Raw genomic sequence first — 576,716 nt, forward strand, 5'->3', positions numbered from 1 at the left:
TTATTTGGAGGGATCCAGACCTTGGTCAAGCCAGGTTGAGACAACTCCAGATTGCTATGGGATGGGTTGGGAGGCTCAGAGCAATCCGGGGCTGTCAATTGATAAGAGGTCAAGAGGGAAGGAGAGGCAGGCATGAGCAGGAACTTGGAGAAACCAGGAAAAGGAAGCATTTACCTGTCAGTGGCATCTTCACAGAAGAAGGTAGGGATGCCTTTCCTGCCTGACCTCTCCTCCTTTCCACCAGGCCTCCCTTTCTTCCTGCCCCTTAAAGCAACACCATGTAGGATCAAATCCTCCTGCTTACCAGCTGCATGCAGAGAAGCCACTCAAGAAGGTGCAGCACCCTACAGGGTGGAATTCTGCTTATCACCTGGTAAATGGGAGTATTCCATGCTGCATGGTCCTGGTCACTTCTCGTTCATGGGCAGCTTCCAAACTAGCAGCATTTACAAGCTGATAAGCAGGAAGATTCCATCCAGTGCAGTCCTGGTTACATACACACACACTGCTGTCAGTCAGGAGGGGTAATGAAGAAGATGCTTCCCCCATCCCCCTTCTGAGCATATTTTTAAACCCTATTTTAAAAACCATTAGCCCTGCCCCAAATTGCTTTGGGGACAGATCCAGGGTAGGGTGGGTGGTCCCAGGGTTGGAACAAGGTGGATCAGCCCTTTCCAGGACCCATAGAGTGGATGGGGGAGGAACTGAGCATAGCTCTGAAAGAAACCTTTCAGTTTAACTCAGTATGTCCATGTTTTTCCATGTTCACTTAAGCTCCCAAATGCAACAAAATTGCAGCTGTTAAAGGCCATAGTCTTAACAGACATGTAATTAAACAGCCACAAGAGTGGTTGTATAGTATAGCCAGCATGGATTTTTCACATTCTGCAATGTTAAATTGAAAATACCCCCATTCCATTCTGATGCTTCCTATAAGCTCATTTCAAAACAAACCCTTACAAAACTTACAGTCCTTAACAGCCCTCTAAATTTTCATGGTGATACACAAAACAGTCAGAAAGAATCGAGAGTTCAAAGTGTAAAAAGAGGGGGGAAACCCAGTGCCCTTTTGGACTTTTTCCTGTCAGAATTCACATAATTTGTTGAAATTAATTAAAAATCAGCCATGTTCACTGAGTACCTGTAATCCTATTACTGACCTTGCCCCATACGCTGACCTTCATCTCCTGCAGTTTAAAAGTTAAAAAAACACCTGGCTGATTTTTAATTAAAGAAATTTTGGCTGGAACACAATGATAACGTCGGGCATGCTTGCTAAGAACCAACTGTCAGTGTTCTAAAAGCCAGATTCACGGCTGCCTGGCTTGGCTAATTGGGGCCACACCCACACCAGACCTTTATTTCACTTGAAACAGTCAGGGCTTCTCCCAAACAATCCTGGGAAGTGTAGTTTGTGAAGAGTGCTGAGAGGAGACTCTATTCCCCTGACAGAGCTCCAGTGGCCAGAGTGGTTTAACAGCCGCTCCAATTGAAGTTCTGTGAGGGGAACAGGGCCTCTCCTAGCAGCTCTCAGCACCCTTTACTAACTACATTTACCAGGATTGTTTGGGAGATGCCATGACTGTCTAAACTGAAATAAAGGTCTGCTGTGGAAGTGGCCAGGAACAGCTTTGATTTAAATTGGGTGGAAGGCTTATGATTTACTATAGGAAACTTCACTAAAATTGCAAAGTAAATCAAATATATTTAACCTATCTGAGCTATATCAACTGTATCTTAATATTGTTGTTTCCTCCCTGATAAAACAAGATCAGCACAACATATGTCTTGTTTCTATTATTTGGGCTGATTGCAGATGTTGCCGCCACTCACCATATGCTCAGAGGCACGTTACCTATTTCTTCCAAACTACACAGGAAGTGGATTGGACTGTGAAAGATCAATCCAAACCGTGCTGGCATTTTTATAAATTTGTAGGGCAGTACAATATCTCAGAAAGGAGATCAGGTTTCCTGCTCCCCTGGTGCATTCACTATAGCTGCCCAATTTCCCTGCTTTTTAAAGTTTGATAGAAATATCTGTGGGCTATAGGTACTTCTTAAACTGCAAGGGTTTTTGCCTCTTAGTGAATTTAGGCAATATGGGTGTGGTATGGTATCCGATGTTATGGCTGTTTTTAGCTTAATCACTACCTTCCAGATGGATGGCTGTCAGCAGCAGAGTGGTGGACCTAAGTCCCAGGTGTGTCTGTTCACTTGAAGAGAATCTGTGTAACTGAACCTATCATTCCACATTACAAGTACCCAATTGGCAACCTATACCATACACATAGAATGACAAAGTAGCAAGGGACCTTGAAAGTCATCCAGTCCATCTCTCTGCCACAGGCAATGCCTTTAAAAGCATATTTCCTTTTAGCTAATTAAGTGAAAGAATGAACAGGACAGAGACAAAGACTGTGCTCATGCCAGCTCGAAGTCACGGATGAAGGTAGTATGATGTTTGCACTCAAGATTTTGAGCAGTATTGTAGCAATCATATTCTGTGCCAGGGCCCAGGTCTGTAATATTCAACCCATGAAAAAAATTACTTTTGAACATCGGCAGAGTGGAATTGTCTGCTAAACTAGAACACTGAGTAGGTTTTCAGATTGAAGAGTGTCTTCCTTGCAAGGTTATGAGCCCCCAAACACTTATGTGGCAGAAATAACATTTAAGAATAGAATACCAATTCTCATATACTGCTGCAGCTGTTGTTTTAACTTTTTGCCCCTATACTGCAATCTTCATGAAAACTGTCTCCCCAAAGCTGTTATGTGACATGAGAAAGCAGAGGAAGCTTTTCATTGGGAAAGGGGAGTGCTGGTAAAAATTTGTTTTCTCCATATCACTCATAATTTTATAAACTTCTTTTTATACACTCATTGTTACTTTCCAGTAAGTGGCTTTAAGGAAAGCAACAGAATCCCTCTGCTTGTTCTTAATTAAACTAAAGAAGGTCCCATTTTCTCACCCTGGCAAACCAATATCCAAGGAAAGTATCCATACGAACAGGGCTGGCGCCAAATGGTGGCCTGGTCGGACCCTGTCCAAGGGCCCCTGAAGGGCCCCTCCTTAGGGTGTAGGGGTAGTGCTTCCCTTCCACAATCCTCAGCAGGATCAACTCCCAACCCTGCTGCAGATCACAGAGACAGAGCTCCCAGCTCCCCTTACAGACCTTTGCGGGCCTGCAGCACCCGCCCACTCCACTTCTCTCTTCTCTTTTTCTGTGAATGCCCTGCACACTGGGCACACAGGTCACTGCCATCAACCAAGATGGCAGCAGGGGCTTCTCTAAGGGGCTGACACCCCTACTGTCATCTTGATTGATGGCAGGCATGTGAGCGCACACAGCGTAGCACGTATGTGTGCCATCAACGAAGATGGCGACGGAGGTATCAGCCCCTTAGAGAAGCCTCTGCCAACATCGTGGTTGATGGCAGTGACCTGAGTGCCCAGCGCGCAGGGCATTCACAGAAAGAGAGAAGAGGTAGGTGGAGAGGTCCTGCATGGTCTGTGGGGAGGGGCTGGGAGCAGGGGTCCTGGGGCAGGCTAGTGCCCAAGGGCCCAGTCATGCCTAGCACCAGCCTTGTATACAAAAAAAAAATTTCATGTGGACAGTTACTGTATAAAGCATAAATAAAATCATGCTACTAGTGAAAGACTAATTAGTCTTAAAGGAGGAGGCCCATGACAATCTCTCAGTCACATAGGCATTTTTGATTTTGCAGAATGAAAAGGGGGGGGGGAAGAAAGGTAACATAAAATTCAGAAATGACTCCAAGCAGATAAACACTAAGAATTTGTGAATACTAGAAAAACTTAGAAAAGGAACACCTGTTAGCAAAGAATTTGGGCTTGAATTAGTTAAGATCAACATTTGCAGAAAAGCAGAAAAATGCTTTGGAATTAAACAGATGCTTTCTAAATAAAGATAATTGGAAAAAAACCCTGTAATATAAAGAACTGCTAAAACAGAACAAAGCAAAAGACAGAAAACAAAAAACATGCTAACACACCTGTTAAAACAGCTCTAGGAGTGAAAGAGAAAAGCAAGATCCCCATTTTCACCTGCTCTTATAGGTCATACTACGTCATATCTATGTATTCAGTAAACTGAAGCTTAGAACTATGTGAAGTACCTTTGGTCACACCTCCTCCCCAGCCACCCCCTTTACCAGCACTACTTTATACTACCCAGCACTACTTTATACTCTCCTTGTGTGTTTTTGCCTGGATGGAATATATCCTTGAATTCTGCTACTGCTTCTTGCTTGCCTGCATGGAGGATAGAGGGGTCTTGTGAATGTGCATAGAAAGTAATTTACTGTACACAGGCAAAATTCACATTTTTGTGTTCTGCCCATTTTTGCCTCTGACCTCACCCATCATTGCCATTTGGCTCCTGGAAGGTTGTCCAGAAGTTAATGTGGACCTTCAGCTGAAAATATTCCCTTCCCCTGCCTATGTATACACAACCTTGTCATTGTGTATTACAAAATTAGGTTAGGCTGTACAAGTACTAAAACAGTAACTGGATAATGGTTTGGATAGGGGTCAATAAATTGAAGCTGAATCCCAAGAAGATGGGTGGTTCTCAGATCCAAGAAGTTGGTGTTCGTCCTGCTCTAGACAGTGTTGCACTGTTCCTAAAAGAGCCGGTATGCAGTATGAGTGTACTCCTTATTCCAGCATTTTCACTTGAGGTCTCAGTGGCCTAGACTGCCTTTTACCATAAGTTTCCATCTTCATCTAGTATGCCAGCTATGACCATCATGAACAGGGATAGCCTAGCCATGCTGATCCATTCTCTGGCAACTTCCCAGCTGGATTATTGTAATGTAAGAATGGGGAATGTGGGGACCTCCAGATGTTGTTGGACTATAACTCCCATCATCCCTGACAATTGGCCATGCTGCTGGAACTGACATGAGGTATAATCCAACAACATCTGGGAAGCCACAGGATCCCCATCCCTGGGTAATGCATTATATATAGGACTACCTTAATGATTATCCAGAAGCTCCAGTTAATGCAGAGCTCCTAGAATGCTGAAGGATACAACCAGAGTTGATTATGATAGACCAATTTTGAAATATCTGCATTGGCTATCTGTTTCCAAGCCTGGTTCAAAATGTTGGTGCTTGCCTTTAAAGCTCTAACAGCTTGAAACCCAAATACCTAAAGGAGAACTTTTTTCCATGCCACTCTGTATTTTAAGATCTTCTGCAAAGGTCCTCCTCTAAGTACCCTCTTTTAGTAAAGATACATTATATTTTCACACCTGAACCTTGGAATGCTCCTCGTAAAGAGGCACATCTGCTGCAACCATTATAAGCTTTGTGGCACCGGTTAAAGACTTTCCTGTCTTTCTAGAAATTTTAGATGGAATTGTGCTGTATTCTGTTTTTTAGGGTTTCTTGGCGAAGGGGTTATTTTGTCTTCTCTTTTGTTATGTTTATTTGTTTTTAAATTGTATTTATATGATGTATTCATTCATTTTATTCACACTTTTGTACACTGTCCTGGAATCTCTTGATGAAGGTTAGTTAAGAAATATTTTAAATAAATAAATAAACCTTGACAATTCAACAATGCTATCTACAGAGTTTTGACGCAATCTTGTTTTTTGTAGAGATTTGATTTTAAAAGCTTGCTGTAATTACTGTGTGCAGATTAAAACTGTGGAACCATTTTTTATTTTTCAATGAAAATATTATTTATCTATGTATGTATTTAAATAATGTATATACCCACTAACATTTTTAGAAAAAAATCTTTAAGTAGTTTACAAGTATTATAAAATACTATAGATAAAAATCAGAAAATGACAATAGGTTTGTGAATTTGAAAGTGTTTGTTGTGTAACAATTATTAACATTGCAATTAAGAAACAATGAATGATGATGGTGACATTCAATTTTAGTCATACACAGAGTAACGTAAGTCCATTAATATCACTGGGTCTACTGTGAGTATGACTTTGTTGGATATCACCCAAAAACTAGTATTTGTTTTCTAGAGAATGGATTTGTTGCATCTGTTTAAATTTGAAGGAAATCAGTTCAGCAGGATTCACACATGCTTATTCAAACCAAGAAGCTCACGAACTGTAAAAAGCTTATGACCAGTTTACTTCTCATTTCACTGGAGATGAAGGTGTTGCAAGTTACCCTTCTTTGAGTAATGTTTTGCCTGGTTGGCTTGTTTAATTGTTTCTTGTTTTAAGCAATTCTAGCTCTTTTCTCTTGAACTGTTTATCACACCTTATAAGGCTGGGCTGTTTTTCTTTTTCCCATGTGGAATATAATTAACAGGGTATAACTAAAGTACATATGTTGCCACTTCTGCAAGTGAAAAGCAATTAAAACAACAATAATAGGCAGAGTTTTGACCTAAGAAGGCTAGGTCACAGTGTAACAGCCTTATATTCTGTAGCATAGTCAAATGGCTAGACAGGAAGAGCTGAGTGCTTCAGGGAAACTAAGTGCACACAGAGAGATTTCTGTAATGCACGAGCAGCAAACTTACCAGATGATGTTGGACCCCCATATCCCTGACCATTGACTATTGGTGATGGGAATTGTGAATCCAGCAACATCTGGAGGACTGCAGGATCCCCATCCTGGCTGTAAAGGAACAAAAGAGCATGTTTACACATGACAAGGCTAGACAGGAAGAGCTGAGTGCTTCAGGGATGTAGTAGCAAGGATGAAGCTTATCATCAGGAAATGGTTATGGGCTGCTGGGGCAAAATGGTGGTTGTGGTGAATCCCTTTGCTTTTCACTGAGACTGGACCAGATGGCCCTTCTTCCAGTTCTTGTTCACAAAAGAAAGTTAAGAAAGCTTTAAGTGAGACTTTCTCCCAGATCAGTGAACACAGGTTTACAGCATTAGCTTCACTTGTGAAAATGCTCTTAGTCTGATATTTAAGTGAAAAAGGCAGGAAATGCAAATGAATGAAAATAAATATAAAATATAATCATAATTTGTGAAAACAGCAGGTGCATCTTTATGTTTGTATGCATTGGCAGGTACCAGAAGATTGTGTTTTGTTGCTGTTGTTTATTGCACGTATTTGTCACTTACTAAAAATGTCTCAAAGTGACTTACAATTATAAAATCATACATGATACAAATTTAAAATGCATCAAAAAGATAAAAGAACATTAATTGACTAAAAGTGTTCATCCTGTAATAACAGAAAAAGGGCAAATCTTTTTGCATCATACCCTATGACCCCAATTAAGAGCCAAATGCCCTGGTAAACAGGATCATTATTATTATTATTATTATTATTATTATTATTATTATTATTATTATTGCATTTATACCAAAGCTCTCTGAGCGGTTTACAACAATTAAAAACATTAAAAACAAATATACTAATTTAAAAAACACATTTTAAAAAAGCAATTTAAAAACACATGTTAAAAGAATATCTCTGCCTGGTGCTGAAATGCTGATAATAATGGTGTCTCTAGGGACAGCATTCAACAGAACCACCACTGCAAAGGTCAGAGCCACCACTGAAAAGATCCACTCTTGTATTGCCACCTCCACACCACCCTCAGAGGGGAAGAAAGGCCTCAGAGTGTCTGGGTAGATTCATGCTGGGAGAGGTGGTCAGATTATGTCACAGTAATGTCACAATATGCTCTTTCATATAATTACTTTAAGTAGGTGATACACATGGTTGTGGGAAGACACTTTCCTGTGGTAAATATAAAAGAGTTAATTTTGCAAAAAGAAATAAAGGTGGGACTGAACCAAGAAGCTAAACCCTGAACCCTTGCTACCTAAACTCACACCTGCAAGGCAGCAGGCTGCATTGCCCAAGAGTGAGGGAAATGCACTCTGAACATGCATTCCAGCAGGTTTTTTAATCATGTTCCAAAATCGAACCCTAATACTGCTTCTGCTGCAAATTAAAGGGATCCTGTGAAGACGCTGTGTAATATTCTGCAATGACAATCAGGCTTCAGGGTCAACTCCACGCATCAGGGCTCAGTGTGGCTGGAGATGCAACAACGTGACAAAAGATTTGAAGATGAACCTAATAAACCACATTATGCAAGGGCGCGGGGTTTTTCCCTGTGTACCGAATTAAGCTCTGAGCGCCAGCCCCGCGTTCCCCATCTCCTTGCACCTGCCCAAGTTAAGGCATCTCAAAGACAAGGGGGCTCTTTCCCAAGGTGCAGGAATCTGTTCTTTCGTGCTTCGCCTGCCCGCCCAAGAACGATGTGCCTGGCAAAGGAAGAACTAATCCTGTTTTTGTCAGCCGAGCTGTTGGTCTGGCTTGTCCTAACCGACATCATCATGCTAACGCGCCTTCCTCCAATCCCTAGCAAATGGCTTCGGGCGGGGATTGTTCACTGGGCTTTGTGGAAGAGGAGATAAGGACTTCCAGCTACAGGCAGCGCCAGGAAAGTCTCCCCTTCGTCTCCAGCACAGGCCGTTTGATCCCAGCGCGCGCGACGCCCCGCTGTCACTCATCCCCCCCAGGTCCCTACCAGCGCCCAGCTGGATTGGCGCTCACACAAGAAAGGTTTTCCAGAACTGACCCGCCCCCTCCTTCCCCTCCCTCGTGGCACACATGCATCCGTGTCACCGAAGCCGGTCTCTCCTATGGCATCGCCCGTCGCACGCGAGCCGCCTCCGCGTCCCCTCCCTCAACCTTCCTGTACCACCTGCTGCGAAAGACTCCCCTCCTCCTCCTCACAGCCACGCGGCCTGAGGTGACAAAGCGGTACGAATGAGGCAACCGCCTCTTGCTTTCTCTGGTCCCAAGAAGGCGGGAAACCAGTAACGATTCCGGACTTCGGAAAGGAGACGCCTCTCCACCCCCAGGCGCCTGTTCTCTCTTCTGGAGGGACAAACACACACACACACACACCGTCCAAAGCAAGCGCGCGCTTTTGCGCCGGTGGGCAGCTGCAACTTCTCCCATAGTACTCCCGCTGCCCGCCCACCTCAGCAGCCCCACGGTCGTCTCTTCACGCCCGCCCAGCTTGCAGTCTGACTAGACTCCGACCACACCAGCCGCGGCCGTCTGGGACCCATTTATCAGTTGCATCAAAGAGCGTAAAAGAGCAACCGCAGCCGGACTGTGGAACTCAAAGCGTCCATAGGCGGGAGCTGCCCCCCCCATACCACAGGCGACGACCTACTTCTCGCTCTCAAATACCCCCCACAGGTCTCTTCCCGCCAAACAAATGCATACATTTCTTGAAAACCCACCACCACCCGCCCCTCTTAAAAGGTAAGCTTGGCAACCAGCACCAGCTCCCATAACCCCTCGGCACAAGCAGCCACCCTTTCCCCATCCGCGCTGCAAAGCAAGGCAGGCACCGTCTCTCGTCTTTCCTTGAACGTTTACTGCAGACCACTCCCCAGCAAAATCGTCTAGGAGATTCTCTCACCCCCCCTCCAGCCCCCTTATCCTGTTGCCCCTCCTTTTCCACAGTATCCCCTCCCCAGTGCCATCGCCTTCTTTTCTCCCTCCCTTCTGGGCGCCACAGCGCTCTGTGTGTGTGTGTTGTGTGTGTGTGTGTGTGTGTACGGGGGGGAGAGGGATGAGGTCATCCTCTTTCCCGGCGTCAGTCAGCTGGGTGGCGGCGGCGGCAAAGCGGCGGGGCGGGCCAGGTCGAGAACAGGATGCGCTGGTTCGGAGACCGCTCCCCAGGCTGCTCCAGCCTGGGGCTGGGCGGGTGAGCGGGTCTCCCTGCAGGCAGGCGGCGCTCCAGCAGCGACCGCAGGCGCCGGTGGCCCAGCCCCGTCAGCGCCGCGAGAAGCAAAGCGAAGGGAGAGGATTGTCCGCGGCAGCGGCGGGGGAGGACTGGGTCCCTCTCCCTGCCGCTGCCGCCGCTGCTCCTGCCGCCGCCTTCCAGCCGCATCATGGCCGCGAAGTCGGACGGCGGGCGGCTGAAGATGAAGAAGGGCAGCGAGGTGGCGTTTACGCCGCTGCAAAACTCGGAACACTCGGGCTCGGTGCAGGCGCTGGCCCCAGGCTTGCCCTCAGCGGCGGCGGGGCCCGGCGGCGGGGAAGACAACGGGGAAGCTGGCGGTGGCTGCTGCAGCTCCGGTGGCGGGAGCCGAGGGGACGGAGGAGGCGGCTGCCGATGCTGCTGTGGCGGCGGCGGTGGCAGGGCGGCCGGCGGTTCGCGGGGCTCGGGCGGAGGCTCGTCGTCGCTGTGCCTGCGGCTGGGCAGGGAGCAGAGGCTCTACTCGCTGTGGGACGGGCTCTGGATCCTGGCCGCCGTGGCCGTCTACTTCGCGGACGTGGGGACGGACCTCTGGCTGGCGGTCGACTACTACCTGCGGGGCGAGCGCTGGTGGTTCGGGCTGACGCTCTTCTTCGTGTTGCTGGGCTCCCTCTCGGTGCAGGTCTTCAGCTTCCGCTGGTTCGTCCACGACTTCAGCACCGAGGACAGCGCCGCTGCGGCTCCCACCTCCTCTTCAGCTGGCGCCGGGCACGCCGAGAGCAAACTGCTGGTGAACAGCGGCTCGGCCGCGGGGGACATGGATGCCGGGGCTCGGCCGGGCACGCCGCAGAGGCAGATGTCCAACGCCAGCAAGAGTAACGCGACCAACAGCAGCAACAGCAGCAGCACCAACGCGACCACCACCGGCGGAGGAGGTGGGGGTGGCGGCAACGGCATCAGGGCCCCCAAGAGCCGGTCCGCCTCCTGCGCCTTTTGCATCTGGCTCATACAGTCCCTCATCCACATCCTGCAGCTGGGACAGATTTGGAGGTAAGGCATAAACGCTCCTCACTGAACCCCCTGCACAGCCACGCTGTACGGAGAAAGGACAGCCTGGGCTTCTGGTGGGTGGGAAGTGTCCCAAATGGCTCAAAGCCTGCTACTTTCCTAGCCAAGCCTAGCACCGAGACACTGGTTTCCTTAATTCATTGGCAAGTTCTTTTTTGGGGGGGGCACATTGCAGGGGATTTTTCCCCCAAGGGCAACTGTATTGTGAAGTATGACTTGAGCTCTCTGTGCTTGTGTGCGTGTGTGTGTAAATGCACACGCTTGAATTAACTGACCTGTCAAGGCAGTAATTCCTTGTGTGTGACTGTGAATGCAGCCAGATAGATTGTGCCTCCAATGGTGCCACACAGAGCTTTTCATGAGTGGTCGAATAAGCACACAATGGAGACATGGCATCCACCCCTCTGTGAGACTGATTTGTTTTACATTGTTAGCCTGCCTGATGTTGATAATGGGTGAGGTCACCCTAAATCCTTAAATGGAAATACTATATCACTAGGAAAATCTGTGCATCTGTTTTAAAAGGAACACATACTAATTCCAGCATCAATTTGGAAACCAGTCAAAGGTGTATCTTTTGTTTGAAATGGACTTGTTTAGACATAAGGTGATCTTTCAGAGAGTGTCACTGGTTGTTTAAAAGTAAGGTGAGAGACACATGGACAGTTGCTTAAGGGTCCCATGAATTTGATGTCTTAATGTGGGCTTATAGAAGAGTACATGCAATAACTTTAGGGAAGCAAAACAATATAAAGGGTCGTAGTTTCAAAATCCTGAATCGGTGTTGCAGGCTGCATATTTACTTTGCATTTATTTCTGAGTAAACATGCACTGGGTTGTGCTTTAAGATGAAGTCTTTAGCAGTCTTTGGTTTTCCCCACAAAATAACTGGTTGTGTGTGAGTGTGCTGAGTGTCTCCATAAGTCATTTTGAGACTATTTTAAATCAAGCAACCAACAAATGTTATAATAAATAGCATTCACTTTGAATAGGAATATGCTATTTATTATTTATTAAGAACATAAGAACGTAAGAACATAAGAAGAGCCTGCTGGATCAGGCCAGTGGCCCATCTAGTCCAGCATCCTGTTCTCACAGTGGCCAACCAGGTGCCTGGGGGAAGCCCGCAAGCAGGACCCGAGTGCAAGAACATTATTATATAAGAATATTGATTACTAGTCAGACAAAAATAGATAAATGTTAATTTAAATTCTGCATTAAACTATTGTACTTTTTAAAAGGCTTCATGTAATATCAGATGTGTGTCTGGATGTGTGTGTTTATGTCTATTTAACCAAGTCAAAACTTAAGAACCTTGATTAAGACTGAAATCCTGAAATGACTGCAAATTTTATTATGGGACTGAATAGGACCAGAGGGTTTGCTTTCCTGTGAAGGACGCTGCAGCTGAGTACATAGCTGCCTGATAGATGAAATATGTAAAAAGTACTAAAACACTTCAGCATAGTGGATTTCCTGAGGCCCTCATCACTTGTTTATTTCTGGTCAGTGCCTTGCTTAATTTTCAAAGCAAGTGTTTTTAACAATTTATTCAAAATTGAGGTGGAATGGCTGCAGTGATTTTTAACTGTTAGCTGCTATTTGATTTTTAAAGTATATCTGAACCTAGATACAGCACTACATCAAAAGTAACAAACAATAGAGCTTACCATTGATGGTAATCTTGGAGTTTGTAGCCTTGTGACTGGAAGGCGTGTTTCAATAAATATTTGTGTTCAGGGAGATATAATATTTCTGAATGAAGAGAATATTTATAAAATTCTGCTATTGTGCTAAACATATGCGACCCCCGAGCTTTATGCTCCCAGGCATTTTAATTTTCTTAACCATTTTAATCTTTTAATCATATTTTTAATTTTTGTCGTATTGTGTTTTTGTAGTGTTTTTTGTTGTTTGTTTGTATATGTTTTTATGATTTTTATTATGATATATTGTATTTTATCTTGTTTGTTCACCGCCCTGAGAGCTATTCTGCTAAGGGCGGTATATAAATTGAAATAATAAATAAATAAATAAATAAATACAGAAAATTCTTATTCTAAAATGACATCCACTTCTCTTTCCATTATTTCTCTGTAGTTTGGACAAATTTCTTTTTAAAAAAACACCAAAAACTGGCCACACCCTGTGTTCACATACTTCAGTAGAGGCATGACTGTAATCCAGATAATTGATTTAAAAATGTGTGTGTGTGGGGAGAAACAGCTATATCAGCTTGGTGAGTGCCAAGCGGTTCAGCAATCTTTGAAATATGGCTGTTGTTTGGGACATCATGCTAAGATCAGGGCTTCCATATGAGAATTTCTGAAATAAAGGATGCTCTAGAGCTAAGGTATCTATACTGTACAGTAGGGGTGGGGAACTGGATCCAGCCAATGGCACAGATCCAGAACTCCCTCACCTCTGTGGCCCATTTTGACAGGTGGTTGGGGCTGCCACCTATAAATCAACTGACATAACCAGGACTTTAAAGGAAATAATCAGGAGTGTCCCCTAAATGTGGTCCTGATTCTTCCTTCCTTTCTTTGCAGGCATAGCTTGAATTCAAGTAGTGGTTGCAAAGGCACAATCTTCTTTTAAATCTACCATTTGAAATCAAGCTGCACCTGCATAGGAAAATTTTTCCTTTGCAACAGGCTACTTGAATTCAAGTAGAATGGTTACAAAGGAAACATGTTCCTTTCCATCACTGGCTTGAAGTCAAGCTGTGCCTGCAAAGGAAGCTCTTTTGCATCTCTGGTTTGAATTCAAGTCAGGGTCACTGAAATAAGTTCAGGAATACTTTTTGAATTTGGTGCCTTTTCCTGGCCTGTACAAGGTGACAGCAAAATGTATCACATTAAAAAAGCACTGACTTTTGCTGCAAGGAAAAAATACAGAGTGCACTTTGAATGCACTCCTGATTTTTCTGTTCCTCTAGCCACACACTGAAGTTTGAAGCCACACCCTGAACTTTCCCGTGCCTGATGTCATATAAGATATCAGCTCTGGGAAAGGTTAGCCCAAAATGACATGGTGGGCCAACCTCCAAGGCTGGTGGATCTAATTCAGCCCATGGGCTGAACGTTTCCCACCATGTTTGTAGAGTACTAAGAAGATGACATTATTGTTGAATGCTAAGATAGAAAATGCAACATGCAGCCTTTGAGACACTTTAGCATTCCCTTCTCAGTCTTAGTATGACCTCTGCTTTTATTTTAAAAATGAGTTCTACATCGGTTGTTACTTTTTCTGCTATGAGAATTCTTTTTTCAAAAATAATAAGTGCATGTTTGCACACTATAGAATTTTGATACATGCATTGTTTGCACTTTTTCCACTGCAGATGGGTATTAATAGTTGTTAAAACATTAACATGAAAAGCAGACAGAGTTGTTGTTAGGCAGAAAAAATAATGGTAATATGTGGCTATGGATCAAAAGCAGATATTCATTTTCATTTTAACATTTCATTATTTTTAAGTGTATTCTGTATTGCAGGATATGAGTGACTAAAAGGTCTACAAAATGAACAGAATACTTTATTGGATCCTGTTTTAGTAAAACATTTGGGAATCATTGCTAAGAATATTAGTAGCCATGTAAATATGTTGGAAAACTAAGCAGCAACTTTTGTATTGAATATATTTAATATACACAGTTACACTATTGTGACATACTGTATGTGGGTGGAAGTCCTATGCACATCTATTTCTCATTTGGACATTGATTTGATGTTTACTGGAGCTGGAGATTTTTTTCCCTCTGGCCACACTTGGTAAAGTTAATAATAGCTCTAGTGAAGTAACAGTTTGTCACTTCTCTGTTCTGAGGTTGGCAGTGGTATTTCTGCATTTTTCCTGCTGAGATTTCCTGGCTTTAGTAGTAGGGCTGGATGTTAAGTAGTTTACTGAATGGTGCTATTGGTCATTAAGAGAGAATGGAAAAGGAAGAACATCAACAATGATAGCAAGAGTATGGATATTTCCTAACAGTGACATAGGTCATCTGTCCCATCATCTTAATGTAACTGGAAGTCTGGAAATTGCTGAGGATGTGGAGAAAAGTACCTTGCACTAACTTCATTAACAACTTGGGAGAGCACCACTGGGCAGTTAGGTGGTTCTCTGACAGGCATCTAGTAACAATCATCTGGCACAGGAAAACTCATCTTTACTAGTAACTGTGAGGAGTCAGGAATCATGCAATTGACATACATGCAAATGTATGTTTGCTGGTTGACTACTAGTCCCTAGTGGAGTATCCACTGCCAACATCTTGCTTGCACAGTGCTGACTGAGATACTGCATGCCTCCACTGTCACCTCCTGACAGTTACCAGAAAAGGACAGAATTTTCCCTCCCATCTTGATTGCCCTGCAGTGGTAGCTATCTTCCAGTATGGAATGTGTGAATCCCTTTCTCACCACCTCACACATAGACTGAATTCCACTACCATTGCTTTGTCCTATGCTGCATAAAAGTAATTTTTACAGTCCTCCTTAATTTTCTTCCCTATGCAGTAAATTATATGTTGTTTCTGCACTTTCATCTCACCTACATTTAAATATCTTCATTACATTTTCATTATGTAAGAAATAATTTTTAAGCACTCCCTATTTTAATCTTACTCAAACCAATTTATTTGGTTAAATCCATGGCCTGGCCTCTTTTTTGTTGGAAGGATGGACCTTTGCATAACTGAAGAGTTGGCAAAGTATAGGTGATCTGTTGCCATACTAGCTAATGCCATACTAGAGATGTTGTTTGGAAGCAATAATGTCAGCACAACTTACACCACATCATTGCACTATGAATAAAATACCCTTTTTTATAGAAAGCATTTATCAATTTGCCACAATAGGAGGGGGTTTAGTTCAGGGGCACACTTGAAGCGCCAGAACACCCCAAATTTGTGCATAAATGTGAATTTGGAAATTTTCTCTGACATCTCTAGCTGCTGCTGCAGGAGGCTTATGTTGCAATTATTGTAACTAGAGACAGAAAGATGAATGGGGGGAAGACAGAATATATGTCTTTCTTCCATACTTTTTTTTTGTCTTTCTTCCCCAGAGAGTTACACCTTGCTGGTACTTTGGTATATTTGCCCTCTCATAATCTTTCTATAAAATATGGAAGTCATTCCTAATTATAGCATTTATGGAGCCACTGAATTGTTGGAAGCCATTTATTCTTGATAATACAACTAAGTTCAAATTTTCTTTGCAAATATAAATACTATTGTTGAAAATAGTTATATATTATTTTTAATTAAAGCATGCTAATTGCAAATTAATGGGGGTTTTAATGCTACATGCACAGGGTGATGCTGTTACAAAGCTATTTAAAATGATTAAAATCAACTTTTTACTAGAAAGCATGGAAAGTGATGCCTGCCACTAAAGGCACATGATTTATGCATAATAATTAAATTTGCCTTCTTTGTGTTTTGCCTCTCATTTCTACAAATGTTCGAATGCTGAACTCTGCCACAGAATGCACACATGAAAAGTCAAGATGGGTCTTAGAGGTGATCAGGGAATCCATGTTCGTATTATAATCCGAATACTGGTTATTGTCAGACAGTTGCTTTGCTTCCACCAGGAATCAGATTATAGCACCTTATGGGTAGTGATTTTACTGTTTATTCTTTATCATTCCCTTCCCATGGAATTTTACTCTATAAAGACACAGGTATGGATATTTTGCCATATATTTGCTTGTTGTATTAAATGTATATGTACATAGAAGCAACAGTCATTTAACTCACATCTTCTGTATGCTATAATAGATTTACTGGAAATGAGAATCTAGCTTATAAATGTGCTTTCAGCAAGATTGCCAGAAGAAGCAGTTATTTTGATGAAGATTCTGGGAAGCACAGCATGAGCAATGATGTCATTTGGGACTATTCAAATAGTGAAGGCAGGTGGAGGCATCTCCCTGTCTTATGGGAAGGAGGAAAGATGTGGATTTCTACATCTGATTTATACCCATTCTGATTTCGGCTCCTATCAAATGCAAGTAATTTTTCACAGAATCATAGAGTTGGAAGGAACTTGAAAAGTCATCCAGTTCAACCCTGGATGTATAATGTATAATGCAACCGTAGCATCCCTGACAGATGTTTATCTAGTCTATGCTTAAGCAGCTCCAGCAAAGAAGAGTCCATCACCTTGTGAGGCAGTCTGTTCCACTGTCAAATAGCTCTCACTGTAAGCAAAAAATCTGCTTCTCTGCAATTTCCACCTATTGGTTCTAGTCCTGCCTTCTGGAGCAGCAAAAGTATATTTTACTACCATATAATAGAACCAGAAAATGCTTTCGCTTCTAAGCCTAGTCCTGAAGCAGGAATCTCACTTCCTCTCTCTATTCTTTTGAGGGAGGGAAACATATCTGCAAAAAGCCAGATCTCAAATGGTTCCAGTATAACTCTGAGGAGAGGTGTATGTGAACTGTGGAGAGAACATTACAAAGTCCACCTGAGTGTGGAATTTATTTATTTATACATGCATTCTCAAGATAGCTTCTGTACAACAACAGTAACAAGAACTAGCTGAACATAGTACATACAGGGGCTTTGAGTACCAGGTCTGCCACTCATTCAAGTCAAGTTTTATTTCATTTTATTTTAAAAAAAATATATTAAAACTTTTCAAAATACAGTAACAAACAGTAATGACATCAAGGCCTTGAGTACAAAGGCGTACTGGAAGAGACAAACGTCAGCAAGACCCATAACAAAATAGGCCTGACATGAGGAAAGGGAGCTAATAGAGGGGCACCATTTGTACGATTAAGTAAAATACCCAATAAAATAAGAAGTCCTAAAGAGGAAAAGGAAAGGGGGAATTACATGTAAAAGCATATATATATAAAGGGGGAAATGGGTAGGGGAAAAGTGGAGAATAAAAAACAGTATGTAGCGCTGGGAGGTCACAGATATTTCCAGATAAACTTGTGCTTTCCTGGAAGAAATGACATGAGTTGATGTTCATTCAAATGGGTCACAAATGTCCACCATATAGCCACAAAGTCCTCTGGTTCAGCATGCCCTCGAAGCACTTTCAAGTGATGAGTACGTTTCTCAGCAATTGCAATACTCAAAGACTTTTAAAACCACCTACCCAATGTAGAAACTGTGGCATTCTTCCAGCCATGAGTGAAGCAGAAGGCTACCAAAAAGTACGTGATGGGTGAGAGGCTTTAGAGGAAGGTTAGCAGTGGCCACAGAGAACAATGAAAGTAATCACAGCTTTGGATGAGATACTATATACACACAGTAATACTAATTTCATTCAGATCTGTAATCCACAAAGAGGGCACATGAGGGCTGGACCACCATATATACAAACAGGTGCCTAGAGAACCACATTGCTGCCAGCAATGGTGATTTTTCAAGTTCTATATGCATGCTATCTGTACTGGCATGTAATACCATCTATGGATAGTTTTTAGCAAGTTCTCCCTAACACTGGCCGAAAAAAAGGAAAAAGGATTCCAGGATGCTATGTCTAATTCCTCACAGCTGCAGGGGTGAGATTGTGCTGGGACTATCAAGGGCCAAGCATTTCCACCTGCCTTGCCCCTTCACCTGTTCTTTCTGATACTTCCTGGGTTGTGACATCACAAGACTATGTAAATATATTATCCAGGTTCTGTTGGTGTTTATTTAATAATAAAGGTAAAGATGTCCCCGCACTTATAGTGCGAGTCATTTCTGACTCTTAGGGTGACGTCTTGCGACGTTTACTAGGCAGACCATATATATGGGGTGGGATTGCCAGTTCCGTCTCCGGCCTTTCTTTACCCCCCAGCGTATGCCGGGTACTCATTTTACCAACCACGGATGGATGGAAGGCTGAGTGGACCTCGGCCCCTTTTACCGGAGATTCAACTTCCTCCTTCCGTTGGAATCGAACTCTGGCCGTGAGCAGAGCTTCGGCTGTGTTACCGCTGCTTACCACTCTGCGCCACGGAGGATCTTATTTGATAATATTTGTCCTTTTTTAGTAAGTCGAGAGGGGATGGGTAAAATGGAATGTTAGGGAGTAAGTGTTTGGCATGAATGGTTCTGATAGGGTGTTGGATTCTCTGGTTGGGAGGAGGGAATGAGTGAGGGATTGTTTTTAAAATATACTGGAGGCTTTGTCAGTTAGTAGCGGGTTGGTTTTATTTGGTGGTTTCGACAGTTAGATGAGAAGTTGGGGTAGGGGGTGGAAGTTGGCCTGGGAAGGATAGAGATCTAGCTATAGTGATATATTGTATCAGAGCTTATTTCTATTGTTAATGTATAAAAATGCTCATATGTAAAAAATAAAGTATTGTTTTGTTTTATATCGTTCCATACTCATGCCTGTGCTTGGTTACTGTATACCAAACAATAATATCAGTTAGGGAGGTGGTTTAAAAACAAATGGTACTTAATCTGATACTCAAAATCTACAGTGTGTCTTGGCAAGTACTATAGAAAGTGTTTCATATGGAAACTGGTGGTAGTCTTATACCAGAGGTATCCCTTAAAGGAAAGGTTTGCCTCACATGCAGCCTAGCAATAAATATAATCATAGTGGGTTTGGGGTATCCTGGAACACCAAGAGATAAGGGTGAGGTACTGTGGAGTGCCCAGGGTGCGTACAAAAAGTATTGCACATAAGTGGGAGCAGATGAACAGCCTCTGTACATGTGTAAAAGGTAGATTTTTCTGTGTGTAATCACCCTCATCTGCCGCAGGAAGGCAGGGATAGGTGGGTGGGGATGTCACAGTGGTCCAAATCAAATTCCAAGATGCTATGTCTAATGCCTCACAGCTGCAGGGGTGAGATTGTGCTGTGGCCATCAAGGGGCAAAGTTTTCCACCTATCTGACCCCTTCACCCTTGCTCTTTCTGATTTCTTTCTGGGGACTGCCCTTTACCAGGAAGATGAATGTATTTGACTTTTAGTTGTTGCTTTTTTAAAATGTTAAGATGTTGTCCTAAATTGTTGTAAAGTGTAGTGTTCTTTCCTTACTTGTATTTTATATTTGTATGTGTCCTTTGTGAGCTGCCTTGGGGGGATTTTGGCCAAAAGGTGGCATAGAAATAAACCATAACACAACACCCAAATCCATCTCCCACATTGTCCATCAGCTTGTATAAGGGGGGAACATAGTTGCAAGCAATTTAGTATAAAGCCAAGACAAGTATTTTATTTTTTTATTTTGAAACCTTATATTTGGCCTAATTGTGAGGAAACTGAAGGCAGCCAGCAAACTCAAGGATCACAACAATATTACAATACATACATACATTACCAATCCCCATTCCAACTTGCATAATAAAATCAAGATATTAACATATAAAACCAAAACTACAATACAAATTCCAAAACAACCACCAGAACAAAAGCATCAAAGGTAAACCAGAAAAAGAAAAATGATCAGCCACATTCCTTTGTAAACAGCCACTTTTTTTACCAGCTGCCTAAAATAGTACAGTGATTGGGCCTGGTGCATCTCACTTGGCAATGTGTTCCACAGGAGGGGTGGGGAACCTTTTTCACTCTGAGGGCCACTTTATCTTCTGGGCAGTCTTCAGTGGGCTGCATGCCAGTGGTGGGCAGGGACAGAGACAAAACTGGGTGAAGTAACCAGTGAAGATGAAACAGGAGGGTTGGCAGCTGGAACACAGATGGTGTAAATCTCAGTCCAAATCTGACTGAACACAGGTAAGGTTGCACCATAATGCCTACCACAAAGCAGTGATGGTGGCGAAGAAACCCTATCTCTCCACTACCATTGCATCAGCAAGCAGCCATTCAGCAGAGATTTTCCAAGTGTTGAATGGGCATTTGTCATCTGGCCAAGAGAGTGTTGCTCTGACACCCTCAGAGGCCTGCTGTGACAACTTTGCAAGGCACTTTAGGGACAAAATTTCTCAGATGTGGACAGAGTTGGATGCCACAAAGCATGTCCAATGGAGGCATCCAGAGCATTGTCTATTCCATCTGTACTGGATCAGTTTAAATTATTGTAGCCTGGGATGTGGATAAGCTATTTGAAGAAGTGTGGCCAGCCACCTGCCCCTTGCCCATCTTGGCTTCTTAGAACTAGCCACAAGGGTTTCACTGGGTAGGTTCAGGGAGTGATTAATGCATCACTGGAGGAGGGGGAGGTACCATCTGCCTTGAAGGAGGTGGTGGTGCATCACGTCCTTAAGACCTCCCTGGACCCAGAAGTGTTAAACTAGTATCGCCCAGTGCCAAATATCCCCTTTCTGGGGAAAGTGCTTGAGAAGTTGTTGGCAGTATAGCTTCAAGCATGCTTGGAGGAAACTGTTTAATTAGATCCATTCCAGTCATGGCACTGAAACTGCCTTGATTGCCCTGGTTGATGACATCTATTGGGAGAGAGATAGGGGAAGTGCTTCTTTGATCAATCTCCTTGATCTCTAGGCGGCTTTTTATACTGTTGACCACGGTATCCTTCTGGAACATCTCAGGGAGGTGGGGATAGGGGGCACTGTGCTTCAGTGGTTCTGCTCATACCTCTAGGACTGCTTCTAAAAAGTAGTTTAGGGAGGCTACTGTTTGGCACCATAGGAGCTGTCCTGTGGTGTTCCACAGAGTTCCACCTTGTCCCCCATGCTATTTAACATCTATATGAAGCTGCTGGGAACTGTTATCAGATTTGGAGTGAGGTGTCATCAATATGCAGATGACACCCAGCTCTATCTCTCTGTTCCAACTTAATTGGGAGATGCAGTTGAGGTGTTGAATCAGTGCTTGGAAGCAGTGGTGGGCTGGATGTGGCACAAAAAATTGAGGCTGAATCCTGAAAAGACAGAGGTGTTATGTGTTCAGAGTTCTCATGTCTGGGAGGTGGGGAGATGGTCTGTTCTGAGAGGATTGCACTCACCTTGAAGGAGTAGATCTGCAGCTTGGAGGTACTCCTGGATCCAACACTGTCTCTGGTGGCTCAGGTGGCCTCAATGGCTAGGAGTGCCTTTTTCCAGCTCTGCCCAGTTCACCAGCTTCAGCCCCTATTTGACAGAGATGGCTTGGCCACAGTATACCATGGTCTGTCTGTCTGTCTGAGAGCTTGGAAAAGTTACTTTTTGAACTACAACTCCCATAAGCCCAACCCAGTGGCCATGCTGGGTAGGGCTGATGGGAGTTGTAGTTCAAAGAAGTAACTTTTCCAAGCTCTGCTCTGTCTGTCTATCTATCTATCTATCTATCTATCTATCTATCTATCTATCTATCTATCTATCTATCTATCTATCTATCTATCTATCTATCTATCTATCTATCTATCTATCTATCTATCTATCTATCTATCTATCTATCTATCTATCTATCTATCTATCTATCTATCTATCTATCTATCTATCTGTCTATCTATCTATCTAATCTATCTAATCTATCTATCTATTCTCCCACCTTTCCTCCCAGAAGGAGCCCAGGGCAGAAAATCCAGATTGGATTATTGCATTGCGCTCTACATGGGGCTGCCCTTGAAGATGACTTGGAAGCTTCAACTAGTCCAAAGTGCAGCACCCAGATTACTGGCTGGGGTTACCTTTAGATCTCGTATATTCCCTGTTTTAAAAAAGCTGCATTGGTTGCCATTTCATTTCCTGCACCAATTCAAGGTGCTCATGCTAGTATTTGAAGCTCTAAACAACTTAGGTCCCAAATATCTGAAAGACTGCCTCCTACCCTACAGACCCTCTTGGGTGTTGAGATCAGCAGAGGTGGCCCTTTTGGTAGGTCCGCCACCCTCGGAAGCTTGGGGGGGGGTCCCAGGACAGAGCATTTTCTGTTGCAGCTCCTGAGTTGTGCAACTACCTCCCCAATGAGGTGTGTCTGGCAACTTCGCTGTATAGTTTTAGGCAAATGCTGAAGACACATCTCTTTACCCTGGCCTTTAACACCTGAGACATATATTTTTATATGCTATTTTGTGATTAGGTTGTTTTTGATTGTTTTAAAATGGTTGTAGCCCATGCTGGGACCTTTGGGTGAAGGGGAGGTGATGGTGATGATGATGATGATGATTTTACCATTGCCCAATAGGCTAGTTTCTACACATACCCCTCAAGGCAAAGTGATAGTCCAGATGTTGTATGGGGTTGAGATCTGGGGGTGGGACGAGAAGGTCATAGCCCAATTGGAAGTAGTCCAAAATAACTTTATAAGGAAGATCTTGGGCCTCCCCCAGGGTACCCCTGCTGCCTATTTAAGGATGGAGGTAGGACTACCTTCCATCGCTGTTAGAGTACATCTTGCATTGTTGGGCCACTATAGGAAATTAGAAAACCTCCAAGAATCCCATCTTGCCAAACTCTGTTTACTCCATGACACAGCTGGAAACCAGTGGACCAAATTTTTGTCACCCATTTTACAAACATATTCCTTACCATCTCTGGGAGAACTTAGTATGTGGAACAGAGAAAATATTAGAGACTGGCTTTTTGAAAAGGATGCTAACAAAGACACAATGGCGATACAATCGTCCAAATTTTCAACTTGGTACTATCATTATAAAAACCACAGAAGTCTTTCTCAATATCTGGTTAACATAACCAATGTGCCACTGAGAAGGGCTTTAACATCCCTTCGCCTGCAGACCATGCCCTCTGCATATCTTGAAGGGAGGTTTCGTAAGCTCCCTGTCGAACAACGCCTCTGTCCTTGTGGCGTTGGTCAAGTGGAGGATGTTATCCATTATGTCCTCCACTGTCCAATTTACAATGTGATCAGGCCCAAATTACTAATGGTGGATGAACTTAAGGGTTCTGATGTCGAAAAACTGAACTATCTTCTTGCAGATGTGTTTCCGACTGTTAGCAACCAAGTCGCTACTTTTGCCCTGCTCTCACTCAAACTTAGAAAGAAATACTTAAGTTCTTAGTTGTAGCACTGGTTTTAGCTTGTTGTAATCCTTTTTTCCTATATTTAATGTTTTTTCATTATCTTATTGTATAATTTTATTTTATTGCTTGAATGTTGTTGTATTTTATAGTATGTTATTGTATGTTTATGTTATGACTTGTGGTTACAACATTAAACTTTACTTACTACCCCTCTTTGTCTTCAGAGAAGTAAGAGGCATTATAGGGTTCAAGGGCACATCCTAACCAGGCAAAAACACTTGAGCTATAACACAAGGGCCATTGTGGAGTGTCACCTGGGGACAGTTCTGAGGGCCAGATGGAGAAGCCTGGAAGACTGCATTTGGCCCCTGGGCCTAAAGTTCTCCACCCCTGTTCCATAGGATGGGCATCACTATAGAAAATGCCCTATCCCTGGTTACCACCAGCCATGTCTCAAAGGTGAGGGATCTAGAACGGCCTCAGATTATGATTGGAGCATGTGGAGAGGAATATATGAAGAAGGTGGTCCTTACGGAATCCCGGTCCCAAGCTGTTTAGGTCTTCTTTGATGCTTCTGCTGGTGCATAAGCAACTCCTCCTGGCACTGTTGCTTTTTTTTTTACACAACGGCAGCTAGTAAGAAAGGTATTCTCTCTTTCTCATATAATCCTATTCTCTTACATTCCTATGAGCTTAAAATAATGTGTTTATAGGCTGAAGCCATCCTATGAAATGAATAATTCTCTTATGCCCACAAGAAAATCATATATGCATATGAATACACATGGGTTTGCATTAAGGTGAATGTCTGAATCAATCTAAAAATAGATTAAATAAAATAAGACATACAGTGATCCATGATTTATGTTATGCATGCTTCCTGTCCTTTCTCATGGCCCTATAAGTTCTCTTAGTTCCCATTTCATCTCTCCTCAGTCAGTCCGTGCAGTTCTAATTCTAATGTACAAGAAGAATCAGCATACTTCCCCAGTCAAAAGATATTATATGATTATTTGCAGAACTTTTGTGTGAATAGTGTTTAATTGAGATTTCTAGTAAATGTAACAACAAACAAGTAAAACAACAAAGTACAATAAACATGTCATTCTATATAAAACAGAAAAAGTACATTCAGCAACAGAAGCTTTATATATAAAATAGAAACAGTACCAGAAAGCAGAATAATAGAATTAAAAAGCAGGGTACACATCCCACCAAAAGGAAATTAATGATGAGGGTGGTCTCACTTCTGCCCCATCTTCGATAGCATAACATAAAAAGGGATACCATAAATTTATCGGAAGATGTCTCCCCACAAGCTTTTTTTCGCTCTTAATTTTTCATCTAGTACAAGTTGCTGAAGTCTGGTAAACCAATTTTTTATCGATAAATGTTCTACCTCCTTCCAATTTTTCGCTATTTCAAGCCTCACTGCAAGTGAGCCGCCTTGAGGGCCTTTGGCCTTTGGCCAAAAGGTGGCATAGAAATAGAATAAATAAGTAAGTAAGTAAGTAGAAATCTGGACAGGAGAGACATCTGAGTTTTAGGAACAATGGGACCCCCTTTTAAGATGTGCCAAGACCGGATCCAGGATAATTGTAGCTTTAAGAACTTTACTAGCAATTTGAAAAACATCACTCCAGAATTGTCTCACTTTATTACAGTCCCACCATAAATGTAGGAAAGAGCCACAGATCAGGCATCCCCCCCAGCGCAGAGGGGAGAGGAAGGAGTTGACATAGTTCAGTTTGACCAGAGTGAGGTGCCACTGCTGTATAACTTTCAAAGCATTTTCTTTTATGAGGGCTGAGGTGGCTCTTGAGTGTGGGCCTACCCATATATCACTCCATTCCTCTTCTGTGATTTCCCTCCCCAGATCTTTAGCCCAAGCTTTACATGCCGAATTTTCTTTTCCATATTTAAACTCTAATAGGAGGCTATAAATTACAGAGAGAGCGCCTTTTTGGCTAGAAGTTCCCTATTTACACAGGGCTTCATAGGATGTCAAAGAACGTGGCAAACCTTCTGCTTTGTAAATTGTGTTTATAAAGGAGGATACTTGTAAGATCCATTGCCAGTTGACTCTTAACCCAGAGAGACTTTTTCTAATTTTGATTTGTAAAGGACGTCCTCCATCAAACAGATCTCACATCATTAGCACTCCTCTCTGCTCCCAACCTTCAAATTGCCTCAATGTGACAAAATTTGTGGTGATCTAGGAATGGAAGAAGAGGGTATGGCAGCACTAGTTTGCGGACCCATTGAGTCCAGATTTTCAAGGTGGCATTCAAGAAAGGGTATGTGATTGAGGAAAGAGCACATTTAGACAGTGGTAACAAAGGGAGTGATCTTGTTGATGGGCATTTCACTTCCGAAGTAATTTCCATTGAAATCCAGGGCATACTTAGATCAAATCATTTGAGCTAGTTGTTTAATCTGTGTTGCTTCGTAATATAGTTGCAGATTTGGCATGCCAAAACCTCCCTTATTACTCGGGCGATGCAGAACTTCTTAACTTAAGTGTGAACGTTTACCACCGTTACAAAAAGAGTCAAACATTTGTTGCCATTTCTGTAGGAGTGTCTCAGGGAGATAAATGCGGAGAGTTTGGAAGAAGAAGAGGAATTTGGGCAGAGTGGCAATTTTCACTGCAGTCATTCTGCCAAGCCAAGAAAGGGAATTTTTCCAAGAATAAAGTTCAGTTTTAATAGTTCATATTAATGGATCAAAGTTACGCTTTTTTAATTGTTTTAAGTCTTTGGTAATAGCTACCCCTAGATATTTAAAGCCACCAAACACCAGTGGGAGAGCAAATACATCACTCAAGTGAGCCTGTGCTTGTAAGAGGAAATTGATGTAAAAAAGTTCTGACTTTCTATAGTTGATCTCTAACCCTACCACTTCTTTCAAATTAGCTAAATGGGTTTGCAACTGTGGGAGCACATCATTAGGTTCTTGTAAAAATAGGAGTACGTCGTCCACGAAGAGGTTGATAAGGTGCTCTTGGCCATTAATAACCAAACTTTTAATGTTAGGGTCTGCTCTAAGCTTATTGGCCAGTACTTCTATTGCAATTGCAAATAATATAGGCGATAAAGGGCATATCTGCTCGGAGCCTCTTGTTAAATTAATAAAAGGGGAATCAAATGCATTGATATGAATTGCTCTTGGGAACCAGAATAAAAATAATGAATGACATTAAGGAAGTAAGGACCAAAATTTAACTTAGTTAATATGCAGAGTAGGAAAGACCATTCAAGATTATCAAAGGCTTTGAAAGCATCTAGGGACAGTAGAGCAAGAGGAGTACCTCTTCGTGAATTATGATGGACAATATTAAGAACCCGTCTTACAGCATCTGAAAGTTGCCGTTTAGGAATAAAACCTGTCTGATCAGAGCAAATGTATCTAGAGATAAAGACATTTAGTCTCTGAGCATTATCAAAGTACATAGCTTAGCATCTTGATTCAGGAGCTTTTGGGTGATAGGACCCCAGAGAACACAGATATTTATGAGGTTTAGGGATGACAACTATTCTAGCTTGTTTCTAGGTCTCTGGGATCCTAGCTCCCTTCATAATTCCATTCATCAGAGCTTGTAGATGAGATCATAAATATCTTATAAAATTCTGCACCAAAGTCATCAAGACCTGGAGTCTTTCCATTTTTCAGATGTTTTATAGTGACTTCTATTTCTTCAGAAAGAATAGAACTATTTAAGTATTCTCTGTGCGCCAGGCTCAACGGGGGAATTTGAAGGTCTGTTAAAAATGTGCCAACAAAAATCTTCCATTGAGTCTGTACCATACAGATTAGTGTAAAAATCGGCAAATGCAGAACTAATATCAATCATGGTACAACATTTGTTGCCTTCGCGAGACAGCACAGTAGAAAGAACATTTCTCAGTCTCCGTTGCATACTGCATTGGCTAAGAGCTTAGAGTTCTTGTTTCCAAATTCAAACTATCACTATTTTGTATAAATGAGAGACTTATGAATAGTGTCTATGTCATAAACCTGTAGCTCTGTACATTTTGCTGTTAGCTTCCGGTATATCTTAGTGCCACCTTTGTTTTTATGGGTGTTTCAAGGGCAGAGATTTCTGCAATTAGAGCTGTTCTAGCAGTTTCCTGCTGTTGTTGTTTTTTTAGTATGGAAGCTTCTTAAATACACAACCCTCTCATTATTCTCATAGCATCCCACACTGTCACCTGGGTGAGATTGGGGAAGATGTTGAGCTTAAAATATTCAGAGAGCAACTCCTTAGCCAAATTTCTTTGGTGTAGGAGGGTTGTATTAAGTCTCCAGGCAGTAGTGCGGGAGCCATTTTGCCTCAAATTTACCACCAGTGAGAGAAAGGCATGATCAGAGATTAGAAATGGACCAATATCTGAATCAACAACAGCAGGGAGCAGCGTTTTGGAGATCAGCAACATATCTATGCGTGAGTAAGCCTTATGGCTTTTTGAGTAAAAAGAGTAATTGAGTTCTTTTGGGTTATTTATTTATTTATTTATTGCACTTGTATACCGCCCCATAGCCGAAGCTCTCTGGACGGTTTACAGCAATCAAAAACATTAAAGCAAATATACAATTGAAAACACATATTTTAAAAACAATTGAAAACACAATTTTAATGGGACATACTAAAATGCCTGGAAGAAGAGGAAAGTCTTGACCTGGTGCCAAAAAGATAACAGTGTTGGGGCCAGGTGCTCCTCGTCACTTTAAATCATTCCATAATTTGGGGGCCACCACTGAGAGGCCTCTTCCTTGTTGCCACCCTCCGAGTTTCCCTTGGAGTAGGCACCCAGAGGAGGGCCTTTGATCTTGAACGTAGTGTATTTATTTTTATTTTATTTTTATTTAATTAAGCTTATATACCGCCCGACTAGCAACAGCTCTCTGGGCGGTGAACATTAAAAATACAATAAAAATAACACAAAACTGTACACAAAACTGTACAGTCTAAAATCAAAATATAATAATTTAGAATTAACAGGAATTAAAATGCCTCAGAGAAGAGAAAGGTTTTAACCTGGCGCCGAAAAGATGATAGTGTCGGCGCCAGGCGCACCTCCTCGGGGACATCATTCCATAGTTCGGGGGCCACCACTGAGAAGGCCCTAGATCTTGTCACCACTCTCCGGGCTTCCCTATGAGTCGGAACCCGGAGGAGGGCCTTCGTAGTAGACCGTAGTGTACGGGCCGGTTCATATCGGGAGAGGCGTTCCGACAGATATCGTGGTCCCGCGCCGTATAAGGCTTTATAGGTAAGTACCAACACTTTGAATCTGGCCCGGAAGCATATTGGAAGCCAGTGCAAACGGGCTAGCACAGGTGTTATATGCTGAGACCGCTTAGTTCTTGTTAGCAGTCTGGCCGCCGCATTTTGCACTAGCTGTAGCTTCCGAATCGTCTTCAAAGGTAGCCCTACGTAAAGCGCATTGCAGTAGTCCAGACGCGAGGTTACCATAGCATGTACCACTGATGAGAGGTCCTCCTTACTCAGATAGGGACGTAGCTGGGCTACCAACCGAAGTTGGTAGAACGCATTCCCGGCCACCGAGGCTACATGAGCCTCAAGTGTGAGGGAAGAGTCTAAGGTGACTCCCAGACTACACACCTGTTCCTTTAGGGGGAGTGTAACCCCATCCAGGACAGGGTATATATCCACCATCCGATCAGAGAAACCATCCACCAACAGCATCTCAGTCTTGTCAGGATTGAGTCTCAGTTTGTTAGTTCTCATCCAGTCCATTGTCGCAGCCAGGCAACGGTTCAGCACGTCGACTGCCTCACCTGAAGAAGATGTAAAGGAGAAGTAGAGCTGCGTGTCATCAGCATACTGATGACAACGCACTCCAAAACTCCTGATGACCGCCCCCAGCGGCTTCATATAAATGTTAAAAAGCATGGGAGACAGAACCGAACCCTGCGGGACCCCACATTGGAGAACCCACGGTGTCGAGCAATGTTCCCCAAGCACTATCTTCTGGAGACGACCTGCTAAGTAGGAGCGGAACCACTGCCAAGCAGTGCCTCCAACTCCCAATTCCGCAAGCCTCTCCAGAAGGATACCATGGTCGATGGTATCAAAAGCCGCTGAGAGGTCAAGGAGAATCAACAGAGTTACACTCCCTCTGTCTCTCTCCCGACATAGGTCATCAAACAGGGCGACCAAGGCAGTCTCAGTGCCAAAACCAGGCCTGAACCCCGATTGAAATGGATCTAGATAATCGGTTTCATCCAATAGCGCCTGGAGCTGGTCAGCAACCACACGTTCCAGGATCTTGCCCAGGAACGGAACATTGGCTACTGGTCTGTAGCTGCTGACATCCTCTGGGTCCAAGGAAGGTTTTTTCAGGAGTGGTCTCACTGCCGCCTCTTTCAGAAAGCCAGGGACCACTCCCTCTCGTAAAGAGGCATTAATCACTTCCTTGGCCCAGCCAACTGTTCCTTCCTTGCTAGTTTTAATTAGCAAAGAGGGGCAAGGATCCAGTACCGAAGTGGTCGCACGAACCTGTCCAAGCACCTTGTCCACGTCCTCGAACGGAACCAACTGAAACTCATCCAACAAAACATGACAAGACTGTGCTCCGGACACCTCAGTAGGATTAACTGCTATTAAATAGGAGTCTAAGTCTCGGCGAATGCATGAGATCTTATGCTGGAAGTGTTCAGCAAATTTATTACATCGAGCTACCGATGTATCTGCCATATCTTGTAGGCCTGGATGAAGTAGGCCACGAACCACTTTAAAAAACTCCCGTGGGCGTGAGAGAGATGACTGAATAGTGGCGGCGAAATGTTGTTTTTTTGCCGCCCTCACCGCTCCTACATAGAGCTTAGTAGAAGCACGAACCAGCTCATAATTGCATTCGTCGGGAGTTCGTCTCCATCTCCGCTCAAGCCGCCTCCTGTCTTGTTTCATCGCTCTCAGCTCCGGAGTATACCAAGGAGCTGTATGAGCTCTACATAGGAGAGGGCACACAGGAGCGATCGTGTCAACAGCCCGGGTCATCTCTGTATTCCACAGATCGACCAGGGCTTCAACAGGAGCGCCAGTCTTATCAGCCGGAAAAACCCCCAGAGCCTTTTGAAAACCTTCAGAATTCATTAGTCTCCGGGGGCGGACCAATTTAATAGGTCCCCCACCCTTGCAGAGGGAAAAGGCTACTGAAAGTCTAAACTTCAGCAAGCAATGATCTGTCCATGACAACGGGAGAGATGTAAAACTCCCCACATCCAGATCACTATCCCCATGTCCAGTAGCAAAGACCAGGTCAAGAGTATGCCCCAATGTATGTGTTGGGCCACTAACATATTGAGACAGCCCCATGGTTGTCATGGCGGCCATGAAGTCCTGAGCTGCCCCAGACAAAGTAGCCTCAGCATGAATGTTGATGATTTGATAGTGGCAGATTGATGATTTGATAGTGGCAGCAAAATATACCATGGAGCCATACGAGCTCTACACAGGAGAGGGAGCTCAGGAGCAATCATGTCAACCGCCTGTGCCATTTCTGTATTCCACAGTTCAACCAGGGTTTCGACAGGAGCACCAGCCCTATCAGCCAGAAAACTCCCCAGAGCCCTTTGGAAACCATCCGGATCCATTAGTCTCTGGGGGTGGAACAACTTAATAGGTCCCCCACCCTTGCAGAGAGGGAAAGCCACTGTATGTCTAAACTTCAGCAAGCAGTGATCTGTCCATGACAGAGGGACTGATGTAAGGCCCCCCACATTCAGATCACCAACTCCATGTCCAGATGCAAAAACCAAATCTAGAGTATGCCCTGCTACATGTGTTGGGCCAATGGCGTATTGGGACAGTCCCATGGTTGTCATGGAGACCATGAAATCCTGAGCCGCCCCGGATAAGGTGGCCTTGGCATGGATGTTGACATCCTCCAGAGCCAACAGTCTGGGGGATCTCAACAGTACACCCAAGATCACCTCCATCAGCTCAGCTAGGGAATCTGTTGGGCAGCGGGGTGGGCAGTACACCAACAGAATCCCCAGTCTGTCCTGCTGACCTACCATAAGGTGCAAACACTCCAGACCAGTAGTCACATGGACAGGGTGCTTGCAGAGGGAGCTCCTATAGGCCACAGCAATCCCTCTCCCTGACCCTCATGTCTACCCTGGTGCTGAACCAGGTACCCTGGTGGACATAGCTGGGAGAGACTGACTCCCCCCTGCTCACCCACCCTGGTCTCAGTTATACATGCCAGATCGGCTGCCTCATCCACAATTAAATCGTGAATGCGGGAGATCTTATTATGCACCAATCTGGCATTTAGCAGCAGCATCCGGAGGCCTGAGAGCTGGCTGATAGGGCAACCAACAAACCTGCGGGTGTGGTGAGGACCAGAACAAGGCACAGTCATTAACTGCCTGAGCCGCATTCTCCTTACCTGGCAAGTCCTCCTCACAATGCCATATCTCCCTCTACACTACACTAATTGGGCCCCTCTCAGATCTCCCCACTAGGCTCTGAGTCCTCTCTCCCAGGCACATAACTGAAGACCCAGAAAAAGGCAGACAAAGCAGGAGCCATCTCAGCCAGCTGGCTTATGTATCCCCTTCAGAGAAGGGACAGGTGGAAAAAATCAGCCGCAGCTGGCTGACTACCTGGGGCCTGGTTCTGCAAGGTGTGACCAGAGCTTGGAAAAGTTACTTTTTTGAACTACAACTCCCATCAGCCCCAGCCAGCATGGTCACTGGATTGGGCTGCTGGGAGTTGTAGTTCAAAAAAGTAACTTTTCCAAGCTCTGGGTGTGACCCCCGCAGAGCAGAAGTCCAACCGGGAAAGGGTGGTGGTAGTGGTAGCCCAGCAGCAGCAGCAAGGAGGCAGGCAGCACCAAAGAGCTCTCTTTCCCTGGAAGGGATGGTGGTGTTCCCCTTCCTCCTGCAGGCACTGGGTTATGTTCCCGCTGAATGTCTATTAAAGCTAATTCATCTATTGCATGGGAGAAATCTGGATTAGGATAGGAAGCAAGGCAATTTGCTCCACTTCTATCTTTACCGTAGTGCAGAATGTCATTAAAATCACCTCCAACAATAATATCACCTTCAGCAAATGTTTCAAGATGAGTTAAGGTGTCAAGCAGGAAGGAGAGTTGTTGAGTATTTGGGCAGTAGATAGATGCTAGAGTTATTTTTGAGTCTTCTATAGAACCGCAAAGAAATAAGTAGCCTCTTTTGGGATCCAAAAGCAATTCTGCCACATGGAAAGGACATGTAGAAGCTATAATAATGGAACTCCTTTGGATTTGGGTGATCTGCAAGCTGTGTAATAATCATCCATTCATCGACCTTTAACTTTATTGTAGGATACCTCTTTTGATGAGTTTCTTGCAAAAGGCGCTATCAGGATCTGCCTTCCATAATAAAGTTCCGATTCTAGCATGCTTCACAGGAGTCCCCAATCCATTCACAGAAAGGGAAGACAGTTTTAGCGCAGACATTTCCTAAGTTTCTTATAGCTGGAGGTTGGATTGGTGAGAATGGGAAGAATAATGTGACTTTGACAGGTCACTGAGGGACAAAAACTTTTAAAAACACCACAAGACAAAGATTCAATCAATCAATCAATCAATCAATCAGTTTTATTACAGTCATAGACCCATATACAGAAGAGGAATAATTCATATATTAGAACAGAAGTACAGGGAGAATCAGGAAGATAAAACATAGGACTATTTTAGTATGTATTACAATAAAAACAAAACATAAAATACTTCTAGGTATCTGAAATATCAGGGGGGAAACAGCCCCTACGTATTTGTTGAGCAATATAAAAGAATTTAGCTACAGGCAACGTAATATCTCTACTAAAACCAGATAGTAGAAGAGTAAGTAAACACTTATCTGATTTATGGGGAAATTTATTTATTATTGGGGTAATGAATTTTGTACATTCTTCACTATATAAAACACAGTCAAAAATAACATGGAAGAGAGTTTCAATCACATCAGCTTTACAGGGGCAAATCCTGTTAGCAAAAGGGGTACCCAGAAATCTTCCATCCAATAGGGCCGAGGCTAAACAGTTAAATCTGGCCTTAGTATAAACTGTACGATATTTAGGAATGGTAAGAAAATCCAAATAGGGGGAGCAACTCAGCTGGTCATAATTTAGGCCGAAATAAATCGGGGAGCAAGTGGAAGAGGCTGCAGAAATTGCAAGTTGGTAATCTATGTCTCTAAGACGGGTTCGGATAAAATGTTTTATTAAATTTGGCTCTTGAGATGTTAAATATTCAGGGGATAAACCTATTCTTGTAAGGTGGGAGCTAAAAATATTTGCCAGTGTGAATTATATGTATCTTCCCATAAAAGCGAGTAACTAGTGGTTTTTTCATATGATATTTTACACCAATAGTTAAAGGCAATGGACCATGCATGTGTTTGTAGCGAGGTTAAACCAGATTCCAATCTAAGAGCCGCTGATGGGGCACATTTGGGTAGACCATAAATTTGTCTGAGTAAGGATGACAAAACTACCTCTACAGATGAATTGTATGCACCGATCCAAAGCGGGACCCCGTATAACAATTGGGGGATTATTTTTGAACTGCAAACCTTCAGAGCTGCTGGGATGAATTGGCCCCCTTTAGTGTAAAAAAATCTTAAGATGCCTCTAACAGAGTTTTTTGCTGTTACAATGGCCGCTTGGATATGAGATGTCCACGATAGTGATGCGTGAAATAGGATACCAAGATATTTAAATTTATTTACCTGTGCGATTTTCTGACCATTTATAGTCCACATTGAGGGTCGAAAGTGGTTGGCAAATACTAAGATTTTAGTTTTGGTGAAATTTATAGCCAATTTATTTTCCTGGCAATAATGCATGAAAGCTCTAAATATTCGTTTTAGACCTACTTTGGATAGAGATAGTAGTACGGCGTCGTCTGCATATAAAAGCAGCGGGCAGCGTTTATCTGCTAATTTAGGGGAATGGAAGGACAGTGACTGACATTTAGATGACAAATCATTTAGGAAAAGATTAAATAGGAGAGGGGATAATATACAACCTTGCCTAACTCCAGTATTTGTTTTAATTGAATTTGTAAGGCCCCCCTCATGGCCACATTTAACTCAAAAGGAAGTCTGTTGGTACAGCTGAGTTATTAAGAAAAGGAGTCTTTTATCAATCGTAGAGTTTTCAAGTTTTGCCCAAAGTAATTCCCTAGGTACAGAATCAAATGCTGATCTTAGGTCAACAAAAGCGGCAAAAAGGCCGTTCCCACAGCATTTTTTGTATTTTTCCGCCAGGTGGTTTAAGATAACGCAATGGTCAAGCACAGACCTATCCTTTCTAAAGCCAGCCTGTTCCCATCCAAGAATATTTTCTTCCTCTATCCACTCTGAGAGTCTCCGATTCAGATAGCTGGCATATAATTTGCCAATAACAGGAAGGAGACTTATAGGTCTGTAATTAGCTGGCTCCTCTCTGTTCTCTTTCTTAAAGATAGGGACAACTATGGCTTCACGCCAAGATTCAGGTATACATCCAGAAGTATTTATTAGTGTAAAAAGGTTTGCTAACATCGGTGACCACCAAGTTGGGTGTTCTTTCAGCATTTCGGGCGTGATATTATCAAATCCAGGGGCTTTCCCTATTTTCAGCTTAGCGATCAAGTCAATTATTTCTGATTGAGAAACCGGCGGCCAGTCCTGAATATTCATAATACATTTGGAGAAGGGGCACGGGTTTGTATTAATCTGATTGTCAGTGAAATATTGTTCCCATATATGAGCATGAATACAACATGGTATAACATTTAAGGGGCCAATAGATCCGGTAATAATCTCCCAGAATTTTTTAGAATTCTTAGATCTTGAAGCATGTATTTTTTTGTTAGCTATCAATTGTTTATAGTTCTTTTTGGCATTGTAATATTCAGGTGGAAGTATATTTGTGTTCGATTGGCGATATTGGAGATATATTAGCCTAAGTTGTTTCTTGGCATCTAGACAATCTTTATCAAACCATCTTGGGCAACTCACATAGGTGGTTGTCTTACAGGTGGTATGAGGGGTAACTAATATTTTTAGGTTTGAAATCAAAGAAGCATAGGTATTTAGAGCCAGAGAGGGGTTTGTAGCGTTCATTATTTTTCCCCTTATTGCCAGAGCCAGCTCAGAAGAGAGGAATGTGGTCACATTTAGAGCTATTTGTGGAGACCAAATGATTCATTTATGTGTAAGATGTAGTGGATATAACATTTGGGTATGCGCATGTAGCAGACGTCCCTTCTCTGGTAGACAGATTGAGAAGGTTAATGGTAGGTGGTCACTATCCTGTCTATCACCGGTGTTAAAGTTTAAAATATATCTCAATAGATATTGGTGAATTAGGGCATAATCGATAACACTACTTCCCAATCCAGAGATATGCGTATATTCCGCACATCTATCAAGCCCGCTTAAACCGTTTAACATAGTGAGATTTCGACTACCAATAAATCTTGTTAAACATATGCCACCATAATTAATCTTGGTATCCTTAGAAGACCTGTCTGAAATAAAGTTCTTATAGTCAATAGATTCTCCTCCCCATAGTTTTGAAGCAAACAGTTTATCATTATCTGAGCCAATCCTGGCGTTGGCATCACCCATAATAATAGGGAAAGCTTTAGGGAATAATGCCTCCTGTGTAGTAATATATCTATCTAAATCATCCCAAAATTGATCTGTTTGAGCTCTTGTAAGATTAGGGGGGATATATACATTTATCAGGAGGAAGGCACATTTATTATAATTCAGAAGGACTCCCATGGCCATATTTTTACAAGGTTCCAGGTTCGTGATACATGCTGATGTTGACGTAGATATAAGTATTGCCAAACCTCCCTTCGGGCGACCTTTCATTTTTGGTAAGGGTGGAGTCGCAGGTAGACATGTGATTGAAAATCCATCTGCTATTAAGTTTTGTACAGCACAAGTCTCCTGGAGGAAGATTATATCGAATTCACTCAAATATGTGATAAAGTCCGGAGAAGATTGTTTTGCAGACCAACCGGCAATATTCCAGGAGAGGAAGTGTATTGCATAATTTGAAGTAAGGTGTTCTTCATCAGTTGTTTCTGGATAAAATTTCTGAAAGGTTGGCGTCAAGACAAAGATTAGAACAACAGGTCAACCCTTATTGCGGGGGAGACTTTGCAGCCTCACAATCTGGAAATACATCCCAGGATTGCCCACGGTTCGACTCTGCCAACCTTGGGTAGTGACACAGAAAGAGTCCAAAGTTAAGCAGCAACATTCCTCAGAATACCAAACATATAAAACGAATGGAGGTTGTCGGATAGAAAATTCAGTTGAGTTCGGAAGAGAAGCCAGCATCTGCACAAGGACTAGGAGGTGTAGATTTAGAAGCATCCCGCTTCTTTCAGCTAGACCATTTAGCTGAAGGTGAAAGTATAATTCTGTTGTGTGGGGATTCAGATGGTAGGTTTGGGAGCTCAAGCCCAAGATTGAGTAATAAAACAGATGCTTGACCTATTGTTGAAGCTGTACAAAAATGGTCTCCTCAACAAACCATACGCTTGAAAGGGTAACCCCAGTGGTAGGGAATGTTAGCTTTTTGCAGAATCTCAGTGAACAGCCTGAAACCCTTGCAGCACAGCAGGATATTGGGGCAGACATCTTGAAAAATCATTTTCATCGGAGATCTGTTTAAGCTTTTGCAGTGCAGCATAGGTTAATTCTTGCTTGCAAAATCGCTTGAAGTGAATAACAATGTCCCTAGGGAGACCACCATCCTGTGATTTACGATGCAGAGCACAGTGAGCCCTTTCAATATCAGCTTCTGCTACAGGTTCTGTGAGGTGCAGTTGCATAAGTAATTCAACAATAAAAGAAATCATATCTCCTTTTTCAGTCCCTTCTGGGACTCCACGTATGTGTAGATTCTTTCTGCAATTATGAACCTGCTGATCTTCCAGATTAATTTGGAGATCTAATACTTGATCCGTTAACTTGTCTGTTCTGATCTTTTGTCTTAAAGCCAGCTCAAAAGTTTCATCAGCGGTTGTAGCAATTTCTGCAACTTGGGTGGTCAAATCCTTAAATGACTGTTCAAGGGGTTTGAGAACAGCTTGCCAACTCTCCATAAGGTTAATTTGCATTTGTTGCATTTGTGCAGCTAAATCTGCCAGAGAGAATTCAGCAGGGGCTTTTGACAGTTTTCCCACCTTCATTTTATTAGTCGCCATTTTGAGAGTGTCAACCCCCCCCGACCTATCAAAAGTTGCAGTGTAACAGAACAGGGATGTTAAAAGCTAGGAGAACTAAAATTAGAGCATTTGTGATCTCCTCTAAGTCTCTCAATCGAAGCTACTCACAGGGCATGAAAAGTATAGACAATCATCTGTTCACAGTAAAAAAGAAATGAGGAATATCACAGAGATCGAAGGTTAAGCAGCCATCTTGGCAGTGGGCTAGCCATGCCCCCATTATTTGCATGATTTATTCTGAGTGAGAAGTGTGCAGAATTTGAATTCTTGTTCAGTGCAATATCAGATTATACCAATTTAACAGTGTCTGTAGGACTTATAGGCAAGAACAAATAAACAAAAGAGAAATTATTAAAGTAACAGGGATTGATATTAGAGGAAGCTCCTCAAATAAATTCTTTTATACTTCTGTAAGGAGCTGGTAACCAGTGAAAGAGAAACAAAGGGACCCTGGCAACATTAAAATAAAATAATTAGGTATTTCACTAATGTAGACATTAAATTTAATAATAAAGGTGTTCATTAAAATTGATAAGGAAAAATATTTTCATGACTTTCTCAATTCAGTGCATTACCTGGAGAGTATATTCTAAATTAGAAATAATAATGACAATTGTAACGCATGAGACTTAAGTAGCACCAAAGAGATGACAATCCCTTGGGCAAAATGGAATCCCCAATAAAGCTTTGAAGGCACTTACAATCTTATGCAGCCCTTACATAAATGCAGGGGTCTATGTGCAGGAGAGCTACTGATACAGGGGAAGGGGCAGTATTAGGATTTCTTCCATATGCAGAGCAGCACACACAGTAGGGGGATGAAAGGATGTTGTTGGGGACTGGTAAAACTCCTGAAATTGACTTTTAAGAATGGATAAGGATGTTTAAAGCACAGTGAGCTAGTACTTTGGGGGCAATTTTTAAGAACAAAGTAGACACCAAGAAATGTGGAAATTATCAAGGTGTTAAATTAATGAACCATATAATGAAGTTGTGGGAAACGATCATAGTACAATGTTCTATACAAGTAGATGAGGCTAGTGATAATTCTTTTTCAGACTAGGGAAAAATGCAATCAATGCCAGTTTGTGCCTAGATTTCATGCTGGGAAACTGGATATGGATTTTGGATAGTGTCAGATGATTCGAAAAAAATGTTTTGAAAAATATACCAAACAGGTCCAAAGTAATATGAAATCTCTTTAATCTGGATATAACAATACTGCTTAGATGCAACAAGGACATTTATCATATAATTAGAGGCTCTTTTTCAGGTCAAAGCTGAACCTATTTCAGTAAAGTTTACCATAGTGATTAGTGCTTAATAGCAGTAGTTTAGTATTATAATTGGGGAAGTTTAGAACAATTGGTGAGACTGTGCAAGTTGGGGACCTGAAGAAACACTGCAGAATGTGGCAAAAATCAGAATAGAGTAAGACAATTTAGATGATAATTCTAAACCATGTGATAAATGATTGAGAACAAACCAGGGTAAAACTCAGGTTCACATGCTCTCCCTCATTTCTCCTTCTTTGCACACGAGAGGAGGAGAGTGTAAGTTTCTGTATTCACTTTAGAACAAACCTCAGTTCCATGCTACATGCATGCTTGGGAAAAATGTTGCTTGTTCTAGCTAATGTTAACAAACTTAAATATCAAGCCACAGTTTTATCCCAGTTTGTTAAATCTAACTTTTGTTAGAACACACTATAGTTCCCTGAGTTTATATACAACATGGAGCTGAAGCTTGTTCTTAAGTAGAAGTGGAGGCTCCGTCTCCTCCTCATGGTTTATTTAGATGTTAATCTGTACCAGGCCTATTATGGAGCAGTATACAGAAAGCAGAATGACAAGGGGAGCAGCTGTGGTATCAGAGAGTTGGTTTTATGCTGCAAGCTGTTGCCACGTCCTGGGGATTGGGGTAGTGAGAAGAACCCAGATCATATTGACCATTTATTTCTTTTCCCTTTTTTCCATTTATTTTGGAATGTGTAAAACCTAGTTTTTAACTGGTACATGAAAACAGGGAAATGACAAAAACCACTCAAACTCCAAGGACTTTGTTTGCTTGTTTACCATATCCAGAGATAGCAAGGGTCAAGAGCAACATGTGTGTTCATTGAGCCATATCCCTTTAGGCTGTGTCTGAATTGGAGGCTATCCCAGTCGTATTTTATTGCTTTTAATTCATGTTGGTTGATGCACATTTCTCTTTAGTTGTGTGATCCTTGCCAGCAGCTGTAATTCATGATGGTTTCACCATCCCAACACACCCCAAATTCTTCAAATGTTGGCCAATTCTAGAATAACTGACCTGTTTTATTTATTTATTACATTTGTATCCAATCTTTCTTCCAAGGAGCTCAAGGGGATATACATGGCTCTCTCCTCCCCATTTTATCCCCACAACCACCCTCTGAAGTGGGCAGGGCCGGTCCCAAGATGCAGCCAGGTTGGGCACTGGCCGAGGGCCCCTGGAGCCACAGAGGCCCCTGAGGTGCCCCTCAATAGGATTGGGGAGGAGTAGCGCTCCTTTTCAGTGATCTGTGGCAGAGTAGCTGCTGCGGCGGATCTCAGGGACGAAGCTTCTTCCACCCTCCCATTTGCTGGCTCCATCTCTCCTGTCTTTTGCGGCTGTGCGCACAGAACTGCTCTTAACCAAGATGGTGGCCGAGGTTTCCCTAAGGGGCTGAAGCCTCCACCGCCATCTTGGTTGATGCCAGCGATGCGTGCACGTAGCATGCATTCATGCCATCAACCAAGATGGCGGCGGAGGCTTCAGCCCCTTAGGGAAACCTCGGCCACCATCTTGGTTAAGGGCAGTCCTGCGCGTACAGCCCGCACAGCCGCAAAAGACAGGTGAGATGAAGCCAGTTATCAAGCAGGCGGAAGAAGCTCCCTCCTGTGAGATACAGGTAGGTATGAGTGCACGCACGTGCCGGGGCACAGGGCAAGCTGGTGCCCAGGGGCCCTGGCATGTCTGGAGTCAGCCCTGGAAGTGGGTTAGGCTGAGATACAGTGGCAGAACACCCAATGAGCTTCATGGCTAAGTGGGGATTCAAACCCTGGAAACTCATGGAATGTGAGGGGTATGATGCATGTTTGTCAATCTGTTAGATCAACATTTTAATTTCTCATGCTGGTGGTGCTCACATGTAGCAGCTATGATAGTCAGTGTACATACTTTGGGGTGCAATCTCTTGAAGCATTATTCTTTTTCTCCATTTTGACTGGGGACATATTAGCAAAATAATTGGAAGCTACATTGATTCTTAGCTGAGTCTCTCAGAGATGCTATACATGAGCTGCACTTTGTTTGTTGTTATGTGCCTTCAAGTTGATTACAACTTATGGCGACCCTATGAATCAGTGACCTCGAATAGCATCTGTCATGAACCACCTTGTTCAGATCTTGTAAGTTCAGGTCTGGGGCTTCCTTTATGGAATCAATATATCTCTTGTTTGGCCGTCCTTTTTCTACTCCTTTCTGTTTTTCCCAGCATTATTGTTTTTTCTAGTGAATCATGTCTTCTCATGATGTGTCCAAAGTATGATAACCTCAGTTTCATCATTTTCGCTTCTAGTGACAGTTCTTGTTTAATTTCTTCTAACACCCAATTGTCTTTTTTGTGGTCCATGGTATGTACAAAGCTCTCCTCCAACACCACATTTCAAATAAGTTGATTTTTCTCTTATCCACTTTTTTCACTGTCCAACTTTCACATCCATACATAGAGATCAGAAATACCATGATCTGAATGATCCTGACTTTAGTGTTCAGTGATACATCTTTACATTTGAGGACCTTTTCTAATTCTCTCATAGCTGCCCTTGCCAGTCCTATCCTTCTTCTAGGCTATTGTCTCCATTTTTGTTAATGACTGTGCCAAGGTATTGATAATCCTTGACAAGTTCAGTGTTCTCACTGTCAACTTTAAAGTTATATAAATCTTATCTTGTCATTTCTTTAATCTTTTTGATGTTCAGCTGTAGTCCTGCTTTTGTGCTTTCCTCTTTAACTTTCATCAGCATTCGTTTCAAATCATTACTGGTTTCTGCTAGTAGAATGGTATCGTCTGCAAATCTTAAATTATTGATATTTCTCCCTCCAATTTTCACACCTCCTTCATCTTGGTCCAATCCCGCTTTCTGTATGATAAGTTCTGCATATAGATTAAACAAATAGGGTGATAAAATACACCCCATCTCACACGCTTTCTGATGGGGAACCAATCGGTTTCTCCATATTCTGTCCATACAGTAGCCTCTTGTCCAGAGTATAGGTTGTGCATCAGGACAATCAGATGCTGTGGCACCCCCATTTCTTTTAAAGCATTCCACAGTTTTTCATGATCTACACAGTCAAAGGCTTTGCTGTAATCTATAAAGCACAGGGTGATTTCCTTCTGAAATTCCTTGGTCCATTCCATTATCCAGCATATGTTTGCGATATGATCTCTGGTGCCTCTTCCCTTTCTAAATCCAGCTTCGACATCTGGCATTTCTTGTTCCATATATGGTAAGAGCCTTTGTTGTAGAATCTTGAGCATTACTTTACTTGCATGGGATATTAAGGCAATAGTTCGATAACTGCTGCATTCTGTGGGATCGCCTTTCTTTGGAATTGGGATGTATATTAAACGCTTCCAGTTTGTGGGCCATTGTTTAGTTCTCCATATTAGTTGACAAATTTTTGTCAAAATTTGGACAGATTCAGTCTCAGTAGCTTCTAGCAACTCTATTGGTATGCCATCTGTTCCTGGTGATTTGTTTCTTTCAAGTATTTTAAGAGCAGCTTTCACCTCACATTTTAAAATTTCTGGTTCTTCATCATACGGTTCTTCCGTGAATGAATCTGTCATCCTTGCATCTCTTTTATAGAGTTTTCAGTGTATTGCTTCCATCTTCCTTTTATTTCATCTCGGTCAGTCAGTGTGTTCTCCTATTGATTATTCAACATCCCTACTCTTGGTTTAAATTTCCCTTTCATTTCTCTAACCTTTTGGAATAGGGCTCTTGTTCTTCCCTTTTTGTTGTCCTCTTCTATTTCTATACAATAACTATTGTAATAGTTCTCTTTGTCCCTATGTACTAGTCGCTATATTGTTGCATTTAGGGTTCTGACCGTGTTTCTATCGCCTTTTGCTTTCCTTCTCTCTTTAACCATTTTAAGAGTTTCATTAGTCATCCATTGAGGTCTTTCTCTCTTTTTAACTAGAGGTATTATCTTTTTGCATTCTTCCCCGATCATGTCTCTGACTTCATTCCATAGTTCTTCTGGTTCCCTGTCAACTACGTTTAAAGCCTCAAATCCGTTCCTTATTTTATCTTTATATTCTTCTGGGATGTTATTTAAATTGTATTTTGACATTATGAGTGCTTTGTTCTTCTTCTTTAGCTTTACTCTGATTTTCGATATGACCAGTTCATGATCTGTACCACAGTCTGCTCCTGGTTTTCGCAGAAAGTATGGAACTTCTCCATCTTCTGCTACCAATTATATAATCAATTTGATTGCTATATTGACCATTTGGTGATGTACGTGTGCAGTCGTCTTTTTGGTTGCTCAGAAAATGTGTTTGCAAGAAACAAATTATTGGCTTCACAGAATTCAATAAGTCTTTCTCCTGCTTCATTTCTGTCTCCTAAGCCCCATTTTCCCACAATTCCTAGTTCTTCTCTGTTCCCTACTTTTGCATTCCACTCACCCATGATTATCTTGTTTTGGTGTGTGATCAATTTCTTCCTGTGCTTCTGGGTAAAATCTCTCCAAGTCCTTTTCTTCTGCGTTTGCCGTTGGAGTATAGACTTGGATGATGGTTATGTTAATAGGTTTCCTGTTTAATCTCATTGATATAACTCACTCAAACCTTGCTTTGTAGCTCCTAATTGCTTGTGCTACATCACTTCTCTCTATTAAAGCAACCCCGTTTCTTCTTAATTTCTCATTCCCTGCATAAAATATTTTGTAGTTGCCTGATTGAAAATGTCCCATTCCCGTCCATTTTAATTCACTCACGCCAAGTATTGTAATGTAATGTTGATTACTACATTCCATTTCTTGCTTGACAATTTCTAACTTTCCCTGGTTCATGCTTCTCACATTCCATGTTCCTGTTTTGTGTGTCATACAACTCCAGACTCTCCTTTCGCATCTGTGCACATCAGCCTCTGGGCTTCCTTTCGGCTTTGACCCAGCTGCATCATTAGTCACAGCGTTACTCGTACTTGTCCTTTGTTCTTCCCCAGTAGCTCGTTGATTGCCTGCTGATGTGGGGGTCTCATCTTCCAGTCCTATCTCGTGTTGCATTTTGGATACTCTGTTCATAGGGTTTTCATGGTAAGAGGTATTCAGAGGTGGTTTACCATTGCCTTCCTCTGAGTTTGAATGCATCTTAGTTTGGTGTCTCAGCTTTGACCATTCCACCTTGGGTGCCCCTGCTAGGAATCTAGCCTCTTGGTAGGAACTTATAGGAACGGCTTTCACTCTGATTTGCTCCAATCAACAGGAAACGACAAGGAAACAAGTTAGAAGACTCTTCTCAGTGGCTAACATACTCCCCTTTCATGGTTCATAGGATGCTGGAGACATAGGAACACTACTGGGACCTGGCTTCCCCAAAAAGTAAGGCATCTAAGATGCCCCAAGAGCTTAGATGACTACACCCTTGCTTGGAATATTGAATATCAGGAATATGCAAGCAATAGTTAAAAAGGGAATGCATTTGTAAATGGAGTGAATGCTTTTGGGATTAGAGAGCAGGATTTCTACGTGTTTTCTGAGCAGGTGTGTCCTGCAACAATCTCTATCTCATAGTGGTTTATCTGATGGATAGGTGTTCTTGCTGTTACGTCCTCCATTTCTGGTTTGTTAGTCCAGCATTTGCATTTGCCTCCTGCTTGTAGGATACTGTGGGTCTAGAAGTACATCTGTATGTATCTCATGTGAAACCAAGTGTGTGGATAGCAAAAAGCAGATAGCCCCCAGAAGTAAAGATTCACAGCTGGTATACTCCAGAATACATATCTTTATGATGCACCATATTGATGAATATTGACATTGGAAATAGGGATAACTTCACTGCTGTGTTGCCTTTTATTTCTTGGCATGAGAAATGTTTTTGTACTCAAGGAAGTGAGAATGGGAACTGAATTAATGTTGAAAATGGGCTCATGCCTATGTAGGGAGTTATTCATCGGTATGAATGAGGTTTGTAAAGGTGGCAACTGAATGGTGCCTCAGACTACTGTTGCAATGTTTGGGTGTGTTAATTCAAAACATTTGTGCACCAAGTCCTCACTTTCTTCTGGTTCAACATGTCCTGCCCACATCTTTTTACATGACGTTTTTTCCTTTCCCAAGTTTCAAGCTGATGAAACGGGCAGTGGACTGAGCCTATAGTTTCTGTATTTGAGAAAGAAAACTAAAGTTGATTATGAAAATACTTACTTCTCTGAGGATGTATCAGTTTGCCTGTTAATGGGAAATCCAACCTCCTGCTGCTAAGAGGCAAGGCTTTACAGATTGGTGGGGCCACTACTTCATCTGCATCCCTGCTGCACATGATGGTGGGGGCAAAGACAGGAGACCAGGATGATGGCTGTACCAGCCTGAAGCTGGTATAGTGACTGGACCCAAATCAGGTCTGATATCATCACATGATGTCAATGGAACCAGCTCAGGATCCAACTGATAATGGGCTGGCTCACCTCCAACCCATGCCTACCTCCAGAACATCCCAATTAGGGGCCTTATGCTGGCTACCACCAGCAGGAATCTCACCTAGGGTTGCCAGGTGTCTGGGTTTTGCCTGGAGACTCTGGATTTTTGGGGTGCTCTCTGGGTGGGTCACCTTAATCTCCAGACTCTCAGCTTTCATTTTTTTAAAAAATTAAGTTTTTAAGTGGTCTGGTTCCCAAGATATTTACCAAAACATCAGCCACCCCCCACAACTTCAGTTAAATGAGCTCTTAGCTGGCTGCTCTAATCACGCCCTTTCAGGTTTGAACCAATAAGTGAAGTCAGGGTTGTGATTGACAGGGCAGTAACTAGAGCCCTTTGCAAGTCAGAAAACTTTTTTCTTGCTTTCCTAAAAATCTAATAAATTGAGTAAGTATATAGCTTTCATTCTTTTTCTCTCTTGTGTGCAGGAGTCAAACAAGTTTAAATTTTCCTGGGCTGATGAAGAGGGTGCTGTTTTGAAAACCTTCCCAATATGAAGCATTAATACAGTACTTGCTTTTCTGGGAATAAAGCTGCAATACTAATCCCACATACCCAGAGTAAACCCCATTGAATTCAATAGGACTTACTTTTGAGAAGACATGGTTAGGATTGTGCTGTAAATTGATGGGACTTTTGAGTAAACATAGCAAATAATTGTGTTTGCATTGTATTTGATTCACTCCTCCAATCCCATTTTTAAAGCAATTAGGCAGGGCTTACATAGACATCACTGCTTTTATTATGTAGGAAACCAATACTGGTTTTATGTTTTTAAAAATGTTCTGCAATGACCAACTGGTTGTGACAATAAACTATTAAATGAAGTGTATGTATTTTTTCATCTCCAGTGTGTTTATGGAATCTTTTCAACATCCCTGTGAGGTAGGGTTGCAGACTGGACACCAAGGCAGCTCCCAATAAGAAATAAATTCCTTTAAAATCCAATAACCATAAAAACAAGTACAAGCAGTTGGAAAACAGCTTAAAGTGGCATGATTCTGAATATTGGGTTGTGTGAATGAAGTTGCTTATCACTTGAGGTTACAGTTCTGTCCCTGTTTGTGTAAGCCCCACTGAATTCATTGGGATTTGCTTCTGAGTAAACAAACATAGGATTGCATGTTCACGCAGTACACTTTATAGCTGATTTCCATTTAAAAAATTAATTAAAACGATTTACATGCAGGCAAAGTTTATTAAATAGATCCACACAATACGTTTAAAGTACATCCAACTTGCATTTAAAAGACACGCTGTCTGTGATGTTCCTGATTTGTAATGTAAATATGGTAAGTGCTGGTATAATATAAAACATATGGTAAGTGGAGTGAGTGAGGAGGGGGAGTACATGGGCTGTAGAATGCTGGATGATTGGCTGAGCGTTTGAATGGCTGGAAGTATAAATGAGAGGATGACAGTTGAATCGGGGTGGTGGTGTTTTGTGGTGTTGTGTTGTGTTGTTGTGTTGTTGGTGTGTTGGAGAGGCTGGTGTGGAGAGTATAAGGTGGCTGTTGAGAAAGTGAATTAGGAATTCTGAGGCAATTATTAAGAAGTAAAGTACATAAGAGAACATATATGAAACCATACGCTTGTCAACAAAGTCTTAAGTAATCTTGTTATTTCTAATGCTTAATAAATATTTCTTGGTTTACTAAAAGCCTGATTCTTCAGCTGGGATATACAATCCAGGGGGGATGGCAGAGTAACCAAGGCTGAACAGTAATTGTATTGAATGGTGGCAGCGGCGGAGGAAAAGATACTGTATCCAGTACCACAGAAAAACCCAGAGCTGTAAGCTTCAGAGGCAAGAGGCTGCAGGGGGGGTTGGGAATTACCTATACCCATAGACACAAGGTATCAAGATAGCCAGGCAGAGACTAAGGCACAATCTATAGGCCATAAGGGATACAGAGTGTTGGATAGTGTGGCCTAGCAGGGGGATCTTTTGAGATCGATTGTTCCCACCACCCTTAACAAATTCCCATGATTCTGTGATGTGATTTCTGTGGTTCAAATATGTTTTGAATGTGCTTTAAATGAATGGTGTCGATCTGCACTAGGTACAATGTGTATTCATTAGTGAACAATTTTAAAAGATTTTTTTTAAAAACGAGAAGGGTTCTAGCTCAGTGGTAGGGCATATGCTTTGCATGCAAAGGTCCAACATTCAATTTCTGGAAAAGACTATTGCCTGGAATCCTGGAGACCCAGTGCTAGTCCACATCATCAGCACTCAGCTAGATGGCCCCAAATGGCCTGAGCAGTATAAGGCAGATTCCTTTGTTCCTAAAAATGGAAAGAGACCCAAGGGCCACAGTGACTCTAAAATTTATTTATTTATTTTAATTGCAACATTATACACCACTTTATTGTAAAAAATCTCAAAATAGTTTACAGAAATAATTAAAACAAAACAATTATTGGCAAAAACAGTTAAAGACAGGTATTTAAAAATATTCAAAACAATAAAACCAACAATGAGTTAAAAATAGATAACAACATAATAGCTTCTACATGCCTGGGTAGGCTTGCCTAAACAAAAATGTTGTTAGCAGGTGCCAAAAAGAATACGATGAAGGCACCTGCTTATGTCAATAGGCAGGAAGTTCCAAACCTTAAGTACTGCCTAATGTCAATAGGCAGTGAGTTCCAAAGTGTAGCTGCCACACTAAAAGACTGATTTCTTACAAGAGCAGAACAAGTACTATGTGGCACTTGTAACATGGAAAGCACACCTTGAACTTGGCCTGGTAGCAAATCAGCAATCAGTGCAGATTTCATAGCAGGAGTATTATGTGCTGATAGGGTCTCACTCATGTCAGCAATCGTGCCACAGCATTTTGCACTAACTGCCACCCCCAAGTCAAGTTGTGCTGCATGGGGATTTCTGTGACCTTGGCTAACTGGCTGACAGGATTTTTTTAGTTCTGGTTTTTGGTTAGGAATCCTGACTGGTTGCGGGATTCTGAGTTTTCTGCCCTACTCATAGGAATCTTGTTGTGGTTTGTATGGTATTGCATTTAGGAGACCATCGCTGTCTTTTTCTATTTGCATTTCATTTACCTTTATTCTCACTCCTTTTCATCCATAGAAGCAACAACAGTGGTTCCATGTGCTCCACTCAACCCTCTAAAACCCACTGATTATAGACCTTGTTGTTTGTTTCTTGCCCAATAGTGGTAAAAGAGAATTCACAGACTGGGCAGTGTGCCTTCAATTGCTGTTGTTCCCAAGCTGCTGCCTCTGAAGGTAGACCAATTCTGTGTGTTTTCTCTCTCATTATTTACTGGAATTGAGTTGGCTGTCAAAGTGACTTTATAGCAGCCCTCAAGAGAGACAGAAAAGAGCAGAGAATCTTCTTACTCATTTCTCAGACCTCTTTCTGAAGGGTCAAATCTGTAAAGAAATTTGGATGGTAAAAAGTGGGGGCAGGGCATTCCAGGCAGGGGGTTGCCAACCCTGCTTGGATATGGATATCTTTGTAGAGAATCCCTAGTCAAGCTTTACCAAAAACACAATCCAAACTACATCTACTGAGAAGTAAGTGCTATTGAGTTCCATGGGGCTTATTCCCTTAGTAAGTGTGTTTAGAATTGCAGCCTTCTGGGGTATCCATCTTTACTCCTGAGTGCTCCCATCTAACATCTCTGCAACACTAGGCTCCTTTCTTCCTACAATGGCCTTCTGGTGACTGGCCTGGCCTGAGGGCACTTAAACCCTTTTTGCCAGAAGCAAGTTGGCTATATTAAATGTTCCCTACCCAGGCTCCATCATTTAGCTAAGATTTCTATCTTAATTTCCAATCAGAGAAATGTTTTTGTTTGAAATGTATGCTCCAAGCAACTGCGGTTGATGCTTAATGTATCATGCTTAATGACATCACTTGTCCCTGGCCCATGACATCACTCAGGCACACCCTTATGACATCACTAGGGCCTGCCCCCAAAATCTCAGGGTTTGGGATGCTTCTGACCTGGCAACCCTAATTCTCACCAATAGCATTTCTATCCACCCAAATGTTCAGCAGGCAGGAGGGCAAGTCCTTCACCAGTGGAGTACAGCAGGAGACCAGCTCAACTGGGAGAGATGGGTAAGGGGTACTTCTGCCTGATCCACCCCCCCAGCCTGGTACAAAGGGGGGATGAATTGCTCTGTTAGCCTCCTATTATTTATTATTTATTATTTATTAATTAAAATTTTATACCGCCCCATAGCCGAAGCTCTCTGGGTGGTTCACAACATGTAAACATCCAATACAATTAAAACATTATTAAACAACTAAAAATGCAGAAAAATTATACCAAAACCCAAAACATAATTAAACACATAGATGAGTACAAAACTCAATACTAAAATATTAACGATTAAAAAGTAAAACTGGTTAAGATGTTAAGATGTTAAATATTAAATAATTGTATATCAAATATTAAAATGTTAAAATGCCTGGGAGAAGAGGAAGGTTTTTACCTGACGCCGAAAAGATAGTAACGTTGGCGCCAGGCGTTTCCTAGGAAAATGAGAATTTTTAATGGCTTTCTTTATGCCCAAATTGCTGACAAAGAACACTTTGTAATCTGATATGGATATTTAACTTTTCTTTTTTAAAAAAGTTTAAAATGTCTCTTAATTAGCCAGTTATTTTTAATGACAATTTGTACTGCTTTTAAATGTTTTTATGTTGCTGTACACCACACTGATGTTTTGTGAGAGGGTGATATATAAATGCTTTTATAAATATAAATAAATATGAGTGGAAAAGACCATGGTTCTTCCTAAGGAGCCAGAGATAGCCGCTAGAGTAAGTAGAGATATATCTTTATAAAACATCTTATCCCAAAAAAGCAACTCAGTGTTGCCTCTCATGTCTGCTGTTTTCAGACTAATTGCTTACAAAACACCAGGGAAGATTAAATTAGTTCTTTTGACCTAGCTCAAAACTGTAAAGGCTGTCCATGCAGGGAAACTATTGCAGCTATCATTCAGAAATTAGATAGGATTCTTTCCGGGGGGGGGGGTCTGCCCTCCCTGCATTCTTCATCCAGCTCTGCCAAAAAATTAAAATAGCTGTAGACTTTTTTAAAAAAAACTTTATTTTAGCAGAAATGTTCCTGCATGTATCTGTCAGTAATCTGGCAGGCTTAATCTGCTGGGGACTGGAGGTGGGGGTACTACTGTGCCTACACATTCCATCCAGTTTATCAAAAGGAAAAAAGTTATAGCCAGTTCTTTTTATTTCCCAATATTTTATTTCCCCTGAAGCCGATTTGGCCTTGGATTCTGAACCGAATCAAGCAGCCTCTGAATTACTTTGGACTGAGGTGGGCTGTTTTCCAAAGCACCTAAATGAGGTTTGAACTTAATCTTCTGGTGATTGCTCACCCTGAATATTTATAATATTGCAAGGATTATTCTGCTCAAACTGGTGGTGCTAACCAAAGGGATGTTGTTTTTCTCAGTATCAAATTATTTGAGAACACCATCGGTGGCAAACTGAGCAAATTATCTTATGCTAAATACCATATTAAATTTTACACTGCAGAAGCATATAATACTTGGCAAAAAAAAATAAGGCTATAACAGCAATGATCCTTTAAAATAATGGTGTCACTTTAAAAATGGAAAAGAACTGCCCAATTAAGGCCTGTTTCACAGATGCAGCTGTAACAAGAAGCTTTAATTGTAAAGTTGCAATTCCAGCAATAGATGGCACTACATGCAGAACTAGGAAGCCTGCTTTAAATGATGTTGTTCTAACTTACAAAGCTGTTATTCAGTTCTGTATCCATTCTAGCCTGATCTCTTTTCAAAAATAATCTGATATAATGCCAGATGAATAAACTTTAAAAGTCACCAGAATTCCCTGTCATTTAAGTTTTCAGCTCCAGAAAGGTTCAGCTTTGACAGTCTCTCAAAGGGAAAGATTTGCTAGTTTTTGTATAGCAACAAAGTTTCACAAGGAAACAGGAGTGCAGATTTGTTCTCTAATGTATGCCATAGGCAGAAAGCTGGCCACATTTTCAAACCCTTTGCCTTTACTGAAGAGTCATAAGGATAATTGTGCAGAGGTGCAGACCAAATGTGATAAGCATGTTGTACCCACATGCAGTATGATTTACCGCAGGATCTATTCATTAAAGATAATTTTAACCCTTAAGTAACTTAATCCTTTGCACTGCATTAGAAATGGCAAGGTAGTTAAAAATAAAAGAGATCAGAAATGACATGGAAGTAAATTGTTGGAGATATCTAGGAAAAAGAACCACAGCAAAAGAAACCATCTACCCACAAAAATCAGTAACTGGCAGTCATCAAATATAGCATGGGGTGTTACTTGTTGCCAGCAGGCTTCACAACCAGAGTGCCCTTACAGGCTGGCATAACTGCTGCCTGTGGCATGCATATGTCTTCTTCCCCATGATACCATTGTAGAATTGGCCTTTCCCTCAGTGCCCATAGGACCCCATAATGTCAATTGAATGTAATGTTCCTGGAGATAGGCAGGCTGGATGAGCAGGGGAGGTGGTGGAGCTTCCTTTCAGCCATGACTAAAGGTGTCTTGCCTCATTCTTCCAAACAAAGCACAACTGATGCAATTTAACCTAGTTGCTGAATTTGTTTCTGGAAAGAAACTGGCGAAAGCAGACATACGATCATGAAGTCCAATTCCATATGAGGATAGTTCTGGATTTGAACACAATGTGGCCACTGTGAAAGTCTACAGACCAATGTCAGAAAGGATGTGTTGGCTACAACAGGTGATTAAGTTGACTAAGGGAGATAAACACTTCCAAGAATGTATTGGTTTCATTATTTTAGGATGGCAAAAGTACCAAAAGAACAGTAAACTTAAACGAAGAGATTCTTTTGCTGGTTGTGGGCAGTTCAGTGAGTTCAACAGAATGCTACTGGAAGAAGATTGCATTGTCAACCCTTGGGATAGGAGAGAAGTGTTCAGCTCTCAGTTCCATGTGAACCTATCAAAAAAATTATACTTCCCAAACCAATTTGCAAATCAAAACCCAGCTCTCCTTCAAAATGTGCACTTTTCCTACTTTTGTGATTCAGTTTTCCGATGAAAGGCTGCATAGAAAAATGTGTACATTAGTGAAAAGTGTACACAAAAATGAATATATTAGTGAAAATAACATATTTATTTATTTTATTTATTCAATTTGTATTCTGCTCTTCCTCCCAGCAGGAGCCCAGGGTGGCAAACAAAGCACTAAAACACTTGAAAACATCATAAAAACAGATCTTAAAATACATTAAAAACAAAACAGCATTAAAAACATTTTAAAAAAACATTATTAAAAACATTATTAAAAAAAACATTATTAAAAAAAACATTATTAAAAACATATTAAACAATTCTGACACAGATGTAGACTGGGATAGATCTCAACTTAAAAGGCTTGTTGAAAGATGAAAGTCTTCAAAAGGTGCCGAAAAGATAGCAGAGATGGCGCCTGCCTAATATTCAAAGGGAGGGAATTCCATAGGGTAGGTGCTGCCACACTAAAGGTCCGTTTCCTATATTGTGCAGAACGAACCTCCTGATAAGATGGTATCTGCAGGAGGCCCTCAGCTGCAGAGTGCAGTGATCGACTGGGTATGTAAGGGGTAAGACAGTCTTTCAGATATCCTTGTCCCGAGCTGTATAGGGCTTTGTACACTAAAACTAGAACCTTGAACCTGGCCTGGTAGCAAATGGGCAGCCAGTGCAATTCTTTCAGCAGCGGGGTGACATGTTGGCGATACCCTGCTCCAGTGAGCAGTCTCACCACCACATTTTGCACCAGCTGCAGCTTCTGGACCAACCTCAAGGGCAGCCCCACATAGAGCCCATTACAGTAATTTGGCTTGGGGGTACCAGTGCATGGACAACATACAAAATGCATTCTATTCAGAGAAAAATGCTTGCAAAAATACATCTGGACAAAATGGCACAAAAGCATGTGAATGTTAGGGGAAATGTGCATGACAATGCATGTGAAATTTCATGAGTACTTTTTTGAAAAATAAAAAATAGGTGGAAAGGGGGTAAACAAGACTGGAAAAATGAGGAACTGGGAAAACCAAAACTGACAGATCCACCCATCCCTAGTCATCCCCAGTACTTTGAGGAAAGATATTTTAGAACTCATCCATGAGGAACACCAAGGACTTTACAAAGTGCCATTAACAAAACAAACAGATGATGTGGTTGTGTGGCACGTGTGAAGCCAGGAAAATAAAGCCATCTATCTTGTTGTAGATCAGGCAACACATAAATAGTGACAGTTCAATTTTCCTTACATTAACAATAATGAGAGTGAAACCTGAGTTGTCACAATACAACAGTAGTAGTTCTATTGAACCAAATTCACTGTCTCATATGTCTTGACTAAGAGAACTACCAGTTTCTGCAGGACGTGATTTAAAACTAGCCCACTTCACAAAGGCTGCTGAGATGCTGGGCTTAATGATACCATAGGCTGCTGTACAGGTAAATAAGTATTTTGGATAGGATAAAGTGTCTGCTCTACTAGTGCCACATATCTGTGATGATGTGGTGTTGGAGATTGTCTCAGGATTTCATGTTGATGTAGCAGGATAGGTAAGTACTGCCACACTAGTAATAGGTTCAGCACTTGGATGTGGAATCATAATCACGCACACCCTTTATGTAATATTTCTTTCCCTCACAAACCATTTTCAAGATAGCAGTCTTTTAGTATATTTCAGTAGATACAGTATCTGAGAAGCTACAAATTGAACTCTTATGAAGTAACCTACCTGGCATTGTTGCATTCAGGAAATCTTCTAAGCCTTCCTTCCTTGCAAAGAACACTAGTGCAATTGGACCAGTGGAGCTCAGTGTATCAATCCCTGTTGTTGATCTCTGAGCATAATGTGGGGATTACATGACCTTCTCTTGATTTATAGAAAATGAATTGTATATGTATATTTTAAAGTTATATAGATACAATAGATAAGAATTAAATATGTACAAAAACAGAAGCATTATTTTATTCATTTATTTATCATTTATGCATATAGCCTACTCTTCACTGAATGGTCCCAGGGCAAGTTATATACAATATCACAATTTTAAACAATATACAACCATTTTAAACAATATAAAACCATTGTGTTTAGTAACTAAACTAAACAAAATCACAAGAGGAGCAAAACAGGAGTGCAACAGTATAGTACGAGGGAAATTATCAGTGGCAGGGGCATTGTTAGGGGATGGACCAGGGGAGCGGAAGCCTTGGTCTTTTGTGGTAGACACCAGATCTCTTTGCTTTCTCCCTCCCCCCTTTTTTAAAAAAAATCCTTATTTTATTTTGATTATAGGACAGTTGTGCACAAGGCAGACAGCAATGATGGCAGAGACCCTAGCCAGTCATGATCTCAATTTTCCAAAGGAATCTATACATATAAATTGAAATGGACTGCCTTCAAGTCAATTCTGACTTATGGCGACCCTATGAATAGGGTTTTCATGGTAAGCGGTATTCAGAGGTGGTTCACCATTGCCTTCCTCTGAGGCTGAGAGACAGTGACTGGCCCAAGGTCACCCAGTGAGCTTCATGGCTGTATGGAGATTTGAACCCTGGCCTCCCAGGTCATAGTCCAACACTCTAACCACTACATCACACTGGCTCTCTTACTTATAAATTAGCGTGTGCAAATTTGTGTCACATGTCTGAAAACTTTAAGTACCTGGCAGCATCCCTGATCAGAGATCTCTTTGGTCTGAATATCTGCAAATATTAAACTGTGTAAGCCAGTTACTGGGGGGAGGATATTTTAGCGAAAGGAATTAATCAAATCTGAGAAGTGGGGAAAACATTTGATGTCTGAAATTTATTAACTGAACAGATAAAAAACAATGTTTTGTGAACAACATTTGTAAAAAATTTATATGGATACAGAGCAGAGGTAGCTAGTGTGGTACCTTCTAGATGTTTTGAACTACAACTCCCAGCATACCTGACTATTGGAGATGATGGGAGTTGTGCTATGGTTACCTATGACATGGAACAATTGCTTATCTCTCTATACCAATTTCAGGAAAAATGGATAAAAGTAAATGACTAGGTAGTACATTGCACCTCGTAAATTGTTTTAAATTTCAGCCATTTATTATCTGACATGCTGTAACTTTGAGAATGGCATAGGAACATTGTGTCATGTATGATAGGCTTCCTCCATTCATTAAGAATGATTCATTAAGGATGAATATTAGGAAAAAAAGGATCATAAAATTACAAAGATATATGTGAATTTAGAACCTCTGATATTTTTATTGACCCACATAAAGACTCTGTATAGGAATTACTGAAAACTACTATCCGCCCCCCCTCCGCGATCCGCGGAACTTAAGCATCCACGGACCGCAAGACAGGAGCTTCCACACTGCCCGCCATCCCCCCGCTATCCCCATGCTTCACCTACCTTTTGTTATTTTTTGCGGTGCGCGCAGGTTTACCATCAATCAAGATGTCGGCTGAGGTTTCCCTAAGGGGCTGAAGCCTCTGCCGCCATCTTTGTTGATGGCAGCAACGCACACGTGTAGCATGCATGTGTGCCATCAGCCAAGATGGCGGCAGAGGCTTCAGCCCCTTAAGGAAACCTTGGCTGCCATCTTGATTGATGGCAAATCTGTGCACCACAAAAAACAATGGAAAGGTAGGTAAAGCAGGGGATGGCAGTCCGCAAATGCTTCCACTGATCGCAGAAGGAGAGTGGAGGGCCCTCTGTAGCTCCAGGGGCCCTCGGGCCAGTGCCCCACCTGGCTGCCCTAAGAAACCGGCCCTGCTGAAAAAGATACCTGCAATGGAAGATACAAATTCTTCAAATGAGGCAAATTTGTCTAAAATGTTCAACATGCTTTTAATTCATTATAAGAAGTTGTTGAAATGTAACTCTAAAATAAAAAGGAAGAGAAATCTTTCTTATCTTGCACTTTGTACACACACAATTATCACAGCAAAACCACTGAGAAGAAGCAAAAATGGTTATCTGCATGGGCAGAAGGCGAAAAGATAACTAAAAAGATTGGCTTATAGCCTGTTGTGTAATGGCTTTGGGTTACTGCAGTGAGAGCTGTTTCACTTCTTTCTACTGTGCCACACTAAAGTCACTTACATACAAATACAACAATTTGTTATGTCCCATATATATAAGATGATCACAGACCACTACCACCGTCAAGACTATACAATTCACAATTGCTTTTGTTTGCCCTGACAACTTTCAGACAAAATTTCAATTTGGGGTAACTATGTGGAGACAGGGCTGGTTCTAAAGGGTGGGCAGGTGGGGCACTGGCCCAAGGGCCCCTGGAGCTACAGAGGCCCCTGAGGGGCCCTCCACTCCCCTTCCGCGATCCACAGCAGGAGCCTCGGATCACAGGACAAGAGGAGCTTCCGATCCACCCCCATCCGCCTGCTTCACCTACCTTTCTCTCTGTTGTTTTTTTGCAGTGCGTGCAGGGTTGCCATCAATTAAGATGCCAGCCGAAGTTTCCATAGGGGGCTGAAGCCTCTGCCGCCATCTTGGTTGATGTCAGCAATGCATGCGTGTGCGTGCCATCAACCAAAATGGTGGCAGAGGCTTCAGCCCCTTACAGAAACCTCAGCCGCCATCTTAATTGATGGCAACCCTGTGTGCACAGTGCACGCAGCCACAAAAAACAGCAGAGAAAGGTAGGTGAAGCAGAGGGATGGCGGGCGGCTTGCAGGCTCCTGTCCTGTGATCCGTGCTCCTGCCGCAGATCACGGAGGGGCGTGGGGCAGGCTGGTGCCCAAGGGCCCCGGCATGCCTGGAGCCTGCCCTGTGTAGAGAGCTTATTTGCATGCTGCTGTTGGTCCCTCAGCCTGACTCCACCTTCTGCTCTTCTTGCAGGAATCTGGGGTGGGGCAGCCAGAGGCAGCATCCCTGGGAGTGGGAAAAGCATGTGGAGAGCTTATTTGTGTTCTTAGTTCCCCAGCCTGCTTGTCAAGCTTGGCTCCATCATAACTCTGTAGTTTATCTTTTGCCAGGTACTGCTCCACTATTTTTTCATTAGATTTAGCATAGTAATATGGAAGAGCAATGTACACATGGAGGATTAATCAGAAGATCTGTTAGTACCAATACCAAGCATGTCAACTACATATAATTGTTGCAGTACAGCACAGCCTGCCTTTTGGAACAGCAAGTCCCCTCCATATTGTTTGATGATAAAGCATGACAGCAATGAAGCTAAGGCATCATAGTGAAAACTTAACTAAGTCTGCAGTCCTATACACACTTACCAGGGCTAGGAGTAAGTCCTATTGAATTCAATGGGGCTGGCTTCTGGATAAATGTGTGTAGGAATTTATTTATTTATTTATTTATTTATTTATTTATTTATTGCATTTGTATACTGCCCCATAGCCGAAGCTCTCTGTGCAGTTTACAACAATTAAAAACAAATATACAAATTTAAAAACACATTTTTAAACACATGCTAAAGTGCCTGGGAGAAGAGGGAAGTCTTGACCTGGCGCCAAAAAGATAACAGTGTTGGTGCCAGGCGCACCTCATCAGGGAGATCATTCCATAATTTGGGGGCCACCACTGAGAAGGCCCTCTCCCTTATTGCCAGACTCCTAGCTTCCCTCCCAGTAGGCACCCAGAGGAGGGCCTCTGATGTTGAGCGTAATGTACGGGTGGGTTCGTGTCGGGAGAGGTGTTCCATCAGGTATTGTGGTCCTAAGCTGTGTAAGGCTTTATAGGTTAAAACCAGCACCTTGAATCGAGCTCGGAAACATACAGGCAGCCAATGCAAGCAGGCCAGAATCGGTTTTATATGTTCGGACCATCTGGTCCCTGTTACCAATCTGGCCGTTGCATTTTGCACAAGCTGCAGTTTCCAAACCGTCTTCAAAGGTAGTCCCATGTAGAGTGCATTGCAGTAATCTAACTTGGAGGTTACCAGAGCATGGACAACTGAAGCCAGGTTATCTCTGTCCAGATAGGGGCGCAGCTGGGCCACCAACCGAAGTTGGTAGAAGGCACTCCGTGCCACCGAGGCTAGGAGAACCCCCAAGCTACAAACCTGCTCCTTCAGGGGGAATGCAACCCCATCCAGGACAGGTTGGACATCCACCATCCAGTCAGAAGAACCACCCACTAGCAGCATCTCAGTCTTGCCTGGACTAAGCCTCAGTTTATTAGCCCTCATCCAGGCCATTGTCGCAGCCAGGCACCGGTTCAGCACATTGACAGCCTCACCTGAAGAAGATGAAAAGGAGAAATAGAGCTGCGTGTCATCAGCATACTGATGGCAACGCACTCCAAAGCTCCGGATGACCGCACCCAACACTTTCATGTAGATGTTGAACAGTATGGGGGACAGAACTGACCCCTGTGGAACCCCATACTGGAGAGTCCAGGGTGCCGAGCAATGTTCCCCAAGCACCACCTTCTGGAGCCGACCCTCCAAGTATGAGCAAAACCACCGCCATGCAGCCCCTCCCACTCCCAACTCAGCCAGTCTTCACAGAAATATACCATGGCCGATGGTATCGAAAGCTGCTGAGAGATCCAGAAGAATCAACAGAGGCTGTTTCCATGCCAAAACCAGGCCTGAAACCGGACTGAAATGGATCCAGATAATCGATCTCATCCAAGAGTATCTGGAGCTGGCCTGCCACCACTCACTCAAGGACCTTGCCCAGGAATGGAACATTTGCTACCAGCCTATAGTTATTAAGATTTTCTGGGTCCAGGGAGGGTCTCTTTAGGAGTGGTCTCATTATCGCCTCTTTCAGGCAGCCAGGGACCACCCCCTCTTGCGGAGAGGCATTAATCACTTCTCTGGCCCAGCCAACTATTCCATCCCTGCTAGCTTTTATTAGCCAAGAAGGGCAAGGTTCCAGCACAGAAATGGTTGCATGAACCTGTCCAAGCACCTTGTCAATGTCCTCAAGCTGTACCAACTGAAACTCATCCAAGAAATTGGGACAAGGCTGTGCTCTGGATACCCTGCTTGATTCACCTGCTATAACAGTGGAGTCTAAGTCTTGGCGGATGCTAAAGGTTTTATCCTGGAAGTGCCTAGCAAATTCATTACAGCGGGCCTCAAATGGGTCTACCATGTCCTTGGGGCCAGAGTGTAATAGCCCCCGGATAATTCTGAAGAGCTCTGCTGAGCGGCAGATGGATGATTTTCTAGTGGCAGCAAAATATATATATTTTTGCTGCCCTCACTGCTCCTAAATACAGCTTACCATAGGCACTTACCAGTGTATAATTGCATCCACCAGGAGTTCATCTCCATCTGCACTCAAGCCGTCTCCTATATTGTTTCATCGCTCTCAGGTCTGGGGTATACCATGGAGCCATACGAGCTCTACACAGGAGAGGGAGCTCAGGAGCAATCATGTCAACCACCTGGGTCATTTCTGTATTCCACAGTTCAACCAGGGTTTTGACAGGAGCGCCAGCCCTATCAGCAGGAAAACTCCCTAGAGCGCTTTGGAAACCATCTGGATCCATTAGTCTCTGGGGGCAGACCAACTTAATAGGGGGAAAGCCGCTGTAAATCTAAACTTCAGCAAGCAGTGATCTGTCCATGACAGAGGGACTGATGTAAGGCCCCCCACATTCAGATCACCATCTCCATGTCCAAATGCAAAAACCAAGTCTAGAGTATGTCCTGCTACATGAGTTGGGCCAATGGCATATTGGGACAGTCCCATGGTTGTCATGGAGACCATGAAATCCTGAACCGCCCTGGATAAGGTGGCCTCGGCATGGATGTTGACATCCCCCAGAACCAACAGTCTGGGGGATCTCAACAGTACACCCAAGATCACCTCCATCAACTCAGCTAGGGAGTCTGTTGGGCAGCAGGGTGGGCGGTACACCAACAGAATCCCCAGTCTGTCCCGCTGACCCAACACAAGGTGCAAACATTCCAGACCAGTAGTCACATGGACAGGGTGCTTGCAGAGGAAGATGGAGCTCCTATAGATCACAGCAACCCCCCTCCCCAACCCTCAGGTCTACCCTGATGCTGAACCAGGTACCCTGGTGGACATAGCTGGGAGAGACTGACTTCTCCCTGCTCACCCACCCAGGTCTCGGTTATACATGTCAGATCGGCTGCCTCATCCCCAATTAAATCATGAATGAGGGGGATCTTATTATGCATTGATTTGGCATAATGCAGAGGTCTGAGAGCTGGCTGATAGGGCAACCAACAAACCTGTGGGTGTGGGGAGGACCGGAACAAGGCACAGTCATTAACTGCCTGAGCCGCATTCCCCTTACCTGGCAAGTCCTCTTCACAACGCCATATCTCCCTCTACCCATCACTACACTAACAGGGGCCCCCTCAAGTCTCCCCACTTGGCTCTGGGTCCTCTCTCCCAGGCACATGACTCAAGACCAGCAAAAAGCCCAGCAATCTGCAAAGCAGGAGCCACCTCAGCCAGCCAGCTTATGTATCCCCTTCAGAGAAGGGACAGGTGGATGATATCAGCAACAGCTGGCTACCTGGGGGCCTGATCCTGCAAGGCGTGACACCTGCAGAGCAGAAGTCTGTACTGAATGTAGTGTAAGTAGCTCAGTTACCATCTATACCTACAGAGGCTGTGTTGTGTCAATCTCTTAGAGGTATGCATAATGTTTTCAGGCTTGTGTTTCTGAAAGGAATAAATTTACACAGCGTAACCTAAAGCACACTTGTATAGAAGAGCAAACACCTCTCAGATATCACATATGCGGGCAGAGCAATCCAAATGCCAGGGAACCAGCGGAAGTGGGCTGGAGGAGGAGGAGCTGGCAGAAAGCTCTGTGGGATCCTCCTCCCATTTGGGAGCCCCCGGCCTGCCTGAATGCCAGCTCCACATAGGCCACAATGGGAAATAATTAAAATAATTTTACTGTGCCAGGCTATTGGCCAGTGGAGTTTCCGGGGAGATTGGGACCTGGGGGAGGGCTCTGAACATGAGGAGGATCTCGCGTAAGTCCCCCTGCAGTTCTTCCCTGTCTATGCCCCCAGAATGCCCTGTTTTGGGGGCTTCTGCCAGGTCTCCGTCTGTCAGCCTGGCCATCCCCAGCAGACCCCCAGCAGTGCCAGCAGGCTCCTGGCAGTGCCACAAGTCAGCTTCAGTGGAGAACTGCTGCCAACGGAGGCTGGCGGAGGCTGGTACAGCCGGGGATCCACATCATCCAACTCATCCCAGCCCGGTGGAAAGATGAATTTGATTGCGCCCTAAGATTTAATTCAGAATTATTATTGTTCATCATACAGTTTGTAGCAAGGGCTTCAGATGTAATTAAATTAAATGAAGGTGAATGCTTCAAGGGGCATGTCATTTATGACTGGAATAGTAGTGAAGTATCTAAAAGTGATTAATGCTAACGCTGCATTTATGTGTGTGTGTTTAGAACAATATTTCCTATAACTGAAAACTACATATAACTCAACTTTGTTAGAAACAATAAACCTCAAAATAGTTTATACACAGCATGTTAGGCAAGAAAACCCTACTCCAAACAAAGCAATTAACAAAGATTTACCAGAGTGAAGCCAAATACAGTAGATGATAATTAATGGGGCTGATACAACTCACTAATAACTACTTTGAACTCTAAACAATAGGGCATGAACGCATGTGTTAGAAGGACTGATTTTAATTACTGTCAGCAACAATTTGCTATGGGTTAATTAGGAACTTGTGATAACTGATTACTGAAATAAGAGCTATGCTACGATTTTTAAGTATGACATTTCCTCTTCCTGTCTGTGCAGTTATGCAAGTGGCACTGTAATATCAACAGAAAAATGTCTCCCCCCCCCCAAAAAAAGATGGAAATAGGATTTCCTGGCATGTGATTATACCCTAGGCAACATAAAAAGATTATGTCCATTTTTGTTTATTATTTATTATTATTATTATTATTATTTATTAAATTTATATACCGCCCGACTAGCAATAGCTCTCTGGGCGGTGAACATAAAATAGCATAAAAATACAATGAATAACAAAATAATACTAAAATACAATCAACAATCCCATACAATAAACATTTTTAAAAGTAAATCAGTGTAACTTAAAATGCTTCAGAGAATAGGAAGGTTTTGACCTGGCGCCGGAAGGAGAGCAGAGTCGGCGCCAGGCGTACTTCCTCGGGGAGCCTGTTCCATAGTTCGGGGGCCACCACTGAGAAGGCCCTAGATCTTGTCATCACCCTCCGGGCCTCCCTGTGAGTTGGAACCCGGAGGAGGGCCTTCGTAGCAGAACGTAGTGCACGGGCCGGTTCATATCGGAAGAGGCGTTCCGCAAGGTATCGTGGTCCCGCACCGTATAAGGCTTTATAGGTTAATACCAACACTTTGAATCTAGCCCGGAAACATATTGGCAACCAGTGCAAGCTGGCCAGAACAGGTGTTATATGCTCAGACCGCTTGGTCCTTGTCAGCAATCTGGCCGCCGCATTTTGCACTAGTTGTAGCTTCCGAACTGTCTTCAAAGGTAGCCCTACGTAAAGCGCATTACAGTAATCCAAACGTGAGGTTACCAGAGCATGTACCACTGATGTAAGGTCCTCTTTACTCAAATAGGGACGTAGCTGGGCTACCAACCGAAGTTGGTAAAACGCATTCCTAACCACCGAGGCTACTTGAGCCTCAAGTGAGAGGGAAGAGTCTAAAAAGACTCCCAGACTACGAACCCGCTCCTTTAGGGGGAGTGTAACCCCGTCCAGGACAGGGTATATATCCACCATCCGATCAGAGAACCCGTCCACCAACAGCATCTCAGTTTTGTCTGGATTGAGCTTCAGTTTGTTAACTCTCATCCAGTCCATTGTCGCGGCCAGGCAACGGTTCAGCAAATCGACAGCCTCACCTGAAGAAGATGAAAAGGAGAAGTAGAGCTGCGTGTCATCAGCATACTGATGACAACACACTCCAAAACTCCTGATGACCTCTCCCAACGGCTTCATGTAGATATTAAAAAGCAGGGGGGACAAAACTGACCCCTGCGGGACCCCATATTGGAGAGCCCGCGGTGTCGAGCAATGTTCCCCAAGCACTACCTTCTGGAGACGACCCAGAATTTAATTAATTTTATTATAAATTAATAATTTATTAATTATTTTATTTAAAATATTTTTATCCTGCTCTTCTGCCCTAAAATAGGTGGCTCACAATAAACGCATACACAATAAAAACACAAAAAAAATTAAATAGATAAAAATAGATAAAATATAGTTAAGAAATCTAGGGGAGTGATATTAAAAGGGGACTAAAGATATAAAACTAAGATAAAATCAGTTTCAGCCTTCAGTCCCTCCCAAAGGCTTTCCAGAACAGGATGGGTTTCAAAGGTCTCTGGAACACCATCAGGGAGGGAGCAGAGTGGGCTTCTTGGAGTAGGGTATTCCAGAGCTTGGGAGCCATGGCTGAAAAGGCTCTCTCTTGCATGCTTGCCAGTCTGACATCTTTCATTCCAGGCATGCAGAGGAGACCAGAGGTAGCTGATCTTAAATCATGGGCAGGCACATATGGGTGCAAGTGGTTCCTCAAGTGCATTGTTCCAAGGCCGTTTAGGGCTTTAAAGGTCAAAAGCCAGCATTTTGAATTGGGCCCCAAAACAAATTGGGAGCCAGTGGCTTCCTCATTTTGAACCAACTGCAATTTCTGAACTATGTTCAAAGGCAGCACCACGTAGAGTGCATTGCAGTAGTCAAGCCTCAATCTCACCAATGCATGTGACACTGTGGCCAAGTCAACCACTTCCAGGAACAGTCACAGCTGGAAGACCAGTTTGAGTTGGCCAAAAGCACTCCTGGCTACTGCAGCCACCTGATATTCAAGGAGCAGGGCAGGATCCAGGAGCACTCCCAAACTGCGGACCTGTTTCTTCAAGGGGAATGCATCCCCATCCAGAACAGATTGCAGACCTAAACCTGGAGCAGCTTTCCCCTTGACCAGCCACACTTCTATCTTGTCTGGATTAAGTTTCAGTTTATTAGCCCACATCCAGCCCTTCACAGCCTCCAAGAACCGGTTTAGAATGAGCACTGCCTCCCTGCAATCAGATGGTAGGGAGAGAAAGAGTTGTGTGTCATTAGCATATTGATGACAACTGAACCCCAAATCTCCAGATGACCTCTCCCAGCAGTTTCTTATACATGTTAAAGAGCATGGGAGACAGTATGGAACCCTGTGAGACCCTGTAGACCAGTGGCTAGGGGATTGAGCAGTAGTGTGCCAGTACCACATTCTGGGACCTGTCTGTGAGGTAGGACCAGATCCACCATAAAATCATGCCTCCCAATCCCATCCCAGCTAGATGGCGCAGAAGAATGCCATGGTCAGTGTTACTGAAAGCTGCCGAGAGGTCCAGCAGCACCAACAGAGATGTTCTCCACCATCTGATGTCTGGTGTAGGTCATCAAGCAGGGCAACCAAGGCAGTCCCTGTCCCATGACTAGGCCTAAAGCGTGATTGGACAGGGTCTAGATAATCTGATTCATCCAGAAAAACTTGGAGCTGAGCAGCTATGGCTGTAACCTTCCTAGAGAATCATATTAAGCTGTATTTTGTGCAGAAAAGGGAACAATGTACCCTTCAACAACTACTTCCTTCTTTAATAATTTATTTGAGTTTGTAGATTGTCCACAAAGAAATATGAGTAAAGTAATAGTAATTTAATATGTGAAATAACTGAAGTAGCTTTTCTCCAACATGTATGAGCTAAATAAGGTGTGACAGTTTAGGATCTCCATTCACCCCATGGCATATTAGGAAGAAACTTGGCAAGTGGCTGTAGTTTTCTTATATCTTCTAGAAGAGTGAATGAAAGATGCATTATTCAAAGATGGTATTAGTCTGCATCTTTCTTAGATGATAACTGCATTTTCTGTTTGCATCCCAATGTAAATTCTTGCCTTTAATAGGATAATTTGATTATTTTGCCTTTCACTCATAAACTAGATGTTCAGTACAATAGTTCAAATATTATGTCAAAATAATAGCTTGATCTTGTAACTAGAAGATCAGTTTTTAATTTTACATCAAGGATGGCAGTCTTTTCCCAAGCTGTATTGAACTGCAGTTTAAGGCAGAGGTAGCGCAAAACAATGAAAACTTCAAGTGTTTCTGGGATAAATTCTAACCTGGGCAGGGCTGGTGGCAGTGCAGACTGGCATGATCCACACTCTGTCTGCAGTGGCAGAATCAAAAGGAGAGGGAGTCAGTTTTCCCTGCTGCTATGCCATCTCTCAGGCTGGTGCAGCATAGGTGCCCAAATTGGGCCCCTATGATGGAAATTGATCGGTTTTAGGTCCAACAGATCCATTGCTGGCCCTGATCTGCCCTGGCCCTGAAATGCCCTGTTTGAGGGTCTCACACTAGCTACTCCCCGCAGTATTTTTCCACTTTTAGCGGGCAGAGTTTCTGTAGCTGTGGAGCCACAACCCCAGGCAGAAACCACAGAAAAAGGAGCACTGTCTTACTCCAGTATCATTCCCATAATACTTATTAATGAGATTTATTGTTGTATCAATAGTTTAAGACCATTCAAGAAACTTTAGAAATTCAATTCTGAAATTAATGTTCAATGCAGCAAGTAGAAATGGGGGAGAAAATGATTGAGACCACTTTTGCCACTGGTCTTTTGCCCTCTAAGGGGAACCTATAGAGTGGTTGGTAGGTCTATTCAGACTCCTCATCTGAAAGGTCTGAGCTTCCGTTCCAAGTTTCATAACTCCTCTTCCCTCTGCCGATCAAGAAGAGTAAATTGGTTGTCTCCCATCAGACTGATTCAGATTCAGTTGCTTTGGCATATCCTGAGAAGACAATCCTAGACCAAGGCCACCATCTGAGAGGCAGGTCACAATGTCTAGTAACTATGACAGGAATGATGACCAGTAATACATACTTATTAGAATTAGTCATGATTTTTTTTTGTAATTTTTGTTTGCTTTTTAAGAAATTGTTACATGAGCACTGTCTTTTTTTTGTAACTTAAATATAAGAGTGCTCATCCACTGACCTCAGGTTTCTCCTGAGTTTCTGCATACTTTTCCTTCTGTTTACCAGGTAACCCTATAATATATTTAAAAATAGTAATAATAAAGGCAATGAGCAGCATGAAGTAAGAAATAGGAGAGGAAAGCTTTGTACAGGAGCAAAAGGATGAAATATATGGATGGGTTATCTTGGTAGCAGCACAAAAAAGTTGAGGCTAGGAAACCGAAGCTTTTCTATATCTAGGTCACAGAAACATGTCTATATCAATCCAGGTTCACAAGTGCTCAGGGGTTGTCTTCATGATAGTTAAATCTCCATTCATAAACCACAGAGTGTATTCAGCCTCTCAGAATATATGAGAAAATAAGTCCTTAAGGAGTGAGTCACAGGTATATGTCTCTAAAATACAGAGCTATAGTAGCAGTAGCTATTTTGGCAGCTGTAGGAGGAAAAATAGAATGCTAATAGCTGGGCTACCATTCTAAACTGCAGAAGATTTCACAGGAAGAACAAAATGGGATGATGGGAAGGAAGGAGACTGCATGTGCAGGTATATGTGCATCTCAAGCTTTTACTTATATATAAAACTTATTCACTAATAAGCAAAAAACCTTGCGGTTTCAGAATATACCTATAGCTCACAGATATTTCTATCAAACTTATTGGTCAATGTCATATGATGGTGAAGACAGCCTTTTGTATTTCAACCTGGAGGTTATGTTCTATTACTATTTTGGGTGCATTAACAGTTGGATCTGAAAGTGCAGTTTGATGTAAAATCAGACTGATTACAATATGTTGCTACTTCAGCAATTACTCTAGCTGTTGGAAAAAAGAGGATACATGTTTTCAGTCTGCTATGTTTAAACCACTTCATTTAAGGCAAGGTGGGCACAGTCAAGTAAAAACAGAGCACACCTAGAATTTTGCTAAAATGTATTTCATCTCCCACTCTTTTATCTTATGCAAATTGAGACACTCCTGATGTCCACTGGAGACTATTCTGCAGAATAGTCAGTGCCATTATTCCACAATTATATTTGGAGGGTTTTTAGTGTAAATTTTGCAGTGTTGCTGTACTTCACATATTCACAGATATTGGGGGGGGGGAGAAAATGATTTCCTATAGGAAATTGCAATCACTAAAATTGCAAAGTAAATCAGACATATTTAAAGTGACCTCCTGAACTATATCAACTGTCTTAATAATGTTGCTTCCTCCCTGCTAAAACAAGATCAGCACAGCCCATGTCTTCTTTCTATTATTTGGGCTGATTGCAGGTGTTGCCACCACTCACCATATGCTCAGAGGCATGTTACCAAATTCTTCCAAGCTCCACAGGAAGTGGATTGGACTGTGAAAGACCAACCTAAATGGTGCTTGCATTTTGACAACTTTGTAGGGCAGTACAATATCTCAGAGAGGAGGTCAGGTCTCCTCTCCCCTAGTGCATTCACTATAGCTGCCCAATTTCCCTGCATTTTAAAGTTTGATAGAAATATCTGTTGGCTACAGGTACTTTTTTAACCGCAAGGTTTTTTGCCTATTAGTGAAATTATCTGCTTTTTAATCCAGGAAGTAAGAAATGGGAACCTGTGCAAATTTGCTGAGCATGGATTGATCATTTGCATACTTATTGAGTTCAGTGGGATTAATTAAGCAATCATGCTTAGGATAGGTGAAACTGACCACAGGATAGGGAGGGGAAGGGAGGAGGAGGAGAGGAAGGGCAGAGGGGAAAAGGGGGATGGGAGCAGGGATGAGGGGGAGGGGAGGAGAAGGACAGGTTTGAACATTTGCAGGTTTACTGAGTTCAGTGGGATTTACTCCCCTGCAATCTGGATCCGTTTCAATCCGGTTTTAGGCCCGGTTTTGGCACTGAAACAGCCTTGGTCGCCCTGTATGATGACCTTTGTTGGGAGAGGGACAGGGGGAGTGTGACTCTGTTGATTCTCCTTGATCTCTCAGCGGCGTTTGATACCATCGACCATGGTATCCTTCTGGGGAGGCTCGCGGAGTTGGGAGTTGGGGGCACTGCTTGGCAGTGGCTCTGCTCCTACTTAGCGGATCGTCGCCAGAAGGTAGTGCTTGGGGAACATTCCTCGACACCCTGGACTCTCCATTGTGGAGTCCCTCAGGGGTCAGTTTTGTCCCCCATGCTCTTTAACATCTACATGCAGCCTCTGGGTGCGGTCACCAGGAGTTTTGGAGTGCGTTGCCATCAGTACGCTGATGACACGCAGCTCTACTTCTCCTTTTCACCTTCTTCAGGTGAGGCTGTTGATGTGCTGAACCGTTGCCTGACCGTGATAATGGACTGGATGAGAGCTAATAAACTGAAACTCAATCCAGACAAGACCGAGACACTGTTGGTGAGCTCTTTACCTGCCCAGATGGTGGATGTTCATCCTGTTCTAGATGGGGTTACACTCCCCTTGAAGGAACAGGTTCGTCGTTTGGGGGTCCTTTTTGACCCTTCCTTGTTGCTCGAGGCTCAAGTGGCCTCGGTGGCACGGAATGCGTTTTACCATCTTCGCTTAGTAGCCCAACTACGCCCCTATCTGGACAGTGACAATCTCGCCTCAGTTGTTCATGCTGTGGTAACTTCTAGATTGGACTACTGTAATGCGCTCTACGTAGGGCTGCCCTTGAAGACTGTTCGGAAACTTCAGCTAGTGCAAAACGCGGCAGCCAGGTTGTTGATGAGGACCCATCGGTCCGCGCATATAACACCTGTCCTGGCCCGTTTGCACTGGCTACCTATCTGTTTCCGAGCCAGATTCAAGGTGCTGGTTTTGACCTATAAAGCCTTACACGGTGTGGGACCGCAATACCTTGTGGAACGCCTCTCCCGCTATGAACCTACCCGTCCACTTCGTTCAGTATCTAAGGCTCTCCTCCGGGTACCAACTCATCAGGATCCCCGGAGGATTGTTATTAGATCTAGGGCCTTTTCTGTGGTGGCCCCCGAACTGTGGAACAGCTTACCAGAGGAGATACGCCTGGCGCCTACGGTACTTTCTTTTAGGCGCCAGGTTAAAACCTGGCTATACTCCCAGGCATTTTAATGTTCAATGTTTCATATTTAACATTTTTAGTTTAACTTGCTGCTATTTGTTATTGATTTTATTGTAATATTGTATTTTAATCTTGTTTTGTTCACCGCCCAGAGAGCTATTAGCTATGAGCGGTTTATAAATTAAATAAATAAATAAATCATGCTTAGGATAGGTAAAAGTGACTGGGGGGGAGGGAGGGCGGAAGTGGGCAGAGGAGGAAGAAGAGGGGAGGAGGAAGGGAGAGGAAAGGTGAAAGAGGAGAAAGGCAGGTCTGATCATTTGCATGCTTATTGAGTTCAATGGGATTTACTCTTATGCAATCATGGTTAGGATAGGTAAAACTGACTATGGGGGAGGAGGGGGCAGGGGCAGGGGAGGGCAGGTTTGATCATTTGCATGCTGATAGAGTTCAATGGTATTTACTCCTATGCAATCATGCTTGATAGGTAAAAGTGACCATGGGGAGGAGGAAGGGGAGGAGGAGGAGGCAAAGGGAAGGAAGGGATTGGAAGGGGAGGAGGATGGGTAGGGAGGGGCAAGAGGGAGGGGATAGGAGGGAGGAGAAGGGAGGGTTTTTATCATTTGCATATTTTTTGAGTTCAGTGGGATTTATTTCTGTGCAATCATGTTTGAAAATGGAAATGGACTGCCTTCAAGTCGATCCTGACTTATGGCGACCCTATCAATAGGGTTTTCATGGTAAACTGGCTTTTAGAACAGTTGGTTCTTACTGAGCATGCCCGACACTATCATTCAGTTCAATGCAGAATTTCTTAAATTATTTAAAAATCAGCCAGGCATGATTTTACCTTTTAAACTGCAGAAGATGGTCAGAGTATGGGGCAAGGTCAGTAATAGGATTCCATGTACGCTGTGAACATGGCTGATTTTTAATGAATTTCAACAGATTATGAGAACTCTGATAGAAAAAAGTCCAAAAGGGCTCTCGGGTTTTTTTTCTCTGTTTTTACACTTTGAACTCTCTATTCTCTCTGACTGTTTTGTGTATTGCCATGAAAATTTAGAAGGTTGTTAAGCAAGCATTTCTGAGTTCAGGACTATTAGGTTTTGTAAGGTTTTGTTTTGAAATGAGCTTATGGGAAACGTCAGAATGGCATGGGGGTATTTTCAATTTAACATTGTGGAATGTGAAAAATCCATGCTGGCTATAGTATATAGCCACTTTCGTGGCTGTATAATAACCCACCTTTTTTCACCAGGTGAACTAAAGGAACCTTAGAAAATATGGCATCATAATAATATTTAAAAAATCAAATTTAATAATATATAACAAACAACATCCATAAAGAGAACAATATAAAATAAGCCAAAAGAACATATAGTCAAATGCCTTCTTGAACAGCCATATTTTCATGTGTGTAGGTGCATTCAAAGAAGAAAGCATGCTTTGTCATCAGAAACATTTGGAACCCTCCTTCTCTGAAGATGAATAGAATATGTCTTTCAAAATGGAATTGGTTTGAAATGTGCTTTACTATGTTTAGAATACAGCTGTATGATACAAATTCCCTGCTACATTTTGTTTCTCTGTAGAAACAAAATTATTTGTTAGCAAACATATCCCTGACAGAGAATTAAACTAACGTGATTTCCCTTTAACTATCACATTATACATATCCCAGTTAGACTGATCAGAATAGTCCACAGCAGTCAAGAATTCCTGAGCTCAAGTGATCTACCTGCTTTATCATTTGATTAGACTGATTTATTAGTTTTATTGTAATCACTAGGCCTGAGGGTTGCTTAGAGCATACCTATGTATTCTTAAGATGCAATCCTTTCCTAGGGCATAAGCTCCATTGAACTTTGGAACTTACTTTTAAGAAAACATATACAGAATTGCACTGTTAATCATAATTTCATTAGCACTAAAACCATTTTCCAAAAGGGATTATTTTACATTGGCATAGACTATAGTTTATCTTGAGGGCTTACTAGGGAAAGCAGCAGTGGCAGCAGCTTTTTTGCCTGTTTTTCTTTTTTTAAACAGAATTGCTCCAACAATGGCCTGTGGGAGACCCATAATTCCCCCTTCACAATGCCTTTGGAATAATGCTACATCATAATGTTACATCATTTCTAGTGAGGCATTAGGGGAAGACATGGCAGCCTGCTGAGCTCCAGTAGCTGCAGTTCCTTTGATGTTTACAATGACAGAACAATTCAGTTTAGGAACAACATTAAAAAAAAGAAACAGGCTTTCTTTACCTCCACTATGTTCCTAGTAAGCTCCCAGTCCTGCAAAAGTACCTTTAAAATCTATTATTTCTTTCCACATCCCTTTCTGCCCCCATAATTTTTTTAAAAAGAGAAAAGACTTCCAAAAACATTTGGCTCAATGGCGTGTGTGTGTGTACGCATAAACAAATTTTAGAAATAGCAAAGCTAATGCCAGCATGCTTCAGGTTGTCTGTAAAGGCCTACATTTGCTCACCTGAGTATATAAGGTTGTCTCCTTTCTTCTTCCGTCACCTCATTGCCACCAATTAAGAAAGAGGTAATGGATGTGTACAGTTATACTGCATTTAATGTCATATTCATACTTAATCTCAAATGATTAAGTGTAAAATTTAAATATAGCTTTTGACATTCTAACTGGAGAGCAAGGTTAATAAAATTATCTTTTTGGATTGGCTAGAAATACAGGAAAGGTCTGGAATGAAGAATCTCAAAAATCTCTTTTCACCTCCCTATTTTAGAACATACCTAGTATGTACAGCCATACGAGACACATCATGCTATCACAGTATAATTTAGTTTAAAAGAAAGGATTATATAGCATTTCTTGGATATATTGTACATTATAGACCTAAAAGCTGGGCAGTTATAAGATCAATAATAATTGTTTACCCATAATCTTGTAAACATACATCAGATTTCCTATTTTCTAAATTCTCAGCTCCTCTTACTAGTTCATATACCTAGTTGCTACCAGTTACATAATTTGGCGATAACAATGGTACAGTTACTCTTATACTGTCTATGTTTGTCCATATCCTGAACAGTATAATGTGCTGCATCCAATGACATCATTCTGGTAGAGTAAAACCTGTACATTTACAGGAAGTCTTGTGCAACTTTCTACTTGTGCAAGATGTTGGCCAACTGCTAGTGTAGAGTGTGAATGCTGTGTAAATATTTGCACATCTCATTACTAAGCACTTGTTGCACTATTTGGTGTGGTAGCACTTGTGTAACTGCTAGCACAAAGTGGTAGTGAACCACTGCAAACTTGAATACTCTTTTACACCAATATTATATTGGATATAATAGAGTGAGACCCAACTCTAGCATTATTGCAGTAAGATACAAGATGTGTGATATTATCACAGTGTTGAAAATCCATCAGGTGGAGGCAGAGTGAGGTCTTTTCCCCATCTGTGGGGAAGGAAAAAGTGTCTGGATGCCCAAGTAGAATTATATATGACTCCCCCCCCTTTCTTTCCTTTAAAAAAACAAACTCAGGAAAAGCAGTCAATCCTTTTCCTAGCTGCTGCTTCCATGTATTATTTCTTTTTCTTTTTTTAAAAAGCATAATATCAACCCAGTGTGCAGCAGCTGTGAAAAAGGTTATTTCCATGTTAAGGATCATTAGGAAAAGGATTGAAAATAAAACTGCCAATATCATAATGCCTTTATACAAATATAGGAAATACTCTGTACATTTCTGCTTGTTGCACCTCAAAAGTGATATAATGTAGAGCTGGAAAGGGGTTAGAAAAGGGCAACCAAAAGGATTAAGATAACTGCCCTAAAAGGAAAAGTTATGTGTGTGGGAGTGTTAGTTTGAAAAAAGGTGAATGAGAGGGGACATAATAGAGGTGTATAAAATCATACATGGTGTGGAAAAAGTGGATAGAGATTTTTTCCTGTCTCAAAAGTATGCATAAAAATGAATATATGAGTGAAAATAACATATGAAGATGCATTATATGACAAGAAATGGCTTGCAAAACTGTAGTCAAAGATGCCTACAAAATGTGCTTATTTGGAGAAATTTGCACTAAAATGCTGGAGAATATTCGTGATAATTTTTTTTTAAAGTAAATTGCTGCAGAAATGTGGAGAACTGAATTTAAGATTGGAAAAATGAGAAACTGAGATAACTGAAACTGACAGATCTTTCTGTCCCTAGAACTGACTAGGGATTGTTCTTCATGAGCCTATTAATAACAACTGTTAAAGAGTCCTGGATCAACACTCTTCAACAATGAACTGTGTACATTTCCAAAATTCAAGCAGGAATAATATTTATATTCTTCCCTTCTTTGAACATATCTCATATTTAAGAAGTTTAAGTTTCCATCCTTTGACCCCAGTTTGGGCTAACTTGACTATTAATTGCTTAGCATTCTAAAATATTTCCAATCACCTTTTTCATTTTAGCTTTATAATACTTTTCATTTTTACTAGCTATTTATTAATTTATAAAGGTATATATATATACTGCCTATTACATTCTGTCTCAAGATGGTGTACCAAAATGATAAAACAATAAAACAGTATATTCATAATACAATAAATAAGATGCATCATTAATTAATCGATGACATTCAACACTAGAAAAGGTGTTGGTGCCCAGAAAAGGTGTTGGTGCACAGGTATATTATTAACAAATGCTGAAATATCTTCAGTTTTGGTGTTTGTTGGAGTTCCAAGGCAAGAGATTTCATAGAAAAAAGTTGTCACAGATAAGGTCCTTCTCCTGATTGCCACTAATCAAGAGGGCCTCAGCAACTGAGCTAAATGCTTGGACACAGCAGTACAGAGCTCCTGCAGGTATCCTGGTCCCAAGTTGTTCGACACTTTATAAGTTAAAACCAAAACCTTCAATTTGCCCTGGCAGCTTATTAGGAGCCTATGCAATTCCTTTAGGAGCAGTGTAGTATGTGATGGAACACAGCACTGAGTAACCTCACTGTAGCTTTCTGCATCAGCTTCCAGACCAACTGCAAGAGCAATCTCACATACAGTGTGATATAATAGTACAGTCTAGAAGTTACCAGCACCTGCATAACAGTGGGCAGGGTATCCTATTCAAGTCAACAGTATGTTAGAAACCTCGTTAGGACCTGTCACAATGATTGGTGTCCAAGTTGTAAGAAGTGCTTTGCTAATTTTGCACAAGAGGCCTCTGAGGACTATGAAGCTTCATGTGCTGAATCAGATAGCAATAATTTCTGCACTAACTCAGAAAAGCTGTGCTGGATGTGTACTCAAGGATGCAATACAGGCCAAATAGTACACTTTCTTTGTAGTCTTCACTGCCAAACAATAGGCACAATTTGTGCTCTAGCATGTATTTAGTCATCTTTGTAGCAAGTCCTACACTATTTACACCATCATCCAACCTGCTTCATTGCCTGCAGTTCTCTAGTATATGATGATGATTGTGATTTCCATTTATAATGTGCTCTTCACCAGCACAGGTTACAACAATTTAAAACTCAGTATTAAAAACAGTTAAACTACTGCCACAGGAATAGGGTGGGCACTGGAAACATATATCTCAGTAGTCAAAGGCCAGGGTACAAAGTTATGTCTTCAGCACATGGCTGAAACTATGTAATTAAGGTGCCAGATGCACCTCTGTGGGGAGAGAATTCCACAACCTAGGAGGCACCATATAAAATTCCCTCTCCTGGGCCACCACCCCTCAAACCTTAGAGGGTGGTGGAACTACCAAGAGGGCCCCCTCTGCTGATCTTAACACCTGTGAGGGTCTGTAGGAAAGGAGGCGTTCTTTTCAGATATTTAGGACCAACTAGCAACCAATGTAGGTGTTTTAAAATAGGGTTTATATGAGATGTAAAGGGAACCCGAGCCAGTAATCTGGCTGCTGCATTTTGTACCAGTTAAATTTTCCAAGTCATCTTCAAGGGCATTGCAATAATCCAACAGAGTCCATTGCAAGAATTCAGTCTGAAAGTTACCAGAGCATAGAGCACTATGGCCAAGTCATCTCTGTCCAAAAGTTGCTTTAGCTGGCAAACCAGCCATAGCTTCCAGGGGAATACAGCTCCACCAGAACAGATCATCTTCCCACCTTCTGGACTCAAGAATTTGGAACACATAACACCTCTGCCTTTTTAGGATCCTTTCTCACAAGTTCCACAGGATTCACATAGAGGGCACTCATGTGCAATAGCATTAGTGGACCATCGCATCTCACCACTTAAAGCGAGGTTAGGGCCTCAACAGTTGCCTGAAGTATCAACAGGAAAATCCCCAGAGCGTTCAAGAATCCATCAGATTACAGAAGTCTCCAAGGGTGACTTTCCTGCAGGAGAGAGACTGCCAGCAAAAGGCCAAATCTTACTAAGACATGGTCTGACCGTAACAACAGGGTTATTTCAAACCTGCCTATCTTTAAACAGCCGCTCTCACACCCTGGGGCAAAGATCAAATTAAGTGTGTGACTTGTCTCATGCATTGGCCTGATGACAATTTGAGACAATAACATAGTTGTCCTGGCAGCTATGAAGTCCCTTGCCAGCTCAACAACTCTTCAATTGTTTCAGCCCCATGCTGTAAGTACAGGACAAAGTATAATCTTGATTATCACTAAAGGGCAAACACTGAGTTGACAGTAAGTAGCTAACCAAGAACAGGAGAAAATAGATAGTGGTCAGCTAGGTTACAAGTCTGAATCAACCTTAAAATGATAGTGATTTCCCCCATATTTCATCTTAATATACTCTATGGGGCAAAGCAGCAATTAATTCAAAGTTGAAGAAGGCACATTTTAAACCAAGTGAAAAAATGTATTAAGCAAGACTGGGCTGACAATTAACCTATTTTTCTCTAATATACATGACATCACATTATAAACCGCTATTTATTTTAACCATATTTAAAGATATGTCAAAAAAATTCTGAGAAGCATCTCTTATCAATTAGCCAACAGTGAATTTTCTCCAAAATAAAAAGGTCTCCAGTGGAATTTCTTCAAGTTTCCCCAGATATTATTGAAAGGCATTCATTTAAAACTCCAAGGGAAACATGGAAAATTGTAATTACCAAATGAAAATAGCCTTTCTACTGCAAAACAAAGCATCATACTGCTGGCCAGCAAAAGGCAAAAGAACACCCAAACAACAAGTGACACCAGCAAATGCTTTAAACAAATTTTACTCTGTGGATTACACCAAAAATGTGGCTGCATCCCCCCCCCATGACATTCTACGCTTTTGTGAAAAACTGAGTGGATACACCCCATCGAAATTTTTAAAGAATTTTCAAAAATATAATCTGTGATTGGAGGACCAAATATGCTCACCTGTGCATGAATACGTTTAAGTAATTAACAAACTTCCTTGAAACTCAACCAGATTTCAACTAATTTTTAGCAAGATTTCAAAAAAAAAATCTTTACCTCTGATTGTAAGAAAAGTTTTGGGGGGTGGGAAAGAATGGATTAAATACAACTCCTTTGCAAGTCAGTCTCAAAGACAGAAAGATTTGCATTTAGGAAAGGGCTGGTAGCAGCTGTGGAGCCAGGGAGAATGGGGTCACTGCCCCACCTACAACTGCCCCCCTGGATTTTTTTGGGAACTTGTCTTTTTAATTTGTGACACGACATAAAATGACAGTCTCCATTTGAAGAATGACAGCTTGTTTTGAGAACAGGATCAATTTAAGAATAGGACCCTCTGAAAAATTCAGTGAATAAGGCAAGGCAAGTAAACAACAAAAGCGTCTTTTGGAAGAGCCCCCAAAAGTCTGCTCACTCAAGACTTTCCTTGGCTGAGGGTGGATTTTTCATGCTCGCAATCATCCTAAAATTACCTAAGTGATCCTGAAAAAACACCCAATATAGTAACATGACTGTTGAAGAATTAAATACAGTACTAGAACTTGGTATCAAGGGCTAGAGCTAGACTCCTCCTCATGGACTGTTCTTTGCTCTGTGTTTCAGTCTCTGTGTTCTCTACCCAGCCAGCAAAAAAGAAGCATGAAGTAAGAAGGGCTTGTTTATTCTGCAGTTACTATGAAGTGTAGAGCAGGACTGGGTGCTTATTGCTGAAGGGTGAAATTAAGAGATAAAGTGATTTGAAAAAAATATCTACCCTAAGTTACCAGTTTCTTTTTTTAAAGCACTCATCATTCAGTCATGGTGGTGATTTTTTTCTCCTTTTTCTTGAGTACTTGGTAAAGGATGAAAAGAGCCCTAGAGGAATAGAAACGCTGCTGTGCACATTACAGTTAGCTGGCTGGCTGGCCACCTAGGCTGTGATTCAGGCTTAATTTCTGATTTTCCCAATGTGTGCAGCTCAACATGGGGTCTTTTCAGGGTCAGTGACTCACAAGCATTTAACAAATTTGGTTTTTCTTGCATTTGAAATAGAAAGCACAGCTAACAAAAATGAAAACTGCAATTGTTCTAAAATATGGTTTTTAGGTGCTATTTTTTCTCCCTGTCGGAAAAGGTATATTGTGAACCTACCATTCAGAAAGCTTTCTTAAATGTTTATAAAACATTTTCATATGTTTATGAAAGAAGTTTATTATACAGTAAATACTTTACAGAGTTAAGGACTCAATCACATTGACTTCAACAAGAAAGTTATGCATATTGTTCTCAGTACCACTCTCCCTAAATGATTGACTATGGTGGCACTCTAAGGTGCTCTTACTCCATTTCTAAACCTGATTGGGTTTTTTGGGGGGCGGGTTGTATTGTTGTTGTCATGATGCAAGATTAAAACTGACTTTTTGAGAAAACAAGCTCCACACTAGTTTCTAACTTTAGTTATAGCATAAACTATTTTGTTTGTTTTATACCTTTTGGTATCCCCTTATTCATGTATCCTTAACATCCTTTTTTCTAAAAAATATACCAGTCATTTAATTTCTGGTGTCCATATTAAATTTTGTTACTTGACTTTTACATAACCCATTATGTACGTTGACACACTCTCTGCATGAGGAGTAAGGTGGAAGGTTGCTGCCTTTCTCATGCCCTGATCCTCACATCGTTCCCACTAGGGGTGGGATCCGCAGACTTGCTGCCACTCCTGCCACCTCCTACCAACATAAAGAAGGAGAAGGCTCCAGGAGAGGAGGGCCCCCAAGGCTGAATGATACAGCACAGACCTCAGCAACAGCCTCCTCAACAGGGGCAGTCCATGGGGGAAGAAGAGAAACAGCAAGATGAGGTGCCACATCACAGGGAAAGCAACAGACTGCAGTGTGTGAATATCTCCTCCCTCCTGGTTGGAATTTAGCAGATATTTGCCCATACCATGAATTTGCAGCAGGAAATCCCTACTATCCACCAGTGAGTGGGAGAGAGGATTGGCTGGAGCTCCGTGCCTCCCCCCCTAAAAATGGCCCACCTAGAAATGTAGCTGCCCTGTCTAACAAGGAAAGCTGGCTACAGGGCTGGCTAGTTGTCACTGACAGCAGGTGAAAAGTATCATGAAGGAAGAGGCCATACAGAGGATCTAAACAACTAGAACTTTACTATAGCTAATCATATACAGGGAACAAGGCCCACAGAGTGGTACTGCTTGGAACTGAAACTGCCACAGCCTTGGGCTGACTCAGCAGTTCCTGATATGGGAAGCTTGGATGGCCAATACACTACAGTAGGGATGGCAGAGAGATCTTCCTGAGCCCCTCTGGAAATCACGTGCCTGAGGCCCTGAGCATCCTCAGGAGGAGCATATTTTTCTGTCAGCAACCATGGCATTTGTAGTCCCCTTAGTTTCACAAATTGAATCAGAAAGCTAGTAAGAGTATACGTTTGCTTGTCAATCAATCTTTATTGATACGGTCATAGACCAAAAGACATTTATAAATAAAACTACATACGTTTATAATAAAAGGTTACAATGTTGCAGTCATGTTAAAACAGTAAAACAATAAAACAACAAGGAAAACAGTTACAGTTGGGTGGCGGAAGCTTCTGAAAGGATAGATGCCTTCCGAATTGATTGAGCCGCAAAAATAAATTTAGCAACTGACAAGATAGTATCCTTATTAGCTGCTGACAAAAGATGTAAAAGTAAACAGTTAAGCGGTTTGTAGGCGTATTTATTTATGATGGGGGTTATGAATTTGGTGCGAATATCGTCATATAGGGTGCACTCAAAGATGACATGAGAGAGAGTTTCTATGGCGCTGACACCACAAAGGCATAATCGGTTTGCATACGGGATACATTTAAATCTCCCTTCAAGTAAGGCAGAGATAAGACAGTTAAATCTAGCCTTTGTAAAGGCTAGACGATATTTGTGGATCGTAAGAGTTTCCAGATAAGGGGCACTGAGCATAGGCACAAAGCTCAGACCAAAGTGAATAGGAGAGCAGGTCGAGGTGGCTGCAGTTATGGAACGTTGGAAGTCCATATCGTTGATACGAGTCCGGATAGAATGTTTAACTGTCTCTGGAGCGAGGGACATCAGATGTTCAATTGAGAGGCCAATACTTGCAAGGTAATTTGTAAACGTACGGGCCCATTTCGAGGTAAAAGAGTCTTCCCAGAGTAAAGGGAGATAGCCAGTAGATTTTTCATAAGACATTTTAAACCAGAAATTTAGGGCGGCCAACCACGCTTGAGACTCAAGTGAGACTAGGCCAGATTCTAACCTAAGGACCGCCGCAGGAACGCACCTGGGAACGCCAAAAATTTGTCTGAGAAACAAGGAGAGAACTGCCTCCGCAGAAGAGTTGAAGGCGCCAATCCATAAAGGTACCCCGTAGAGAAGTTGAGAAATAGTTTTGGATCTAAAAACCTTTAGGGCTGCCGGAATGTATTGTCCTCCTCCAGCAGTTCTAGTATTTTTCAGCTAAGTGATTTAAAATCACACAGTGTTCTATCCCAGACCTACCTTTCCGGAAAGCTGCCTGCTCCCTCCCAAGGATATTATCCTCCTCCAACCAAGATGAGAGTCTCTCTTTTAAGTAGCAGGCATATAGTTTGCCAATAATGGAAAGGAGGCTAATTGGGCGGTAATTTGCTGGGTCCTCTTTGTTCCCTTTTTTAAATATAGGGATAACTATGGATTCAAGCCAAGACTCAGGGAAGCATCCGGAATTATTGATCAGAGTAAAGAAATTTGCTAGAAGAGGGGCCCACCAAGCTTGGTGCGCCTTCAACATTTCAGAAAGTATGTTATCAGGTCCAGGAGCTTTGCCGGATTTCAAACTAGCAATCAAATCAATAATTTCTTTTTGGGTTACAGGTGGCCAAGTGGGAAGATTTGTTAAATTATCAATAAAGGAAACAGCATTTACAGTCTCGTTGTTTGCAGAAAAATATTTCTCCCAGAGGTATGGGGAAATGTGGCAAGGGGCCGGATTTAGTGGGCTCATAGAACCAGAAATCAGCTCCCAAAAACACTTCGAATTATTTGATCTGGAGGCTTGAATTAAGGCTTCCCAATCTTCGTGCATCACCTGCCTTTTTTTGATGACTATCATATGCTTGTAGTATTTTTTGATAATAAAATACTCAGGGGGGAGGGTGGTTAAATTTTGGTGTCGATATTGAAGGTATAGCCGTCTCAGCTGTTTCTTAGCATCAAGACAGTCCTTATCAAACCATCTGGGAAAACCAGTGGTAGGAGGAGCCCTGAAGGAAGAAGATGGTGGGATAATAGAGGCTTTAAGTTTGGTAATTAAGGAGTTATACGCTATTGACGCTAAATATGAATCAGAAGCATGCATGATCTCCCTCTGTAAGGACAGGGCAGAGGGGGAAGTGAGAAATAAGGCCACATTAGCGGCTACTGTGGGAGTCCAAAATGTCCTTTTATGGGTAGGGTGGATTAGATTTGCCATTGGTTTATGGGTAAGGAGCAAGTGACCGCGTTCTGGTAGGTAAAAGGAAAAGGTAAGGGGAAGGTGATCACTATCCTGTCTGGAGCCGACAGAAAAGTCCAAAATAAACCTGAACAGAGAATGCGAGATCAAGGCGTAATCGATGACACTGCACCTGAGGCCAGAGATGTAGGTAAATTCCGCACATGAATCTATCTGCTTATGACCGTTCAACATTATTAGGCTGTGTCTAGCAAGGAATCGGTATAAACATATTCCACCATAATTTATCTTGGGGTCCTTGGAAGTCCTAGCATAGCCTGGGAGGTATGGGGCGGTGTCCTCGCCCCCCCAGAGGTTTGAAGCAAATAGCGCATCATTGTGGGGGCCAGACCTGGCGTTGAAATCACCCATAACAATGAGAGGCGCTTTGGGGAATTTAGCCTCGAGTGATGTTAGATAATTGGTAAGAACGTCCCAGTCACAGTCAATTTGTGCCCGAGAGGCATGAGGGGGAATATAAACATTTACTAACAGAAGAGAAAATGTGCTAAAAGATAATAAAACAGCCTGTGCAATGTTTTTACAAGGGGTTAAACTTATAGAGCGAGCTGTTACAGAAGTAGAGATGAGTATGGCTAGGCCTCCTTTGGGTCTGCCTTTGGAACTGGGTTGGGAATAGGTCGCTGGTAAACATGAACAAGAGAAACCATCCACTATTAATTTAAGGGTACACCACGTCTCCTGTAAGAAAATTAAGTCAAATTTGTTCAGAAAAGTAATAAAGTCAGGAATTTTTTGTTTGGCATTCCACCCTGCAATGTTCCAGGAGAGAAGGTGGAATGTAAAATTAGGTGAGAGAACAGAAACCTGGCATGCATTAATAATTGGATTCGTAGGATGAGAGATTTCCTTTGCTGTATAAGATTTGCATAGTGAGTGCTGTGATGTCCTGAAATGAGGGTTTACCATTTTTTCAGGAGATTCACAGGATAGAATCGGGTTTTTAGAATTTAATAAGGGTTGTCAAGTCAGTTCAGGAACCTCATGTACAATCACATCACATATTGTGCTAGGTCTACAGACATTTGAGTAACAATGTGGCAGTACCTTTAAGGGAACTTTCAGAGGAGAAACTGGAATGCTGGATGGTGAGTTCAGTTCATAGTCCTCCAAGTATCTGGAACATGTCCTTTTGCCCTTAGATTGTTTAACAGATTCTGCATTTTGTTTATGACCTCACTTTGTTCATTCTCAGTGAATGTATGGAAACTATTTAATAGTTCCTCCTCTCCCTCACAAGCAAAGTCAAATGCAAGATCTTGATTTTCCTTACTGTTTACCAGAGAAGGAGGTGACTGTAATGGAACGAAAATGGGAGCTGGTGGTGGGGAGGAGCTTACTTCATCCAAAATAATAAGATCAGAGTTTATGGAGTTAAGTGTTTCAAAGTTTAATGTTTCTTGTGCTGGGGGAGTCAAAGGGGATACATTCTTTTCCAGCATAGTTGGTCCTAATGATAGAGAAGAGCAGTTCATGTTTAATGTGCTTTTAAGAGGAAGCTGTTCCAGGAATGGATCCAAGTTTCCAGAGTTTGATATATTTTTGCTGCTGTTCGAGGAAAACTTCCTCCTCTCATGTGAAGAGATAAGGTTTGTTGTTGGAGTTCTCTTTGTGAACAAGGAAATTGGACTGGCCAGGTTTGTGAAATGTCTCTGAACGGATATTCCATGGTAGCTGAGAAGGGATTTATTTGCAATTATCCGTGCTGTTGTCTCAGCCGATTTAAAGGTAAGTAAAGCAGACGTTTTTGTTGAGGGGTTGTAAAGGAATTCCACATACGAGATATCGTCAGGCCGTAAATCCATTACACCTAACGACTGGAGGGCGTAACACACTCTTTGCTTCCTGATGTTTACTTTTTCTTTGATGTTAAGAAGAGGAAGATTCAGCAGTGCAAGTTTGTTTGAATTATATTTGAGAAGCCAATTCCCATTTGTATTCTCTCGTCGTGAAATCTTGTTATTGGTAGAGCATATTCCGCTATAGGACCTCGGGTTGGGGTGAGTAAGTAGCTCTGGGAGATTTGGACTTTTTTTGCTTTCTGGTAAGGCTTTGCAATAAGATCTAGGGGGTGTTCTCGCTGTAGATGAAGCAGATAAATTCTTTGTTTGCGAAGCTGTTTGCTGTTGAGCTTTAAGTACTTTAAAAAGTTTCTGAAAGTTCATCTTCTTACTCCTTGGCGGTTTGTAATTTTTTATGTTTTTGGATTTTTTCTCCTTAGGTGCAATACGAGGTTTCTTTATGTTTGCACACTTCAGTGTTGTTGTTGTTTTGTGGGGGGGAAGAGTGTAGTTTAGGCTCAAATATAGTTTGGATAGTTCTTCCATAAATGATTTTAGAAGGTTGTTTGTTTCTTCCAAAAAAACTTTGATGTTTTCAGTCTCTTTTGCCACAATGGCTAATTGTAGCTGCAGACATTTTTGGCCAGTTAGAAGTAGTTTTTGGCCAATTTGTGCCAGTTCCGTGGTTTCAGTAACTTCTGTAGAGCAGGCAGAAGAAGGCTGTGATTGAGTAAAAAAGGGAGTCTGGCTGTCGATGTCTGTAGCATGCACAGTAGACAGAATGTCTAAGGGGGAATGTAAGTCAGTGTCCTTGTACAGAGAGGAAGATGGCGTCTCCTTGCTTTCAGGTACCTGCAGCAGAGAGTTGATCAGACTAGGTGTATGCGTCTGCCCAAAAAGGGGATCTGTGGATGTTCCATACACCAGGCTTTGTATAATTTCTGGGTCATCCCTTGCCTGGAATTCCTCACTCAAGCAGGTACAGAATTGTTCTGTTTCGATTTGGGAAGGGGTTTTCTCAATAGATCGTGACGCATTTCTCTTTGTCTTATCCGCTTTGGTTGGTAAAAAGAAGTTTGTAATTTTAAGCTGTTGATCCCCATTCCCAGATTCTTCCAAAACCTGGTCTGATTTATGGTCATGTTCATAACATCTTTTCCTTGTTTGAACCATTTTAAAAACTATAAGGTTTGCCTTTTAAACTCTAAGATGAACGGAGGTATAATTATAAATTGTCGACTCCAAGGCTAAGTAGTTTTATCTTAGGAATCCTTAGATTTTGTTATGGTAAATTATATTCCTTGAGTTAGTAATGCGAAGCAGAGTTGTGACTCACCGGCTGATAAAGAGTCTGTTTTCTTGCTGATAAAATGGTTCCATAGCCTTCAAAAAATAGGTGTTGTTGATGCTGTTAGGTTCCAGAATAAAAATTTCCAAAGAATATCTCTAAAGATAGCAAAAAAAGAGGCAAGGTGGGTATGAGCTCCAGAGCTCGCTAGTGGACCAGCCTGCCAGCAGCCATCTTCCCCCTTCCAACGTTTGCTTGTGTTACATTGACCTGCCCTAAGAGCTGCAGATGGATGTGAGAAAGGTTGTGACAATGAAACAAAAACTCCTGGGTTGTTCATATCTGTACCTCACAATACCCCGAAACTCAGAGATATATTCACAACATACTGCATTTACTATGCTACAAGAGGATACAATAGGTTGGATCCAGACTTGCCTTTCCTTGTTTCCCTGCTAATGAAAAGGTGGTGATTTTCACTGATTCTCCCTTCAGCTCTCTGCACCATCTTTTATGCTACTTCAAAGGGTCTCAAGTTCCCTTTACCAGCTTTTCAGGGGCTAGAGGGAACTCTAGGGAGAAGGAGGACTGGTGCAAATCATCTTGCCACCCACTTCCCTAGCACAAGTGAAGCTGCTCATTACAAGTCTGTATTCAACTGACTTCCCAGGAGGATTCCTCCGCCTGTGCAGCTCTGAGACGGGCTCCCGTCTTGGATGAAACTTTTTCAGCCTTAAATCCAGTCAGAAGGGTCTTTTTTGACTGGGGATAATTTCTTCCGGATAAGGAAGAAACGTGAGATTTCCCACACAGCTTTGTTGTGGTTGTGGGAGACTGGAATTCGTCAGAATCGTCTGTGAAAGAAGGTCTCCCAGCAGCTCGAATGGAGCGAGGATTTTTAGCTAGCTCAGCTGATTAAGTGACCCGTTTTTTTTTCCTTTTTTAAAAAAACGGACTAACAGGCAAACATCCTCCTGTCTATGCTTATTACTTTCTTATCTATACAGTTAAAGAGATTTGTCAAAGGATCAGCAATTAAGAAAACCTGGGCGAGCCAAAACTTTCCTTCTTTTTTACTCACGGAACTAAGGGGGAGGAAAATAAAAATAGCCTATCTTTTTCCTATTGCAAAAAGCTGACATGGAAAATGGCATTGTAAAGATTACAACGGATGAGGGGTTTCTGATTGGAAGAGAAAAGAAAAATCTTTTTGATTTATAAGACTTTTGTGTAATATATGTCTGGGACTGTTTTTCCTGATCTACTTTTTTTTTGACGAATCTGCTCATTCTCTTTGCTACTAGTCATTAGGACACTGTGAACTAAAGCTGTTTTTGCACTTCTGGGCATATAAGAGATAAGGGCTGTCTAGAGTGTGACGCCAGTTGGTTTGAAAGATTAACTCCTTTATAACTGGATAAAGAAATAAACTGCTCTTTGTTTGGGACATTGAAAATTGAAGGAGTTTAGTTCCTTTGGCTTTAAGAATGACAATTAAGAAGATCATGGATGTACAAGAAGGGACTTTATCTTTAGACATGTTTCAGAAAATAATGAATGGGATTAAGTCAATAAAACAAGAATTGAGAAATAATAGACAAGCGTGGAGAATTGAATTTGATGAAATGAGACAGGAGCTGAAAGAAATTCAGGATTCTATGAGAAAGGAGAATAAAGATAGATCTGGAAAACCAAAAAAGGATGAAAGAGAAATTAAAGGCAAGGTTCAAACTATGGAGATTGGATTAAATATGGACATGGAAAAAGATTTGGATTTCCTGGCTGTGATGGATCCTGGAGACAAATATTATGGTTTGGAAATCAGCGCTGTCCCTGAAGGAATTGAAGAGATTGGAGGTAAAGATATTATCGGTTCAAAAAAATTCCTGGACTGGAAGGATTTGATGGAACTTGAAATGGAGAAAGTTAACAGAATTAATCCCTGTTTTGTGTTAATGGAAAAATCTTCAAGAGATGTGCTAGTGTATTATGTAAAAAAGAGGAACAGAGATGCGGCTTTGCAACAATACTTCAGTGATACGTTCGGAATTGATGGCAAGAAAATATCTGTGATAAAGGAAATTCCTATCAGACTCTTATTATATGACTATGACAGCAAGATTATTGGGTGCGTAAAGATGGAAGATGGAACCAATATGGATAATGGAAGAAGAGCGATTTGAAATTACTGGACTTAGTAGACTTGATGAGTTAGATTAATTGACATGTTTATCTAGAAAAAAAATTGATGGACATATATCTCAAAGATTGGAAACTTCTCTTTGACTTTTTGTGGAAGAATGAAATGATATGATGTTAATGAGATTTGAAACCAATTAAGATAACCGCTGGAGGAAGGTGATTTTATAATCTATTAAGAGACAGGCTTGTTATATATTATAGATTTATAGCTGAACTACGACAAATCGGAAGTCAATATTTTTATTTTTATTTTTCATTTTTTATTGTATTAGTTATTGATTTGTGTTTTTTTTCTTTTTGTATTGTTCTGATTTTGAAAATCTGAATAAAAATTAATTGGAAAAAAAAAGTCTGTATTCAACTCATTATGTCACCAGTCATTATGTCACAATATCCGATGCCACAAAGAAAGTGGAAATATCCTTTCTTGATCTCTGTAGGCCCTGAGAGATAAAGGTATTCTAGAATTCAGCTTTTCAAAGAATAAGATCATTTCCTATTTGTTGACTCACTTAACATTTATTTATTTATTTATTTATTTTATTTATATACCACCCTAAGCCCGAAGGCTCTCTGGGCGGTGTACATAAAAAGTAAAAGCAAGCACAATATATAAATACAATAAATACAATAACTCAAGAAACAAAAACACACAAACAATACGAGAACCAAACAACATCCAAAATACAACATTTTATTACTATAAAATACTGTAAAAATACACTTTAAAATGCCTGGGAGTATAAAAAGGTTTTCACCTGGCGCTGAAAAGATAGCAGCGTCGGCGCCAGGCGCACCTCATCGGGGAGACCATTCCACAGTTCGGGAGCCACAACCGAAAAGACCCTATTTCTAGTCACTATCCTCCGAGGTTCTTGATGGGATGGTACTCGGAGGAGGGCCTTAGATGTTGAGCGCAGTGTACGGGTAGTTTCATATTGGGAGAGGCGCTCCACCAGGTATTGCGGTCCCATGCCGTGTAAGGCTTTATAGGTCAAAACCAGCACTTTGAATTTAGCCCGGAAACAAATAGGAAGCCAGTGCAGATGGGCCAAAACAGGTGTTATATGAGCAGACCTTCTGGTCCGCATCAACAATCTGGCCGCTGCATTCTGGACTAACTGTAGTTTCCGAACTATCTTCAAGGGCAGCCCAACATAGAGCGCATTGCAGTAGTCCAATCTAGAAGTTACCAGAGCATGAACGACTGAGGCGAGGTCGTCACTGTCCAGATAGGGACATAGCTGGGCTACCAATCGGAGATGGTAGAAAGCATTCCGTGCCACTGAGGCTACCTGAGACTCAAGAGACAGGAAAGGGTCGAAAAGAACTCCCAAGCTACGAACCTGTTCTTTCAAGGGGAGTGTAACCCCATCCAGAACAGGGTGAACATCCACCATCTGGGCAGAGAAGGCACTCACTAACAGCGTCTCGGTCTTGTCTGGATTAAGCTTCAGTCTGTTAGCTCCCATCCAATCCATTATCGCGGCCAGGCAACAGTTTAGTACGTTAACAGCCTCACCTGAGGAAGATGCAAAGGAGAAATAGAGTTGCGTGTCATCAGCGTACTGGTGACAACGCACTCCAAAACTCCTGATGACCGCACCCAGCGGCTTCATATAGATGTTGAAAAGCATGGGGGACAGTACCGATCCCTGTGGGACTCCACAATGGAGAGTCCAGGGTGTCGAGCAGTGTTCCCCAAGCACTACCTTCTGTTGATGACCCACCAAGTAGGAGCGGAGCCACTGCCAAGCAATACCCCCAACTCCCAACTCTGTGAGCCTTCCCAGAAGGATACCATGGTCGATGGTATCAAAAGCAGCTGAGAGATCAAGGAGAATCAACAGGGTCACACTCCCCCTGTCCCTCTCCCGACAAAGGTCATCATACAGGGCGACCAAGGCTGTTTCGGTACCAAACCCAGGCCTAAAACCGGATTGAAATGGATCAAGATAATCAGTGTCATCCAAGAGTCCCTGGAGCTGGCCGGCCACCACCCGTTCCAGAACCTTGCCCAGGAACGGAACATTCGCCACAGGTCTATAGTTGTTCAAGTTATCTGGGTCCAAGGAGGGTTTCTTCAGGAGCAGTCTCACTACCGCTAACTATCTTTTAATTAGTGTGATAAGAGCCAAAGTTACCCCATATTTCTGAGACCATATGATTGATAGACATAGTCTCGAGGCGAGCAAGAGACATACACAGCGAAATTTGCCCAGTGACTTCAGGAGTAGCAGAGCACCACATCCTGTTCTTTCAGCTTATTTTATATAGCATCCTGTTATTAACCACAAAGTTTGTTCCAGTCTGTTTTAGCCTGCTTTGTACAAAGTACCAAGGACATATGCAAAGTATCATGCTTGCTTTTTTTACCATATAGCCTGTGTGGTTAGCAAAGTACTAAGTTCTTATCTATGCAAAGAACTGTCTCCATGGATACCATGTGACGTGTCTATGAGGCAGAGACCACTATGCAAAGTCGATAATGTAAAAGGTATAAAAGTGACTGGCCTCTTCTCTTGACTACTGCAGTCTCATTTCAGACACTGGGATCTTAGCTCTGAACTAATAAACTGCTGCTACTTTACTCCCTGTTGAATGGCTGTTATTTGCAGTACCTAGAAAAAGATCCCAAAGGGAATATTTTCTCTTACAACATTAGCAGAACTTAAGAAATTATCTGGCAGTTATACTTCTCAGTAAAAAATACAAATAGCTTCAGGTGGCAATCCTACACTCACTTATTTGGAAGTGCCACTGAACTCAATGCATCTTACTACAGAGTAGAAATGCAAAGGATTATATGGTAAATCAGGTGTGGGGAATCTATTGTCCTCTAGATGTTGTAAAACTCCAGCTGCCATCAACTTCAGCCAGCATGGCCAATAGGGGTGATGGAAGTTGTAATGTACCAACAACTGAAAGGCCATGGGTTCCTCACTAGTAGATCTTAGAACACACTTTTGAGACAAATGTTAATAATGTAAATTAATTTCATAATAGCAGTTTTGTTCAAAATTGGAAAAGTTTGGTCTCTGATATAAATTTCAGTAAATTTTAATAATTTAGTAAATTTCAGTAATTTTATTTTAACTTACTAGATTTCATCTAATGCTAGGTTATGTGATATATAACATAAATATTGTACTTCTTAGCATGCTAGCATTAAAGTAAATTTCAGTGAAATCAGTTTCAGTGTATTCAGGATAACGTTGGGTAAATCATTAATTCCCTGTGAATAGATTCAAAATGCAGCACTCTCATACACTTTGATATCTTGGGCTGTGTGTGACAGATGTCAGGATATATCTGTGCTCTCAAAAACAAGTGCTTATTAACTGGAATATTTGGTGTTACTTTTTCTGGTTGAGAAGAAGTGGACCAGACTTCATGTTTTGTGATGGGGTTTTTTCCTGCCAGAGACTGTTATTTTACCAGTTGAAGCCAATCACAAACAGGCAGCCTGTGAGTTGAGGTAGTCACATTTATTTATTTTAAAGCTCTTGTTCATACCACTACTTATATTTAAAACCAACAAGTAACAAAAATGTACAGAAACATTATAAAAATGCGAGCTAAAAACCAAATGAAACTACAGCAAAATTGAAAACATTAGTCAATCAGCATGTTACCATGTATGAAGCTATAGATAGGGTGAACTTCCTAAACAAATATATCTTGAGCTGAGGTACTACAGTTCAGGAGTCTGACTTACAGCATACCTTAAAAATGCACCAGGAGAGCTACAAAAAGGCCTGATACTACAAAAAAACATACCTGGTCTTAGATCCTCCTGGAAGCCACTGCCTCGAATCAGCCTAATACTAATGCAAGATTATAGTATCTAGTTTTTGATAGTGCTTGTTAAAATCTGAGCTGAAGAAAAACCCAGTGTGAGCCAGTGTGGTGTAGTGGTTAAGGTGCTGGACTACAACCTGGGAAACCTTCGATTGACTTGGAAAATTATCCGCAATGTTGATGAGTGTGTGTAGGTTGCTATATGCGATCCAAGGTCAATTGGGAGAGTTTAGCAATCTTGATTCTTCATCATCCAAGTATGAGTTTAACTTAGTATGGTTTTTAAGCCAGATTTTATTAATTTAAGCAAAATTTACCAGACTCTTAAATCCACTGTACTTCATTTGTCCTCAAATGAACTCTTTCAGATTAGGAGAGAATCGTAGTCTTCTCATTCATTTGGACACACTGACAATCCATCCTTAACATCTAGGGAAATGGGGTCTCACTCTCAACATTCAGATTTAAAAATGACATATAATTGTTTATGAATATAATGGGTGTCCAAATTGGCAGGAAAATGAACCTTGCTTTGATTCTGTTAATGTGGTGACAGTATTCTGAGGATTACAAATTATTTTACTGATTTATTTAACAAAATTTATATACTGCTTGAACGTAAAGACCTTTAAGCGGTTTACAAAAAAAATTAAAATTATCAGTAAAACAGTTAAAAACAAGTAATTAAAACCATAATAAACAACTTAAACAGCTAGTAACTAAAAATATTTAAACAGATCAACATCTATGCATCTGGAAAGACTTTTCTAAGCAGAAAGGTTTTATGTAGGCACCAAAAGATGTGAAATTACAGTTAACACAGGGCTACCACTGAAAAGAGCCACATGCCAGGTTCTGTTTCCCCTTTGAGGTGTATAGTAAAACTTTCCTGTGGCATCAGTACAGGGGTAAGTTTCACTATAAACTATTGGTATACCATAGTTGGTACCTTTGCACTCATGGAAAAGCTTTTGATCCAGCATCTGTGTCTGCTAGTGGAAAGGGAGACTATTTTTGCTAATTTTCCTCCCTCCTTGCCTTTTCCCAAATCAGAGAGCTGAGGGACCCTCCATTTGGCAAAATCATGTCCCCCATTAGCAAATGTCTTCACTTGTTCAAAAGCCCTTTCATGACCAGATGTGGACCAGGTGGTTTCCACCCCTGAAGAGGGACAACTCAACATGGCTTCATTTTACACAGCCGCACTATATGTGTTGTAACATGTGATTCCATCCTTATTAGTACTAATTCACTAATAGACAAAAAGCCTAGCGGTTTAAGAATGTACCTATAGCCCATTTCTAGCAAAGTTTTAAAAGCAGGGAAATTGGGCATCTATAGTGAATGCACCAGGGTAGCAGGAGACCTGACCTCCTCTCTAAGATATTGTACTGCCCTACAAATTTGTAAAAATGCAAACACCATTTAGGTTGGTCTTTCACAGTCCAATCCACTTCCAGTGTAGCCTGGAAGAATTTGGTAACATATGCCTCTGAGCATATAGTGAGTGGTGGCGACACCTGCCATCTCCAAAGATGAAGAATTACATTTTTGTATGTTTGTTGGTGTTCTTCTTACATAGCTTCTTTTCTGTATTCCTACTGTTTTTACAGAGAATCTAACCTAGAAAATTATATTTCCCTCATTATTTATCCTAGAAATCTGTGTGAAATTTATTACTATTAATTTCAACGCCTTTTTATTGGTCAATGTCATATGATGGTGAAGACAGCCTTTTTTGTTTCAAATTGGAGGTTATGCTCTATTTCTATTTTGGGTGCATTAACAGTTGAATCTGAAATTGCAGTTTGATGTAAAATCAAACTGATTAAAATGTGTTGCTACTTAAGCAGTGACTCTAGCTATGGAAAAAACAAACTTGGCCTATCCAAGATGTGTGTTTTCAGCCTGCTATGCTTAAACTACTCCACTTAAGGAAAGGTGGGCATGGTCAATTAAAAACATACAGCAGACTTAGAACTTTGCTAGAATATATTTTACCTCACTGTTTTTTCTTGTGCAAACTGAGACATGCCTCATGTCCATTGGAAACTATTCTGCAGAACAGTCAGTGCCATTATTCCAGAATTGTTTTTGGAGCTTTTTTTTAGTGTTGCAAAGTGTTGCTGTACTTCACATATTCACAGAAACAGAAGCAAAAGAGAATGACTTACTATAGGAAACTTCCTAAAATTGCAAAGTAAATCAAACTTATTTAAAGTGACTACCTGAACTATATCAACTGTTTTAATATTGCTGCTTCCTCCCTGCTAAAACAAGATCAGCACAGCACATGTCTTCTTTCTATTATTTGGGCTGATTGCAGGTGTTGCCACCACTCACCATATGGTCAGAGGCACGTTACCAAATTCTTCCAAGCTACACGGAAGTGGATTGGGCTGTGTAGTTAGTGAAGGGTGCTGAGAGTTGCTAGGAGATGCCCTGTTCCCCTCACAGAGCTTCAATCAGAGTGGCTGACTATTAAACCACTCTGGCCACTGGAGCTCTGTCAGGGGAATAGAAGTCTCCTCTCAGCATTTCATAAACTATATTTCCCAGGATTCTCTGGGGGAAGCCATGACTGTCTCAAGTGAAATAAAGGTCTGGTGTGGGTGTGGCCCCCTGATTAGCCAAGCCAAGCAGCTGTGAGTCTGGCTTCTAGAACACTGACAGTTGGTTCTTACTGACCATGCACAGCCTTATCATTGAGTTCAATGCAAAATTTCTTAAATTATTTAAAAATCAGCCAGGCATTTTTTCAACTTTTAACCTGCAGAAGATGAAGGTTGGAGTATGGGGCAAGGTCAGTAATAGGATTCCAGATACTCTGTAAACAGATAAAATCAGTTGCTAGTGTAGTATGCCCTTCTCGTTTACTTCTCAAAATCTGTTTTGAGAATTGAAAATAGGTGAGTCTTATTAACATCTGCCCCACATGATGAAAACAACAGAGGGGAACCATGAACACCCCAAGGAAGAAAGGCACACTTAAAATGTAGAGGAAATAATCATGTACAACCATAGTGTGAAATCAGATACTTATCGGGACATAATATGAAGAAATATTTATATAAGCATGACTGTCAAAGATGTTTATTATTTACACAACCTACAAATATATTTATAGTGCAGTCCTATGCATGTTTACTCAGAAGCAAGTCCCAATGTATTCAGTGGGGCTAACTCAAACAGGCGTGCACTTTACTCACCCAACCCAAAATTTAGAATCATGCCACTTTAAGCTGTTTTGAAACTGTTTATACTTGTTTTATGGTTATTGGATTTTAAATGGGTTTATTTCTTATTGGGAGCTGCCTTGGTTTCCGATTGGCAACCATATACACAGATACACTGGAGATGTAAAAATACATATAATAGTTTATTGTCAAAACCAGTTGGTCATTGCGAATATTTTTTTTAAAAAAATCAGTATTAGTTTTCTACATAATAAAAGTAGTGATAACAAAGTAAGCCCTGCATAATTGCTTTAAAATATGTTTGGAAGGGGAGAGAAAGATTTACTACACAAACACAATTATTTGCTATGTTCACTCAAAAGTCCCATTAATTTACAGCACAATCCTAACCATGTCTACTCAAAAATAAGTCCTGTTGAATGCAATGGGGTTTACTCCAGGTATGTGAGATTAGCATTGCAGCTTTACTCCCAGAACAGCAAATATTGGATTCAAGCTTCATACTGGGAAGGTTTTCAGAACACTGCCCTCTTGAACAACCCAGGAAAATTTAAACTTGTTTTGACTCCTGCACACAAGAGAGAAAAAGACTGAAAGCTATATATTTACTCAATTTATTAGATTTTCAAATAAGCAGGAAAAAACAGCAGTTTGCTAGCCTTGCAATAAGGTCTAACGACTGCCTGGAAGTCAACAAATCATAACCCTGACTTCACTTATTGGCTACAAACCTGAAAAGGTGGGTTAGAGCAGCCAGCTATGAGCTCATTAAACAGACGTTGTGGGAGGGGGGCAGCTAACATTTTATTATTTATTTATTGCATTTATAGTGTATAAATGAACGAGACCACCTAGAAGCTTAATTTTTTTTTTAAAAAAAATGAAAGCTGAGAGTCTGGAGATTAAGGTGACCTACCTGGAGACCCGGAGAGGAACCAAAAAATCTGGAGTCTCTGGGCAAAAACTAGACACCTGGCAACCGTAGGCACAGTCCAGCCAACATGAAGCAAGTTAGGCCCCAGTGGTTCCCATGGGAAAGATTTCAGTTTACTTAATTTTCCTATTGAAATCAATTAGACTTCAAAGTGGCTGGCTCACTTTTTAACTTTTTTTCTGTTAGGAAATTAAGCACATTCTGTTTCCAGAAAATTATTAGACCATCTGCTACCTTCAGCCTTTTTCACTTCCTGAAATAACACTGGCAGCTTTGATTTTGTGTGATACTTATATTTTTTAAAAAACAAATTCAAAAATTGTTCAATATTCTTAAACATCTCAAACGTCTAGGCTGATTGGGCAAAACTATAGCCAAATCAAAAACACAATTATTAGTTTTTCAGTGTAGCTAACAACAAAGCAAACTTCTTCTGTCCCGTTAGAAATTAGCTACTTCTATGACACAAGAGGAATAATGACTAAGTGTTCAATTCAACCAATATTTCCCCCAGGCTGGGGAGAGATGGATGCAGCGGACCCTTGGCTGAGCTCCCAGGCTCCTGGTGCTGCTGGGCTCTGCCAGCAGAAGTCCCCTGCTGCAGCTGAGCCGCGGTGCTGCCAGGACCCTGCCAGCTCAGCTAGGAGTCCACTGGGACAGCCAGCCCAGCAGATAGAGAGCCAGTGGAAGCCAGTGATTGCCCCCAAAACAGGTTGTTCTGGGGGCGTGGTGGGGGAAGACTCACAGGCAGGACTTATGCAAGATCCTCCTTGTGTTCGGAGCCCACTCCCAGGTCCTGATCTGGCCAAAATCTCTATCGGGCAAAAGGCTGGCGGAATAAAAAAACTGCAATGAGCATCTACAGAGAACACTTACTACCTGGGAGACCAATTTGTCAGAGCTGGCTTCTTCCTTCCCACTCATGTGTGCAGCTCTGAAGGGAGCTAGTGTTCAGCCTGGCCGGTGGCTCCTGAACAGGAAGTGGATCCCACGGACCTTCCCGTCAGCTCCTCCTCCGCTGGTACCTCTTCTGCTGCCTGCCTGTCATTTGGATTGCGCTGTAAATGCAGTAACAGTAACATAACTTTGTTAGGATTAGAATCCATTATTTCTATACATTCCAGACATTTCCTTTTTATTTTATTCTCCCATTATTTCTGTTGTTAAGGCAAAATAAATTTCCTTTTGGATATCTTCTTATGTTCTTGCAGGATCTTGCTCTGAGGAGGAGTTGATCTGACCCAGCTTTGCCCACCTGGATACTCAATGCAACACCAGCACAGGCTGGTCTACAGAACTTCCATCTCTGTCACCAGGAAACCACTCTCTCTTGGAGCTGGCTGTGAGGGCCTGCAACTGGTGTCGGGGCAAGGAGACACAGAACTAGGGTTGCTGCTGGTATACCGTCCACCCGGCTGCCTGGCAGCTTCTCTGACTCAGCTGGCGGAGGCCATCTCGGCTGTTGTATTGGAGGAGCCCAGAACGATAATCCTGGGTGATTTCAATGCCCATGCTGAAGCTGCCTCTAGTGTTCCAGCTTGGGACTTCATGGCCTCCATGACAACCATGTGGCTGTGTCAAGTTGTCACCAGCCCAATGCATAGGGCAGGGCACACCCTTGACTTGGTTTTTGCTCCAGATGGAGGAAGGGGTGGTCTAGAGATGGGGGGGTGGATGTCACCCCATTGTCATGATCAGACCACTTCCTGTTGAAGTTCAGACTTGTAGCTCCGATCCTTCCCTGCAGGGGTGATGGATAGATTAAGATGGTCCACACCCAGAGCCTAATGGAATCCACTGGATTCCTGAATGCCCTGGGGGAGTTCCCAGTAGATAGAGCAGGTGACCGGGTTGAAGCCCTTGTCATGTTGTGGAACAGTGAGATGCATTGGGCTCTTGACACGGTTGCCCCTGAGCGTTCTCTCTGGCATAGTGGGACCCGGTTTGCCCCTTGGTACACTAGTGAGCTAAGGGCAATGAAACAGGCCGGACAACAACTAGAGCGCAAGTGGCGGAAGATGTGCTATGAGGCTGATCAGGCACGAGTAAAACATCATAACCGTGCCTACTGTGTGGCGGTGAGGGCAGCGAAGAAGGCCCACTTCTTTGCTTCCATCGCATCCTCAAGTAGCCGTCCAGTGGAGCTTTTCTGTATTGTCTGGAGTCTGTGAGTTTTATGCCCTTCGGAGGCCCACTGTGAATTGTTTGCAAGGCACTTTGAGGGTAAAGTTGCTAACCTCCGTAGCAGTCTTGACGCCCCATCCGCATCCACATCCTCATAGCCACCAAAGAGGTGTCCAGTGCAACGTCTGCTTCAACTTCTTAGGAACAGTTTCTGTTGATGTGGCCTGATAATGTAGACAAGGTGTTTGCGATGCTGCTGCCAGCAATGTGTCCTCTCAACCCTTGCCCTTCTTGGCTTATTAAAGCTTGCCGAGGGGGTTGATTGAGTGGATCCAGGGTGTGGTCAATGCATCATTGCGGGAGGGAGTGGTTCCAGCTGCCCTGAAAGAGGCGGTGATCCAACCGCTCCTGAAAAAAACCACCCTGGACCCATTGGTCTGAGACAATTACCGAACAGTCGCAAATACCCCCTTTTTAGGGAAGGTGATTGAGAGGGTTGTGGTGCAGCAATTGCAAGTACTCTTGGTTGAAACAAATTATCTTGACCCATCCCAGTCTGGGCTCAGACCTGGTTATGGGACTGAATTGACCTTGGTCGCCCTAATGGATGACCTTTATCAGGAGAGGGACAGGGGGAGTGCGATCCTGTTACTCTTACTTGATCTCTCAGGGGCTTTTGATACCATTGACCATGGTATCCTTCTGGGCCAACTTGGTGAAATGGGCATTGGAGGCACTGTTTTACAGTGGTTCTGATCCTATCTCCAAGGTCATTTTCAGAGAATAGCATTGGGTGATTGTCTTTCGGCCCCCGACAGTTGTGCTGTGGGGTGCGGCAGGGTACCATCTTGGCCCCCATGCTGTTTAACATCTATATGAAGCCCTTGGGACCGGTCATCTGGAGATTTGGGGGGAGGTGTCAAAAGTACACTGATAATACCCAGCTCTATTTTTCTGTAACATCTGAATCAGGAGAGGCCGTGCAGTCCTGGACCGCTGCCTGGACTCGGTGGTGGGCTGGATGAGGGCCAATAAACTGAATCTGAATCCTAGCAAGATGGAGGCACTGTGAACTGGTGGTTCCCAAGTTCAGATAATTTGTCAGTTGCCTGCTTTGGATGGGGTTGTACTCCCTCTGAAAGAGCAGGTCTGTAGTCAGGGAATGCTCCTAGATCCATCTTTGTCACTAGAGGCCCAGGTGACCTCTGTGGCTAGGAGTGCCTTTTACCAACTTCGGCTGGTAAGACAGCTGTAGCTGTTTCTGGACTGGGATAGTCCACTGTTGTCCACGCACTGGTAACCTCCAGGTTGGATTACTGTAATGTGCTCTATGTGGGGCTGCCCTTGAGGTTGGTCCAGAAGCTGCAGCTGGTGCAAAATGCAGCAGCGAGACTTAGTTTTAAAGCCAGATCTGAAAACAAATCTCACTGGAATGAAATGAATGGTTGCTGCAGAAGAGTACAATTCAGTGGAGCCAATGCAGGTGAACCTCTCAGTGAATAGTGTCTACTTGGTTTCATATTATTCCTTTGATCTCAGACTGCATCTTCAACTAATTTCACAGCATGAATTAGTTTTAGTATGGCTGTAAATAAAAAGTATACTATATTATGGGTTGTTCTTTACAGCTAACTTTGTATTAAAATATAGTGGGATACTTTATTTTGCATCACAACATAGAGTCCCCCCAGTTGTTTTCTTTTGGGTGGTGGTGGTGATAATATTCAGGTTATTATTAATCAGGTTATTATTAATCAACTTAACCAAAATATCAAAAAATGATAGTTGTACTTATCCTGAGCTTGCAAAATACCAGACTGCAGCCATTTCAAAAGCCCCCCTTTGCATTTTTCACACAAGGTATCTTCAATTGATTGGTTTCCCTGGCAACTGTTCTTTGCTTTGACTGCATAAGCATGCTGGTGTGCTGTGGAGCAGATTACTGCTGAAATAGTGGAATTAGTCTGGTGTAATGGGATGTTGTTTGAGCTGTTTCAGGGTTCTTAATTCTATTATTCTTTACGTTATTCCATTAATGCTGTATTATTGTCAGATAACTAGTAAATTTAGTCTAATCAAATTCTCTTTTAACAAGTTTGTTGTAAGCCTATGATAGGCACTCTTTTGATAGAGGAAAAGAAATATTTAACCCAAACTTGAATAAATAAAATACGTTATTATGAAGGGTGCAGAAGGAAAGCTAATTCTCTTTGAGCCAATTTACACAACAAAAAAGGAAAAATAACAATGTTAACACTATCAGCAAAGGGTTGTCTTATTCTTCCCATATGTTTATCTCTTCATACATATTCTGCTGTGTGCCTGCTTGTACTACATTTTCTGTGTCAAACTCCATTAATCTTTTTAAAAAAACATACCCACCTAATACTATTTCATATAAAGAGATGCTTTGGAGAACAGCTAAAGGCACAAGTGGTTAGAAAGGGAGGGCCAAACAGCCATAGATCAAAATTATTGAAACGTTAAGCAAATAATTCCACAATATGAAAAGGATTGCTGGTTTTTAGTCTGTTTGGTCTAATTAACAGGGATGAGTTGTTTTCTGAAATCAAATGACTTCACAGGCAAAATAAAATTGAGAAAACAATCACATGACAGTTGCAATCTTGTAACATGCTTGAATTTATAACTTTTCTGAAATTTTCAAAGTTCTCAAAGTTTAAATTGCAGAGAGAAGAAAATAATGCAGCAAACATCAAGAACTGGGATTAAAATGGACCACAAAGTTATTAAGCATGGTAGTTAGAACCCTGCCTATATGAATAAGTAAGGAGACTGGCATGGACAGCCAAACTAGATGTGCATGTAGCACAATTCAGCTTTTCCTTGAACTACACTCTTGTGGGTAGAGCTAAGTGTGAGGCAGGTTTCCCTGTTAATTGTTCAAATTTTTAATTACCATAGACACAAGTCCTGCTTATGAGCTGTTACATCATATGATTATCCCCCAACACACAGCCCAGAAACCCCTGACCCTGCATTGCCAAACCTCTTGTTACATGCAGTTTAAAGGTTTAGGATGCAATCCAATTCACCTGTCTGCCGGGCTGGGGTGAGTTGGATGCCGCAGAGCACCAGCTGTGCTGGGAGGGTCCTGGCTGCACCAGGCTCTGCCAGTAACAGCCCTCTGCTGCAGTGGAGATGTGGCTCCACCAGGAACCTGCCAGTGCCACTGGGAGTCCATCAGGGACAGAGAGCCAGTGGAAGTCAGTGGAAGCCCTGAAAATGGGACATTCTGGAGGCGTGGGGGGCAGAGCTGTGGGGTAGACTTATGCAAGATCCTTCTTGCATTCAGACCCTCCCCAGGTCCCAAATCTCTTGCAGACTCCACCAGCCAACAGGCCAGTGGAGTAGAAACAATTTTAAATTTCCATTCAGGGCTATGGGTAGTGCTTACTCCCCAAGAGGACTGTTTGTCAGTGATTGCACTTCTTGTCTGGCTCGTGCATCCAGCTCCCGACAGAGCCTGTGTTCAGCCAAGGTGGTGGCTCCTGAGTGGGAGGAGGATCCTATGAGCTTTCCACCAGCTTCTCCTCTGCCAGCCCCCCTTTTGTCTGCTTCCCAGCAGTTGGTGGCCTGCCCAAAGCGGAAGAACTCAGACTCAGACACAGCTGAGGTTTTTTCTTTTATTATAGTAGAAGACAGCTTCAATTCAGTATGCTTCATGTTATCTTGGCATCTCACTAGAGCTAGCTAAACGTGACTTTGCGACTCTAAGATGTTGAGTCGGCAACCACTCCCTCCCCCTGACTGGGTCTGTTGAATTTCCTGCCTCATTCGCCTCCTGGAATGAGGTGAAGGCGGAGCCTTGGCCAGTTTCTTGTCTTCCCCCTCTGACTAAGGGGGGCTGCTAACTGTCAGCATGGGTGTGAGGAGTGGGGGGTGCCTGGCTGGGAAGCAGCTGACAGGCCAGCTTGCTCTCCCACAGGAGTGTCCAGAGTGGTGGGGGCAGAGCTGTCAAGGACTGGAGCCAGGGCACCTTCTAAGTCTGCTTTGGCACTTGACCCCTCCCCAGGCAGCTCTGCCCAGTCCAAGTCCTCCTCTTCTGCCTTGTTTTCATCTGTCCCCTCCCTCCCAGCTGGGCTCATGACAGTTGGATTGTTCTGCCAAGGTTAGAACAATTTAAATGCCAACATCGAAAAGATATGCACTTGAGCAAATGTTGTACTCAGTGGGTGGCCTTATGTCTGAAATACTATATGAAGAAGTAACAGAGAATAAACCCTCAAGAAAAAATTAGAGAATAGCTGCCAACCTACTATGAGAAATCTATGACAATAAAGTATGCCCATATAGCAAAAATCCATCAATATTATCTATGGAGAAATATTTTAAAAATATTTTTCAGCCATTATTTTAATTATTTGTGGATCTTGGCCAAGCCATTTATGAGACAGGTTATATAAACTTCTGTTTCACTAACCACATCAACTGACAGCACTGAATTCACTGAATTACTGTAACTGTGCTACCTAGAGAGAACCAAAATTGCTACATCCTATGATGGTGTAGGTGTGTGTGTGTGTGTGTGTGGGGTGTAGACAAGTAAAGCACCAAGTGAATGAGTACCTACTGAATAATTATTTACAAGGCTATATACATACACTCATATTCTTTAGTGGTCAAATAGTTTATAGAGAGACAGATGGATAGATAATAGAAAGCATAGCTGGAAATCCTCTTTTCAATATGATGAATGTATTATCAGTACACATCATGTGGGACATGGAGTTCAGTGTCATTATATCCAGTTGGCTGCATGCCTGTAAAATATGAAGAAGATTTATAAAACGGAACAGAAACCATTTCATCTCCTGAATGTATTCCAAAATATAATTTGCCAGCAATTAAAATCCCAAGCAATGCAAACTGAATTACTTTTCCCCCGAGGCTCCCAACACCATTTAATTTGTTCTTGTTTTATTCTTTAGCTTTTTACTGTCTGATAAGTCTCTTATGAGGAATGAAATACAAGCTTTTATTCTTCAATTGAATAGCAAATGCACTAGCAGTTAGTAAATTCTGGTGGCCAAAATGTAAGCCTCTTTGGACTCTGTGTCAACAATAAAATTGTGTCTAGTTAGTATACCATGACACCAATGATAAGTAGGCATAATATCTACATAACCTAAAGGAAAATATTTTTTGCAGAAAACCTCTGTATATGTGTATATTGGAACAGCCAATCTATTATGATGAAGTGGTGCAACAGTGTAATATTGATAGTACTATCCTATCACTGATATTCAGTCCCAATGATGTGCACCAAAGTTTGAAATTATATGCACAGTTACTTCAGCATAAGCCCAACAGAATGAATATTAGGGCATATTGCCAAGTAAATAATTAAGCTAAACAATTTAAAATTGTTCGGAAATTACAGTTGGTCCAAAATGCAGCAGCCAGAATGTTAACTGGAGTATGGCGCAGGGAGCATATCACCCCAGTGCTTTATCGACGCCACTGGCTCCCAATTTGCTTCCGGGCCCAATTCAAAGTGCTGGTTCTGACCTTTAAAGCCCTAAATGGCCTTGGACCAATGTACCTGAGGGACTGCTTACACCCATATGTACCTGCCTGGGATTTAAGATCATCTGTCTCTGGTCTTCTCTGCATGCCTGGAGTGAAAGACGTTAGACTGACAGGCATGCGGGAGAGAGCTTTTTCAGCTGTGGCCCCCAAGCTTTGGAACACCCTACCCCAAGAAGTCTGCTCTGCTCCCTCCCTGATGGTTTTCCGGAGACTTCTGAAAACTATCTTGTTCCGGGGAGCCTTTGGGAGGGACTGAAGGTAGAGCCTGACACTGATTTTATGCCTTCTACGTTAAATTTTACCCTTGTAGTCCCCTTTAGTACCACTCCCTATATATATGTATATATATGTGTGTGTGTGTGTGTATAATTTTATGTATTTTAATGTTTTGTGATTTTATTGTTAACAATTTTATTATGTACGTGTTTGATTTTATTTTTGTAAGCCACCCTGAGTGCCCTATTATAGGGTAGAAGGGCGGGATAGAAATATTTTAAATAAATAAATAAAATACCATGTTTTACTTTACTACATTATTTGGCATATCTTGTTGAGAGTAGATATGAATATGGAACAAACTTCTAGACGTGTGAATTTATAAGTCCTCTAGCTCTGTCAGTCTCAGATACTGGTGGATATTAAAAGAAACAGACAATAGTTGTTTTTATTCTTTATATTAATGTTCTTGAATAAAGTGAAGTGTTTGCCCTCTTTTTAATGGAGAGCAACATTTTCTGCTTCTAGAGGGGAACAAAATGGCATCCTCAAAACTTCAGGCAGCAAGTCATTCCTTCTTGGATACACATTCTCTATGGGACATCCATTATGCAGGATCACCATAGCTGAAGGAGGCACACAAATAGGATCCAATGTGCATATGAATCAAGCAGACATTATGTGGAGGCTGGGGAATGGTTGGCAAATGTAATCTCTCTCCCTTATACAAAGTGCATAGCTGAACATAGTTCTATATTCTCAAATAAAAATATATATAGGGTGAGCATGCTTTAATAGAAACTGACATAATACCTTGAATTTGAAATCATTCTAGTGCACAAAAGCTGTTGCCTTGTCTTGTCTAGTCCTACATTAAATTAGCTCTGGTGATCCTTCAACTTGAAGGCTGGCTCTATCATTAGGCAGAGTAAGATGGCTGCCTCAGGCAACATATGCTATGGCATATGCATGCCATGAGGTTTCCCTGCACCCTAGACAGCTAGCTTGTTACCCTCTGGTGTGGTCAATGATGCTTTCTCATGATCACTGTTTAAGTAAGATTCAGCTGCCAGTCTAGTCAGCTTCTGTATCTGGTATGGGGAAGGGGATGCCGTCTTGTCCTTAGCCTCAGACAACAAAATGTTATGGACCAGCCCTCCTAAGCCTAGCTAGAACTATGATTCACAGGTTTTTATACATGCAGTCAGTGACAGCTAGTCCTTTAGGGCAAATGGGACACTTCCCCACCTACCTCAGTCAGCATGCCAGCCAGTCCCCAGCTGACCACCTTCTTATTTACAACCACCCTAGGGTTTGGTACTGGCTGTCAGCTTCTTCCTCCTTAGTCTCAATTTTGCCCTGGTAGAACTCAGCAGAGAGAAGGATGGGGACAAAGCTAAAATTAGTTGGCTCTGCCTGTCTATAGCTCAGCCTAATACTGGCCTACCTGCCTTCTGCCCCACCAGTCATGATGGGAACCACCCTCTACTGCATGCAGTCATACTTGCATCCACACAGCAAAGCTTTTTATGTAAACACTGTCACTCACTGCCACCCTTCAACCACTCTACAATGCATCCTCGCTTGACATTTCTGAGACATTAAAAACAACTTATGTTGCAGCACAGAGGAAAGGGTTTTGCTGATTGAGTCTCTGCTTGTACTTTCTGGATTAGGATTAAAATCAATATTTGGGACAATATCTGGCCTACTTGGGAAGAATATGGTACAAGAACAAATCCATAGTGGGACTAGATGCATTGTGACAGGAATGGGCCATTTGCTATTATGCTTTTAAAGTGTCAAGAAAAATACAGCTATGCTTACCATAATAATTGATTCTTCATAATCTTTGTAGCCATCACCATTAGTGATGTTTTTTGTCATTCACTTTTCCTTAAAAAAGTGAATTCATTATTTCCCTAGTGGAGAAGGAAATCAGATCAGTCGAGTGCCCAGCATGCCATCTCTGCTCAATGTTCTGTCTTTATACTTCGTTTGGCAATTTGTGTTAAGCATTTTTACTGTCTTGTTGGGAGCAGAAGAGGCAAGGAAAGATGCATTTAGGTTTTGTTTCTTTTAAAATCCTTGGCTGGAATAATGTATCCAGTTTTGTATGTTTATTCCCTTTGCCATTGGGCTGATTCTTCACAAACCTTTTGTACTTAGCTACACTTAGGACTAAATATACATCCATCCTGTCAATGCGAAGGGTACATAATTCGGTGAGTGGTTTTTTTTTTTATTAATTTGGAAGCAGTAGTCCAGTGTTTTCCAGGACACTCCTTTCTAGTGTTTTTTTCAAGTGCACATCCAATTTGGCATGTATGCACATACATTTTAATAAAGTGTATGTGTATCCATCCAACTACAAAATGAAAAGTGAGGTCCAAGTCCACATAGTGGGTGTAACCATGTTGTGCACACCACGTACAGATCAGAGCTTCTCTGATCCGCACAAACAGCTTACCTATACACAAGAGCTGTTTCATTCATTTTACTGGACAAAGTTCATCCATATATTATAGGTAATCTGCACATAGATCTGCCTTCTTTATAAAAAAGGAAAATCCCTTGTGGATGAGGATGAGGAAGCTCTGTGTATGTACTGTGACTCCCAATAAAATTGTTATATTGAGTGAATTGAATTTTTTGTGCTGTAAAGCTGCTATTTGTTCCTCACAACAAAGAATACAAGGAATTCCTCTTTCCTTTTTCCCTAGATGCCCCCTTTATCAGGATTTAATTGTAAGTTGTCATGCATTTGCCAGTTGAATTATTCACTGTCTTGCAGTTTTAACATCTTTAACTTTTGCCCATTAGCAATCATATCTAGTCTAAAGCATGCTGCAAAACCTAATCCCTCAAGGTTAGATAAAAAGATTTCTCTTTTTATCTTCATTCAGTTGGAATTATGGAATAAGTGGCAGCAATATCACATTGGATCCATGCACACAAACTGTCATTCTTATTCTTTACCCGGGGGGCAACAGTTGCTGGATTGAGCTTCTATGAATGTTTATATCTTTTCACCACCTTGTCGTTTCCCTGTATTTTAATTTCCAGTTCATTTTCCAATTCAATATGGAGACATAAAAGCCTACAACAGATACAGCAATGTTCTGGAATGAACTATTAGTGAGCTGACGTTTTCTTTTATGTGTGGACAGTCTAAATGGAAAAAAAGCCCACACAGATAAACATGCTGAATTAAATTGAAGATTATTTATTTATTCGATTTATATCCTGCCCTTCCTCCCACTAGATGTGCTACTTTATTTTAGAGAGATTTAAATCAACCCCATAGTGCTGTGAGGTATTTAATGTTGAGACTGCTATATAATCCCATTATCATGGTACTTCTTTATCAAGTGGTAGAGGTCTACCTATAAAATGTGATATTCTCCAGCTCATTGTCTGGCCTCTATCTTTTAAAAAATGACCAAAAATGATAAAGCTGAAATCTGCTTGTTTTTTGGGGAGTAGATTCCCGCATCCTCAGTTCTTCAGAAAAAGCTAGTCACATTTTGACAGCCAGGGTTTCCTGGGGATTTCTGTGGTTCACTTATTCACTTACATGGTAAACTATAAAGACTGCCACTCTTTTCTATTTAACCCAGTGTAGAAGACTTTCAAATTAAGTGGATCACTATCTGAAACCTAAAATAAATGTTGATAGATCAGACTGCAGCTGTAATAATTCTGGTGAACCGTGTCACTTAAATGTAGTTCTGCAATAGCTTCATAAATAGTATAAACACCATTTACAATGTAATCATATGTATGTCTACTCAGGTCAGCACCATAAAATTCAATGGAACTTGCTCCTATGTAAGTATGTGTAGGGTTGCAGTTTTAAAGGCTTATTCCAAGGATAAGTTCACATTTGTCTTATAGGATGAGCAAGGGCTTTAAAAGGTACGCTACACAACAGAGTCTGAGTATCACAATTGGGGCTAGATTCGTTTGCTGAAATCAGAGTAACCAGGGAGGTTTTCATGTGTTGGATCCAATTAGACCATTTATTCTACAGAAAATAGATCCCATAATGATTACAGAATAAATAAACAATAGTAGTAATGGAGGTAGGTAATACAATGGTCCTCTGAACACACCGTTTGCAATTTAATGGTTACTTGTAGCCCTCTAGATGTTGTTGGACTCCAACTCCCATCAGTCCAAGCCAACAGGGTCAATGGTCAGGGATGATGGGAGTTGTAGTCCAGCAACATCTGGTGGGCCACAGGTTCTCCATTCCTTTTCTACAGTGTTTCATCTAGTGAGTCAGTATACTTGTAAGGTTAGTGGTGTTGCAGCATGCTATTGCATAGTGAGGGTTTTCATACATCACATGGCAGTAAACCCATGTTCTTGTATAAAATATGCATTTTAAAACATGATGAATGAATGAATGAAAAGGAGGAAGAGGAGGAAGTGGTGGTGGTGATATCAGGTTTGCGTCCTGCTCAGTTGGCACCAAAAGTCACATACTTATTCAGGTCCTCACCACACCCACAGGTTTGTTGGTTGCCCTATCAACCAGCTCTCGGACCTCCAGATGCTGCTCCTAAACGCCAGATCGGTACATAATAAGATCTCCCCCATTCATGATTTAATTGTGGATGAGACAGCCGATCTGGCATGTATAACTGAGACCTGGGTGGGTGAGCAGGGAGGAGTCAGTCTCTCCCAGCTATGTTTGCCAGGGTACCTTGTTCAGCATCAGGGTAGACCTGAGGGTCGGGGAGGGGGTTTGCTGCGGTCTGTAGGAGCTCCATCTCCCTCGGCAAGCACCCTGTCCATGTGACTACTGGTCTGGAGTGTTTGCACCTTGTGTTGGGTCAGCAGGACAGACTGGGGATTCTGTTGGTGTACCGCCCACCCCGCTACCCAACAGACTCCCTAGCTGAGCTGATGGAGGTGGTCTTGGGTGTACTGTTGAGATCCCCCAGACTGTTGTTTTTTTGCTGGGGGACCTATTAAGTTGGTCCATCCCCAGAGACTAATGGATCCGGATGGTTTCCAAAGGGCTCTGGGGAGTTTTTCTGCTGATAGGGCTGGTGCTCCTGTCGAAACCCTGGTTGAACTGTGGAATACAGAAATGACCCAGGCACTTGACATGATTGCTCCTGAGCGACCTCTCCTGTGTAGAGCTCATACGGCTCCATAGTATACCTCAGAGCTGAGAGCGATGAAACAATGTAGGAGATGGCTTGAATGCAGATGGAGATGAACTCCTGGTGGATGCAGTTACACACTGGTAAGTGCCTATGGTAAGCTGTATTTAGGGGCAGTGAGGGCAGCAAAAAAACAATATTTTGCTGCCACTATCAAATCATCAATGTCCTGCCCAGCGGAGCTCTTGAGAATTGTCTGGGGGCTATTACACTCTGGCCCCAAGGACATGGTAGACCCATCTGAGGCCCGCTGTAATGAATTTGCTAGGCACTTCCAGGATAAAATCTTTAGCATCCGTCAGGACTTAGACTCCACTGTTATAGCAGATGAATCAAGCGGGGTATCCAGAGCACAGCCTTGTCCCAATTTCTTGGATGAGTTTCAGTTGGTACAGCCTGAGGACGTAGACAAGGTGCTTAGACAGGTTCATGCAACCACTTCTGTGCTGAATCCTTCCCTTCTTGGCTAATAAAAGCTAGCTGGGCCAGGGAAGTGATTAATGCCTGGACCCAGAAAATCTTAATAACTATAGCCCAATGGCAAATGTTCCATTCCTGGGCAAGGTCCTTGAACAAGTGGTGGCAGGCCAGCTGCAGACACTCTTGGATGAGATGGATTATCTGGATCCGTTTCAGTCGGGTTTCAAGGCCTGGTTTTGGCACGGAAACAGCCTTGGTTGCCCTGTATGATGACCTCTGTCAGGAGAGAGACAGGGAGAGTGTGACTCTGTTGATTCTTCTTGATCTTTCAGCGGCTTTCGATACCACCGACCATTGTATCCTTCTGGGAAGACTGGCTGAGTTGGAAGTGGGAGGGACTGTATGGCGGTGCTTCTGCTCCTACTTGGCAGGTTGGCTCCAGAAGGTGGTGCTTGGGGAACATTGCTCGGTACCCTGGACTCTCCAGTATGGGGTTCCACAGGGGTCAGTTCTGTCCCCCATACTGTTCAACATCTACATGAAAGTGTTGGGTGCGGTCATCCGGAGCTTTGGAGTGTGTTGCCATCAGTATGCTGATGACATGTAGCTCTATTTCTCCTTTTCATCTTCTTCAGGTGAGGCTGTCAATGTGCTGAACCGGTGCCTGGCTGCGATAATTGACTGGATGAGGGCTAATAAACTGAGGCTCAATCCAGACAAGACTGAGATGCTGCTAGTGCGTGATTCTTCTGTCCAGATAGTGGATGTCCAACCTGTCCTGGATGGGGTTGCACTCCCCTTGAAGGAGTAGGTTCGTAGCTTGGGGGTTCTCCTAGAACCATCTCTGTCACTTGAGGCTCAGGTAGCCTTGGTGGCATGGAGTGCCTTCTACCAACTTCGGTTGGTGGCCCAGCTACGCCCCTATCTGGACAGGGATAACTTGGCTTCAGTTGTCCATGCTCTGGTAACCTCCAAGCTTGCTTACTGCAATGCGCTCTGCATGGGGCTGCCTTTGAAAACAGGTTAGAAGCTGCAGGTTGTGCAAAATGCAGCAGCCAGATAGGTTAACAGGGACCAGACGGTCCGAACACATAAAACTGATTCTGGCCCACTTGCATTGGCTGCCTGTATGTTTCTGAGCTCAATTCAAGGTGCTGGTTTTAACCTATAAAGCCTTGCACGGCTTAGGACCACAATACCTGATGGACCGCCTCTTCTGACATGAACCCACCCATACACTATGCTCAACATCTAAGGCCCTCCTCCAGGTGCCTACTCCGAAGGAAGCTGGGAGTCTGGCAACAAGGGAGAGGGCCTTCTCAGTGGTGGCCCCAAATTATGGAATGATTTGTTTGACGAGGCGCACCTGGCGCCAACACTGTTATCTTTTTGGCGCCAGGTCAAGACTTTTGTCTTCTCCCAGGCATTTTAGCATGTGTTTTTAAATTGTTTTTAATGTTTTTTAATTGTGTTTTTAAATTGTTTTTTGTGTTTTAAAATTTGTATATTTGTTTTTATTGTTTTTAATTGCTGTAAACCCCCCAGAGAGCTTCAGCTATGGGGCTGTATATAAATGTAATAAAATAAATAAATAAATAAACTAATTGCAAATCTGATTTGACAGAAGTAGGTACAGAAGTAGAAAGACTTGAATGTCCACCATTTTCCAAACAAGCACCACTAGCAGAACTAGCCAAGAGCACAGAACAGACAAGAACAAGGTGATACATTATTTCAACATCCCTTCCCCAAGTCACTGTGATTGTAGAGCCATGGTAAAACAATTCCCTCTGTTTAGAAGCTAGACCCATTAATCCCAAAAAGCTGTGCTTTTAATTTTCTTCTGGCATGTGTGTGTGTGTATGCTCAGAGGGGCTTCATTTGCAGAAGCTAAGTAGTGCAGAGAGCAACGGATTCCATTTGTGGTAGATTTCACTGAGCAATCAGGGAGAACTACCCATTGCTGGCAAACTCTGAACATCTTACTACAGCCATCATCAGGCCTCCTGTTATAGCATTTCACCAACCTCCTAATTTGTGCAGACTGTTAGTGAGAGCTGTGCTTAAGCCACCTATCACAAATCCAGGGTCTCATCCTTGTCACTCCAAACACTGTATTACCTGTGTGTACCTCAGGGAGACAGCTACTTTTACAAGCACTAGGACAGGCAGGACATATTACATCAAAAAGAGCATCACCTGCAGGTCCTGCAGTATAAATTACATCATCGAATGCAAAAGACCAGGATGTCATATCCAATACGTAGGAAAAACCACAACTGATCTATGCACGCGCTTCAGGAACCACAAGCTGGCAATCTTAATAAAAAAAGTAGAGCAACCAGTCGCAAAGCATTTTAACATTGAGGGTCACAGCCTGTTGAACTTTTCCATAAGAGCGATAGAGATGCCAGGAGATCCAGCAGCACTGACTAAAAGGGAGAACTTTTGGATATACTCTCTGGACACATTAGCACCACATGGCCTGAACCTGGAGGACAGTACCACCACTACTTAGCTTCTGCAAATGAAGCCCTCTGAGCATTCCATCCTCAAAGCTCTATAACTGCCACCTTGGTAACAGCATTTGTATGTTAGCAGCTGATGAAGGCGGAAGCTGAAACAGTTTGTTAATACAATAAAAACCTCTGTTTTGTTAATCACAATTACGTTCATATATTTTTATGTGATTAACGGAATCCTTACAGGGATCCAGAGCAAGCTTGAGTGAAATTCTGTTTGTTGCTTTCAAAACTATCTATCTATCTATCTATCTATCTATCTATCTATCTATCTATCTATCTATCTATCTATCTATCTATCTATCTATCTATCTATCTATCTATCTATCTATCTATCTATCTAATGTTTTGTATTTTATGTATTTTAATGTTTTCTGATTTTATTGTTAACAATTTTATTATGTATGTGTTTGATTTTATTTTTGTAAGCCACCCTGAATGCCCTGTTATAGGGTAGAAGGGCGGGATAGAAATATTTTAAATTAAATAAATTAATAATTGTTGCTTTTTGAAAAAAAAATATGAACTGCCTAGTGGACATTGGGTGGTATATAAATTCCAAAAATAGTTGAATTGCTTGGTGAGAACAGGAAGTAGAGTGTCAGGGCTCAAGGTGGAGACCTGGAAGATTGAGGAGAGAAAGGAGGAAGCCTATTTGATCACCATTCCAGCACACCTGCCAAACCTGACCTACCAATAACTTAGAATATGAGCTCTGCAGCAATATAATGTTTTTGATTCAGGCCTCAGAAAAATATAAACCTGATCTCTCTCTTAGCATAATAAAATGTTTTAAGCACCAGCTCTCATATGCAAGGAAAACACAGTTCTCAATGAGATATTCTAACTTCATATATGACACTCACAATCCCATCACTGTGATTTATCCAGCACTGTGAAATGTCTTTCGCCTGGTGGTATGCAGTACACAATCTGTACTTTCTGTTTGGCTTGGCCATCGATGTACTCCGGGTTCCACTCTTAAGACAGTAGTCTGAATGATAACCTCAGGAACTGAGCAATTGAAGACCATAACACAGAGAATGCCTGTGTTCCCCTCTGGAGGTAGGCAGTGAACAAAAGGAAAGAACGCTGAAGCATTCCTTTCTGAATAACTAGATAAACTATGAATGGTTGATGCATGCTGTGGGTTGCACAGCTTTCTAGTGAGCTGTCTGTACTATTTATGGGTTAATATAAGAGTGAGAGAATAGGTAGTCACACATGCAAGGTGATATTCTGTGGATGGATTCTAATCTGGAGAATGGTGTAAGCCACTTGCTGTCACAGGTACTGTGCTACAGCAAAGATTTTTAAATGCTACAGAGGCAATACATTCTGACCGGTATTGTCAATGTTACTAGTAGGAGTGTGTGTGTGTGTGTGTGTGTGTGTGAGAGAGAGAGAGAGAGAGAGAGAGAGAGAGAGAGAGAGAGAGAGAGAGCTCACCAGTCTAGAGTTTTGGCACTTTTTTTTTTTTTTTTTGCTGCCCATAGCAGCCATTTTGTACTGGCACCCTTGGCACTTTATCAAGTTATGAAAACTGGCACCTCCTTTTTTGTCAAAAAAGTACTGAATAGGACCCAGCTAAGTGGTGCAAAGACTAATGGGGCTATGCAAATAGTTTTTTTTGGTTGGTCTATTTGCTCAAATCACACAGTTTTAAAAGCACTGAAGAAGTGCTTTGTAATACATTTTAAAACTGCTCATTAATCAGCATTTAAAAACCAACATTAAGAGCAAGTTTTGACACAAGCAAGTGCAAATAAGCCATCTAGAGTGCAGTGTAGTTGCCAATTAAACCAGTAAAAAAGTTGGTTAAGGTAAGACTTGAATTGTATTGTTCTCATTTAGGGATTCCCCTGTCTCTCACTTTAGAAAGATGTATATAATAAAGATGTCTTTAAAGTGATTATTTAGATGCACTGATTACATGGAAATTGGATGGTACATTTTACAAATTATGTTTTGAAAGATTTGCTTTACAAGTGGGATTATGTGGTTTTGTTTTAGATTTTGTTGACCGTAGATATGCTTTTTGAATTCCAAAATAAAATGACCTCATTCATATCTTTTAGACTAATGTTCTGGTCCACCAGATTTTGCACTTCCCGAGTGTTTCGAACTAGTTCTTTGTGCATTTTTAATGAGTACTTTTAGAAATGCAAAAACTCATACTAAAATATGCATTTAAAGAGAATTTTCCCATGGATTAAAAAACATTAATGTGGAAATGGAATGGAATAGATATGTGAAAGTGACATGGATGAGAAATTTTGATGAGTTTTTATTCCTCCATCCTTGTTGCCTCCACCCCCAAAAATCCAGATATCCATGATGGACCATATGAACTCTAGATTAAGTATTACTTAAACACAGCTCTCCAGCAATTAGAATCTGAAGTTACTGAACTGCACATGTCTGTACATTCGTTTAAAAATCAAGGAGTTTGTTTACACAGTCAGATTCAGAGGTGCAGCTTGGGACCTGGGGACCTGAGTAATTATCTGTGATGTTACTGATGTTTAAATGTATGCTGTTTATGGTAAGTAGTGTTTGGTTGAGTGAGTGAGTCAAGGAGGGAGTATTTGCATATGAATGGTGATTGGTTGAAAGAGTGAAGGGAGAAGATTGTGATATAGAGAGAGTTTATGTATAGCTGAGGATTCAGATGGGTAATGGTTTTGAGCTTGTTGGTGAATAGTTCTGGAGAGTGAAAGGTTTGACAGGAGATAGAGACTAATAGGGCTGAGTGACAGATACAGTTAGGGTCTTGTTTAGAGATAGATAGAATTAGTATCTGGTTAGGTGCAGTTAGAATTGTGACTTATTGTTTTATATTTATCAAATATATTAATAAAAATCTTTTTGTTTTCATCATCCTATGTCTAATGCTCAGTTACTGAACAGAGGGAGAGCAATGCAGTATAATATCAAAGTTCACACCTATCCTCAAATATTGAAGTGTAAAAGAATTTGGATCTATGGTAAAGGTCCTGATGGCAGCAAAATACACTGGGAGTTAGAAGGTGTAGCCTGTTATGGTAAAGGCCTGGGAAGACAGGGTATAGCCTTTTAATGTGAGCAGGAATGCAGCACCATCTTCTTCCACATTAAAGCCCTCCTCCGTGTGCCTCACCTTATGAAAATTAGATGGATGGCAAGATGTCCAGTCCCAACCAGGGGAGTCCTTGTCAGAGGAAGACCAGGAGGCTTCAGTCTTGGATCCACCCTGACTCATGTTCCATCTGATGGTGAGGAGCCAGGGTCCTATGACAAGGCCCAGGATGGGCTGTCTGCACCTGGGGCAAGTGTGGCTTCTGACATCGAATGGGTCCCAAGCCCAAGGGAAGGGTGTTGCCTAAAATGACAGTGGGAGACCCAGCCTATCCAGAGGAGTGCCCAAACTACAGGCCTGGCCTCAGGAGTAAAGGCCTGGCTGCAGGTGGTCAAGTGGAGTCATCCGAGTTTTGGGGTGTGGCTCTAACAGTTTAGGGTGTGGTTCCAACAGCTCCAGCAGCTTCAAAAACTCCAGTGCTAGGCTGGAAGAGCTGCTGGAACAATGTCTATATACCAGGTCTGTACCTGATCCCAGACTATTCTCTATCCGCTTTGCCCTTGACCTGTATTGACAATGGACTGTCTTGCTTCTGACCTTGGACTGCTCTGACCTTCTTCTTGCCTGATCTCTTTGTGGTTGTGGACTCTGTTGGGACTCTGATTTTGGATCGGCCCTAGATATTACCTTGGTGTTGCCTTCAATTGTATTAATGCTGGGAAGTCTCCTGTCTCGTGAGGAACCTGGTGAGAACAGGACAAGAGGGTGGCCAACTGCCCTACTTTACAGAGAACAGCCCTCTGTTTGAAGGGCTCTCTGGTTTAAAAATAGAGAAGGCAGAAGAGGGGCCTTCAAGGTGTGAGTCAACAGTTAGCACCTGGAGAACAGACTGAACAGGCATCACTCCACCAGGTCACAGTCTTCTCCACTATGGTGATTGTATTATATTTCTATTTACATTGAAGCAATATTTTCTAAATCTGCATCTATACATACTAATTAGCATATTCAAATTTCATGCAGATCTATATTCTTTTTTTTGGTGTTGCATTCCCTCTTTTTTGGCAATGTAAGTGGCCACCTTGGTGAGAGGACCTTTTCAGCAATAGCACATTCTGTGCAATTGAGTTGTTATGGGACTGTTCAGGGATTCCTGCCTTAGGGGTTTATTTTTTATAGATTCTTTTGTACTTTGTACCTCAAGGTTACACCACACTCCCTCCCCATACACACTCACTTTCCCCCAGTCATGCTCCTAACCAGCCCGGCTTTACACCCTTTTTGAGTGTTTTGCCTGACTGGAATATGTCCTTCAACTCTGATAATGTCTGGATGGAAGATAGATAGGGGCATGTAAGTGTTTAGAAACTAGTCTATTGTACAAAGAAATAATTTACATTCGTTGCTCCACCCACTTTTGCTTTAAGCCCCACCCACCACTGGCATGTGGTCCCCGGAAAGCTGCCCAAAATGGAATGTGGCCCTTGGATTGAAAAATGTTCCCCACACTTGATTTGCACAATCCAGGGCTGAGTCATGCCTTGAGAACCTATCATGAGGCTGAGGCTAAATTTTGAGCACCATTAAAAGAATAGCAAATTGGCACCTTTTATTAAATAAAATAATATTTTATGACTGGACTAAAGAAGGCATTTGGAGTTTCTTCCCCAGGCATCATATCACTTAGGGTGATTCTGACATGATCAATTAACCTGGGTATGAAAACTAGGTGAATATAAGAACCTTCAACCTTGCCAAGATTTGTTTCCTTGCAACCCTGTATTTGTAAACTCTCCATGGAAATGAGCCTGCAAATTGAGGAAATTGTTTTTTCCAGGATTCCTGATAGAATAAATTGTCTCAAGGTCTCATTAGTAAAACACCAGTAATAAAACAGATAATATATTTCTACACAATACATGTGTGTTACCAAACTTTAATGACAAAAGAATGACAGCATGTCACAAAACAGATTCGCTCCTGCTGGAAGGAAGGGCGGGGTATAAATAAAATAATAAGTAAGTAAGTAAGTAAAATTTAATTTTTGTGTCGCCTACCTGGCCGAAGCCACTCTAGGCGACGTACACATTAAAATTCAATAAAATAAAACACAATACAAAATAAAATACAATGCAGTCAAGAACGATCATTTTAAAATAGCGGCAGTATAAGACAATGTAGGGCAATCAATAAACAATTAACACTCATAAAAAATTAGCCCACCCCGGAGGTCCCAAAGGCCTGTCCAAAGAGCCAAGTTTTTAAGGCTCGGTGAAATGTATCTAGGGAAGGGGCATGGCGGAGATCGAACAGGAGGGAGTTCCAGAGAGTGGGAGTCGCCACTGAAAAAGCCCTCTCTCTAGTCCCCACCAACCTAGCTGTTTTTGTTGGTGGGACTGAGAGAAGGCCCTGCGTGGCTGATCTAGTCGGGCGGCTTAATTGGTGGTGCTGGAGGTGCTCCTTCAGGTAAACTGGGCCAAGACCGTATAGGGCTTTAAAGGTTAATACCAACACCTTGAATTGGGCCCGGAAAACAACTGGAAGCCAATGCAGATTAAATAGCACTGGCGTGATGTGATCACGGCGGCGGCTGCCTGTAAGTAAACGAGCCACAGCATTCTGCACCAGTTGTAGTTTCCAGACCATTTTCAAGGGTAGCCCCACTTAGAGCGCATTGCAGTAGTCTAATTGAGAGGTGACCAGGGCATGTACTACCAGTGGGAGCTGATGAATAGGGAGATAGGGTTGCAGCCTCCGTATGAGGCGTAGTTGATATAAATAAATACATAAATAAATAAATAATACTGTTTAAAATCTGAGGATATTTATTTATTTATTTATTTATTTATTTATTTATTTATTTATTTATTTATTTTATTACATTTTTAGACCGCCCTATAGCAATAAGCTCCCAGGGCGGTGTACAGCATGATAAAACAGGTTAAAATACAAAAACACAATAAAACATAATTAAAAATTTTCAATTTTAAATTCAAATTTTAAAATTTTTAAAATGCCTGGGCGAAGAGGTAGGTCTTTACCTGGCGCCGAAAAGATAGCAAAGAAGGCGCCAGGCGTATCTCATCAGGGAGGGCGTTCCATAGTTCGGGGGCCACCACTGAGAAGGCCCTAGCTCTAGTTATCGTTCTCCGTGCCTTTCCTATGCGTTGGGACACGGAGAAGGGCCTTCGACGTCGAGCGCAGCGACCGGGTAGGTACATAGCGGGAGAGGCGTTCCGCCAGGTATTGCGGTCCGATGCCGTTAAGGGCTTTATAGGTAAGAACCAACACTTTGAATCTGGCCCGGAAACATATTGGTAGCCAGTGCAGCTGGGCCAGGACAGGTGTTATATGATCAAATTTTTTTGTCCCAGTAAGAACTCTGGCCGCAGCATTCTGCACCAGCTGAAGTTTCCGAACCGTCTTCAGAGGTAACCCTACGTAGAGTGCATTACAGTAGTCCAATCTAGAGGTTACCAGAGCATGGATAACTGTGGCAAGGTTCTCCCTATCCAGATAGGGTCGTAGTTGGGCTACCAGCCGAAGCTGGTAGAACGCATTCCGTGCCACCGAGGCTACTTGAGCCTCCAGTGACAGGAGCGGATCTAATAAGACCCCCAAACTACGGACCTGCTCCTTTAGGGGGAGTGTAACCCCATCTAGGGCAGGTCGGACATCAACCATCTGGGCAGAGAGCCCCCCCACCAACAGCATCTCAGTCTTGTCAGGATTGAGTCTCAGTTTATTAGCTCTCATCCAGTCCATTATCGCGGCCAGGCAGTGGTTTAGTACATTAACAGCCTCACCTGAAGAAGATGAAAAGGAGAAGTAGAGCTGCATATCATCAGCATATTGCTGGAAACGCACTCCAAATCTCCTAATGACCTCGCCCAGCGGCTTCATATAGATATTAAAGAGCATGGGGAACAGAACTGAACCCTGTGGGACCCCATATTGGAGTATCCAGGGACTCGAGTAATGCTCCCCAAGCACCAGCTTCTGGAGACGATTCTTGAGGTAGGAGCACAGCCACTGCCAAGCAGTGCCTCCAACTCCTAAGTCCTCAAGACGTCCCAGAAGGAATGAAATGTTGCAAAAATATCATTTAGCATTTTTGTATGTAACACCTGTGCAGGAAGTCTGTTTTTATATACCTGATAGATGGGAGTTGTAGTTCAGCAACATCTGGAGGCCAGAAATTCCCCATACCTGATTTAGCCCTTCTGTTCTGTGCCGATGGTCACTTGCTAGTCTACGGATCTAGTATGAAGTATATATATGATTATATATATATTTATAAATCAGTTTATATTGTAGCATTTTAAAACGTCATGAGTTATAGAATTGGAAGGTACCTGAAGATCATATAGTGCAACTCCCTTCCACTGGAGGAAGGCCACTACTATTGCACCTAAGAAGTGGTCATCCAGCCGCTGCTTAAAAGCCTGTAACACCTCACCACTATCCAAGCAGTCTATTCCACTATCAAAGAATTTATATTGCCTGGAAGTTCTTCGTAATGATTTGTCTTAGGGTAGAAATACACTCACTGTTCTGCCGTTTCCAGTGTGTATCCACCACTCTCTTCTGAAAATGGGAGCACATGACAGTAGTCAAATCCTGTCCCTTTTTACTGTAAAACCTGGTGGGAGCAGCTTGAGTGCCTTTTTTTTTTTAAAATCAGCTTCAAATAAATTTCACAACTGATCAGCAGATCAACCTGTTCCCACACCAGGTGTGGCTAACAGAAATGCTTTGATCTGGCAACTAGTGTGTTTACAATCTAACTCAGGGTGGGTAACCTTTTTGGCGCTAAGGACCACATGTGGTGGTGGTTGGTTAGGGACTGCATACATATATTCCAGCCCTTCTCTCTGTCATTCACACACACACTTTAACCTCCTCCCTCCACTAGAACCGCTCCTCACCCCTACAGTACACCCCAAATCTCACTGCTCTGCAGTTATCCTGGCTGGATTGGGAGTGCTGGGAAGAGCTTTAAGCCACTCCCAAGTTTTTCCAATGTTCCCAAAATCGCTATTCCTATGCTGTTATTTGCAGGGCAGAGAAAAAGCTCTTGCCTGGACCAGGAGTCCTAGGCAGATGTTAAAGCTTCCCTTCCAGGACTTCCAATGGTCACACATGGCTGGTGGGCGATGGCTTGTTCATGTGTGGTCTAAATATTTTTTCTTGTAATTTGAACAGATTGATTTGGTCCTGCCCTCTTGGGAAACAGAAAAGAAATGTGCTCTATCATCTACATGGCAGCCCTTCAATTATTTGAAAAGTTCTATGATATTACAACATAGTAATCTCTTCTTCAGACTAAACATACCCAGCTCCTTAAACCTTATAGGATTTGGTCTCCAGGTCCGTCGCCAGCTTTTTTGCCCTTCTTTGGACATGTTCCAGATTGTCAATATCCTTCTTAGATTACAGTGCCCAGAACCTAAGCACAGTATACCAGCTGAGGTGTGACCAAAGCAGAATAGAGCTTTGCATATGAGAAAACATCTGTTTTTTCCTGTCCATAGTGATTCTTTACGTATAAAGAATGTCTGTGTATGAATGCTACAGTCTGACTAGCCATTTCTGAGGCCTTTATAGCAGCTGTTGATTTCATGACTGGATCTAAACACCAGCACACTGTTACCTAACATATCCCAGGTGGAAGATCCTTTTTTACCTCCTGTGTGCATAGCTGTCCACAGGTTATGTGAACTGGGGCAGTGCATCAACCTCTAAAATATATGTGCCCAGGGTGGCTAATTGTGGGATATTTGGTTGTTACCAACAAGACTGAAGATAATATTCTGAGTGAAATAGAAGTTTTTCCCACTCCAGACACATATCCTGTTCCTCATCTGTAAAGTGAGAACAACAGGATTGTTATGTAGGCAAACAAGAAAAATTCAGAACACTATGAAAATTAAGAATTATATAAATTCAGTATAGGACAGGATTTGGCATGTACAAGAGAGATTAGGATTCAGATTCTTATTTGGCTTTCTTCAGGCTTCTGTTTCTTTTTGATAAAGAGATAGTTAATAGAGACATTAATTGTCTAAACAAACAATGGGAAAAAAACTACAAAGTGGGATGTTAGAAGAGGGGTTGTCAGTCCAAAGTGGGATGTCAGTCCAGCAGAAGCAGGAGCACCTCCCCTATCAATTACCATGTACAGCTGATAACATAATGTAATAATATGTTTACGTATTATACTTGCTGTGAAGAACATGTACTACCAAGAAGACTAGAGTGTGTTCTCAAACTGCTACATAATTGTCCATTGTATAGGACCTTATCCATGCACAGCTGTTGTGGTTTAAATTTATATCTCACCCTTCCTCCCAAAGGAGTCCAGGGTGGCAAACAATAAGCAATAAAACATCTTAAAAACAATTCCAATATAGATGCAGGGAAAAGTCTGTCTTTAAAAGGCTTGTTGGAAGAGAAAAGTCTTCAGTAGGCATTGGAAAGACAACAGAGACAGTGTCTAATATTTAATGGGAGAAAATTCCAAAGTTAGGTACTGCAACACTAAAGACCCAATTCCCAGATTGTGCAGAATGTATCTCCTGATGAGATGATATCTGCAGTAGGCCCTCATCTGCAGAGCACTGTGATCAGTTGGGTGAGACAATCTTTCAGGTATCCTGGTCCCAAGCTGTATATCAAAACCAGCACCTTGAACTTAGCCTGGTAGTTAATTGACAGCCAGTGTGTCTTTCAGTAGAGGGGTAATATGTTGGAGATATCCTGCCCCAGTGAGCAGTCAAGCCATAGCATTTTGCACCAGCTACAGCTTCTGGACCCACCTCAAGGGCAGCCCCACATAAAGTGTGCTACAGTAATCCAGCTTGGAGGTTACCAGTGCATGGATGTCCTGCCCAGAACCCAAGACACGAGACGGAGGCAACGCTTGGTTCAATTCATGTTTTATTAGGGTGATGGTTACATCCAAAGCAGTGCGCTTCACAAACCTGTCTACTCTAGCTCACTACTTTCCCTGGCTAAGCTACCTCAACAGTCTCTGCAGCATGTGGGGAGAGTTGAATGGGCACTAGAGCCTGGGTGGGCACCTGCTTAAGTAGGGAAGGTCTTTGCCCGTAAACGACAGCTCCTCGTTGATGGGGAAGTGTTTGAAGTGCCAGGCAGGGATTCCTGTGGGGGCATGGTTGGCACATGTGAGGGTTCGCTTCCCAATGGCTCAGGCAGGGGGCTTGCAAGCTGAGCGAGAACTGCCTCGATGGGGGGGGCTGGCTGATGGAGTCTGCAGACTGACTGCACTCCCCCTTCCTTCAACGCTCCCAGGGACCTCGTCCTCATCTGACACCACTCCCTGAGCTAACTCCTCTTGCGCCTGGGGCACAACATCATCCCCCCTCCATGCACCATCTTCCCCACCCCCTGGGCTTGGGCTTTTCTGGATAAGCATTGTGGAACTCCCTCACCAAGTCCGTTGCATGAACAGTCAACCAAATCTTTATTTACAGTCAACTGACCACAAATACAGAACATAATATTAGACATTATGAAATAAAACACAACATAATAACACAAACTACAACCAACAGCATACTAAATTGTAAAAACAACTCAGTTAGTTTAATTGCCATTAACAATCATACGGGGTCTTGTCAAAATGGCCAAGTTCAGGAATTTTGCCACTTGCTCAGTAATTTCCTTACCTAAACCCTCAAGTAAAACAGTCAGGACTCAGAGGAACGGCCTGGGAAAAGCTGTGTAATAGGGTGTATTAGATCTTTTCTGCCCCCTTTGTAATAACTACAATTGAACACAACATGTGAAATAGACTCCACTTCATCATTATCACAGGGGCAACATCTGTTGTTGCTTGGAATTCTTTTGTATCTGCCATCCAGAAGTTTGGAAGGTAAAACATTAAATTGAGCCAGAGAGAGTGCCCTCCTATACTTGGGAATAAATAACCAATTTAGGTAGGGCATCCCATCTTTGCAAGGAAGACCTGGTAGACCCAATGACTGGGGGAAACAGGGACCTTGTGCAGCTGCAGAGAGCTCTTGGATATCGATATCCACTAGCCTCTCTTTGACAATCACTTTAGCGCTTTCAAGGTCTATAGAGAGCAGATCAGAAGGAGAGAGGCCTATTGAAGTGACCTTTTTCACCACCGCCTTTGTCCAGGATGTCCCAGAGGAATCTCTCATTACCTGAGATGTAAGGGGGCTATGGGTGAGCACAAGACAGCAGCAAAGCCAAAAGTGGATAGCATAAATCCAGGCTGAGCATTTTAGGGAATTAAGGCCAGCCTCTAAGTTAAGAGTGGCTCCAGAGACACATCTGGGGACACAAAAAATGGACCTTAGAAAATAGGATTGAGTTTCTTCAAGTGAACCCTTGAAGTATGGAAACCAAACTGGTGCCCCAAAAAGAATCAGAGGAACAAATTGAAAACACGGATGGCCGCTGGCAAAAATTTCCCACCCTTTGTAAAAAAGAAGCGGGTCACTGCATCCATGTTTTGCTCAGCTTTAGCCTTGGCAAATTTTTCCTGAATTCTCTAGCTTGCTGCTTCATGGAACCAAATACCCAGGTATTTATAGGAATCAGCCTGTTCAATTTTGTCATTTCCCAAGGACCAAGAATCCTGACCTTTCTCTTAGAGAATACCAGTACTTTGGAATTAGCATAATTAGTTGTAAGAAGATTTTTTTTGCAATATTCCACAAAGCCACTCAGTAATCTCTTGAGACCCAGCCGAGTTTGAGAAATTAAAACTGCATAGTCTGTGTAAAGCAGAATAGATACCTTTGTATGCCCAATCGTGGGTGGATGAGATTGTATTGTCCCCAGTACAGAGGGAAGATCAGGCAAATATAGATTGCATAGTGTGGGGGCAAGGATACACCCTTGTCTAACACCATGTGAGGAGATAATCTCTTTAGAGAAGAGACCTTGATTGCTGCAGCATACCTGAGCAGACGTGTTGTGATTAGGTTTGCCAGGTCGGAACCATCCAAAAACCTGAGAAAATGGGGGCGGGCCCTAGTGACGTCACGGGGCGGGCCCTAGTGACGTCACGGGGCGGGCCCTAGTGACATCATTAAACATGATACATTGTATCAACCACAGTTGCTTGGAGCATACCATTCTTAAAAAATTCTCTGATTTGAGATTAACATAGAAATCTTACCTAAAACAAGGTTTTCCTAGGTCCATCTGAAGTGAGAAGGTCATTCTTTCTCACAAGCTTAGGGTGATGCAAAATGGAAATGGACTGCCTTCAAGTTGATCCCAGATAGGGTCTTCATGTTAAGCAGTATTCAGACAGAGGTGGTTTACTATTGCCTTCCTCTGAGTCTGAGAGGCAGTGACTGGCCCAAGGTCACCCAGTGAGCTTCATGGCTGTGTGGGGATTCGAACCTTGCTCTCCCAGGTCACAGTTCAATGCCTTTAGGGAACATTTAATCTAGCTTACTTGCTTCTGGCAAGAAGGGTTTACGTGCCCTCAGGCCAGGCCATTATTGGAAGAAAGGAGCTTAGTGTTGCAGAGATGTTACATGGGAGCACAGATGGATGCCCCTGAAGGCAGCAACTGTAAACATGCTTATTAAGGAACTAAGCCCCATATAACTCAATAGGAGTTACTTCTGAGTAGGTATGGTTGCAGCCATGTTAAGGACAAGGGAGGGCATTCTAGGCAAGCAGTTGGCAACTGCCTGTCAGCATTGTGCTGTTGCTAAGACTTGCTCCTACCAAGATCCTGCTGTGTGTGCTTCTTGGATGTTCTGGACCTCGTCCCGGCTATCTACAGCAAGATAAAGGTGGAGGGACATACACATCAGCACTGAGAATTGTTCAGCCCACAGCCGCCCCCCCTCTCTCTGAGGTTATGCAGCTCATTGCTCTCTCTGTCCCCCCCTCTGAGGTTATGCAGCCCTCACCCTGAGGGTCTTCAGCCCCTCTCTGAGGGTTATTCAGCAGCAAAGTGAGTTTTTAATCTACATTTACTTAAGACATATGTTTGTTGTTCATTGGGTAAAGGCTGAGTAAACTGCTACATCAGACAATAATTTGCATTAATTAAATTAATTGTTAACTGTGGATTTTTTGCTTGTTAGTTTGTACACAGGGGTTGTGTATGTCTGCCTGACGCTTGGGCATGACTTATCAAAAGAAGATATTGTGTGAATGTGGCCAGCGGCTCTCACCACTGGCAATACAGTGTGTAGATTCCTGACTTGCTTCATTGCTTGCACAGAGGAGGAAAGCAGCTGCACACAACTGCCTGAAGCTTGTGCACATTATGTGGAGATTTAAGCAGTAGTCACTCTCTACCGAAAATTGACCACACCTCAAATACTTTGCAGACAACTGAATGGATGGGTAGCATCAGTTTCTGACTTTCTCAACAAACCTAGCCAAAAAGACCTGAGAAAGTTTCCCTTACAGCAGGGGTGGGAAACCTTTTTCAGGCCAAGGATCACATGCCCTTCTGGCCAATCTTCTAAAAGCCACATGCCAGTTGTGGGTGGGGACAGAGACAAAAGTGGGCAAAGCAACAACTACATTTTACTTTTGTACAGTGGGCTAGTTTCTACATACACACCCCTCTGTCCTTCATTCAGGCGAGCAATCAACACTATCAGAGTTCAAGGATGCATTCCACCCAGGCAAAACATTCAAGGTATGAAGCAGAGGGGTCTGGCCTGGGGAGTTCAGAGGTCCAGATAACAGAGACTGGGGGGGGGGCACATTTGAAGTTCTGCACAGCTTGCATTATAGATCAGAAGTTTGCAAACATATAGTTCCTAGATAAATTATAGGTACTTCAATAATAAAAATAGGATATAGAAGGGGGGATTACAGAAGCTTACCAAAGTCAATTTTAGTGCTTTGTTATACATCTGGAAAGCCCACTTGTCATCCTGTAGAATTTTCTTCAATGTTGTGCTCACTTTAGCCACACTTTTGTGAAAAAAATATCCTAAATTATATTCAGAAAATAAGATCAAATCTCATTGCATTACAAAGTACACAATGTCACCTACATATATGTAGCGGTTAGAGTGTCACACTAGGACCTGGGAGACCAGAATCCTACTCGACATGAAGCTCACTGGGTGACCTTGGGCCAGTCACTGTGTCTCATCCTAACCTACCTCACAGGGTTGTTGCCAGGATAAAATTGGGAGGGGGAGAACCATGTTCGTACGACACCGTGAGCTCCTTGGAGGAAAGGTGGGAAAGAAATGTAATTTAAAAAATAAGAATGTGTGGCGACTTGAGTAAAATAGTTGGATTGCAGATTTTAGGGTACTATTAGTGTTATCTGAGAAGGGCTATACTTGTATCCTGGTTTTGCATGTGGCTTCCAATGGGTCCCCCATCTAGGCAAATTTGGGACTGCTTAGTGCGGAGCTGCTGAAGCTATCTTGAGTTCTCTCTGATCGTTCACTGGGCCTGGCAATCACTCATGGTCCTCAATTCCCACTCCTGCTTCCTCTGCGTCCTTTCAAAGGCAGGCAGACAGGCGGTCCAGCGGTGGGATCTGGAACTTGAAGTCCAGAGCCATTCGGAGCCCGCCTACCCTCTTTCTCGCGGGACGCAGCAGCCTGACCCCCGCTAGTCCTGCCGCTGCTCCCGTCTTCTACACCCCATGCGATCGCCCCGGCTGCTCTCTTCATCCGTCTGCTGCTTTATTTTCTGCAAACCCCGCCTGTCCGCCCCGGTCAGGAAGGAGCCTCCGTGACGTCAACGCCGGGCTCCATTGACGTTGTCGGAATCCCAGCCATCAATGGGGCTAAAAATAGAAGCCTCGAACCCAAAATACTACACGCCCAAGGACGCGAGCGGCGGCGGCGGCTCCCCCACTCATTGTGCGCCTCAGCCCTTCCCAGGTCCACAAACACAACCGGCAGGGCTAGTTATGCCGCGTTGGTAGCACGGCTGCGTTTGCCTCGAGCAGGCAGGGCAAAGGAGGAGGGAAAGGGCAAAGGGCGGCCTGTGCACTAACACAAGCATACCGTTACACAGTAGTGCATGGACAAATCAAATGCTCTGAATGATGCACCCCCTCCAAACAAGCTTTCATTACCATTATGCCCCGTTACCCTTCTAAAAACAACAATCATTACACAAGGCGGGGGGACAGGCCTCCTGCTGCTCGCTCACCGGTAATTCGGCACATGACAAATAGCGGGGGAGGCGCTCTCCCTCATTAACCTCGGGACACACTTTTTTTACTATAAAGAGCAGCAGCCCCGGGGAACACAGCAGAGCTTACTTACCAATAAGAGGGCATAGGATCAAGGGGCGCTGCTGCGGTCCTTGGTCCTCCTGAGCATACTTGCTTAGGAGTAAAGCTCCACCGACCTCGATGGGATTTAGTCCCGAGCAAACATACAATGGAAAGGTAGTAGCCCTGGTGCACCCCGGTAGCCCAGTCCTACATCTGTTTACCTGGAAGTAAGCTGCCCTGAGTACACCGGGACTTTCTCGCAAGTCAGTATGCATACAGTTGGAGTAAACCCCTTACGTAACTTGGCTGTTCCCTGGGAGTAAGGGCCATCAAACTCGGTAGGTTTAACATCAAGTAAAATACACATAAGAGGGAATGGTTTGTTTGGCGGGAGAAATATGGTGAGGACTGCCGCCCTTCTCTTTAGAGCTCCCTTGAAAGGATTTTGATTCTTTTTTTTTTTTAGAAAGGAGGAACTCTAGTGTACTGCACAGGGAAGAATGACATGACCTAAACCCTTCATAGGTAATACAGCTTATCTCGTGTCCCTGGGGGAATCCAGTCCTCTCCTCACCTCACCCCTAGGAGAACACCACATGCTTTGTAGGCAGGCAGCTATTTTCCCTTTCATCCTTCCCTTTCCTGATATCCTCTCCCAGTACCTGAAACGGACGAGTCGCTGGCTAGAGCTGCCCTTTTAATTCTTTTTCCCCTAACGTGGCTCTCCTTGGTGTCTTTTTCTCAGCCACTGCTGCCAGCTTCTGCGGGCAGAATTTCTTTAACGGCTACTTTAAAAAACTTTGAATCTGGTATCCAAAAGCAGAACAGCCAATTGGGACGACCTCTTAAAGCCTAGCATCCAATGAAAAGGAAGAAAGAGGCGGCGGCCAATGCCTGCTCGCGAGAGGTGGAGCCGCCATTGGGGGTGGTTTCCCCCCCTCTCTCTCTTTCAGCTGCCAAAAGGCTTAACGGCTAGGAGCGCGAGCTTGGGACGAAAGGGACGAGGAGGTGGGTGCCGAAAGCGTGCTTATTTTTGCTGTTTTTCTTATCCCATCTGTAGCTACAAAGCAGAGCTTGGAAAAGTTACTTTTTTGAATTACAACTCCCATCACCCCAATCCAGTGGCCTTGCTGACTGGGGCTGATGGGAGTTGTAGTTTAAAAAAGTAACTTTTCCAAGCTCTGCTACAAAGCCTTCACATCCTCCTGTTAGTGCTGTTGACCAGAGCAAAGGACTGGTGAGAATTCTCAGGCCATGCTCTGGTTTCACTGCCCCCTCTACTATCCCCATCCCCCGCAAGGCTCCCATAGCAGCTTCTTTTTTCTATATTCCCTCTTACCACCCCAACATTTCCTGCACAAGCCTCCCTAAATACACAACCCATACAGCTCTCTCTCTCTGTCTCTCTCTCTCTGCCACCAACTGACCTCCAGCATTCTCATTCAAAACGCAGCCGAACCGCCTTCTGACTCAAAACAGAAAGACTCCTCCTACCCCCTTCTGATTCCACACACCAAAGCTCCTCCTCCCGCCCAATGACCTTCTCACTCAAAACGCAAAGACTCCTCCTACCGCCTTCTCATTCAAGACGCCAAAGCTCCTCCTCCTGCCCAACAACCTTCTCTGTGAAAACGCCAAAGCTCCTCCTCCTGCACAACAGCCTTCTGATTCAAAACGCTGACGTGCTCTAGCAGCCGCGATACACCCCGCAGCCACAGATTGCCTTTCAGTGGGAGGAGCACCCGCAGACACGCAAAAGCCGGAGATCCACGGCTTCAAAGCAACTATTGCCAGAGGCCGGAGACGGCCCCCTTTTGCCGGAGTCTCCGGCAGAAAACCAGAGACCTGGCAACCCTAGTTGTGATACAATGTGCGGATCAGGAACAATAGCCTTTTCTCAATAGAGTGCTGTTCTAACTTGCTCCACAGGCAATCACGCGAGATGGAGTCAAAGGCAGATTTTAAGTCTATAAATGCTGCGAAAAGTTTACCTCCTCTTGGTTTAGAGTGTTTGTGCACTAAATGGGACAATACCAAGCAGTGATCAAGGGTAGAACATCCAGCTTTAAATCCTATCTGCTCTTCCCCCAAGATGTTATTATCATTGATCCACATTTTCAATTTAAGACCTAGAAAACCAGCATATACCTTCCCTACTATAGATAACAGACTGATAGATTGATAATTGCTTGGATCATCTTTGGGGCCTTTCTTGTACATAGGAACAATGAAAGCTTTCAACCAGGCTGCAGGAATTATACCAGATTTATTTATTAAAGTAAAAAGGGAGGGCAGCCATGGGGCCCACCAACTGATATTGCCTTTCAGCAGCTCCGAGGGAATACCATCTGGTCCGGGAGCCTTACCTGACTTTAGCTGGAGTAATAATTCTTCAACAATGTTAATATCAACAGGAAGCCATTCAAGAGTATCACGGTACAAATAGGGGGTAGAATTAGAATTCAATATATTCGGATTGTAAAAAACTGCACGAAAATGATCTTCCCAAATATTTGCTGGAATATGACAGTCAGGGCTTCCATTGTTATCTGTTAAAGTTCCAGAGACAAGCTTCCAGAAAGATTTAGAGCTACGTGTGACAGATGCTGTAATCAGCATTTACCATGAGTCCCTAATTGCCTCACTTTTTTTACAGTGTAAAAGCTTCTTATATTCTTTCTGTAGCATGAAATACGAGTGCAGAAGTTGGCGTTCATTATTTGCACGGTAGGAATGGTAAGCAGAATGAATTCTTCTTCTAAAATTAGTACACTCCCTGTCAAACCACTTGTTTGTTCTACCTGTCAAGTGCTTTGTAGTACCAGCTGCATTTTGGAGGGAGAGATACATATTCTGCATCACCTCCTCAAAAGCTGATATACCCTTCTTCAGTGAATTGTCTACTGTTATTTGTTCTAGAGCATTTTTTATATGAGGAGAATGAACAAAACTATGGAAGGCCTGCCCTGTTTCGTTAGACCATTTGATCTTTTTAGAGCTGACCATGGTAATTGGACTAGGAGGTGTGATGTGGCATGTTCAGCTTTGGCATGCCTGGTATAGCAAGGGATAGTTCCAGTGGCAAATGATCACTGTCAGAGCAGTCTGCTACTCTAAAATTACAGCCCAAAGTTTTCAGATCCTTATGGATGAGAATATAGTCAACCACACTCAAACCCGTAGAGGAAACATAAGTAAACTCTCCCCAGTCATCATCAGCACTGGAGCCATTTAGAATACACTGGTCAGTTTTTGAGACAAATTGAAGCAAGCCTACCCCCGCAGGATTTACAAAGGTATCTTTTTGAATGACATAAACTGCCCTTAAGTTGATCCTTGCCTACAAAAGAGTGGACACATGGGGTGGAAACATCCACCAAATAGGTTCCAGTCCTTGCGTTAAAATCACCTGCAATTATAGGGAGTGCGTAAGGAAATTTAGCCATCCATTGTGTATAATAACATTCAACTTTTAACCAATTTGACATAGCGTCCTCCCTGCAGGCCACTGGGGGAAAATAGACATTAAACAGAAGCAGGGTCAGCTGAGCGGTTCTCATCCCCAAGGTCAATGCTGACAAAAAAGATTTGCAGTTAGGAAGCTCTGTCATTTTAACATCAAGAGAGGAAGAAACCAGGAAGTTCAATCCCTGACTGGCCCTGCCCTTGCCCTTAGTGGGGAGTGTAAGCAAACAAAAGGTCACAAACCCATTGACATATATGTGGTCACAGCATCATGTCTCTTGGAGCAAGATTATGTCAAATCTGTTCAAATAGGCAAGAAAATTTGGGTCGCTACATTTAGATTTCCACCCGGCAATGTTCCAGGAGAGAAGTTTTAGAGGAGTGATACCACTCTCCTGTGTTGGTCAATCTAATTCTTCAATTGTATCCAGGCTGCCCCCAAAATTCCCCAGAACACAACAGTTGGATGATAATGCACAGGGATTAGATGTTACAGAAACAGGCCTGTGTGTGTTATTGTTGAGATTTTGTGAACCAGTCTCATATGGTTCCAAGTATTGCATAGCTATCCAATCAATGCTTTTAATGTTTGACTTTTTATAGTCAGAGACAGGTTTTTTTAGTTCACTGTCACATTTAGTAAGTCCTGGTGATTTGGGAGTAATCCCCAATTCTCCAGACTTTGAAGAAACACTATTTTGAGACAGTTTAGGTGGTTATAGTACCATAATTTCGGGGCTTTAACCCAGCCGTCCCTTCATATTAACTCGAGAATGTTACAAACTGTTGTCTGATTAGGGACCTCCAGGGAGCTCATAGGGAACTGTACAGTTCTTTTCCAGGCTGAAATGGTTTTTTCTCCATTGCACATGATTGCACATGTTCAATAATAATTCCTGTAAGGAAGAGACTCACAGCATGATCTCCTGCTGTTCCTGCCCTGGGAGGGCGTCAAAGCTTCTAATTAATGTTTGTTCTTCTGGCGTAAAATCTCCAGGAGTAACTCTATCATTACTTTCTGGATCCTTCTCAGCACTATTTATGCTCCTGAAACTTCCTAAGACTGGAGTGACTTTACATGGTTGATGAGACGGAATGAAAGTAATATCATTGGTCTTACTTAGCTCAATTAGCTTCCCAATCGGTGGATCCTTGCTCACTGAACTGAGGGGACATCTCTTCTCCTCCCTTAGGGTTCCCAGGGATATAGCAGGGGAGATATCCTTAAAGTGTCTCCTGACTTCCATACCCTATCTTTTAAATTCCTCTTTGGCAAAATATATTTTGGCAGCTATATTAGCTGATGCAAAAGTTGCAATTGCTCGCGCTGACTTATAGTTATAAAAAAGATATTCTACCTTCCGGATAGATTCTAAATCTAGGGATATTGCAATTGAAGCTGATATAAGCTGCACAAAGTGTGCTTTGCGATCCTGTTGCGTCAGGTTTTGGGTAGTTAATAAAAACCAGGTTCTGTTTCATTAGCTGTAAATGCCATTGTTTGTTTGCCAAAGTGGATTTCTGGGAATGCTCTTTTACCACATATTCCATGGTGAGAGATGTTGTCTTGTTTGGGAGCTGAGAAATTGACCAGGGGTCCTGTATTTCACCTGGCTCATCAGCAATATCGTATTGAAGGGGAATTTTTGGCTTCTGGGTCAAACGTGCCCTTTCATAGATATCCTTGTTCACTTTATTATCTTGCCTTTTGGAGTCAGAGACCTTCTGACTCTTATCCTCTGCCTTCAATAGCTTAAATAGTTTGTTGAAGTTCATTTTTGAACAGCCTTTGGTACTAGCTGTGAATTTTATATTTTTGGATTTCTTTTTAAGATTGATAGGGGCCTTAGTGTTTTTACACTTAGCTTTCCTGCTGGCCACACCTGTGATATTTTTGCCTCTCTTCCCATTACTAGTATTTTTACTATTCTTTCCATTTTGATTTACTTGAGAAGAGGGCTCACTTGCAGTTCTGGCACAAAGATCTGTCTTGGGCTTTTGCGTTAAGTCCTTAACTTCTAATGAGCCTGAAGTTGGCTTGCCTCCCCCTCTTAATTTAACTAGTACTAGATCTGTTAAAGTGGTCAGTAATTCCTTGCACTCTGAGAGGAATTTCTTTATCTGGGATATATCTTCTGTCCACCCCATAAATAAACTAATCAGCTCAAGTTGGTTATTGAGCAAATTGGTACCATGTGAAAACCAGAATTCTTATCACCAGAGGGGAGTGGAGAAGTACTTGGCTGTGAAGAAGGGGGATCACAATTCTCTCCCATAGAGCCTCTTGGAGAAATTAACATTTTAGGGCTCTTGGGGCTTCCTTGCAAGGATTCGTGCCTGCTGTCCTGCTCTCTAAATATTATGGGAACATCCTCAGCAGAGGCTAGTTCTGTGGCTAAGGTGGACCTGCCTTCCTCATGGATTTCCCAGTCCATAGTTTTCATTAGACATTGGGGCTCCAAAGACCAGTCTAAAATCTCTTCATCAGATACCATGCTCTCAGTAACCACCTGAACACATTCCTCTGAATTAGATCAAAAGAAGTCTGTACAGCGGCATCACTAGCAGGAGTGCGGGGGGGTGCGGACCTCCAGCACGAGCCCTCTGGTGCACGCACACACACGCTCCAGGCTGGCGGTGGAAGGCCCATCCCAGCTTCACCGCCAGCGAACAGGCGCCTGCTTTCCGTCTCGCCTGCCCGCCTCCGAGGAGGAGTTGGCTGCGCCAACCTGGAGCACTTCTCAGCTCCTTTGCTGGGCAACGGTGCAGGGCGGGGTGGCTCTGGGTGTCACCCCCCTCAGAGTGTCACCCAGGTGCGGTCCACACCCTCCGCACCCCGGTAGTGACACCCCTGAGTCTGTAATTTTAAGCTGATTGTGAGCTTTAACAAAGGACACAACATCTTCCGTCACGGGGACCAGCCCCAGTTGTTTGTACCCTCCTCTGGTAAGAACCATCACACCGCAATAGAATAAATTAACGGAAAGGAGATAATAATATTTAGATTTGTGAAGTAATTGAGTAACTCTTTCAAAAGGAGTCTGACCAACCAATAGCTCTTCTGAACCCTGTCTATATTAATAGGATACAAGGACAACTATACAGAACATTGAACTCATGAAATACCTTAAAACAACCATACATTAAAACCAGATAAACTAATTAAGGGCAGACAGATAAATGAACAAACAGACAAAAAACTTCAAACAATAAATGAAATATAAAAAAAGAATGAAAATGCTAATAAGATAAAAAGATAAAAGGGAATAAAACCCTAGGTCTTTTTGTAAGTCGTCTGCAGCAAACTAAAAGACTAAAAGACATTTAATTGTTCTCTAAGTAACACTGTGCTACTCAATAGGGGAATAAAAACGGTTAAAATATCAACACTTCATTTCATGTTTAAAATATCTGTTTAAAATCTTGTGAACATTTAACAGGAGTTAATCCCAAGCATATCTCTCAGTTGGTAACTGAACATTTTTACAAACTAGACAATTCCCTGTTCCATATACTCAGAGCTCAGCGTCCTCAGCATGCCCTTGAGCTATCTGTCTCAGTGTTCCAGGGAGCTCCCTCTTCCACACTTGCAGAGTCAGCTCCTTGCTTGTGTTAATGGCCTTATACTCTTAATGAGTTCTACTGGGGCTGCTATTGTTGCAACAATATAAATATTCCCCCACTTATTTCTTCTGAAAAGACAGGTTCCTCTGAAAAAACAGGTTCATCGGTCCTTCTGTTAAAAATTAGCAATGGTCTTCCCAGTCTTCCCATGGAGGTATTCGAGTTTTTTAGTAGCTGTAAAATTTCAGTCAAGGCAGTACTCCTTTCAGTGATACTCAAAGCTCAGTGTCCTCCCTTTATCAGTTATTGCTTGACTTCCGATAAGCATGCATAGGACTCCAGTAGTTCATTCTTGCTGTAATGAACAAGCTGATTGATGGACCTCAGTATCTGTGAAAATGTTTGCTTCTTCCGGGGCTCAGTAACCTTTTCTCCGTTGAGGGCTGCATCCCGGAGCACAACAACCGCCTTCTTCTTTTTATCCTTTCAAGAACCCTGGAAAATAATGCAGTGTTGTTATCCCCATGTTGAGAGAATGATTTGTCTATGGCCACCTAGTAATTTCCTGGCAACAGCCAGTTCTGCTGCATGAACATTGTCGGCTGATTCCTATGAGCGCTCCATCTGGTTGTATCCCTTCCAGTGAATCAAATATTGAAGCTGCTCTCGGCACTTCCGCAAGTCCAAAATCTGCTCCACTTCATATTCCTCTTGCCCATTCACCATGATGGGGGGGGGGGACGGAGGCACCTCTGGCATTCTGTGGAGATCCGGAGGGTGTTCCAGAGTAAGCAAGGAGCGATAAAACACTGGGTGTATCTTGAAGGATGAAGGCAGTCTCAGATAAAATGCCACTGGATCTGAGCCTCCACCTCAAAGGGGCCTACCTTTCGATCTTCTAACTTATGGCAGCTCCCCCATGTAGGCAAGTAACGTGTGGACAGCCACACCTTGTCTCCCACATGGATTACGGGTTCCTCCGGTAGATGCTGAACTGTAGTTCTCTTATAGTCCGCCTTCGCCCTCTCTAACTGTTCCTTTAAGAGCTGCTGCATTGCCTGGAGCTCTTGCACAAAGTCCTCGGCTGCCAGAACGGAGGGGCTGCCATGTGGGGCGGTGAACGCTCAGGGGTGGTATTCCAGGTTGGCGAAGAATGGAGTCTGTTGCGTGGTTGCATGCACTGCATTGTCGTAAGCAAACTCCACTAAGGGCAAAAAGGACACCCAGTTGTCCTGCTGGTAGTTGACATAACAGCAGAGATATTGCTCCAATGTGGCATTCACTCTCTCAGTCTGTCTGTCCGTCTGCGGGTGATGAGATGACGACAGTCTCAGTTCGCTCTGCAGCAGTTGCCACAAGGTGCGCCAAAACCAAGCCGTAAACTGTGTCCCTTGGTCTGAAACTAAACATCTGGGAGGCTGTGCAACCTGTACACGTGCTGCACATACAGTTGAGCCATGTCTTGTGTGTTTGGGAGGCCTGTGCACGGAATGAAATGAGCCATTTTAGTAAAAGCATCCACCACAAACAACACTGTTGTCTTCCCCTGTGAGGAGGAAGGTCAGTGATGAAGTCCATAGTTACCATCTGCCAAGAACCCTGGGGGAGTAGGGAGTGGCTCTAAGAGTCCTGCTGGCCATCCCATGACATGTTTAGCTCTGGCACAGGTGGGGTAGGACTTGACGTAGCGCTCCACCTCAGTGTATGTATAATTCACACTGAGCAAGGAATGTGGTGAACTAGTCACTCTGGTCACCATAGCGAGGAGGTAGTCCCACTGGTGCCTTGACTTGGACGGGTAGCGCGGCCATCAGTGGTGTGCTTCCTTGAGCAATTAGGGCTCGAAGGTTTTGATTCTCGAGTTGGAGATTCTGGGCTACTGCTTGGAAAATCTGGACTTCGACATACAAGGCTTGGACGGTTCCTTGAAGTCCCCCTTTGGCGGCAACGCTAGCCTCCATGGTGTCGGTCATGGGAGAGTTGGTGAAGGGAGGTGATGGCTGATTCAAGCTGTCCTGCTCAGAGCCCGAGACACGAGACAGAGGCAAGGCTTGGTTCAATTCACATTTTATTAGGGTGATGGTTACATCCAAAGCAGTGCGCTTCATAAACCTGTCTACTGTAGCTCACTACTTTCCCTAGCTAAGCTGCCTAAACAGTCTCTGCAGCATGTGGGGAGAGTTGGATCAGCACTAGAGCCTGGGTGGGCGCCTGCTTATGTAGAGAACGTCTTCACTCGTAAACAACAGCTCCTCTGAAGTTCCACCCTCTCAAGGTCCCTTTTCTCGCACCCTCTTGCATGGGGTGAGGGGGGGGCAAGCCTCCGACGGCCCATCTGACAGCGGGGCTCGCTAGGTGATGGCTCAGCTTCAGGAAGCGGGAAGCTGGTTGGCGGGGAAGCATCTGAAGTGCCAGGTGGGGATTCCTGCAGGGGTATGGTTGGCGTGCGTGAGGGGTCACTTTCCAATGGCTCAGGCAGGGGGCTCACAGACGGAGCGGGAACTGCCTTAATGGCGGGGCTGACTGATAGAGTCTGTGGGCTGACTGCACTCCCCTTTCCTTCAACATTTCCAGGGACCTCATCCTCATCTGACTCCTCTCCCTGAGCTAATTCCTCTTGTTCCTTGGGTGCAACAAAGGACAACAGTGGTCATGCTATATTGATCCAGAATGGCTATTCTGTAGCTGTCTTATCAGCTAAAGCTGGTAAAAAGCAGTCTTAGCCATTGTGGTCACCTGGGCCTATAGTGACAAAGATGGGTCCAGGAACTCCCAGTGACTATGAACTCGCTCTTTCAGGAACAGTATGACCAACCGACGAATTATCAGGACTCAAGAACCATTTAAATAAATCACAAGATGTGCCTGTGATGCCCCTGTAAATGTTGTACAGTAATTATGGTGTCGGTTTTGTAGGATAAATGTGGTAAGTAGAGTGAGTGAGAGGGGGAAGTACATGTGTTGGAATGTTGAGGAATGCTGAGTTGTAATTGACTGAGCATCTAGGTGATTGAAGGTATAAATGTGAGATTGACAGTTGGTTGGGGGTTGTTGTTGGTTCTGGGTTTTGGAGGGGTGGATTTGTGTTTAGGCAGGTAGTGTGGCAGGTTTTAGGACTAAGATATATAAAGAGAAAAACTATTATATGTAACCACACTCATGTTGACTGAACTTAAAGTAATCTTGTTTATTCCTTGTGTTATTAAATAAATAGTTTTGGTTTAACAACACACCTGATCCTTGGCTGGGATATTACAGACCAGAAGGGTGGGCAGAGCAAATACCAAAGCTGGGAACAGTATCAATGGTGGCAGCAGTGAAGGGAAAGTGTAACAGCAGCAGGTATCCAAAGTAACCCAGGGCTGTAATCTTTAAAGGCAGAAAGATACAGGGGGGTTGTGGCCTGTAAGTGCACCCTGACACTACATAGCAATCTATGGAGGAGACTAAGGCACAGTCTCAGGGCAGTATTGCATTACAGAGTGTCAGGTAGTGGTGCCTAGTAGTAGGATTGTGAGAGACCTGTGCTGGGGCCAGTGTGAGAGATCCATTACGAGACCAGATCCAGAGTAGGGGTCTGACAGTGCCATGATAAGACTTCCTAGCTGGATGTTGTGTGCCATTGTGTATTCACTGATGCAGAACTGGAAAGCTGCCAATCAAGATCTTTCTAAACATTAAAAAAGTCAAGTGGTAGCACTAGGTTGTAGTTCAAAGAGAAGGGATGGAATCTGATGTTGCTCTGTGTATATATTATTATAATAACCCAGTACATTTTGAATGATGGTCTTATTTGGAGAAATTGCTTTGTATGGTGAGGAACAGAGCAGATTCCTATTTTCTGAATGCCTTCTATCTTCTCTGAATATTGCTCAAAATGCATTAAAGAAAGCCTAAACACAACTTCAGATTCTATGCCTGCTTTTTAAAACTCAATTATCTCCATCTGATTATGATTTGTAATGCTGACATCTAATATTTCACTGCAAGATTTGATATATATCAATATCATGCACACACACAAACCAACCCTTTCACTTATTTCAATTTCCCTATTTAGCAGTGTTTCAGAATAATGGGCAAAGCCTCATGCTGGTACTCAAAAATAATGATTTATTGATACACGTAAATTAAAATTGAAAAATAATCTTCCTCATAAATAACGTGTATAAGATACAATAATTAACATGATTAGAAAATGCTAAAGCAAATCTATAAATGTCTGCTCGCAGGTGAGTAGTGTGTATTATGTAATATTACATGAACAATTTGGAATGTGTAGTAATGTGTAGACTGTGATGCGTCCTTCCCTGGCTCTCACTGTCAGGTTCCTACCTGCTCGTGGTTACTGCCTGTCTCTAGGCACCACCAGGGACTCCACCAGTCCGGACCGCTCTCTCTTATGATTTCTCTCCCCGCTCTAGCACAGATCTCAACAGATCCCCCTGGTAGGCAACCACCAGTAACATCCCAATACTAGTATTCCCAGAGACTCTGAATACTGGTATTGTTATTCTCTTCACCGCTGCCACCATTTGTTACAGTTCCCCTTCAGCCTTGGTCATTACCTTACCCTCCCTTCTGGTCTGTGAAACCCCAGCCAAGGATCAGGCCTTTGGTAAACCAAATTAAGTATTTATTACAGATAACAAAGCTAACAAGATTAACAAGATTTCTTCTTAAGGCACATAAGCATATGGTTTTACTCAATACTAATCCGAACTCCATCTCCCTCCTGGTAAACAACTCTCTAAACCCCACCAAGCAATCCACTCTTTCTCTTCTCCCCCCAGATTCCACAATTCACCACCTCACATTCACCCAGATTTACCTGTCATCCTTTCATTTATACTGTCAGCCATTTTAAACATTCAGCCAATCATCAAGCATTCTATTGCCCATTCACTCCCCCTCCTCTTTCACTACTTACCATGTATACTCTAGACAACCAGCACTTACCATATATACACTAATATATAGGAACATCACATTTCCCCCCCCTTAAACAACTGCAGAGTATTATTCCTGTTCCAGGATTTATACGTCGCGTTAACAAATAAAAGTCTCTATGGGGAAAATGTCTTTCTTTGTTCCTCTGTCTGGTCACGTCACTGCAGTCCCAGCCACTTGCCTGGAAAGTCCATCGGCCAGTACATTGTCCTTGCCTTTGATGAACTGGAAGTCCACTTGATAGTCCTGTAGGGCCCAGGACCACCTCTGCAGCATAGTGTTATGGTTTTTCATAGTCTGCAACCATAACAAGGCCCGATGATCCGTAGTCACTGTGAATCTTCGTCCCCACACGTATGGGCGCAACTTGTTCAGTCCCTACACGACCGCTAGGCACTCCTTCTGGACCGACGAATAGTTTTTCTCCCTCGGCGTCAGCTTGCGACTCAGGTACGCCACTGGATGTCTGGTGCCTTCTCTCTCCTGTAGCAAGATGACTCCCAGCGCGAGGTCTGACGCATCTGTAGCCACGATGAATGGTTTCTCATAGTCTGGTGCTATTAATATGGGTCCTTGGCACAAGGCTTGCTTCAGCAGATCAAAAGCCTTCTGACATTCATCCGTCCATACCACACGCTCAGAACACTTCTTCTTGGTCAATTCATGCAAGGGACTTGCTATTTCCCCAAAATTTCTCACAAACTTCCTTTAAAAACCAGCCACACCCAGAAATGCCCTTACTTGTTTTTTGGTTAAGGGGATCGGCCACGCTTGTATTGCCTCCACCTTGCTCCATAAGGGGGTGATTTTCCCACTCCAAACCTTATGTCCTAAATAGATTACTTCCTTTAGTCCAAACTGGCATTTCTTAGCTTTTATTGTGAGGCCTGCTTTTCTTAAGGCCTCCAATACTGTTGTCAGGTGTTGGACATGCTCAGGCACCGACTTGCTAAAAATGGCCACGTCATCGATATAGGCCACTGCAAAATCTGACATGCCTCGCAACACAGTATTGATTAGCCTCTGAAATGAACTTGGTGAGTTTCTTAGTCCCATGGGTAAGGTCACAAACTCATATAACCCATCTGGTGTACTGAAGGCAGTTTTGGCTCTGGATTGCTCGTCTAGTTCCATTTGCCAAAATCCTTTACAGAGATCTAGTGTAGAGATAATGGTTGCTGCCCCCAATAACTCTAACATAGCGTCTACTCTAGGCATAGGATACACATCTGGGACAGTAATTTTATTGATTAGCCGATAATCAATGCAAAACCTTGTCGTTCCATCTTTTTTCGGAACCAGGACAATACTTGAGGCCCAGGGACTGATGGATTCCCTGATCACTCCTAATTCCAGCATATCTTCCACCTCCTTTTTGATCTCATTCAAAACTTTCCCATTCGCACGGTACGGAACAGATCTGATTGGGGCATGATCTCCAGTATCAATGGAATGTATAACTATACTGGTTCGGCCAGGTTTGTTGCTAAAGAGATTCCTATAGGTTTTCAAAACTCTCAGAATCTCTTCTTTTACTTCCTCCTCTACCTCCTCTGACCATTCCACTTGATCTACCCCTCCTTTGTCTTTGCTTTCCTGTACCAAATCTGGAAGTTCAGGCCCACTTCCCTCAGGGAATAAGGTAACTTGCAACACCTGTGCATCCCTGGTATGGTAAGGCTTCAACATATTTACATGAACCACTTTGCTTTTGTTTAATTGGTCTGTGGTGATTACATATGTCACTGTGTCAAGCCTTTCTCTGATGGTATATGGTCCTTCCCAGTTAGCCTGTAATTGGTCATGTTTCCTGGGTATGAACGCCATAACCATATCTCCCACATCATACCCACGTTCCCTGGCTGTTCTGTCATACCAGTAACTTTGCTTCTGCTGTGCTTGACTCAAATTCTTTTTCACCACCTCCATCATTGATGTTAATTTATTGCGGAATTCCAATACAAAATCTACTACAGATGTTTTGTACTCTCCCAGGGTTCCTTCCCATGAATTTTTTAGCAGTTCCAAAAGTCCCCTCACTTTTCTAGTAAACATTAGTTCAAAGGGTGAGAAGCCTGTTGACTCCTGAGGGACTTCTCTGTATGCAAATAAGAAGCATCCCAAACGTTCATCCCAGTCTTGTGGGTGATCTTGAACATAGCTTCTTATCATGCCCTTCAAAACTCCATTGAATCTCTCAGTTAGCCCATTAGTGGCGGGATGGTAAGTAGTGGTCTTTAGATGTTTTAGACCACAACATTTCCACATACATTGCATCACTTCTCCCATGAATACACTGCCTTGATCTGTCAGCACTTCATGAGGGAAACCCAGCCTCATAAAGATTTTTAATAAAGCCTCTGCCACTACAGGGGCTTCTACAGATCTCAGTGCTTCTGCGTCTGGGTACCTGGTGGCAAAATCCACCACCACCACTAGATATTTCTTGCCATGCCTTGTGGGTTTAGAAAAAGGGCCCACCAAATCTATTCCCACTCTATAAAAGGGTTGTCCAATTATAGGAAGGGGCTTTAAGGGTGCCTTGGTCTTTACTCCACTCTTTCCCACCTTTTGGCATATTCCACAAGATAGACAATGTTGTTTTACATCCTTGGAGATATTTGGCCAATAATAACGTGCAGCCAATCTCCTCTTGGTCTTTTTTATTCCCAGATGTCCTGCACATGGGACATCGTGGGCTACCTCTAGCAATCTGGTTCTGTATTTGCTAGGTACTATCAATTGCTTCACTGGTTCACATTCATCCTTTCTTTCAGCAGGCATCCACAGTCTATATAAAATCCCATTCTCACACACAACTTGATTCCTCAGTTTGTCAGTGAAAGGAATCTGTTGGGTCAGGGCTTGTTCCTTTACCTGCTTCAAACTGATATCTTTATGCAGCTCTTCCCTGAATTGCTCTGCTTCTTCCCCAGAGACCACTTGATACAGTTTGTCTTCTTCAGCAGGCCTGCTAGTGGTTGCTATGGTGACCTGAGGCTGGTTAACAGATTCCACCCTGTTTGTTTCAGCCCCCCTTAATATGGCTTCTTTTTCTCTGCCAATTTGCTGTCTGGTCACTACATAGATCTTTCCTTGGGCGCCCATTACATCCCTTCCCAGTATTACTGGTTCTTGTTGCTGGGCATTAATGCCTACTTTATATCGGCCCTCTTGGCCTCTCCAAGTCATTTCCACCAGGGCCACAGGCAAACTTTCTGGTTGACCCCTCACTCCTTGGATAGTCACAGTTTCCTGAGGTAATATTACCTCAGATTTTATTAAATCTGGCCTCAGTAATGTCTGAGCGGCACCAGTATCAAGCAATGCCCAATAATTTGCCCCTTGTACACTCACTTCCTCTCTCAGACTTGAATCAAGGTCTGTTACTTCTGTCCAGTTTATCTGGCAGAACTGAACCTTTTTCGCTGTTTCTAAAGCCTTGGGCTCTGTTTTCACTGCCCTTGTCTGAGCAGGATTACTAATGGGGTTGGCAACCTCACATTGAAAACGTAGGTGCCCTGGTCTACCACATTTGTAGCATAATTTCTCCTCACTTTTAGGGTACACAGATCCACTCTGGGGTGTCCTGTGCCCTTCAGATTGTAATGGAGGACTCACTCGCTGTGGTACCACATCCCTTCTGCCAGCACTATATGGTCTGGGTTTAAACTCTCTTGATGTTTTCCCCACCCAGCCAGTTCTATTGGAGGCGAAGTGATCCGCCATCTCTGCGGCCTCCTGCACAGATGTAGGGGAACGGTCTTTGACCAGGAGCCTTATTTCTGGTGGTAACTGATGGTATAATTGATCCAGTATCATGAGGCTTTTCACCTCTTCCACTGACTGAGCTTTGGCACTACTCATCCACTTTCCAAATATATCCATCAACTTTGCTCCCAGTTCCACAAAAGACCTCCCTGTCTGTATCTGGCAGTTTCTGAAAAGCTTTCTAAAATAATCAGGCCCCAGTCTGAATCTTTTAAACACTGCTTCTTTGAATTCAGCATAGGTGACGGGCTTGTCTGAGGGGAAATATTGGTATACCTCAGCCAATTCTCCTTTAATCAGGTTTGATAAATACTGCATGTATTTATCTTCAGGTAGCCCCCACAACTGAGCTGCTTTTTCAAAGGTGCTGAGGTAAATTTGAGGATCTTGACCAGGCTCATAGACAGCAAAGTAATTTTTATTTTTGCTCCATCTCTCTCTTTCCTTGTCTCAGAGTGAAATTTCTCTCTATCAAATTTTAACTTTTCTACTTGTAATTCAGCATCCAATGCTCGTTGCTTCTCCCTCTCCTCAAACCCCAATCTCATTCTCTCAGCTTCCAACTCTCTCTGTTTTTCCTTCTCTGCACCTTCCATCCTCAACTTCTCTCTCAAGTACTCTATATAAGCGGGATTGCTTAAATATCCTTCTGGGGTCTCTTCTCTGACAGGTTGTTTTTGCTGGGCAGTTGCAAATCCTATAAGTGCTACCCTCAATTCATCTACCCCTTTACCCTCATGAGGTAAATTGAATGTTATGCACTTCTCCACCAGCTCCTCTCTTTTCGTTTTTATGTATTCAGCCATGGTGTTTGAGTTCACTCACTCTTTGCCACACACTCTTTGCCAGTCACTCTCACAAGAAATCTTGTTTTGTTATTTCTGTTTGCCACAGAACTATTAGGGATTGTCTAGTATTCGTATCTCACTGCTACAGCCAACACCTGTGACGTAGTCTCCTTTGTCACCACGTGTCTTTGGGACTCTCTTTGGTTCGTAACTGGATTCTCTGTTGTTCGTATCCCACCGCTACCACCACATGTGATGTGTCCTTCCCTGGCTCTCCCTGTCAGGTTCCTACCTGCTCGTGGTTACTGCCTGTCTCTAGGCACCACCAGGGACTCCACCAGTCTAGACCGCTCTCTCTTATGATTTCTCTCCCCGCTCTAGCACAGATCTCAACAGATCCCCCTGCTAGGCAACCACCAGCAACGTCCCAATACTAGTATTCCCAGAGACTCTGAATACTGGTATTGTTATTCTCTTCACCGCTGCCACCATTTGTTACAGTTCCCCTTCAGCCTTGGTCATTACCTTACCCTCCCTTCTGGTCTGTGAAACCCCAGCCAAGGATCAGGCCTTTGGTAAACCAAATTAAGTATTTATTACAGATAACAAAGCTAACAAGATTAACAAGATTTCTTCTTAAGGCACATAAGCATATGGTTTTACTCAATACTAATCCGAACTCCACCGCCCTCCTTCTTCACTCTCTCCTGGCAAACAACTCTCTCAAACCCCACCAAGCAATCCACTCTTTCTCTTCTCCCCCCAGATTCCACAATTCACCACCTCACATTCACCCAGATTTACCTGTCATCCTTTCATTTATACTGTCAGCCATTTTAAACATTCAGCCAATCATCAAGCATTCTATTGCCCATTCACTCCCCCTCCTCTTTCACTACTTACCATGTATACTCTAAACAACCAGCACTTACCATATATACATTAATATATAGGAACATCACAGAAGGCTTTTCAGAAATTGCCAGATACAGACAGGGAGGTCTTTTGTGGAACTGGGAGCAAAGTTGATGGATATATTTGGAAAGTGGATGAGTAGTGCCAAAGCTCAGTCAGTGGAAGAGGTGAAAAGCCTCATGATACTGGATCAATTATACCATCAGTTACCACCAGAAATAAGGCTCCTGGTCAAAGACCGTTCCCCTACATCTGTGCAGGAGGCCGCAGAGATGGCGGATCACTTCGCCTCCAATAGAACTGGCTGGGTGGGGAAAACATCAAGAGAGTTTAAACCCAGACCATATAGTGCTGGCAGAAGGGATGTGGTACCACAGCGAGTGAGTCCTCCATTACAATCTGAAGGGCACAGGACACCCCAGAGTGGATCTGTGTACCCTAAAAGTGAGGAGAAATTATGCTACAAATGTGGTAGACCGGGGCACCTACGTTTTCAATGTGAGGTTGCCAACCCCATTAGTAATCCTGCTCAGACAAGGGCAGTGAAAACAGAGCCCAAGGCTTTAGAAACAGCGAAAAAGGTTCAGTTCTGCCAGATAAACTGGACAGAAGTAACAGACCTTGATTCAAGTCTGAGAGAGGAAGTGAGTGTACAAGGGGCAAATTATTGGGCATTGCTTGATACTGGTGCCGCTCAGACATTACTGAGGCCAGATTTAATAAAATCTGAGGTAATATTACCTCAGGAAACTGTGACTATCCAAGGAGTGAGGGGTCAACCAGAAAGTTTGCCTGTGGCCCTGGTGGAAATGACTTGGAGAGGCCAAGAGGGCCGATATAAAGTAGGCATTAATGCCCAGCAACAAAAACCAGTAATACTGGGAAGGGATGTAATGGGCGCCCAAGGAAAGATCTATGTAGTGACCAGACAGCAAATTGGCAGAGAAAAAGAAGCCATATTAAGGGGGGCTGAAACAAACAGGGTGGAATCTGTTAACCAGCCTCAGGTCACCATAGCAACCACTAGCAGGCCTGCTGAAGAAGACAAACTGTATCAAGTGGTCTCTGGGGAAGAAGCAGAGCAATTCAGGGAAGAGCTGCATAAAGATATCAGTTTGAAGCAGGTAAAGGAACAAGCCCTGACCCAACAGATTCCTTTCACTGACAAACTGAGGAATCAAGTTGTGTGTGAGAATGGGATTTTATATAGACTGTGGATGCCTGCTGAAAGAAAGGATGAATGTGAACCAGTGAAGCAATTGATAGTACCTAGCAAATACAGAACCAGATTGCTAGAGGTAGCCCACGATGTCCCATGTGCAGGACATCTGGGAATAAAAAAGACCAAGAGGAGATTGGCTGCACATTATTATTGGCCAAATATCTCCAAGGATGTAAAACAACATTGTCTATCTTGTGGAATATGCCAAAAGGTGGGAAAGAGTGGAGTAAAGACCAAGGCACCCTTAAAGCCCCTTCCTATAATTGGACAACCCTTTTATAGAGTGGGAATAGATTTGGTGGGCCCTTTTTCCAAACCCACAAGGCATGGCAAGAAATATCTAGTGGTGGTGGTGGATTTTGCCACCAGGTACCCAGACGCAGAAGCACTGAGATCTGTAGAAGCCCCTGTAGTGGCAGAGGCTTTATTAAAAATCTTTATGAGGCTGGGTTTCCCTCATGAAGTGCTGACAGATCAAGGCAGTGTATTCATGGGAGAAGTGATGCAATGTATGTGGAAATGTTGTGGTCTAAAACATCTAAAGACCACTACTTACCATCCCGCCACTAATGGGCTAACTGAGAGATTCAATGGAGTTTTGAAGGGCATGATAAGAAGCTATGTTCAAGATCACCCACAAGACTGGGATGAACGTTTGGGATGCTTCTTATTTGCATACAGAGAAGTCCCTCAGGAGTCAACAGGCTTCTCACCCTTTGAACTAATGTTTACTAGAAAAGTGAGGGGACCTTTGGAACTGCTAAAAAATTTATGGGAAGGAACCCTGGGAGAGTACAAAACATCTGTAGTAGATTTTGTATTGGAATTCCGCAATAAATTAACATCAATGATGGAGGTGGTGAAAAAGAATTTGAGTCAAGCACAGCAGAAGCAAAGTTACTGGTATGACAGAACAGCCAGGGAACGTGGGTATGATGTGGGAGATATGGTTATGGCGTTCATACCCAGGAAACATGACCAATTACAGGCTAACTGGGAAGGACCATATACCATCAGAGAAAGGCTTGACACAGTGACATATGTAATCACCACAGACCAATTAAACAAAAGCAAAGTGGTTCATGTAAATATGTTGAAGCCTTACCATACCAGGGATGCACAGGTGTTGCAAGTTACCTTATTCCCTGAGGGAAGTGGGCCTGAACTTCCAGATTTGGTACAGGAAAGCAAAGACAAAGGAGGGGTAGATCAAGTGGAATGGTCAGAGGAGGTAGAGGAGGAAGTAAAAGAAGAGATTCTGAGAGTTTTGAAAACCTATAGGAATCTCTTTAGCAACAAACCTGGCCGAACCAGTATAGTTATACATTCCATTGATACTGGAGATCATGCCCCAATCAGATCTGTTCCGTACCGTGCGAATGGGAAAGTTTTGAATGAGATCAAAAAGGAGGTGGAAGATATGCTGGAATTAGGAGTGATCAGGGAATCCATCAGTCCCTGGGCCTCAAGTATTGTCCTGGTTCCGAAAAAAGATGGAACGACAAGGTTTTGCATTGATTATCGGCTAATCAATAAAATTACTGTCCCAGATGTGTATCCTATGCCTAGAGTAGACGCTATGTTAGAGTTATTGGGGGCAGCAACCATTATCTCTACACTAGATCTCTGTAAAGGATTTTGGCAAATGGAACTAGACGAGCAATCCAGAGCCAAAACTGCCTTCAGTACACCAGATGGGTTATATGAGTTTGTGACCTTACCCATGGGACTAAGGAACTCACCAAGTTCATTTCAGAGGCTAATCAATACTGTGTTGCGAGGCATGTCAGATTTTGCAGTGGCCTATATCGATGACGTGGCCATTTTTAGCAAGTCGGTGCCTGAGCATGTCCAACACCTGACAACAGTATTGGAGGCCTTAAGAAAAGCAGGCCTCACAATAAAAGCTAAGAAATGCCAGTTTGGACTAAAGGAAGTAATCTATTTAGGACATAAGGTGGGGAGTGGGAAAATCACCCCCTTATGGAGCAAGGTGGAGGCAATACAAGCGTGGCCGATCCTCTTAACCAAAAAACAAGTAAGGGCATTTCTGGGTGTGGCTGGTTTTTATAGGAAGTTTGTGAGAAATTTTGGGGAAATAGCAACTCCCTTGCATGAATTGACCAAGAAGAATTGACCAAGACGGATGAATGTCAGAAGGCTTTTGATCTGCTGAAGCAAGCCTTGTGCCAAGGACCCATATTAATAGCACCAGACTATGAGCAACCATTAATCGTGGCTACAGATGCATCAGACCTCGCGCTGGGAGTCGTCTTGCTGCAGGAGAGAGAAGGCACCAGACATCCAGTGGCGTACCTGAGTCGCAAGCTGACGCTGAGCGAGAAAAACTATTCGTCGGTCCAGAAGGAGTGCCTAGCGGTCGTGTGGGGACTGAACAAGTTGCGCCCATACGTGTGGGGACGAAGATTCACAGTGACTACGGATCATCGGGCCTTGTTATGGTTGCAGACTATGAAAAACCATAACACTATGCTGCAGAGGTGGTCCTGGGCCTTACAGGACTATCAAGTGGACTTCCAGTTCATCAAAGGCAAGGACAATGTACTGGCCGATGGACTTTCCAGGCAAGTGGCTGGGACTGCAGTGACGTGACCAGACAGAGGAACAAAGAAAGACATTTTCCCCATAGAGACTTTTATTTGTTAACGCGACGTATAAATCCTGGAACAGGAATAATACTCTGCAGTTGTTTAAGGGGGGGGGGGAAATGTGATGTTCCTATATATTAGTGTATATATGGTAAGTGCTGGTTGTCTAGAGTATACATGGTAAGTAGTGAAAGAGGAGGGGGAGTGAATGGGCAATAGAATGCTTGATGATTGGCTGAATGTTTAAAATGGCTGACAGTATAAATGAAAGGATGACAGGTAAATCTGGGTGAATGTGAGGTGGTGAATTGTGGAATCTGGGGGGAGAAGAGAAAGAGTGGATTGCTTGGTGGGGTTTAGAGAGTTGTTTACCAGGAGGGAGGTGGAGTTCGGATTAGTATTGAGTAAAACCATATGCTTATGTGCCTTAAGAAGAAATCTTGTTAATCTTGTTAGCTTTGTTATCTGTAATAAATACTTAATTTGGTTTACCAAAGGCCTGATCCTTGGCTGGGGTTTCACAGACCAGAAGGGAGGGTAAGGTAATGACCAAGGCTGAAGGGGAACTGTAACAAATGGTGGCAGCAGTGAAGAGAATAACAATACCAGTATTCAGAGTCTCTGGGAATACTAGTATTGGGACGTTGCTGGTGGTTGCCTAGCAGGGGGATCTGTTGAGATCTGTGCTAGAGCGGGGAGAGAAATCATAAGAGAGAGCGGTCCGGACTGGTGGAGTCCCTGGTGGTGCCTAGAGACAGGCAGTAACCACGAGCAGGTAGGAACCTGACAGGGAGAGCCAGGGAAGTAGACCACCATGTATCTTATAATGTCTACACTTCAATCAAGTATCTACACATAAAATGACAATGATTCAAAATGCTGTTGGCTATAGCAATGAGATTCAAAATGTTGTTGGGTATAGCCCACTCATTGCACTCCTGTATGCCCTACTTAGCTCTTACTCTTCCAGTGACAGTCCCTCATACATCCCAAAATTACCCCACTGAGGGTGGGGGGGCTATCTGGAGTGGCACCCAAGAGATATGAGGGAGATCCAGTCGTATGTAAATAGGCTCCATTCCTGTACAAATATGGAAGCATTTCAACATGTACCTAGAGCATAATACAGACATCATAATCAATAGCTGTGTTGTTCTGATTGCAACACTTCTGGCTGCTTCACTCTTATCCAGAACTATTTCAAAACAAGTAAAAAGACTCTGAATATAGTTTACATTTAAAAAAATAAAGACAATGGCAAAAGATTGAAATAAGAGTCAGAAATAGAGTCTCAAATGTATTGTAATGCAATTCTTAAGGCCTGGTAAACACAATCCAAAGTATGTAATGGGCATTCTCTTCTTTTTCCTTCAGTTTTAATTTAGTATTTGGCTTTTCTTGTATATATTAGACTGTAATCATTATTGCAGGGGGGCTTTTTTTAATTTGTTGTGTGCAGTGCCTTTCTGGAATTTTAGATGCTCAACAAATGAGTTATCATCATCAACAATGCTAATGAAAAGTGTATGTGAGAGTATAAAGCAAACTGCTCTTTGTGTTCTGTCATCAACAATTTTTTTAGTACAGCTTCCATCAGCAGAGCAGAAAGGGAAGCAATTTTTTGTCAATTTCCCCCTGCTCCTGCAACCTCCACACCCCCCAAATCTGGATAGGGAACTCTCCAAAGGTCTTACAATCACCTGTTGCATACAACCCTCTGATTCTAAATTATGACTGTCAAAACAACTCCAATTTGCTGTGTTTGGTGGCCCAGGATTTCTAAGTGGGAAACTGTCATTCTTTGCACTTGCACAACAGGAGTTCCCCCTCTCCTTTCCATACATGTGCCCCATGCCCTCTGCAGATCTGTTTTGGAGGATTGGGGGAAACCCCAGAACAGATTTAGGGTATGGGGGCAAAGGAGAAGAGAAGTTCAACTGCACAAGAGGAAATCCTTGCCATGATGGGCTACTAATTTAGCACTGCATTGGTGAAAGGCCTTAGGTTGCAATCCTGTGCACACTTATCTGAAAATATGTCCCACTGAACACAAGCTCAAACAAGAGTCTATACAGTTAAGATTTAAGCACATGGTATATTGCTCTTATATTGGCAGAAACCACTGGGAGAGCAATTGCCCAAGAAATGCTACATGGAACAAATAACCAACAATGTGCATGCCTAGGCTAAGTAGCATGAACTGTACGGGCTAATTATGGCATGGCGTCTGAAAGCTTTTCCTGTAAATCCTTCTAGGAAGAAAATTAAAATTAAAATTAAAGAAGTAGATGAATAGAGCGGTATACAATACATTCAAAATATGGGATTCCATCATTGCTTTAAAAACTAATTATATTCTAGAGCCATATCTGCATAATTTAGCTTGAAGGAAGCTAAGGAAGGCATTCATTGTCTTCTGTTTTCAAATTATTTGTGGCTATCAATCTGTAGTGCTCATTGTGTGTTATATTGCCACAGTATGCATTTCTCAGGGGAGGGCTTCATGCTGATATTTTGGTAAGTCCCAGCAAAGAATATGTGTGAGAAAATCTACTATCTGTAGTTTAACAGTGATGATGCTGTAATGTATCAGCTTTGTTTGCATCTGTGTAAAAATTTGGAGATTTATGCAGCACAATCTGGTATACTTTCATAGGGGCCACCTGTTTTAACTAACAAGTTATTATTACCCTTTGACTGTCACTGGATCTATGATTGATATTGTTTTTAAAGGTTGTATTTGTGGGGAACATTTGCATTAAAACATACTGTTTAAACAAAATACATTTGTTCAACATTTAAACCAAGAATGGAGAACCACTTGCCCATGGGGACTCCCCATCCAGCTTGTAGCCTCCCCTCCTTCCCCTTCACCCCAGCACCACAATTAGGCTTAAAAAAAACCCCACCTCTATTGGACCCAGTATGATTTTCCCCCCAAGCCTAAATGTGGTACGAGGGCATTTGGATCAGTCACACCTTGGAAGGGAAGTGTTAACACTCCCAATGTGCTGTATGACTGTCTTGCTGAAAAAAACCCCATCCTTCTTATTGATGTTTGTGTGTAAATGAGAGAGAATAAATGTGTATAAATGAATGGATGTATGTGATTGTGTGCATGTGTGTGATGTACGTGTGGACCATGCAGTGTGTGTGTATGTGCATATTAATGTGCATGGGTGAGAGATTGTGGGATGGCCCTGCCTGCTACCGGCTCTGGCAATGATCACTTTTGCCACTTTTCATTTTTTGCTACCTTCACAACTGGCTTGGGGGTCCTGGAAGGTTGGCTGCCAGGGAACAAGGCCATCTGCTGCAAAAGGAATGGATGAATATTAGTGTCATTTCCTCCAATGACCGCAGCCTCAAGGAGGATATGGATTCACCCTCTGGTCCATCTTCAAAATTTGCACTCCTTAATGTTTGATGTGCATTTTATTACATTTTTGTGTTGCTAAATGGGCATTATCTCTTTCTGTATGGGTTAAAAGTCCTGCCCCCCCCTTGTATTTTAACATTGTATTTTATTCGTTTATAAAATTCGTTTACTGTGAACTGCCCAGAGAACACATTTTATTGGGTGGTCTATGTGACAGACAGGGCTAGGTTACGCCTTTTTCTGTCATTAGCCTATGCTGTAATTGGAATGCTAAGAAGGAGAGTGAAAAAAAGACTGTTTAGTCAGTTGGGAGTTAGGGGTTTGGATGAGAAACAGTTGATATTAGAGTATGAGTAGAGTAGAGATGTGAGGTGCTAGGGCAGAAAAGGGTCAAAGAAGAAATATTTAGGGAACTTTCTTTCCCCCTGAGTGCCCAGACTGGAATCAATATTCCAGTTCATTGTGAAGAGAAGAAATGGTTTCTGTCACAAAAAAAGATTGCTACAGAAATACTTTCCTCACCACAATGTCCTGACTGGAACAATATTGTGTCCAGCAACTTCAGAGAAAGCAAATGGTGGTGTACCAACTCCTGCAGAAAGAGTGCTGCTCTTGCTACTGTTGTCACTGCTGATAATGAATAAACATTATTTTAAAAAAGGAAGGACCCTAACACCATGTCAGCTTCGGGGCTGGGAGCTGGGCTGTGACTAATCAGCCGGCAGTTATTTGGGCTGTAAATATGCCAATGCCAGCTGATAACAGCCGGCTAGAGAAAGGAATGCTTCTAATAACTGTACCAGTAGCAGTGTCCAAAAGCGTTGTCAAGGAGGGGAAGCTGGGTTCAGGAAGCCAGGGGTTCAGTCTGAAAGGTCTGGAGTCTGCAAACTACATTTCATGTGGAGGTCATGCCTGACTTTGTAGTCAGCAGTCTGCTGCAGTCACAAACTGCCTTTTAAAACCCACTTCCTAGGCAGGGGCAGGTGATTAGTCTCCTAACTTCTCAGAGCCACTCGTTCTTAAACGGCCCGACCTCCTCCTCCTCCATTGCTGTGATACCTGCTGGCATCATCACTCTGCAGGGGGGTGGGGAGCCTCCTGTTCATCCCGTGAATCTGCTTGAAAGGCTTCAGTCGGGACCTGGACTTTCTCCAGCTGGGGAAGAGTTGGAGTTGCATCTTCAGGGATTCCGTTTGTTCCTTCTTCTGAGTCCGGCGCCGCTGCCTCTTCCTCCTCCTCCAAGGAGTCCTCCGAAGGGGCCATGACACACCATTCATAAAGTTCACCCCATGGAATTCACCACATCACTAGAAGGAGAATTGAAATTACTTGTTCAACTATCCTCAGCATAGTCCTAATACATACCGTTGCAAATCTCCTGAATTTATACACATTCTTCTCAGCTCTATTTTTCTTCTTTCATTTTAACTTTGAACAGGATAGCAAGTTATGGGGAGCCTGAGAGGCTAGGGTATGCTGTTGGAGGATAAAAATCAGAGTTAATGCAGAATTAAGTAGCTACTATGAACAAACCTTAAAGGAGATATTGAATTTCATTTTGAAAATAAGTAGTAGCTGGACTTTTCACTAAGTTCACATTAAGTCATGATGTAGCTTGTGCTCATGCAGATATTTTGCTTCTAACAGATCTTTTGGATCCATTTCTGAGAAGCCATTGTTAGAGAGGGCACAAGGAAGCAAGTGGAGAGAGACAATCAGGTAGTTAGCATCTTCTATCACAAAACCCTTTAAGCTTCTACTGAAAAGAGATGAACTCTTGTACATTAATTCATGTGAAGCGCTCCTTCCTGAAATTTTCCAGCTCATGTTTGCAAAACTTCCCATAGGCAGCAGCTGAATTAGAAGGAAGATGTGAGAGCTTATGCAATTGTATATTTTATGTAAACTGCTTAGAGGTTTTGATGATTAAGCAGTATATAAATCCTGTTAAACAAATAAAATAATGATACTAGACACAAATAAATCAGGAATATCTCCTGCTCAAGCCCATATGAAAACTATGGGGACATGAAATGTGTATTCATTTGAATAAAGTAAATTGTGTCCTGTGTTTGTACTACGATTAAGTGAAACTCAAGACAGTGCTAAGTAGAATTTTATTTAGAAAATAATGATTATAATTTATTTGTAAATATACATGATATTACTCAGCTTATGCATGTGCAGACAAAAATCCATTTCTATGGACCAACATGGCTACCTATGTTTTTTATAATGTGATATCTAATTTATTGCCACAAACTTTCATGTTGCCAGTTTGGAAATTAATAGTGCACTTCTGTACATGTCTACTCAAAAGTAAGTGCCAATGAATTCAGTGGTGCTTACTCTTGGATAATTGGGTATACAATTATTTTTAACTGTTCCATCTCAAGAACAGTTTATGCTGAAATCTATAAAAACTGACATTGGCAAGAACAGGCATTTAATTTGTTTTCCATAGTCTGTCCATATTAAAATAATCCATGTAAATGTAAATGTAGCCTTCAAGTCAATTCTGACTTATGGTGACCCTATGAATAGGGTTTTCATGAGGCTGAGAGGCAGTTACTGGCCCAAGGTCACCCAGTGAGCTGCATGGCTATGTGGGGATTCGAACCCTGGTAGCCCAGGTCATAGTCCAACACCTTAACCACTACACCACACTGGCTTTCAAAATAATCCATAGATGGTATAAATAGCACAAGAGATGCACAAGTGACAATGGTTTACCTGTCATCATTCTGATATGAAGGATCACATAGAGAAGGTTTCACAGATGAAGTATGGGAGTGGACGGGAAATCAGACCATCCCTTAGGAACTGTTTCAATATTTTTACAGGTATATTTATTTCTGAGTGGTCAAAGCCATATAAAACCAAAACAAAGGGTCATGGTTCTTTCTTTCTTTTAAGATTTATGTCTTTGTGAAAACCACTTTTTGGTGCTCAGTGCCTTGAGGACTGTTATAATTGTTGCAGTGCTACTTAACTGTAGGTAGGGCTGGGCAAATCTACCAGTTTTAGCTTATTCAATTTCTCATTTTTCCAGTTGTCAATTCTCCACATTTCCACATCAGGTTATGGGTGGGTTTGTCTTACAATGTCTTCATAAAAATTCATCAGCATTTTAGTGTGAATTTCTCCTTATACATATTTTTGTATGCAATTTTGCATAATATAATATTTTTGCAAAGAAATTTTCTGTAATGTGATGCATTTTTGTACACATTACTTGGCTGAAGAACTGCTTTGTAAAATTCAGAGAAGTGCAAGGATGGCTGTGTTACAGTTTGCATATTTTCAGAAAGTACAATAAGTAGATTTGTCCTTAAATTATTTATTTATTTGTTACACTTATATTCTACCCTTCCTCCCAACTTGAACAAGAGACGATGAAGATGCCCAGATCTGAATAATAAAGATCCACAAAATGACCTGCAATCCAATCCTACAATTTGCTATATCTTCACAGACAAGTGCTAAATAAAGTAGAATGTTGGGAAGCATTGCAGGAATACAGATATAATGGACATTGCTTCATTTGTGTTTATTTTCTGTTTAGATTTACTTTCTGCATCCAGAGTTTACATTTATTGTCATAAAGTGACACCAAGTTCTGTAGTTTTAAATATATCACCCTCATTAATTCTTTCCTGGCTTCCCTACATTCTTGATCAAGCCATGATGTTACTGTGACATTACCAGTTTTGGGGACTTTGGAAGTTTTGTGCAGGTAAGGTTGCAATATTTTAACTATACTTAAATAATTATTCATAATATCATCTAGAGAACATACCACCTTAGTTCTATGCTGAGTCAATTCTGAACCTTATAGGAGTTGGTGAATTTCCTGTTCTGAATCTAATGACCTATAAGTAATCTTTGACCTACTATCGTTCTATCCTGTAGATCACTTCATTGGTTAACTTTGAGCCCACTTGCTGTTAGGATGGTCATTATTACTGAAAAATGATCATTTCTGCCTGCTTTCCAGTCTCGTAATTGACCACTTGCGATAAAAGACTGGGTGATATAAATATATAATCAACTACATTCTTTCCTCTGTTATTTAAGAAGGTATAATACCCCTTGGTCTTATCTAAACTACTTCCATGTAAGCCTATTCAATGAAATTTGTAAACAGTTTTTAACAGCTCTTGCCCAAAAGGAGTTCTATTGATTGAATTATGTCCCATTGGGAAGATATCTCCCATAGCAGGCAGTGCTTCCTCTTTTCCTGGAAGAAAATCTTAGCCAATACGAGCATTAAAATCTTCACATACTATAAGATCTGCATCATATCATAAGATCTGGAATGTTACACTCTCAAGAGCTGAAACTAACATATGCTACCAAGATGCTTTGGTTGATTTGCACAAACCAGTTGTTTACCTCTACTACTATGTGTCAAATGATTCTGATTATGTTCAGTTACCAACTCTTCAATCTTAACATCTAATCTAACTAAGATCAGGGTTAATAAACCACCCTTCCCTCTTCCCATATTTTTATTTTTATTTTGCTGGTCTATCGTATGTAATGAAACCTGGCAGAGCCAGTTTAAAACCCTCTCTATCCCAAGTTTCCTGGTGACTGATCTTGAAACCCTGTAGAAAGGTGGGAAATTCTTCATCCACCAGTTTATTAGCTCACCCATCTATAGTCCAAGAAATAATATGAATTTGACTTACTACTCTTTCTGTGTAGCATGCATGCATGCCATCAGCCAAGATGGCGGCAGAGGCTTCAGCCCCTTAAGGAAACCTCGGCCGCCATCTTTATTGATGGCAAATCTGCACGCTGCAAAAACCAACAGAAAGGTAGGTAAAGTAGGGGGATAGCGGGGGGATGGCGATCTGCAGATGCTTCTGCGGATCGCGGAAGGAGAGCGGAGGGCCCCCTGTACCTCCAGGGGCCTTCAGGCCAGTGCCCCATGGGCCCCCAAGAGCTCTGGGCCCCTAGGCTTCAGCCTACTAAGCCTAATGGATAATCCAGCCCTGCCAACCGCAGAGGAAGACTCCCCTCGATGTCGTGACAGGAGTCGCACTGCAGGAGAGAGTCGTCTTGCCGGACAAGAATGAGGAGTACCAGGATGTGTTTGACAAAAAAGAAGCCAATCAGTTCCCTCCCCCCACTGATCCTACAACTGTGCCATAGATCTGATGCCGGGGGTATGCATCCCTGCAGGGCGGATGTACTCCTTGTCGGAACCAGAGTTGGCGGCACTAAAGGAATTCCTGGAAACCAATCTCAAGAGGGTATTCATTTGCCCCCCCAGTCTCCAGCCAGGGCCCCTTTGCTGTTCGTTAAGAAGAAAAGTGGGCAGCTACGCCCATATAATGATTACCGAGAGTTGAACAAGAACACCATTCCCAACAGCTACCCCTTGCCGCTCATCATGTGTATTTGGATGATATCCTCAACTATTCAAACTCTCCAGCTGAGCATGATGAGCACATGCAAGAGGTGTTACAACGTCTCAGGGAACACCGCCTCTATGCCAAGCTGGAGAAGTGCGGCTTTGATTTAACCACGTTGGACTTTTTGGGAAACCGCCTTTTTCTACCAGAGTGGAGATGGACCTGGGCAAGGTCCACAGCATTCTCACGCGGCAGTCTCCCAAAATGAAGAAGGATCTTCAGCGGTTCCTGGGGTTCGCCAACTACTACCATTGGTTCATCGCTAATTACTCCAACAAGACCATGCCCCTCACAGACTGTCTGAAGGGTTCAGGTTCCTTCCACTGGACTGATACTGTGCAAGTAGCCTTCAAGGAGTTGAAGGTTTGGTTTGTCTCTGAGCCCATATTGCAACATGCGAACCCTACAGGTCCCTTCATGGTGGAGATGAAAATACCAGATGTGGCTATCAGCGCAGTGCTTTTACAGCCACCCCGGGGGGGGCTGGGGCCATGTGCATACTTTTCACAGAAGTTGACAAGTTCTGAGCAAAAATATACCATGTGGGGAAAAGAGTTGCTGGCCATCCAGGATGATTTTGAAACTTGGCAACATCTTTTGGAAGAGGGGCAGCACAAGACTGAGGTGTGCACTGATCATCAAAACCTGGAGAGTCTCCACACCACCCGTAAGTTAAACCAGAGACAAGTGTGCTGGGCTCAGTTCTTCACTTGCTTCCATTTCAAAATCCATTACATTCCCCAGGCTCAGAACAAGCGGTCAGATGCTGTGTCCCGCAAACCGGAATATCTGGAGAACCCGTCCCCGAGACCGCCACAATGGATTATACCCCTTGAGAAGATGGTGGCAGGGGTGTGGCAAGATTCCTGGGTGGAGGAACTGCGTTTGGCGCAAGAACAAGATCTGTTTGTCGAGGAAAAGCGTGCTGAACTAGAGGCAGCCTCCTGGAAGCATAGAGGGCTTCACATTGAAGGGGAGTGATGTATCATTATGATGTTATGTACATTTCCCCCGGGGACATGGGAACCAAGGTCCTGTGGCAATGTCATGACTCCCCCACATCTGGGCACTTTGGAGTTCTTAAAACCTTGCAAGTGATCACCAGGGAGTTTTGTTGGCCCCAGATGAAATGGGAGGTGGAGCACTACGTCCAGTCCTGCCCCACCTGTGCCAGAGCCAAACACATCACGGGATGGCCAACAGGACTCCTAGAACCACTCCCTATGCCTGAGGGTCCTTGGCAGATGGTGACTATGTATTCTATCACTGACCTCTGCTCCTCTCAAGGAAAAATGATGGTGTTCGTGGTAATGGATGCTTTTACTAAAATGGCTCATTTTATTCTGTGCACGGGACTTCTAAATGCATGGGAGACGGCTCAGCTGTATGTGCAGCACGTTTACTGGTTGCACAGTCTGCCATGCAGCTCAGTGTTGGATCGGGGCCCGCAATTTACGGTCCGCTTTTGGCGTGCCTTGTGGCAACTCCTGCAGAGTGAACTGAGACTGTTATCATCCCATCACCCACAGACGGACATCAGACTGCGAGAGTGAATGCCACGATGGAGCAATACCTCAGTTGTTACATCAACTACCAGCCAGACAACTGGGTCTCCTTTTGGCCCCTCTCAGAATTTGCTTACACCTGCAGAAAAGCGAAGATTGCCAAAAAGTGGAACATAACATTTTTTTCACTTGCGCATGCATATAAAAGCCTCCACTGGCTCCCTTGCTCGTTTTCCCCCTTGCTCGCTCGCCCCCTCCCCCTGCCCCCCCTTGCTTGCTCACTTGCCCTCATTATGGTGGAGGAGTAGTGCTCCCCTTCCATGGCAGGCTCCCTGCAGTGGATCGCAGGGAGGCAGCAGCCTGCCTGCTTGCTGGCCCACCTGCGCCTGCTTGCTCGCCCTCTGCCAGCTTGCTCACTTGTCCACCCACTCGCCCTCCTCCCACCCACCCTGCTCGTTCACTCGCTCACTTGCCCTCATTATGGTAGGGGAGTAGTGGTCCCCTTCCGTGGCAGGCTCCCTGCCTCTCACTCTCCCCCTGCTTGATCGATCATTCACCCGCCAACCACCCGCCCCCACTGCCTGGTAGGTAGGTAGGTAGGTAGGTAGGTAGGTGGGGTGTGCATGAGGGTGCCAGGTCCCAGGGCATGCTGGTGCACTCACATTGCTTACCTTAAAATTGCTTACCTCCCCAAGTGAGGAGGGAGTCAGCCTTTCCAGCAGCGACGGCTATGAAGGAGGCAAAGGAGCCTTCGGTGATCAGCCTCTGGGCAGAGAAGTGCTTGGCGTTGTCCATCGGGAAGTGCATCTGGATGTGTGCCCGTAGCCTCTCTTCCCCCGATCTCGAAGAAAACCACCGTATTAGCAGAACGCTGAGAAGTGGAATGCCAAAAAGCAGGGTTCTACTGTACTTACTTTGGTCAACAAAGGTTTCTGAAACCCTAGTTATAATTAAACCTCTATCATATAATCTTTCTTTGTTGGCCATCAAAATGTTTGGTATTCTTTTACTGCACAAATGTTTGGTATTCTTTACTATTCTCATACACCTTCTTACTGAAGTGTTAGAATACAACCATTTTATATGTTTCAAATCAATTTTACTGTAGTGAAGATTCAACAAATTAGATAGTGGTGTATCACATAGTTCTTTAATTGCCATTGCCATATATTTTCCTTATGCAAAGAAATGGTGAAGGCAGTTTTATTTAATTGCAACACCATATCCTGCTGATGCAAAGATCATTGCAGAACCGAATGCTGGGAATTCAATCTTACATTCTCCTGTAGGTTAATCATTCCAACTTGCCTAGCCTTATAGTCTGAATTCAAGGAAGTTAATCTGGAGGACAGCTCATCTAAACTTGTTTTAACCTCAGTTAGGAGAGCATAAATTGATTACACATTCTGGGCTACTAAATTACATTGCTTGGCCAAAATTCTTCCATTTTCCTAATCCCTATCTTGTTTGAATGCTACTGATTCAGGAGTAGCATCTGGTACATCCCCCAAGCATGGGTTGATAGAATCAGAGGCCACAGGCAAACATATTCCTCTGGGTTGAGAACTACAAAACAAGTAGTAATGGGAAAATTAAACTCCATCATGGAAGGAGCAAGGAAGGAATTAATCCTGCTCTGTTTAGGTTTAGGGGCCAAGGGGCTAAAACCAGAGCTTCCTGGGCATTTGGTCTTACCCATCCTGGGACTCAGCAGCAAATATTTAGTTTCTTAGTTTCTTATTAAATCAAAAGTCCCGACCAAATCTCTAGAGACACAAGAATAAATCAAATGTTGGTTCTTTTTCCTTTTATGTGTCTTCTACTCCTCTAAACTTCTAAACCTCTCTGGGATTGCTTGCTTTCATTCCACAGATTTCACTCTATCAGGATGAACAGTTACAACTTTATGATAGTTGATAAAACCACTGTTAAGAGCTATTATGTGTATTGTTATTTAATTTTTGCAGATTGTATTTTGTATTGTTTCATTGATGCATTTTTAGATTGTATTTTATATTTGTGTTTTTTGTAAGCTGCCTTGAGGGCCTTTGGCCAAAAGGCGGGGTATAAACAAACAAACAAACAAATAGTTCTCTCTTGTTGAGCCCAGCAAGAGTCACTTTACTATACCCATGCCTTGGTTTTGTAAATTCTCTCTCAGGGCTGTAAATTCCTTTTGATGGGCCTCAACTTCATGTCCTTCTCTACTAAATCTGTTTCCAAGAAGTGATGAATGATGTATAGTTCTAACTTTGGCAAAATCCTCCTTCAGCTTCTGTGGGCCAGGTTTCCGAAATGCCACTATGGAATTCCAGGATTTCCAGGCCCTCTCTCACCTTCGCCACTGTGGGACCTGGCAAATAATTACTCTTTTCCTTGCAAATAAATTTCTTTCTGTTCCTCTTGTTACCAATTAAGCCCTTGATCCAAATAGCAAAAAGCTACTAAAAATAGTTAAAATATGAAAGTTGTAAAAAGAGATGGACAACGATGACAAAAAATTTACCCAACCTACAACTTAATAGATAAATAAAATAAAACAAAAATAAAACTCAAGGCTATAAACATGGGCAACCAAATAAAACACCAGAAGCTAGACCCAGAAAAGTCTCTCACTGTAAACAAAGGCTCACAGCAGCTGCTACAGATCACTTCAATTCTAATTAAGTCCCCCACAAAATAAAATAAAACCAAACTAAACTTGCTACAGATTCGGTGGTCTGCTACAATTTAATAAAATAGCAAATGTTTAAAAACAGTATAACAATTTGGAGTTTAAAATAATAAAAACAGAAATAAGATGCAGAGCTTTAAACAAAAAAATGCTCATGTTACCATCTTTTTCTCCTCATTTTAAATATATCTTTACATTCTCATCAGAAAATCTAAAGAGCTCAATTCTTTCATCCTTCAACCAATGCCACTAAGCAAAATGCCACTAGGCAAAATCGCTCTCATAATAGTAGCTCTGATTATGGTGAACACAGAGAGTATGAATTAACAAATCAAATACATCTGCATAATAAAGTGAGCATAATTACAATCTCCTTGCAGATATTTTATGATCAGAAAAGGTAGATAAATTATTCACTACAAATTATTCACTCAGCTGAAATCACAGGCACAGATGAACTTCTACAAGGGAATCAGTTCAGGAATTAAAGGGAGTGGGAATAAATGAGTTACTGAACCCAGGACCCTGAAAACAGGAAAAATAGGTAAAAGGGAATGATCCATTAGTTTGTTTAGCAATCCTATCTTGCTTTCACATATGAATATGAAATCAATAGCTAATAATGCTTTTTCTTATTCTTTAAGGAGTGAATTATTTTCCCTTCATCACACACATGTACTATGCTTGATTTAAGATTAAGAATGTTCTGGCATGACCTCTTCCTTCATCTATTTGACTGCAATTTCAGTGTTTATTAGTTTTTTCCCAAAGCAGTAAGCTTGCCTTGTTAGTTCAAACAATGTCTTAAGTCCAGAAGAGAAAAATTTCTAATCAGCCTTTGGACTAGATGTGGGTTCTAATCTAGCAGAAATCACAGAACAATTTGGACTGTGCATGTACAAACCAATCATAACATGGGCTATGTGTACCTAATGCAGAAACAGGTCATGCAACTATTCATGGAGAGAGACGCCACCAATTTAGGACATTTAAAAAAGTACAAAAAGAAGTAATAATAGAAAGTACCATTCTAAAAGGTTAAATAAATGTGGTTTAAATGTATATGTAATTATGTTATAAAAACTATTTGATTTGTGAATAGCTTAACTGAACAAGGGTAAAAAGTTGTCAGTTTACCTTTAACTGAGGTCTAAGAGATACAATGTATAGGTGGCTTATAAGTGACAGCCTGCCAAGAAATGATGAAGCTGAAACAGTTAATAAAGAAATGACTATGTGTGGTTTTTTGGTTATGTCATGGCATTGGAGATCATTGCTTTTATCCAGCTTTGCCCACCTGCATGTTCAGTGCAACACTAGCACAGGCTGCAGGGACAGGGGGGAGGAGTTGCTGTGGTCTACAGAACTTCCATCTCTGTCACCAGGAAACCACTCTGTCTGGGAGCTGGCTGTGAGGGCCTGCACCTACTGTCGGGCCAAGGAGACAGTAAACTAGGGTTGCTACTGGTGTACAATCCACCCTGCTGCCCGGCAGCTGCTCTGACAGAGCTGGCAGAGGCCATCTCGACTGTGGTATTGGAGGAGCCCAGAACGATAATCCTGGGTGATTTCAATGTCCATGCTGAGGCTGCCTCTAGTGTTCCAGTTTGGGACTTCATGGCCTCCATGACAACCATGTGGCTGTGTCAAGTTGTCACCAGCCCAATGCATAGGGCAGGGCACACCCTCGACTTGGTTTTTGCTCCAGATGGAGGAAGGGGTGGTCTGGAGATGGGGGTGGTGGATGTCACCCCATTGTCATGATCAGAACACTTCCTGGTGAAGTTCAGACTTGTAGCTCCAATCCTTCCCTGCAGGGGTGATGAACAGATTAAGATGGTCCATCCCTGGAGCCTAATGGAATCCACTGGATTCCTGAATCCCCTGGGGGAGTTCCCAGTAGATAGAGCAGGTAAAACAGCGAGGTGCATCAGGCTGTTGACATGTTGCCCCCAAGTGCCCGCTGAGGCATTGTGGAGCCCAGTTTGCACCTTGGTACACCAGTGAGCTAAGGGCAATGAAATAGGCTGGATGATGGCTAGAGCACAAGTGGCAAAAGACGTGCTGTGAGGCTGATCGGGCATGAGTAAAACATTATAACCATGCCTACTGTGTGGCAGTGAGAGCAGCGAAAGCCCACTTCTCTGCCTCTATCGCATCCTCAAGTAGCTGGCCAGTGGAGCTTTTCCATAATGTGAGGGGTCTGTTGACATCAACTCCAGGAAATGGAGTCTTAGACCCTTTGGAGGCCCACTGTGAATTGTTTGCAAGGCACTTCAAGGGTAAAGTTGCTCACCTTCATAGCAGTCTTGATACCCACCCACATCTACTGTAGTCCCCAATGAGGTGTCCAGTGCAACATCTGTTGCAATGTCTTGGGAACAGTTTCCATTTATGTGGCCTGATGACATAGACAAGGTGCTTGTGATGATGTGGCCAGCAACATGTCCTCTCGACCCTTGCCCTTCTTGGCTTATTAAAGCTTGCCAAGGGTGTTTGACCGAGTGGATCCAGGGTGTGGCCAATGCATCATTGCAGCAGGGAGTGGTTCCAGTTGCTCTGAAAGAGGCGGTGATCCGACCGCTCCTGAAAAAGCCCACCTGGACCCATTGGTGTGTGACAATTACCAACCGGTCACAAATACCCCCTTTTTAAGGAAGGTGATTGAGAGGGTTGTGGTGCAGCAAGTGCAAGTACTCTTGGATGAAACGGATTATCTTGACCCATTACAGCCTGGGTTCAGGCCTGGTTATGGGACTGAATCGGCCTTGCTAGCCCTGTTGGATGACCTTTATCAGGAGAAGGACAAGGGGAGTGTGACCCTGTTACTCTTACTTGATCTCTCAGGGGCTTTTGATACCATTGACCATGGTATCCTTCTGGGCCGACTTGGTGAGATGGGTATTGGAGGCACTGTTTTCAGAGAATAGCATTGGGTGATTGTCTTTTGGCCCCCTGGCAGTTGTGCTGTGGGATGCCACAAGATACCATCTTGTCCCCCATGCTGTTTAACACCTATATGAAGCCCTTGGGAGCGGTCATCCAGAGATTTGGGGTGAGATGTCAGCAGTACGCTGATGATACCCAGCTCTATTTCTCTGTAACATCTGAATCAGGAGAGGCCGTGCAAGCCCTGGACTGGCCGTGCAAGCCCTGCCTGGACTCAGTGGTGGGCTGGATGAGAGCCAATAAACTATGGCAAGGCTACAGACCCAACTATAGACCCAGGCTATGGTCTGAAGGCACATGAGGCCAGCTCCCTGCTGAAGCTAAGCAGGGTGAGGTCTGGTCAGTGCCTGGATGGAAGATCACCTGGGAACCATATGTAAGCCGCCTTGGGTTTCTAGCATGAAAAGAAAGATGGGGTATAAATAAATAAAATAAACTGAGTCTGAATCCTAGCAAGATGGAGGGACTGTGGGTTGGTGGTTCCCAAGTTCAGATAATTGGTCAGTTGCCTGCTTTGGATGGGGTTGTACTCCCTCTGAAAGAGCAGGTCTGTAGTCAGGGGATGCTCCTAGATCCATCTTTGTCGCTAGAGGCCCAGGTGACCTCTGTGGCTAGGGGTGCCTTTTACCAGCTTCGGCTGATAAGACAGCTGCAGCTGTTTCTGGACCGGGATAGCCTGACCACTGTTGTCCACGCACTGGTAACCTCCAGGTTGGATTACTGTGATGTGCTCTATGTGGGGCTGCCCTTGAGGTTGGTCCGGAAGCTGCAGCTGGTGCAAAATGCGGCAGCGAGACTGCTCACTGGGGCAGAGTATTGCCATTATGTCACCCCACTGCTGAAAGAATTGCACTGTCTGCCCATTTGCTACCGGGCCAAGTTCAAGGTTCTAGTTTTGGTGTACAAAGCCCTATACAGCTTGGGACCAGGATACCTGAAAGACGGTCTTATCCCTTATATACCCAGTCGATCACTGCACTCTGCAAGTGAAGGTTTCCTGCAGATACCATCTTATCAGGAGGCCTGTTCTGCACAACATAGGAAACTGACCTTTAGTGCGCCGGTACCTACCCTGTGGAACTTCCTCCCCTTAAATATTAGACAGGCACCACCTCTGTTAGCTTTTCGGTGCCTATTGAAGAGCTTCCTCTTTCAACAAGCCTTGTACATTGAGATCTTATCCCAGTCTGCTTCTGTGTTGGAATTGTTTTTTAATATGCTTTTAAACCTTTTAAAAAAACACAATATGTTTTTAACGTTTTTTGTTGTTTTAAAGTCTTCAAAACTTTAAAATATGTTTTTGTTTTGTTTTAGTGTATTTTAAAGTCTGTTTTTATGATGTTTTAAAGTGTTTTTAGTGCTTTTGTTTGCTGCTCTGGGCTTCTGCTGGGAGGAAGGACAGGATATAAATCAAATAATAAATAAATATATGAGACAGTGATTTCAAAAGGATCAGGCTATGATAGGTCCTTCAGTAGACATTCAATTTTAACTTGCAGGTCCTTAGCTAAAATGCAATGAGCTATGGGTCTATCAGAGAGTAACTTTTGATCGGTTAGAGGGTTCTGTCTCAAGTGTATAAAAAGGCGGACACAGCATTATAAGAGTCATTCTGTAATTAGGACCAGGACTGAGAGCTGAAAAGTCCTAGTAGACGCAAGCAGCGGCTTTCTGAGAAAGGAGAAGTCAGGAGAAAAGGGCACAATCACAGAAAGTTGACACTAAGAAAATTTGCAGGGAGAGGAAGACTCCAACAGCAGTCCTACAGAAGAGCTGAGTCCATGACAAGATGAAAGACTTTGGATTTAGATTCCCTGTAAAAAAACCCTGTGTTACTTGGGGAGGAGAAGATAAGGGCTATTGGCATAGAATAGGGAAGAGAACTAGAGCAGGGAAATAGATACCTCTTTAAAGTAATTATAAGATTTTAAAACAAATATTAAACAAAGTTTACTTTAATATATTAGTTTGGCTTTTCAGTGTAAGTCTCCTGGTCAGTTTGTCCCAAACCCAGCTGTTGTATGAAAATTAGGGATGGAAAGTTATGTCAATTTCAATTCTCTCAGTTTCTCATTTTTCCAGTCTTAAATTCAGTTCTTCTAATTTCTACAGCAATTTACAACTTAAAAAAAAAAATAAATCTCTAGCGTTTTAGTGCAAATTTCTCCTAAAAACATGTTTTTGTAGGCAGTTTTGACTAATGATCACATTTTCACAAGCAATTTATCATCACATAATGCATTTTTGTGTTTTCACTATGTATTAATTTTTAGGCACACTTTCGAATAGCATTTTTGTGAACATTGTTGGTGAACTGCACTGCAAAATTCTCATATTGTTTCAGAAACTGCAACTTTGATTCTGTTTGAAATGAGAATTGAATCAAATTTCTTGCCCATCCCTAATGATAATAGGTGAAGAAGGCTGCAATTCTATATGTGCTTATCTAGGAATAGGTGTACTGAACTCATTTGATCTCACTTCTCTGAATAGACATACATAGAATTGCTCTGTAAAGGAATATTTAGGACAAAGTGGTGGAAGTAGAGTATAAGAACAGCAAGTGCCTTCAATATATAAGATGTAAGTAGTGGGCATCCTATCTGCACTAATATAAAGGTGGTATTTTACACCTAGAGAGAACACAATAAAAAAACAAGCTGTCAGAATGAATGACATGTTTCCTGTGCCTTTCAGAAGCTCTTCGTGTGAAACCACACACTTTCCCCCCTATTTTATACAAGTTTTGGTAGTTTTGTTTAATATAAATTGTATAGGTAGGAAATATTTAACATACTGTTTTTGGTTTAATGTGTTGCTACTAACTAGCCTGTGGAGTCAGCTAGTTTCAAACAGAAAGAAAGAATGAAAGAACAAACAAAACTGGCATACCTGTAAGAGAAAGGACAACTGTTCTGAATTATTTGAGCATGAGGGAAGATGCTGTTCAGATTTTTCAGGATTTGTTTCTCGACAGTGTGGTGTCATCTTGTATCGAGCAAGCTTTAGCATAGCAATCATTTCATCTGTTCCTTGGCAGCTGATGCAGCCTTTATTTTGTTTCACTTTTTTCTGAAAAATGAAAGGATTATCAGGATTTATAGAACGTTGCTGTTTTCATCCCTGTTTCTCTACAGTCAAATTTATTAGCCTGTAAAGTCTTGAGATGTGAGAAGTGAACTAAAACAAAATGTAAGTGGGAAACACTTTTTTCTGTGAATGGAGCAAAATGTTGGATCTGCTATCTAGCTTTTCACTTACTTGAAGCACAGGAGTTCTCACATGATGTCAAAACAGTATGAGTCTGTTTTGTTTTGTTTTTGTTTTGTGCTCAAAATTGGCACCAAAGTCACAGAGAGTACTTCATCTTTGACAGAGTGGATTGCACTTTATTGTTAAAATATATGGAAGTGTATACAGTCATGCTTGTGTATATTATGTAATAGTCTTTATTATTAGGGAAGACTTTGAATTTTGGGGTGTTTTTAAAAGTAGCTCCTTTTCTCTTACTTACCCCCACCCCCAATTTGTGGGCTATCATCTTTATTGTGTTTGCTGTGGGCAATTATCTTTGTTGTGTGACTGTGTAATTCGTTGTAAGAATGGTATAGTGATTAGAGTGTTGGACTAGGACCAGGGAGACCAGAATTCAAATCCTACTGGGCCATGATGCTCACTGGGTGACCTTAGGCCGGTCACCAACTTTCAGCTTAACCTACCTTACATGGTTGTTGAGAGGATAGTTTGGAGAGAGGGAAAACTATGTGTACCGCTTTGGGCTCCTGGGAGGAAAGGTAGAATATAAATGTAATAAATAAAAGGTAGGACATAAATGTAATAAATAAATAAGCAGAGTAGCCAGCCTATTCTTTCACGCAGAGAAGGGCTATGCATTGGCCTTCTTCCTCTTAATTTCGCAGCTGAGAAGCTCAGCTCCTCACTATGGCTTTACGGTGGGAGGCCTGACAGTATACAACTGATGGATGATGACATCTTTCTGAGAGACCTGCAGAAGGGCCTGTGGGATACTGTTTTCAGCAGTGGATAAAAGGATGATGTTTTGCCCCTTTTTGATTTTGTGGTGGGAATGTTTGAAAGGGGAACAGTTAAGTTCAGCTAGGTGTCCCCCTTAAACACCTTTTAGGGTGATGGGCAGCTGCTGAAGCTTGCCACCATGGGGCCTAGGGGCAAGATAAGCACCAATTTTGAGGCTAACCTGTATCATAAGCCTGGAATTATGGGGCCCTGGGACATGGTGGTCTAGGGAGACCTCCTTACCTTTTGCATGTGGCCAGGGAAAGAGGGTAGGCAGTACAGCTGTACCCCATTTCCCAGTGGCAGGGTTGTTGCCCTATTGGCTGCAGGCTTTGCTTGGTATATTATAGTTATTTCCCCCACAGATAGTCTTTCCTCTGCAGGTGGTTTATGTTTAAATAAAGTGGCCCACAGTTCAGCCCACACACTGTGCCTGACTTTTTATTTCCACCTTCTGGTTGCAACTCCAATTATCTGATTGGGGACATGGTGTTAACCATACACTGAACAAGAAGCAAGCAGAACACCAGGCAAATTCCTGTTAGTGATGGGTAAGCCATTCTCGGAAACCCTGAGCACTGCTATCGCTACTGCTGCCAGAGAAACACAGTCATCAAATACAATGAAAAACACTGGAACAGCTTATGTTAGTTCCTTCTACATCCCTCTCAAAAGCATTGTGATCAGAAATGTGATTGAGAGCTCTGGTAAAGTTATTTTCTGGTCGGAAGCTAGAGCTGTCAGTCACAGAATTACACTCCCCTCCTCACCCTTCTCTCTACATTGATTTTTTTTTTATGGAGAGCTTGACTGTGAGAGGGTAAACCATGTAACCAATTGTGCTTAATGAAAAATATATATATATAAACTGCATTACTCTGAATCATGTCAAGATCTTCTTGAAATTAATAGCCGGTGCAGTCAGAATAGAGAGCAGGTGCATTGGGACCATAGCATGTGGGGAGGGGAGGTTTAACTTTCCCACCCCAACCATGATCCTGATTAAAATCATCCACATGCATGAACTGCTATTAGCCCTGGAGAAAAGGTCCCATTGATGCCTATAGGAGGCAGCTTCCAGAGCTAATAACAGTGTGAAGGGAAGGTGACTTTTCTCTGGATCATGGCTATGGAGGGAAGAGTTAAATCTCCCTTTCCTATGCATAGTGTCACAAATGAAAATTGCACCCCTGTGCCTGCTTTTAATTTTTAAAAACCTGATGTGCTTCATACTGATGCATTTGACGATGGGTACAGGCTCTTCATCACAACCGGCTGCTTCTCTAGCCAGAACTCACAACAGTTTGCATACTGAAGTAGGTGTTTTTTCCCTCCAACTACCAGGTATGAGAGTCTGACAGAAATTAAATCAGATAGAATTGGACTTAATGAGGGTCCAAGATACTTGCCCTCTCCTGCAGAACTACTGTGTAGGAAACTGAATCTGGCAGATTACCAGTTTCCCTATATCTACACTGTATTTTGAATATGCCTGTTCCATACCACAGAGCTCCTTTTCTTTTTAGCTGACTGTGCTTAATAGTTTCTAAGTGCCTAGAATGATTTTGGTATTTCTTAATGATGATTCTAGCTAATGGGCCAAAACCTTTTAATGATGATTCTTCTCATTTAGCACTTCTAATGTGCTTTATATCATCAAAGCATTGTATAAAACAATAATGACTCTAATTGGTAAGGGTGTGATGGTGTTCATGCTGTGTTGATAGGTGATGCAATAAGCAGCACCACTAATTCCAATTAATTGGGCCAATTGTAAATGAAAATATTGCTCAGTCCTCGTCAAAGGAAGAACTGAGGCTAGATTGCAATGTGACAACACAGTGCCATTTTTGTCCAAATCTAAGTATTGTAGCTGGACAGAAATTTCGTCTTAAGTTCAGTGTTTTTTATTTAGAGTAAAATTGGCATACTGATTTGGATATTTGTTCTACTAAAGGTTATTCAACAGCACTGCATGTAACTATGAATTTATCTTAGTTGTCCATCTCCTCCAAGAGACAGTCCCTGTTGTTGTTCCATGGGAGCAGACACTAAGGGAGCAATCTAACATGGAGGAGGCCGGGGAGAGTGGAGCCAGCGGAAGAGAAGGTGGTGGAAAGGGTGGAAAGGGCCACCTTCACCTTCATGCTACCTCCATTCAGAAGCTCCTAGGAGGGCAACTTGCTGGCTGTGCCAGTAGAGCTGAGAGAAAGGGGGGAAATGCTTTTCTTCTGCCACCCTTTCTACCAGTGGAGCATCTGCGGGGACTGGGGGCAACAGGATAGAGCTAAACTAGAGCAGGATGCAGTGTAAGTCCCCCTTGCCTCGGTTCTGCCCCCAACACACTCCTGGAATTGCCCTTTTTTGGGCCTTGCTCCTACCGTGGCTGCACCAGGGTGGAGGAAGAGTTTTCTGGCTGCACCTGTGTGGAGGATTCCTGCCGATGAAGCCCAATTGTGCCAGCACCCTCCCTCTTTCTCCATAGATATGCCACATCCTGAATCCCTACAGCACAGTAGCTACCAGAAGGATTACACCCATAATATAATATCTTTATTACAAACTGCTGCATAAAGGGTATGTCTATAAACTGCATCAAGATAGTTAATTTTTACTTTCATTATTGTCAAACAAGGTCCATCCACTTTTCAGTGTGCTTTTGATTGCCCCTTCAAATCATAAATTTGAATCTTATATCCACTTACCCAGTAGTTACCAGGTTCTGGACACTAGAAAAAAGTATACAAATGCTATCTGAATTGTGGTTTGTGTCCAGGGTTTGGATGAAAAACAAGGACTTTTGATTTCTATTTATTTAGCTATTCAAAGAAATGATGTTACACATGATGTCACCTGTAAATTTCAACATGATTATTGAAATACACACATAAAATTAGCTAGGCTTTACTGCTGTGTAATGAACTTGTGCACTGTGACATCTAGGAATGTGGACTAGAGTAAATTCTTACTGCTTTGTAGACAAACTATTACCCGAGAGTCTGACTTTAAAAAATATTGTATATGTACAATGCCAAACAATGTATGATCTTTAAACATAATAATTCAGACACCATCATGTGGTTGTAAGAGAACATTGCATTAGTAAAATTTGAGTGTAATTAAATATCTCATCATTAATGTACTGAATTGGTATATTTTCCAGTCTAATTAGACAGTAGATTACAGTATTTATTTCAGTATTTAATACAATTCAATTTAAGCTAAGCTCGTCTAGAAATCTACCTTGTAGTAGCTGTAATGATGATTAGATCTTACAGGACTGAGCCCATAGCTTTTCTCTATGAAAATGGGTCAGTTAGAAAAGGAATGTATCTTGTCATGTCTGCACAAATTATTGTGAGCTGTGCCTTGTGGGTATTTCAGTTGCCCACAAATCTACTATTCCTGCCATCGTCAGACCCAAGGGCTCTGGCGATGGTGGGCCTTTACAGTCATGCCAGGGAAGATCTGGCATGGCTTCAAAGCCCCTCCCCTTTTGGGCATGGCATGGCCATGCATGTCTGTCACATAAGGGGTGGAGCAGGGTGGCTATTTAAGCCCTGCTCCACCTCCCCTCGGCCTCTTTCTGGCCAGACGAACCGCCCACCGACCCACCCTTAGGGCAGTACAAGTTTAACTGGTCGCCTTGGGGCCAGGTAGGAATTTTTACCTCGCCAGTCTTTGTTTGCTGACAGGTTTTTTGCCTACCCTGTACTGTTATTTTAATTCGGCTGATTGGTTCTTGCTTATTTGGCTATTCTGGCTTAATGTGATTTGGCTGATTTGTTGCCTGGCCTGGTAGTTTAATATTGTAAATAGGTTCATCTGGTCATGTTTGGCGGATAGATGCAGGAATTTCACAGGACAGGGTTTGGTGACCACCCTTAGGCACCCTTTATGGTGATTGGTGGGTTCTGAGGCCTGCCTTCCAGGTTGTGCGGACAGTTGGCAGGATAAGGCTCACCTTTGGGGCTAACCTGTAACACCCACTCAGAGTTGTGCAGCCCTGAGGGGAGGTGAAGCAGGAAGGCTTCCTTAACCACCCTGTGGGGATGGGGCCCGGAGAGGAGGATTGGGCTTGGACTACCCCCTTTCCCATGGCAGGGTGTCCTCACCCAATTGGGTAAGAGTTAGGTCCCACACTTGTCTCTGCAGATCATTTATTATGCATTCAAGCATTTAATTGGCTTTATTTCAGTAAACATGGCCCTTGAATTACCCACACTTCATTTTGTCTTGCCTCTTTATTTCCCGGCTATGCACTGCAATATCTCTTCTTTTAATCAAATCATTCAACAAAAAACATGTTTATATCCTTTATCTATCTAAACTTTCTTGTCTAGATTTACATATCCCCAAATGAAAATGTTATAAAAATTAATGTAACTAATGCAACTTTAAGACGTGTCTGCTTACCTGAAAACATTAGATTTTTTTTTTTTTGCCTGAGATCTATGTACCCAAACAACAGTGAATTACTGGCCATCAGCTGTGTACCAGTTCTGACAAGCAAATTCCTCCGCTTTTTAGCTCAAGAAATGCAGTGGCCTTTTAAAATTCCATATTAAATCATACCAAGAAAATGAAATTTTGTGTCCGGACAATGTTATCTTTGTATCATGGTTTTCTTGGTTTGAGATATCTCTATATCTCTTTGTCAGAGATTGCTGCCCAAATAACCTTGTACAAGAAAAGCCTTTACATTAATTTCATCTGTCGTCATTTCATTTAAGACATCTTCCCATCTGAATTTATGGAACACTTCCAGGACTTGGCTGTCAGCTTTTCCATAACACATCCATTCTGTTAGCAGACACTGATCCTGCTGGGAAAGGTTTAAATGGATTTTCATGGCTGAGACTGGTGCTTCATTTCTCTTGGACATAAGAGGATTTGTTTAAGTGGTCTTTGGAGAGAGAAATGTGGATATAGACTAAGCAGTTCAGTAAGAGAGACCCTAGGTATTAAGCAACTTGGTAGGATGCTTTTTCTCATTATTTACTTATGCAGAAATGTTTGACTTGGGGGTAAGTCTGAACTATGGAAAAAGTGTGGGAATTGAGTTTGCAGGTTAAGAAAGTGTCAGCTTAGACTGCCTGTAGCTGATTGGATGTCAGCCATGTGAAAAGATGATAGAATAAGTATTCTATAGAGTGCAACAGTAAATACAAAACAATGCAGTTATGTTAATATTTGAAGAACATAGTTGATCCAGTTGTGTAAGTACGTTTTGCTCCTCTCTGCTAAAGAGTGATGGAAGCAAAATGGGTGAAAATACTATATACAGAATTTAAAACTGATGTTTCAACATAGTCAACTCATCCAAACACAAGCAGTTTTAGAAATGCCTTTGTTTTTGTCCCTATCAACTTACTAGTGAAGTTACCTATAGAATACAAAACAATAAATCTGCAATAATTCATTAATTTGTTCACCTTCATTTATTTGTTCATATTTGCAGATTTAAGTACAGGCAAAACAAATAATACTATATTTTCTATTACCATGAATGCTAAAAATGGATCCCACTTTTAAAAAATGAAATATGTATTTAATTTAACAGCATTTCTGAAGGTGGGGGTGCATCATTATTAGAGCCATGATAGATCTTAACATAATTCAGGTAGTACCTAAAATTTTTCAATCAGGAAGGACAATTTCTGTAAGTACACCATATACAAAATGAGCACAATCCAGTTCAAGCCAAAGACCCACCTAGTCCAGCATTCTGTTCTCACAGTGGCCAACTAGATGTCAATGGGAAGCCTGCAAGCAATACCTAAGTACAATTGCTGTCTCCCCAGTTGTGATTCCCAGCAATTGGTATTCAGAGGCATACTGTCCCCTACAGTGGAAGCAGAAGCATAGTTACTGTCCTGGCCATTAGGAGAAATGGAAAGGAGTAAGACAAGGGGTGATCAAAGGTATCAAGGTCACTACTTTCCTTTAGGTGAGCAATATGATATTGAAGGAAACTGGGTTGAGGGAGGGAGTATGCTGCACCAGTCCCTCAATGTGACGATTCATACAGTTCAACTTGTAGTTAAACACAATATTCACTAATAGGCAAAAAACCTTGCGGTTTAAAAATGTACCTATAGCCAACAGATATTTCTATCAAACTTTAGAAAGCAGGGAAATTGGGCAGCTATAGTGAATGCACCAGGGGAGCAAGAGACCTGACCTCCTCTCTGAGATATTGTACTGCCCTACAAATTTGCCAAAATGCCAACACAATTTGGGTTGGTCTTTCACAGTCCAATGCCGAGAGCAGAGCTTGGAAGATTACTTTTAAAAAGTAATAAATTACAGTTACAATTACTTGGCCCAAAAAAGTAGTAATTACCGTTACAATTGCAATTGCTCTGAAAGTAACTGATTACTTTTTGTCAAAAGTAATCGCTACAATTACATTTCAGTTACTTTTTTAAAAAAACTCCTACAAGGTGCTGATCTTGGCTGCTGCACATCTAAGAAGCCTAAAACAATATTAAAAATAAACACACACACATAGGGGGTAGTAGAATAAAAAAAATTATCCATAAGATTAACATAATGGCATAACAGAATCTCACATCCCCCCAAGCAATGAAGATACCCCAACTCTTGAAATCAAATTTTACACTTGAAATGCTTTTATAATATGTTTCTGTTATGTCTCAAAAGAACAAGATGCTCAAAGAGCATGTCAGACAAGGAATGTCTTTTTACAGTCATTACGTTGCCACCAGTACTGAACAGGCGTTCTACTGCGGTGCTTGAAGGCATGCCTGTGTTGTGCTGCAAAAAACACCGCAGCACATGTGGAAAGCCAAGGAGTGATGACACTTCCCTGCTGGGAGACCTCAGGTACCTCACCAGTTCCTCCTCAGCAGTGTCCACTGCTGACTTCTTGCCCTGGGGCAGAAAGTTAAAGAAGTCATCTTCTAAGTCATCTCCTTCCTGGTCTTTATCTGAAGACTGATCACTGTCCACATTAAGTACACCCATCTTTATTTCAGCTTTCAGCAAGGCTTCCATTGTGTATCTAAGAAAGAGAGAGGATATGTTAACACATATATGTTAGGAAACCATCATCTGCTCTTCATTTCCTGATGCTTGTCATGTCCCCTGGTTCAGGGTCCAGCCTGAGTCTGTGGATGATGACATGGAAGGTAGGAAGGTGACCAAGTCACCACACTCATGGGGCAGCACAGCAGACCCTTAAGGACGTTGACCCATAGGCAGGACTGTCACTAGTAGTTTTCCATCAAGCCTGGAAGCAAGGAAGTGCAAAGCAGGGGATAAGCTGCTTGAAGGCCTTGCAGAGAGCCTTGGCACGGACAGTCAAGAACATCACCTGTTGTCAAGGCAACCAGGGAGATATAGGCTGGGAAAGTTCTGCCAGCCTTCTGTGGGGGGTTTTGTTTCAGTGTGGAGAGGTTCTTGTTTAGGAGGTGTCGTGGGGGAAAGTGAAACCGCTTGCATGCTGTAAGCCATAATGTCTGAAGTAAAAGACTCTTAACCAAGTTCTTTGTCTGTGGATTTCTGGATGTCTTGCTCTTTAGTAGTAACGCGCTGACACGCAAATCACCGCACACGCCAACAGGGTTATGGGCCCAGATCCAGCACACGTTACAACAGAGTAAAGATCCAAGAAAGAGTTCCGGAAGGCTGATTGATCGTGCCTGACAGAGGTGAGCGGAGATGGCTGTTAATATGTCAGCAGGCATGCCGATGGAAAGGCTTACAGGAACTAATTACGCCAGCTGGAAGCTGAGGATGAGAGCTTTCCTGATAAAACTGGATTTATTTGAAGTAATCGACACCACCCCACCGGCGGCTCCTTCTGCGGCTTGGACACGCAAAGATGAGAAGGCGCAGGCGTTTATTACTTTGGCACTCTCTGACTCTCAATTGCTCTATGTCAGAGATGAAACCACAGCAAGAGGTATGTGGGACGTGTTACAGAATGTTCATGTGCAACAGACAGCGGGGTCCAAGCTGTGTCTGGCAAGAAAGCTGTACCAGATGCGTTTAACGGAAGAATGCACCATGGCTGAGCATCTCACTGAATTCAGGTGTCTCTTTGCTGAATTGGAAGACAGAGAGATGGAGCATAGTGATCTTCAAAAAGTTTACTTGGTTTTGGCTTCACTTGATGAGACGTGGAATAATTTTGTGATGTCAATGGAGGCGATGCCAGATGGAGGCCTAAACTTGGACTTTGTTGAGGAAAAACTGAACCAGGAATGGCAGAGACGACAAGAGAAGAAAAAGACTGAGCTGAGAGAAGCGAGCAGAAGCAAGCAGGCAAGCTTCAAGGAGCAGCAGGGTCTTAAAACGTGTTATTTTTGTGGAGCGCGTGGGCATATCTAGAGAAACTGTGCAGTCAAGCAGAAAGACAGAGACGGAGGCTGGAGGCAATCGAGTGTGAACTTTGTCAGCACAGAAAAGCCTCAGATTGAGACTGCTTGGGTGTGTGACAGTGGAGCATCTCATTGTTTAATAAAAGACCCCAATTTATTTCACACTTCGAAAGCAGTGCAGGACTCAGTGTTATTAGCGGATGGTTCCAGGAGAGCAGTGGTGGCACGAGGAACGGTGAAATTACGTAAGATTGGCATTCTCACGGATGTTTTGTGTGTACCTGACTTAGCCAATAATATTCTGTCTGTTCGGAAATTAGTGAATATTGGGTTTAAAGTGTTGTTTGAAAAAGACAAGTGTATTGTACAAAAAGGGGGTGAGGTATGCATGCAAGGGAGCCTGAAAGATTCACAGTTCATAATACAGAGCGATCAGGCAGGGTGTGCTGCGTTGAGTGCTGAGGCGCAGGCACATAAAGGCTGTGTGCATGAGTGGCACAGAAGGCTGGGGCATGCTAACTATGACACAATTAAAAACACCCTGAGACATAGTGAAAACTTGAAACTGACAGATTGTGGGCAGTTGATGGATTGTAATGCCTGTCGTGAAGCGAAGGCGACAATTGCACCCATAAACAGGGAGGCGGAAAGCACCACAACCGCTCCCTTCCAGCTAATACATGTTGATCTATCAGGGCCAATAAAGAGTTCACGAGGAGGTGCGAGGTATTTTATGGTCGTGGTGGATGACTTTTCGAGGTTCTGTCATGTTTATTTGCTCAAGAAAAAGGATGAGGCAGAACAGAAGCTACGTTTGTTTATCAAGAAGATTGAAACACAGCATAACATTACTGTGAGGCGCATCCGCTCAGACCAAGGGGGGGAATTCACAAGTAAAGCATTACATGAGTTCCTGGAAAGTAAAGGAATTGAACAGAATTTCACAGCTCCATTTTCTCCGTTTTCTAACGGGCTTGCAGAGAGAAAAAACAGATCCCTTCAGGAAGCATTGAGAGCCATGCTAATGGATTCCAGCTTAGGAAACTCTTTCTGGGGAGAGGGTATTCTGTATGCGAATTACATACACAATAGGGTGTTACACAGTGCACTTGGAATGTCTCCCTATGAAAAACTCACAGGCAAAAAGCCGAGGGTGCAACACATTGAGAGGTTTGGAGCGCGTTGCTGGGTTCACATTCCACAGGGGAAAAGACGTGGCAAACTGGCACCCAGAGCACAGGAAGGATTTGTGCTGGGTTTTCAGAATGCTTATTATAGGGTGTGGGTTCCCAAGACACAGCAGGTTGTGCTGAGCAGGAGCATTAAAGTCTCAGACAAGCCTTGGGACCAAAACCAGACAGTTATTCTCAATGGGTCAGACAATACACCTACACAAGGGGTGAAAACAGAAGACACACAAGTTCCACTAAAAGATGCTTTAAATTGTTCCTGGGCAAGGTTCTGGAACGGGTGGTGGCCGGCCAGCTCCAGGGGCTCTTGGATGACACTGATTATCTCGATCCGTTTCAATCCGGTTTTAGGCCTGAGTTTGGTACCGAAACAGCCTTGGTCGCCCTGTATGATGACCTTTGTCGGGAGAGGGACAGGGGGAGTGTGACCCTGTTGATTCTCCTTGATCTCTCAGCTGCTTTTGATACCATCGACCATGGTATCCTTCTGGGAAGACTCACGGAGTTGGGAGTTGGGGGTACTGCTTGGCAGTGGCTCCGCTCCTACTTGGTGGGTCGCCACCAGAAGGTAGTGCTTGGGGAACATTGCTCGATACCCTGGACTCTCCATTGTGGAGTCCCGCAGGGATCGGTTCTCTCCCCCATGCTTTTCAACATCTACATGAAGCCGCTGGGCACAGTCATCAGGAGTTTTGGAATGCGTTGTCACCAGTACGCTGATGACACGCAACTCTACTTCTCCTTTGCATCTTCTTCAGGTGAGGCTGTTAACGTACTAAACCGTTGCCTGGCCGCGATAATGGATTGGATGGGAGCTAACAGACTGAAGCTTAATCCAGACAAGACCGAGACGCTGTTAGTGAGTGCCTTCTCTGCCCAGATGGTGGATGTTCACCCTGTTCTGGATGGGGTTACACTCCCCTTGAAAGAACAGGTTCATAGCTTGGGAGTTCTTATCGACTCTTCCTTGTCTCTCGAGGCTCAGGTAGCCTCAGTTGCAAGGAATGCTTTCTACCATCTCCGATTGGTAGCCCAGCTACGTCCCTATCTGGACAGTGACGACCTCGCCTCAGTCGTTCATGCTCTGGTAACCTCTAGATTGGACTACTGCAATGCGCTCTACGTTGGGCTGCCCTTGAAGACAGTTCGGAAACTACAGTTAGTCCAGAATGCAGCAGCCAGATTGTTGACGCGGACAAGAAGGTCCGCTCATATTACACCTGTTCTGGCTCGTCTGCACTGGCTTCCTATTTGTTTCTGGGCTAAATTCAAAGTGCTGGTTTTGACCTATAAAGCCTTACACGGCATGGGACCGCAATACCTGGTGGAGCGCCTCTCCCAATATGAAACTACCCGTACACTGCGCTCAACATCTAAGGCCCTCCTCCGAGTACCATCCCATCGAGAAGCTCGGAGGGTGGTGACTAGAAATAGGGCCTTTTCGGTTGTGGCTCCCGAACTATGGAATGGTCTCCCTGATGAGGTGCGCCTGGCACCGACGCTGCTATCTTTTCGGTGCCAGGTGAAAACCTTTTTATATTCCCAGGCATTTTAATGCGTTTTATTATATGTATTGTTGTATTTTGCTGCTGTTTGATTATTTTTGTTTACCTTTGTTGGCTTGATTTTATTGTATTATTGTATTTATATATTCCTGACTGTTTTATTTTATGTACACCGCCCAGAGAGCCCTTGGGCTTAGGGCGGTATATAAATTAAATTAATTAATTAAATAAATAAATAAATAAATTGATCTGGGGAAAACGTAAAACAAAGAAAAGAAAAGCTGACGATCTGACATCACCTGAAGCCATGCCAGGTACAAGTGCGGCTGGTAATGGTGCAGCCGAAGCTCCAGTTCCCTTGAGGCGTTCTGAAAGGGCTAACATTGGGAAGCCGCCTGACAGGTTTACAGTGGGTTTAGTCAGCGGCCCGGGTGTGTGCAAAGGAGTTGAAATGGATGCAGCAACATTATATCTGACTTGTGTACAACCAAAGTTTGAATAAAGTTTAAAGGAACCAATGTAAATTGTAAATAAAACATGCAACTGCAGAGTAATGTATCATGCTATGTACTGGAAATGTAACTGAAGTGTTAATGTCACTGGAAACAGAAACGTACAAGTTGCAATGTATTGATGTGCAGTCTTGATGGAAAGGTGGGAGCTGTTGACCCATAGGCAGGACTGTCACTAGTAGTTTTCCATCAAGCCTGGAAGCAAGGAAGTGCAAAGCAGGGGATAAGCTGCTTGAAGGCCTTGCAGAGAGCCTTGGCACGGACAGTCAAGGACATCACCTGTTGTCAAGGCAACCAGGGAGATATAGGCTGGGAAAGTTCTGCCAGCCTTCTGTGGGGGGTTTTCTTTCAGTGTGGAGAGGTTCTTGTTTAGGAGGTGTCGTGGGGGAAAGTGAAACCGCTTGCATGCTGTAAGCCATAATGTCTGAAGTAAAAGACTCTTAACCAAGTTCTTTGTCTGTGGATTTCTGGACGTCTTGCTCTTTAGTAGTAACGCGCTGACACGCAAATCACCGCACACGCCAACAAAGGATTACCTGCAGCAACCCAAGGTTGTGATGAGGAGCCCCAGGAAGAAAAGGACCAGCCCCTGCCTACCACTTTAAGCCCTCTGATGCCTCCCTTGAGACAACATTTCCCTTGGAGTAATCCACCCAAAGGGCTTCCCTAATGTTCTTACTTGTTGGTATGGGTGGTGGCCTGACACGATTCCAGCCAATCTAGTTTGAAGCGAGGGTGTAGGCAGGCTGCCAGAAGAAGCCTCTTGTCCTCCCAGATAGCTGCAAACCACTTTCTTAGGGCTTCGCGCACACCTCTCAGCAGCTGAAAACAGTATGTGTACCTCTCAGGTTTGTTTTCCAGTCCTTCTAACTTGCGGTCCAGATTGCAGAGCGTTGGTAGCAAATACCCCATGAACATGCCGTTCTCCCGTTGCAGGATATCTAGGGACTGGGCTAGTGGCTCCATAATCTCTGTGTATTCCTGTACCACTTCAATCTCGGCAGCTGTGATCCTGGACAAGGAGCAGCGGTCCATTATGGCATGCATTTTTAGTGGCACAGTTGACAGGAGCTCATGTAGTTGCTTCAACGCATCAAAGGTGGAATTCCACCTGGTCTTATTCGGTACCTTCAGATACACACCACATTGCGCATGGATATACTCAGCAATCTGTGCTGACTGGTTCTGCTTGGACCACAACTTGCTGCACTTTCCCATCAAGGAACGAAACTGTTTCTTGAAAGGACCAAGAAGACTACTTTTGGAGGAGTCAGAAAGCATGGCCTCTATGTCTTGTGTTGCCACAAGGTTGAGGGTGTGGCTAGCACATCTCTGGTGTGGTGGTAAAACAAAATGCTCTCCTGAGTCTGCAGCTTCTTCCTCTGCCTCAGGTCCTGTGTCCAGGATCTCACAGATAGGCACAAACTCCACCTCAGCCTCCTCCTCCTCCTGGTTATCACCATCATCGTCACTGGTGCCTGCAGCTTCCACTGGTTCTTTGGTCATGAAAACTCTGAATGCTTTCACAAAGTTGGAGCCATTGTCTGTAGTAGTGCACATAACTTTGTTGTGGATCCTGTACTGCGCATGTACATCATGCAGTGCTTTTGAAAGGACATCGTATGTATGGCGCCCCTTCAGACGCTTACAAGCCAAGCCCCCAACCTCACGTTTCAGGGTAGTTGGGTTTATCCAGTGGACTGTTACCCCAAAGTAACTCTTCTTGCCATTGGTCCAACAATCTGCAGTGGTTGCTATATATGCCACAGCACCCATTCGGTTTGCAAGAGTTTCTCTCATGTGGCATGCTCTCTTCTCAATTCTGTCTCTCAGAGTCTTGGCACATATGATGGTGAGATCTTTGGGGAGTCCAATGCGACCCAGATTAATGAATGATGGTTTGTCCACAGTCTGAAGTGGTAATGTCTCCTCTACAATGAAATCAATGATTCTCCTGTCGAGATTGCTCTGGGTGACAGGCTCCCTGCCAGATCCCCACCTCTCAAGGGTTGTCTGCTGCTGCTTCAGCATTTTGGGAGGAGGGGTGTCATGCATTGGTTCAGGAAGGCCACGTCTCCTTGCCTTTATTGCTTCTTCAATTGGTCTCAGCTTCTCAGGGTGTGCCCTCTGAGGAAGAAGAACAAAGCATGAATCCAAGAAAAAATGGAAGAGGAACTTCACAACTTAAACATAAATAGACAATGGACACTCTTTGAGGACCAGCATGACAAAGGCTTACCTCAAAATGTTTCTTCACATTGGATGAGGAGGAAACAGCTGATCTCAGATTTTTGATCCTTGGAAGGCAGTAATTGCATCGTACAACATTTTTCCCACTCTGGCTCACAAATGTATAAGCTTTCTCAAAGCCAAACCATGGTACTTGCTGTTCTGCAGATGTGGCTGTGGGCAACTGGCACTGCTTCATGCCCTCCTCCTCCTCGTGCACAGGGCCTCCTTTCTGAACCTCACTTTCTAGTTTTGCCTCCTCAGGATCAACAAGCTGTGACTCAAGTGGCCGCACTAACTGACTGCTGCTCTCAGCAGCAAAACCTGCAACAGGCGTCTCTGTAATAAACAAGAGATAATGCTCCTATATAGGTGAACTTCAGCTGTGATGTGCCCCCATCTCTTCCCCATGCTGCAAGATCTCCCAGTCAGAGTGGAAGTAAGCAGGTCGATAGCACAATTAAAAGAGATCCTATTTGCATCATTTTTGCTCACTGAATAACCCTGCCTGGGCCAGTCTAACCTGCTATCTCACAGGGTCGTTGTGAGAACAAAATGACACTAGGGTTCAAATCCCCACATAGCCATGAAGCTCACTGGGTGACCTTGGGCCAGTCACTGCCTCTCAGCCTCATGAAAACACTATTCATAGGGTCACCATAAGTTGGAATCAGCTTGAAGGCGGTAGATATATTTTTTATTTTGAATATGATGATTATGATAATAAATATGCAGCATTTCAAATTAATTCTGTATGAGAAGCATTCCATGCCAAGCTTGAAAAACCAAGGATGAGATAAAATGTAGACAAAAATACTTTTGACAAAATACCTTTTATCTTTTATCTTTTATATATATGAGCCTGGGTAGGGAACATTTAATCTAGCCTACTTGCTTTCAGCAAGAAGGGTTAAGTGCCTTCAGGCTAGGGCAGTCACCAGAAGGCCACAGCAGAGACAAAGGAGCCTAGTGTTGTGGAGATGTTAGATGGGAGCTTTGGGGAGTAAAGATGGAGGCTCCTGAAGGCTGCAATTCTAAACACACTTACTAAGGGATTAAGCCCCATAGAACTCAACAGGACTGACTTCTAAGTAGATATAGTTTGGACTGTGCTGTTGGTAAACCTTGACTAGCGTTCTTCTGCAAAGACATCCATATCCAAGCAGGGTTGGCAACCCCCTGCCTGGACTACCCTGCCCTTATCTTTTAATGTGGCTGCTCCAAATGTTTTTACAGATTTGACCCTTTACTTCAGAAAGAGGTCTGAAAAATGAGTAAGAGTAAGAAGTATCTTTTAAAATTGTTCTTTTCAATTCACTCTTGAATGAACATCATACCTAGGGCAGATCCACACCATTCCTTTAAAGCACATTCAACACCCATTTGAAGCACATGAATCCCACCACAGAATCATGGGAACTGCAGTTTGTTAAGAGTGGTGAGAACTATAACTGTGAGGGGGAAATGACACTTCCCAGAATTCTTTAGGGGAAGTCATGCGCTTTAAATGCGAGTTGGATGTGCTTTACACATATTGTGTGAATCCGCTTAATAAATTTTGCCTGCATGTAAATTGTTTTAATTAATTTTTCAAAATGGAAATAAGCTATAAAGTGCAGTGGGTGACCATGGGCTACTCACCATTTCTCAGCCTATCTGCCCCTCAGGATAAAAACAATGGAGAACCATGACTACCCCAAGGCATACTTAAAATGTAAAGGAAGTATTGTACAACCATAGTATGCAATTGGATACTTATAGGGACACAGCATGACAAAACTGGGTGGAAGTAATGAGTGGGGTACCACAGGACTTGGTCCTGGGCCCAGTGCTCTTCAACATTTTTATTAACTACTTGGATGAGGAGGTACAGAGCATGCTTATCAAATTTGCAGATGATACAAAATTGGGGGGCATAGCTAATACCGTGGAAGAAAGAAACAAAATTCAAAGGGACCTTGACAGGCTGGAGCATTGGGCTGAAAACAACAGAATGAAATTCAACAGGGATAAATGCAAAGTTCTACACTTAGGAAAAAGAAACCAAATGCACAGTTATAAGATGGGGAATACTTGGCTCAGCAGTACGACATGCAAGAAGGATCTTGGAATTGTTGTTGATCACAAGCTGAATATGAGCCAACAGTGTGATGTGGCTGCAAAAAAGGCAAATGCTATATCAGGCTGCATTAACAGAAGTATAGTTTCCAAATCATGTGAAGTATTAGTTCCCCTCTATTCAGCACTGGTTAGGCCTCATCTTGAGTGCTGTGTCCAGTTCTGGTCTCTGCACTTCAAGAAGGATGCAGACAAACTGGAACAGGTTCAAAAGAGGGCAACAAGGATGATCAGGGGACTAGAAACAACGCCCTATGAGGAGAGACTGAAGGAACTGGGCATATTTAACCTGGAGAAGAGAAGACTGAGGGGAGATATGATAGCACTCTTCAAGTACTTGAAAGGTTGCCACACAGAGGAGGGCCGGGATCTCTTCTCGATGATCCCAGATCTCGACTGGACATCAGGAAAAGCTTCCTAACTGTTAGAGCCATACAACAATGGAACTAATTACTAGAGAGGTAGTGGGATCTCCGACACTGGAGGCATTCAAGAGGCAGCTGGACAGCCATCTGTCGGGAATGCTTTGATTTGGATTCCTGCATTGAGCAGGGGGTTGGACTTGATGGCCTTATAGACCCCTTCCAACTCTACTATTCTATGATTCTATGAAAATATTTATATAAGCATGACTATCAAATAAGTTTATTTATATAACCTGTAAAGATATTTATATTGCAATCCTATGTTTGTTTACTCAGAAGCAAGTCCCAATGTATTAAATGGGGCTTACTCAACCAGGGAAAACTGCAGCCTCAAGTGATAAGGAACTTGTTCTTTTAACAAGTCCTTTAAGTTGAGACCTTATCCCAGTCTGCGTCTGTGTTGAAATTGCTTTTTAATATGTTTTTAAACTTTTTCTTAAAAAAAATGTTTTTAAAGCTTTTAAAAATGTTTTTAAAGATGTTTTGTTTTAATATATTTTAAAGTCTGTTTTTATGATTTTTAAAGTGTTTTTAGTGCTTTTGTTTGCTGCCCTGGGCTCCTACTGGGAGGAAGGGTGGGATATAAATCAAATAATAAAAATAAATAAATAAATAAACTTCATTCATTTTTTTAAAAAATGAGTATTAGTTTCCTACATAATAAAAACTGTGATAAACCCTGCCTAATTTCTTTAAAAATAGGGTTGGAGGGAGAGAGATTTACAACACAAACACAAGTCTGCACTATGTTTACTCACAAGTCCCATTAATTTACAGCACAATCCTAACCATGTCTACTCAAAAGCAAGTCCTAATGGAGTTCAGTGGGGTTTACTCCAGGTACATGCTTTACTCCCAGAAATGGCTTTACTCCCAGAAAAGCAGATATTGGATTAAATACTTTCATATTTCATAGCCCAGGGTCTGACTCTTGGACAGAAGAGGGAAAAAAACATTAAGCCATATTACTTACGCAAACTGCAAAAAACTCAAAGCCACCATATTCTGACGTTCAGCCTAGGCATGCCTGGATCAACAAGTCACAACTCTGGCGTCATTGGCTACAATCATGAAAGGGTGGGGTTACAGCCAGAGCTTTGAAAAGTTACTTTTTTAAACTACAACTCCCATCAGCCCCAGCCAGCATGGCCACTGGATTGGGCTGATGGGAGTTGTAGCTAGAGCATGGATCTGTTTAAAAAAAGTTGTGCAGAGGGGGTTTACATTTTGGTGTATATCTCGGGAATTAGACCACCTAGAAACTTACTTTTTTAAAAAAATTGAAGCGGAGAGTCCGGAGAGTAAGGGGTGGTAGCCAGAGAACCAGAGCCCCCCCCCAAAACCAGAGACTCCAGCCGAAAACACACACACCGGGGCACACACACACACACACACAAATCATCGTCACTCACCTCCACAGCTCTTCGCCATTCTGCTGCCTTCCTTACCCTGGCTTTTTCCTCCGGCATCCATTTTTTCCTCTCAGAGTCAGACAGTAGCAGGCCCTGCCTATTCACCTCTTCCCTCGTGCCTCCTAACACAGATCACGAGGGAAGAGAGAGTCTGCACAGAGGTCCAATCAGTGTGAGGCACATGTCTTGTGTTAACCAATCACAGCCAGGAGCTGACTTCCCCTTGTTCCCGCCCCCAAGTAATGTCCAACCTAACGTGGAAACGTTAAAGTTGCAGCTGAAAAGTAGGGAAATTACTAGTCGTTCCTTTACTTGCCAAATGTAATGGAATTACCCACTCGCTATTTAAAATTGTAACTAATTACAAGTAACTCGTTAAAAATAACTAGTTACTTCCAAGCTCTGGCCGAGAGCCAGCGTGGCGTAGTGGTTAAGGTGTTGGACTACGACCTGGGAGACCAGGGTTTGAATCCCCACACAGCCATGAAGCTCACTGGGTGACCATGGGCCAGTCACTGCCTGTCAGCCTCAGAGGGAGGCAATGGTAAACCTCCTCTGAATACCGCTTACCATGAAAAGCCTATTCATAGGGTCGCCAAAAGTTGGAATCGACTTAAAGGCAGTCCATTGCCTTTTTTTTCCACAGTCCAATCCACTTGCTGTGTAGCTTTGAAGAATTTGGTAACATGCTCCTATGAGCATATGGAGAGTGGTGGCAACACCTGCCATCTCCGAAGATGGAGAATTATATTTTTGTATGCTCGTTGGTGTTCTTCTAGAGAGCTAGTGTGGTGTAGTGGTTAAGGTGTTGGACTATGACCTGGGAGACCATGGTTCAAATCCCCACACAGCCATGAACCTCACTGGGTGACCTTGGATAAGTCACTGCCTCTCAGCCTCAGAGGAAAGCAATGGTAAACCCCCTCTGAATACCGCTTACCATGAAAACCCAATTCACAGGGATGCCATAAGTCGGAATCGACTTGAAGGCAGTCCATTTCCATTTTGGTGTTCTTCTTACTTTGCTTCTTTCCTGTGTTACTAATGTTTCTACAGATAATCTAATCTAGAAAATTTTATTTCTCTCATTATTCAGCCTAGAAATCTCTGTCAAATTTATTTTTACTAATTTCAAAGCCTTTTATTGGTCAATGTCAGGATGGTGAAGACAGCCTTTTGTGTTTCAGATTGGAGGTTATGTTCTGTTTCTATTTTGGGTGCATTAAGAGTTGAATCTGAAACTGCAGTTTGATGTAAAATCAGACAGATTACAATATGTTGCTATTTCAGCAATGACTGATGTTGGAAAAAAGAGCATGCATGTTTTCAGCCTGCTATGTCTAAATCCCTTCATGCAAGGAAAGGTGGGCACGGTCAATTAAAAACATAGAGCACACCTAGAATTTTGCAGGAATATATTTCATCTCCCACTGTTTTATCTTGTGCAAATTGAGACACCCCTGAAGTCCCCTGGAGACTATTCTGCAGAATAGGCAATGCCATTATTCCACAATTATTTTTGGAGTTTTTTTAGTATAAATTATGCAAAGTGTTACTGTACTTCACATAGTCACAGAAATAGAAACAAAAGAAAATGATTTCCTATAGGAAACTTCACTAAAATTGCAAAGTAAATCAGACATATTTAAAGTGACTGTCTGAACTATATCAACTGTCTTAATAATGTTGCTTTCTCCCTGCTAAAACAAGATCAGCACTGCCCATGTCTTGTTTCTATTATTTGGGCTGGTTGCAGGTGTTGCCACCACTCACCATATGCTCATAGGCACGTTACCAAATTCTTCCAAGCTCCACAGGAAGTGGATTGGACTGTAAAAGACCAACCCAAATGGTGTTTGCATTTTTACAAATTTGTAGGGAGTACAATATCTCAGAGAGGAGGTCAGGTCTCCTCTCCCCTGGAACATTCACTATAGCTGCCCAATTTATCTGCTTTTCAAAGTTTGATAGAAATATCTGTTTGGCTATAGGTACGTTCTTAAACTGCAAGATTTTTTGCCTCTTAGTGAATTTCTCTGCTTTTTAATCCTGGAGGTAAGAAATGGGATCCTGTGCAAGCTTGCTTGGAATGGATTGATCATTTGCATGCTTATTGAGTTCAGTGGGATTTACTCCCCTGCAATCATGCTTAGGATAGGTGAAACTGGCCACAGGGGATGGGGAGGGGAGGAAGAGGAGGGAAAGGAAGAAGGGCAGAGGGGAGGAGGGGGATGGGAGCAGGCAGGAGGGGGAGCGGAGGAGGACAGGTTTGATATTTTGCATGTTTATTGAGTTCAGTGGGATTTACTCCCATGCAATCATGCTAGGATAGGTAAAACCAACTGGGGGGGAGGCAGGGCTGGAGTGGGCAGAGGAGGAGGAAGAAGGAAGAGGGGGGAAGAGGAAAGGAGAGGAGAGGGGAAGGAGGGGAAAGGCAGGTCTGATCATTTGCATGCTTATAGAGCTCAATGGTATTTACTCCTGTGCAATCATGCTTAAGATAGGTTAAACTGACCATGGGGGAGGAGGAAGGAGAGGGAAGGGGAAGAAGGGGATTGCAAGAGGTTGGGGATACGGAGGGAGGGGCAAAGGAAGGGGGAGGGCAGAGGAAGGGGCAAGAGGGAGGGGATAGGAGGGATGAGAAGGAAGGGTGGGTTTGATTATTTGCATACTTTTTGAGTTCAATGGGATTTATGTCTGTCCAATCATGTTTGAAAATAGAAATGGACTGCCTTTAAGTCGATCCCAACTTATAGCGACCCTATGAATAGGGTTTTCATGGTAAACGGTATTCAGAAGTGGTTTTACCATTGCCTTTCTCTGAGGCTGAGAGGCAGTGACTGGCCCAAGCTCACCCAATGAGCTTCATGGCTGTGTGTGGATTCTAACCCTGGTCTCCCAGGTTGTAGTCCAGCACTGACCCAGGGGAAGGGCAGGGAGAGGAGGAGGGAGGGGAGGGGAGGTGATTGGGCAGATGGGCACTGGGCAGAAGGGAAGTCCCTTTCCTTTCCAAAAGGAAAACATTGTGAACAGTATCGTTGCTTTTCAGGATTTCCCCCATCTTTTTATTCTACAGCAGGCACATGTAGCCTCCCACCCAAATTTACACCAAAGCTGTCCCTGGCCATATCCACACCAGACCTTTATTTCACTTTGGGCAGTCATGGTTTCTCTCAAAGAATCCTGGGAAGTGTAGGTAATGAAGGGTGCTGAGAGTTGCTAGGAGATACCTTGTTCTCCTCACAGACCTTCAATCAGAGTGGCTGACTGTTAAACCACTCTGGCCACTGGAGCTCTGTCAGGGGAATAGGAGTCTCCTGTCAGCACCCTTCACAAACTACACTTCCCAGGATTCTTTGGGGGAAGCCATGACTATCTCACATGAAATCAAAGTGTGGGTATGGCCCCCTGATTAGCCAAGCCAAGCAGCTGTGAGTCTGGCTTTTAGAACACTGACAGTTGGTCCTTGCTGAGCATGCCCGACATTATCATTCAGTTCAATGCAAAATTTGTTAAATTTATTAAAAATCAGCCAGGCATTTTTTTAAACTTTTCAACTGCAGAAGATGAAGGACAGAGTATGGGTCAAGGTGAGTAATAGGATTCCAGATACTCTGTGAATATTGCTGATTTTTAATGAATTTCAACAGATTACGAGAACTCTGAGAGAGCCAGTATGGTGTAATGGTTAAGGTGTTGGACTACGACCTGGGAGACCAGGGTTTGAATCCCCACATAGCCATGAAGCTCACTGGGTGACCTTGGGCCAGTCACTGCCTCTCAGCCTCATGAAAACCCTGTTCATAGAGTCGCCATAAGTTGGAATTGACTTGAAGGCAGTACATTTACATTTGTGAGAACTCTGACAGAAAAAAGTCTGAAAGGGCTCTCGGGGTTTTTTTCTCTCTTTTTAGACTTTGAACTCTATTCTCTCTGACTGTTTTGTGTATCACCATGAAAATTTAGAGGATTGTTAAGCAACTGTTTCTGAGTTCAGGACTATAAATTTTGGAAGGTTTTCTTTTGAAATGAGCTTATGGGGAGCATCAGAATGGCATGGGGGTATTTTCAATTTAACATTGCGGAATGTGAAAAATCCACGCTGGCTATTGTATACAGCCACTCTCATGGCTGTATAATTATTGTAAATAATTCCATGTCATCTTTATGTGTCTCTTCCTGAGCGTAATAATAACCACTTTATTTCTAAAATAAGCTGTGTACGTACAGTTCATTTTCCTTTTGGTTTTATTATCTGCCCCTTTCATGTGCTTGGATGACACAACTGAAAAAATTAAGGTGAATACTTGACATACTTTTAAACAAACAAAACTGTTTGTAGGCTGACATTCTGCACAATTCCTTATCTGTGATGTAATCACTTGGTATATTTCTCCAAGAGTTAATTACATCACAACATGGCTACATTGACCTGGGATTTTTGCGGGAACTACGGTTGCAATCTCATATCTACTCACTTGGGAGTGAGCTCTATTGAACTCAATTGGAATTACTAATGAATAAACATTTATACCCATACTAGGGTCTGCTGCCCCTGCTCACTTTGCTCACCCCACATAACCCCATCACTCATAGTACCCCTTCCTCTAGAGCTCAAACCACTACACTACCCCTTAGAGCTCACTCAAACCACCATCCCTCCCCTCTCCTTAGAGCTGACCAAAAAACCTTTACAATCCTCCCCCACTTCTCCTCCCCCCCCATGCTGGAAGTGCAAACTAATGCCAACCCCATCTACCCGTCACCAAAAACCCCACTGCCCCCATGCCTTGCCAAACTCCCCCTCCCTTTAGATCTGGCTAACCGTATTTTTTCTCCAGACCTGGCCAAGTCTGCTCCCTCTTTTACAGGTTACCAAGCCTTCTTTTCCTCCTCCCCCTTTAAGCCTCACCCCCCTTTTGATCTTCTTCCACAAGGAGCAGGGAAACAAAGGAGTGAGGTGGCCAGCCAAGGTGAGCCACATAGGAATACTCAGGAGAGGCTGGGGCAGCTCATCAGCAACCATCCTGCTCTCCTGCCACCCACTGCTTCCCTCCTCCTCACCTTCCACCACTGAAGCTGGTGAGGTGGGTGGTGGTGGCACAGACCAGGACAGTTGCTGAGCAGCTGTGCCAGCCTGTTGTAGCTGTTCATCTGCGGCTTGCCTGGGTCACCTGCCATCTCCTTCCAACATTCTTGTGATGTTTAGAAGGCTGTTGTCACACTGTAGTTTGCAGTGCCATCTGTTGGTGGTTGGTACTGTGAACTATAGCATGACGACACCTTTAGAAAAATATGTAAGAGGATGTGTAGAATTGTGTTGTGAGATAAATCCTATTTGAGTTAATAGAGCTGCTTTAATTGTTACCTTCTACCCTTCTCTCTCTTACTTTTTATGTTAATAACTCTTTTTTTGTTGGATCTTCCAGAATTTGGTATCACTTTATCAAACAGAACCAAAGTCACTTGGTGGAATTGTTTAGATATACTAGGAATATCCAATGTCATGCCCTCCAGGTGTTGCTGGGCTACAGTTCTCCCTGACCATTGGCTATGTTGATTGTGGCTGATAGGAGTTAGTCTAACAACCTCTGGAATGCCCCATATTGGCATATAGTACAGAAGCAATGGAAATTTCTTTTTTCTTAAAATAAGAGACTACACACAGACAAGGATGGTTTATAACTAATTATTACATCCATTTAAGGAATTTCATTTGAAATGCTTCTTGAATGTCTCTCTTACAAAGCATTTTTATTATTAGGACTTCCCAGGAGGATCCCTACGCCTGTGCAGCCTGTGCAGCTCTCGTCTTGGATGAAACTTTTCCAGTTTAAATTCAGTCAGAAGGCTCTTTTCTGACTGGGAATAATTTCTTCCGGTTAAAGAAGAAACGTGAGATTTCCTACATAGCTTACAACTGAACAATTATCCGAACTGGGAAACCACCAACCCACAGTGTCTCCATCTTGCAATGATTCAGACTCAGTTTACTGGCCCTCATTCATCCCATCACCGAGTCCAGGCAGCGGTCCAGGGCTTGCATGGCCTCTCCCGATTCAGATGTTACAGAGAAATAGAGCTAGAATAGAATATCATCAGTGTACTGCTGACACCTCGCCCCAAATCCCCTGATAACCCTTCCCAAGGGCTTCATATAGATGTTAAACAGCATGGGGGACAAGATGGTACCCTGCGACACCCCACAGCACAGCTGCCATGGGCCCAAAAGACATCACCCAATGCTATTATCTGAAACAACCTTAGAGATAGGATAGGAACCACTGTAAAATGGTGCCTCCAATACCTATCTCACCAAGTTGGCTCAGAAGGATACCATGGTCAATGGTATCAAAAGCCACTGAGAGATCAAGTAAGAGTAGCAGGGTCGCACTCCCCCTGTCCTTCTCCCAATAAAGGTCATCCATCAGGGCGACCAAGGCCGATTCAGTCTCATAATCAGGTCTGAACCCAGACTGGAATGGGTCAAGATAATCTGTTTCATCCAAGAGTACTTGCAATTGCTAAACCAAAACCCTCTCAATCACCTTCCCTGAAAAGGTTTTTTTTGTGACCGGTCAGTAATTGTTGCAAACCAATGGGTCCCGGGTGGGCTTTTTCAGGAGTGGTCGGATCACCGCCTCTTTCAGGGTGGCTGGAACCACTCCCTCCTGCAATGATGGGTTGACCAGACCCAGGAACCCCCTCAGGAAGCTTTAATAAGCCAAGAAGGGCAAGGGTTGAGAGGACATGTTGCTGGCCGCATCATTGCAAGTACCTTGTCCACATCATCAGGTGACATCAACTAAAACTGTTCCCAAGAAGTTGCAGCAGACGCTACACTAGACGACTTAATGAAGATTACAGTAAATGTGGATGGGGTATCAACACTGCTACAGAGGCGAGCAACTTTGCCCTCAAAGCGCCTTGCAAACAATTCACAGTGGGCCTCTGAAGGGTCTAAAACTCCATTTCCTGGAGTTGATGTCAACAGACCCTGACAATATGGAAAAACTCCACTGGACAGCTACTTGAGGATTTAATGGTGGCAGAGAAGTGGGCCTTCTTCGCCGCCCTCACCACCACACAGTAGGCACGGTTATGATGTTTTTCTCATGCCCGATCAGCCTCAGAACATGTCTTTCACCACTTGCACTCTAGCTGTCGTCCAGCCTGTTTTATTGCCCTTTGCTACCCCCCCAGGGCATTCAGGAATCCAGTGGATTCCGACTTCCCAGGAGGATCCCTCCGCCTGTGCTGCCTCTGAGACGGGCTCCCGTCTTGGATGAAACATCCAGTTTTAAATTCAGTCAGAAGGGTTTTTTCTGACTGGGGATGATTTCTTCCGGATAAGGAAGAAGTGTGAGATCTGCCACATAGTTTTGTTTTGATTGTTGGAGCCTGGAATTCGTCAGAATTGTCTGTCTTCCAGCAGTTCAGACAGAGCGAGGATTTTATGCTAGCTCAGCTGGATAAGTGACCCGTTTTTTTTTAACGGACTAGCAGGCAAACCTCCTGTCTACATTTATCATTTTCTTATCTATATAGCTAAAGAGATTTGTCAAAGTAACAGCAATTAAGATAACCTAGATGAGGTAAGACTTTCCTTCTTTATTTACGGAACTAAGGGGGAAGAAAATGTAAATAGCTTATCTTTTTTTTTTTAATTGCAAAAAGCTGACATGGAAAATTGCGTTTTAAAGATTACAACGGATGAGAGCTTTCTGATTGGGAGAGATAAGAAAACTTTTTGATTTACAAGACTTTTGTGTAATATATATAAGGGACTATTTTTTCTGATCTACTTTTTGTTGTTGTTGTTGACGAATCTGCTCATTCTCTCTGCTACTAGTTATTTGAACGCTGTGAACTAAAAGCTGTTTTTGCACTTCTGGACATTTAAGAGATAAGGACTGTCTAGCGTGTGACGTTAGTTGGTTGGAAAGATTAACTCCTTTGTAACTGGATAAAGAAATAAACTGCTCTTTGCTTGGGACATTGAAAATTGAAGGAGTTTTGTTCTTTTGGTTTTAAGAATGGCAATTAAGAAGATCATGGATGTACAAGAAGGGACTTTATTTCTAGACATGCTTCAGAAAATAATGGATGGGATTAACTCAATAAAACAAGAACTGAGAAATAATAGACAAGCGTGGAGAACTGAATTTCATGAAATTAGACAGGAGCTGAAAGAAACTCAGGATTCTATGAGAAAGGAGAATAAAGATAGATCTGGAAAACAAAAAAAGGATGGAAGAGAAATTAAAGGCAAGGTTCAAACTATGGAGATTGGCTTAATTATGGACATGAAAAAAGATTTGGATTTTCTGGCTGTGATGGATCCTGGAGACAAATATTATAGTTTGGAATTCAGCGCTGTCCTTGAAGGAATTGAAGAGATTGGAGATAAAGATATTATCAGTTCAAGAAAATTCTTGGACTGGAAGGATTTGATGGAACTTGAAATGGAGAAAGTTAACAGAATTAATCCCTGTTTTGTGTCAATGGAAAAACCTTCAAGAGATGTACTAGTGTATCATGTGGAAAAGAGGAACAGAGATGCGGCTTTGCAACAACACTGCAGTGATACGTTTGGATTTGATGGTAAGAAAACATCTGTGATGGAGGAAATTCCTATCAGACCTTTATTATATGACTATGACAGCAAGATTTTTGGGTGCGTAAAGATGGAAGATGGAAGATGGACCCAATATGGATAATGACAGAAGAGCGATTTAAAATTACTGGACTTAGTAGATTTGATGAGTTGGATTAATTGGCATGTTTATTTAGAAAAAAAATTGATTGACATATATCTCAAGGATTGGAAACTTCTCTTTGACTTTTTGTGGAAGATTAAAATGATATGATGTTAATGAGATTTGAAACCAACTAAGATAACCGTTGGAGGAAGGTGATTTTATAATCTATTAAGAGATAGGTTTGTTATATATTATAGATTTATAGCTGAACTATGACAAATCGGAAGTCAATATTCTTTCTTTTATATATATATATATATATATTCTTTCTTTTTGTATTGTACTAGTTATTGATTTGTGTTGTTTTCTTTTTGTATTGTTTTGGTTTTGAAAATTGGAATAAAAATTAATTGAAAAAAAAAAAGCATTTTTATTATTAATGTGTGATCTTTGTGTATGTATTTTCCTAATGTGTCTGAACTGTTTTCTTAAAAAGCTATATGTCCCAGCAAATTCTAGTTACTTGTATCCCAAGGAAGGAAAGAAAGAAAGAAAGAAAGAAAGAAAGAAAGAAAGAAAGAAAGAAAGAAAGAAAGAAAGAAAGAAAGAAAGACAGACAGACAGACATAGTGGTCTTATTTGCTTTCAAGTTCATAGGGTGCTCAGCCTGTCCCCAGGCTGCATAAGAGAGATTTCACAAGCATTATGGCTTTCTGACACCAAAGCTATTATCACTGTACTATAACTGTGTTGGATTTACACCTCTACTGTTCTGTCACAACCTATTTGAGCTAAGTGATAAAAGCTAGTTTGGTTAAGACCAGTATTTATCAAGCTCAAGTCCCACTGGCTTTAAAGTTGTTCCTGTCCACCCAGTCCCCACCTCTCTTCTATATGTACACCGCCCAGAGAGCTTTTGGGCTTAGGGCGGTATATAAATTAAATTAAATTAAATTAAATAAATATGCTGCCCTGGGCTCCTGCTTGCCACCCTGGGCTCCTGCTGGGAGGAAGGGTGGGATATAAATCAAATAATAAATAAATTATGTGGTCACATGGATATATTTTCAGGGATTTTGAAAGAGGTTGTGGCTTGTTGCATACAGGAAAGAGAGGGCTTTTGAGTCAGTTTGAGAATCACATTAGTGCTTAAGCGGTACTTTTCATTTTCATTTATCTTTAAAACTTTTTTATGTCGGACTTTCCCCAGAATATTATGTTACAAGCAATGCTCTTTATAAACAACTCCTCTGAGCCACTGTCACCTTCATGTGTATACATTGTACTCAGAGTGGTTCACAATAAAGCATAACAACAAAACAATAAACTGTGTGTGTGAACAGTGTATTGTGCACATAATATCTCAATATAAAAGATAACCAATAAATAAACAGGATTCACAGCTATTGCCTAGGCCTAATTTTCTATGCTAGTGTTTCTCAAATGATGGGCTAGAGCTACCAGTGGGTCCACTTTCAGGTGGGCTTCAGTGTCACAGCCAACCTAATTAACCCCCCTCCCAAATCCATCTGGCTTCCTGGCCATGCTACTACACCTTGCAGTTGGATGAATGCCAGCACCAGCAACTCCCTATAAGATGAGTAAAGATGGGTGGGAGACAGAGAAATTGGTGGGGGAAGAAAGGGAAGCCTCCCTGCTTTGACAGGAGTGGGCCATATGAGATATTGAAGAAATCAGACAGAAGCAAAAGCTTAATTTTTAAAAAAAATAAAGTGGGTGTAGAAAGGAAGAGGATAATAGAGGAAAGCTGTTAAAGAAGGAAGAAGTGAATGTAAAAGTAGCAGAGAGAAAGAATGAAAGAAACTGGCCATTGGTGGGAGGATTAGGTAAATGTATAAAAGGAGAAGGGGAGAGTCATGGAAGAGGCATAGGTGGATGTATGAAGAGGAAAATATAAAATATAAGGTTTTTTCCACTTAGAGCCTCCTGATCACCAAATTCTGCCTAGTATGGAAAGTCTGAGTCATAATATTTCCAGAGCCAGTGTCTGTACTTTGCTTGAGGAAAACTGAACTGTGGAACTCCTTACTACAAGGAAATCAGTATGTCAAAGAATTTAGAAATTTCCAAAATAAGATTAGAGATCAGTAGAAAATGATGTAATTATTTTCAGTCCTCTGAAATGGGCCCTGGGATAAAATGTTTGAGAACCTCTGTTCTCTGCCACAATGGCTTAGTAACCCATGGGCCCGCCATCTTGCACACTGAAGATAAATGGCCATATTTCTAGATGTCTCCTGGTTCAGCAGTGTGATGTTGATTGTGTCTGTTTTTGTGGAGGGCGTGCTAGGGTTGTGGAAATTCCCTCTGGCTCACTTTCAGTGTTCACTTACTGCTTCATGCTTGGCACTATCGATAAATGTGTGCACAAGTTGCATGGTTTCAGAGAATTTTTGCAGTATGCTAAAACATAACATACTATTGAAGGAGCTTGTGGCTCTTTTAGTATACCACTAGAAATCTCCACAAATCTGTAGTATGGATGGTAGTGTATATTTGTAGCAGCTTCCTGTGCTCCTATTAAGAATGAGTGAGAAATTGATTCAGTTTGCATTTCAAGCCAAATCTATCAGATTTCCACTTTCTAAAACAATATGAGAGTTGAAACTTACCCATCCTTTGAAATTTGCAGTTTTTCAACAGTTTGCCAACCAAACAATGTTTACAAAAGTGCATATGTTAGGAGACAAGGTGCATTAGTGAAAAATGCATTATATGCTGAAAAAATCCTTGCAAAAATGTGTACAAAAATGTGTTTATTAGGAGAAATTCACACTAAAATGCTGGAGAATTCTCATGAGGATTTTTTCTTTCAAACAAATTGCAAATTAATGCAGAAATGTGCAGAACTGAATTTAAGACTGGAACAGAGAGAACGGAAATTGACAGATCTTTCCATTCATAGTTCTATGACAGAAATTGGGATGAACTAGCAAGATCAGGGAGAACTCAATGACCCGAGGGAACTGTTATTTATCCTAAACCTGTCCCAGTATCAGAGACTAGCTGGAGAAGCCACTGTAGAGACAAAAGACTTATGGTCCATGATGACCTGTTGTACCACCAGAGAGCAGGACTTAGGGTATCTGGTAAACTGAGCAGCATAACAAAGTATCACACTTCACACTATTTATGCCTTAGAAAATAATAGGCCTCTGCTGTTAAACAGGATATTCTGGGAGAAACTGTTCACTCTTTTCTTGAAATTATAAACAATGACAGTCTTTAATTTTCTTTCTTTTTAAATATACCAGTGTATTGCCCTGAGCTCCTGCTGGGAGGAAGGGTGGGATATAAATCAAATAATAAATAAAATAAATAAATAAAATGATGCCTTCAATTTTAAACTTCATATAGCATTATACTATAGAAAGCCACTATGGGTGAAACTGGTTTCTTTCAAAGATTTTTTGACACATTGTTCATTTGCAGATCAGTTTTTTAAATGGATTCATATATAGTATTTACACTTGGACTAACACCACTTGGACTAACACTTAACCTGCCCGAGATACAAGCCAAGAAACAAGCAAAGTGGCTGAGTTGGCTTCATACCAGCCAGAGGGCAATGATGATAACAGTGGCCTTGCTATAGCTAAGCCATATTTGGTTGTTTTTTCTCTTTCCTTTTGTTGTTGATTTTATTGGGAGGAGGCTAAAGTTGTTGTCAAGGGCTATAGTGGTTTTGGCTGAGTGAAATGGAATAATGTATAAAGGGAACCTGCCAAAAATTGCAGCTAATTTATTTCTCTGGTGCATATTCAATACTGAGTGCAGATTACAGCTTGAATGGTTCTTGAGGGATTTCAGAATGATATCAAATCTTAAGTAGGAAGCTAATTTAAAGAAACAACTAGCAGGGGCATGTTTAATAAGTATTCAGTATCTTTGCAATAAATGAGAGGAATGAGCAGAGGAACAGTGTGCAAATGGAAGACTTAAGGGCTGATGTACAAGCAACAGTTTCTAGGAATTTGATTAGGTTTTCATGGACAAGATAAAGTTTTGTACTATGGTTTCCTGATTGATGCCACACAGACAGGGCTGAATTGGCATTGTGACTCAGTTGTACATGTCAGGGACCATTCATAGTTTATATGAAATAATAAAAAAAGGGCCTGAGCATGTGTAGAGTGGCTTCCTCAATAACTGCAGCCATCCCCTGCTTAACTGGAATTAGGAGCAGAAAGTGGCATTTCTGGGCAGTCTTATATCCCCAAAATGTCTGCATCTTCTTTTGGGGGGGGAAATGCAACATTGCCCACAGATTTTGTTTATTCTTACCAGTATGGCCCTTGAAGTAACTATTGCTTTAGGGCAACCTTCTTCAACCTGGTGCCCTCCAAACATTTGGACTACAGCTCCCATCATCTGCATTGTCTTCAGAAGTGATTGTTCTTTGAACAGGGTTTGGTGCTGTTAATTATCTTCGATTTAACAGAGCAGAACAAGGAGCGCTTCACATGTTACAGGGAATATGGGTTCCAGATGCTAGCCTGTAGATGTTCCATGTGACTATGGTGAACATGTGTTAAAGAACTTAAATATTATCCTCCACCACTTCAGAGAAAGGCATATGTGAAGCTTTGATGTGAAGCCTGTATCATTTAATGGGTCCTAAGGTGGAAATCCTAAACAAAGTTATCATGAAGTAAATCCCTAAAATTCAATGAAATTACATACTTAAAGTAGACATATCGAGGATCTTGCTATGTTATTGAGTGAATAAGGGTTAGAGTGAATTTGCATTCTGAATAATAACATTCTTGTTTGATCATCCTGTGCACAACCAGGGACAGATGCCACTGAAACTAGAGTGGAATTTGGAGACAGTGTTAGAAATGAAACAATAAATCTATTTTGCCAAATTATCCCAGAAGCACCTCTTTTCTCTCTCTCTCTTTGTCAGTGCCTGTTTCCTTTGTTTGACATATTTCTACATCTGATTTTTCATAAGAATGCTATAAGATTATACTGATCTGTATATTCAAATGCAAATGGCAGGGGTGAAATTTAGAATGCAGACAAATGCAGTCAGAAAAATACTGATAGGATGAAAGTAGCCCTTTGGATCATCTTTTATAGCTTTTAAAAAAACCTAAAACTCAAAAGCATATTAAAAAGGTGATGGGCAGAGAAATGTAATGGCCCTGCTATGTTGGTGGCATGCTAACATAAATGTATCTTAATCAGGATCCAGCAGCAAAGTTGAAAAGAGAACATCAACAGCAACCGTTAGATAATGTGGCATCACTGTCAGATACAACCCTAGCATTCATGGCATGGATGAGACATACAAGTTTGTCCCTCACCTTTTTAAGAAGGATGCTTTTCAAATCCCTGTATCCATACTTAAACATAATTAGAATTCCTTTTGCATAAAAGACCTTATCAGAAAGAAGAAACAGAAGAGGGAATGTTGCATGAACAAATGTTACCCGGGCTAACTATGTTGGATGACATTTTAAATACAGAAAATAAAAAGCTCGTAAAATAATGCTGACCTTTTAGTCTGAACAAACAAAATAACAATTCCCAACTCCAATTAGCTAATTCTGAATTCAAGGAATGTGATGTGTAACTTTGGACACAAGTACAGATTTATTTATTTATTTATTTTGCTAAAGTTAGACTTGATAATGCCTTCTTCCTTTTAAATATTTCTCTGGAAAAGCACAGCACAAATGGGAAATTCTCAATATTAAGATTGTAGGAGAGAGAAAGAATGTATGTATCACAATTGAGAGAATATTTTTGTTTCTTGTTTCTGACAATTTGTACCAAATATTCCCTTTGTGTCTCATGACTGAATCCCAATAGGTTTACATCATCTTGGAATTGAACTCTTTAGGACAAAATTATTCATGACCTTTGTTCATACAATACTGTAGACTGAAACAACAGTACACTGCTGTTTATTTCACCATTTATTTCAATAGTGGCCACCTTGCCGACCCCTTGTATTAAATAAATGTTAAGTAATAGCTATAGCAATAGGGATTCATTGAAAAGAATGGATGATGCACAGAAGCTGTGTCTGATTATTGGCATCGCTTCAGACCAAACCCTAATAAAAACAAGGAAAGATTGAAGAGCTGAATTTATTTTATTTTATTATCGCAGCATACCTCATAAAATATCTATGAGGAAAAGCTTTCACACTTTTGATTCCTAAATTGCATGATACTTCAATCGAAGGAGAAGATAGCCCCTCCACTAAAGTGATTGGAAACGTTTTTGCATGCTTCCTATTTTGGGGAACATCAGAGGTTACTTTGATAGGGACAAACTGCTAAATCAGAGTGCCTGCCTTTGAGCAAACATGTTTTAAAACAGCAGAATTCTCACAAGACAAATATTCAATTTAATGCATTTTCTATGTGAAATTTCTATATAAAAAATATAAATATAAATGGGAAACATTGTCCTTTTACTAGATTACATGAAGCCTTGAGACCTTGCTTACTCTAGAAATTCCAGAATGATTAATCCAGTCAGTGTTGTTTCATTTGCTCAGTTATATTTTTGGTGGAGCATCAATTCTTTAAAATAATCAGAATAGAAAAGTCTGGAGGTTTTGTGTGTCTTGTGCAAGTTGTTTGTTGGTAAGTGCTGTAACTCTTTTCCTGGATAGTCTGTATATAGTCTCAGCACTACTTTATTCATGGATCTACTTGCAAATGTTGTGCAATATTTCAAAAATATTTCAGATATTCTTTTCTATATATCTTATTGCTTTATTTTGTGTGCAAAATAAAGTTCCATAACAAGTTAAGTTCCATAGCAAGAAATTAGTTATACATGTGAAAAATACTAACTAAAGACCGCTTGAATGAGCAACATATTCAAGATAGAATAAAATTCAATCACTGCATTGTGTTTCATGCACTTGTTCCTTGGAAATTAATAGGAGCCCAAGCAGCAAGTGAAGACTGACAGTGATAACTGATCTCCAGGTCCAACTTGAGCTATAAGTATACTGAGCTTTTAGCATCAGGAAATGCTACAGGGCCCAGAAAGAAGCCTAGTTCAAATGTTTGCTTGGACCACACTTAAGGTCCCATCCCTACTGTGGGGATGGGGAACATTAAATGTGAGATATACATATCTGCTGTATTAAACAGTTGAGCCCAGAAAAAGAAGCATTGTATGAGGAGTTTCATCATGTATTCAAGTTCTTAGCCAGGGTCTAACAAGCCTGAAATTAGCCAAGTTGACTCATCTCTGCACTAAACCAATTTCAATAAACCTTTCTGCATTTCTGCAGGCTTCAACTTCTTTTATACTTGCTTTCAACCACAATAAACCATTTTATTCCGAAGATGTGTATATATAGTTTACAAAATCGGGATCTTTGTCAACAAGCAAATTATATGCGTTACGTGCCTTCAGTAAAGGCAAGGTGTTTTTTTAAATCCCAAATACAGCCAGATTCTAAGCACATTTCCTTAGAACACAGTCTGGATTTAATGAAGCTTAATCCCACTTCAGTGTGCATAGGTTTATAGCCACAGCATTGGAGGCTAATCTATTAGGGCAAATGGGGCACTGTCCCATCAGCCTCAAGCTACCTTTAGCTAGCCCCTACCTGTCTTCTAAAACAGCTGGTATAGCACAGTGGGGAGGAAAGCCTGAATGGGAGTCCAGAGTCTGTGAGTTCAAATCCTCGCTCATGTCTCCTGGGTGTAAAGGGTCAACTAAAGATCACCCCCACAGGGAGTGGCTCAGGGGTTACATGCCCTGCCACCTGTGCAGTTGTGGGCAAGCTGCATAGTCCCAAGGAGCCCAGTTGCCCCCCAGCTGGCAGTTGTGGACAAGGAAGGGGCTGGCTTGTGCAGCTGTGGCAAGCTGAGCAGGCCCTAGCCAGCTGGGGAGGACTAGTCTCAGTGGGAGGCAATGGTAAACCCTCTCTGAATACCGCTTACCGTGAAAACCCTATTCATAGGGTCGCCATAAGTCGGGATCAACTTGAAGGCAGTCCATTTCCATTTCACCTGTCTGCTTTTTTACTTACAACCAGTCCAGGGAATAGCCCTGACTGTCACCTTCCTACTCCTTAGTCTCAGGTGCTGACCTTTTACAACTCAGCAGGGAGGATGATGGAGACAAAACTAGGATCAGTTAGATCTGCTTCTCATTCAATCTGGCTCTGCCTGTCATTAGATCTGGCTCCACCTATTGTTGGGCTCCTTGCCTTCTGTCCTACCAATCCCAATGAGCACCCCCACCACTGAGCCACAGTATATTGTTATTGCTATAATTATGATAATTATTTATAAGACACCTAAGTTCTCTAAGCACTGTAAAAAGACTAAGAGAACAACACAGTCCTTGCTTACACAATCTAATAAGATACAAACAAACATGATACAAAAGACAAATTGATGAGAAAGGGAGACAAAAACAAGCAAATGCAGGGATAAATTTACATAAATATGTAATTAAATGACTAGGTTTAGTAGTGGGGAAGTGGTGAGTTTAGGGCTATGCAGATGCACTGATAGGAGTTTCAGATTGACTCTGCTGGTGTACCCATATAGCCCTGACCTCATCACTGCCCTGCTCCACATAATCCCAGTGTAACACTGCAGTGATACCCATGTTGGGAGGATGGTGCTTCTGGCTGCAGCACTGGGGAAGTGGGGTTTAACCCTGTCCATTGATGTCATAAAGGCAGTGGAGGTCCATTAGTGCAAATGGGGCAGTGCCCCACCATCAGTTTGCCCTCAACCAGCTCTCACCTCCCTGCCTTTTTACTTACAGTCAGTCAAGGGGGTGGCTCTTCCTGTCACCTTCTTCTTCTTAGTCTTAGTATTGCCCTTGTAGAACTCAGCAGGGAGGGGAATATGATTAGAATTGTTTGGCTCTGCCTGTGATTAGCTCTAGCTCCAACTACTGTTGGTTTTCCTGCCTTCTGGCCTACTAGCTGCAATGGACATGAGCCACCACTGAGTGGAGGGGGAGCACAGCTCAGGGATTTTTTTTCAGAGCAGAAGCAATGACATCATATGCATGAGCACCAGAGTAACTGACAGATTTTCCTTGCTCTTGCAAGTGAATGAGACTATAATGAGGCTTTCAAGCTTGTTTGTGGCAGATTAGCAATGAGGAAATTGGAGAATGCGAAAAATGATCAAGGAGAGGCTGGTTACTTCTTTTCCTTTCTTGGATGGAAATCGGTATGAAAGATTATTAGCATTTTTAAAATTAAAAGCTAAATGTTACATTTCACGTGGTGAAGATTGTTAAAGCTCTGTTTGTTTTACATAAAAACAAAGATGTTTATAGATAACTATCAGTTGATCCTAATACATTGGGTCTTATGTTATGCACTGCTGCTCTTTGGGGTGTGTATATAAGCATGTGTATATATAGAAAGCACAGCTGCCTGCATTTTTTAACTTTCCTTGGGATCAAGGCTATTAGAGGCTGTCAAGATGAATTCCTACACCAAAATTTACCAATATGCCACTGAAACCAGCTTTCTCTGCTGATTCCTTGGCTTAAAAATCATTCCTCTTCTAAATGTGTTATTGGTCATGGATGGAAAAACATGCAGCAGGCAGGTATTTGAGAAAAGGCTCAAAAATTTGTGTTACCCAAGATCTGGAATAGCCTTCCAAGACAAGTACGCCTGGCCCCATGTTTCACAGGTGGCGAAGATAGCATTGTTGCAGTGTGCCTTTCCAGAATACTGATTTTAATATGGACCTGAAAACTGCCATTGCCTTTTAATCTGTTTTGTAATTGCAATCCTATGAACATCTACTCATAAGCAAGCCCCATCAACGTGTTATATAAATAACAATGAATGTGTGTGTTTATATTTCAACATACTGTCCAAATATATATATATGGCCCTGTATCATAAGTATGATCTATTTTAAATATATGTTTAACCTGTGTACAGTCTTTTAAAATCTGAGGGCTGGGCTTGAAGGGGTTGACCAAAGTTCCTCTTCAGAATAATTATCTTCTTTCTAGATCTGTCTTTTTGGATGAGACTTGATCCACATACCTCATTCCCCTAAATCCACTTGTGGATATTGCAAAAGCATTTCATAGTACATAATACTGAGAAACTTCATCAAAAGCTTTTCCTCTTAGTAGAAATTTTATTGTTAGTATAAGTATTAGTATTATCCTGCTCTTTCTCCCATGGCAGCAAAAATGCTAAAAGCAGTCTAAAACATCTTAAAACAAAAGACTTTAAAACATACTAAAACAAAACATCTTAAAAATATCTTTAAAAAATAGCTTTAAAAATATCTTAAAAAGCACTTCCAACACAGACTGGAATAAGGTCTTTTCTTAAAAGACTTGTTGAAAGAGGAAGGTCTTCAGTAGGCACCAAAAAGATAACAGAGATGGTATCTGTCTAACATTTAAGGGGAGGGAATTCCAAAGCGTTGGTGCCCCAACACTAAAGGTCCTCTACCTATATTGTGCAGAACAGACTTCCTCATACGATGGTATCTGCAGGAGGCCCTCACCTGCAGAGTACAGTGGTTGACTGGATATATAACTGGTAAGATGATCTTTCAGACTCAGTTTATTGGCCCTCCTCCAACCCACTACTGAGGCTAGGCACTCACAGATTTAAAACTTGCAGATTTAAACCAATAAAATCATGAGTGGCTAGATGACTGCCATTGCAAAGACACTTTGGCCTAAAAGGAGTGCATAGCTAAGGGAAAAACATTCAAGATTTATCATATTTATGAAAGTCAAAGAAACAGCTTATAGTTGATTGTGCAAGTAGATATTCAATACTTTTCCTTGGTTAATCTGCTGGGGAGCACCGCTGATGCCATTAGCTTGCAAATTCATTTTTGAATTGAATGATGTAACCTAAACCTTCAGACCCACTCCTGCTAAAACACATTTTCCGTTATTCAATACCCATAAGCACAAAAAGGAAGGGAGGTTATGTTTCTGTGAAATAAGATTGACAGCTAGGGGATAGAAGGAGAAGTTATGTGAGCCATTCTTGTACATATCTCTGAGAGCAGCTACACCCCTCTGGCTGGCTTTCTTGTGTAGATGAAATACTGCTAAGTTCAGCATGCTGCTCGTAATACTTTGTTTTCTATTTACTAAATTTGGATATTAGTTTTCTCAGTCTAAAATCCAAAAAAACATTGAATTCTAGTAAAACAAAGCAAATCATTACAGCAAATAAAATATTGTTTTCAATTTATTTAAAATTCAATTCATTTATAATTCCAAAATTTAGAAATATCAGTCAACTTAAAACTATTAGAATGTATGTGTGTCACTGGGTAACCTCCACTGCATAATGGAATGTGACACCCCCTGGTATTCCTTTACATTATGGTAGTGATTGACTAGACCTAGGGTAGAAACCCGCTCACTATTCTGCTGGTTCCAGTGTGCCTCCACCTGTCTCTTATGAAAATGGGGGCACACAACGCAAGTCAAACTCCACCTTCTTTTTACTGTAAAACTTAGTGGGATCAGCTTGAATGCATTTTTTAAAATTCAGCTTCAAAGATATTTCCCCCTTCAGGTGTGGCTAATGGAAATGCTTTGCTGTAGGTGACTAGTGTGTTCACAGCCCTATTTTTAAACAGCCAACTGAAGCTACATAAAAAGTCTTGGTCTGCATTCTACCATTATGACACCTTCTGTTCATCAAAAACTCAAGGTGATTTCTTCTATCAGTCTGAATTTTTTCACAGAGCATTTATTGCTAAGAGGTACAGTCATCAAAATGTCAGAGAAAAATGAAAAATGGCAGAGTTGTAGCAGTTAAAACCTTTAGCATTGAAAGTGAAGTCCTTTGTTTCTGATCATGTTTCTGGTCACCCAAAACATAATTTTAAGTTACAATTTCATTTTCTGTTATGTTTTACATATGTCCAAGTCAGAGACTATTGGACAGCAGGATGATAGATACACCAACAGCCTTCCCACCTTGTCCCTAGTTTCTAGCGCCAGGTAGACACTCAAACAAGCACTCAACCTGATAGGAAGCCTGGAGAGGGAGATGAAATCCCTATAGCAACAGGCCTGTGTCTACTAGACACCATAGAGGGCAAAGCTGGGAGTGACCAATTCCACCTTTTCATCTTTTCAAGTCTTGGTGACAGACCAGGTCAGCCTTCTCCTCCATGATCAATCATGAATAAATGGTTTATAATAAAACCAGTTTTATAATAAAACTACTGCACATTAAATAGCATTGTAAGAGCTGATGGTAGAATGCCATGATGACTATTCAGAATACCATGTCGGGACCAGAAGATAGAACAGTCCTTAAATGCTGAGTTCCCCTTCTCCTCAGCTGGCTTGCCCTTTCCCTTCCATTGTATCTTCCTCTGCCTTTAACCACTGGCATAGTACCCCCCACTGGGATTTTCCACAGATGATTCCAGGGACATAATACAAAACTAATCAAACAGCTAACATATTTTTTCAGAAACATTATGCAAGATCTCTAGATAGGCCTTTGGTCTGATCCAATAGGGCTGTTTTTAAAACAGATCATTTCCAATGATGTCCACAGTCTGCAAAAGAAGAGAATTGGGGCTGGAGGCCAAGTTGTAAGCACAGTGTGTGAGACTGTAAAACACAACAAAAACAAATTTCACTTGCCACATGGTGTGGAAGTTAAGGCAGGTGTCTTAACTCACAATTTCCTTTTTTGTTTTTGTTTTTGGTGCCTAAGTGGAATTTGTAAGCATCATCACTCTTCTGTTAAACCAAAAGTCTTAGAATCCTAGAATTGCTCTCTGCTTACTGTTTTGAGGTCCTGAAGCTTGTATGTTCTAGTTGATCTCTTTTGCCTGCACAAAGTTTAGTCTGGGAAAGTGAGGGGAGAGTTGTTCTAAAGAAGGAACATACTTTTATTTTTCAGTATAGTCCTCTTTGTGAAAGTAAATGAAGTCTAGCTCTGTGTTGTTTAATTGCCCGGCAAATTGTGAATGTGATCTCCACTCATTCAAATTTTGGGTGATTCTTTGTTGCAGAATATATTCATGGGTAAACTTCCTGTTTAAAAATAACACAGTAACGTGTTTATTTTTTCACACTCGTTTTAGATTGAAGGGTCCAACTGGGAGGAAGGGCAGAATATAAATCTAATAAATAAATAAATAATAGCAACTGTTTTATTACCTTAAGATGCCATCAAAACTTGGTTCTCCAGTACAGATATATTTACTTATTTAGGGTGAGACATATTTATATATATATATATATATATATATATATATATATATATATATATATATATATATATATATATATATATATATATATATATATATATATATATATATATATATATAAACCCCCCACACTTTTATATTCAGATTCAGGTAATAAGCAAATACTTCAGAAAGAAAATAGGAGAATGTTTCTTTATTTAAACAGTCACTTCTGTCGAGCTAAAAATATAGTGTAGGTTTTTTTCCCCTAGTAGCTAGGCAACAGAAAAAAACACCACTTACCTGAATTGCTGTTTATTTTACTTTTTATTTTTAAATCCCAGCTGTAGCGATTTTTATTCTCTGTATTTATGAGATGATAGAAAGAGTAACTGTTTATGGTGTAGCTAAATTGTTTAATGTATTGTTTGATGCAGGAAGCAAATTAGAATAAATTTCTCCTGCATCTGTAACCAGCCATTAGTAATATTTGATCTTTTCATAAATGTTTCAGTATGTTATATAATATAAGCAATTGTCCTCTCCTTGACTTGGGTGATTGTTGTAAATATCTGAATGTGTGAGGCATGAAATCAGTGAATGTCTATTTTCCATAGAATGCAAATGTTGCTCTAGTTGTGTACTGTATATCTTCATAGAAATTTCAGATCAAGCAGCTGGTCATAGTATACCATTTATAAGAAAGCAAAGTAGATTCTGTTTCCAGGATATATTTCTTTCTTTTAGTTAGTATTACCTATTTAAAAAGTTGGAGAGAGAATCTCATAGGCACGGCACAGAATTTAGTAGAGAAGTTGAAAGTCAAACAACTCTTTAAACATCTGTAAAGTCAAGAATTAATTCTACACAAGACTGGAAATAGATCCATATATTCAGATGTGGGTCTACCCCAATCATGTATAAAAGGAATAGGAGATAAGGATAAAAGAAGCAGATGGGTAATGGCTACTTAATCCTCCATCTGCTGATGGTTTACCTCCTCATTGTCAGAGAATAAAAGGAATGCAAAGAAGTGTCAGAATACAAGATAGCTGAACAGCTTATTTTGAATATTTTTAAATGCCTGTTCGTAACTATCATTTATTCATAATTTTATTTTATTTATTTATTTATTAAACTTGTATACTGCCCCATAGCCGAAGCTCTCTGGGTGATTTACAATAACTAAAAACAAATACAATTTAAAATACATCTTTTAAAAACAATTTAAAAAACAATTTTAAAATTTAAAGCAATATAGAACACATGCTAAAATGCCTGGGAGAAGAGGAAAGTCTTGACCTGGTGCCAAAAAGATAACAGTGTTGGCGCCAGGCGCACCTCGTCATTAGAATCATTCCATAATTTGGGGGCCATCACTGAGAAGGCCCTCTCCCTTGTTACCATTCTCCGAACTTCCCTCGGAGTAGGCACCTGGAGGAGGGCCTTTGATCTTGAGCGTAGTGTACGGGTGGGTTCGTATCGGGAGAGGCATTCCATCAGGTATTGTGGTCCCAAGCCGTGTAAGGCTTTATAGGTCAAAACCAGCACCTTGAATCGAGCTCAGAAACATAAAGGCAGCCAGTGCAATGAAATGAAATCAAATGTTTACTTTTTTCTTATGAAAATTCATCCTGGTTTATTTTAATGGAAAATAATTGTTCTTTAACAGTGCCATCCTATGCATTTCTACTCAGAAGCAAGCCTCATTTGGGCTTACTCCCAGGAAAGTGTACAAAGGATTGCAGCCTAATTGTGTATTTTTAATTGCTTCCTATGTTTCTGTGTATGTAGTGGGTTTTGTTGTCCAATGACAGTAATCTAACCAGGTTAATTGTGCATCGTCTGCTAAGTGGGGATTGGCGAAAAGTTTGATTGAGTTTGCATTTCAAGCTGAATCTATCAAATTCACACTTTCTGAAACAATATGAGAACCAAAATCCAGCCATCCTTAAAAATTTGCACTTTGCTGAATTTTGAAATGCAGTTCACCAACCAAATAATGTTTACAAAATGAATATATTAGCGGACAGTGTGCATAAAAATGAATATATGAGTGAAAATGACATGCAAAATGCATTATATGACAAGAAATTGCTTGCAAAAATGTGTACATTAGTCAAAACTTCCTACAAAAATGTATTTTTAGGAAATTTGTGCTAAAATGCTTGTCAAGAGGATTTTATTTTTAAAAAATGGGCAAATTGCTGCAGAAATGTGGAGAACTTAATTTAAGATTGGAAAAAATAGAAACTGAGAGAGCCAAAATTGATGGATCTTTCCACCTCTATATCAAAATCATAAAAAACAGCTTATGTAATATTCGCCTCTCTAACCAGTAACACCTCACTTGTGAAACATCCTTAATATTGAGGTCTGGTTGTCACCTACACTGGTCATCCTTTGGCACTAGCTCAAAACATGTAACTTTTTATGATTTATATAAAATGATGGAGAAATATAGCCATTAACCTATACTGCAGTGACTAGATTTAAATATATCATCATGATCCATTTGTAAGAAGAGCTAAATGTTTTTCTACATACCTTAATAGACAATTCAGTTCAATATTATGAAGGGCATTCTCAGTATCAAGGAAGAGAAATTCAGCCAATAATGAGTCTAAATTTTTGTGAAGATTTTTCACTAATAGGCAAAAAAACCTTGCGGTTTAAGAATATACCTATAGCCATAAGATATTTCTATCAAACTTCAAAATGCAGGAAAATTGGGCAGCTATAGTGAATGCACCAGGGGAGCAGAAGACCTGACCCCCTCTCTGAGATATTGTACTGCCCCACAAATTTGTAAATATGCAACCACAATTTGAGTTGGTCTTTCACAGTCCAATCCACTTCCTGTGTAGCTTGGAAGAATTTGGTAAAATGTGCCTCTGATCATATGGTGAGTGGAGGGGAGGGGAAGGAGGAGGGCGAAGGAGGGGATTGGAAGGGAAGGGGGAAGGAAGGGGCAAGAGGGATGGGATAGGAAGGAGGAGGAGTGGAGGGCAGGTTTGATCATTTGCATGTTTTTTGAGTTCAGTGCTATTTACTCCTGTGCAATCATGCTTAGGATATGTGAAACTGACCTGGGGGAGGGGCAGGGAGGGGAAGAGGAGGGCAGGATGGGAAGGGGGAGTGAGGAAGAGGGAGGGGAGGAGATTGGATGGGTGGGCACTCAGCAGAAGAAAAGCCCCTTTCCAAAAGGAAAACATTGTGAACAATACATTGTTTTTCAGGGTTTTCCCCATCTTTTTATTCTACACCAGGCACATATAGCCTCCCACCCAATTTTAAACCAAAGCTGTCCCTGGCCACATCCACACCAGACTTTAGACAGTCATGGTTTCTCCCAAAGGATCCTGGGAAGTGTAGTTAATGAAGGGTACTGAGAGTTGTTAGGAGATTCCCTGTCCCCCTCACAGAGCTTTAGTCAGAGTGGCTGACTGTTAAACCACTTTGGTCACTGGAGCTCTGTCAGTGGAATAGGAGTCTCCTCTCAGCACCCTACACAAACTACACTTCCCAGAATTCTTTTGGGGAAGCCATGCTAAAGAGTGATGGAAGCAAAATGGATGAAAATACTATATACAGAATTTAAAACTGATGTTTCAACATAGTCGACTCATCCAAACACAAGCAGTTTTAGAAATGCCTTTGTTTTTGTCCCTATCAACTTACTAGTGAAGTTATCTATAGAATACAAAACAGTAAATCTGCAATAATTCATTTATTTTTTCATCTTCATTTATTTGTTCATATTTGCAGATTTAAGTACAGGCAAAACAAATAATACTATATTTTCTATTACCATGAATGCTAAAAATGGATCTCACTTTTAAAAAATGAAATATGTATTTAATTTAATAGCATTTCTGAAGGTGGGGGTGCATCATTATTAGAGCCATGATGGATCTTAACATAATTCAGGTAGTACCTAAAATTTTTCAATCAGGAAGGACAATTTCTGTAAGTACACCATATACAAAATGAGCACAATCCAGTTCAAGCCAAAGACCCACCTAGTCCAGCATTCTGTTCTCACAGTGGCCAACTAGATGTCAATGGGAAGCCTGCAAGCAATACTTAAGTACAATTGCTGTCTCCCCAGTTGTGATTCCCAGCAATTGGTATTCAGAGGCATACTGTCCCCTACAGTGGAAGCAGAAGCATAGTTACTGTCCTGGCCATTAGGAGAAATGGAAAGGAGTAAGACAAGGGGTGATCAAAGGTATCAAGGTCACTACTTTCCTTTAGGTGAGCAACATGATATTGAAGGAAACTGGGTTGAGGGAGGGAGTATGCTGCACCAGTCCCTCAATGTGACGATTCATACAGTTCAACTTGTAGTTAAACACAATATTCACTAATAGGCAAAAAACCTTGCGGTTTAAAAATGTATCTATAGCCAACAGATATTTCTATCAAACTTTAGAAAGCAGGGAGATTGGGCAGCTATAGTGAATGCACCAGGGGAGCAGGAGACCTGACCTCCTCTCTGAGATATTGTACTGCCCTACAAATTTGCCAAACTGCCAACACAATTTGGGTTGGTCTTTCACAGTCCAATGCTGAGAGCCAGCGTGGCGTAGTGGTTAAGGTGTTGGACTATGACCTGGGAGACCAGAGTTCGAATCCCCACACAGCCATGAAGCTCACTAGGTGACCATGGGCCAGTCACTGCCTGTCAGACTCAGAGGGAGTCAATGGTAAACCTCCTCTGAATACCGCTTACCATGAAAAGCCTATTCATAGGGTCGCCAAAAGTTGGAATCGACTTAAAGGCAGTCCATTGCCTTTTTTTTCCACAGTCCAATCCACTTGCTGTGTAGCTTCGAAGAATTTGGTAACATGCTCCTCTGAGCATATGGAGAGTGGTAGCTTCTTTCCTGTGTTACTAATGTTTCAAATTGGAGGATATGTTCTATTTCTATTTTGGGTGCATTAACAGTTGAATCTGAAACTACAGTTTGATGTAAAATCTGACTGATTACAATATGTTGCTATGTCAGCAATGACTCCAGCTGTTGGAAAAAACAGGATGCATGTTTTCAGCCTGCTATGTTTAAATCCCTTCATTTAAGGAAATGTGGGCACGGTCAATTAAAAACATAGAGCACACCTAGAATTTTGCAGGAATATATTTCACCTCCCACTGTTTTATCTTATGCAAATTGAGACACCCCTGAAGTCCACTGGAGACTATTCTGCAGAATAGGCAATGCCATTATTCCACAATTATTTTTGGAGTTTTTTTAGTATAAATTTTGCAAAGTGTTACTGTACTTCACATATTCACAGAAATAGAAACAAAAGAAAATGATTTCCTATAGGAAACTTCACTAAAATTGCAAAGTAAATCAGACATATTTAAAGTGACTGTCTGAACTATATCAACTGTCTTAATAATGTTGCTTTCTCCCTGCTAAAACAAGATCAGCACTGCCCATGTCTTGTTTCTATTATTTGGGCTGGTTGCAGGTGTTGCCACCACTCACCATATGCTCATAGGCACATGTTACCAAATTCTTCCAAGCTCCACAGGAAGTGGATTGGACTGTAAAAGACCAACCCAAATGGTGTTTGCATTTTTACAAATTTGTAGGGAGTACAATATCTCAGAGAGGAGGTCAGGTCTCCTCTCCCCTGGAACATTCACTATAGCTGCCCAATTTATCTGCTTTTCAAAGTTTGATAGAAATATCTGTTTGGCTATAGGTACGTTCTTAAACTGCAAGATTTTTTGCCTCTTAGTGAATTTCTCTGCTTTTTAATCCTGGAGGTAAGAAATGGGATCCTGTGCAAGCTTGCTTGGAATGGATTGATCATTTGCATGCTTATTGAGTTCAGTGGGATTTACTCCCCTGCAATCATGCTTAGGATAGGTGAAACTGGCCACAGGGGATGGGGAGGGGAGGATGAGGAGGGAGAGGAAGAAGGGCAGAGGGGAGGAGGGGGATGGAAGCAGGCAGGAGGGGGAGTGGAGGAGAAGGACAGGTTTGATATTTTGCATGTTTATTGAGTTCAGTGGCATTTATTCCCATGCAATCATGCTAGGATAGGTAAAACTGACTGGGGGGGAGGCAGGGCTGGAGTGGGCAGAGGAGGAAGAAGAACGAAGAGGGGGGAAGAGGAAAGGAGAGGAGAGGGGAAGGAGGGGAAAGGCAGGTCTGATCATTTGCATGCTTATTGAGTTCAATGGGATTTACTGCTATGTAATCATGGTTAGGATATGAAAAATGACCATGGGGGAGGAACAGGGGGAGGGAATAGGGGAGGGGAGATGAAAGGGAGGGGAATGGAAGGAGGGGGAGGGGAAGAGGGGAGTGGAGGAAGAGGGGCAAAGGAAAGGGCTGGGGAGGGCAGGTTTGATCATTTGCATGCTTATTGAATACAATGGTATTTACTCCTGTGCAATCATGCTTAATATAGGTAAAACTGACCATGGGGAGGGGTAGGGGAGGGGTAGGAGTGGATTGGAAGGGGAGGGGAGGGGCTAGGAGGGAGGAGAAGGGAGGGTGGATTTGATCAGTTGCATACTTTTTGAGTTTAATGGGATTTTTTCTGTGCAATCAGGTTTGAAAATGGAGATGGGCTGGTAAACGGTATTCAGAGATGGTTTTACCATTGCCTTCCTCTGAGGTTGAGAGGCAGTGACTGGCCCAAAGTCACCCAGTGAGCTTCATGGCTGTGTGGGGATTCAAACCCTGGCCTTCCAGGTCATAGTACAACACTGACCTGGGGGAGGGACGGGGAGGGGAGGAGGAGTGGGAGGGGAGGATATTGGGTGGGTGAGCACTGGGCAGAGGGGAAGCCCCTTCCCTTTCCAAAAGGAAAACATTGGGAACAGTATCATTGCTTTTCAGGGTTTTCCCCACCTTTTTATTCTACAGCAGGCACATGTAGCCTCCCACTCAAATTTAAACCAAAGCTGTCCCTGGCCATATCCACACCAGACCTTTATTTCACTTTGGACAGTCATGACTTCTCTCAAAGAATCCTGGGAAGGGTGCTGAGAGTTGCTAGGAGACGCCCTGTTCCCCTCACAGACCTTCAATCAGAGTGGCTGAGTGTTAAACCACTCTGGCCACTGGAGCTCTGTCAGGGGAATAGGAGTCTCTTATTAGCACCCTTCACAAACTACACTTCCCAGGATTCATTGGGAGAAGCCATGACTGTCTCACATGAAAACAAAGTCTGGAGTGGGTGTGGCCCCCTGATTAGCCAAGCCAAGCAGCTGTGAGTCTGGCTTTTAGAACACTGACAGTTGGTCCTTACTGAGCATGCCTGACATTATCATTCAGTTCAATGCAAAATTTATTAAATTTATTAAAAATCAGGCAGGCATTTTTTAAACATTTAAGCTGCAGAAGATCATGGTCAGAGTATGGGGCAAGGTCAGTAAAAGGATTACAAGTACTCTGTGAACATGGCCTATGTTTTAATTAATTTCAACAGATTATGAGAACTCTGAGAGAAAAAAGTCCAAAAGGCATGTGGGGTTTTTCTCTCTCTCTTTAGACTTTGAACTCTCATTTGTTTCTGACTATTTTGTTTATCGCCATGAAAATTCAGAGGGTTGTTAAGCAAGCGTTTCTGAGTTCAGGACTTTAGGTTTTGTAAGGTTTTGTATTGAAATGAGCTTATGGGAAGCATCAAAATGGCATGAGGGGTATTTTCAATTTAACTTTGCAGAATGCGAAAAATCCATGCTGGCTATAGTATACAGCCACTCTTGTGGCTATATAATTCTAATTTTATATAACACAGTAAATCAGTTTTGCACTCTGCCCCTTGAATATAATTTGTTACAAATATTTGGATACAGAGAGTATATTTGTGGTATATTCGAGTAAAAATATAATCTTTCAAAATACCTTGTGATTTTTATTCTATTTTTTTAGGTATTTTCACACTATCTACTTGGGCATTCGGAGTAGACAGAGTGGTGATAATGACAGATGGCGCTTTTATTGGAAAATGGTCTATGAGTATGCAGATGTGAGTATGCTGCATTTGCTTGCTACATTTCTAGAAAGTGCCCCACAACTGGTCCTGCAGCTCTGCATTGTTGTTCAGACACGTACTCTTCAGGCACTCCAAGGTAAGGATTTATTTACTTTTTTAAATTTTATAGGTATAAATAAAATTATATGTATATAAGAAATTTAATACTATGCATATTGAACTAAAGGCATAAGAATGACCTTTAGTGGTGGCTGAAAGAGAGAGAAAGAGAAATCTGTTAAGTTTCTATCAGGCTGGATTTTAAATGTTTAGGGTTTGTTTATTTATTTATTATATTTATTTGTTGCTTACAACAACAAAAAATTGTTTCAAACTGACTTACGGTTTAAAACAAATATACAATACCAAATCTAAAATACTTCAGAAGATAAAAGGATATTTTTAACAAAAGTGCTCCTTCTCCAGTTGCTTAAAAATGACCGATCCTACTCCACTCAACTAAAAGATGAATATCAATCAAGAGCAAAATGCCTGGGTGAATAGGAATGTTTTCCGCTGGTGCCTAAGTGTTAATAGTGATAGTGCTAGGCTAGGCATATCTCTCTGGGGAGAGCATTCCGCAGTCAGGGAGCCATGACTAAGAAGACCTGATCTCATGTTACTATCCTCCACATCAGTCTTGGAGGGAGCACACGAAGAAGGGCCTCAAGTGAAGAACACAGGGTCTGGGTAGCTTCATGCAGGGAGAGGCAGTTCCTAAAATATTTGAGTCCTGAGCCACATAAAGTTTTATAGGTCAAAGTCAGAACTTTGGATTGAGTCCGGAAACTTAAGTGGCAACGAATTAAGTCAGGCCAGGATTGGTGTTACATGATCAAACCTGAGGGTAAAGTTGCTCACCTCCGTAGCAGTCTTGATGCCCCATCCGCATCTACTGTAGTCCCCAATGAGGTGTTCAGTGCAACATCTGCTGCAGCTTCTTGGGAACAGTTTCAGTTGATGCGGTCTGATGACGTGGACAAGGTGCTTGCGATGATGCGGCCAGCAACGTGTCCTCTCGACCCTTGCCCTTCTTGGCTTATTAAAGCTTGCCGAGGGGGTCTGACCGAGTGGATCCAGGGTGTGGTCAATGCATCATTGCAGGAGGGAGTGGTTTCTGCCACCTTGAAAGAGGCGGTGATTCGACCACTCCTGAAAAAGCCCACCCCAGACCCATTGGTTAGTGACAACTACCGACTGGTTGCAAATACCCCGTTCTTAGGGAAGGTGATTGAGACGGTTGTGGCGCAGCAACTGCAAGTACTCTTGGTTGAAACAGATTATCTTGACCCATCCCAGTCTGGGTTCAGGCCTGGTTATGGAACTGAATCGGCCTTGGTCGTCCTGATGGATGACCTTTATCAGGAGAAGGACAGGGGGAGTGCGACCCTGTTGTTCTTACTTGATCTCTCAGCGGCTTTTGATACCATTGGTATCCTTCTGGGCCGACTAGGTGAGATGGGTATTGGAGGCACTGTTTTACAGTGGTTCCGATCCTATCTCCAGGGTCGTTCTCAGAGAGTAGCATTGGGTGATTGTCTTTTGGGCCCCTGGCAGTTGTGCTGTGGGGTGCCACAGGGTACCATCTTGTCCCCCATGCTGTTTGACATTTATATGAAGCCCTTGGGAGCAGTCATCAAGAGCTTTGGGGTGAGGTGTCAGCAGTATGCTGATGATACCCAGCTCTATTTCTCCATAACATCTGAATCGGGAGAGGCCGTGCAAGCCCTGGACCGCTGCCTGGACTTGGTGGTGGGTTGGATGAGGGCCAATAAACTGAGTCTGAATTGTAGCAAGACGGAGGCGCTGTGAGTAGGTGGTTCCCGAGTTCGAATAATTGGTCAGTTGGCTGCTTTGGACGGGGTCATATTCCCTCTGAAAGAGCAGGTCCGTAGCCTGGGGGTGCTCCTGGATCCATCTTTGTCGCTAGAGGCCCAGGTGACCTCAGTGGCTAGGAGTGCCTTTTACCAGCTTCAGCTGGTGAGACAGCTGTGGCCGTTTCTGGACAGGGATAGCCTGACCACTGTTGTCCATGCACTGGTAACCTCTAGGCTGGATTACTATGTGGGGCTGCCCTTGAGATTGGTCCGAAAGCTGCAGCTGGTGCAAAATGTGGTGGCGAGACTGCTCAGAGGAGCAGGGTATCACCAACATGTCACCCCGCTGCTGAAAGAATTGCACTGGCTGCCCATTTGCTACCGGGCCAAGTTCAAGGTTCTAGTTTTGGCATACAAAGTCCTATACAGCTCAGGACCAGGATACCTGAAAGACCATCTTACCCCTTATATACCCAGTTGATCACTGCGCTCTTCAGGTGAGGGCCTTCTGCAGATACCATCTTATCAGGAGGTTCATTCTGCACAATATAGGAAATGGACCTTTAGTGTGGCAGCACCTACCCTCTGGAATTCCCTCCCTTTGAATATTAGGCAGGCACCATCTTGGCTATCTTTTCGGTGCCTTTTGAATACTTTCCTCTTTCAACAAGCCTTTTAAGTTGAGACCTATCCCAGTCTGCATCTGTGTCAGAATTGTTTAATATGTTTTTAAATTGTTTTTAACCCTTTTTAATGTTTTTTTAAAAAATGTTTTAATGCTGTTTTGTTTTAATGTATTTTAAGATCTGTTTTTATGATGTTTTAAAGTGTTTTGGTGCTTTGTTTGCTGCCCTGGGCTCCTGCTGGGAGGAAGGGCGGGATACAAATTAAATAAATAAACCTCCTACTTCCAATCAGCAATCTAGCCAATGAATTCTGCACTAGCTGCAGTTTCTGTACTATCTTCAAAGCCATCCCCATGTATAACACATTGTAGAGATTTATCCTAGAGGTTACCAGAGTATAGACAACAGAAGCTAGGTTAGCCTTGTCCAGATAGGGTCACAGCTGGACCACCAGCCAAAACTGATGGAAGGCACTCTGCACCACTGAGGCCTCTTGTGCCTCAGTGATAGTAATGGATCTAGAAGTACCCTCTAATCATGCACCTGCTTCTTTAGGGGGAGTGTAACACCATCTAAAACAGGTTGAAACCCACCTATCTGGGTTAACATGGTTAAAAATCCAATTGTCCTGACCACAAACCCCAGGATCTAAAGACCAAATCCGGACCAAAAAAAAATTGAAAATTAGTCTGCTTCTGGTGGATTATTTCTTGAGTGAATTGTGGAGGAGAGAAAGAATCTGACACCACTATAAGATTTTTGTTTTGCCGTTTCAAAACAACAACACTTAAAACCAACCCAATTCCAGAAATGTTGTCTTTTATATGTCTAACATAAAGGATGGTAAATGATAGTGAGCATTATGTTGTAATCATGTGATGCAATGTACTCTTATGCCTTCATTCTGAATCAATGAATGTAAGTGTTGTGAAAGTGGGAGATAGTGTAGCATTTAGGTTAAAGATTAAGTTGTCACTCCACAGCAGAAAACAAGATATGATACTGCCAGACCAACAGGGAAATGGGCACATCTGGAGATATTCTGCCAGGCTGGAAACATGGGATGAGGGTTGGGTTAACCAAAATGAAGAGAAGGGAGAGAACCAAAATAAACAGAAGGTGAAGATTGCTCAGAGTGCTTCTTTGCTAACTAGGCTGGAAGATGCTAGTGTCAGGATCCATCTTTAGCAACCAGCCTCCCTTGTTAGGTGGGGCAGCTACATTTCTAGAAGGGCCATTTTTGGTAGTATATAGCATCAGCCAATTCCCACCCACTCACTGGTGGATAGGGTGTGAGAGCAAACCAAAGGAAGTGAAAGGCAGTGACCTTCCCCCTCACTTCTCCATGGAGTGTATTACCTTAAATAATGGGCTAAGCAAAGGCCAAGTTAACAGAAAAATTAGTATGAACACCAGGAATTAAATGACTGGCATATTTTTGTTTCATAAGAAAAAAAATGATGCTGATGATACAGTGAACAAGGGGATACCAAAAGTGTTAACTCCTACTTGAGGGTCCCTTCTTCTAGTCTTGTTTCTGACTTTTAGATTTTCCTTCCTGTTGGACAATTAAGGGGAAACTTTTTAACTGGTTGTTACATAAAGGACTAACTGAGCGACTGGAAACTAAATGCAGAAAGCAATGAATTCATTCAGAAAGCAATTGGACTGTTTTTTACTGGTTGATGGGTTGACTTTTCTGCTCAGAAACCCTGAAAAGGCTTCATGCTGAGCTGCACACATTGAGAAAATCAGAAATTATTTTATTTTATTTATTTATTTATTCAATTTGTATCCCGCCCTTCCTCCCAGTTAGGCCCCAGTTACAGCCTAGGTGGCTGGCCAAACAGCTAACTGTAGTATGCACGGCAGTGTTTCTGTTCCTCTGAGGTGGTTTCATCCTTTGACATCAAGTACTCAAGAAAAATACCCACTGTGATTGGGAATATAGTGAATGTTTTAAAAGAGCAAAGGGCAATTTAGAGTAGATATTTTTTTCAGATCACTTTATTTCACCCTTAAGCCATAAGCACCCACTCCTGCTCTACTCATCATAATAATTGCAGAATAAACAAACATTTACTTTTTACAGTAGGCAAATAAACATGCTTCTTTATTGCTCACTGGGTGAGCAACAGCTGAAACTGAAACTGAAAAGCAGAGCTAACCAAAGTCCAAGGGGTGGATTCTAACTCTAGCTGATAATACAAAGTTCTAATTTTTAACTCCTTGAGGGTCATATTATTGTACGGGCTGTGGGGTTTTTTTCAGGATCACATTATAGGGTGATTGTGAGCATGAAAAATCCACCTCTTGAGTGAGCAGACTTTTGGGAGCTCTTCCAGATGAGGCTATTATTGTGCACCCACCTGCCTTATTTATTGAATTTTTCAGAGGGTCCTATTCTTAAATTGCTCCTGTTCTTAAAACAAGCTGTCACACTTTAAATGGAGGCTGTCATTGCCTATCATGTCACAAATTAAAAAGACAATTGTCCAAACAAAAAATCCTAGGAGGGGTGAAGCACAGCTCGGGGGGGTGCACTCATTTGCCTCACCCTGGCTACAGGCCTGCTGTGGCTAGGTCACAGATAGCAGATGATATTACCTAAGATTCTGCAGCATGTTCTGGAAGAATTTGACATTCAGGCTGGATTTCATTCTGTTGTAATTACTTATGTTAAAATTAGTCTCACTGCGATTTTCAGACATTACTAAAGGCAGCGTTCTTGATTACACAGATAGTCATCTGCAAATACACCAATATTTGCATAGGGCTCTATTCAGACACTGTTGAATGCACATAGGTTGGGAGAGGAATGTTCCCCCACTCCCCATGCATTCATTCTTTATACATAATAATGTCTGAGGACAGTTTGAAATCAGAAACATTCTGATCTTAAGCTGCTGTCAGTGGAGTTTCTGGCCTTCAGATACGTTGATCAGAAAAATGGGGTAATTTTACCTTAATCTGTGTATCCTTTTTTACTATTCCAAACTCTCCTCTTCACTTAATTTGATTTAATAGCATCATTGCATTTCTTTACGTATTATCTATTGCGTGGACATCATAAAGTATAGAAGTACTTTCAAAAGTGGTATATTATTCTGCCTGATGGATTTACAAAGGAAGCCATTCTTGCTACAAATGCCATGTCACAGTAACTATATTGTGAGGCCCTGGCATAAAGGCTCTTTGCTTTTATACTGTGTATCATTTTGTTCTAGAATATCCTTAATAATCTTTTTCCTCTTAAGAAAGACTTCGTATTGTGTATATATATTTTTAATTGTTCAACAGTGCTGCACAATACCTTTGTAAAAGAAAGAACTGATATAAATGACCCTGCACTTAATTTTAAAGGTATATTAATTCTCCTTTAGATTTCTCTAATGCTCCTTGCTGGAGTATTTATTTGTAAGTCTCCAAAGATATCACCTGGATTTAAAATAATTCTCCATTCTAAACATTTTTCTGTTAGACATGCATATCAATGTAATCCCCCCCAATATCTAAACATTGTTTACATTTCAAGTTATTTCAGAGATATTTTGGATGCGAGCTACTTTAATTTTAGTAAGTACTAAGTAAATCTTATCATTCGACCAATCACTTTCGATAAGTGATAATGAATAAATTACAAACTTCTCTTTTTTTACATACATATATTTATAACCCCTCTTCCTTTCAAATATGTACCACTCCATCCATGGGTTGCTTATCATGCTTCTTTATGTTGCTTATCATGTTTGAGTTGCTGTTAATCATGCCAAGTTGACACCAGTAATCAAAGAACCTAAACCATCAAAGATCTGCATGTAGATGAACTTTTCATGTTGGCTCTTTGAAGATCAGATTCCATGGATACATTTTAGGTCCCACACCGGGCAGCAGAAAATATTGGAAGGAAAACACCTTCCAATAAAAAGGTCTCTCTGGGAGCACGGTCTGAAAATGAATGATACTGTAATATGTTGATGAATAAAGAGTAGTAAATCTAGTATATGCTGGGATTTTTTGGAAAATTGAGCTCTAAGCATTTTGAAAACTAACTTCATTGTTTTAAAAAGTGACAAATGTGAAAAATTCTGCCCTTGGCAAATTTCTATCCAAGAACTGAATGTAATGATGATTCAATGCAGTCCTCGGATAATATAACATTTAAGAGGGAAGTCTTACAGAAACACCATAGAGCTGCATAAATGACACTTAATTTCTCACAGCTGTGCTTTGTTACAGCTGATTTTATTTTTAAATCCCACAGTGCAGCCTGTTTGGTTTATTCTCAGCTAACTGCCAATTCAGGGGGGGGAAGCCATCTTTGCTATCCTTATTGTTTCAGTGATCAATACACATCCTTTTAATTTTCTTCAGAGGATTGTGTAATGACAATACTTATTTAGCAGTTTGTTCTCTGCCGCTGAGAAGATTAGTTATCAAGGAGATTATGTCAGAGTCACTGAACCCAATTATTTACCTCATAAACAATACATTTATGATGCAGGTAAATAACAATGGGATTATAATGAAAAGGAAACTAGTAGAGCAGGCAATATATTTTACTGAGCAATGTGTATGTTGTATATTTGACCTTGTCTCACACAACTTCACTCTCTTGAAATGAATATACAATGAAAAACAAAATTTCAAATTCGAAATCTCAATGTGACATTCTTCTGAATAAACATGGATAGGATTATGCTGTATCGCCTTTTTTATCTTAGGAAATTTGTAAGAATTGATCAAAACTGCTATTACTGTAATTAATATATTATTCCTATTAACTGTATTTGCTTCTAGAATTTTAATATACTTACTTGCCACTAATCTTAGGGGGGAGGGTTAGCTGCCATAGTTGCTGCATGCTTAGTTATATCTTCTACCTGTTGCCTTAAACATGAAGTTTTCAATTCCATCTGTCATACAGATTAAATTCCAATAATAGCAAGCTCCTGAGAAGGAAGAACAGTCACTTTTTAAAAGACAGATGGGCCATTAAGGTTGCAGGCTAGGTTTGGCTTCTCATTTAACAAGCTTAAATTTAGAAAGGTTGGTTTGGCTTAAAATATTTATTGGTCGGAATGGAAATTTTATAGCATGGTAGTCCCATTCAGGTGTGATACCTATACAGGGTATCCCAACTCATGTAGACAGTACAGGATGTGCCTGCCAACCCTTATGTCCCCATAGTGAGAGAGAAGATCTGAAAGAGAATTCTAAGCATGTCTGAGCAAGCACACTTACAAGTCTCTACAGTTTAGAACCCTGTGTTATCAGGGTTCCCAATCATGGACAGGCTTGCAATAGCAAACACTTGGATGCACTGCTGAAACCTTACTGCTCAGCATCAGAAAGTCAGGGGTGGAGTGGGTAGGGATAGCATTCATGGAAATATCGGGGCTGGGGCTGGCATGCATTTTCAGCATAGAAGCACAAAAACTGTCAAGCTGTGAGCAAATATTGGACTATGATATGATCAGATTTTGGCTCATTGGTCTTTGTATCCTCTTGTGCCTGAGGAACCTATATGAAGAAGAGACATAATCAGGGGTATAGTCGTCTGGGGTCTCAAGGGGATCTTAGATCCATTCCTTTTGGGGGGAGCAGGGTCCCAGCAGAGTCCCTGTGTCTCCAGCATCCTATGAGCCAATCAGCATGAAAAGGGAGTGTGTGTTAGCCACTGAGAAGAGTCTTCAAACATGCTTTCTTGTCCTTTGATTGGAGCCAATCAGAGTGAAAGGAGGTGAGTCAGCCACTCTCAGCCACTGGGCAAACTCTTTTCAGTAGCTAACACACAGCCTAGGGTTGTCTGTTGTTGTGAGAGAAAGTATTAACAAGAATCTTATTCTCAACCCACCAGCAAAAAAGTGGTGTGTATCTGTGGCTGTGACTATCATGAAGGGACCCTGCACTTTTGAATTTGTCACTATACTACTGGACATAATAAAACATCTGTCCCTTCTCTTTTAAATGACTGAATTAATTAGAATTTCTGCAAATCTGTCCTTTATACATGGTAATCGACCAGAAAAAAATAATATGCATTCTTACACAGATGTGTTTCATAAGGAAGCGGGAACAATGTTTTAAGTTTGCTCTTGAAGTTGCTGTTCTTGTCCCTCTGAACTTCTGAGGGTATTTTTCTTTAAGATATCATCTGAGTACGGATGGGGGAGAAATTGGGTTCAGTTTGCATTTAAAACTAAATCTATCAGAGTCTCACTTTCTGAAATAATATGAGAATCAAAACATAGCCATCCTTAAAACTTTGCACTTATCCAAATTTTGTGATGCAGTTCTCCTAACAATGTTTACAAAAATGTTTATATTCTGTGAAAGTGTGCATAAAAATGAATATATTAGTGAAGATAACAGAAAATGCATAATGTTAGAAAAAAATCATTGCAGAAATGTGTACATTATTGAAACCTCCATACAAAAATGTGTTTATTAGGAGAAATTCGCACTAAAATGCTGAAGATTTTTCATTAGGGTTTTTAAAAAAAAATCAAAAAAAGAAGAGGAAATAGTAAATTGTAAGCTTTATTATGGGGACAAATACCATTCCTGAAATCTTCATGAACATGACGATTTAAAAACATGGCAAGAACAATGCTAACCTAATGAATGCTGACTTTGTGCATGCGGATGATCCCAGATTCAATCCCTGGCATATCCAGGTAGGGCTGAGAACACACACAGACACCCAGGATCTACTGCTAGTCAGTGTATTCATTCATTGGCGATCACTTGTGGCCGAGTAAGATTGTCTTCCAGGGTAAGGACTTTAACAGTGGGTCCGTAAGTGACTGTGGAGGCCAATTCTGGATCCACACAGCCTCCCACAGTGAGGACATAGGTTTCCAGATGGAAGATGGTCACAATGAGGATTTGTTTGACGTGCCTTCCGCTTAGCTCGTTTGTCCCTTTCGCCCTGTACTCATGCTTCTTCAAAGTCCATAGTACCTTTGATAATGGCTGACCTCCAATTGGGACGCTCATGGGCCAAGGCTTCCCAGTTCTTGATGCTCATGTTACATTTTTTTTAGATTAGCTTTGAAAACATCTTTAAGCCTCTTTTGCTGTCCATTAATATTCCATTTTCCATCCTTAAGTTGGGAGTAAAGTAGCTGCTTTGGAAGACGGTGATCAGGCATTCGAACAACATGGCCGGTCCAGCAAAGTTGATGTTGGAGGATCATTGTTTCAACACTGGTGGTCTTTGCTTCTTCCAATACGCTAACATTAGTCTGCCTATCTTCCCAAGTAATGTGCAGAATTTTCCAGAGGTAGCATTGGTGGAATCTTTCAAGAAGTTGGGAGTGGCGTTTATAAATGAACTAGATTGCTCAATGGTCTGCCTTCCTACCCAGCTTCTTATGTTCCTAATATAGACAGATTACTGTGTGGCTAATATGTGTGGTTAAACACAATATAATGCAACTTGCTTATGAAGGGTCATTTGTAGCTGAAGTGCAATGCAGCCTAAGCAACATCCAACTATAAATGTCTCTTAAAGGATATCTACATTTGAGGGTAATTGCACTTTCAGAGAGTACAGGGCAGATGAATAGGGAACAGAGAACTGAGCCACATAACAATAATCATTCAGAATTTAGAACTGTTTCTTATATACTGATGCCACATTGATAAGTTGCTGTAACCTGAACATGCATAATTTAAAAGTATGTAGAGGGCTGAGGCGTGCAACAACCCCCCCCCCCGCCTCTGCAAATCCACTGTCTCAGACCTCTATGTGTTGAGAGTGAGATTGTGGGCACATAAGTCATTTCAAAGACAGCAAGAATGGTTTTTCTGGCTGTGTTTTAAAGCAACTCTGTCCTCTGCTGGCCACACCTCCCTTCTCCACACCTGATTTCAGACCTTTCAGGACCACCCATAGCAAAATGTTGGCCCAACAACTGTCTCTGCTTGAACCTACAGTAATGCATTTCCATTGGCCACACCTGGAAGACAAATGAGTTGATCTATCAAAACCCACTCAAGCTGATCTGACCAGCGTAAAGACTCCCAGTGTAGAGTAAAAAGGGGCAGAGTTTGACTGGCATCATATGGCCCAGTTTTCAGAAAAGAGAGGTGGAGATGCACTGGAACAGTAAGCATGTCTCTACCCTGACTGTCTGAAGATGTCTCTGAACACAGAGGATTCTAAGCATATTCAGCTGAACCCACATAGAAGCCTCTGTTAGATCTTTGTGTTCAATGGGTGAAGGTCTAAGATGAGTCTGCATGCAGGGTAACATTGGGGGTGGGGTTGACATGTCTTTGACCCTTGCATTATCAGGTGAATGCCCAAAGAGGCCACACATACAGTAACATGCATACTAGGCCAATTATGACAAATTTCTCTTTTAAAAAAGAAAATTTCAATTTGAAACATGTGTACCATTCATAATTGAAACAGTAACATACAATTTGCACTCTGATAACTGTATTTAAGTGGTTCTTAAAGCGATCAAAGGGTTGGTCTTTCACAGTCCAATCCATTTCCTGTGTAGTTTGGAAGACATATGCCTCTGAGCATATGGTGAGTGGTGGCAACACCTGCCATCTCCAAAGATGGAGAATTACATTTTTGTATGTTTGTTGGTGTTTCCCCTCTCCTCTCCCTTCCTTTCCATTTCCCTCTCCCTTCTTCCTCCTCCCTCCCTCCCTCCCTCCCTCCCTCCCTCCCTCCCAGTCAGTTTTACCTATCCTAAGTATGATTGCACAGGAGTAAATCCCACTAAACTCAATAAACATGTAAATGATCAGACCTGCCCTTCTCCTCCCATCCCCCTCCTGCCTGCTCCCATCTCCCTCCTACCCTCTGCCCTTCCTCCCTTCTCTCCTCCTCTGCCTTGGCTACAAAGGAAAACCCCACCAGCTTACCTCACAGTGTCTTGACAGAAAGGCGCCTCTTCCTGCCTTTCACCAGGAATTCCAGCAGGTGATCCACAGGGATAGGCCACACCTGTGCATAGCCCCTGCTGACCCTGAACTCCTGGAGCTCCCTACCTACTCTCTGCCCTCTGCTGGTGACTGTGCTGGGTGCAATGGATAGGCTTATGGCCCTCTCCAACTGCTCTCCCATCTCCCAAATCTCAGGTAGCACGGCATCCAGCTGAGCCCTGGCAAGCAGCATCACTTGTTGAAACCTCTCCATCTGATTCCATGACAGAGCATCAGCAACACCATTATCAATACCAGGTACATGCCATGCCTGAAATAGAACATTAAAATGCAGGCATTGGAGACTCATAACCCTAGTGTTCCTAGATGTAAGGGAGTTGATAACCTGGACCATGGCCATGTTATCACACCAGAAATGGATGGTAAAGTTCTGTAGCCTCTCCGCCCACAAGTAGGCTGCAACCACGATAAGAAACAATTTGAGAAAAGTTAAATCTCTGGTTAACCCCTCCCAAATCTAGGTCTGCAGCCAGCACCCATTACACCAGGAAGTCCCTAACACAACCCCAAAACCAAACGCCCCTGGGGCGTCTCATTGTATTTGTAGCTCTGCTTCCAGGAGCAGGTCCTCCCTGCAGAATGAAACCCCATTGAACTCCCGCAAAAATGACGACCACACACCCAGGTCAGCGCGTAAAGCTGTATCTGTGATAAGGCTGGGAAAGTCCCACCATGACATCATACTCCCACCTTAGGAATGCCTGGCCTGGTGCGATGACCCTACACATGAAGTTTAAATGCCCTGCCAGCTCCTGGAGAACCAGGAAGGAAACCTTCTTGGCCTCTGAAACCTCCCGGATCTTGTTCTGCAGTAAGTCGAGCTTATCCCTGGGCAGCCTGCAACACTGGACTTCAGAGTCAATTGCAATACCTAGAAAGGTTAACACATGGGCTGGGCCTTCTGACCTCTCTGTGGCCAACTCCCTAGTCAGGTCATAAAACTGGGACATCAGCTGCTGGCATCCACCCATAAATAAGAAATCATCCAGTTAGTGCACCACTGCATCCAAGCCTGTCTGCCTCTTGACTGCCCACTCCAAAAAAGAGCTGAAGCGCTCAAATACCACACAGAAAATGGAGCAGCCCATAGGCAATGCCCTGTCTACATAGAATTGGCCCAAAAAGGCAAATCCCAGCAGCTCAAATCCTCTGGGTGGATGGGCAAGAGGCGAAAGGCAGACAGGATGCCACATTTGCCCATAAGGGCACCTCTGCCGCATGCGCTCCACGTGCACTGCAGTATCAAAAGAGGTATAATGCACCATGCAAAGACTATCTGGTGTGAAATCATTAACGGAGTGCCCCCACAGATAAGACATGATGGATCTGACTCAATTCCCTGGAGTTTTCTTGGGCACTATGCCAAGGGGGGACATCTGTAGAGCCGAGGTAGGGGGTGATGGGAAAGGGCCCAGCAGCCTGCACTTCCTTTTCAATCTTACCCCTTACAATTGCTTCCATGCCTAGGACCAATTTAAGGTTACAAGCCATGAAAGCAATCCGTGGACCTGAATACAGTATCCTAAAACCGAAAGAAAAATCGTGCAACAAAAACTGCCCACCCCCTCAACAGGGTAGTCTAACAACAAAGCCCGCAGTACCTCCAGTTTAACTGGGGATGAACCCTTTTCCTTGAGACGCTCCTGGAGGGGGCAGCTTCCTATCTCCCTGTGTGTCCCTTACCCCTCGTTTAAAGGGTCTGCCCCAACAGCAGTTGGTGCAGGAGTGCGAGACACCGCATATTGAGCACTTGTGCCTAAAACAGGGATTACGGGCACAGAAACCCTGAGAACTAAACTCCCAGCAAAGCAGCCGATGTTGAACTCCTTGCCCTGCATTCAAGCAGGGAAGGGTAGCTGCTGACTGCCTACTCAGCAAATGCCCACTATCACTCCCGTCCCCCACCATAGCCCAAGTGGCCACCATGAACTGCAGCCATAACTTGGGCTCCTTCATATCCAATGGCAAGGCTTTATCAAAAGCTGCCCACATACGAAAGGCCTCATCATATGGTAGCCATGCGAGGCCAGATAACTCAGAATACCCTCTATAAATGATATCTAGATATTTAAGCAGCAATGGACCCATCTGCAGCTGCTTCTGCAATATAACCCCTGAGTAAATCAAGTAGGCTGGTAGACAGTTGGCCCATGTCCTGTCCACTTTCCTACACCTGGGTCTGTCATGCTCCCTGTCCCCCTCCTTCTCCTTGTCCTTCTTAGTAGGCTCTCAGTAAAGGAGGGAGAACAAGTCCACATACTCCCCCTGCAATATTTTTCCTTTGTAGTGGGGTGCAGGTGGAAGCCAAGCGGCGCTGATTGCTCCTTCAGGCGTCATTGGGGGGGCATACTAGACCAAGCCTCCAGTGCATCCAGCTGTGCTAAAATTAAGTTCACAGCATTCTGGTTAGAACCCATACTGCTTGCCCTCGACTGTGCCTTAGCCCGCTTTGGCCTCGTTGCTGGAGCCACAGGAGGATCAGGGTATAACTGTTCCTGCTTACCTGAGTACACCCTCTGCTGCTCCAGCACATCCAAGTGGGCAAGGATAGCCACCCATGGCGGTGCCTCATCCTCATCATATAACATTGCCACTGGGAGTGGATGCTTGGGTGGTGCCTTAGGGGCCTTACCCTTGCCCCTTGCCACCCTCTACTCTTCTTAGGTAGCATGTCGCCTACTGAAGAAGGAAAAACTGTATAGTGCCATCAGTAATGATAACCAATTAAATAGCTGGATTAATCTATATGTATGGGGGAAGGGAAATGAAAAGCCTAAAAAGCCTGTACTGCCTCCTCCTCTATAAACCACCCTGCACATGGGCGGGGGGAGGCTTGAAGGTCCGTAAGGCCTGTGCTGCCTCCTCCCTTATACTCCACCCTGGGCACGGAGGGGGTGGCTCAAAAAGCCCAAAAGGCCTGCGCTGCCTCCTCCCCTCTAATCTACCCCGTGCCTGGGGGGTGGCTTAAAAAGCCTAAAAGACCTGTGCTGCCTCCTCCCCTCTAATCCTCCCTAAGCATGGGGAGCATTGAAAGGCATGAAAGGCCTAATAATATTCAAGTGAGGTCTAAACCCAGGCCTGGCTCAAGTCCCGCAGTGCAAACAAAATGGTGCCGCCGATGTGCAGTGCACAAAAATGCTGCTGCTGCTGCCGCTCCCTAACAAAGGAGGCCTAATCCCAGACTTGCTCCAAACCCTAGAGCATTCTGGCACCCCAGAATGCACCGCCACTGAAGGCTGTGGCACCACCCAAAATGGCGCCAACTGCATGCAGACAAACAAAATAGCTGCCGCTAAAGATCCTGTCCCTTGGTGCTCCATCCTCTTCACCAGCTGTCACATGCCAAGAGGAGGATTAGGGGGTGGTACAGGCTTAAATAAACCCTGATACCCCACCCCCTCATGCAGCATGCCCTGCGCGTACTCAGGACGCAATGTGCGACTGCTGCCCTCAACCAACATGGCAACTGGGGCTTCAACCCCTGGTCGCAAATATGCCCCTGCTGACCAGGCTGCGCTTGAGCGAGCAGAGTGGGACTTCAGTTAATAAAGTGTTCATCTATGCTTTATTCAAACTTCATGATAAATACAATTTAGAAAATCCATGTTAGTAAATTATATATTGCAAATGGATGATTTAGGAAAGCCTTTCTGTCTTGTTGGTCATTAAATGAGCTTGACAGGAAGATTTGCACAGAAAGTGCCTGAAAAATGTTGTTTGTTAATCTCACTGTTACTTTTAGTAGGCAGGGCATTAAGTCATTGCTGTCCTGAGAGCCCTGTGAACACTTTCAAATTGCAGTAGAATTCTTTCGTTATCTCTGTGGGACAAATGCTTGCTTGTTTATTTTTTAAAATGCCATTGCATCAATCTTGCACAAATGAAACAAGGAGAGTCTGAATAATCTATATGAATGGTTCTAAAATAATGAGCAGCGCCTTGCTTGGAAGTGATTTTTAACTATAGAAAGCTTGTTACAATGAGAAGGAATTGCTAAAGAAAGACTTTCTTTTTTTTGGTAGAATAACCTACAAAATGATCAGCCTCTAAAGTTTAACCCAAATGTTTGTGCAGCTGGGACTCTTTTCCAATCAAAGACTATTATGTCAAAGAATTTAAGTATCTGAAGTGTCAATGTAGAAACATACATCTTTATCCTGGAAGAGTTGCCTTTTTGTCTGTAGGAATATAAAGGCAAATACTCTTTTGGTGCACAAAGTTGTTCCCAAATAGACCTAGCATATTGATATGCTACGTCTGATAATGGGCCTCCTGTAGATACAATTTTATGAGGAGGTCCATTCCACACAACATAAGAAGCAGACCATTAGTGTTGTGCCACCTACCCTTTGGAATTCCCTCCCCTTAAATATTAGACAGGCACCATCTCTATTATCTTTTTGGAGCCAACTGATGACCTCTTTCAACAAGCATTTTAGTTAGGGTTGCCAGGCTCAGGGCCTGAGAATGATTCTGTATCTTTAAGAGAAGAGAAAATTCAGCCAAGTGCAGGTTTGTTATTGTTGTTGTTATGTGCCTCCAAGTCGACTATGACTTATGGCGACCCTATGAATCAGCGACCTCCAAGAGCATCTGTCATGAACCACCCTGTTCAGATCTTGTAAGTTCAGGTCTGTGGCTTCCTTTATGGAATCAATCCATCTCGTTTGGTCTTCCTCTTTTTCTACTCCCTTCTGTTTTTCCCAGCATTATTATCTTTTCATTATGTGTCCAAAGTATGATAACCTCAGTTTCATCATTTTATCTTCTAAATCCTGTTGGATCGCCTGGAAGGATTGGGAATTGGAGGCACTGTTTTACAGTGGTTCCGTTCCTTTCTCTCTGACAGGTGTCAACAGGTAGCATTGGGAGATGAGGTTTCAGACCCTTGGCCTCTCACTTGTGGAGTGCCACAGGGTTCTATCCTCTCTCCCATGCTATTTAACATCTATATGAAGCCGCTGGGTTCCATCATCAGGAGATTTGGGCTGCGGTGTCACCAATATGCGGATGATACTCAGCTCTATCTCTCGTTTAAGTCCTCACCAGAGCTGGCTGTGGAGACCATGTCCAAGTGCCTGGAATCCGTGAGTGGATGGATGGGAAGGAACAGGCTGAAGTTAAATCCTGACAAAACCGAGGTGCTGCTTGTGGGAGACAGGGGAAGGTTGGGTCCTGTTGACCTGAGGTTTAATGGGGTACAATTACCCCTGAAGGACCAGGTCTGCAGCCTTGGGGTTGTTCTTGACTCCAGGCTGTCCATGGAGGCTCAGATTTCGGCAGTGAGCCGGGCAGCCTGGTACCAATTACACCTCATACGTAGGCTGCAACCCTAACTCCCTGTTCATCAGCTCCCACTGGTAGTACATGCCCTGGTCACCTCTCGATTAGACTACTGCAATGCGCTCTACGTGGGGTTACCCTTGAAAACGGTCTGGAAACTTCAACTGGTACAGAATGCGGCAGCTCGTTTACTTACAAACAGTCGTCGCCGTGATCATATTATGCCAGTATTATTTAATCTACACTGGCTTCCAGTAGTTTTCCGGGCCCAATTCAAGGTGTTGGTGTTAACCTTTAAATCCCTATACAGTCTCGGCCCAGTGTATCTGAAGGAGCACCTCCAGCATCACCAATTATGCCGCCCGACAAGATCAGCCACACAAGGCCTTCTCTCAATCCCACCAACAAAAGCAGCTAGATTGGTGGGGACTAGAGAGAGGGATTTTTCGGTGGTGGCCCCCACTCTCTGGAATTCCCTCCCATCTGATCTTCGGCATGCCTCTTCCCTAGACACCTTCCGCCGAGCCTTAAAAACTTGGCTGTTTGGACAGGCCTTTGGGACCACCAGGATGGGCTAATTACATACTGAATGCCCGTTTTTGTACTGTATATGCTGTTGTTTTATTACTGCTGACTATATTGTATTTTATTGTATTTACTGTATTTTATTGTATTTTATTGAAATTTGATATGTACGTCGCCTAGAGTGGCTTCGGCCAGATAGGCGACCTAAAAATTAAATTTACATTTTACATTTAGTGATAGTTCTGGTTTAATTTGTTCTAACACCCAATTATTTGTCTTTTTCACAGTCCATGGTATGCGCAAAGCTCTCCTCCAACACCACATTTCAAATGAGTTGATTTTTCTGTTATCTGCTTTTTTCACTGTCCAACTTTCACATCCATACATAGAGATCAGAAATACCATGGTCTGAATGATCCTGACTTTAGTGTTCAGTGATACATCTTTGCATTTGAGGACCTTTTGTAGTTCTCTCATAGCTGCCCTCCCCAGTCCTAGCCTTCTTCTGATATCTTATCTATTGTCTCCATTTTGGTTAATAACTGTGCCAAGGTATTTAATCCTTGACAAGTTCAATGTCCTCATCGTCAACTTTAAAGTTACATAAATCTTCTTTTGTCATTACTTTAGTCTTCTTGATGTTCAGCTGAAGTCCTGCTTTTGTTCTTTCCTCTTTAACTTTCATCAGCATTCATTTCAAATCATTACAGGTTTCTCCTAGCAGTGTGGTATCGTCTGCATATCTTAAAGTATTGATATTTCTCCCTCCAATTTTCACACCTCCTTCATCTTGGCCCAATCCTGCTTTCCGTATGATATGTTCTGCGTATAGATTAAATAAATAGGGTGTGCAGGGGGAAGGGAGAATTTCACCTTGTGGTTTTTCACATTACAGTGTTGCAAGAGAACCTGAACTTGGCTGAATTTTCTCTTCTCTTAAAGATACAGAATCATTCTCAGGCCCTGAGCCTGGCAACCCTAATTTTAGTAGAGACCTTATCCCAATTTGCCTCTATTTTGGAATTGCTTTTTAAGATGTTTTTAAACTTTTTTTAAAAAGATGTTTTCATATGTTTTATTTTTTTAATGTTTTAAGGTGTTTTGTTTTTGAGATGTTTTAAGATATTTTTAGTATTTTGTCCTTTGGGAGGAAAGGCAGGATAGAAGTTTAATAAATAAATAAATACATAAAGGATTACAGCAGTGCTCTAGATCAGCCTTTCCCCACCTTTGGGTCCCCAGATGTTGCTGGACTAAAGTTCCCATAATTCCTGACCCTTGGCCATACTGGCTGGGGCTGATGGGAGTTGTAGTCTGGCAACATCTGGGGATCCAAAGGTTGGGAAAGGCTGTTCTATATCTTAATGCTAGGAACATTTTGTTTATTCAAAAGTAGAGCTGCCAACAAACAGCACCCAAGCCAGGTTTGGAGATGAAATTCACTGGGATGTAAAAGCCTGACTCAAAAGACAGGTGAGCTTTAAACTCTTCCAATTTTTTCTCCAGCTCCAGGACTATAGTTGGCTGGAGTCATAGGGCATCATTGACTCCTTACTTTGGGGGCATCAGGGTCCCAGCCAGGTCATTATGTACGAGCCAATCTTCATGTAAGGGGGGGCATGTTAGCCATTGAGAAGAGTCCTTGTCCTTTCCTGCTGACTGGAGCCAAGCAAAGTGAAAGAAGATGACTCAGCCACTGAGAAGACTTTTCTCAGCAGCTAATACATAACCTCTCCTTTCATGCTGATTAGCTCTTAGGGATGTCGTAGTGGAGTGTGGACTTAGAGATGATATGGAGAGCAAGGGAGATGAGGGAAAGTGGAAAGGAGACATGGCTGTGAGGGGCATGAAGGGACTCTGTACTTCTGAATTTGCCACTACATTACTGTCCAGCTCTGATCAAAATCTTGAATGAGAGTATTCCCAGCTTCCCTCCTGACAACTCTGCCAGCCTTCCTATCCCCCAAAGTCCCTCCGCCCCCATCCCTGAATTATTTAAGTGAAGACTGGATATAATTTAGGAGAGGTGAAAGGATTGGTGGAGAGGCGCCCACCCAATGCAGTCTGTTTTCATGAGTGGTGACCCAAACCGGCTGCCTGAGTTGACTACCATTCTTTGCTTCATAGTAAAGTTACCTGTAATGAAAGCCACATTTGAATAGCTGCTTGAAGGATAGCATAGAAATGCCTTAAATAAATAAATAAAACAAATAAGTTTTACCCTTACGACAGCTTCCCTTTACCGATCCAATTAGTTTCTATTTGTAAGCTCACCATTGTACATAGAATTTAGAAATGAATGTAATTTTCCTCCATCCCCATCCCTGTTCTAAACTTCCTGTTTATAAAATGAAACCATGTTTTTGTTAAAAACAGTGTGAAAGATAAATGAAATTGGGAGTTCAGATGTATTACAGTTGGTTTGACCTTTTACTAACCAATGACCTTATTGAAGTAGGTGCATTTTCTCTCACTGCATATAACAGACTTTTTTTTAACTGCTTCTGTTTTATTGGTACTAAAAATAACAACCAGGAAAGGTATCAGTAATTTTTATTGTCTCTGCTGCTAGGAAGAGAGAAAGCAGACCTAACAACGTGGAGTTAAGAGGACATTGAGAATGGCTTTTTATTACAGAATGTTCTCAGCTGTAGTGTTAGCAAGTATGCACTCTAGGTCTGAAAGCCAGAAATGGCTACCTCTTCTGAGTGGTGACGAAGAGAGAAGCCTCATGCCCTAACCGAAAGGTGTGTTTGAATTCAGCTGAAGCAGGATACAACTGATTCAGCCTCCTACATCAGTAGAGGTGTGGAATCCTCTTCCCATCTTTGAATGGGGAAGGCCCAGTTATGTTGAGAGGGGCCTTGGACTTCTGCTCCAAAGTCCTGCCCTGAAATCACTGGCAATCCCTATTGTCCCTGCTCAGCAGCAGCAGCCAGTGCCTTCTGCCCCACTTTACTGATGTTTTTAATTTTACCACTTTACCACTTTACTGGTGTTTTTAAATTTATATCTGCTAGGAATTTGCACTCCACTAAAGGCTTTGAAAGCAAAAGGTAAAGAGAGACTCTGAGCCATGATGGAGCCATATTCTTTGCATCTTCTTGCACCTGGAATAACTCTATTTAATACAGTGGCAGTACTTCAGATTTACAATTATGTAAGTGAAGAAAGAATAATCTTTTCAGGCTGTTTATGCATCAGCTCCAGATGGGAGTTCAGAGGACACATAATGGATGGAATTGAATTGATATCTAAACATTTGTTAGCTTAAAATCAAAGAGATTCACAGGCAGAAGCTTACAATATAGAGCTGATTGCAATACAACAGACTCTGCTAAGTGCTGCCAAGGATATGGTTTTGTCAGCATTTTAATTCCTAGCTAGTTTTCAATTACTTCTGACATCTGTTTTGTTTTTGTTTTTTAAAATTACTCCTAGATGGAGAATGAGGAAACAGAGGTTTTGAGGCTTACAATTTTTTTTAAAAAAACAACCCATATGCATTCAGAAGAAAAGGGGAAATTGTAGCTTCTGTTTCAATCAGCAGAAAATGTTTTCCATCACAGTCTTCTTACAAGAATAATAACCTGCTGTATATCATTCCTGCAGAGATCAAATGATCTAAGGATGGGAGCTGAATATGGCTAGGAAAACCCCAATAAGAAACTTGAGAGCTTTTATGTTAGAGGAGATCAATAAGAAAGAGCACAAGGCTACAGAGATGACAAAAATGATATACAGAAGAAAAACCTGGGGTGTATGTTCTGCTTTTAAGTAAGTAAAAAGAAAAGGCCATTTCATGAAACCAAAAAATAGCAAGTTAAAAATGAGAATGTTTCCTCCGTATAGGAATGTACCCACAGAACTTGGTCACATTTAGTTTTGTAGTTTTTTGTCTTTGATATACTATTATGTTAGGAATAGACAATCATAACTGAGAACAAAGTAGAGTATGACAGTGGAGTAAGAAATATGAACTGGAGGGACAATTGTTCTTTCATTAGCTGTTCCCTGGAGCTTCACAACATTTGATCAATATACCTCTTTACTGCATTTCTCTAAAATTTAGTCTGTTTAAATTCTTGCAGCTTTATTTGTGAATACTAGTATTGCTATGAGCAAAGTCCCTTCAATAGAGTAGTCAGTGGTATGTTTAGTACCTGGTTTGTAAAGTGCTGTAAATTCTGATTAACAACTTCTCTCATATATGTGGGCAAACTGGATATTTGTATTCACCTAACCCAATATTGTGCCCTTCAGACAACAACACCCATTAGCCCTAACCAGCATGGCCAATGATCAAGGATAGTGGGAGTTGCAGCCCAAAATATCTGGAGGGCTGGAATTTGGGGATGCCTGTATTAATCTACCCAGCTGTCTGTGGAGTAGTTCTGTATTACATGAACTTTTTGTCTATGTGTGATGTAGTGGAGCAGGAAGACCTGATTCAAATCTGCACTTAGGCATGGCGTTGAGAAGTCTGATAATTAAATCATGTCAGTGAGATCATGTATGTAGTTCCTAGTAGCACTGACAGTAAAGCAAATGTCTGCTGCCAGTGATGCCAGGAACTGCAGCCATGATCTCCAACTGCAAGCTGTGCTACCTGCTTTGGGATTGTCTGAAGCTCTGCCTAAATCTTTACTGAATTGCCAGTATGCTCACCTCCCGAGATTCAGGCCATCGACCCTGGCATAGAAGAGAGCAATCTGTTCATTTAAATTTACCCAATTGCTAAACAGAAAGGCATTTCCCCACCCCATTTTCTTATGAAATCCTCACCAATATCAAATGTGATCATATGAGCATGAAGCAAAATCAATTTGAGATGCAATGCAATATACACTCGCCATTGAACTCAGTGGGACTTACTACTTTGAGAAGACAAAGTATTGCACTATAATTTCATCTTCCCAAAAGGAAGCATGTACATATGCCAACCCATAATGCCCTAGAAAGAAAAATCTTAGATTGTATGGGGCAGGATATTATTCTTTATATCCTTAACAAATGAGGCCCATTCTAGTTACTCTTGATTTTGTCTTTCTTGATCATGTTATGACCAGAACTGCACACAGCATTCTAGATAAGGCTTTGTTTCTTTATCCATACTAAACCTTTTTTAGAAATGCCATATCACAGGAAAAAGATGGCATTTGTTGCCTTTGTAGCTACATCATCATTTGCAGATGAACACCTGCATATTTATAAGTAAAAGTCAGCATTAACAATGAAAGGTGTCTTAAGTTGAAATATGAAGCAGAGAATGTGAACTAATATATTTTATGCACCCCAGACTACTAAGAAAAGGAGCTGTGACTCACTATATATAAAATGATTAGCATTTAAAATGTAAGATGTCACCATGCAGAGATCCTCTTTAAGTATCTCCAAAATACAGTTTCATGCTCTTTTACATGTCATTTGTCATAAATGATAGACATCTAATTCCTTTGCTACATCAGTTTTTCTGAGATAATAAAATGTTTGGTCACATAAGATATTTCAGAACAGCAGATATCACTTCACACTTTTAATGTATAGAACAGGGAAGGAACAAAAGAAAGAAAAGAGAATTAACACAAATATGTAGTAGAGAGCATCAAGGGTTTCTCCATATCTTGTAATGAAGTAAGTATGCTACTAAACTGGTCTGGCACACTGTTCTTAACAACATCTCCTCAAAGAAAATATATATATATTGAAATATAGGAACTAAGGTTATACACTGAAATACGCACAATCACTTCCTAATATGTAGATTTTTTTCAATACGAAAAAGTGTTAAATATCATTGTTTGAAATCATTATCTCCCCATGTTCATGTTCCTGTGATACATATAAGCCAATATTAATCTCTTAATTTATGTCATCTGTAGCAAGTCCTGGGACAAGGAGCTTCCACCTTCTGGAAATATACAAAATCCAAAGAATCTTAGACATTGGACATCTCTCACGTTAAAATATGTCCAGTTAACAATGGTTAGACTTTGAAAAAATGTAAGTTCACATCATTGAGGTAAATTCCGCCCTGGGCTCCTGCTGGGAGGAAGGGCAGGAATAAATCAAATAATGAATAAATGAATAAAATGTCATCCTAGTGGCTGACTGCCAGGATATAGAATTGTTATAGCTTTAGGCCTACAGAGCATGACACTTCTCTTCAAATGCATGGTGATAATTAAATCCTTAATGCTTTTTATCTTAATTCCTTTCCATGACTTGCATACATACTCATTAGCACCTACCCACAAGTGTTACCATGTAAATTAGCTCTTAGTTGTAAGTTATAAAGTGACAATTTAGTTCTAAACTTTAGTATTGCACCTACATCAAATATTAGCATTTCAAAATTATTCATCACCACCAAAGACAACTTTGTGCAAGGTTTCATTCTTACACAATATTGGTGTATATATATATGAAAATTGACCAGGGGCTGAGAGTCGGAGGTAGGAATAGATAACATGTCTCTGATGTGAATGCTTTACTGTTGTTTATCCATTTAAACAAATTTTTGACTAATTTGAGCAATGGAGTTCAAAGGCTGAAGTAAAATTAAAATAAAGTGTTGTATCTGATATTATGCAAACCGTATTCTGCTTGAACTCAGGATGTTTGTTTGTTGAATTTATATCCTACCCTTCCTCCGGAATGAAATGAAATAGCCATATACAAATATATGTATAAATAAATAAATAAGGAGCTTAGGGCAGCAAACACATCAACAAAACATTTTTAAAGCATTTCAAAAACAGTTTAAAAATGCCAGGAAACAGTTACAGTTAAAGACATTCTTTCATCCAGTGACCTCTGGGTTCAGTCATCCAATGCTTGGGTCAAGAGGAATATTTTCACATTCCTCCTAAAAGTCAGTAATGACTAAGACAGATGCACCTCAAAGGGAAGGGCATTCCACAAATGGAGAGCAGTCACTGAAAAGGGTAACATACAGGAAATTCATGTTTTCAAAATGGGTTCATCACATTCTCATGAATATATCCTACAGAAGAACGCAAGATAATGCTAGCCACTATTTTGCTATCATAATTAGCTTATTCAGATATAGTCTGTTAGTGTATTACAAAACCAGTTCAAGAAACCTTTCTCTCCATAGCTCCTGAACCCTCTTAGAACTTTTTTTTTAATATGGCACATACTTTGCAGTCAGCTACTTGCTAAACTTTATCTTCAGTTGTGTTAATGGCCCTGTTTGGTCTTCCTCGGGATATTGACACAGTCTTGACTTAGCATTTTCTGGTTCAGTTCAGACATAGATACCTAAGTTTAATAAATTGAGATATGAATGTGCTTTGCATCTGCCTGCATGGACCTTTCCTCTTCTTGAACCCTTTCTAGGTATGTCTTCAACTAGGAAGTATTCAGTTAATCATAGTTTTCCATTACATTGAGACCAGAAAACAAGTCACCAGGTTGTGAAAAAGCCAGGATACAAAACTACACTTAAAGATTTAAGATCCTGACTTGTTTTGATCCTCGAAACCATACTTTCCTAGTTTTGACAAAATGACAATCTAAGGTTAATTGAAGACTTCCAGGGTTATTCATGGCATGCTGTGAAGAAGAGAGGAGGTGGTACAGTTAGACATAAAGTTTGTTCATATCTTGGTGTATTAAGCCAAGAGATGTACAACTGAACAAGACACTGTTGTCCAATTTAATCTTCTCAGATCACAGAAAAATACTATCCTAAATGCTAATTAAATTTCTCTACAGGTTATTTATTTAGTGGATTGCAGGGACAGATTACACCTTTAATAACACTTTTTTAAAAAAAAGTAAATCTTTGGTCCTAGCTTTAAGTCATATCTCTTCATTGTTCCAAGCAGCATTATCCACAGTCACAGTCAGGTTTAGAGTTTCATAAATTAAAATTGACTGAAACTCTTGAATCTCAGTTTTGGTCCCATGGAGCAGAATTAATTTTCTTTGGATAAAGGTTTTTGTTGCTTTCATGCTGAACTTAGAAAACAAGAGGATGTAAATAGACATTGAACTGCAGAAAGTACAAACTACAATAAAATATGTTTTAGTGGCTTTTCTTTCTAGTAGCATGAAGTTACATAACTGGAGCACATTCCATGGCTAATTTTGACTGCAAGATACCCTTGTTTTGTACAACTGAGGGCCAAACTTAGACATCACGTAATGCATAGTATGCAGCTTCATATCTTCTTTTTCCTAAATACTTAAATGTGCATGGGAGCCTGATTCTTTCTAGGAAAGCAGCATGTGGGAGAGGCTTATCGATTTCCTCCCCCACCATGATCAGAATGGACTCCACTGCATGACTAGGAGCTTTATTTATTTATTTATTTATTTATTTATTTCACTTGTATACCGCCCCATAGCTGAAGCTGTCTTTAGGAAAAATGGGGACTTTTTTCCTAAGGCTCCTAGCTACCAATGGGACTGGGCAATCTCCATCCAAATTATGGACAGGGTGAAAATATAAGCCTCCACACACGCTGCCTGCATAAGTGCTGGGCTCCCCAATGCCTGTAATTATTTCAGGGGGGAAAGGGTGTGTAGCTACCTACTAATATTAAGCAAAATTCTAGTATGGCCCCACTGATTAGTGGGATTAAAGGCTGAGGTTGAACCACTGAACCTAATTTATTTTGTCCTACTCCGTCTCTCATCCTGTCTTATAGTGCAATCTTATAAATGTTTACTCTGTCACAAGTAAGTAAGGGTCACTTCCAGATGATCCATTTATCGAATATTCATCCTGATAAGGGGAGGGTGGGTGGGTTAGATGTTATCAGTTGTTTATGGAGCATTCATTCTGATTTGTTTGCAGGGAGGTTATATAGTGATATCCCATACTTTTCAGGGTATTTTCCAGTCACTTTCCTTATTGCAAAAAGTATGATTTTGCCAGGAAGCGGGTTTGTTACACAAGAGCACCAAATCAAATTTAATTTAATTTTATAATCTGAATTTGTTGGTATGTGATTGAATCCCAGCCAAGAATGGTGATAATCTGGAAGTGCCCTAAATTGCAGCCTTAATAATCTGGGAACAACCAAAATCAAGTGCTATTAAGTACCATTGATTCCATCTTAAGAAAGTGATGGCCATGCTGAACCTTTACTAGAAATTGCCAGTACTACTAATTTTAAGACCATGCAGCATCATTCAGTAACATCTTGCTCTTGTTAGCCTATACTACTCTTTTAGGTAGTACCACGTTGCATACCTTAGGAGAAACACTTGTTTACACAGGCTACAATTGGAAAGAGATGGATGAGTGCATGGGGATACTTGGTATCAGGATGCAGTGGGGAGCGGAGGGGAAATTGTTCATTTTATTTATTTATTTATTTAAAATATTTCTATCCTGCCCTTCTACCCTATAATAGGGCACTCAGGGCGGCTTACAAAAATAAAATTGTAAGCAGTAAAATCACAAAAACATTAAAATAAATTAAAATACATAAAATACAATTAAAATACATAAAATACAATACACACACACACACATATATATACATATATATAGGGATTGGTACTAAAGGGACTACAAAGGTAAAATTTAATGTAGAAGACATAAAATCAGTGTCAGGCTCTACCTTCAGTCCCTCCCAAAGGCTCTCCAGAACAAGATCATTTTCAGAAATCTCCGGAAAACCAACAGGGAGGGAGTAGAGTGAACTTCTTGGAGCAGAGTATTCCAGAGCTTGGGGGCCACCGCTGAAAAAGCTCTCTCCCGCGTGCCTGTCAATCTAACATCTTTCACTCCAGGCACGCAGAGGAGATCAGAGGCAGATGATTTTAAATCCTGGACAGGTACATATGGGCGTAAGCGGTCCCTCAGGTACATTGGTCAGAACCAACACTTTGAATTGGGCCCGGAAACAAATTGGGAGCCAGTGGAGTCGATAAAGCACAGGGGTGATATGCTCCCTGCGCCGTGCTCCAGTTAACATTCTGGCTGCTGCATTTTGAACCAGCTGCAATTTCTGAACTGTTTTCAAAGGCAGCCCCACATCTGTTACAGTAATCAAGCCTCGATGTCACCAATGCATGTGTCACTGTGGCCAAGTCAACTGCCTCCAGGAACAGACGCAGCAGGTAGACCAGTTTCAGTTGGCCAAAAGCACTCCTGGCTACCGCAGCCACCTGATATTCCAGCAGCAGGGCAGGATCCAGAAGGACTCCCAAACTGCAGACCTGCTCCTTCAAGGGAAGTGCAACCCCATCCAGAACAGGTTGCAACCGCATCCCTGATGCAGTTTTCCCCTTGACCAGCAGTACTTCCATCTTGTCCGGATTAAGTTTCAGTTTGTTAGCCCACATCCAGCCCTTCACAGCCTCCAGGCATTGGTTTAGGATGAGCACTCCCTCCCTGCAATCAGGTGGTAGGGAGAGATTGTCTTCCTTGACATTACATTTTTCAGATGTCAAAGTTACTAGAGCAATTAGCACAAGTGTGCCATCTTTTAAAAGTAACATGGGAACTGGCCCTGTGTATATCTTGTTAGACTTACATCTGGCCTCTTGTTGTTCCTTTCTCCTTTGCTTATGCAACAATTTGTGATGATCATAATTTATTTTGTTTGTAAGCAGTGGCATTTGATATACAGGCAAACACATATTTGCCTTATCGTTCTTCCCATTTTATCGTTTGCATCCTTTTTATTCCAGTGTTGGTGCTCTACCAGAGATACAGAGATGATGAAATGAATGATGATGCATAATAAAATGTTCTCTTTGGTGGTTAGTGAGCACATCTCCCTTTAAATCCCAACAGAAAATTGTTAATAGGAACTATTCTGGAATCCTAAACGGGAAACAAGTACTTTGAATTGATAGCTTTCTGTGATTACACTCTAATAGCACACTTAGAGAATGTTGCATCTTTGAAGTTGAATAAAACATTTTGATTATTTTTTAAAATAAATAAACCATAGGCCAAAGACATTATGCCAAATAAAAGAGGCAGAATAATTTCAGAGTATTTATTTGTTTATTTAAAAGGCTTACATACTGCTTTTCAGAACAAACTCTCACAAAGCAGTTTACAATAACTAAAATAGAATAAAATCATAGAATAGTAGAGTTGGAAGGGTTCTATAAGGCCATCGAGTCCAAACCTATGCTCAATGCAGGAATCAAAGTTAAAGCATACCTGACAGCTGTCCACTGACTCCAGTGTTGGAGAAGCCACCACCTCCCTAGGTAATTGGTTCCATTGTCATACTGCTCTAACAATAAGGAAGTTTTTCCTGATGTTCAGTTGAACTCTGACTTCCTGTAACTTGAGCTCATTATTCTGTGTCCTGTACTGTGGGATGATCGAGAAGGGATATTGGCCCTCCTCTATGTGGCAATGTTTCAAGTACTTGAAGAATGTTATCATATCTCCCTTCAGTCTTCTCTTCTCAAGGCTAAACATGCCCAGTACTTTCAGTCTCTCCTCATAAGGCTTTGTTTTCAGTCCCCTGATAATCCTTGTTGCCCTCCTCTGAACCTGTTCCAGTTTGTCTGTATCTTTCTTAACGTTCCATGTCTAGAACTGGACACCAGTACTCAAGGGGCCTAACCAGTGCCAAATAAAGGGGAACTAGTACTTCACAGGATTGGGAAACTATACTTCTGTTAATTTAGCCTAAAATAGCAGTTGCCTTTTTTGCAGTCACATCACTCTGTTGGCTGATATTCAGCTTGTAATCTACAATTCCAGGATCCTTTCCACATGTAGTATTGCTGAGCCAAGTAACCCCCATCTTATAACTGTGCATTTTGTTTCTTTTTCCTACATGCAGAACCTTGCACTTGCTCATCAGAATATCATGGGATATTCAAAATGTCAAAACCTTTGCTGAAGTTGAGATATATCATGTCCACATCATTCCCACAGTCTAAAAGGAAGGTTACCCAATCAAAAAAATGAGATAAGATTAGTCTGGTAGGATTTGTTCTTCACAAATCCTTGTTGGCTTCTAGTAATCACTGCATTGTTTTCAAGGTACTTTCACATTGACCATTTTATAATTTGCTCCAGAATTTTCCCAGGGATTTATGTCAGACTGACTGGTCTGTAGTTCCCAGGTTCCTCCTTTTGGCCATTTTTGAAGATAAGGTGAACATTAGTACCCCTCCAGTCATTCAGCACTTCACCCATTCTCACCCATTCTCCACAATTTCACAAAGATAATAGATAGCGGTTCTGAGAGTTCTTCAGCCAGTTCCTTCATTACTCTAGAATACAGTTCATCAGGCCCTGGAGATTTGAACTCATTTGAAGTAATTAGGTATTCCTTGACCATTTTTCTATTAATCTCAAACTGCAAGCCTGCCCTTAAGAACATAAGAACATAAGAAGAGCCTGCTGGATCAGGCCAGTGGCCCATCTAGTCCAGCATCCTGTTCTCACAGTGGCCAACCAGGTGCCTGGGGGAAGCCCGCAAGCAGAACCTGAGTGAAAGAACACTCTCCCCTCCTGAGGCTTCCGGCAACTGGTTTTCAGAAGCATGCTGCCTCTGACTAGGGTGGCAGAGCACAACCATCACAGCTAGTAGCCATTGATAGCCCTGTCCTCCATGAATTTGTCTAATCTTCTTTTAAAGCCATCCAAGCTGGTGGCCATTACTGCATCTTGTGGGAGCAAATTCCATAGTTTAACTATGCGCTGAGTAAAGAAGTACTTCCTTTTGTCTGTCCTGAATCTTCCAACATTCAGCTTCTTTGAATGTCCCTGAGTTCTTGTATTATGAGAGAGGGAGAAGAACTTTTCTCTATCCACTTTCTCAATGCCATGCATAATTTTATACACTTCTGTCATGTCTCCTCTGACCCACCTTTTCTCTAAACTAAAAAGCCCCAAATGCTGCAACCTTTCCTCGTAAGGGAGTCGCTCCATCCCCTTGATCATTCTGGTTGCCCTCTTCTGAACCTTTTCCAACTCTATAATATCCTTTTTGAGATGAGGCGACCAGAACTGTACACAGTATTCCAAATGCAGCCGCACCATAGATTTATACAACGGCATTATATCGGCTGTTTTATTTTCAATACCTTTCCTAATTATTGCTAGCATGGAATTTGCCTTTTTCACAGCTGCCACACACTGGGTCGACATTTTCATCATGCTGTCCACTACAACCCCGAGGTCTCTCTCCTGGTCGGTCACCGCCAGTTCAGACCCCATGAGCGTATATGTGAAATTCAGATTTTTTGCTCCAATATGCATAATTTTACACTTGTTTATATTGAATTGCATTTGCCATTTTTCCGCCCATTCACTCAGTTTGGAGAGGTCTTTTTGGAGTTCTTCGCAATCCCTTTTTGTTTTAACAACCCTGAACAATTTAGTGTCGTCAGCAAACTTGGCCACTTCACTGCTCACTCCTAATTCTAGGTCATTAATTAACAAGTTGAAAAGTACAGGTCCCAATACCGATCCTTGAGGGACTCCACTTTCTACAGCCCTCCATTGGGAGAACTGTCCATTTATTCCTACTCTCTGCTTTCTGCTTCTTAACCAATCCCTTATCCACAAGAGGACCTCTCCTCTTATTCCATGACTGCTAAGCTTCCTCAGAAGTCTTTGGTGAGGTACCTTGTCAAAAGCTTTTTGAAAGTCTAAGTACACTATGTCCACTGGATCACCTCTATCTATATGCTTGTTGACACTCTCAAAGAATTCTAGTAGGTTTCTGAGACAGGACTTTCCCTTGCAAAAGCCATGATGGCTTTGCTTCAGCAGGCTTGTTCTTCTATGTGCTTAGTTAATCTAGCTTTAATAATACTTTCTACCAGTTTCCCAGGGACAGAGGTTAAGCTAACTGGCCTGTAATTTCCGGGATCCCCTCTAGATCCCTTTTTGAAGATTGGCGTTACATTTGCCACTTTCCAGTCCTCAGGCACAGAGGAGGACCCGAGGGACAAGTTACATATTTTAGTTAGCAGATCAGCAATTTCACATTTGAGTTCTTTGAGAACTCTCGGGTGGATGCCATCCAGGCCCGGTGATTTGTCAGTTTTTATATTGTCCATTAAGCCTAGAACTTCCTCTCTCGTTACCACTATTTGTCTCAGTTCCTCAGAATCCCTTCCTGCAAATGTTAGTTCATGTTCAGGGATCTGCCCTATATCTTCCACTGTGAAGACAGATGCAGAGAATTCATTTAGCTTCTCTGCAATCTCCTTATCGTTCTTTAGTACGCCTTTGACTCCCTTATCATCCAAGGGTCCAATCGCCTCCCTAGATGCTCTCCTGCTTTGAATGTATTTATAGAATTTGTTGTTGTTGGTTTTTATGCTCTTAGCAATGTGCTCCTCAAATTCTTTTTTAGCATCCCTTATTGTCTTCTTGCATTTCTTCTTACCAGAGTTTGTGTTCTTTTTTATTTTCTTCGTTCGGACAAACTTCCATTTTCTGAAGGAAGACTTTTTGCCTCTAAGAGCTTCCTTGACTTTGCTCGTTAACCATGCTGGCATCTTCTTGGCCCTGGCGGTACCTTTTCTGATCTGCGGTATGCACTCCAGTTGAGCTTCTAATATAGTGTTTTTAAACAACTTCCAAGCATTTTCGAGTGATGTGACCCTCTGGACTTTGTTTTTCAGCTTTCTTTTTACCACCCCCCTCATTTTTGTGAAGTTTCCTCTCTTGAAGTCAAAAGTGACCGTGTTGGATTTTCTTGGCAATTGGCCATTTACATGTATGTTTAATTTAATAGCACTATGGTCACTGCTCCCAATCGGTTCAACAACACTTACATCTTGCACCAGGTCCCGGTCCCCACTGAGGATTAAGTCCAGGGTTGCCGTCCCTCTGGTCGGTTCCATGACCAACTGGTCTAGGGAATAGTCATTTAGAATATCTAGAAATGTTGCTTCTTTGTCGTGACTGGAACACATATGCAGCCAGTCTATGTCTGGGTAGTTGAAGTCACCCATTACTACCACATTTCCTAGTTTGGATGCTTCCTCAATTTCATATCTCATCTCAAGGTCTCCCTGAGCATTTTGATCAGGGGGACGATAGATCGTTCCCAGAATTAAATCCCTCCTGGGGCATGGTATCACTACCCACAATGATTCTGTGGAGGAGTCCGCCTCTTTTGGGGTTTCAAGCTTGCTGGATTCAATGCCTTCTTTCACGTATAGAGCGACTCCGCCACCAATATGTCCTTCTCTGTCCTTCCGATATAGTTTATATCTAGGGATAACTGTATCCCACTGGTTTCCTCCATTCCACCAGGTCTCTGTTATGCTCACTATATCAATGCTCTCTTCTAAGACCAAGCACTCCAGTTCTCCCATCTTGGTTCGGAGGCTCCTAACATTGGCGTACAGGCACTTGTAAGCAGTGTCTCTCTTCAAGTGTCTTTGGCACTTGTGGTTAGGCCTGTGGTAATTTTGCCCTTCTGAATTTATATCCTGTGCCCCTGCTCTCACAGTGCCTACTTCTAGGCCTACCCCTTTTAAAATTTCATCATTTCTTTGGTCTTTATCCCAGGGGGGAGGTTTATTCCGATCCGGACCTTCCTCAGCTCCTGTTGGGTTTCCCCCCTCAGTCAGTTTAAAAGCTGCTCTGCCACCTTTTTAATTTTAAGTGCCAGCAGTCTGGTTCCATTCTGGTTCAAGTGCAGCCCGTCCCTTTTGTACAGGCCCGGCTTGTCCCAAAATGTTCCCCAGTGCCTAACAAATCCAAACCCTTCCACCCGACACCATCGTCTCATCCACGCATTGAGACTGCGAAGCTGGTCCTGTCTGGCTGGTCCTGCGTGTGGAACCGGTAGCATTTCAGAGAAAGCCACCTTGGAGGTCCTGGCTTTCAGCATCCTGCCTAGCAACCTAAATTTTGCTTCCAGGACCTCATGGCTGCATTTCCCCGTGTCGTTGGTGCCAACGTGCACCACGACCACTGACTCCTCCCAGCACTGTCTACCAAACTATCTAAACAACGGGCAATATCCGCAACCTTTGCACCAGGCAGGCAAATCACCTTGCGGTCTACATGCCCATCACACACCCCACTGTCTATGTTCCTAATGATCGAATCACCCACTACAAGGATCCCTCCACCCCCTGGAGATATATCCTCGGCACGAGAGGATAGCTGCTCATCCCTTGGGTCCCTTCTAAGGGATTGTTTCCCTCTTCCTCAGCTGGATGCTGTCCTTCCCTGAGACTGTCATTCTCCATGATAGCAGAAGAGCTATCATCCTCAGAGTGGGACACAGCTATAACGTCCCTGAAGGCCTCCTCCACACACCTCTCTGCCTCTCTCAGCTTTTCCAGGTCCGCCACCTTGGCCTCAAGGAAATGAAGTCGTTCCCGGAGAGCCAGGAGCTCATTGCACCAAGAGCACACCCACGACTTCTGTCCAACAGGCAGATAGTCGTACATGCTGCAGGCGGTGCAAAACACTGGAAAGCCCCCACACCCCTGCTGGCTTCTTACCTGCATAATTTTGTTTAAGGTTTATTACGTCAATGGGTTGGGGACTGCGGTTTAGTTGAGGTCACGGAACAGATGGGCAGAGTGGGGGGCCCTGGCCTCCTCGCCCTGCTGCCGAACTCTCTCTGCTGCTTAACTCGCCTTGACGCTTTGTCAGCTGGGGCCTTTAAGAAAGGCTAAAGCTGCCCTTTTTAGCAAGGACTGAGCTGACTCTCTCCCTGTATGTATTGGTGGAGTTTCCTTTTTCCCTTCTCTCCGACTGGAATTTAGCCTTGTTTACAGTGTCCCCTGAAGCTTTCCTGCTAGGGTGGTGTTGAAGATTAGCTTTCTATAGGCTTCCTTCTCCTAGGATCTGTCTCCTAAGATATAGGTTCTTTCAGGATTTGGCTCCTAGCTCAGGGTGACCTTAGGCTGCCCTTATTACGTATTGCTCTGAGCTGTTTTAATTCAATTAATTAATGGAATAAATGGGAGCTACTTACCCTCTTTTCGCTCTGCTGTTTAACTCGCCTTGACGCTTTGTCAGCTGGGGCCTTGATGCTTCGTCAGCTGGGGCTCCCTCAACTTGTATTTGTTTGCCAGGAGGGTCATAGACCCTCCTTTGGGAGAAGACTGAGCCAAAGTAGGAATTGAGCACTTCACTGAAACATTAGCAATTTGCTTTTCAAAAGTTTCATCCTTGTCTTTTCCTTGATCAGGTGGTCAGTAGTAGACTCCAACCACTATGTTCCTTTTATTCCTTTCCCATTTATTTTAATACATATGCTCTTGATGGGGCCCCTGAGCTCATCCTCCCATATGTCTTTGCAGGGATACAGATATTTTAACATATAGCGTGACTGTCTACTTTTCTATTCCTTCAGTTCTTTTACAACAAGTTATTCCTTCAGTGCTGTAGTTCAGTCATGGGAGTCATCCCATCACGTTTCAGTTATTATAGCACCACAAGAGTATACTATAGCCAGCACAGATTCCCCTGACAGATCTCCAGTGGCCAGAGTGGCCAGATCTCCAGTGGCCAGAGTACAACCCTTCTGGGGATAATAGGTCTGTGGGAGGAATAAGGCATCTCCTAGCAACTCTCAGCACCCTTCACAAAGTACACTTCCCAGGATTCTTTGGGGGAAGCCATGACTGTCTAAAGTGAAAGGTCTGGTGCAGATGTGATGAGGGACAGCTTTGGTTTCAATTTGGGTGGGAGACTAAATGTGGTTTGGTTTCAATTTGGGTGGGAGACTACATGTGTCTGCTGTAGAATATAAAGGTGGGGGGAAACATAAAAAACAATGATATTGTTCACAATATTTTCCTTTTAGAAAGGAAAGGGGCTTTCCCTCTGGCGAATGTCCACTCACTCAATCTTCTCCCCTCCCCTTCCCCCTTCCTTTCTCCCCTTCCCCCTCCTCCAAACTCCCTGCCCTTCCCCCAGATCAGTTTCACCTATTCTCAGCATGATTGTACAGGAGTAAATCCCATTGAACTCAAAAAGCACGCAAATGATCAAACCCACCCTCCCTTCTCCTTCCTCCTATCCCCCCTCTTGCCCTTTCCCTCCCCCTTCCTTTGCCCATCCTATCCATCCCCCTCCCTTTCCAATCCCCTTTCCCCTTCCTCCTTCCCTCTCCTCTCCCCTCCCCCCTTCTCCTCCCCCATGGTCAGTTTTACCTGTCCTAAGCATGATTGCATGGGAGTAAATCCCACTGAACTCAATATGCAGGAAAATGATCAAACCTACCTGTCCTGCCCAGAGTGAGAGTCACAAAATGGAGGCAAGGCTGGTATTAATTCCTGTTTTATTAGAGTACCATCCAAGGCAATGCGTTTCATAGACTTAGCTGTGCTAACTCACTACATTCCCTAACTAAGCTACCTAGGCTTACTCTGCAACGTGTGAAGAAAGTTGACTCAGCAACTGGGTCGGGGGGGCACCACCTTAAGTAGGGGAGGTCTTTGCTCGCAATCTCTGACTCCTGCTAAGTCCCACCTTCTCTCGACGTCTCATGCGGGGCAAAGGGGGGGCGAGCCTCCGCCAGCTCATCTGACAGTGCAGGCTCGATAGATGCCTCAGGAGGCAGGAACGAGTTTGAAGTGCCAGGCTGGGGATCCTGGAGGGGTGGAGCTGGCGCGCTCACCCGGTCACCCCTCAATGGCTCTATTGAGGTGTCTGAAGGGGGAGGGAAGTCTGCTTCGGTGGGAGAACTGTCTGTGGGAACTGGCAGGCTATCAGCTACTCCCCCTCCCTCATTGTCCTCAAAAGTCTCATCTACCTCTGATTCTTCCCCCTGCCCTATTGAGGAGGCTGGGACTCGACCGGCTCCCCACCCTGATTCCCCTGGGAGAGCTGGGGCTCAACATCATACCCCCCTCCATGCACCATTCCTCTCCACCCCTGAGGTCTGGGCTTGCTTGGGTAGGCTTCATTGAATTCTCTCACCAAGTCTGGTGCATAAACATCCTCCGCTGTTTCCCAAGAACGTTCTGACAGATCATACCCCTTCCAATGTATTAGATACTGGAGTCACCCCCCGGTGCTTCCACGAGTCTAGGATATGTTCCATTTTGTACTCCTCCTGCCCATTTACTGTGAGAGGGGGAGTTGGCTCCACTGGTGCGTGGTGAGGGTTGGGGGAATGTTCCAACATCAGCAGGGAGCGCTGAAACACGGGGTGTATTCTGAAGGTGGGAGGCAGCTTCATGCAGAAAGCCACTGGGTTGATTTACACCTCCACTTCAAAGGGTCCCACTCTCCGATCCTCCAACTTGTGGCAGCGCCCCTGCATAGGCAGGTAGCGTGTAGACAGCCACACTCTGTCTTCCACTTGAATGGAGGGACCCTCCTGGCGATGCTGATCTGCTGCTCTTTTGTAATCTTCCTTGGCCTGATCCAACTGCTCTTTCAGCAGCTGTTGCATTGCTTGAAGCTCTTGTACGAACTCCTCCTCTGCCGGGACAGAAGGGTTGGCTCAAGGGGCAGCAAAGCTCTAGGATGATATCCAAGGTTGGCGAAGAAAGGAGCCTGTTGCGTGTGAGCATGTACGGCATTGTTATAATAATAATAATAATAATAACATTTTATTTTTGAGTCGCCTATCTGGCCGAATGAACGGCCACTCTAGGCGACGTACAAATAGCATAAAATACAATATAAAAACAAGGACCGTAATCAATAATTAATGAAAACACAATTAATAACAACAATTAAAAGACTAACCCACCCCAGAAGTCCCATAGGCCTGCCTGAACAGCCAGGTCTTCAAACTGCGGCGGAAACTTGTCAGGGAGGGGGCATGGCGAAGATCAAATGGGAGGGAGTTCCAGAGGGTGGGGGCCATGATCGAAAATGCCCTCTCTCTAGTCTGCACCAGCCTAGCTAGTTTAACTGGTGGGACCGAGATAAGGTCTTGCATGGCTGATCTTGTCAGGCGGCATAATTGGTGATGCTGGAGGCGCTCCTTCAGATAAACTTGTTATAAGCGAACTCCGCCAGAGGTAGGAAAGACACCCAGTTGTCCTCCTGGTAGTTAACGTAACAATGCAGGTATTGCTCTAACGTGGTATTAACCCTCTCCATCTGCCCATCTGTCTGTGGATGATGGGAAGAGGAGAGTTGCGTTTACTTTGCAGCATTTGCCATATCGCCCACCAAAAATGGGCTGTGAATTGCATTCCTCGGTCGGAGACCAGGCTGTCTGGGAGTCCATGCAAGTGGTACACATGATGCACATAGAGTCGGGCCATCTCTTGAGCACTTGGAAGTCCTGAGCATGTAATGAAGTGTGCCATTTTCGTAAAAGCATCCATGACTGCCAACACTGTTGTCTTCCCTTGCGAAGTAGGGAGGTCTGTGACAAACTCCATAGATACCATCTGCCAGGGGCCCTGCGGGGTGGGAAGTGGTTCCAGAAGCCCTGCTGGTCATCTTGTGGCATGTTTAGCCCTTGTGCAAGTGGGGCAAGACCGGACATAGTGCTCCACTTCCTTCTTCATCCAAGGCCACCAAAACTCTCTAGTTACTGCCTTTAAAGTCTTAAAGATCCCAAATGTGGTGGGAGAATCATGGCACTGACGCAACACCCTGGCTGTCAACTCTCTTGGAGGCACATAGATGGCATCTTTGTAATATAATACCCCTTCATTCCACTTAAAGTCCTCCTGCTCTGTTCCAGGCTGCATGGCTATTTCAGAGAACTTTTCTTTGACAAAGGGGTCCTGCTTTTGAGCTGCCCACAGATCAGACATCCAGGAATCCTGACAGGCACCGGCCACTATCTTCTCAGGGGGAATAATGAACTGAGGCACCCTTGGGATGGGATTTTCCAGATACTCTGGCTTGCGGGACAAGGCATCTGCCCTCTTGTTCTGGGCTTGAGGAATGTAATGGATTTTGAAGTGAAAGAGGGCAAAGAATTGAGCCCAGCACACCTGTCTGTGGTTGAGCTTGCGGGTGGTGTGGAGACTCTCTAAGTTCTAATGGTCCGTGCACACCTCAATCTCATGCTGCACCCCCTCTAGATGATGTCACCAAGTTTTGAAGGCATCCAGATGGCCAGCAGTTTTTTTTCCCACACAGTGTAATTTTGCTCCGAATCAGTCAATTTCCGTGAGAAGTAGGTGCAGGGTCTCCAACCCCCCCCGTACTGGTTGTAAAAGCACTCCACCAATGGCCACGTCCAACATATCTGTCTCCACCACAAAGGGACACATGGGGTTGGCATGCTGTAGGATGGGCCCCAAAGTGAAACGCTGTTTCAATTCTTCAAAGGCTTGTTGTGCAGCTTCTTTCCAACTGAAAGAGCCCGAGCCCTTCAGGCAATCCATGAGAGGTGCTGTCAGGTCAGAGTAATTGGCTATGAAGTGATGACAGAAATTGGCAAAGCCCAGGAAACGCTGTAGGTCCTTTTTGGTTTTGAGGGGCTGCCACATGAGGACACAGCAAACCTTCCCCGGATCCATCTCCACTCCTGCTGGTGAAAGGCGATACCCCCAAAAGTCCAATGTGGTCAGATCAAAACCACATTTTTCCAACTTGGCATAGAGACGGTGCTCCCGCAGCCTTTGCAACACGGCTCACACGTGAGCCTCATGTTCCTCTGGAGAATTTGAATAAACCAGAATATCATCTGAATACACGATCATAAAACGATCCATATAGTCTCTGAAGATGTTGTTCATGAAATTTTGGGAGACCCCTGGAGTGCCAGACAACCCGAAAGGCATCACTAAATACTCAAACTGTCCACAGTGTGTCTTAAACGTGGTTTTCTACTCATCTCCTTCCTTCATCTGCACCAAGTTATAAGCCCCCCTCCAATCCAGCTTGGTAGATATCTTGGCGGATTTCAGTCACTCCAACATCTCCTTGATGAGCGGCAAGGGATAGCTGTTAGGGATGGTGATTTGATTTAACACTCTGTAATCATTACATGGGCATAGCTCCCCATTTTTCTTTTTGACAAACAGTAAAGGTGCCCCAGCTGGGGACTGGGAGGGGTGAATGAAGCATCTCTTCAGGTTGGTATCCAAAAATTCCCTCAGCGCTGCTAACTCCGGTTCTGACAAGGAGTAGATCCGTCCAGCAGGGATGTGAGCCCCTGGCATCAAATTAATGGCGCAGTCGTAAGGGTGGTGAGGTGGCAATTGATCCGCCTTCTTGTCAAACACATCTCGAAACTCCTCATACTTAACAGGTAAAGACACTTCCTCCTAAGGAAGAACTCCAGCCATCACCACCGGTCCGAGCCTCTTTGAAGGCTGACAGTTCTGATGACAATACTTTGAGGTGAACACCACCACTGCCTCGTCCCAGAAAATGATCGGGTTGTGTTGGACCAACCAAGGCATTCCCAACACTACAGGGAAATGGGGCAACGATGCCACATAGAATGACCGTTTGTCCCGTCCAGAGCCGAAAGAATGAGGCTGGAGCGTGTGTGCAAGTAAATCTCGTTTTATTAGAGTAATAGATACATCAAAAGCATTGCGCTTCATAGGAAACCCTACTCTAACTCACTAAAGTCCCTAACTATATTCTAGACATGCTCTGCAGCGTGTGAAGGAAGTTGACTCAACGACCCCCCACTGGAAGCGGCAGGCTTATATAGGAAATGTTTTCGAACGTAATCTCTGACTTCTTCGTAATTCCTGTCTTTGCCCCATCCATTTCTCGCGGCGACGGGAGTGAGGAGACAGGGGGCGCGCATCCAACTGCTCATCTGAAGACACCTGCTCCCGAGCAACAGGCTCGAGGTCAGGGGGCGGTGCCACACTGGAATCCTCCTGGGAACTGCTTGGAAAAGGAGGAGCTGGCACTAACTCTGAAGCTTCCCCCCACAAGTTCTCTGCATCAACTGGGGGCGGTGCGCTCGGCTCCTCGGAAAGGGCGTTACTCGTGGGAACTGGCTGGAGAGCAGGCTGCCCCCCTCCCGCACGATCCTGCTCAGACACAACAATCCCCAACTCTGCTTCTTCTGGCTGAGGAGGCGCCTGAAACTCATGCCTTCCCCCTTCCTGTCCCTTCTGAGTTGGCTGCAGCACAACATCATCCCCCCCTCCATGCTTTAACCCTTCCCACCCCTGAGGTCTAGGTTTCTCTGGATAAGCCCCATGGAATTCTCTCACCAAAGTCGGAGCGTGCACATTCTCCTCTGTTTCCCAGGAACGTTCAGTCGGATCGTACCCCTTCCAATGAATCAGGTACTGAAGACGCCCTCGGCGTTTTCGCAAGTCCAAAATCTGTTGTACTTCGTATTCCTCCTCCCCTTCTACCAACAACGGCGGCGCGGGCTCCACTCGCGGACGGTGAGGGTCAGGGGCAGCGTCCTTGGTCAACAATGCCCTGTGGAAGACTGGGTGCATCTTGAAGGTGGGTGGCAATTTTAGTCTGTAAGCCACGGGGTTAATCTGAGCCTCCACCTCAAAAGGCCCTACACGCCGATCCTGCAGTTTATGACACTGGCCAGGCATAGCTAGGAAACGTGTAGAGATCCAGACCTGGTCTCCCACTCGTATGAGGTCTCCTTCTCTCCGATGCTGGTCAGCTGCGCGTTTGTAATCCTCTTTGGCCTGTTCTAGTTGCTCTTGGAGTAGCTGTTGCATAGCGTGAAGTTCCTGCAAGTAATCCTCAGCGGCTGGGACTGAGAGACTGTCTTTTGGGGCAGGGAAGGCTCGAGGGTGGTAGCCAAAATTGGCGAAGAAAGTAGTCTGTTGCATGTGCAAATGCACAGCATTATTATAGGCAAATTCTGCTAAATGCAGGTAGGACAACCAGTTGTCCTGCTGATACCCCACAAAACAGCGTAAATATTGTTGCAACACTGCATTGACCCTCTCGGACTGCCCATCCGTTTGGGGATGATGGGCAGACGACAGTCTCAGCTCACTTTGCAGCAACTTCCACAACGCTTGCCAAAAACGCAAGGTGAATTGTGTGCCCCGATCGGAAACCAGGCTGTCTGGCAGACCATGCAGCCGATACACATTTTGCACGTACAACTTGGCAGTGTCTTGAGCGCTTGGGAGTCCTGCGCACGGAATGAAGTGAGCCATTTTCGAGAAGGCATCAACGACCACCAAAACTGGTTTTCCCCTGTGAAGGTGGAAGGTCTGTTATAAAATCCATAGTAATCATTATCCAAGGTCATCCTGCAGTAGGGAGGAGCTCCAGTAGCCCCGGCGGCTTCCCAGTGGCATGTTTAGCCCTCATGCAAGTGGGGCAAGAGCGAACATAATGCTCTATGTCCTTCTTCACCTTGGGCCACCAGAACTCCCGAGTGACAGCATGAATGGTCTTAAAACCCCCAAAGTGGCCTGTCATGGCACTGACATAGTACCCTCGCTCGCAGTTCTCTGGGGGGCACATAAACAGCTTCCTGATGGTGCAGTATGCCATCCTTCCATATAAGGTCCTTCTGTTCTGCCTGGGGTGATGCGCCCTCTTCGACCCGCTGCTCCTGCACAAAAGGGTCCTGTTGTTGCGCTTCATGCACTTCAGCTTCCCAGGAATCTTGGCAGGCCCCTACTACTCCCCGCTCGGGAGGGATTATGTACTGTAATGGTCTTGGGGTGGGATCCCTCAGAAATTCTGGCTTCCTCGAGAGGGCATCAGCCCGTTTATTCTGTACTTGGGAAATATAATGAATTTTGAAATGGAACCGTGCAAAGAACTGAGCCAAGCGCACTTGCCTCTGATTGAGTTTACGGGCAGTATGAAGACTGTCTAGATTACGATGGTCCGTGCGCACCTCAATTTCATGCTGCGCCCCTTCCAGATGGTGTCTCCAGGCTTCAAAAGCATCTCTAATGGCTAATAGCTCCTTTTCCCACACAGTGTAGTTTTGTTCAGAGTCGGTTAACTTTCTGGAAAAGTAGGCACAAGGCATCAGTTCTCCCCCTTTCTGGGCCAGTTGCAAAAGAACCCCTCCGATCGCGAAGTCCGACGCATCCGTCTCTACCACAAAAGGAAGCGCTGGGTCGGCATGCTGTAGTATGGGTTCGGTAGCAAACCTTCGCTTCAGGCTCTCGAAAGCCTCTTGTGCAGCTTCTGTCCATTGGAAAGGTCCTGAGCCCTTCAGGCAATCCGTGAGCGGTGCGGTCTGATGGGAGTAGTTGGCTATGAAACGATGGTAGTAATTCGCAAAGCCCAAGAAGCGTTGCAAATCCTTCTTGGTCTTGGGGGGTTGCCACGTGAGGACACAACGAACTTTTTCTGGGTCCATTTCAACTCCTGCTGGAGAGATCCTATATCCCAGACAGTCCAACGTGGTTAGGTCAAACCCACACTTTTCCAGCGTAAAGACTGTGTTCCCGTAACTTCTGCAGCACTGCACGCACATGCGAGTCGTGTTCCTCGGGAGTATTCGAATAAATCAGGATATCATCCAGATAAACTATCATGAAGTGGTCCACAAAGTCCCAAAAGATGTCATTCATAAAATTTTGGAAGACTCCAGGTACTCCCGGCAACCCATATGGCATCACCAAATACTCAAACTGACCGTAACGGGTCTTAAAAGCTGTCTTCCATTCATGGCCTGCCTTAATCCTCACCAAGTTGTAAGCTCCTCTGAAGTCCAGTTTCGTGAAAATTTTGGCAGAACGCAACCTCTCCAACATTTCCCTGATGAGCGGCAGCGGGTAGCTATTGGGGATAGTGAGCTGGTTTAGGGCCCGATAATCATTACAGGGATGGAGCTCCCCCCCTTTTTTCTTCACAAACAGCAGGGGTGCACCAGCTGGGGACCGTGAAGGGCGAATGAAGGCTTTCTTCAAATTGCCGTCCAGAAACTCCCTTAACGCTGCCAACTCTGGTTCAGATAGGGAGTAAATCCGCCCGGCGGGGATGCACGCTCCAGGCACCAAATCAATGGCACAATCATAGGGCCGGTGAGGAGGGAGTTGCTCCGCTTCCTTTTTATCGAAGACGTCCCGAAAACTCCCATACTTGGCGGGCAAAGTTATCTCCCTTGGGGGAGACGCCCCTGCCAACACCTGTGGCTCCTCTTCAGGCTGGCAATGTTGATGGCAGTACTTGGAGGTAAAAACCACCACAGCTTCATCCCAAAAGATTGTGGGGTTATGCCTAGCCAGCCAAGGCATACCCAACACCACTGGGAAACGCGGCAAGGAAGCCACATAGAACTACAGGTCTTCCCGATGCCCAGGGACCTTCACTTCCACGGACTCAGTCACCCGAGTCACCCCCCAGACTTCAGTGGCTGGCCATCTATAGTTTCCACTGCCAACGGCTGGCTCAGTTCTCTTGTGGGAATAACGTGGTGTAGCGCCAAGTCTCAGTCTATGAAACAAGAGGATGCTCCGCTGTCAATCATAGCCTTGGCTGAGAAGCTCTCGCCTGAGGATAGGGTGATGCGAATGGGCAACAGAAGAGCCCCTTGGGAGGGAAGGGGTCGTAATGGAGGCTCAGTGTCTGTAGCACCCCCCAACTCTCTAGCCTCTACGAGAGCTGGGATATGAAGTTTTCCGGCGGCTGGGATCTTCCGGTTTTGGCTGCACAATTTCTGGCGAGGTGTCCAGACTTTCCGCAACAGAGACACAGTCCTTCCCTCCGGCGTCTTTCCCTCTCCTCCTCTGTCAATCGCGGTCTAGCCCCCCCAAGCTGCATGGGCTCCTCTCCCAAGACAGTAGGGATGCCAGGATTGGGCACGGGGCGCGCACGGGGCAGCAGAGCAGCAACCTGACTCCATGAAGGCTCCATTCTTCGCTCTAACTTTCTTCCTTCTAAGCGGCTGTCTATCTGCAAACTCAGTTGAATCAACCCCTCAGTGAGTCGGGGTGTGTGGAGCGCGCCAGTTCATCCAACACTTCGGGACTCAGTCCATTTCTGTAGAAGTACATCAAGGCTGGGTCATTGTACTCCGTCTCCTGAGACAAAACATGAAAAGCATTCGTGTGTTGCCCTACAGACCCCTTTCCCTGTCTCAGGGTCCCTAACTGGCGGGCAACCGTCTCCTTCCTCTGGGGGTCTCGGAACATGTCCCCCATCGCATTCTTGAAGGCATCAAACTGGTGCAATATCTGGTCGTTGCGAATCAAATACGGGGTGGCCCATTTTGCCGCTTCTCCTTCCAATAAACTGATGATGAACGCCACCTTCGCGTTGGGAACTCAGCTCTGCGCACTTGAATGTACAACTCACATTGGGCTAGAAACGTGGCAAACTGTTCACAGCCTGGACTTGGGCAACCAAGGCATGGAGATTCTGGTTATCCACTTGCAAAGCTTGCGTTGCGGCTCTGAGGGTTTGGTTCTCGACTTGTAGGGCTTGCGTAGTCGCTCGGAGGTTCTGGATCTCGGCATACAAGGGTTCCATGGTGAGAGGTACTCCCCGTCTTGCTCCGTTCTGGTCCATGTCATCCGCCATGGGAACAGGTTTGAGTAGGGATGGTGGTTGAGTCAAACTGTCCCATCCAGAGCTGAAAGAATGAGGCTGGAGCGTGTGTGCAAGTAAATCTCATTTTATTAGAGTAATAGATACATCAAAAGCATTGCGCTTCATAGGAAACCCTACTCTAACTCACTAAAGTCCCTATCTATATTCTAGACATGCTCTGCAGCGTGTGAAGGAAGTTGACTCAACGACCCCCCACTGGGAGCGGCAGGCTTATATAGGAAATGTTTTCGAACGTAATCTCTGACTCCTTCGTAATTCCTGTCTTTGCCCTGTCCGTTTCTCACAGCGACGGGAGCGAGGAGACAGGGGGCGTGCATCCAACTGCTCATCTGAAGACACCTGCTCCCGAGCAACAGGCTCGAGGTCAGGGGGCAGTGCCACGCTGGAATCCTCCTGGGAACTGCTTGGAAAAGGAGGAGCTGGCACTAACTCTGAAGCTTCCCCCCACAAGTTCTCTGCATCAACTGGGGGCGGTGCGCTCGGCTCCTCGGAAAGGGAGTTACTCGTGGGAACTGGCTGGAGAGCAGGCTGCCCCCCTCCCGCACGATTCTGCTCAGACACAACAATCCCCAACTCTGCTTCTTCTGGCTGAGGAGGCGCCTGAAACTCATGCCTTCCCCCTTCCTGTCCCTTCTGAGTTGGCTGCAGCACAACACCGTTCTTCCCGGTGCCCGGGGTCTCCATCTCTAACTTCTCTGTTGCTCGGGTCACCTCCCTAACTTTAAAGGCCTCCCATCTATAGTTTTAACAGACAGAGGCTGTGCCAGCTCTCGGATCTGTATGTCATGCTGTCAAGCAAAGTCACTGTCCATGAAACTCGATGAGGCACCACTGTCAATCATAGCCTTGGCTTGAAAGCTCTGTCCCCAGGACAGAGTTAGTTGGACAGGCAGAAGCAGGGCACCTTGGGACGGAAGTGGTTGCTGTGGAGGCTGAGTTGTCACGTTGCCTCCCAACTCTTTGGCATCTACGAATGCTGGGATTTGGAGTTTTCCGGCACCTGAGACCTTCTCGCCTTGATGGGGCAGCCTTGGGCCATGTGCCCCACCTTTCCGCAATATAGACAGAGTCCCTCCTTTCTGCGCTTCTCTCTCTCCTCCTCCAACAGACATGGTCTGGCTCCACCAATTTGCATAAGCTCCTCTCCTGGCAGAGTCGAGGTTCCCATGCTAGGCGGGTAGCACACGCGGGGGAGAGGTAACTGTGCCTGGAATAGGAAGTCTCCACTCTACGCTCCAACTGGTGACCTTCGAGCCAATTGTCTGTTTGCAAACACAACTGAATCAGGTCCTTCAGGGTGGCTGGAGGAGTGGTGCACGCCAGCTCATCCAGTACTTCTGAACTAAGTCCAGTCCTGAAAAAATACATCAAGGCTGAGTCGTTGTAATCAGTTTCTTGGGACAAAACACAGAACTCGTTGGTGTATGCCCCTACGGAACTCTTTCCTTGCTTCAAGGTTCCCAGTTGATGGGCCACTGTCTCCTTTCTTTGAGGATTATGAAACATTTCTGACATGACATCCGTGAAAGCGGTGTACTGCTGCAAAACAGGGTCGTTTCTAATCAGATACGGGGTGGCCCATTTGGCCGCCTCTCCTTCTAGGAGACTAATGATGAACACCACCTTCGTATCATCAGTCAGAAACTCGGCTTGGCGTACACAAATGTACAATTCACACTGGGCTAGGATCGTGGCGAACTGGTCGCTCTGGCCACCGTAACAGGAAGGTAGCCCCACAGGAGACTTGACTGGAGCTGGCCCGCGGTTCTCTGGGCGATCAGGGCTCAGAGATTCTAATTCTCGACTTGCAGATTCTGGGTGACGGCTCGGAGATTCTGGATTTCAGCATACAAGGTCTCCATGGTGACTGGGATTCCCCTTGCTGCACCGCTGTTCACCTCCATGTCGTCAGCCATGGGAATGGAGGTCAAGAGGGATGGTGGCTGAGTCAAGCTATCCTGCCCAGAGTGGGAGTCACGAAACGGAGGCAAGGCTGGAATTAATTCCTGTTTTATTAGAGTACCATCAAAGGCAGTGCATTTCATAGACTTAGCTGTGCTAACTCACTACATTCCCTAACTAAGCTACCTAGGCTTACTCTGCAGTGTGTGAAGAAAGTTGACTCAGCAACTGGGTCAGGAAGGGCACTGCCTTAAGTAGGGAAGGTCTTCGCTCGCAACCTCTGACTCCTGTGAAGTCCCACCTTCTCTCGACTTGTCGTGTGGGGCAAAGGGGGCTGAGCCTCCGCCAGCTCATCTGACAGTACAGGCTTGATAGATGCCTCAGGAGGCAGGAAAGTGTTTGAAGTGACAGGCTGGGAATCCTGGGGGGAGTGGAGCTGGCGCGCTCGCTCCATCATCCCTCAATGGCTCTGTTGAGGCGTCTGTAGGGGAGCAAAGTCTGCTTTGGCGGGAGAACTGTCTGTGGGAACTGGCAGGCTGTTAGCTACTCCCCCTCCCTCATTGTCCTCAAAAGTCTCATCTACCTCTGATTCCTCCCCCTGCCCTATTTGAGGAGGCTGGGACTCTACCAACTCCCCACCCTGATTCCCCTGGGAGAGCTGGGTCTCAACACTACCCTTCCCTCCTCCCTTCTATCCCCTTCCTCCTGCCCCTCACCCCTCCCAATCCCCTCCCTCTCCTCCCCTTTATCCTCCTCTCCCATGGTCAGTTTCATTTATCTTAAGCATGATTGGATGGTAGTAAACCACTGAACTCAATAAGCATGCAAATGATCAGACCTGCCTTTCCCCATCTTCTCTCTCCTCTCCCCTCCTTCCTTTCTCCCCACCCCTTCACTCTTCCTTCTTCCTCCTCCCCTGCCCAGCCCTCCTTCCCTCTCTCCCTCTCCTCCTCCTCCCCTGTGGTCAGTTTCACCTATCCTAAGCATGATTGCAGATGAGTAAATCCCATTGAACTCAATAAGCATGCAAATTACCCATCCATTCTCAGCAGACGTACACAGAAGCAGAGATCCTGCTTTTTAATCCAGGATTAAAGATGGTGAACTGCATTTTTTGTATGTTTGTTGGTGTTCTGCTTCCTTTGCTTCTTTTCTATGTTACTACTGTTTCTACATAACATCTAACCTAGAAAATTGTATTTCATTATTCATCCTAGAAATCTGTGTCAAATTTATTTTTTATTAATTTCAAAGCCTTTTTATTGGTCAATGTCATATGATGGTGAAGACAGCCTTTTGTGTTTCAAACCGAAGGTTAGGTTCTATTTCTGTTTGGGTGCATTATTTATTTATTTCATTAAACTTATAGACCGCCCCATAGCCGAAGCTCTCTGGGCGGTTCACAAGACAAGAAACATCAAAAATACAATAAACGTGTAACAATATAAACACATTAAAAGTTTAAAATGTTAAAAAATTAAAACAATATCAGCGCATACAAACATGTTAAAAAGCCTGGGTGAAGAGAAAAGTTTTAACCTGGCGCCGGAAAGATAGTAATGTTGGCGCCAGCCATGTCTCCTCTGGGAGATCGTTCCACAGTTCGGGGGCCACCACAGAAAAAGCCTTTTTCCGCGTTGCCACCCTCCGAGCTTCCCTATAAGTAGGAACTCGGAGGAGGGTCTTTGATGATGAGCATAGTGTACGGGAAGGTTCGTAACGGGGGAGGCGTTCCAACAGGTATTGTGGTCCTGTGCCGTGTAAGGCCTTGTAGGTCAGAACCAGCACTTTGAACCGGGCCTGGAAACAAATAGGCAGCCAGTGCAAGTGGGCCAAAATCGGTGTTATGTGTTATGCATTAATAGTTGATGCAGTTTGATGTAAAATCAGACTGATTACAATATGTCGATATTTAAGCAATGACTCTAGCTGTTGGAAAAAACAGACTTGGCCTGCCCAAGATGCATGTTTTCAGCCTGCTATGCTTAAACCACTCCACTTAAGGATGGGTGGACATGGTCAATTAAAAACATAGAGCACACACAGAAATTTGCTAGAATATATTTCACCTCCCATTGTTTCCTCTTGTGCAAACTGAGACACGCCTCATATCCATTGCAGCCTATTCTGCCAAATAATCAGTGTTGTTAATCCACAATTGTTTATGCAGTTTTTTAAGTGTAAATTATCCAAAATGTTGGTGTACTTCATATGTTCACAGAAACAGAAGCAAAAGAAAATGATTTACTATAGGAAACTTCACTAAAATTGCAAAGTAAATCAAACATATTTAAAGCGACTATCTGAACTATAGCAATTGTCTTAATATTGTTGCTTCCTCCCTGCTAAAACAAGATCAGCACAGAACATGTCTTGTCTCTGTTATTTGGGCTGATTGCAGGTGTTGCCACCACTCACCATATGCTTGGTTGTTACCAAATTCTTCCAAGCTACACAGGAAGTGGATTGGACTGTGAATGACCAACCCAAATTGTGTTTGCATTCTGACAAATTTATAGGGTAGTACAATATCTCAGAGAGGCCAGGTCTCCTGCTCCCCTGGTGCATTCACTATAGCTGCCCAATTTCCCTCCTGTTTAAAGTTTGATAGAAATATGCATTCTTAAACCAAAGATTTTTTTGCCTATTAGTGAGTATCTTTCAAATTGTATTTACCTTCCTGTATTAAGAGAACAAGGTCATCCTGTTTGATTCCCATACTCTGCGCATTAGTATACAGACACTGGAGACCATGTGATTTATGGGCTGGCTTCCTTCCTACATTTATATGAAGACTATTATTGGCCCCCATTGGATATGTTCTCTCAGTTCCTGTTACTGTGCATAAGCCTTACCTCAAGTTTATGTCTCCCTTCCCCTTAGGATTCAGTTTAAAGTCCTCCTGAGGAAGTTCTCATGCTGTGGCCAAAGACATTCTTCCCGGTCCTTGTGAGATGCAACCATCACCTGCCAGCAGTCCATCTTCCAGGAAGTGTAGTCCCAGAATCCAAATCTCTGTCGTCTGCACCACCTTTGTAGCCAGTCATTCACATGTTGCTTTTTAGAAATGCTAGGATTTTGTTGGCTTGAATTTCTGTAAATTGCATTGTTTTTATTTGTATTTTGTATTTGTGTTTTTGTATTTGTGTGTAAGATGCCTTGGGGGCCTTTTAGCTAAAAGGCAGCCTAGAAATAAACCATAACATAATATAACATAACATGGAACATTTTATTTCCCTTTTTACTCCTAAGTACTGGAAGGATAGATGAGAAAACTATGCACCAATAACATCTGCCCTAGCTACCCATCTGCTACTGAGCCAGGTACAAGGTTCTTATATTAATTTAAAAGACCCTGAACAACTTAGGTCCAGGATACTTTAGGGACTAAATATGATCTCAGTGATTAAGATCACTGTATGTTTCCGAGCTCGATTCAAAGTGATGGTTTTAACCTATAAAGCCTTACACGGCTTGGGACCACAATACCTGATGGAACACCTTTCCCGACACGAACCCACCCCTACACTACACTCAACATCAAAGGCCCTCCTCCGGGTGCCTACTCTGAGGGAAGCTTGGAGGATGGCAACAAGGGAGAGGGCTTTCTCAGTGGTGGCCCCCAAATTATGGAATGATCTTTTTGACGAGGTGTGCCTGGCACCAACACTGTTATCTTTTCAGCGCCAGGTCAAGACTTTCGTCTTCTCCCAGGCGTTTTAGCATATGTTTTTAAATTGTTTAAGAGTGTTTTTAAATTCGTATATTTGTATATTTGTTTTTAATGTTTTTAATTGTTGTAAACCACCCAGAGAACTTTGGCTATGGGGCGGTATACAAATGTAAATAATAATAATAATAATAATAATAATAATAGGAGCATCTTTGGTTGTCCCCCGAGTTGGTGAGACTTATCTGATGTAGGGATGGGATCCACTGGCTGTTGCCACTTGGAAAGCATTCCATCGACCTAACAGGTCGATTCATGTTCATTCTTTGTCCAGTATCTGTTGCTTTTACCAATCCATTTTCCCTCCCCCAAAGTAGTGACATTAATTTCAATTTCCAACAGTGTTTTAGGAAAAGGAGGTGGCTTTCCCACCCCCACCTATCCCCTACGTTTGCCTCCTCCTTCTCCACTATGACTGAGGCTGGTCCGTTTTCACATTAGCAAGCAAACATAAGCTGTTTTCCGTTTGGACCTCCTCCTCCTCAACAAGCCTAAGAAATTCTTTATGTAGATGAGACTCTCTAGGCTTACCTTCTAATCTCTGTAGTGTTAACCCATTAAATGATTGAAAGTCTCATCCATGTTAAGGGTTCTCTAGAGACTTTCTAGGCATGCCTTTTAATTATTTAACAAGTTAACAGAGAATAGAAGGCAAGCCTAGAGAAGCTTCACTTGCTTCCTCCCCACATGGAGCTTGAATTGTGAGGAGGTAGGGTGGCGGAGAGAGAGAGAGAAACCTGAACTGTGTTGTGCTGTGAGTAAAATTAATAAAATAACAATATATTCAAAGGGGGAAATCCAGTGTCGGGGAAAAGCCACTGAAGTTTGGAACAAACAGGATCTCTCTGCAAAGATGTAGAATATGTGGCCCTCTGAAAAATCTGGTGCTACATCCAAATTCAGCAGAATTTTCACCCAACCCTAATCTGATGTTAACATGAAACTGAGCCATCAGTGTTACCAGCTGTGGAATGCTTTTCCAATAAAGATTCAGCAGGCATCTTTAGTGTTAATTTGTATATTTTCACTGAAAACATTTCTAGGCTGCCAGGCTACTGTAGTCAATTAAAGAAGAAAAAATATTTTACAGTTAGCTGGTGATATGTGATGTTGTTTTTTTATGTGGTTTATATTTCATATATATATATTTATTGTATACCACTTTGATATTTTTGTTACAAAATTTTATTTATTTATAAACATATTTATGTACCACTATATCAGTTCAAAAAACATCAAAGCTGTTTACAACAAATGTAGAAATTGTTGTATATAATTATTTTTATAAATAAATAAATAAACAATAAATGAAATACAACCATGAACCATTACTACCAGACAAATTAATATAGACTAAAATAGGCTAAAACTGTCATTGGACATGTGCTCCAACTATTCTAACCCAACAGCCAACCTCACATTTTAATCCCCAAAGGCCATTCTTAAAAAGTTCATTTAAAATAAGTCAGTGATGAGGTTAGCCCAACCTCCCTCAGAATTGAGCTCCATAACTCATTCTCTCAAGACTTATATGGCAATTAATACCAGTCTGTTCTTAATCTGTTTGTTCTGATTTTTTATTATTATTGTACAGATGTTGGTTTTATTGCATTTTTATTACACCATTTTGTGATTTTTAAATGAAAAATGGATGCAAATATTTTAACATAAATGGAACACAGTAATTCCTATCATAATTTCCATATATTTCCACTTTGCTTAGAGTTTTTTGCAACCATTAGCAATCATTTTCATGAACTCTTGCGTCCAGACAGATTTTAAAAAACAAAATAAAGGAAGTTTATTAATGCCAAATAAAGCTGTAGTGTGAAATAACCTACTTTAGATTTGATGGCTAAAAATAGTGATGAATTGATAAACTAAAGGCAGCATCTTTCAGGATCCTTGAAATAAATCTAGGTTAGTTTCAAATAATTATTTACATGCTTAAAATTAACATTCTAGCTTATTCCAATAAATGAATGGGAAAGAAGTACAGTATTCAGTTGTTGGGCTCAAAGAGATCGCAAGTATATCATAACTGGTTGGGGGGGAGGAAAAGAGAGAGAGCCTCATACAGTGTAGCTAAATTGAGAAATATTATTGGGAGGTCATACACAGCAATAATCTGCCATTTTAATGACCAGGGAAGTGAAATGAATCTATGTCTGTCTGTCTACTATTTAATCCACCTAATCTACCAGTGTGATGTCCCTGTGGTGCAATCAAAATAATAAATGTATATTATGTGTATATTTGGTATCATATCAAAGAAAGAAAGAAAGAAAGAACAAAAGAAAGGCCCAAGGTCACTGGGTGACCTTGGGCCAGTCACTGCCTCTCAGCCTCAGAGGAAGGCAATGGTAAACAACCTCTGAATACCGCTTACCATGAAAACCCTATTCATAGGAGCACCGTAAATCGGGATAGACTTGAAGGCACTCTATTTGCATTTTTCATGCATTTTGAGCTGTGTTGTGTGGATTGACTGAAGTTCAAGTTAATGTTAGGACTGAAGTCATTAAGGCTCCAGTAGAATTTCACTAGGGGAATTCCTTACTCTGGGCCTGAATGATAGACATGCTGTTTGCGTATTTCATTGTGACAAAGAATAGCATGTCACCTGTTGGAAAGTTTCCCAGGGGTGATGGTGGTGCTATGGCGTGCAAGGAGTAGAGGGCCAGCACTCAGAAAGGAAGTATCCCCAGAGGTACAAACGTGTTTTCAGCTTAGGAAAGGGCAGGATATAGAAGATAGTGCCAGGTGTAAGAACCAAACTGCAAGCCTAACTGCAAATTGCAAGAGAAAACTGATGAAAGAGACTACACTTCCTGAAGAGAGCCTCAGAGATAGATAGACAGAGCTACATGAGGGTACCAGAGTCTAGAGTTGTTCCCTAGCATGTCTCTGTATTTCTTTCTCCAGCCTGGAGAGTATGGGGAAACCAGTCCTGGACAAACCATTGAAGTAAACTAGGCAAGCACTCTTTCTTCTTGCAATGATTTATCTGAAAAAGAAAACCACTGGGTGAGCTTTTGGAGGTGTGCACAAAGGTGTCTTAGCAGCTCATGTGCTGGATGATTGCTCATCCATTTCTTAAGGACATGACAGAGTGCATCTCCATTGCCTGTCCACACACAATCGTAAAAAAAAAAAGTCACATGGATGGAGCAAAAGAAAAAAGAGTCAACAGACATCAAAAAGTGAGAAAATATTGATCACTGGATATGTTATTGTTATGCAGCTCAGCTACAATAACTCACAAAGCAGGGTACCAGCATTTTAATTCACCTAGACCAGGGGTGCGTGGGTGGGAGAGCACAAAGATTTGGGCTGGGCATAGAGGAGATTGGAAAAAGTGCACCCTGTTGATCTGATCAGATTTGAAGAAGTATACAGATTACTTGAATTGAAGTGTTGAGGTTTTGCTTTTCTAATCATATTACAGCTAATAAGAAATTATTAGCATATTTATACTAAAGTATATATGTTGTATGCTCCCTCCTTATGATTCTGATGCTATGCTGTACTGACTGTTACTTCCGGTTATTTGTTTTATATTATTATTACTGTATTCTGATTGCTTTTACTGGAAACATTTCTAGCTGTTTTGAACTTTCTGGAACAGAAAGTATATAAGTGATTGATGGAGGAATGAGTAGGTAGGTAGACAGATAGACAGATAAGTATTGTTCCATTCCAAGAAATTTGGTTGGCACTTGTCTACGTTGCTGTGGGATGCATGGGCTGTTTCTGGATGTGCACTTTTAATAGTATTGTATTAACAGCATGTTTTCTGAGTACTGTATTATACTTGTATATGGGGTGATCCTGAATTGGTAGATAATGACTATTTTCACATAACACTTTTTCCCTGCTCCTTTATCATGTATGCTATAACTTCCACAGGTAGACAATCCTGTTTTTACCCTTCACTGACAAAATGGGGTAATTAGCTTGATCTCATGATTTCAAAGGCACTTCAGGAATAATCCTGCCCCACTCATCTAGGTCCGTCCAGAGGATGGGACTAAGTTGTTAACAAATTACAAAGATTGACAGAAAGTATAGAATAAAAAAAATGGCTTTGGTCAGGAACGAACATACCAAGTAAACTGTATTGCAGTGCCATCTAGTGGAAAATGCATATTACAATTTTTCCAGGAAAAATGGGTTGTTACTAATATTTTTCCACTATATTTTAGACAATAGCCCAACTTAATAAACTTTCACGCATCATAAAAGTAATTTTCTAAATGATCAGCTATATCGCATTAATTGAATAGCCAGTTTTTCTTATCTCCTATATAAAAATTATCTGTGTGGACTGGACAAGCTGTTAAAATACTTGTTCATAACCGATGTTAAGAAAGCAGAGACATAAGCAGAATGTTAACTGGAGCACGGCGCAGGGAACATATTACCCCTGTGCTTTATTGACTCCACTGGCTCCCAGTTTGTTTCCTGGCCCAATTCAAAGTGCTGGTTTTGACCTTTAAAGCCCTAAATGGCCTTGGACCAATGTACCTGAGGGACTGCTTACGCCCATATGTACTTGCCCGGGATTTAAGATCATCTGCCTCTGGTCTCCTATGCGTGCCTGGAGTAAAAGATGTTAGATTGACAGGCACGTGGAAGAGAGCTTTTTCAGCTGTGGCCCCCAAGTTTGGAATACTCTACCCCAAGAGGTTTGCTCTGCTCCCTCCCTGTTGGTTTTCCAGAGACTTCTGAAAATGATCTTGTTCCGGAGAGCCTTTGGGAGGGACTGACAGTAAAGCCTGACACTGATTTTATGCCTTCTATGTTAAATTTTACTTTTGTAGTCCCTTTAGTACCAATCCCTATATATATGTATTATGTGTGTGTGTGTGTGTGTGTATATATTGTATTTTATGTATTTTAATTTATTTTAATGTTTTTGTGATTTTACTGTTTACAATTTTATTATGAAGTGTAATATGATCACTGAGATCATAAAGCACATTATAGGTGTTGTAAATTTAAATATCTGTTGATAGGAATATCAACATTTTGTTTAACACTCTGTTTATCTCCCCAGTTCTCCAAGATAGGAGTATTAAAATGAGATGGGAGAAGGAAATCAAAATACATAAAGTTCCTAACGTGCTTGTTTATGAAAATGTTATCACAGTAAAACTCCCTCCACTCCTTCTCAGCACACTCATGTCTATTCTTAGAGAAAGAAGTAACATTCTCTTTGGAAAGAAGATAAAGATCTCTGGGATATAGTTATTTAACTTTCACTGAACCTGCTTTTGTGTTATGTTGTATATACATTGGTGCATAAAGGTTGCCTGAGCACAGAACAGCATGGGTATAAGGCATTAGCTTCTGAATATTTCATATATTATTATTAGATTTATTAGTCGTTTGATACCTGAAGTTCCCCAAGAGATTTACACAATGCTAAAACAAAAACACACTATAAAAACATAACAATAAATAACAGCAAAGCAATAGCAATAACATTCCTAAGCAGCCACAGGAAGGTTTGACATTAAGCATTAAGGCAACTTTGTTTGCATAGTACTATTCTCCACTACTACCATATATGCTAATTATGGAAAGCTGCCAAACTAAGTTGACAGCAGTTAATGTCTGGGTTCATACATCCTTATCTTCTATTAGATAAAATTGGTGTGTACTTATGCATCTGAAACAAAAGGAAACTAGTGCATAGTAATGAAATTGGGGGGGGCACCTTTTGTATAAGCATTAGTATTTTCTTTTTTTAGTATTTCAGTGTTTATTTTTATAGAAGGAAATGGGAGCAAATTTATCACTGGGTTAAAATGCATTGATATGTCAAATTTTGGTTGTAACCTTCTGAGCCTTTTGGGATCACTTCATTGCATATTCCACTGCTCACCAAGAACATCCGCTGTTAGCTCTACTCTAGACTCCTTGTAAAAACCACAGCACTCATGTGGTCAGTAGAAACTCCAACAGCTTCTGAATGGAAATAGCTAGATCTTTCATTTAGTTGCAGATCAGTAAGAAAGTACCTTGTGCGTGTGTATGTGTGCATAATGTCCTGGTTTCAATTCCTGGCATCTCTGATTTAAGAAATCTATGTGAGCAGGGTCACGTCAGCTGATTGTACTCCCCATGTCATGCTTGCAGTCAGTCCTGCCTCCATGCATTCAGCACAGCCATCTACAAAAGAGAAGCCTACATGAATAGAGTTGTATGTACATTGGTAGATGCTATAAGAGTTCCAGACTGAATGGAAGCCTGTGTTCATCTGCATCTGTAGATATAGATGTCTCCTGTCCAGGTGTTTGCACTGAATGCATGCACATGATGGTTTCTGGGCTGGCAATTACATGAAGGGTGGGACTAGCAGCATAGACCCACATGTTGATTTCAATGTTTGAGCTGATTTCTGGGACTCAAGGAAGGCTGTTTTCCGTTCCCCGTGGGCTAATTACATAGTCATATCAATTGATATAGAGTAAAACCATGTATCTATCTGAATGCCAAACAAGACAATGTGTTGAAGATCCAGGATCAGATCTCTCATCTCTTTTATGTTATTTAAAAGTAGCTATAGTATGTCTACAAATTGGATCAGACTAAGGTATTGGCAGAGGGTATTAACTTTCCATGACCACCACAAAGCATTTTTCCCATTGTAAATCACTCACCATTCAGCAGCTACTTGTCCCATTTAGGAAAAATATATGGGTGCCTGTATGTTTTTCATAAGTGGGTAAATTGCTTTTTGGGACATGCAATTTAAATTGAAACAGTGGCACAGGGGACAGGAGTAACTCACTTCCAGAACTATTGTCCTAATCCAATTTAGGTTTTGCCTCCTCAGCAGCTGCTTTTTTAAAAACCTCGAGCAGATGGGAGTTATAGTTATGAATTTCCAACATCTCATATAGTTTGGCCCTGAAGTTTGGGTTCTAAGGGCAAATCAAAGCATCTCTCTGGCATGTTACAATTCCTCCATGGCTGTGCTTAGAAAGACACATATTGAGTTCCATCTTTCATGCTGAATATACTGAGATCAGGGGTATCCCATAATATACTGAGTTTCATTTATTCTGAGTCACTAACAGAAACTTCCCCAGTTCTGACCACAAAGGGAAGGGATTAAAATGAAAGAAGAGCTTGGTGTGAATGTTAACATAAATGCATGGAACATCATATCAGATTTTTTTGGGGGGGGGGAACTGTTAATGCCATATCAGTCCATATTAGGGAAAATTCAATAAAACTTGCATACAGAAGGTATAACTAGACATGGGAGCGAAAATTGTTTCAGTTTGCATTTAAAGGCAAACTTGTTTAACTCGCCCTTCCAGAAAAGATATGCAAATCGAAACACAGGTACCTTTCACCCTTCTTCAAATTTTGCAGTTCTTCAGCCAAGTAATATGTACAAAAATGCATTTACTAAAGTTAAATGTCAATGAAAATACATATACTGGTGAAAATAATACATGTTGTCACACACTAAATTGGCCTTTTCACTGAGTTATCCACCACTGCCAAATCCAAATCTGTATTGGTTAACCAAAGGTAATCAGTTGTACAGTACCATAAACAAGGAGCATCACTTAAACTATGGTTAACACGTAATTTACAGCAATAGCCCATACTTTATTATATACTAATAATAATTAGTAATAATTTCTAAAAACCATAATTTTATAAAAAGGCAAAATCCTACCATTTGTAAATTAACTCAACACTTTCACACAAAATTGTCAATCCCCAATTTGGAATTTTTCTTTCATTCACCATAAGATACCAATATCTTTTTCCAGGGTAGTCATAGCCAGTTCCAATCCCATCAGTATATACAATAATACCTCAGTTAACAAATCCTTCAGGAAAGAAACTCCTTTCAACAAAGTATTTTTGGGGTGCAGGGGATGTGGGGGGGGGTACACACTCTGACATTATTAGAATGTGGCTCCTTCGAGTTGATTCTGACTTTGGGGCGACCCTATGAATGGAAAGCTGTATTCAGAGGTGGTTTACCATTGCTTTCCTCTGAGGCTAAGAGGCAGTGACTGGCCCAAGGTCACCCAGTGAGCTTCATGGCTATGTGGGGATTTGAACCCTGGTCTCCCAGGTCATAGTCCAACACCTTAACCACTACATGCTAGGCCTAAACCAGAATTCAAACAGGAATAGTCATAACTAGATATTGGAAGCAACAGTAGACAAGTTGTCGCAACAGCAAATACTTATATACAGAAAAAGGTGGGCACTTAGCACAGGGTGATGGATGAAATTGGGCTACTTCTAACCATCTCTTCTTTATCCAGTCTCTGGTTCTGCTGAGTCACTTTCATTTTCTTTTGCCATTCTTTTGTTAGCACTTGTCTCTTTTGCCATTACACTTGGCCTTGGTGCTGGCAGAAAGTCATCACCATCCAGCTCCAAGGCTTCTGCAGACACACTCTCTCAAACTCCCTCATTTTCTTCATCAGTGCAGCAATGTTCTCCCCAATATCGGTAACCCCTTCTCCATCCTCTCAACCTTGACAAAGATTCTCCTTGGAGCCCATGACAGCATCCTGGGACTAAGTCCCATTGAATTCAGTGATTGCACTATTAATGTGGTATAGGCTGACATCCAACACTGTGCACATGGACTACACCCATCTGGGACTTCCAGTATGTAGTCCTCCAAACCTTCAGAGCAAATTAGAGAACTCATGAGGAGGAGAGGAAAATGCAATCCACCAATAGTGCCTGTTTCACTGGTGGAAGAACACAGGTGGATTTCGTTTTATAAGCTTCTCTGAATTTACTTACATATGTATTTTATTAAATTATGCCACCCCACAACGAGGCTGTATTTATTTATAAAGAAAAGTGGAATAGAAATGTCTAAATAACTAAATAAGTAGATGAGTCCTTCAGGAACATGGTAGAAAGGTCTGTTGTATTCTATTAACCATGAGTTTGAGTTTTGAGAAATTTGTACTCAGCAGATCCAGTAGTTGAAGAAGGAGGAAGGTAAGAATATGTCTGATAGTATGGCTGAAGGTTATCAGTAAAGCTGTCTGAGAATTATTAAAATCTCTTTCTCATGGGTTATTTATTTATTTATTTATTTATTTGTACAATTTATATACTGCTTATATTTAAACAAAACTCTAAGGGCTTGTTAAAACGTCTTAAATAAACAGGGTTCGCTACAGCAAAAAATGTTAATGAGCTTGTTAAAAAATCCACAGCAAACAAGCTTTAAAAAAAATCTGCATCTTCTGCTTAAACTTTAAATGCAAACTGAATCAAATTTCTCCCCCATTCCTTCCTGCAGGATTAGAAAAGGGCAATCCAAATATTCTGAACATAAACAAATGAAAGATTTCATAGGACATTCTGTAATATTGAATGATGGCAGAAAATGGAATATGTCAAGATTATCCAAAGTATACATGACAGAAAAAGTAGGAGAGGAGTTTGATCCTTACTCTGATTTGGACTTCTTGGATGAAATTAAGAGAAGAGCCAAAGAATTGTCAGTACAACAATATCATTTGTCAAATAATCATGTCCCTGATACAGGTATCAGGAGGAGCTCCTGAAGCATAAGATTTTGCTACACAGCTTTGAGCAGCCAGGTGATACAATGCTTGTGAATATTAAGGGGAATAATGTGCTGCATTTAACTATGAGTTTGTTGTAAGATATTTGTCCTCAACAGACCCAGTAGTTGAAGAAAGAGATGGAAGAACGAAAGGGTATTAATATGGCTGAGAGTGTGGCTGGAGGTTATCAATAAAGCTCTCTTGAATAATTACTACAATCTCTTTCATATAGATGCAGGGGGAGACACAAAAAAGATCCTTCGTTGCTTTAAAATATTTAAAACATTTTTCATCTTTATTTCAGCTCTATTGTCTTGGCAGAAGGGGATTAGCTTTTCAACTGTGGATAGGATTGCAGTTTGATGATGATGATGATGGAAGTTCAGAAGCAGAGAAATCAAAAACATTCTATCACATTAAAAGTGCCATATAATATTCGTTCTGAACTTGTAAAAGGAGATGAACTTGTAGTGGGGCAGCTCCTACAATCTAGAACCCCCTGCCCATTGACGTTAGGGAGGTACCTTCACTGTATTCTTTTTGGTGCCTGCTAAAACTTTTCTGTTAGGCAAGCCTACCAGACATGTTAAGCTGATGTGTATTTTCATCCATAATTTTAGCTTAGAATGTATACTTTTAACTGTTGATTTATTGTTTTTATAAACTTGTTTTTAACATTGATTTTTGACAATTGTAATGTATATTTTATATATTTTGGGTTGTATCCAAAGCAGGGCTAAGTCATGGTCCTGACAGTGTAAGAATTTCTGCTTGTCAGTGATGGCTGGTGCCCAATGAACCTGGCAGGACTGCTAGGAAGTCATAAGGGCATGGCCATGAGGTCACAGGGGTGTGGCCAGTTCTGGCTTTCTTTCCATCCTTCTCCCTTGCAATGATACAGTACTGTGGACACAAGTATTGCAGTTGTACAAATACACAAGCAATTTGAAAAGTGGCTTACTTTTCTCTTACGTAAAAGTCTAATAGGAATTTCTTTCATCACCAGTATTTCCTTACCATCAATTTTAAAGGTATTGTTGAAGTGTTGTTGTAATATCATATCTCTGGTCGTCTTTTTTATAAAGTGAACAAGCACATCTCTTGGAATTTTTTTCATTGTTGCATATCTGGAATTAATTCTATAAACTTTATCTATTTCAAATTTCATCCGATCTTCATTCAAATCCAAAAATTTTACTAAAGCATTAACAATTTTATCTCTGATATCTTCACCTGTTTCCTCAGGGATTGCACGGAATCTCAAACAATGTTCTTTATTTCTCATTTCAATCACAGCCATGTAGTCCAAATTTTTTTCTAATTCCAGATTTAATATATCTGTTCTATTCTCTAAGATTTGTACCTTTTCTTTAGTATTTTTACATCCTCCATTATTTGCCCAATTGTCCCTTTAATCTCATCCACTTGTGTTTTAATATGGTCTTTTATATCTTTCAATTCAGTTTTCATTTCTTGTTTTAGATCACTAATCCCTTCCATTATTTTTTGAAACATATCTGGGGGTATAGCCCCTTCCTGTGGATCAATTGAACCTCTTCGCTCCTGAGCCTTAGCTGCTTTTCTAGTTGTCATTCTCAAAAGAAGCCTTTAATTTCTGATATTAACCACTGTTCCAAAACCTAGAGGCAGTCTATTTCTTTTTTTTTTCCTCCACCAACAAAAGAGTTAATATTCCAGGCCTGTTATTATAGTCCGGCCAGCACAGTTCTTATCTATGTCCAGGAATGCAAAACAATTCTGGTTCACAACACCAAGCAATTAGTAACATATACGAACAGCAGATTCGTCCAAAAAGAAATAATCCAAGGAGAAAAATAGTCCAAAATATATTTCCATCAAATAATAATTACCTCTCATCCGTTTTTAATCTTTATAACTCCAAATTCAGGCCAGCTTTTTGTCGTAATATATATATATATATAAATTGTTTACATTTTCTTTCTTCCTTAATTATATTTAAAAGAGAAAAAGTATGACTCACCCAGATTTCTCAATTGCTGATTCGTAAACAAATCCCTTTTACTGTAGTAATTTAAGCCAAATGATAAGATTTAGACAGAAGGAGGCTCGCTGGTTAAGAACGTTTTTAAGAAGAAGAAAAAACGCCTCGCTTTTTTTCAGTACAGCTTGTTGGAAGTCCTGACCCCGTCTTCAGCTGATCGGTATGCCTTCTTATCTCAGGGAATTCCTGATCAATTCCAGCCGCTGACAGCTCAACGAAGTCCTGTGGAAAATCTGATCGGTTCACCTTTAGCTTGGAGAACATTTAAGCCAGTCAAAGTTTTCTCTTGGCTGGCTTTTAAACTGAAAAAAGCTTCCTCTGAGGCAGAGATCTCTCAGAGACAACCACCAGCTGGGCACTCACTTCCGGGAAGTCTTTTACGTAGGAGAAAAGAATATGCTTTCTTTACAGAAAAACTTAAGCAATGCAAAATTCAATTTAGATGGGATGTTCCAGAAGGAGTGATTTTTACATTCAGACAACAGAAATATCGATTGAATACTGTTCAAAAAGCAAGGGATTTCTTGAGAAAAGCTTCAAAAGACATGGAAGAAGATAAACTCAAAGATATGGATATAATTCCTGGGAAACAAAGTCAACAGGAACATGCAGAGGAGGGGAAGGAAGATGATGGATTAAAGGGAGCATCAGGTACATTTTAAAATACACGCTTAAAGATGGATTACAAATATCTAACTTGGAATATAAATGGAGCCAACACAGCGCAGAAGAGAAAGTGTTTCATTATTTGAAAAAATTAAAATTGGATATAATTTCTTTACAAGAAACTCATATTAAGAAGAAAGATTCCAAATATTTGATTTGTAAAAATTTGGGTGAAGAATTTATTTTGGCTGGATTAAAAAAAAAATGGAGTTGTTCTTTACATTAACCCACAATTGCTTCCTAAATTTATATTACTGGATGATAGTGGTAGATTTGTGGGGGTTGAAATTACTTTACAGGGCATAAAAAATTTGATAGTGGGTATTTATGCCCCCAATGAAGATAAAACAAGGTTTTACACAGGACTTATGGAAAAATTGTCAGAGTTTTCATATGATCATTGGTGTGTCATGGGTGATTGGAATGGGGTAATCTCACCAAAAATTGATAGACTTTCTGAAAAAAATATTAAAGAGACACAGGGTAAATTACCGAAGATTTGCTTTGAATTGATGGAAAATTTAGAATTGGTGGATACCTGGAGATACATAAATGATAACGCAAAGGAATTTACTTATTTTTCAGAAAGACATAAAACATTTTCGAGGATTGATATGATTTGGATGTCTAAAAATCTAGTGAAAGATATTTTTAAAATGGATATATTACCAAAAACTTTTTCGGACCACAATCCTGTGATATTAACTTTCAAAAAAAAAAATCTTGGATTTAGATGGAGACTAAATGAATCTTTATTACAGAATGACAGAGTAGTACAAGAATGTAAGAAGAAATTAAAAGAGTTTTTTGAACATAATTTACATAAAGGAACAAATGAAAATATTGTTTGGGATACAAGTAAGGCATTTATGAGGGGATATTTTATTAAATGTAACTCTGAATTAAAAAAAAGAAACAACAGAAAATGCAATTAATTTCAGAAGAAATAAAACAAAAAGAGGAAGAATTGAAAAAGAATCCAACTAAAGTTTCTATTGTAAATCAAATTAAAATGTTACAGAATCAAGTATCAGTGCTGACAGTTCGAGAAATTGAAAGGAAACTAAATTTTGCTAAACAAAGGACTTTTGAATTTGCAAATAAACCGGGGAAATGGTTAGCATATAAATTAAGAAAAGAACGTCAAAAAATATTATTTTAAAGATACAAAAAGGAGATGAGATGCTGACAGATAATGTAAAAATCAAAAAGATTTTTCATCAATATTATTCAACATTGTACAAGTGTCAGGAAATCCCATCTGAAAAAATAGAAGAGTATATATCTAAACAGAATTTGCCTAAAATTACAGATTTTCAGAGACAAGCTATTAATGGCCCTATCACATCAAGAGAGATATCTGAAGCTATAAACAAAATTAAATCAGGAAAGGCGCCAGGACCAGATGGGTTATCTGCAGTGTACTATAAATGTTTGGAGGAAGAACTCTTGCTACCTTTACAGTATACAATGAATTCTATTTTGCAAGAGGGAAAGATACCGGATAGTTGGAAAAATGCTAACATAACATTAATACCTAAAGAGGAGCAAGATTTAACTAAAACAAAAAATTATCAGCCGATATCTCTATTGAATAATGACTATAAAATGTTTGCAATGATTTTGGCAGAAAGAATGAAAATAATATTGCAACAATTTATCCAGGAAGATCAATCAGGGTTTTTACCTAAAAGACAATTACGTGACAACGTCAGGAATGTCTTGAATGTGTTGGAATATTTAGAACAACGAAATGATAAACAAGCAGCTTTAATTTTCTTAGATGCTGAGAAAGCATTTGATAATTTGAATTGGAAATTTATGTTTCAGGTTTTGGAGCAAATGGATTTTGGAGACAATTTTATAAAATGGATTAGATCGATTTATACATCTCAGAAGGCTCAGATAATTGTTAATGGAGATTTAACGGATTCATGTGAAATACAAAAGGGTACAAGACAGGGATGTCCATTATCTCCCCTTCTATTTATTCTGGTCTTAGAAGTGCTGCTTAGAGATATAAGGCAAGATAAAAGGATTTTGGGATTAAAGATAAAAAAAGAAGAATATAAACTGAGAGCATTTGCTGATGATTTGATAATTGTATTAGAAAACCCTTTGGAAGGAATTAATGTATTGATGGACAAATTAAAAGAATTTGGACCGTTAGCAGGGTCAACAATCAAAAAACAAACATGTTGGTGAAAAATTTAACTTTCAGGGAACGGAAAGAGTTAATGGACAAGACAGATTTTACAATAGAGAAAAAGTTGAAATATTTAGGTATCATTATGACAAATAAAAATTCAAAGTTGTTTCATAATAATTATGAAAAATTATGGACAGAGATTAAGAAAGTTCTGCTAAAATGGGATAAACTACAATTGTCATTAATGGGTAGAATATCTGTGATAAAAATGAATGTATTACCGAGAATGATGTTTTTGTTTCAAACAATACCTGTAATATCCTCTGATTTACCTTTTAAACAATGGCAAAAAGATATCTCTAAATTTGTATGGCAAGGAAAAAAACCAAGAGTTAAATTTAAATTACTACAAGACGCCAAAGAAAGAGGAGGACTGGGATTACCAAATCTGAGACTTTATTTTGCTGCCTGCTGTTTAGTCTGGATAAAGGAATGGATTTTATTGAGGAATAAAAGACTATTGGATTTGGAGGGCCATAACCTGAAGTGGGGATGGCATGGATATCTATGGTATGACAAAGTAAAAGTAAATGTAGACTTTAATAATCATTTTATAAGACGTCCTCTGTTGAAAATATGGAATAGATATAAACCAAGGTTCTATTCGAAAATACCATTATGTGTCTCAAGTCAAGAAGCGTTTTACAGAAGAGAAATGGCTGGAAAAGAGAAATGGTTAACTTATCAAGAACTATTAGAAAATGTACACGGAGAATATATAATGAAAGAGAGAGAACAACTGATAAAGGAAGGATATAGTTCTCAATGGTTTGCCTATTTACAATTGTTAGAAAGATACAAAATGGACACGGAAATGTATGGGTTTGAAATAAGTAAATCTGATTTTGAAATAGGTTTGTGTACAAATGATGAAAATACAATTGCGAAAATGTATAAACTCTTGCTGAAAATGGATATGGAAGAAGAACAAGTAAAAGAGTGTATGGTAAAGTGGGCAAAAAATTTTGGTTATAACATACAAATGGATCAATGGGAAAATATGTGGAAAAAAGGCTTGAGATTTACATTATGCTATAATCTTAAAGAAAATTTCTATAAAATGATTTATCGTTGGTACATGACTCCAGAAAAGTTGTCAAAAATGTATAGTAATGTTTCTAATGTTTGTTGGAAATGTAAACAACAAGAAGGGTCATTTTATCATATGTGGTGGCTGTGTAAAAAGGCAAAATCATTTTGGGCACAGATAGGTAGGATGATGCAAAAAATTCTAAAGATAAATATTCAATCAAAACCAGAATTTTTTTTTATTGGGTTTTATGGATAAACAAATAGAAAAGAAATATGGAAGAATAATATTATATATGATTACGGCAGCAAGATTATTATATGCACAAAAGTGGAAAATGGAATCAACACCAACAACGGAAGAATGGCTATTGAAATTAATGGACTTAGTAGAGATGGATAAATTGACATGTTTACTTAGAGAAAAATCGACAGACACATTTCTTAAGGAATGGAAGCCTCTCTTAGACTTTTTGTTGAAAGATCAAAATAAAATGATGATATTGGGATTTGACGATTAACTAAGATAGCCTATGGAGAAAAGTGATCCTGTATGTATATATTAAGGGACAGGTTTGATGTATATTATATACTTATAGCTGATCTGCGACAAATCGGAAGTCAACTATTTTTTTCTTTTGTTGTAGTTATGTTTTTGTTGTTTGACTTTGTTTTGTTTGTCTTTTGAAAAATTTGAATAAAAATTATTAAAAAAAGAAAAAAAAGAAAAGCGGCTTACTTTGGTTCAGGAGACCTGTTGTCACAGTTGCTTCTCTGCTGGGAGAAAAGTTGTGTGGCTTCTGCCTGTTTTGGTTCTCTCCCTATTCTTCTCCTTTGCAAAGAAACAGTGGCCACTTAAACACTGAAGTTTTGTGAATTCTTACCACCTAAGTGTCTTAACCTTGGTTCAGAATTTCTGTCACAATTTCTAGTGTAGGTTCTTGCAGAAGAAACTGTACATTACTCAGAAGTAAGCCCCACTGAATTCCACAGGGAATTTCTCTCTGATGTATGTGTGGGATTGCAGCCTGAATTGGTTAGCCTGAAAGGTGCCTTACAGGACTATTTACAAGTGTAATATATATGGCAGAGCCATTCCTTGATCCAAACCGGAATTCTAGAATTCTCTGGGCCAGGCACAGAGAATTCTGGAAGGAAGAACACCAGTTGGTATGTAAGTGTGAGCAAAGAAGGTGCTCTGAAATAAACCTCCACATTTAACAACCATAGCCTTAGTCCAGGTTCTTATTCTAAGAGTCCTGGGCCTCAGGACTCAACAACAAAGGCCCCCACAAATTTTCAGACTTATGGGAAAAGATTATCCACCTTCTCCAGCTTATTCAGTTCTATGTCTTCTTTCCAGAAAATGGAAAATATGGAAGGATATTAAATGGGCTAGGGCCTGGAAGATCAGAGTTAAAATCACCACTCAGCCATGAAGTTCACTGTGTGACCTTGGACCAGTCACTGTCTTTCAGTGTAACCTACCTCACAGGTTGTGAGGATAATCTAGGTTAAAAGGAGACCCATGAACACTATCTGAGCTCCTCAGAGGAAGGGTGGAATTGATATAAAGTAATACTGATAAATAAATAAATGAAATTAAAAGACTCTGCCTGGCCCTGATTTTGAATTGGAGGAGGAGTGTGAGTGTGTGTGGCCAGGTTTGGAATCATGAAAAAAGCCAACCTGAATATTAAAAGAAAAAGAAAATAAATCTAGGACACAACCGGGGTATTCAGGCTTACAGGCATTGGGCTTTACGTGTAGGTCCTCAGCAAATCTAATGTGTGTCTGTTGCTGCAACAGGCTTGCCTGGATGTGGTGTGCGGGCAGGGTGCCATCTATGGTCCTACTACATGTAGACTCTGCACACTTCAGTTCTCATCTAAGCCATTCCCTGCGCCATCCTACTTTGAAATAGCATTTTACATTTGCCAAAGTGTTTTATAATCATTTATTTATTGATTGATTTGATTTGTATCCCGCCCTTCCTCCCAGCAGGAGCCCAGTTATCCTCACGACAACCCTGTAAAATATATCATAATGATTGGGGGGGGGAGGGATTTCACAAAAGTAGTAGAACTTTAAAGACTAACAAATTTATTATGGAATAAGACTTCTTAGATTCCAGTACACTTCATTAGTTGCATCTGTCTTGGTAACGATGAAAACGTATGTAATAATACATTTACTAGCCTTTAAAGTGCTACTGGCCACTGTTTCTGCTATAAGCCATGGCTAGTTGGCTATCCCTTTGACTAAAAGTGTACCAGAGTAATGTACCCAATACTACACAATGAGTCTGTGACAGAGAAAACAAATTTTAAATTACATCTCCAGATTTTAAGTTACTTAAAACAAATTTTAAGTTGCTTCTCCAGAGGGCTGGCTTAAAAAAAAGTGTAAAGGCAAGTCTCTTGCCAATTGGCTTACTGAGAAGGGAAATATGACAGTTCATTTCTGGGGCTCCCTCGCACTCCCAGGACTGGATTATCCAACCGTTACTTTATGTTCTCTTTCACTATTTCACTATTGTTCTTAATTATTTCACAACACCTCTGATTGTGCAAAATGTTTTATAATCTTCTTTGGGCAGAGTCCCACGATTCTTTTGAAGCAGGTGACCATAATTCTCATTTTCTAAATAAGAACTGACATGAATTTATGTGGCTTGTGCAAGGACACATGTCAAAGATTCAAGGCAGCTTTGGAGCAACCTTTGTGAATGAAGCTTAATGAGATTAATTATGGGGAAATAATCCTGTGTGCCATTTTATTTCTATGAAATCGTTTGCTAATTCCTTATCTCATGACAGTTTCTTTGAGGCATTCAGATCAGTATGTTGTTATATGGGTGTAGATTTTCCCACTCAAAAATGTAGTAATATAAACTGGGATGATTCCTATATTTTGCGGAAGATTTAAGTTCATTACATATGCCCAGACTGGTGAAGCAATAAACATAAAGATACACCTGCTATATGTTTCTCAGTCTTGTTTTTCATAAAGCAAAGAAGCTGTATGGAAAAGAATTATGTGCATTTGCTGTAACAATTACTATAAAAACTACATTGTATGAATGCTCTTGGCTTTATTAGTAATAAATCAAGTTGATTCATGAACTAAACAGAATGTATACAGACTAGTCTATAATAATAAAACATTTTTATGAGCAACAATTATTTGTAAGATCTGAAGGTCTATGGTTATATGTAGTTCCAAGTACTGAACATTTATTTACACATATTATTTCTTGAATAGTCTCCAATTCTTGGATGGTCTTCCAGGATTATATTTGATTGAACAGATATTAGTTAATAGTTAATAACAGATAATAAAAGATAAAGGGGTCATTTACTTGAGCTTTCAAATCACTAGCAGCTGCATATTTTGATCAGCTTTCTTGGACTGATTTGTCCATGCTACTGCAGGTGCAAAGATAATGTAAAATGAATGTATGTTAATAGCATGCTGAACTTGTGTTAGTAACAGTTGGTTTTGAAATATTTCATCTGATTCTCTTTGTTACTCAAAGGTATAGCAAAAGGAATAATCTACAGATGTATCATATGATTTTATCTTTGTGCCCTGTGCTACTCTCATTTTTGACAGTGATATTTTTAGCTCAGTGTGGGTTTTGTTCATTCTTGTCAGATTACATTTATGTGCTGGCATAAAATGGCAGTAGGGTATAAGAGATGTAATGGCTACCATAGTACAGTAGGCCCCCGCTTACCGGTGCTCCACTTCCCAGTGTTCTACTAATGCGGCGGCTTTCCTCCCCTCTTTAAAAGCCAATTTTGCCGCTTTTGCGGCATTTTCGCACGACGCGCCCCATTAAAGTCAATGGGGTTCCGCTTTACGGCGGGGGTCTGGAATGGAACCAGCCATATAAGCAGGGCCCTACTGTAGAAGCATACAGTTTCTGGCAAATAAAAAGAATGTCTTCAAACCCTTGATTCTCTTTGCTTGGAATTATTCCAAAGTACTGTGTAGGCAGCCACAGCTTCCTTCTCTCAAGCTTGTGACTTGGTGAACTACTTTAGCCTTTTTCATGACACATAGTTAAGTAACTCTCAGAGAGGTGAGATCACTGGCAATCTAATTGGCAGGATTAAGAAATTAATTCTTAAGGATTAAGAAATTAATAAGGCTTGCCTCTGCTTGAGACATTGAGAAACTGGACAACAAAAGAGTACTTGGTTTGCAGAACATAGGCATGTGTGAAAGAATTATGCAATGCAGTGTCACTTGTTACAGGGATTGATGCAGGAGGTGGGAGGCTGAGTGTTGTCACTTCCAAATCTGCATAAAATAAAGGCAGAGTTCAAGTGCTGCCATCTACATCTGGTTTGGATTTGCACAAATCCTAGGCCTGAAATATCACTTCTGTCATTACTTGCAAGGAATTGATCTTGTAGTGTGGAAGCAGCAGCCATGCTATGAAACTCCCTACCTATTAATATCAGGCAAGCACCTTCACTCTTTTCATGCACTGCCATTGGATTGAAAGTGCCATGTAAAATCTACCTGACTACTGCTGCAAGTAGCTGCAAATCGCTGATGACAGTGATAATGCATGTCAAATAGTAATCAATATTTTGCTACTATCTATAACTACTTGATATACAAGACATGTTTTTAACAGTAATTTTTCCCCATTCTTGTCACAATAGAAGAACAGTAGCTGAAGAGGAATGTTCCCTCTACAGGTGTTCTGTAGCATTGCACTCTAATTTTAGAGATGACTTCTAAAGTGGAGGAGAGCCAGTGTAGCGTAGTGGTTAGAGTGTTGGACTACGACCTGGGAGACCAGGGTTTGAATCCCCACATAGTCATGAAGCTCACTGGGTGACCTTAGGCCAGTCACTGCCTCTCAGCCTCAGGGGAATGCAATGGTAAACAACCTCTGAATACCGCTTACCATGAAAACCCTATTCATAGGGTCACCATAAGTTGGAATCGACTTGAAGGCAGTCCATTTCCATTTTCTAAAGTGGAAACAATATAAACAAGTAGAGCAGGAGCTACCAATGTGATGGCCTCTAGATGTTGTTAGACTACAAGAACCATCATTCTTGATCATTGGCCATGCTGGCTGGGGCTGATGGTATTTGTAGTCCATTCATTGGCGATCACTCATGGCCGAGTAACATTGTCTTCCAAGATAAGGTCTTTAACAGTGGATCTGTAAGTGACTGTGGAGGCCAATTCTGGATCCACACAGCCTCCCACAGTGAGGACATAGGTTCCCAGATGGAAGATGGTTGCTCGTTTGTCCCGTTCACCCTGTATTCGTGCTTCTTCAAAGTCCATAGCACCTTTGATAATAGCCAACCTCCGTTTGGGACGTTCATGGGCCAAGACTTCCCAGTTCTCGATGTTCATGTTACATTTTTTTAGATTTGCTTTAAGAACATCTTTAAACCTCTGTTGCTGTCCACCAATATTCCATTTTCCATCCTTAAGTTGGGAGTAAAGTAGCTGCTTTGGAAGACGGTGATCAGGCATTCAAACAACATGGCCAGTCCAGCGAAAATGATGTTGACAGATCATTGTTTCAACACTGGTAGTCTTTGCTTCTTCCAAAATGCTAACATTAGTCCGTCTGTCTTTTCAAGTAGTTTGCAGAATTTTCTGGAGGCAGCGTTGGTGGAATCTTTCAAGAAGTTGGAAGTGGCGTTTATAAAAGGTCCATGTTTCACAGGCGTACAGTAAGGTCGGTAGAACAATGGCTTTGTAAATAAGCATTTTGGTCTCCCTGTGAATATCCCAATCCTCGAACACTCTGCGCTTCATTCGGGAGAATGCGGCACTCACAGAGCTCAGACGATGTTGAATTTCAGCATTGATGTCAGCTTTTACAGAGAAATGCTTGCCAAGATAGGGGAAGTAATCAACATTCTCCAGCATCACACCATTAAGCTGGATTGATGGTGCTACAGAGGGACTAGTTCACACCTGTTGATGAAGCCCTTTGGGTTTCTTAATATTAAGTGAGAGCCAAAGCCTTCCATATGCTTCTGCAAAGACATTTAGGATAGTTTGAAGATCTTTCTCTGAATGTGCAGAGACTACATTATCATCGGCATATTGAAGTTCTATGACAGAGGTTGACATTACCTTACTTTTTGCTTTCAGCCTACTGAAATTAAAAAGCTTTCCATCTGTTCAATATATGATTTCCACACCAGTAGGAAGTTTCCCCTCAATAAGGTGTAGAATCATAGCAATGAAGATAGCAAATAAGGTAGGAACAATGACACATCCCTGTTTTACGTCTGATCCGACTCTGAATGGATCGCTCTGAAAGCCATTGTTATTCAAAATTGTTGCTGTCATGTTGTCATGAAGGAGTCACAAAATATTCACAAATTTATCAGGGCATCCAGTTTTCAGTAGGATGGTCCAGAGAGCAATTCGATTCACAGTATCAAAGGTCTTAGTCAGATCAAGAAACGCCGTATATAAAGGTTGATTCTGCTCCTGACATTCATTCATTCATTTATTGCACTTGTATACCGCACCATAGCCAAAGCTCTCTGGGCGGTTTACAGCAATCAAAAACATTAAAACAATATACAATTTAAAACACATATTTTAAAAACAATTAAAACAATATAAAAACAATTTAAAACACATGCTAAAATGCCTGGGAGAAGAGGAAATCTTGACCTGGCGCCAGAAAGATAACAGTGTTGGCGCCAGGCGCACCTCATCACAAAGATCATTCCATAATTTGGGGGCCACCACTGAGAAGGCCCTCTCCCTTGTTGCCACCCTCCAAGCTTCCCTTGGAGTAGGCACCGGTGGAGGGCCTTTGATCTTGAGTATGGGTGGGTTCATATCGGGAGAGGCGTTCCATCAGGTATTGTGGTCCCAAGCCGTGTAAGGCTTTATAGGTCAAAACCAGCACCTTGAATCGAGCTCGGAAACATACAGGCAGCCAATGCAAGCGGACCAGAATCGGTTTTATATGTTCGGACCATCTGGTCTCTGTTACCAATCTGGCCGCTGCATTTTGCACAAGCTGCAGTTTCCGAACCATCTTCAAAGGCAGCCCCACGTAGAGTGCATTGCAGTAATCTAATTTGGAGGTTACCAGAGCATGGACAACTGAAGCCAGGTTATCCCTGTCCAGATAGGGACATAGTTGGGCCACCAACCAAAGTTGGTAGAAGGCACTCCATGCCACTGAGGCTACCTGAGCCTCAAATGACAGAGATGGTTCTAGGAGAACCCACAAGCTACAGACATTTTTCTTGAAGCTGTCGTGCAGTGAAGATCATGTCCACTGTCCCCCTGGAAGGACGGAAAACATTTTGAGATTCATGGAGGACAGCCTCTGAGATTAGTAGGAGGCGATTTACAAGGATCCTTACAAGGATTTTACCTGCGGTAGCAAGGAAAAAGATACCTTGATAGTTCCCACAACCTGTTCTATCACCCTTCTTTAAAAGGGTGATAATTATGGCATCCCTAAAGTCTTGTGGGATCTCCTCCCTCATCCAAATTTTTTAGATGAGCTTATGAAGTTGTTGTGTAAATTCAGGCCCACCTTCTTTAAAGATTTCAACAGGAATCCCATCAGGACCACTAGCTTTGTTGTTCTTCATTTGATGGATGGCTTTACTGACTTCATCCAAACTAGGGGATACTGCAAGCTTGTCTCTAGTTTGTTGTTGTGGAATCTGTGAGAAGACCTCACCAACCACAAAAGAGTTACAATTAAGGAGGTCATGGTAATGCTCTTTGCAGCACAGTGCAATAGATTCTTTATCCTTAAGAAGTTTGATACCATCCACTGAACGTAAGGGATTTATACCATAATTTATTGGTCCATAGATGGCCTTTTTGGCATTAAAAAAGCCCCGTGCATCGTAAGCATCTGCAAAGTGCTGGATTTCTTGAGCTTTCTTTATCCACCAAGCATTCTTAAGTTCTCTAGTTCTTCTTTGGACCTCAGCCTTTGCACTGGCATAGATTTTTTTTCTTAGCAGCATAGTTAATGTCTTTCTGCCATATCTGGAAGGCTTTCCTTTTCTTGTCGATGATATGTTCAGTCTCACTATCATTCTCATCAAACCAATCCTGATGTTTCTTAGTTTGGTATCCAATAGTTTGTTCACATGCTGCAATAATGGATGTCTTCAGTTTAATCCAGTGTTCCTCGACATTTTCAGGGAGTTCCATTGGTAGATGTTTCTTGAGAGTTGTTTGAAAGCAGGTTCACTTAATAGGATCTTGAAGGGCATGGATGTTCATTTTACGCCTTGATTTTCTTCCTTGGAGCCTACGTTGAGGAACAATATTAACGGCCATAGTGGATCAAATTAATAGGTGATCTGTCCAGCAGTCATCAGCACTCATCATGGCCCTAGTGAGGAGTACATCACGACAATCTCTGGCACAAACAATTACGTAATCCAGGAGATGCCAATGTTTTGACCGAGAGTGCTTCCATGATGTTTTAAAATTATTTTTCTGGTGAAAGAGTGTGTTTGTAATAACAAGATTGTGCTCTGCACATTTAGTCAGAAGTAGAATTCCATTCAGGTTGCCATTGCCAACTCCTTCTTTTCCAATGGTTTCTGGCCATAAATCAAAATTACGCCCAACTCTTGCATTGAAATTGCCCAAGAAGTTAATTTTATCCTCCTTAGGTATCTCTGATAAGATGATGTCCAGCTGGTTATAAAAATTGTTCTTGATGTCTTCATCAGCATCTAATGTTGTTGCATAAGCACTTAGAATAGTTGCCTGCTGTTTTTTGGCAAGTTTTAACCGAAGAGTTGGGAGTCATTCATTAATGCCAATAGGAACTTCTGACAAGAGCTTCACAAGATTATTTTTAGTAGCAAAGCCTACTCCATGTATTCGTCATTCTTGTTCAGGCAGTCCTTTTCAGAAGAAGGTAGTGGGAGGGAAACCACAACTTTCTAGAAAGTACTACATTATCATGTGCAGAAGATAGATACAATCTTGATCTTGTAGTGTTCATAGTTGACTAACTACATTTCCTGTGTATAAATAGCATGCATATCACTAAAAGAAAAGCAAATAATATGTAAGCATTAATTCAGTAATTAACTTTTGATCAGCACCATAGATCCCAATATTTTCAGGAGTTTCACATTTCAACAAGGCTTGTAGTAGTGAGAGATAACACAAGTACTTTCTTAACATGAGGACATTAGAAAGATTCAGAGGTCATTTTCTCAGCCGCTATCAGAAAAGGAAATGAGAAATGCTGTTCTGAAAGAGGGAGGGAGGGGGAAAGACCTTGATTTTCCATGGAGTCATTTAAAGGGGATTGCTGCACAAGGGACAGCTATTTATTTCTGAATGTATCATTGCCCTTCAATCACATTATCAAGGCAGCTAACAATGAAATAATAAGAGTAAAATAAAACATGACTAGTATATAAAACAAGCTAAGAACTACAAAACTATAAAAGTTGCTTAAGAATAATGTATGTGGCAGAATTAAACAGATCACAGTTTTTAAAGGGGCAACATCCAGTGACCTTCACCCACTTGCTCAACAGAAATCCCTTTGCACAACAGGGCATCTGGTTTCTCTTCTCTCCCCTTAGCCTCCCACATGTCCCCAAAAGCTGTTCCAGAAGGTCCCCCAATCCTCCAGAGCAGTTGGGGGTGCATGGGGGAAGAGAAGCACAGGGAATAAGCATGATTGCATGAATAAATGCCTATACATGCCATTCTGGATCTCATCCAAGATTTTTTTTTGCATCAAAAAGCCATTAGAGTGGGCACTCGCTTGGGCAATCCTCTCTTGCAAAGTGTTGCAAAGTCAGGCATCACCACTGAAAATGTTCTTTCTTGGTAACCATCTCCCACTGTTCCTCAGCTAACGGGGAACCTGGATAAGGGCCTGTGATTATGACTTCAACAGTCAAAAACCAGCATTTTGAATTGAGCCTGGAAATGCATCTCGAGCCCATGCAATTGATGAAGCACTGGAATACTGTGATCATAACTGCTTATCCCAGTTAGTGGTCTAGCAGCTGGCACTAGCTCTCCTTCTCTAACCCTCAGGCAAGGACAATTCTCAAGTTCCAAGTTATTACTTTTAGTTATGGGGAAAATATGTTCTCGATGTTCATGTTACATTTTTTTAGATTTGCTTTAAGAACATCTTTAAACCTCTGTTGCTGTCCACCAATATTCCATTTCCTATCCTTAAGTTGGGAGTAAAGTAGCTGCTTTGGAAGACAGTGATCAGGCATTCAAACAACATGGCCAGTCCAGCAAAGTTAATGCTGAAGGATCATTGTTTCAACGCTGGTAGTCTTTGCTTCTTCCAAAACGCTAACATTAGTCCGTCTGTCTTCACAAATAATTTGCAGAATTTTCTGGAGGCAGCGTTGGTGGAATCTTTCAAGAAGTTGGGAGTGGCATTTATAAATGGCCCATGTTTCACAGCTATACAGTAAGGTTGGTAGTATAATGGCTATGTAAATAAGCATTTTGGTCTCCCTGCGAATATCCCGATCCTCAAACAATACACTTCATTCGGGAGAATGCAGCACTCGCCGAGCTCTGACAGTGTTGAATTTCAGCATCAGTGTGAACTTTTACAGAGAGATGGCTGCCCCTATCTTGGCAGCCATCTCTGGCATTGGGTGCATGCCAATGGGCAGGATATAGGTTTTAAACAGAAATTAAGAAATAAATCAGAAGGGCATGATTCAGTCAGAAATGCAATGTGATTGAGACCAGAACATTTAGATCAGAATGCTTTAATTATTTGTGATGTTAATACAATTAGCATCCAACAACTGCATCTTCATATTTAGGACATGTGGATAGGAATTTTCATCATCTTTCTGTTAGCATCACAGTGCAATAAGTCAGAAGTTACAAATTAGGACTCAAGGTTGGGCATTTACCAGGGCTCTAAGACCAGCAGATGGCCCATTGCTCTAGCAGTCCTATCATTTCCACTTTGCAGGATATTCAAGAAGATCAGATAAAGCCTAAGAGAATGATCAGTTTACTTATCTTCTTCCAGTTTAGAGTCCCCACTGTAGGTGCAGTGTCCAATTCTATAACCACCACTGTCACAAATTACTCTTGTGATGCTCCCACACATCCTAAGTAGAACTGGCATGCTTGCTTCTCATTTGGCCAGACTAGAGGTGATATATCAGGTGACCTGGCAAGCAGGACACAGGGATATAAGTTTTCTCATTCAGGCATGTAGGAAGGCAAACTGGAGGACATAAAAGAATCCCAACCCAATGCAAGGAAGGTGATTGTTCATACCATGATCAATGGGAAACCCTGAGCAGGGGCCTACCTGCCTGCAATCCTCAAATATCCAGGAAGAACAATAAAATAACAGAATAACAAATTAACAAATAAAGTAGTATATAGAAGAATAACACAATTTGAAAAGCATACAAATTAGAAAAATGTTGAATTGAAAGGTTCCACCTATTCCTGATTATCATTGTCCTGGTTATACACAGCCAGGAATTGCCAACAACTCCCACCCTCACTTAGGAAAGGGTGAGAGTCACAACAGCATCACACTCTACATCAACAACTATGCACAACTTCTACTCACTAGTGAGACTATTTTAATACCAGAAAGTCATCCCCAGTTACTTGGGTGTATTTTGATACCACAGCAGTTTTGTCTACGTAATTTTATTTTAAACTACTTTAATAACTGCACTGCCTTTATTGACTGTATTTTGTAAACTTCTTTATGAATCTATGGCTTTATGAAATCTTCTTTATGAATCTATGGCATCAAATTGTTCAAGATGGTGAAAACAAAAAGGGTTGTAAGCAGGGCCGGATTATCCATTAGGCTTAGTAGGCTGAAGCCTAGGGGCCTGGAGCTCTTGGGGGTCTGTGCATAAGCTATAAAAAGGGACAAGAGCTTCCGCACTGGCCGCCATCCCCCTGCTTCACTTACCTTTTTTTCTGCTTTTTTTGCGGTTTGCCATCAATCAAGATGGCGGCTGAGGTTTCCCTAAGGGGCTGAAGCCTCTGCTGCCATCTTGGTTGAGGGCATGCATGCGTGTTACACGTGCGCATTGCTGCAATCAACCAAGATGGCGGCAGAGACTTCAGCCCCTTAGGGAAACCTCGGCCGCCATCTTGATTGATGGCAAACCTGCGCTCACAGTGCACGCAGCCACAAAAAAAGCGGAAAGGTAGGTGAAGCGGGGGGGATGGGACGGGATGGGACGGTGGGCAGCTCAGAAGCTCCTGTCCTGCAATCCCTCCTGCAGCTGTTTCAGCGGATCACCAATCAGCCTAGGGGCCCTCCTCAGCTTAATCCGGCCCTGGTTGTAAGAAGATCCAAAAGGATCTCTCTAGACAGAGTAGAATGGGCAGTAAAATGGCAAATGCAATTCAATGTGAGCACATGGAAAGTGATGCGTGTTGGGGCAAAAATTCCTAAATCCACATATACACTAACAGGGTCTGAAATGGCAGTGACTGACCAGGAAACACGTCTTAGGGTTGTGATGGATAAATTGATGAAAATGTCCATTTCAAAAAGATCTCTTAGTCATGGTTCTTCCATGTCCCACATCATTTTTAATTTGGTCCTTAAAGTGAGAAATCAAAGCTGCTACCCCTCCCTGTGGCATTACAATAACCATTCCAAGATCTTGTGTAATAACATCTATCATGTTCTCTTTGGATTACACTAGTCGAAATGTGTGTGACGTTTGGAACATGCACATGCAATGCATATGCAGATTTGGCTGTAGTTACATGAAGTTAAACAATTTTCTGCCATCTGTGATTATTCATTTATAAGTAAGTATTAGGGCTGTGCATGGAGCCCCCAACCCGATTTGTAGCCTTGATTTGTAAACACAAATAAAGCCCGATTCGATCTATACATGTTTGTAGTCACTCCATCCCAATCCGGATCCACATAGTACAGATATCCAGAAACCACATTAACTTGCATTGCAAAACAGAAAGGTATTATATAGCCATGAGAGTGGCTGTATACTATAGACAGACTGGATTTTTCACATTCTGCAATGTTAAATTGAAAATACCCCCATGCCATTCTGATGCTTTCCATAAGCTCATTTCAAAACAAAACCTTCCAAAACTTATAGTCCTGAACTCAGAAACGCTTGCTTAACAACCCTCCCAATTTTCATGGCGATACACAAAACAGTCAGAGAGAATTAAGAGTTCAAAGTGTAAAAAGAGAGGGGGAAACCCCAGAGCTCTTTTGGACTTTTTTCTGTCAGAGTTCTCATAATTTGTTGAAATTCATTAGAAACCAGCCATGTTCACAGAGTACCTGGAATCCTAATACTAACCTTGCCCCATACTCTGACCTTCATCTTCCGCAGTTTAACAGTTTAAAAAATGCCTGGCTGATTTTTAATTAATTTAATAAATTTTGGCTGGAACCCTGGTTTAGGCCTAGCATGTAGTGGTTAAGGTGTTGGACTATGACCTGGGAGACCAGGGTTCAAATTCCCATACAGCCATGAAGCTCACTGGGTGACCTTGGGCCAATCACTGCCTCTCAGCCTCAGAGGAAGGCAATGGTAAAACCACCTGTGAATACCGTTTACCATGAAAACCCATTTTCAGACATAATTGCACAGAAATAAATCCCATTGAACTCAAAAAGTATGCAAATGAGCAAACCCACCCTCCCTTCTCCTCCCTCCCATCCCCTCCCTCTTGCCCTCCCCTCCCCCTTCCTTTGCCCCTCCCTACCCATCCCCATCCCCTTCCAATCCACCCTTCCCTCTCCTCCCCGTCCCCTTCCTCTTCCCCATGATCAGTTTTACCTTTCTTAAGCATGATTGCACAGCAGTAAATACCATTGAACTCTATAAGCAGGCAAATGATCAAACCTGCCCTCCCCTCTCCCTTCCTTTGCCTTCCTCCAATACGCTCCTTCCTCTTCCCTCTCCCCTCCTCCTCCCCCATGGTCAGTTTTACCTATCCTAACAATGATTGCATAGGAGTAAATCCCATTGAACTCAATAAGCATGAAAATGATCAGACCTGCTTTCCCCCTCCTTCCTCTCTCCTCTCCCTTCCTTCTCCCCTGCCCGCTCCAGCCCTCCGTCATTCCCCCCCCCGGTCACTTTTACCTATCCTAAGCATGATTGCACGCGAGTAAATCGCACTGAATTCATTAAACCTGCAAATGATCAAACCTGTCCTTCTCCTCCCCTCCCCCTCCTCAACTCCCCATCCCAGTCCTCCCCTCTGCATTTCCTCTCCTCTTCTTCCCCTCCCCATCCCCTGTGATCAGTTTCACCTATCCTAAGCATGATTGCAGGGGAGTAAATCCCACTGAACTCAATAAGCATGCAAATAAGCATTCTCAGCAAACTTGTACAGGATCCCATTTCTTACCTCCCGGATTAAAAAGCAGGGAAATTCACTAATAGACAAAAAACCTTGCAGTTTCAGGGAAATTGCGCAGCTATAGTGAATGCACCAGAGGAGCAAGAGAAGTGACCTCCTCTCTGAGATATTGTACTGCCCTACAAATTGGTCAAAATGTAAACACCATTTGGGTTGGTCTTTCACAGTCCAATTCACTTGCTGTGTAGCTTGGAAGAATTTGGTAACGTGCCTCTGAGCATATGGTGAGTGGTGGCAACACCTGCAACCAGCCCAAATAATAGAAACAAGACATGGGCTGTGCTGATCTTGTTTTAGCAGGGAGGAAGCATCATTATTAAGACAGTTGATACAGTTCAGATGATCACTTTAAATATGTCTGATTTACTTTGCAATTTCAGTGAAGTTTCCTATAGGAAAACATTTTCTTTTGTTCCTGTTTCTGTGAATATGTGAAGTACAGCAACACTTTGCAACATTTACACTAAAAAATTTCCAAACATAATTGTGGAATAATGGCACTGACTTCTGCAGAATAGTCTCCAGTGGACCTCAGGGGTGTCTCAATTTGCACAAGATAAAACAGTGGGTGGTGAAATATATTCTAGCAAAATTCTAGGTGTGCTCTGTGTTGTTAATTGACTGTGACCACCTTGCCTTAAATGAAGTGGTTTAAACATAGCAGGCTGAAAACATGCATCCTCTTTTTTCAACAGCTAGAGTCATTGCTGAAATAGCAACATATTGGAATTAGCCTGATCTTACATCAAATACAGTTTCAGATTCAACTTTTAATGCACCCAAAATAGAAATAGAACATAAACTCCAATTTGAAACACAAAAGGCTATCTTCACCATCATATGACATTGCCCAATAAAAAGGATTTGAAATTAATAAAAATAAATTTGACACGGATTTCTAGGATGAATAATGAGGGAAATAAAATTTTCTAGTTTAGATTCTCTGTAGAAACATTAGTAACACAGGAAAGAAGCAAAGTAAGAAGAACACCAACAAACATACAAAAATATAATTCTCTATCTTTGGAGATGGCAGGTGTTGCCACCACTCACCATATGCTCAGAGGCACATGTTACCAAATTCTTCCAAGCTACACAGGAAGTGGATTGGACTGTGAAAGACCAACCCAAATGGTGTTTGCATTTTGACCAATTTATAGGGCAGTACAATATCTCAGAGAGGGGATCAGGTCTCCTGCTACCCTGGTGCATTCACTATAGCTGCCCAATTTCCCTGCTTTTTAAACTTTGATAGAAATATCTGTGGGGTATTGGTACGTTCTTAAACCGCAAGGTTTTTTGCCTGTTAGTGAATACCTTTCATGATTGACACAGTAACATAGAATTTGCACTCTGATAACTGTATTTAAGTAGTTCTTAAAGTGATCAAAGGATAGATCTTGTGGCCAAGTGGGGCCAAAAGTACCCAATTCTTTAAAAAAAATGGAAATTGCTGCACAAATGTTGGGAACTGAATTTAAGGTTAGAAACATGAGAAACTGAGAGAATCTTAATTGATAGATTTTTCCATCCCTGCTGTTGCCCCACAATTTTCACATTGATATAGAACTACCAGCAGGGCCTCCCTGCAGATCTCAATGCCTGAGCAGGTCTATGTGGGAGGAAATTCTTTTTTACATATTTATTATACAGCCACAAGAGGGCTGTATACTATAGCCAGCATGCATTTGTCACATTCCGCAGTGTTAAATTGAAAATATCTCCCATGCCATTCTGCTGCTTCCTATAAGCTCATTTCAAAACAAAAATTTACAAAACTTTTAGTACTGAACTCAGGAAATGTTTGCTTAACAACCCTCTCTAAGTTTTCATGGCGACACACAAAACAGTCAGAGAGAATTAAGAGTTCAAAGTGTAAAATGAGAAAGAAATTCAGAGCCCTTTTGGACTTCTTTTCTATCAGTAGTCTCATAATTTGTTGAGATTAACTAAAAACCATAACTGTCCTTGCCCCATTGATCTTCTGCAGTATAAAAGTTCAAAAAATGCCTGGCTGATTTTTAACTAGTTTAAGAAATTTAACATTGACGTCTATTATAGCATCAGGCATGCTAAGTAAGACCAACTGTCAATGTTCTAAAAACCAGACTCACAGCTGTTTGGCTTGGCTAATCAGGGTGCAACCCCCACAACAGACATTTATACCATTTGAAGAAGTGATGGCTTCCCCCAACGAAACCTGGGAAGTGCAGTTTGTGAAGGATGCTGAGAGTTGTTAGGGGATTCCTATTCCCCTGACGGAGCTCCAGTGGCCAGAGTGGTTTAACAGTCAGCCCCTCTTCTGGGGATTGTAGCTCTGTGACGGGAATAAAGGATCTCCTAGCAACTCTTAATGCATTTCACAAACTACACTTCCCAGGATTGTTTGAGAGAAGCCATGACTGTCTAAAGTGAAATAAAGGTCTGGTGTGGATGTGGCCAGAGACAGCTTTGGTATAAAATTTGGGTGGGAGACTACATGTGCGTGCTGTAGAATAAAAAGGTGGGGGAAACCCTGAGAAACAATTATATTGTTTACAAGGTTTTCCTTTTGGAAAGGAAAGGGGCTTTCCTCTGCCCAGTGCCCACCCACCACCCAATCTCCTCCCCTACCCCTCCTTCTACCCTCCCTGCCCCTCTCCCAGGTCAGTTTCACCTATCCTCAGCATGATTGTACAGGAGTAAATCCCATTGAACTCAAAGAGCATACAAATGATCAAACCTGCCCTCTACCCCTCTTCCCTCCTATCACCTCTCTCTTGCATCTTCTCTCCCCATACTTCAGCCCTCCCACCCCCTCCCCTTTCAGTCCCCTCCTCCTTTTCCTCTCCCCTCCTTTCCTCCTTCCCTCTCCTCTCCTCTCCCCCCTTCTCCTCCTCCCCCATGGTTTTTCCTATCTTAAGCATGATTGCATGGGAGTCAATTCCACTGAACTCAATAAGCATGCAAATGATCAAACATACTTTCCCCTCTTCCTCCCTCCTATCCCATCTCTCATTTCCTTCCCCTTCCTTCCCCCTCCTGCCCCCTCACCCCTCCCCTTCCAATCCCCTCCCCCATCTCCCCCCATGATCAGTTTCACCTATCCTAAGCATGATTGCATGGGAGTAAATCCCATTGAACTCAATAAGCATGCAAATGATCATACCTGCCTTTCCCCTCCCCTCTCTCCTTCCCTCTGTCTCTTTCCCCTCCCCCTCCTCTCCTTCTCTTCTCCTCTCCCCTCTTCCCCCCTTCTTCCTCCCCTCCTCCCCAACTCACTCCAGCCCTCCCTCCCTCTTCTCTCCTGTGGTTAGTTTCACCTATGCTAAGCATGATTACAGAGGAGTAAATCCCATTGAACTCAATAAGCATGCAAATGATCAATCTATTATCAGCAAACTTGCCCAGGATCCCATTTCTTACCTCCTGGATTAAAAAGCAGAGAAATTCACTAATAGGCAAAAAAAACCCACCTTATTTAAGAACATACCTATAGCCCACAGATATTTCTATCAAACTTTAAAAAGCAGGGAAATTGGGCAGCTATAGTGAATGCACCAGGGGAGCAGGAGACTTGACCTCCTCTCTGAGATATTGTACTGCCCTACAAATTTGCTAGAATGCCAACACAATTTGGGTTGGTCTTTCACAGTCCAATCCACTTCCTGTGTAGCTTGAAAGAATTTGGTAACATGTGCCTCTGAGCATATGGTGAGTGGTGGCAACACTTGCAATCAGGACTACATCTCCAAAGATGGAGAATTACATTTTTTGTGTTTGTTGGTGTTCTTCTTGCTTAACTTCTTTCCTGTGTTACTACTGTTTCTACAAAGCATATCTCCATAACCGCCAGTCTCACTCTCGCATATAATATCTCATTAAACCAATCTGAGGCTCTGCCAAGGAAGAAACAGATACTGTAGGTGGTGTGTGAACTCCATGATCTGGTTCATTAAAGTCAACATACTGCTATTTTCCTAAGACATACATTTTCTTTTGATCATATAAACGTCATCTCTGTCCATTTTAAATGGCGCAAATTGTTTAGACCTGGAGTAGCTAATGTGGTATCCTCCAGAGGTTTTGGACTATAGCTCCTATGAGTCCCAAGCCAGCATAGCCAATTGTCATGGATGGTGGGAGTTGTCAAAAACATCTGGGGGGTGCCATGTTGGCTACCCTGAACAAACATTTTTATCTTTTTCTGCATATATCTTTGCCACATAAGCCCTCTTCAGGTATTCTACTGGTATTTAAAAGCAACACATGAGTGAGGAGAGTAGAGGTAAGTATGCTAGGTTTCACTCCCCATTACCATCCCCTTAACACTCAACAAGTTAGAGGGTGAAATGCTTAAGGTACTTCTATACTCATGCAGGTTCCCCACACAGGCTAGAGCCATGATCCTCAATGGTTCTAAATCACACGGGGAGCCTCCATGAGTACAAGAGGGTTCCAGCATCAGAAGTTTGCCCTCAAACTTGTGGAGAGTGATGAAGAGCAAAAAGTAGAACTCTCATCCATCCTCTCCCCACTTGTGTGCTGCTTTTACATGTGAGTAGAATCAGGGCCAGTGCCAGGCATGACTGGGCCCTCGGGCACCAGCCTGCCCTGGGCCCGCAGCAGTGTAGCCCAATACTCCCCCATACAGGTGGTGCTGTACTAATGAGCCCTCGCACATGCCCCACATCTCTCATGTCATGTCAATGACATGCACATGTAAGACGCATGCATGCCATCAACCAAGATTAGCCCCTTAGGGAAGACCCCCACCACCATCTTGGATGTCAGGAATGCACACGTAGCATGCACGGCATTCCCACTGATAGGAGTGGGGAGTGCCTGGGAGCTCCCTCTCCATGACAGGGTTGGGTTACAGGACCCGATTCTGCCGTGGATCGCAGAATGGGAGTGCCACCCTAAGGAAGGACCCTACCCTCTGGGCCACAGGGCCCAACCTGGCCGCCCTCTGGCACCAGCCCTGAGTAGAATGCCTGAAGATTGTCTCTCATGTGCATATGTATACAATTAAGTTGTAATTTGCCTGGGGTCTGTGCAGCTACAGAATTTGGAGGGAAATCACAATCTATAGGAAAGCATGGTAATCATTTAGATTACCATTATAGTCTAGATTCGCATCATGATTAAATCTGTTTTTAACAATCATCTCTTGCATTTTGCATTACTCCTAATCAAGGGCTCAGAGGGGAATGATAAAAAACAAAGCACAATTTACTTTTCCCGCCCCCCAAACACATGTAGAGCTTTTTTTATTTAAGCAAAAATAGATTGAAGCAATGATTGATCAGACAAGTTCAAATTATTTTAAAGGTTTATTAAGCTATGGCCATAACATAATTGACAGAATAAAGAATATGGAATAACAAAAAATAATAAATAACACATACAAAGGTTCTCGCATGTCTAGGAACAGGTCCTGTGCTTACTTTCTTATGCTCTAGCTACTGCCTCCATCTCAGGTCTCTAAGGTTACCAGGTCTCCGGTTTTTGGGTGGGGTCTTTGGTTTTTGGGGGTCCCCTCCGGTTCTCCATCTAGCACCTCTTAATCTCCAGACTCTCAGCTTCAATTTAAAAAGTTTCTAGGTGGTCTGGTTCCTGAGATATACATCAAAATGTCAACCGCCCCCCGCGTGACTGTTAAATCTGTTTTACAGATCTTTAGAACAGCTCCTAGCTCTAACTACAACTCCCATCAGCCCAATCCAGTGGCCATGCTGGCTGGGGCTGATGGGAGTTGAAGTTTTAAAAAGTAACTTTTCCAAGCTCTGGCTCTAACCCCCACCCTTTCAGGATTATAGCCAATAAATGAAGCCAGGGTTGTGACTTCTTGATCCAGGCATGCCTGTGCTTAATTTCAACGTCAGAAAATGGTGGCTTTGAGATTTTGCAGTTTGCGTAAGTAATATGGCTTAAAGGTTTTATTTCTCTTGTGTGCAAGAGTCAGACCCAGGGCTATGAAATATGAAAATATTTAATTCAATACTTGCTTTTTTGGGAGTAAAGCAATGCTAATCCCTGGAGTAAACCCCATTGAACTCCATTAGGACTTACTTTTGAGTAGACATGGTTAGGATTATGCTGTAAATTAATGGGACTTTTGAGTAAACATGGCACAGACTTGTTTTTGTGTTGTAAATCTTTCTCTCCCTCTCCAATCCTATTTTTAAAGCAATTAGGCAGGGTTTACCTAGGTATCATAGTTTTTATTACGTAGGAAACTAATACTGATTTTTTAAAAATGTTCCTCAGTGACCAATTGGTTTGACAATAAACTATTAAATGGGGTGTATTTTTACACCTGAGAGAGAGAGAGAGAGAGAGAGAGAGAGAGGAGCCTTTCCAACAACCCTGTGAGGTAGGGTTGGTGATTGGAAACCAAGGCAGCTCACAATAAGAAATAAATCCCTTTAAAAACTAATAACCATAAAACAAGTATAAACAGTTGCAAAACAGCTTAAAGTGGCATGATTCCGAATTTTGGGTTGGGTGAATGAAGTTTATTTATTTATTTTTGTTTATTTATTATTTGATTTATATCCCGTCCTTCCTCCCAGTAGGAGCCCAGGGTGGCAAACAAAAGCACTAAAAACACTTTAAAAATCATAAAAGCAAACTTTAAAATATATTAAAACAAAACATCTTTAAAAACATTTTTAAAAGCTTTAAAAACATTTTTTTTAAAAAGAAAAGGTTTAAAAACATATTAAAAAGCAATTCCAACACAGACACAGACTGGGATAAGGTCTCAACTTAAAAGGCTTGTTAAAAGAACAAGTTCCTTATCGCTTGAGGGTACAGTTTTCCCTGGTTGAGTAAGCCCCATTGAATACATTGAGACTTGCTTCTCAGTAAACAAACAGGATTGCTCTATAAATATCTTTACAGGTTGTGTAAATCATAAACATATTTGATAGTCACACTTATATAAATATTTTGTCATACTGTGTCCCAATAAGTATCCGATTTCACACTATGGTTGTACAATAATTCCTCTACATTTTAAGTATGCCTTGCGGTGGTCATGGTTCTCCATTGTTTTTATCCTGAGGGGCAGATAGGCTGAGAGGTGGTGAGTAGCCCATGGTCACCCACTACAGTTTATAGCTCATTTCCATTTTGAAAAATTAATTAAAACAATTGACATGCAGGCAAAAATTATTAAGTGGAATCACACAATACATTTAAAGCACATCCAACTCGCATTTAAAGCACATGACTTCCCCTAAAGAATCCTGGGAAGTGTCATTTCCCCCTCACAGTTATATTTCTCACCACTCTTAACAAACTGCAGTTCCCATGATTCTATGGTGGGATTCATGTGCTTCAAATGGGTGTTGAATGTGCTTTAAATGAATGGTGTGGATCTGCCCTAGGTATGATGGGCATTCAAGAGTGAATTGAAAAGAACAATTTTAAAAGATACTTCTTACTCTTACTCATTTCTGAGACCTCTTTCTGAAGTGAAGGGTCAAATCTGTAAAGAAGTTTGGAGCAGCCACATTAAAAGATAAGGGCAGGGCATTTCAGGAAGGGGTTGCCAACCCTGCTTGGATATGGATGTCTTTGCAGAGGATCCCTAGTCAAGGTTTACCAACAGCACAATCCAAGCTATATCTACTCAAAAGTAAGTCCTGTTGAGTTCTATGGAGCTTAATCCCTTAGTAAATGTGTTTAGAATTGCAGCCTTCAGGGGCATCCATCTTTACTCCCCAATGCTCCCATCTAACATCTCCACAACACTAGGCTCCTTTCTTCCTACAGTGGCCTTCTGGTGACTGGCCTGACCTGAAGGCACTTAAACCCTTCTTGCTGAAAGCAAGTAGGCTAGATTAAATTTTCCCTACCCAGGCTCCATCTTTTAGCTAAGATTTCTATCTTAATTTCCAATCAGATATTTTTTTTAATTCTATGCTCCAAGCAACTGTGATTGATGCTTAATGTATCATGCTTAATGACATCACTCGGGCCTGCCCCATGACATCACTCAGGCCTGGCCCTGTGACATCACTCGGGCCCACCCTGTGACATCACTCAGGCCTGTCCCATGACATCACTAGGGCCCACCCCTGAAATTTCAGGTTTGGGGATGCTTCTGACCTGGCAACCCTACGTCTCCCACTTCATCATACTACTTGTATTTCTTTGACCATATCCTGAGGTTTTATCCCCTTTTTCTATCTTACACAATCTTTCTGATTGGCTCTATAGATTTTTGTCTTCTCAGTGATAACATCTCACCTAGTTCTTTAACTTTGTGTTCTGACCAGATAAGTAAATTTGGTCCCCTAACACGATATACTATGTCACACCACTAGATTCCTCATTTAGGCATTTGTTTGACTGTCCTTCCTACAAGAAAAGCACACCCTTGTATTCATCACCTTTGTATTTGCCCAAGTGTTCTCAGTATGCTAAGAATCACTTTCACTTATTCTATTCCATCTGGTTTTAACTATGGTGTCTCATGATTCTATGCCTCCTAATCTTGAATTGCCTTGATTTCCACCTATAATTAATCAGGAAATGATTTATCAGCTTTATAAATATATGTATGGGAATATTTCATTTTTCATTTCATTTCATTTTTAATTTGTATACTGCTTTTCTACATTGCTGTACTGAAGGTGGTTTACAACCATAGAAATGACAAAATGCATGAAAAAAACCTCCCCACTGTCATCCTATAATAATTCAAAATATACCTAAAAATAAACAATTGGCAAAATTCAAGGATCCATTTCACGCATTATCATAGTCACAAAATATCCACAAATGACAACAAAACAAAAATACCTTCATCAATTACAATAAATCATTAAGGATGCAATCCAGCCCCCACACCTTACACCGGGGCTGTAGCATCTCTCCTGTTGTTTCAGCCAGCCGCCCAACACCAACAGAGTGACGCTCCACCACTGATATTTGTAAGTCACTCTGGAAGCCTTTTTTAAAAAATGTATTTTTGGCCAAAGAGAGATATAAAAATGTTTTACATAATAAACAGAGAGGGGGAAAGTCAGCAAACAACACCGGCGACAACACTAGTCAAAAGCACCTATTGCAAGCTCTCATAATGTTAGAATGTTTTGAGGAAGGCTTGTTGACTGTGCGTATTGTTATAAGAAATGTTATTCTAATAAATCCTTATATGCATGTTCCATGTCATATTGAAAGCTTGTGATACAGACAGATTGTCAAGCAGATTATGATTCTCTCAAGGTGGGTGAGGTGGGAGGAGATTAGTAATTGCTGTTTTTAAAAAAAGAAATGTCGGCCTTGATGTATATGTTCATAGAATCATAGAATAGTAGAGTTGGAAGGCGTCTCTAAGGCCATCAAGTCCAACCCACTGCTCAATGCAGGAATCCAAATCAAAGCATTCCCAGCAGATGTTCTCTAAAAGGAGCTGGTTTCTGATGGCCAAGGAGATTATTGAAAACCACAGAGTTATACTAATGAAGTGTTTAGCAGGCTGGAATAGAGTACCATGGCCCCTCTATAATCAAGAAGATAAGAGATTTATTTAACAAACTCACACTAATGCATAAAGTATAATTTAAAAAAAACAAAGTGCTATGTTGCATCTCTTTATAAGCAGTAGAGATAGGTGGGAGGGGTTGAACCCCTTCTCTCCTGCTATTCCTCTGCCTGCCTCAGTTCTCACGACCTTATCTCAGTCAATAAAATAAGAATTTATTTTGAATTACAGGCACAGCCCTGAAGCATGTGAACTGTTTTTTTAACTGCCTCTGAGTGGGTTGTGGAGTTACTGTGTATCTGCAGTGGAAGGGGGCAGTTATGTTTTTGCAGTATGGGGTGTGTCTGTAGTGTAGGGCATGGGGATTTTGTGTATTTGAGGAAATTTGATTGTTGGGGTGATATTGCACTTAATGTGAGTTCAAAGGAATGGTGGTTGTATTTTGGGGTTCAGACCCCACTTTTGCCTAGTACTCCCGTGACTTGTCCAAAATCTGTGAAATGGGGGTTTCATCAGTGGCCATGCCCATCAAAGTAGCCATTTTTAAATGATATCCATTGGTCTAAATTCCAAATGTGCTCACTATACATGGAGTGTCTGCTTAGGTCTTGTTATCCAGATTTATTCCTGCCCTCCCACTCTTCATTTTAGCAGACAACCACGCTTTTAATGGAACTCTCAGTCTCATTGGAGTTTGTTTTATTTTTCGGTGCTATTTATGTCATAATTTTAATTTGTATAAGTGGTGACAGTAGATGCTAAGTACATGTCCATAACACTTGTGTTAGGTTAGCAAATCATAACTTTCTCCTCAGCTGATCAAAAGACCACTACACAATTAAATCTTTCACTGCACATCTAGATGTTTTCAGATAATTAATGTATATTGCCTATATTTGTCTCATTTTTCAGGGTTTACTTTCACAGTGAAAAAAGTGCACTGTGAACTTTATGGCTTGACAGCACCATTGAAAGAAAAGAAAACAGCTGTTGGAATGGCTGCTAAGCTTCCTACCAGTGATCAGACTTAGTGTTGCCATTTGGGTAACAAGGCTAAAAGACATAGGCTTTATCCCGGTTCATCAAGACTCCTTTGTAAAATCTTCCTCTGTGCTTAATCTGCATTTATTGACCATGTACTGTATTTCTCTCCCCCCACCCCACCCCACCCTTCTAGGTCTTACCGCTGCAGCATCTCTTGTGTCTTTGGCATGGGCTTTGGCTTCATATCAAAAAGCTCTTCGTGATTCCCGTGATGACAAGAAACCAATCAGCTACATGGCTGTAATAATCCAGTTTTGCTGGCATTTTTTCACAATTGCAGCCAGGGTGATTACTTTTGCTCTCTTTGCCTCTGTTTTTCAACTGTATTTTGGGATCTTCATAGTCCTCCACTGGTGCATCATGACCTTCTGGATTGTCCATTGTGAAACAGAATTCTGCATCACTAAGTGGGAAGAGATTGTCTTCGATATGGTCGTTGGGATAATTTATATCTTTAGTTGGTTCAACGTCAAGGAGGGAAGGACACGCTGTAGGCTTTTCATTTACTATTTTGTGGTCCTTTTGGAAAACACTGCCTTGAGTGCTCTTTGGTACCTGTACAAGGCTCCTATGATTTCTGATGCATTTGCCATACCGGCACTATGTGTGGTGTTCAGCAGCTTTTTAACCGGCATTGTTTTTATGCTGATGTACTATGCCTTCTTTCATCCCAATGGACCAAGGTTTGGGCAGTCACCAAGCTGTGCTTGTGAGGACTCTGTAGCTGCCTTTACTCTTCCTCCAGAAGTAGCATCAAGTACTTTAAGGTCTATTTCTAATAACAGGAGTGTCACAAGTGACCGGGATCAGAAATTTGCAGAGAGAGATGGGTGTGTGCCTGTTTTTCAGGTGCGACCTACTGCACCTTCTACCCCTTCATCCCGGCCACCAAGGATTGAAGAATCTGTCATTAAAATTGATCTGTTCAGGAACAGGTATCCAGCATGGGAGAGACATGTATTAGACAGGAGCCTAAGAAAGGCCATTTTAGCTTTTGAATGTTCTCCTGCTCCTCCACGGCTACAATATAAAGATGATGCCCTGATACAAGAGCGGTTGGAATATGAAACAACACTATAAATACATTTTTAAAAGAGAGCTCAATGCAGCAGCTATGATACATCCAAAATTAAGGGGTGGCAATAGGGCCGTGGCAATAACTTACCTGCATCCTGCAGCAGAGCAGCAAAGTATAGTAGTGTCTGGCTACCATCCATCATGATTATCATTTGATCCACTGTCCCACAGTCTGTCTTTAATATACCTATAAAGCAGCAGCCTCAAAAAATCAATTATTCTGACTGAGAAATAGACCCAATACAGTGACTTCCTGTTTCGTTCAAGGTGCACTGCATAGTATTTAAAAGTAAAACAGGAACGTTTGAATGAGTGGCAATATATCAGCTAGTGCTCTTTTTTTTCCATTTTAGAGAAACTTCCACTATTGATACTTGCATAGTCATTTACAAAATTAAAACTTTACCAAATGAAACAATTTGAAAAAATTTGTAAAAGGCAATGTTACTGTTAAGTGAACTAAAGCAAATGATAAAAACATAGATCTCTAGTCCTGAATAGGTAAATCATAAAACATTTGCAAAAGAGTTATCATTGAAAAGGGCATGAAGGATTTTTTTCTGAATCTAGAACTAAATTAAATTCTAATCAAGCAAATTACATGTGTTGTAATCAAAGGAGCTATTCATTATTTATTTATTTATTTATTTATTTGCTTGCTTTTTATCAGAAATCAATATTATACATACAACTTCAGGGGTCTGGGATTTTAAAAACAAATTCTATGCAGATGACTTCTCAGCTTTCAGCAACAACTAGGAGTGCTAGTATTTAGCTATGTAAATTAAATGATAATCATGATTAAATTTCAATTACAATAACAGTGAGAAAGAACCATTTGGGGATCACGTTCAGGACATCAGGAAATGAATAGCTTTTTAACCTTTTTTTTTTTTTCAGGTTTTGGGATGCATGACTCTGTGTATGAATGTGTGCAAAAGATGTGATAAGAGACCACAATACCTTTCTAGTGCCAAACATTGTGTAACTGCAAAATTGATATTTTGTTTGAGGGACAGAAAATAGGTGACACAAGTCATAAAGAAGCAAGAAGCTGGGAAGAACAATCAAACTTTCCACATTTACAGACAACACTGTTTGGTCCTGCTTAAGGCAAAAATCAGCCACTTGTCTGTAAGCATATAAGGTAAACATACAATAAACCAAGCTTCGTGCAAGATCTTCTTGAACTGGACCAAATCTGTGTTTGGATATTATGAGAATAAGCTTCAGAAACTCTCAGGCTCATGTGCTCCCATATTTCCCTTACCTCCTCCAGCACAGCTAAGAAGCTTCCACTTCCATTTTAGATTGACTGTGGTTTACTATGTCAAACAAACCCCTCACTGTGATTAAGCTTAACCATGATTAGGTGAAACAAGTCAGCTTAATAACTTGTGGTTTGAAGGTGGTTTGTTTCAACTAACCATAGTTAGAACCACAATTTGTATGGGTTAGGACAAAATTGCAAGTTGCTGTTAAACCCAAACTGAAGTGAATGTTTCTGAAATCCTCCTCATGGCTGTGCTGAAGAAGTAAGGGGAAGGGAGTGTGCTTGAGCCTGAGCATTCTCAGAAAGCTAAACAGTATAGTTTAGTGTTACATCCAAACTAGATACAAAACTAATTTGTACAAGAGTGCTTTTGCTTACAAGCACCCTGTTATAAAATACCTCCCATGGTCAAGCTAATTGTATCTTTCCTTATATTAAAAGTATCCCTTAATGGTGCTTTCAGTTGCATTAAAGGTGCAAGTCAACATCTGATAGTATTTTTTAAAAACAAAACTGGGTGCAAATGGGAATCTCATGTATTATGTTAATGTTTTTCTAAAGCAAAAACACAGTAGACAAGGTTGTTACTTTTTATAGACTGACTTTTTCTCACATATCTCATTCTCTTTAATAACTTAAAAGTTTTAAAAATGTTCCACAAATGTCAGCTGGCCCTTTGTATGTTGATATGACCACACAGTCTCACTGTATTAATTTGTTTTGCATTATAATACCATATGAAAGCCTCCATTGGTACTTTTAGAATATGCTGAAAACACCGAAACCTTCAAATGTGTGTTTCATGTGCAGTGCAATTTGTATACCAGACGCAATGGTGAAAACTTATTTTTCCATGGATATTTGAGAGAAGTATAAAGAAGCTTCATTTGTTATTCAAATAAATGATGTGGTTATGGTATGATGAACAAACTAGGAGATGTACTGTTTGAATAGCATGAGATCTCACACATAACATGGTGAGATCACAGTTTACTAGCTTCTGGTTCAATGTATCTATTAGATAGGAGCAAGTCATAATCTTACCATGCATCTGCAATGGCTCAGAACATTCAATGACTGTCACAACACAGAAACTGTCACTTTATGGTGGCTTCATGTTATCACCAGTGCAGATGTTTTTCTCAATCCAATCCTAATAATTACCCATTGCAAATGTGTAACTGCAATGGAATATAAACAACTATAGTAAACAAATATTGTGCATATGAAGAAGACTGTTAAACAACTAGCCAACTTGTTTCCAAAGAAACAATCCAGTGTAGATTTACATCCCCTTCAGAAGAGTGGATTGCAATTGTAAATTTGCCATTTAACCAATACTGAACTCAATCCAGCCTAAATGAAGTCTAAACCAAGTACTCACATGTGAACTGGTTACTTGTCTGAGCCTAAGACCAGCTGTGCCAGCAGTGAAGTGCTTTGAGACATGGCATATTGCACCCACGCCAGCTTCATGTTACTAAATATGACTGGTGTTGACGTAGATACACCACCTTACATTATGGATTAATTTGTCACATGACAGGAGATACCATGATTTGGTATGTTAATCTTCACCAACAGGTACATTAAATATAAGCTTAGGTTAAGTTGTTAAATATGTGTTTGAGCTGTATCCCTTAGGATGCAGATGGAGGCTCACATGACTGAGTTTTCCTTCATAGAAAAATACCCATGACAAAGATGTCAGAAGAAAAATGTCCAGCAAAGCCATGCCCCTTAATATATTTGTGCTTTATGTGTTGGGATTTTTTTTAATGGGGAGGGGGTTACATCATGATTCCCCACTGCAAAATAAAGTGGTACAGCCCCAGACATAAGCTTAACCACCTCAGAAACACTAGACACCATATCTTTGCTGTGGTGCATAAATTTAGTTTTCTCTGTTAAAATATTTGTAACACAAAATGATCAGCATATTTTCTTATTATCCACAAGAATATGAAAAGCCTGTTTCTATTGTTTGAAAGTTCAAAGTAATTTGTTCTACCAAGGCCTAAAAATAAAATATCAGTAAAAGTGGTAATTATGAAGGAATAGTAAATGCTTATAAGCACAAGTTAGCCCATGATTCTAGTTTCTGAGGTGCCAGTAGAAATGAAGCAGCCATATGGAGCATAGTCCATGTAAATGAAGTTGTAATTTCATATTCAGCACAAGACATCTTGCAGGAAATGGCTGCCTACCTTCCAAATCCAGTTCAACAGGTATTCATTATCTGCACATTTGTTTTGCCCACATCACATCGATATAAGCTGAAGTAATAAGATTTAAATATGAATAATATCCAGTTAGATAAAATGGGAACAAAACACTATGAGATGTACAAGAAAAACTGATCAAGTTGGAAAGATGTTATAAGTAATGTTTGTTCCCTGCCAAAGAAGAGCATTTGTACTACAAATGGCTTCTTCTTTGACCTCCAATAAGCAAAGGGGCAGATTCAGAGAGCGAGTGGCATGTGCATTCCTTTGGGAGGAGCTTTGCATAGAAGTTGTAGAGATAGTTGCAGAGAGAGAACTGTAGACTCACAGGAATAAGGAAGCAATAGCAGCACCTGGCTGGAACCCAGAAATTCATAAAAGATACCTGCTGGATCAAGCTAGTGGCCTATCTAGTCCAGCATCCTGTTCTCACAGGGGGCAACCAGATGCTTATGGGAAGTCTGCAAGCAGGACCTGACTGCAACCGCAGTCTCTCCTCCTTCAGTTTCCAGCAACTGATATTTAAAAGCATATTGCCTCTGACCATGGAGGCAGAACATAGCCATTGTGGCTAGTAGCCACTGGTAATCTTATCTCCCATGAATTTATCTAATTTTGTTTTAAAGCCATCCAAGATGGTGGCCACTACTGCCCCTTGTGGGAGCGAATACCACAGCTTAACCACTCGCTGTGTGAAGAAGTAGCTTCTTTTACATTCATCCTTTATCTTCATATCTGTTACTGAATTGGGCACACCGCACAGACATGGCTTCCCCTGCCCCTTTTCATTGATTTCCTCCTCACATCCTCTAAAGAGCAGGAGGCTAGGGCTGCTTTTACACTGCACTTTATTCTGTTATTCTGATCATTTCTTACCTGGTAATTTGTGCATTATATTTAATCTTTCACATGACGCACAAGCTAGCTTCAGAATTCTAGTGGAATGTACTGAAAGTTTAGTGCTAATTCCCATGATAAATGATTCCAGAAATAATCCGTTAGCAAGGCTGGGAACCCAGAAGGTTGCAGGAGTTTTTCGCTACCTGCAGCTGCTCACATGACAGGCATCCCAGCATGCAGTGTGTTCCCACACTTTAGTTGTGTGGTGAGGTGCCTGATGAATGTTGTACCAGCATTCCAGCATCGGTGCAGATAGCAGCAGCATTTAACACACACACCCCTGTCTTGATACAACTAAAACAATTTAAAAAGTCAGATCCTAAAGGGAGAGGGCTTTTGCATGGCGACAGGACAAGATCTTAGACCTCATACACAGTGGGGAACAGTGTGCATGGGTGAGGGACGAAAACAACCCGTGTGAAAGACAGTTGTGCAAAATGCTGTTGTATCGGCTGAAAAAGCTGCTGTTCCTTAACGCAACAGGTACTGCAGCGTGAAAGGGATTTTAGAAATTGAGACAGAAGTGCTACCTTTTTAATCCACTAAACTAACACAATCAGCCTTATGTGTGAAAGCAGCCTAGGTGTGCTGCACTGCAAGTAGGGGAAGGAGATGGGTTATAAAATCTTGGGGAAAATGGAAAGGAAATGCCATAGCTGCCATGTCAACACATTTACTCACATTACACACACACACACTTTTTATTGTTGTTTCATTGTAGTATCTGCACAACATATGCAGCCAGTTGAAGCTGTTCCTCCTAGCTATCACTTGATATGGCTCTTCCCATGCATGTGAATCAGGGAATAGCCTGGCATAGTATAGCTGTCACCAAGGAAACCGAAGTATGCCACTCCTATCTTCAGGAGAATCATACAAGATTTCCAGATGTGTTGGCCTATCAAAAGAAGCATACACAATCTTGTCTTAATGACATTGTGTTTACTAAGAAATCTTTCTTTTTCATTAAATACCACTTGAAAATCAGCATGTTTGAGACACAGTTTTGCTAAAATAAATTAATGGACTTAGATCCAAATGCATATTTTAATTGTACTATATAACTATTTCTTACTTCTCAGTTTGTATTCTCCCATTGTGTATATAATGTGGCACAGTCCACACATGGAAAATCTTTTCAGCACATGCACCACTGATTTCTGGTTCAGGGTAGTTGGATCATTGCACTCTGTTTTGAGTAGAGCAATCCAAGTCATGGGACACCAATGGGAGGGGGAACCAGCCGGCAGAAACCTCTGCATCTTCCACTTGCCTTTTGGGTCCCGCTGGGCCAAATCAATACCAGCTCAGTTGGGAGCAGTGTGCACGAATGGAAAAGCAAAATCTGGCTCTGACAAATACCCCTACTGGCAAGTAAAAGCTCCCCATTGAGCACAATTGTAATTATTTCCTATGCTGACCTTTTTCCAGTGGAAATATTGCCTGGATCAGGACCCACAGGAGCACCCTGAACACAAGTAGGATGTCACTGAAGAACCCCCTAGGCTCCTCCTCTGCCACACTCCCTGAACACCCTGCTTTCAGACCTTTCACCAGCTTCCTCCAACTTTCTGTCAGCTGGGCTGAGCAGGATGAGGGACTTCTGCCAGCAGAGCCCGGCAGAGCCCAGTGGCGCCAGGAGCCTGCCAGCTCCACTCATCCTCCTAGTTTAAAAATAACCATTTATAACTGGTGAAACAACATAAGAGGTTTATAATTGGTTCATATAACTTTTTACCTTTTTCTTCTGTCTCAAAGCAGATACATTGTAGCTTGCTACATTCTAACACAGCATTCTCTGGGCCTAGATTCATGATTCAGAATCATAGAGTAGGAAGGGGCCTGTAAGGCCATCAAGTCCAACCCCCTGCTCAATGCAGGAATCCAAATGAAAGCATACCTGACAGGTGGCCGTCCAGCTGCCTCTTGAATGCCTCCAGTTTTGGAGAGCCCACCATCTCCCTAGGTAAGTGGTTCTAACAGTTAGAAAGTTTTTCCTGATGTTCAGCTGAAATCTGGCTTCCTGTAGCTTGAGCCCATTATTTTGTGTCCTGCAGTCTGGGATGATTGAGAAGAGATCCTGGCCCTCCTCTGTGTGGCAACCTTTCAAGTACTTGAAGAGTGCTATCATATCTCCCCTCAGTCTTCTCAAGGCTAAACATGCCCAGTTCTTTCAGTCTCTCCTCATAGGGCTTTGTTTCCAGTCCCCTGATCATCTTTGATGACCTCTGCACCCGTTCCAGTTTGTCTGCATCCTTCTTAAAGTGTGGTGTTCAGAACTGGACGCAGTACTCAAGATGAGGCCTAACCAGTGCTGAATAGAGGGAAACCAATACTTCGCACGATTTGGAAACTATACTTCTCTATAGTTAGATAGATGTGGTAAGCAATCCAATTAGTGCCCTTGTGCAAGTGCAAGTCCTTTTGATCCAATATCTACTAAAAGAATAGGGACAGAAGGAATTTTAAAATTATTCCCACACTCCCCACAGACCCCAGGAAAGTTCCCCAACCCTCCAAAACAAATTTTCAGACAGTGTTGTGGGCAGCAGGTAGGAGGCTATACTTACTTTAGTAAACCTTCCCATCTCAAATGATATTTCTGTTGGGGATGAACTTGGCTTAGTTGATAGACCCACTACATTCTAGTTGTTCCAAGTGACTGAATACTCCTATCATACTTACTGACACGGAGGAGACAAGACATGAGGCAAGGAGCAAAGGACAGCGGGTGAGTTCCAGTACTAGTCCATTTCAGTGTGTCTACTCAGAGGAGTTTTTGCTTCTTGGCTCTCGTCTTCTGGAATTCGTTCACACCATGTCAAGGATCTCGCTTCAGTATAATGATGGAAGTCTGCTGTCACCTCACTTGTCCCTTTGCCTGTCAGGAAACAGAATAAATTGTACTTGTCCTAAGGAAACTTGTCCTTTTTAAAACCCCATGTGTCTATTAAAGCCAAGCAACTTCAGAGAGTGCAAGACGGAAATAATAGTAAGGTGTTCAAAAATCAGCAGGGCCCACACTTTTAATTGTATGGCACAGCCTCACAGAGAAAGAATAGTTTTAAACCACAATGAACTCTTTAATTACTCTTAATTGCTCACTCTAAAAGCTAAATTAAAAATCAAGCATTTGAATATCAGAATCAATATTTTATGAAATGCATTCTCACTTTTTTTGTTAAACCATGTATTTTATTGTTGTTTGGAATCCTTTGTCAGTGTGTGTGTGTGTATGCGTATGTATATGATTTTGAAAACCTGACTTGAAGATTTATTCAGACTTTGAATTATTCATTTGCATATTTCTTTGGATTTCTTTGTTTCCATTTTCTATTTCTGTAGAAGTTTCTGGAGTTCCTACACAGTGAAACAACCCATTTCAAAAACTACTCATGAACTACTGCCAAAATGCATTACCCATGCAATCAAAATAAAAACTGATGTATAGCTGATGGAATTGTGCAGCAAGTTTATACCCAGAAAAGAAGTTATTTTAATGCTGTTCTGTGGGACAAATTCTGGGTGACAACTGGAGCCCATGACGTCAGCACCGTCAGTGCTGACAGATTAGTGTAACAGGCTGGAAACATTTTGGGAAGAAATGGCATTTTTGTTATCACTGCTCTTCAAGTTAATCTCAATTCTTTCAAACTGAGGGGCTTCAATAATATTTTCCCTAAAGAGAAAACACTAAGCACAGGATCGCAGACAGTTGCACAGTATTTTTATTTTAGATAAGTTTGCTCATTCCATTATGTTAGTATTGTGATTTTCTATCTTGATTGAATGGATAAATGAGAATGAAAAGGAAAAGTAGCTTTAAAAACAGTTTATTATTTATTGATAGTGATCGCATATTAGCAATAATATAGTAATGTGACATCACATAATATGTTTACTGTTTATTGTGTTTTTGTGTATTTAGAAATGTATAGATATGTTTTTAAAAGTAGAGGGTTTAACTGAGAAGCAGTTTAGAGCAGGGAGTCAAATGGTAGAGAAAGGGTTAAGACCTTTCCCTGAGGGTTCTTTGCTCTCTATTGCCATCTCCAAAGCTGCTTTCCTCTTTCAAAAAACGGTGTTGGGGTCCTAATGCATTTTTACAGATCAACTTCTTTGGAGGTGGTGCTGGAAACAAGAATCAGCCCTACCATGAGGCCTAGTGTGGTAGCTACCTCAGGCAGTTGACTTCGGATGTTACAAAAGGGCAGGAAAATTGTTATTTAATTTTTTATTGTTATATGTTTATTGCCAGGCAAAGGGAGAGGTGCTTGTAGGATCTTCTTCCTCAGGTGCCAAAATAATTTAACCAGCCTCAGCCTTGGGTACTCAGTGTCCACCTTGACATGGGCATATGTATGAGTGCCAGTTACTGTTCTGTCTCAGACAGCAAAATGTATTTCTCCAGTCCTGACTAAAGCCCTATACAGACACATTGGGGAGGGGGGATAGGGCCTTCTGAACACAGCCTATGTGTGTAGTAGAGCTTATACACACAACGGACCAGTCCACAAGGCACATGGAGGGGGGAAGCTTCTACCACAATCCTACTCCTCCCTCCAAATTTGATTGTACCCTGTTTGTATAAGGATCAAAAGAAATGCGGCATATCAGATCCATGCCTGTGGGAGAGATTCCAGTTTTGATCAGATCAATGGTGCTGAGGGAGTGGGTGCTTAACACTTTCCCCACAGTCAATATTATCTCCAAGTTTCTATTAAATGTGGGGGGGGATACAGATACCCTGTCAGGTTTGTTGTGTGTGTGTGTGTGTTTCTAGTTGTGGACTGATGCAACTGAAGGAACACTTCTCTCCCACATATCCCACTGAAATAAATGTATATTGAACTGGAGGATTGCACCCTTTTAACTTTACCATCCACATTCATACATTTAAACTATTGCAACCCTTGTAAAGGTTGAAGAGTTAAATTTCCAGTAATTTCTTCCTTCATGGCTATTGCCCCCCTTTTAACATAACTACAGCTGTTGTTTGTAATGCATTGAATCTGACTGAGTTGGTGGTTTGATTCCAATGGGACAATCCCCAAATGAGCTGCTTTATTCTTCTCACAAATGTGTGAGAATCATGAAGTACTAAGAGTTTTAATGAAGTTTCAAATCCATGTATTCTGTCCAGCAAGCAAGGCCAAATTAAGGTGGTTTGGGGCCTTAGCGCATTTCCTTGAAGAGGCTCCCTCTTCCCCTAAAAAGGAACATATGATTTATTTATTTTTTAAAAAAACCTTATTGAATACATGTTTATTTATTCATACATCCATACTTAAAGCACAGCCACTTATGGACAAATGGTGAGAGAAAATAAAGAATTCCAGTACAATCATAGCTCAGTGGTAGAGCATCTGCTTTGCGGAAGGTCTCAGGATCAATTCCCGGCATCTCCACTAAACCTAGGAGAGACTCCTGCTTGAAATCCTGGAGAGCCACTGCCAGTCAGTGTAGACCAGCCTTTCCCAACCAGTGTGCCTCCAGATGTTGTTGGACCACAATTCCCATCAGCCTCAGCCAGCATTGCCAATGGTCAGGAAAGATGGGAATTGTGGTCCAACAACACCTGGAGGCACACAGGTTGGGAAAGGCTGGAGTAGACAAACCTGAGGTAAGATGGACCATCGGTCTGACTTGCTATAAGACAGCTTCCTGAGTTTCTAAGTAAAATACAGTTTGGCATCCCCTGTTTCCAACTGATGCCAAGCATATGGGGCTTACTCTGTACAGATAGAGGGAGGTGCCCGATTCCCACATTCCTTGCCACCCAAATGGCAGCCTTCAAATGGGAAAAGGAAGAGAAGACAGTGTGTTATGATAATCTTTTCTGAGCTCTGGGGGGCAGGGAGGAAATGGAGGCTACAGTGATGTCCTTTTTTTATCATTAATTTTTATTCAAATTTTCAAAGACAAAAAACAAAACAAAAACAATTAAACAATAAAATAAAATGTTGACTTCCGATTTGTCACAGACCAGCCATAGGTCTACAATACATAACAATCCTGTCCCTAAAATTATATTACAAAATCACTTTCCTCCAGTAGCTATCCTAATTAATCATCAAATCTCATAAACATTACTTTATTCTTTCCACAAAAAGTCAAAGAGAGGTTTCAATTCCTCAAGAGATATATCCCTCAATTTTTCTCCAAATAAACATGTCGCTTAATCCATCTGATTCAAATCTGTTAGGCCCAATAATTTCAATAGCCATTCTTCCATTATCTGTATTAATTCCATCTTCCATCTTCAATAATCCTGTTAAGTCCAGTAATTTCAGTAGCCATTCTTCCATTATCAGTATCCCATAATAATCTTGTTGTCATAGCCATAGTCCAAATAAACATATTGATTAATCCATCTCGTCAAATCTGTTAGGTCCAATAATTTCCATAACCATTCTTCCATTATCAATATTAATTCCATCTTCCATCTTCAATAGTCCTGTTAAATCCAGTGGTTTCAGTATCCATTCATCCATTATCAGTATCCCATGATGATCTTGCTGTCATAGCCATAGTCATATAACAAGAGTCTGATGGGAATTTCCCCCATCACAAATATGTCCTTGCCATCAATTCTGAATATGTTGCTGAAATATTGTTGTAAAGTCACATCTCTGCTCTTCTTTTTTACAAAATGCACTGGCTCATCTCTTAAAAGTTTTTCCATTGTCACATATTTGTAGTTAATTCCATAAATTTTTTCTATGTCAAGCCCCATCACATCATTCCAGTCAAGAACTCTGAATATGTTGCTGAAATATTGCTGCAAAGTCATATCTCTGTTCTTCTTTGTTACAAAATGCACTGGCTCATCTCTTAAGAGTTTCTCCACTGTCACATATCTGTAGCCAACTCCATAGATTTTTTCTATGTCAAGCTCCATCACATCATTCCAGTCCAGAAAATTATCCAAGACATTGATAACTTTACCACCAAAATCTTCATTAATTTCTTCAGAGACAACGTTGAATTCCAAACAGTAAACTTTATTTCTAACATCCATAAACTCCAAATCTTTTTCCAATTTCACATTTGTTCCAATCTCCAGGGCTTGTAACTTCCCTTTAATTTTTCTTTTCTCATCCCTAATCTCATCAAACACCTCTCTCACAGAATCTCCTATTTCTTTAAGCTCCTGCGTCATTTTGTTAAATTCAATTTTCATCTCCTGTCTACCCTGTCTCAGGGTTTGTTTCGTTATCTCAATCTCACCCATTATTTTCTGAAACATAATTTCTTCCATGGTCTCAATCACTTTCCTGGTTGTCATTCTTAAAACCACAGAAACAAAAATTATTTCAGCCACAATTGGGTTAATATTACAGGCTTGCTGACATCAGTGTAGACAATACAGCCTGCCTTATCTTTTATGTGTTCAGGAATACAAAACAAACTTAGTTCCCAACATCAAAACAATTAGTGGCGTCATGAACAAGCAGATTCGTCAAAATGAAATAGACTCAAAAAAAATATAATTTTTCCCCCCCTCCTCGAAATAGAAATCCCTCTTCCGTTGGTATCTTTAGAATGCACCTCCAGGACAGCTTTTTGCAATAAAAACAAATATAAGCTTTTTCGATTTCTTTCCTCCTTAATTTCGTGAGTGAAAGAGAAAAGCCATAACTCACCCAGAAGTTCTTCACAGCTGATTCATTGACAAATCTCTTTTTTGCTGCAACAATTTAAACCAAGTGAAAAAAGAAAATAGAAAGAAGGATGCTTATCTGCCTGTTAGAGTCCGTTTTTCTTTGAAGAAAAGATAAACGTGTCGCTGTAATCAGCTAGAGCTTGGTGAAAGTCCGTCCGGCATTGCAGTTTGAACCTTCTCTCATAAATAAATGAAATCCAGTCCTCCCCACAAAAACAGGCTTTGTGGTTAATCTCTACGTTTCTCCCTGTCTGGGAGAAAATCTTTACCAGTCAAAAAGAACGTTTTGACTGATTTTAAAGCTGAAAAAGCTTCTTCTGAGACGAGAGCTCGACTCAGAGGCAGCACAGGCAAAGCAACCCTTCCCGGAAGTCAAGGCTACAGTGATGTCCATTTACCTGCTGGGAGTAAGCCCCAGTGACCTCAATGGGACTGACACCTGAGTAGACATGGTTAGGATTGCATTAAAAGATAAAGACAAAGGACATCACAGTTTTCAGTGATAGTTATATCCAATGAACCATATCATGGCTGAATGACATGAAAGAATGAATCGCGACCAGAACAGGAAAGATTTAGGACATTTCAGATTTAGGAGGAGGGGGGACTAATAGCTACCTATTATATTTAAGATTAAATGACAAAATAATAGCATGTTTGTTAGTGTGCATGACACCATTTGCTATGACCTAACATTTTGTTTTCATCATCATCCCGCTCAAATGGTGAACAAACAGCATGTGCTGTTTGCAGAAGCTTGCTTCTCTCTCCTCCTTGCCCCCTCATGATGGCTACAGATGCAAGTGCTAGTCTGGAGCAAGCCCCACAGTCACTTCAAAACAATTGGCTAGGCCACCAGGCAGCTCTGTGGGCTCTGCTGGCATGTGAGGCATCTTTTTCATGTGCTGAGGGAAGGCCCTTCTGCTAGTTTCAAAGGCCTCCTATTGTCATTAATGCAGAGGCAGATGCTGCAGGGAGGGACACAGGGCTAGCCTGGAACTAGGTCCACTTTCTGCATCGGCTGGCCCACTGCTGCTTGGGTCACATCAGAGGGGGGAGGGGGCTGCAGTGTGGTGGTGGTGCATGTGTGCTCAAGCAACCAGGTGGTGGCAGCAAACAGGAGGGGAGGTAAGTGGAGAAGAGAGGCATGCTGTGAGTAAAATGACAGAAAGCAAACAGAAACAAGAAGGCCCCTTGCAGACATAGTCCCTGGTGCTATCGTTCCAATTACACCATTCTAATATGGCCTTGCCAGCAGGATCAGATTAAAGGGTGAGGAGGAGATCAATGCATTCTTCTTTCCCAATGTAGATTGCTAGAATGCATTTGTTTTGCAACCTATTTGTTTAATCCCATGGATTTCAACTACTGAAAGAAAGCTGCCTCACCCTCAGAAGAGATGTCCATCATCAAGTTGGCACATTCAGTCGCTTGTGTCAGTTCTTACAATGTATTGATCTGGCAATTGCTGAGCAATAGTGGTAGCTGTGGGAACTATGTTCATAATCCATAAATAAGCCTGTGGCTTTATCTAAAGAATATTCTTGTAATTTAGAAATGTAAATATTAAAATTCACAATTAAAACCAATGGGATCTACTTGATAAATGTTATAGGTGTGTACAGGCCCTCAAGATTAGTGTTGTATCTGTGCTTCTTAAAAAGTCTGATGTTTCCAAGTTGCTCTGTGCCTGTCTATTTCATGATTTGTATTTTTATCTACTCTATGTAAAACGAAGCCCTATGGTTCCCATTGATTCTTATGGGGAATCTAAAAACGGCTAATTTTTCCCCTTTGGCAGAATCAGATGAAATTTGTGGGTACATAAACCCCTCCAGAATTAATTAAGTCTGCCAAACTGCAGGCAAATAGGGCCAAGGGCTTTTATATGGGAAATAAAAAGAATTCACTCTCCCATCATAATCCATATTAGGGCAATAATCCTTTGCTGAGGAGACAGCTGTAATAAATGAACATTTCATGATCTGGTTCATTTCCATTCATTGGGAATCCAAGACAAGCATTTTAGAATATTCTGTTCAATAGGCCTCAATATGTTAACTAGAATAAGAAATTTTCAGAATGGCCAAACTTGTAACTCTATTAAACTGAAGTAATAATAGAGTAGAAGTCGATACACAGCTCCACAGTTGATAGCTAATTTGGTAAAACAGGGCATTATTTCCAAAATGCAGTGGTTAAGGCTACTAACCTAATTCTGCTTACCTGGAAATAAGCCTCAATAAATTCAATAGGGCTTATGTTTGAGTAGCAATGGTTAGGATTGCATTGTAACTCTTTGCTCTGTTGTTCATTGATCTGTTTGGGGTTTGCACAGGGCTGGCAGGTCTCAGGTTTGGCCCTGAGACTGGGGTTTGGGGCTCTATTCTCAGGGCAGTAAGTTTAAATCTCAGGGTCATCACAGCTAGCATCAAATTGCTACTTTTGGATCTTGGGTCTAGGCATTTTTCAACAGAGTCATCGGTTATTTTAAAACACTTAAACCTCAATATCACCAATCATTTCTGAAAGGGAAAATATTGCATAAGTAGTCTTCCTCCCTAGTGTTTCCCCAAACGTCCAATTTTTCCACTTGAAAAATCAGGACCAAACTCCTTAAACCCCAACACAATGTTTCAATTTACCTGGACATTTAGATATCTGTCTACCATGGCACTCTGACCATTTACCTCTTGGTAAATCCTTGGGCCCCATCTGCCTATCAGATTTTTGTCCTTTAAGGTCTGGTAGCCTCATAAAATCACTATACTGTGCCCCATAACTAGGCAAGCTAGGACTCTGCCCTAATTTCCTCGTACTAACTGATCTGGGTCCCACCTTTGCATTACTAGCTGGGCAATTTTAGTATCTGGCATCCTCAGACATCCATGGCACTGACCTTGCTCTGAGCAGCTTGGAGCTGGCATTGACATGTCCTGCAGTACCGCAGACCACTCCTGCCATAACATCACTCTGGAAATAAAAATGTCACCTGTAAGTACAGCTGGCATTTCCATTTCCCTCAAAGCTACAGCAGGGTGCTCAAGAGCATTGTAGCTGACCAGCATTCGATATAGAGCATTCTCTCTCTTTGGATTATGCAGTGCCTTAAAACAGAGGACTGCATCCTTGTGGCTTTAATTGGCTAACCTGGCTAAACAACTTCAACATAGATCAATGTTGCTATAGATCAGTGAGCACATCTTTACATTGTCAGAATTGTACAAGACTATCTGTAATGGTAAAAAAATTATACAGCCACAAGAGTGGCTGCATACTATAGCCAGCATGGATTTTTCGCATTCTGCAATATTAAATTGAAAATACCCCCATACCATTCTGCTGTTTCTTATAAGATCATTTCAAAACAAAACCTTGAAAATTTATAATCCTGAACTCAAAAACACTTGCTTAACAACCATCTACGTTTTCATGATGACGCACAAAACACTCAGAGATAATCAAGCTTTCAAAGTGTAAAACGAGGGGAAAAATCAAGACCCCTGTTGGACCCTTTTCTGTCATTGGTCTCATAATTTGTTGAAATTAATTAAAAAGTCAGTGATGGTCCCAGAATACCTGTAATCCTATTACTGACCTTGCCCCATACTCTGACTTTCATCTTCTGCAGTTTAAAAGTTTTAAAAAATGCCTGGCTGATTTTAAACTAATTTAAGAAATTTAACATTAAAGTCTGTTATAAAGAACCAACTGTCAGTGTTCTAAAAGCCAGAGTCATTGCTGTTTGGCTTGGCTAATCAGAGCTCCAGTGGCCAGAGGGGTTTAACAGTCTGCCCCTCTTCGGGGGATTGTAGCTTTGTGAGGAGAACAGGGCCTCTCATAGCACCTCTCAGCACACTTCACTGACTACACTTCCCAGGATTCCTTGGGGGAAGCCGTGACTGCCTAAAGTGAAATTAAGGTCTGGTGTGGATGTAGCCAGTGATACCTTTGGTTTAAATTTGGGTGGGAGACTACATGTACCTACTGTAGACTAAAATGGTGGAGGAAACTCTGAAAAACAATACTGTTCACAATGTTTTCCTTTTTTAAAGGAAGGGGGCTTTCCAACTGCCCAGTGCCCTCCCACCCAATCTCCTCCCCTCCCCCTAAGTTAGTTTCACCTATCCTAATCATGATTGTACAGGAGTAAATCCCAATGAACTCAAAAAGCATGGCAGTACAATATCTCAGAGAGGAGGTCAGGTCTGCTCCCCTTTGCATTCACTATAGCTGTCCAATTTTCCTGCTTTTTAAAGTTTGATAGCAATATCTGTTGGCTATAGGTGTGTTCTTAAACCACAAGGGTTTTTTGCCTATTAGTGAATATATTTCATAGATGCTGTTGGGAAAACCTGCTGAAGCTCAACTCAGTAAGCACTTTTATCTTGGCATTGCTTGTTCAAATAAGATTGCCACTGACATATTGTTACCACAGCATTATAAACACATCAATACTTGAAAATAAACTATAAATGCTATTCTCCATGTTTCTACAATTTAGTTATGGGGTTTGTTACTTTATTGATACAAAACTGATCAAGTAACAGTAATCATGCCTAGGGATTCCTGGGTGTAATCCAGGAAATGTTAATTTTTTTTAAATCCCACTGATTTCAACTGAAACTAGATGAGATTTGGAGATATTTAACTTTGGTTGGATCATGACCATTTTAATTAAGATCCCAAAGACATAATGAGCAAGTAAATCCCAAATAATTTTTAAAAAATAAACGTATTTTGTTTCTCTATCTAGTTTGACAAATTGCATTTTTACATCCAACTACCTCAGCTATCTTTAATTTATCCTTCCCCCAACATAGTAAAGTATGAACTTCAGGGCTTCTTTCTCAACCCCCCACCTATTTCCAGTTTAGAAAGTAAAACCTGTTTCAAAGCCATACCAATTAATCTATATAAGAATCTTTAAAAAAATAGCTAACATTATTACCCTAACCCAATTAGGCCAATGCATGCACAAAAACAACCTTCCACATGTCTCCTATATTGTACTTTGAAACAACATGCTGTTTTTGTGGTTCCAGGCTGCATCTAGCTTCTGGGGCTGGATTAGGAACTGTGAGCATAGCTCTGATGCAATGACATCACCAACCACTTATTTAGAGTGTGTGTGTGTGGGGGGGTAAATTTAGCCCTCTCCCTTTTTCAAAAAAATAATAGATGTGCCACAGCCAACAGTGTCCACCATCTTGATTAGTGGAGTAGGATGTTCAGCTGGGTACATGCATAGCTGTAACAGGAACTATGAATCTGTGATGTGCAGTTTAATTTATCCAGGAACAAAAAGCACATCCAGGAACAACACCCCCCCCCCGCTGCTTATATAATGCTTGATTTGCCTTAAAAAAGTTCTTCTTTTTCATTCATAAGTCTTTTCTTTTTGTTGATCATGTATCAGAAACAGAATTATATAAAACTTTTAAAAACAAAAACAATGAACAGTTACTAGGATTAACAGTACTAGGAGACTAGTAAGTGGAATAAAGTGGACCAATACTTTCTCAGCTCCCATTGTAATCTGTTGCATTATACACTGATTGTGTTAACTAATTGTTACTGTCCTTTTACTCAGTAGTGACCATGATCAGAAATGAGTTCTGGGAAATCATCTTTGTGTTTATGGAAAAGTGTAGATATTTCCCTTGGTACAAGCACAGTAGCTTGAGTTGAATGATATTCATGACAGTTGTGCTATGACTTGTAAACATTGTACAAATGTATTTGGTATATTGTTTGAAATGAAGACTCAAAATAGTTAAATGAAAAGAAATCCTTCCTGTAAATAGCTATATTCAGATTCCATGTATACAAACATTCCTTTAGAGTCCCGATTGTGAAGAGTGTCTTTATCAGCTAGAGACTACTGTCTTGTGTGGCAGTGGTTACATGTGCTATAGTAAAGAACACAGTGTGTGAAGTATTTGGTGTACTACAGTACCCTAGTTCTTTTGGTCTGTTAAGTAAGTTGCAATTTGTGATAAAATGAAGTTGAAAGTAGTGCTTCATAAAAACAAATTTCTTTGGTTACAACTTGATTTTTCTTGTAAAACTGCAAAGGAAAACTTGAAAATTTTATATATTTGGATTTTGTAGATTTTTTTTTATTGCAACACAAAGTACCAAACCATTAAATAAAGTACACTGTGGTCATTTTACTTGATGCAGTGGAGTCTTTCAATGAGTTGTTTTCTGCTTTCTGCATTCTGCATTGTTTCAAAAGATTGTGCAGAAGTGCAATGGTAAGTCTTCAAGGAGCTAGATTAGTCATGGATGTAATCATGAAGAGTCCATGTATCTGTGACCCAGTTATTAGTTGCTTGAACAAATGGGGTCAGACAGTTTCAACTGAAAAGGAGTTCCTCACAAACTTGTAGTAATTTCAACCAAATCAGCACATCCTCTCATTGCGGGTTGGTTGTGCTACTGTGCTTAAAATCACGGGAACCACAAGAATAGCCAGCTTCCCCCATGGACCTTTGCCCACACTTGCAGAACCACCACTTGAACTACTCAATGTATCGATCACACATTAGACTCTTGCACACTGGTAGGGAGCAGCAGTGGAAGCCAAAAGATCTGAAGCATAAGAAATTTAAAGATATTACCAAGCCATTAACAAAACACAGTAAGCGACTCACTTAGGGTAACAGTTTTAGAGATGGTGGAGCCAAACCTGGAAAGGACCCTTCACCACCAAGCTCATATCATCAAGTATCACTGCTTAATCAAGCTGTACTCAATACTTTTAAAAACAAAACAAAACCCTGTTTTGACTGTTTGCAGTAATTGAAAAAGATGGTTAAAATGGTTAACATACTAATTGTCTTGGTTAGGTAGAACAGCTACAGTAACAATAAATGTATTACCAATGTTTTTTGCTCATTGTCATCCTGCTCGTATTTCATTTTATAATGCTTAGCAACTGGAAATGGCAATTTGTTATTGTTATGTGCAATTATGCATTATTAGCAATAGCTAAGTTAATATGGAAAAATAAACTACCTAGAATACCAAAGTATTCTTTAAAAATAAATAAATAAAGAGGAGCTCAGAGTACCTAAATCATATAGTACCATTGTGCAAAACTAGTTACCCTGAAGAATTGGCATGAAACAGATTAACCGCAACAAAACAAAAACATTCTGGGGGGAAATTCTGGGATTTATTATGGTACACATCACAAAAGATTCTACATGACTCTATAACCTATTGTCCTTAGCAAAAACTGTAATTAGAACTTGGGGCAAATTTCAACAACACCTGAGCGCCTGGACTGTCATCTTTGACATTAGTATTACATAAAGAAATATATCTCAACCATTACAGACCTTTCAATAGGGCAGGAAAATAACATCCACAAATTTATCATCAATTAACCACTCTCATGGAAGGCTTTCACCTATTTCAGTATTTTTAAAATTAAAATTTAATGGGCAATATTCAGTGTTAGTCATACTGAGAGCAGACCTATTGAAATAGACTTAACTGTAATGCGCTCTATGTGGGACTGCCCTTGAGGTTGGTCTGGAAGCAAAATGCAGAGGTGCGACTGCTCATTGGGGCAGGGTATTGCCAACATGTCACCCTGCTGCTGAAAGAATTGCACTGGCTGCCCATTAGCTACCAGGCCAAGTTCAAGGTTCTGGTTTTGAGGTACAATGTTCTGGTTTTGGGGGTACAGCTTGGGACCAGGATACCTGAAAGATCATCTTACCCCTTATATACTTAGTCGATCACTGCACTCTACAGGTGAGGGCCTCCTGCAGACACCATCTTATCAGGAGGTCTGCTCCACATAACATAGGAGGCGGACTTTAGTGTTGTGACACCTACCCTCTAGAATACCCTCCCCTTAAATATTAGACAGGCACCATCTCTGTTATGTTTTCAGCTCCTACTGAAGACCTTCCTCTTTCAACAAGCCTTTTAAGTTGAGACCTTATCCGAATCTGTGTCTGTGTTGGAATTGCTTAAGATGTTTATAAAGCTTTTTTTTAAAAAATGTTTTTAAAGATGTTTTGTTTTAATATATTTTAAAGTCTTGTTTTTAAGATGTTTTAGAGTGTTTTTATTGGTTTGCTTGCCATCCTCGTCTTCTATTGGGAGGTAGGGCAGGATATAAATGTAACAACAACTGAAGCACCCAACATTATGGAATGGAATGTTAAAATTGTGTGTGTGTGTGTTTTACTCATTAAAACTGACATTAAGGGCTAAACAATACTTAGAGGAAACAGATTTATATAAAGTGGTCCTTATTTAACAATTATTAGAATGAAAATTTCCAAGACAATATCCAACTTTGTCTTTTTCTATAATACTTCAGTGAAGCTCCTTTGAACCACCGCTTTTTTTAAGGTGAAACTGACAAGCTTTGCTTTGAGCTGAATAAACTTTCAAGCATGTGCCTTTGCTTTAAGATGAAACTGACCAGCCTGTGTCTTAGCTTGCTATCAAACTGATAAGCCCTTGCCTTTGCTTTGCTAGGGTGAAATGGATAGGCCTGTGTGTTTGCTTTGCATTAAAGAGATATCTTGCTTTCTCCCAGGGCTGGGGAGGAAAGGATCCAATACTATTCAGAGGAGGGGAGTGAGTGGGTGTCAGTTAGGCACCCTTTAAAGCTGCCCCCACCATCTATGCACAGGCGTAGAACCCCATACCTAATTTTTCCATGTTATTCCTACCATGGTACCAAAGTTTCTGTTAAAGAAGTAATGTCCAGGAATGCATCTACTTTGTTAACTGAGGTATTACTGTACTTTAAGTTAAACTAAGCCCCAGAAATTCAAACTTAATAACCATAAGCTAATAGTTATTTACTGCTTTACACATAATTCTTTACTTTCAATGCTTTTTCATTGTATGCAATTCATGAAGAATGTGTGATGAAAGTTGGTTTAATCAGAGTAGGATTAGTGATTAATGAGATGTTTAATTTGTTTCAGTAATAAGTTCTCACATGATAATCACCCACAACACATTACATTTAAGTATTACAAAAAATGCAGCCATCTGGCTCATATAACAGTAGTGCTCCAGATAAAAAGATAAGTAGCAGTAAACCAAAAGGTAAATACACACACACACACACACACACACACACACACACACACACACACACAGAGTGTAGATTCACTGATCTCACAGCTGTATGGCAAATAAATTTGAAGCTGTTTACACAAAACTTGCATCAAAAGTCTGTTTTGTTTCAAGAGAACATCAGTTCCTATCCCAGAGTTGAAGAAAAGCATGTGACGTATCTGATTTCTGCCTGAGCTTTGATATAATCCATGAACAGTTTCCAAACAGCAAAAAAGTGTTGAAATAGATTTCTGCTACTGCATGGTGGTTTCTACACTGATACTAGGCTTCACATCACCTTTTACAGTTGTCCATCTTCCCTCAACCTCCATCTTATTCAATTATTCTTTCCTTAAAGTCCTGTTTATCACAATATTTCCTTTTCAGCCCATATTTCTTCTGCCTGCCTGGTTCCAAGCTTACTGCTTTTATCTTGCCTTCAGTCTTCAGCTAGACACAAGTTATTCCTCTTTCTAGAAACCTGTAGAGGTGTTTAATCCCAAGCAAATTGTCTGTTTCAGTTCACTTGCAGGAGCTTGCAAACAAACACTCTACAACTTGCTAGAGTCATTGGAGCAGTCTACACCATAAGGCATCTTTGAAACATTAGCAGGTTTTTTTAGAATCCGAGATTTAATTTTAAAATGAAAGTTTCAGACCATCAGGGCTTCTGAGAGAAGTTTGAAAATTTGATAGTAAAAATATAAAGAGAAAGCACCTGGTTTCATCATGCTCAGCTTCAATCCCATATCTGCTTAAATACCGAACCCTCTCCAGGTTTCTACATTTGTGGTTAATCTGTATGCTATTAGCACCCACCACAACACCAGCAAGCATATAGCCTTGCATAGTATCAGAAAGGGAGCTCAAAGCAGCAAAGGCAAGGGTCTCTATCAATTGTAGACCACCTCAGCTTGCTTTTTCTAAATAAAGGTATGAGGCTGGGGACAGGTTTCCTACAACCCTGACAAAATTGTAAAAGCTGGCCCATGCATACTAGCAGCCAAGACTGGTGTACCACCCATGGGCTTGGGTAAATAAACTTGGCACTACCCCCCACCTCAATGAAACAAGCCATCCTTGAACACTTTCCTCACCTGGTCGATGCCAGGCTACATTTGATGCCAAATGTTGGCTTTTAAATTATTCTAATGCTTACAAAGTTCCTGACAGAAGTATACAAATTGTATAAACATTCTTGTCAGTGGTTAAGAAAGAAAAGAAATATAAAAGTAGATAATTATCTTCCTGGAAGATCTGTATACATTTAATACCACTGAAAACTTGCTATAATGTGCCTGGATTTTTTCTTGTTGTTTCTGTGTATGATTCAAACAGAACCAATCAGAAATATGTGCCTGAAACTTCTATTCCATTATTTTATTATTTCTAACGCACCTAAAAGCACTTATTCAAGAAAAAGAAAACTAAAAACAATAAAAGCCACACAGAATTTTTGTTCTTGTTGCCATTTCAACTTTATTCTGTAGCTTTTTAATTGAACTACACAGAATACCATACAAATATACAGAAAACAGAATGTAGAACTGCGAGATATGTTAAATACCCTTAAAATAATTATACTGCATTTTGTTTTCATATTCATTTCAATACTTTTAAAAAAATGAAGTAATGCCCAACAGCAGCAAGGCCCCGTTTTTGAGGTCCACAACTCCAAAATCTGCAAACTTTAAAGTTCAGTATGAGATTGCATCGTTTTAAAAAATATAATACCCATGGACTGTCTCTCATGCTCCAGTTTACTGTTATATCTGCCACAACCCGTAATTTAATAGGACCACGTGCATGTAAACAGATTGTGAATTAGTGACTCCTGACCCAAGCCAGCAATCTGTTTGGAGAGTGGGAAGCCCAATGTTCATATGAGATTACCCTGTCTAGAAGAGCCTCCTCAGTTTCTTCCATGGATGGAGTCAATCTACAGCTGCATTCCGTTCCTCCATGCATCAGGTTCCTTTATTGACCTCAAAAGCACCACCTGCCCATGTGTACATTTGAGCACAGAACTCTTCATACCGAAATAGATCCTTTATGACGTTTCATTTGCCAGTGTGCTCATGCAGTTTCTATACATGCAGGCTCTCTTATTCACTTCAATGCGCATAAGCTGCCTTGTTGTGAAATCAACGGACAAGCTGCTACATGCGAGAGCTTTCCTGCACGCATCTGATCACCTGCAAGAAACCACGGGCCAGGACAAATGTTTAAAATGTTTGTACACTAACACCATATGATTAACTCAACAGAAACCAAATGAACTGCTTACCATACGAAAAATTTAATTTGTCTATCATTAACTTAAAATTGGTGTTAGAGTTGTTGCCACTGTTTAAATATTCTTATGTAATTGCATCTTTGTACATACAATAATATGATGCAGTTATTTATTTTGAAAAGTTCAAATTTATTTTACTAGTTCAAAAGACTTATTTAACGTGTTTATAAGAATCTCCCTTTTTAAAGCAAAAGCATACCACATGCCATTTATTTAGGCATTGGGGGGGAAAGTAGTGCCCACAGATATAAAATTCAACAGACTGATTTGGTTTTCTGGCAACTAAATTCTAACCCTAATCCAACAGTCATGATTTACTATGGAATCCTCCTGCAATCTTCGGCTTCTCTTGACAGGGACAGATCAGTGCTCAAATGTTCACTGAACAAGAAAGACCTGTCCTGACTAGAGGAAAATAGAAAGCTTCGCCACCTTTGAGAGCTCCAGCTGCACACTGATTTCCTAAAGAGTTTTGGACAAGACCCTATTTACACGTATTAGCATTTTAAAATTAATGAAAAGCTGAATTTCTGCCTCCTAGAAATGGTACTGTTGTAATTAATTTGTACATTGCTTAAACCAAACTTTAAATATAGATTAATAAGTTATGTTCTCACCTGAAGGCCTGCAGTCTACACAATGTTGAAGGTTCACATATTCCAAAGCAATTATTCTGTCAATTCAGATTATTATTCAAATGTACCAAAACATCCATTTTGAGAACATCCTCAGCTGGACTTTGTTTCCAATAAATTGTAGAAGACAGTTTTACTTAAGGTAAAACAATAGGTTAAAGGTCAATTCTGCAGGAATTCAGCATCCTTCTATTATACTAAAACTACATCTCTACCCGTGTTGGAATTTGCCCAATACATGTGGGTTACCCCCATCGGATTCCTAGATATGGTTATTTTAGGCTTTTTGAAAAGAATTGTGCAACTGTGTACTGTTAAGTCCCCCTGCTTTCCTTATTATGGAATGTCTATGGAAACTATAAACATTCAGCCATTGAAGTGTAAAAATTTGTAAACTTAATCCTTCGAGGATGGATACTGGGAAAGGTATCAGAGGGAGTTGTCTATAAAAGCAGAAATGCTACACAGAAAGAGCCATGGTGGTCATAGGTAAAACTCAGCAATGGAATTCTAAATACACACTTTTGAAACACAATAAACTGGACTGGAATTAGATTTTCCAGGCCTTCCAATGCAAATGACATGGGTTAAATGTTCATTACATGCATCAAATAAACCTTCACACATAGTAAAATTCTAGCATACACTGGGCCTTTTTAAGAACATAAGAACATAAGAAGAGCCTGCTGGATCAGGCCAGTGGCCCATCTAGTCCAGCATCCTGTTCTCACAGTGGCCAACCAGGTGCCTGGGGGAAGCCCGCAAGCAGGACCCGAGTGCAAGAACACTCTCCCCTCCTGAGGCTTCCGGCAACTGGTTTTCAGAAGCATGCTGCCTCTGACTAGGGTGGCAGAGCACAGCCATCATGGCTAGTAGCCATTGATAGCCCTGTCCTCCATGAATTTGTCTAATCTTCTTTTAAAGCCATCCAAGCTGGTGGCCATTACTGCATCTTATGGGAGCAAATTCCATAGTTTAACTATGCGCTGAGTAAAGAAGTACTTCCTTTTGTCTGTCCTGAATCTTCCAACATTCAGCTTCTTTGAATGTCCACGAGTTCTAGTATTATGAGAGAGGGAGAAGAACTTTTCTCTATCCACTTTCTCAATGCCATGCATAATTTTATACACTTCTATCATATCTCCTCTGACCCGCCTTTTCTCTAAACTAAAAAGCCCCAAATGCTGCAACCTTTCCTCGTAAGGGAGTCGCTCCATCCCCTTGATCATTCTGGTTGCCCTCTTCTGAACCTTTTCCAACTCTATAATATCCTTTTTGAGATGAGGTGACCAGAACTGTACACAGTATTCCAAATGCGGCCGCACCATAGATTTATACAACGGCATTATATCGGCTGTTTTATTTTCAATACCTTTCCTAATTATTGCTAGCATGGAATTTGCCTTTTTCACAGCTGCCGCACACTGGGTCGACATTTTCATTGTGCTGTCCACTACAACCCCGAGGTCTCTCTCCTGGTCGGTCACCGCCAGTTCAGACCCCATGAGCGTATATGTGAAATTCAGATTTTTTGCTCCAATATGCATAATTTTACACTTGTTTATATTGAATTGCATTTGCCATTTTTCCGCCCATTCACTCAGTTTGGAGAGGTCTTTTTGGAGCTCTTCGCAATCCCTTTTTGTTTTAACAACCCTGAACAATTTAGTGTCGTCAGCAAACTTGGCCACCTCACTGCTCACTCCTAATTCTAGGTCATTAATGAACAAGTTGAAAAGTACAGGTCCCAATACCGATCCTTGAGGGACTCCACTTTCTACAGCCCTCCATTGGGAGAACTGTCCGTTTATTCCTACTCTCTGCTTTCTGCTTCTTAACCAATTCCTTATCCACAAGAGGACCTCTCCTCTTATTCCATGACTGCTAAGCTTCCTCAGAAGCCTTTGGTGAGGTACCTTGTCAAACGCTTTTTGAAAGTCTAAGTACACTATGTCCACTGGATCACCTCTATCTATATGCTTGTTGACACTCTCAAAGAATTCTAATAGGTTACTGAGACAGGACTTTCCCTTGCAGAAGCCATGCTGGCTCTGCTTCAGCAAGGCTTGTTCTTCTATGTGCTTAGTTAATCTAGCTTTAATAATACTTTCTACCAGTTTTCCAGGGACAGACGTTAAGCTAACTGGCCTGTAATTTCCGGGATCCCCTCTGGATCCCTTTTTGAAGATTGGCGTTACATTTGCCACTTTCCAGTCCTCAGGCACGGAGGAGGACCCGAGGGACAAGTTACATATTTTAGTTAGCAGATCAGCAATTTCACCTTTGAGTTCTTTGAGAACTCTCGGGTGGATGCCATCCGGGCCCGGTGATTTGTCAGTTTTTATATTGTCCATTAAGCTTAGAACTTCCTCTCTCGTTACCACTATTTGTCTTAGTTCCTCAGAATCCCTTCCTGCAAATGTTAGTTCAGGTTCAGGGATCTGCCCTATATCTTCCACTGTGAAGACAGATGCAAAGAATTCATTTAGCTTCTCTGCAATCTCCTTATCGTTCTTTAGTACACCTTTGACTCCCTTATCATCCAAGGGTCCAATTGTCTCCCTAGATGGTCTCCTGCTTTGAATGTATTTATAGAATTTTTTGTTGTTGGTTTTTATGTTCTTAGCAATGTGCTCCTCAAATTCTTTTTTAGCATCCCTTATTGTCTTCTTGCATTTCTTTTGCCAGAGTTTGTGTTCTTTTTTATTTTCTTCATTCGGACAAGACTTCCATTTTTTGAAGGAAGACTTTTTGCCTCTAAGAGCTTCCTTGACTTTGCTCGTTAACCATGCTGGCATCTTCTTGGCCCTGGCGGTACCTTTTCTGATCTGCGGTATGCACTCCTGTTGAGCTTCTAATATAGTGTTTTTAAACAACTTCCAAGCATTTTCGAGTGATGTGACCCTCTGGACTTTGTTTTTCAGCTTTCTTTTTACCAATCCCCTCATTTTTGTGAAGTTTCCTCTTTTGAAGTCAAATGTGACCGTGTTGGATTTTCTTGGCAATTGGCCAGTTACATGTATGTTTAATTTAATAGCACTGTGGTCACTGCTCCCAATCGGTTCAACAACACTTACATCTTGCACCAGGTCCCGGTCCCCACTGAGGATTAATTCCAGGGTTGCCGTCCCTCTGGTCGGTTCCATGACCAACTGATCTAGGGAATAGTCACTTAGAATATCTAGAAACTTTGCTTCTTTGTCATGACTGGAACACAAATGCAGCCAGTCTATGTCCGGGTAGTTGAAGTCACCCATTACTACCACATTTCCTAGTTTGGATGCTTCCTCAATTTCATATCTCATCTCAAGGTCTCCCTGAGCATTTTGATCAGGGGGACGATAGATCGTTCCCAGTATTAAGTCCCTCCTGGGGCACGGTATTACCACCCACAACAATTCTGTGGAGGAGTCTGCCTCTTTTGGAGTTTCGAGCTTGCTGGATTCAATGCCTTCTTTCACGTATAGAGCGACTCCGGCACCAATACGTCCTTCCCTGTCCTTCCGATATAGTTTATATCGAGGGATAACCGTATCCCACTGGTTTTCTCCATTCCACCAGGTCTCCGTTATGCTCACTATATCAATGCTCTCCTCTAAGACCAAGCACTCCAGTTCTCCCATCTTGGTTCGCAGGCTCCTAGCATTAGCGTACAGGCACTTGTAAGCAGTGTCTCTCTTCAAGTGTCTTTGGCACTTGTGGTTAGGCCTGTGGTAATTTTGCTCTTCTGAATTTATATCCTGTGCCCCTGCTCTCACAATGCCTACTTCTAGGCCTACCCCTTTTAAAATTTCATCATTTCTTTGGTTTTTATCCCAGGGGGGAGGTTTATTCCGAACCGGACCTTTCTCAGCTCCTGTCGGGTTTCCCCCCTCAGTCAGTTTAAAAGCTGCTCTGCTACCTTTTTAATTTTAAGGTACACACTTTTTTGTGTACACACTTGCATAATCAGCAGTGGGGGGGTTGGGGGGGAACCAGGTACCAGTACTCATACCTTGGTAAAAGTGCTGTGGGTGCCAACACCCAATGGTTGCCATGGGCAGCCAAAAAGAGGTACTGATACACCATATCAGCAAGTACAATAATGAAAAAAGGCCTGGTCAGAAGTAAGCCTCACTGAGTTCAGTGGGACTTGCTCCCAGATAATCACATCTACAATTGTAGCCGTAGCTGGACAGCAAAAGTGTAGTCTTCACTTCATGAATGTTAACAAATATAAAGAACTGGTTATGATTAGATAATCTCTATTACAGCACATCAGAGGGCAGATTTGCTAAAGTTCCTATTAAAGACAGGTGATGTCCATGAAATCAACTGGTACTCAAAACAGTTCCCTACATGTTTTTTTTACTGTAGATTTCATCAAGGAGGTCAGAGAATGTATAATCTACCCTCTTTATGAGGTAGTTTCCTGGTCGATCCTTAGACTCTTCTGAGTGTTTTCCGGGGGGGGGGGTGTCCAATAAACTCATTACTGAACAGATAGTAATATTTCTTAATGTACTAACATCTCTTAATCTTCATCTTTACTCTTGATTTTAAGATTATGTATTTATAGTTATATGTTTTTAATGGTTGGCTGATCACAATAAAAATGATGTTATTACAGCACATGATACATGAAATGGACACAGATCTAGCTTTCAAATTTAGCCCAACACTACCTTCCAGTTAATTAAGTTAATTATTCCATACATTTTGAAGAAACCTAAATGTCATACTATGGCTTATTCCAAGGTACAACTGGGCTATTTATATACTGCTTGAATGTAAAGACCTTTAAGCAGTTTACAAAAAAAATAAGTTATCAATAAAACAGTTAAAAATACTTAAACAATTAAAACAGCTACTGACTAAACAGATCAACATCTATGTGTCTGGAAAGGCTTGCCTAAACAGAAAAGTTTTAAGCAGGTGCTGAAAGGAATATAGGAAAGGCACCTGTCTGATGTCAATAGGCAGGGAGTTCCAAAGAGTAGGTGCTGCCACACTAAAAGAATGATTTTGCGCAAGTACAAAATGAGTATTATGTGGCAAAGTGCTCAGGTGGTAAACTGGTCCCAAGCTGTTAAGGGCTTTATATACTAGTAGTAACACTTTGAACTTGGCCTGAAAACAAATTGGCAACCAGTGCAGATCTCTGAGCAGAAGTGTTACATGCTGACATGGTCTCACCCACATCAGCAATCTGGCTGCTGCATTCTGCACTAACTGCAGTTTCCAGGTCAAGTGCAAGGGAAGCCCCATATAGAGTGCAATGCAGTAATCCAGAGACTTGAAATCACCAATGACTGAAGTACTGTTGCCAAGCTCTCCTAGTCGAGGAATGGTCTCACCAGGTCCAGCTGATAAAAGGCACTTCTAGCCACTGAGACTACCTGGGCCTCCTGTGACAGAGCAGGATCTAGAAGCACTCCCAGACTGCATGCCTGCTCCTTCAGAGAGAGTGAAACCCCATCCAGGGCAGGCAATAGACCAATTTCTCAGACATGGGAACCACTCACTCACAGTGTCTCCATCTTGCCATGATTCAAGCTCAGTTTATTTTCTTTCATCCATCCCAGTTTTTAAAAAAATGTGACATTGTTGAACTGATACTGAAAAATATCAAATTGTTGTATTGATATTGAAATACTAAGGTTGCCTGAACCCCACATTTTAACAATGAACTTTTAGAAAAATCTAGTTTTCTGTAAAATTGAACAGTAATTGTGTTGTAAAAACAAGCAGAATACAAATACAACAACAATCTTTTCAAATATTAGATCACATTATAAACATAATTTAAAAATATTTTACAACTATTTGTCACACCCAAAACACGCTAGTCTTCTTTTTTCTGCATCTCAAATCGTTCCATCAAAGCCCTAAATACATTTCCTGGTATTTTCTGATGTTTGTCTATTAAGCACTGTACTGCATTTCTCGCCTGTAATTTAAAAAAAATAGTTTATTATAAATACTTTCACTCTAAGTTAATTACAGATTAAAATTAAAATCAGGATTTCACCCTTTTAGCAGCAATGCTACCCAAGATAACAGTAGCTAAATCTCAAAGTTGCAGAATAATATAAGATGCAAAAATAGAAAAGAAAATATAAATTGTTAAGAAATGTCTGGTTGGCTGAAGTTAGGAATTCTCATGCTTTCTAACCAATGAGGTGAACTCAGTGGGACTGATTTCCAGGTAAGAGCATACAGTAATTGCAGCCCTGCTCTTTTAACACACAAAACTAAATAGTTAACATGGGGCTGTATCCAATGTAGCACTGGATTCCTCTGTTGCACAACATTAAAACTCACCTTTCTGCTAGCCCTGGAGTTGTTGCACTAGTGCACAGAGAATGCTGGATACAGCCCATGGTAGCCAAGACCCAGCATATACAACTATACACAAATATATAAGGAGTCCCTCTGGGAAGTTTAATCCAATATTGGCTGTGTAATAATCTACTCCCTGTGCTGCATGGTAAACCACTTTTGAAGTACAAAACCTAGTGGGCAGTTGCAAGCCTTTTTACATACCTAGGGTACCTGACCTAATTAAGAGTTGCAAGGCAGCAACTAGCAGATTCCATAATGGGAGCTGGTAAAGGGGGGCAGAGCCTATCAAACTGAAATGCCAGCCAAGGGCTTTTAAAAGGTTCACTTTCTCATTCAGGGAAAGGTGGCAGTAGGATTAGCTACAACCCAAGAGATCTCACTGGTAGACCTTGCTGAGCTAAACAGGTGGTGCACAGCAGCCCCACTCCTCTTGTAGTTGCTTCATTCCCTCCTACAACCGAGACACATCAGTGGTCCTCGGTCCTGACAAACAAGTCATCACTAGTTGCATTTCCTGGAACCAGAGCCAGGACCTGGAACTGAAATCTGATCCTGCTTAATTCCATGTATGTTCTCCCTGCTTTGGTGAACATAACTGGAGCAGGAAATAAGTTTGCCTTTTCTTTTTAATGCCCTTGTTACTTTCAAATTAAAAACAGAGGGGGTCCTTTGCAGAGGAACTCCTTGGGCCCCACCTGGCTCTCACAACGTGGGATTAGCTCCTAGAGGGCCAGGGCACCCATATACTCTGATGGCGGGCTAGCAATGAAAGCCTGGAGAGCTGCTGCCCATCAGTGTGGATGAGAGTGCGCTAGATGAACCAATGGTCTACTGGGACTACGGCAGTTTTCCATGTTCCTTCATTCCTCAGGTGGGAGGGAAGAACAAGGTGGGCAGTCCCAGAGCTTAGGCGCAGCTACAGAACACCCTCTCTCTGGTACCAACTAAATGCAACTCAGCCATAGGTGAGACACGTAAGGTAGCTCTCCTTGATTATTTTAACAAATAGGCAGACTCATATGGGAGCAGACAGTGCAATCCCAAACTGCGTAGTGCTTTTTTTTTTAAAAAAGTAATCACCAGAACTCTTAATAGAAAACAAAACTGGAAGCCAATGATGCTTTCTTAGGAAGTGAGTCTGTCCCGTCCAGAGCCGAAAGAATGAGGCTGGAGCGTGTGTGCAAGTAAATCTCGTTTTATTAGAGTAATGGATACATCAAAGGCATTGCACTTCATAGGAAACCCTACGCTAACTCACTAGAGTCCCTAACTATACTCTAGACATGCTCTGCAGCGTGTGAAGGAAGTTGACTCAACGACCCCCCACTTGGAGCGGCAGGCTTATATAGGAAATGTTTTTGAACGTAATCTCTGACTCCTTCGTAATTCCTGTCTTTGCCCTGTCCGTTTCTTGTGGCGACGGGAACGAGGAGACAGGGGACACGCATCCAACAGCTCATCTGAAGACACCTGCTCCCAAGCAACGGGCTCGAGGTCAGGGGGCGGTGCCACACTGGAATCCTCCTGGGAACTGCTTGGTAAAGGAGGAGCTGGCACTGACTCTGAAGCTTCCCCCCACAAGTCCTCTGCATCAACTGGGGGCGGTGCGCTCGGCTCCTCAGAAAGGGTGTTACTCGTGGGAACTGGCTGGAGAGCAGGCTGCCCCCCTCCCGCACGATCCTGCTCAGACACAACAATCCCCAACTCTGCTTCTTCTGGCTGCGGAGGTGCCTGAAACTCATGCCTCCCCCCTTCCTGTCCCTTCTGAGTTGGCTGCAGCGCAACAGAGTCCCTGGCTCCAGTCAACAACTGGCTGCTATATTCTGGACCAGATACATTTTCCAGACACTTCAGAGACCTACTCATGTAGAGTGCATTGCACAAAGCTAACACAATGTAGCTAAGATACATGTTATCACTGATCAAATCTGTATTTTTGATGAATGGGCATAGCTGACACACCTATCTAAACTGGTGAAAGCAATTCAGGTCTTCAAAATGTAAGAAAAGCCCTGCTGGATCAGATAAGACCAAGGGCTCTCTGAGTTTAATATCCTATCTCCTACAGTGGCCAACCAAATGCCTATGTGAAGCTCATAAGGAAGGTATTAAGCCATCACCGAGCATTCAGGATGAATCTGATCCAAAACATGCCAGCCGCTGGACTTGACTTTTCAAGGAGTGTGCTACCCCATCCAAGACAAGTTATGCACCCAATCTTACTGGACAAGGAGCACTCTGCCTTTTCTGGATTAAGCTTCAATTTGTTTGCCCCTGTCTAGCCTATTGCCAACCTTAGGACACAGATTCAAAAACTCAATAGCCTCCGTAGGGTGAAATGGAAAAGACAGGTAGAGACATATTGATGATACCCCCCTCCAAATTCCTAGACCACTTCTCTCAGTTTTTCATGTAGATATTAAACAATAAGGATGCAAAATAGAATCCTGAGGGATCCAATAGAGCAATGGCCTGTGAGTCAAGCAGGCAATCCAGCACTCCCTTTTGACACACACACCCCTTCCGCAATGTCTGGAACCACCATAAAATAGCTTTCCCAAGAACAATCCCAGTCAGGATCCCATGGTATCAAACATTGCTGAGATGTTCATCTGAAACAACAGGGATGTACTCCCCTAGTCTAGTTTCTGGAGTATGTCGTCCAATCAAACACTGGAAGTGCAGGAACAGAGAAAACTGCCTTAAACAGAGTCAGAGCATCTAGCACAATACTATCTACCTCTTCAAGGTTTCAGATGGGTCATTTTCTCCCTGCTTGGAGATGCCAGCGACTGAACCTGGCACTGTCATTTTCATTCCCTAACTAGATCTAAAGCCAGACAGAATCATCCAGAAAAATCTGAAGTTGAGAGGCCACAATACGCTCTAGCATCATGGCCAAGAATGGTACAACAGAAATGTAGAACTAGAGAGTAACTGGGAAGTCCAGTATGGTAGAATTCAAACTGGGATTTTTCAACAAAAGTCTTGTAAAACTTGTCAGAACCAATCCTTCTCACAAGGAGACATTTACTGGTCTTGTTACCTCTCCGTCTGTCCGTCACCCTCCCATTATTCCTTATTCTACTGTATTTTCACTATCTTGTATCTGTGGTCCTCAGCATCTCTTTTATCTCAGTCAGTTCGTGTTCACCTTTTCCTCATCTCCACTCTTGCGTCATAATCTCCACAAAAGTGTTGTCCGATGATTTAGTGTACTGTTGGATAATCTTGGCGGTTCACCCAAGATTCAGTGAAATCAACCAAGCATGATTCCATAGAACTATAACACCATACAATTATTTAGGGTCAATACTACTACTTCAATATTATTAAAATAAAAACTTACTTTCTCTGCCAGTTCTGCAGCAGTTACATTTGGGTCATATGGAATAGGATCTCCAATATATGTGCGCAGTTTGACAGGGAAGTTTCCATACAGTGGGACTACTGGCAAACGGCAGTGCTCATATATAAACCTAAGTAGTTCTGGATCATTAAAAAAATGGACATATTTAAGACAACAGCAGGTACAATAAAGTTATCTTGCCCAGATAATGTAATTCATTAAAGATGTCTTGGAAGCAATGGTTTTCAAGTGATATATGTGTACAGTGATTCTCTCTAAATTAAAATTGTAAGCAAGAAGTTCTGGAATGTGTGTCCAATTCTGAGCTAGATGCATGCATTACACATTCTAAGTTAGAAGTCATGAGACAGAAGTAGTAATTACTGAAATACCTTCAAGGTGTAGGCTGTGTTTGTGTGTAATGCTAAACCCCTCTACTTCCCTAGCATGGCTGCCAAGAGGACTTCATAGATAATTGAAAATATAAGCAAAAGCTATGTTATTTGTTAAGTCCAAACCTGAGCAAATTGGAATTAGTATTAACTATGGTTTAGGGAAGCATATTAGCATCATTAACTGTAGTTTTGAAGTTGGCTTCAACTTTCCTTCTCATATTAGCATCCCTAAGAATTACAGTTAACATGAACCAAGAACATATTGAATAACCACAGAAACAAAGCTTCTGATCTCTTCCTTCTGCGTGGCTGTGAGAAGGAAAGAGGAGCTCAGGACTATAGGTTAGGGTTGTGTGTGAACCAGGTCTTAAAATTGCAAGGTGGGAGGCTATTCTAATATAGTTAGTACTTCTTTTCTGGCAAAGGTGATTGAGAGGGTCATGGCATCACAACTGCAGACATTTCTGGATGAGACCAATTATCTGAGTTCAGGACTGAATCAGCTTTGTCAGCCTGCTGAATTACCTTTCTAGAGAGAAGGAGAGGGGAATGCAACCCTATTAGTGCTGCTTGATCTCTCAGCAGCTTTTAATGCCATTGTGCATGGCATCCTTCCGGACCAGCTCTGTGGGACACGTATTGGTAGCACTGTGTTGTGGTGGCTCCGTCCCTACCTGCGGGGTCCTGTCCAGAGTGTGGCAGTGAGAGAGTGTTCTTTGCCCCCCAGATGTTTACACTATGGGGTGCCACAGGGCAATATCTTGTCCCCACTGCTATTTAATATCAATATGAAGCTGCTGGGAGTGAACATTAGGAGTTTTGGATCAAGGTGTCATCAGTACGCTGATGACGCCCAGCTCTTTCTCCATTACATCTAAGTCAGAAGAGGCTGTGCAAGTGTTGGACCAGTGCCTGAATGCAGAGGTGGACTGGATGAGGATCAATAATCCTGGAAAGATGAAGGCCTTGCGAGTGGGTGGGGTCCTATGTCTGGGAGATAGGTTAATTGCCTGTTCTGGATGGAGTTGCACTCCATCTGAAGGAGCAGGTACACAGTCTGGGGGTATACCTTGATCCATCTCTGTCACTAGAGACCCAAGTGATCTCAAGCCAGGAGTGCTTTCTACCAGCTCTGGCTGGTATGCCAGATGCAAATATTCCACATCAACTTGACCACAGTGGTCTTTGCATTGGTAACCACAATGCTTGATTATTGTAATGCACTTTACGTGGAGCTGCCCTTTTATCTGGGTTCAGAAGCTGCAATTAGTGCAGAATGCAGTGGACATACAGCTCACAGGAGCAGGTTACTGGCAACATGTTAGTCTGTGCTGAGATTGCTGCACTGGTTACAAATTTCTTTCAAGGTACTTGTGTTACTTCAAAGCCATAAACAGCTTGAGCCCAAAGTACCATAAGAACCGTCCAAATCGTTACGCTGCCACTTCGATCACCAACATCCTCTGATGAGGCTCTTCTGGTGGTTCCCCACACCCCTGAGGCTGAGTTGCTTTCACTCAGAACTGAGCCTTTAGTGTAGCAGGCCCTGCCCTGAGGAACTCCCTACAAGTAGAAGTTTGGCAGGGACTGTCCCTGCCTTCTTTTAAACGTCTTCTGAAAACTGTACTGTTTAGATAGGACTTGGTATGAATTTTCCTTTTGACCAACCAGTATTTATTGATGTATTCAATGATGGTTTTATGGATGCTTTTGCTGATTTTATTACAACTATGTATGCCGCCTTGATAGACTTTTATGAAAGTGCAGATTATAAACACTTAAAATAAATATGACCTACATAACCTCTGTCCCCTAGTGTAACATAATATGTTGCTTTGGAGGCAAGGATCACTGTTCAATAAACACAATACTGTCTTCTTCAAGTCCTTTCTTATCAGACACAGAGCATGTCCTATGATAAATACATTTCCTGCCTGGCCTTCATAGGACCATGGTCAATCAGTGTGCAACTGTCACGTGGGGGCCTGAACTTATACCTAAGCAAGTGTGAGAAATGCAACCATAACTTTTTTTCTTTTTTAGGAAGACACTTAAATGCGATTTAGTCTGCCTTCATTATCTTGGATTATATACATTATTGACAAATATTTTAGGATTTATTTAACAATTAGAACAGTGACTACTTCCATTTATTTTTTAAACAGACTGGTTTGGAGAGTGGGGGGAAATTTGCATTGTACCGAGGGAAAAAAGAAGGCTGTGTGCTATTGGCAGAAAGTGGAAATATCTGCAGAAAGGCTGAGAGCTGGGAAGCAGAGTGAAAAGAGGGCTTACAAAGTGAGAACGCGAAAGAATTGAAGATGAGAAGCAGAGGAATGAGAGAAGGACTAAGCAAGAGAGGGTAGAGGCAGAGAACAGAGGGAGAAAAAGGACAAGCTCTGAAGTAAGCTCCATTGGGTTCACTGGGACTTACTCCCAGGTAAATGTGCATTGGATTGCAGCCTAAGGAAGCTAACAAAATGGATCTGGATCTGAGGAGAAAAAGGATTATATACAGCAGAGCCAATCTGTTATATTTTAAAGTGGTTGTCCCAGATCTAAGAAAAAATGTAAGACATATGAACACCTCGATGCAAAGAATATTTAGGTATTAAAGTTTGGCTAATAATTCCACAAGGATGAATGAGGCTTGTGGATTTCTAGAGCTTGAGTCTTTATACATCACCCTTCCCCAACCTGGTCCCTCCAGATTTTTTAGATTATTCAAAGTTGGGGATACCTGTGGTATACACTTCTCAGCACTTGATTTTAAAAATGCAAACCACAACATTAAGAAGACAGCCAGACAGATGGCTAACCAAAGATAGCTAGCCAGAAGTTCAAGTAGGAAAGCAACGAACACAACACAACAATTGAAAGCATCGTATGAAAAAAACTGAAGTTGCTTACTGCGTCCACCAAATGTTCGAATGTTTTCCCGAATATTTTGTGTGAACATAGGAATGATGGGCTGCAAAGATGAAGGATATGCATTAGCAGTTTCTGTCTCACACTCAAAGTGTTACATACTAAATACCAGAGATTTCCTCACTGATTACTCACTAATGAGTATGCAGTAGAACAGGATTAATTAAATGAGAAGCAAGTTGGGAAAACTGTATTTACATTTGTATCTTGGTCCAGCTCCCAGGAGCTTAAAGCAATTTTTCTTGCTTACTTTCGTCACAACTATCCACTGAAGTAGGTTACCCAATAAGGTTCACAGGGGAATAGACATTTGAACCTGTGTTATTTAAGCTAAATTCAACTCTCTAGTTGCAGCATAACAATAATTCCCTATTCCTAAACCTATAAACAGTATGGATGTTTAAGTCACTAGAATGTGATTCTGGAAGATGGGGGAGACAGAGAGAGAGATCTGCTTTGGAAAAAGACAGACCCTCGAGCTCAGTCTGCACTATAAAAGGAAAACCAAAACTCCTTGTCCACACCTAGAACAGGAAAAGGCTAGGCAAGAATCCTTCCCACCCACATGCTAATGTTTCATAGCTGTACATTCTAGTGGAAACACCTGGAACAATAATAACCGTACATCAAATTTAAGCATATATAGAAAACGCTCAATAACTTATCACTTGGCAATTCTCAGAATTCCATATGAGCTGTTCCTGTTGAAGAACATTATTTTATCCAGACGGATCTTACTGATATCTCCAATATTATTTTAAAAAGCAGACTTTGCCTTCTATTTACTTAAAACATTTTGCTTTAAGGACAAATGAAATGAATCTTGAGTATGAAAAGATTGATACAATCAAAGCTTTTTTGGTACGAGGAAAAACCCACATACAAGGCAGGTTAAGTCCTCAGACCACATAAATGACAGTCAATGCAAAGACAATTTGGGTTGGTCTTTCACAGTCCAATCCACTTCCTGTGTAGCTTGGAAGAATTTGGTAACAAGTGCCTCTGAGCATATGGTGAGTGGTGGCAACACCTGTCATCTCCAAAGACAGAGAATTATATTTTTGTATGATGGTTGGTGTTTTTCTTCCTTTGCTTATTTTCTGGGTTACTATTCTTTCTACAGAGATCTAATCTGGAAAATTTTATTTCCCTCATTATTCCTCCTAGAAACCTGTATCAAATTTATTTTTATTAATTTCAAAGCCTTTTTATTGGTCAATGTCATGTGATGGTGAAGACGGCCTTTTGTGTTTCAAATTGGAGATTATGTTCTGTTTCTATATTGGGTGCATTAACAGTTGAATCTGAAACTGCAGTTGGATGTAAAATCAGACTAATTACAATATGTTCCTACTTAACCAATGACTCTAGCTGTTGGAAAAAACAAACTTGGCCTACCCAAGATGCATGTTTTCAGCCTGCTATAATAATAATAATATAATTTTATTTAGCAGATGCCCATCTGTCCGACTGAACAGACACTCTGGGCGACGTACAATATAAAATACAATATAAAATACAATCTCCTTATATACATAATCATCACATTATTAATGTCATAAACATAATGTCTAAACCACTTCATTTAAGGAAAGGTGGGCAAGGTCAATTAAAAACACAGAGCACACCTAGAAATTTGCTAGAATATATTTCACCTTCCACTGTTTTATCTTGTGCAAATTGAGACACTCCTCGTGTCCACTGGAGACAATTCTGCAGAATAGTGATGGCTATGATTCCACAATTGTTTTAGGAGTTTTTAAAGTATATCTTGCAAAGTATTGCTATGCTTCACATATTCATAGAAATAAACGCAAAAGGAAATGATTTCCTATAGGAAACTACGCTAAAATTGCAAAGTAAATCAGGCATATGTAAAGTGACCATCTGAACTATATCAACTGTATTAATAATGTTGCTTCCTCCCTGCTAAAAGAAGATCAGCACAGCACATGTCTTCTTTCTATTATTTGGGCTAATTGCAGGTGTTGCCACCACTCACCGTATGCTCAGGGGCACACATTACCAAATTCGTCCAAGCTACACAGGAAGTGGATTAGACTGTGAAAGACCAACCCAAATTGTGTTTACATTTTGACAAATTTGTAGGTCAGTATAATATTTCAGAGGAGGTCAGGTCACCTGCTCCCCTGGTGCATTCACCATGGCTGCCCAATTTCCCTGCTTTTTAAAGTTTGATAGAAATATCTGTGGCCTATAGGTACATTCTTAAACCGCAAGGATTTTTGCCTATTCGTGAATTTCTCTGCTTTTTAATCCAGAAGGTAAGAAATGGAATCCTGTGCAAGAATGCTGAGAATGGATTGGTCGTTTGCATACTTATTGAGTTCAGTTGGATTTACTCTCCTGCAATCATGCTTAGGATAGGTGAAACTGACCACATGGGATGGGGAGGGGAGAGGAGGGAGAGGAAGAAGGGCAGAGAGGAAGAGGGGTATTAGAGCAGGCAGGAGGGGAAGGGAAGGAGAAGGACAGGTTTGGTCATTTGCATGTTTATTGAGTTCAGTGGGATTTACTCCTATGCAATCATGCTTAGCATACGTAAAACTGACTGGGGGGAGGAAGGAGGGAGGGCTGGAGGGGGCAGGGGAGGAGGAAGAAGGAAGAGGGGAAGGAGGAGGAATGGAGGAGAGGGGAAAGGCAGGTCTGATCATTTGCATGCTTATTGAGTTCAATGGGATTTACTCCCATGCAATATTGGTTTGGATAGGTAAAACTGACCATGGGGGAGGAGGAGGAGGGAGGAGAAGAAAGAGAAAAAGAAAGGGAGGGGAGAGGGGAACAGAAGAAGAGGAAGGGGGAAGGAGGGAATTGGAATGGGAGGGGCAAAGGAAGTGCGAGGTAATGGGCAAGACCGAGGGGATAGGAGGGAGGAGGAGGGGACGGCAGGTTTGATCATTTGCATGCTTTTTAACTTCAGTGGGATTTATTCCTGTGCAATCATGGTTAGGATAGGTAAAACTGACCAGGGGGAGGAGGAGGGGAAATGCGGAGGGGAAACGCGGAGGGGATTGGAAGGGGATGGGGAGGAGGAAGGGGATAGGAGGGAGGGGAAGGGAGGGTGGGTTTGATCATTTGCATACTTTTTGGGTTCAATGGGATTTATTTCCATGCAATCATGTTTAGGATAGGAGAAACTGACCTGGAGGAGGGGAGAGGAGGGGAGAGGAGGAGATTGGGTGGGTGGGCACTGGGCAAAGGGGAAGCCCCTTCTCCTTCCAAAAGGAAAACATCATCAACAATATCATTGCTTTTATTGAGTTCAATGGGATTTACTTCCATGCAATTATGCTTAAGATAAAGGTAAAACTGGCCACGGGGAGGAGGAGGGGGAGGGTAGAGGAGAGGGGAGGATTGGAAGGGGATGGGGAGGTGAAGGGGGGAGGAGGAGATGAGGGCAGGTTTGATCATATGCATGCTTTTTTAGTTCAGTGGAATTTACTCCTGTGCAATCATGCTTAGGATAGGTGAAACTAATCTGGGGGAGGGGCGGGGGGAGGAAGGAGGAGATTGAATGCGTGAGTGGGCACTGGGCTGAGGGGAAGTCCCTTTCCTTCCCAAAAGGAAAACATTGTGAACAGTATCATTCTTTTTCAGGGTTTCCCCCACCGTTTTATTCTACAGCAGGCACATGTAGTCTCCCACCCAAATTTTAACCACAATTGTCCCTGGCCACATCCACACAAGGCCTTTATTTCACTTTGGACAGTCATGGCTTCTCCCAAAGAATCCTGGGAAGTGTAGTTGGTGAAGGGTGCTGAGAGTTGCTATGAGATGCCTTGTTCCCCTCATAGAGCTTTAATCAGAGTGGCTGACTGTTAAACCGCTTTGGCCACTGGAGCTCTGTCAGGGGAATAGGACGCTCCTCTCAGCACTCTTCACAAATGACACTTCCCAGGATTCTTTGGGAGAAGCCATGACTGTCTAAAGTGAAATAAAGGTCTGGTGCGGCTGTGATCCCATTTAGCCAAGCCAAGCAGCTGTGACTCTGGCTTTTAGAATAACGACAATTAGTTCTTACTGAGCATGCCTGGCTGTATCTTTGAGTTCAATGTAAAATTTCTTAAATTAAAAATCAGCCAAGCATTTTTTAAAACTTTTAAACTGCAAGAGATGAAGGTCAGAGTATGGGGCAAGGTCAGTAATAGGATTACATGTACTCAGTGAACATGGCTGATTTTTCATTAATTTCAACAAATTATGAGAACTCTTACAGAAAAAATTCCAACAGGGGTCTGGGTTTTTTTCTCTCTTTTTACACTTTGAACTCTCGATTCTCTCCGACTGTTTTGTATATCACCATGAAAATTTAGAGGGTTGTCAAGCAAGCTTTTCTGAGTTCAGGATATAAGTTTTGTAAGGTTTTGTTTTGAAATGAGCTTAGGGCAACCTTTCCCAACCAGTGTGCCTCCAGATGTTGTTGGACCGCAACTCCCATCAGCCTCAGCCAGCATTGCCAATGGTTAGGAAAGATGGGAGTTGTGGTCCAACAACATCTGGTGGCACACTGGTTGGGAAAGGCTGGATTAGGGAAAGCATCAGAATGGCATGGGGGGTATTTTCAATTTAACATTGCAGAATGCAAAAAATCCATACTGGCTGTAGTATACAGCCACTCTTGTGGCTGTATAAATGAACAAGCAAGTCATATATCTTTTGTTTCTTTTACATATAGAAAGATTCCACCACTTATAGCATTGTTTCTGTTAGACAGCTGTCATGTTATATTCCATTTATGCTCAGAGAACACTCACCACTTTTGCAGCAATAGCCACTTGAGCAAATCCTTTACGATTTCCCCAGATGAGGGTGTAGTTTTCATTACTGAAAAGTGCTTCCCGAACTCCTCCTGGTGAGATGGCCAACACATTCCCCTTCTTTAATGCTTTTATACATTCCTCCTGTGATCCAGGCAGAACGCTAAACACATCAAGTAAGAGTTTGAAACCTGCAAGCAGTAAGAAATAGAATGTCAGTAATACAGGATGTTAAACTATAATAAGTGCTGGTAGAGCATAGTTTATTAGAGAAATCTGAAATAAGCAGTAGACAAAAAAAAGCTAAGTAGGAATATTGAGCAAAACCATAAAGGTTTTCTAAACCTAAATTCATAAATAAAGGTTTTCTAAACCTAAACCTATATTTTCTAAACCTAACTTCAGTCAAACATCCTCATCTAGTTCACACCCTCCCCCTTCAAGCTGGCAGTTAATGAAAATGTATACTTTCAAAACAAAAACAAAAATTAGTGATAATTTTAAAGCGCTCACATCACAAGTTTGGCACCTAACCTCCTGGTGTCAAATGCTTTTGTTACTGATTTTCAAGAGTAAAAACACAAGTCAGGCCAGAATAAAACAAGCCTTATTTCAGATTTGCAATTCTGAAGTCACAACTTAAGAACCATCTCAGTGGGTATGTTGCATGTCATGGTAAGCCATGGATCCCAGGGTTATGAACTGAAGTCACACGAGGCCAACAACTTGCTAAAGGTAATCAGACCCGGGCCTGGTCAGAATCTGAATAGAAGTCTGCCTGGGAATCGCATGTATGCTACCTTGGGCTCCATGAGGAGAGAGATATTAATGTAAGCAAATAAATAAAATTACAGGCAAACATAACCGTTTATCTTTGCATTTTCAGCTGCAGTTACACAACTCTACAAACAGTAATTTGCTCACTGAACTTGTGTATGCATGCGTCTGTGTGTGCACAAACAAAATAAATCAGGTCCATAACACAAGTCTTGAGATGTCCAAGTATTACTCTTAATCACATTTGATAAACTTTACCTGGCACTGAAAAGACAAAGTTATCAGCAACGACAAAGCAGATTCTTTTCTTCCTAATAAGAACAGTAGCCAAGAAGTAAAAAAAGTCTACAGGAGTTGCTCCATGGTAAAAGATAATTAGTGCTGGCCCATCAGGTATTTTTTCTAGGCCATGCAGCTCATAGCCTGTTAAGAACAGAAGGTAAGGTTAACATTGGTTCCTAACTTGTATTGCAAAATCTTATTCTTTAAAGATGTATTAAAATTGCAGAGCAAGCTACAGCTACCAATTACCCTCTACCCTCTAAATTTTCATGGCGATACACAAAACAGTCAGAGTTTCGAGAATCAAGAGTGAGTTCAAAGTGTAAAAAGAGAGACATTCTTCCCCTCCCCTCTCCCCCATGGTCGGTTTTACCTACCTTAAGCACGACTGTATTCGAGTAAATTCCATTAAACTCAATAAACATGCAAATGATCAAACCTGCCCTCCCCTTGTCCTCCCTCCCATCACCTCACTTTTGCCTCTTCCATTGCCCCTGCCCCTCCCCCTCTCCCCTCTCCCCTCCCCATCCCCCAATACTTCAAAGCTACACAGCAAGTGGATTGGAATGTGAAAGATCAACCCAAATTTGTATGGCAGTACAATATCTCAGAGAGGAGGTCATGTCTCCTGCTCCCTTGGTGCATTCACTATAGCTGCCCAATTGCCCTGCTTTTTAAAGTTTGATAGAAATATCTGTGGGCTATACGTACTTTCTTAAACCTCAACTTTTTTTGCCTATTAGTGAATAGGAATGTGAATGGTTAGAAACTAAAATAAAAAACTGAACTTCTAAAACTGTACACAAACAAAGTAGCTCATGCAGTGCTGCTGGAAAACAATGCTGGGGAAAGCTATTTTGGAAATAAACAGGAGATTGAAATGTACTGATTTTGTGACCTTATACTTGAGGACTATTGAATTCATATCATCTACATGAGAAAAGTGTCTTAGAAGATACTTACCATTCCATATTCTTGCATGAGCATACCATATAGTTGACACCACTTGTCTTGCACCATCCCAAAAATCATTTAAATAAGCCTCTTTTAGGTCTGTCCGTCTCTTGTAAATATGAAGAATGATAATAGTAACATACATGAGAAGGACGATGACTGCAGGAAGTATAAATGCTATAACTAGTGGTGCAAAGAGCCATGTGAGGTAGACCAGGTAACTCAGATATTCCTCCAGGTGTTCTACTCCAGTCCAGCCTTCCAGTACATATAGCAGGCAGGTTACATAAGACATAGGTATCTGATCTGCACCACAGGATTCATTTTGTCCCATCATATTCTGTTTAAAAAGAAGACATAAGAACATAAGAAGAGCCTGCTGGATCAGGCCAGTGGCCCATCTAGTCCAGCATCCTGTTCTCACAGTGGCCAACCAGGTGCCTGGGGGAAGCCCGCAAGCAGGACCCAAGTGCAAGAACACTCTCCCCTCCTGAGGCTTCCGGCAACTGGTTTTCAGAAGCATGCTGCCTCTGACTAGGGTGGCAGAGCACAGCCATCACGGCTAGTAGCCATTGATAGCCCTGTCCTCCATGAATTTGTCTAATCTTCTTTTAAAGCCGTCCAAGCTGGTGGCCATTACTGCATCTTGTGGGAGCAAATTCCATAGTTTAACTATGCGCTGAGTAAAGAAGTACTTCCTTTTGTCTGTCCTGAATCTTCCAACATTCAGCTTCTTTGAATGTCCACGAGTTCTAGTATTATGAGAGAGGGAGAAGAACTTTTCTCTATCCACTTTCTCAATGCCATGCATAATTTTATACACTTCTATCATGTCTCCTCTGACCCGCCTTTTCTCTAAACTAAAAAGCCCCAAATGCTGCAACCTTTCCTCGTAAGGGAGTCGCTCCATCCCCTTGATCATTCTGGTTGCCCTCTTCTGAACCTTTTCCAACTCTATAATATCCTTTTTGAGATGAGGCGACCAGAACTGTACACAGTATTCCAAATGCGGCCACACCATAGATTTATACAACGGCATTATGATATCGGCTGTTTTATTTTCAATACCTTTCCTAATTATCGCTAGCATGGAATTTGCCTTTTTCACAGCTGCTGCACACTGGGTCGACATTTTCATTGTGCTGTCCACTACAACCCCGAGGTATCTCTCCTGGTCGGTCACCGCCAGTTCAGACCCCATGAGCGTATATGTGAAATAAAGATTTTTTGCTCCAATATGCATAATTTTACACTTGTTTATATTGAATTGCATTTGCCATTTTTCCGCCCATTCACTCAGTTTGGAGAGGTCTTTTTGGAGCTCTTTGCAATCCCTTTTTGTTTTAACAACCCTGAACAATTTAGTGTCGTCAGCAAACTTGGCCACCTCACTGCTCACTCCTAATTCTAGGTCATTAATGAACAAGTTGAAAAGTACAGGTCCCAATACCGATCCTTGAGGGACTCCACTTTCTACAGCCCTCCATTGGGAGAACTGTCCGTTTATTCCTACTCTCTACTTTCTGCTTCTTAACCAATTCCTGATCCACAAGAGGACCTCTCCTCTTATTCCATGACTGCTAAGCTTCCTCAGAAGCCTTTGGTGAGGTACCCTGTCAAACGCTTTTTGAAAGTCTAAGTACACTATGTCCACTGGATCACCTCTATCTATATGCTTGTTGACACTCTCAAAGAATTCTAACAGGTTACTGAGACAGGACTTTCCCTTGCAGAAGCCATGCTGGCTCTGCTTCAGCAAGGCTTGTTCTTCTATGTGCTTAGTTAATCTAGCTTTAATAATACTTTCTACCAGTTTTCCAGGGACAGAAGTTAAGCTAACTGGCCTGTAATTTCCGGGATCCCCTCTGGATCCCTTTTTGAAGATTGGCGTTACATTTGTCACTTTCCAGTCCTCAGGCACGCAGGAGGACCCAAGGGACAAGTTACATATTTTAGTTAGCAGATCAGCAATTTCACCTTTGAGTTCTTTGAGAACTCTCGGGTGGATGCCATCCGGGCCCGGTGATTTGTCAGTTTTTATATTGTCCATTAAGCTTAGAACTTCCTCTCTCGTTACCACTATTTGTCTCAGTTCCTCAGAATCCCTTCCTGCAAATGTTAGTTCAGGTTCAGGGATCTGCCCTATATCTTCCACTGTGAAGACAGATGCAAAGAATTCATTTAGCTTCTCTGCAATCTCCTTATCGTTCTTTAGTACACCTTTGACTCCCTTATCATCCAAGGGTCCAATTGTCTCCCTAGATGGTCTCCTGCTTTGAATGTATTTATAGAATTTTTTGTTGTTGGTTTTTATGTTCTTAGCAATGTGCTCCTCAAATTCTTTTTTAGCATCCCTTATTGTCTTCTTGCATTTCTTTTGCCAGAGTTTGTGTTCTTTTTTATTTTCTTCATTCGGACAAGACTTCCATTTTTTGAAGGAAGACTTTTTGCCTCTAAGAGCTTCCTTGACTTTGCTCGTTAACCATGCTGGCATCTTCTTGGCCCTGGCGGTACCTTTTCTGATCTGCGGTATGCACTCCTGTTGAGCTTCTAATATAGTGTTTTTAAACAACTTCCAAGCATTTTCGAGTGATGTGACCCTCTGGACTTTGTTTTTCAGCTTTCTTTTTACCAATCCCCTCATTTTTGTGAAGTTTCCTCTTTTGAAGTCAAATGTGACCGTGTTGGATTTTCTTGGCAATTGGCCAGTTACATGTATGTTTAATTTAATAGCACTGTGGTCACTGCTCCCAATCGGTTCAACAACACTTACATCTTGCACCAGGTCCCGGTCCCCACTGAGGATTAATTCCAGGGTTGCCGTCCCTCTGGTCGGTTCCATGACCAACTGGTCTAGGGAATAGTCATTTAGAATATCTAGAAACTTTGCTTCTTTGTCATGACTGGAACACAAATGCAGCCAGTCTATGTCCGGGTAGTTGAAGTCACCCATTACTACCACATTTCCTAGTTTGGATGCTTCCTCAATTTCATATCTCATCTCAAGGTCTCCCTGAGCATTTTGATCAGGGGGACGATAGATCGTTCCCAGTATTAAGTCCCTCCTGGGGCATGGTATCACCACCCACAACGATTCTGTGGAGGAGTCTGCCTCTTTTGGGGTTTCGAGCTTGCTAGATTCAATGCCTTCTTTCACGTATAGAGCGACTCCGCCACCAATACGTCCTTCCCTGTCCTTCCAATATAGTTTATATCCAGGGATAACCGTATCCCACTGGTTTTCTCCATTCCACCAGGTCTCCGTTATGCTCACTATATCAATGCTCTTCTCTAAGACCAAGCACTCCAGTTCTCCCATCTTGGTTCGCAGGCTCCTAGCATTAGCGTACAGGCACTTGCAAGCAGTGTCTCTCTTCAAGTGTCTTTGGCACTTGTGGTTAGGCCTGTGGTAATTTTGCTCTTCTGAATTTATATCCTGTGCCCCTGCTCTCACAATGCCTACTTCTAGGCCTACCCCTTTTAAAATTTCATCATTTCTTTGGTTTTTATCCCAGGGGGGAGGTTTATTCCGAACCGGACCTTTCTCAGCTCCTGTCGGGTTTCCCCCCTCAGTCAGTTTAAAAGCTGCTCTGCCACCTTTTTAATTTTAAGTGCCAGCAGTCTGGTTCCATTCTGGTTCAAGTGGAGCCCGTCCCTTTTGTACAGGCCCGGCTTGTCCCAAAATGTTCCCCAGTGCCTAACAAATCCAAACCCTTCCACCCGACACCATTGTCTCATCCACGCATTGAGACTGCGAAGCTGGGCCTGTCTGGCTGGTCCTGCGCGTGGAACCGGTAGCATTTCAGAGAAAGCCACCTTGGAGGTCCTGGCTTTCAGCATCCTACCTAGCAACCTAAATTTTGCTTCCAGGACCTCACGGCTGCATTTCCCCATGTCGTTGGTGCCAACGTGCACCACGACCACTGACTCCTTCCCAGCACTGTCTACCAAACTATCTAAACGACGGGCGATATCCGCAACCTTCGCCCCAGGCAGGCAAGACACCTTGCGGTCTACACGCCCATCACACAGCCCACTGTCTACGTTCCTAATGATCGAATCACCCACTACAAGGATCCCTCCACCCCCTGGAGATATATCCGCGGCACGAGAGGATAGCTGCTCATCCCCCAAGGAATGGGTCCCTTCTAAGGGATTGTTTCCCTCTTCCTCAGCTGGATGCTCTCCTTCCCTGAGACCATCGTTGTCCATGATAGCAGGAGAGCTATCATCGTTGGAGTGGGACACAGCTATAACGTCCCTGAAAGCCTCCTCCACACACCTCTCTGCCTCTCTCAGCTTTTCCAGGTCCGCCACCTTGGCCTCAAGGAAATGAAGTCGTTCCCGGAGAGCCAGGAGCTCATTGCACCGAGAGCATACCCACGACTTCTGTCCAACAGGCAGATAGTCGTACATGCTGCAGGTGGTGCAAAACACTGGAAAGCCCCCACACCCCTGCTGGCTTCTTACCTGCATAGTTTTGTTTAAGGTTTATTACGTCAATGGGTTGGAGACTGCAGTTTAGTTGAGGTCCAGGAACAGACGGGCAGAGTGGGGGGCCCTGGCCTCCTCGCCCTGCTGCCGAACTTGCTCTGCTGCTTAACTCGCCTTGACGCTTTGTCAGCTGGGGCCTTGACGCTCTGTCAGCTGGGGCCTTGACGCTCTGTCAGCTGGGGCCTTGACGCTCTGTCAGCTGGGGCCTTGACGCTCTGTCAGCTGGGGCCTTGACGCTCTGTCAGCTGGGGCCTTGACGCTCTGTCAGCTGGGGCCTTGACGCTCTGTCAGCTGGGGCCTTGACGCTCTGTCAGCTGGGGCCTTGACGCTCTGTCAGCTGGGGCTCCCTCTAGCTCGTGGAGCCCATACTAAACATACTAAAGTAAGTTTTCCTAAAGTAAGTTTTCCTAAAGACATAAATAGCAGGATAGTATATCACATGCAAATGTTTAGAACTATCAGTTTGAATTGTCAGTCAACTTTCATTATATAAAGCCCAGAAGATTTAAAGGGCCTAATAATTGGAACACAGACAACAACCATTGCCAAGTGAGTCACAGCATCAAGTTTTGGAGACAGGTAGCTACGGATCTTGTCATACCTGTTTACCCTACTCTTCTTGAAACCTGGAAGGCACAATGGACGACAACACATTCTAATCCTATATTACACGGCCACGAGACTGACTGTATACTATAGTCAGCATGGATTTTTTGCATTCCGCAATGTTAAATTAAAAATACCCCCTCTGCCATTCTGATGCGTCCGATAAGCTCATTTCAAAATAAAACCTTACAAAACTTAATAGTCCTGAACTCAGAAATGCTTAACAACCCTCTAAATTTTCATGGTGATACACAAAACAGTCAGTGAGAATCAAGAGTTCAAAGTGTAAAAAGAGCAAGAAAAAAACTAGACCACTTTTGGACATTGTTGTCAGAGTTCTCATAATTTCATGAAATTAATTACAAATCAGCAATGTTCAGAGAGTACCTGTAATCCTATTACTCACCTTGACCCATACTCTGTCCTTCACCTTCTGCAGTTTAAAAGTAAATACAAAATGCCTGGCTGATTTTTAATTAATTTAACAACTTTAACATTAAAGGCAATGATAAGCATGGGCACGCTCAGTAAGAACCAAATTTCAGTGTTTTAAAAGCCAGACTCACAGCTGTTTGGCTTGGCTAAACAGGGGGCCACACCCACGCCAGACCTTTATGTCACTTTAGACAGTCATGGCTTCCCCCAAAGAATCCTGGGAAGTGTCATTTGTGAAGGGTGCTGAGAGGAGCCTCCTATTCCCCTGACAGAGCTCCAGTGGCCAGAGTGGTTTAGAGTGGCCAAAGTGGTAGGGGAAACACTGACAAACAATACTGTTCACAATGTTTTTCTTTTGGAAAGGAAAGGGGCTTCCCCTCTGTCCAATGCCCACTCACCCACCCAACCCCTCTCCTTCCCATCACCTCTGGCCAGTGCCCACTCACCCACCCAACCCCTCTCCTTCCCATCACCTCTGGCCAGTGCCCACTCACCCACCCAACCCCTCTCCTCCCCCTCCCCTCTACCTTCCTCCTTTCCCCCTGCCTCTCCCCCAGGTCAGTTTCACCTATCCTAAGCATGATTGCACAGGAGTAAATCCCATTCAACTCAATAAGCAAGCATATGATCAAACCTGCCCTGCCCTCCCCTCCTCCTCCCCCTTCTATCCCCTCAGTCTTGCCCCTTCCCGCCCCTTCCTTGTCCTCCCCATCCCCTTCCAATCCTCCCCTCCCCTCTACCCTCCCCCTCCTCCTCCCCCATGGTCAGTTTTACCTATCCTAAGCATGATTGCCCCCTCTAGGATGTACACCTTAACGTGGTCAGCGGGTTTGAGAGTGTTGAAGAAGCTGACAGCAATGCCGTCAGGAGTCTAGACCAAGAGGCTAGACTCCTAGCAGGGGCACACAAGGAGGAATAGTCAAAGCTGAAACACCAGACTAAGATGCATCCAAACTCAGAGGAAGGCAATGGTAAAGCACCTCTGAATACTTCTTACCACGAAAACCCTATGAACAGAGTATCCAAAAATGCAACACGAGATAGCACTGGAAGATGAGACCCCCAGGTCAGAAGGCACTCACCGAGCTACTGGGGAAAAACAAAGGATAAGTATGAGTAGCGCTGTGACTAATGACGCAGCTGGGTCAAAGCCGAAAGGAAGCCCAGAGGCTGATGCGCACAGATGCAAAAGGAGAGTCCGGAGTTGTATGACACACAAAATAGGAACATGGAATGTGAGAAGCATGAACCAGGCACAGTTAGAAATTGTCAAGCAAGAAATGGAACATATCAACATTACAATACGTGGCTTGAGTGAATTAAGAACTAGGAATTGTGGGGAAATGGGGCTTAGGAGACAGAGGGTGCTTTCACACTGCACTTTATTCCGTTATTCTGATGATTTATTTCCTGTTAATTTGCACATAAAATTTGAGCTTTCACACGACATAACAGGTAGCTCAGGAATTCTGGTGGAATGTAGTGGAAGTTTAGTGCTAATTTCCGCAATAAATGATACCAGAAAAATTCCGATAGCAGGCTGGGAACCCGGAAGAAGGCGGGAGTTTTGCGCTAGCTGCCGCTGCTCACGTGACAGCCCTCCAAGCATGCAGTGCGTTCCCGCCCTTACCAACAGCCCTCCCAGCATGCAGCCTTCCTGCGCTGCTGCGCTGCCACCGCCGCGCCTCCCAGCCGATCCCAGCTGCTCCTGAGAGAGCAGCCTGTGCTGGTGCTGCTTGTGCTCAACCAGAGCCTCTGCTGCTGCGCTGCCGTGCCTCTCAGCTGATCGCGATCGCACCTCTTTCAACCTCCCCCCACGCACCGAAAGAACAGGCCTCAAACCAGAGGTAGGTGAAGACCTGCTCATCTAGTGTCGCGTGAAGCTGAATGAAGTGGGGAGAAAAACTGCTCTGTGTGTGAAAGACTGTTGTGCAAAATGCTGGTATAACAGGTACTGCAGTGTGAAAGGGATTTTGAAATCCGGAAAGAAGCGCTACCTTTTTAATCCGTTAAACTAGCGCTATTAGGCCCATGTGTGAAAGCAGCCAGAAATGAAGCAGGAGAAAGACTTTCTGTGAAGCCAATCATTTGTTTCTTGCAAACACATTTTTTGAGCAACCAAAAAGACGACTGTACACGTGGACATCGCCAAATGGTCAATATTGGAATCAAACTGATTATATAATTGGTAGCAGAAGATGGAGAAGTTCCATACTTTCTGCGAAAACAAAACCAGGAACAGACTGCGGTACAGATCATGAACTGGTCGTATTGAAAATCAGAGTAAAGCTAAAGAAGAAGAATCATAATGCCAAAATACAATTTAAATAACATCCCAGAAGAATATAAAGATCAAATAAGAAACAGGTTTGAGGCTTTAAACTTAGTTGACAGAGAACCAGAAGAACTATGGAGTGAAGTCAGAGACATTATCAGGGAAGAATGCAAAAAGACAATACCTCTAGTTAAAAAGAGAGAAAGACCGCAATGGATGACTGTAGAAACTCTTAAAATGGTTAAAGACAGAAGGAAAGCAAAAGGAAAAGCAGATAGAAACCCTAAATGCAACATTTAACATGGAGCCCTATTTTGCCCTTTTAACAGTACCCTCTCTGAGAAGAGCATTCACCGCCCTACGACTCCAGACTATGCCTACAGCCCTGTTAGAAGGGCGCTATGCTAATACTCCCCCTCATCTCTGAGTTTGTATATGCCAATCGAGGGATGTGGAGGATATTATCCACTACCTCTTGAGATGCTCCCTCTATAAAGATCCTAGGCACAAATTCTTATACCCCATAATCCGCTCTATGTCTGGAAGGCCTACCATAGAGCAAATAGCTATCCTGTTAGTGGGTAACGACACCTATGTAATAAAACAAGTGGCAAATTTCGCTCTGGCAGCTGGGAAAATTAGGGCTAAGTATGTTAAACATTTGGCCTCAGCCCAGGACCAGCTTTTAAATATTTAATATTATACTCTTAACTATATATTTTGTGTATATATGTACACATATTTATCTACTCCTTTTTATTTTGTAATACTTGTAATATTTGTTTATTCCTGTATCTGCTCTTGTATTTTATAGTATTTTATTGTGATGGCAAATAGCTCTGAGCAATTAAAGAATTCTCTCTCTCTCCCTAAATACAACAATACAGCGACTAGTACATAGGGACAAAAAGAACTATTACAATAGTTATTGTATAGAAATAGAAGAGGACAACAAAAAGTGTAGAACAGGATCCCTATTCCGAAAGATTAGAGAAATGAAAGGGAAATTTAAACCAAGAGTAGGGATGTTGAATATAATTAACTGGGTAGCACACTGGCTGACTGAGATGAAATGAAAGGAAGATGGAAACAATACACTGAAGAGATACCAGGATGATAGATTCATTCATGGAGGAACCATATGATGAAGAATCAGAAATTTTAGAATGCGAGGTGAAAGCTGCTCTTAAAATACTTGGAAGAAACAAACAGATGGCATAACAATAGAGTTGCTACAAGCTAAAAACTAAAGTAAATTACAAAAGATTTATGTAACTTTAAAGTTGACAGTGAGGACATTGAACTTGTCAAGGATTATCAATACCTCAGCACAGTCATTAACCAAAATGGAGACAATAGTCAAGAAATCAGAAGAAGTCTAGGACAGGGGAGGGCAGCTATGAGAGAACTAGAAAAGGCCCTCAAATGGAAAGATGTATCACTGAATACTGAAGTCAGGATCATTCAGAGCATGGTATTCCCAATCTCTATATATGGTTATGAAAGTTGGACAGTGAAAAAAGCGGATAAGAGAAAGATCAACTCATTTAAAATGTGGTGTTGCAGTAGAGCTTTGCACACCGCCCAGAGAGCTATTGCTAGTCGGGCGGTATATAAATTTAATAAATAAATAAATACATACATACATACATACCATGGACCGCAAAAAAGACAAATAATTGGGTGTTAGAACAAATTAAATCAGAACTGTCACTAGAAACTAAAATGATGAAACTGAGGGTATCATACTTTGGACACATATTGAGAAGACACAATTCACTAGAGAAGACAATAATGCTGGGAAAAACAGAAGGGAGTAGAAGAAGAGGCCAAACAAGAGATGGATTGATTCCATAAAGGAAGCCACAGACCTGAACTTACAAGATCTGAACAGGGTGGTTCACGACAGATGCTCTTGGAGGTCACTGATTCATAGAGTCGCCATAATGATCAAACCTGCCCTCCCCTCCTCCTCACTCCCATCACCTCCCTTTTGCCCCTTCCCTCCCCCTTCTTTCACCCCTCCCCTTCTCTTCCAATCCCATCCTTTCCCCACCCCCTCCTTCTGCTCCCCTCCCTTCCTCCTTCCCGTGGGATGACACTGCTGCACCTTACACGGCTATTGAAAAGACTACAACAAGATAATATACATGAAGCACTTCAGGCATTCCAAAGCACAGAAAATAAAGCAATTTCAGGATCTGCCTCTCAAATTACAAAGACACAGGTCAATGCCACGGAAAAAAGCTCCCAAACAGCATGACAGGGTAGAGTCCTGAGCCAAGTGGGGCAGGGCTTGGTAAAGTTACTTTTTTGAACTACAACTCCCATCAGCCCCAGGCAGCATGGCCACTGGATTGGGCTGATGGGAGTTGTAGTTCGAAAACGTAACTTTTCCAAGCTCTGAAGTGGGGGCAGAGGAAAGGGTTGTCCAAGGGATGGGGGGTGGAGGGGAAGCTGAAAAAAGATCCCGACGTGACTGCGCTTCTTCTATCACTTTCCCCCCCCCTTTTTTACAAGAACACCCTGTTGCTTGCTAACCAGGTGGAGGGGCAGGGGTGGTGAGGAAAAGGACAAGGTCTTACCTCACCTGTATCGAAGAGTGGGAAGGAGGAAGAGGTGGAGGAGTTGTTGTTGTTGTTGTTGTTGCTGCTGCTGCTGCTGCCGCCAGCGGAGGCCGTATCATCGGCGGCGACGCTTTACTCATCCACTAGGCTCTGACTTTAATTCCTATCCATCCGCCCCCAGAGGGGCGGTACTGAACGTGGACCTTGCTGAAAACCCAATAAGGCACTAAAAGAGGAAAATATACCCTCCAAAATTCTGGAGCTGCATCTCCACCCGGACCCATTAGGAGTACAGCTACCAATACAAACTGGATAGCGCAGCTTCCGGAGAATTTACCATAGAGAAAATAAAGTTAAAAGGAAGGAGGGACACAGCACATCGTCGATATAGGATTTCCGGGTTCATATTGGAAGCCATTTTTAAAATGCTTCCCACTCGCCGTGGGGTAAAAGAGAGCGTTGTTTGGGCATCGGCGTATCCATTTCAAAAGAAAAGGTAGCAGGTCTAACGCAGATATTATTTAAGGAAAAGAAAGCCCCGCAAATATAAATACATTAATGCGGGGGGCGGTTGGCTGAGAAAGCAACTTAAGTTGGCGGTGCAACGTAGGTCACTTTTAGTATTGTAGATCACGTTGAAGCTGAGAGGGTAGTTTACAACAACCCTGTAATCATCTAGGGGTATTTTACTTCTATTGTATTTAGAGATTGAACTGAGGTTGCGAGAGGGACCGTCCTACCCCTTCCACCACCCCCTTCAACTGACATTCAACAGGGGCTATGACTGATCTGTCACTCACAAGTATTTATTTGCTGATTCATGAGGATTTGGATTGTAAATTTCTGAATGCCTGGGCAAAATTGGTGTGGATACTGGCAAACTAAATGAAACTGAATTCAGATAAGACTAAATGCAGCAGTGTTTACACATATTCAAAGTGCTTCACGTACATCATCCTCGGAATGCCTAACACCACTAGGATGATAATACTGACCTCACATAAATTGTGCCAATTGTGTAACGTTCTGTACCGTTAAACAATCCTTTTATGAAGAGGAACCACCCTCCCAGGTCTTTTCATATCTTTTTTACTGCAAAAGGCAAATTGGCTCTAAAGATTATAGCCACACTTCTCACTTTTGAAGTACCAGATGCTACAGATTTCTCTCCAAAATATCTATGATTAAGTAAAAACTATTTTAAATTCTGTATACCTCTTGTAAACATTATTGCAGGATGCATTTTTCTAATGTCTTTCTCTTTCTCACGTTTCCTAAACCTTTTATGTTTCAAGTCACTATTTTTAAACCATTTTCTCCCCCATAACAGAGATTTTTGAGCTGATACATTATGAATACCTGAACTAAAATATATTTTCTTTCCCTTGAAGTATTGCCATTGCCTTTACCCCCCTTACCCCCAACTTTTCCCCTAGGAACCTTTACCATAACTAAACAATTGCCTATTAACTAAATAATGTGGGGTCTGCCCAATGCAGTCCGGTATTTTTACTGAAACTGCGCTTACACCAGGCGGTGTGAGACTCTGGCTTTTGCCCTGTGTGTTTATTCACACAATCTTCTACAGGGGGAAACTGCTAACATCTAGGATAATACAATTTGCTATATTAACAGTAACATTTCTCGCTACCTTTTACCTCCCCCCTGGAGATTCCTCCCTGAATTTCAGAGAGTAGAAAGAAAAGAAAAGTACCACTGGGGACTATGTCCCCAACATTTGATTAAGTTTTCCCCCATTCAAACAAACAATAAATACACAAGCATATGTGCTCATACATTCATATGTCTATACACTCCTGCATGTACACATACCTTTACGTACATAAATAATGCCACCTTGTAACTAGTTAAAATTCTCAAAAAGAAATTGTATGTCTTCTTAAAATGCAGAATAAGCTTATAAAATTAATGAAAATGCTTTTTATTTATTTTATGAAGTGTCTATTGTTTCTTGCCGATTTTCTTCCTCTTCCATTACATTAGGTTGCCTAGGTGTTGCTTTTCCTGATCGTTTTCTTTGCCATTCTCCCTCTTTGTGTTGACTCCTGCTCCCTTCTTCCCCTTCTTCAGGTGTTAGATTCAGGTCCTTATGTCCTTCTATGTTGCAAGCCTGCAGAACTGATAGTGCTTCTCATGCAGTGGATGTTGTCAGTATTTACATTCCATGAGACAGTCAAACAAAAAGGGAAGCCCCACCTATAGCGAATATCTGCCGTTTGCAACAGTATCATCATGGGGCGAAATTCCCTGCAGTTTCTCAAAGTTTCAGGACATAAGTCCTGCAGGACCATTTTCACTTTTCCTTCAAAGGGTCTTTAAGCTTTTTAACTTATGTCAGGAGCTCTTCCTCTTTAGCACAAAGCATACGATTATGTCCTGCAGTGGAGCCAAGTCTTTAGGTTTTATAGCTAATGCACAGTGGGCTCTTTTGAGGTTGTTAGCTGTTATTTCAAAATCAGGTATAATTGAGGCAAGCCATCCCCCTATAAAAGATGCCATTGAAGGTGAATGTTCTTCTGCATTTTCTTTAATTCCACAAAATCTCAGGTTTTATATAAGACTGTGATTTTCCAGGTTTTCCAGTCTATTTTTAAGGTTTTTATTTTCATGTTTCAAAAATAGTACGTCTTCCGAATTTGTTAGGCCCATATCCGTAGCTTCTGAGGCCATAGCGGCAATATCTCCCACTCAAGAGTTTGACGTTTCCAGTTTATCATCTATAGCTCTTATTGCTTCCATCCAACTTCCTTCTAGTTTTTTCTCCAGTATTCCCACTTGTGATGCCAGTTCTTCCTTAAAGTTGGAGTTGCTTACTCCAGCATCTCCATGGGACGTTTGTGCCAATTTAGGATGGTCGGGTGCTATGTTGTCTGCTAAAGGCCTTTTAGCTGAGTTAGAATTATCCAGCTCAATTGGACAGAAATATCCTTCCAAGACACCTTCCTTGGCCCTGGGATGGGAAGGTATCATGCCCTAACAGCCAGACAGATCGATATTTGTGAATTTTAGTGGTTACTCTTTGAGAATGGAGTCTTTTTTGCTCCGGGGATAGAGATGCTAAGATTAAGCGGCCATCTTGTGGCTCATCCAGCCATGCCCCCTTGTCTCCTCCCTTTTATTATCAAACACCCCTCCCTCTTAGCGCCACCACTTTAAAGTAAAACAAATATTTACTGGTATGACACCCCCCCCATGTTAAAGAAAAATACAAACATTTGGATTTCACTGGTTGACTTGAATTTTTTGTGAAAAATACAATTTGGGTATAATTTATTCAGTAATCCTATACACTTACCTGGGAGTAAGTCCCATTGAACTCAGCAGGGTTTACCTCTGAATAGAAGTATTTAGCATTGCCCTGTCAGACATACAACTTAAACAAAATGCACATATCAAAAATTAATCACCAGAACACTCTTATTTCTATATATTGCAACAAAGCAGAAGAGTGATATGTAGATCTACTTTGTTTTTCATCAGATCTCCAAAATCCATCAAACAGAGCCTGGTGCAAAAGACATAGAATTATCACCAACCTAATACTTTAAAAGGTCTGCTTATTTAAGCTCTAATTACCACTGACAGCAATTTTTGCATTTACTGCCAATTGCTTTGGTTTCCACCCTTGAAACATGCTGTACCACACACCCACAAATCCTCTCAGGATCCAAACACAAATTATTTACAGTGAAAGAGAACATCCATGTGCAGTCAACTGCAGATAGTTAGGTCCACAAAACGACATTGGTAGAGCCAATGAAATCTTGCAGTAGTGAAGTGTTAAGAGGCTTTTCTAATCAGAAAATGACAAGCACGTCTGGCATGTCTGCTTTTGCATTTGGACTGAGATCTTTTCGCAGAGAAACAACATCATTCTGAGAGCACAGATTAAGGTGCAACATACACGTGTTTTAAAATCACTTCTAGAAAACAAAATCCCCTTTTAAAACATGTAATATATTTTTTTTAACCAGAAATCAAAATCAGCCAGTTTATGAATTTAACCAGAATCTGAAAACAAAATAACTTCCAAAAAAAACCCACCCTCACTTCAAGATTTTTATATAGGAATTAATACATTTTAGCCAGAGCTAGAAAAATCCCCTGAAAATGTGATGTGGATGGGAAAGGAGTGCCCATTTTAGATGCCACAGCTTAGAAGCAGAAGGGACTACGCAATAATGGTTCCCCACCACACCCACACACACAAAAAAACTCAAGACACTCTTCACATTTTTATTTAATGGGACTTGTAAAACCCAATGACAGTTATTAGCTTTTCCTAGTTTCCTATCCAAAGAACTACAATTTGTCATAAATATAAGTATTTCTAATGCATTCATCTACACAAGCAACCTATGGATAGGCCATTATTCCATCGTACATAATAGAAGTCGAGGCTATTCAGACACAACTCACACTGATCCAAAAGCCAAGACAGCCACCTATAAAGGATTTCTGGAGGAATGCTAGGTACATCAGGAAAAGTTATCTTCTTCCTCGATGAGTTATCTTCTTCATACCATGCCCAAGAAGGGTGTGTTCATCAGCAGACAGGCAGGCACTATTGAACAGGATTAGGAGGTAAGCTCAGCTCATATATGTAGTGGCTAGGGATGGAAGGATCAGTTAAATTTGGTTCTCTTAGTTTCTCATTTTTTCCACTTTTAAATTCAGTTATCCATATTTCTGTAGCAATTTGCCATTAAAAAAATCATAAAATTCTTCAGCACTTTAGTGTGAATTTCTCATAGTAAACACGCTTTTGTATGCAATTTTGATAATGTACATATTTTTGCAAGCAACTGCTCCTAATAATGCATTTTTGTATGTTATTTTCACTAATATATTGATCGTTATGTACACTTTCCCCTAATATATGCATTTTTTTGAAATCCTGGTTGGAGAATTGCATTGCAAAATCCGGTAAGTGCGAATTTCAAAGGAGGGTTGTGTTTCACTTCTCATATTACTTCGGAAAGTGCAAATTTGATTCAGTGAGAACTTTAAGTGAGAACTGAATCAGATTTCTCCCACATCCCTATTCTCATTACTGTTCTCCCCGTTTGTTCTGCCTGCCATTGCATGTTGGGTGATTTGATGGCTTGTCAGCCAAATAGCTCCCATTTGAAAGCAGTTACTGCGCCTTCTGCTCAACATATCCAATCCAGAGTTGGGCACATGGAGGAGGGCAGCTGGATGAGCAAGTGGTGGCTTGTGCAGCTGTGAGGGGACCTTCTGAGCTCCTGGGTCTTTAGCCAGTACCCGAGTGACCACTCTGCCAGGCCTGTCTGAACCTTTCCAGTACATTGTGGATTATCTTTTTGGTGTGTGTGTATATATATATTGACCTGTGGTGTTTAAGAATGTTTGGGTGGAAAATTGGATGTGTGTCCCAGACCCTAATTTCACTACACTTAAGTTACTGTTAAGTAACTTTGTAGCCTACCCCAGCAGCTCAGCCAGGCAGGTTATTTTTAAGAAAAGACAGTGGTCTAGTTTAGGAAAACAACCGATTCCTTATTCTCAACTCTGGATCATACAATCTAAGTCTCTCTTTCTCCCTCAGCCTTCCCACAGATGAACTGCTTATATTCACTCACACACCTCTTGCCCTGCTTACAGGCTTCCCATAAGCATCTATCCAGTTGGTCATTGTGAATACAGGATCCTTGACTAGATGGGCCTTTGATTTGATTAAGCAGAGCCCATGTTCTTACTCCTTAAGACTTCCAGGACCCCGTGCCAGTCAGGGCCTGCCTCCCCACATATTCCTCCCACTAGGACAAGGATTCCCAAACTGAGCTTCATTCAAGTGGTCCATGGGATGTCTGTGGTTGACATGTTTGTGGTTGAAGATGGGATATTAAATATCCATGCTGATTTTTAACTATATTTATATTGTAATACAATAAAAGCAGCAGAAAAAATACAATTAAAATCATACAGCGTCTAGCACAGTGCATTACAATTGCTACAACAGGCAGAAAAAATCATTAAGTAGTTCCCCAAGACCCTCAGCAACTTTCAAGTGGTCTGTGGGAGAAAAAGTAGAACCACTGCAGTAAGAGTTGCCTTTAAAGATGTATAATGCGTTGCACACACTGACTTTGTTACACTCTGTCCCTTAGACACTTTTTTAGAAGGCACATCCTCACATCTTCACATGTACATAAACCCTTTCACATTTCCAAAATATCCATTACTACAACCTAACAATTATGAGAATACAAAATTTTAAATACTGAAGTCCAAAATTCTGAATAGGTATTGCTTCAAGACAGCCTACAGCAATAGAACTGTTAACAGAATGTGATAGCAAAACTCATTACAACATGATTTTAACCTGAGTCAATGTGACCAGCCCAAGACATCTGCCACCCAAGGCAATGCATCTTAGGGTGCACAGTACTCAAAGCTGGTCAAGTTATTCTGGAACCCGAGGCAGAAAAATCCCACAAATGTTTCTGCCTCTCACCATCACTACAAATATAGCATTAATAAGATCAATACACAATTTGCTGCCCCTTTCATGACACTCAAACTCAGCTACCTGCCTCACTCTCCCCTAATGGTAGGATTGGTCCTTATCAACAAAATCATTTCTGCCTTGTCCCTTTTCATTGTGAAATCTTTCCATTAAAGCACTACAGATGTTTCCAGGAATTTGCTGGTACCTTTGAATTAGTGCCTGGAGTGCAGTCTTGGTCTGAAAATGAAGAAAAACAGAAGAAGAAAATTAAGCATGGCACTATTGCAGCATAAGGAGTCTATAGATGGACATATGAACAACAATCCCTCTTTCAAACTGCTCCAACTCTGGGATGGAAAAACTACGACCAGGCTTCTCCATAACTCAGAGGTATCCAATGCCTTTGGAAGTTATTGGATTACAGCTCCCATCAGTGCCAGACATTATAGCCAATGCTCAGAGATTATGGAAATTGCAGCCCAACAACATCTGGAGGTCACCTTGTTGTGCCTAACTGATCACAGTATTAAACGCTATTAAATATAACATTAAAATCTATAGTATATCATACAGTTAAATCTCATGGTAAAATTAGCCATGTGGAACTCACGTCATACAACAACATAGTCTTGGGGGGGGATCACCTTCACAAGTTTCTCTAATTAGAACTAGTTTTTGACAGTTGTTGTTATTGTTATAACAATATTTATTCAATTTATATCCTGCCTCTTCCTCCCGAAGGAGCCCAAGGTGGCAAACATATCAACAAAGTTCAATATTTGTTTATAAACTGTCCCTTTGCCAAGCATCAGGTGGTGTACAGCAATATAAAAACATTTAAAAGCAATACAAAGCAATAGCTGAATTCAAAATCAGTTCTGAACTTTGTTTTTTTAATATCAGTTGACTTCAGACAAGTGTAGCTTTGCACAGATTGAAACAAGCTTCTCAGCTATCACATCACATGCCAGCTAATTTAACAAGCATATTTGCTAAGCATAGCCCAGCTACTTTCACATGCGGCAGAAGATGGAGATCTCTGGAGCAAGCAGGAAAATATATGAGTTGTATTTATATAAGAATTGTAATTTCCTAATACTTTAGGTTCTTGGAAAGCATTTTCAGGGTTAAAAATCAGCCAACATAATATTTTAAAACCTTGCTTTGAAAATCATTTGATATTCTAAAAGAGAAACACAAAACTAAAGAGTTGAGAGGTCTCTTTGAGGTCATCTAGCTAGCCCAATCACCTGCTTAATGCGGGATCTGCAATGTGAGATGCAACAACATGATCCTTGACATACGACCATCAAACCTCGGGTTAAATACATCCAAAATATTTCATAGGGTTTTTTAGAAGTAATTTGAAACCCTTTTTACCTATCGGCAAATGCCTTGGAAACACATTTTTCCCAGGCGCTCACACCTCTGCAAGAGTCTGTTTATTGATATTTATAAGACAACAGGCACATATGCTCTGATATAAAACCATGCATGAACTTCATAAATGGCATAGGCCAAATTTTGTGAAGGGTCAACTCTTCCTGCATGTACCTGAACCTGTTTCTTTCCCCACCTAAGGTTTGGCGGTAACTATTTATTTAAAATTAATTTATTTAAACTTCTATCCCGCTCTTCCTCCCAAAGGATCCTAGGGCAGTAAACAATACAAAAGCATTTGAAAACAATCAAATATCCTACCAGCTGAGTAATTTCAAGGTTTCCAGGAACACTATTTTTGAGCTATTGAATACCCATCCAAACAGGATGTTTTAAAAATTCTGCCTTAATGTTAACAAGAGAGATGTACCTAATCAGGGAGGGCATTCCATAAACTAGAAACCATCACAAAGAAAGCCCTATCATTGGGTCAGTACCAGCTACCAAACCCCATCCCTAGTACTTAAAAACAAACACACACATGCATACTTGGCAGTTCTTAACAATTAGGAATTACTTAAACTGTGTTAAGTGATCCCAAGTATGGACCCTTTTTTAAGAACAACAGAAGTACTTTGCATGATCAAACCAGTTTTCTTTGCAAGAATCCTAGCAACCAACACCAGGTACTAAATGAGCTACCCAAAACTGACCAGTGGACCATGATCTACTTTCTACCCACTCGTGCCATAAACATTCTCTGACAGAGACGCTCTGTTAAACCAGTGTAGCTTGTTTGAAAACAGTATCTGCAACAGTCATGTACCAACAAAACTAGAATTCAAAGACTTGAACTATGTCTACTAAGATGTTAACTCCAAATTACTTGGCAATATAGTACCAAAGGTGACAATATTGCATTACATCCAGATGTTTTTTTAGAAAGACTGGTTTGATAATGGGCTTAATGAATTTGCCATCAGGTATGAAAGCCAACAACTTTTTTTTCTTAAATGGGAATACTTTGAACATACCTTCAGTACCATACCTTCAATACCTGCTTTATTACAAAATTATTTTATATTGGTTTAGCAGAAAACATACCTTTGTCACTAACTCTGCAGCAGTTACATTTGGATTGTATGGAATGGGTTCACCAATATATGTACGAAGCTTGACTGGAAATCCACCATACGGAACAACCAAAGGTATCAGAATATATTCAAAAATCCACCTAGCTAATACTATTTAATGAAGAGAGAGAAACATCTGTTTTAAAAAAAGAAAAGAAAAATAAATTATTTAAATCCAAAATTATTTTCAATTGAATTAGTCTATAACTGTTTGTTCCACTGGTAGGATACATACATGCTGTATTCTGACTACAAGGGCTTTGCCATTCACTTCATCAGAGGTGTGAATTTAATGAGCACACAAAAACATCCTGTTGGAAATTAATGAGGAAATACTTGTGGCCTTGAATTCACTGGAGAGTCTGCACCCAGAAAGACCATTAACATTGGGGTGGTGGGAGTGACCAAATCTAGTTAATGTTGACAGCTTTCTTGCAGATCAAGAAAACAGCTCTTCAGAAATTAAAGCAACATCAGTTTGCAAATATGTAGCATAGGACATGTATAAAGGATTTTGCAGGATTGAGATTATTCTCTCTATTCCCTGTTTTTGGGATCATTTATTTCTAAGATGTGGTCACTACTATTTGAACTCCTGCATTCATATATACTGAATACACAGTCATTTTATTTATTTGTATTTCATCACATACTATCCCAAAGTCTAAGGATAGTTTCTACACATCTATACACATCAGTATGTTTAAGATGTTTATCTTTAAGCTCAAAAAGCTGTAGAAGCTTTAACTAGAGCTTTAATTGGTAAATGTATGCAGCCGAATCATACACATTGTTGCACAATGCAGTCGGTAACAAACTCATTTACTGTGATATGCTCTAGACTTCTTTCGAAATGTGTATAGTCAGCAAGACATCTAGCCTGATAATTTTTTCATCTTGCTCTATAGCACAATGGCACAACTCCCCCAGGTCCAGGATTCTTTTAAACTTGTGAGTTTCCTAAGCACATAATTTGTAGGTTACTCCTCAAGAGGCTGCCCAGTCTTGACAAATTGAGAGGGATGTTGCCCAAGGAATACAGGAAGCTGCCTTGTTCAGAGTCAGACCATTGGTCTATCTAGCTCGGTATTGTCTACACTGACTGGCAGCACCGTTCTAGGGTTTCAGGCAGGATTCTCTCCCAGCCCCGCCTGAAGATGCCAGGGATTGAACTTGGGACCTTCTGCAAGTGCAGATGCTCTACCACTGAATGATGGCTGTTCCCAAGCTTGTTGGGAGGCTGCTTCTATAGTAAAGCAAGTTTCCTACAAATCTCCTACCAAGACGGAAGAAGTGGGGGACTGAATTGTTTAAGTTGTGTCCAGCATATGCCTTGGCGCCTACTGCTGCTTGCATCTCAGAGCAGGGAAGATGGACAGCTTGCTCAGGGGAGAAGAGAGACTGAAAGCTGCTGTCCCTTTTCTGTCATGTTTCCATATCAAAGGCTAGGCCTTGCTGCTGCTATTCAGCTCTTGCCACATTCCAATCCCGTGTCTCATAAGGCAGAAGGAGAGAGACCGAGTTATGCTTCTCCAAAGTGCTTTGCACCGCCTCTGACAGGTAAAGTAAAGGTGTCCCCGCACTTATAGTGCAAGTCATTTCCGACTCTTAGGGTGACGTCTTGCGACATTTACTCGGCAGACCATTTATATGGGGTGAGATTGCCAGTTCCTTCCCCGGCCTTTCTTTACCCCCCAGCATATGCCGGGTACTCATTTTACCGACCACGGATGGATGGAAGGCTGAGTGGACCTTGACCCCTTTTACCAGAGATTCGACTTCCTCCTTCCGTTAGAATCAAACTCCAGCTGTGAGCAGAGCTTCGGCTGTGTTACCACCGCTTACCACTCTGCGCCATGAAAAAGCAAGCAGAAGCCAACTGGATTGGCTTAGATAAGTTTTGAGGATTTTTTTAAAAAGGCAGGAAACAAGAGAAGCCCCTCCCAACCTTTTAGAGAATTACCTCCAACACTTTCTCTGCTTTCTGGGCATCCATGGGCTCTAGTTGCTATCAGATGAGGGTGGTGGTGTTTTTTGGCTGCATACATAATGCAGAAGCTGCCCAGCCAAACACCTTCATCAGCTGCCCATTCCTTGTTTAGGACAAGAGAGGGGAGGAACAGAGAGGCTACTGGCCACTTTGTACTGAGGTTGTCAAGTGTGGGTGGTAGAAAGAGAAAGCAAGCCATTTTAGCACTTGGCTTGTGCTTCAGAAAATAACCTTGTTCCGCTGTGAGGAGGAAGCGGTGGAGCCATGCAGCATATTCTCTTTCCCTGAGGATAATCTTTCTTCCTTAAATCCTTTGGAGTTAAAGGAAAAGGGCAAGAGAGTTTAAAACATCACTGGCTGTTACCTTCATCCACTGAGCTCAACTACGAGGTCCAACAAAAGCCTGTTACCCAGCCAGTGTGAAAAGATTGCTAGCTCTCCTCTTATTATCCTAGCCACTTAAGTTTGCCTGTACCCAAGAGAACACAGGAAAAGACTGCTGTATCAGGCCAATAGCCCGTCTAGTCCAGCATCTTGTTTCCATAGTGGCCAACCAGATGCCTATGGGAAGCCTGAAAAAGGAGGTCCTTCTATCCCAGATGTGATTACTGTTTTCCCCTCCCAAGCACTTTAGGAGAAGGAGTGGTTTTAAAAACATTTTAAGTTAAATCTAAATGTCCACATTAGCACCAGAATTAAATGTGCAGCTCCTAGCATGCATGGGAGTTCCCTGATCCCTCAAACCAGGACTCATAAAAGCTTTCCTAATCTGTTCAATGGACAAGGTTACTTGATGTTAAGCAAGAACTATGCAAGTATTTTGAAACAGGCACTCAGCTGCAGACCGGAGAACAAAACCTTTCCCCCCCAGTACAGTAAATATCTGTAATACACGAGAAGCATGCCTTACTTGTTTGTGGGGAGTTCCTAAATTCTTCCTGTATATTTTGTGTATACATTGGGATGATGGGCTAAGGAAGGAGAGAAAAAGTGATAGTTTCATTTAGCATATTTAAAGTTCATACAATATATGGCCTTTAACTTGAAAATAAATATGCACACACAGGAAACTGATGCTGCCAAAAAAAGAGTTCTAGAAGTTCCCACGCATCCTGGCAAACCACTCTTACAATCTACCTTGGCTCCACCCACCAAAATTTCTTCATCCTGGTGCCAACCAAACCTCTTCTAAGAAGCCTCCTATCAGCCAAGATAGCTCAACAGAACTTCCTTGTACTGAGGAAGTATACATCTACATTCATGATGCTGAGAGCAGTAGTGTGGTGGCAAATTCAGAAGTTCAGGGTCCCTTCATGATAGTCATATTGCCGCCCTGGGCTCCTGCTGGGAGGAAGGCTGGGATATAAATCAAATAATAAATAAATAAAATAGTCATAGCCACACCCCTCGGTCTTTTTTTGTTGCTGGGTTGAGAATGAGATCCTTGTTAATGCCTTCTCCCACAACAACAGACATCCCTAGGAGCCAATAAGCAGAAAAGGAGAGGATGTTAGCTACTGAGAAGAGTCTAAGTCGCCTCATTTCACTCATTTGCTCTAATCAGCAGGAAAGGGCAAGGAAGCATATTAGACTCTTCTCAGTGGCCAACACACTCCCCTTTCATACTGATTGGCTCATAGGATGCGGGGACCCTGCTCCCAAAAAGGTAAGGGGTCTAAGACCCCCTGAGACCCTGGACGACTACGCCACTGGCTGAGAGCAAACGGAAATAGTGTTGCCTTCATGCCCTACTTGTCAGCAGCCCAGGTACATTTGGGTAGAGACTGGGTCTAGATAGAAGTGCTTTACCAAATGCCAGAAATTTGACAGTGGTTGTGTCTGAAATAAAACCAAGTCAGTCTGTTGTCCTTGCATTTTCTGCAATGATATTGTAAGTCATGCCATGAATTATCCTCTCCCTTTCCAAAAATTATTTAGACTGGATATTGTTAAATGCAGAGCTTGAAAGATTACTTTTAAAAAGTAATAAATTACAGTTACAATTACTTGGCCCAAAAAGTAGTAATTACCGTTACAGTTACAATTGCTCTGAAAGTAACTGATTACTTTTTCTCAAAAGTAATCACTACAATTACATTTCAGTTACTTTTTTAAAAAAACTCCTACAAGGTGCTGGCCTTGGCTGCTGCACATCTAAGAAGCCTAAAACAATATTAAAAATACACACACATGGGGTAGTAGAATAAAAAAAATTATCCATAAGATTAGATACCCCAACTCTTGAAATCAAATTTTACACTTGAAATGCTTTTATAATATGTTTCTGTTATGTCTCAAAAGAACAAGATGCTCAAAGAGCATGTCAGACAAGGAATGTCTTTTTACAGTCATTATGTTGCCACCAGTACTGAACAGGCGTTCTACTGCGGTGCTTGAAGGCATGCCTGTGTTGTGCTGCAAAAAACACCGCAGCACACGTGGAAAGCCATGGAGTGATGACACTTCCCTGCTGGGAGACCTCAGGTACCTCACCAGTTCCTCCTCAGCAGTGTCCACTGCTGACTTCTTGCCCTGGGGCAGAAAGTTAAAGAAGTCATCTTCTAAGTCATCTCCTTCCTGGTCTTTATCTGAAGACTGATCACTGTCCTCATTAAGTACACCCATCTTTATTTCAGCTTTCAACAAGGCTTCCATTGTGTATCTAAGAAAGAGAGAGGATATGTTAACACATATATGTTAGGAAACCATCATCTGCTCTTCATTTCCTGATGCTTGTCATGTCCCCTGGTTCAGGGTCCAGCCTGAGCCTGTGGATGATGACATGGAAGGTAGGAAGGTGACCAAGTCACCACACTCATGGGGCAGCACAGCAGACCCTTAAGGATTACCTGCAGCAACCCAAGGTTGTGATGAGGAGCCCCAGGAAGAAAAGGACCAGCCCCTGCCTACCACCTTAAGCCCTCTGATGCCTCCCTTGAGACAACATTTCCCTTGGAGTAATCCACCCAAAGGGCTTCCCTAATGTTCTTACTTGTTGGTATGGGTGGCGGCCTGACACGATTCCAGCCAATCTAGTTTGAAGCGAGGGTGTAGGCAGGCTGCCAGAAGAAGCCTCTTGTCCTCCCAGATAGCTGCAAACCGCTTTCTTAGGGCGTCACGCACACCTCTCAGCAGCTGAAAACAGTATGTGTACCTCTCAGGTTTGTTTTCCAGTCCTTCTAACTTGCGGTCCAGATTGCAGAGCGTTGGTAGCAAATACCCCATGAACATGCCGTTCTCCCGTTGCAGGATATCTAGGGACTGGGCTAGTGGCTCCATAATCTCTGTGTATTCCTGTACCACTTCAATCTCAGCAGCTGTGATCCTGGACAAGGAGCAGCGGTCCATTATGGCATGCATTTTTAGTGGCACAGTTGACAGGAGCTCATGTAGTTGCTTCAATGCATCAATGGTGGAATTCCACCTGGTCTTATTCGGTACCTTCAGATACACACCACATTGCGCATGGATATACTCAGCAATCTGTGCTGACTGGTTCTGCTTGGACCACAACTTGCTGCACTTTCCCATCAAGGAACGAAACTGTTTCTTGAAAGGACCAAGAAGACTACTTTTGGAGGAGTCAGAAAGCATGGCCTCTATGTCTTGTGTTGCCACAAGGTTGAGGGTGTGGCTAGCACATCTCTGGTGTGGTGGTAAAACAAAATGCTCTCCTGAGTCTGCAGCTTCTTCCTCTGCCTCAGGTCCTGTGTCCAGGATCTCACAGATAGGCACAAACTCCACCTCAGCCTCCTCCTCCTCCTGGTTATCACCATCATTGTCACTGGTGCCTGCAGCTTCCACTGGTTCTTTGGCCATGAAAACTCTGAACGCTTTCACAAAGTTGGAGCCATTGTCTGTAGTAGTGCACATAACTTTGTTGTGGATCCTGTACTGCACATGTACATCATGCAGTGCTTTTGAAAGGACATCGTATGTATGGCGCCCCTTCAGACGCTTACAAGCCAAGGCCCCGACCTCACGTTTCAGGGTAGTTGGGTTGATCCAGTGGGCTGTTACCCCAAAGTAACTCTTCTTGCCATTGGTCCAACAATCTGCAGTGGTTGCTATATATGCCACAGCACCCATTCTGTTTGCAAGAATTTCTCTCATGTGGCATGCTCTCTTCTCAATTCTGTCTCTCAGAGTCTTGGCACATATGATGGTGAGATCTTTGGGGAGTCCAATGCGAACCAGATTAATGAATGATGGTTTGTCCACAGTCTGAAGTGGTAATGTCTCCTCTACAATGAAATCAATGATTCTCCTGTCGAGATTGCTCTGGGTGACAGGCTCCCTGCCAGATCCCCACCTCTCAAGGGTTGTCTGCTGCTGCTTCAGCATTTTGGGAGGAGGGGTGTCATGCATTGGTTCAGGAAGGCCACGTCTCCTTGCCTTTATTGCTTCTTCAATTGCTCTCAGCTTCTCAGGGTGTGCCCTCTGAGGAAGAAGAACAAAGCATGAATCCAAGAAAAAATGGAAGAGGAACTTCACAATTTAAACATAAATAGACAATGGTCAAGGCTTACCTCAAAATGTTTCTTCACATTGGATGAGGAGGAAACAGCTGATCTCAGATTTTTGATCCTTGGAAGGCAGTAATTGCATCGTACAACAACATTTTTCCCACTCTGGCTCAAAAATGTACAAGCTTTCTCAAAGCCAAACCATGGTACTTGCTGTTCTGCAGATGTGGCTGTGGGCAACTGGCACTGCTTCATGCCCTCCTCCTCCTCATGCACAGGGCCTCCTTTCTGAACCTCACTTTCTAGTTTTGCCTCCTCAGGATCAACAAGCTGTGACTCAAGTGGCTGCACTAACTGACTGCTGCTCTCAGCAGCAAAACCTGCAACAGGCGTCTCTGTAATAAACAAGAGATAATGCTCCTATATGGATGAACTTCAGCTGTGATGTGCCCCCATCTCTTCCCCATGCTGCAAGATGCACCAGTCAGAGTGGAAGTAAGCAGGTCGATAGCACAATTAAAAGAGATCCTATTTGCATCATTTTTGCTCACTGAATAACCCTGCCTGGGCCAGTCTAACCTACTATCTCACAGGGTTGTTGTGAGAACAAAATGAGACTAGGGTTCAAATCCCCACATAGCCATGAAGCTCACTGGGTGACCTTGGGCCAGTCACTGCCTCTCAGCCTCATGAAAACCCTATTCATAGGGTCACCATAAGTTGGAATCAACTTGAAGGCGGTACATATATTTTTTATTTTGAATATGATGATTATGATAATAAATATGCAGCATTTCAAATTAATTCTGTATGAGAAGCATTCCATGCCAAGCTTGGAAAACCAAGAAGGAGGTATAAAATGTAGACAAAAATGCTTTTGACAAAATGCTGTTTATCTTTTATATCTATATCTATAATTAGCAATACAGCTGAATGATGTATGTAAAGTATTTTTTCTTTCCCTTTTCTTTTTTATTAATATTTTAGTACTACTGCTAAAGTTCTGATGAAAGAATAAAGCATTCATTAGCCAAATTCAAATGATTAGAACACATCACATAAATTCCACTGAAGTTGGAGTTTTTGCCATAGAAAATGAAAAAAACATATAACCTATGATAGCCCAATAGACAATCAAAACTAATATAAAACCCTATTGCTTCTCATTTGCAAATCTTGCAAGATCTAAGGTAACTCTAGATCATGTGAGTTCAGGTGATGCATGTTATGTACATTTGTATAGATATTAGCAGAGATTGTCAACAGTCTATCTCTCTCTGGGATGGGAATCTCTCTCTTTCTCACAGAACATGAGTTTGAGAGCTGGGGGACTGAGAGGAGGAGCTGCAAGGACCCTACTTCTCACCTCATCTCTGCCAAGAACAAAAAAATCAGCCTTAAGCCCTTTATTATACGCCTAATGATTTTTTATTTTTATTATTATTATTATTATTATTACTGAGACAGTTTTTGTCCCACATACAATTCAGTCTTGTGATTAAACAGGACAAAAATACAAATAAAAAGAAAGATGGAGTTCAAATAAATATACAATAAAAAGCTAGCCGGCATTTTAAAATTTTTATTGCTTTTTATTTTTATATTATATTTTATTGTATTACAGTTTGAATTCAATAGGACTTCCGGGAAGGATGACTTTGCTTGTGCCTGCTTTTTGAGATGAGCTCTCGTCTCAGAAGAAACTTTTTCAGTATAAATCAGTCAGAACATTCTTTTTTGACTGGTGATGATTTTTTCCCGGGCAGGGAAAAACGTAGAGATTAACCATTAAAGCCTGTTTTTGTTTGGGAGGACTGGATCTCATTAATTTATGAGAGAAGGTTCAGCCAGCAATGCCGGAGGACGTCCATCAAGCTCTAACTGACTAAGTGACACGTTTATCTTTTCTTCAAAGAAAACGAACTTAAACAAGCAAGCATCCTTCTTTCTATTTTTTTTTCCATTTGGTTTAAATCGTTGCAGCAAAAAAGATTTGTCAATGAATTGGCTATATAAGAACTGCTGGGTGAGTTAAAAATTTTCTCTGTTATTCATGAATCTAAGGAGGAAAGAAACTGAAAAAGCCTATCTTAGTTTTTATTGCAAAAAGCTGGCCGGGAAGTGCATTCTAAAGATATAAACGGAAGAGGGATTTCTATTTCGAGGAGGGAAAAGAAATAAATAAATTTGATTTATGAACTTTGGAGCATTATATGTCTGGGACTATTTTTTTTTTTGGTCTATTTCATTTTGCTGAATCTGCTTGTTCACGACGCTACTAACTCTTTTGAAGCTGGGAACTAAATTTGTTTTGTATTCCTGAATATAAGAGATAAGGCAGGCTGTACTGTCTACACTGTGACTTCATCAAGCCTGGAATATTAACCCAATTGTGACTGAAATAATTTTTGTTTTTGTGGTTTTAAGAATGGCAATCAGGAAAGTGGTTGAGACCATGGAAGAAATTATGTTTCAGAAAATAATGGATGAGATTGAGATAACGAAACAAACCCTGAGACAGGGTAGACAGGAGATGAAAAATGAATTTAGTAAAATGATGCAGGAGTTTAAAGAAATAGTTGATGAGATTAGAGATGAAAAAAGAAAAACTAAAGGGAAGATGCAAGCTCTGGAGATTGGAACAAATGTGAAATTGGAAAAAGATCTGGAGTTTATGGATACTAGAAATAAAGTTTACTGTTTGGAAATCAACGTTGTCTCTGTAGAAATTAATGAAGATAATAGAGATAAAGTTATTAATGTCTTGGATAATTTTTTGGACTGGAATGATGTGATGGAGCTTGACATAGAAAAAATCTATGGAATGGACTACAGATATGTGACAATGGAAAAATTCTTAAGAGATGAGCCAGTGCATTTTGTAAAAAAGAAGAACAGAGATATGACTTTACAACAATATTTTAGCAACATATTCAGAATTGATGGCAAGAAAATATTTGTGATAAAGGAAATTCCCATCAGACTCTTACTATATGACTATGGCTATGACAGCAAGATTAATATGGGATACTAATAATGGAAGAATGGATACTGAAATTACTGGACTGAACAGGACTATTGAAGACGGAAGATGGAATTAATATTGACAATGGAAGAATGGCTATTGAAATTATTGGCTCAAACAGGTTTGGCGAGACGGATTAATCTATATATTTATTTGGATTATGACTATGACAACAAGATTATTATGGGATACTGATAATGGAAGAATGGCTACTGAAATTATTGGATTCAATAGGATTATTGATAATGGAAGAATGGTTACTGAAATTATTGGACTTAATAGGATTATTGAAGATAGAAGATGGAATTAACATTGATAATGAGAATGGCTATTGAAATTATTGGACCTAACAGATTTGAATGAGATGGATTAATCAACATGTTTATTTGGAGAAAAATTGAAAGATATCTCTCTCAAGGAACTGAAACCTCTCTTTGACTTTTTGTGGGAAGAATAAAGTAATGTTTATGAGATTTGATGATTAATTAAGATAACTACTGGAGGAAAGTGATTTTATAATATAATTTAGGAGACAGGATTGTTATATATTGTAGACTTATAACTGATCTGTGACAAATCGGAAGTCAACATTTTATTTTATTGTTTAATTATTCTTTTGGTTTTTTTTTTGTCTTTGAAAATTTGAATAAAAATTAATAATAAGAAGAATTCAATAGAGCTCAATTTGTAATTAAATAAAATACAATACATAAGCAATAAATACAATTACAATGATAAATACAATTACAAATCCTACAGCATCTAGCAGAGTGAGTTACAGGTTGCTACAACAGGCAGAAAAATCATTAGGTCTGCAAAGGCCTTCAGCAGTTTTCAAGTGGTCTGTGAGGAAAAAGGATTGGAAAGCAGTGATCTAGTCTAAAGGTTGCATTTGAAGGACCATGTTCATTGCAAATAAATGTAACTGCTTCTCTGTGAGGTGTTATTTGGTATGTAATATAAATGCTGAAATGACTCTGAAAAAGAAATTGTGTATGCCTTCAGTCCTTTCATCTAGATCACTAACTTTGCTCCAGACTTCAGGAACATATAACAGAGAATTGTTCTGGTGTGAGTGGTATCCTGGATCACTTTCCAGGCTAGATACTTGGAAAGACTTGTGACATATCACTGAGTCATGGCTCATATGGTCTACAAAACTCAAACTTTTGTGAGTCACCTACAACTGACAACCTTTCTTCAATGGCTACTAGCCATGATGGCTGTGCTCTGCCACCCTAGTCAGAGGCAGTATGTTTCTGAAAACTAGTTGCCGGAAGCCTCAGGAGGGGAGAGTGTTCTTTCACTCAGGTCCTGCTTGCGGGCTTCCCCCAGGCACCTGGTTGGCCACTGTGAGAACAGGATGCTGGACTAGATGGGCCACTGGCCTGATCCAGCAGGCTCTTCTTATGTTCTTATGTGAACTCTTTTCTTGCCAAGCGAGTGCTGTAGTTTTATGCCCAATCATGCATGCAAAGCCTGTGTAGCTATAAACCCAGTGCCAGCAGGAGGAAGGGGACCACCATCACCCAGGGAAGAAGGAGAGCCATTTGCTGCTGCTATCTGCCTGCCTGCTTGCTTGCTGCTACTGCTCAGCTACCACCACCACCCTCTCCCTGTTGGACTTCTGCTCTGCAGGTGTCACACCTTGCAGGACCAGGCCCCCAGTACTCAGCCAGCTGTTGCTGATATCATCCACCTGTCCCTTCCCTGGAGAGGATACATAAGCTGGCTGGCTGAGGTGGCTCCTGCTTTGCCGATTGCCTGGCTTTTTGTGGGTCCTGAGTCATGTGCCTGGGAGAGAGGACTCAGAGCCAAGTGGGGATCTTGAGGGGGCCCCAATTAGTGTAGTGATGGGTAGAGGGAGATATGGTATTGTGAGGAGGAGGACTTGATTTAATTGTGGATGAGGTAGCTGATCTGGCATGTATAACCAAGACCTGGGTGGGTGAGCAGGGAGGAGTCAGTCTCTCCCAGCTATGTCCGCCAGAGTACCTGGTTAAGCATCAGGATAGACCTGAGGGTCAGGGAGGGGGTTGCTGTGGTCTATAGGAGCTCCATCTCCCTCTGCAAGCACCCTATCCATGTGACTACTGGTCTGGACTGTTTGCACCTTGTGTTGGGTCAGCAGGACAGACTAGGGATTCTGTTGGTGTACCGCCCACCCCGCTGCCCAACAGACTCCCTAGCTGAGCTGATGGAGATGGTCTTGGTTGTACTGTTGAGATCCCCCAGACTGTTGGTTCTGGGGGATGTCAACATACATGCTGAGGCCACCTTATCTGGGGCGGCTCAGAATTTCATGATCTCCATGACAACTATGGGACTGTCCCCACATGCCATTGGCCCAACACATGTAGCAGGGCATACTCTAGACTTGGTTTTTGCAACTGGACATGGAGATGGTGATCTGAATGAGGGGGGCTTACATCAGTCCCTTTGTCATGGACAGATCACTGTTTGCTGAAGTTTACACTTACAGTGGCTTTTCCCCTCTGCAAGAGTGGGGGACCTATTAAGTTGGTCCGCCCCCAGAGACTAATGGATCCGGATGGTTTCCAAAGGGCGCTGGGGAGTTTTCTGGCTGATAGGGCTGGTGTGCCTGTCGAAACCCTGGTTGAACTGTGGAATACAGAAATGACCCAGGCAGTTGACATGATTGCTCCCAAGCGCCCTCTCCTGTGTAGAACTCATACGGCTCCATGGTATACCCCAGAGCTAAGAGCGATGAAACAATATAGGAGATGGTTTGAGTGCAGATGGAGACGAACTCCTGGTGGATGCAATTACACACTGGTAAATACCCATGGTAAGCTGTATTTAGGGCCAGTGAGGGCAGCAAAAAAAATATTTTGCTACCGCTATCAAATCATCAATCAGCAGAGCTCTTCAGAATTGTCCAGGGGCTATTACACGCTGGCCCCAAGGACATGGTAGAACCATCTGAGGCCCGCTGTAATGAATTTGCTAGGCACTTCCAGGATAAAATCTTTAGCATCAGTCAGGACTTAGACTCCAGTGTTATAGCAGGTGAATCAAGGGGGGTATTCAGAGCACAGCCTTGTCCCAATTTCTTGGATGAGTTTCAGTTGGTGCAGCTTGAGGACGTTGACAAGGTGCTTGGACAGGTTCATGCAACCACTTCTGTGCTGGATCCTTGCCCTTCTTGGCTAATAAAAGCTAGCAGGGACGGAACTGCCAGCTGGGCCAGGGAAGTGATCAATGCCTCTCTGCGAGAGGGGGTGGTCCCTGGCTGCCTGAAAGAAGCGGTAGTGAGACCACTCCTGAAGAGACCCTCGCTGGACCCAGAAAATCTTAATAACTATAGGCCGGTAGGAAATGTTCCATTCCTGGGCAAGGTTGTTGAATGAGTGGTGGCAGGCCAGCTCCAGACACTCTTGGATGAGACCAATTATCTGGATCCATTTCAGTCGGGTTTCAGGCCTGGTTTTGGCACAACAGCCTTGGTCACCCTGTATGATGACCTCTGTCGGGAGAGAGACAGGGGGAGTGTGACTCTGTTGATTCTCCTTGATTTCTCAGCGGCTTTCGATACCATCAACCATGGTAGCCTTCTGGGAAGACTGGCTGAGTTGGGAGTGGGAGGGACTGCATGGCGGTGGTTCCGCTCCTACTTGGCAGGTCCGTTCCAGAAGGTGGTGCTTGGGGAACATTGCTCCGCACCCTGGTCTTTCCAGTATGGGGCTCCACAGGGGTCAGTTCTGTCCCCCATGCTGTTCAACATCTACATGAAAACGTTGGGTGCGGTCATCTGGAGCTTTGGAGTGCGTTGCCATCAGTATGCTGATGACACGCAGCTCTATTTCTCCTTTTCATCTTCTTCAGGTGAGGCTGTCAATGTGCTGAACCGGTGCCTGGCTGCCACAATGGACTGGATGAGGGCTAATAAACTGAGGCTCAATCCAGACAAGACTGAGATGCTGCTAGTGGATGGTTCTTCTGACCGGATGGTGGATGTCCAACCTGTCCTGGATGGGGTTGCACTACCCCCTGAAGGAGCAGGTTCGTAGCTTGGGGGTTCTCCTAGAACCATCTCTGTCACTTGAGGCTCAGGTAGCCTCGGTGGCACGGAGTACCTTCTACCAACTTTGGTTGGTGGCCCAGCTACGCCCCTATCTGGACAGGAATAACATGGCTTCAGTTGTACATGCTCTGGTAACCTCCAAGTTAGATTACTGCAATGCGCTCTACATGGGGCTGCCTTTGAAGATGGTTCGGAAACTGCAGCTTGTGCAAAATGCAGCAGCCAGATTGCTAACAGGGACCAGACGGTTCAAACATATAAAACCGATTCTGGCCCGCTTGCATTGACTGCCTGTATGTTTCCAAGCTCGATTCAAGGTGCTGGTTTTAACCTATAAAGCCTTACATGGCTTAGGACCACAATACCTGATGGAATGCCTCTCCCGACACGAACCCACCCATACACTATGCTCAACATCAAAGGCCCTCCTCCGGGTGCCTACTGTGAGGGAAGGTGGGAGTCTGGCAACAAGGGAGAGGGCTTTCTCAGTGGTGGCCCCCAAATTATGGAATGATCCTTCTGACCAGGTGCGCTTGGCGCCAACACTTATCTTTTCAGCGCCAGGTCAAGACTTTCCTCTTCTCCCAGGCATTTTAGCATGTGTTTTTAAATTGCTTTTTAAGAATGTGTTTTTTAAATTTGTATATTTGTTTTTAATTGTTATAAACCACCCAGAGAGCTTTGGCTATGGGACGGTGTACAAATGCAATAAATTAAATAAATAAATAAATAAAAACAGTAACATTTTCAGAAGACATGCTGAATTAACCAAGTGTTATGTTGGCATCTAAAATTCATTATAGTCAGGGCCAGCTTGATTTCATTAGGTTGAGTGTTCCATAAGTAACCCCAGCCTGTGACCCGCTCCTTCAGGGAGAGTGTAACACTGTCCAGAATGTAACTGGCCTATCTTCTGGACATGGGAAACATTCGCCCAGTGCTTCTTTCTTACCAGGATTTTAACTCAGTTGATTGGTCCTTCTCCATTTACACTCTCTCTCTCTCTGTGTACACACACACACACATATATATATACACACACACATATATAAATAAAAACATATATACATATGCATACATACATACATATATACACAGTATATGAGTCTTCCTTACCAAAAGTATTGCTTTCCCGTTCCATTTTTCTTCAGCTTTTCTGTACAGGCACCCAGAACAAGCTTCCATAAACTGCACATTATGACCAAAAGTAGACATAGCAACTAACACCTACTAAAAGTAGCAACCCTGTGGCAATATCTACTATAACAAAATACATGATATGACATGCTGTACATTTCCTCATTCTACTAATGGTAACCAAGGAGGCAGACAAGAAGGGAAACTTGCAAATGTGATGACATCACATTAAACTCATTTAACTAGACTTTTCTAAGGCAGTAAAGGTGATGGAATGCTGCTGTTTTTGGTGGCAACCTCCCATTCTCCCTAAGATTTTGAATCTCAAATTTCACAGAAAGGCAGGGCAGATCTTTTTTCATGAAAAATGCCCGACAAATGCCTGTATCTTGCCCATAGACATGGGGCTATGGCAGCAAGAAGGCAACTAAGATGACAGGGTGAGTCAGTAGCCAGCAGGTGGGAAATGTAGCATATACAGTGAATTCCAGGGTAACCCAGGAGAGACAATAATTTTTAAGAGAGCTAAAGACCGTTAGAGAGGCATTTTGCATGGTGTAGTTTCCAAAGTGTCTTTTGTAGCACTGCCTTCTCTACATAAGCAAGTTTTACAAAACTGGTAAAACTGAAGCCCAATGCCATGAGGTGCATGGGGAACACTGCCTTTCCTATGCACCACATAGAGGTACCAGCTTCAGCCTTCTTTTTTAAAAAAAAAAAAACAACCCTCAATTCTAACTGGATACTATTAGATTTCATGTTGCAGCCTAATTTAAAAATCAACAATTTAATTATGAAGTGGTACTACAGGAGAGTGGAAGGGCAAGGATCTAATACCTTTAAAAATGTTAGTGATACTATTTGCCTCACAGGTTATTCTGATCTTTAGCCATTTATTCCATTATTAGCACTTCCTATGTGGAGCATTTTTCAAGAGAAGAAGACAATAAAACACAAGAGTTTAAACCACATTAATTTCAGTAAAAATGTTTTATCATTTGCTTCTCTCCCCCACTACAATGAGATTCCAAGGGGCTTAACTTTTGCTGGATTATGTAATACTTTTTACAGCAGTTGTACATCCTATCATTGCCATTACATAGATATTATATATACAAATCAAAATTTCATATGGGTAGTGTTTTAATCAGCTATTTCTCACTTACCCCAAACACTTCTTGAAATAAAACATTTTTAAAAGGTTAATTTCTCATATGAAAGTCAACACATACGGGAAATGAAACATTTTAAAAACATTCTATTTCAAAAAGTGTTTTGGGTGAATGAGAAATAGCTGATGAAAGTAAGACCAGTTAAAATGCTGGTGTGTCACTATTTTTCTCAAATGTACAGAACAGCTTTGCCTTCCAGATGTTATTGGTCTCCAGTTCCCATCACCCCTGACCATGCTGCCTGGGAGTGATGGGAGTCAGAGTCCAACAAAACAACTGACGAACCATGGCTTCCTCGTCCCTGCTGTAAAATATATAGGACGCTGGGCCCAATAACCTATAGGACTCTGCAGAGTTGCGTAGCGGAACAGAGAGTTTTGAGCGAACTTGTGTGTGTGTGTTTGAATCTTTGCTAAGATTCTACCTTTCCTGAAAATTAGTCAGACAGAGACTTTAAGCTTTAAAATAAGAAACAACTACTTTATTCTGGAAGTACATGCTTGATAGGAAAGAGTCCTATATGTAGCTAACTAGCTAAGTTGGAGCAGCAAGCACTGATCCCAGTGCTGGTCCTCATGCTGGATGAGAGGGAGAGACAAAGGAAAGATGTCTGCTCCCCTCTTGAGAAAGAAGAAGACTGGGAAGGAGGGAAGGAACTGGGATCAACATCCTTTGCATATCAGTCTAGCAGGAAGGGACAGCAGGAGATCAAAGGACAGGTACAGCATAGCAACCAAGAGGTCTCCTCTCTAGCTACCCTTTTTAACCCCATGCAGCCTCAACCCACAAGTTGGAGTTGAACCTCATACATTCCAACAAAATATGCACTCAAAGTAACATTTTGGGACACAGAAAACTATACATCTGAATATTGAAAATATTATCTTACTAAAAGGTATATCATTTACTGGAAAGATTAATCAACTCCAGAGGTGAGGACTGAAATTTTAGGCAGCTTTTAAAATGCTGTCTTACATTCTACTTTTTGCTAAGCAGACAAGGGAAACAATATTGCTTATGCACAACTCTCATTAATTTCAATGAGAGTTACATTAGAGAACTCCCCTAGAGGATTCTGAGCAAATGACTAAAAAGAAAATGTTTCAGTTTGAGTGTGATATCTATCTTGTTTCCCCTGCTTTTAGAGACAGAGATTTATCAACACAAAGTAGATCTTATAGACCAAGAGATGAGGATTAAATATAAGTGGGAGGACAAGAGCATGTCTTGGCCCCTTAATAATCAAGCTAGCTACAAAAGAACAGTGGCCCCCAAACCTGAATTTTCTTCCAGTCGAATTAAACAGCCATGCTTAGGGAACCTTGGATCCTCTCTGCGGATAACAAGCCTAACTGCAAGTAACAGTTTAAATAATTATGTCATGTCTTTTGCACCCAACCTGTGTGATAGGTCACTATGATTCCATTGAAAATTATAATTTTCAAATTACTGATTAATACAATATTTTATGTAAAAAATCATGTCTTCTAGCTGTTTAGCTTTATATTTCGTTCAATAAAACATTCACATTCAGAAGTGTCGATGTGTGTGAATAAATCCTGTTTGAGTTAAATTTTAATATTGTATAATGTGTTCTGACATTTGTAATGTATAATGTATTTGAAGTGGAAGGTCTTCTGTCTGGTCTGGTGAAAGTTAGATTAACTGTCACTTGTGGCCTTAACAGACAGCTATGAGGAACGTTTGGTATTATCCTCGTTTAAAGATACAGTACCAATTTTAAAGGAACCGAATAAGTTTGTGCACTTAATAAACTTGCAATAAATAAATTAAAAAACCTTTGTTTAATATAATATCTGTACCTGGCTGCCTTATACGACATCTGTACCCCACAGTCACTGGGATATTGGTAAATTAAGGGTTCAGAGGGAATAAGTGATATTGAATGGTGGCAGTGGCATGGGTTTTGGAGGATCATTGGAGTGAGAATTCGGTTTTGTTATTACAGAGTAATACCCACTTCCCTTCACAATGTATGTATAGTACTTACCACTTTAGCATCTATAGCCGCCTCAGCAAAACCCTTTCAGTTTTTCTATATTAGTTTGCATGATTTAATCACTAAACAGTGCTTCTCAAAATCCCCCTGGTGAAATTCCCAGTAGATGGCCATTTTTAAAGCATTTAAACACTCTTCCTTTGTATGTATAAGTGACATCACAGCCACTAAGGTTCTTATACCTGTAAGAAACAAACATGTAGGGTTGGTGCAATACACACCTACTCTACATCTGCAAAGAATGTCACATTAATGCCTTTCTGTAGGTTAGGAGAATAACAATGTCTGTCTTGGGAATCAGCAAAACAAACCCCAGGGTATGCAAAAGGTGCCCTATAGTTTAGACAGCTAAGATCACACATCTATGCTAAGTGAGAGATGCTTCAAAAGCAAACTTTCAACAGAAGACTTCTACCTTCCTCCCTTTACACATTTATTTTTTAGTTGGTTTAGCCATGATTTTAGGTACTTTCTATACATTTCCCATTTAAATGAAAGGTCCATGAGGGAAATCCAAGGCATATTCATGTTTTCTCAGAATAGTTGCATCTTACAATGTCCTGTAAGTAACCCAGGGAAACAAAGGTAACTAGAACACCATCCTCAGCTCACAGGCACTTTTGTAAGCAGATTCTGTGGTCTGATCTATTTGATAAAATCATCTAGGACCTGGAGCATCTACAAAATGCTACTTGGGAACTCAGTGAAGGCATGGAATGGAACAGGTATTTCACTTAGCCAAATTAAAGCACGCAGAGTACAGAAATTCATGCTACAGAAGAGGAGCATAATAATATATGTGGTGTGACCATATTATCCCTGTACTTTGTCAGCTACACTGACTCCCAGTCCATTTCCAGACATAATTTAAAATACTAGTTTTAACCTTTGAAAACCCAAATAGCTTGAGACCAGGCTGTTTGAAACACCACCTTGTTCCACATGTACTACCCAAGCCTCAAGATCCTTCTTGGAGAACTTGTTCCATGCGCTCCTATAGAATGGTATGAGGCAGATAATCACCAAGAAGAGGTCTTTTTCAGTAGTGGCATCCTGATTTTGGAACAGCATTCCAAGGCAGGTTCTCCTGGCACCATCTTTGGGGGTTGGGGGGTTGGCACTAGCTGAAGACACTCCTATGCATCCAGGCATTTTACATAATAGATGTAGTTTGGGTCTTTCAATTTTTAAATCTGTGTTTTAACTTCAGGGGTGTGTTGAATGTTGTCTGTGTTGTAGTTACGCGGCTTTTGATTTTATGTCTTATTTGTATTCATATTTCTTTTTTATTGGAAGCTGCTCAGAGAACTTTATGTTATGGAGCACCACACAAATCTATCCAGGTGAGATATGAAGATTCACCTAGGATATGAAAATTCACTGTGGGAATCTGAACTGTAATTTTTAAAAAAAGGCTTAATGCAAGGCAGGTAAGAGAAATTATAAAAGAGAAGGAAATTCACATATTCCCTGTCCCACTATATTAAACAAAACTTTGGATTTACAAAACTCTACCAGTGTGGTGTAGTGGGTAAGGTGTTGGACCACGACCTAGGAGACCAGGGTTTGAATCCCCACATAGCCATGAAGCTCATTGGGTGACCTTGGACCAGTCACTGCCTCTCAGCCTCAGAGGAAGGCAATGGTAAACCCCCTCTGAATACCGCTTACCATGAAAACCCTATTCATAGGGTCACCATAAGCTGGAATCAACTTGAAGGCAGCCCATTCCATTTTCATTATCTGAAACTTGATTAAAAAGATATATTCATTTAATTTTTTTGCAATGAGGCAGGATCTGATGCACCTAAACCTGCACATTTCCCAGTTCATAATCCAAAGAATGTTAGTTTATTGCTTGTTAAAGGCAGAGAACAGAAAGGACTAAGTACTCCTGGCATTCTACTTTAGAGCAGAGAGATGTTAAATCACTATCTGATAATTTATGCAAAATTCACACCACAAGTTACAAAGAGTAACAAACACATTTGAGAGTTATTAACCCACATGAATTCTTTGACGGCGTTATACTCTAGATGTGGCACATGCAGCATAATTCCATGCATGTCTGCTCAGATCAGCCAATTTCAAATGGGGATTTACTCTCAAATAAACATGCACAGGATTGCAGTCTTGGGCACTCAATGATACGAACATTTAAGGCTTCCATTAATCTACCAGAATCAGAAGATACACCAACATGTGGAACAGGGATTCAGTGAATAGAACGCAAGCAACTAATGACACAGCACATCACTCTACACTACAGCATTAATAATGTAACATTCTATATTAGTCCCCTGTGTTACAGAGGCCTGACTGGCCTCAATTAGAAGCTGTGCATTTAGTGTCACCAGTCCCATGTTGTGGAATGCTCTTCCAGTAAAAATTTGGCAGGCATCCTTTCAGGCATATCTTCCAATACGTTTACTGTAAACCGCCCAGAGAGCTTCGGCTACAGGGCGGTATACAAATACAATAAATAAATAAATAAATATGCTTACAGGCCTATGCAATTGTTTAAAATTTTACTGAGTAGCCAGCCATTTTAATGATTGTTTTGTACTGCTTTTAATGCCTTTTTAAATTGTTGTACACCGCCCTGATATCTGATAAAAAGACATTATATATACTTCTGTAAATAAATTATAAATACATTTTCTATGCTTCTACCATCTTCTTTATATGAAGAACTTATCAAGGAAATGCAACCAGTATTGCTCCTGATGGTGACCAGAGAGCCATGTATAGATCTTCCCAGTCTGATGATAGAGATAACATTTTGCCAGTTGCTGGGAATCACAAGTAGGAAGAGTGCTATTGCACTCAGGTCCTGCTTTTGGGCTTCCCATAGGCATCTGGTTGGCCACTGTGAGAATACAATGTTGGACTAGATGGACCATTGGCCTGATCCAACAGGCTCTTCTTATGTTCTTAAGAGACCTCAAAAGAAGATAATATAGCTCATTTTCTCTCTACCTCTTTGTTTAATTTAATAACATAAGATGCTTTTTAATGGATACTTATGACTAGATGGTGGTTCCTGAGAAGAGCAGAGAGAGCTTTTGATGGTTGGTGGCCACATGTAAGCAGCCTACTAGCCTGGATCTCCAATCACCCCTCCTCACTAGGTAAAAGGCTGCCCCTGAAGCTTCCTGCCACCATTAGGGAAAATGAACATGAAACAGTATTTTAGTATCACACATTTAATTTGAAATTTGTAATCCTTTTATATGAAAGTGTATCACCTGGAATTTTGAAAACAAAATGATCAGTTACTGAATAACAAAATCGACGCTTCAGAGTAAAAAGTCTAGATAAAAAGTAAATGTAGTCCACAGCAATTGTTCCATGGTTATATAATTAGACTTGGTCCATCTGGTAGGTTTTCCATGCCATGTAGTTCATAACCTGTTTGGAATACAAAGTGCAAATGGGTTATTTCAAATTAGGTGACATTTATTCATTGACGATCACTCGTGGCTGAGTAAGATTGTCTTCCAGGGTAAGGTCTTTAACAGTGGGTCTGTACGTGACTGGAGGCCAAATCTGGATCCACACAGCCTCCCACAGTGAAGACATAGGTTTCCACATGGAAGATGGTCACGATGAGGATTTGCTTGACGTGCCTTCCGCTTATCTCGTTTGTCCCTTTCACCCTGTACTCGTGCTTCTTCAAAGTCCATAGCACCTTTGATAATGGCCAACCTCCAATTGGAACACTCATGGGCCAAAGTTTCCCAGTTCTCGATGCTCATGTTACATATTTTTAGATTAGCTTTAAGAACATCTTTAAACCCCTTTTGCTGTCCACCAATATTCAGTTTTCTAGGCAGCTTAAATCCAATTTCAGTTAGTATTTTCATATAAAGAATTATTCCTATACAAATATTTGTAATATTTTGGGTATGATTAACAAATGAGCAGCCACAATCATGTAACCACATGAAATCACCATGGATCAATGGCTATTTCATATGGATAGATATAGTGCCTTGCAAAAATAATCAGACCCCTGACCAATGCTCTCATATTACTGAATTACAAATGGTACATTGTAATTTCATTGCTTGCATATGTATTCAATCCCTGTGCTATGGAAGATCCCAGTTTACACAGATGAAAGAAATGGCCCTGTTGAGGCCACAGTTACCTTGCCATTGGCTTCCACCTGTGAACCATTAAAGTTGCTGTCATATTGTCAGGATAAAAACCCCACTGTTGAAGAATCATTGGTCAGGCTGTGTGGATCTGAAGGACCAAAGAGCATTCTACAGAAGTGAGAGAGAATGCAATACAAATGCATACATTAAGAAAAGGGTACAAAATAATATCCAAGTGTTTGGATATCCCAGTGAGCACAGTTGGATCAACAATCAGAAAGTGGAAGCTGCATCACACCACCCAGGAACTGCCAAGAAAAGGCCGCTCCTCAAACCTCAGCACCCAAACAAGAAGACTTGTGAGAGAAGCCAGAGAGAAGTCAACAATCACTTTGAAGAAGCTACAGAGTTCAGTGGCTGGGAGTGGAGTAATGGTGCACCAGTCAACTATATCAAGAGCTCTGCATAACACTGGCCTGCATGGGAGGGTGGCAAGAAAGAAACCATTATTCAAAACATAACAGCTGAAAGCACATCTGGAGCTTGCCAGAAAGCATGAGAGTGCCCCAGCTGCGATGTGGGAAAAAGTTTTGTGGTCAGATGAGACTAAGATAGAGCTTTTGGGCCAAAACTCAAAGCACTATGTGTGGCACAAACCTAACACTGCCCATGCCTCAAGACACACCATCCCTATGGTGAAGTATGGTAGTGGCAGCATCATGCTGTGGGGCTGCTTCTCATCAGTAGGGACTGGGCATCTTGTTAAAACTGAAGGAAGAATGGGTGGAGCAAAATTCAGGGAAATACTGCAGAAGAACCTGCTTCAGTCCGCTAAAAAACTGAACCTTGGGAGGAAATTCACTTTTCAGCAGAATAACGATCCCAAGCACAAGGCCAAAGCAACAATGGAGATGCTCAAGAACAAAAAAGTGAATATCCTACAGTGGCCCAGTCAAAGTCCTGATTTCAATCCTATGGAGAATCTGTGGCGCTCTTTGAAAATTGCGGTCCACAAGCGACATCCAATTGACTTGAATGACCTGGAGTAAATCTGCCAAGAAGAATGGGCCAAAATCCCTCCAACACTGTGTGCAAAGCTGGTACATACCTACCCCAAAAGACTTAAAGCTGTTATTGCAGAAAAAGGTGGCTCTACCAAATATTAATGTGTGGGGGTTGAATACTTATGCAAGCAACATGTTTCAGTTTTTTATTTTTCTTACAAACATTTCCCAACATAAAACCAATGTCACCTTACAATAATTGATTTTGAGTTACAGTGTTTCAAAATAAAATATACAGAACAAAATTACAATGTACCATTTGTAATTCAGCAATATGAGAGCACTGGTGAGGGGTCTGATTACTTTTGCAAGGCACTGTATTATACAGCCAGCATGAATATTTTGCATTCCACAATGTTAAATTGAAAATAGTCCCCATGCCGCTCTGATGCTTCCCATAAGCTCATTTCAAAACAAAATCTTAGAAAACTTAATAGTCCTGAACTCTGAAACGCTTGCTTAACAACCCTCTTAAGTTTTCATGGCAATACACAAAACAGTCAGAGAGAATCCAGAGTTCAAAGTGTAAAACAAGAAAAAAAATCCCAGACCCCTGTTGGACTTTTTTGTTAGTGGTCTCATAATTTGTTGAAATAAAAAAAAAATCAGCCATGTTCACATAGTACCTGTAATCTTATTACTGACCTTGCCCCATACTCTGACCATACTAAAAGTTAAAAAAGTTCTTGCCTGATTTTTAATTTAAGAAATATAACATTGAAGTCAATGATAAACACAGGCATGCTCAGAACAAACCAACTGTCAGGGTTCTAAAAGCCAGACTCGCAGCTGTTTGGCTTGGCTAATCAGGGGGCCACACCAATGCCATTCTTTGGGGGATGCCATGACTGCTTAAAGTGAAATAAAGGTCTGGTGTGGATGTGGCCAGTGACAGCTTTGGTTTAAATTTGGGTGAGAGACTACATGTGCCTGTTGTAGAATAACAAGTTGGGGAAAACGCTGAAAAGCAATGATACTGTTCACAATGTTTTCCTTTTGGAAAGAAAAGGGGCTTCCCCTCTGCCCAGTGCCCACCCACCCAAACTCCTCCCCTCCCTCTCCTCTACACCTCCTCCCCACCCCTACCCTTCCTCCCCTTCTCTCCCCCTTCCTCCTCCCTGCCTCTCCACCAGGTGAGTTTCACCTATGCTAAACATGATTGTACAGATCTAAATCCCATTGAACTCAAAAAGCATGCAAATGATCAAACGTGCCCTCCCCTCCTCCTCCCTCCTTTCCCCTCTCTCTTGCCCCTTCTCTCCCCCCTCCTTCCCCCTCCCTTCCTTTCTTCTCTCCCCTCCCCCCTTCTCAGTGGTCAATTTTACCTATCCTAAGCATGATTGCATTGGAGAAAATCCCATTGAACTTAATAAGCATGCAAATGATCATACCTGCCTTCCCCCTCTCTCCCCTCTCCTCTCCTTCCCCTCTCCTCTCCTTCCCCTCTCCTCTCCGCTCCCCCTTCCACCTCTACTTCCCTGGCCACTCCAGCCCTCCCTCCCTTTTCTTCTCCTCCCGTTGTCAGTTTCAGCTATCCTAAACCTAATTGCATGGGATTAAATCCCGTTGATCTCAATAAGCATGCAAATGATCAAACCTGCCCTCCCCCCCTCCCCCTTCCCCATGGTCAGTTTCACCTATCCTAAGCATGATTGCAGGAAAGTAATCCCATTGTACTCAATAAACATGCAAATAATCAATGCATTCGCAGCCAACTTGCACAGGATCCCATTTCTTACGTTCCTGATTAAAAAGAAGAGAAATTCACTAATAGGCAAAAAAATCTCTTGATGTTCAAGAACATAGCTATCGGTTTGTTTCTCTCCAAATGATTTCATATGTTAAGCGAACTGGGCTAGCATGTGTTCAACAAGCAAAGAGGTGTTTACCAAGGGAGATTTAGATCACAAGTTAACCCACCCTGTGCTAGAGACTCCAAAGCCACCCACTGCTGGGGATATTATCATCTCCATCACACAGATGGTTGGTGTGTGACAGCATGTGCACACATGTTTGCACATTGCAGCAGAGAACAGCTTGTTTAGATCACCTAGTTAAGTTCAGGCTGGAGAACTAGCACTTCCTTACTCACACTCTTACAAAGCAATCCAACCCCTGCTTTGCCTTTGGCTGAGTGGGCGGGGGGCAGTTTGCCAGCATCACTCTAACAGCATAGGGCTCCTTTATGCCCCCCCAAACATGTAAATGGGTGAAATGCCACTGGCAGGCACCTCAGCACCAGGCCAGCCAGCAGAAAGCCCCAAAATGAGGCCTTCTGGGGATGGGTTGGGCTGATCCAGGATCCATTGGATACGAAGCCAGCCCCATTACCATCATGGGATGGCATCAGACCAATCTAGACCCTATCACTGTGCCAACTCCAGACTGGTGCAGCAGTCTGCCTGTTCCCCCACCTTTCATCTCAGCTGGTATGCTTGGCAAAGCTGTGGATGCAGCAGTGAATTAAGCCCCGCTAGGCAATGGTTCAAATTAGAATTGCACTCTAAACCATACAGTAGAAAACATATATGAGACCAGTAGAGGTACTTGCCAATAGGGAGGCCACACTTGCCAGCAGAGAACATAGAACAGTTCTAAGGAACAGGAAAGCCATGCTCGCCAAGGGGCGTACATTGACATGGCATACTACCGGCCAACAGGAACATCATCCTTGCCAATATGGGAACACATGCTTGCCAATAGCAGATGCTTTCACGTAATGTTCAGGAAGCGCTGAAAGAACAGCCAGTCAATCAAATGTATCGATGTAATCAAAAGGCCCTCGGTGATCTCCAAGCAGCTTTTTCAGCTGGTTCAGGATGCAGAGGCTTGACAGCAAAAGTGAGATGGGGGGGGGATTGTATTGGCAAGAAGAGATCCTCCAACAGTGCGTTTTTAATAGGTTTTGTATCTTCTTTCTCCTCTCCTTCTTTACAGGTTGTTGGCAAGGTCAACAGCTGTTTTAGATCTAAGCAAGTTTGCGAGGGAGGAGTTGCATTGGTTTTAAAAGAGCTGAATATTGAGGACAGGCTCTGGTCATCGGTGGCACCTCTGGTCATCGGTGATATTTGGGCACCTGTACTTAATGCATAGAAACCAGAAGAGACCTGCTTTTAAAAAAGTAAAATAAGGCAAGAGTACTTTATACCCAGGGTACTTTGGGGGGAGGGGAGAGAGAGGTGTAAGACTGATGTAGATCTGTGTGAGAATGACTTCATGACTGGATTTTAGTACTATTTTGGGTGGCCCCACGTCACTGGATTTAAGGGTTTAGTAGGGTCTCTAGCGCAGTGGGGAGGAGAGCCGGGCTGGGAGTCCAGAGTTTGTGAGTTCAAATCCCCACTCGTGTCTCCTGGGTGTAAAGGGTCAGCTAAAGATCACCCCCACAGTGAGTGGCTCAGTGGTTATGTGCCCTGCCACCTGTGCAGCTGTGGGCAAGCTGCATAGTCCCAAGGAGCCCAGTTGCCCCCCAGCTGGCAGTTGCGGACAAGGAAGGGGCTGGCTTGTACAGCTGTGGCAAGCTGAGCAGGCCCTAGTCAGCTGGGGAGGACTAGCCTCAGAGGGAGGCAATGGTAAACCCCCTCTGAATACCGCTTACCATGAAAATTCTATTCATAGGGTTGCCATAAGTTGGGATCAACTTGAAGGCAGTCCATTTCCATTTTCCTCTATCAAAAGTTTTTTGTACATTTAATCTCAACCAGAGCTTTACAATTTACTCTACTCTATGATTGGCAGAGAAAAGAATAAACTAAAAAACAAATTAGAACTGCTGAATTTCCTGAACAGCTTGTCTGCCTTTGTGAAGAAATTGTGGCATCTTAATTAAGTTTTAACGGGTATTGTGCAATGTTGTCTGACATTTGTATTGTATGGTAATGTACTTGATGCAGGAAGTTCTATGTCTGGTACCCTGAAACTATTAACTATTGCTTAACTGACAGCTGTGAGAAAGGGTTGGTGTTAGAATTCTCAGTATGCAAAAAGAAGGGTAGAAGGCATGCATTTTTCAATTGGTGGGCTCAGGCTGAGAAATTTCAGTCAGACAGTGTGATTGGATGGGGCTGGACTAGAGGAGCCAGAGGAAGTGTACCTATGGTTGAGTGCTGGTCGGCAGTGAAATGGGAGTTGTCGGTGTTTGGTCTTTGTGGAATTGACCAGAAGAAGACAACAGTGACAACAGAGGAAAAGAATGTAGGCAGACCTAAGAAGCAGGTGGAATGGTTTGGTGGTGGAAGACTTGCTCAGCTAGCTGAATATCTTGGCTGAGGCTGAAGAGAAGGAGATGACCTGTATGCAGCACAGAGGGGAGAAATTAGAAGTAGCTTGGGATGTTGGCCTCTGGTGACTAGTAGGAGTACCAGAGGAAAGATTTCCAGGGCAGGGCAGTAAGACCAACCTGTGCTTCAATAGGTCAGTAAAAGGTTGGAAAGAGAGACTTCCAGCAAAGTCCTCCATTATAATGTTGGTGCAGCTTAACTGGCATGCAGAGAATCAACAAGCAATTTGGCTAAGGGGTTTTAATGGAGTAACTAGCTCCTTCCTTAAAGATGACTGACTACAACATTGATAGGAGAATATAAGTTGCTGGAATTTAAAGCCACAAGTTAAAGCACACACTCATTTAAAGATACGACTATTGTAAAGGGGGCAGATAATCTTGTACACTTAATAATCGTGCCATAAAAAAGGTAAATACCTTTGGTAAATATAATATCTATACCTGGTTGGCCACCACCATTACAGGGTTGTTGGGGTCCAAAGGGAATAAGTGAAACTAAATGGTGGAAGCGATACAGACTGGAATAGATCCAAGAAAGCTGTTTCCTCCAAGAATGTCTGAAGCCACCACCCTCTCAAACACCTTACCCCAAGAGGGAATTTTTGCCACTGGGCAAGAACAATTTAACGCCTCTGGGCCCGGCGAGATCTTAAGGGAACTGCTTTAAACTCGAAGTGGAGATGTGGCCTGAGTGAGGCAACCGGCAGGGCTTGGAAAAGTAGTACCTGGTTGGCCATTGTGAGAACAGGATGCTGGACTAGATGGGCCACTGGCCTGATCCAGCAGGCTCTTCTTATGTTCTTATGTTCTTATTAGTAGTTGTTGTCATGTGCCTTCAAGTCGATTACGACTTATGGCGACCCTATTAATCAGTGACCTCCAAGAGCATCTGTCGTGAACCACCCTGTTCAGATCTTGTAAGTTCAGGTCTGGGGCTTCCTTTATGGAATCAATCCATCTCTTGTTTGGCCTTCCTCTTTTTCTATTTCCTTCTGTTTTTCCCAGCATTATTGTCTTTTCTAGTGAATCATGTCTTCTCATGATGTGTGCAAAGTATGATAACCTCAGTTTCATCATTTTAGCTTCTAGTGACAGTTCTGGTTTAATTTGTTCTACCACCCAGTTATTTGTCTTTTTCGCAGTCCATGATATGCGCAAAGCTCTCCTCCAACACCACATTTCAAATGAGTTGATTTTTCTCTTATCCGCTTTTTTCACTGTCCAACTTTCACATCCATACATAGAGATCGGGAATACCATGGTCTGAATGATCCTGACTTTGGTGTTCAGTGGCCACTGGATTGGGCTGATGGGAGTTGTAGTTCAAAAAAAGTAACTTTTCCAAGCTCTGCGGGCACCCCGCAAGTTCATGGACGTCACAGTCTGGCCCCTCAGTCACACCAGCTCTGCAATCACAACGCTTCACACTCATCATCCTACCCGTTAAATGCTCTCCCAGGGATCCAACAGGCCTCTTTCCACGCTGGCCGACATACACTCTCACACCCCCTTGCCTCGCCTTTTGTAGTGCCTGCTCAGCTCAGCCTCGCTCATTATTAGCGCTTCCTTCGCAGGAAGCAGCTCGCTAAACTCGCCGGGCGTCGGCACCCGTCGCCAGCCAGGTGGTTTGGTTCATGGTTATCTGCGCGCTCGCAGCGGTCGGAAGAAAGACAAACTAAATCTCCCTGGCTTTGGCGGAGGCGGCAGATCCAGGGAGTATTCTTTCCCGGAACGAGGGAAGGAGGGAGGTTCCTTGGAAGGCGGAGCAGGCTCGGCACCGCAGGCTGGACGCCCAACTTCCAGTCGCCGTCTCATTTTGTACTAGTTAATTAATCACGGAAGTAAAAGAACCATATCAGCGCCGGAGTGCGAGAATTCTAGGGGGTGGGAAGGCTCAGGGGTGCAGGAGACGCCCACAAGAAGGCCGGAAGGCCCTCGGTGGTCTCCAAGCAGCTTTTTAAGAACAGAAGAACATAAGAAGAGCCTGCTGGATCAGGCCAGTGGCCCATCTAGTCCAGCATCCTGTTCTCACAGTGGCCAACCAGGTGCCTGGGGTTGGTTCGGTATGCAGAGGCTTGACAGCAAAAGTGAAATGGGGGGCGAGGGGCGGATTGGATCGGCAAGAAGAGATCCTCCAACGGTGCGTTTTTAATAGGTTTTATATCTTCTTTCTCCTCTCCTCCTCTTTTATAGTTGTTTGCAAGGACAACAGCCGTTTTAGATCTAAGCAGGTTTGCGAGAGAGGCTTTGCATTGGTTTTAAAAGAGCTGAATATTGAGGACAGGCTCTGGTCATCGGTGGTATTTGGGCACCTGTACTTAATGCACAGAAACTAGAAGAGACCCGTTTTTTAAAAAAGTAAAATAAGGCAAGAGTACTTTATACTGGTGACACATGCCTTAGTTACATCCCATTTAGATTACTGTAACATGCTCTACGTGGGGCTACCTTTGAAGACTGCCCGGAAACTTCAAGTGGTAACAGCGAGCTGCGGCCAGAATGCTAACTGGGGCTGGTTACAGAGATCATACAACTCCTCTGTTACAACAGCTCCACTGGCTGCCAGTCTGTTTCCGGTCACAATTCAAAGTGTTGGTATGACCTACAAAGCCCTATATGGCTTGGGTTCAGGCTATTTGTCAGATCGTATCTCCCTGAGCCTGCCCGGGCCCTAAGATCCTCAGGAGAGACCCTTCTCTCAATTCCAACATCCTCACAATCACGCTTGGTGGGGACAAGAGACAGGGCATTTTCGGTGGCTGCCCCTAAGCTCTGGAACTCCCTTCCCAGGGAGGTAAAAATGGTTTCCTCCTTGCTGTCCTTCCGTCAGCAGGTGAAGACCTTTTTATTCTGACAGGCTTTTAGAACTGATGGTTCTTAAGGACAAGGCTTGCAGAGGGTGCTGTTTTTTTTTTTTTACTGTTTAATTTATTTTTATTTTATTTGTTTCATTTTTAAACCGCCCATAGCGAGTGGCTCTCTGGGCAGTGTACAAAAGATTAAAATACAGAATATCACAATAAAATCAACCTACCAACAGTAAACATAAACAGCAAACAAAAAAAGATTTAAAATTATAACATTAAACGCTTAAAATGCCTGGGAGCATAGCCAGGTCTTAACCTGGCGCCGAAAAGATAGAAGTGTCGGCACCAGGCGTACTTCTTCGGGGAGGCTGTTCCACAGTTCGGGGGCCACTACAGAAAAGGCCCTAGATCAAGTAACTGTCCTCTGGGCTTCCTGATGGGTTGGTACCCGGAGGAGGGCCTTAGATGCTGAGCGAAGTGACCAGGTCGGTTCATAGCGGGAGAGGCGTTCCACAAGATACTGCGGTCCCACGCCATGTAAGGCTTTATAGGTCAAAACCAGCACCTTGAATCTGGCTCAGAAACAAATGGGTAGCCAGTGCAAACAGGCCAGAACAGGTGTTATATGCACTGACCGGCTGGTCCTCGTCAGCAGTCTGGCTGCTGCATTTTGCACTAGCTGAAGCTTCCGAACTGTCTTCAAGGGCAGCCCTACGTAGAGCGCATTACAGTAATCCAACCTAGAAGTTACCAGAGCATGAACAACTGAGGCGAGGTCATCCCTGTCCAGATAGGGGCATAGCTGGGCTACCAACCGAAGGTGGTAGAACGCATTCCTTGCCACCGAGGCCACTTGCGCCTCAAGAGACAAGGAAGGATCGAAAAGAACCCCAAGACTACGAACCTGTTCCTTCAAGGGGAGTGTAACCCCATCTAAAACAGGGTAAACATCCACCATCTGGGCAGGGAAGGCATTCACCAACAATGTCTCAGTCTTGTCTGGATTGAGTCTCAGTTTATTAGCTCTCATCCAGTCCATTATCGCGGTCAGGCAGTGATTCAGCACATCCACAGACTCACCTGTAGAAGATGAGAAGGAGAAATAGAGCTGCGTGTCATCAGCGTACTGGTGGCAAAGCACTCCAAAACTCCTGATGACGGCACCCAGAGGCTGCATGTAGATCTTAAAAAGCATGGGGGACAAAACCGACCCCTGAGGGACTCCACAATGGAGAGTCCAAGGTGTCGAGCAATGTTCCCCAAGTACTACCTTCTGGCGACGATCCGCCAAGTAGGAGCGGAACCACTGCCAAGCAGTGCCTCCAACTCCCAATTCCGCGAGTCTCCCCAGAAGGATACCATGGTCGATGGTATCAAACGCCGCTGAGAGATCAAGGAGAATCAACAGAGTCACACTCCCTCTGTCCCTCTCCCGACAGAGGTCATCATACAGGGCGACCAAGGCTGTTTCAGTGCCAAAACCAGGCCTAAAACCGGATTGAAACGGATTCAGATAATCGGTCTCATCCAAGAGCACCTGGAGTTTGATTCATTTTAACTGTATGTTTCAATTGTTTTAATATTGCAAATAGTCTGATTTTTAAGGTAGTTTTGTATGTTCATAACTATATGTATCTTATCTGGAAGCCGCCTGAGTTCCAGGTTTGGAAAAAGGGTGGGATAAAAATAAATATGATGATGATGATGATGATGATAATAATAATAATAATAATAATAATACCCAGGGTACTTTGGGGGGAGGGGAGAGAGAGGTGCAAGACTGATGTAGATCCTGTGTGAGAATGAGTTTATGACTGGATTTTAGTACTATTTTGGGTGGCCCCACGTCACTGGATTTAAGGGTTTAGTAGGGTCTCTAGCGCAGTGGGGAGGAGAGCCGGGCTGGGAGTCCAGATTTTGTGAGTTCAAATCCCCACTCGTGTCTCCTGGGTGTAAAGGGTCAGCTAAAGATCACCCCCACAGTGAGTGGCTCAGGGGTTATGTGCCCTGCCACCTGTGCAGCTGTGGGCAAGCTGCATAGTCCCAAGGAGCCCAGTTGCCCCCCAGCTGGCAGTTGTGGACAAGGAAGGGGCTGGCTTGTACATCTGTGGCAAGCTGAGCAGGCCCTAGCCAGCTGGGGAGGACTAGCCTCAGAGGGAGGCAATGGTAAACCCCCTCTGAATACCGCGTACCATAAAAACCCTATTCATAGGGTTGCCGTAAATCGGGATCAACTTGAAGGCAGTCCATTTCTCTTTTCAGGGTCTTGCGATGCTGCTAGGGCAGAGTGAATGTTTTAGGTTCTGACGAATTTCTAAATTCTGATGCACTGATGAAATCAATACCAATTCCATTTGGAATCCTGAATTAGGCTGCTATCCTAACCACTTATATTGGAAGAAAAAACCCACTGAATTCAGTAGGATTTACTTATATGTAGCAGCCGTGGTTAGGATTCTACTGTTATTGCAGCTGTAGTCCTGGACACGTTTGGGTGGGTTTAAGCACCCTAGAAAACAGAAGGGATTTGCTTGTGAATAAAGATGTATAGGATTCCTTCCTTCATTTTGGTTGGCTGTTGAACAGTCACAATATGTTTTGGCTTATAAAGGAACAACAAAAATAAATAAATAAAATGCTTTCTTTGACTTCTGTTTTCTAGAAAGCTTATTACTCTAGTCTGATGACAAGGATGATTGTCATAAAAAAGCCCTCATTCTTGAAAAGTCAGGTTAAATAAACGTGGTAAGTAAATCTGTCTGCTGTGCTTGCCCCCTCCTGCAAAACCTCTCTCCCCACTCCAGATGGAGAGATTGTAATAGACAATAGAAAAGTAACAGCACTCCATGGAAGGGATCTGGCAGAAGCTGTAATGTACAAACCAATTGCATGCAAGAAGCCGTGCAGTAAAAATGAATACTGGCCTATATGTGACAAGAAGTAGCCACGGCTGTGGTCAGTACAGTTGTCATTTTAAATTACTATTAAAGCTGTAATCCTAAAATATATGCTAGAGAATAAGTCCAATAAACAAAGTGAGGCCTACTGCTAAATAAACATGTATAAGAAAGTGAACGGATAAACTATTTATCTGTTGGAAGTTACTGTAACGTTTCAACAAGCCTTCCAAATGGAAATCTTTATCCCAGTAGAGATCTAGATTGGATTTGAATTGAGTTTATGTATATGCTGATGCTGTTTTAAAATGTTTGCATATACATAATGTTAAAATATTTTATATAAGTAATTATCAACAGGTTTAAATATGTAACTTTTACATATGCTTTTATTGTATTATAAATTCCTTTGAGATGCCTTGTTAGGAAGTGATACATAACTTAAATAAATAATGACAACAACAATATTTACAGTCTGTGTCCTTTTGCATCAACAACTCTGGAAGAAGCTATCTTTATAAATAAGTATCTTATGAAGAAAATTCTTGATTAAAATTCATGCCATGGTAAATGCGCTAGACTTGAAGTGCAAAAAAGACTGCTATGCTTACCTTATACTGTAAATGTTTACCCTTTCCTATACTAGGACTGTCATTAGACTGAAGACATATAACAATGAAATACTAAACATATTTACTCAGAAGTAAGTCATATTGCGTTCAGTGGCACTTATTCCAAAGTAAATGGGTATAGAGCAATGGTAGTCAATGTGATGTCCTTCAGATGTTGTGGACTGCAACTCCCATATGTCCTAGCCAGCATGGCCAATGGTCAGGGGTGATGGGAATGGTAGCCACAATATCTGGAGGGCAACATATTAGCTACCCCTGCAGTAGGGATGTGAGTGGCTCTGTAAAGGCATGAGTAAAGTCAGGGTGTTTCCAGGTGTTTGTTTTTGGAGTTTTATTTTTTACTTGAGTCCAGTTGCAATGTTAACAAGGCCCATCCCACCCATGTGCTGGAGTGCTGACCCTCCTAAAAGCCTCATGTCGCTTTGTTGCCTCTCCCCAAGCCCACCCAAGTGAATAATAACTTGCACAGTTTATATTCTCCTATTTTCATGTTAATCATTATTAATTTTAAATATATTAATCACATTGTGTGACAGTGTGCTCTTTTCTAAAGCAGCCCCAGTTGTCTGTTTCTCTGACTCTGTCCAAGTGATTTGTTTAATCCAGCCTTTCCTGACCAGTGTGCCTCCAGATGTTGTTGGACCACAACTCCCATGTTTCCTGACTATTGGCAATGCTGGCTGCGGCTGATGGGAGTTTTGGTCCAACAACATCTGGAGGCACACTGGTTGAAACAGGCTGTTAATCTATTAGCCTATTTCTATTTCTTAGAATGTTACTAACTGGTTACAGTTCGTGATTTAGTGGTAGAGGTGCTCCTTCTGACACTAAGGCTACAATCCAATACATGTTTACTCAGAAGTAAGCTCCATTGGATTCAGTGAGACATACTCCCAGGTAAGTGTGTATTGGATTGCAGGCTAAGGCAAGAGCCCCTATTTGCATGCCTCTCTCGGTCTGTTATGCTGCCAAAGTGAGCTCTTTCTCTGCCTGTTGTTGCTGTTGTTGCTGTTGTTGTTAACAATAATCACAATCATATTCACTTACCTCAGTCCAGTTCTCAACAATCATTCACATAAAATTAAACAGTGCCATTATGTTATAAGAAGAATATTGCATCTGCTGGTGGCATGTCTTGCCAACACCCAGCATTGGTGCCTGCTGGGAAAGCTGGAAGAACCACCACTGTGACTTTGCTTCTTCATCTATTGATAGGAAAGGGTGTTTTTTTTCATTTCCCCTCCCCTTGTTACTCATCTGTTATCATGATATGTGCTGGCAGCAAACCACATGGTGCCCCAGGTGAAGAGGACGTGGAACTGGCAATGGCAGGAATGGCAGAGGCATTAGTGTTGGCAGTGGAACCAGCAATGGCACTGGTTGCTTGAAGTCTCTGCCCACCAAATGCAAATGAACCCTTACCATTGCAGGCAGGAGCGATACGCAACAGCGGCACCAATATCCTCTGCTCTGAGGATATTAACACTAATCATGGAAGCATTCAAACCACTCTTGCTGTTATTACCACTAAGAGGGCTCTTTTTGTAGGGTAGGGATGGGAAACCTCCAACACATGGGACTGTTCCCAGTTTGGCTTCCTAAGCAATTTTTCCCCAACCATAACCAGCTGCAACCAAATGTGGTCTTGGGTGTGGGGCATCTAAGCACTTGATTCCAAAGGAAGAATCGAGAATGAGTTTCTGATGGTTCCTTTGCAAGTGGAGCTCGGTGACAGCATCCAATCGGCACTTATAACAAGTACCACTGAAATCGGCTGCACTAGGGAGGTCCCCATGCCTGATTGACCCTGACAACATGCCTTCAAAGGGGCTTGCTGTAACCACCAGTCCACTGATTGGTGCTTACAGTGAACCCCTTTGAAGCTGTTACCTGATTCCATAATGATATCAGGTGACAGGCTGCCCACCTGTCAATGTTGGCCGAAGATGGAGTTGAGGATCTAGCTGGGTGGATCCACTGTTCCATCCCTGTTGTAGAGCATGAGGCAGCAGGAACTGCTAGCTGCCCTGACTGAAACAGGGAGATGTTCTGCTTGTTGGATGTAGACACTGAGGAGGAGGATATCCCAGAAGAGGTGGCCAATGTGGTTGTGGGTTTTTATTTTTTGATTCATTATTAAATTTATATTCCATCCTTCTTCCCAAAGGAGTGATAAAACAGATTATCCTGTCCATAAACCCTGAGAGCTCCCCCAAACAAAGCAGCACTGTTCTACTCATTTTATCATTCTGTAGTATGATGGCAGCCTTGTCAAGAGTGCCAGCCAGAAAATCCTCCAGAGCGCTCAGATTCCACAGTTCCTTGTGGACAGAACATCTCAGTGGGTTCCCCAGCTCATATAGTAGTTGTGTTCAGCTCAAACCTTGAGTGATCCAAGCATAGCAACAGACACATAACAAGCCCCTCCCACCCCCAAAAAATCAATGGGATATTTCCAGTCTGCTGTCTGGCATAGACCAGGTTCAGGGTATGTCTGGCCATATTGGTTCAGCCAGTAATGTTACTGAGACAGTCCCATGGTTGTGAGGGTGGCATGAAGTCCCAAATCAGTCCATTTGAGGCAACCTTGGTGTGGCTTTTAAAGTTGTCCACCACTGTGAAAGAGTTCTCCAACATCACACCCAAGACTACCTCCACTAGCTTGGATAGGGAGGTTGTAGTGCAGGAGGTGGACAGTACACTTAACACTGTATGCATTCATTTTCTCTGGCCTAACACCAAGAACAATCCCTCAAACCCAGGGGCAATGCTGGTGGGAAATGGATGACTGTGAACCCTCCTCTCCACACCACTGACCTGGAATGGTATTGCACCAAGTATCTGGGTGGACACAGCTGGGTTAACATAGGGCCATCCAGCTCATCTGCCCAGGTTTGTTATATGTGCTGGGCCAGCCCCATCATCTTTGATCAAATAATGTATAATAGATGTTTTATTCTGGGAAGACCTGTTATTTAACAACAACATCTGATGATGGACTGTCATTTACTGCATAGCCCTGTTATTAGGAGTGCTTCCTGCTCATTGTCTTACTATTTGTTTATCCCTTCATTCCATTTTTTTTTTAAAAAATGGCATCTCCGCTCAAGACATAAGGTTCTTCCTTCTGTTATCCATGGATATGTCAGTGGTATTAGGCTGTGAGCTCTCTGAGGCAGAACTGAATTGCAATGTTTGCCAAGGTCTATGAACTGTTTAGGCTATGAACTTTATTCACGTGCTAGGACCTTTCTGCGCTTACCTTTTGTAGTGGTATATAGCTGCTGCTTTTTTATATTTTTTGGGATGCTTCCACACACTGTTGTCACTATTCAGCTGCTATTCTGGAAAAATGTATTCATAAGCTTACCACACCCCACACCCCAACATTTCAATCGGATTTCAGGCCCGGTTTTGGCACGGAGACGGCCTTGGTCGCCCTGTATGATGACTTGTGTCGGGAGAAAGACAGGGGGAGTGTAACTCTGTTGATTCTCCTTGATCTATCAGCGGCTTTTGATACCATCGACCATGGTATCCTTCTGGGGAGACTCGCTGATCTGGGAGTTGGAGGTACTGCCTAGCAGTGGTTCTGCTCCTACTTGGCGGGTCGTCTCCAGAAGGTAGAGCTTGGGGAATTCTGCTCGGCACCCTGGGCTCTCCAATATGGAGTTCCGCAGGGGTCAGTACTATCCCCCATGCTTTTTAACATCTACATGAAGCCGCTGGGTGCTGTCATCAGGAGGTTTGGAGTGCGCTGCCACCAGTATGCTGATGACACGCAGCTCTACTTCTCCTGTTCATCTTTTTCAGGTGAGGCTGTCAAGGTGCTGAACCGATGCTTGGCTGCGATTATGGACTGGGTGAGAGAGAATAAATTGAGGCTCAATCCAGACAAGACTGAGATGCTGTTAGTAGGTGGTTCTCCTGACCAGATGGTGGATGCTTATCCTGTTCTGGATGGGGTTACACTCCCCCTGAAGGAGCAGGTCCGTAGTTTGGGAGTTCTTTTAGAACCATCCCTGTCACTTGAGGCACAGGTAGCCTCAGTGGCACGGAGTGCTTTCTACCAACTTCGGCTGGTGGCCCAACTACGCCCCTATCTGGACAGGGACAACCTCGCATCAGTTGTCCATGCACTGGTAACCTCTAAATTAGACTACTGCAATGCACTGTACGTGGGGCTGCCTTTGAAGACAGTTCGGAAGCTGCAGCTCGTGCAAAATGCAGCGGCCAGACTGTTAACAGGGACTAGGCAGTCCGATCATATAACACTGACTCTGGCCCACTTGCACTGGTTGCCTATATGTTTCCGAGCTCGATTCAAGGTGCTGGTTTTAACTTATAAAGCCCTACACGGCCTGGGACCGCAATACTTGATGGAACGCCTCTCCCGATACGAACCTACCCGTACACTGCGCTCGACATCAAAGGCCCTCCTCCAGGTGCCTACTCAGAGAGAAGCCCGGAAGGTGTTAACGAGAAAAAGGGCCTTCTCAGTGGTGGCCCCCAAACTGTGGAATACTCTTCCTGATGAGGTACGCCTGGCGCCAACATTATTATCTTTTCGGCGCCAGGTAAAAACCTTCCTCTTTTCCCAGGCATTTTAATAGTTAATATTTTAATATTTTTAATATTTAATATTGTAGCACTTTTGACATCTTGACATCGTCACATCCTAATAATTTTAACTAATTTAATTTTAACACTTAGTACTCTGTACTTGGTTTTTTAGTTATTTTATGTTTAATTATGTTTCGAGTTTTTGGTATAATGAACTTATTTTAAGCTGTTTAACATATGGTTTTAATTGTATATTGATTGTTTGTTGTGAACTGCCCAGAGAGCTTCGGCTATGGGGTGGTATATAAATTTAATTAATAAATAAATAATAAAATAAATTTGTGAAAGATCCTGGTCAGAGAGTAATTGGGTAACATGCCCCTTTTATGAGCATCTGAACTATTATTAGGGCCAGTGCAAGCATGTACCATTGTGCTGAGTTGGAGAAACAGCAAAAGGAATTTCACAGTGAATGCCTCCATACAGTGAACACCTGGGTGACAGCTCCAGAAGTAAGTTGGTGTCAGTAGTCACCTAAACTTGCAATGTCCTTTTGAACTTTTTTTAAAAAATAATATACTGTATAGTATTCCAGAATTCTATTAGTCAATAAATGCTTGTAATTCCAGGAATGGTGAAAGTCCTTCTCGCCCTTTAAAAAGAAAAGTGCTACTCTGCAAGGCTACCTCTCCCCCTCCCCCTCCCTGCATTTGTCATTGTTAGGATTCCAGAATATAAGGTGTTACATATTTTTTTTAAATTGTGAAAGGGGTCTTGGTACCCTGCTTGCGTGCTCATAACTCTGACGCTTACTGGTTAAAGGAACACCAGACTGGAATCATACGCAAGGGTTGTGACTGCAGCCACAAAACTCTTCTTGAAACAGACACAACCTCCCATTAGTGTGAATGGGAAAAACCACTTTCTCTCATGTACAATTCATGTACAGTTATAATTGGCCCACAGTGCAGAAGTAAGCTACAAATTCATTCTAAAAAGCAACAGATCAAACAACAACTGTACCATTGTAAACAGTAAGTGTGGAAAGGCAGTTAGTCTTTGTAAACGCTAAACTCCTGCTCTGCCATTTCCACTGAATAGGATGACCTCTAAAGCGAGGCTGTCTCCTCAGCATGAAGGCAACTTCTCGCCACTTCTATTATATGCAGATGAGATATAGTTCTGCTAATGGATGGGATTAGTGCAAATGAAAGCAGAAGTCTTTTCCTCCCACTCTTCCTCCCTCCCTGGGTACATAAATTACTTTCAAATGTAATTGTTAAGGTATCCAAAATTTCTAGGTCTGTAAGCAACTTACTCTAAAAGAGTGCTCATCGGGTTGAATGATAAGGTACAGGCTTTCCTATATTTGTGTGAAATTTGACAGGAAAAACTCAGTATATAGGAATAGTTGGTAATCAAATATGTTCATACCACCAACTCAGTCCCCCTGTGTAGTGAATTTCAAGGAACCACATTCTGAAAGCTGGAGGCAACTAAAATAGCAGGAATATAAAGAAGAAGAGCCATTCAGATATGTCACCATTTTATTTATTTATTTGATTTATATCCCGCTCTTCCTCCCAGTAGGAGCCCAGGACAGCAAACAAAAGCACTAAAAACACTAAAACACCATAAAAACAGGCTTTAAACTATATTAAAACAAAATGTCTTTAAAAACATCTTTAAAAAACATCTTTAAAAAGATCTTAAAAAATAATTCCAACACAGACTGAGATAAGGTCTCTAATTAAGGCTTGTTGAAAGAGGAAGGTCTTCAGTAGGCACCAAAAACATAACAGAGATGGCGCATGTCTAATATTTAAAGGGAGGGAATTCCAAAGGGTAGGTGCCACTACACTAAAGATCTGCTTCCTATGTTGTAAGGAACGGACCTCCTGATAACATGGTATCTGCAGGAGGCCCTCACCTGCACAGCATAGTGATCAACTGGGTATATAAGGGGTAAGACAATCTTTCAGGTATCCAGGTCCCAAGCTGTGTAGGGCTTTGTACACCAAAACCAGAACCTTGAACTTTGCCCATGTACGGCCCAATCTTTTTTTTTCTTGAGTTAATATCCATATCTGTATGGAAGGTGAGATCACTATATTTGGTTTAGGGGGCAATCCTAAACTCCCAGGAATAGTGGACTGAAGGACTGTTGGACCAATCCTCCCAGTTACTGCTGCAAGGAAAGGCATGGGTCAACTCACAGAAGGATTCCTCTAGCAATATAGTAGATTCAGGTGCTTTATAAGGCAATGCAGAACCAGGACAAAATGGGACATTTTTCTTGGTTCCAGTCACTTCATCCTCCCCACCTGGAGTTGGGCTTGGAAAACCAAGGGAAAGTGTGGGCATACAGAGGAAGCTGTAAGCAAGAACAGTTTTGTGATGTTGTACAGCATCATTATGGGGACATATCTCTCAAGGCATCAACCTTATTATTTATTTATTTATTGCATTTGTATACCACCCCATAGCCAAAGCTCTCTGGGTGGTTTACAACAATTAAAAACATTAAAAACAGATATATAAATTTAAAAACACATTTTTAAAAAAGCAATTCACATGCTAAAATGCCTGGGAGAAGAGGAAAGTCTTGACCTGGCGCCGAAAAGATAACAGTGTTGGTGCCAGGCGCCAATTTCCCAGCTTTGTAGAGCTTGAGCCAAGATGAAATAGCTTTTAGTCTGATCTTAGACTGGCTGGTTTTGGGATCATCAGATTTCTCTGTTTTTTAAAAAGAAATATATTAAAATACTTCTGCTAAACATATTTCTGTGTCTCTGTGTGTAGGGTTGTGAGAGGGTCTGTCTGCAGGGGATTGCAGTGTGGGGTGCACAAGTGGCTGTGGAGTGTCTTCCCCTATAATAGTTTCTCAGGTTTGACCTGCCCATGGGTCAAAAAAAGCTGGTAACCTCTGGTAACCACCACCATCCTGACATATTCCATAGCTAAAGGAAAAAAGCATTATTTGTAGCATCCACTAGGTGGCTCCCTCTGCAAACCTTGAAGTCTTACCAAATTTTTTCCTTCAAAGTTTAAATTGCATATACACCGTACTATTTTCCTAATAGTTGCTTCCAAAGGCTTTAATGGGGCAAGAAAGTCTTAATAACGTTTGAACTGCTACTCAGACTTTCATCAAACCAATGAAAGTGTCTTCTTTGACACACATTGAATCAAGTACATCAAAACGTATCAATTTTTAGCACTTTTTAAACTTGCTGTATCTGTGCAAATGTTATCAGATCAGTTTGAAATTTGGCAAATTTGTAATTGTCATCAGGTAGATGTATGTTATTGCCTCAAAAGTTGTCACTTTTATAAGCTATAGAATTTTGAGCTATTTTAGCATTTGTGTTCTTTGGATTTTAGTGCTAACTGCTGTGTTTAACAATAATTTTGATGTACATCTTTGATGTTCGTGTTCTGGGTTTTTTTTCCTCAATTTTGATTTTCAAATTACCACCACACAAGTTATTTTTGGAGAAGGAATTACTTGTAATTTCCAGATAAATACACTACCTTACATAATTAATGATATTTTACACATTGTTTTGACATTTTCTTTACATTGAATGAATGTGAGTTATGTATGTTACAAAAATATGTAACTTATGTTAAATAGCGGACAGCAAGACGAATAATGTATTTGACAGACACTGAAACTACAGCGGCATGGAAACAGCACTGATTATGATGAATACAGGTCAGAATAGAAATTGCTGCCCTCTTACATCCCTAGCTATTGGGCTAATGATATTTAAATCCACATGTAATGTATATATCTTAGTTGAATCGATCAGCTTTGTTTCCTAGTAGTACAGACAGAGGAGTAGAAATTTATAAATAAAATGTTTCTACTAAAATAAGCAAAATACTTAGTCAAAATCAATATTCTTGGAACTAAAGAAATTGCAGACCATCCAAATCTTTCATATTTTCCTAAATGTCTTGTACTTTCACAAATATTTGCTGTAAATGTTGGATGATAGGCTAAAATAAGGGAGGAAAATGGTTAATGAAAAATGGTGAAACATTCATTTTGAATCTACAAATTAGGGTCACAATAAATTCTACCATATGTCTAAAGTTTAGACTCCTTTACCAAAATAAAGCATTTTTTTCTGTTACCCTTATTTTAAGTAAAGGCACTTCAATGCTTGGTAGAGTTAATGATTTGTATCAAGATGTGTTTTTTTTTCTCAAGACCTCTTTCTTTTCTCTGATTTCTTTTTTTCTCAATCCCCCAACTCAGTAGTGTAGTGGCAAATTCAGAAGTGCAGGGTCCCTTCATGATAGTCACACCACACTCCCACTCCACCACGCCCCTGCACAGCCACACCCCCTTCTAAGATTATACAATAAAATGAGCTTTCAGTCATTCTAGTCAAAGTAAGAACTTTCCTTTACTGATGCATTGCAACAATCAATGTAGATCTCCATGTGTTGCCTTTCAGCTAGATCTACTATTTTCTGTGCATGTACATGGGCAAATGTACTAAGATGCTGTAAAGTAAGGAACTTCATTTGCTAAGTTTCCCTTCTTGGCTGTCATACTAAGACTGAGGGTAACTGCAATTGGGCAGAGCTTATGAGTTTTAGAAGGAAACTTAGGCATAGAAATTCCTGACCCTAACCTGTCGTGTTGGCTGCACCACACACACACACACACTTAGGCATATTCATTTGCATTTCACTGTACCATGCATTACACATATTTATAGAACATAATTAAAAGCTGAAACACCATCATACACACTTTCTGCCCCCAAATGATTTTTCCCCCTCTTCTCCTCCTCTCTTACTCCTCGCTTTAGGCTGGAACAAAACTAAGCATCTTCACACACACACACACCTGTTTTTTGCTCCTGATGTGGATCTGCATCACAAAATTCATTTAAGTGCAAATTTTAAAGGATGGCTGTGTTTTGGTTCTCATATTGTTTCAGAAAGTGTGGATTTAATAAATTTGGCTTTAAACTGAACTGGCCCATTTTTGTATTTTGTGTATCTCTGACATTGCCTATTGTTTGTTGTTTATTTTATTTAGAATTTACGTATATTTTAATACTGTTTTGTTGTTTGCTGCCCTGAGCACCTTAGGAAGTCAGAGTGGGACAAAAAGACAATAAATAAATAAATATTCCTTCCAATGTCAAACAATTCCTTCCAATGTCAAAAGCTTTCAATGAGAAAAGGCAACTCTTAACAGCACAGTCTGTACTTATCTATTATGCCCCATTAGAGCGTACTTCCAGGAAAGTAGGTACAGGATTGCAGCCTAAATTATCAAAAGCTTTTTCAACATCCCAATATCATTATCAGAAATGCTAGCCTTCACATTGTACATGATTTATTATACTTCCTATTTTTCAAGTATTATTGTCAACTATCTATTAGACAAAAAAACCATTTTTATTTATAAACAAATGGATTAAGATAGCTTTTCTCAACCTGGTGCACTCCAGATGTTGCTGGACTACAAATGCCATCAGCAGCAAGCATGGTCGATGATTAGAGAAGACAGGAGTTGAACACCAGCAACATCTGGAAGATAACAGCTTGGGAAAAGCTTTATATTAAAAAAATGCTGTCTCAGAGTTCTGAAGAAAGGCAACTTGCTGGATATTTCGCTGGGAAACTGGGTGGCTGTAGATGCTAAAGTAGTGAATCTTAGTGAATTAACTAAGCACATAGAAGAACAAGCCTTGCTGAAGCAGAGCCAGCATGGCTTCTGCAAGGGAAAGTCCTGTCTCAGTAACCTATTAGAATTCTTTGAGAGTGTCAACAAGCATATAGATAGAGGTGATCCAGTGGACATAGTGTACTTAGACTTTCAAAAAGCGTTTGACAAGGTACCTCACCAAAGGCTTCTGAGGAAGCTTAGCAGTCATGGAATAAGAGGAGAGGTCCTCTTGTGGATAAGGAATTGGTTAAGAAGCAGAAAGCAGAGAGTAGGAATAAATGGACAGTTCTCCCAATGGAGGGCTGTAGAAAGTGGAGTCCCTCAAGGATCGGTATTGGGACCTGTACTTTTCAACTTGTTCATTAATGACCTAGAATTAGGAGTGAGCAGTGAAGTGGCCAAGTTTGCTGATGACACTAAATTGTTCAGGGTTGTTAAAACAAAAAGGGATTGCGAAGAGCTCCAAAAAGACCTCTCCAAACTGAGTGAATGGGCGGAAAAATGGCAAATGCAATTCAATATAAACAAGTGTAAAATTATGCATATTGGAGCAAAAAATCTGAATTTCACATATACGCTCCTGGGGTCTGAACTGGCGGTGACCGACCAGGAGAGAGACCTCGGGGTTGTAGTGGACAGCACGATGAAAATGTCAACCCAGTGTGCAGCAGCTGTGAAAAAGGCAAATTCCATGCTAGCGATAATTAGGAAAGGTATTGAAAATAAAACAGCCGATATCATAATGCCGTTGTATAAATCTATGGTGCGGCTGCATTTGGAATACTGTGTACAGTTCTGGTCACCTCATCTCAAAAAGGATATTATAGAGTTGGAAAAGGTTCAGAAGAGGGCAACCAGAATGATCAAGGGGATGGAGCGACTCCCTTACGAGGAAAGGTTGCAGCATTTGGGGCTTTTTAGTTAAGAGAAAAGGCGGGTCAGAGGAGACATGATAGAAGTGTATAAAATTATTCATGGCATTGAGAAAGTGGATAGAGAAAAGTTCTTCTCCCTCTCTCATAATACTAGAACTCGTGGACATTCAAAGAAGCTGAATGTTGGAAGATTCAGGACAGACAAAAGGAAGTACTTCTTTACTCAGCGCATAGTTAAACTATGGAATTTGCTCCCACAAGATGCAGTAATGGCCACCAGCTTGGATGGCTTTAAAAGAAGATTAGACAAATTCATGGAGGACAGGGCTATCAATGGCTACTAGCCGTGATGGCTGTGCTGTGCCACCCTAGTCAGAGGCAGCATGCTTCTGAAAACCAGTTGCCGGAAGCCTCAGGAGGGGAGAGTGTTCTTGCACTCAGGTCCTGCTTGTGGGCTTCCCCCAGGCACCTGGTTGGCCACTGTGAGAACAGGATGCTGGACTAGATGGGCCACTGGCCTGATCCAGCAGGCTTTTCTTATGTTCTTATGAATCTTGGCATGCAGCTTTGATAATTTTTGGAGGGCCAAACTGCACCTGAAGCCTATAGCTCTAGTTTGTTGCAAAGAAAAAGAATATTATGTGTGCTTTAAGAGCCATGAATCTAAAAATTAACTTTAATTTATAGTAGGTATCACTTATGAGAGACCTGTTTTTCCTCATGCACGCTGCTTATAGCAGACCTTTACATAAAGAAAATTCATTCAGTGTTAGAAATTGTTCTTCACAACAGTTTGTCTTTATCTATGGAATTTACAATAACCAATTAAAGCTGGATCCAGGATTTTACCTGAATAAAACAACAGCACATGCTCAAGGGCATGAGATTTCTTTTCATGTTTCAGAGATAAGAGATGATAGTTAAATCCAGGGGTCACCAACCTTTTTGGACCACAGGGCACATTTCTAATTTTGAGAGTAATGAGGGCACCAGTTACAAAATGGCTGATCAATGACTTGATCAAGAGCAGATATGTTGCCAAAGAAACAAATGGCCAGGAATGCTCCCTCAAGAGGGTAGCCTTCTCCCATCATCCTAGGGCCAAGAGATAGCCTGTGTGTTTTTGGGTTAGTCTGATCTGGGAGCTGGGAAGAGAGAGAGGCTTGCTCTCTCTGGTGAATCCCAAGCTATGGCTTTGGGGACTCACCTACAAAATGAATGGAGAGGCAAGATCTGTTGGAGTGTTAACACTGGGAGCGCTATGCTCAGGTTGTATATATGTGTAAATAAAACCATACATCATAAAGACCCCACATTCTCCAGTCACCTTCATTCTAAGGAAACTGTGGGCTTGTGGGCTTTCTATCACTGGCATAGGGCTTATCCAAACGGAGCGGCATAATCCACGGTTTCCATATTCGGTTTGTCATCTGATAGTCCTCACTTTGCCTTTTAGTTCACTCTTTCCCAATTAAAAAAACACGCTTTTTTGCACACGCACATGCAGCGGTAAGACCCCTACATTCTTTTTGCTTTTTCCAAGCTCCGCCTCTAAAACCTCCCCCTATCAACCAATTGGTCAGCAAAAAAATTACGTATGCTCCTCTCCCCCTTTTCAACAAAGCACAATATGGCTGTAAAGGAGTTCTCACCTGGGAAGGAAAGGCTGCTGGTCGGTTTCACGCCTGCCTTCCCATGAGAATGAAATTGACAAAGCTTTCTGGAGCAGGCTTGAAACCTCGATATTACACTTAAACGAATGTATGCTTTTCTGCCTTTATTGATAATTAAGGAGATACACACGCTAGCAATGCACTTACTTCTCCAAAAAAGCAAGAAACGTGTCACCCCCCCCTCCTTCTCCCTTTCCTTCCCAGGAGAATGAAATTGACAAAGCTTTCCTGAGCAGGCTTGAAACCGACCAGAAGCCCTTTTCTTGTTTGCATTTGTGATATTACACTTAAAAGAATGTATGCTTTTCTGATTTGAAGCAAAACCCCCAGCAAGTAGAATGAAATTGACAAAGCTGTCCGAGGCAGGCTGAAACCGACCATTCCCCCTTTCTCGCTTGCTGTGCATTGCAGATCTCACCCAGAGCAGCCACCCAGTTTGCAGGCTGGCAAAAAATAAAATGCATCTGCGCAGTTGTTGCAGACACCCCCCAACACCCCACCATTGTGATGATTGGTTCAATTTTCCCGGGCTTATTCTCGCACATGCGCAAAAGTGCAGATACGTGATTGGCTGGAATGAGGAGAAGGGGCAAGGGGAAACGCCCAAGAACCGCCCATCAGCTGTAAAGTCCACAGTATTGCATCCTAACTCCTGAAGGCACAGCGGATGATTCCCGATTTTAAACAGCAAATTGCATTTTTGCTGGTATTGCATGGAGCGGATTTAACCCGCGAAAATGCGTAACAGCACGAGTCGTCATTTGGACGACCAAAAAATAATAAACACACATAGCGCGCGTGTCACACATTTTGCAGTCGTCTGGATGAGCCCATTGTTGGTGGATCTGTTTCTGTCCTTTTGACTAGGTTTCAAAGGACTGGGAGTGGGAGAAAATACAGAGCAACACAAAAAAGGAGAAACTGACAGTGATAGCTCAGAAAATGAGACTAATCACATTTCATTTATTTATGGAGTCTTGGTTTCTTCACTCTTTTTCTCAGCTCTTTCTATGGAAATCAGTGTTTTATGTCTACTTCACACTGTGGAGGACTGAAAGAGACATAATGTCTTTCTCTTACTGTTATTTTGGTGGTTGGTTCTGTTTTTGTTGCTTTTTGCCTGCTACCATAAACTGGCCACTCTGAAGAGATATGAGCTTCCTTACAGTTCAGCAGGTTGTTGCTCCATTTGAAACAAATATTTATTTATTTTTTAAAAAAAAGTAAGTTCAATAATTTTTTATTATTGTATTACAATAATTTCTAATTATTGAATAAACTGTATTTTTAATATACCATACATTATATGTTTATGTTCCTTAAGTAACAAAGTGACTTGTGATCTATCTGTAAAGGGTTCTAAAAAAAGAGTATTGCATATTTTTCCATTTCCTCCAAAATTTCCATTTTTTTCTGAAAAAAACACAATTTTTTCCCCATGGCTTCAAAATTTCTGGAAAGTTTACATCTCTAGAACAGGATATCTAAAGAACTATCTTCTCTTATATGTACCTGCCTATTAGCAGGCCTCCTAATTTCCCACCTTTTCCCTCTTATTTTAAACCTGAATTGTGTTGTGGTCTTTTTATCCTTTCTCTATAGAGAAGGTAAAAATATTAGGATAATTAATGTGAGCATTTTTTAAACAGAAATCCCTGAATTAGAGGGTTAGCAAAATCAAAACCGTGACAGAATCTTTGTAATACTGATGCAATTTTGATTTGGAAATAAATCAAACACATCAAGACTGACACAGTAGCAAAATAATAATAAGCATAACTGAGGATACCCAGTGAAGCTTTTGTAAGAAAAAAAAGATGTGATTAATTCAGTTATGTTCATGTTCAGTTTCAGATTATGTTGAGACATCCAAGTTGAGATCATAGATAAGGAATTACTAGCAAAAGCATATGACAATACTACTAAAAAAGAAAAATATTAGTATGAGTATGGAAAAGTCTGTGGAAACAAATGTATTTTTAAAAGTTATACTATCATCATCATCATCATCATCATCAATTGTACTTCAAAATAATTTACACAACTGGGACATATCCTTCATGTTGTTAATTGAAGATGGAAATGTCCGATCGGTTAGAAATATTGGTTTGATGTTAGTAGAGCAATTTTATAGAATTACTGGAACACTTGTCGATTTGGAACTTTTTACATTTTTAATGACATGAAAAATTATTTGTTTGATTGATTGCTTTCTTACCTGCCCTCACCATAATGTTCCAGGGCAGGTTACAGCAATATAAAAATAAAATATTAAAATCAGTTCAACAATTTAGTATCTGAAGAATATGTGTGTTCCTTTTCAAATGTATCTCAGGTATCAAAGGCCAGGGTAAAGAGGTGCATCTTCAGCATACAATGAAAATTACAGTGAAGGTGCCAGATGTACCACTGTTGGGAGGGAATTCCACAGTTTAGGGAATGCCACAGAGAATGCCATCTCACTGGCTGCCATCCCCCAAATGCCTGAAGGTGGTAGAACTACCAAGATCTTAACATAGGAGAGGGTCTGTAGGGATGGAGGTGGTCCTTCAGATATTTGGGACCAGGTAAATGATTAAGGATTTTAAAGAACAATGTGAGCACCTTGAATTGGACCCAAAATCAAACTATCAATGAGTGCAGCTATATTAGAACAAGGGTAGTGTGAGTTCTAAATGGAACCCCAGCCAGAAATCTGGCTGCTGCATTTTGACCAGTTGAATTTTTCGACTCATCTTTTAGGGTAGCTCCATTTAAAGCACACTGCAATAGTCCAGCTTGGAAGTCATTAGAACCTGGAGTACAGTGATCAAGTAATCTGTCCAAACAGGCCCATAGCTGGCAAACCAAGCATAGCTAGAAATTGCCACTCCTTGCCACCTAGGCCATGTGAGCCTCCAGTAACAATGTAGGATCTAGTTTCCCCAAGCTACAAATCTGCAGATTTCAGGGGAGCGCTACCCTGTCCAGAATAAGTTGTCTTCCCACCTCTCAGAAGTTATTGAAAACTATTTTCTCAGTACTGCCTATATACAGAACTACTATCTTATATAACACCTGTGATCTTATATGTCACATATTGGAGAATAAGAGACAATAAAATAATAATAAAATAACATACTTGCAATATGTTCATCATGATAGCTAGTACATTATGTAAACTAAAGAAGGTAGACAAAATGTATGTGATTTAATTAAAGCTGATATGAAACAATGAAACTACGAAAATCATTTCAAAGTCAAATATAGTGATGTCACATACCTGTCTAGATGTTCCTTCTGCTGTTTTGTCACCCAACTGTTTTATAGTCTTGTAAGAGCAGTTGGAGAAGTCTGTGTTGGAAAGATCATGCCAAACTTTAAAGGGTTCTTTTGTAGAAGTAAATTCATTCATTGGCGATCACTCGTGGCCAAGTAAGATTGTCTTCCAGGGTAAGATCTTTAACAGTGGGTCCGTAAGTGACTGTGGAGGCCAATTCTGGATCCACACAGTCTTTGGTACTAAAACAGAAATGTATGTCCTTGGTTATATTTTTCCCTAAGTCTGTAATTCATGTTTCATTATTTGTTATTCATGAATAATTTGAAGTCACGTTGAGAGCTTCTCTGCTTGTAATATATTGCTTCTTCGAGAAATGCCAGGCATTACTCTTCATATTAGTTGCTACATCCATAGGATGTTTGCACTCCGTTTTTTTATTTTCTTTTTCACAGTATTTCCAAGATGCTTTTTAGGGATGCCATTATTTTAAAGGAGCTAAAATCCTATTTCTGGCACATCCAACAGTGGGATCTGTTAATGCTTTTAGAAGCATCCCATGCTCCCCCTTCAGCAGTATTCAAAAGTACCATAGTCGGAGGAGGCTGGTCAATTAGGGCAAGTGAGGTTCTGCCCCACCAACTTCAGTCTGCCTTCAGTGTGTCCCCCACGTGCCTTTTTTCTTACATTGAGTCCAGGGGGGTGGCACCACCTATCAGCTTTGCCCTCCTTGGTCTCAGCATTGCCCTTGTCGAACGTAGCAGGGAGGATGATGGGGACAAAACTAAAGTTAGTTGCCTCTGCCAACCAATAGGTTTGGCTCCATCTACAGTTAGCCTCTGTCATTGCCAATGGGCACCAGGCATTACTAAGCATGGTGCATGGGACTCAGCAAGTCCTTTTCTTAATGACGAACATGCAGTATGTGCACTAGAGCAGGGATGAGGATCCTCCTTCATCTTGAGGGCTGAATTCATATGTGGCCAGCCTTCCAAGGGGCAAATGATTGTGGCCAGAGGCAAAGGGAATAAGCCAAAATTTTAAGTTCTTGCCTCTGATACAAATTTATTTATTTATTTATTTAATTTATTTATTTATTTTATTTTATTTTATTTCATTTATAAACTGCCCATAGCCAATGGCTCCCTGGGCGGTGTACAACATACAATAATACAATAAATCAACAAAAATCACTAGATATAAAATACAGATACATAATAACACTAAACAGTATTGAGATAACTAAAACATTAAAATATATAAAATGCATTAAAATGCCTGGGAGAATAGGAAGGTTTTAGCCTGGCGCCGAAAGGGTAACAACGTAGGCGCCAGGCGTACCTCCTCGGGGAGACTGTTCCACAATTCGGGGGCCACCACCGAAAAGGCCCTGGATCTTGTCATTACCCTCCTAGATTCTCGATGAGTCGGTACTCGGAGGAGGGCCTTAGATGTCGAACGAAGTGCACGGGTAGGTTCATAGCGGGAGAGGCGTTCCATCAGGTATTGCGGGCCCACACCGTGTAAGGCTTTATAGGTCAATACCAGCACCTTGAATCTGGCCCGGAAACAAATCGGCAACCAGTGCAAGCGGGCCAGAACAGGTGTAATATGTGAGGACCGATTGGTCCTCGTCAACAGTCTGGCTGCTGCGTTTTGCACTAGCTGCAGCTTCCAAACCGTCTTCAAGAGCAGCCCCACATAGAGTGCATTACAGTAATCCAGTCTAGAGGTCACTAGAGCATGAACAACTGAGGTGAGGTCATCACCGCACAGGTAGGGGCGTAGTTGGGCTACCAATCGAAGATGGTAGAACGCATTCCGAGCCACCGAGGCTACCTGAGCCTCAAGGGACAAGGAATGATCGAAAAGAACCCCCAAACTACGAACCTCTTCCTTCAGGGGGAGTGTAACCCCATCCAGAACCGGATGAATATCCTCCATCTGTGCGGAAAAGGCACTCACCAACAGCGTCTCAGTCTTGTCTGGATTGAGTTTCAGTTTATTAGCTCCCATCCAGTCCATTATCGCGGCCAGGCAACGGTTCAGCACATCAACAGCCTCACCTGAAGAAGATGAAAAGGAGTAATAGAGCTGCGTGTCATCAGCATACTGATGGCAACGCACTCCAAAACTCCGGATGACCGCACCCAGAGGCTTCATGTAGATGTTGAAAAGCATGGGGGACAGAACCGATCCCTGAGGGACTCCACAATGGAGAGTCCAGAGTATCGAGCAATGCTCCCCAAGCACTACCTTCTGGAGACGATCCGCCAAGTAGGAGCGGAGCCACTGCCAAGCAGTACCCCCGACTCCCAACTCCGCGAGTCTCTCCAGAAGGATACCATGGTCGATGGTATCAAAAGCAGCTGAGAGATCAAGGAGAATCAACAGAGTTACACTCCCCCTGTCCCTCTCCTGACAAAGGTCATCGTACAGGGCAACCAAGGCTGTTTCTGTGCCAAAACCGGGCCTAAAACCGGATTGAAACGGATCTAGATAATCGGTTTCATCCAAGAGCGCCTGGAGCTGGCTGGCAACCACCCGTTCCAAGACCTTGCCCAGAAATGGGACATTCGCTACCGGTCGATAGTTGTTCAAATTATCTGGATCCAAGGACGACCTCTTCAAAAGAGGTCTCACTACAGCCTCCTTGAGACAGCGAGGGACAACTCCCTCTCTCAAGGAGGCATTGATCACTTCCTTGGCCCAGCCGGCAGTTCCAGCCCGGCTAGCTTTTACTAGCCAAGAGGGGCAAGGGTCCAGTACCGACGTGGTTGCAAATAATGGAAGTGTATGTTTTGTGTGTGGTGTCCACCTCCCCTTCCAGTCACTACTATGTTTTAGTCATAACCTTTTGCTAAGGTGAGGGCTAAGGTTCTATTCCTTTGTGAGCCTTGCCAAGTCTGGCTGTACTGACATTGATGCCACTTTCAACTGCCTTTCTAAGTTTTCATCTGTTAATGTGGCACAGAGATGGTTCTTGGTCTGGGTCAGCTTTGAAAACAATACTTTTTAGCAATAGGTTATCCCAAACAAGGATGCCATGCATGCATGTCTCTTGAGTAGGAATGAGGAAGAATTTTGATTCAGTTCAATTTAAAGCCAAATTTATTAAATCCACACTTTCTGAAACAATACGAGAACCAAAACACAGCCATCCTTCAAAATTCATACTTAAATGAATTTTGCAATGCAGATTCAACTAAACAATGTTTACAAAAATGCACATATTAGGGGAAAGTGTGCATAAAATGTATATATTAGTGAAAATAACATAAAATGCGTTGTAGTAGGAGAAATTGCTTGCAAAAATGTGTTCATTAATCCAAACTGCATACAAAAATATGTTTATTAGGAGAAATTCACAATAAACTGTTGAAGAATTTTCATGAAGATTTTTTAGAACAAAGTTCACAGATTTTTAGATTGGAAAAAATTAGAAATTGAGAGAACCAAAACTGACAGATCCATCTATCCCTAAAAAGGTAACATTAGGCATTATGCTTTTCAGATCAAGAGAGGTGTGCACAATGATCCACCTGATGAATGATGCAGTGATACATGTGATGTTCCTGCTTATAGTGTAAATATGGTAAGTGCTGTTTATATAGAAGACATATGGTAAGTGGAGCGAAAGAGGAGGGGGAGTACATGAGCAGTAGAATGCTGGATGATTGGCTGAGCGTTTGAATGGCTGGGAGTATAAATGGAAGAATGACGGTTGAATCTGGGTGGATATTGGGAGTGTGGAGATAGAGGTGTTTGGTGGTGGATGTTGGGAGTGTGGAGAAAGAGGTGTTTGAGGGTGGATGTTGGGAGTGTGGAGAAAGAGGTGTTTGAGGGTGGAGGTCAGGAGTGTGGAGAAAGAGGGAGTTGGAGTTCTGATTAATAATAAGTCAAGTACAAAACAGGAATAGATGAAACCATACGCTTGTGAAACATTCTAAAACTAATCTTGTTATTTCTGATCTTTAATAAATACTTATTTGGTTTACCAAAGGCCTGATCCTTGGCTGGGGGATATACATACCAGAAGGGAGGGCAAGGTAATTACCAAGGCTGAACAGAAACAGTATCTAATGGTGGCAGCGGTGAAGGGAGGAATAATAACAATTCAAGTATCCAGAGCAACCCAGAGTTGTATGCGTTATCTATAAAGATACAAGGGGGTTGGGAACAGCATAAGCACGCAGTCACAAAAGTAACCAGCTAGAGAGAGACTCAGGCAAAGTCTCTGGGAGTATTGGTTATAGGATGTGACTGGTGGTGCTGCCTAGCGGGGGATCTAGTGAGATCTGTGCTAGAGCGGAGTGAGAAACCATATAAAGGACGGTCCGGACTGGTGGTATCCCTGGTGGTGCCTAGTGAAAGGCAGTAGCCAGAAGCAGGTGGGAACCTGGCAGGGAGAGCCAGGGAAGGACGTCACAATACACAACCAGCAGATTTGGACCAAGGGTTAGGCAGGCCATTTCTTTTTACACAATACTACCACACCCTTATGCTTGCTAAAGTAACAGTGGGATTTAGGTCAACATAATTGTGGTTAGGATTACAGCTGTAATAACTTACACATAATTCCTCTTGGCTCTGCAATGTTGTGCGTTTAATAGCACCATTATGTTCATGTGCTTAACTCGTCTATTGCAGATCAACAGGACTTAAATGTGTTGAACTTTGATTGGATTGTGCCTTATGTTACTTGAACTTGCTATGGTGGTGTTAAAGCTCAAGGTGATATTTTTGATATTAAAAAGCTATTCCAAAATTGTGATTGTAAAATCTAACTCTGTGGTTCCCAACTTGGGGGCCGCAACTCCCAGGGTGGTTGGTAAGTAATCTGGGGGGGAGGGGTGAAGAGCCAAGACATGAATTATTTAGTATTTTTTTTAAAAAAGTCTTCACTCCACAGATACTGTCCGTTCTCCACTGCCGCTGCGGACAACATCCCCCTTGCTCGGAACTAGAAGGGAGGACTTCTTCTGAAGCACAAGAGCATCTTTCAGGCACACCAGAAACAGGCATCTGCCTATAAAACATGTGACAGATGCTGAAAGAGGCTGAGGGTGGAGCTATCATGAAAAAGAAGCGCTCACTACCACTGACTCCCATCACCTCCCCACTGCCACAGCCGACAACAACCCCCCTTGCTGGGAACAAGAAAGGAGAACTTCTGCTGAAGCAAAAAGAAGCAAGATCAGAGGAAAGACTGCTTCTCCCCTTCTTGGCAGCCTGCCTGCCTGCCTTTCTTGGCTCCTGCTTTTCTTCTGCCTCCTTTAAAAAAATCCTTCTTCTTTGTGATACCACCCAGATCTCATTTCCACCCAGCCTGATGGGGCTGAGGAGGAGTGACAAAGCTTGAGACTCTCTCTCTTCCCATCTCAGGTTAAGTGCCTGTGCCAGCTTCCCCCCTTGCTACTACACTCCACCCTCCATCTCTCTACAAAACCCTGCAGCAGTTCAGGGCTTCCCCCTTCCCATGTGCATGAATGCCTGCATGTGCTTGCAGGAGGGGCAGGTGTGTGTGTGGTAATCTGTCTTCTGCTCCTCTCTCATTCCCCAAGTGCACCCAAGCCAAGTCACCAGATGATCATCCCAAGGCCTAAAAGCACTGACCCCTGTCCTCAATCTATTGACCCTGTTGTCTTCACAATCTAGCACCACCACCACCACCACATTGCTGCTTCTTGATTATTATTTTTTAAGAAAAAAGCTCAGCAGGTTGGCTGAGGCTAGGGTCCACACATTGCAGCTGAAATTTATTTATTTATTGTTGCATTTATATCACAGCTTTCCTACTGTGTGTGTGTGTGTTTGGGACCCTCAGTAGTCCATGCTCTGGTGACCTTCTGTTTGTATACTGTAATGCGCTGTTTGTGGGGCTTGAAGATGGTTTGGAGTCTGCAGCTAGTGTAGAATACAGCTGCTAGGTAAGTAAGTGGAGCAGCCTGATGGGACCATACGTCACTGGTCCTGAATGCACTGCACTGGCTGCCAGTGAGCTACCAGGCCCAATTCCAGGTGTTAGTGCTAGCATACAAAGCCCTGAATGGTTTGGTTGGAACCCAAGTATCTAAAAGAACTTTTCTCAGTATCAACCATCTCAGACCCTACCATTAGCAGGCGAAGCTTTGTTAGTGGTCCTGCCACCGAGTACTGCCCGGTTGGTGCTGACTCATGACAGGGCCTTTTCAGATGTGGCTCCGTTTGTGGAATGCCCTCCCCAATGAGGTGCATCTGTCATCATCACTATTAACTTTCAGGAGGAATTTGAAAACATTCCTGTTTACCCAGGCATTTGATGGCTGAAGAAGACTGTTCCTGGCAACCTGAAGATCACTGATGAAATAATGTTTTAAAGCTGTGTTTAGACTGTTTTTAACTGTGTTTAACTACATTTTCATGTTTTAGATTTTTTAAAAATATATGTTTTGGAATGTTTTAAACTGTTTTTAGTATGTTTTTCTTTTCATCAAATTGTTTTGTTTATGTGTGCTGCCCCGGGGTCCTTCTTATAAGCCCTGATTGATTCCATAAAGGAAGCCACAGATCTGAACTTACAAGATCTGAACAGGGTGGTTCACGACAGATGCTATTGGAGGTCACTCATTCATAGGGTCACCATTAGTCGTAGTCGACTTGAAGGCACATAACAACAAAAACACCCAAGACAGTTTCCTTTACCAGTTTCAAACTGATATGACAAAACACCTCAGTTTTATAGGGAATGAAATGTGTTTTTAACAGAGAATGTTTTGTACTTAACTATATAGACTTTTTTGCAGTTCTGTAATTACTACTTATGCTTCTATGCTTACCTATGCTTAATATGGCTAAATTGAATATTGCCACCAACACAAAATTAATCATCGTAATAATCTTTTATTACCCATCCTTCACCCAAAGGTCTCAGGGCAGGTTACAACAATTTTAAAATATAACAATAAAAACCATTTAAAGTAGCCTAAAGTCACAAAATAGAGTGTGTCCTAAAAATATACATCTCAGTATATTTACAGTGCTCCATAGATGTCTATAAGAGCAATGTGATATTGTGACATACTGCAAATTATATGTTGTTGATGCTGGCAATTTCTGAAAGTTTTTGATCTTTAAGGTGTATTCAAAAAGATTTTTAAACAAACTCCTCTTTTCATGTTCTTGGATATCGTAAGGTCCACAAAAAGGCAGTTCATTAATCATCAAGAATTTAATTACTTCTGCTACTGTTCCGGGCTCTTGTGTTTTGGAATCCTTGGCAGGTCTGTTTCTGGCACTTTGGGTTTCCACTTGGCCCAGAGTGGGTGACCAGGTTTAAAGGGTGGTAGCAGTCTACCTACCTTTCAGGGTTGTTGTTGGTTTACTCAGCCCTGGTAAGGGAGGCACAGGCTGTGCCTGGATAGGATCAATTGCCCTGGGCTTGGGAATTGAGTCCTGGTGTGAACTAGCAGCAGTTCATGACAAGAACCATCTATACTCCACTCATTTTCAATCAGAGTGTGGCTGGGAGAGATGTCCAGTAATAATTCTGGTTTTCATTCTGTTGCATGTTCAGAGCTAATGTAAAACATGTGGGACTGAGTGGCTCTAAATCCATTTAAAAGTCGTGTAATATAGAAATGTTAATAGATTTACATATTTTGATAGCCACAGTCAATATGGTTGGAGGTCCTTTTCAAACGCAACTGCATCTATTTATTACTGTTTATTTACTTGATGCCATAATAGTCTTCTAAGCAGTTTCCAAACTATAAAAACCAATTACCCAGGCATTAAAACATAACATAAAAACATAATTAAAATATATAATAAAACAATCCCATTAAAACAGAAAGCTCATGCCAAGAGATCAAGGAAATGCCTGTGTCAAGCTAGTGGAATGCAATACAGATGAGGTCTTTTGTATTTCAGCAGGACTGCATTCCATAACCCCAGTACTACCAGAGAAAAAGTCAGCCTCCACCTTACTACAAGCTGATAATCAGGTTATCTTGGTCACATTTGTTTATCTTAATGCCCTTATCAGATAATAGAGGGGAAGGTTACCATTCAGGTATCCTGGTCAAGAGGAGTTAAAAGCTTGATATGTAAGGAACAAGAACTTGACACTGGTTCAGTGGCCAATAAACCACCAGTGAAGGTCCCTCGTAATTGGTGTGATATGTATCCACATGTGCTACCCGGCCCTTGGAAATCTATACCAGTTGCAACCTGGTCTCAAGGTTGTGACTGCTCATAAGGGAAGCTCCTCACAGATCACATTACAGTGTCCTGCCCAGAGCCCGAGACGGAAGCGGGACTTGGTTTAATTCTCCTTTTATTAGGGTGATGCTTGAATCCAAAGCAGTGCACTTCATAAACCTGTCTACTGTAGCTCACTACTTTCACTAGCTAAACTACCTAATCAGTCTCTGCAGCGTGTGGGGAGAATCAGCACTAGAGCGTGGGTGGGCACCTGCTTAAGTAGGGAAGGTCTTTGTTCGTAAATGATGGCTCCTCCGAAGTTCCACCCTCTCAAGGTCTCTTTTCTCACGCTGTCTCGCGTAGGATGGGGGGGCGAGCCTCCGATGACACACCTAACAGCGGGGCTCGCTAGGTGACGGCTCAGCTTCAGGGAGTGGGAAGCTGTTTGGTGGAGAAGTGTTTGAAGTGCCAGGTGGGGATTCCTGTGGGGGTGTGGTTGGCGTGCGCGAGGGGTCACTTCCCAACAGCTCAGGCGGGGGGCTCGCAGGCAGAGCAGGAACTGCCTTGATGAGGGGGCTGGCCGAAGGAGTCTGCAGGCTGGCTGCACTCCCTCTTCCTTCAACGCTCCTAGGGACCTTGTCCTCATCTGACTCCTCTCCCTGCGCTAATTCCTCTTGCACCTGGGGCAAAATATACAGTAGTCTAAATGTGGGGTTACTAGCAGGGCCACTTCTAAAGGGCGGCCAGGTGGGGGACTGGCCCAAGGGCCCCTGGAGCTACAGGGGGCCCTCTGCTCTCCTTCCGCGATCAGCGGAAGCATCCGCAGACCGCCATCCCCCCACTATCCCCCCCGCTTTACCTACCTTTCCATTGTTTTTTGTGGCATGCAGATTTGCCATCAGATGGCGGCTGAGGTTTCCTTAAGGGGCTGAAGCCTCTGCTGCCATCTTGGCTAATGGCACGCATGCATGCTACATGCGTGTGTTGCTGCCATCAACAAAGATGGCGGCAGAGGCTTCAGCCCTTTAGGGAAACCTCGGCTGCCATCTTGATTGATCGCAAACCTGCGTGCACCGCAAAAAACAACAGAAAGGTAGGTGAAGCATGGGGATAGCGGGGGGATGGCGGGTGGCGCGGAAGCTCCTGTCTTGCGGTCCACAGATGCTTAAGTTCCACAGATCGCGGAGGGGGAGCGGAGGGGCCCAGGGCAGGCTGGTACCCAAGGGCCCCAGCATGCCTGGGGCCAGCCCTGGTTACTAGAGAATGAGTCACAGTGGCCATGCTAACCACATCCAGGTAAGGGTGCAGTTGATACAACAGCCAGAGCAGATAATAGGAACTCTACCATGGAGGCTGCAGTTCATTATTACAAACTGTGACATTCCTGATCACTAATTTTTCTTTTTTTTCCTTATTCAATTATACAACAGTATAAACCAGTGGTTCCCAACCTTTATGAACACGGGACCCCCTTTACAAGCTGAAAAAAAATCATGGCCCCCTCCCCCCAGGGAGGCAGGCTGGCTGCCAGGAAGGAAGGGGGAAAGCAGCCTTTCTTTGCAGCCTTTCTTCTTTTTTGCTTCACAAAAAGCTCTCTCCTCTCATTCTAAGTAAGGGTGTTGCCAGTAGCGGCAGTGCAAGGAGACAGGAATCAGTGATAGTAATCCCCTCTTCTTCCTGGTAGCCCCACCCTCAGCCTCCTTTGGCATCTGCCATGTATTTTATAGGCAGATGCCTGCCCTTAGTGTGCCTGAAAGATGCTCTGGCGCTTCAGCAAAAGGCCTCCCCTCTCGTTTGGAGCAAGAGGGAGGTGTCATCTGCAGCGCCAGTGGGAAGCGTACAGTGTTGAGGGAGTGAAGACTTTTTAAAAAAATAATAATAAATAATTCATTTATTTACTGTTCACGGCCCCCTCTGGATTACTTCACGCCCCCCTGGGGGTCCTGGCCCCCAGGTTGGGAACCACTGGTATAAACCATAAAATAGTATCTATTTTTCTTCTTAGACTTGTAACAATGCTGGTGTTTATTAATGCCAGATGACATATAATCTGCCATAACTATTTACTATGACATATCAATAGAATGAATACCAAGTGTACGAACACTTCACATTGTCAGTACTCCAATTTATAATCCAACAGAATCACAGAGCTGGTAAGAACATAAGCATAGAGGTGGTAAGAGCCTGCTAGATCAGGCCAATGGCCCATCTAGCCCAGTATCCTGTTCTCACGGTGGCCAGTCAGATGCCTGTGGGAAACCCATAAGCAAGAACTGAGCACAAGAGCACTTTCCCATCCTGCAGTTCCCAGCAACTGTTATTCAGAAGCATACTGGCCCTGGCTGTGGAGGCAGAGCATAGCCATCATTGCTAATCAATAGCCTTTGATACCCTTATCCATGAATTTATGTATAGGTATATTATTCATAGGTTAAAGGGGGGAGTAGGGCAAGAACAGAAATTACAGCTTTTTAAAATCTCTAGTACACTTGAGAAAAACATGGAATGAAAATGAAATGGACTGCCTTCAAGTCGATCTCGACTTATGGTGACCCTATGAATAGGGTTTTCATGGTAAGTGGTATTCAGAGGTGGTTTTACCATTGCCTTCCTCTGAGGCTGAGAGGCAGTGACTGGCCCAAGGTCACCCAGTGAGCTTCATGGCTATGTGGGGATTCGAACCCTGGTCTCCCAGGTCATAGTCCAACACTCTTAACCACTGAATATGAGTTTCTAGAAAATTCATTTGTGCAAGTCCTATAGGAGTGAAGCAGCAGTAGCAGCAATTATAGCAAGCATGTTAGCTAATTCTAACCCCACCATCTTCAACACAGGCTGAAACTTGTTCAAGTTGCATCTGTTGCAAACCAAGAAATTCACAAATGTTATTGGGTTCCTTTCTCCCGTAATATACATGGGAAAAGCAATGTAAAACATGATAAAGCAAAAGGAGATGTACCATAAATCATTCTTGAGTGGATCCCCCCCACTAGTTAAATGAGAGTGGGTTCAGATGTTATATATCTTACCCCTTATATACCCAGTCAATCACTGCGCTCTGCAGGTGAGGGCCTCCTCCAGATACCATCTTATCAGGAGGTCGTTTCCACACAACATAGGAAGCGGACCTTGAGTGTAGTGGTGCCTACCCTTTGGAATTTCCTTCCCTTAAATATTAGACAGACGGCATCTCTGTTACCTTTTCGGCACCTACTGAAGACCTTCCTCTTTCAACAAGTCTTTTAAATTGAGACCTTATCCCAGTCTGCGTATGTGTTGGAATTGCTTTTTAATATGTTTTTAAAGCTTTTTTTTTTAAAAAAGATGTTTTTACAGATTTTTGTTTACGTTTTAAAAGATGTTTTGTTTTAATATATGTTAATGCTTGTTTTTATGATTTTTATAGTGTTATTGTTTGCTGCCCTGGGCTCTTACTGGGAGGAAGGGCAGGATATACGTTTAATAAATAATAATTATTATAAATAATGTTATGAGAAATGTGCTGCTCATCAGATGCCATTCCTACACTGGAAATATGCATACCTCCTTTCAGCTATGAAAGTATCCCTTTAGATATTATCAAGAAGTGCTTCCAATTGAATTAATAAGTGACTACATATTCAGCACATGGTGCTTTTACATGATGTCCCATGCTGAATCTCAGTTTGCTGGTGCAACATTTAGTACACCCCATCCTAAGCAACTGTCTTCTGTGGCAACCATTTTTGATGAATCATTTATTATGGCATTGTCTTGTTTTTCCAAAAAACAATAAAATAAAGCACCCCATTAACTTTCTGCAGCACAGAGATGGCAATTCCTATTTATCTCCTTCCTTCTACCAAATCTAAAATTATAAGAACAAACAACAAAAAAGAAAAATTAGAAAGGAAATGAGAGAAAGAGAGGGAAAGTTCAGACAGAATTATAAACCACATTTATGTGAGTAGTCGTGGCTAGAGCATTGCAGGATAAAATGGCTAATTATGGTGGCTTGACTCAAGGCCAAAAACAAGGAAGGGAACTGTTGGGAGGAGACAGTGAAAGTACATGAGCTCCACAAGTCAGACATATAATGCCTCACCATGATTTGGGATTGCATTTAACCACCCTAGAGAGAAATGAGACTAAGTTCTGAATGAAATTAGTAAAAAATTAGTCTTTTGTTTATTATATCCCCATATACTTCAAGACAAGAACTCCATCCATGAAAAGATAATTGCTGGTGAAATGAGTAATTCTTAGGGAAAATATGGCAAGTGCACTTTATAATTTTTTTAGAACTATTGACAGAAATAGTTGATGGTGACAATATCCAACAATGTTGACCATATTTTCAGCAAATATCATCATCGTCATCATCTTTATGCCTCTCTTCCAAATTACAAAGTCATTTACAAGAACAGTAAACAAATCACCATCATAGACAGAACAGAAACATGGTACTCAGCACCAACACTTCATAATATAATATTTATATCCACATAAACAAAGTAACATTACAATTTAAAATTCCCTATTAAAACTTTCCTTTTATAAATAAGCACAATCATTAAAAAAAATCCACATGGTAAGAGCAATCCTATGGGAAAGGGAGAAACAGAAGCAGAGGAACTGCCTTTTCCTATGCCCCATCTGCTTGCGTTGGCAGGGTGGAAGGTGTTGAAGGGACACAACTTTCCCCCTTTTTAATTTGGCCTTTTACTGCCCTTTTGCCTTTCTAAAACATTTCCCCACCCATTGCTTCAAATGGGAAGGAAACAAACTACACCAGCTACATGGCGTGTCATGGGAACAGGAAGGCTTTGGATCCTGTGAATATGATCCAAATTATGATCACAGCCTGTCCTGGCACACTTCTGCCACACCTCCTTTTGATGTTCCCTGACACTGTCATTCTGACATCAGAGAAGCACTGACTGTGGGCCTCTCAAAGATGCAGGTAGGAGAATAATAATAATAATAAAAATTTATTTCTAGGCCGCCTATCTGGCCGAATTAACGGCCACTCTAGGCGGCGTACATAGACTAAAATATAACATAGAGTAAAATACAACATATAATACAAAACAACAATAAGTATACTCAATCCAAACCTACCCCCATCATACAAAAATTTAAACTAAATTAGACAGAGGTCTCGAATGCCTGCCTAAAAAAACATGTTTTCAGTTCTTGGCGGAAGCCTGTCAGGGAGGGGGCATGGCAGAGATCATAAGGCAGAGAGTTCCAGAGGGCGGGGGCCACAATTGAAAATGCCCTCTCTCTGGTCCGCACCAGCTTAGCTGTTTTGACTGGTGGGACCGAGAGAAGGTCTTGGGAGGCTGATCTCGTTTGGCGGCCTATCTGGTGATGCTGAAGGCGTTCCTTTAGATAAACTGGACCAAAACCGTGTAGGGCTTTAAAGGTTAAAACCAACACCTTGAATTGGGCCCGGTAAACAACTGGTAGCCAGTGCAGATCTTTAAGTACTGGAGTGATATGGTCTCGGCGGCGGCTGTTCTTGATCAGATGTGCCACCGCGTTCTGTACCAGCTGTAATTTCCGGACTGTCTTCAAGGGTAGCCCCACGTAGAGCGCATTACAATAGTCTAAGCGAGAGGAGACCAGGGCATGTACCACCCGTGGGAGCAGATGGACAGGGAGGTAGGGTCGCAGCCTTTGTATCAAATGTAATTGATACCAAGCTGCCCGGCTCACTGCCACGACCTGAGCCTCCATGGACAGCTGGGAATCAAGAACAACAACGAGGCTGCGAACCTGGTCCTTCAGGGGCAATCTTACCCCATTCAACACCAGGTCAAAATCACCCAACTTCCTCCTATCTCCCACAAGCAGTACCTCGGTCTTGTCGGGGTTCAGCTTCAGCCTGTTTCCTCCCATCCATTCACTTACGGCCTCCAGGCACTTGGAAATGGTAACCACAGCCATCTCTGGTGAGGACTTAAATGAGAGATAGAGCTGAGTGTCATCCGCATATTGGTGGCACTGCAGCCCAAATCACCTGATGATGCCCCCCAGCGGCTTTATATAGATGTTGAATAGCATGGGAGAGAGGGTAGAACCCTGTGGCACACCACAATTGAGAGGCCAAGGGTCTGAAGCCTCAGCTCCCAATGCCACCCGCTGGTGCCTATCAGAGAGATAGGAATGGAACCACTGAAAAACAGTGCCTCCTATTCCCATTCCCCTCAGGCGATCCAGGAGGATACCATGGTCAATGGTATCAAAAGCCGCTGAGAGGTCCAGGAGGACGAGGAATGTGTGTTCACCTCTGTCCAATGCCCTCCTCAAATCATCCACCAGAGCGACCAAGGCTGTTTCAGTTCCATGTCCAGTCCTGAAGCCCGACTGGAATGGATCCAAATAATCTGCTTCATCCAAGTGTGTCTGTAACTGAGTAGCCACCACTCGCTCGATCACCTTGCCCAAGAATGGTAAATTGGAAATTGGGCGAAAGTTGTTCAACTCTTGGGGATCCAAGGAGGACTTTTTCAGAATGGGCTTTATTATTGCCTCCTTGAGGGCTAATGGCATTGCACCCTCTTCCAAGGAAGCATTCACCACTGCCTTGATCCCTTCGCTCAATTTCTCTTTACAGCTCACAATGAGCCATGTAGGGCAAGGGTCAAGCAAGCACGTGGTTGGCCTCACATTAGAGAGCACCTTGTCCACTTCCTCAGAGGGAAGGGGCTGAAACTGATCCCACTGGACCGGAATGCAATTGGCCAGCTCTGGCCCACTACCTGTGTCCACGGCGTACGGAATCGTGCTTTTCAGGCGCTCGATTTTATCAGCAAAGTGCTTGGCAAATTTGTCACAGGAGGCTTTAGAATGTTCCAAGGGTTCCTGTGCAACCGGACCGACCAGGCTTCGGACCACTTGGAACAACCTCCTGGGACAACACTCTGCAGACACAATGGAGGCAGCAAAGAATTCTCTCTTCGTTGCCTTCGTTGCCACTTGATAGGCAGCTATTGCTGCTCTAACAAGTGTCCGGTCGCCGTCAGAACGAGATTTCCGCCACCGGTGCTCTAGTCGTCTCACCTCCTGCCTCAGGCCCCGTAAGCGTGGTGTATACCAGGGTGCAATCTGAGTTCTATTCAGTGGGAGAGGACGTTTTGGAGCCACCCAGTCTATTGCCCTGGTGATCTCCCTATTCCACTCCGTCACCAGGGTTTCGACTGGGCGACTTTCTGACGGCTCCACATCTCCCAGCGCATTCAGGAATCCTTTTAGCTCCATCAGGCGTCTGGGGCGGACCATCTTAATGGGTCCCTTACCCCTGCGGAGGGTATGTGGCAGTGAGAATGGCAACATCAGATCACCCTCTCTAAGGGCAGACCTCTGTCTCTGCCATCAGAGGGGAAGATCCAAAAAGATTTCTATGGCTACTGGGATACTCTCCCAGGAACCAAAGGACTGCATCCTCGGTTAACAACCTTTCACTAATCCAAACCACTGAGTTATCAGTAGCAGAAAATACATCAATATGAAAATGTTGCCATTTGAACTAATTAAATGCAAACTATCACAATAGCAGCAATGCAGGAAGTGAACAGAAATCGGAACAGGCATTGCAATAAGGCTGCAGAATGTATTGTACAGTGTATTCAGTGTAATTAGTCATTCTTCCTGTAGTTATGAAATCGTTCCAAAAGAGCTCTTCCTAGGCTTGCTGGTTGGTTTTGGTGTTTATCTATTAAAGTTTGCACAGCAATCATTGTCTATTAAGAGAACAAAAGGCACATTTCATTTAAATAATAAGCTAATGCATGACATACATTTTAATCTCGCTTTTTAAAGCACCAGAGCTAGAACAAAAAGTGGGTAAGAAGACATGCTTGGTTTTCAACCCTAAAACAGTATTGTTGATTTTTAAAATAACACAGGTTTGATGTAGTCCTTTCCCTCCATGTGTGTAGAACTCTCCCATGCACTTCATGGACAGGAAATATTGGCAGGAGGGAAATTCTGCACATAAGAAGGTGAGGAGAGCATTCAACAGCCTCAGTTAATTTAAATAACTTTCTGCACTGACAGAGTGTTATACATTCCCATTTTGTAAATGACCTATATGAGATGTCCACCAGTTCTGTTCTCATTAACTTACAGGGTATGTTGTGCAAATGAGTGCATAGGCATGTGTGAACAATATACTGTAGCCTAGGTTCCATAGTTTCCATCACCTGCTTTCCCATAGCAAGCGCTTCTTTCCCACCTGGCAAGTACCCCTACATTTCCAGTAAAAGGAGTGCTGATGGGGAAAGAAGACAGCCGCTCCTTTAATCCCCTATCCTCCTTGGAGGACAGGAAAGATCCTTCTCTTCTGTGAGCAGTGTTTTTGCAAAAATATGCTAGCATTCCTTGTGCCGAAGCTAGGGATGGGGTTCGCTCTTTGGTTCTGGTCCGTGTTTTGGTTTTCACAACTGGCTTGTGGTGCAGATCTGCAACATTCCCCCCCCATTATTATTTTTTTACTATTTCTGATCTGCTTGTAATAGCTAATGAAATTGCTAAAGCTGTTGGCGATCTTTCTACCAATGGTCTCTTGGGTTTTCTATTTAAATTTAAATTAGGCAAATCTTTGACTGTTAATTCTGCCTATTGCCTCAGGTTACTGCTGTGCTGGCCAATGACTGTGAAGCCCCCACCCCCATTAAGCAGCCACAGACAGAATCACAGCTAGAGAGAGAGAGAGAGGCTCATTCCCTCTTTCATCATTAAAACATCCATGTGTGCAGATAGTAGGTTTAGCTAAGTAGCTTCTTCTGCTTATGCCCTCCTCACAAAAAAACAAACTTACTCAGTCAAGCAGGCTGGAGGAGCTAAGAACTCTTAGAAGAAAGCAGTCAAAGAAAGGCTGCAGCAACCTACCTGAGAGGAATGAAAGTTAATGGATTTTACTGGTGAGTGTTATCACTTAATTGAGACAGAACTTCAAAGGAATACACATTGCAGTACTTCAGAGCAAAGCGGATTTGTTTTTTTAAAAAGCTGGTGTCACTGACAGTCGCAAGCATTAGCATGGAGTGAAACCTGATCCAAAGACATACGGGATTTGCAGATTCTGACAGAATTCGGTAAGAAATCTGAAAATGCGGACATTCACCCCAATCTCAAGTTAAGGTGTTGGACTACGACCTGGGAGACCAGGGTTTGAATCCCCACATAGCCATGAAGCTCACTGGGTAACCTTAGGCCAGTCACTGCCTCTCAGCCTCATGAAAACCCTCTTCATAGAGTCGCCATAAGTCAGAATCGACTTCAAGGCAGTACATACAATACATATACTCTAGCAGAAGCCAAATGGAACTGACAGTTGAAATCTTACTATAATACATGTAAGGCTACACCAGTAAGATGAAACAATCACTGTAATTTGTTTTAACTGTTTTAATACTGAACTCTAAATTGTTGTAACCTTCTCTGCTGTGCCTGCTGGTGAAGGGTGGGTAATAAATTTGAAAACGACACAACAGCCACATAAACCTATCTCACACTTCAACACTGGTTAGGGAAATCCATTGGGCATGCCCAAGTTCTTGGTAGTTCTTGGGAAACCACCAGTCTTGTGTAAAAATTGCATCCATTTAACGATAATTAGGGCATTCTGTATTTTACTATTATTGATAGTTTCATTGCAGTTCAGGTGGGAATTGAATATGTTTTTAGCACTTTCTTTGCCGCCCTGGGCTCCTGCTGGGAGGAAGGGGGGGATACAAATTAAATAAATGATAATAATAATAATATCCCAATTGACTTTCTATTTGTAGTGCCTGTAGTAATGGCATGTGCGTGTTCTTCCTTTTACCTGAAGTACTCAGGATGAAACATATAGCTGATATTGAGAGTGGAACTATATCGGAAAGTTCCATGTAGGCTTCAGCTACATCCACACCAGACATTTATTTCACTTTAAATGGAATGGTTTTCTCCAAAGAATCCTTAAAACTGTAGTTTTTGAAAGGTGCTGAAGGTTGTTAGGAGACTGTTATTCCCCTCACAGAGCTCCAGTTCCCAGAATTGTCTGCGAAGAGGTGCTGACTGTTAAACCACTCTGGCCATTGGAGCTCTGTCAGGGGAATAGGACCCTACTAACAACTCTCAGCACACTTCACAAACTGTACTTCCCAGGATTGTTTGGGGAAAGCCATGACTGTTTAAAATGGAATAATAGTGGAGTAAATGCCTGGTGTGGATGTGGCCGAAACATTTCCTTATTTATGCTTTCATTCTTGCCCAACCTCCTTTTTGCATAAGAAGGACTGTAGTATTTCTAAGAAGAACAATTTTAGTCTGTTGTTTTTATCATTATTATAGGTTTATCCTAGTATAAACTACTAACAAAATATGGGTCAGAATTATGTGTGCAGAAGTGGGTCAGCCAAATTAATTACTTTTAATTGTGTCGATTTCAGCCACAGCGTTAAACCCAGCAAAATCTTTTAACTTTACCTGGACTGTATTTTATATACTGGGGCAGGGCTGAAATAATTAATTGATGCTACATATTCAGTGTGTAGTGAATAATTTTTGCAACCTGGTGTCTGACAGGATATTCTGTACTACATAAGATATGACATCTACCTTCATCCTCATCAAAGTGAAAGCGAAATGAACAAAGTACTTTAAAATAATTGTTTTGTTCATCCTGATAATTAAACTTTGGAAAATGTCATTATTTTACAGGCACAGTGGGGAGGAGAGCCTGGCTGGGAGTCCAGAGTCTGCGAGTTCAAATCCCCGTTCGTGTCTCCTGGGTGTCAAGGGCCAGCTAAAGATCACCCCCACAGTGAGTGGTTCAGGGGTTACGTGCCCTGCCACCTGTGCAGCTGTGGGCAAGCTGCATAGTCTCAAGGAGCCCAAGTTGCCCCCAGCTGGCAGTTGCGGACAAGGAAAGGGCTGGCTTGTGTAGCTATGGCAAGCTGAGCAGGCCCTCGCCAGCTGGTGAGGACTAGCCTCAGAGGAAGGCAATGGTAAACCCCCTCTGAATACCGCTTACCATGAAAACCCGGGATCGACTTGAAGGCAGTCCATTTTTTTCCCCAGCTTGCCAAGTCATATCAAGAATGACTGGGATTTGCACTCTCAAATAAAAATCTCATTACCTTCTCAGCCACCTCTTCAACAGTTTTATTTGGATCATATGGAATGGGCTGTCCCAAGTAGTTGCACCATTTGACAGAAAGTCCACCATATATAGCAACCACTGGCAATCAAAGATATTCATATAGTCTTTTCAGTGTTTCTGTGTGAGAGGAAAGTTACAGAATGTATTAATGTACCTGAGAGAGAGTTTTTAAGTTAAGCTTTGATAGATGAAGTGAAATTATATCAGCAAAAAGAGCTCCTAATTTATATAGGGCTTGTCCACACTGGAATTTACTATGTGTTTGCACCTGTTTGCATTCCCATTTAATTTGTGAAGTGCACACGATACCAAACATCACCAGTCTCAATGCTTTCCCCCTATAATTTGGGTGTACTTAATATAGAGATAATCTATGAAGTTGGGGAAAATCAGGCTCCAGATTGCTCCACTTGGGGTCGCAGACAATTTATTTGAATATTTTGGGGTGAGTGGATCAATTGTCACGTTCTGTTACTCCCCTTTCCACATCTACTTCCTCCATGCTTTCTTTTCTTTTCTGGCAGTGCTAATTACTATTTCTGGTGAACTCCTGAACAGTCTAGCCTTTTATTGATATATTTTTTGATCCCTCATATTGCTTGTTTTGTTCAAACCATATTAAACATTTCTACACCAGGTATATTGCACAGTAATCTGAAAGGTGCTTGCTCAGAATTTAGAAGTGCTTACATCCAGTAGCCCTCATCCATTCAATTGTCGCAGCCAGGCACTGGTTCAGCACATTGACAGCCTCACCTGGAGAAGATGAAAAGGAGAAATAGAGCTGCGTGTCATCAGCATACAGATGGCTACACACTCCAAAGCACCGGATGACCTCACCCAACACTTTCATGTAGATGTTGAACAGCATGGGGGACAGAACTGACCCCTGCAGAACCCCATACTGGAGAGTCCAGGGGGCCAAGCAATGTTCCCCAAGCACCATCTTCTGGAGCCAACCCACCAAGTAGGAGTGGAACCACCACCATGCAGTCCCTCCCACTCCCAACTCAGCCAGTCTTCCCAGAAGGATACCATGGCTGATGGTATTGAAAGCAGCTGAGAGATCAAGGAGAATCAACAGAGTCACACTCCCCCCCTCTCCCTACAAAGGTCATCATACAGGCCGACCAAGGCTGTTTCCGTGCCAAAACCAGGCCTCAAACCCAACTGAAATGGATTCAGATAATCGGTCTCATCCAGGAATGTCTGGAGCTGGTCTGCTACCACTCGTTCAAGGACCTTGCCCAGGAATGAAACATTTGCCACTTTAAGTGTGCCCTTTTTCCTTGCAGTGGTCATGGTTCCCCTCTGTTGTTTTCATCCAGAGGGGCAGATTAGGCTGAGAGATGGTGAGTAGCTCATGGTCACCCAGTACACTTCATAGCTCATTTCCATTTTAAATAATTAATTAAAAAGATTTATGTGCAGGCAAAGTTTTTTAAGTACTGTAGATCTACACAATACATTTAAAGCACATCCAACTCGCATTTAAAACACATGACTTACCCTAAAGAATCCTAGGAAGTGTAGTTTCCCCCTCACAGTTATAGTTCCCACCACCCTTAACAAAACTACAGTTCCCATGATTCTGTGGTGTGATTCATGTGCTTCAAATGTGTGTTGAATGTGCTTTAAATGAATGGTGTGGATCTGCCCTAGGTATGATGTACATTCATTAGTGAACTGAAAAGAACAATCTTAAAAAATACTTTTTTAAACAGGGCATATGCTTTGTATGCAAAGGACCAAAATTCAATTTCTGGAAAAGACTGCTGCCTGGAATCCTGGAAAGCCAATGCTAGTCCATGTCATCACTACTGAGCTACTAAATGGCCTAAGCCAGATTCCTTTGTTCCTAAAAGTGGAAAGAAACCCAAGGGCCACAGTGACTCCAAAATTTATTTATGTATTTTATTTACAACATTTATATACCGCTTTATTGTAAAAAATCTCAAAGCTGTTTACAGAAGGAATTAAAACAGTGAAATTATTGGCAAAAACACTGAAAGACAGGTACTTAAAAACACTGAAAATAATAAAACCAACAATGAGTTAAAAACAGATTTTAAAACACAATACAGTAGGGCCCCGCTTTTCGGCATTCCAGTAATACGGTGGTTTTCAATTAGAGTAAGGCCCCACTCATACGGTGCTTGTTCCGTTTTTACAGCGTTTTTCAGGCGTTGGGCACCATTTTATTTTTTCAGGCGCCATTTTATTGATGGAGTTCCGCTTTTCGGCTGGTTTCGCTTTTCAGCAGGGGTCTGGAACGTAACTTGCTGTATGAGTGGGGCCCCACTGTAGCTTCTACATGCCTGGATAGGCTTGCCTAAACAAAAGTGCTTTTAGCAGGTGCTGAGAAGAGTACAATGAAGGCATCTGCCTAATGTCAATAGGCAGAGAGTTCCAAAGCATAGGTGCTGCCACATTAAAGGACTGATTTCTTACAAGAACAGAACAAGTACTGTGTGGCACCCGTAACATGAAAAGCACACCTTGAACTTGGCCTGGTAGCAATTCAGCAACCAGTGCAGATTTCAGAGCAGAGGTATTATGTGCTGATAGGGTCTCACTCATGTCAGCAATCGTGCCACAGCATTCTGCGCTAACTGCAGCCCCCGGGTCAGGTTGTGACCTTGGCTGACTGCCTGCCAGGAGTTTTTTAGTTCTAGTTTTTGGTTAGGAATCCTGACTGGTTATAAGATGCTGTGGGATGCTGAATTTTCTGCCTTGTGGTATCTTGTTGTGGTTGGTATGGTATTGCATTTAGGAAACTGACACTCGTCTTTTCTTTTTCTATTTCTATTTGCATTTCATTTACCTTTAACCTCACTCCCTTACATCCATAGAAGCAACAACAGTGGTTCCATGCGCTCAACTCAACCCCTTAAACTCACTGATGATGCACCTTGTTGTTTGCATGATGGTTGGTTTCTTGCCCAATAGAGGTAAAAGAGAATTCACATACTGGGAAGTGAGACTGCAGTTGTTTTTGTTCCCAAACTGTTGCTTGTGAAGGTAGACCAAACCATGTGTTTTCTCTCTGTGAGTTATTACTCACTGGAATTGGATTGGCTGTCAAAGTGAGTTTATAGCAGCCCACAGGGTAGACAGAAAAGGGTAGACAATCTTCTTATTCTTACTCATTTCTCAGACCTTTTTCTGAAGTGAAAGGTCAAATCTGTAAAGAAGTTTGGTGCAGGCATGTTAAAACATATTCCAAGCAGGGGGTTGCCAACCCTGCTTGGATATGGATATCTTTGCAGAGGATCCCTAGGCAAGCTTTGCCAACAGCACAATCCAAACTATAACTACTGAGAAGTAAGTCCTATGGAGTTCTATGGGGCTTAATCCCTTAGTAAGTGTGTTTAGAATTGCAGCTCTTCGGGGGCATCCATCTTTACTCCCGAGTGCTCCTATCTAACGTCTCCACGACACTAGGCTCCTTTCTTCCTACAGGGCTGGCCTGAGGGTACTTAAACCCTTCTTGCCAGAAGCAAGTAGGCTAGATTAAATGTTCCGTACCCAGGCTCCATCTTTTAACTAAGATTTCTATCTTAATTTCCAATCAGAGAAATGTTTTTGTTTCAATTGTATGGTCCAAGGTTGATGTTTAATATATAATGCTTAATGACATCACTCAGGCCCACCCCTGTGACATCATTCAGGCCCGCCCCCATGACATCACTAGGGCCCACCCCTGAAATCTCAGGGTTTGGGATGCTTCTGCCCTGTCAACTCTATTCTTGACCATTAGCCATGCTAGCTTAAGCTGATGAGAGCTGCAGTCCAATGACATCTGGGTGCCCAAAGATTGGGAAAGGCTGTTTTCAGGGCTCTGCACCAGATTCGGCCAAGGGCTCAGTCATATTGGGCCTACTCAAATGAATTTGGGCTTTGGTCAAGTTGAGACAGCCACAGATTGCTACAGATCAGGTTGGATGGTCCAGAGGGATCTGGGGTTGTCACAGAGTGGGGTTTCAGGCAGGAAGGAGAACCCATCCTATGATTCTAAGGATTTGCATGCCAGTTTGGGACAGCTATACTAATTTGGCAGCAACCAGTCCTCTGCAAGAATACGGCCAGGGGCTACAGAAGCAATAGTTTCTCATGCCACCAGAAATATTCCCACCAGTCATTCCTGTTCTGAAGGGCTTATTCCATGAAGACAGAAAAACTGGCTTTCAACAAGGGCGAGGGTTTTATTTTAAACACAATATGGAGTGCATGGGAATGGGAGTAGAACCCAGCCCCCATCACCACCACCATATCTCCATATGTCCCATGGTCTGAAGCCATTTTTCCCTACACCAGCTCCAAACCTGGAAGCGAGTTGTGCCGAGTGGAAATGGCTTAAAAACAGCAGAGGATGGGGAAGGTTAAAGCAAGAGCTGGGTTTGCTCCTGTTCCTCCCTGGCCTTCCACTCCTTTTCATCTTGAAAGTGAACCCCAACCCGCAGTTTATAAGCAAACCAACGTGCACATCTTTATGTCTGGGTTGTCCATTTGCTGCTGATCAGCAAAGCGTATTTAGCGACTCGTTTAAAATATCTAGTAGAATAGAGCTGGCTGCTTTCATGCCATTCAAAATCTGTTGAGGAAATTACTAGGTAGGGCTGCTCTTAATTTCCTTGGTCACAACAGTGCTAACAGCACTGTTTAGGATGGTGATCATGCTCTCAAAGCGTGGGTTTCACTGGCAATTGCTGAGCAGAGAGTGTTTATTTGAGGACCAATGAAAACAAGGTAAACTACATCCTGGCATGAATACAGTTAGTAATCTCCTAAATTCCCGCCCACATAGCTAATCTCCTTTGCTCTCCCTCTTCCTCCTCTTCCAATTATCAACTGACATAATTACAATTTACCACCACCACCTCCCCGCCAACTGTCATTCCATGCTCCTCAACTTCCCCAATCATTTACCTTCACATTCTCTGCCCCAGGTAGTGCTGTGCAGAACTTTGCTTTTTGTGGTGGAGGTGAAAAGCTTTGTTCCTTGCAAAAGAAGTATTTTTTTTCTCTGCGTGTTTCACAGGGAGTAGGAAGGTTTGGATAAAAATGTCATGAGTTGGGGCCAGGGGTTGTGGTGTTCTTACTTTAGGAACTGGATCAGGTAGTTCTTTTTTCACTTAGTTCAAGCATTTTTTAAAAAAGCTTTATGCTGACTTCAGTAGTGCAGGGCTCTGCAGAAAAGAATCCAGCCAGCCAGCCCTTCCTGGAATGATCATGTGGCCACGCAACATCATGGGGGGGGGGAATGAACTAAATAACAAGAGCCTTCAACCACATCATTCAGTTCTTAAGGTAAGCACAACCACACTGTCCAATCTCCCGAAATTTATTTTACAATGTAGTTCTTACCCCTTCCCTTTTTTGGAAGCAACATCACCTTCTATTCCCTTTGAGTGGTCAAAATTAAAGAGTACGCAAAGGTTTGGCACAGCACTAACTCCAAGCAATCTCCTCCCTACTTCCCACTCCCAACATAACCCCCAAACATGGTTCATTACAACTGATAGAATACCTTTACTGGAAGGACATTTTTTTAAATGTTTGTAATGCTGTTTTGTTTTAATGTATTTTAAGATCTGTTTTTATGATGTTTTAAAGTGTTTTTAGTGCTTTGTTTGCCACCCTGGGCTCCTGCTGGGAGGAAGTGCGGGATACAAATTAAATAATAAATAAATAAATGCGAGCCTGTTATTCTTACTTGATCCCCCAGCAGCTTTTGATACCATTGACCATGGTATACTTCTGAGCTGACTTGGAGAGATGGGTAGTGGAGTCACTGTTTTACAGTGGTTCTGATCCTATCTCCAGAGTTGGTTTCAGAGAATAGCATTAGGTGATTATCTTTTGGCCCCCTGGCAGTTGTGCTGTTTGTTACCATCAGAGGTATGAACAGGATTTCCTGGGCCTGGTACACTCTATTTGGATTGGGCCTCCTGCATTCCCACCCACCACCCAGCAATCTATTGGCAAGAATTACTGCTTATGTACACATGTTACCAATATGAAGTTATTTTTAATATACAGTCTTGATTAAATATGTATTTATTTAACATATTTTAACCTAACTTTCAGCCCTCACAAGGCATTATTTTCATATAATTATTAAGCAACATTTAAACATTAATAAAAGATAGTAGTAGCTAAAATAAACGTGTGCAGATTGACTGAACCAACTCTTAGCCTAACCTACCTCACAGGGTTGGTGCAAGGATAAAAGGGGGAGGGAAGACGCATCTCCCGATATGAACCTGCCTGTACACTACGCTCTACATCGAAGGCCCTCCTCCGAGTTCTGTCTCATAGGGAGGCTCGGAGGGTGGTGACAAGATCTAGGGCCTTCTCAGTGGTGGCCCCCGAATTGTGGAACAGTCTCCCCGAAGAGGTGCGTATGGGGCCGACATTGTTGTCCTTTCGGCGCCAGGTTAAGACCTTCCTCTTTGCTATGGCGTTTTAATATATAACTTGTTTTAGTTTTAAATTTTGTTGTAATTGTTTCTGATTTCTTGTTTTTACATATGTTTATGCTGTATTTTATTATGAGATTTTGATATGTTTTTGTATTTTTATATTTTGTTGTACACCGCCCAGAGAGCTAATGCTAGTCGGGCGGTATAAAAATCTAATAAAATAAATAAATAAATAAATAATAAAATAAGACCCAGGAAGAAAGCCAAGGTGCAAATATATCATACCATATTCACAAACCATGTGTGTGGTGGGGGGACATGCACAAGAGCAGCCCCTCCAGTTTCTTTAACTGCAACATTCCACAGTTGTGATATTTTACAACAAATTACCAAAAAACACAAATATGCCAGCACACACAGACACTACTCTGAAGCATGTGCAATTTGACTGAACTGACTCTCAGCAACCTCACATGCTTCTTGGAAATACTATATATACACATACTGGAGATGTAAAGATACATACTACTGCAGTGGTGAATAATGCAGTCAGTTGGCATGGGAGGGAGGGGAAGTGGGGAGATAATTATGTCTGTTGATGCAATTAAGCAGTCCAGAGAATTATCCAGATAAGCATGGGTAGATTGTTCTCAATGGGTATGGGTGGGTATTCTTTGCATATTTCATAACTTTTGTAACTTTAAACAGATAGGAAGCTGCCTTATACTTTCTCAGACCATCAGTCGATTCAGCTCAGTATCTCAAGGGTTTCAGACAGGGAACTTGCTCGGTCTTGCCTGGAAATGCCAGGGATTGATCCTGGGACCTTCTGAATGCACCACCCTTCCAGAGACGGAATATACCATCCAGTGCAATTCTAGACATATTTACTTAGCTTTAATTAATTACATAATTATTGAAATTGCTTTCTACAGACATATGGTCACACATACAACAGGAAATATAAGTATAGATGTTTTATATAGACTAGTTAGCTTTGTAATGCTTATCAAATCGTTCTGAAAGAGCTCTTAATATATTTCCTGGCCTTTTTTGGTATCTATTCCGAAGATTTTCAATTGCAGCCTTTGTCTGTTAAAACAAAACAAAAAAGGAATGCATTGTGTTAGAACCAATATTGTTTAAAAAATGATATTCACTGTTTTTAATATCACTAACAATAAAGGAAAGAGATCCTATGTAGAAGCCCCTGTCAGAACCAGTGGCAGAATCCTATTTTTTCCCAGTTACAGAAGTGCTGTAGTTAATTTCTTTCCCTGATAACAAAGTGAATTTATTCTGCAGTACAATGCTGCAAATGAAAATCCGATAGATGTGTTGCATGAGATGTCTAACTTGTCCCGCAACTCTCAGGGAGTGGCTTTTCAGGGGTGGGGAAAAGGAACCAGAGCAAGGAAAGCAACATCACACGACTGAAGTTCTGCTAACCTATGTCTGTATTCAGCCTACTGAAATTGTGTTTACTAAGGGCAGTCTATGAGAATGGCAGAGAAACAGTGAAACTCATGGGCCTTGGGCTACTCTGTACAAAATTCCAACCATGTAAGGAAAACTGCAGATGTACGTAAGAAATGTTCTTGGATTTATTTCACCATGCTGCCAAATGGTAGAACTTGGTACGGTGAGTGTAGGGAAACAAGATAGTTATTCAGAGAGACCAAAGCACCTTGGGCCAAAACACAAATGGCCATGACACTTGAAGAGAGTCACATGACACTGTATACAAGTGTTTATACGCAATGCCAGAAGCCACTGAGCTAAGATGGAAGAACTGGAATGCTTAGCCTTAAAGTGCATTGATATAGTAGGCATAGCAGAAACCTGGCCAATGAAGAGAGCCAGTGGAACACAGTTATCTGTGGATATAAACTCTATTGGAAGGACAAGGAAGAATGTACTGGAAGTGGTGGTCACTCTGTAAGTCATAGAGAGCATTGAGTCAAACAAGCTACAAATCCCAAAAACGCAGACTCCTCCACAGAATTGTTGTGGGTGGTGATACTAGGCCCTAAGAGTAATTTAGGACTGATGACATGCTAATGTGTCCTTGATTAAAAGAGGAAATGTTGTAGTAATAAGTGACTTCAACTACCCTCACACAGACTAGCTACACATGTGTTCCAGTCATGACAAAGAGGTAAAGTTTCTAGATACCCTAGGTGACCTAGAACAATTGGTCATTGAACTGACTAGAGGGTTGGCAAGCCTGGACTTCATCCTAAGTGGCACCCAGACAAGAATATTCTCTTCAAAAAAAAGGAAGTCTTGTCCAAATGAGGGGGGGGAAACAAACTTTGGCAAAAGAAATGCAAGCAGACAATAAGGGATGCTTAAAAAAGAGTTTGAGGAGCACATTGCTAAAGACATAAAGACCAATGATTGAAAAAACAAACATTAGTAACAGGAGAGTGAGGAGACCATCTAGGGAGGTAGTTGGACTCTTGGATGATAAGGGAGTCAAAGCTGTGCTTAAGCAGGATAAGGAGATTGCAGAGAAGCTGAATGAATAGTTTGCATTTGTCTTCACAACAGTAAATATAGGGCAGATCCCTATGCCTGAACCATCTTTTGCATGTTAGGAAAATAGTGGCAAAGACAGACTAAGTTCTAGGCATATTAGACAAAATAAAAACTGTCAAATTGTCTGTTCCAGATGGCATCCAACTGAGAGTTCTCCAAGAACTCAAATGTGAAAATGCTGATCCCTTAAAACAAAAATATGTAACTTGTCCCTTGGATCCACCTCCATACCCGAGGACTGCAAAATGGCCATTGTAATATCAATATTTTAAAAGGGATTCGGGGGGGATCCTGGAAATTACAAGTCAGTTGGCTTAACATCTGTGTTGGGAAAACTTGTGGAAAGCATTGTTAAGGATAAAATAACCAAACATACAGAAGAACAAGCCTTACTGAGGCAGAACCAGCATGGCTTCTGCAATGGTAAGTCCTGTCTCAGAAACATATTAGAGTTCTTTGAGAGTGTCAACAAGCATATAAATAGAGGTGACTCAGTTGACATAGTGTACTTGGACTTTTTTTAGAAAAAGCTTTCAGCAAGATACCTCACCAAAGCCTCCTGAATAAGCTTAACAGTCATGGAATAAGAAGAGAGGTCCTTTTGTGGATCAGGAACTGGCTAGGAAACAGAAAGCAGAGAGTAGGAATAAATCAACAGTTCTCCCAGTGGAGGGATGTAGAAAATGGATTCCTCCAAGGATAGGTATTGGGATCTGTCCTTTTTAGTTTGTTCATAAACAATCTAGTTAGGGGTGAGCAGTGAGGTGGCCAAGTTTGCTGATGATGCTAAACTGTTCAGATTGTTCAAACAAAAAGAGATTGTGAATAGCTCCATAAAGACCTCTCCAAACTGAGTGAATGGGCACTGGGCAGTGAAATGGCAAATGCAATTCAATGTAAACAAATTCATGGCAAAACAAATCTTAATTTCACATATACGCTCATGGGGTCTGAACTGGTGGTGACTAACCAAGAACAAGACCTTGGGATCATAGTGGGTAACTCAATGAAGATGTCAACCCAGTGTGCGGCAGCTGTGAAAAAGGCAAATTCCATGCTAGGGATCATTAGGAAAGGTATTGAAAATATCACTACAGATGTCATAATGTCATTATACAATGTATGGTGTGACAGCATTTGGAATAATGTGTACAGTTTTGGTCACCTCACCTCAAAAAATATATTGTAGAATTGAAAAAGTTCAGAAAAGGGCAACCAAAATGATAAAGGAGATGGAACAACCACCCTATGTGGAGAGGTTACAGCATTTGGGACTCTTTAGCTTAGAGAAAAGGTGAGTAAGAGGTAACATGATACATGCATATAAAATTATGCATGGCATGGAGAAAGAGGATACAGAAAGGTTTTTCTTCATCTTTCATAACATTAGAACCCACAGACATTCCATGGCCACCAATTTGGATGGCTTTAAAAGAGGATTAGACAAATACATGGAGGATAAGGCTAGCAATGGCTGCTAGCCATGACGGCTATGCTCTGCCTCCATGGTCAGAAGCATAATGTTTCTGAATACCAGCTGTTGGAAACCAAAGAAAGGGAGGGTGTTCTTGTGTTCAGGTCCTGCTTGCAGGCTTCCCATAGACATCTGGTTGGACATCGTCAGAACAGGATGCTGGACTAGATGGTCCACTGGCCTGATCTAGCAATGGTCTTACTTGTCACACATTACACAGTAGTAGCATAGAAATGGAATCTGTGTATGACATTACTTTGTGTAAAACAGCAATTAATTTCAAACTATGATGGTGCGCAAGCAATAACTATCTAAAATGCTTTGAAGATTTGGAGTTGGGAGCCCATTAGGCAATAATCATGGCACTGTTACAGTGGGTTGTGTCCAGCAATGCTGATCTACTCAGACAACAGACTTCCATGTGGGCAATGGAACGTCCTCTCATGGCTGGGGACCTTCAGGAGCAGATTCTGGGGGCACAAAGGAGAGTAAACAGAAGTTCTGTTGCATGAGCAGAACTCTCCTTGTGCAGCATTAGACACAACCCATAGTTTTGGTTCATATAAGTCTCAACAAATTAAACAGAAGGAAAGCTGAATGATGAACCAGCGGCGTCACTAGCGGGAGTGCGGGGGGGGGTGCGGACCTCCGGTGCGTGCCAGAGGGGCACCCAGCCGGAGAAGGCCTGGGAACGCCAGCGCGCCTCCCTCGCCCCGCCGACGCTGCTCCCGGTCTCGCCCGCCCGCCTCCGAGGAGGAGTTGGAGCAGCCTTACTGGGCAACGGCGCGGGGCAGGGCGGCTCTGGGTGTCACCCCCCTCATGGTGACACCTGGGTGCGGTTCGCACCCTCCGCACCCCGGTAGTGTCGCCCCTGTGATGAACATAATGCACAAAGAGTATATAATGAGCCGCAATCTTGTTCTTACAGAATGGGGAAGTCAGCCTGCAGAATACAATTTAAAAGTTAGCAATGTTCTTCGAAAGAAACTAATATGAAAATTGATTCTTCTTTTCTAATTCCAAATGTAGGGTTATCTTACTCTTTCAGCAAGCTCCATGGCAGTTATAGTTGGATCATATGGGATGGGTTCTCCAATATATGTGCGAAATTTGACTGGAAACCCTCCATATATGGGAAGGATTACAAGTCGAGTTTTCTCATACAGCCATCTCCCCAGCCCTGCATATGAAATGAAATAACATTCTGAAAGAAAGTGACCCAACATTAAATTTGAAGTTAATTAACATTCTGAATTAAGCAATTGTGATCCATCCATCCCAGGAAAGGAGAGTTAAATATATGTAAAGAGCATTGTATGCAGTTAGCTCTTCACATTACTACCTGAATCATCAAGGGGGATTTTATTGTTTTGAGATATGTGGAGTCACTCAATTTCCCCCTTGTAATGCCCTCATCTATGGCTATTTTGGGGTCTGAAATGGCTTGCACCAATGTGCCATAGTAAAGAGCTGTGTAGACAGCAAGCTGTGAATTCTCTCATGTATTAGATGATAGGCATAAGATCATGATTGCCTCCTTTGAGGCTCATGATGCATGATTCATTCCACTATAAGGAGGGGGTCAGCTCTTCCATGAGATTACAAGACAGACATAGCAGAGTGCTTGTGGTACAGACAGCTCAAGCTCTAGGAGAGACAGAAAGTGGTGGAGGCAGGCCACATAGCCTCCCAGCACAGCTGAGATCTATCCAAAGTGGGAATGGGATCTCCCTGATACTGCTGACAAGATGTGTGAGAAATTTTATGCTGTGCTTATATCTGTTCATCCACTCTGTAGTATCTTAGTCTTTTAGCTGAATAAAAGAAACTAATTAGCACAACTGGTGTCAATCATGTTATTGCTTACCTAGAATCATACTAAAAGAACCATTGCCCTCCCCCCTCCTAGTCATACACGGGGTGACAATACACTGCCCAATCTGAGGCATAAGTTGTGCAACAAACTACAGAAAATGGTTTGTCTCCCCCTCAGTTTCCCTCCATGTTGGGGTACCTACTACATTTGAAGATTTCTTCTAAATCTAATGGAAAACTAAGCAAGTGCACATTCTCACAATACTGTGCCAGGAAGCACAGATTTTGCAGATTTGCATAACTGTGCATGGAATAAACTCTACCAGCTGGTGGAAAATTGATGTTCATTATTTTTAAAAAATGTATTTTATTAAAATATTTATTGACAGATATCAGATTTCTTGGTTCACCAAGGAACATAGGAAATGTAGCTCACTTGTCTTTCCAATTGTCCTATATCCTTCACGAAGGTTTTGAGTAAATATAGGGATGATGGGCTAAAAAAAAGCAAGAAAGAAAATTAAGGATGAGAACTGGAAAACTAGCTAATTCCACCATTCCTGCCTTTATTTGTTTTTGTTACATACTAGAGAGAATGCTTAGCATCAGGCATTATGATCACAAGGACCTCATAAATTGGCCTGAAAATTCCTCACATATCTGCTTGTTGTTGTTGTCACTACTTATGGCGACCCTATGAATCAGTGACCTCCAAGAGCATCTGTCATGAACCACCCTGTTCAGATCTTATAAGGTCAGGTCTGTGGCTTCCTTTATGGAATAAATCCATCTCTTGTTTGGCCTTCCTCTTTTTCTACTCCCTCCTGTTTTCCCCAGCATTATTGTCTTTTCTAGTGAATCATGTCTTCTCATTATGTGTCCAAAGTATGATAACCCCAGTTTCATCATTTTAGCTTCTACTGATAGTTCTGGTTTAATTTGTTCTAACACCCAATTATTTGTCTTTTTCGCAGTCCATGGCATCAGCAAAGCTCTCCTCCAACACCACATTTCAAATGAGTTGATTTTTCTCATATCTGCTTAAATATCTCAAATGAAGACACTTTGCAAAATTGCCCCAGATCCTTAGAAACTGGACAGCAAATAAAAAGAGCCATTTTTCTTTTTAAAATGTCATTGATTTCAATACATTAGCTTTAAAACAGGGTGGGGAACCTGTGGCCCTCCAGATATTTTTAGAATCCAGCTCCCACCAGACCTAACCATCATGGTCACTAGTCATGCCATACAACTTTACTGAACATTCCATCAACATGAACGGCAAAAGTCACTCACCACTCTTGCTTCTAGAGCTACTTGCGCAAAACCTTTTCGGTTATTCCACATAATGCTGTAGTCATCACTAAAGTTTCCTTCTCTATTTCCACCAGGTGAGATTCCCAGTAAACCACCTTTCTTGAGAATTTCCACACATTCAGCTTTGTTGTAATTTTTGCAATAAAGCACATCAAGACACAGTTTCAGCCCTGAAAAAATAAGTCCCAAATAGAAAAAAAAATTTTATACAAATCTTATTTAGGGAATAGTGTGGATACTTTATATATGTCATTATTCCAATGATACTGCACCTTTAAGGATCCCAGGTACAGCAGCTTGGCAATCCTTGTAATCACAGAAGGCAGAATTTACACTAGTTCTGTTTGCTCACAGATTCTGGCAGTAGGCTTTTTCTGGAAATCCTGTACAGTGCTGTGGGGGTCAGCATGTTCCTCAACTTAAATGAATAGTGTGATAGAAAGCAGCCCTCAGAGCCTTGCTGTGCAGTCGCAAACCCCAATCCACTGGGCCAGATAGTTTATGGACACCCTCCCCCACAGGCAGAGGGGAGCCAGCTAGTCTAGTTTGTCCAGGCTAGAGTGCAAGGCACTACTTAAAACTACAGGGGAACTTCCACTGTTAAAGGTCCAACACCTTTCACTTCAATCAATGCATTATCTCACTGTGTGCTCTAAATCTATTGATCATTAGAGGCACTAGATATAGTTAGTCAGTTGAAAGGGCCCCTGTTTGAATTCTCTTGTTACTTTCCTCAAGTTTAAGCATGCCTCTGATTAGTTAGACTGATATTCTCAGAGCTATCATCACTTCTAGATCCTCTTCCTTTTCCCCACAATTCTCTCTCCCTACCTTCTGAATTCAGCTAGTGTAGATGATTAGGCTTTCCTATCCACATGTACTTTCTCAATAAAATGAGTTTATTTTGTTTAAGATAAACACCACTCTCTTTCATATTATTTTATATCTCCAATGAACTCTGCTGCATAAGCAACTCTCTTCATAGGGTCATGGGCCCAGACATAATTAGAGATTTATAAAAGGAAAAAGAAAAAGGAGTCTGTAGAGTCTGTAATATAGACAGATTAGATAAAAAAGGACTGCTTCTGAATCTAATAGGAGGTCTGCTGCCACTGAGCTGCCAAATGACTCAAGCTACAGAAGATGGTCATTGAAATGAAAATGCTGCTGAATACTTTGGGGTTAGCCTCTGTCCTTGAAGAACCAAGGCCAGAGGCATCAAGAAAGAAAAAAGATGAATGGAATGCTGCAAACAGGAAAGCCATGGGACACATATCTGTAGCTGTAACTGATAATTTAATTAGCATATTAAAGATAAGCAAACTGCAAGTGAAATGTGGGAAAGGTTGAGACAAGTTTTTCAACAAAACAGAATGAATACTCAAGTTTCCTTGATGCTAAAACTCTGAAAAAAAGAGGCTTAAAGATCCAAATAATCTATCAGAGCATCTGAGCTCTTTTTTGGGTATAATAAGAGAACTGGAGTAACAGGAGATAAATTTACCTGAGGCAGCTAAAACTGGCCTTTTGCGCAATACTTGTCTCCAGAATATGAAGGAATAATTAATTTACTTCAAGTTAAGGAAAATGTAATTTCGAGTTCTGTCCAGGAACATTTGCAAGAATTTAATCTAAGAAAACAGGTACAAAATGAGGAAACTAAAAGCTAAGCCTGCAGATTGACTCAAGGCAAGCATTGTTTATTTTGTGGAAGTAATCAGCATTGGAAAGGTGCTTGCCCTCATCTGAGAAAACCCCTTAAGGACAAATTCCAAGGGAATGGGACAGCAAGACCAAAAGACAAAGAAGTAAAGGGGAATGCCTCTCCAGGAAATAATTTTGGAAAAAGGAAATAAAATATGTACTGCTAAAGAAATAATTTGTAGAGTTGATTCAAACCAAGCCCACAACAAAATTTTCATAGACAGTGGGACAACTTCACATTTTTTCAACAATTTGGATGTTTTCTCAGATACAGATATGGATTGTAAAGTCCCAATATATCTTGCTGATTGACAATGTATTTATAAACAAGGAAAAGGGACAGTTAATTTAAAATGTAAACAGGGTGAAAAGAGCACCAGTGAGGTGTGCATTCCTGGAGCTTACTATGTGCCATCTCTATAGAACAGTTTAATGAGTGTAAAAACAGCTACAAGGCGAGGATGAAGAGATTTGTTTAGGAGAGATCATTGTTTTGTGTTCAGAGGCAGAGAATTACTTATGACAGGACTTCTAACTAATGAAGACCTTTATGAAGTAGGGTTGTGGCATGGCAGATTTGGCCACATAAATGTTGAAAGCATTTCGGAACTTGTGAAGGACAAGCCCTGGGTTCCTACTGGGAGGAAGAATGGGATATAAATAAAGATGGGATATAAATCTAATAATAAATAAAATAAATAAATAAATTTAACAAAGAATTTAGACATAAAAATGTGCAAATCTGAGTTTGTTGATTGTGGTAAAGCAAATGCAGCTAGAGCCACCTATAGGCCATCTGCTGAAGTGTAATCAGAAAAATCCCTGGGTTTAATCCACAGTGACATCTGTGAACCCTTACCTGTAATGACACCAGGAAGGAATGTTTATTTCCCTACTTTTATATATGATTTTTCAAAATATGTCTACACTTACCTCCTTAAAGAGAAAAATGAAGTGTTACAAAAGTTTAAAGAGTATGTGGCCAGAATGAGCAATACATTTGGGGAAAAGCCCAAGACTCTGTGCACTGGCAATGGTGGTGAATACACAGGGATACTGAAGAATACCTAAAGTAACAAGGCATTAAACATGAAAAAAACAATTCCTTATACCCCAGAACAAAATGGAGTGTCCAAAAGGAAAAATAGATCACTGTTAGAAATGACAGTAAGTAGACTTCTCAATGCTAGATTGCAAAACAAATATTGGGGGAGAGCAATCCTGACAGCCACTTATTTGCAAAACAGGTTACCCACTAAAGGCAGAGAAGCCACACCATCTGAGCTATGGAATGGAACCAAACCAAGTGTAAGGCATATTAGAGTGTTTGGATCTAAGGTGTATGCTTACATTCCCAAAGAAAAGAGGCAAACTAAACTGCAGAAATGAAGAAGGCACATTTGGGCTGAAAAGGCTACAGAATACTTGATCCTACCACAGAAACAATCAAGGTGCGTAGTATTGCATACTTCAACAAGAGACAAAGATCAAATACCAGTAAAATATCAGAAATCAAACTAGACATCCCAACAGAAGAAACAGTGCAGCAGTCACAGAAAGAAGAAGTTGTGAACTTTGAAACTTCAAGTGAACCTAAGCAAGAAGGGGGTGCAAGAGCTGTTTGAGAGGTGAGACACTCCAGCAGACTCAACAAAGGGATGACACCAAATAGGCTGTCTCTTCTAACCAGAGTGGAGGAGATACCAAAGCCCTTCAATTGGTGAGACATTGAAGGGATGCCAGATACTGAGACAGACAAATGGCTGCAAGCTGCTGGAGAAGAAATAGAATCTCTTCACAAAAACAAAACATGGACTCTTACAGAGTTACCAAAAGGAAGAAAGACCAATCCTGGTGCCCAAATTTTCCACCTTAACAACCCTAAATGGCATTAATTGAGCTGGCCTCAGCTCAAAAATTCCCTGTTAGGAACTTTACTATCTTCCTGTTGGAAACATCTCTGAATTCCAAAACAACCATCCCTCTTCCTGGCCAGTCCAAACAAATTGCTTCCTTAAATCCTTACCAACTACAAGTTTACTGAGGGGGGCAGGGTAGAGGTCAGGGCCCAGAAAAATTCAGGAAAAATGTGGTTCCCCCCCCCCTTAGTTTTTCCAATTTTTCAGGGGCAAAAAAACCAGGGAGCAGCAGAAAAAAATGGGATCTTTTATCAGTGTTTTCTTTCCTCGGGGCTTTACATCTCTTGGGTGGGTGCATGGGTCTCAGAAGACATGTTAAAAACATCCTCAACCTTCTATTCATGAGTGTTCATGAGGATTTGAAGATAGTGTTAACACTCCAGTTTCTGTTAAAGAACAGGTTTTAGCTAAAAGAGGGTGACATATTTCCAACAGTACTCTAATTTAGAGATTTCAGTGCACAGTTTGCTGATGAGCTGATTTATCAGAAGACATTAATTGCCCAATTGCTGCTTTGGAAACAGGCCAGCAGGCAGCCAAGTTGTACACTGGCCAAAGGCCCCTGGGGCTGAGAAGGACCCCTCCTGCTTGGGCTGGGCAGGTGTAGCTGCCATGCTCTGTGCTAGCATCAGGTTACGGAGCTGCAGCCACACACCCACCACCAGGCTGGCTGTGCATGCTTGCCATCACTCAAGATGGCAGCAGGGGTGTCAACATGCCCTCCCCATCTTGGATGATGAGAGGTGTGTGCACACAGCACACTAATCCACTGATGCAGCTGGGCTTTTTTCAGCTCCCTGCAGCAGCTATTGCCATTGCTCACCATTGCCAAGGGTCCCTGCAGTCTGATGCTAAAGGGCCCTCTGCATTCTGGTGCTGGGTCCTGTTTGGAAAAGCATTCCTTCCATTGATGCAAACACTAGGAATTTGAAAATTAGCCACAGGAGGATGTTCTGCCTGCTGTACCAAATCATGGGCAGACAATTGGTTAATATCTTGTATATTGGTTTCATTTATAACAGATTGAATGGAGTCATCAAATAATGCAACAAGATCAGTGGACCAAGGGCCAGTGCCAGAAGGTGGCTGGGTTAAGCCCTGGCAAATGGCCCCTGCAGCCCAGAGGGACCCTTGAAGGGCCCCCTCTTTAGGGTGGTGCTCCTGTTCCATGATCTGCGGCAGCAATGGGTCCTGCAAAGGGAACTCCCAGGCACCCCCCAATACAGATAGTGTGGGCTTCAATAAACCCACTCATACACCCCACCTATACACCCCATCTACCTCTCCCATCAGTGTGTGAATGCCATGTGCACTGTTGCATGCATGCCTGCCATCATCCAATATGGTGGCAGGGGATTCTCTAAGGGGCTGACACCCCAGCCCACCATCTTGGTTGATGGTAAGCATGCGCTATGCCTGCACATCATTCACGCAACACAAGAGGTAGGTGGGGCATGCAGGCAGACTTATTAGCCCCGTGCCACCTGTATTGGGCTACAGCACTGCAGGCCCGGCACATGCTGGTTCCAAAGGGCCCAGACATGCCTGGCCCTGGCCCTGAATGAACCAATTAGGCTTAGCAGATGGTTCTTAAGAGGGCAACTTGTTACTTTCCAAATCTAAAATACAATCAATAAAATCTGAAATTTTTGTTTGTTTGAAAACAGATGGAGGCTCCAGCACTGCACACATCTGAATATAAACCATAATTTAGTTAAAAACACTAATGTTTTTAAATTAAAGCAATGCAGGTCTGGGACTAAAGCAAGTAAACCCAAATGTCAGCACCCATAGATTTCAACTATTTTTCAAATGTATATCCCCAAGTGCATCCTAATTGCAGATTTATGCACCTCAGTGCACCCATGCGCATAGCTGCAGACTGCTATTGTTGAAGATACAGCGCTCCTGCAGATGACCTGATTGTTCAGCATTCATCCTGATTTGCTTGCATGAAATTTACAGTGGTGAGACTATGTCCAATCTTTATTACTCCTGATTTGTCCGCAAGATATTAACATGTCTTTCTGTTAATCATTCATTCATCCAAGACTTTTCAAGACATTTCCCTAACTGCAAAGAAGTCCTTAATTTTTGTTGTTGTTGCACTAGGGCTTCAATCCACTTTAATTGCACACACCTAAAGTTCCAATCTGCCCTGGAGTCCCTCCTGCAAAATACTGACAACCTGGAAGCACCTGTAGGCAGTTCTCAGAAAGCAAGACAATGGAAGAATAAGAGAGGACAGACATTCTGCCTAGATAGTTTCTCCTGGAGGACTTGCCTCTGCCAGACAAGCTGAAAGGGGAACTTGCTGGAAAAGAATCCTCTCCCTCATTCACTTAGTGTTCCATCTGTTGCTGCTGTTTTATTCACCTGTTTGCTTGCTTGCTTTTACCTGCTTGCCTTATATACTATTTCATATTTTACAGGATTGTTTTATGTTGTGTTTTATCTTTGTTCTTGTTATGTGAAAAGGCAGGATGTACTATACATTTAATTAATAAATAAATAAATAACCTGGCAGTTGATACATCTTGTGATCGACTACAGAATAGCACATTCTCCCCATTTCTTTAAAGAGTTTTGCTACAAGGAAGGCATAGTCAAAAACAGTGGCCCCATGGTAATAAACAATAAGCACTGGTCCTTCAGGCAGATGTTCCATGCCAATAACCTCATAACCTGCAAAGAATACAAGAAATAAATATCACTTCGATGAAGTTAAATAAAGATTTAAGAATCTTTTAGTGGAGGAAAACAGGGTGGTACAGAAGAACTAAGTTTCTAAGCTAGAAGAAACTTCTATCATCATCATCATCATCATCATCATTTATTACCCACTCTTCATCCAAAAGTCCCAGGGCAGGTTACAACCATTTTAAAATATAACATCACCTCACTCCATATCTCCTGATGACAGTTCCCAGCAGCTTCATATAGATGCTAAATAGTATGGGAGACAAGATGGAACCCTGTGGGACACCACAAGGCAGCTCCCATGGTGCTGCAGTGACCTCCCATAACTACTTTTTGGAAGCAGCCCTGGAGGTATGAGCAGACCCACTAAGCACTGTACCCCCAACCCTCACCTCTCTGAGACACTCCAGAAGGACACTGTGGTCAACAGTACCAAAAGCCGCCAAGAGATCAGGGAGAATGAGAAGAGTCACATTCCCCCTATTTCTCTCTTGAAAGATTTTATCAACCCCAGGGCAACCCAAGCAGTTTCAGTGTCATAGCCAGGCCTGAAGCCAGACTGTAAAGGATTCAAGTAATCAGTTTCCTCCAAGCATGCTTGAAGCTGGACTGCCACCACCTTCTCAAGCACCTTGCCCCAAGAGGAGATATTTGCCACCGGGTGAGTGTTTAACACTTCTGGGTCCAGGGTGGTCATTTTAAAAAGGGGACACCCCACTGCCTCCTTCAAGGCAAATGGTACCTCCCCCTCTTTCAGTGAAGCATTAATCCCTCGCTGGACCCACCCAGTCAACCCCCTTCAGCTAGCTTTAAGAAGCCAACATGGGTGCAGGTGAAGTGGACAGGGGGTTGGCTGCCCTTCTTCCACATCCTCAGTCCACAATAATTGAAACTGATCCAGTATGAATGAAACAGAGAGTGCTCCAGACACATCCATTGGACTTGTTCTAACTTTGGCATCCAACTCTGTCCAACTCTGAACAATTTTGTCCCTCCCAAGTGCCTTCCAAAGTTGTTACAGCAGGCTTCTAAGGGTGTCAGAGCAACGCTGTCTTGGTCAGGTGACAAATGAGTCCTACACACTTACAGAATGGAGTTGCTACATTCGAACCAAACCTTACCAGGGAATGGTCTGACCATGACAACCGACTCAAAGCAAATCCCCCAATCAAAGGAGTAATACCGATTCACTCTGACAAAGACCAGGTTGAGGGTATACCCAGCCACATGTCTTCGCTGATGTATTCGGACAGCCCCATGGTTGTCATGGAGACCATTGTCCCGAGCTGGCCCATTTGAGGCAGCCTTAGTGTGGATATTGAAATCCCCCAGCACCACCGTAAAATGGTTCTTGAAACACCACATCAGAGATTACCTACACCAACTCAATTAGGGAGGTTGTAGTGCAGCGGGATGGATGGAAGATTCCCGTTCTGTCCCTCTGGCCCAAGACTACAAACAATCCCTCGAACCCAGACACAGTGTGGATTGGTCTCCTGGTAAGAAAAATGGAATTTTTATTGTTGTTGTTGTTATATACCTTCTAGTTGATTACGACTTATGGCGATCCTATGAATCAGCGACCTCCAAGAGCATCTCTCATGAACCACCCTGTTCAGATCTTGTAAGTTTAGGTCTGTGGCTTCCTTTATGGCATCAATACATCTCTTGTTTGGCCTTCCTCTTTTTCTACTCCCTTCTGTTTTCCCCAGCATTATTGTCTTTTCTAGTGAATCATGTCTTCTCATTATGTGTCCAAAGTATGATAACCTCAGTTTCATCATTTTAGCTTCTAGTGATAGTTCTGGTTTAATTTGTTCTAACACCCAAGTATTTGTCTTTTTCACGGTCCATGGTATCTACAAAGCTCTCTTCCAACACCACATTTCAAATGAGTTAATTTTTCTCTTATCTACTTTTTTCACTTCCAACTTTCACATCCATACACAGAGATTGGGAATATCATCGTCTGAATGATCCTGACTTTAGTGTTCAGTGACACATCCTTACATCTGAGGACCTTTTTTAGTTCTCTCATAGCTGCCCTCCCCAGTCCTAGTATTCTTCTGATTTCTTGACTATTGTCTCCATTTTGGTTAATGACTGTGCCAAGGTATTGATAATCCTTGACAAGTTCAATGTCATCACTGTCAACTTTAAAGTTACATAATCTTCTGTTGTCATTACCTTAGTCTTCTTGAAGTTCAGCTGTAGTCCTGCTTTTGTGCTTTTCTGTTTCACTGTCATCAGCATTTGTTTCAAATCATTACTGGTTTCTGCTAGTAGAATGGTATCGTCTGCATATCTTAAATTATTGATGTTTCTCCCTCCAATTTTCACACCTCCTTCATCTTGGTCCCATCTCACTTTCCATATGATATGTTCTGCGTATAGTTAAACTAATAGGGTGATAAAATACACCCATCTCACACCCTTTCACCAATCGTTTTCTCCATATTTTGTCCTTACAGTAGCCTCTTGTCCAGAGTATAGGTTGTGCATCAGGACAATCAGATGCTGTGGCACCCCCATTTCTTTTAAAGCATTCCATAGTTTTTCATGATCTACACAATCAAAGGCTTTGCTGTAATCTATAAAGCACAGGGTGATTTCCTTCTGAAATTCCTTGGTCCGTTCCATTATTCAACGTATGTTTGCGATATGATCTCTGGTGCCTCTTCCCTTTCTAAATCCAGCTTGGACCTCTGGCATTTCTCTCTCCATATATGGTAAGAGCCTTTGCTGTAGGATCTTGAGCATTACTTTACTTGCATGGGATATTAAGGCAATAGTTCGATAATTACAGCATTCCCTGGGGTCCCCTTTCTTTGGAATTTGGATGTATATTGAAAGCTTCCAGTCTGTGGGCCATTGTTTTCTTTTCAGTATTTGTTTTTTATAGAGTTCTTCATTGTATTGCTTCCATCTTCCTTTTATTTTATCTCAGTCAGTCAGTGTGCTCCCCGTTGATTATTCCATATCCCTACTCTTGGTTTAAACTTCCCTTTCATTTCTCTACTCTTTTGGAACAGAGCTCCTGTTCTACACTTTTTGTTGTCCTCTTCTATTTCTATACAATAATTGTTGTGATAGTTCTTTGTCCCTACGTACTAGTCACTGTATAGTTGCATTTAGGGTTCTGACCGTGTTTCTATCTCCTTTTGCTTTTGCTTTCCTTCTCTCTTTAACCATTTTAAGAGTTTCTTCAGTCATCTATTCAGCCCTTTCTCTCTTTTTAACTAGAGGTATTGTCTTTTTGCATTCTTCCCTAATAACGTCTCTGACTTCAATCCATAGTTCTTTTGGTTCTCAGTCAACTAAGTTTAAATCCTCAAATCTGTTCCTCATTTGATCGTTGTATTCTTCTGGGATGTTATTTAAATTGTATGTTGACATTATGATTGCTTTGTTGTTCTTCTGTAGCTTTACTCTGATTTTTGATATTACCAGTTCATGATCTGTACCGCAGTCTGTTCCTGGTCTTGTTTTTGCAGCAGGTATTGAACTTCTCCATCTTCTGCTGCCAATTATAAAATCAATTTGATTCCAGTAGTGACCATTTGGTGATGACCATGTGTACAGTCATCTTTTCGGTTGCTCAAAAAATGTGTTCACAAGAAACAAATTATTGGCTTCACAGAATTCAGTAAGTCTTTCTTCTGCTTCATTTCTGTCTCCTAAGCCCCATTTCCCCACAATTCCTAGTTCTTCTTTGTTCCCTACTTCTGCATTCCAGTCCCCCATGATTATCAGCACATCTTGTTTTGGTGTGTGATCAATTTCTTCCTGTACTTCTGTGTAAAATCTCTCCCATTCCTCTTCTTCTGCATTTGCTCTTGGAGCATAGACTTGGATGATGGTTATGTTAATAGGTTTCCTGTTCAAACTCATTGATATCACTCACTCAGACCCTGTGTTATAGCTCCTAATTGCTTTTGCTACATAACTTCTCACTATTAAAGCAACCCCATTTCTTCTTAATTTCTCATTTCCTGCATAAAATATTTTGTAGTTGCCTGATTGAAAGTGTCCCATTCCTGTCAATTTTAATTCACTCAAGCCACGTATTGTAATGTTGATATGTTCCATTTCTTGCTTGACAATTTCTAACTTTGCCTGGTTCATGCTTCTCACATTCCATGTTCCTACTGTGTGCATTGTACAACTCCGGACTCTCCTTTTGCATCTGTGTGCATCAGCCTCTGGCCTTCCTTTTGGCTTTGACCCAGCTGCATCATTTTAGTCACAGCACTACTCGTACTTGTCCATTGTTCTTCCCCAGTAGCTCGGTGAGTGCCTTCTGACCTGGGGGTCTCATCTTCCAGCACTATCTCATGTTGCATTTTGGATACTCAGTTCATAGGGTTTTCGTGGTAAGAGGTATTCAGAGGTGGTTTACCATTGCCTTCCTCTGATTTTGGATGAATCTAAGGGCTCATCCAGATGGAGCGGGATAATCCAGGTTTTCCATACCCGCTCTGTCAGCTGAGAGTCCTCACTTGCCCCCTTTCCTGCTCCTTTCCCACTTTTTGCTGATATTAAAAACATGCTTTTTTACCGGCTGCACACGCAGCCCGAACATGCGGCATCTTCTCGCTTTTTTCCTGTCCATGCCCCCGACACATCCCACTATGTTCCGATTCGTTGGGAAAATATGACGTCTGCTCCCCTCTCCCCTTCCACTGCTATCAGTTCTGCACATGTGTGCTTGAACGCGGAAGCGCGAAAGTTTGAATTTCCTGTGGGCGCAATGGAGGTCATGGCCCAAACCAAATTTGGAGGAGGGGGCCACGAGTCCTCCCGTAGCCTGTGGGGCCCTGGGCAAAATCATAGGTGGCTGATGAAAGGGCGGCGGGCAGCACAAAGAACCCACTCAGGCAGGGGATTCGCACCTCCCCCCTAAAAGCCGTGAGCACGCCTGCTTCACAGCTGATGAGCCGGGATCGGGCAGCACAAGGAATTCACTCAGGGGATTCAAACCTCCCGCCAAAGTACCTCACACAAACCCGATTCATAGCTGATGAGCAGAGAGGGGGGAAGCTGTCCAGCCACTCATCTGGGGATGGGGGGTGCCCCAAGAGCGGGAAGCGGCTTACGAGGCTGCACGGCTACAAAGGAGAAAAACACGCCACAGCCCACCCAGCTTCTCATCGCACACAAACAACACCTATGGTTACGGTGTCCCCCACTTTACACCATGTCTGCTTGGCAAGTCTTGCAGAACTGCGCATTCGTGGTAAACCAGAATAGTTATTCCATTTGGCAAGCGAGTTCTTGGATATTTCCCGTTTCAGCTTGCCAAACACTCCCTCTGGTTACAGTTAGCCATAAGTCAGGATCGCAGCTAATTCCGTTGCTATGGGCAAAAGGCTATAGCTCTGTGACAGAGCACCTATAGCAGCATATCTGCTTGGCAAGTCTCGCAGAAATGCGCATTCGTGGTAAAGCAGAAAAGTTACTCCATTTAGCAAGCGGCTTCTTGGATATTTCCCTTTTCGGCTTGCCAAACACTCCCTATTGCAGCCATTTATAAGCCCCTGCAAGTACATCATAATTTGGGCGCAAAAGTGATTTGTGTTTCCCCTTCCAGTTTCCCCTTCCTTCTGCTGCTTTCACAAATATGCTTTCTTGCATTTCTGCAATCACGTTAATCCAAAACGGTTAAACAGCTTTTCCACCATGACTTCCTGCTTCTGCGCAAACCTGCATTTCTGCACCTGCGCAGTATATCCAACAGCACTGATTGGCCACGTTTTCCCGGGCAACGTTTCCACACAAGCGCAAACGTGCAAAGGATGGGATTGGCTGGAAAAGAGGAGGGGGACTGGGGAACCGCCCCAGGACCACCCATGCAACAGCGTCATCTCTTAAATCCGCAGTATTGCGTCCAAGCGGCCGAAGGAACCGCGGATGATTCACGCTTTTTAAAAGTGTATCGCATTTTCCGCGGTTGTGCGAAAGCGGATTTAACCGCGCGAAAACGCGCTTTTGCACTCGGCGTCATCAGGACGATCAAAAAATAATGAGAACACAAAGCGGTCATGTCACACATTTTGCAGTCGTCTGGATGAGCCCTTAGTCTGACGTCTCAGCTTTCACCATTCCACCTTGGGTGACCCTGCTAGGAATCTAGCCTCTTGATCTAGACTCCTGACGGCATTGCTCTCAGCTTCTTCAACACTTTCAAACTCCCTCACCATGTTAAGGTGTGCATCCTGGGGGGGGGAGATTTTTATTGATGGTTGCAATTACCCCTCGCCATCTCTCTGATCTGGAATGGTGCTTCACCAGGTACTCAGGCAGATACAGCAGGGTTAGCACTGAGCCCCTGAGCTCATCTGCTCCAATCTGAAAAGGGGAACCTCCATGTTCCTAGACTGCCTTTCTAAACTAACCTGTGATAGAACTTCCGGTTCCGGCTTCGGTCTGGGTGAGACGTTTTTAATTCTGCTCCAATGTTTATTATCTGTAACCTATAAATCCCCAACTGATAATGTTTAGGATTACAAACAAGCCTCTCTTTGAAGGGTAAAGGTTCGGCTTCTAGGTCTATTTGATAAATTGCCGAGTGAAGCTCTAGGTTCGTGAGCCGCAATAATTAAGATAACTAACCTGTGCTGACTTTCCTTCAAGTGCTAGACTGATACTCTTAGAGTTGCTCACCTCCCTTCTTCTTAATCTCACCTTCTGAGAGATGACACCTTTCTTTTCTTCCTCTCCTGCAGAGATGAAAGAGCAGTCAAGGCTCTTGGTGTCTTTATCTCTAGTTAACTAGAAATAGGATATTTTCAATTCACAATGCATTTCCTAGAATAAATGTAAGCTTTCTCATTTTCCTGAACAGTGTCAGTGTCATTATGACCAGGGTAGAGTATGCTCCTTTAGGCTAGGATTCACACACAGCTCAGATATTGCTGTTGTTTTGCCATTTTGATAACACTTTCTTCGTTTCTTTTACCAGAACCTTGAGATATCTCCACCAGCCTGAGCCAGTCACAAAATAGTGAATTGGGGTAGCATCAGTTGCAATTCTTTGCTGTATCACAAGATGCCAAATACTGGGGTGAGCTGCCTGTATTGATACACAATTTATATCTGAGTTACTAGAGTCTTCTGTCACCTGACTTGTGATTTATGCTGCCCTGAGTTTTACTTTTGACTAAAATGAATAGTATTCAGCTTCACAAATTGCTCACAGCCCTTATTCATCTCTCCACCTTTACATTTTCAAATGCAAAATGCACACTTAAATGAGAGTAAGCCCAAATGAATACAATGGGAATAACTTCTGCATAAACTGCATAGGATTGCACTGAGCTGCAGAGGATGTAGAAGTGAATATAGTGCTCAGAGCCCTCCTTCTTCTGCCCCTCCACTTGAAGTAGCTATGAGATTGACCTTGGTCTCATCTACGCCACACGTTTAAAGCAGAGCTTGGAAAAAATGCTTTTTGGAACTACAGCTCCTATCAGCCCGGTCCAGTGGCCATGCTGGCTGGGGCTGATGGGAGTTGTAGTTCAAAAAAGTAACTTTTCCAAGCTCTTATTTAAAGCACTTTCATACTACTTTAACAGTCATGGAAAAGTCATTTGTTAAGGATGCTGGGAATTGTAGCTCTGTGAGGTCAGCACCCTTAACAAACTACCATTCCCAGGATTCTTTTCAGGAAGCAATGAGATTGACCAGTCAATCATAGTCATATCTACACATATGTTTAAAGCACTCTTATACCATTTCAATGGTCATGGAGGCCTGTTGTTTGTGGAAATGGACTGCCTTCAAGTTGATCCCAACTTATGGTAAACCCCCTCTGAATACCACCTGTTGTTTGTACAGCAAGGCATTTTTAAGTAATAGTTGTGTGCCAGAATGGACACCCAGTCTTAATTTTTGGACACCCACTAGACACGAATGGACACATAAAATTGAATCAATGAACCAAGAACACAAATACAGATTGGAAGCCACTGAAACATGGACTAGAGTATGAAATTTTAATGAAACTGAATAAAAATAGTATACATAGGAGCACATTACACATTAATTCTTAACACACACACACGGTCTTTCTGAAAAAATTCTTAACAAAATATCTCTACCTGTACACTATGATGTCTGGTTCTCTGATCTTTGATCTTTTTTTCATGAGAATTCTGCTACAGCAGGGGGTGGATCAGCAGATCCTATGCCATTCAGTGAAACAAGCAGTCTTGCATTCATAGATTCTTCTACCAAGGAGACATTATTTGATTGTGATGAAAAACTACTCTCTTTCTGTTGTCATAGAGAGGGGAGACAGTACCAAAATCGAAGCAAGCCATTTCTGTAGTAAATCTGAAGTGCAAACAGCAAGCTTCTGTAGCTTATTAGAATATTTTTGTGCCATAGTCTGCAATGTCTGTTTCTGGTATTTCCTGAACTGCTGGCCAATTATTGCAGACACTTGAGAAAATTTTTGCCACAGGCTCCTTACCAAAAATGGACTCAACCAGTGGTCAGCCTGCATCAATCATATACTTTGGAGAAGACATCTTTAAGATAGAATTGTCTTCTACTTGTAGTCTAATGTTTAGAAAGTTTATGAATGATGGCACAGCCTCTACTCTAACAGCAGACCATGAATGTCTTCCAGCTGTAACATATTGATATGGTACACTATGCTTATGACTTCACCGTGGCTCTTCCTCTTCTAAATTTACAGGTGTGTCAGTCTCGTTACTGCTTTTTGAGAAAATTAACTTCTCTTCCTGAGAAGGGCCACTACTCATGATGTCAAATTTTTGAAGGGCATTATATCTTGCAGTCAGTTTATTGGTTAGTATCAGGTTAGTCCTCTGCAATGCTTTTTGCAGTTCTTTGAATACAAGTGTTACGTCTGCCATCAGTCCTGTAAGCATAACTTGCAGTGACTTTGAAGTACATATCTTCAGCAGTCCAGGGGCAGAATATTTTTCATTTCTCTCTTTAGAATCAGCTGTTCCCAGACACTTCTGCATCCTGGAAGATTATGTAAATCAGCAACAATGAGATTTCTTACATGCTCTGCAAAACATATTTCCAAGTATGGAGGACATATACGGCATTCAGGAAAAGTTGGTGCAGGAGTTTTAATTTGGAAGGAGCTGTTCAAAAGTATGTTGCTATGCCAGTAAGCTTATTAAGCCATATTTTCAGCTCAGGCACTGTTTCAAGGGCTGATTCCTTTGCTAGATCTGATTGATGACAATAGCAACATGAGAACATATTGTCAGTAATCCATGATCAAAATGATCTTCAAGACGTTTCCAGCCTTTCAAGCTTTATTGGCAGTTTCACCATCTGTTGTAATTCCAACTAGTATTTCAAAGGAGACACCAGTAGACTGACATGCCTTTATCCCAGCTTTCAGCAAATCTTATGCTATTTTATTAGGCTGAATCACTCAAATGAAGGCACAATGAATCTCAGCTGGCTTATCTTTTAGGATATGCTTAGAAACAACAAATTTATTATTTTTATTTTGTCTATCTACACATCTATCTACACTTCCATCAACTTCAAGACAGAGACAAATAGCTGTTGCCAGATGTACACAACTTTCTTAATTTCTAGTTCACCAGTTATCTGTAGCATCTCACTGTATGCAACTGGATCTCTGCAATGTAAAGCTTAAACCATGGGGATGCAAATTATCAAGCTGAACATCCCACCTATGTTTCTACTAATTGTGCTCACAATATTACCAATGAACATCCTGGCCATGAATGAACAGTGGGCATTTCCAATAGTGAATCATTGTACACATCAATACAAAGGGCAATCTGGTGATTTACAACATCTGCTTGATGCTGTTTTATACGTTTCACTAAGGATGCTTGTCTGATTGTTTCCACAGTCTTGCAGTTTCACTTGCATCTGATGTCACTTTGTGTGCCTTGGATTCCAGATGATCAATCAGTCTTTCAGGTTTCTGCTTGCTTTCAATCCAGATCCCATTGGCCAGTAGAACAATCCCATTGTTAGAAAATTTAGCAGCTTCTGTTTCATATGCTTTACAGCAGACGTAAGGCCTTCTACGATTTCCATCAGCTGGCTTATTTAGAAAACAGTGTTTCTTCAATAGCCAGTCCAGGACCATTTTATGAAGTTTCAAAGGCAAGATTACTGAAATAATCTAACTGCCGTGGTTGTTGTGGGCTGTGACTCTTCTATTTCCTCATTTTCTGGATGACAATGTTAGTATGTGCATATACAGCAACAGTTGACTGAGACTCAAGACTTGTTTCAAAAGATTTTGAATAGATCAGCTCCCTACATTGAACTGCTACAGATGATGCTTCAGCTGGTGGCTGTAGATCATACAAAATTACAGCAATGATGGTTTTCTTTGCAAGGCCAGCTACAGGCATGACTGGGCCCCTGGGCACCAGCCTGCCTGGGCCCACAGTGCTGTTCACTCCAACACCCCCTCCCTATCCAGGCGGCATGGGGTTTATATAGGCCCATCTGCCCCACCTACCTCTGACTTCAATACACACGTGCCTGCCATCACTCAAGATGGTGGCAGGGAAGTCAACCCCTTAGGGATGCTCCCGCTGCCATCTTGGGTAATGGCAGGCATGCACACACACACATACAGGGCACACCCAGTGACATGCTAATGCAACAGGGACGAAGGGCGGGATATAAATCTAACAAATAAATAAATAAAATAAACAGATAGGTGAGGCAGGCAAGCTTATTTAAGCCCACACCACCTGTATCGAGGGATGCCAGGGAGTTCCCATTCCAAAATCCACTGCAGTGAGCTCCAAGCTCCCATCCTAAGGAGGGGTCCCTCATCCACAGCCCACAGTGGCACCAGGCCTGTTTCTCTGAAGTGCATTTTGGAGAAATATAAACTGGTACTGCTGATTTGGGGTCTGATTTTGGCTTATGTGCTGCAGAGACAGCAGCAGAGCAGGTGAATAAGGTTATTTTCTGCTGAATCATTTGTTGAGCATCTTTCCAATGTTTTTTTGTTTTCTTTCTTCTTGTTGTCCAACTCACTTAAATTTGAATACTTTGTGTTGTCAATATTGCACTTGTAACTTTACAAGCTATGGCCACCTGGTGGATTCTTAAGAGGAAAGAGAGGGAGCCTTAGGAGTCGGGAGAGAAGAGTAAATACCTCTGGGCAGGCAAGAAGCAAAATTCTCCTGTACAGCACAATATAGCTAGTAGTGCTATCTTCCAGCCACTAGGTAGCCCTCAGGTGACAGGAGATTTAACTTGCTGGTCAAGCAGCAGCAGATTGAGGCTATAATTCTCTTATGGCAGTGGTAGTGCTGGCCAGATGTCTCTTTGATGGTCACCCTCCCAAGTTGTGAAGTATTGTTTGTTTGACTAATGAGTGATTATCTGATCTGTGGAAAACGGGCCAGAAAAAAAAAACTATTCCTTTTTGGTTATGGTTGCTTTCTATGATGTGGGAAGGGAATTCTGTATATGCTTAAAGGCTAGGCCTTAATTCCTAAGAAAAGTGTTAGGGTTCAAAAGTTTAAAGCTGCCTGAAGAGCATGTCATGTGCCCTGGAAACCCTGCTTCTTAATTTGATCCAGAGGAATTTTATTATTAGTGAACGATTCTTCTCTGATCTTAAAGTTCTGGCATTGGAGGAGTCAATCAGAAGACAGCTGAAGTCCCGAAAATGGGTTGTTCCAGGGGTGTGGCAGGGGAGGAGCTGTGGGGGGGGGACTTACATGAGATACTCCTTGTGTTCAGACCCTCCCCTGGGTTCCGATCACCTGCAAACTCTATTGGCCAAAAGGCCGGCACAGTAAAATTATTTTCTTAAATTTCCATTGTGGCCTAAGGGAAGTGCTTACTCCCCGGGAGACTTGTTAATCGGAGCTGGTGCTTCCTGGTTGGCTTGTGCAGGTGGCATCCAATGGAGCCAGCATTGAGCTGGGCTGGCTGCTCCAAAGTGGGAGGATTTGGATTGCTCTGCCCGATATTAATATTAATATTATTATTATTATTTTGCTGTTAAATTCATGTATTTACTGGTAGGTGAGCAAGCTAGTAAGAATTTTGCTAGCTGAGTAATTTGTGTAAATGCATTTTTATTTTTATTTATTTATTAAATGTATATCCCTTCCTTCCTCCTAGAAGGAGCTCAGGGGAGTAAACAAAAACACTAAAACATTCTGAAACACCTTAAAAACAAAATGTCTTTAAAACATATTAAAACAAAACATCTTTGAAAACTTTTTTTAAAAGATGTAAAAACATCTGAAAAAGTAATTCCAACACAGATACAGACTGGGATAAGGTCTCTACTTAAAAGGCTTGTTGAAAGAGGAAGGTCTTCAGTAGGCACTGGAAAGATAACAGAGATGGAGCCTGTCTAATATCTACGGAGAGTGAATTCCAAAGGGTCAGTGCCACAACACTAAAGTTCCGCTTCCTATGTTGTATGGAATGGACCTCCTGATAAGATGGTATCTGTAGGAGACCCTCACCAGCAGATCACAGTGAGTGACTGGGTATATATAAGGGGTAAGATAATCTTTCAGTTAGCTAATGGGCAGATGATGTACTCTGCACACTATCTGGCCATTCATACTGTAATATGTTTTCATTTCCCCTTTGTTTAATGTTTAGTTTTTCTTTGTGATTGTTTATAGCACAAATAAAGTACTGTTCTTGTTTGCAAAAATAAAAATAAAAGGAGATTGGCAGAAGGATTCATGGCTTGATTTCTCTGGTGCCAACCAAAACTTCAATCTTTTCTAATGCACCATGGCAACAGTTGTGCCATTCATTCAATCCTGACGTTCTAAAGCTCAGTCCTATGAAATTATTGTGGCTCTTGAGACTAAATTGTTGGTACAAAAGGAAACATTTACTTACCATGCCATATCTTCCCAACTGTATCTACAAGAAGTGCAACAACTTGCCTTGGCTTTTCCCATAATTTGCTATTAAAGTCTTCTGCTTTCTTATCCTTGTTCTTGTAAATATAGAACAGAAGTGAGGTGACACAGCCAGAAAAATATGCACCTAAATAAAAAGAATATAACAATACCAGAGGTACAAATAACCACAGAGGGTGAACCCCACAACTCAGATATTTTCCCAGGAAAGGAAAAGGAATCCAGTTTTTCAGTATTTGAGCAAACCAGCTCATGGTTTCCTGATCCAAAGCACCAGGTGTAGTAGTTGCTATCATTTCGTGTATGCCAAAGAAACAAATAATTGAAGTGAAAGTTTCCTCAGAGGTGATGTTATTTTTTCAATGTTTACCTGGAAAACAGGAAATGCAATACCTCAGTTTGAACTGCCATCACAGAGGCACACATGTTTACATGGAAATCCATGCTATTTAATAACTTCCCACATAGATATATAGTTGTTCCAACATTCATCATGACATGATTATAAGAGGTTTTTATACATTTTGAAGTGTTTTAGAAGTTTTAATTATATTGTTTTATTATTAATATATTTGCCACTGTAGGCCTCTTTGAAGGAAGGGCAAGATATTAGTCAGTCAATCAATTGTGAATCTAGTTTTGCTGGTAAATCATTAATGTACAATGGATTCTCCCAGTGCTGGAAAATAGCAGTAATTTTCAACATAGAATGTGGGTGACTATTTTTCAAATACATTCAGAAACTTTGCAAAACATCGTCATACAAAGTTTATTATATTTATTTATTTATTAACATATTTATATACCACCCTCTTGTAAAACATCAGGACATTATATAGGCAAGCAGCCTGGACAGTCAACTGATTTGAATTGTGGAGTAAATATAGAATATGCTTGATGTTAATGATCCATAGCATGGAATGCTCTTCTTTCACAGCTGCTGCACACTGGGTCAACATTTTCATTGAGCTATCCACTATGACCTCAAGATCTGTTTCCTAGGCAGCCACTGCCAGTTCAGATGTCATTAGTGCATACAATATGTTCTGTTAGCATTTTTTGCCCCAATCTGCATCACTGTACACTTGCTTACATTTAATTGCATTTACCATTTTCCAACCATTCATCCAGTTTGGAAAGATATTTTTGGAGCTTCTTGCAACCTCTTTTCATTCTTACCACCCTGAACAATTGGGTGTCATCAGCAAAATTGGTCGCCTCACTGTTAACCTTAACTCCAAGTCATTTATGAACAAATTAAAAACACCGGTCCCAATAACTCTTTGATGACCCTACTTCTTACATCAATTGATTGATTGATTGATTACTGATTCATTACCAAAGAGTCTATGCAATTTAAACATAATTAATTATGTTGTTTTTGACATTTCCTTTACATTTTAATGAATGCTTTCTGCAGGGTTGAGCAGAAGAACTCATGCACACATCCAACCAGGCCGGACTCACTCCGCCAACCATCAGCTGATGGGGATGGGGGTTAAACTCAGAGCTTGGAAGTAACTCGTTAGAAATAATGAGTTACTTGTAATTTGTTACTATTTTGCATAACGAGTGGGTAACTTTGTTACATTTTGTATGTAACAGAACGAGTGGTAATTTCATTACTTTTGAGCTGCAAATGTAACTTTTTTGCTTTACATTTGGACGTTACTGGGGGGTGAAAGCAGGGGAAATCATCTGCTGCTGTGATTGGTGGAACGGTGGAGGAAAGATATGTGCCTCAAACTGGGCTTCTGTGCTGTTTAGCTCTTCCCTCGTGCTCTATGGAGGCACGAGGGAGGAAGTGGAGAGTCAGACAGTGCTGGAGGGCAAGGAGGAGTAGAAGGCAGAAGCAGCAGAATGGAAGTGAAGAGCTGTGGAAGTGAGTGTATGTGTTACCCTTTCCAGCCTACTCTCCCTGCCCCCCCCGCTCGTCCTGCCTCCCTCAGCCTGCTCACCCACCTCCTCTGCTCTTCCTGGCACCCCCTGCTTGTCCTCGCATCTCCTCTGCTTGTCCTTGCACCCTCTTTGCATCCCCTCCGCTTTTCCTTGCACCCTCTTTGCATCCCCTCCGCTTGTCCTTGCACCCTCTTTGCATCCCCTCCGCTTGTCCTTGCACCCTCTTTGCATCCCCTCCGCTTGTCCTTGCACCCTCTTTGCATCCCCTCCGCTTGTCCTTGCACCCCCTTTGCATCCCCTCCGCTTGTCCTTGCACCCCCTTTGCATCCCCTCCGCTTGTCCTTGCACCCTCTTTGCATCCCCTCCGCTTGTCCTTGCACCCCTCCAGAGAGTGTGAAAACTGGGAACTGACAAGAGACTAGGAAGTAGGTGCAGTCTCATACTTCTGTTTGTGTGTTTTGCTTCAGTTATGTGCCTCTCATAGAGCGACTCTCACTAGGCAGCAAGAGATGACTACCCCAAGCAACTAATTTGGGGCACCATGCAACAAATTATTAGCTATTTTAATTTTTGGTTGTTGTATATTTACTGTCAGGAAGACGTACTTGTGAGATTTTCTGCCTCAAATGCCAACATAACTTTTCAAGCTATGGTACGATGACCTTGACTTGGGGGAGGGCACCATTTGCTCTTCTGCTTCAAGTAGCAAAGTGTCTTGGGCTGCACCTGCTTGCAGTCATTTCACATACTGGACAACTAACATGGCTTTTTGGTGAAGGGCAAGAGAGAATAAGACTGTTATCTCAAAAACAGTTGTGCTTGAGGAAAAGATGGCAAACATATGTAGAACTGAACTTTTCTGCAATAATATAGACATTTGCATAGGGTATTTTTTTCTACTCATGGAATATTAAATCTTTAAGTCCTAAATCCTTTGTCATCCCCTCCCCCTTGTGCACACCCTTTACACTGTCTTTCTCCCTATGCATGTAGGTCAAAATGACAACTGGTGTAGTTTGGGAATTAACAGAATGAGAGCTGAATTACAACTCAAAAAAGAACTTCCCTGCTGGTGTCTGCTACTGATGTGGGGGGCATTTTGTTAGGGAGAAGTGATGAGAGGGGGTAATTTGCTGCTGAAACTTTTTATCTGCAACCCCTTCCCTGGAAACTTTCCCCTAGCTGATGGAGGTCAATAAGGAAAAATATGGGGCAATGCACTGGTAAAGTTAGGAATGCGTTTTACCAACTTCGGTTGGTAGCCCAGCTACGTCCCTATTTGAGTAAAGAGGACCTTACATCAGTGGTACATGCTCTAGTAACCTCACGTTTGGATTACTGTAATGCGCTTTACGTAGGGCTACCTTTGAAGACAGTTCGGAAGCTACAACTAGTGCAAAATGCGGCGGCCGGATTGCTGACAAGGACCAAGCGGTCCGAGCATATAACACCTGTTCTGGCCAGCTTGCTCTGGTTGCCAATATGTTTCCGGGCTAGATTCAAAGTTTTGGTATTAACCTATAAAGCCTTATATGGTGCGGGACCACGATACCTTGCGGAACGCCTCTTCCGATATGAACCGGCCCGTGCACTACGTTCTGCTACGAAGGCCCTCCTCCGGGTTCCAACTCACAGGGAGGCCCGGAGGGTGATGACAAGATCTAGGGCCTTCTCAGTGGTGGCCCCCGAACTATGGAACAGTCTCCCTGAGGAAGTACGCCTGGCGCCGACTCTGCTCTCCTTCCGGCGCCAGGTCAAAACCTTCCTATTCTCTGAAGCATTTTAAGTTACACTGATTTAATTTTAAAAATGTTTATTGTATTGGATTGTTGATTGTATTTTAGTATTATTTTGTTATTCATTGTATTTTTATGCTATTTTATGTTCACCGCCCAGAGAGCTATTGCTAGTCGGGCGGTATATCAATATAATAAATAAATAAATAAATAAATAAATAAAGTGGCAGGCATGGAAAACAGCCCCTTCCATCTATCTCCTGCTTCACCTACCCAAATGCACCCCAGCAAATGCTTTGCACATTGACAGCACACATTTAGTTGGTTTTCTGGTATTTGCTGCTGAAAGTGTAGTTCCATGCTGGGTGCAGCTGGGACGTTCTGAGTTCATATCTTACCACAGCCATGAACTCGCTGGATGACCTTCTGGCCACACCCATGCCAGACATTTATGCCACTTTAAACAGTCATGACTTCCCCCAAAGAATCCTGGCAAGTGTAGTTTGTGACGGGTGCTGAGTGTTATTAGGAGACTCCTATTGTCCCGACAGAGCTCCAATGTCCAGAGTGGTTTAACAGTCAGCCCCTCTTCTCAGACAATTCTGTGACTGGAGTTCTGTGGGGGGAATTGGGGTCTTCTAAGAACTCTCAGGACCCTTCACAAATTACACTTCCCAGGATTCTGAGATCATGACTGTTTAAAGTGGAATAAATGTCTGGTGTGGATGTAGCCTTAGTGAGTCATTTTTCTTTCCAGCCTGCCCATCAATCATATGGACATTAAAAAAATCTGGACTATTATAGAAGTTAGAATTTTATTTGAAACACCTTTCAACACTCAAAAAAGGACTGTCAGTCATTAGAGCAGTATGACAATGGAACCAATTACCTAGGGAAGTGGTGGGCTCTCCAACACTGGAAGCATTCAAGAGGCAGCTGGACAGCCACCTGTCAGGTGTGCTTTCACTTGGATTCCTGCATTGAGCAGGGGTGTGGACTCGATGACCTTAAAGGTTCCTTCCAACTCTACTGTTCTATAATTTTCTGTTAGCTGAGACATCTCGCTCACTCGCTCACTCGCTCACTCACTCACTCACTGAGCATTCCATAACAGAGCATGCTCAGTACTCATTTGGGCTGTTTGGGGAGTCATCCCCTTTCTGTTTTCTCTCTCACTTTTTTGTATTCTGCAACACTTGGGGTTCCCTCTTGCCCACTAATACTCCTTATTATGTGTGGTATGGATGGTGATACCATGGCTACATAAGCAACAACACTTCCAGCCTGAGCTTCAGAAATAGAGGGAATAACACTCTGACCAGTTTAAGTGGTTAGTATTTAAATCTGATTGGAAACTGTTCAATTTGATACAAGGTGGCTATTAAGCATGACCTAAAAGCTGCAATTCCAAGCATACTTACTTGAAAGTAATTCCCATAACAGTAAATAGGATTTACTTCTGGGAGTATAGAATCAATCCGTAAGAGTCTCCCAGTAGACACCATACATGTAAGCACATGGCTTTTCCCCAAGAATCTTGGGGACTGTAGTTTACTCCTCACAGAGCTACAATTCCCAGCACCCGTAACAAACTACAGTTCCCAGGATTCTTTTTTGGGGTGGTGGTGGAAATGTGCTTTAAATCTGTCATGTGTATGCAACTTTGGTGAGATAATAGCTGAAGGTAATCAGTCCAAAATGATAACAAATAATCAGTAGGCATTCCCAAAAGACATTCAAAGAGTGGGTAAAAAAAAGTGAGACTTACAGAGGCAAACACAGAATGCAGTTAAGCAATAAAGTAATCTAAGAGAGAGGAGACACCTTTGTCTCTGCTCTCTCCCTCCTGAGCCATGAGGGCAACTCCCAAACCTGAGTGTTGCGCCTCCAAGTTAGTTAGAACTAGGTATGCCTTTCCTATCTACTATGTATTTCTATAAATAAAATAGCTTTTCTTATTTTACTAAGTCTTAAGTCTCAGTGATCTCAGTGCAGGGTAAAAGCCTGCCACTTAGGTAAACGCACACATTGGCACACACACATCTCAGACTGTTGACAATCTCTGCTAATATCTATACAAATTTACATAACATGCATCACCTGAACTCACATAATCTAGAGTTACCTTAGATCTTGCAACATTTGCAAATGAGAAGCAATAGGGTTTTATATTAGTTCTGATTATCTATTGGGCTATCATAGGGTATGTGTTTTTTGCCTTTTCTATGGCAAAAACTCCAACTTCAGTGGAATTTATCTGATGTGTTCTAATCATTTGAATGTGGCTAATGAATGCTTCATTCTTTCATCAGAACTTTAGCAGTAGTACTAAAATACTAATAAAAAAGGGAAAGAGAAAAATACTTTACATACATCATTCAGCTGTATTGTTAATTATAGATATAGATATAAAGGATAAACAGCATTTTGTCAAAAGTATTTTTGTCTACATTTTATACCTCCTTCTTGGTTTTCCAAGCTTGGCATGGAATGCTTCTCATACAGAATTAATTTGAAATGCTGCATTATCATAATCATCATCTTCAAAATAAAAAATAAATGTACTGCCTTCAAGTTGATTCCGATTTATGGTGACCCTATGAATAGGGTTTTCATGAGAGGCAGTGACTGGCCCAAGGTCACCTAGTGAGCTTCATGGCTATGTGGGGATTTGAACCCTTCTACTACCCCCTATGTGTGTCTGTTTAGTTTTAATATTGTTTTAGGCTACTTAGATATGCAGCAGCCAAGGCCAGCACCTTGTAAGCATTTTTTTTTAAGTAACTGAAATGTAATTGTAGTGATTACTTTTGAGAAAAAGTAAAGTAATCAGTTACTTTCAGAGCAATTGTAATTGTAACTGGAATTACTACCTTTTTGGCCAAGTAATTGTAACTGTAATTTATTACTTTTTAAAAGTAATCTTCCAAGCTCTGGTTAAACTCAGCTTTCTGCAGAGTTGAGCTGTGTATGGGAGTTCTCTGTGATGAACTCACATGTGCAGCCAACCAATCATCTGATAGGTGGGGAGTTCGATCCTGCTATTTGCCTCCACCTTCCGTTTGTATATTTAAATGTATGGTGCATACACACCCTGTATCTTATATACATTTAAGTTTTTCACAGAACTGTTAACAGAAACACACACACATGCTTTTACTTACTGTTCCTGGGCAACCTAAATTCCTTTCCTTCAGTCACCCCTCTATGAAAGCAGCAGAAGTCATGCCGTACTTTTTTATCAACTAAGTGCCACCCCTGGTTAAGACAGATCCCTTTATATTAAGGTGTAAAGAAGCTCTGATGGGTGTGTCATCCCTATGAAGAAACCAAGTGTTATGGAGACAAATAAATCCTATTGAGTCTGTAACTAGGTAGGTGCTGCCATTTATACTTAATCATAAAGGATGGATTAACAGCAAACATTGGCAAATAGCATGATGGGTCAGAAAAAGCCAGTTCTTGCCTAAGGATTAAAGTGGTATTATGGCTTTATGTGTGTATGTCCTTTTGCTGGTACTCTGAACTGAATGGTCAAGGAGATAAGCTGTTTGCACTGTATCCCTTCCAGTTAGGTACAAGGTGAAAGTGAGATGCTATTTACATAAACGTTAATAATATTGTAATGGGTTTGGGGGTTGAGATAGATGATTTCCATGAGTACCAGGTATGTGGAATTAGCATTGCAGCTTTACTTCCAGGTTATGTACAGGAGTGGCTTTAATTTATAGTATTTGGCTAATGAATGCTTTATTCTTTCATCAGAAAGTATTTAATATTGAAACCTACAAACTGTCAATAAAATTCTTGTACAAATATTGCTCCTATCTAATGTCCAGATTGAAGCCTAAAATGAGTGGAAATATTGAACATCAGCTTAACAGCTTGCCCTGCTCGTTCAGGGCAGTTAAGAAGAGTGCACTTTGTGAAGGAATATTACACTTCAGAAAGCAGAGACACAACTCAAAGAGTGGGAGGAGGGGAAGTACTGGCTTTCTGTAACCCAGCAGCAGAGGGTGTGGTTGGGCAGTGCCACTCACCTGACCTCTGGACAGTTACATGGCTGCTGCTTACCAGAAGGTAAAGGGGGAGGGACGAGGCAGCGGCAAGGTCGCCATGATCCAAGCACACCAGTGGAGCTAATCAGATGCTCCTACCGGTGCATTTACTTGTGCTGACCTTGCTGTCACCTTGCCCCTCCCCCTCTACCTCCCAGTAAGCAGCAGTGATATGACTGATTGGAGGTCAGACGAGGAACGTCTGCCCACCACACTGTGTGTTACTCCTGTAACCCATCACTGTGCTTTGCAATGGCATGTAATAAAATGTGTGATGCTATAGGCGTGCCTCCTTTATGACTAGGTACACAATGCATTTAATTAAGCATGCATGATTTTGACATAGCGGTGGCACACCCTACTAAACTTACTTGCTTGCAAGTGGGAAAATTCTCTTTGTGGGTAGCAGTTGGGATAGAAAACTAGAAGAGACAACTTCAGAAGAAACAGATGCTGCTGCCAGAGACAGTAGATTGAAGGCAAGGAAGACCAGGCTGTCCAGAAACAGTAAGGGTGAGCTTGCTTCCAGACAACCTTTTTATTGGGCATTCCTCCTGATTCGTTTGAATAAACATTGTGAGGAGATTAGATGGCATCTGACTGTTTGTGAGAATTTCCGGGGAGATTATCCAATGCTGCATCAAGCAATTGTTATCTCACAATTTCTACCACGTTTCCCTGTCACTTTCCTCATAGCAAGAAGTCCAATTTGAGAGGAAGTGGGTTTGCTGTGCAAGAGCACTATGGAGGCAGCAAAAGCTAGGCCTTAACTTTGGTTCAGATTTCATAGATCTGGTTCTGAATTATGAATTATGAAAGCAAAGAATGACACTTAGAATGGTTCTGTTTAATGTATTAAAAGAGAAGCTAAAATATGTTCCTGGGAAAATGCTTATGCCGAAACTGCAAGTTGAATAAACAAGAAGTGCAAACAAGTTAAAAAGCATTGCAGGATACGTGTATGCAATCCTTGACTTTAGACCAAAAAATTGTCACTTTGGTTAATGTTTAATCCTCACTGTGCTATGCTTTCTGCTTTATGAAAAGACAGTAGAAGACAGTAGAAGATGTCAGGATGACCAACTGAGATGACATTTTAAGATGATGAGATATTGTAATTTGGTTACTATTTTATTTTGACGAATCTGTTTCTTGACGATTGCCATTAATTGCTTCGATCCTGGGAACTGCATTTTGTTTACTTAACTATTGGAGAGATAAGGCTGTCTGCTCTGTTTATACTGTGATGTCACCAAGTTTGGAGTATTAACCCAATTGTTGCTGAAATAAGAAGTGGTTTTCCTATATTTTTCTTTTAAAATGGCAATTAAGAAAGTGGCTGAGAATCTGGAAATAACTATGTTTCAGAGAATAATGAATGAGATTGAGATAACGAAAATTGAATTGAGTAAAATGAAGCAGGAGATTAAAGATATAAGGGTCCCTGTGAGAGAGGTGACCCTGGAAGGGGTCCCTGTGAGAGAGGAGACCCCGGAGATTGGAATAGGGGTCCCTGTGAGAGAGGAGACCCTGGAGACTGGAATAGGGGTCCCTGTGAGAGAGGAGATCCCGGAGATTGGAACAAACGTGGAACAGGAACAAGATTTGGAGTCTATGGACTTTAGAAATAAAATCTATTGTTTGGAACTCAATGTTATCTCTGAAGAAATTAATGAAGACTCTAGAGATAAAGTTATCAATGGCATGGATTATCTTCTGGACTGGAATGATGTGATGGAGCCCAATATAGAGAAAATCTATGGAATTAACTGCAGCCATGTGACAATGGTTACATGTGCTTTGGAATATGGCATAAATATGTGCTGTAAAAATTAAGGAGTAGAGAACTTTCCTGAGTTCTCTCCATATAGTTGTCAGAAACAAAATAAAGGTGTCTCTGACGGATCTGATTTAAACACAATGGGAAGCTTGTTTTTCTTCCACAGCACCAAATCAAACTTAATTCTACAATCTGAATTTGCAAGTATGTGATTGAGTCCCTCCTGAAATAGCAACTGTCTGAAAGCACCTGGAATATGACTGATTTTCCAGTTACTGAATACAAATATGGATCAATGGATATTTCCTGTATATATTACAGAGCTTGGAAAAGTTATTTTTTTAAACTACAACTCCCATCAGCCTCAGCCAGCATGGCCACTGGATTGGACTGATGGGAGTTGTAGTTCAAAAAAGTAACTTTTCCAAGCTCTGATATATTACTACTGATTCCATTATTCTGGTAAAGGATGTAGCCACTTCAAAGATTCTAATCAAAACGTGGGATATAAATTTTAATTAATTAATTAATTAAATCATTTAAAGTGATACCGGCAAGGCCAGCCCCCTTATTTGTGAATGCACAAGGTTGAGGGTTCTTGCTTTCTCCCTTAATCTATGTCTACTCATAGTCCTTATATGTTTAACATTAGTTCACCTATGTTCACAGGTTTCCAACAGCAGTCGTCAATAGTAGACGCATTCAGATAGAAACTCCACCCAAGGATTCTTGGGAGATACCAGAAATTTCCTGTTTAGGAGTCAAACTTCAGCCAGTAGAATAGTCTTATAATATATATTTATTCATATCTTGCACACTACATCAATCAAAATGCATTCTAAGTGGCCTTAGCCGTCATACCAGAAACAGAAAATGAGAATACAAATCATTCATTCCTTTAACGCCAAAGTATAAGACCTTGAAAGTATACTTACTTAATTAGGTTACAATAGATGAAAGTGCTTAGTTACTCAATGTCTTGTTACAGAGCCATACATACCAAATACATGGAAATCTTTTCGGCGCCAGGTGAAAACCTTTTTATATTCCCAGGCATTTTAATGTGCACTATTAATATTTATTGATGTATTTTGCTGCTGTTTTGATTTTTGTTTACGTCTGTTTGGTTTGATTCCATTGTATTATTGTATTTATATATTTTCTGATTGTTTTATTGGGCTTAGGGCGGTATATAAATAAAATAAATAAATAAATAAATAAATACATCTAACTCATCAGATGATATACATGGCACAGCACTCCTGCAGTCTTCAGTCCACTCCAGCTGGAGATGTGCAATGAGTGATTGACTCATCAGAGAGAGGGGGTGTGTGATCTTGCTTCCTTACCTGCAGGAACCTGTCTCTAGTTCTGACATCTAATAGGTTTTATTGTTGTTGACAATTCTCTCTGAATACTTGGCTGTCTTCCCAGACATGTTTATCTTTTATACTCTGTGTTCTAACTCTGGCAGCAGACACTGCCGTACAAAGAAGGGGGCGGGGGGCGGAGAGAGAAACCCTTTTTAAAAAAGAACTTTTTTGCTCTCTAGCAATATACAGTGAAATAACCAGACTATATAAGCTATTACAGCAATTATAAAAATATATTAAGCCTATATGGGCTGAGCACATTATAAAAGACTAGCAAAATATTGTGGCTAAACTTTTATAGAATTACTATTATTTCTATGGTGAAATCTATGTACATGTCACTTCATCTAATCACACCAGCTGGAAGATATTGCCATCAGCATTTAATAGTGATGGAGACAAGAAAGAGAGGAGAGGGAAAGTAAAATCAAGGAGGTGGACATGCACAAATGCAGTTGAACACATTAAGTTTCGTTTCTGTTCATGGAGAGGTTTAAGGGGCTAAGGCAGTCACAGGATTTATGGAAGAGGTGGGTTATTCAGTTATGAGGAGGATGCCCTATGGAACTTAGTGGTCCACCCTGTCTAGGTCACTAGAAACTCATTGAGTTGCATCCAATGTTAGTTATTTGTTATTTCTTTTAGCCACACCACTTTTAGGGACTCTCTATTGTTTGTCTCCCACCTCTGCCACCACATGTGACGTCCTCCCCTGGTTCTCCCTGTCAGGTTCCCACCTGCTTGTGGCTACTGCCTTTCACTAGGCACCACCAGGGATACCACCAGTCCGGACCGTCCTTTATATGGTTTCTCACTCCGCTCTAGCACAGATCTCACTAGATCCCCCTGCTAGGCAGCACCACCAGTCATGTCCTATAACCAATACTCCCAGAGACTTTGCCTGAGTCTCTCTCTAGCTGGTTACTTTTGTGACTGCGTGCTTATGCTGTTCCCAACCCCCTTGTATCTTTATAGATAACGCATACAACTCTGGGTTGCTCTGGATACTTGAATTGTTATTATTCCTCCCTTCACCGCTGCCACCATTAGATACTGTTTCTGTTCAGCCTTGGTAATTACCTTGCCCTCCCTTCTGGTATGTATATCCCCCAGCCAAGGATCAGGCCTTTGGTAAACCAAATAAGTATTTATTAAATATCAGAAATAACAAGATTAGTTTTAGAATGTTTCACAAGGGTATGGTTTCATCTGTTCCTGTTTTGTACTTGACTTATTATTAATCAGAACTCCAACTCCCTCTTTCTCCACACTCCTGACCTCCACCCTCAAACACCTCTTTCTCCACACTCCCAACATCCACCACTAAACACCTTCTTCTCCACCCTACTAACATCCACCCAGATTCAACTGTCATTCTTCCATTTATACTCCCAGCCATTCAAACGCTCAGCCAATCATCCAGCATTCTACTGCTCATGTACTCCCCCCTCCTCTTTCACTCCACTTACCATATGTCTTCTATATAAACAGCACTTACCATATTTACACTCCTTCCAAATACACCAGTATTACCTGCTTGTGGCTACTGCCTTTCACTAGGTACCACCAGGGATACCACCAGTCCGGACTGTCCTTTATATGGTTTCTCACTCTGCTCTAGCACAGATCTCACTAGATCCCCCTGCTAGGCAGCACCACCAGTCACGTCCTATAACCAGTACTCCCAGAGACTTTGCCTGAATCTCTCTCTAGCTGGTTACTTTTGTGACTGTGTGCTTATGCTGTTCCCAACCCCCTTGTATCTTTATAGATAACGCATACAACTCTGGGTTGCTCTGGATACTTGAAAGGGATCAAGGTGGTAAAGGACGGTCCGGACTGGTGGTATCCCTGGCGGTGCCTAGTGAAAGGCAGTAGCCACAAGCAGGTGGGAACCTGACAGGGAGAACCAGGGAAGGACGTCACATGTGGTGGCTGTAGCGGTGGGATTCGAACCCTAGAGAGTCCCTAAAAGTGGTGTGGCTAAAAGAAATAACAAATAAAGATTACTTGTGAGAGTGACTGGCAAACAGTGTGTGGCAAAGTGCGAGTGAACTCCTAAAAACATGACTGAATATATAAAGATGAAAAGAGAGGAGCTGGTGGAGAAGTGCATAACATTCAATTTACCTCACGAGGGTAAAGGGGTAGATGAATTGCGAGTAACATTGATAGCATTCGCATCTGTTCAACAAAAACAACCTGTCAGAGAAGAGAACCCAGAAGGGTACTCAAGCAATCCCGCTTATATAGAGTATTTGAGAGAGAAGTTAAAGTTGGATACTGAGAGATTGAGGATGGAAGGTGCAGAGAAGGAAAAACAGCGGGAGTTGGAAATTGAGAGAATGAGAATGGATACTGAAAGGATGAGAATGGGGTTTGAGGAGAGGGAGAAGCAACGAGCATTGGATGCTGAGATACAGGTGGAAAAGTTAAAATTTGAAAGAGAGAAGTTTCATTTTGATGAAACAAGAAAGGACAGAAATGAAACCAAAATAAAGGTTACACCAAAAGATTTTGCGGTGTTTGAACCTGGACAAGACCCACAGATTTACCTCAACACCTTCGAAAAGGCAGCTCAGATGTGGGGGCTACCGGAGGATAAATATATGCAATATTTATTAAATCTGATCAAAGGGGAATTGGCAGAGGTATACCAATATTTCCCCTCAGACAGGCCCGTCACATATGCCGAGTTTAAAGAGGCAGTGTACAAAAGATTGAGACTGGGACCTGACTACTTTAGGAAGTTATTTCGAAACTGTCAGATCCAAGCAGGGAGGTCTTTTGTTGAACTGGGAGCAAAATTGATGGACATATTTGGAAAGTGGATGGGAAGTGCCAAAGCTCAGTCAGTGGAAGAGGTGAAAAGCCTCATGATACTGGATCAATTATACCATCAGTTACCACCAGAAATAAGGCTCCTGGTCAAAGACCGTTCCCCTACATCTGTTCAAGAGGCCGCAGAGTTGGCAGATCACTTTGCCTCCAATAGAACTGGCTGGGTGGGGAAAACATCAAGAGAGTTTAAACCCAGACCATATAATGGTGGCAGAAAGGATGTGGTACCACAGCGAGTGAGTCCTCCAATAAAGTCTGAAGGGCACAGGACATCCCAGAGTGGAACTGTGTACCCTAAAATGGAGGAGAAATTATGTTATAAATGTGGTAGACCGGGGCACCTACGTTTTCAATGTGAGGTTGCCAACCCCATTGGTAATCCTGCTCAGGGAAGGGCAGTGAAAACAGAACCAAGGGAGTTAGAAACGAAGAAGGTTCAGTTCTGCCAGATAAACTGGACAAATGTAAAAGACTTTGATTCAAGTCTGAGGGAAGAAGTGAGTGTGCTAGGGGCAAATTATTGGGCATTGCTTGATACTGGTGCCGCTCAGACGTTACTGAGGCCAGATTTGATAAAATCTGAGGAAATATTACCTCAGGAAACGGTGACAATCCAAGGAGTGAGGGGTGAACCAGAAAGCATACCCATGGCCCTGATAAAATTAAAGTGGAGAGGAAAGGAGGAAATATGTAAAGTAGGTATTAATGCCCAACAACAAGAACCAGTGATACTGGGACGAGATGTTATGGGGGCACAAGGAAAAATATATGTGGTGACCAGACAACAACTTGGCAAAGCAACAGAAACCACGTTAACGGAGGCCGAAGAAAACAGGGTGGAACCTGTTATTGAGCCTAAGGTCGCCATAGCAACCCCTGGCAGGCCTGCTAAAAGAGACAAACTGTATCAAATGGTCTCTAGTGAAGAGGCAGAGCAGTTCAGGGAAGAGCTGGATAAGGATGCAAGTTTGAAGCAAATGAAGGACCAAGCCCTTACACAAAAGATTCCCTTTACTGACAATCTGAGGAATCAAATTGTGTGTGAGAATGGGATTTTATATAGACTGTGGATGCCTGCTGAGAGAGAGAATGAATGTGAACCAGTGAAACAATTGATGGTACCTAGCAAATACAGAGCCAGATTGCTAGAGGTAGTCCACGATGTCCCATGTGCAGGACATCTGGGAATAAAAAAGACCAAGAGGAGATTGGCTGCACACTATTATTGGTCAAACATCTCCAAAGATGTAAAACAACATTGTATATCTTGTGGTATATGCCAAAAGGTGGGAAAAAGTGGAGTAAAGACTAAGGCACCCTTAAAGCCACTTCCTATAATTGGGCAACCCTTTTATAGAGTGGGAATAGATTTGGTGGGCCCTTTTTCCAAACCCACAAGGCATGGCAAGAAATATCTATTGGTGGTGGTGGATTTTGCCACCAGGTACCCAGATGCAGAAGCATTAAGATCCGTAGAAGCCCCTGTAGTGGCAGAGGCTTTATTAAAAATCTTTATGAGACTGGGTTTCCCTGATGAAGTGTTGACGGATCAAGGCAGTGTATTCATGGGAGAAGTGATGCAATGTATGTGGAAGTGTTGTGGTCTAAAACATTTAAAGACAACTACTTACCATCCAGCAACAGATGGATTATATGAGTTTGTGACTTTATCCATGGGACTAAGGAACTCACCAAGTTCTTTTCAGAGACTAATTAATACTGTGTTGCGAGGCATGTCAGATTTCGCAGTGGCCTATATAGATGATGTGGCCATTTTCAGCAAGTCGGTGCCTGAGCATGTCCAACACCTGACAGCAGTATTAGAGGCATTTAAGAAAGCAGGGCTAACAATAAAAGCCAAGAAATGCCAGTTTGGGTTGAATGAAGTGATCTATTTAGGACATAAGGTGGGGAGTGGGAAAATAACCCCCTTATGGAGCAAAGTTGAGGCAATACAATCGTGGCCCATCCCCTTAACTAAGAAACAAGTTAGGGCATTTTTAGGTGTGGCTGGTTTTTACCGTAAATTTGTAAAAGATTTTGGGGAAATCGCAACCCCCTTGCATGAGCTAACAAGGAAAAAGTGTGCTGAGCTTGTGGTGTGGACAGATGAATGTCAAAAGGAATTTCTACTAGGCACTCCTTTTGGACCGACAAATAATTCTTCTCCCTTGATGTCAGCTTGCGACTAAGATACGCTATCCTATTGCTATAGGATTCCAAGCTGAAAATACTGGTGTTTGGCATGAGTGGTTATCCTGTGTCAAATGTAAGGTTTAAAACAGAGCAGGAGCCAGACATGGAATAAATCACACAAGCCAATATTGCTTACAATTGCCATTCATGTTAGAGCTGAAGGGGGGTGGGGTATTTGTGTGCAACAAGAGTCACTACTAAATTGTCATATTGCAAATTTGCTTGCAATTTTTTTTGGTGTATTTCTATTTTTCTCATTTGATTTTCTGCAGCAGTCCCAATTATTGATGCTGTTGGATTTAGGAGCATTGTGTGTATGTGAAAATATCAGCTTTGACAATGTGATACTAACATTCACTAGGAATCCTCATAACAAAGGAATATCTCAAAAATTAATATAAAAACAACATTTTAACAAGCATGGAATGAAAAAAACTCAAATTCTGAAATTTGGTGAAATTTCAAATGTGCTGAAAGTATAATTTAAAATTTATTTATACCTAATCATTAGAAGAAACCAAGAGATGGATAAATGATTTAATACTCTGGATACCTGAGGAAGTCAAGGGTCCTGTCCTTGCTGTTATGAATTTATTGGGTTGTTTTCAAGTAAGTCCTACTCAGAGTAGAGCCACTGAAATTAATGCGCCTAAGTTACCCATGTCCATTAACTTCAATGGGCCTACTCTGGGTAGGACTGGCATTGAACATCACCCATTGCGTTCAATTAAGTTGTAATGCATTCTTTAAAACCAGGATATTTTGTTGATAATATTTTTTTTTTTAAATATACAATATGTGGTTCTTTTCATTTGCTATTCGGTTTCCAAACATTTATTTTCATAGATTTACCAGGACTTACTACGCCAAAGCCTGACATTATGGACTTCTTGTGGTCAAAAATACGTCGGGACATTTGTGTGTAGGGGCGGCGGTTGCCCATAATTTTAAAATATATAAAAGGCTAGAAGGCAGGCTGAAATATTTTTCTAGTTCTCATCTTTCCTTTTCCTTTTTTTTTTTAAGCCCATCATCCCTTTGTTTACGCAAAATCTTCGTGAAGCCTACAGGACAGTTGGAAAGACGTGTGAGCTTGGCTTTTTATGTTCCCTCTTATATGTTACTGTGTCCCTTAATATTGCTTTTTTGCTCTACTTTATAGCCCTCCTGAATTTGTGGCATATCTCATTCATGGAAAATGGGTATATTGTATGCTGCTTCTGAGTTTTCATTAAGAAGTAGTTTGAATAGATTCACTCTGAAGACTGTGTTTATCATGATTCAGTGGTAAGGTGAAGCAGCTAGCAGTTGACATGCAGCATCTGATGAAAAGGGTTACAGAACAGTTTTAGTCAATAAAGATTGTCCCAGGACATTTTACTGCCAGGGACAAGAAGATGATACTTCCAACACTTTTGTAATGTACAGAATCCAACTGGACTGTCAGTAGAATCTCTCTTACAGCATCCTCCATTGCGCCTGAGGACAGCAGACTATCTTAGGGGATGCAGGGCTGGCTACATGGTACACACAGCTCTATCCTCCTCCAACACCTTGTCACCGCTCATCCACTGTTTTGCTTGGTGCCTGATTGCTGCTCACTCAGAATGAAGTGTGTGACGTGGGCTGGCTCCATGTCTGCCTGCCTGCTTGGTCAGGGGCCTTTTCCAATAACACTGTCACTGACTCATTGGCAGGAAGCAACTAGGCAAGCTCACCAGTCAGACAAGCCCAATAACTGCCAGGGCACTGGTTCAGGAAGGTGGGAATGGTGGAAGAGCTCAAGAGGAACATCTGGGAGGGCAGATGCCTCTCACACACATCTGCCACCTGAGGCAACTGCCTTACGGTGAAGCTGGCCGTGGAAGTTATATTTGCTTATTGCATCACTCTGAAAAGAAACAAATGTTTGTCTTAGCTCTTGACAGTCAATCAATCAATCAATCATTTATTACGGTCAATGACCAGCACTATAAAATGTTAAAACAGTAAACAATAAAACATGTCAATATTATACAGAGAAGGAAACAAATGGCAGCAGCCTGAGATAATATGGAACTGTGGTATTAAAATTAGGGCAACAATGGGGAATGGCCCACCTGAGGTTATCCATTATTGTTGTTTGCCGTCATCACTCTTCTACACGTAACAGCCGAAGCACAAAATCTTGCCACGTTAGCTGTCACCTGCTGACTCCTATCTGAGAGTAAATGTTCTAAATAAAATGCATCAGACCTCCCTGGGATTTTTTGGAGAATTGGGTTGATGAGATCAGACCTGGAGTCTCAATACAATGAACAGTAAAACAATACATGTGCAGTAGTTTCCACACTTCCCATATCACAGGGGCATAAGCGCTCCTGTACCTCATTGAATCTCCCTTCTAAAAGCGCAGAAGGTAAGACATTAAGTCTGGCAAGCATGAAAGCTTTTCTGTGCTTTGGAATAGACAGCATTCTCATATAATTTGTTGTTGTAAACATACTTGCATAATCTTCATAGTTAGAATAGACTGCGGCCAAGCTCCAATGTCCATGATTCGCTGGGAGACAGCCTTTTTTGCTTGAACATAGCCTAATGCCATAATAGTGGGCATAGAAAGACCCAAATGCGACAATTTCATTGACAATTCTCTTTTCCAGCTCGATTGAAAAGTATCTATCAGAGTCAAAGGAGCTAAGCCCACTGGGAAGAACATTAATTTTTGCCAAAAGTTTATCTTATATATCAATGCACGAGCCTCTGCAGAGATTTGGCCTGCCTCCAGCCGCAAAATTATATTAGGGACACATAACGGGGTACATAATATTGCTCTTATAAATTTAGTTTGGATGGTCTCAAAAGGAGCAAAATTATCATAAACGCATAGCTGGGAACCCTACAGCATCTGGGCTATAATCTTAGCAACAAAAACCTGTAGAGCTGTGGGGATATATTGACCACCTTTGGTGTAATAAAAAGATAGAAGTGCCTTTGTGCTTCTCTGGGCATTTGCAATGGCATTTTTTATTTGGACTTTCCATGAGCCTGTTGAATGGAAGGTTACACCTAAATATCTATAGTAGGTAACTTGCTCAATTTGATGGTCGTTGATCTGCCATCGATGCCTACTCCTCTTCCTATTAAAAATTAGGACCTTAGACTTCATAGTTAATTGTCAGTCGTTCTTCTCTGCAATATAAAGCTAAAACACTTAAAAGACGTCTCAGGAGTACCGCATGATCAGCGTAGAGAAGGATTGACACAGGTCTGTTTGCCAACTTGGGAGGGTTGAATTTACCTTTGCTAGGATTCGATCAATGAATTAATATAGAAGTTAAACAACGTGGGAGCTAAAATGCATCCCTGTTTCACTCCATTAAAAGTGGGAATGGGACCCATTAAGTGACCAATACGATCGCATTTAACCCTCAAGTATGTATTTTCATAAAGGCTACACATTAGTATAAGAAGCCTCCTATCAATGTTTGTGGCCTCAATTTTTTTCCATAGTTTGTCTCTTGAAATCAAATCAAACACTGATTTAAAATCGATAAAAGCTGTGTGAAGCCCCTCCTTCGTTGATAAGGCATACTTTTCCATGAGATGTTGAAGAACAAGTCCTTGATCAATTGTGGAGCGACCCGTTCCATAAGAACATAAGAAGAGCCTGCTGGATCAGGCCAGTGGCCCATCTAGTCCAGCATCCTGTTCTCACAGTGGCCAACCAGGTGCCTGGGGGAAGCCCGCAAGCAGGACCCGAGTGCAAGAACACTCTCCCCTCCTGAGGCTTCCAGCAACTGGTTTTCAGAAGCATGCTGCCTCTGACTAGGGTGGCACAGCACAGCCATCATGGCTAGTAGCCATTGATAGCCCTGTCCTCCATGAATTTGTCTAATCTTCTTTTAAAGCCATCCAAGCTGGTGGTCATTACTGTGTCTTGTGGGAGCAAATTCCATAGTTTAACTATGCGCCGAGTAAAGAAGAACTTCCTTTTGTCTGTCCTGAATCTTCCAACATTCAGCTTCTTTGAATGTCCACGAGTTCTAGTATTATGAGAGAGGGAGAAGAACTTTTCTCTATCCACCTTCTCAATGCCATGCATAATTTTATACACTTCTATCATGTCTCCTCTGACCCGCCTTTTCTCTAAACTAAAAAGCCCCAAATGCTGCAACCTTTCCTCGTAAGGGAGTCTCTCCATCTCCTTGATCATTCTGGTTGCCCTCTTCTGAACCTTTTCCAACTCTATAATATCCTTTTTGAGATGAGGGGACCAGAACTGTACACAGTATTCCAAATGCGGCCGCACCATAGATTTATACAACGGCATTATAATATCGGCTGTTTTATTTTCAATACCTTTCCTAATTATCGCTAGCATGGAATTTGCCTTTTTCACAGCTGCCGCACACTGGGTCAACATTTTCATCGTGCTGTCCACTACAGCCCCGAGGTCTCTCTCCTGGTCGGTCACCGCCAGTTCAGACCCCATGAGCGTATATGTGAAATTAAGATTTTTTGCTCCAATATGCATAATTTTACACTTGTTTATATTGAATTGCATTTGCCATTTTTCCGCCCATTCACTCAGTTTGGAGAGGTCTTTTTGGAGCTCTTCGCAATCCCTTTTTGTTTTAACAACCCTGAACAATTTAGTGTCGTCAGCAAACTTGGCCACTTCACTGCTCACTCCTAATTCTAGGTCATTAATGAACAAGTTGAAAAGTACAGGTCCCAATACTGATCCTTGAGGGACTCCACTTTCTACAGCCCTCCATTGGGAGAACTGTCCGTTTATTCCTACTCTCTGCTTTCTGCTTCTCAACCAATTCCTTATCCACAAGAGGACCTCTCCTCTTATTCCATGACTGCTAAGCTTCTCAGAAGTCTTTGGTGAGGTACCTTGTCAAACGCTTTTTGAAAGTCTAAGTACACTATGTCCACTGGATCACCTCTATCTATATGCTTGTTGACACTCTCAAAGAATTCTAATAGGTTACTGAGACAGGACTTTCCCTTGCAGAAGCCATGCTGGCTCTGCTTCAGCAAGGCTTGTTCTTCTATGTGCTTAGTTAATCTAGCTTTAATAATACTTTCTACCAGTTTTCCAGGGACAGAAGTTAAGCTAACTGGCCTGTAATTTCTGGGATCCCCTCTGGATCCCTTTTTGAAGATTGGCATTACATTTGCCACTTTCCAGTCCTCAGGCTTTGAATGTATTTATAGAATTTTTTGTTGTTGGTTTTTATGTTCTTAGCAATGTGCTCCTCAAATTCTTTTTAAAAACCGGCCTGCTTGTCACCGAGTATATTTTCCTGCCCTAGCCAGCTTAATAGTTTCTTGTGCAGATGAGAAGTGTATAGCTTACTAATACTTAGCAAGCTAATCGGTCTATAATTAGCAGGATCAGACCTTTTTCCTTTTTTGTATATTGGAATGATGATGGCCAGCCCCCAGTCCTCTGGAACACATGCTGTGTGATCAATGCATGTGAATAATGATGCTAGGACAGGGGCCCACCACTCTAAATTTAACTTAAGGAGTTCTGGTGGAATATTATCACTCCCTGGTGCTTTACCACCTTTCAGTTTAGAGATAAGGTTTCTGACTTCATGGGAAGTGACTGGCAGCCACTCAGGGAAACTACTTATGTCTGCCTTTGGTGTCTGGTGAGAGCTTGGTCCTATTGCATAGGTAGTGCTAAAATACGATTCCCAGGAAGTCACTGGAATATGGCTGTCCATATTAATTGTTGTTTTCGGGTAGCCCCTCGAGACCACTCTCCAAAAGGTTGCAGCATCGTGTGCTCGTCGCTTTAATTAGGCTTTGCCAAGCCTCTGTTGTGGCCTGCTTTTTTTTTATTTTGATTAAAGCCTTATATTTCCTCTTTAACTGGAACCATTCAGGAGGTAATGCTGACAGATTTTGATCCCTGTATAACTGATATTTCTCGATTAGGGATTTTTTCATATCGATGCATTCACGATCGAACCAATGTTTGGATTTGCTAATATTTGGTCTTGCCAGAATTTTAGTTTTCAAACTGTTATGTAAGGAGGAAATCAGTTCTTGAAACAAAGTTAGCACTACCCTTGGGGAATCTGCTGTTAATATGGCTTCACAATGACATAGACTGTCTTTCGAGTACAGCCACTCTGTTGTGTGCCCAATCGTATTTGACCACTTTACACATGTAGTTTTTGACTCTGCCTCAGAGTTTAGCAGCAGTTCGTAATCTGCGTGAATATTTTGAGATCCGAGATTCAAGGATAACACCATGGGTAAATGCTCGCTCTCAATACGCTTGCCCACCTTACAACAAGCCACTAGATCTAATAGATCATATGAAATAATGACATGATCAATTGTGGAGGCTCCCAGCCCTGAAAGAAATGTGAATTCACCATTAATATCACCTTCTACGCTCCCATTTAGTATTACTAGGGCCAGTCTGTTAACCATTTGCATTAGACAAAGGCCAGCATAATTACAGCCCTTGTCCTTGGACTGTCTAGTGGGAACCATATGGGTATCCTCGTGATTGGGTGGACATTCATGAAAATGGGAATACCACACAAGGTCATTCTGTCCTATTCTGGCATTTAAATCACCTGCCACTATTACAAAGGATTGTGGGTACAAAGCGGTCAGTTTGGTAATATAATCTTCCAATTTGGCCCAGTTTTCCTTAACCTGCTGTTTGCATCGCTGCGGGGGCAAGTAAACATTTATTATCAGTAAACTGATCGACCCATACTTGATAACCAAGGGGGTTGCAAGGAGACAGCCATGATCCCAGATTTCAACAGCATATTAAGCCAAACCTCAGCTTAGCTGCCTGCCTGAACCCTGCGCTAAAAGGACTTGGGAGGAGCAAAGCAACTCCAGTCTTGTCCCCAGCAGCCAGCACTAAGCCATTTTTCACACTGAGCCATTTTTAGCTTAGTGTAACATGAAAATGCAATGAAAGTGGCTTACATACATAGGGATTTCCACACCAGTGGGAATCAATTACATCTCTTAAAATGTCATTTTATTTCATATGCAGCACTAATGAGATGGTTGTATGAGAAAACTCGATTGTTAATCCTTCCCATATATGGAGGATTTCCAGTAAAATTACGCACATATATTGGAGAACCCATCCCATATGATGCAAATATCACTGCTAAGGAGCTGGCTTACAAAGTAAGTAACCTCTGCACTCAAGAGAGTGTCCCACATATATTGGTTTCTTGTGTGGATCATGTTTCAGTTTTGAATCATTTTCTGCTGTGAAGTTGCTGCTTACATAAGACTAGAACTGGGATTCAGGTTATATTTTTTTATACATGTTTGTCACTCAGCCTGTCTTTTATTTAATTTTTTGATACTAAATAAAAGTTATCTAACCCAAAGAAGTACTGTAACATTGACTACATGTGCCCCCAATTTGACAGCTATAGAACTATAGTTCTATATAGCTATAGTTTTTGCTTACACACAAATTGTTCTGCTCTTCAGGACTGCTTTACACAAAACAATTTAATATACAAATACACATGCCACTTCTGTGTAAGAAAAATGGCGTGGCACTGTAATGCGTGGCCAATGCACACATATCTATTGGTTTGCATATACATATGGTGCAATGGATCCAAGTGCATTTCTCACATGTACTTTTTTTAAAAAATGGGCAGAAGTGACAACCTTCTACAAAACTCACCATATTAAAACCAGAGCTTGGAAAAGTTACTTTTTTAAACTACAACTCCCATCAGGCCAATCCTATGGCCATGCTGGCTGGGGCTGATGGGAGTTGTAGTTCAAAAAAGTAACTTTTCCAAGCTCTGATTAAAACCACCCAAGTCCCTTAAGCTTTAATATTTTTTCCATCTCATATCGGATCTTTACAAGAATGACTTAACAGTGCAATTCTTTACATGGCTTTTCAGAAATAAGCTTCGTTGAGTTCAAAGGGAATTACTCCCAGAAGTGGGTGTAGGCTTATAGCCTATATGGCTTTGTGTTTGCACAGCATAGTGCCCACTGAATAAAATTACTTGATTAATACAGAAGTCAGTTACATATAAGGTGGTATCCAACTGTAATGCCAAATTCCTAGCCCCTTGCCAAGCACAAGACAGTGTAGTATGAGATTTCAAAAGGTAATGAACACAGCTGGCGGTGAAGAAATTACAGGCTTTATTAGATCAAAGAGATTTACATTTAGGCCATAAAACATTAAAACAAACTACAAAGCTAGCAGTCTCTGCCTCCCTCCCCTGTCTTAAGCTCTCCTCTGGCTGGAAGCCTTCCAACAGCCCACTAGAGATTCTTGCCTAGGAGGGGTTGAGTCTTCAATCTTCTTGAGATTGTTTCTTGATGGTACTTCGAGGCTATGTCAGCCCCCCGGAGGCTTGGTCTTTCCTGATGTTATTATGGGGTTTCTTCAACCCCTGGAGGCTTAATCTCCCTGACCTAGGGGTCCTGTATTTATTCCCCAAAGACCCCTGGGAGGGGGTACGTTACAGCTATTAGATCATTATCTTCCCATCATCCAGATTGATGGTTTCCCCCTTAGGTGATGTCTCCCGACCTTGCACGTGATACAGCTTCAGCTTGAGAATGCAGATGCATTCTCAAGATTGATTGTTTGTTTTGATTATCAGGCTACTTGTTTACATTAGCCAAGTGAGAACATTCGTAAGCCAATTAGCTCCCCATTCCTTCAAAGTCTGAGAAAGTCATAAACAGTCCCACATGACAGGGTAGAAGTGTGGGACAAGCTGCATTGTTTTGATTAACTGAACAACTCTTCTCAAGGCTGTTTCTGAGTACAGACAGAATTGAAACTTCTGTTCCAGCTTCTTCTAAATAATATCACAAAGCCTGTGCTTTGAGCTCTCTAAACTGCAATACATTACAGTTACGGTGTGCAAAGCAAGAACAGTGTGCATAAGCAATTAGTACCCCATAAATCAGGGGTTTGGGGCAATAATTATGGGACAGAGGCCATTCACATGTCATTTGCCACCGTGAGTTCCAGTTTTGGAAAAAGGTCGGGGTAAAAATAATGATAATAAATAAATAAATTTCTACACCTCCTTGATTTACATGTAGATGATCTTCTGGTGATTGGCAATACACCAACTAAGTCAGAGTAGATACATTTAATTCAGTGGGCTTAAGTTAGCAATGAGTAGGAGTGAAGTCTACTTGGGACTACTCCGACTATCACTTAGTCCATACTACCTATAGTGCTTCTGCAGCTGCATGGCAATTATATCTTTTGTTTGTATGTGGGATCTTTTTCCTTTTCCTTTTCTCCCAATATTGACTGGAACTTTATGCTTTCTCTTTTTTATTTAACAGACAAAGATTGCAATTGAAAATCTTCGAAACAGATACCAAAAGCGACCAGGGAATATATTAAGAGCCCTATCAGAACGATTTGATAAGCACCACGAAGATAATTAGTCAACAGATTGGGTTATCTCCAACTAAGTCCTACTCAGAGTAGACCCATTAAAATTAATGGAACGTAGTCATCTTAATTATTTCAGTTGGTCCAATTGGTAGGGACTAGCATTGGATACCATTCATGTCTTATAAACTAATATTTCATGTCATTTTCACATCCATTTTTTTAAAAAAATCTATAATTATGGAACTAATATATGTTTGAAAATGTTAAAATGTGTACTTTCCCCCCTTAAAGGCTTTATAAAATAAGCAACAAACACCCATGTCATGTGATTTCCAGTATATTTTCTATTTTATATATTTTGCTATGTTCTAAATAAGTTTGTGACCAAAAATTATTTTATGAACAATTTTCTCTTGTCATCAAAATCAGAATATGTTACTAGCTAACGTTCTCCTGGGTATCAGAGCAATTTCTGGGCAGTAGGTTCCTGATTAAAAATACTGTAAATAATATTTGGTCAGCCAGAATTTGGAGCTTATATCACCAGATGATTCCAGGAGGAATTTTCCTGAAGGATTCTCTGTATCTGTAAAATGACAATTACAATAGCTGCATAGAACCTCTATCTGAATGGCAACATACCTATGAATACCAGCAACCCTTCATGCCTTGCTTGTGCACTTCCTAGAAGAAGCTGCCTGGCCTCTTGGAAACAGGATGCTGAACTATCTAACACTTGGTCTTATCCCTCATTTAAAAAGAGTCCTGATATATAAAATGCATATATAAAATGCAATAGACCTTTCTGGGCCTGGGAACAATGCCTTGGGCACCAATCTGCTTCACCCCCACCGTCACTCCCCCTCCTGACAGAGTGTGTGTGTGCGTGTGTGTGTGTGTGTGTGTGTGTGTGAGAGAGAGAGAGAGAGAGAGAGAGAGAGAGAGATGCTATTTATGCATGTGTTGGGAATGGGTCTGTAGTCTGTAGCCCTAGCCATGTGTACCCTGTCAGCCCCACCTCAGCAATGTCCATGCATCATCACCTAGATTCTGCAGATGGTAGCCTTCACATGTACAGCTGCACATGCAATGGCTTTCATGCAAGTAGAACCAGTGGTGTCACTAGGGTTGGTGTCACCCGGTGCAGTAACTCATGGTGTCACCCCCATGGACCTCCTCCCATACCAGACCATACAGAATCCTTAATAATGTTTTTTGTACTAATGATACTCGTAAATCATAATTCCCGTATATCACTGAATGTAATGGCAATAGTAGTGACATAAACAACTAGCAAAATTAAAATTACACCATTAAATCACAATATCATACGCACAGCCGAAATGTATTTACATTTATACATAGTTTTATGTGGTTAAAGTGAAAATTCGGTAAGAAAACAATAGAATTCGAAGTAAAAACGTTTAAGAACTACATCAAAATTATGTTCATTTTAACATTAAACTTTACTGTTACATGTGGCATGATAGAATATCCCTGCACAATAAAAAGGGTTGTTGGAAAGACTCACAGGGTTGTTGGAAAGACTCCATACACACACACACACACACACACACACACACACACACACAGAGCCACCTGTTGGATCATCACACAAACAACCTAGAATATTTTTTCCCTTTCACAAGGACATGCAAAAGATTGAACCCAGGACCTTCTGCATGCAAATCACATGCTCAGCCTACCACTGAGATATAGGGTAGAAAAGCACTCACTGTTCTGCTGGTTCTGCAGGTATGACAACAGTTCTACAGATATGATGACAGTGCAGGGGCCTTCAGAAAAAGGGAACCTGCTTTAAATAAGAGAGGGACAATGACCACAATGCTTTTCCCGTATCAGGCAAATCACCAGGGCAAAGTCTGTGGGGCTTGGCGTATGGGGCTCTGCTCCCCACTCTACCTACAACAAGAATGCAACAGAAGCTCCTGCTCCCACCAATACAGTTCTAGCAATGCGCTGCCCAAGGGTTGCATATGTGGGGGGGAAATCAACAAAAGGAAAGAAAATGAAGAAGGAAAATGAACAATCCCTTATAAACTTGCACACGCACTCATGCTTAAGACACTCATGTCTGTTAGGGGTTAACAGACAGCACGACAAAGGCAGGCATTAATTTCTGAACAGACACATTTTCTGACCTCAGACTAATGTGAAGCCCCCCGCCCCACTTTCTAATGTTAGAAATACACAGTGGGGCTGCAGTACAGCAGCTTGTACATACTCAGAGGCACTGTTTTCCTTTATTCCAGGGCTGGGTCCCCTGGCAATGGAAACAGGCTCTAATGCCTCATTAAAGATCCCAGACATAACTCTGATTGCACTAGGAATGAATGAACTTCATAACAGTCTGAAGCCTGGATGTGATGACCTTTCTATGGGGCGGTGGGATCACAAAGGGGGCTTGATTTGAGGCACACAAGAACTAAACCCCAGGACCTGTTGTCATCAGCAAGACTCGCCCCTTTCCCCTATATGTGAGAAAACAAACAAAAACAAACAATAGTTCCTCTGTTCATGTGCAGTGTGCTTCCCCTCCTTCTTTTCTCCGGGAAGGATACCCAACTTTTGGTGGGCTTGGGAGGAAGTCCTACAGCAAAGGGGACGGAGTTGCAGCAGAGTTGCCAGCTATTGTTATTTTTGTTATTATTATTATTATTTAAAGAAACTGTTAAAAGGTGGAAACAGATTTCTATGGAGGAATAAAATTAAACTACGAGTGGCGGGGGGTGGGGAGAGAACATACAAAGAGCCTGGCTGCTGGATCAGACCAAAGGCCCATCTAGTCCAGCATCATGTTCTCACAATGGGCAAGCCTACTTTACAGGGTTGTTGGGAGGATAAAATGAGGACGGGGGCACCATGCACACCATCTTGTTTGGAATAGTTAGGGAAGCAACTGAAAACAAAATGAATAGCATCACAACATCTTTATAGAAACCTACATTGGAAATACTGTGCACTGGTCACCCCATCTCGGAAAGGACACCGTAGGACTGAAAAGATCAAAGGATTCAGGTTGAAGTAAGTTCCTCAAAAGGAAAGACAAGCATGTGGAACTTGGTTTAGAAAGAAAGGGAGACCTATCATGGAGGATAGTAAAAATTATGAATGGAGACAAGATTTTTTTCCTCATTCTCCCATAATTCTAAAATCCAGCACTGTTCAATGAAGACATCCGGCAATACCATCAGGACTGACAAAATAAAACATTTATTTCCAGAATTTAACTGATTAGATTCATTACTCCAGGATGAAGTAATGTCACAAGATGTGATGATAAGACCACTAGTTTACATGGTTTTAAAACATTAAACAAATGCATGGATGATAGATATCTTGACTCATAGCTGTTGAATAGATCTAAATAGACACCCCATGTAGAAGCAGCATATTTTAAGACTACAGTATGTTAGGGACAAACAAGAGGAAGACTGCTGCCTTTGCGGCTTGTAAGCTTCCAAAAGACATATGATTGGCTGCTATTACAAATATTATGTTGGACTATCACTAGATCATCCAAGAGGTTTCTTTGCATGTTTTAAAGAGCCATCTTGCAGAGGTGCTGCTTAGTTATAGGTCAATATGTGGGCAGTCAATACAAGAGCTGAATAAGATCCAGGTTTCATCAAGCCAGATCAAAGTTCCATCAGTCACAGCTTCTGGGACAATTGTAGACAGGAGACAAAGGTGATATCTTTCCTCTGTTGCTTGTCCATCTGTGGCTGCAAACCTAATCCCATTTACCTAAGAGTTAACCCAATGAATTCAATTTGACTTCCAGGTAGACTAGGGGCTCATCCAAACTCACCTAGATAATCCACATTTTGCCTATTCGCGTTGTGCTTGGATAGTCCTCACTTCTGTTCCCCCCCCCGTTTTCCCCCCCGTTTTTTTTACTTTTTAAAATGTCCAGAAAACCGCTGTTTTTTTGGCCACACATCAAACATTCTTTCCGGATTTCCCCAAAGTCCAACCTCTAACTCCGCCCCTATGAGCCAATTGGTCCACAGAATATGACGTGTGCTCCCTGCACCGAAGCACACGCAGGTGCTTGGATGCAAGAGCGGGAAATTTGAATTTAAGTTGCTGTAACGGAGGACGAGCGAGGGAGCTAGAGGAGGGTGAGTGAGCAATGTATCTGCTCACTCCGAAACAATTTTCCCCTAAATGTGAAATTAACAAGCAGCAGCTAGCAGCAGCAGCAGCAGCAGCTCAGCAAAATGGACATAAAGGGATGGGATTATTATGCTTCGCAACTATTTTGCTTTGGATACAATGTATCTGCTCCCTTGAAACAATTTCCACTTAAGTGTGAAATTAACAAGCACTGGCAGCAGGCATTAGCAGCAGCTCTGCAGCTCTGCAGAGAGCAAAAAACACTCCTTTCATCCTTAAGAGGGGCAAAATAAAAGGGAAGAAGGGGGAGAGAGAGAAAAGGGGGAAAAACCCTAAATGCTCTTAAAAGCCAGGTAGAGCGTGGAGTCCAGGGCCAGGTCTGTGCCGATCTCCTTTGCCCTGGAAGTTTGCGAGTGCTCTGAGCCGAGGGCAAGTGTGAAGCAGTCGGGGTGCCCTTCCTTCCCCTTCCCTGCTAACCACCCCTACATTCAAGGCCACCAAGACCACAGCCTGCAATGTGCCTTGCAGTTACTACTGTGGAACCAAGCAGATTCTTGCAAGTTGGGGATTTGGGGAAAGTTCCCAGGCAGCCTTGAGCTCCCTTTCCTTCCCATGGAGAATGAAATTGACAAAGCTTTCCGGAGCAGGCTTGAAAGGGCCAGAAGCCCTTTTCTTGTTTGCATTTGCAATATTACACTTAAACGAATGTATGCTTTTCTGATTTGAAGCAAAAACCTCAGGAGTAGAATGAAATTGACAAAGTTTTTCCGAGACAGGCTGAAACGGATCACCACCCCTTTCTCGCTTGCTGTGCATTGCAGATCTCACCCAGAGCGGCTGCCCAGTTTGCAGGCTGGCAAAAAATAAATCAGCCATTCAAACGCTCAGCCAATCATCCAGTGGCGTATCTTAGTCGCAAGCTGACATCAAGGGAGAAGAATTATTTGTCGGTCCAAAAGGAGTGCCTAGTAGAAATTCCTTTTGACATTCATCTGTCCACACCACAAGCTCAGCACACTTTTTCCTTGTTAGCTCATGCAAGGGGGTTGCGATTTCCCCAAAATCTTTTACAAATTTACGGTAAAAACCAGCCACACCTAAAAATGCCCTAACTTGTTTCTTAGTTAAGGGGATGGGCCACGATTGTATTGCCTCAACTTTGCTCCATAAGGGGGTTATTTTCCCACTCCCCACCTTATGTCCTAAATAGATCACTTCATTCAACCCAAACTGGCATTTCTTGGCTTTTATTGTTAGCCCTGCTTTCTTAAATGCCTCTAATACTGCTGTCAGGTGTTGGACATGCTCAGGCACCGACTTGCTGAAAATGGCCACATCATCTATATAGGCCACTGCGAAATCTGACATGCCTCGCAACACAGTATTAATTAGTCTCTGAAAAGAACTTGGTGAGTTCCTTAGTCCCATGGATAAAGTCACAAACTCATATAATCCATCTGTTGCTGGATGGTAAGTAGTTGTCTTTAAATGTTTTAGACCACAACACTTCCACATACATTGCATCACTTCTCCCATGAATACACTGCCTTGATCCGTCAACACTTCATCAGGGAAACCCAGTCTCATAAAGATTTTTAATAAAGCCTCTGCCACTACAGGGGCTTCTACGGATCTTAATGCTTCTGCATCTGGGTACCTGGTGGCAAAATCCACCACCACCAATAGATATTTCTTGCCATGCCTTGTGGGTTTGGAAAAAGGGCCCACCAAATCTATTCCCACTCTATAAAAGGGTTGCCCAATTATAGGAAGTGGCTTTAAGGGTGCCTTAGTCTTTACTCCACTTTTTCCCACCTTTTGGCATATACCACAAGATATACAATGTTGTTTTACATCTTTGGAGATGTTTGACCAATAATAGTGTGCAGCCAATCTCCTCTTGGTCTTTTTTATTCCCAGATGTCCTGCACATGGGACATCGTGGACTACCTCTAGCAATCTGGCTCTGTATTTGCTAGGTACCATCAATTGTTTCACTGGTTCACATTCATTCTCTCTCTCAGCAGGCATCCACAGTCTATATAAAATCCCATTCTCACACACAATTTGATTCCTCAGATTGTCAGTAAAGGGAATCTTTTGTGTAAGGGCTTGGTCCTTCATTTGCTTCAAACTTGCATCCTTATCCAGCTCTTCCCTGAACTGCTCTGCCTCTTCACTAGAGACCATTTGATACAGTTTGTCTCTTTTAGCAGGCCTGCCAGGGGTTGCTATGGCGACCTTAGGCTCAATAACAGGTTCCACCCTGTTTTCTTCGGCCTCCGTTAACGTGGTTTCTGTTGCTTTGCCAAGTTGTTGTCTGGTCACCACATATATTTTTCCTTGTGCCCCCATAACATCTCATCCCAGTATCACTGGTTCTTGTTGTTGGGCATTAATACCTACTTTACATATTTCCTCCTTTCCTCTCCACTTTAATTTTATCAGGGCCATGGGTATGCTTTCTGGTTCACCCCTCACTCCTTGGATTGTCACCGTTTCCTGAGGTAATATTTCCTCAGATTTTATCAAATCTGGCCTCAGTAACGTCTGAGCGGCACCAGTATCAAGCAATGCCCAATAATTTGCCCCTAGCACACTCACTTCTTCCCTCAGACTTGAATCAAAGTCTTTTACATTTGTCCAGTTTATCTGGCAGAACTGAACCTTCTTCGTTTCTAACTCCCTTGGTTCTGTTTTCACTGCCCTTCCCTGAGCAGGATTACCAATGGGGTTGGCAACCTCACATTGAAAACGTAGGTGCCCCGGTCTACCACATTTATAACATAATTTCTCCTCCATTTTAGGGTACACAGTTCCACTCTGGGATGTCCTGTGCCCTTCAGACTTTATTGGAGGACTCACTCGCTGTGGTACCACATCCTTTCTGCCACCATTATATGGTCTGGGTTTAAACTCTCTTGATGTTTTCCCCACCCAGCCAGTTCTATTGGAGGCAAAGTGATCTGCCAACTCTGCGGCCTCTTGAACAGATGTAGGGGAACGGTCTTTGACCAGGAGCCTTATTTCTGGTGGTAACTGATGGTATAATTGATCCAGTATCATGAGGCTTTTCACCTCTTCCACTGACTGAGCTTTGGCACTTCCCATCCACTTTCCAAATATGTCCATCAATTTTGCTCCCAGTTCAACAAAAGACCTCCCTGCTTGGATCTGACAGTTTCGAAATAACTTCCTAAAGTAGTCAGGTCCCAGTCTCAATCTTTTGTACACTGCCTCTTTAAACTCGGCATATGTGACGGGCCTGTCTGAGGGGAAATATTGGTATACCTCTGCCAATTCCCCTTTGATCAGATTTAATAAATATTGCATATATTTATCCTCCGGTAGCCCCCACATCTGAGCTGCCTTTTCGAAGGTGTTGAGGTAAATCTGTGGGTCTTGTCCAGGTTCAAACACCGCAAAATCTTTTGGTGTAACCTTTATTTTGGTTTCATTTCTGTCCTTTCTTGTTTCATCAAAATGAAACTTCTCTCTTTCAAATTTTAACTTTTCCACCTGTATCTCAGCATCCAATGCTCGTTGCTTCTCCCTCTCCTCAAACCCCATTCTCATCCTTTCAGTATCCATTCTCATTCTCTCAATTTCCAACTCCCGCTGTTTTTCCTTCTCTGCACCTTCCATCCTCAATCTCTCAGTATCCAACTTTAACTTCTCTCTCAAATACTCTATATAAGCGGGATTGCTTGAGTACCCTTCTGGGTTCTCTTCTCTGACAGGTTGTTTTTGTTGAACAGATGCGAATGCTATCAATGTTACTCGCAATTCATCTACCCCTTTACCCTCGTGAGGTAAATTGAATGTTATGCACTTCTCCACCAGCTCCTCTCTTTTCATCTTTATATATTCAGTCATGTTTTTAGGAGTTCACTCGCACTTTGCCACACACTGTTTGCCAGTCACTCTCACAAGTAATCTTTATTTGTTATTTCTTTTAGCCACACCACTTTTAGGGACTCTCTAGGGTTCGAATCCCACCGCTACAGCCACCACATGTGACGTCCTTCCCTGGTTCTCCCTGTCAGGTTCCCACCTGCTTGTGGCTACTGCCTTTCACTAGGCACCGCCAGGGATACCACCAGTCCGGACCGTCCTTTACCACCTTGATCCCTTTCAAGTATCCAGAGCAACCCAGAGTTGTATGCGTTATCTATAAAGATACAAGGGGGTTGGGAACAGCATAAGCACACAGTCACAAAAGTAACCAGCTAGAGAGAGATTCAGGCAAAGTCTCTGGGAGTACTGGTTATAGGACGTGACTGGTGGTGCTGCCTAGCAGGGGGATCTAGTGAGATCTGTGCTAGAGCAGAGTGAGAAACCATATAAAGGACAGTCCGGACTGGTGGTATCCCTGGTGGTACCTAGTGAAAGGCAGTAGCCACAAGCAGGTAATACTGGTGTATTTGGAAGGAGTGTAAATATGGTAAGTGCTGTTTATATAGAAGACATATGGTAAGTGGAGTGAAAGAGGAGGGGGGAGTACATGAGCAGTAGAATGCTGGATGATTGGCTGAGCGTTTGAATGGCTGGGAGTATAAATGGAAGAATGACAGTTGAATCTGGGTGGATGTTAGTAGGGTGGAGAAGAAGGTGTTTAGTGGTGGATGTTGGGAGTGTGGAGAAAGAGGTGTTTGAGGGTGGAGGTCAGGAGTGTGGAGAAAGAGGGAGTTGGAGTTCTGATTAATAATAAGTCAAGTACAAAACAGGAACAGATGAAACCATACCCTTGTGAAACATTCTAAAACTAATCTTGTTATTTCTGATATTTAATAAATACTTATTTGGTTTACCAAAGGCCTGATCCTTGGCTGGGGGATATACATACCAGAAGGGAGGGCAAGGTAATTACCAAGGCTGAACAGAAACAGTATCTAATGGTGGCAGCGGTGAAGGGAGGAATAATAACAATTCAAGTATCCAGAGCAACCCAGAGTTGTATGCGTTATCTATAAAGATACAAGGGGGTTGGGAACAGCATAAGCACGCAGTCACAAAAGTAACCAGCTAGAGAGAGACTCAGGCAAAGTCTCTGGGAGTATTGGTTATAGGACGTGACTGGTGGTGCTGCCTAGCAGGGGGATCTAGTGAGATCTGTGCTAGAGCGGAGTGAGAAACCATATAAAGGACAGTCCGGACTGGTGGTATCCCTGGTGGTGCCTAGTGAAAGGCAGTAGCCACAAGCAGGTGGGAACCTGACAGGGAGAACCAGGGAAGGACGTCACATAGACCATTCAAATGAATGAGTACAGGAAATGGGCCCATAAGTTTTAATGTGTTTACCCTGAGTAAATCTTAGTAGGATATAAGCCATTGCATGAGAATGTTGAGCGTCTGAACTGGCTTACAATAGTCTTCTGGGCACAATTAAACAAGTCCATCTCTAATTCTCCTAAACAATTTCAGCCCTACATATGAAAATATTCTCATTAATATATTGTGATGTCCTTAAAATGAAACCATAATATGTTCTTGGTATCCCATTGATGCCTAATGTTTCTACAATTAATAGCACAATCCAAATTGTGTGTTGATTTGGAAATGTTTCTCTCTGTTCAATGAGGCTTAACTGCCTAGTAAGTCTGTTATAATTGTAGCTTAAGTCAAGTAGATCTTGCTGTTTCTGAAAAGCCTTTTCTCATTTGACTCTTTGTACCCTAAGCATAAAGCATTTGAAGCATGTCATGTTTATCCCACAATTCAAATCAGCTAACCTATATTAAGGTCTATAAAGTATTTTAGAAAATTTCTGAAAAAATAAAGATTAAATAACATAGATTTGCAACCTGTGGGATGGCAGTTCAAAGTTATGAACTGTGTCTTGTTTTTCTAGGAAAAGGGTGAAGAAGTAAAGTCATTTCTGACAAAAAATCATTTATTTTATTTGTTTTGTTAGCATGGATGACATGATTGCTACTACATCAGATTTTTCTGGGCCCTGCATATGAAAACATTCTCACTGATGTCTTGTGATGTCCTTAAAATGAAACCATAATATGTTCTTGGTATCCCATTGATGCCTAATGTTTCTACAATTAATAGCACAATCCAAATTGTGTGTTTATCTGGAAACAAGTTTTACTCTTTTCAATGAAGCTTAGCTGCCTAGTAAGTCTGTTTAGAATTGCAGCTTAAGTCAAGTAGATTTTGTGGTTTCTAAAAAGCCTTTTTTTCATTTGACTCTTTGTACTCTAAGCATAAAGCATTTGAATCATGTCATGTTTATCCCACAATTCAAATCAGCTAACCCATATCAATGTCTATATTTTAGAAAATATCTGAAAAAATAAAGATTAAATAACATAGAATTCCATGTAAACATGAATGCAACCTGTGGGATGACCATTCAAAGTTATGAACTGTGTCTTGTTTTTCTAGGAAAAAGGTGAAGAAGTAAAGTCATTTCTGACAAAAGAAATCATTTATTTTGTTTGTTTTGTTAGCATGGATGAAATGATTGCTACTACATCAGAGTTTTCTGGGCAAGAAAATGTGGCTTGGTTTATTCACATGCTGAAAAATTGGGTTGGTTTTGGTTACCTGGAAGAATATGCAAAATATATGGCTCACCCTTTGTGGTTATTATTAATGCCTCTCATGTTGTCACAGGCAATATATGCAACCATATTTTGCATTGCCTATGTTTGCACATTTTCCCCTATATTTACAAGAAAAAGAATAATATACTAGAAGACACTTCCAGCAAATTATGGGACAAGCCAAAGCAGTGGATTGCACACTTAGTGGATACAGTTGGAAAAATATGGCATGGTAAGGAATTATTTCCTTACATAACAATAGCCAGAATGCTATAAACCACTGTAATTGATAAAACTGAGCATCAGGGTTAAGAACTTAAGCAACAGCATAAAAACTGCTACTCTGCACCAGAATGTTAGATCCACTTCTGGAGTCAAAATGCACCATACTGCAGCTAGATGCAGTCCACCAGCACAGATGAAGGTTTCATTAACTTTTATGCTTCAGCTTTTCTCATTCTGCTTTTGTGATAGCCCGAGTACACACACATGCCCTCACATCATTCAGTGTGCTCAGACACTTTGCTTCAGGCATCAGACTTCTAAACAACATTCTTTTTTATCATTTCATTTGTTATTTTTATGCCCACCCTAACCTATGTCTCCTGTGATTGTGAAACAAATGACTGAGCCATTTCATTGATTGGATTTGGCAAAGTGCCAGTGTCACCCCCCCCAAAGAAGGACACACAGATAGCAAAAGAAAAGATTGCAAGTGAAATTACTGCAAAATGAAGGACAGTATGTTTAGTAACAAGTTTAGTAACAAAGAAGCACACACCGCACCTCTTGTGTCAAAGCAACACAACAGTCCAGCAAAGTAGGCTGGTTTGTCAGAAGCAAAGGAGCTCCCCCACTCCCCCCATGTCATGGAAGTTGGTGAGTTACAGTCACAGTCACTGTAACAACACACACCACCACTGCCTGTTGTGATGTTTCTATATTAATGTATATATGGTAAGTGTTGTTGTTTTAGAAGATACATGGTAAGTGGAGTGAAAGAGGGGGAGTGAATGGGCAGTAGAATGCGAGATTGGCTGAGTGTTTAAAATGGCTGAATGTATAAAAGGAAGAGTGAGAGTGGAATCGGGGGGGAGAAGAGAACTGAGTGGATTGCTTGGTGGGGTTTAGAGAGTTGTTTACCAGGAGGGAGGTGGAGTTCGGATTAGTATTGAGTAAAACCATATGCTTATGTGCCTTAAGAAGAAATCTTGTTAATCTTCTTAGCTTTGTTATCTTTAATAAATACTTAATTTGGTTTACCAAAGGCCTGATCCTTGGCTGGAGTTTCACAGACCAGAAGGGAGGGTAAGGTAATGACCAAGGCTGAAGGGGAACTGTAACAAATGGTGGCAGCGGTGAAGAGAATAACAATACCAGTATTCAGAGTCTCTGGGAATACTAGTATTGGGACGTTACTGGTGGTTGCCTAGCAGGGGGATCTGTTGAGATCTGTGCTAGAGCAGATAGGTAAACCATAAGAGAGTGCGGTCCGGACTGGTGGAGTCCCTGGTGGTGCCTAGTGACAGGCAGTAACCACGAGCAGGTAGGAACCTGACAGGGAGAGCCAGGGAAGGACGCATCACACCTGTCTACATGGGGTGGGCATAGTCAATACATAAAATGTACTAGCTGACAGGGAGATACGTTAAGAAATGGAACAATGAATGATAATGGTTACCATCATCACCACATCAACAAAGAAGTTCAAAGGGATACACACTTTGGTTACAGTTCAGATTGGACAGAAACATGAAATAAACAGGAAAGAAATTAACATTAGTGAAATAAAACCAATGTTAATTGACCTTGTTTTGTTAATGATTTCATCAAGTTTGCAAAAAAAATATGAAGAGATCAGGATTGATGAAAACCTTCGGTGTTTGTGTGAAAGCCGTCCGATCCTCGCAACAGGTGAATATGCAAACTGCAGCAGAATCTGTGCTTGCGTTTGATTGAAGCAGATTTCTCCCCATCCCTAGCTGGCAGAGAGAGATACCCAGAGAAGAGCCTCAGATGAGTATCTCAGCATATAACAGACTGGTACAGGCCTGCTTAGCCCGAAAATATTCAGAGAATGTCACAAAAGAAGACATGTTGATTTTCAGTATTTATGTTTTAGATAATAATCCAGAGGCCATCACACAAGAAAGCCCTGCATGACAATCTAACATGAGAAAAGATGGGCCACATTAGCTGATCTTAACATGCAGTTCTTCCTAAGGCTGTACCAAATCCTCACCCCATTCCACGCCACCTTCTCATATCATTCAGAGGGGGCAAAATTAGTGGGCGCTTTTGTGATTTGGGGGAGGAACTGTGGCAAAAGAGGGGGGCAAAAGTGTTGTGGCAGTGGCATTTCTCTGGGAGGCTGGTATCCTCCATTTTTTCTCTGGAAGTCCCTGGGAAGAATCACTACTTGTTTTCCTCCAGTAAATGAAATCATAATGTAACATGTACGGAAGTAATAATAACCTGTTGCATTTTGCACCTTTTCAGGTTATGAGGTTATTGGCATGGAGCATCTACCAAAAGGACCAGGGGTTATTATCTATTACCACGGAGCTTTTACTATAGACTACATCTTTTTCATAGCTAGGCTGTATACACAGACTGAAAGACACATCCATTCTGTGACGATGATGGCTTGTATCTAGTACCAGGTAAGATACTTTTACTATATATATAGGATTAGAATATTGCAAATTACTGTAATATTGTGACGGAATAAAAAGAATAGCTACTCACCAGTTCTGTAACAGAATTTCCTCCCTAGAAGACTTCCAAATTCCAAGTATGAGATCCAACTGAAAATAATGCAAGAAAGCGTTATTACGGCAAGCAGTGATCAATTCTAGTTTGCAAATACTTTGTTAAACTTTTACTACTTGTGGTCCAAGCCAAAAGCAACCCAACTGTCATTTATATGAAGTACTCTCACTCACGCAGCAAAAAGAGGTATATCATGAAGCCCTTAGGGAGCTGCATTCAGCTTGCTGAGTCTCAAGATATGTAGGACTAATGTAGGACCATAGTAGATTAATCCCAAGGGGTGTCCAGAACACTGGTTCTGTGGTGTTGGTTGAGTTTCAGTTAGCAAGGCTCAAGGACACGGACAAAGTATTTGGTTTTCTCCAGGCAACCACTTGTGCTCTTGCCCCTTGCCCCTCGTGGTTGAGGGGACAGAGATGGGACAGCTAGGTGGGCCAGAGAGGGAATTAATACCTCCTTGTGAGAGGGAGGGATCCCTGCCTGTTTAACGGAGGCAGTGGTAAGACCACTCCTTAAGTAACCATCCCTGGTTTCAGAAAATCTAAGTAATTATCAACTGGTTGCTAATTTCCCCGTTTTGGGCAAGGTTCTTGAACATGTGGTTGCAGATCAGATACAAGTTCTCTTGGATGAAATAGATTTTCTAGATCCATTTCAGTTGGGGTTTATGCCCAATTTGGGCATGGAAACTGCCTTGGTCATCCTGTATGATGACCTATGTCAGGAGAGAGATAAGGCAAGTGTGTCCCTGTTAATCAACCAAGGTATTTTCCTGGAGGGGCTGTCCAAGTTTGGGGGTGGGAGGTACCCTTTTGCAGTGGTTCCGACATACTTGTATAGTTGTCTTCAAAGGGTGATGCTTGGGGAAAATTATTCGGCTCAGTGTGTGGTTCCACAGGGTTCAATATTATCCCCCATTCTATTTAACATCTAAATGAAACTACTGAAACTAGTGGGATCATCCAGAGTTTTGGTGTATGTTGTCAGCAATATGCTGATGTCACATAACACTACTTGTCCTTTACATCTGCAGGTGTGGCAGTAGATGTGCTAGATTGGTGTCTTGCCTCTGTAATGGACTGGGCGAAAGCTAATAAACTGAAACATAATTCAGAAAAGACTAAGGCACTGTTAGTGGGTGGTTCCCTAGACCAGATGGATGAGATGTGGCCTGCTCTGCACAAGGTCATATTCCCTCTGAAGGAGCAGGTATGTAGCTTGGGGGTAGTCCTGGCTCCATATCTGTCACTTGAGGCTCCAGTGGCCTTGGTGGCACAGAGTGCTTTCCATCAGTATTGGTTGATGGCCCATCTGCATCCCTGTCTGGATAGGTATAGCCTGTTGTCTATGCTCTGCTAACCTTTAAGTTAGGCTACTGCAATGCATTATACATGGGGCTACCTTTCGAGATGGTTCTGAAACTGCAGCTGGTGCAGAATTCAGTGGCCAAATTGTTGACCAGCATAAAACAGTCTCACCATATAACACCAATTCTAGCACGATTTCACTGGCTCAAATAGTCTCCAAGCTCAATACAAAGTGCTGGTTTTGACCTATCAAGCCTGATGCGGCTCAGGATCCCAATACCTCAAGGACTGCCTCTCTCCATATGAACCCAGACCCTGTGATCACCATTGGAGGCCCTTTCCCCCTTCATGGGAGGTACAGAGGGTGGCAACATGAGAAAGAACCATTTCATTGGTGGGCCCCTGGGCTGTGGAACGCTCTCTCCAGGGACGTACATCTGACACAATCTTTATCTATCTTTAGGCCCCAGGCAAAGACCTTCCTCGACACCCAGGCCTTTGGCCCTTTATTACATCTTTTAGTGGGGCATGACTTGTATACCTGTCCTTTATTTGTCTTGATTGTGTTTCTTTTACTTTGGTTTTTAATTGTCAAGAGATTTTAGGTTTTATGGATTCAGAAATGAAAGGTTCCTTTGTGATAGTCGCAGCTAGAGATGGGCAAGAATTTGCTCTCCCTGTCCGTTCGCTCTCTCTCTGAAAGCTGGCTTGCTTGTACCTCCTCTCCTGTGGACCAGCTGAGAAAGCTCCCTCTGCTCAGCTCAGTTAGGAGTCAGGAAACAGGATGAAAGTTCCAGCACACATAGCTGCTGCTTGTCGCCCTCCGCAGTTCTCAGGCTCAGGCTGGTCTTTCACAGTCCAATCCACTTGCTGTGTAGCTTGGAAGAATTTGGTAACATGTCCTTTTGAGCATGTGGTGAGTGGTGGCAACACCTGCCATCTCCAAAGATGGAGAATTACATTTTTGTATATTTGTTGGTGTTCTTCTTTGCTTCTTTTCTGTGTTACTATTGTTTCTACAGAGAATCTAACCTAGAAAATTATATTTATCTCATTATTCATCCTAGAAATCTGTGTCAAATTTATTTTTTATTAATTTCAAGGCCTTTGTATTGGTCAGTGTCAAATGATGGTGAAGACAGCCTTTTGTGTTTCAAATTGGAGGTTATGCTCTGTTTCTAATTCGGGTACATTAACTGAAACTGCAGTTTGATGTAAAATCAGACTGATTACAATATGTTGCTACTTAAGCAATGACTTGACAGCCAGTGTGGTGTAGTGGTTAAGGTGTTGGGCTATGACCTGGGAGACAAGGGTTTGAATCCCCACACAGCCATGAAGCTCACTGGGTGACCTTGGGCCAGTCACTGCCTGTCAGCCTCAGAGGAATGCAATGGTAAACCACCTCTGAATACAGCTTACCATGAAAACCCTATTCATAGGGTCGCCCATAAGTCGGAATCGACTTGAAGGCAGTCCATTTTTTCAAGCAATGACTCTAACTGTTGGAAAAAACAAACTTGGCCTACCCAAGATGCTTGTTTTCAGCTTGCTATGCTTAAACTACTCCAAAGGTGGCATGGTCAATTAAAAACATACAGCACACCTAGAATTTTGCCAGAATATATTTCACCTCCCACTGTTTTATCTTGTGCAACTGAGACACTCCTCATGTCCATTAGAAATTATTCTGCAGAACAGTCAGTGCCATTATTCCATCATTTTTGGAGCTTTTTTTTAGTGTTGCAAAGTGTTGCTGTACTTCACAGATTCACAGAAACAGAAGCGAAAGAAAATGATTTACCATAGGAAACTTCACTAATTGCGAAGTAAATCAAACATATTTACAGTGACTATCTGAACTATATCAACTGTTTTAATATTGCTGCTTCCTCCCTGCTAAAACAAGATCAACACAGCACGTCTTGTTTCTGTTATTTAGGCCGATTGCAGATGTTTCCACCACTCACAATATAGTCAAAGGCACGTTACCAAATTCTTCCAAGCTACACAGGAAGTGGTTTAGACTGTGAAAGACTAACCCAAATTCTGTTTGCATTTTGACAGATTTGTAGGGCAGTACAATATCTCAGAGAGGAGGTCAGGTCTCCTGTTCCCCTGGTGCATTCACTATAGCTGCCCAATTTCCCTGCTTTTATTTTATTTATTTTATTTTATTTTTTATTTATTTAGTTTAATTTATATACCGCCCTAAGCCCGAAGGCTCTCTGGGCGGTGTACAAAAAGATAAAAACAAGCACAATATATAAATACAATAAAAAAAAAAACAATAACGAACCAAACAACATCCAAAATACGGAAATGCTGTTTAAAATACACTTTAAAATGCCTGGGAGTATAAAAAGGTTTTCACCTGGCGCCGAAAAGATAGTAGCGTCGGCGCCAGGCGCACCTCATCAGGGAGACTGTTCCACAGTTCGGGGGCCACTACTGAAAAGGCCCTGGTTCTAGTCATCACCCTCCGAGCCTCTCGATGGGATGGTACTCGGAGGAGGGCCTTAGATGTTGAGCGTAGTGTACGGGTAGGTTCATATTGGGAGAGGCGTTCCACCAGGTATTGCGGTCCCATGCCGTGCAGGGCTTTATAGGTCAAAACCAGCACTTTGAATCTAGCCCGGAAACAAATAGGAAGCCAGTGCAGATGGGGCAGAACAGGTGTTATATGAGCGGACCTTCTGGTCCGCGTCAACAATCTGGCCGCTGCATTCTGGACTAGCTGTAGTTTCCGAACAGTCTTCAAGGGCAGCCCCACGTAGAGCGCGTTGCAGTAGTCCAATCTAGAAGTTACCAGAGCATGAACAACTGAAGCGAGGTCGTCACTGTCCAGATAGGGACGTAGCTGGGCTACCAATCGAAGATGGTAAAAAGCATTCCGTGCCACCGAGGCCACCTGGGCCTCAAGAGACAGGGAAGGATCGAAAAGAACTCCCAAGCTACGAACCTGTTCCTTCAAGGGGAGTGTAACCCCATCAAGAACAGGATGAACATCCACCATCTGAGCAGAGAAGGCACTCACCAACAGCGTCTCAGTCTTGTCTGGATTGAGCTTCAGTCTGTTAGCTCCCATCCAGTCCATTATCGCGGTCAGGCAACGGTTGAGCACGTTAACAGCCTCACCTGAGGAGGATGAAAAGGAGAAATAGAGCTGCGTGTCATCAGCGTACTGATGACAACACAGCCCAAAACTCCTGATGACCGCACCCAGCGGCTTCATGTAGATGTTGAAAAGCATGGGGGACAGTACCGATCCCTGCGGGACTCCACAATGGAGAGTCCAGGGTATCGAGCAATGTTCCCCAAGCACTACCTTCTGGTGGCGACCCACCAAGTAGGAGCGGAGCCACTGCCAAGCAGTACCCCCAACTCCCAACTCCGTGAGTCTTCCCAGAAGGATACCATGGTCGATGGTATCCAAAGCAGCTGAGAGATCAAGGAGAATCAACAGAGTCACACTCCCCCTGTCCCTCTCCCGACAAAGGTCATTGTACAGGGCGACCAAGGCTGTTTCGGTGCCAAAACCGGGCCTAAAACCGGATTGAAATGGATCAAGATAATCAGTGTCATCCAAGAGCCCCTGGAGCTGGCCGGCAACCACCCGTTCCAGTACCTTGCCCAAGAACGGAACATTCGCCACAGGTCTATAGTTGTTCAGGTTATCTGGGTCCAAAGAGGATTTCTTCAGGAGTGGTCTCACTACCGCCTCTTTTAGGCAGTCAGGGACCACTCCCTCTCTCAAAGAGGCGTTTATTATCTCCTTGGCCCAGCCGGTGGTTCCGGTCCTGCCAGCTTTCACCAGCCAAGAGGGGCAAGGGTCCAGAACAGATGTGGTCGCCCGCACCAGTCCAAGGATCTTGTCAACATCCTCAAGCTGTACAGACTGAAACTCATCCAATAAATAAGGACAAGACCGCGTTCTGGATGCTTCGTTGGAACTCACTGTCATAACATTGGAGTCTAAGTCCCGGCGAATGCATGCAATCTTATCCTGGAAGTGCCTCGCGAACTCATCACAGCGGGCTACAGATGAATCCATAATATCCCGAGGGCCAGAATGTAAAAGCCCTCGTACAATTTTAAAGAGCTCCGCCGGGCGGGAGAGAGATGCCTTAATTGTGGCAGCAAAATATCTCTTTTTTGCTGCCCTCACCGCTGCTATATACCGCTTAGAAGAAGCACTTACCAAAGCATAATTGCATTCGTCAGGAGTTCGCCTCCATCTGCACTCAAGATTTAAAAGTTTGATAGAAATATCTGTTGGCTATAGGTACATTCTTAAACTGCAAGGTTTTTTTGCCTATTAGAGAATTTATCTGCTTTCTAATCAGGGAGGTAATAAATGGGATTCTCTGCAAGTTTCCTCAGAATGGATCGATCATTTGCATCCCTATTGAGTTCAGTAGGATTTACTGTCCTGTAATCATGCTTGGGATAGGTGAAACTGAACCCAGGGGATGGGAAGGGTAACAGAGCAGGCAGGAGGGGGAGTAGGAGGGCAGGTTTGATCATTTACATGCTTATTGAGTTCAGTGGGATTTACTCCTGTACAATCATGCTTAGGATAGGTAATACTGACCTGGGGGAGGGGTGGGGAGGGGAGGAAGAGGGAAAGAATGGGAGGGGGAGGGAGGAAGGGGAGGGAAGGCGGAAGGGAAGAGATTGGATAGGTGAGCACTGGGCAGAGGGAAAGCTCCTTTCCGTTCCAAAAGGAAAAGGAAAGCATTGTGAACAGTATCATTCTTTTTCAGGGTTTCCCAAACCTTTTTATTCTACAGCAGGCACATGTAGTCTTCCACACAAATTTAAACCAATGTTGTCCCTTGCCACATCCACACCAGGCCTTTATTTCACTTTAGGCAGTCAAGGCTTCCCCTAAAAAATCCTGGGAAGTTAGTTAGTGAAGGGTGCTAAGAGCTGCTAGGACACTCCCTGTTCCCCTCACAGAGCTTCATTCAGAGTGGTCAACTGTTAAACCACTCTGGCTACTGGAGCTCTGTCAGGGGAATAAGAGTCTCCTCTCAGCACCCTTCACAAACTATACTTCCCAGGATTCTTTGGGGGAAGCCATGACTGTCTAAAGTGAAATAATGGTCTGGTGTGGGTGTGGTCCCCTGATTAGCCAAGCCAAGCAGCTGTGAGTCTGGCTTTTGGAACACTGACAGTTGGTTCTTACTGAGCATGTTCGACATTATCATTGCGTTCAATGCAGGATTGCTTAAATTAATTAAAAATCAGCCAGGCATTTTTTTTTAACTTTTAAACTGCAGGAGATCAAGCTCAGAGTATGGGGCAAGGTGAGTAATAGGATTACAGGTACTCTGTGAACATGGCTGATTTTTAATTACTTTCAACAAATTATGAGACAGAAAAAAGTCCAAAAGGGGTCTGGTTTTTCTCTCTCTCTTTTTACACTTTGAACTCTGGATTCTCTCTGACTGTTCTGTGTATCACCATGAAAATTTAGAGGGTTGTTAACCAAGTGTTTCCGAGTTCAGGACTATAAGTTTTGTAAGGTTTTGTTTTGAAATGAGCTTATGGGAAGCATCAGAATGGAATGGGGGTATTTTCAATTTAGCATTGTGGAATGTGAAAAATCCATGCTGACTGTAGTATACAACCACTCTCATGGCTGTATAATAAAATACAATAGAAGAAATATAAGCAGAGATAAAAATGCAATTAAAAATCATACAGCATCTAGCACAGCCCATTACAATTGCTACAACAGGCAGAAAATCATTGAGAAGTCACCTAAGACCCTCAGCAAGTGGTCCATGATTTACTAGATAGATTGCACTATCTAGTAGAAACAAGACAAGTGACATATCAGAAGATCAAAATCAGGCAGAACAAGTAGCAGTGGAGGCTGGTTCACTAGGGAAAATGAGGCACTGTCATACCAACCTCAGCCAGCCCGCACCCATCTGCCTTCTTACTTGTATCCAGTCCAAAGGGTGGAACTTCCAGTCTCTGCCAACTGAGTGAAATAGATTATAGCTGCAGATAACGGCCACCAGCCAGGCCATAAATCTGTCTGGCTTGGGTTGAGGAAAAGACGGCCACAACTACAACAAGCGTAAATACCAGGTGGGAAGAGCCAAGAGAGTGTAGAACAAATTAGTCCTTGGCAGTCCAAAGTCAACATTCCAGAGATCCAATTAGGCAGGGCAGGGTTGAAGACACGGGATCACAAGCGGGGCTGGCAACTAGGTGACACAAAAGGTCGACTTTGTTTCCAGCAAAAGCCCCAAGCTACTCACAGCCTTTTAAGCTCAGCATCTGAGGCCAGATGTTTGCAATCAGCCTTCCCTCTTTCGAGAGCTTGTGCTTCTTAAATGGGCTGACTACCTCCGTTGTTCCAACACCCATTGGCATCTCCTCTCTGCTGGAGTCAGCATAGCTTCCTGGTCGCTCTCTGAATCTGACAGGATAGCTCCAGGGGGGTCCTGCTCCTTGTCTGAGAGTGGAGCGACTTGAGCTGCCTCTCTGCTGGTCCCTTCCACTGTCTGAGGGTGACACATCTTGAGCTGCCTCTCGGCTCATGCCTTTCCCTGGGTCTGCAGTCTCCCATTCCCCTCCATTTGTTGAGTCCTCTGAGGGAGACATGACAGGCATGGCCTTTCAGCTTCCTCCTCCTTAGTCTCAACATTTTTGTAGAATTCGACAGGGAGGAGGATGGAGCCAAAACTAGAATTAGTTGGCTCTGCCTGTCATTCACTCTGGCTTCACCTACTCTTGGCCTCCCTTCTTTCCACCCTAGCAGACCCAATGGGTATCAGCCACCACTGACAAGTAGGAAGTCAATGAGGAATGTACGCAGAGGATTTAGTGATGTCAAGTGGATTATGCAGCTTTCAAATCATATCTGTTTCTATGACAGGACTATTGCTATAGGATTCCAAGCTGAAAATACTGGTGTTTGGCATGAGTGGTTATCCTGTGTCAAATGTAAGGTTTAAAACAGAGCAGGAGCCAGACATGGAATAAATCACACAAGCCAATATTGCTTACAATTGCCATTCATGTTAGAGCTGAAGGGGGGTGGGGTATTTGTGTGCAACAAGAGTCACTACTAAATTGTCATATTGCAAATTTGCTTGCAATTTTTTTTGGTGTATTTCTATTTTTCTCATTTGATTTTCTGCAGCAGTCCCAATTATTGATGCTGTTGGATTTAGGAGCATTGTGTGTGTGTGAAAATATCAGCTTTGACAAAGTGATACTAACATTCACTAGGAATCCTCATAACAAAGGAATATCTCAAAACGTAATATAAAAACATCATTTTAACAAGCATGAAATGAAAAAAATCAAATTCCGAAATTTGGTGAAATTTCAAATGTGCTGAAAATATAATTTAAACTTTATTTATACCTAATCATTAGAAGAAACCAAGAGATGGATAAATGATTTAATACTCTGGATACCTGAGGAAGTCACGGGTCCTGTCCTTGCTGTTATGAATTTATTGGGTTGTTTTCAAGTAAGTCCTACTCAGAGTAGAGCCACTGAAATTAATGCGCCTAAGTTACCCATGTCCATTAACTTCAATGGGCCTACTCTGGGTAGGACTGGCATTGAACATCACCCATTGCGTTCAATTAAGTTGTAATGCATTCTTTAAAACCAGGATATTTTGTTGATAATAATTAATTTTTTAAAATATACAATATGTGGTTCTTTTCATTTGCTATTCGGTTTCCAAACATCTATTTTCATAGATTTACCAGGAGTTACTGCGCCAAAGCCTGACATTACGGACTTCTTGTGGTCAAAAATACGTCGGGACATTTGTGTGTAGGGGCGGGGGTTGCCCATAATTTTAAAATATATAAAAGGCTAGAAGGCAGGCTGAAATATTTTTCTAGTTCTCATCTTTCCTTTTCCTTTTTTTTTTTTAAGCCTATCATCCCTTTGTTTATGCAAAATCTTCGTGAAGCCTACAGGACGGTTGGAAAGACATGTGAGCTTGGCTTTTTATGTTCCCTCTTATATGTTATTGTGTCCCTTAATATTGCTTTCTTGCTCTACTTTATAGCCCTCCTGAATTTGTAGCATATCCCATTCATGGAAAATGGGTATATTGTATGCTGCTTCTGAGTTTTCATTAAGAAGTAGTTTGAATAGATTCACTCTGAAGACTGTGTTTATCATGATTCAGTGGTAAGGTGAAGCAGCTAGCAGTTGACATGCAGCATCTGATGAAAAGGGTTACAGAACAGTTTTAGTCAATAAAGATTGTCCCAGGACATTTTACTGCCAGGGACAAGAAGATGATACTTCCAACACTTTTGTAATGTACAGAATCCAACTGGACTGTCAGTAGAATCTCTCTTACAGCATCCTCCATTGCGCCTGAGGACAGCAGACTATCTTAGGGGATGCAGGGCTGGCTACATGGTACACACAGCTCTATCCTCCTCCAACACCTTGTCACCGCTCATCCACTGTTTTGCTTGGTGCCTGATTGCTGCTCACTCAGAATGAAGTGTGTGACGTGGGCTGGCTCCATGTCTGCCTGCCTGCTTGGTCAGGGGCCTTTTCCAATAACACTGTCACTGACTCATTGGCAGGAAGCAACTAGGCAAGCTCACCAGTCAGACAAGCCCAATAACTGCCAGGGCACTGGTTCAGGAAGGTGGGAATGGTGGAAGAGCTCAAGAGGAACATCTGGGAGGGCAGATGCCTCTCACACACATCTGCCACCTGAGGCAACTGCCTTACGGTGAAGCTGGCCGTGGAAGTTATATTTGCTTATTGCATCACTCTGAAAAGAAACAAATGTTTGTCTTAGCTCTTGACAGACTTTGTACAAATGGTGTGAAGAGAAAGATGATAAACACAAATGTACCCATCATGTTTGTCAACTATGTCAGCCTGTGCCTTTTGCTACCCTTCTTGGCACAGGGAGTTTCATTAGGAGTTTCACAAGAGTCTGCTCCATGCATTCAGCCAACAACTGGAGGGTTCAGAGGGACCACACCCACCAGCACTACAGCACACCTCCCAGGCTGACCCCAATGCCATGCATTAAGCAGGAAAAGGCCTGGTTTGCACACCACAGTCAGACAGTCTATGGGTTACCAGGATTATAAGAACTTGCTGGCGCCTGGAGAGGAGCTTGCACCTGCTTTGCTCTTTCCAAATCAGCATGGCACAGCAGCTAATGCTGCAACCCAATACATGTCTACTCAGAAGTAAGCTCCATTGGGTTAAATGGGACTTACTTCCAGGTAAGTGTGTATTGGACTGTAGCCTAAGCCAGCATTTGGCTTTGGGTGTCATCTGAACCCAGGATTCTGGTTAAGTTCTCTCCTAGCCAAGAACAAATTGTGGCTGCAGGTCATGGTTAAGGAGACAGCCATGATCCCAGATTTCAACAGCACATTAAGCCAAACCTCAGCTTAGCTGCCTGCCTGAACCCTGCGCTAAAAGGACTTGGGAGGAGCAAAGCAGCTCCAGTCTTGTCCCCAGCAGCCAGCACTAAGCCATTTTTCACACTAAGCCATTTTTAGCTTAGCATAACATGAAAATGCAATGAAAGTGGCTTACATACATAGGGATTTCCACACCAGTGGGAATCAATTACATCTCTTAAAATGTCATTTTATTTCATATGCAGCACTAATGAGATGGTTCTTGTTTGCCACTTAGAGACAACTGTAATTAAGTGGTATTCCCAGCTCCACAGAACAGATTTTCAGAGGGCAGCAGGACGGGAGGAGAATCAGGGGGGAAAGGCCTCCCTTCCTTTTCTATTTGCCTCTTATTAGAGATACTCCACTAGAAGGACAAATTGGATTATGGCCCTCTGTTTTGAATTCCAATTCCTATGAGCAACTGTGAGATAAGAGGATTTTTTTTGTCTAAAACATGGCATAACAATAATACTGTCATGGCATCCCAGCTTCCCTGGACCATGCGGGGAAGGAAGATTCAGCCCAGAGTGTCCCCTCTCTTCACCCACTCTTCCAGTTAAACTTTTCGCTGTCACCAGATGGAAGATTTTATTTTGCACAGGCTACCTTTCACAAAATAGCCTAAAATTCCCTTGTGTCTCCTTGAGAATACTTCTTGATATTGTGGAGTTTGGTTATTAAATGTGGGGTGGTTTATTAGTAGAGTTCACAAAGATTTTATGAATCATGAGTAAAGTGTACTAAAAGGATAACAAAAGATTTTCTTGGGGGGGGGGAAGCTTTAAAAATATGAATGGTTATATACACACAAAACAACTCCCCGAAGGAGCAATAGAGCACAGCAAAATAAATCAGGTTAAATGCATCCAATTTAACCCTAACTAAATGGCCCTACCAGATAAAGTCTCACATGAATCTTGCGTCTATTTGCCCTCCAGCCTGATATGTGTTCCTTTGTTGAGATACAGCCTGATCTAAATACCTGTGAAAGAAGTCCTGTAATTATACCCTCATGCTGCTTCATTATACAGCCACGAGAGTGACTGTATACTATAGCTAGCGTGGATTTTTCACATTCTGCAATGTTAAATTGAAAATAACCCCCATGCCATTCTGATGCTTCCCATAAGCTCATTTCAAAATAAAACCTTACAAAACTTATAGTCCTGAACTCAGAAACGCTTGCTTAACAACCCTCTCAATTTTTGTGGTGATACACAAAACAGTCAGAGAATAGAGTTCAAAGTCTAAAGAGAGAGAGAGAAAAAACAGAGCCTTTTGGACTTTTTTCTCTGAGTTCTCATAATTTGTTGAAATTCATTAAAAATCTGCCATGTTCACAGAGTACCTGTAATCCTAATACTGACATTCCCCCATACTTTGACCTTCATCTTCTGCAGTTTAAAAGTTAAAAAAATGCCTAGCTGATTTTTAATTAATTTAAGAAATTTTGGCTTGAAACCAATGATAACGTGGGGCATGCTTAGTAAGAATCAACTGTCAGTGTTCTAAAAGCCTCATAGCTGCTGGGCTTGGCTAATCAGGGGGCCACACCCACACCAGACTTGATTTCGCTTGAGACAGTCATGGCTTCCCTCAAAGAATCCTGGGAAGTGTAGTTTATGAAGGGTGCTGAGAGGAGACTCCTGTCCCCCTGAGAGAATGGTTTAACAGTCACCCACTCTGATTGAAGGTCTGTGAGAGAAACAGGGCGTCTCCCAGCAACTCTCAGCACCCTTCGCTAACTACACTTCCCAGGATTTTTTGAGAGAAGCCATGATTGTCCAAAGTGTAATAGAGGCCTGGTGTGGATGTGGCCAGGGACAGCTTTGTTTCACATTCGGGTGGGAGGTAGGGTTGCCAGGTTCAGGGCCTGAGACTGATCCCATATCTTTAGGAGAAGAGAAAGTCAGCCAAGTGTAGGTGTTCTTGCAACATTGTAATGGGAAAAACCACAAGGTGGAATTCTGGGTAATCCATGGTCTGGTGCAGTGGTTAAGGTGTGGTGTAGTGGTTAAGGTGGTGGACTACGACCTGGGAGATCAGGGTTTGAATCCCCACACAGCCATGAAACTCACTGGGTGACCTTGGGCCAGTCACTGCCTCTCAGCCTCAGAGGAAGGCAATGGTAAAACCACATCTGAATACCATTTACCATTTACCCTATCCAAAGGGTCGCCATAGGTCCGGTCAACTTGAAGGCAGTCCATTTCCATTTTCAAACATGATTGCACAGAAATAAATCCTATTGAACTCAAAAAGTATACAAATGACCAAACCCACCCTCCCTTCTCCTCCCTCCTATCCCCTCCTTCTTGCCCCTTCCCTCCCCCTTCCTTTGCCCCTCCCTCCCCCTCCCCTTCCAATCTCCTCCTTCCCCTTCCCCCTCCTCCCCCTGCACTTCCTCCTCCCCATGGTCAGTTTTACCTATCTTAAACATAATTGCACAGATGGAAATACATTGTACCATTGAACTCTATAAGCATGCAGATGATCAAACCTGCCCACCCTTCCTTCGCCCCCTCCAATATGCTCCTTCCCCTTCCCCCTCCCTCTCCCCCATGGTCATTTTTACCTATCCTTATCATGATTGCATAGGAGTAAATCCAACTGAACTCAATGATCATGCAAATGATCAGACCTGCCTTTCCCCTCTTTCCCCTTTCCTCTCCCTCCTCCCCTCCCCTCTTCCTTCCTCCTCCTCACCTGCCCACTTCAACCCCCCGTCCCTCCCCCCCAGTCAGTTTTACCTATCCTAAGCATGAATGCATGGAAGTAAATCGCACTGAACTCAATAAACATGCAAATTATCACATCTGTCCTCCCCTCCCCTTCGTGCCTGCTCCCCTCCCAGTCCTCCCCTCTGCCTTTCCTCCCCTCCCTCCTCCTCCTCCTCCCTTTGCCATCCCTTGTGGTCAGTTTCACCTATCCTAAGCATGATTGCAGGGGAGTAAATCCCACTGAACTCAATAAGCATGCAAATGATCAATCCATTCTCAGCAAACTTGCACAGGATCCCATTTCTTACCTCACGGATTAAAAAGCAGGGAGATTCACTAATAGGCAAAAAATCTTGCGGTTTAAGAACGTACCTATAGCCCATAGAAACCACTTCATTTAAGGCAAGGTGTTAAAAACATAGAGCACACCTAGAATTTTGCTAGAATATATATCACCTCCCACTGTTTTATCTTGTGCAAATTGAGACACATCTGAGGTCCACTGGAGATTATTCTGCAGAAGTCAGTGCCATTATTCCACAATTATGTTTGAAGTTTTTTTAGTGTAAAGTGTTGCTGTACTTCACATATTCATAGAAATAAAAGCAAAAGAAAATGATTTCCTTTAGGAAACTTCACTAAAATTGCAAAGTAAATAATAATAATATAAATAATGTTTTTAAACTAGAGTTCATTTTTTAATTATATCTGTTTATACTTCTTCATTTATGTATTATATGCTTTTATTTTTGATAGGTTTTTAATTGTATGTGTCTTTTATCTGGAAGCCGCCGTGAGTTCCAATTTGGAAAAACGGCAGGGTATAAATAATAATAATAATAATAATAATGTTGCTTCCTCCCTGCTAAAACAAGATAAGCACAGCACATGTCTTCTTTCTATTATGTGGGCTGATTGCAGGTGTTGCCACCACTCACCATATGCTCAGAGGCACATATTACCAAATTCTTCCAAGCTACATAGCAAGTGGATTGGACTGTGAAAGACCCACCCAAATTGTGTTTGCATTTTGACAAATGTGTAGGGCAGTCCAATATCTCAGAGAGGAGGTCAGGTCTCCTGCTCCCCTGGTGCATTCACTATAGCTGCCCAATTTCCCTGCTTTTTAAAGTTTGATAGAAATATCTATGGGCTATAGGTATGTTTTTAAACCGCAAGGTTTTTTGCCTATTAGTGAATTTCTCCTAGTCTAATTTCAAAGCATCAAAGAAAACCAAATATCTTAATCCTATGGCAGACATGGCTTATCTGCAACAAACATTCCCACTTAAATTGTGGCATGCCTACCAAATTGTTTAACAAACAGGCAAGGCTTTATAACAGAAAACAAATTGTCAGCCTCTGCTGGGGGAATGGCACATTTAAGGTCCCTTGATCCATGTGTTCCATGGTGAATACATCCAAACATGAGTCCCAATTACCACTATGATCAACAGGAGTGCAGAAGGTTTTACTTGATTGCGGCTTTAGCCCTTGCTGCTCCCTTCCCAAGGCAATACAAGTCTAAATGCCCACATATGGTGTCTCAACAAGTCCTTTTCAATGCCTTATCTCTGCACTTGCACTTTACTGACGTCCTCTCCTAATACAGTCACTGTAGAAACCCATCTGTTCCTAGTATCCTTGGGAGGCTGAGGCTAGGGTCTCACTTCTGGGCATTGTGGCTGCCCAGTAGCCCCTTGGTCGGGGTTATGGGGCTTGGGGAGAGAGAGGTCCTCTTGTTGACCCTTTTGCAGGATACACTATGACAATTCCCAGTGGACCAGTCACACAGTATCTCCTTTTTGGTATACTAGGTTGAAAAAAACCCACCCTAATAATTTTTGTTATTAGAAGTATTTAAAAATCAGTATGATCAATTACAATTTTGTGAGTTAGGAATCTAACTATCTAGAATTTTCTAATCAACACTTAAAAATTTCTAATTACCATTTCGAATGTTAAGCATCTTGGTTATACATGAAGGCTGAAACTGCAAAAATGTAAAATGTACTGCCTTCAGGTCGATTCCGACTTATGGCAACCCTAAGAATAGGGTTTTCATGAGGCTGAGAGGCAGTGACTAGCCCAAGGTCACCCAGTGAGCTTCATGGCTATGTGGGGATTTGAACCCTGGTCTCCCAGGTCGTAGTCCAATACCTTAACCACTACACCACACTGGCTCTCTGGCTGAAACTGCACATTACTCATAAACCATTTTGCATGATGAGGAGACTCTGACCCTCAGGAAGAATAGTGACTTCTGGCTATGGTACCAGCTACTTCCAAGAGTGGTGGCTATTTTGAATAGGTCCCTGCAGCCTAGATGATTGCAGCAGAACACAAGTAGCCAGAACACTGGGAAGTTGAGGGACAGGATTAACAGCACAACTATCCTCCATATCACTGCCCCATGTCCTTGATTGCTACAGATGCCATACAGAAAAACAGGAGCCGTAAGAAATCCAGACAAAATCCATTTGGCCTGGTTAGGAGATCCCCCCATTCCAAAGAAAGGATAACAATATGCAAATATAGTGTGCAGGTGCTAATATATAAGCTCCTCCTATGTGCTGACATCCAGGGGACACGGCCGGTGCTATGCAGGATGTGGGGACTAACACTGTGTTTGTGCTGCCTGCTTCTCCACTCTTTTCTACACATGAAGAATGCATGAATAGAAGCTGCTGCCCATCTTATTTATTTATTACATTTATACCCTGCCTTTCTTTTCATGATAGAAACCCAAGGCGGCTTACATATGGTTCCCAGGCAGTCTCCCATCCAGGCACTGACCAGACCTGACCCTGCTTAGCTTCAGCGGGGTGCTGGCCTCATGTGCCTTCAGACCATAGCCTGGGTATAGTTATATAATATAGTTATTAACTGTTATCATAGTATTAACTGAACTGGATAATGAGAAGTAGAAAGGAAAATAATGAGATCATCTAACTTTGCAGTGGTATGTAAATGTTATAAAACACTGGGGACAAGATGGAACGCAGCCGGTTCCTATAGCACAGCAGCCTTGGGGCTAAGCAGCTTCTTCTGTAATTGGCTCTCCAGGTAGGCCTAGAAATATCACAAGGCAATATTCCTAAATCCAGAAGGATACCATGGCCAATGGAAGAGAAAGGACCAGAAAAGTTCAGGAGAAATAGCATGGTGGCATTTCTTCTGTACTTTTCCCATCATAGTCATTCACCAAAGGTACTGAAACTAGGCCTGCAGGCAGACTGAGAAGGCACTGGATAATCACTCTCATATGAGAGCCTAATATTGTGCAGCAACCACCCACATGATACCTTGTCCAGGAAGAGGATCTTAGTGGTTGTTATAATTTCCAGGTTCCAGGAAAGACTTCTTAATAGGGATGCACAGAACAATCCGTTTCTGGTAAATGTCACATACAAATATGTGCATGTCTTAAGTTGTTGCTTCTGATTTCCACCTTAATTTGTGATTTTTAAAAAAATCATGCACAATTTTGTCATTTAAAATTTACTTACAGTAATCCAAGGAGGTCCTTTAAAACTTTCCTCATTTTATTTGTAGATAAAAGTCACTCCAATAAGCTAGAATGCACAGCTACCACCATCACTGTTGCACATTTATAGATGGGACATGATGATGTTGCATCTATCACAGGGTCATAATACAGAGAAATGGCTGCTGCCATAAAGTTTGTGGATTTTGTCACAAGGCAAATATAAAATGAATTTTCTTTTTAAAGAAAAAGTAGTGATCTTATTCCCACTTTTGCAGGAGTAAAATTGCTTCTTTATATCAATCACTGTGGTCATTCTATAAGAGGAAAATGACATTTTGGAAAAATAGCATTTGATGTGTGTTGCACCTGGTGGTCTTTGAGAGCAAAACTATGGAGACAACTATTATAAGCTAGTGTGGAGAAACCATAAAGGATTTGATCACGTAGCCATAGATGCAAAAGTGGTGAGTGGTTTGCCTCTGACTCATATTATCCCTCTATACTATCTGCCTGCATGAAAAGGCAGTGTTTATTTTTCTTCATTCCTACTTTTGTATATTTCCAGTTACTTGAAAAGCACATGGTTGGAGCAGATCCTCCACATGGTTGTGTGTTTTAAAATGTTGAAATACATGGTAAATTATGTCTGAGGTTTCCCCTATGATATATTCCAGGCAATCTTATGAACAAGACATGAAGAAGCTACCACCAAGAACTGTGCTCCTTCACTGCCTAGCTGGCTGGGCCTGGACCTTTTGATAGCAATGCTCTTAGAAGGGTCATTCAACCTCCATCTTGAACAGGTGCTCCTCTGCTGTAGATGAAGCAGGGAAGCATGCTGAAGGTTCTTTCAGCGCATTCCCGAGAGGAAGGCCTGCTGTGATCTCTTCTTGGCCACCAGACGTTCAAGATTTATGCAATAGTTGGGGGGGCTCTGTTTGCTCCCCCTGGTCCCCTGGCTCTGGGCAGTTGGGTCTTCATTGTATGATGAGTAATCAAGAGTCACATCATGGCATGCAGGGCTCAGGCTGGAGACTGCATAAGAGCAGAGGTCAGATGTTGTTTCAGCAGCAGTCATACTCAGACTACAGATGCAAGGAGGCGATTTCCATCCTGTCCTATGTTTATCATAAACAGCACTGTTTCCATTCTGCTACAGTTCAGCTTCTGCTACATCTTACATCTTTCTATCCACTATGGCCAAAACTAGCATAATTAGTTATGTAATTACACACTGCAATTTCAGTGCAATTCATGACGTGTTTCCAGCTGTTTGTAACCTTGGATCCTAAACACAATGCATATTGTTTAAGTTGAGTTCAATAAGTAACTTGGAGAAATGTTTGTTTTATTTATTTATTTATTATTAAAATTAATTTTTAATTTTAACTATTATAAACTGCCCTTCATCCTTACAGATCCCAGAGTGGTATATATTGGCTTTGTACTATGAAAAACATTCATTTTATTTTGTACTTAAAAACATTCTGCATAACTTAGGTTACATGGTGATGATCTCTAAAAGACTCATGCTACCAGCGTTTACAACTCTATTATAATCTGGTCATATTAGCTGAAGTGACCACAACACTGATCACTGTGCTTCACTTCAACATCACAGGTGTTATATAGTTGGTATAACTATTCTTGATTTCATTCTATATAATTACCATATTTCTGATTTCACAGGCCATTGTGATGTATCAGACACATTTATTATACAAAAAAACCCTGATAGCTGGAAGTGCAGTGGGAATCCAGAGCTATATTATTTATTTATTTACAATGCATGATTAAAATAACATAAAAAACCTCATCATTTAATAGGAACAGTTAAAACCAGAGTAAACTAACCAACACCAACTGTATAAACACTTAAAATGCTTGGCTAAACAGACAGGTCTTAATTTGGTGCCCAAAAGATAGCAATGTTGGCACCAGTTGTACTTTTAAGGGGAGGGCATTCCACAAACAGAACACCACCACAGAAACAGCTTTCTCCCATGTTAACATACAACACACTTCACTCTGTGATGGAATACAGAGAAAACCCTCCTCCTAAGATCTTAAAGACACAGACAGAATGATGTAATGAGAGGTGATCCTTCAGGTATTTCATCCCAAGCCATTTAGGGTATTAGAGAAAAGCACCAGGAATTTGAATTTGGCCTAAAAACAGCCAGCCAGCCAATGTAACACCTTCAGAATCAGTGTAACATGATTACAGTTGCTGAACCACAAAACCTTCTGGCAGTGGCATTCTGCACTAATGGAATCTTCCAAGACATTTTCAAGGACAGCTATACGTACAACACATTATGGTAATTCAAACGGGGAATTACCAGAGCTTGGGTCACCATGGCAAAGCTATTCCTGCACAGGAACAGTCATTGCTGGTGATCCAGCTGAAACTGGAAAAGGGCACTCCATGCCACTGAGGCCACTTGGGCCTCAAGTGACAATGCTGGATCCAGGAGTACTCCAGACCATGTACCTGCTCCTTCAAGAGGAGGGAAACCTCACCAGAATAGGCTGTATCTCTAATTCCCAGACATGGGAACTGCCCAGCTACAATGCCTCTGTTCTGTCAGGATTCAACTTCAGTTATTTTCCCTCATTCAGTCCGTTACTGAAAACCAAGCACAGGTCTATCACCTGCATATCCTCATCTGTCTCCAACTAGAGAGATAAATAGAGCCATTTCATCAGGATACTGATGATATCTCACTCCAAACTCTCTAATGACTGACCCTGTAAGGTTGGAATGGAACCATGGTATGACCATGCCTCCAATTCCCAACCACAGAGACAATCCAGCTGGACACCATGATTGATTCCTCAGTGAATCCCTCTCCCCAACCTTCTAGCCTGTGTTGAGACTGAAAGGCATATCTAGGCAGACAGAGTTGGGCCCTGTAGCAATCAGTGGAGCAGCATGGGTGGGCTGCATTGCTGACCACCAGTTATGCAGAGGGGGAGGGGCAGGGCGGCAAGGAGCTTGGCACACTTCAGGCACATCACTGGGAGCATCGCATTGGCTCAGTTGCTGTTCCCACACTGTGCTGAACTCCCTGCTGCCTTGCCCCTCCCACTTAACCAACACAGCAGCACACAACATTGGGGAACCAGGTCAGAAGGCAGCCCTACCCGTGCTGCAGCCCACTACTGCTGGATCAGATCAGTTCTTCCCTGCTCATCCCCCCAGGTCTCAGTGATATACGCCAAATCAGCCCCCTCATCCATAATTTAATTGTGGGCTGTAGATGTCTTACTAGGGATCAACCTGCTATTAAACAGCAGCACCCCTAAGCCAGAGGGTGAGTTGACAGGGCAACCTGAATCTTACCAGTTGTGGGAAGAACCAGAAAGTACACTGAAGCTATTGAAAAGGCTGTTCTGCTGTCGAGTGCATCAAAGTCTAACGGAAGGAGGATGGATATTCTGGACAGCAAGCAAGGAAGAAAGATAGGAACTTGGCAGTGGCAGGGAAAGGTTAAGAGGAGAGCTGGAGGTAAGACGTAATGCAATGATATAGGAATTAGGAAGGCCTATAAATGTGTATTGGCATTCCATGGCCAAGGGGCCAGTTTTGAATAGACCGTTTCTCACGGACACTACTATGAGAGCAATTTAATTTTGGTACCAGTAGCTTGGCATGGAATGGAAGGCTGAAATTTTGGCCACCGGAAGACACAGAGGAGCCCGCACCATCACAAAAAGCCAAGTGAAGCATGAACTCTGAAATAGCACCTACTTGAGACACAGTCATTACCTCTGTGGTACCCTATTGTTTCCTACCTTAATCCCTAGTTTTCTCTCCCCTTCTTGGATTGCTCATTAAACTGGAAAATTAAGTTCTCAATTTAGATGCGACCAATAGGTATGGTTATAGTTCCTGTCAATTTTTACCTTCCTATTGGGGCAGGCTCTACAGTCAGTATCATCTCTGAACCCAGTCATACAGACATTCTGACTTCGATAAAGACAGGAAAACTGGATTTTTGGTTTTTACTTTACTTTCATTTTCATCATTAACTCACCCATCCCCATCTCAGGCATAAAAAACAGCAGCTTTTTGCCTTAGCAACTAGGAACATTTTGAATACCAAGACCACCTCATTCCCCTGCACAGAAACCCTCCTGTGGACCTTCCCTCTTCCTCCTCCTCCTTGGGGTGATCCGCTCTTTCTTTCCTTGGGTGTACTCTTTCCTTCTTTCTTGGGTGTCTTACCCCAAAACCTCACATTCTGCTTCCCTTGCTTCTCAGAACTACCCCACTATGGCTCTTTTGCAAAAATAGAACTTTTATTTCACTCACAGACCATCCTCTGGCTTGCCTCAAAGTCTCTTGCCTGCTTTCTTTTGATTCTTGCCCTAAAGTTCCCCAAAGCCCCACAAAATCACTATCCAAAATTGCTTCTTTTCTAATCAACATCCATTTTCCTTCTGATATCAGTTTCACCCCTTCAGCCAAATCCCCGTCTTCGAGTTTCAGCTAACACGCCCTTCTCTTTTCCTTACAAAAGGGTGCTTCCAGATTACCTGTTTATTGAGTATTCATCCTGATTTGTTTGCAGAGAGATTAGATGATGTTGGCTAATCAATGAGCATTCATTCTTATTTGTTTGCAGGGAGGTTAAATTCTTTTAAATTTAGTCTATTATTAGTGTATTGCTTATGAAAGTCTGTGTCAACTGATTATAACCTTTTTAAACAATAAATTGTTTGAATAATCAACTGATGATATTCTTTGACTCCATAAACCCTTAAGAATGCCAGTTTCAGGTCATGCCCAGCTCTCAACATCTAACAGGGTTCTAAACATGGATGTCAGGGTATATGTGAGAACTCTGAGCTTACATGTAAACTGGACATTTCATAACACCACCCACTGTTCCTCACCAGGTGGGAGCATTCAGAAAATGGTTACACATGATGATCTTAGGGTTCTGGTGGATAGATATGGAATGAGGTCAGCCGTCAGATACCAAGGTTCCAAAGCAAGAAGAGCTCTAAGGGGCATGAAGGGGAGTGTCCTGTTGTGCTCAGGTCCTGGTTTCAAACTTCTCATAGGCATCTGGTTGACCACTGTGAAAACAGGATGCTGGACTAGATGGGTCATTGGCCTGATCCAGCAGACTCTTCTTAGGTTCATATGTTAAAGATATACAAAACAGCACTTTGATTTAGGCCCAGAAACAGACTGGGATCCGGTGAAGATTATTATACAAAATATCAACTGGAACTGGGTACCAGCTAAAGTTTCTGGACTGTTTTCAAAGGTAGTCCCACATACAATGCATTGCAGTAATCCAAATGGGAAGTTACCAGGGCATGGATCACTGAAGTCAGACTCTTTATGTAGGTAGAACTGTACCTGGTATGCCAAGCTGGAATGAGCAGAAGAGCAGTGCTGCCCACCTGTAACTTGAATGGAAGGATACAATGGAATCAGAAGCTGGCAAGAGCTCCAGGAGAATCACCGGAGTTGAATTCTTCCTGTCTCTTCCCAGCAAAGATCATCCCTCAGAGTGATCAAGGCAGTTTCAGTGACAAAACTGGGCCAAAATTCCAAATCAAATGGATCAATAAAATGTATTTCATCCAAGAATGCCTGGAATTGGCAAGCAAAAACTCAAAACACCTTTTAAGCAAAAGATGCCACCTCTATACCAGCCATGTTTCTTCATCAAAAGAGAAGCTAATATAAACAAAAATTACTGCAATGTATAGTTAGTAAACTGTTTTCAGAGAATGCATATTTTATATGCGTATTTTATAAAGTGTTTAGGGGGAAATTTCAAAAGTATTATCCCATTAATCATCCCTTGGATGCTTATCAAACCGCTCCAATAGTGCTCGTAGTATGCTACCTGGTATTTTTTGGTGTTTATCTCTGAGATCTTCTATTGCAGTCTTTGTCTGAGGAAAAAAAACAGAGAAGAATATGTTTGCTTTCTCTTTGTATTACCCCAACAGAATATATAAATACCTGCGTAAGTTGAAAATTGAAGTGGAAAACTATGTCAACCCTTCTACACCATGGGTTTGCTGTTTGAAATATTTGTAAAAAAAAAATTAAGCAAACCTCAACCACTTAATATTCCATGTACACTTCAGAGATAAGTTGTCCTGCAATGTTCCATCTCCTGTCCTCCACTTTATTATTATTTTTAATTACATTTAACTTACAAGCAGAACAATCCTATAAACCAGATCTGTTGGCTAGAGGAGGTGAGGATTGCATACAGTAGAAGTGCCCCTTCTCTAGTGCTGCAGAGCTCTGCCAGTGGAGAACCCACGTTCGCTACACAGGCCCCTGCTATGCCCACAGAAAGCTTCATGGGCATAAATTACCACTACTGATGTTCCTACCAGTGGTAGCTGGCACTAGGATCCAAAACAAGGTGTTCCAAGAGAAGGGCTGCTTTCCATACCAGCCTCAGGCAGACACAACTAATTTTCCTCCCAAAGGAAACAAAAAAAGGAGGGGGGTTGAGGAAAAGGGTGGAAGTCCACCACCACTTGACTTCCCACTTCGGCAGGCCTAAGCCAGCAGGGGTTTGAAAGTAGCACATCACTCCCCATCCCTCTCCCCATATGACTGCACTCAAACCTTCTAATTAACTCCTATTGAAATGAATGGGGAAGTGAAACCAATCCACCTACTTTTCAAAACAGAATTAGGAAAAATAATTTTGCCTATATAATAAATTCTATTGACAAAGAGCACTAGAGTACGCTTTTTCTGGTTTTGTACTCCCCACAATATATTCCCTCTGTACACAAAATAGCCCAGTAGAAAATGATAAAGGCAGCCCATTGGAACCCAAGAGTAAACTTTACCCTAGGGGTTAATTTGCTAGATAGTGCTGGATGACATTCCTGGTTCCTGCTACTGGTCGTGACAGGCAGAGTCTAGAAACTTCTTAGTCTCCTCTCCGGGGGGGGGGGGAGTCATCCTACCCTCCAGACCGGCCCTGCCTGCGGTCTGTGAAGGTTGGGTCTTTTCTTCTCTCTGCTCAGAACTTCTTTACCTCTTTTTTTTGCTGTTTTTTCTGTTCTTTCTGCTTTCAGTCATTCTCCTCTCCTTCATGTTAGCTATTTCTCTCTTCTGTCTCCATCCTTTAGTGTTTTCTTTTCCCCTTCCGCCTTCACATCGTGGGTCCGGGGTTTGGGAGGATCGTTCAGTCCAGCTGGGCAGTTTGGTGCCGTGTGAGGCGTTCTTGAGAGCAACGGAGTGTGGCTAGCCACAGTGCTTTAGCAACAGCAGCAGCCACTTTTGAAGGGAGACTGACTTCTTGCTCTGTGGAGCCGCGTTTTCGCCACACTCGTGCTGAGCGGGATCCAGCTCCCCCCCCTTCCAAGTAGAAGAACCAGTGAGGTGTGCTGCCTGGGGGGGGTATCTACCCCAAAATCGGATCGTGCACAGCAGCAGGGGGTTCAGCGGCACCTGCTACAGCAGTTCGCCATTGCAGCAGTTTCCTGCACATTTTTCCTAGGCAGAGAACAGCTGCGGCCGCCACTTTATGGCTTTGCCTGCCTCTTCCTTGTTCTCCCACCAAGACTTCTGTCACACGGGAGACGTGATGGATTCTTGTGAGCTGCCAGCGCAAGGCTCAACAAGCTATCAGCCTGCACTCTCCCCAACCCCAAGCAGGGGCAGCAGGGGGTGAGTATTCCTGCTGAAGGTATGGAAATTCCACCCCCCCATTCTTACGTTCATGTCTGGGGTCAAGGAGTTTATCTTCTTTGAAATCAGTGGCCCCATTCACCATGCCCTTAAAAGTAAGCGGGGCAGGCTCTCAAGTAGGCGATCCAAGGAGGCGCAGATGTCACTCTAGCGACTCACGCAGGGAGAGGAGATATAGCAGTTTGCCATAGCGCTACAGCTATACCAGATCCCCCTCTCATTCTACCCTAGCCATCAGCCGGAGTGGCACACCCCCTGACATCCACCTGGATGACATACTCCCATTCCCTGTCATATTGTGCAAGGGGGGGGTTCAGGCAGCGCCCATGGAGGGAGACAAGGATCTCAATGGACACAGTGGACTGGTAGAGGGCGTTATGAGTCAATAGGACTGATCGGATGCTCAGACAAATGCATACCCCATACCCACTATGGTCCAGGGGTTGCAGGTACAAGGATAGTCGCCCAAGCAGGTATGGCCAACAGGGGGCACTGTCTGATTTGGATGATTCACCTGAACCTGACAGGGAAGAGGCGGAGTCATCAGGAAAGGATCTAGAGGTGACCCACGCGCAACCTAGGCTCTTTGCCCTAGAGGTTTTTCAATTCTTTCTTCTGAAGACGCGCAGAGTGCTGTACTTCTCAGAAACTGAGGGGGAAGATGATGCCCGTGCCCAGTCAAATTCAGTGGGAGCTAAAAAGGCTTTTCGTCAACTGGTGTGAAGCTGGTTATTGTCCTCAGGCTTGTGATGATGTGTGGGATGCAGAATGGGCATTCCCATGTAAATCAAAGCTGTCTAATAAATAGGCAAAGAAGCATTTCGTGTTTGCAGCAAGGATCCTAGTCTCTATCCTGGTTAGATGTTATATATATTTCCAGGATATTAAGGGCCCTCGCCCTTGGGGGAGATATCCTACATGAAGGAGACATACAAGCCAGGGCAACTCAGAGCTACAAGCTATATTTGGAAGAAATCCCACAGATCTTCTTTTGGCAGCCATTTTGTGGGATCTCACCCTTTGAGCTCCTCCAGCAATTTGTCCCAGCAGTTTGTACCCAGTTCTCGTGGAACCAGAAATCTGAGGCTGCTTCTGTTCTAAGTTTTCAGGGGACAAATTGGAATCCACACCTGATATTTTACCCCTGGCTCCTTGGCTCTGGCCAGGCAGTTTTTCCGGTAAATTAAGGAACAGCCTGTGGCACCTGAGCCCTTGTCTCAGTTCCTGGCCACAGGGCATAAAATAAAATAAAAATGTTCCCTTCTGCTCCTGCCAAACAGCCCACAGTGGTGGTTTATTTTCCTACACCCCTTTAGTACTGTCTGCAGGGCTGAGTGGGTTCTCTTCATGATGTTTTTGAATTGGTCTAGCTTTCCCTGGTTTCTGCCTTGATGGTTGATGTGAGTGTAGGCCGCTCAGGAGACTTATAGAGTTTTCCAGAAAGACAGTAAGAACTGACACTTAAGAGGTTAATACTGTATCCAGGACTGTCAAGGTCAGCGCACAGAAGATGTGCTGGCAAGGGCAGTGAACATGTACATAAACCTTGAAAGCGAAAGCAATTGTGTGGGGGTTGTATTGGAGAAGCGAAGGGAGAAGTTCATGTCTGTAAATCCTGTCTAGTAAAAGACTCTTAAACCTTAACGGCCTGTGTCTGCATATCTCTCATCCTGCTGGCTGGCATTAACACCTGGGTACAACCAGGTAGGCAGGGAACGCTGGAATTCACTGCTATGGCAACAACAAGGGTTATGGGCCCAGCCTACCCAGCCAAGTAGAGCCACAGGGGCAAAAGAATAGCCCGGAGCTGGGGCAAACAGACCAGGCAAGAAGCCAGCAAGCCAGATGCTTGGGAAGGAGCGGAGAGTGGCTGAGTGCTTGATCAAGACGGCGGAGAGAAAAGTGTGCTGCAGAGATGGCAGTTTCACTTTCAGCCGGTATTCCTATGGAGAGGCTAACTGAACGTAATTATTCAAGCTGGAGACTAAGAATGCAAGCTTTCTTAACAAAAGAAGATTTATGGCAGGTGATAGAAGACGACCCACCGGGAGCTCCTCAGCAAGCGTGGATATGCATGGACGAAAAGGCAAGAGCATTTATTATATTGGCGTTAAGCGACTCTCAGTTGTTACATGTAAAAGAACTGCCAACAGCGAAACGTATGTGGACAGCTTTGAATGCAGTTCATGTCCAACAGACAGCCAGTAGCAAAATATATTTGGCTCGAAAGCTGTATCAGATGAAACTGGCTGAGAACAGAACCATGTCTGAGCATCTGATGGAATTTAAGAGACTTTTTGCTGAGCTGCAGGAGCGAAATATCGAACACACAGAGTTGCAGAAAGTGTATGTTATCCTGTCTTCCTTGGACGCATCTTGGGATAATTTAGTGAGCTCGTTAGAAGCCATGCCAGACGCTGGTTTGACGGAGGATTACATTGCCGGTAAACTTCTCCAGAAGTGGGAGAGAAGAAGAAAAACCGGAGGAAAAACAGAGCAAAGAGAAAGCAGGAAAATAAACTGCCAGGAGACAGAAGCAAGATTGTTTGGACATAAAACGTGTTATTTGTGTGGTTCGAAAACACATCTGCAAAGGGACTGTGCACTGAAGCAGAAAGGCAGAGGCAGAAAGCCGAGCAGTGTGCAGATGGTGAGAGCTGACACTTGTAAACCGGATAGCTGTGAGAACAGAGACAATGTGGTGGCTTTCTCTGAAATGCTACCGGTTCCACGCGCAGGACCAGCCAGACAGGCCCAGCTTCGCAGTCTCAATGCGTGGATGAGACGATGGTGTCGGGTGGAAGGGTTTGGATTTGTTAGGCACTGGGGAACATTTTGGGACAAGCCGGGCCTGTACAAAAGGGACGGGCTCCACTTGAACCAGAATGGAACCAGACTGCTGGCACTTAAAATTAAAAAGGTAGCAGAGCAGCTTTTAAACTGACTGAGGGGGGAAACCCGACAGGAGCTGAGAAAGGTCCGGTTCAGAATAAACCTCCCCCTGGGATAAAAACCAAAGAAATGATGAAATTTTAAAAGGGGTAGGCCTAGAAGTAGGCATTGTGAGAGCAGGGGCACAGGATATAAATTCAGAAGAGCAAAATTACCACAGGCCTAACCACAAGTGCCAAAGACACTTGAAGAGAGACACTGCTTACAAGTGCCTGTACGCTAATGCTAGGAGCCTGCGAACCAAGATGGGAGAACTGGAGTGCTTGGTCTTAGAGGAGAGCACTGATATAGTGAGCATAACCGAGACCTGGTGGAATGGAGAAAACCAGTGGGATACGGTTATCCCTGGATATAAACTATATCGGAAGGACAGGGAAGGACGTATTGGTGGCGGAGTCGCTCTATACGTGAAAGAAGGCATTGAATTCAGCAAGCTCGAAACCCCAAAAGAGGCAGACTCCTCCACAGAATCGTTGTGGGTGGTGATACCATGCCCCAGGAGGGACTTAATACTGGGAACGATCTATCGTCCCCCTGATCAAAATGCTCAGGGAGACCTTGAGATGAGATATGAAATTGAGGAAGCATCCAAACTAGGAAATGTGGTAGTAATGGGTGACTTCAACTACCCGGACATAGACTGGCTGCATATGTGTTCCAGTCATGACAAAGAAGCAAAGTTTCTAGATATTCTAAATGACTATTCCCTAGACCAGTTGGTCATGGAACCGACCAGAGGGACGGCAACCCTGGACTTAATCCTCAGTGGGGACCGGGACCTGGTGCAAGATGTAAGTGTTGTTGAACCGATTGGGAGCAGTGACGACAGTGCCATTAAATTAAACATACATGTAACTGGCCAATTGCCAAGAAAATCCAACACGGTCACATTTGACTTCAAAAGAGGAAACTTCGCAAAAATGAGGGGATTGGTAAAAAGAAAGCTGAAAAACAAAGTCCAGAGGGTCACATCACTCGAAAATGCTTGGAAGTTGTTTAAAAACACTATATTAGAAGCTCAACTGGAGTGCATACCGCAGATCAGAAAAGGTACCGCCAGGGCCAAGAAGATGCCAGCATGGTTAACGAGCAAAGTCAAGGAAGCTCTTAGAGGCAAAAAGTCTTCCTTCAAAAAATGGAAGTCTTGTCCGAATGAAGAAAATAAAAAAGAACACAAACTCCGGCAAAAGAAATGCAAGAAGACAATAAGGGATGCTAAAAAAGAATTTGAGGAGCACATTGCTAAGAACATAAAAACCAACAACAAAAAATTCTATAAATACATTCAAAGCAGGAGACCATCTAGGGAGGCGATTGGACCCTTGGATGATAAGGGAGTCAAAGGTGTACTAAAGAACGATAAGGAGATTGCAGAGAAGCTAAATGAATTCTTTGCATCTGTCTTCACAGTGGAAGATATAGGGCAGATCCCTGAACCTGAACTAACATTTGCAGGAAGGGATTCTGAGGAACTGAGACAAATAGTGGTAACGAGAGAGGAAGTTCTAAGCTTAATGGACAATATAAAAACTGACAAATCACCGGGCCCGGATGGCATCCACCCGAGAGTTCTCAAAGAACTCAAATGTGAAATTGCTGATCTGCTAACTAAAATATGTAACTTGTCCTTCGGGTCCTCCTCCGTGCCTGAGGACTGGAAAGTGGCAAATGTAACGCCAATCTTCAAAAAGGGATCCAGAGGGGATCCCAGAAATTACAGGCCAGTTAGCTTAACTTCTGTCCCTGGAAAACTGGTAGAAAGTATTATTAAAGCTAGATTAACTAAGCACATAGAAGAGCAAGCCTTGCTGAAGCAGAACCAGCATGGCTTCTGCAAGGGAAAGTCCTGTCTCAGTAACCTATTAGAATTCTTTGAGAGTGTCAACAAGCATATAGATAGAGGTGATCCAGTGGACATAGTGTACTTAGACTTTCAAAAAGCGTTTGACAAGGTACCTCACCAAAGGCTTCTGAGGAAGCTTAGCAGTCATGGAATAAGAGGAGAGGTCCTCTTGTGGATAAGGAATTGGTTAAGAAGCAGAAAGCAGAGAGTAGGAATCAACGGACAGTTCTCCCAATGGAGGGCTGTAGAAAGTGGAGTCCCTCAAGGATCGGTATTGGGACCTGTACTTTTCAACTTGTTCATTAATGACCTAGAATTAGGAGTGAGCAGTGAAGTGGCCAAGTTTGCTGATGACACTAAATTGTTCAGGGTTGTTAAAACTAAAAGTGATTGCGAAGAGCTCCAAAAAGACCTCTCCAAACTGAGTGAATGGGCGGAAAAATGGCAAATGCAATTCAATATAAACAAGTGTAAAATTATGCATATTGGAGCAAAAAATCTTAATTTCACATATACGCTCATGGTGTCTGAACTGGCGGTGACCGACCAGGAGAGAGACCTCGGGGTTGTAGTGGACAGCACGATGAAAATGTCGACCCAGTGTGCGGCAGCTGTGAAAAAGGCAAATTCCATGCTAGCGATAATTAGGAAAGGTATTGAAAATAAAACAGCCGATATCATAATGCCGTTGTATAAATCTATGGTGCGGCCGCATTTGGAATACTGTGTACAGTTCTGGTCACCTCATCTCAAAAAGGATATTATAGAGTTGGAAAAGGTTCAGAAGAGGGCAACCAGAATGATCAAGGGGATGGAGCGACTCCCTTACGAGGAAAGGTTGCAGCATTTGGGGCTTTTTAGTTTAGAGAAAAGGCGGGTCAGAGGAGACATGATAGAAGTGTATAAAATTATGCATGGCATTGAGAAAGTGGACAGAGAAAAGTTCTTCTCCCTCTCTCATAATACTAGAACTCGTGGACATTCAAAGAAGCTGAATGTTGGAAGATTCAGGACAGACAAAAGGAAGTACTTCTTTACTCAGCGCATAGTTAAACTATGGAATTTGCTCCCACAAGATGCAGTAATGGCCACCAGCTTGGATGGCTTTAAAAGAAGATTAGGCAAATTCATGGAGGACAGGGCTATCAATGGCTACTAGCTGTGATGGCTGTGCTCTGCCACCCTAGTCAGAGGCAGCATGCTTCTGAAAACCAGTTGCTGGAAGACTCAGGAGGGGAGAGTGTTCTTGCACTCGGGTCCTGCTTGCGGGCTTCCCCCAGGCACCTGGTTGGCCACTGTGAGAACAGGATGCTGGACTAGATGGGCCACTGGCCTGATCCAGCAGGCTCTTCTTATGTTCTTATGTTCTAATGTTGTGTTTGTTGTCGATTCTGGAGCTACACACAGTTTGGTGAAGGACGTAAACTTGTTTAAAACGTCAAAATCTGTTGAAGAAGTGGTTGTGCTGGCGGATGGCACACAAAGACAAGTGTTGGGACGAGGTACAGTATAGTTGAATACATTGAATACAATAATGACTGATGTATTGTATGTGCCAAGTTTGGAATGTAACAATGTCTGTACAGAAACTGAATGCTATGGGGTATACTGTCACATTTAAACAAGGGAAATGTGAAATACAGAAAGGAGATAAGATCTGTATGAAGGGGCATATGAGAAACTCACTGTTCCAGGTAATCATGAGTGTCCTCAGGTGTAGTAAGAGAGGGAATAAAACTGTGGTGATGCACAAGGAGAGTAAATGCAAGAGCTCAACAGGTGCATCAGTAACATGTCCGGTGACAGAGCCATGTTCGGCATTCACCGCTGCCTTAAAAGCACCTGAGGAGGAACCCACTTCCATCGATGAGATCAGGCAGTTGCCTGTAACTGAGCAAGCCAAATGGCAGGCAGCCATGCAGGAGGAACTGCAAGCCATGGAAAACAATGGTACATGGACACTGGGCAGTCTTCCCATGGGGAAGAAAGCCATAGGATGCAAATGGGTATTCAAAAGAAAGAGGACCAGCTCGGGAGAGGTGCTGAGATACAGGGCGTGCTTGGTGGCTAAAGGATTTACTCAGCAATATGGGACAGACTACAATGCAGTTTTTGCCCCAGTCGTAAAACATGAGTCTGTGCGGATATTGCTGAAGATAGCAGCCACAAAGCACATGCAAGTCAATCACTATGACATAGGCACAGCGTTTTTGCATGGGGATCTAAAGGAGGAAATTTACATGGAGCAATCTCCGGGGTTTGTAACCAAGCCAGGCCTGGTATGTAAACTGCACAAGTCATTATATGGTCTGCGCCAGAGTGCTCGGTGTTGGAATGAAAAGCTGGACAAAGTGTTACAGGAAATGGGGTTCAAACGTTGCAAAGCAGACACGTGTGTATATGTAAAAACGAAGGGCACAAGCACCACGTACTGCGCAGTTTATGTTGATGATATCCTCTAAATGTTTCATGATGCAAAAGAGGAGAAAGAATTCCACGATTGCCTGCGAAGGCATGTGGATATAAAGTGCTTAGGACCGGTAAAGCACTATTTGGGAACAGATATTGTGTGTTCTGACAATGGTAGCTTCATGCTAAGACAAGAAGGGAAAATAAAGCAGCTGCTTGCTGAAAGCGAAATGTCAGACTGCAAATCTGTGAAAACACCAATGACTGTTGCATTTCAGCAGGACACACAGGAAACACCATGCGCAGATCCGGCCCTATATAGACATATACTGGGCAAACTACAATACCTGGTTAAGGTCTCATGCCCAGATATATGCAATGCTGTAAGCATTTTGAGTAGAAGGGTGGAGAAACCCTCTGAGGCAGACTGGTAAGGTGTGAAAAGGGTGCTGAGATACCTCCAGGGCTCGAGTATGAAAGGGTTGGTGCTTTCTGTGCAGGACCAGGGGGGCTTGGAGTGTTATGTAGATGCTGACCACGCTGGTGAACTCTCAAGCTGAAAATCAACCACTGGCATAGTTGTGCTGCTCCACGGATCAGTGATTGATTGGAGCAGTAGAAAGCAGGCAGTAGTAGCTACTTCAAGCTCAGAAGCCGAGTATGTTGGCTTATCGAGTGTGTGCAATGAGCTACAGTGGTTTGAGCTGCTCATGCACGAAGTGGGCATTGAGGTTAGAAAGCCCATCACAGTACACGAAGACAACCAAACATGTATAAAGATCGCAACGTCAGAAGCGCACACCAAGCGCACAAAACACATAAGCGTCAGATACCATCACGTGCGAGATAGCATAAAGAACGGGTTCATTGCCTTGACGTACTGTAACACTATGAACATGTTAGCAGACATCATGACCAAGCCCATATGCGAAGAAAAGTTCTGTAACATGGTTACTTTGCTTGGTGTGGTTGACTTAAACACTGCATAGATGTATGCAATGACTGTAAATGTGCAATGACATGCAATGTATTGTAACAAGAAATGTACATGTGATGAAACAAATGTAACGTATGAAACATTGTTGAAAAGTGAAATTGAATAAGGAATGTCTTTATGGAAAAGGTGGGAACTGTAGGCCGCTCAGGAGACTAAGTATAGAGTTTTCCAGAAAGACAGTAAGAACTGACACTTAAGAGGTTAATACTGAATCCAGGACTGTCAAGGTCAGCGCACAGAAGATGTACTGGCAAGGGCAGTGAACATGTACATAAACCTTGAAAGCGAAAGCAATTGTGTGGGGGTTGTATTGGAGAAGCGAAGAGAGAAGTTCATGTCTGTAAATCCTGTCTAGTAAAAGACTCTTAAACCTTAACAGCCTGTGTCTGCGTATCTCTCATCCTGCTGGCTGGCATTAACACCTGGGTACAACCAGGTAGGCAGGGAACGCTGGAATTCACCGCTACGGCAACAACAGTGAGGCCCCTTTACCCAGAGGTTGTCAGCTGGAACAAAGGGTGCTTATCAAGATTTTTGAGGGATTGGGGATGCCTAAGCTTAGGTGACAAGGTATTCCCTCTTCCTTGTGTTCTAGCCCTGATGTCAGGTGCTTAGGTCAAGGCATGGGGCTGTGGATACATGTAGTGTACTCACTGGAGAAAGGTTATAGATCATGTCAGATGGAGGTCATCCAAAGACCTAGTGTGTTCCCTTTATGTGGAAGGGTTACACAAAGTGACTCCCTTAAACCTAGTCAACCTTCAGGTTGGCTATGACTGTTCCCTCCTCCCTCGGAAACATAAGGGGTGAAATATCTGGGAAGAAATCTTAGGTATTTCAGGTTTGTTCCTGTGGAAACATTAGATATTTCCCCTCAGAACAGACAAGGACATGAGTAATCTGGGCCAAGACATTTAGAGAGCTGATTCTTTCTCTTAAAGGCCTGAAAAAGTAGGCCCAGGGAGCATTGCCAGGACAACAACAGAGGAGCCCGTTGGTTCCTCTAGGGGGCCACAGTTGGAAAGTATATAACTGGAAAACCCTCAAAGCTGTTCTTGAGGATTCAAAAGGTTATTACACGCCCTCCCTCCAGAAGAAGGCCCACAACCCTTACATGTGGTAGTATTTGCAAGAACAGTTGGCTCATCTCAATAGCCGCAGTTTGGAATAAATTCAGATTACCTTATGAAGAGCGAGGGGCATCACTACCGGGGTGCGGAGGGTGTAGATTGCACCCGGGCGACATCCTGAGGGGGGTAACACCCAGAGCTGCCCCGCCCTGCGCCGTTGCCCCATGCCAACTCCTCCTTGGCGGCGGGCGGGCGAGACCAAAAGCAGGCGCCTGCTCGCTGGCGGTAAAGCTGGGACAGGCCTCCCACCGCCAGCCTGGAGCACGTGGTGAGTGTGTGCGCGCGCACGCACGCAAGACCAGCCACCCCCATCCACGCACCTGGGAGGGCACACGCCGGAGGTCCGCACCCCCCCGCACTCCCGCTAGTGATGCCACTGTGAAGAGCCAGTGTGGTGTAGGGCCAGTCACTGCCTGCCAGCCTCAGAGGAAGGCAATGGCGGGCTTCCTCTGAGTGCCACTTGCCATGAGGCCCTATTCATGGGGTCGTCATGGGCCGGAATAAACTTGAAGGAAATCCCCTTCAACCTTAGGAATCCCTGTGGGGTCTGAGCGCCCCCCTCCCCGAGGATGGTGGCTAAGTGCCCTGGTGGATGAAACTGAAATATGGGTTGTCTCTTTTTCTAGTTTCATGAGGCTATATCCCTAGACATTGAAAAAGTTACATTTGCCTCTGTGTTGTCAGGGTTTCAGTATACTGGCTTACGGTATACACAGCTTCAGAAGAGCTCAGTTTTCTATACCACAGGTGTAACTTGGATTGCACATAATGGCCCCTTCAACCTCAGAGGCTATTCTGGTTTTGCTGCCTGAGCCTTGGCAGTTCAGTATTAATTAAAATGTATGTTTTCAATGAAAGCCAGTGTGGGGCAGTGGCTGGAGTGTTTGGCTACCACATGGGAGCCCATGGTTCTCATCCCCATACGGCCGTGGGGATCATTGGGTGACCTTGGGCCAGTCACTTCCTCTCAGCCTCAGAGGAAGACAATGGTAAGCCACCTCTAAGTAGCGCTTACCATAGAAACCCTATGAACACGACCAAAGGATTCATGGGGTCACTATAAGTCAGAATCGGCTTGAAGGCAGTCCACTTACATTTATGTGTTAAACATAACATAAATTTCTTTATTCCTCTCCTTCACAGATAATCTCGGTCCAAGGATTGGTTTAATAGAATCAGGAAGCAGAAAATGCTTGTTTCTATATTGTCTAATCAAGAGGAAAAGCAGCCCCTATCCTTCTAGTCTTTTATGTCCCTTTAAACAAAGTTTGATTATGGGGATGGTTGACGCTGCACAGGTCTTGCACATTGCAAGTGTCTGCCAGCACAAACAAGTGTGAAAAGCTGCATCTAGCTGCAGAAGCTTCTGCCTCAGAGTTTTGAATAAGGTCAAATCATTCTGACATATAAATAACAAACTTTACCAGTGTTCATTGAGCATGCTCTTTCTGACCTAATCGCAGGAGGGTGTCGGGCTATAATCTGATGGTTGAGGTTCGTCCCCCAGTACTTTCAGTAGCTTCTGCTTCCATTCCAAGATCCCATTCCAGCAAAGGTAAGAATTCGGGTGTCCATTCCAGAAATGGCTTAGAAGGAGCTACAGTGGTAGTTGTTTCTCTCCAATTAATGGAGTGTATAATGGACAGCTTGGAGGCTGAGCGGATCAGGTTGAGGGACAAGGTTTCTCGGGGAAAGTCCTGGATATATTATTGGCCTTACGTACACAGTCCACCAATAGGGGTTTCTCTCCCACCTGGAGGGTGTTTTTGAGCTGATGCTCAAAAATCTCGGTGGATCCATTGTCCAGAAGCGTTCAAGCTTTCCTGGTTTTTTTACACTCAGATTTGGACAAAGGGTTTAGTGCAGCTATCCTCAGGTGCCAGGCAGCTTCCCTCAGTAGTATATTTAATGGGGATTTTTATATATCCACACATATATAATCACAGATATTAAGAAGGTACTGTATATGTTTTATAATCACAAGGAGTTAAGCATAGGCCTATTAAGGCCCTGAGATTCAGGCTCACAGAGAACCCTAAATTTCCATAGGCCTCAATCAGGTTCTGTGAGCAAAGCAGGCAACTGTCACAGGGAGCTCTCGGTTCCTTGCCAAGACTTGGCCGATGAGTAACTGACAGATTATTAATTAGCGTATTGTTTAGAATTAAAAGAGCATTTAATCTGTGAGAAAGCTGTGATTGATGAATAGGTAGAAACCACTTATATTTGATTATTGGGTAAAGCAATAATGCCATCTAGGGGGAAAAATTTCTAACAAGTATTAGATGTTTTAATGAATAGATACAGTGAGATTTTACAATGATTTTAAAATAACCCAGAGTGTTATATTATACTACAACTTTGTAAGTGTGTTTTTCATGGTGAAAAGGGACTAAAGGTAACTTGCCTTTTCTATTTTCTCTGAGGCTGAGAAACAGGAGCTGGTTTTAGAATTTCCCAGTGTATTTCTTAACTAAGTGAATTTCCATCTCCTTAATTATAACCTTTCCTCTACAGTTAAGTATTTTTACAGTTAGAGATGGAATTTCTAAGAAAATATAAGAACATATAAGACCCCTACAGCTATTAAAACCTGTGATGCTCATGAGATTTCAGTTACCCTGAGTTGAGGTAAAACCCAAGCAGGTGTACCTGAGTCAGCCTGACCCATCAGAAATAATGAATGGATGTACCAAGTATGCTTGAAAGCATATTCACAATAGTAACTGTCTCAACTAGCCCCAAAAATCATTAGTCTTGAAAGACAGCAGAACAATGGTGATATTAACAAGATGGACAGAATCTTGGAATCAGGAGTACAATTGCCTAATGCTTTCTGATTGGTTTGGAATGATTGCAGAAAGGAGGAACTGTGATGTTATGTGGGAAGGAACTTGTGGGATTGGTTAACTACTGTCACATGCTGTAACTGTACTATATAAAAGAGCTTGCAATCTCTCCTGGATCTTTCTGGGAGGCTGACCCTGCATTTGCTTGTAAAGAATAAAGGCCTACCTTTTTGCTCCAGGCCTGTGTCTTCCAATTTATTCAAGGACCCCCAGCAAAAGGTCCCATAAGAGGAGAAAAAATTCTCCATCATATTCTCTAGTCTGGGGGTTCCCCGTTGTCTTCAAACCGCTTGCTCTAAGCATTTCCTTAAAGGGGTAGTTCTCATTTCTCCAACCTGGAACCTAAACTGGATGTTGTTGGCACTAGCAGGCTCACTCTTAGACCCTATGCCCACCTGCCTTCTGAACACCTTGACTTATACGACAGTATTTTGGTGGCCATCACATCAGTTTTTTATAGGTCTCAGGAGGTGGACTTGCTGTCTTTCTGCCCATCTCCTTCCTGCTTTCAGGAGCGTAGGTGGCACCTGCTGGACGTTAGGGGAGCTGCACACTATTTATTTTATTTATTTATTTATTAAATTTATTAGTCACCTATCTGGCTGGTTTACGAGTCACTCTGGGCAATGTACAACATAAAAACATATAATTCACATTAAAACCTTAAAATTCCAACAATAAGACTAAAACCTAACCTGCCCCAAAAGCCTGCCTGAAGAGCCAGGTTTTCAAGGTCTGGCGGAAGCTCATCATGGAGGGGGCATGGCGGATGTCATTTAGGAGGGAGTTCCACAGAGTGGGTGCCATGATTGAAAAAGCCCTCTCCCTAGTTCTTACCAGTCTAGCTGTTTTAACTGGTGGGACGGAGAGAAGGTCTTTTGAGGCTGATCTTGTTGGGCGGCAACGTTGATGAGTTTAGACATCCCAAATCATTGTTTGTGTCATTCTTGGGGAACTCTAAGGGAAAGAAGGTGCTTACCTCTTCCATCTCTCGCTGGTTAAGGGCGGCCATAGCTCAGGCCTATGAGGCACTGGGTAAGGACCCTGCAGCGGATATCACAGCACATTCTGTTAAAGGGGTGGCTGCCTCTGCATCATGCAAGGGTGGTTTCCCAATCATGGACATCTGTAGGAGGACACGTGGGCCTCTCCACACACCCTCATCAGACATTATAAAATAGATTCCTATTCCCCAGCTGACGCCGTGTTTGGTAGCAAGGCGTTTCAGAAGGTGTTAAATCACTAGTTTCACACAGAGGAAGCCCACCCTGGAGATGTGGATACTGCTCTGTTATATCCCTAACCCGGAATGTCCTCCAGCCCTATCTAGCAAAAATGGAATTTTCCTAACTGTGAATTTCTATTTGTAGATAGGGCTGGAGGACATTCCACCCACCTCTCCTTCCTCTGCTACGGCCTTCTGGAGCGAGGGGTTGGGGGCTTGAGGCATTCTCCTAGCGTCTTACATTTTCACACGATTTCTAGTACTGTGTGTATCTCATTTTGTGTGAAGTTTTTCTCCAGTTGTCTGTTTTGGTCTCTGGTTATTACCTTTTCCTAGTTACTACTTTGTACAGGCGTCTGCTTAATAAACGTCTGCATGGTTGGCATTGATGGGGTTGAGGAGTTCTTGCTCTGTCAGCCTGGTCTGGAGGGCGGGATGACTCCTCTCCCCCAGAGAGGAGACTAAGAAGTTTCTAGACCCTGCCTGTCACAACCAGTAGGAGACGCCATCCCTAACCAGGAATGTCCTCCAGCCCTATCTATAAATAGAAATTCACAGTAAGGAAAATTTCCAATTTCTGCTTCACTTTGGTTTTGTTGTGACATAGGAGTTGACACTCTAAGGCTGTGAGTACACTAGTCATCTACAGCAAAGCGTTTCCATTGGCCACACCTGGAGGGGCAATGGGTTGATCTGCTGAACAGTTGCAAAATCTGTTTGAAGCTGAATTTTTTAAAAAGCTGCTCTCACTAAGTTTTACAGTAAAAAGGTGTGGCTTTGACTAGTGTTGTGTGCCCCCTGTGATGTCCCTGTATATAGATATTACTGTAAATATGGTAAGTGTGGGTTTATTAGAGTAAATGAGGTAAGTAGGCGGAGTGAGAGGGGGAGTACATGGGCTAGAATGCTGGAGAATGCTGTATGATGATTGGCTGAGCGTTTGAGTGGCTGAAGATATAAATGAGAGGATAACAGTTGAGAAAGTGTTCTGTTGGTGGAGTTTGGGGAGTTCTGGTGGTTGTTGGTGTGGGTTGGAGTTGGTTGTGGGTTGGATTGTATTAAACTGGTATTGAGGCAGATTATATATGACTAGAAACATAAAGAGTAACGGAATATATGAAACCATACGCTTGTTAAATATACCTTAAGTAATCTTGTTATTTCCTAGTGTTTATAAATAAATATTTTTCTTGGTTTACTAAAAGCCTGATCCTTGGCTGGGGCTTTCACAGACCAGAGCGGTGAGCAGGGTATTTACCAAGGTGGAGAAACAGTATCAAATGGTGGCAGCGGTGAAGAGATAGTGTATCATCAAGTATCCAGGGCAACCCAGGGCTGTATGCTTTATTGGCACAAAGATACAGGGGGCTTGTGGCCTGCAAGTGCACCCAGACACTAAGTAACGATAAGCCAGAAGGAGACTAAGGCAAAGTCTCAAAGCAATATTGTGAAATAGGGAGTGGCTGGTGGTGCTGCCTAGCAGTGGGATCTTGCGAGATCTGTGCTAGAGCCGGTGAGAGAACAAATAAAACCCAGGATCCTGACTGGAGGGACCTGACAGGTGGTGGCTGCAGGAGCGATCCTGACACCGCCATTTTCAGAAAAGAGAGGTGGAGATACACTGGAACTGGCAGAACAATAAGTGTCTCTCTACACTCATAATGCACACTTGCAACACTGGTTCTTTATTTGTAAAGTTCTTCTGAAAACCAAAAAAAAGCCATGTTAGCCTATGTAGCTAACCCTATTATTTACTATGAGCCCAATATTTCACCTAGACGCTTTTTGGTTTCTGCTCTGTTTCCTCTTCTGTTAGGAGTAGAGTATTTCAGCAATGCCTCTCTTCTGATACCTCACTGAAGAATTAAGTTAACACTGTGGGGTCCAATGTACTCTAACAACTTTTGTGTAAGACTATGTTTTTGGAATATGATACTAGTAAAACCATTTTTTGACAATGTGAGTCCTTTTGAAATCAGTCATAATCTTTATTTCCAGCTAGGATTTTAAAGGAGTTTGTTGGACCCCAATAGTAGACTGATTCTGTCAAAAATAATGGTGGAGGAGGAAGGTTAAGTTGATCAGCTAATTACTTAACAACTATGAAAATCCTCTCAGAATGTTACATTCCCATTTACATCTTGTTGGCTTCTTAACAAGTTAACCAAATTTACTTCCTCATCCCATTTGCAACTGCACTGATTAAGGAGCTCATAGAATTGGCTGGTAGAGTCCTAGTGGCAATGCAAGGGGACAGTCCATCCACACTGCAGGGTGGGGAATCTTTGGCCCTCCGGCTATTGGTGTACTACATCTTCCATCATCCCTGACCAATGGCCATACCAGCTGGGGCTGAGGGAAGTTGTAATCCAACAACAACTGCAGGGCTAAAGGTTCCCCACCCTGCAGTGTGGTGTAGTGGTTAAGGTGTTGGACTATGACCTGGACAGAGCTTGGAAAAGTTACTTTTTTGAACTACAACTCCCATCAGCCCCAGCCAGCATGGCCACTGGATTGGGCTGATGGGAGTTGTAGTTCAAAAAAGTATATTTCCCAAGCTCTGGACCTGGGAGATGAGGATTCAAATCCTCACATAGCCCTGAAGCTCACTGGGTGACCTTGCACCAGTTACTGCCTCTCAGCCTCATGAAAACCCTATTCATAGGGTCCCCATAAGTCAGAATCAACTTGAAGGCAGTACACACATTGTGATACAGTGACTGCAGGGGGAGGGGGCAGGGGATTGTCAGCATAATGCAGGAAATCTCCAACCTAGTGCCCGCCAACTCCCATCACCACCAATTAGTATGGTCAATTGTCAGAAATTATGGGAGTTACAGTCCAGCAATATCTAGACAGCACCATTTTGGCTACCTCTAGATAGCATGATGCTAACACACATACACAAACTTGCAGCCATTGTGTCACACTAGGCCATAACTAAGATAGCCATAACATCAACTGGGAAAAGAAACTGTTTTTCAAAAGTTATGAAAGCATAGGATTTTACCATCCTAGTTCTTTTCATCTATTATCAGCATGGTAGTCAGGAGGAACTTGAGGGACTATCAGGGTTTCTGCCATTGAGATAAATATCTAAATGCTTCTCATTACTAAAATCCCCAAAGACTTGTTTAGAAAACTGTTTCTGTTCCTGCTAAATTCTGGAAATATCTCTATAAAGCCCATAAAGTGCACCACACAGGGAAAAAAATAAATTTCAAAATTCCTTAGACTTCCATCAAGAACTACGAACATTCTGCAATTGTGGCAGGAAGGGAAATAATCCCCATGATTTCAGTAGCATTACAGTCATTGATGCATTAACTGTTATCAATTCAAAGGATGTAACAGTTCACAACTTATAGGCAATTAAATGTTTATCACCCAAGAAACCAATAAGAATGGAACTTGACTAACCTTTTTTAACAGCACAATCCTATTCAGATCTATTCAGAAGCAAGTCCAGTTGAATTAATCTCAGGTAAAACCCTATTCATAGGGTCGCCAGAAGTCAGGATCGACTTGAAGGCAGTCCATTTCCATTTTTCAAATGGGTATAGGACTGCATCCTAACAATGCAGTCCTATGCATGCCTACTGAAAAGCAAGAATCATTCAACTCAATGATACTTATTCCCAGGAAAGTGCGTATAGGATTTCAGCCCAAAGTACTCTATTGCACCTGTGCCTTATAGTTAAGAATATAATTATTAATAAAGCTAGTACATCAAACTTACCTTTTCAGCTAGTTCTTCAACTGTTATATTTGGATCATAAGGAATGGGATCTCCTACGTATGAGCAAAATTTGACTGGAAACCCTCCATATACAGGAACAATTGGCCATCGGGTACGTTCATATAGCCACTTAAATGGCCCTATGTGTAAAAGAAAATTTAAAATGCTCATTTTTCATTTATAGAAACTAGAAGAGTTGGCACATGACTGTGCAAAAAAAAGCATGCCTACATTGTCCGGCACAATAAATATGAAGGCTTCAATCCACTGCATAATTATATTTTTTAAGTCTCACTGATTTCATTGTGCTAATTATACAGCTGACCATCTTTGGCAGTTTAAAAGTTTATAAAATGCCTGGCTGATTTAAGAAATTTAACAATGAACTCAATGATAATGTTGGGCATGCTCAGTAAGAACCAACTGTCAGAGTTCTAGAAGCCAGACTCACAGCTGATTCGCTTGCCTAATCAGGGGGCCATACCCACACCAGACATTTATTTCGCTTTAGACCAGCCTTTCCCAACCGGTGTGCCTCCAGATGTTGTTGAACCAAAACTCCCATCAGCCTCAGCCATTGGCAATGCTGGCTGAGGCTGATGGGAGTTGTGATCCAACAACATCTGGAGGCACACTGGTTGCGAAAGGCTGCTATAGATGGTCATGGCTTCCCCCAAAGAATCCTGGGAAGTGTAGTTTATGAAGGGTGCTGAGAGTTGTTAGGAGACTACTATTCCCCTGACAGAGCTCCAGTGGCCAGAGTGGTTTAACAGTCAGCCCCTCTTCTGAGGATTGTAGCTCTGTGAGGGCAATAGGGCATCTCCTAGCAACTCTCAGCAACCTTTACCAACTACACTTTCCTTCTGCCCAGTGCCCACTCACCCAATCTCCTCTTCGCCCCTACCCTTCTTCCCCTTCCCCCTCCTCCCCTCTCCCTGCTCCTCCCCCAGGTCAGTTTCACCTACTCTAAGCATGATTGTACTGGAGTAAATCCCATTAAACTCAGAAACCATGTAAATGATCAAACCTGCTCTCCCCTCCTCCTCCCTCCTATCCCCTCCCTCTTGCCCCTTCCCTCCCCCTCCCTTCCAATACCCTCCCCATTCCCCTCCCTTCCTCCTTCCCTCTCTTCTCCTTCCCCCTTCTCCTTGTTCAGTTTCACACATCCTAAGCATTATTGCATGAGAGTAAATCCCATTAAACTCAATAAGCATGCAAAAAATCAGACCGGCATTTCCCCTCCCCCTCGTCTCCTTCCCCCTCTCTCCTTCCTCTCCCCTCCCTTCCTCCCCCTTCTCTCTCCCCTCCTTCTCCCCTGCCCACTCCAGCCTTCCCTTCATCCCTCTTCTCCCCCACGGTCAATTTCACCTATCCTAAGCATGATTGCGGGAGAGTAAATCCCATTGAACTCAATAAGCATGCAAATGATCAATCCATTCTCAGGAAACTTGCACAGGATCCCATTTCTTACCTCCCGGATTAAAAAGCACAGAAATTCACTAATAGGCAAAAAACCTTGCAGTTTAAGAACGTACCTATAGCCAACAGATATTTCTACCAAACTTAAAAAGCAGGGAAATTGGGCAGCTATAGTGAATGCACCAGGGGAGCGGGAGACCAGACCTCCTCTCTGAGATACTGTACTGACCTACAACTTTGTAAAAGTGTAAACACAATTTGGGTTGGTCTTTCACAGTCCAATCCACTTCCTGTGTAGCTTGGAAGAATTTAGTAACGTGCTATTTTTTTTTTTTGCCTATTAGTGAATGTTTACGTAAATATATGCTAGACTTCACTGCAAGTATCTGCATCATCTGGCCATGGACCAAGCGCAACTGGACACCTGAATAAGTTCAAAGAAACTGAAGAGGAAGAATCACACAAAACAAGAGAGAAGGAGTTGAAGGAAAAAGAGCTGGGATAAAACAGTGTGATGGAAGGCGGAGAAGAGAATGCATGAGAGCATAAAGTTCAAGATGGCAACAAAAATATTCCAGGAGCAAAATTCTAAACACAATTATACAGAAGCAATTGAAATCCATAGAATTTACTTCTATGATATGCATTTAGCACAAGGGCATAAGTATATATGGGAAGATGCAAGGGGAATCAATCTTACATATTTTTCCAAGTGTTCTGTATCCTTCCCGAAGATTTTTTGTAAATATAGGAATGATAGGCTGCGAAAGGTGGGAGAAAAGTAGCCACAATTAGGGCAGTACTTCAGCCTTCACTGTTTAGACCTTGCATTAATATTATAGTATCCTCTATGCATAAAAAGTATTTTATATCATGGTCCACGGATGTTTTATATCCACATAGAAAGATGTTACAGCTTTATGATAGACGCCACACTTCTGAAGCCAGATTTCCAACAAAACATATAACTTCATCTATGTTTCTCATAACTTCATTATCAGCATTCCCAACTCATTGAATAAACTGAAACTGGCATATCAACTGCATCCCAATGTAATGGTAAACTATGGTTCAATCTTTACATGAATAAGCTTCAGCCCCTTGCATGGTCTCCTCTTCCTCTGGTGCATCTGTGAGAAGATAGGGAGCTTTCCCTTCGTTTTCATTTTCCCTTCAATCTTTAACTATTAGTTTACTGCAACAAGGTTTGAAGTTGGCCTGTTTAACTAAACACAGTTTTTCCAAATTTCAGACATAATGCTAAATGCATTAATGCAGTTAGCTAAAAATGGAAGTAAAGGCTTCTGGTCTCCTCCTCCTGCCCACACTGGAGAAAGGGGCAGAGGGGAAGCAAAAAGCCTGAGACTCATTCACATGATAAACCAATGTTACTGACACTGAAAATTAGAGCAAATTATACAGCAATTTAATACCAAGAAAAGGAGTGGATGAGAACCCTCATGCAGCTATTTGCCACTCTGAAAAAAAGGGGGGCGGATTCCTTTCCCTTAATCATCCCTGGGTTTGGTCTGAAGGCACATGAGGCCACCACCTTGCTGAAGCTAAAGTTATCTAGATCTGGTGGTCACTGCCTGGGAATCACATGTATGTCACCTTGGGTTTCATGGTGGAAGAAAAGCAGGATATGAATGTAAGAAAACAGATAACTAAAATAAATCATGGATCTTGTATACCACTAAAATATTTCTTCAGCTATTACGGAGCATGACCCACACAAAGATAACAGCTTGTCTCTCACTTAAATCAATGGGAAGTAAAGTGTCTTACTTCAACTAGATTGTGGCCATTATTATTTATTATTTATTTATAAATTTATATCCCACCCAACTCAGGACGGCAGACAAAAGCACTAAAAACCCTCTAACACATCTTAAAAACAAAACTTTAAAGCATATTAAAACAAAACATCTTTAAAACACCTTTTTTAAAAAAGCTTTAAAATATCTAAAACAGTAATTCCAACACAGTTGCAGACTGGGATAAGGTCCCTACTTAAAAGGCTTGTTGAAAGAGGAAGGTCTTCAGTAGGTGCTGAAAAGATAACAGAGATGGTGCCTGTCTAATATTTAAGGAGAAGGAATTCCAAAGGGTAGGTGTCACAATGCAAAAGATCTGCTTCCTGTGTTGTGCGGAATGGACCTCCTCATAAGATGTTATCTGCAGGAGGCCCTCACAGGCAGAGCACAGTGATCGACTGGGTATATAAGGGGCAAGACAATCTTTCAGGTATCCTGGTCTCAAGCTGTATAGGGCTTTTACACCAGAACTAGAATATTGAATTTGGCCTGGAAGCTAATGGGCAACTATTGTTATTAAGAAGTGAGCTGAGGCAGTGATCAAAATGCAGAACAAATAACAGATTTTGTTTTCCCTTATGTCACACCTAACAAGTTTATTAGAGAAAATCAAGCATGCAATACAAAAGGAAAAGTCTTTGCTTTAAGAACCCAACCCATTCCCCTTTGGTATCCATTCACGTTAAGATATTTTCCCCTTTGGTCCCACAAGTATGTTTTGTAACAGTTGACACTTCTCTCTAAAGGTAAAGGTATTTGGTGCCTGTGTACTGCTGGTCACTGTCCTGTTGAAAGATTGCATCATCTATCCTGTTACTTATTTCAGGTGTACATACCCAGCAGATGAGTTTTCCCATCCCATGACACATCCAAACAACCAGCAGACACTTTCTCATCAAACCTGGATAAACAGTTGCAGTTTCACTGGTCTTATGAAAGGTTTTATAAACTTTTATTGCTGATTTGCTACGAATAATTTCCATTTGGGCATACCACAAAAGTTTTAAATCTACAGCACATGACCACTCACCACTTTTGCATCTCTGGCCACGTGAGCAAAGCCTTTGCGACTACCCCACAAAAGACTGTAGTTTTCATCACTAAAGAGGGCTTCTCGGGATCCACCTGGTAAGACTCCTAATAAGTATCCCTTTTTCAGAATTTCAACACATTCCACTCTTCCATCATGTGTAAGACCATTTATTTTATAAAACAACTTGATACCTGCAAGACATATCATCAATATATGCTGTTATATGGAGAACAATCTACATAAAATATGTATATTCTGCACATTTTAGACATAAAAGCAAAAGGATTGCCACCTTTTACACAAAGCAAGGTGAAATTATATATATCTACACAGAAGTACCATTGAGTTCTGTGAGGCTTACTGCCTGGTAAGAGGGTACAGGACTGTGTATACACTTGATATCTAATAAAATTATGTGAAGCAGTTGTGGACAGAAAAGGCATAAGAACACAGGGCTAACAGAAAGTATCTAGTTGTGTTTTGGAACATTACATGAATTCATCCATGCAAATATCCAGTTGAATGCACACCGTTGCTTGGAATCCTAAGATCTTTATAGTGTATAAACCCTAAGAAATCACACCTTGATATATGATTTTGCTCCCAACATCTAACATTAATTTGAAAGCAAATATAGATACCACTCATGCAGCCTGATCCTACGTACGTATACTCAGAAATAAATCCCACTGAGTCCAACAGAACTCACTCCAAATTAATGGTGAGATACAACATAGTGTGAATAAGTGTCCACTCATACAACAGAGCTTCTCTTTCCTCCGCTCTCCTTTCCCCTGTACACCTCCAAAATCTGTTCTGTGGGACCCTCTGGAACAGATTTTGCAGGTACATATGGGGCTGGAAGGGGTGAAGTGCCCTTGCACAAACTGATTTCCATTGTGCAAGCACACAGATCATTGGATGCCACCCTTGTTTGCAACATTTGCAGCCTTAGACATTGCAAAAGGATTATCAGGGGTTAATTAATCATATCACAGTATTCTGAAATGGGTTTATAAAGGTGTCTGCTTCCAACATTTGTCTTCTGCCTTAAACCAAGGCAAATATGTTTAATACACACAAACTCTACATTTATTCAACAAGAAGGAAGCTTGTTCTGCCTGCTCCCTTCCCTACCTAACATGTGATCAGTAGTATCTACTCTGACAGTGCTGTGTAGCTACTAGACAGAGAACATGGGATGGAGAGGTGCTCCACAGGCACACAGACTCCTGTAGTGCTAGTAGTTCCCTTGTTGTGGATAGCATTCCCCCATTACTACAGATTTTTTGTGTGTGTACATACACACACATACACAAATATCTCTTACTCAGTTGAGACTTATACATAGTAATTTGGTATTATGAGATTCTGAAGCAAACCATTAAAAATAAAATTTAAGCGACAGACAAGAAAATACATTTTCAAATTAGGAAGACCCATACCATCTTTAGATATCTGAGATTGTAAAAGGACTCTAGACACTACAGCCTTTTTTTCCTTCAGATAAAATCAAATAATTTTTCCCAAGGAGTTGATAGATTTATGTGGCATATCAACAGGCACTGTCTGAAATAAAAACAACCTAAAACAAGTACATAATCATTTTTATTATAGAAATATGCCCATCCAGGTCTAATCATAACTGTTCTAGGTAAGGTAGGTAATATTTAATATCATTTTGTTGTTGTCATGTGCCTTCAAGTCGATTACTACTTATGGAGACGCTGTGATCAGTGACCTCCAAGAGCATCTCTCATGAACCACCCTGTTCAGATCTTGTAAGTTCAGGTCTGTGGCTTCCTTTATGGAATCAATCCATCTCTTGTTTCATCTTCCTCTTTTTCTACTCCCTTCTGTTTTTCCTAGCATTACGGTCTTTTCTAGTGAATCAGGTCTTCTCATTATGTGTCCAAAGTATGATAACCTCAGTTTCATCATTTTAGCTTCTAGTGATAGTTCTGGTTTAATTTGTTCTAACACCCAATTATTGGTCTTTTTCACAGTCCATGGTATGCATAAAGTTCTCCAACACCACATTTCAAATGAGTTGATTTTTCTCTTATCTGCTTTTTTCACTGTCCAACTTTCACATCCATACATAGAGATCCTATAAAACACAGTGTGATTTTCTTCTGAAATTCCTTGGTCGGTTCCATTATCCAATGTATGTTTGTGATATGATCTCTGGTGCCTCTTCCCTTTCTAAATGCAGCCTGGACGTTTGGCATTTCTCTCTCCATATATGGTAAGAGCCTTTGTTGTAGAATCTTGAGCATTACTTTACCTGCATGGGGTATTAAGGCAATAGTTCGATAATTACTGCATTCTCTGGGATCCCCTTTCTTTGGAATTGGGATATATATTGAACGCTTCCAGTCTGTGGGCCATTGTTTAGTTTTCCATATTTCTGTCAAATTTTGGACAGATTCAGTCTCAGTAGCTTGTAGCAACTCTATTGGTATGCCATCTGTTCCTGGTGATTTGTTTCTTCCAAGTATTTTAAGAGCAGCTTTTACCGCACATTCTAAAAATTTTGGTTCTTCATCATATGGTTCCTCCGTAAATGAATCTGTCATCCTGTCATCTCTTTTATAGAGTTCTTCAGTGTATTGCTTCCATCTTCCTTTTATTTCATCTTGGTCAGTCAGTGTGTTTCCCTGTTGATTATTCAACATCCCTACTCGTGGATTAAATTTCCCTTTCATTTCTCTAATCTTTTGGAATAGGGCTCTTGTTCTTCCCTTTTTGTTATCCTCTTCTATTTCTATACAATAACTATTGTAATAGTTCTCTTTGTCCCTACGTACTAGTTGCTGTATTGTTGCATTTAGGGTTCTGACCGTGTTTCTATCTCCTTTTGCTTTTGTTTCCTTCTGCCTTTAACCATTTTAAGAGTTTCTTCAGTCATCCATTGAGGTCTTTCTCTCTTTTTAACAAGAGGTATTGTCTTTTTGCATTCTTCCCTGATAATGTCTCTGACTTCATTCCATAGTTTTTCTGGCTGTCTGTCAACTAAGTTTAAAGCCTCAAATCTGTTCCTTATTTGATCTTTCTATTCTTCTGGGATGTTATTTAAATTGCATTTTGGCATTATGATTGCCTTGTTGTTCTTCTTTAGCTTTACTCTGATTTCCAATACGACCAGTTCATTATCTGTACCGCAGTCTACTCCTGGTCTTGTTTTCACAGCAAGTATGGAACTTCTCCATCTTCTGCTACCAATTATATAATCAATTTGATTCCTATATTGACCATTTGGTGATGTCCACGTCTACAGTTGTCTTTTTGGTTGATCAAACAATGTGTTTGCAAGAAACAAATTATTGGCTTCACAGAATTCAATAAGTCTTTCTCCTGCTTCATTTCTGTCTCCTAGGCCCCATTTCCCCACAATTCCTAGTTTTTCTCTGTTCCCTGCTTTTGCGTTCCAGTCCCCCATGATTATCAGCACATCTTGTTTTGGTGTGTGATCAATTTCCTCCTGTACTTCTGCATAAAATCTCTCCAATTCTTTTTCTTCTGTGTTTGCCGTTGGAAAGTAGACTTGGATGATGGTTATGTTAATAGGTTTTCCGTTTAATCTCACTATCACTCGGTCCTTGATATCACTTGTGTTGTAGCTCCTAATTGCTTTTGCTACATCACTTCTCGCTATTAAAGCAACCCTGTTTCTTCTTTATTTCTTATTTCCTGTATAAAATATTCCTTAGTTGCCTGACTGAAAATGTTCCATTCCCGTCCATTTTAATTCACTCACGCCAGGTATTGTAATGTTGATATGTTCCATTTCTTGCTTGATAATTTCTAACTTTCCCTGGTTCATGCTTCTCACATTCCATGTTTCTATTGTGTGCGTCGTACAACTCCAGACTCTCCTTTTGCATCTGTGCACATCAGCCTCTGGGCTTCCTTTTGGCTTTAACCCAGCTGCATCATTAGTAACAGCGCTACTCGTACTTATCCGTTGTTCTTCCCCAGCAGCTTATTGAGTGCATTCTGACCTGGGGGGTCTCATCTTCCAGCACTGTATCATGTTGCACTTCGGATACTCTGTTCATAGGGTTTTCGTGGTAAGAGGTATTCTGAGGTGGTTTACCATTGCCTTCCTCTGAGTCTGGATGCATCTTAGTCTGGTGTCTCAGCTTTGACCATTCCCCCTTGGGTGCCCCTGCTAGGAGTCTAGCCTCTTGGTCTAGACTCCTGGCAGCATTGCTCTCAGCTTCTTGTTGAAAATTTATCAGAGTTTTAAATCTTATATACATAAACTGACTAATATTTAATAATGAGTGAAATCTCCAAATATGGAAGGGCAGTTGATTGCATATTTTAGGGCAGGAATGAGAAACCTGTGGTCTGCCAGGTGTTGTAGACTACAGCTACCATCATCCTTCACCACTGGCCTGGTTGCCTGGGGCTGATGGGAGTTGGAGTCCAGTAACATCTGGAGAGCCACGGGTTCCCCATCATGGTCCTAAGGTATTACCCCAAGCACAAAGGTACACTGCTCACTTCTGCAACCCACTTCCTATACCACAGGAAGTCCCTTTTTGTGAAGACAAGTGCCAAAGGAAGATTTTGCCACTATCTCAATGGCATCCTAGGTTGCAGCACACACAGCCTCTTTACTCTCTCCAAAGGAGTAAATATACGCAATCCTTATCGCTGTAACAAATGATGGTCCTACTAATGTGAATAATGAATGCTCCTTGAGAAAATGAACAAAAAAATAGAACCACTTATGCATAGGGTCACCATAAGTCGTAATCAACTTGAAGGCATGTAACAACAAAATGCATACTCTTGCACAATTATCTGTAAAATGCTCTTATCCAACATACACGTAAACCACATGCACACACACATTTTCAAGGTCAAAAATAAATTCTATTTAATTTTAAAAAGTACAAATATTTTTCTCTTTAAAACAAAATTATTTGGGCTTCTTAGATGGCGGGACATTTTTAAAAAGACTAATGTGTTCTGTGCTTCTAGCAACATTTTCCCAATTCAGTAAGATGTGAATCAGCAGGGGGCACTCTAGTAGTTAAAACAGATACTATGATATTATGATTTGGTAAAAGGAGGAAAAAACAGGAGAGAGATCGGTTTGAAAAGAGATGAGACAAGGAAAGGCATTGGATGAAGAGAGATGAGAGGGGACAAACCAACAAGAGAACAAAGATAGGAAAGGGCAATAACAAATATACCTGGCCTCAATGGCGGAATCCACCATTCACATCATTTTCTTTTCATAGACTTTTATTGTAGCTTTATCAGCAGGTTAGCACATTTGGGCAGGGCAGGCAATTAATGGATTCTATCTGCACTGTACATTTAAAGGAGTATTATGCCACTTTAAATCGTCATGGCTTACCCCCCAAAATCCTGAGACCTGTGGTTTGTTAAGGGTGCTGAGAGTGGTTAGGAGACCCCATTCCCATCACAGCTTCAATTTCCAGAGTAGTTTAACCATCGTGCCTTCTTCCCAGAGAACTCTGGGAACTGCAAGACTGTGCGGGTTATGGGGTTTCCTAACAACTCTCAGAACCCTTAAACTAGAGTTCCCAGGATGCTTTGGTGGAAGCCAAAACTGTCTAACATGGTATGATACTGCTTTAAATATATAGTGAAAATGGAGCAGTGGTTTGTTGAAGCAGGGAATTGTATCGTTCAAATAACTTGCCAGGAGAGACAACAGGCTAATCTTGGCCTATTTTATCTACTCAGAAGAAAACAAGTTATAGAGAAACCCTGGTCCTTGGGCACATCTGGATATGAAGCAAGCTAAAGCCAACAGAAACATAAGAAAGGGCAATGACAATTGTGACAAATCTAAGGACTTTGTCACCCTGGGCTCCTACTGGGAGGAAGGGTGGGATATAAATCAAATAATAAATAAATAAATATAAATAAAACGACTTGACTGGGCATTTCTAATACTGCCCAGTGGAGCACATCTTTATTTTGGTTGGGCTAGAAGGGTATTATTTCCTATCAACATACGCACAAGAGGAGCAAACATTCCTCTTGTGTTTCAGGACTGACATGTCACATATTATGACATTTTTATTAAAGTGTACATTTTAAAGATTTGCAGTACACATGCACACCCACTACAATTTACCTGGTATTTTGGAAAAATGGTAATCAACCACGGTGTGGCAGAGTCTGCCTGTCTGTAAATAGAGTCTAGATACAAAGTAGTAATAGTCCAGAGGAAAGGCTCCATGGTAAAATACAACAAGCCCTGGTCCTTCTGGTACTTTATCCATCCCGTGCACCTCATAACCTGTTCAAAGTACAGAACACAAGAGTTTTAGCATTGCTTTAATACAATCAAGCCCTTAAGGTCAGCAGGTAGTAACAGAAGAAATTGCAATGAGTGTCAAATATTAGTATAGTTACGGTAGTCAAGAATGGACTTCAAATCCCATGTTTTGCTCTAGCAGTCTTGAGTCTCCTGTATTCCTCTATTCAGCCACACTGAAGGCTAAACTAGATGATACTTTAATTGTACAACAACCACCTTCATCTGTGCTTTTTCTTTAATTCCATTAGGGGACTTCCCTCCCCAACAGTAATAGTGACAAAAAGCAGCCTCCTAAGCAGCAATGGGCTGAGGGAGAAATCTCCCATCATTACCAACAGTGAGAGCTTTTTTTTTTGTCTTCCAAGCCTCATTGCTGTGCCAGTGGGGGTTGGGTGAATGTTCATGGACACCGTGGCTGTGAAGAGGAGGCTTTAACCTCCCCTCCCCACATGTTCGACCCCTGATGACAATCAACCCCTGTGCCTATACACACTTTCACATTTCTCCAGTTCAGGAAGACTTAGCTTAGAGCCCTAAATGAGCTGTTGCAAGCAACTGAGCCAGAGCTTATATAGGAGCTGGAGGCTCCACCCCTTCCTGACACTCAACCACACCCTGATTCAGGCAGGTACTTACACACACTTCCTCCACCTTCCTGAATAGCCTCAGGTGGAGCTAGTTGGGCACTTTGCTGGCAGGCCTGAAATTTCTGCCTGACTTGCCATCTCCTCTGTTCCTGTGGCACTGGGGGTGATGGGGGAAGAGGTCCAAGAGCAAACTAGAATCCCAGGCAACTGATATTTGGGCCTCCAGCCCTGGAATGGGAATGTCTTGGTCTGATGTCTCAGTGGGGTCACTGGCACTACAGAGACTGGACTATTGCGTCCAATTCCCCTATTTCACCTCTGAGGAGAGCCCAGATTCAGTTGGAAAGCCCAGCTCTGAAGCTATGCATTTTGCCGAGAGTAACCTGCACTTTGACCCTGAGCCCTATAATTTTGGTACAGACCTTCACTCTTATCTATCATGAGGGGATTGGGGTCTATGATCCACACACACACACACACCATAATTACTTATATAACAGTGGGCTTATGAACCCAACTGATGCTCACTGTTTGTCAGAGAAACCTGGAACAGCTCCTGTCCTCCACATTGATGCCTACAATTATGTTGTGTCCCATATAAAACTAAAATACAGTGTATCTGCTGCCTGACGCCCCTCACACCTGTAATACCGGAACTCCAAATGTATCGGGTAATAGCATTCATCTTGTCGTGGTTTAAATAATGAGTACTCTTGCTTCCACGGATATCAGAAAATTCCCAAAATTATCATAAAATGTAAATGTACTGCCTTCAAGTTGATTCAGACTTATGGCGACCCTATAAACAGGGCTGTGGAGTTGGTATGCCAAACCTTTGACTCCAACTCCGACTCCTCTATTTTTCTACTGTCTGACTCCAACTCCACCCAAAATTGCTTCCAACTCCACAGCCCTGGAAAGGGCTATAAATGTCTTTTGAAATTGGGAGCTCTTACAGGAGCATTTTTATCGCTGCCTAAATATGCGCTGATCTTGGCATCACAGCATTTGTCTTCATCTGGGTCCTGTGTCATACACTGACACACAAAATGTTTTCCATCTTGAGTTATGGTGAAATGCTCAACTACAGCTGACTCCATGGGAAGCTTCTTTGACATTTTGAATTTATATTTTTAAAAATTTGTCAATCAAAATTTATTTTGAAGCCAGAGTCGGAACATTTCTACCAACTCTGACTCCGACTCCACCCAAAATTGCTTCCGACTCAGACTCTGACTCCACGACTCCGACTCCACAGCCCTGCCGATAAACAGGGTTTTCATGAGGCTGAGAGGCAGTGACTGGCCTAAGGTCACCCAGTGAGCTTCAGGGCTATGTGGGGATTCGAAACCTGGTCTCCCAGGTTGTAGTCCAACACCTTAACCACTACACCACATACCATCATATAAAAAAAGACTTCCATGATGTATGGAATTATTGTACCATTATCACTCAATCCATGTTCCCTGTTGATACAGCCAAGAAGCAAAGCACCATAAAGTCAAGCTCCTTTAACAGAGCAATCCAAACCCCTGATCCACCATGCTGGAAGAGGTTTGGGTGGGGCAGAGGTGTCTCTCTGCCCAGACCTGCCCTGCTTTTCCTAGTGGAAAAGCAAAAAAAACCTGGCAAAGAGCACCCCAATACATTCACCCAGGCAGAAGCTACCGGTGGTAATAACCCAGCTGCTGGTATGTATTTATTTATTTATTGTATTTATACACCGCCCCATAGCCGAAGCTCTCTGGGAGGTTTACAGTAACTAAAAACATTAAAAACACATATACAAATTTAAAACACATCTTTTAAAAACAATTTAAAACACAATTTAAAAATGTAAAACAATTGAAAAACACATGCTAAAATGCCTGGGAGAAGAGGAAAGTCTTGACCTGGCACCAAAAAGATAACAGTGTTGGTGCCAGGCGCACCTCGTCAGGGAGATCATTCCATAATTTGGGGGCCACCACTGAGAAGGCCCTTTCCCTTGTTGCCAGACTCCCAATTTCCCTCCCAGTAGGCACCCGGAGGAGGGCCTTCGATGTTGAGCACAGTGTATGGGTGGGTTCATATCGGGAGAGGCGTTCCATCAGGTATTGTGGTCCTAAGCCATGTAAGGCTTTATAGGTTAAAACCAGCACTTTGAATTGAGCTTGGAAACATACAGGCAGCCAATGCAAGCGGGCCAGAATCGGTTTTATATGTTCGGACCGTCTGGTCCCTGTTACCAATCTGGCCGCTGCATTTTGCACAAGCTGCAGTTTCCAAATCGTCTTCAAAGCTAGCCCCATGCAGAGCACATTGCAGTAATCTGACTTGGAGGTTACCAGAGCATGGACAACTGAAGCGATGTCATCCCTGTCCAGATAGGGGCACAGCTGGGCCACCAACCATGTTGGTAGAAGGCACTCCGTGCCACTGAGGCTACTGAGACTCAAGTGACAGAGATGGTTCTAGGAGAACCCCCAAGCTACAAACCTGCTCCTTCAGGGGTAGTGCAACCCCATCCAGGACAGGTTGGACATCCACCATCTGGTCAGAAGAACCACCCGCTAGCAGTATCTCAGTCTTGTCTGGATTGAGCCTCAGTTTATTAGCCCTCATCCAGTCCACTGTCGCAGCCAGGCACCGGTTCAGGACATTGACAGCCTCACCTGAAGAAGATGAAAAGGAGAAATAGAGCTGCATGTCATCAGCATACTGATGGCAACGCACTCCAAAGCTCCGGATGACCGCACCCAATGGTTTCATGTAGATGTTGAACAGCATAGGGGACAGAACTGACCCCTGCAGAACTCCATACTGGAGAGTCCAGGGTGCCGAGCAATGTTCCCCAAGCACCACCTTCTGGAGTGGACCTGCCAAGTAGGAGCAGAACCACCACTATGCAGTCCCTCCCACTCCCAACTCAGCCAGTCTTCCCAGAAGGACACCATGGTTGATGGTATCAAAAGCCACTAAGAGATCAAAGAGAATCAACAGAGTCACACTTCCCCTGTCTCTCTCCTGACAGAGGTCATCATACAGGGCGACCAAGGCTGTTTCCATGCCAAAACCAGGCCTGAAACCCGACTGAAATGGATCCAGATAATCGATCTCATCCAAGAGTGTCTGGAGCTGGCCCGCAACCACTCATTCAAGGACCTTGCCCAGGAATGGAACATTTGCCACTGGCCTATAGTTATTAAGATTTTCTGGGTCCAGGGAGGGTCTCTTCAGGAGTGGTCTTACTACCACCTCTTTCAGGCAGCCAGGAACCACCCCCTCTCGCAGAGAAGCATTAATCATTTCCCTGGCCCAGCCGGCTGTTCCATCCCTGCTAGCTTTTATTAGCCAAGAAGGGCAAGGATCCAGCACAGAAGTGGTTGCACGAACCTGCCCAAGCACCTTGTCAACATCCTCAAGCTGTACCAACTGAAACTCGTCCAAGAAATCAGGACAAGGCTGTGCTCTGGATACCTCGCTTGATTCACCTGCTATAACACTGGAGTCTAAGTCCTGGCGGATGCTAAAGATTTTATCCTGGAAGTGCCAGGTAGCCAGCTGAAACCCCCAAACTGGGGCATGTCGGGGGGGCTGGGTTGACACAGGATCTGCTGAATACTGAGCGTGCTCTGCTATCATCATATGATGGCAATGGGCCTGCTTTGGGCTTCTTTGTTGTGCTAGCCAGGGAGCTAGGGGACTGACAGTCCACCCCACTTTACACCCTGGCCAGTGCGAACACCAGGGCTGTGAATGCAGCAGTGGTTGTGCCACTCATTAAGCTGGTGCCAGCCAGAGGCTGGGATTGCAACTTAACCCTTGAATTAGAAGAGGTATAATAAAATGTTATGACGACACTGATTGTGAGCTGCTTTGACAGGCAGCATAAAAATTCTGAAATAAAAAAATAACTAAATGTCACATACAAATATTCTATACCACAGTGCATACTACTGCAGCTATACACAAAAATGATGAGCAGTAATAATCCCAAGTAATATTGGTTATTAAGAAATTATGTTCATAAGAATCTCATTTGTATAACATGATGATGATATTGTGTAATAATATTCTAAACTAAATGTTGAGTCAGTAACTCAACAGCTTTACTAAGACAGAAACTGTAATGATTAGCTGGTATTCTATAATGCCTAAAGGCACAATCTTAAACCTCTCTGTTCCATGGCGCCTGCCTGAAGATCCCAGCTTTCTGTCTCCTGGTGTTGGCACTTCAAATAGTGAGTGAGTGAGAGGAAACAGATCCCCCAATTCTTGTTTGCAGAGACTGATGGACAGAGATGAGCATGGATCTCTCCCCCCTCCCCCGCTACCACTTGTTTTACAATTAATGAGACTTAATTGCATTCTGAGCCCACTTACCAGGGAGTAAGCTCCACTGAAGTTAATGGGGCTTTCTTCTTAGTAGACATGGGTAGGATTGCAATGGGTGGGTAGGTATTGGGTACTTTTATGTGATACACCCCCATCCCCGACATCAGACATGTAGGACCACCCCCAGGAAACAGTTCCAGTGTATATACCTGGGATTCAAACACTTCTGAAGTCAGAGTGAAGCTGGGTTTGGGATACTGCATCAAGCACAGCATTTCAGAAGAAACCAGTAAATTGTGAGTAATTGTGGGTAATGTCATCTGTATACAGTTTCAAAGGACAGGGGTGAGAACACATTGAAGCCGGAGTAAATGTCTATATACCCATATATCCATCAGGCTACCTTCCATCCCAGCTGGTTATTGTAAGAACTGTAACTGTAAGAACTGGAACCTGACCTGGCTTTTTCCTCCTTACCCCCTTTTCTTGTGTGTTGTGTCTTTTAGCTTGTAAGTCTGAGGACAGGGACTGCCTTGCTACTGATTTTTGTAAGCCACTCTGGGAACATTTTTGGCTAAAGAGCAGGATAAAAATAAATGTCTATTCAGAAGAAAGTCCAATTGAGTTCAATGTGGCTTACTCTTAGATAAATGGGCTTCTTCTAGGAGGAAGAACGGGATATATATTTAATAAAATTAATAAGTGGGAAGAAGTTTGCAGCCTAGCAGTGCAATCCTATAGAAATAAGCCCCACTGAGGTCGTCAGGACTTATTCCCAGGTAATGCTGTACAGGATTGCTGCCTAAGTAGCCATAGGCAAGTCACTATCTGTCACACATATCCTCTTGCAATACGGGGATAATAATACTGGTCCACCTTACACAGCTGTTGTCAAGCTCACTGAATTAATGTATGTAAACGACTATGAATTCGGATTGTATAGGATTAAAAATAATAAATATTCCTGTCCCTGTGCTATAGCAAAATGCAATTGTAAAGGGAAAGAAAATTATGCTTACCATGCCACACTGTGCCATAGATGTCCCAAATATAAGACACTGCCCTCCTTCCAGCATCCCATGATTTAGTGAGATAATCTCCCTTTAAATTAATCTTTATCTTGTAAATATGCAGAAGAAGATTAGAAAGGTAAATACATCCAAGAATGAATAAAACAGGTGACAGTAGGATTATGAAGGGCATTAATAACACACCCAAGAGGTACACTGTATAGTCCATCAAATTCCCCAGGTAATTATTTGGATGAATCCATTTTTTCAATAGGTCCATGAGCCAGGTCACATCTTCTTGTCCAGAATAATACAATGAACTGATCATCTTCTGTCTAAAATTTTAAAAAGCAAGGGGGGGGGCAGTTTCTTAATGTTGGCCCTAGAAACAGAAAAGAAATTTGTATTTAATACTGAGTCATTATTGCAGCAGGCGTCACGTTACCCAGAAAAGTAGGTCGATATTATAACTTGGGTCCCCTTCTAGATATGGTCCAATTTCAACAGCCCACTCCCTGCACCGCACTGCCAGTGCAATGCTCTGCATGCCGACTCAGAAGTCACCGGTCAGTTACCAGGTCAGTGCGTATAAGCGCAGCTTCATGAGCTGCCGCTCCCATCTATGAAGCGCTCGGTCTCTTCTCTCCCCGATTACGCTGCATCGCCTCCTTTTCCCGCAGCCTTATTGCTTTTGTTTCGTCTTCTCGCCTTTCCTCGCTTTCTCTCTCCCACAAGCAGAGATACGCTTCTCTCCACTTCCCATATGCAAGCTGGCGCCCAAGTTCCCTCTGCTCAGCGAGTCGCGCCCTCGCCCGTGATTCACCTTACACTGCGGATCTTGGCGCTCCATCAAAGAACTATTTCAATCGCATGGTTTCTGGCACTCGCCTGGCAGTCTCGCGGAAGATCCAGAAGCGCACAGAACAGTCCGGGCCCTGCCAACCGGTTGCTGTACTCTTGGGCTCAGCTCAGCCCGCGCAGGTTTATCTGAAGAGCGGGCAGGGAATTTGCGGAGCGGAGGAACATAACGGGAGTCGCAATGCAGTGAGACGCTACGCTGCGTCGTCTAGTTGCGGAAGGTGGAGACGTTCGCAACAGCGCTCTCCAGCAAAAGAGAAGGGGCCTCCTCGTCGTGCTGTTGCCGTAGCTTTCATTTTGCAAATGTCGCCGCTGACGCTGCAAAAAAAGCCCTTGTTTAAAACATAAAGATCACATACACACACCGGGTTGTACCACTCAGAGTGTAAGTCGAGGTTAGCATCTTTCAGGGCTCCGCTAAACATATGCTCTTTGTCTTTGCATGCAAAAAGATAGAATGACATAGAGAAGGATTTAGCATAGCCTTCTCCGTGACATCCTGTTTTTCAATGGGCATGCAGCGTTTCCTGGCAGAGCGCTGAAACATACCACTCCTACTTGCAGCCTGAAGTGGTATGACTACATGAGCCCTATGTAATGGTCTGACTTGGTGTGATACAGCTTATGTTCGGGGTGTAGTCCTCCAGGGTCTTGAAGGGGTTTAGACCACTTACTTTTTTGGAAGCAGGGTCCCTGTGTCTCTAGCATCCTGTGAGCCAATTAGCATGAAAGGGGAGTATGTTAGCTACTGAGAAGAGTCTTCTAACATACTTCCTTGTCCTTTCCTGTTGATTGGAGAGTGAAAGCAGGTGAGTTAGCAACTGAGAAGGCTCTTCTGAGTAGCTAACACTCTCCCCTTTCATGTTGATTGGCTCCTAGGAACATCTGTTGCTGTGGGAGAAGAATAACAAGGATTTCATTTTCAACCCAGCAGCAAAAAAAGGGGCATGTGGCTTTGACTATCATGAGGGGCCCCAACACTTCTGAATTTGCCACTACACTACTGCTTATGTTACCACTTGACCCTGTTGCATGTCTAAATGGGTCCTATAGACATTGCATCTTAAAATTTATTTGTTTATTTGGAACTGACTCCTTTCATTGATTTCTGTATGCAGCAGAAAGATGGGAGAGTAAAATGGCCTGAGTTCTAGTTCAGATTACAGGAAGAGATTGCCCACATTAAAACAATACAAAAAAACCTCCCTTCAAATAGAAAAACCAACTACATCAGGAAGGAATGAAGTAAATTATACACCAGTCTTTTACCTACAGGGCAGGTTTTCTTGTTTGCAGGAAGTTTTAACAAAATGGAGCTTTCACAATTGTAATCCCACTAACACACACTTGCAGTCAGGAATGGTGTCCTCATTCCATCCTCTAAGCCAGCATTTTTAAAAATGAGTCAGGGACCACCAGTGGGCCTCAGACAGCTTTCAGGTAGACCTTGGCACTACAACCCAATCCCTGGTCATGCAGTAGCCTTTTGGACACTAACAGAGGCAGCTACAAAAATCATCATCATAATCAGGGAACCTAGAGGAAGAGGACAAAAGAGGAAAGTATCGTAGGAGAAAGAAGGGAATGTAAAAAGAGCTGGGGGAATATATGAAAGAAAATGGCAGTTTGGGGTTGGGCATACGGTACAAGTTGTGAAATGAACGGGAGGAAAAAAATTAAGGAAATGGGTACATATACTTTGAAATGCATGTTGGCGGGGGGGAGTGTAACATAAAAAGTCTCTTTCACAAGCCTCTTGATCAGCAAATTCTGCTTAAATTGAGGAAGCTGAATCAAATACTCCAGAACCAATGTCTATACTTAGCCTGAGTAAAGCTGAACTATGGAACTCCCTGCTGCGAGGAAATTGCTGTGCCAAATAATTTAGGAATTTCTAAAGAGGGATTAGCAATCAATAGAAAATGGGGTCAGTAATTGTCAGGTGGTTATGAGATCTCTGGAAAGTATGAGAGCCATCTGACCTAAGCATTCAACTGCCTAATTCTGTCGTATTTTCATTTATTTTATTACATTTATATTACACCTTTCTTCCAAGTGGCATACATGATGGACGGAGTCCGTAGCCAAGATGTTTTGATGCCTGAGCTGAAGCAGCAAATAATGCCGCTGCCCCTCTCCCTCATCAAGACACATATTATCCAAAACCAGTTATTTTGGCACCCGAGGCAGAAAATCCCACAAGCACATCTCCCCCTTCATGGGGAGTATAACAACAGTAATATTAAATTAAAATGGTTAACATTTTGCTACCCTGTTGTGAAAATCAAAACCAGCTACCTGAGGCAGGTGCATCACTCTGCCTAAGGGTGCATTCAGCCCTGCAAATCAGGTTAGGATCACCATGTGAGGTTTTATTTATAAACTTACTAACATTATTTATAGACTCCTTTCCATCCAAGGATGCCAGAAAGGTTTACAGAACAAAACTGAGCATGAAAATACTAAAAACATGTAAAAACAAGTATTATATATTAAAATGTATTCATAAAATCTAAATAAAATCAACGGCAAACATTGACCAATATCAGGGATATATACAGTATATTCACCAATGGGCAAAAAAACCCTTGCAGTTTAAGAACATTCCTATAGCCAAGAGATATTTCTATCAAACTTTAGAAAGCAAGGAAATTGGGCAGCTATAGTGAATGCACCAGGGGACCAGGAGACCTGACCTCTTCTCTGAGATATTGTACTGACCTACAAATTTGTCAAAATGCAAACACCATTTGGGTTGGTCTTTCACAGTCCAATCCACTTCCTGTGTAGCTTGGAAGAATTTGGTAACATGAGCCTCTCAGCATATGGTGAGTGGTGGCAACACCTGCCATCTCCAAAGATGGAGAATTACATTTTTGTATGTTTGTTGGTGTCCTTCTTACTTTTCTACTTTGCTGTGTTACTACTGTTTCTACAGAGAATCTAAACTAGAAAATTATATTTCTCTCATTATTCATCCTAGAAATCTGTGTCAAATTTATTTTTGTTAATTTCAAAGCCTTTTTATTGGTCAATGTCATATGATGGTGAAGACAGCCTTTTGTGTTTCAAACTGGAGGCTATGCTCTGTTTCTATTTGGGGTACATTAACAGCTGGATCTGAAACTGCAGTTTGATGTAAAATCAGATATGTTGCTACTTATGGAATGACTCTAGCTGTTGGAAAAAATAAACTTCACCTATCCAAAACAGGTTTTCAGCCTGCTATGCTTAAACCACTCCACTTAAGGAAAGGTGGGCACTGTCAATTAAAAACATACAGCACACCTAGAATTTTGCTAGAATATATTTCACCTCCCACTGTTTTATTTGTGCAAACTGAGACACTTCTCGTGTCCTTTGAAAACTATTGTGCAGAACAGTCAGTGCCATTATTCCACAATTGTTTTTGGACATTTTTTAGTGTTGCAAAGTGTTACTGTAGTTCACATATTCACAGAAACAGAAGCAAAAGTAAATGATTTACTATAAGAAACTTCACTAACATTGCAAAGTAAATCAAACATATTTAAGGTTACTATCTGAAGTATATCAACTGTCTTCATATTGTTGCTTTCTCCCTGCTAAAACAAGATAATCGCAGCACGTCTTGTTTCTGTTGTTTGGGCTGATTGCAGGTGTTGCCACCACTCACCATTTCCTCAGAGGCACGTTACCAAACTCTTCTAAGCTACACAGGAAGTGGATTGGACTGTGAAAGACCAACCCAAATTGTGTTTGCATTTTTACAAATTTGTAGGGCAGTACAGTATCTCAGAGAGGAGGTTGGGTCTCCTGTTCCCCTGGAACATTCACTATAGCTACCCGGTTTCCCTGCTTTTTAAAGTTTGATAGAAATATCTGTTGGCTACAGGTATGTTCTTAAACTGCAAGGCTTTTTTTTTTTCCCTGCTTTTTAATCCGGGAGGTAAGAAATGGGATTCTGTGCAAGTATGCTGAGAATGGATCGATCATTTGCATGCTTATTGAGTTCAGTGGTATTTACTCCCCTACAATCATGCTTAGGATAGGTGAAACTGAACACAGGGGAGGGATAGGGTAGGAGAAGGAGGAAGGGCAGGGGTAGGGGATGAGTAGGGAGAGGAGGAAGAGCAGAGGGGAGAAGGGGGATGGGAGCAGGCAGGAGGGGGAGGAGTGAAGGATGCTTATTGAGTTCAGTAGGATTTACTCCTGTGCAATCATACCTAGCATATGTAAAACTGACCGCGGGGGAGGAAGAGAAGGAGGAGGAAGAGAAAGGGGAGGGAGGGAGGCTGGAGTGAGCAGCAGAGGAGGAAGAAGGAAGAGGGGAAGAGAGGAGGAACGGAGAGGAGAGGAAAATGCCGGTCTGATCATTTGCATGCTTATTGAGTTCAATCGGATTTACTCCTGTGCAATCATGGTTAGGATAGGTAAAACAGACCATGGGGGAGGGGGAGGGGGAGGAGAGGAAAGAAGCGAGGGGAGAGGAAGGAGGGGGAGGGGGAGGAGGGGATTGGAGGGGGAGGGGGAGGGGCAAAGGAAGGGGGAGGGAGGGGGTAAATGGGACATGATGGGAGGGAGGAGGAGGGGAGGGCAGGTTTGATCATTTGCATGCTTTTTGAGTTCAGTGGGATTTACTCCTGTGCAATCATGCTTCAGATAGTGGAAACTGACCTGGGGGACGAGCAGGGAGGAGGGACAAGGGAGAGAGGGGAGGGCTGGAAGGGAAGGTAGGGTTACCATCATTTTGTCATTTCAAAAAGAGTACATTTGGCTTCAATAAGTGAAAAGTAAGAGTATGCTGTTACACCATCTCAAAAAGAGTACATGTACTCTTAAAAGAGTACGGTTGGTAACCCTAAGGGAGGGGGGGAGGAGATTGGGGTGGGGACTACACAGAGGGGAAGCCGCTTTCCGTTCCAAAAGGAAAACATTGGGAACAGAATAATTGTTCTTCAGCATTTTCCCCACCTTTTTATTCTACAGCAGGCACATGTAGTGTCCCACCCAAATTTAAACCAAAGCTGCCATTGGCCCCATCCACACCAGACTTTTATTTCACTTTATACAGTCATGGCTTCTCCCAAAGAATCCTGGGAAGTGTAGTCAGGGAAGAGTGCTGAGAGTTGCTAGGAGATGCCCTGTTCCCCTCACAGAGCATCAGTCAGAGTGGCTGACTATTAAACCACTCTGGCCACTGGATCTGTGTGAGGGGAATAGGAGTCTCCTCTCAGCATCCTTCACAAACTACACTTCCCAGGATTCTTTGGGGGAAGCCATGACTGTCTCAAGTGAAATAATGGTCTGGTGTGGGTGTGGCCCCCTGATTAGCCAAGCAGCTGTGAGTCTGGCTTTTAGAACTCTCACTGTTCTTATTGAGCATGCCTGGGCTTATCCTTGACTAATGCTAAATTTATCCAATTAATTATAAATCAGTTAGGCATTTTTTAAACTTTTAAACTGCAGAAGATGAAGGTCAGAGTATGGGGCAGTTCAGTAACAGGGTTACAGGTACTCTGTGAACACGGCTAATTTGTAATTTGTAATTAATTTCAACAAATTATGAGAACTCGGACAGAAAAAAGTCTAAAAGGAGTCTGTTTTTCTCTGTTTTTACACTTTGAACTCTCTGTTCTCTCTATTTTGTGCATCACCATGAACATTTAGAGGGTTGTTAAGCAAGTGTATCTGAGTTCAGGATTATAAGTTTTGTAAGGTTTTGTTTTGAAATGAGCTTGTGAGAAGCATCAGAATGGCATAGGGGGTTGTGAGGATCCCACCTCTGACCACCACCACCAGGTTCCTCCAGTCAGGGTCCTCAGTTTTTATTTTGCCTAAATATCAGTCAAATACAATCCAAGCCTCCCTCAGAACTCTGCCAACCAACTCCTCCGAAATCCCTCTCATCAACCAACCTCCTCAACAACCCTCCCTCAGACTCAACTGTCATCCTCTCATTTATACCTTCAGCCATTCAAACACTCAGCCAATCATCATGCAGCATTCTCCAGCATTCTAGCCCAGGTACTGTCCACTCTCACTCAGTCACTTACCATATATCGCTTAATAAACCCGCACTTACTATATTTATAGATATTAAAATACAGAGACATCACAGGGGTATTTTCAATTGAACACTGCAGAATGTGAAAAATCCATGCTGGCTATAGCAGTGAACCTATGACCCAGCTGAGGAAAGCCTGAGCACACAAGTGTGTTTTTAATAGTCTGTGGGTGTCTCCTGTATAGAGGGGGCGGGGGAGAGCGTCCCAAAGAGCGACTGTCCTGTAAAGAAGGTTGCAAATACGGAAGAAAGAGTAAGGAAGAAACGGCCTCGAAAGTGTCCAACAAGCGAACACAACAGGAATGAAACCACAGCAATGATAACTCTATTATTGTAACTCATGTCCGAAGCTAAGAGCCACAGAGGGAGAAGGGGCTTCCTCTTGGCCTCATCAAAGCATCTCAGTTTGCATCGGGGGTAGAAAACTGCACGCGATTAGCCCCGTTCCCTTCCGGACTCTAAGCGGTGTAACACTTGCAAAGATACACTTCCGCCGGAAAGTTCCATACCCGGGACGGTCTCTGCCATGCTTTTCCTCCCGTGTCGCTTGGAGTGGTAGCTTTTAGCTCCTGTGTTGGTCAGTTCGGTGGACAGAACCATCGACATGCTGCGCGAAGCGCCGCGGACCCTGGTGGTGGCCGAGCTCATGCTTATGCTGCGGGGGAAAGAGGAGCTGGAGGAAAGCGGGGGCAATGGCAACAACAACGATATTCTGTGTTTGTGCACCCGGGCCTTCGTAGAGTGAGTCGGGGTGGGCATCGGTGGGGAAGCGATATGAGTGGCTTGCCTTCGCGTCTCACTTGCGTAGTTGCTGGGGAAGTGTGCCACGGAGTGCCCTTTTAAATTCCTGTGGCTTCTGTGTAGTAAATGATGGTGGTGATGAATATGGGTTGGATCCAAACTAAGGTACTTAAACTTAGGCCCTATGGAAATAGATGGGACAAATTAGTCATGACTTCAGTTAAGTCCCATTTATTCCAGTGGGGCCTAAGTTCAACCAATTTTGTCTGGATCACCGAACGAGATTCAGGTGTTTGGGAGGTTCTGTCATGCTTTTCTTACTTC

The 576,716-nt window shown here is 42.2% G+C and overlaps 6 protein-coding genes, 1 long non-coding RNA gene and 1 pseudogene across 17 annotated transcripts in view; 4 read left to right on the forward strand and 4 right to left on the reverse strand.

The window, feature by feature from the left end:
* The first annotated feature begins 9,897 nt into the window (after positions 1 to 9,897).
* Positions 9,898 to 307,169, forward strand: XKR4 (XK related 4). Its single transcript, XM_061601530.1, has 3 exons — positions 9,898 to 10,754; positions 214,810 to 215,009; positions 305,687 to 307,169. The coding sequence occupies exons 1-3, from the start codon at positions 9,898 to 9,900 to the stop codon at positions 306,631 to 306,633; spliced, it is 2,004 nt and encodes a 667-aa protein (XP_061457514.1). The 3' UTR covers positions 306,634 to 307,169.
* A 27,392-nt stretch (positions 307,170 to 334,561) lies between these two features.
* On the reverse strand, positions 334,562 to 361,218 carry LOC133371427 (monoacylglycerol/Diacylglycerol O-acyltransferase-like). Of its 6 annotated transcripts, none has more exons than XM_061598874.1 (8): positions 360,915 to 361,005; positions 355,123 to 355,415; positions 350,524 to 350,854; positions 349,537 to 349,701; positions 348,499 to 348,692; positions 343,706 to 343,766; positions 340,401 to 340,540; positions 334,562 to 336,656 (listed from the first exon to the last, which is right to left on the reverse strand). In XM_061598874.1, the coding sequence occupies exons 3-8, from the start codon at positions 350,849 to 350,851 to the stop codon at positions 336,552 to 336,554; spliced, it is 993 nt and encodes a 330-aa protein (XP_061454858.1). In that variant the 5' UTR covers positions 350,852 to 350,854; positions 355,123 to 355,415; positions 360,915 to 361,005; the 3' UTR covers positions 334,562 to 336,551. The 6 variants fall into 6 exon arrangements, with proteins under 6 accessions (XP_061454858.1, XP_061454866.1, XP_061454875.1 ...); XM_061598882.1 differs by having other exon boundaries at positions 360,910 to 360,988; XM_061598891.1 differs by lacking the exon at positions 355,123 to 355,415 and having other exon boundaries at positions 360,910 to 360,988.
* A 6,183-nt stretch (positions 361,219 to 367,401) lies between these two features.
* On the reverse strand, positions 367,402 to 395,588 carry LOC133377379 (monoacylglycerol/Diacylglycerol O-acyltransferase-like; annotated as a pseudogene).
* A 3,224-nt stretch (positions 395,589 to 398,812) lies between these two features.
* LOC133371464 (uncharacterized) lies at positions 398,813 to 425,983 on the forward strand. Its single transcript, XR_009759326.1, has 3 exons — positions 398,813 to 399,341; positions 423,120 to 423,200; positions 424,518 to 425,983. It is a non-coding gene; the product is annotated as an uncharacterized LOC133371464 (long non-coding RNA).
* A 20,271-nt stretch (positions 425,984 to 446,254) lies between these two features.
* On the reverse strand, positions 446,255 to 478,658 carry LOC133371453 (monoacylglycerol/Diacylglycerol O-acyltransferase-like). 2 transcript variants are annotated; one of them, XM_061598909.1, is made up of 7 exons: positions 478,517 to 478,658; positions 471,695 to 472,087; positions 458,642 to 458,806; positions 452,478 to 452,668; positions 451,618 to 451,678; positions 450,407 to 450,570; positions 446,255 to 446,443 (listed from the first exon to the last, which is right to left on the reverse strand). In XM_061598909.1, the coding sequence occupies exons 2-7, from the start codon at positions 472,011 to 472,013 to the stop codon at positions 446,339 to 446,341; spliced, it is 1,005 nt and encodes a 334-aa protein (XP_061454893.1). In that variant the 5' UTR covers positions 472,014 to 472,087; positions 478,517 to 478,658; the 3' UTR covers positions 446,255 to 446,338. The 2 variants fall into 2 exon arrangements, with proteins under 2 accessions (XP_061454893.1, XP_061454903.1); XM_061598919.1 differs by having other exon boundaries at positions 446,256 to 446,443; positions 450,407 to 450,546.
* A 319-nt stretch (positions 478,659 to 478,977) lies between these two features.
* On the forward strand, positions 478,978 to 497,041 carry LOC133377384 (monoacylglycerol/Diacylglycerol O-acyltransferase-like). Its single transcript, XM_061611391.1, has 4 exons — positions 478,978 to 479,019; positions 488,627 to 488,687; positions 494,631 to 494,770; positions 496,937 to 497,041. The coding sequence occupies exons 1-4, from the start codon at positions 478,978 to 478,980 to the stop codon at positions 497,039 to 497,041; spliced, it is 348 nt and encodes a 115-aa protein (XP_061467375.1).
* Positions 497,042 to 528,818: 31,777 nt separating this feature from the next.
* LOC133371466 (monoacylglycerol/Diacylglycerol O-acyltransferase-like) lies at positions 528,819 to 570,328 on the reverse strand. Of its 4 annotated transcripts, XM_061598943.1 has the most exons (9): positions 570,280 to 570,328; positions 569,323 to 569,923; positions 568,757 to 569,129; positions 562,648 to 562,812; positions 556,518 to 556,711; positions 554,371 to 554,431; positions 552,252 to 552,391; positions 533,288 to 533,336; positions 528,819 to 532,841 (listed from the first exon to the last, which is right to left on the reverse strand). In XM_061598943.1, the coding sequence occupies exons 3-9, from the start codon at positions 569,073 to 569,075 to the stop codon at positions 532,573 to 532,575; spliced, it is 1,197 nt and encodes a 398-aa protein (XP_061454927.1). In that variant the 5' UTR covers positions 569,076 to 569,129; positions 569,323 to 569,923; positions 570,280 to 570,328; the 3' UTR covers positions 528,819 to 532,572. The 4 variants fall into 4 exon arrangements, with proteins under 4 accessions (XP_061454927.1, XP_061454935.1, XP_061454942.1 ...); XM_061598951.1 differs by lacking the exon at positions 570,280 to 570,328 and having other exon boundaries at positions 569,571 to 570,093; XM_061598958.1 differs by lacking the exons at positions 562,648 to 562,812; positions 570,280 to 570,328 and having other exon boundaries at positions 569,323 to 570,093.
* Positions 570,329 to 576,115: 5,787 nt separating this feature from the next.
* Positions 576,116 to 576,716, forward strand: part of TGS1 (trimethylguanosine synthase 1) — a 19,226-nt gene continuing 18,625 nt past the window's right edge. For both annotated transcript variants that reach the window (XM_061598984.1, XM_061598990.1), the window contains exon 1: positions 576,116 to 576,392. In XM_061598984.1, the coding sequence (XP_061454968.1) occupies positions 576,256 to 576,392 (137 nt within the window). In that variant the 5' untranslated portion in view covers positions 576,116 to 576,255. The remainder of the gene's footprint in view (positions 576,393 to 576,716) is intronic.

The sequence above is a fragment of the Rhineura floridana genome, chromosome 1 (assembly GCF_030035675.1).
Source record: "Rhineura floridana isolate rRhiFlo1 chromosome 1, rRhiFlo1.hap2, whole genome shotgun sequence".
NCBI lineage: Eukaryota > Metazoa > Chordata > Lepidosauria > Squamata > Rhineuridae > Rhineura > Rhineura floridana.

Excerpts from the sequence above, each read along its gene's own strand:
- XKR4 (XM_061601530.1), top strand. The coding sequence starts at position 9,898 with ATGGCCGCGAAGTCGGACGGCGGGCGGCTGAAGATGAAGAAGGGCAGC. Across the intron at positions 10,755-214,809 it reads CAGCTGGGACAGATTTGGAG|GTATTTTCACACTATCTACT; the intron begins GTAAGGCATAAA and ends CTATTTTTTTAG. Across the intron at positions 215,010-305,686 it reads TACTCTTCAGGCACTCCAAG|GTCTTACCGCTGCAGCATCT; the intron begins GTAAGGATTTAT and ends CCACCCTTCTAG.
- LOC133371427 (XM_061598855.1), bottom strand. The coding sequence starts at position 361,031 with ATGAGTAAAGCGTCGCCGCCGATGATACGGCCTCCGCTGGCGGCAGCA. Across the intron at positions 350,855-360,914 it reads CTTCCCACTCTTCGATACAG|AATATGATGGGACAAAATGA; the intron begins GTGAGGTAAGAC and ends CTTTTTAAACAG. Across the intron at positions 340,541-343,705 it reads TCGAACATTTGGTGGACGCA|AACTACTTAGGTTTATATAT; the intron begins GTAAGCAACTTC and ends TTAATGATCCAG.
- LOC133371453 (XM_061598909.1), bottom strand. The coding sequence starts at position 472,013 with ATGATAGCAACTACTACACCTGGTGCTTTGGATCAGGAAACCATGAGC. Across the intron at positions 450,571-451,617 it reads TAGGACAATTGGAAAGACAA|AATGTTATTTCATTTCATAT; the intron begins GTGAGCTACATT and ends ACTTTCTTTCAG. Across the intron at positions 446,444-450,406 it reads CCATGGAGCTTGCTGAAAGA|ACAAAGGCTGCAATTGAAAA; the intron begins GTAAGATAACCC and ends TTGTTTTAACAG.
- LOC133377384 (XM_061611391.1), top strand. The coding sequence starts at position 478,978 with ATGGGTTTGGGGGTTGAGATAGATGATTTCCATGAGTACCAG. Across the intron at positions 488,688-494,630 it reads CAGGACAGTTGGAAAGACGT|CACTAATGAGATGGTTGTAT; the intron begins GTGAGCTTGGCT and ends TTTCATATGCAG. Across the intron at positions 494,771-496,936 it reads CTAAGGAGCTGGCTTACAAA|ACAAAGATTGCAATTGAAAA; the intron begins GTAAGTAACCTC and ends TTTATTTAACAG.
- LOC133371466 (XM_061598943.1), bottom strand. The coding sequence starts at position 569,075 with ATGATCAGTTCATTGTATTATTCTGGACAAGAAGATGTGACCTGGCTC. Across the intron at positions 556,712-562,647 it reads CCATTTTTCCAAAATACCAG|GTATCAAGTTGTTTTATAAA; the intron begins GTAAATTGTAGT and ends TATGTCTTGCAG. Across the intron at positions 554,432-556,517 it reads TGGCCAGAGATGCAAAAGTG|CCTATCATTCCTATATTTAC; the intron begins GTGAGTGGTCAT and ends CACCTTTCGCAG.